General features: G+C 39.2%; 7 protein-coding genes, 6 long non-coding RNA genes and 1 other non-coding gene across 92 annotated transcripts; 9 read left to right on the top strand and 5 right to left on the bottom strand.

The window, feature by feature from the left end:
• Positions 1–23,022: 23,022 nt before the first annotated feature.
• LOC111934112 (uncharacterized) lies at positions 23,023–26,824 on the bottom strand. Its single transcript, XR_015286433.1, has 2 exons — positions 26,642–26,824; positions 23,023–25,390 (listed from the first exon to the last, which is right to left on the bottom strand). It is a non-coding gene; the product is annotated as an uncharacterized LOC111934112 (long non-coding RNA).
• Positions 26,825–62,510: 35,686 nt separating this feature from the next.
• LOC111934119 (uncharacterized) lies at positions 62,511–73,116 on the top strand. The gene is made up of 4 exons (XR_015286430.1): positions 62,511–62,594; positions 66,154–66,216; positions 68,410–68,512; positions 68,612–73,116. It is a non-coding gene; the product is annotated as an uncharacterized LOC111934119 (long non-coding RNA).
• LOC147653556 (uncharacterized) lies at positions 67,673–68,542 on the bottom strand. Its single transcript, XR_015286429.1, has 2 exons — positions 68,455–68,542; positions 67,673–68,246 (listed from the first exon to the last, which is right to left on the bottom strand). It is a non-coding gene; the product is annotated as an uncharacterized LOC147653556 (long non-coding RNA).
• A 5,820-nt stretch (positions 73,117–78,936) lies between the features above and the next one.
• On the top strand, positions 78,937–82,254 carry LOC147653555 (uncharacterized). Its single transcript, XR_015286432.1, has 2 exons — positions 78,937–79,009; positions 80,667–82,254. It is a non-coding gene; the product is annotated as an uncharacterized LOC147653555 (long non-coding RNA).
• A 3,235-nt stretch (positions 82,255–85,489) lies between these two features.
• Positions 85,490–166,312, top strand: ATF7IP (activating transcription factor 7 interacting protein). Of its 50 annotated transcripts, none has more exons than XM_086887593.1 (19): positions 85,620–85,753; positions 87,270–87,366; positions 88,880–88,919; positions 117,451–117,534; positions 119,632–119,701; positions 122,471–123,519; positions 127,781–127,864; positions 129,848–130,029; positions 131,209–131,346; positions 132,456–132,521; positions 133,048–133,121; positions 133,627–133,715; positions 135,019–135,657; positions 137,181–137,248; positions 153,999–154,077; positions 159,634–159,810; positions 161,141–161,326; positions 163,548–163,657; positions 165,052–166,312. In XM_086887593.1, the coding sequence occupies exons 4-19, from the start codon at positions 117,516–117,518 to the stop codon at positions 165,466–165,468; spliced, it is 3,447 nt and encodes a 1,148-aa protein (XP_086743719.1). In that variant the 5' UTR covers positions 85,620–85,753; positions 87,270–87,366; positions 88,880–88,919; positions 117,451–117,515; the 3' UTR covers positions 165,469–166,312. The 50 variants fall into 50 exon arrangements, with proteins under 50 accessions (XP_086743739.1, XP_086743724.1, XP_086743707.1 ...); XM_086887587.1 differs by having other exon boundaries at positions 159,631–159,810; XM_086887589.1 differs by lacking the exon at positions 85,620–85,753 and adding an exon at positions 85,931–85,993 and having other exon boundaries at positions 159,631–159,810.
• On the bottom strand, positions 158,098–213,059 carry PLBD1 (phospholipase B domain containing 1). 6 transcript variants are annotated; one of them, XR_015286427.1, is made up of 14 exons: positions 210,455–213,059; positions 204,011–204,230; positions 197,568–197,651; positions 195,541–195,679; positions 189,857–190,021; positions 188,507–188,651; positions 181,692–181,892; positions 181,442–181,582; positions 177,368–177,553; positions 175,624–175,730; positions 166,314–166,413; positions 165,975–166,056; positions 164,913–164,976; positions 161,650–163,738 (listed from the first exon to the last, which is right to left on the bottom strand). XR_015286427.1 is itself a non-coding variant. In XM_086887635.1 (11 exons), exons 1-11 carry the CDS (start codon positions 210,531–210,533, stop codon positions 173,933–173,935), a joined length of 1,635 nt encoding a protein of 544 aa, XP_086743761.1. In that variant the 5' UTR covers positions 210,534–213,059; the 3' UTR covers positions 173,852–173,932. The 6 variants fall into 6 exon arrangements, 2 of the variants coding, with proteins under 2 accessions (XP_086743761.1, XP_023785324.2); XR_015286428.1 differs by lacking the exons at positions 161,650–163,738; positions 164,913–164,976 and adding an exon at positions 158,098–158,283; XR_015286425.1 differs by having other exon boundaries at positions 161,650–164,976.
• On the bottom strand, positions 213,042–267,116 carry GUCY2C (guanylate cyclase 2C). Of its 4 annotated transcripts, XM_086887626.1 has the most exons (30): positions 266,842–267,116; positions 263,592–263,651; positions 256,844–257,000; positions 255,821–255,933; positions 254,547–254,614; positions 252,436–252,651; positions 249,940–250,061; positions 248,969–249,065; positions 246,124–246,253; positions 244,775–244,910; positions 242,974–243,059; positions 242,438–242,549; positions 239,030–239,111; positions 236,627–236,732; positions 236,038–236,100; positions 235,406–235,477; positions 234,356–234,460; positions 233,098–233,184; positions 228,930–229,062; positions 227,010–227,147; positions 222,663–222,751; positions 221,835–221,926; positions 220,143–220,301; positions 218,564–218,756; positions 218,010–218,184; positions 216,979–217,077; positions 216,111–216,205; positions 215,413–215,489; positions 213,548–213,647; positions 213,042–213,458 (listed from the first exon to the last, which is right to left on the bottom strand). In XM_086887626.1, exons 3-30 carry the CDS (start codon positions 256,941–256,943, stop codon positions 213,267–213,269), a joined length of 3,237 nt encoding a protein of 1,078 aa, XP_086743752.1. In that variant the 5' UTR covers positions 256,944–257,000; positions 263,592–263,651; positions 266,842–267,116; the 3' UTR covers positions 213,042–213,266. The 4 variants fall into 4 exon arrangements, with proteins under 4 accessions (XP_086743752.1, XP_023789890.1, XP_023789922.1 ...); XM_023934154.2 differs by lacking the exon at positions 266,842–267,116 and having other exon boundaries at positions 213,237–213,458; positions 252,436–252,613; positions 263,592–263,653; XM_023934122.2 differs by lacking the exons at positions 263,592–263,651; positions 266,842–267,116 and having other exon boundaries at positions 256,844–259,430.
• Positions 218,480–228,808, top strand: LOC111934205 (uncharacterized). The gene is made up of 3 exons (XR_015286431.1): positions 218,480–218,808; positions 226,016–226,201; positions 226,772–228,808. It is a non-coding gene; the product is annotated as an uncharacterized LOC111934205 (long non-coding RNA).
• On the top strand, positions 266,989–312,756 carry IFT56 (intraflagellar transport 56). Of its 7 annotated transcripts, none has more exons than XM_086887630.1 (19): positions 266,989–267,148; positions 267,451–267,588; positions 267,921–268,016; positions 273,936–274,050; positions 282,071–282,120; positions 283,738–283,883; positions 285,086–285,257; positions 285,657–285,731; positions 286,902–287,004; positions 290,108–290,163; positions 292,045–292,098; positions 292,525–292,588; positions 299,522–299,610; positions 303,443–303,526; positions 305,680–305,749; positions 307,462–307,568; positions 309,717–309,850; positions 311,239–311,373; positions 311,452–312,756. In XM_086887630.1, exons 1-18 carry the CDS (start codon positions 267,146–267,148, stop codon positions 311,348–311,350), a joined length of 1,668 nt encoding a protein of 555 aa, XP_086743756.1. In that variant the 5' UTR covers positions 266,989–267,145; the 3' UTR covers positions 311,351–311,373; positions 311,452–312,756. The 7 variants fall into 7 exon arrangements, with proteins under 7 accessions (XP_086743756.1, XP_086743754.1, XP_086743755.1 ...); XM_086887631.1 differs by having other exon boundaries at positions 267,140–267,182; XM_086887627.1 differs by lacking the exon at positions 266,989–267,148 and adding an exon at positions 267,320–267,360.
• A 12,717-nt stretch (positions 312,757–325,473) lies between these two features.
• UBN2 (ubinuclein 2) lies at positions 325,474–368,264 on the top strand. Of its 8 annotated transcripts, none has more exons than XM_086887568.1 (18): positions 325,474–325,665; positions 326,121–326,213; positions 330,318–330,410; positions 335,840–335,941; positions 344,665–344,802; positions 345,981–346,093; positions 347,102–347,600; positions 351,050–351,120; positions 351,807–351,936; positions 352,912–353,030; positions 353,663–353,776; positions 354,993–355,136; positions 358,409–358,459; positions 359,803–359,845; positions 360,507–362,042; positions 365,999–366,245; positions 366,988–367,077; positions 368,047–368,264. In XM_086887568.1, exons 3-18 carry the CDS (start codon positions 330,381–330,383, stop codon positions 368,094–368,096), a joined length of 3,477 nt encoding a protein of 1,158 aa, XP_086743694.1. In that variant the 5' UTR covers positions 325,474–325,665; positions 326,121–326,213; positions 330,318–330,380; the 3' UTR covers positions 368,097–368,264. The 8 variants fall into 8 exon arrangements, 7 of the variants coding, with proteins under 7 accessions (XP_086743694.1, XP_023785336.2, XP_086743691.1 ...); XR_015286424.1 differs by lacking the exon at positions 325,474–325,665 and adding an exon at positions 364,939–365,022 and having other exon boundaries at positions 325,758–326,213; positions 360,507–362,328; XM_023929568.2 differs by lacking the exon at positions 325,474–325,665 and adding an exon at positions 364,939–365,022 and having other exon boundaries at positions 325,758–326,213.
• Positions 368,265–377,701: 9,437 nt separating this feature from the next.
• On the top strand, positions 377,702–377,774 carry TRNAR-CCU (transfer RNA arginine (anticodon CCU)). The gene has a single exon. It is a non-coding gene; the product is annotated as a tRNA-Arg (tRNA).
• Positions 377,775–380,718: 2,944 nt separating this feature from the next.
• On the top strand, positions 380,719–410,431 carry LUC7L2 (LUC7 like 2, pre-mRNA splicing factor). 9 transcript variants are annotated; one of them, XM_086887554.1, is made up of 12 exons: positions 380,785–381,135; positions 389,161–389,231; positions 390,379–390,442; positions 390,912–391,006; positions 400,145–400,243; positions 401,099–401,209; positions 401,881–402,024; positions 403,076–403,252; positions 405,290–405,381; positions 406,254–406,283; positions 407,192–407,386; positions 409,393–410,431. In XM_086887554.1, exons 1-12 carry the CDS (start codon positions 381,075–381,077, stop codon positions 409,583–409,585), a joined length of 1,332 nt encoding a protein of 443 aa, XP_086743680.1. In that variant the 5' UTR covers positions 380,785–381,074; the 3' UTR covers positions 409,586–410,431. The 9 variants fall into 9 exon arrangements, with proteins under 9 accessions (XP_086743685.1, XP_086743680.1, XP_086743684.1 ...); XM_086887556.1 differs by lacking the exon at positions 380,785–381,135 and adding an exon at positions 381,289–381,547; XM_086887559.1 differs by lacking the exons at positions 389,161–389,231; positions 390,379–390,442 and adding an exon at positions 380,719–380,784 and having other exon boundaries at positions 380,927–381,135.
• Positions 382,105–387,397, top strand: LOC147653553 (uncharacterized). The gene is made up of 2 exons (XR_015286423.1): positions 382,105–384,115; positions 384,159–387,397. It is a non-coding gene; the product is annotated as an uncharacterized LOC147653553 (long non-coding RNA).
• Positions 410,432–414,482: 4,051 nt separating the features above from the next.
• LOC111931140 (cytoglobin-like) lies at positions 414,483–421,101 on the bottom strand. Its single transcript, XM_086887563.1, has 3 exons — positions 420,959–421,101; positions 418,038–418,269; positions 414,483–416,858 (listed from the first exon to the last, which is right to left on the bottom strand). The coding sequence occupies exons 1-3, from the start codon at positions 421,051–421,053 to the stop codon at positions 416,730–416,732; spliced, it is 456 nt and encodes a 151-aa protein (XP_086743689.1). The 5' UTR covers positions 421,054–421,101; the 3' UTR covers positions 414,483–416,729.
• Between the last annotated feature and the right edge of the window lie 593 nt (positions 421,102–421,694).

Genomic DNA, 421,694 nt, shown 5'->3' with positions numbered 1-421,694 from the left:
GAAAACCTTGATCTGGCTGCTCTTAGTGCTGCCAAGTACTGCCCCAAGGCCACCCATGTGATTTTCCCCTGCCCCATCATGCAGCTCCCATAGCCAGACCTTCTGCTGGCAGGTATAATGCTGTGTCCCTGCAATGGCCATTCATGAGAGACAACAGCCAGCTCCTCTCACTTAGATGAGATTGTGACATAGCAGTAGGAATCCAGAAAATTACTTTGAAATCTTCTATCTGAAGCACATATAATTTGTTGTGCATTTTTCCAGTTGGAAGTATGAACTATTTATTTGGCAAAACAATCCTTGTTTGTTTGATAGCAAAAGGGTCCATTTGCTCTGGACACATCCCTGTACCCCCACTAAATACACAGGCTCCAGCTCTGCAAGCACCCCTATAGGTGGTGTAGTCATGCACGGGCATGCCAAAAACAGCATCACTACCAGCCTGTGTGCCTGTGTGAAGTAGGACCCCACAGAGTGGTGGGACTGAGCCCAGTGACTGAGGAGGGCCCTTCAGCAATGTCCCAACCCTGCAGCAGGACCCTTAAAATCAGATCCTTCCTTTCCAGGATCACTGCTCCAACAAAGCCTGTTGATAGAGAAACATTTCAAAAAGAAGTATATTTCTTTAAGGAGCGTAAAGGTAAGAACAGAAAACACTTGTTTCATGCTTTACTGTTTAAAGAACCTCACCCTCATTTTGCTCCACGAGTCTGTGTCTGACTGGGCACTGCTAAGCAGCAAGGACAGTTCTTCCATTGTGAGAAACTGCCCTGCCTTTACTGGAGCAGGAAGCCATCCTCCTCCTCTGCCTCCTCCTCCTCCTCTGCCTCCTCCTCCTCCTCCTCCCTCGCAGCACTCTTTCCAGTCTAGATAGCATGGATAATTATATCTGTTTCTATGCTCTGCTTAACCAAAATGCTATTTCTTAAACAATTCCATAAACACAGATAAGAGCACTTTGCTTTCAATCTTGTACTTATTTTCCACCTGATAATAAGATCCATTTTCTGACCTGAGAGTGCATAAACCTTAAAAAAATACTTAATCCTGTAGTCAATGGAGAGAAAGAGGAAGGGCAAAAACATGAGTTGGGGGACCTTCATGGCTTTCTGCTCTGCAACTTGTCATAATAGGTCATAGCAGTTAGGTTACATTACAAGACAAGACCAATGAATGATATGTAGATCAGGGTAAAGCATGCAAAGATTAATATAAATTTTATGCAACAGCTTGCTTAAATAATGCTTCTAGGGAAAAATAAGTTAAGGAAACAGTGGGAGGGAGAGCACAGAATCCTCATTTTCTGTTATTCCAAGAAAATTTGAACCCGTTCTGTGGACAAAACATCTTGCTTGACCAGAATAATTTTGCTTTAAAAAGACGAATTAGTACCCTAAGTAACTTCTACCATGCCCCAGGGTGGAGTTAGGTGCGTGCTAGAATATTCCTATCTGTCTGTATCTGCACTGAACTGTTAAGCAGATGCTCACTGAGGAGAAAATAGACTGCAATAAACTGGCACTGACACAGATCTGAATCGCTGGAACTGCTATGGAGATAAAATTCATTTAAGAAATGTGGTTTCCATTTCCATTTTCCTTTAATAAAAAGCTATTGAAACATTAAAAATATCTACTATTTCAAGCAGCATACTATACACATAAGTAAGAGAAGAAACAGACTTAATTTTATTATGTAAAATGTAATACAGCCCGATACTGCACCTCATGGAAGAGCCAAATTAAAGTCCTTTTCAGAGAAAAGAACGAATCCTGTTCTCATTTATAGAGCTGACCAACAGTTAAGGTCTGGTCCATTTTCAAAGCCATAGTCAGTGTGTGAGGACACACCACAGATCCCAATAGAACTGCACAAGGGAAAGAATAGAGCATACAGTGCAACACACCCAAGTGGAGACCTCTAGCTATGCTGACAGTGGGCTGCCCTTCCTCCCTTGATCAACCTCCTCTTTGGTCTTACTCTCGGTGCTCTGTCCCAGTCACCACGCAGTGTGAGCCAATACACTCTCGTTTAGCACTACTCATCCCAGAATGGGGCAAAACCCTAAAACAGGCGACTCTTTGATCTTCCTGCAAATTTCCCCAAGTTCTGCCCAGGCCGCTTCAACAGCATGTAATGAGCTCCTATCCTGTGCAATGAGTATTCATGACAAAACCCAAAAATTACACAGATAAATCATTGTCTCCTCTCATGATACTGAGAACAGTAATTATTCTGCCAAATTAACCTGCCTCCGAATCAAGCCTTTGGTCTTGACTCTAGGAAGATTTAAGAGTATGAGTTTGAAGCACCCTTAGTACTCAGATGAGATCAGGAGTGGAAAGCTATAATGGAGAGCTTTGTGCCCCTCCCCTGCCCCTGTGTAAGCTAGGCAGACAGCTCTAGAGCTGGTGGTTGTCACACCAGCCTTCCAGAGATCTGTGAAAGCTGAACAGACACAGCACCCTAAATGCTTGTCATTATGTACCAAAAAGAAACATTGCCATGATAAGCTAATAGATGATCAGATCTTCTTTAACAATGTGACCAAAGATCAGCATGGACACGATAAATTGCTACATAATTTCAACTCTGAAGAAAAATCCTAAGAGTTTTAAATATCATTTTTACTGGCTATGACCCCACACACACACTCTACCTTGTATATTTCTCCTAGAAAACATTAGCATCACAGTGACCAAGCCCCAACTCTTCCTGGTCCCTTGTATTCACTGTCTTGCACCAGCCTGTTGTAGGAGAAACATGGTTGAAGGTGAAATATCATCCCTGTTGCTGCAGAAGGTTTCCAGGTCACTAGCAGAGGATGGCAACCCAGAATTAGCAAGAACATATAGGTTGCCAGAAAATTAGCATGAGGCTTATAGCTATACTGAGCTTTTAGTCTCTAGGAAGAAGCTAAGCAGCCATTTCATTACAGCCACACTTTGAATGCTGTTGCAGTGGCATAAGGAAAGCAAAAAATTACCAATGCTCTTTTCAATAATGCCTTGAAAAGTATTTGTGATGGAGAAGAGGAAAGTGCCACATTTAGGGGTGGTTCCTAATATGGGACCCTTTCGGCTCTCAGGGAGCAGAAAGGGCAGGCTGCTCCACAAGGAAAAGCGAGAAAAGCTGGGCACTGCAGGACCACACCATCACCAACACAGGCACAGCACCTGAGACAAGCCAGTACAGCAAGTCACCTTACAACCACAAATCAAGTCCAAGGTCAGTCGAGGAAACACAACAAGATCCATCAAAGCTGTGCTGCTCATTGCACAGCTCAGACTCAGAGCAAGGCTGAGGCTAGAGGGCATCTCCAGGCCAAGGAGCAGTGAGGGTGAATGGGTGGGGGTTCCACGTGAGGTGCTCAGGGCAATTGCAGCCCACCAGAGCAGTGGGGCTTGGCAGCAGCGTGCAATACTCATACCCCATGTCAGGGCCATGAGTCAGCTTCCATGGCTGCTGCTCCAAGTTTTTCACCTAGCAACAAGACAGACGGATGGATGGGGGGAGTGTTAGGAGAGATGTTGAAGCAAAATGAGACGAGAAAGACAGAAACCAAATTGTCAGGGAGATTAAGAGAAAGATGCGGTGCCTGAAGCTACTTGAGCTTCTAAAGGACAAAGTTCGTGGGTAGCAGAGTCCCTTCTGCACTTTCCCTTCCTGAGAAAACATGAACACCTCTCATGGGGTGAGAGACGCATCCAGCTCCCTCTTGAGCCACACTGCAAGTCTGTGGGTTCCTGTGCTTTCATCTGCATGTCAAAAGCTCTGCACCAGCTCATCTATGACCAAAGGCTTTGTCATTTGCAGTGCATGAGCTTACCCTGATTCTGCTTCTCACCAGGCAACACACAGTGCTCTGTCAAGGGGTAACCACGAGGCAGTTCTCGCCATGCCCACTGAGGAATGACAAGTGAGTGCTACCACAGCTGACTTTCAGCTGGTTGAACTGAACCCACTGGGAGGTTTGGAAGGCATGACACCAAGAGCTGCCCAGGGCATGGACCCTATCCAGCACCAGAGCCCCATACCCTCCCCCAGGACACACCATGCTGCGGTCTTTCCTGCTGGTGACAGGCTTAGGATCAGGGAGAATAGCCAGGCTGCTTCACCACCTCTTCCCAGAGAAGAGGGTGCTTTCAGAGACTTGAGGGTCAGCACTAGGGAAGGCTGTGCCTCCTCAAGCTCTAAAAAAAGGACTTTGTTCCCGCTCAGCAATTTTTTTCCCATCTGGGCTAAATCCACTCTTAGAAAGAGATAGTTCTATCTCCAGGGAAACAGGCTCTCTGTGCTCACAGGGACTCAGCCAGCTCCCCCTCTCTTTTTGCTATGGGGTCACTCAGCACCCAGGCACCCAGGCACCATGGGGCATTGAGCTCATAGGGCCACCCCAGGTCTGGAGCTCTGTGAGCACAGGATGCTCCAAGGCAACATGTGCTGGGCTCTGTGCTGGAGCCACTCAGCACCTTTGTGAGCTTGCCCAGCTCTGGAGAGCTCACACAAAAGTGATTACAGAGATTGACCGTGCTCAGAAGTCTCTCATTACTGAGAGTGACTCGTGCAGTCTGCTTTGAATCTTCTTATTTGCCCAAAATAGCTTCATGTTCTCAGCACCAGTTTTCTTTGCAAAATCATTCACTGCCCTCCTTCCTACCAAGGAGAGCCACACATGTCCTGCTCACCAAGAAGTCCTCCCTAGCTGCACTACACCATCCCAGGACCCCCCTCACAATGACCCTCCATCCTCTCCCCTTCTGGGTACTGCAAGTCCATGGGATGTTTTGGCTGGGGAGCCAAAACAGCTCAGAGGGAGTCAGGGTGACATGACAAGAGCAGAGTTCATTGCAGAGCCCCACAGGCCCCTTTTCCAGTAAGCAAACCTCCCAGTGATCACCTCCTCCCCATGCCTGCCCAATCTCTGGGCAAACAATTCATGTCATGGTGGAGGAAGGTTTCACCTAGCAGTTTTTGGCATTCCTGTCCCTAGGATCAACCCTCAAATCTGAGACCCAGCGAAATTACCCCAGCAGCTACATTTTGGGGATCTGAGAGAAATGTTCTGCACTAGCATCTGAGATAGAAAGGAAACAAGTCTACAAGGGTCTTCTCAGCTACAGTTCCCCCATCCATGCACGGACATGATACCTCTCCTATGAGTTCTGTCCCAGGTAACTCACCCTTCTCTGCTTTGGGGACAAATTTCCAAATCTATGATCTAAAATCAAATCCAAATCTGCTTCTATGCTCAGAAGCAGAGACAGCCAATGCACTCTGCATTATGTTGCAGGAGAGTTAGAAAGCCAGGTTTCCACACAGCCCTGCCATCAGATCTGCCCTGCTGGGATGCCAGTCAAAGAGGAGCACACATGGGCAGTGGACATGGGCCTTCCTACCCCCCAGACTTTGGGGCAGAGCACAGTGCAGGAGCCCAGCTCCGACACAATGCCCGCCCCAAGTTTGTTGCAGGATCTGTGCCTTATCTCGCCTCAGCATCTGAAAGCAGACTTTGGCTAAGTCCTACATGCTGCTATTTAAAGTAAGCCAATTTGTATTCATTCTGCTCGCTACATTCACCAGTTGTTCTGAATTGTGTTTGAAGCTGAAGGGAAGAGGAAATGTACAACAAGAAAAAATTATACACTGGTAAATTTTGTGCTAATCCCTTCTCCTCCCATTATCACTTCCCCTTTTTTGGGGGTTTCTTTTTGTTTTCTGTGTTTTATGTATTATTAGCTTTAGCATAATTTTGACTGAGAAAATACGTAGCTGATAGGATGGACTAATTACACTACCTAGAAGAATTAATTACACCATCTGTGACTGACAGTGGAGCCTGACTTGTTGCTTCCTGGTAGATGGAGCTACACCACCAGCTGCCCCTAATATTTCCCTGTAGAATGTAAAAGAGGAATTACTGTCGGAAGCATCGTTTAAAAGCCATTACTTCTCTTTTTTAGCAATTTAACGTCATTGGGTGACCTAGCCTGGCTGGCCGAGTCAGGGATGAGGCTCACTTGCCTTCCCTTGTGATCTTTCTACTGATATTTCAACACATATCCTGGACCTCTGTCACTAGCAATTAAGGGGCTCAGTCAATCCTAAGAGCTAAAATGGGCCAGGGCCCATTTTCAAGGCAAGTGGCACAGTGTGGTTCATGTCCCTAGAGCTACCCTCCTCTTCTACTTCTTCACATCTCCTGGAACCACCTCTCTGGAAGAAGCCATCCAGGAGCTGGAGCCAGGCTTTGTCTGCAAGTCAGAACAGCCTAAGTATGTTTTGGGGGTTGCACTAAGAGTGTGATGGTCGGGATCATCACAGGACATCCAATGCCCTGACTCTGCCCAGTGTTCTCACAGAGACTCCCGAGATCAGCATTTGCTGTTGTTCACCAACAATGGGTGGGATGGGAGGGCAGGCCATTCCCTCAGCATTCACTGTGCATGGGAAAGAAGCCACCACACCTCAGAGGGAGCAGGGACCTGGAGGCAGTGAGATTTTGTCTTCCTGGAAAGACTGCGTCTCCTATGTGTTCACCCACAGAGTCCCATCTAGCTGCTGCTGTCCTGCCATGCCCAATGGACTCTGTCTGCAGCCATGAAAGGACTGGGACAGCTTTGGTGTCTGCAGCCAGCTGAGGATCTGTCCTGGTTTATATTCTGGCTTACAGTGGGTCTGCTGAAGATTGTCATGGCTGAACGTGGGTGACAGAAGATCTGTGCAGATGCACAGCCTTGAATGTGTGTTTTCAGCTAAGGGAAAGGAGTCGTGCCCACATGGGTCAGGAAATTTTAAGTAGTCATGCTTTAAGGTAGCTGTTCCTGCCCTTTTTGCCTCCAGCTCTGCTGCAGTTCTTTTCCTCCCACTTGTCTTTTAAGCCCACTCAATTTGCACAGGGTAAGCTGCAGTTATGTTAGAGCAAACTTCTTGCTTGCATAAACACATTCCTAAGCAAAATTCAGCAAACAACTGTGCATGTACCCCCTTGCTATTGTTTGGCAGGTACACATTACATGGACAAAAAACCTCACTCTCCAGCCCTTGTTCCTTATTTTTAGCTACAGTTCTGGTTTTTCTCAGTGCTGAACAACTTAGTGCAGTGATCCTTAGCCTAAGAAACCTGAATTCTTCTCTAGATAATCAAGGAAGAGCTCAAGAGATCCACTGAGACCTTATGTTTGCCTGACTCAGTTTCTGCCCTGGGTCTTGAACAGCATCCAAATCACATACGGGTTAAGCCTCTAGGAAACACACACTAGTAGGACACAGACAGATCCTGGGGAATTCCCAGGCGCTCACAGGGGAGGTGAGCTTTATTTTGGAACTGATATTGGGAAAGGTCTGTGATGGCAACAAAGGACTGTCAGCGCACAAAGATGCTCCGGCCTTAACCTGTAGGCAGGGTGTTGAGAACAACCCACAACTCTCTAAAGGGCTTTTTAAACATCATTAAATTCCTTGGTGGGTGCTGAAATACTAAGATACTAGTCCTGCACTGTCCGGGCAAAAACTCATGTCTGGCTTGTAACAAATATTTGCACAGATGTATTTCACATGGGACAAACTTCCTGAAATCCTTCTCTTCTGAAAAGGAGAGGAACTACAAAATTTGGTGGTTTTGCTTTCTTCTTCCCCAGGTAATCCTTGTGCTCATTCCCATTGAATGAAATTCTCTACCTCCAATTTGGGAATGTTTTTCTTTGCAGTCTATGGCCACTCCCAGCTCCAAGGACATGCCACCAGTTTCTCTTGGAACGACTATTTTCTGCATCTTGCCAAGTTCTGTATATGTGGGTGAAGGGTGGAAGAACAGCAGGCTGGAGTGAGCTGGAGAGCAGAAAGGAGATGTGGAGAAAGAGGAACAATAAGCCAGAGAGGGTCTAAGGAAAGGGTGTCTATATGAAGTAAAAGGTCTGATGAAGGGGAACAGTCACTTGGGAACAACAGGAAAAATCTGGGGAAAATCTGGGGAACAACACCACCAATGCAATGAGTTAGCAAAATGAGAGAGGAAAAGAGGAGCAAATGCATGGAGAAATGACAGGGAAATGCCAGTCTGCTGTTTGCAATTCTGGAAATAGTGATGGAGTGAAGGATTTGGACCTGCTACAGGATATTCAGACACACGTTTTTCAAGAAGCTATTCCTGCATTTTCAGCTGGGAATTTCTGTGACCTTGAAATGTCAATTTATTTCTTTAAACCTTCACTTACTTACCTGTCATTTAGAGGTAGTGATAATATTTCAATCACAACACCATGGGTATGCTTAAGCAAAAACTTCAAGATCATGGGTGAAACTGCAAAGTATTGTCACACATAGTCAGATTTCACACATGTACAGACATGCTCAATATATGACCTCATATATTGATAACGACTTGCATGTAGGTTCAAATATATCACAAAGGTATGTATGCTTTATTTATTTAGGCCAAGCTGACATTTCATGGTTGCCTAGTTACCAGCGAACAATAATGAGAATCTGCTTAGAATATATTGCATAATGAAGGGAAGGGAGAGGGCAGATGGGTATCATGTCAGACACAACCACTTGTCGGGTAGGTTAGCCCCTTTGGTGGGAAACATAGAGAAAGGCAAAAGAGATCAGAGCTGAAAGGAATTCAGAGAGGGAAGCAATAAGCTGGGGCACAAGGTATGCATGGTTCTCGGAATTCCCATGGCACATCTGTGAGCATGAATCAAAGCTCAGGTCACTGGAAGCTGTGAAATGTTCATTACTTTTATGACATATTCCAGGTCTTAAGTTAAACAGACATTGGGAACATCGTAAGTGGTTAAACATCTGCCTTAACTTACACCAGGCCTCTACCTTCCTCCACACCAGTACTGGTACCATTCCTTCAAAACAAATGCCTTTGCTAAATGTAAGAAAGAATAAGGTTTTGCTGAACTAAAAAGTATCCCAAAAAGTGCATTTTTTCCTTCCAACTGCATTAATTTTCTCCAAGATTTGCCTCCAATGCAGCTTCCAACCGTTTCAAAATTTGCTTGGCCTGATTTTGTAAACTCATGGAAGAGCCTTAAGGTTCAGAAACTCATCTGACTGTTTCATTTCATGCTAATGGTAGTCTGTGTAAATTTTTTGATGGAAAAAAAGTCTTTCTCAAATTGACATCTTGTGTTGCCAGATCTCATACAAGCCCAGAAAGCTTAATGAAGGAGTTTGAATTCATCCCAGGAAACCCTGAGAGTGGTTTATGGTTCAACATTCCCTTCAGAATAGAGATTCTGGAGTTCAACCTTCCCTGAAGGCACACCTAATAGCAGACAAAGAGGTTAAGACAAAATTAAAGATTAGTGTATTTGCTACTATCTAGATATTAAAAATAAAATTGCTAAGCTCAAAGACAGAAAAACAGGCTTTTGCTATAGTTAAGCTCCCAGAAGTTCACTCTCTGCATCATCCAGCTTAAAGATGCTAGACTAAGGATTCTCAGGCAAGACCCTTGTCCTGGGTTTTTCTCAGACACATACTGGATGTGTTACTTACCTTAAATACATAGCTCCTTCATAAAGTGCCACTGAGAGTTAAGGCTTCTATCCATACTCCTCAATCTCCAAGAACTCCCTATGACTCATAACATTAATATTTAATCAAGCTATGTTAACATTTCTTCCAAATGATTATTGACTGTCCTAACTTTAGAGATGCTGTTGTTGTCCCTTGATCATATCTAGGAACAACTCCTGACAAGCTAGTTAAAAAACATCTTTGCTGGTGAAGTTAAATACCAATGTTTAACTTGGCTCCAAACAAGCCATTTTAATGTTCTTAAAGAAATATTGCTAAGACTGTCATAGCATATGTGTGGTACTGGACCCAAAGGACCACCCAGCCCAGTGCTCTGAATACAGAAAGAACCAGCAAAGTTCCTAACTTGAAAGTTAGGAAAAGACAGAGCAATATACAGTGATCCTTCTCCTACTGTATTCTCCCAGCAGCCAGGTATCTGTGGCTGAGAGTTTCCTGAGCCAAAGATCACATCTCTGTCAATGAGTTTAGTAGATCTTAATGCCCTTCTTTTTTCTTTTCTTTTTCCATAAATGTGTCAAGATGCTTTTAGAACTATTTATAATTTTGCCCTTCACACCATCCAGTGAATTCCACAATTTATGCGTGCACCAGATGAAAAAAGTGCCTCTTTTTTATTTTGACTGATAAATTTACTGGGGATTCCTACTCTTCATATTACGAGAAAACAGTAATTTCCTATTCATCTCTATGATCCTCCTTGACCCCTGTCATGCCCTCAGACATCTCTTTTTCAGGCTGAAAGTCTTAACACCCTACCAAATAAAAGGGACAGTTCAAGTCTTGCTGCCTTATGAACTGAAATACTGAAAAGCATGCAGAAGTGTAAAAAATTATATATATATATATATATATATATACATAGTCTGAAGTAGATATACATTATAAAAACATATTAATGAGATTAGTACATGCAGCCCATTGCAGGCTCTTGATGAAGGTGGGATAGAATGGCAAACAATCAACCTTGGGGAGAACAGTGCTTGGGACAAATCATGCTTGCCCACTATGGAAGGATGTTGTTACATCAGAGAAGTAAAAGAAAACATTTTTTCATCATGCAAACCAGTTTCAGCTCAGATAAACTGATCCCAAAATCAGCTGTGCTGCCACAGACATCAGATATCTGCTGTATTTCTGTATATGCTGTACCCAGCCAATTATACATGTTACACATAAGGCTGGAACCCACTCAGCAAAAGTGTCTCTGGCTGCTTAAAGTCTGACTTAAATTACAGCTCCAGAAAATTTTAGATCAAACCTAACTGAGAAAGCTTTTAAACTACCTTGAATTTTGGAGACATATTCTCCAGGTCTGGAGCTTGGTTTTTTTTCTGTACTCATATATATACCCAGGTAAGCACAAAAATTTCCCCTCTGCAGGACAAAAGTTGCTTCACCAACCAACCTTCTGGGCTATGCCATAAATCATGCTAAAAGCCAAGTGCACAACATACAGGAACTAAAGAAACTACAAAAGAAAGGCAAAGGCCCGAAAACGTCCACTGGCAAATTACAACTGAACTTTACTTCCTAGCCTGTACCCTCAAAGGCTGTGGCAACTAAAGCTTGAGAGATATTGAAGTGACCCTTGACTATTACTGTCTACCTACTTAGCAAGGCTTATTTACTTCATGTTCATCATGCAATCTGAAATCATCCAATAATAACTATTCTAAATAAGTCAACCACGTTTTCATATTTAATGTACATACTGTAGCTAAATAAAACTACTTTTGAGGGGTAAATAATTGCAGAGGAAGAGAAAAATTCAAGAGCGTAGGCTATGAAGATGCACTTTCAGCTGAAATTTTTTAACAAGCAATTAGTTGAGGCAGAAAAGCAGGAAAACTGTTCTTATATGGCTAAATCGACACTAGAGGAGGGTTTCATACTAACTGTGGTAGACAAGTAGAAGAAAGCAAAGTAGTACATGAGGGGAGGGGTTGGTAGGGGGTTATGGTCTAAAAGGTATAACAGACAAGAGCAAGGAACCTGAACCATAAAGTTGCCTCAGGCTGAGTCTAGAGACAAGTCCTTTAAATTCCTCTGTTGAACAACTTTTGCATTTGTAGTGGGAGAGTAGAACTTAAAAGTATTGCAAGGATTAATGAAGACATTTAGGAATCTAAGTACAGTACAACCAGCCTCAAAGAGTGAAATAACCCAGAAGCTGGACTCCAGAAAAGTCACTACAAGGTCTTCATATTTTTCCCTCTGGAAAAGCTGCTATGTTTGAACAATTTTTGGAGCGCTTGATTCCCAGCTCCACAGCATGTAACATTCACAGAGCCATCAGCATTCCCAAAAGCAGATGGTGACTTTGGATCACCTCTGGAGTGACTCTGGCCACTTAAAATTCAGCTCCTCCCCACAAGTGTCAGTAATTCCCTCTGCTCCACACACCTCCTGATTTGCAGAACCAGCAGTGACTTACAAACTTCTCAGCCCCACCTCTCCTGATGTTGTCCCAGCTCACAGGAGTTCCTTTCTACTTCTCCCGCTTATTCCTTGGCTTCTGCCAGGATTCCTCTTCGCTCAACGACCCCTACCACAGCCTACCACACAGGCTGCATAAATTGTAGTGAATCAAGGTTGAACAGGATGGGGTGAAACTACACAACCTCAGCAGCATTCAAGACTTCCTGATTCTTTCTTGCCTGGGGGAGAGAAGGGTTTGGAATTTCCCTTTTATCCTTTGCCACGTCTACAATTCTAAAAGCGAGAGGAGTAAAATGGAGTCAACCCATTTTACCTGAAGGTGACAAGGGAAGAGAACTGCATAAAATATCTGTTCCCTCTATTGTCTACCCACAGGAGGTCTGCTATCCTTCCTCCCAGTTTAAAAACAGTTTTCCAGGCTTTTTCAGAATCTACCAAAAAACAGTAGCCACCTTCTCAACAAAACTAGGGTCATAGTTGAGAGCTATGAACTATCCTCTGGCATATAGTGTGAGGTGATAAAGGGACCTTTTTCAACCAGACCATCCAGGTGGGCAGGCTAGGCAAGGCCAGAAGAGTGTGAAATAATGAAACAATCACCTCCTGAATCACACAGGAATTGGTGTGTTGGAGAGAAGAGGGGAGCAAACCTGGAGAAAGATGTTGCAATGGACAAAGAGGATCTGAATTTTAAAAGTAAGGGGTTTTCTGGAAGTAGAGACAATTGGTATGTACAGGTCACATATCCTTCATGTAATGACACTACAATGGGTTTGTTCCCACAGAAATAGCCCAGTCTGTATTTGGCTGGCAGTGGACGAACAGCATGAGGAAACAAAGCAGGAACTGTGTTGGTGTCTCTGCAGACAGCACTCTGTCACCAGAGACAGCTCTGGATGAGCACGTCCCTGAAAGGCTGTATCTGAGGATGCTGTCTGCCAGATGGCCCCAAAATTCTTCCCAAGGCTTTGGAGTTTGTCATGATTTCATCCTTTTTTAGGACTATGAAGCTCTGCCTCATGCAAAATGAGGCTTTGCCTGCTTTAAGCAGTGGTGAGGCAGTGTGTCCAAGAGCTCTCAGCATGGGACTCTGATGTTTCTATATGGCATTTGCAGGTACCTCTGCTCATACCAAGGGCAGCTACCATACAACTCTTCTTTCAAGTGGGGATGAAGCATGTCTCCCCAGGTAGTAAGAAATGTGCCCTGTGGAGGGGCAGGCTGGGTCGGGAGAATGGTCAGTTCAGGAAAAGACTAGGAAGCAGTGGTTTGTAAAGCCAGAGTGGTCAAGGACCATGTCTGATCTCAGGGGAGGAGGGTGTCACCAAAGCAATATGATTTGCAAGGGCACAGAAGTGATAAAAAGAAAGAAGAAAGAGAAAAGGATCAAGTGGAAATAGGAGGATGTTGAGAGGCAGAAAAAACCAGCAGATGAGATGGAAAATGCAAGCTGGATAAACACTATTCTATCCCCCCTCCTTACTCAGAAAAAGCACTTTGAAAATAAGTCACTATTATTATTATTACAAATATAAAGAAATAATCCCACTTTTGTTCTATCATCTGTCCGTTTGGTTAAGAAATGTCAGATGCTCAGGGAGGGGAGGAGGAAAGACTGACATCAGACAACATCCATTTGTAAAATTGTATCTGCCAGTTTTCCCAGCAGCTGTGATCTCCAGTTAATATCAGGAGTGAATGTGAAAGGTTAGACAGAGGGGAGCTGGGGGTAGAGGAATGATGATTTTCAGTTCTCCCCAGCAATTCCTGGCATGAAAGCCAGAACTTGATAATGAATTAACTCAGTCACTAAGTCACATAGGCCCCCTCTCTAGTAATGGACTCCAGCCTCATTAGCAAATACAATTGACAGTAAAAATAAACACACTTGCACCCTCCCCCTCGCGTGCTGCTGACACAGCCTTGATTGACGGATCTCACAAGTACATCAATGAAAGGAGAGGACAGTTGCTGTTATCAGTCAGCTTGAACACGGAATGGAGCTAATAATAATATCTTGCTTTTACACAGTTTCTTTCTGTCACGATCCAAAGCACCATAGAAAACAGAGCAGTCTAGCAAGCTCCGAATGGTTTGCAGTAAGTAATTTTGAAAAGGAACTTCTCTGTTCAGTTGCTCAAAGGAGCCATATTTTAAATTTATTAATTTTCTGCTAGCACTGACAGTGAACAATACCCAGAGTTAACAGCCTAGAAAAGAGAACAACAAAAAGCAGCCAGACTTTGTTTTGTTTGCAAAATAAACAAATCTCAAACAGCTCCTTTGGTTCTGAAGCACGACTGCACATACCTGGGCCTCATCCTAGTGATGAAGTATTCTGGCAAGCCTCAGGAAAAATTTTCAAAGATGTTACGCCTGAGTTATCTGAGAATGAAAGGGGGAGAGATGGAAGAAAGTATCTTTACAGCCTTTAAAGGAAAAATTAATCAGATTCTTTTTTGCACAACTGAAGTGCAAGTAGTTGAGACTACACTTTGGTGAGAATTGTCATTACACCAGATCATAATGAAGAAAAAAATATTCATCATTTCAGAAGTATGTCTAGGCATTAGCAATGTACACATGCAGTAACACCACAACATTATGCACAGAACATGCCTAGCAGTCTGCAACGGCAGTTGCAGTTTTATACAGAAGCAACCACTTCCCATCAAAGATAGCAAAAATTACAGCAAAGAGCCATTATGCACATACTCCACAGGCTATGTCTGAAGGCACTATTTAGAACAAGAGCCGTATGCAAGTCTCCCAGCACGCAGTGTTCAGTATGCATTATCCCACTTCATGCTATTCACTGCACAGATCCTCCTGCCTGAACTGTCAGCTGCAATCTCACCAAAAAGGGCAGAAGGGTTGAACCCATTCCCCTCATGCTTAATATCATGGAGTCTGGAGTGCAGTTTCAGTCCTTGGTGAGAAGGTTTCTGAAAAAGCCCCACATTTTCTACAGCAACAGAATTTTCTACAGAATACATTTTATTTCCTCTTAAACTGCAGGACTGCATTCTTCAGGTAATGACACTCTACTCTAAGATTGTAAAGAAACCTTAAAATACCAAACAAATCTAATCTGATGCCATGTTTCCCTCCTGAATCCACAATCAGCATGGAAGCACCCTTTTCCATTATCCTCCAGGGAGGTCTTTTTCCTGACCTAGCTCTGTGGATCTTCAGTACATGTGAGAAAGGCATAAAATCTTCCGTTTTCCTTACTGGCATCTAATGCTAATTAAAATAAAATTATTAGCTCTATTAGGTTCCCTTTAATAGAGAAAACAGATGAACAAACCAAGCGTTCCTTAGACCCAGTACAGACAGTGGCTGATGTACCAAACCCCAGGCTACCATTGCTTCTCTCATTGCTTTCCCTATCGGCTGGTTCAGCAGTGAACAGCAACCAGTACAATCTCATTTCACATTGAAAAGAGAGATGCTGTGCAAAACATTTTAATTCTGTATGTAAATACCCTTTTTCTTTTTTTAAGAATTCTACTACGAACTGTACATGCTATGAAAAGTAAGGAGTTTTCCAGCAGCACTTAGACCCAGTCACTGGGTCTTCAGTTTTGTTTCTAGCAGCTGAATGGAAAAGCCATCTCAGACCTGGTTACTCCAAATAATCCAGCCTGCCTGGTTCTTGTCCAGTCACTTCTTATCTCTTCTGCTTACCTAGCATGCTCCATCTACTGCTCTATGTTTCCCAGCAATGCTTCTATACAGCAATCTGCAAACATCAGCTTGTGAACTTGAAGGGCACCAAACTGCTCAGCTAAACTGGCAGTAATGAGTAGTATTAGGGACTGGAGGTTGCCAAAATCTCAGTCCCTTAGAGGCTGAAGGATTTTCTGCATAGATGAAGGTCTTGAGGAAACAGAGAAAAAGTGAAAGGGTTTCTTTAGGAAGGAGGAAGGACAGGAAGGAGAAATGAGCTAATCCCCACCTACAAGTTCAAACCATCAAAAACGCACCTATTATTCCTGAACACTTTGATGTAGAGATGGAAAGCCATCATTTTTTCATTCCCAGGCTAACCATGACACCATGTTTTGCACAAAAACCCATCTGTTGTTGATGCTCAGTGTGCTCGACAGTTCTCTATTCCCTTCCACCACAAGCTGTTGCTGTGGGGTTCAGTTCTTCTCCTCCCAATTCTCATTTGCTTTCTGCAGCCAACAAGCTGCAGCTCTGAATGACTCCTAAAGAGAACAGAAGACATGCAGTTTCTGATCTTGCTGATGGAAGAATTTGCTTTGCAACCTTTACCTTTTTTCTTCTAGCATACAGGAATTCCTCTGTGTACAAACACCCCTTTACTTTTGTACTCAATTGCCTCGGATTCTTGCTCCTCCTACTTCCTGTGTAGCATTCAGCATATCCTGCCTCCTGGGCCAGACCCTTCTGATAAAATCAGGTGAATAGAATAGGAGAAGTTCTATAATAGAAAATTTTGTTTGTTTTAAATCTATATTTATCATGCCAGTGTGCAACAGAGAAGATTTAATTAGCCAGTGAAGCTTGCCTTTGGTATGTTTTCATGAATACAGTATGAGTTTTGATGCATGACTTCAGGCTACTACAACAAACAAAGAAAACACACCATGAAATTAAGAAACATAATAATATACAAGAGAAGACACTTGGCTGCTGTTACACATTTCACTGAGAAATAGGCCACCACCAAACCTGGATCAAGATGCCTAAATCTGAGGATATATTTTAATTCAGATCAAATTTTTGCACTGCAGTCTCAGTTAAATGCTGGAAAGCAGTTAATTGCATGTGAGCTGCTGCACAGGACCCTGCGCAAAATTGAGGAGAGAGAAGAAAGCATGGACAACTAGATAAATGACACTGATGTGACACATTAACAAGACCCCAAGGTTGTTTTGTATTATTTTGACAGCAAGGGCTGCATAAAGACTGCTGTGCCAACCAGAACAGTGCCAGAACACAGCATGACCCTGCCCACGTTTCTGCTATGCTCCTTTTGTGGGTCTGCACAGATCTGAAGCGGACTCACCCAGCAACATAGGTGCTCACACAGCTCCTTAGAGCATAGCTAGGTCCTGCTGGTGTCAGTGATGTGGTACAGACAAGTAATAATACTAAGAGTCAGCATCAAGAGTCAAAGCTGACCTCTTCTAAGCAGCTGCAGAATGGCATCCTTGGGATATCCAGGCCACTTCTCAGTGAAGGAGATGTTCAGGTCTTCCCAGATATGCCTTTGACCCAGTTCTAACTCCATCACATATCTTGCCTGGCTGCCTGTGATGAGCTGAAGTTAAATAATACATTTGACTTTGCAGGTATATCATAAAGATTCATTATTTAACATTTACACTTCCCTGTACATACTGCTATGTGATGCCATTTATTATCTTTCAGTCCTCCATTCAAGTTCAGAGGAGAAATCAAACATAAGCCCCCTATTTCAGACTACCCAGAAGAAAACTATCCAGCCCAAATTTCTAGGAACTGCTTTCAATTTTATCTACCATGATTTTTAGATAATAGACTTTTTCTCCCAAGTTTCAGAAATGATGGTGATATGCAACCTGAAGGAGCAGCACTACGTCAGCAAGCTTTATCAGGCATGGTTCTGCTGGCAAATTCCTTACAGCTTTACTGTGCTGCAGCACCCATTAATGCATGACTGTTTTTCCCATTACCACTTCCACACAGTACAGAGTGAGAAAGAAAACAGCACCTGCCAGCAGACACCTGGGGTTTGCATCCAGGTGTGAGCAGCTGGGGCTCTTTCACATGACTCGAGTTGTGAGGAAGCAACATTCTGAGCATACGGCTGAGGAGCAGTGTGGGAAGGTCTTACCAAAACTGGCTCTGTCACTTCAGGGCTGAAAAGAAGATTTCATTCTCCAAAAGCTGCCAATCTAGTACTTTTCTGCTAGTGATAATATTTCCTAAGTTTATTTTTAAACTTAGTGAAGTATGTGCTACCTAACAATGTATGCCTCTTCAGTCTCAGGGAAAAAAAAAGAAAAAGAAAGAAAAAAAACACTGAATATCAAGCACTCCAAACCCAGAGCAGGTGTAGCCAAATTATAGCTTAATATGGTTCAGGTATTCCATTTAGAGCTTCTGATCTTTCAAGGAAATAGGTTTTCCCCACTGAGAAATGTATATGCAGTGAAATTAAAGCAACTTTAGCCCCATGTGAACCAAAAGTAGGTTGGGCATCTATTTTAAATAATCACCCAAATGTTAATTTTTCGTGATGGAAGGAAGACCAGGGAAGAAAGGAATATTCTCTTCTTCTAACCCATATGTTCACCTCGAAATTTCTGTCTTTGCTACTCAAGCCTGGGGTGTAATACAGCACATGGTTATATGCATAAAACCCAACTGCTGCTACTTGCCATCTTTAGAGATAGGGCAGGGCACAAGTGGCCTGGAGAGTCCTTTTTGAATATTTGGGGCATCAATCAAGGGCTATCTAGTATGAGAGGAAAAGAAGATGCCAGGGTGAGGAGGAAAAAACAAGTGTATGTACAAGCCTTGAAGCTCAGACCCTTCTTCCATCTGAAGTTCATCCTCCCTCTCCCCTTCCTCACTTGGGAGTCAGATCCTGAGGGAACACTGGCATCCCAAGTGGCCACATGGGCAGGGAGTGTGTCTCAGCTGGTGTGGGACTTCTACCACCCCACACTGGCCCTCCATGAACAAGAGGGAAAAATAAATCCACAGGCAAAGAAGGAAGGCAAGTGCTGCTAAGTGGCTCATTGGTTTCTATGGCAACTGGCTCCGCTCTACTCCAGCTGCTTACCCCACAGTCCCTCTGTCACCCTATTTTTAGCTGAGAAATCAAAGAAAAAGGGAAAGTGGTGGAGGTTTGGGGAGGAGAGAATTGGGAGACCTTCTTGGGTTTTGCAGAGAGAAGGTTAATACGGATGCAGCCTTGTCTTGCTTTTAATCACAAGTTAAATCCTCTGTATGGAGGCTTCCTATGGGATTCCTCAGACTTGATGCACAGTCGGATCCCACGTTTGCCACCACCATGAAGCAGCTTGCAAGAAAGGCAGCCCAGCCATCCCCTCCTAAGCATGAGATGCAGCTAGGCTGTGAATTTGACCTAGGCATTGACACCAAGAAGCACAAGAAGAATCTTTTACTAGTGAAAAAACTCCCCTCCCACAACCCAACACAATGAAGTGATGGAAGTCAGGACACCAATATTTTAATAGCCCTCTGGTCTCAAAAGTTACTTCCTTTTTTCTAAAAAAATGTTGAATCTGTCCATGCATGGTGCATCTGTTCAGCATGGTGTAAGAAAATCCTCACAATGATTGCAACATTTTTTGCCCAAATATCTCATTAAGGGAAAATTCAGAACCACATTTACCTGGGCTGTACCAAGACTAAACTTTAGTTCATGGATTTTGGTGTTGGAGAGTTTGGTTGTTGAGCTTCAATATATCTGCTGGTAAATCCGGAAGATATTGTAGCCTGCAGTTTCAGTAAGCACAGGAGTGTGCATTAACTAAAGCATGGAACCCTTGGCCTCTTCTGACTGACTACAGAATCACCAAATCACAAAAGAAGCTGACTTGGAAGGGGCCCACAAGCATCACCAAGTCAAACTCGTGGCCTGCACAGCACCATCCCCAGGAGTCACACCCTATGCCTGAGAGCATTGTCCCAAAGCTTCTTGAGCTCTGTCGGGCTGGTGCTGTGACCACTGCCCTGGGGAGCCTGTTCAGTGCCCAAACACACTCTTTGTGAAAACCCTTTTCCTGATATCCAACCTAAACCTTCCCTAACACAACCTCAGGCCATTCCCTTGGGTCCTGCTACTGGTTACTACCTGCCTTTCTGAAATGAATGTGCCTGAACACTGTGAGATACAGCTGTTTTGACAGATATTTCTAGCTTCATTCCCCTCCTTCTCCCTAGAAATTCCAGAAGTTTAACAACAAAATGTTGCAACCATCCTCCAAATAATGATGCTTAAATTCCACGATAAATGTCTATATTCACTTCTTCCATTTCAACTGCTATGACATTTGATTCTTACATCCAGGCTGTTCCTGCTAACGAGACTGTGGAAGTCTACCTTTGCACCACACGTTTTCACTTGCTGCCACAAGAGATATTGATCTGTGTATCTCTGCTCACACAGCAAGGCTTTCCATTTTGGAGCTGTGATATTGTCGTACTAAGAGGACAAGGAAAAGATCAATGATTTCTAACAATGATCACTTTTAAGAGGAAGAGCATTGGTAAAATGACTTACTAGTCCGAGTATCGCAATTGCAGTCCCTGCAATAAGTTCCATATCCTGGCAGGCATTAACTCTCTTGATAAAAGCAGCATATTGGGAGAGAATCACCCACTTTAGAAATGTTACTGACTATGACATGTGATGGTATATACTTTATATAGAGTAGGTTGCAGCCTTACAAAACTTTGTAAGAAATGCCAGAGCCCTAGAAAGGCTGGGGGCTCCACAGGAACATCCCTACAGCCCAGCTGAGAAGTAGAGCATCTGGGAGGCACCAGGGGCAACCCCACCCCACGGCATCAGGTACCTCTCTGGAGCAGCCATGGCCAGGCAGGGCAGAGCTGTGGGGAGCTGGAGAGCACCCCTACTGCAGCATCATTGCAACAGAGGCTGATGGCTCTGGGGGCCTGAGGGCCTGAGACTTGGACAGGGTGGAAGAAGCCCCAAGAAATGCTGGGCAAGGACAATCAGGGTTGTTGGTGTCCCCAGAGCCCTTGGGAAGGAGTTGTACAAGGCAGCTCAAGAAACATTTCAATTCCTGGGTATTTGGAAGCTAGCTTACTCCATAAAGCTACTGGGACTTTTTACTTCCATTTATGGCCTCCAGAACATATAGTGGCAACACACCTCATGGTTTAATCACCACTGTGTGAAGCATCCAGGTACTGCATTTGCCATTTTTTCTCTGAATGGCCCTTTGTAAGTTTCTGGAAAGACAGGAAAAGAGGGTATTCCCAACAAGACCTCTTCCAATACGTGTTACTTCAAATGTCTTGATCAAGTCCCTTCTGAATAAATTTTATTTCTTGAAACCACTACCAAGCTCATACTCCCAGGGAACCCTGTAAAACACATTATCAATATCTTCTCTGGCACGAAACAACACATTCACCCTATAACCCTCCTGTACCTCTGCACAGTCTGGGGGACTGTCAGGATGAAGACACACACAAGAAAGCAGAGAGGACTCAGGACTACAAATCCTTGTCTGACAGCCCTGGGAAATGAGAGGCCTGTGAGAACAAGACAAGGACAGAAGGAAAGGTACAGAATACTCAAAAACACAGTCAGGACTCTTCTGCCAGGACATTTGCTGAAGGCGGCCTCTGGCCAGCCCAAAAGAGATGCAGAGGAGGAGATCCTCTGCAGTGAGGGGCACTGAAGGCAGAAGCAGAGGTGACCTGAAGGAAAGCAGCAAGGAATGCTTACAAGGCCTTCAGTTCCTCCTTGGAAGACAGAGAGAGAATGCATACCAATAAGCACACATGCACTCACAGGATGGACAGCAGCCTCTGCTGGGTGGTGATGCATAACCTCACATCCTGAACAATAAATGAAAGGGTGAGTGACTGCTTTTAAAAGGGGTAGTCAAGGACAGAAGTGAAAATAATCAAATGTGCATCTGCACTTGCCTCTGCAGGTTCGGTAGAGAGGTGGAGGCTCTTTGACTGCCAGACAAGTGGCTTTACCGAGGAACTGTGTTCCATTTGCAAAATTGGAGGCTATGATCCTGACCTTCCTTGTAGAGCATTTTCATAACTACAGATGGAAATGACCAGCCCTAGGTGGTGATTCTGATCATCATTTATTCTGCTTTCTGACAAGAGGAGTGTACAAGCACTTTGAGATGAAATGTGCCTGCACATTTAATATTAATTTATGGAAAGTACTCATGTGCAGTCTTGACATTTATTTCCCACATATACTAGCAACAGGAAACTCGAGTCTTTGAATGTTTATAAGAAATGAGCACATATGCAAACAATGCTGACAAAAGATGATTTTCTTTAAAACCTGAGTATTTTCACTTTTTTTGCATTTCTCATTTGTCCTTATTCAGCACATTTTAATCTGAAAATGTTATCCTCAAAGGTCATAGGAAACTCAGATTGTCAAATAAAGCTGAGGCACTGCAAAGATGGTACTTGGGAACACATACAGACTGAAACTGATAAAGATACATGTAGAGAAATCATGCAGAGGTCTGTCCATAGTGTAAAGTCAGACAAAAATATCCTCCACTCATTAATGGGGACCTATCCACCATAAACTACAAGGCCTAAGTTTAAAAGGAAAAGCCATATTAATTATCAAACATGAACTGGTTCCATGGAACCGTCTCTCATATCTGTACTTCCAGATAGTCTGTGAGAGCAGGGTTACACAAAACCCTTCAGTCCGGCTGACACAGCCTAAAACTCATTACTGACTCCTCCACTGAACTGCCAGGACTGTCAACAGACACATACAGAGCAGCTACAAGTCTTACTTGCTCTGCAGGGCCCTTGGATAAATCCCTCCTTAGAGTGGACCTCCAGATGACTGAGCTACAAAGCTGGGGGGTTCCAGTGACTACTCCAACACCTGCTGTCTCACTAATGATCTCAAATCCCTCATCCTCACAGGGAAGCAAGATACATCAAAAATACACTCTCCTGGAGAGGGAAATAAGCTTTTTGGAGCGTCCCATCCAGCAGTTCAGGGGAGTACTAAAGGGAAGAAAGGTGAAAATCAGACAAACAGTTGTTCCATTTTCACAAGAACTCCTAAGCTATTTTGCATTAAAGAGATGCTCCTTTGTTAAGGGTAACTCCACACCTATCAGATGTCTTTTAGCAATGTCATACATGAATGTTTATCGTCTGCTGTATTAGACTTTGTCTCAGCTCAGTTTCCTTGATTTTAAGCAAGGGTGACTTGTAGGTCCCAGTCCAGGTGTTGTGCTTTATATCCTGGGCACAAAAACAGAGGAACTGAATCTTGAGGCTCTTTTTTCTCATCAGTTGTTTTAATGAAGCAGAATAATTCCATTACTATATACAGAGGGAGCAGGCAATCTATCTTGTCCTTCTGAGGTCTGTTTGCTGGTTCATAATTTGCAGCGGTGATCTTGAAAAAGCTGGCATAGTTTACAACCAGGCACTCTTCAGAAAGGAGATCTATCACTAAGAATTACTTGCTTATCAAGTCACTCTCCCCATCATCCAGTGCATAAGGCCTATAAGGTAATTTTCATTCCACCTGGTATCCTAAATCCATGTCACTCTGATATTTGCAGTAAAGAAGTTCATTTACTTTATTTGCATCTTTAAAACTCCAGCCATACCTTGGTACCCAGTGACCCTGGTTGCCTTGGCTGCAAAGAGATGGCAGGGGCATTTCAGGATCTTATGCCAGCAAAAGAAGGAGCAATAGAATGAAAAAGGGAGGAGGATGCTGTGCTACACAAGACATCCAGGAAAGATACTATGCAGGTTACTAGAAACATCCTGCAACAGAAGCAGACTTCTAGGTATTTTTTCAGACTGGCAGTGTCTGAAACATCACAGGATGATGATGTTGTGACTACTTTACTACTTCAGCATCTCTACCAGGAAACAGCTCACAAGGTGCTTATACTGAAAAGCAGCAAACAGCTGTTTAGAATTTAGAAGTTAGAATTGCACAGCAGCAATTGGCCACAGGAGAGGTCCAAACACCAAGCACAAGCATGCACTGGAAGCATTCAAAACACATGAGCAGCTGTGGCTCACCCCTTAATACAGGCTTTCAACTGGATCAGTGAAGACTCAGTTCAGAGAAGTGATGGGATAACACATCCTGACACGTTTGGCAGACACTAGACTTCTTTAAGGATATTGATGTGTCCTGATCTCTCTCCTGCCCCATGCTGCACAGGTACATCCTTTGCTCCTTATGGTCTGTGTTGATGGATCCTCAAAGATTTTTCTCTCTGGTGTACTACTTTGAGACACCTTTGTAGCAAGTTACATGGCATCATTCAACAAGAGACAAAGGTCACACATCCAGCTGTGAAGTGGGCTAGTAACATCATACTGCGTGGTTCCTAAAACTGGCTGTAATAATGGGGATAATGTAAGGGACTGACATAACAGCAATCTGACGATTTAGTGTTGCTATGCAACTTGAGTTGGGAACAGACTTTTCCAGTTGCTTCTTAGTTGTCCATTGAATGCTCAGTGACAGTGTCTGGCAACCTTCCCCACTCATCATTTTACCTAAAGCAGCAAGAATTCATGTACAGGTTTTGTGCCAAAGTGCCCTCTTCTACCCACTAGTGTAAGCAAACTGAGATGCAGACACTTAAAATGCTTTTTCTGACCTGAATGAGATTTCTGTTGTGCAACACACACACACATAAACGGCTACATACCTTCAGACACATTTATCTTTCCTCTGACTCATTGCCAATCTTCCCCTTTTCCCTCCTTTCTCACCTTAAGGTCATCATGAAGATGATCTTCTTGTCAAAGAAGAGCACCGTCTTTGGAAGCTTTTCCCCGGCCATGTCACAGCTATTATCACACCAATTCACACTGTTTTCTAACTTTGTACTGTGGTTCCTTCAGACCTTTCCATCTTTCTCCCAACTGTTTTCTCAGACTCATACAAAGTGGGAATGGATACAGTACGTGCTCCATCTTGTTTTATTCAGCTGTCCTGAAAGTGCCTTGACCTGTCTTGAAATTGTCTAGTTTTAAAACCCCCAAGCAATGATGCCGTCAGCCCTTTCATTTGGACTCTGAAACAGACTGACAAAACTCAGTGGTTAAGGAAGCTGACCTGCTTATCTCCCTGGCTGAAACCTGACTGCTCCTAGTGACACCTCTTTGTGCCACCCTCAAAAACTTGCCCTTGCATCCTGGTAAAACCTGGACATCGAGGTGATGGCTATTCTGCATTATGAGTAATTCATTTCCTTATGATCCTTTATTATCGCTTCCCAGACCTCACTCAATTTGTTGCTTTTCTTTGAATTCCTGTGCTTTCCACAATCTGTTTTGTGGTGTTGCTTGTGTGATGTTTAATAGCCGCAGCTCAGAGTTGGCTGCATTTCAGTGGTAGGAGGGGGAACACAGGGAACTGTGAACTGAAACTCCGTATAATGTTGCTAGAGATGAGAACAAGTAAGGGAGTGTTTGCTATGCACGCTATCTCCAGAAAAACATCTTTGCAAATGTGTATCTGTGCAGGCATTGTGGAGATAGGGATTACGTTATGCAGAGGGGAAGAGGAGCTGACTGACAGTAGAGATTTGCAGTCCATATTGATGTTTCACAATTGTGCATCTGTCTGCAGAACAGCCATGAAGCTCTCGAAGTCATTGCACTAAAAAAAAAACAAAATAAGGAAAGATAAATCAAAAACTTCCCTCACCCTTACACCACAGCTCAGAGGGTGGAGGAGGAGTGTGTCATAACAGCTCACACTAGCGAGAAAATTTTAATTGAAACAGTCTTCAACCAGAAAATACCATTTTGATAAAATCAACATTTTTCAGAAAATTCTAAGTACAAATGAAAAATCCCTATGTGAAAGGAGGCTGAAACAAAAATTTCAATATTGAAAAGTTTGCTTAAGGAAAAAAATGACAGGTTTTCTTTCAAATTAAAATAGTACTTTTGAAAGCAACCTTTTTTTTTTAACGTATTTTTCTGCTTGTATTGTTTTACATTCTTCTGTTAATAATGAGAGAAATTGATGTGTTCAATATCCTGCCATTATCCTAGAATCAGGCTTCCAGGATATTAAAAACAATTGGTCCCTAACTAGTACCCAGAACATTTCTATTTCAGAGTGCAAGAATTTAAATTGTTTCATTCAGCACAGACTAATAAAGCTGCTATTGCTTTTGATAGAAAACTCATTACTTAGTAGAAAAATCACTCGTTTTGAATATAAAACATCACCTGTACTAAATTATATAACAATATTTAATTATTATATTCATGGTGTGCTATGTTACTGGTAAGATTGCATAATGTGGCTTCATATGAGACTTGATTTGGTATAACCTAACTCTGCATTTCAACTGATATGTGAAACAATACCAAAACTTTACTAATTTTCAAAGTAAAATACCAGCCATTTTTCTAAAAGTATCTAATTTAAATGTTCATAATTTTTAGTTTCTAGGAATTCACTGAAAACAGTATTTTTATCACCAAAAGTAACAAGATGTCTTGAAATCATGAACTTTGACATTTCTCTCAAATGAACATTCCAAGTTTCATCTGGCTCTCACTTAACCTGTGAGTCATTCTTTGTACTAACTCTAAATCTCCCTATTTGGAATACTTTTCAGATTGGAGGCCTTGTTGAAAGCAATCATCATAAATTCAGCATGCACTTTATCGTAGCTGGTTCTACCAGCATTTGTTGCAAGATAAAGCAGCTAATCAGTACTCACTTTCATCCCAATATTAATTCTTTTTTATGCACTCACAGGGATCTCAAAATTATCCCATCAGAATATATAAATGAGGATAAAATAAATCAGGATAAATGAAATCAATCTTGCCACCCAACCACACCCAAGAACACAGAGGATTTCAAGGCTCCCACCACAGCCCTGCTCACAAGATCCTGTTGCAGGGAGGACCCGGGATGGGACTGACACTTCTGCTTCATTCCTCTGCTCACCCCATGGTGCATCAGAAGAGCTTGGACTTCCCCTTCTAGTTCGTGAAGGCAAGGAGGAAAGAAAAAGCTCTCCTTTCTGAAAGCACAAGTCCTCTTCTTCCTGCCATCAGCAGCTGCAGTGGAACTGCAGCCCAAGGCTTCCACCTAGTGTCTGCTGGCCAGCTCAGCACAACACCCCGCTGCAAGGCTGGGGCGCCAGGGCTGCCCTGGAGCCCACATCAAGAGCAAAGATTTGACTTATTTTTGAGGTGGGAATATTTTCCTTAAAATACAAAACCAAGCCTCCGCTCATTATGAACCACCCAAGCTATGACCTAGGACTAACCAGCTTCTGGTTTACATGTGGAAAATAAGATTATTTTTATTTTTTTATTTCCCCATTATACAGACAGTGCTAAAATCCAAGGCTTTAGGTGAATGCAACAGAAAGGAGGAGAAGTTTGTTGAATTAGGTTGGACTACTCTCACATACCCAAGGGTATTTTCTTAACCTTTCTCTGGTGCTGACTTGCCTTCATGGTAAGCCCACAAGAAAACTGAGTGACTTTCTAACACTTCAATTCTACAAATTAAGAGATACTTTAAAATTAAGTACAGCCTTTGGATTGGATATGTAATAGACAGGCACTTTCCTTCCACTTGTGTTTGACTCCTTTCTCCACCTTAATTTCACATCAAGGTGATGGCTATTCTGCATCATGAGTAACTCAATCCTTGTGATCCTTTTTTTTACCACTTCCTAGACAACTTTTGCAGACTTGGTGGGACTTTAATCAAAACAAAGAATGAAGGACCTTATCAACAATTGTTCCTGCCTACCCCTTTCTCCATCCTATGAAAAGACATCGTGTTTGCTGTTGGATTTTTATTTCCTTAAGGGTATCTAAAGCAGTACAATCTTGGTAGCTGTCAAAGCAGCACCCTTTGTTTGTTGTCACCCTTGTACAGTCATAAAGCAACCTGACACGAAAATGTCTTCTACCTTGTCTTGTAAGTCCAGCTTTTAAAAATCTCTAGTGCAGGTGTTTCCAAGACCTTTCACAAAAGGCAGTTCATCACTTTTAAAATGTTTCCCTTGATCTCTCTGCTTCAGCTTCCTTGGAGCAAGGTTCCTTGTGCTTTGGTTTATGGAAGCTAGAGGCTGTGTTCTCCCTCTAACACCTGCTATTAGTCATTTGGGCAAGTGGGTGTATATATGTAGATCCATACATATACCCATTCACAAGAAAACTCTTTTAAGAGGAGCTCACAACAGGGCCCCAGAGCTTTTTAGAATATGCAGTCACACTTGGAAACTGGAGTCACTGAAAGCCATAAAAACTCAGGAAGCCATGAAACATGATCCAGCTGCCTCAGCATTCCAGTATCTCTCTGCTCTCACCTACAACAGCCCATATTCCTTCAGCTTCCCAGCTGCCCACTCTTTTTATGATGTGCATGAAATTCGGGGTATGTTCTATGGGGTTCAAAGACCATTGAATCAGTCTGTGTGCAATGTAAACACGAAAAGAGAAGCCACTGGTGGAAGAAATGGTTGAAGGTGATGCACACATATTACCCCTTGGGGATGATGAAGGACTGTGCGGTACAGACACAGCATCTTGACAGCACAACACCACCAGACTCCTATGTGGGAGCTTCACCACTGTACTAGTAGGAGCTATAGGGTGAATACAGACAGTATATTTCATTGACGTCACTAGCCAGCATTACTTAGAACAGGGCTAAGCACAATTGCAAAAAGAACTGCCTCCAAGCTATTCTATTTATATTCCTACCAGAGCTACCATTGGTACAGTCATCCTGCTGCTGAAATCCTCACCCTGTCGTTACCAGTGTAGCCACAGACCAGAGGAGATCATTTTGGATCTTTTCAGAATTTGGCATGTCTTAATACCAGCAAAAGCAGCACTGGTGGGGGGTGGAGTGTGCTATTTGCACAGGACCTGCGTCAGGATTGGCATTCAGTGAATAGCAAGACATATGAAGGCATTTTATCCCAATATAGAGAATAACGCATCTTCCTCTGCGTTGCTGGTGGTAACTTTGGCAGTCCAAGGAACAATGGTAATTGCTTGTTACTGTGGAAACAAGACCTCCAGAAATAACACTAATGAGCCAGCAGGGTTGTGGGAGAAACACAAGCATACTGTCTCCTGCAAACATACATGATTTGGCTGCGCAGAGGAGATGGGGCTCTGGGGAAAGGAGCAATTTATTTGAATGCAACAGGCACCCAGCACAACCTCCGTTCATCCCCCATGCCAGTCTGAGCCTGAAAACAATTTAAGTTACTTCAAAAAAATGTTCAGATAATTTTAGAAATTGTTTGTTTTCACCTTCCTCCTTGCCTTAAATGTTGGGGAAGTTGACTGGGAGATCTTCCCTCCTTTAGAGGGAGCCATTTTTTGCAATACACCTGATAGGAAGATGTCTCCAAAAATCTCTCGGTGAAAATTTCCATACCCTATTCTGCAGAAGCAAGGGATGTCAGTAATCTGGGAGATGGGTCTATAAGCATCTGAATGGCAAGCTCCTTCTTCTAGTAACAGTCTGTTCGTGATCCACCACTCCAACCTAAGCAAGATGAAAGGAGGAGTATGTACAGCAAGAGGAAGGAAGAGGGGAAAGGTAGGAGACACCAAGAGCTTACTGCAGCCTCAGCATGCACCTTTTTCCCCTTTCGTGCTGTGTTGCTTTTGAAAAAGAGAGAAGACAGTGTAAAGGAAGGGAGATGGTGGATGGAGCTGTGAACACAGCTATTTTTTGTGCTCTATATTCTCTTGCCGTGTGAAATCCCCAAAATGATGCTTTCTACCCCCCAGTCCCTACTGGGACAGCAGTGTGGTGGGTGGTTGCATATTTATAGTTAGCTCAGCCTCATGTGCTAGATGCCAGGAAGTGGACCTAGTGCTCAAACTGCCCTGAAGGATTCTTCCTTCTGTCTGCCAGTGGCTCCAAGGCTGTTAAACTTGATCTTCCTGCTTGAAGGTGACATACTTCAGATTAGCAGGTGGTCTCAAAGGAGCAAAGATAGGCCCAGAAGCCAGAGCTAGCCTAGGCCAGTCAACACTTTCAAATACATCCTGCCTTAACATGAAGGAATGTTTTTGATTGCTCCACCCTAGCAGGGAAAGATAAGATGTAAATGTCAGTCACAGGGAGAAAAAAGGTGTGAGCATACTCAGATGACAGGGCCTGTTTTACTGGTGGCTCCTGTGTCAGGCCAGGAGCTTCCCAAAAAGCAAATAAACAGGTAGGGTCACCACTTTACTTGTTATTGCACTCCCTTGAATCTTTTTTTATTCACTGTTTATTAGGCTATACCAAGAAGCCTCAGATAAAATCAACAAACTGAATGCACAGATTAGGAACATCCCTGACACCAGCTCTTGCCACACTGAATGCCCAGACAACAAGCAAAAGGAGAAGAAGAAAGAGGGTGTTGTCTATAAACGAGGACCTAAGGCAGAAAGACATGGAATGACTCAGCCATGGTTATGTCAAGAGTTAGTGGCAGTCAGTAGTTCACTAATAACAACTTCAGTCTGCACAGCCTTTGTCCAGAGCTTTAATCATAAACTTCTCCATTTTCCTACAACCCAAAAATAGAACATGTGCAAGCAGTGTGAAGAAGTTTGACACATAAATGGGAAATAAAAAGTGTAAGTTAAATGATCAAGATGTTGACATATTGCACAGTGAAAATATTATTGCATTGACACAATACTGTAGGCAAGGGTTCTTCACAGTTTTAATAATTTTAATTTCAAAAATTGCAATTACATTTGTGTGAGGGGTTTTTGACTTTTCAGACTAAATAAACATAAAAACTAAAAAAAAAAAAATTAAGGCCTGAAGTTGCTCTGAAGTTGCTCTCAGACATGTATGTCAAACAAAACAAAATACAGCTGTGTGTATATTGAGGCCAGTAAATTAACAGTATGCTGCGCACTGCTGAACTGCTGGGGGCCCCCACTCAGGATTTCTGCTTTTCCCCAGCAACAGTGCGTGGCACTGCAGGTATTGGAGAAGAGCATGGTCCAGCAACTCCTGGAAAGCCAAACTGGTTTGGAGCTGCAACCAGAGAGCTGAATAAGGGAGAAAATTGCCCCAGACACTGCTCCTTTCAAAAAGAGAAAACAGTTTAAATCCATATAGCCTCTCTCTGATCTGGTTACCTGAGCAGTGTCAAGTGTGTAAGAACCTCACAGATGTGAAAGAGAGAAGAAATGAAACTCAGTTTGGGTAACAATTTCTGAGTTGTAGACATATATTTGCCTAGAGCATCCCACCCCTCCAAACTCAGAAGGTTACCATGGTGACAAATTTCAGCTGTAGGTAAGGAAATGTTTCTGTATGAAGCCATTTTGTAGAAATATAAAACCTAAAGATTAAGCCCCATTGCACCATTTATAATCTTTGTTGCCACATATTCACAACTAGATGAGCTTTCTTGTCTGAAGAAAAGTTAGCCAAAATGCAAATAAAGCTGCTTTGTTTTAATTCATGTGTTCTGCTAATGGAGCTCTTCTCCGTACAGTAAAATAAAGCTCTTAAATTCAGCAAAAAATGTAGGTATTCATTTGCTTCCAAATTGTGTCTAAGGGAGTTATTAATACTTTTGATTCTCAGAAGACAGATCTATTCCATTGCTTGACTGTGAATTACAAGAAAATTGCCTAAAATCATGCTTGGATCCAATTCATAGCACCTTAAGCACAGCAAGTCCCTGCTGCAGCCCGCATCACGCAAGCACAGCAGGGAGCCAAGCATGGCTCATACTGTAGATTTCCTCCCAGGAACTTAGGAGAAGGTTACAGCCCAATGATCACACGTTCATCCAGGCCTAAATCATAGATCAGCTTATGAAAGCCCTCATGGTAAACTCCCTCTCCTCCCATCCTGGGATTCATAAGTAACCGGCATGTACTAAAGTGCCATTTCCTCAATTGTCCCAGCCTGAGCAGTTCTGCTCCTACTGCTTTAACTTGTCTGAGGCTTAGCACAGACACAGGGAGTCACACAGCCTCGGACCACCATCACCTGGGAACTAGGGGCAGAGGACCAACTGCTAGAAGCTCCTGTAATATTACTGACCTTAACACTGCTAAGGCTTTGTGGCATTTAATGATGCCTTTCTCTGCAAACTCTTCCTTGCCCCTTGTGTCTGACACAGACACCAACATGCCTGGGGCTGTAAAACCATCCCTCACAGGCAGAGCACAGCTATGTGACACACTGGCTTTAGTAGGGTCAAACAAGTAGCGTCAAGACAATCGTGAAATACCCCCTGCCTTAACCAATATATCCTTTTCATGAAAATTGGAAACAAAAAATGGGCTGGAGTACTAATGAGCATGGGTCCATGACATGTCTGGCAATGCATTTCCGCCTCCTTTGTTTCCATTGCAGGAATGAAGGCTCAATCCTTCCTTCTCCCCATGAGCCCATGTAGGCATGTACTGCTTGATCATCCTATTAGCACACACAGCCCCATCACAAGCATTGCAGAGAATTGCAGGTATTCTCCTTTTGCCTCAAATCCTTTCGAAATACCTACTCTCTGAAATTTCAACATCCCGCTCTATCTAGTCTTCGAATTGCCTTTCAGTTGTCACTGAAATATATTGATTACAATTCATTTACTGTGTAAGGATTTACAGTGAACTATGCCTCAATGAATTGTGCCAGGTTAATTGTGCACTGAGCTCCAATACACAAGCAAAGTTCAGCCCTTGCCCAGCTAAGGGGAGGGCTCTCTTAGTAATTTATTATGTCCGCTAGCCATGGGAGCAGAAGAGGGAGTAATCACTAACCAGTAAAGCCAGCAGCAGCTGAGTTTTTATCACACAGTACCAAATGGGTCTTTGTGGTTTGTGATAGGGATAGGTTTTGTGATCCTTGCTGCTCACCCTTCTTCCACAGATTGTCATTGGACTGTTTGTACTGGAGAGTCCAAGAAAAGGTTGGTCTGGTCAGAGTTCAGATGGGCGAAGAACTGTGTAACCAGTCATTTCATCCACTTCAGAAGGACCAGCTATTTGAACCTGTCTATTGGTTTTGCATGACAAGGTTTTAGTAGGAGGGAGCTACAGGGTAGCTTCTGTTTGAAGTTGCCAGAAGCTCCATCTATGTCCAGCAGAGTAAATCCCTGATGGCTCTAAAAATGGGTATGCTGATCAAGGCTGGGCCAATTATGGTGGTAGAGCCTCTGTGATAACACATTTAAGAACAAAGACAAACAAAAAGTGGTTGCGCAATTTTAACTGGAATGAGAACACGTGAGAAGAATAACTGTAGACACCAAGGCCAGTGAAGGAGGGGGAGAAGTGCCCCTGGCACCCAAGCTGGGATTCCTCTGCAGGCCATGGTGAAGATGTGTGATGCAGCTGTCCCCCTGAAGCCCACGGAGATCCACAGGAATGCAGAGATCCACCTGTGGCCCGTGGAGAAGCCCTACACTAGAGCAGATGGATGAGTGAGAGGTGGCTGTGAGCCCATGGAACACTCATGGAAAGAGGGGCCCTCCTCTCTGGCTGGAGTAGCCTTTCTGTGAAGGACTGCACCACGACAGAGTGACCAACACTGCAGTGGTTTGAGGACTGTTTCTCTTGAGATGGACTCATGTTGCAGAAGTTTGCAGGAGGCTGTTGAACATTAGATGGACTCATATTGGAGAAGTTCATGGAGAATTGTCTTCCACGGGAAGGACCCCACAGTGCAGCAGGGGAAGGACTCCTCTCCCTGAGCAGCAGGAGAAGCCATGGGTGATGAACTGACCATAACCCCCATTCCCTGTCTCCTTGCACCATTTGAGTAGGAGGTAGAGTTGGGAAGGACGGAATGGTGGAGGAAAGGTGTTTTTAAGGGCTTATTTTACTTCTCACTACCCTGCTATGATTTTGCTAGTAATAAATTCACTTCATATCACTAAGTTGAGCCCATTTTTCCTGTGATGATACTTGATGAGCAATCTCTCCCAGTCTTTATCTCAAGTCATGAACTCTTTGTTACATTTTCTCTCCTCTGTCCAGCTGCAGAAGGGAGGGAGTGGCTTTCATGGGTGCCTGGCATCCGGCCATCATCAATGCAGGACAACCTGCCACTCCCTGCCACCTCAGACAGGACCAGCACCAACCAGCTATCTCACTGCCCTTACAGTCCCAAGCACCAAAATCTCTCTCCCGCAAATATCTGCCCCACCTCCAGAACTGATGAGTATTATCCTGGCCCAAGACAGAAATTCTCCATGGGAAAATCACTCGGGATAAAGAGGGACGTTCTCTTGGGAATTCATTTTTTTCTGGAGCTGGCAGTTGTCTTTTTTCCGGATGAAGTAGAAAGTCAAGGTTCTTCCTGCTAATAGTCATTAAATAACTTCTCTCTTCTTTTCCTAGTACCATTTCAGTATTTTGATCAAGTTCCAGCTTGGTTTAATTACATACTTTCTATCTGAATTCCTGCCCAAGCTTCATTTAGAGAAATTATTCATTTCCTATCTTCAACATTATTATTATTATTGTGCTTATTTGAACGATGTGCTTAGCATTTATTGTACACATCTTCAGTGCTCTGATGGGCTCATCAGAGTGGTGCCGGTAGGATGGAACAGAAGAACACTCCTCATCCGCCATCCTGAAAAATCAGCCCTCCTTCCCATCACATACAGACAATTTTGCATTGCTGCACATTGGGGAATGCTCACAGTCACATCTGAGGTATGACAAAAATATTACCATTTCTTCCTGAGAACATGCCTGAATGCTGAACAGTAACATTATTTAGAAATAAAATCCTTTTCTGACTGCAAATAACAGGTGAAAGGGAAAAATGTTCATTTCAGACTATTAATTTTTCTAGGACACACATTCCCAACAGTGAAGACAAGGAAAAGTTGGGTAGGAATGGCAAAAATTAATACCCTAGGAACATTTTTTCTCTCTCCTTGCAATGATTAAAGGTTTGAACATGTGAGTCTTCATCTCACATGACAAACTTATGCAAACCTCACGCAGCACATGGTTTTCTGTCCCACAGTAATGGATGTGAACAGAGAATTTCAGGGTTTTTGTCATGTTGAAAGCAATGTTTTTCTTGCCATGGTGATTTATTTTCTACTCAGCTGTTTTCAACAGCTTTTAGACTTTACTCCTCCATATCTCTCCTGTAGCTTCTCAACTTTTACCACACAGGGTCAGAGAAAAGCACTTTTTCCTTCTTTCCATCTCAGCCAAGGGACCTAGTTTGGGAACTCCTGGAGACTGGCAGAGAGACCAACACAAAAGCCATTTTGCTTTTGTACACAACCCCACATATGCCCAGGAACAGTTGTGATCATTCCCCATAAATGAGGTCAGGCAAGTATTAGTTAAAATTACAATGAATATAAAATGGATGATCCTTATATATCTGCATTATATACTTTTGTTGGGCAGTAATATCCCCAGGACAAGAGCAAGCCTTGCGTAAGTGTCAGAAATGGAGCAAACACCCAGTCAGCCTATCTTAATAAATCAACTGCACTCCAGCTCCTGGCATTTTTCTGCTTTCTGATGTGGATTAGGATCTGATTCCAAACACAGGGCATCAAAATCAAAGCAATAGCAGCAGTTGGACAGGGATGAGACAGCTCCATGTGGATTTAATCATGGATAGATGCAGAGTAGTGATGGAGAAGACGACATATCACTATCCAATAGACATAGCATTTCCTAATGCTGAAATAAAACCCAGAACTGTTTCAGTGGCTTAGCCTCAGTCAAGAGGGCAAACAAATTACAGTGAGAGGACACCTGATCTTCTGTTTCTCACGCACACTCCTTCCCATGCTACACATTACTGCAATCTCTCTTGAGAAAGCAGAAAGCCCCTCAGAGGCAGGATGTTTCAGTGTCTGTAATATCAAGCCACGTTACCAGCACCTTTCCAGCCTTGCTTTGGGTCAGACACATGTTTATTCTACAGAAAACTGGAAGTGATTTAAAACATTAGCATTCCTCAGATTCATGTCACCCCCAATTTCCTCACTCCTATTAGTAGGACACTCACTCCCACTGCCAGGAGGACAAAAGGTGCAAGCACTCCTCACCTACTGTTCTTCAAAGCCCATTGTCTGAGCTTAAGGCGCTGGAGATAATGATCTGACAATGTACTGTAGTATCCTTCCAACTGCACTAGCTCAGCTGGGGAGGCTAAAATCTCCACCACTGGTGGATACTGAGCAGCTGGGGATGAGAACTTCTTAAACTATCTTACCTAGACACAAAAAAGCCTGTCCATATCCTCAGACATCTTGCACACTCTCTAAACCAACTTCTACTCAATATGTAACATGTACATGTCTCACCCTGGCATTCAAATTCAGATTCCTCACGGCACACAGGCGTGAATCTACCCAGTTACACAATCCATAGTCATACTCAGCAAAACTCTTGTGGTATTTCATGAGTATTAGCAAGTATTGCCAAGGCTGTAATCAACAAACTAGATCTAACTAGAATTTGAGATTTAATACAATTTTCAATACTTGCAAGCAGGCAATGAATATTCCAACACTGCACAGCAAGTAAAAAGAATCAGAAATATATTGCTTCCGATTATTATTGGTAGTGGTTTAATCTTGTAATTTTAATGGCAATCACATTTTGGAGGGGAGGCTTGGCACACAATTCCTGTATATTTAGGCTGACAGCGTTGTTTCCAATAAGCAAACATTCTGCCATACTAAATACATACTAGTTCAGGGACCAACTTATTATAGGTATGATTATGCAATGTATTTCTGGTATCACAAGCTCATACTGGCCCATAATACACCATGTAGACACACACACCGTGATACCCTGAGGAAAGGGGTCTTTTCTTTACCGGCTTCATTTGCTACTGCAGGGCCTAGCCCAGCTCTCAGCACAGGCTGAGAACTAACGTGTCTGTAGCTTGTCCTGAACATACTTGGTATTAAAGGGTCAATCTTCCCTCAAGCCATTTGCTACGATCCCCTTCTTCTGTCTGATGCAATCTAACTTTATGCTTGAAACACAAAGCTCTTTTCTTCACAAAGCAACTTCAATTGTAGAAGTTATCTTGATGACATCCGTTATGTTTACCAAAGGTAAGAAAATTCAGCCTGGGGGCAGGCAGATAATTCAACTTGAAGACATCACCACCATAACCTCAGAAAGAGAGAAACTCCTATTTTCTGGGAATCTGAAGCTCAGCTTCTGGAGGGCTCCAAAAGTGATGGAAGAATTTATCCTAATTTCTGGGGTGAGGGCTCAGATAAAAAATCAACAAAAGCCATACCCTGAACACTGGAAAGGAAGTCACATTGTGTTCTTCAGATGGGACCAGATATGTGGAGAAAGGATGAGGCATTCCAAAAAAAAAGAAGCGTAATGAGATGTTTACAAAGTAAAAATGGGATTTGTGTGATACATGTGACCGCTAAAATGGCTGGGGAGACAGAATGCAGATGAAGGGACAAGGTTTGGTGGTCAGCAAAGGTGAGCTGGCAGATCTAGAACAAGGAAGAAAATTACAATACATGGAGCTGAAATATAGTTGCTTTTACAAAGAGAATAGCTAATGGGAAGAGGCGCTCCTACAAAGAGGTCACCATCAGTTCATACAGCTATGTTGCTAGTTGCAAACACATCATGTCCTTCCTCAGTATAAAAGCAGCTGAGAAATTGCAAGTCGATAGTGCAAGCAGGTGACAAAGGCAAAACAGGTTTGGTTGGTAAATTCTGCAGAGATACCCACAAAGATCAGCTGAGGAGATGGATGGAAGTTTCCATATGTACCATACTAAACTAAAAGAAAATAAGAGAGAGCACCTAGGACCTGCTGTTTGAAAGCAGCAACAAACAGAAAAGGAACAAAAAGCTACCAGGATTCTCTCTGGAGTTCCCTAGAAAGCTTACCGTTTTATTAAACCACAAGATTTCATGAAACCACCAAAGCCTTGACTCTACTTGCTGTATCTCACATGTACACAAACCCTTTCTTTCATCTCCTTGCTGTCTTTCAAACAAAACAGTTAAAGAAAAACTGTTTCATTTCTCAAGAACCCTCAATCAATGCCACCCTTGTCTTATTCCCAGAGCACGGTGATGCAGAAGCCACACAGCCACTGGGACCTGCTGAGTAACAGGGGCAGCAGCATAGAGCCAGGCATCTCTGTAGGATCACAGAAGGACACAGGATGCTCCTCTGCAGCAGACCTCAGGACAGTAGCATGCCTAGGGCTACAGCATATGCATTCAGAGAATCAGGGGAAACATGGAAGGGTCACTACTTCAGCCTGCACAAATGCAAATGTTAGCCATGGCCTCAGCAGTATTACCCTAACACTCAACCCAGTCTTTGAAAACTCCACCTCTTCTCCAAACGGAAGTGGCCCACTTCTCGTCTCCCCAGCAAGCTCCAGCTTCCAAAAAAGCTTTGTTTTTCAGGTGTCTTTATAAACACACACCATCCCTGGTCCACTGCTGCTTCTCCCAATCCAAAAATAATGTGTGTAGCAGCAGGATTTCATTTGGGAAGGAACAGAAAAGCAATTTCAAACCAAACGTGTCTTTAAAACACTACTCAGATCTGGCTGTCAGGCCTCTGGCAACCAGGACAGTTGTCTAGAGATTGTTATTAGGTCATAAATCCTAGCCAAGAGCACCACAACCACAAGGAGTCAAAGAAAAACACTAATAAAAAAAAATATGAGAAAATAAACCAACCCAGTTGTTTTTCCCTACCACTAAAATGCCCAAGTAGCAAAGTTACAGAATAACATTACAGTGAGATTTTCCAAGAGGCTTGATATGAAATTGTATTACAAATCCAAGTATTTCTGAACCATCAGTTCTCTTCCAGTTCAGACCAGTATTCTATAATACATAACTTCTCAGTGGTACTGCAAATCTCAGACCAGTTCTCAAAAAACTCCAAAGTGTTCTCATTAGAAACGTATCCCATTATATTGTAAAAATTAGAGGAAAAACAGAAAAGATACAAATTAAACCTTGCATTTGCTTACCACTTGTTTTGGTATTTTAAAAGGATTTAAAGAAGCAGTTGTGGAAACAGCTAGACAGGCATAATTATCTTTACCTACCAAATGCATTTTCCAAGACAGGGACTATAATCATACCAGATGTCCAGGAGGGAATATATTTAGAAACAAGTTCATTTTCATCTGGTAGCAGAGCTTGGATCTGTTGAGAAATGTTATCTTCCATTCAAATTAATATCTAACCATATAAATTTTTATGACAGATCAAAACATAACTAAGCTATTTTTTAAAACTCAGAAATAATTTCAAAAGGTTTCTACAGAATTATTATGTCTCAATAATTTCAAAATTATACTTTCAGATTTCAGTGGGTTTCATATATACATATAAAGACAACTGTCATTTTAACCTAAAATCTCAAACTTGCATATTTCAAAACACTCATAAACTGAAGAGGAAAAAAAAAAATACCAAAACTAGACTGACCTTTTTGTTAAGCTGTGGAAAAATATAAGACCACTGCAATCCACACTCTCCCACTAATTTATTCAGGTATGAAAACTGTTATCCTTCTGGACAAAGAAAGTGAAAAAAAAAAAGAAGAAAAAAGAAACAAAACCATTAAAATATCCATACAGAATTATCATTTGAAATCAACATTTTGGATGACCCACTGGAAACCAAGCTAAGACCCTATTTTAGAAAAACATCAAAGCAGCCATTGCTTAGTAAAAGAAAGTGGGGTTTCAACATGTGTGAGCTCAGAAAAAGACTTTGTAGTCTCTACTCCCAAACAACTTTCATCATGGCTTCCAGTAATAAAAGAAACCTCTTACGAGTTCAGAAAGCATAGAGTGCTACTGGATAGATCTGTTGGTCTGATTCGTCTGTCGATTTTGATTTCTCTGTTTCTCCTTGTTCGTTTTTAATTTGAATGACAGCAACTCAAAACCATCTCAAAGTTAACGGAACCCAGTCAGTGAAGTTTTTAAAAAATATAAAAGACTGAAAGCAGCCTTATTTGAGGCAAATGAAGCTATGGGCTTAAGGAGATTATTTATATAAAAATTGAGAGGTTTTAAGGGGGAAAAATATGCTAACTAGTAATTTGTTAACTGCAGGGTTCTGATGGAGGGGTCTTGGGTCTGCCTTTAAGGATCTGACCGTTTGTCCCATGAATTTTTAGGGGTGCCAATACGAAAGAAGGCCAAGAGATGGCAGCATTGGTAAAGCATCTCACGGTTCAGCCTCTCCCGGCTCGTTGCCGAACCAGACCCCTTCAATTACTTGTTTCATTCCTGCTAAAACCCCAACCTCCAAAATGTTCCGATTAAGCATTCCCTGAATTGCTGTCGATTGGCAGATCTTGTTTATGTGTGGTACAAATGTAAACTGGTAAAAAAAATAAGTATTAGAAAAGAGAGAATTACTATTCTTACCAGAACACAGGCCAGCTGCCAGTCACACTCCTGTTACATGTACAATAAAGATAGTAATTCCTCATGGTAGGCCCCCAATATTCCAGTCAAAACTCTATCAAATTGTAGACTTGCTGCAAAAGCATAAATTGAAAGGCAGTCCTTGTGAAAATAAATTTACAATGTAGATTAAGACACACAAAATGAGAACTCAATCACTGAAAATGAGAGCAGAAGGATTGCAAAGGTAATACAGAAAAATTATTCTACATAGGGTACTCCACCCTCATATGAATTTGTAAAATAACCCTGCACTTAACAAATTGCAGTGTTTGGAATTATAAATTAACTGGGAGAAAATTTTTTAAAATATCACATGCAGTTATCTCTGGCAAAGACATTGCTGGTTTCCTGCACTGTTTCTTGAAAACCTGAAATCCTAACTGCTCATAATGTGTGACTGTATTTCTTCATGTAAGACACAAACACTCTTAATAACAAAGCAGTGCTGGGTTAATTTCCAACTGCTATGACATCATTCTAATTCCAAGGCACTCCACACATTTCATAATGGTATCCTCAACACCTGAGAGTGCTTCTAGCTGTAATTATAAAGAAATATCCCAAGAATGCATACTATACAGACCTGATTTTTCCTGATCAATGGCATTAAAGCTATTTTAACACAAAAAAATGATAACCCATAACCCACACCACATTGGATTAACTGCAAAAAAGGGGCCATTGGACTCCTTCCATATTTATCTTCTCCTGGAAACACACCACAAATCTTGGAAATGGTGAAAAGACTTTTGGAGTGTCCACACTGCCAAAACACTAAAGGATGCTTTCTTTCAGAAAGACTATTTTAATTGCCTGAACTATTCTGCAGAAAAGCCAAAATGTTTGTGAACACTGGTCAAATGTTGGGGTTTTTTTAAGTGAGAACAGGTTTCTCTCCCGTTTATTTGATAAAACAGTTTGAATAACCATCAGTTGTTCTAAAACTAGTTGGATTTATTCACACAGAAAATTCACACAGAAATAAAAAACCAACAATTTTTACAAAAATATTCTCTTACACAGAAACTGGGGAGGTACATTTTACCATAATACTGGTGAAAACACAGATTTGCTCCTTCTACAACATGAAAGTACATTTTGTACACAGCATAACTGCTGAATAAAAAATAATTTTAAGAGATTATCCATTTTACATAGGTTTTTCTTTGGTTTTATAAGACTGGTGCTTCCCAAACAGAAATGAAAGAAAATTAATGTGGCACATAAAACTAAGCACTTTTTCAAAAACTTAGTAAAATACAATCTTAATTAAAAAGAAGAAAGTCTTCTCTCTATTCCTGGAAAGAGAATGATTTTATTTTATTTTTACTAAAAAAGTAAATATAATGCTCCCCAGGGCTAGTGTCCCACTGTTATTTTAATAATGCTTTAAAACAATGAGGTAATCCTATGTCAATGTCTTCACTATTTAAACATTAGAAAATGCCAGACCTTTGCTCACATGTACATGTAACGCTGTTCTTTAAAGTGACATTATTACTGCTGTTCAAACTTAAATTATTTCTTAGTTACATATTTAATAATATGCTGATTATGGTATTTCTTTTTAAAAGCCCACTACATACTAGCTACCCTGTAATTTCTTCAACTTATATGACACTTTTTCTTTCATCACTCTATTTTTTACTAAGATCATTTTTTGCTTTATAAGAAAACATTTTGCAGCTCTGCAAGGTAAGAATCTGTTTCACAGTAACTGAGATGGGTTTATGTGGTGAGATTTTTTTTCTTAGGGAAGTGTCCTTTGGTCCCACAGAAAAGCAGTTACCAATATGTTGAAAGCTAGGAGTTGAACATACCTTAAATGAATATGAAACAGTGCTAAATAGAATCTAACAGATAAATTATTCATAGAAACAATGTTACTAGAGACAGAAATTTTTAATCACTGAAATCTTTAATTCAAGAATGACTATTATTTTGAAATTTTAAGGGGAAGTTATTGAGCTTGATTTTAAATATGGAGGGCAGTTCTACAGTCCGCTGAAACGGGAGGTCAAAAATATGTTCCTTTCATATCTAACTTTAAAACGTATTATGATAAGCATAATTCTCAAGATCACATATTTTATTTTCCTAGTCATTTCACCAGCACTTAATGTGGGCAGTTGCACATCTTTCCTTTCACTGTTGTTCCACAGCTGGCTCGTAAGCAGAGAAATATGCAACACCATTAAGCAATCTTGTCCAAAAGCTTATGTCTGCCTCAGAACATCCTATTGCCTTACACAGACACAAGAAAACACACCCCAAGTTATTCAGATCTTGCATACTGTGCCTTCTTCATTTGTAATACAGGAAAAAGAAGACATTGTGAAGTTACACAGATATAGGTGGTCAAAATTCCCCGGAGCACATGGGCCTTCACCTTTTCACACAGGTGAAGAAGGTTTCAGCCTCACAAATCTCCAGCAATTATATCTGCAATTATTCAAATAAGCAGTGTTTAAACTCAAATATTTTCAAATGGGTAGAATTCATCTCAGGTGACCTGGGCCAACCGAAACTGAAAAACACACCTGTTGTGATGCTTCCAAAAATGATGATGAGGACACGGGCAACACTATGAAGTCTCAGCCATTTGTGCTATAAATAACAGCAAACTATCCCACAAGCAAATTTATTTCCTTTGACTTGTTATATTTTTTAGATATTACAGGTGCTGACCATGAGAGAATTGTTAAATAAAGCTTTTTAAAGCATAATATCATGTCCAGTAGGTTGTTATGCTACATCTTGCTGGAGTTTTTTTCCTATGCCCACCTTCCTACTGCCTCTTAGCTGTTACTGCAATCATTAGTTGTTAATGCAATCCTAGTCACGGGTCTTTCATGAAGAACTCACTACTTTTTCCATCTAAGTATTTTCACTTTCATAATGTCAGGATACAAAATTCTTGTGTCATATCATTCCCCACAAGAACAACAGTGCTGTCTTCAAAATCATAGAATATTTTCGAACTCCCATCCTTTTTATTATAGTCTTTTATTTTTTAGCTTTAGGGAAGGGAATGCACCCTCATACCAAACCTTAAATCACACACAAAAATATTTCCTTCCTACTGGCTGCTCCAGATAGAGCCATGACTGTTCTGCTGTACCAAGGATTATGAAGTTTTACATTCTATTTTTTTTTCAACTCTCACTTCTCTTTTGCATCTTTCCATCCTCCTGTTCTCTTCCACTTTCTCTTTAACTTACAGCTGAACTCAGGAGCTGTGAAGCATTCCCAGATTCCCACAGTCAAGAAGAGCTAAAAAGATGTGAGGGCAAGGAGCTATTCCAAGTATCTCACAGTAATCTCTAACCTCAGCTTTTGTTCTCGTTTTTTCCTGAAGCAGGATCACAAGAATAAAACTCATGAAGAACATAAAAGTGAATAAAAGCACTGTCATAAAGGGCAGCCTAACAAACAGCCCACCATGTGTGGGTCTCCCACTCATCTTCACAGAAGGCAGCATAAGGAGTCCCTGCACAAAGCACACTCTTCTGCTTACAGAGAAGTAGTTACCTGGCTTCAAGCAGACAAATGGTAAGAATTATTATGTGACTCATACAATATAATCACAGAGAATCACCACATAGTCACCTTCATTGATCATAAGTAACAAAGAAAATCATCCACATTTCCTGTTTTGGTAGCTGAGGTCTAACACAGGCAAGAGGAAGACCAAAACCACGTAGCAGATGATGAGTTTTTCCTGCATTGAGCAACATAAATCAGTCTGGTGGGCAAATGACTTAAAACCTTGCACACAAGAACATCAATAAAGTGCCCTTAAGGTGCTCCCTTGACTCTTAAACTGAAGATGTGAACGACTTGATGCTGCAAGCATGGGTGCAGACTCTGTTGCATGCCCTCCCACCTCTCCCTGCTCACCAAGACACGTGGAAAGAGACAGAGAGCACAGTCTGTCTTCTTGTGGTTACCAGAGCGGTAAATCAGGGGAGGGTCAATAAAACAGACAGCAGTTGAGACAGACACTCCATCATCTAACAGACAAGACTTACTGGATACACAGGATACAACCATACAAAACAAAGCATTATGGGGTTTCCATTATCCAATAATGTTATCCATTATCCATTGCTAACAAGATCTCACTAATCTTAGCTATCAGATATCCCAGAAATCTTGAGAAGCCAGAGATGGTAGAATGCAGAGATCCACACAAATGCAGCTCTTTTATATTTGGTGTTCCTGAGTACTTACTTCTTGTTATATTTTTACTTAGTTCTTTCCCCTACTTCAGCACTTGTTTTTCTTGCCTCTTTTCTAAATCCTTACAAAGATACTCTCTTCAGCTACTCCATCTCCTTCCATTCAGCTTAGAGGCTTTGAAATCACACAAGAGCAGCTTTTTGCTCTGGTTTACTTTGCTGGGCTAGTTCTGGATTGCTCAAGCCAACAGTCACACATTCCAACTACAGGCTGCACTGGCTGCATTCAGGACTGCATGTAACAATTTTCTCTCTTGATTAACCTAGTCGTAGACTTTGGGATACTGCAGTCTCCCTAGCTGTCATTCTAGAATGTCAGTCTTGTCTTTGGAACTATGTCTGAAATTAACATGAAAGAAATGTTATGGAGTGTGAAAAGTCAAAACATAGAATGTATGTGCCTGACTAATGCAAAGCCCTTAAGCTAATTGCCTGAAAGACAAGTGAAACATAAACTCTGATTTGAACAACTAAACATAAACAACTCAAGCTCACAGGAGTCTGACTGTGAATGTATGAGAACATGCAAGAAAAAAGGTTATTTCATTTTCATCAAGCTCAAGAAAAGGGAGTGATATGAAATATGTCAATTTAAGGACAGGAAAGCACAATCACTTTCCAAGATTTTATTCTGGTTTTAACAGAAAATTCCCATTTTCTCTGGATTTAGAAATTGTCCTCTTTTTCTGAAAGTCACACAATGCTGTAGGAAAGTATAGGACCAACATTACTAGTCCTATGTAAGCAGCTGTACGGGAGCATGCCAGGACACTTTCTTGTACTGCCAGCAACCAGGCAAGTGTATTCAGCTCTCAGCAAGCATCCTTTGTCAGAGATCTGCAGGCTTCATCACTTGCCAAGAGACAATTTCAAACTCGATTTTTCCAGTTCCTTACCTCCTGTTCATTCACCTTCTCATCTCTCCTGCATCTCAACTTTCATCCCATTACAACTCTCAGCTCTCCTGCAGATCATTTTGCACTACCTGATCAATATATTCTGCTTTCAAGCTTCCTGAACATAACTGAACACTTCCCCAGGAAAGCTTATCAGAAAAAAACTCAGGAAATTAGACCTCCTCTTTTTCCAATACTTACTCCTACACTTTTAATCCACATTTTTGTGACAAAGTTAGATTCATGAATGAAATTTTATGTTTCTTTCACTTTAAATATAGTCCGGAAAAAACGGACTATGTCTGCTCCTGTGTATATTGTTCAGCCAACATTTCACTGACCATCTTGAGGATTTTGAAGTATTTCAAGACATTTCAGAATGACACTAATCTAAAAAGGATGATGCAGATGATGCAGAAGGACCCCAAGACAAATTCTTGATATCCTCTAAACCTAGGTTTCCAGGAATATTATCTGACTTTCACACAGGGATTCAAACACCTGTTCTACTTCAAATCTGTGCTAATTTTTGTAATCATGACAAATTCACACATCAGTCTGAAACAAAATTTTTACATACATTTACACATGTGAATTTGGAACTTGCAGTCTTTCTGAGTACTGATTTCAAGTTATTTTTTTTTTTTTTAATATACCAGTACATTTCATTGTTTCTTACTCATTTAACTATACATCTGTTATGGGCATAATAACTAAAATTTTGGCAAGTACACAGAACCAAACTGGCAGAGGTGCACTTGGCAGGAGGAATCTCCTGCAGCTTTGTATGAGACCACCCTGACCTAAAGCTGTGGCCAACTCTCTCAGTCGCCTGCCAAAGCTTAAGGTCCTATGAATCTCTAGAATAATCCAAGGCACTTTTGAAGCCTGCAAGCATAGTCTACCTGATCTCCATTAGAACCTGCCCTGGTTCCAGCCAGGACAGGGTTATTTTTTTATAATAACCAGGAGGAGGAATGGCTAGGACACTGAGGTTATTCTATATCATCTCATGTCACTGCCAGGGGTGAGGGAAGGGACTCTGTTATGGAGAGAAGGAGTTCCTTCCAGTCAAGAACATGTGGTAGGGGTAGTCATCCAGTGTTTGGGTTTCTTTGTGAATAATTTCTTTTCTTGTATCCTTTGTCATCAGTATTGGTGCTGTTACTGTTCACTTTCTTATCTCATTGCTGTTTCCAGTAAATTGTTGTCATTTCAACCCATGATCTTTGCCTTTTGTGCCTCCAATTCTCATCTCCATTGAGCCACAGGAGGGAGGGGGTGGGGAAAAGTGAGGGAGCAAGAGAGTGGTGCATGGTTTGGAAAGTCTGGTGGGGGCACTGAATTGGGGTTTCCATTCCTAAACCACAACTAATCCTTAGAGGGTTGCCAAAAATATATATGCAACACTTGTATCAATTTATTTGTTCATCCAAACTGAAATTGTGTGGTTCTCTGGCAATTTGTCTTTTACTGAAAAGCAAGAAGTAGATGAGTGCAAAAACCAGATTAATTAATTCAACTGAAAATCAAGTTATCAATACTTCATAAAATTAGCAAATAATGACTTTTCCAATTCCAGTTGAGCTTAAACTCATTAAACACCAAAGAATAATCCCGTTCGCCTCCCCATCTGTCTCTTGACACTATTTCCTGTTGCTGCCCTTGGGCTGCCATTACTGTTTGCACTCCTCACAGTCAGGAAAACTAGGATAGTAAAAGAAAAACGAACTTTCAACTGGAGTGACACCCTCAAGCAAGACATCACATAGCCACAGGCATATGAGTGGCACATGGGAAGCGGTGGGAAGAAGTGGCAGAAGACAGCAGGAGAAGGAAAGCCAGTCTGCTCCTTTCAACAGCAGCTCGTACTTCTGCCAGATTAAAATAGCAGTGCAGTGACAAGTCTAAACCATTTTGAACAAAGGAAGGAGGCTTCTTTCAGGAACATTTCTCTCCTTTAAAATTTCCATAGTAGGATGTTTGTTTGCTAAAGGGAAAGTATTCAGTTATGACAAAGTATGGAAAAACAACACATGTTTAAAAATCCCATTGTTATGTCAGGGTAGATCTGAGTGCACCTAATGGGGTGACAATTTTGAAGAATTATCATAAAATTATCCAGGACAATTGAAAATCTATTTGACATACAGCTTTCCTAAAGGATTGTTTCTGGTTTACCAGTAAATTGTATTTTCTGAGAATATATATTCTCAACTCAGAAAAAAACATGGGCATACTCTTCATAAAAAATACAGTTGCTAAACGCTTGCTTTGCTTTTTAAACGGAAATATTGGGACAGAATTGTTCGAGTTTTTATTACATTTCTTCTTCACTCTATATTCTCTGAAGCAATTTTTCACTTATCTTTTATGTTGATTCAATTTTCCCTTTACTTCTACAGAAAAAAAATGTTTCAATTTGCTACTTTCTTATAACTCAAAAACTCTGTCATTCCTTATTGTCCTAGTTTTACTTGAGGGTGTTGGGAAGGGGGCAGAGCCTAGCACTGTGTGGGCATGGCTAGGTTGCTGTTCTGTATCCTGAAATCATGGGGGGGGGGGGGGCATGGTTTTGCCGGGAAGTGAAATATGAATGAACACTGAGTGTGCCATTTTGTTCCATTCCTTCCACAGAGAACCTGCCAGCAACCAGCACTGTGGACTGCCCCTCTCTCCATGCTGCCCGTCCCTTCCCATTTCTCAGGAGAAATGCAGCTCCAAGTGGTGAACACCATCAAGCCTAGCTGAATGCTGCTCAGAGCAGGTGAACCCACAGAGCAGTGCAGTTCAGTCTGAGCAGAGCACAATAGTTCAGGAGTGGCATGGTCCAGTAGCATGGTCCAGATCGGGGCATTTTTCCACAGTTCTCTTGAGATCAGAGGAGGAGAATTCCAGGCTGCAATAAGGGCTGCCATTTTCCCCTTTTTCTCAGGAAACCACATGGTGCTAATGACGGGTCATCCACCATCTTGTTTTTGTCTCAGGAGGCCGGGTGGAACTGAACAAAGCTGATAAGCACCTTTGTATGTGTAAATCACCCTCTCTTTTGTATACTTGTGTTAATTGTTGCTGTTACTGTTTCGTATTACCCACCCCATCTATTATCACCCCATCACTGTTTATTTTAGTAGATTGGTGTCTCAACCCAAGGGGTTGCATTTGTCCCTTTCAAACCAGGGAGGGGCAGGAAGAAGGGGAGTGGCTTATTTGAACTTTAATTCCCAACTGGTTTTAAACCACCACACTCACTTATTTTTACAGTTCTGTCCTTTACTTTCCTGAGCACATCAATACTAATTGCCAACATGAAAAACAAACATACAAAACCAACAACAAAAACAAAACCACAACAACAACAAATCATTCTTGCAGTTGTGGTCCTCCAGCTCAGGGTTCTGGTGGTCCCAGAGCCCACCTTCAGTGTAGAAGTCTGAGGCAAATAAATCACTAAACATCTTTGCCTAGTTCATGTCCCTGTTTCGGAAGTGACTGTCCTCATCAAGTAACTGGCCAATGCTATTTCTGGTGTGCCTTTTGCTACTAGTATTTTTTTAAGCCCTTTTTATTGTTCCCCACAATACTAGCCAGCTTCAACTCCAATTCAACTAACAGCACTTCTGTACTCCTCCCATGTCACCTGATCTTGCTTCTAAATGATCACACATTTCCTTTATTTGCCTTACCATCAGAAGACTATCCCTGCTCAGTAACAGGCATTGTCAGAACTAGAGCAGGAAGATTATATATTACCTGAGTACTCCTCAGACTGTTCCCAGGCTTTTCATTATATACAACAATAAATTATATATATTTTTTAATACACATTTCATTTATATGACTGATTAAAGCAAAAGGTAAATATTAGCAGTCTGTAGTGTATTATGTCAATACTAACTCTTTAAAAGCCATTAAAAAAATCAATAAACTACACCAAAACTGTCAAATTCCCTTAAACTGGCTGACTCCAGCTCTTTTCCCTGAAACCACCTCTTCAGAAATGCATTCACCTCTCAGCTCCAGTATTCTTGGCATCATTCCAGAATCCTGAGCTTGACTGAAAGTGAGCACTCCCTTTGCCTGATTTTCTCTGGCCCATTTTCAGAGATACAGTGGTATTTATGTTTTCATTCCAAAATTGCAGAGATGAATTTTTAAACAGACAAATACCTATTTTACCACTCAATACAGTGAAACAAATATGTACACATAAAATCTTCTGCTAAGACACGTACACTTTGAGTTCTTTGTGTAGTGATAATAGACAAACAAAGACTTCCCTGCCTAAAATCCCACTTAAACAAACCTGCCATTGACCAGGAGAGGGAGACAGATGAGAACAGCCAAAATCAGGAGTGCTGGTGCTGATCCTAAATGAAACATATTGCATTAGACAAATTTTTTGCAAGTCCTGTTTCAAAAATAGTTAGCAGTACAACATATTCAGTTGTAATGCAAAATGGTTTCCTGATTCCTTAAATTCCTGAATGTTTCTACTTCCTTTTATTTGTTAGTCTTATTCTTGCAGTTACAGATAAAAACTTAAACCACTTCCCTAAAATCTTTCTGAGACACTCTGACCTGTTTTTTTTAAGGAAACCAGGGAGAGAGTGCAAGGGAACAGGAAAGAGAGGCAGAGCACTGACTTTCTCTTTGTTGGAGTGGCCTTCCAGAGCCACAGCCAGGCCTGCCAACATTCAAAAATTATAAATAAGGTGTGAAAATGAGAGGATACTTTAAACTGTAAGAAAAAATGTGAAAATGCAAGTATTTTCTTTCGGCATGAGAGCTGAAGGCAATGGCACAGGTGGGGAAGGGGAAGCAGTACTTTACACAAATGTGCTAGCCCCTTCTAGAAGACAGTTGTTTACACACATCCTTCCTGTGAGATGAGAGTAAGATTTTATTTCCCTTTTTCTCTTAAATCATTTGTTTTACAGCTAGTCAAGGAACCACGTGTTTTGTAATGCAGCATTCCTCTACTCCTGGAGCAGGAAGTCCTTGAAATATGCAGCATAACTGCAAACCACCACTGTGTAATGAATTCCATTAATTCTGCTTTTTTTCAGGCTTAACTTGGTTGTGTGTGTGTGTGTTAGTATGCATGTATATGTGCAAGTTTGCACACACAAAAATTTCTTGTCAGGTCATTCTGTGAATAGTGGTGTCTCCTCCACCAGCAGGCAGTGAGAATAGTGTGTAAACAGCCTTCTGTAAAACACTGCAGCTGGTGAAGAGAATTGTCATGTTGCAGCCAGAAAACTGGAAAAGTAGAGGTCAATGTACTTGATGAATTGGGTTGTCACTCAGCAGTAGTCCTGACAAACTGGAAAAATAAATCAAAAGAAACTTCATGAAGTTCACAAAAAAAAATGCAAAGTCTTCTACCTGGTACAGTAATGCAAAAAGAACTTGAACTGGTCCTGTGAGGTGAGACCACAAACAAAGGAAGCCCTGTTTTTTTTACACACTCACCCTATGCATGATGGTCTAGGGTCTTCTAGATGAGACCTTGGCTCCTGCTGTGTCTCTGAGTGGTCAGCTGGCTGGGCCACAGGTTCCCTGTACTCTCTGTAGTGCAAACAGTTGGCACCAGTTCACAGTCTTTTGTCTGGTGCTCCAACCACTTCCTGCCACCCAGAGCTCATGCAGCAGCTGCACTGCAGCAACTACTGAATATCTTGCTCAACACTGTCCACCATGCTGCTGTGGATGGGGAGCATGGGAGCGGTTGGCTCATAGATGACAGTGAAAAATTTACTTCAAGAATCCCTGTACTCTGCAAACGTTTGTCACAACATAGCAACAAGATTTTTGCCTGGTTTTTGTGCCGTCCTTAAAAACAATACACATATATTTACATGCAGACACAGTTGTGAAAGGCCTGTGGGAGTAATCTTTACATCTAGTCCTTATACCCCTAAGGATAATAAATGTTTTACTTCCAGAGATTCAGATGCAGGTACACGTGGTTGCCTCTCCTCCTGAAGGAGGAATTGTTCACAAAGGGGTTGACAGTGAAACAAATTAACCTTGTTTGCCATGGCTTGCTGCCATAAACAGGGTTGTTTACTCATTTGCTATACCCACTTGTGTAGCAGACCTCCTCTCCAGTTGGTTGCAGGATTTTTCTCGACTCTGGTGAGCCAGCTAAACTCATGGATCTGGCAGAACATTTCCCTTGGAGGATGGAAGTAGCATCTAGAATGGCAGTGAACTAAATTGGTTTAGGAGATATCTGACAAATACCAAAGCTAGCACAGGTGAAAGTGGGGAATATCTTCGGCAACAGCAGCTGCTGGCTAGATCTATTCAACTGAAGATGAAACCAAAGCCAGGGGAGTGAGTGGCATACATATATACCTACTCCTCCCCCTCAGGTGTGTTGCTGCCTCAATGCCTTCAGAAGCATGGAGGTCTAAAAGCAAACTTTGCATTGAAACTGGCAAAAGTGCAGAAGAGCTACCTAAAACTCATGCACATTTACCACTCCAGCATGGCATACAATCATGCCTGACAATACCACTCAGCCACAGAGTTGCGCCAGCCAGTTGAGCCAGTTGCACTGCCTCCATATAGCTAAGAGACATCCCATGGCACCTCCAGGGGGAGGAGTGCTGTCTCGCTTCTGCTCCAGATGCTGCTGGAGGAACTGCAAGTCAAACCTCCACACAAGATTCTGTCCAACATGGAGTAGGCCAAATTCCTTTAACTTGTAAAAATGGGGAATGTGTTGGTGGAGGGAGAAGAAACAGTGTTTTCCGCAGTGATGACTTAACAATAGACAGGGTGTGCTTGTCTTCCTGGTATCTGCATGGACCAGAAGGGGGAACGCCCAGGTTTGTCTCCTGTACTAACGGGAGTGACTGGGGAAAATGGGCAGGCACCGGGAGGCCTTTCTTTGCCATGGTGGCAGCTGGCCATGGAAACACACTGCTTGTAAGTCAGTGATAAAAAGGAACAGAACAGCTAGGGTCCTGTGCAAAGGAAGCAAAATGTCACATCCAAGCATGGATGGGGCAAGCAGGAACGAAAGCTGCACAACTGCAGAGGAACAAGGGATGGGGAGCGCCACAAGACCACCATCTCCAAGCAGAGTCAGCTTTCGCCAAAAACAGAAAAGCTTGTTCTGCTTATTTCTTTCGTAAGTGGAAAAACCCCAGATTTTCAAAATGAAGTACTTCCCTCACTCTGAAGGAAACAGAAATGTGGTTAGGAGGCCAGGACAAAGACGACATGCATGGATTCAGGAGCAGCAGCAGCCCCACAGGCACAGAGCAGTGGCGGGAGGCCGTGCCGGGCTGTGGGGAAGCCGCAGGGGAGCACAAGTTCGCGGTGCCTCTGAAATGGAGGCCAGGGCGAGGGGGGAGAGAGAAGGAGGAGGAGGCGGGAGAAGAGAACACTGGGGAAGAGGGAAGCAGATCCGGCTTGGGCCGGTTTGAGCCGGTTTGGGCCGGTTGGAGCGCTGCAATGACACAACGGCTGGTGCGGCCGCCCCTGCAGCCGGGCGGGCGCTACTCTCCGGCACGGATCGCCAGAGCCCTCGGAGCGGGGCACCGCGCCACCGCCGGCAGCCGCGAAATGGCCCGGCCAAGGCACGCCGCAGCCGAGAGCTGGAGCCGCCTCCAGCCGGAATCCGCTCCTGGCTTCCCGCCGCGCGCCGCGGGGCCCCAGAGCGGCGGCGGGGCAAGAGGCCCCGGTGTCAGGTTTCAGGCGGAGGAGCCGGTTGTGCGGCCGGGGGAGGGGAGCGCCGGGGGAGGGGCGCCTCAGGGCCGGGCCTGCGGGGTCGCTGCCGCGGGCAGCCCTCAGGGCAGTGACCGGCCTTGGGGAGGTGCCCTTTGCCGCCGGTGCGGGCTCCAGTGCGGTCATCCCGCTCCTGCCCGGCTGGAGTCGTGGCCCGGGGTGTGCCCAGCGTGCCGCAGGGATGATAAGGCTGCGTCGGGCAGCGCTGCCGAGACTTCCTGGGGTGGGTGGGGAGCCTTTGAATCGCTGTTTAGGCATGGAGAAAGAAACCCGGGTTTTCTCGGTAACCCTTAGGCTCAGGGTTTTGGTCTGAAATGCGCATTTCCTAGGTTCCTTTTCCGCTGTGTCTGCAAATACTTAAGCACTACATTTGCTCTGCCGCGGTACCCTTCAAAGTACAAAATGGCATCTGAACTCTTGAAAGGGAAGCAACATTGCCCCCTGAAATACATGTGCTTGTTGTCATCTACTGGTTGATATAATTTCATTAATAAAGTGTCTTGTCAGTGGAGCATTGAGCCACAGACCCCTGAATTTCTTTGGGGAACGATTTCACACTTAAATACTTAAACTAGTAGAAGATCCTTTTTTATTCTTTCTCGGCCTAAGTTCGTTAATTACATTGTATTTTCTAAATCCACTTTCATTGGCGATCTACAGCATAGTAAGTTCATCAGCTTCTAAAAAATTGTACACTTTTCTCCTGTACCCGTTACTTGAGACAATTACTGGTGTTCATAGTCTTTTGGGTTTTCTGTCACTCTGTGCTGGTAGTAGCCATATTCGTGGGCCTGTGGTGTTTCAGCTTAACAGCTAACTCAAATAATTTAACTGTCATACTGAAGAGCAAAAATGTATTTTTCCCCTCTTTTTATATTAGCTCAGATCTCTCCATGTGTCTTTAATCTCTTCATGACTGTTTGATCTGCTTCTAGTTTGTCTTTCATGCCAACTTCTCCTACTGGGTTATACTGTTCTCCAGATAACTCTGACAAATGAGAGATGCAACCTATCCATCTGTCCATCATTAACAGTGGTTTTAGTAATTGTTTCCGTTGGGTTTTTTTTTCTCCTTTGGTGTGTAACTGTCAGTTTTTCATTACTAGCCGAGGTGGGAATAGTGATGCAGACAACATGCTCTTTTGCTTAGTTTTCTGACCCATTTGGAGTCTCTGTAGATCCATTTCGAGACACTATTAATAAAAATTGTGACCACACAGCAGTATTGTCGTATATCTTGTCAGAAGCGGAGCTTTTCTGATAACTCCAGTCACAGGACATAATCTAGCTCAGGCAGAATCTAAGGGTGTAGGAAGTGACAGGAGGTATATTTTGTTCTTCAGGAGTGCAGAGGAGTCAGCATATGTCAATTTTGATAAATTCAGGTTTTGTGAGTAGCTAGGGAAAAAGTCACTGGGCAAGAGGCGTTCGTGTTTCAGCTCAATGCAATTAGTGAAGAGATTTGCCAGTTGTTCACATCCTTATTTTACTCCAAGAAGATACTCAAGCAAATATAGCTTACTATATATACATATATATATGCAAATATAGCAGATACTTTTGATCCTCATGATAGAAAAATTAATGGAACAAGAGATATTCTTATTATATGTATTGGTTACTGCAGTACAGCCAGCTGTAGTGGTTTGGGTAAGTTGTACTGTACTATTCTGATACTCCATATTGCCAAAGAATGGGGATGAGTCCCCTCATGTACTGCAGAATTAAAATTATTTTTAAAACTGTGTGAGTTTATTCTCCTAGCTCTGCTTCTGCTTTGGGGTTTGGTGTTTTTTTCTGTTTTAATAATAAAATGTGTACCTGTGGCTCATCAGAGGAAGAAAGAGACTAAATCCAACATTTCTGTTCTTCAGTTTCATGGTTATTGTGTCTTGAACTATTTCTGCACTTCAGAAAGTTAGAACTGACTGTCACACCAACGCAGAACTGTAAACTCCTGTTGCAGACAGATTTTTTTTACCCATGCTGATTTGAGAAGTGGGACTCAATGAGTAAGCTGTTTTCTGTCTGTGTCTCTTTAAGTATTGGTGAATACGTGTTGCTTCAGTCAAACTTGCTGTGTTAATTTTATCATGTTTGAAGTGCATTGAATTTTTGTAAGAAAAAAAGTGTGTCTAAATTATAAAAGACCATTTTTCTCTCTTCCTTTATCCCACCGTCTCCCACAGAGTGTTTATATAGCATTGTGGTATAACCATAAGAGTGAGTGTCAAATAAGTGAGCCAAACATGAGGTAGGTTCTTTGTTATTTGCATATTTCAGATATCATGGTTAATGCATTGCATGGTGAGTTTATGTTTTAGCACTATAAAGGAACAACATTGTATCACCTATGTTACAGATCCTTTTGTAGGGTAGGCATGAAAAAAATCAAGGTGAGAATGAGTTAAGGGGAGTTGCTGAAGGCCACTGCAAGTCATGTAGTGCAGAGGACATTCGTCATCTGACAGGTAGCTTCTAGGCCCTGCTACTCTTCTCAGATTACTGAGGTTTCGATTTTTAGAAAAAATTGAATTGGCAGTCACTTTTCACCTGTCTGCAAAGATTAGAATTGAAGATTCCATAGCTCTATGCACAATTAAGAATACCACAAGTGTCTAAAGTTATATAAGATGTTCAATGAAGTATTTTGCTTTCATTGCTTTTTATCCACTGTTGCTGAGGCAACAACAAACTTTGAACATGGGTTCTGCAAGATAACTGAAAGAGAAATACAGTCTTTTTAGTATAAATTCTACATATGCAAGCATACTGTAAAGCATTGCTTAGTAAAATTGAATACTTATAACTGGAATTTGTTTATTCAGTTCTCAGTTTGCCTGATGTTTTTAATGGAGTATAAAACCATAGCTAAAAAGTACCCTTCCAGATCTTAGGGCATCTTCTTTTTTTGTCATTTCCTTGTCAAGAACAAAACGTCTTGATCAAACTTCAGTTTGTGTAATTATGTTTGGTCAGCTCAAGATTTAAGTCACTGTGGTATACAGCATGTGTCTGCAGAATTACAGAGGTACTTTGTTCTGCCCCAGACCTGGCTGAATTTTTATTATGCACACAGACCTCCTAGCGATAACCAGAAGTGGAGGGTCTGGAGCCCAAGTCTTACAAGGACCGGCTGAGGACAATGGGGATGTTCAGTCTGTAGACCAAAAGGCTCAGGAGAGACGTTTTCACTCTACAGCTACCTGAAAGGAGGCTGTAGCAAGTAGGAGGTCAGTATATTCTCCAAGTAACAAGTAGCAGGACAACACAAAATATCCTCAAGTTGCACCAGGGGAGGTTTAGACTGGATATTAGGAAAAAAAAATGTTCATTAAAAGGATTGTCAAATATTGAACAAGCTGTCCAGGGAAGCAGTGGAGTCACCATCCCTGGAGATACTGAAAGGATGTGTAGATATAGCACTTAATGGTGGACTTGGCAGTGCTGGATTAACGGTTGGAATTGAACACCTTAGAGGTCTTTTCCAATACTATTTTAACACATTTCCAGCACAGGTTACTTTTGTCTGCAAGATCTTGGCCATGTGCAATGTACAGAACTAATTAAAATTATACAACAAAAGAAACATCCACAAAAGCCTTGTGGTTTTTTAAGGAGATAGAAGTTGTGTAGGCTACCATTGTTATTCTGGGCACTGCTCATGTTTTTTAATAATTTACAACTCTGCAAAGTCTCTAGATTTGTTATTAAGTTGGGCCTTGGCTAATAGCTTTTGTTGGTTTTAATTGTAAGAAAGCCTGAATGATTCTGTTAGCTTTTGGTCAGTTTTTAACTTACTGCTAACACAAAGAAATGTGGGCTCTTTGATAATTCTTAAACAGTGTGTTGTTTTCCCTTCTCTGGGGACATATTAATCCTGGCTGGTCATTACTTATTTGACATTTTCTTTGCTTCCTCTAGCTTCTTAAGAATTCAACAATGTTTCTTTCATTTTGTTATGCATACAAAATAAATCAAATTGTTTGTTGCTGTAGCATTTAGGAAATGCTTTATACCTTGTTGAGGATTAAAATACAGAGAATAGGATATACTTCTGAGATGAGTAATTGCTTATCTGTGTTACTCTGTTTGCTTCATTTTCTATAGCAGTTTATTGATTAAAACCTGTGTTAAAACCTCACATGTAGCTTTTTGATAATAATCTAGCTTTCTTTAACAGTTAGAGTAAAAACTTCTTCATTTATTCACTTGCTTTGGGGAATTCTAATTACCTCCCACTGGAAAAGGAAGTGTTACGACCTTTGGGATAACTAGGACTAGAAGTAGTCTGGTTTCAGGGCAAGTTTACTGTTCCTCCAAAATTCTCCAAATCTTTGAGAGCAAGAGAGATTGTTCTCCACTTCGGGTTCTTGATCAGAGCACTAAGAACCATGGCAAATAATGTATTTAGAGAATTAAATTATTTTTTTTCCTGTGCTGTTAAGTCAAATGGAAAAACAACAAAAGCCAACACCAAAACAAACAAAAAATCCCCCAGATGAATTAATTTTGCTTGGAGCATTTAAAAATAAGTATTTCAGCTGGGAAGTCCAGCTGAAATTAAACCTGGAAAATTCTCAAGGCCTAATGTAGACAGCTGAAACACAAAACTACCTTTAGAAGTCCCATATATAAAAATTTGTTATGATTAAATCTATTCTGAGGCCTCATTAATGATGTATTAGGAAGTGTCTATTAATATAAAAGTAATTGCAGCTAATGAATAATGGGGACTCATGAGAAATAAATTTTAAACGTAAGGACTTAGGTTTATTTTTTTCTCCAAAGGTGCCATGCTTTAAAACTTCCATCAGTGTTTTCTGGCTTGTGGTTATTTGCAATAAATAGAGTTACTGGGAAGGCTTAGGGGATCATAAGTCTTTTAATTGTCTGACCTACAGCTGGTATTGTCTGGCAGTCTCTTTTAAGTTACCTGAGAAGGGGGGGAAACCTGATCTCTGGCACACCACCTGATTCATTCAAGTGATTCATTCATCCATCTGATGGCCACATCCAGATCTCACTACCTCTGAAAAGTTGCTTGAAGAAGGTCAGAGAATAATCAAGAACACCTCTCCCTCTGTAGATGTCTTGATTAAGAATTTACATTAGTGAGGTATTACACATTTCCCTAATTTTAAATGACAGCATGGTCATGAACATGGTGGTTTTGGTTTTTTTTAACAGTCTGAAGTGTTTTGGTTACTCAGAACTTGAACTTAAAAGAGGTAATGAGGAAGAGAAAACGCAGAACTCCTTTCATGCAAAGTGAAATACTAAATTAGAAGAGTTGAGGAGAGTAGAAGAGAAGTAATTATGGTGAAGAGAATGGGAAGAAAGAAGGCTGGAAAAACTACTCAAGGCATAGGAGGAAAAACAAAAGGATTGTACACTGAAAAAGGACAATAGGTGATGTAGGTTCTCAGAGTGCTTGTGGTTTAGGGCGTGTACTCCCCAGTTTCAGCGTCTTCACTGACTCTACAAACCAAACTGCAACTCCCTCCCCCATTTCAGAGAGGGCATGAAAGGCAAAGATAACGGGTTGAGGTAAGAGCAATTTACTGGAAACAGCAATGAGATAAAAAAAACGAACGGGAACAGGAACATCAATAATACTAAGGACAGAAGGTATAAGAAAATAAATTATTGTCCCAGAAAAAGAATGGTAGTAGACAACACTGGATGGTTCCCTCTGCCCCATTTTCAAAACCAGAAGAAAACCTTATCCCTGGAAGAGAAACCCTTTCCCCTGCCCTGGCAATGATATGAGTTGGTACAGAATAACCTCCGGGTCCTAGTTCTGCCCTCTCCAGAATACTTAAAAAATTAAACCTGATAGAGGAATAGGATAAACCAGGAGGAAGGTTAAATGAACAATAAAACAGAGAAAAAGTAGGAATTAATGAAAAGTAGATTTTCAGCTTTACTTCATTTATGAACAAATTCTTCAGAGGTCAGAATAGCTCCATAGATCTCAGTATAAGAGCTTTATCTTTTAAATGTTAAAAAGTTTTGATTGGCATAGTCTAGCTCAGAGGTCATAGCAAAACATGATGTATCTTGGTATAGCAGTGCAGACCATGGTTTATAATCATCCATGTTTACAGGTCTTTAAGCTGTGAAATAAGCAAGTAATTGTGAATCATCTAGTCTTTAGTTACTGGGCTTTGCCACAGAGCTTGGATAAGGTTAGTAATGTAATATTTGTAGAGATACCTTTTTAATTACTTTATGGACATTGGACCACAGAATTTGTCAGAGGTACAGTTTTTATGAATGCATTTTTCTGATTTCCATAGCTTACCCACGGGTAGTGGTGGTGGATGTTTTAATGAACATGCTCTGTAATACTTCTCCTGAACTGGACTAAGGAACTTGCAGCATTAATTTTTCATTATTCACTTTAATTAAGCAACAACTACTTTGTTTCAACCAAGATTAGAAAAGTTTATACTCCTTTATAGTGCCAGAGAATGGTTTCTGTCACCAGATATATACATGTGTTGGCAAATAAGACAGACAAATATCAGACCTGTATGGGAGAAATACATTTTGCCAGTGGTTTTCTAAGGAAGTGTTTCCTGTTGTTAGGTTCTTGCTGATTTTAGGCAATATCGCTGTGAACAGTTTTTCTGAAGAAGTGAATTGATCAAAGAGGGCCCTGTTTCCACTGTCATTTTTAACCTACTAGAAGTAAATCACAGTCCTCCAAGTTTAAGCAATAACTTGGGTAATTATATTAGATATTGCACCAGTTCTGGATCATACATTCCCCATACTTGTATTATGTATCCCTTGGCTAAAAGGAATATATGTACCTAGTGTCATGGATTTCACGTGCATATTTTTTAACACTGCCTCTTATCACAGCAATTTGTTTGTTTAAACAAGTTATTGTTTTGCTCTCATGGTTTGTGAATTCTTTTTCTTTAGTGCTGAGGTTACACAAACTATTCAGTTTTTGATAGCATGGAGAATAACTTTCCAAATACCAACAGAGATATATAAAAAAATGTTTCCCAGAGTGAGAGAAAAACACAGAAAATTGATGAGATACTGCAGCAGAACTTGAAATATCACTACTTTATGTCTTGCTAATGGGCGTATGTCATAGTTCCAAGTTTTTCTTTATGTAATTTGAGAAGGACACATACTTTCAAGCAAACTGTACTTCCGTGTGTAAAATGAAAAGACAAGTTCTTTGAAGTCTTACTGTGAAACGCTCAATGCAATCAGGACTATGAAACCAGGGAAAAATAGCAAAAAGTATTTATTTTCCTTTACGCTTATGTTAGAATTGCTTAAAAAAAAAAAAAAAAAGAGGGAAGGAGGGAGAATTTTACTCATTAATCATTCAGATAACTCACAAGTGAACAATAGTGCTCTAACCAAAAGCTTGTGCCTGGAATGGAAGTCCTCTCTCACACCCTTCCAGACTGACCTTCCCTCCCCCCATCTACCATAGCTCATATTTCAGAGCTGAGCTGGTTGCCAGCAGACTGTGAGCTGCCAGGAGGAGTGCGTTATTTGCTCAGAAGAAAAACAGAGGTGCAACCATTAACTGTCCCCTCCTGCCCCACTCCCCACGAGGACAAGACAGATCTCTACATAAGAGATGAACTTGTTATTCCTCATTGGTACAGCAAATCTCAATAAAAACCATTATGTGTGTCCACCTACACAAGGGTTTTATCATGATCAAGAGGCTGTGTGTCCTCCCAGAAAGATGAGTAGATCATGGCAGCTAACTTGTCCCTGTGTTCTCATGTGATCAAGTCCTAAAGCCAAATCCAGATTGTTTTTCTCACGTGATTTAGGCAATCTGTTTACATCTGGTCGGCAGAGAAGACATGAATCAATAAAAGCAAAATTTACAAAAGCACTCCAAGATTATGATGTTGTCCTTGGGCACAAGACATTTAACAGCAGGTCTTGCTTCTACTAAGAAATGTTTATTTATGTAGTTACATTTTGTACCAGCAGACACTGCAAGTGGATATGTATCAATACTTGAGGGTCTTTTGCCCCTGCTTTGAACAAAAACAAATTGGCAGCAGTGCCTCTTGCATTGTAGCTGTGTCTCTTCTTTGCAGTTTTTGCCTCATGGCTCTCTCTATTAGTCATGGAGACTGCGATGGCTGAATTTTCTTTAGCTTTGTCAGTCAAACTCTAAGAAATCAGGAAGAACAGTTCCAAATTCTGAAATTAAAAATTCAGTATTAGAAAAGTTTTATAGAAGCTAGGGATATTTTTGCTTTTCTTCTTCTACATCTTTTCTTTGGCAATGAATTAGTACTCACTGCTAATGATCAACCATAATTGAAGTATTTGTGTAAATGTGTGCACACTGTGCTTGGACTATATTTTGATTCCCAGGTAAGTTTTATATTTAATGGCAAGAGGATCTTTCCATGGAATTAGGTGTGATGAGACAAAGGAAATTACTTGGAAAAATTGCTGGACGTAGAGTGACATGATGACAATATAATAAACTCAACATTAAACATCTATAAATAGATGAACAAATTAAGCCCAGTGGCATTGGCTGTTACACAGGATTTTTTTTTTCAAATAAGCATGGAGATATGTTTTTCTCTTGAAATATTAATATTTGTCCAATAAACATTATTTATATCATGTCATCATAGTAAGTGTGGAATGAATAGAGTTTTCCCTACCAAAGCTCAGTATTTAGGGTAACACAATAAAAAAAAACAGAAGTGTCAAGGGATGACTGTATAAATGAAAAACTGTGAAATAAGCTGGGGTGTAAATCTAAGAGCACAACAGCTATTCTCAGCCCTTCTTAACTAACGTGGAGAACATTCACATTCTCTTTTTTATTGGCAATGTTATATTGGCAGGTAGACAAACTCTCACTTACAATGTTTTAACAGCAGTATGAGGTTAGGTTGAGTTGGGAGAGGCAATGAATTTAGAAGTGCAATGGCTGCTCTTCAGTAACTGTGCATGGATAGTCCTTATTTAGAACAAAAATATCTACACCAGCCCAAAGTATACTCCCCTCTGTAAAGTTACGTTTCAACTGACAATTTCTGTTGTCTGTTGCCTGGTGTAAAGTACATTTCCAGAAATGGTTTATCAGCACAGGAAAAGGGGTGGCAGGCAACTAGGGTAGGAGCAAGTAGCTGACCTTTTCATCTGTGTTAAGGTGACATCAGCCCCAAAGCCAGCCTGTAGTGTGATGGTGCAGATGGTGTTCTCCTCCTCCAGTTGACTGTTAATAGTAGTGGACCAAAGCAGTTTTAGAGAAGACACAGGTCTAATGTGCACAGGTTTCCCATTGCCTTTAACTTTTCAGCTCTTTATTGTTAGAACGAATTATTTTCCCCAGCCCATGGAGAGAGGCAATCACATGCCCAGATCGTTGAATGAGAAGACGCTTTTAACTCTTTTCTTTTTTTCTCAAGCAGGAAAGAAGATACTGTCAGTTCACAACTTCCTGGAGGTGATGGCTGCTGTGCTAGAAATGCTGACAACTACAAGAGTGTTATGTAAGAGCCAGCGAAACCTGTTACACAAGTATATCAGCTCCAAGGCGCTACCACACTCCAGAGCTGCTCTGGAGGCTTCCTGTTTTGGCACTACAGGAAGGCCAGTGTACAGTGCTGCTCGTGGCATGTCCTTCCAGAGGTGGGTGGGCGGGGTTGTAACATTTTTTTTCTGATTTCAGGCTTCAATGCCAAGGAATCTGGGGGGAGATTTCTGAGCAATAGAATTCCTCCAATTACTGCTTGTTGCTCAAGCTCCCCATCTCATACTTTAAATGAAATTATGTTACTGTTGTAACTACCAGTGAAGGAATGGGGTTGAATGCATACTGAAGCAGCCAGTTCAGCTGAATATGGACCTTGTGCTTGCAAGCTCTTGAAAGAGGCCACACCCTCATCAAACCAGTCCTGTCTAGATTCCTTCTGCTGCCCTCCCCCACAAGAGGTGACTGGCGCTGGAGCTGAACCTTTGTACACCATCTTCTCCAGCCAGGATGACTAATACTGTCTGCATGGCAGTGCCATGGAAACAGCTGTTAGGAAGTCAATAGAGTTGCTGGTGACCAGACCCATGAACAAGGATGGTGTCATGGGGAAAGAGTTTTCCAGAACCTTGAAACCTCATCTGACACAACTTCTCCCAGTGCTCACACAGAAAGACAGCCCTTCACCACGTGATCCAAAACAGTTCTTTCAAATACTGTTTTCTCAGCATCAGATCCCAACCTTCAAGGTGTTTATTCCTCCTCATACTTCTTCCTCACTAATGCAATTTATCCCTCCTCAGTGAATCAGATCAACAGTGAGGGAAGCTGTACTGTTAATTAGGTCACAGAAGAGGAGGGTGAAAAAAAAGAAAACCAGCCCAAAGTATACTCCCCTCTGTAAAGTTACGTTTCAAACTGACAATTTCTGTTGTCTGTTGCCTGGTGTAAAGTACATTTCCAGAAAGGGTTTATCAGCACAGGAAAAGGGGTGGCAGGCAACTAGGGTAGGAGCAAGTAGCTGACCTTTTCATCTGTGTTAAGGTGACATCAGCCCCAAAGCCAGCCTGTAGTGTGATGGTGCAGATGGTGTTCTCCTCCTCCAGTTGACTGTTAATAGTAGTGGAATAAGGTGCTTTTTCCAGCAGGTGTTTTTGAAAGAGAATCTGCCTTAGAACATGGACAGTGACAGTCTTTGTCTAATCTCAGAAGAGGTGAAGTGTGGGTAGGGGTATATGAACTTTTACACCACTCTACTTCTTCCTTCCTCTTGTGGTTCTTTGCAATGTCCACAAGACCCCTATTAAAGCAAAAAGAAGTTTGGTTGCTATGATTTTTCTGTAATAAGCCTTGTAGCAGGGGCTGCCAACACAAGAACTGTGTTGTAGAAGCAGTACATGAAGTAAAGGGATATGAACACTACTTCCTCAGAAAATAACTGCCAGCTCATTTTGTATAGGCTGCTGAGAACCACCAAGCAAATGAATAACTTTCAGTCACTCCTAGCCTGAGAACACCTGGAAAAACCTGGGTTACAGGTTCTGGTTTATTAATCCTTTTAGTTTAGTATTTTAACACTTGTGGCACCATCCTGTCTTCTCACAGTAACACCACAAAAAGGTCCCTTGATTGCTCCTTTTATCTCTTGCTGTTCATCTGCCATGTTCTATTTCTTTTTCTTAGCCAGCTGAGTCAAATTTAATCTCTGTGCTGTTCTTCACCTTCTTCCCTTCCTTCCCCCACATCTTAATTATCACATAAATCCCTCCAGTTTGGTTTTTTCCCTCTTCCTGTCAAAAATTACTGTAAAAAATAAACAACAAAACCAAAAATTTAATTTTTACAACATTGGGGAAAAGTAGGTAATTTTGTTTGCCAGCCCAGAGTCTCTGGAGAGAAAATCATCTTGCCTGTAAGACAGAAAAAGACTTTGACAGAAACAAAGCAGAAAGCATTAGGAAAAGTTGTTTCTAGCAAGTTGTTTCTCTGGGCATTCTACAGGAAGTTAAAAATTACTTTGGTAGAGTGGTTTAATACAGTATACTCTGTCCTACTGTAATCAGTGTTAGTTACTTCAGAGGGAGGTACAAGCGGAGGACTAACTCAGCTAACTAAACCAGAAAAAGTCTCTTTGAGAAGTGTAAAAGAGCTCCCAACAGAGCTTGTCTTCACTTGACTTTACCTTTTTGGCCATTTAACTTGAGGACCTGGTATTTGGAATGGTTAATTTGCACACTCATCACACAACCGATCCAGATTCTAAATTTTCTTCTTTAAGATAAGACTTATCTTCACTGATAAAAAGGGGTGGTGCTTGTGTGCATTCCTAAAATTTCTCCGTAGAATGCTAGAGGAGACAAACACATGGACAATGACTACTTCAGTACAGTTAGACAAGGTCAGCATTATGCTCTAATACAGTCTGATACAGTCTTTCCTCTCATCAGGCGACATGTAGTGTAACAAAAAACCACAAGGCTCTGAATTCCTAGCAAAATGGTTACTAAAATGGAAAACCCCTCTAATTTTGCCTGTAAAAAAGACAGGCTGCTATTTGCTTTTCTCCGGAATCTGTTAGTTGTTTTTTCCCTTCCTTTTCCCCCTGTATTTAAATATAATTCTTGTGTGATGACTCATGTCAGGAAACAGAGCTGCCTTGTGTCCTTGTACAAGCTCCAGAAGGCGTATGTAGGTCAACAGAGCATGTACAGAATGTCCTGCAAACTAGAATGCAATGCATTCTACATTGTGAGTGCTTAAACTTAGAATTCAAGAGAGCTACAAGTACTGGTGGAACACTATGTCCTGGAGAAAAAAATAAACAAAAGGAAAAAAAAAAAAAAAAAGAAAAAAGGAAAAAAAAAAAAAAAAAAGAAAATCCAGTAGCAAGAAATTACATCTGCTAAAAAAAATCTGGAGCCATCATTTTTGAGAAACCACTTTGTTTCAAATTACTCTTTGCTAAGTTGTATAGAGTAGAGAACATCATGAAGTAGGTAGTGTGAAAATTCACATTTAGGTAGTGTGAAAATTCTGATTAAAACTAAATAAATTATAAAATTGTATGGTGACCCAAATAGCTTTTTCCACTGTCCAGCCTTTTCCCATTGCTTCCACGACTCTGCTGTATGACAGGTAATTATCTTTGATTTATGGACAGTTACAACCTGTATGTGTTGAGAAGTTCTGTCCAAACATTAGTCACATTTTCCAACAGTATCAGCCATGATTCATGTGGAAAAGAGTGTGAAGCCTAGACATGAAGATTAAATTATAAAAAAATAAAAGTTTTATGATTTGTTTAGATCTGTAGAGCCCAAATAATATAATTTGGTTTGCCATTTCACTTCCCAACATCCACTTCATGCTACAAGTCATGCCTGGGGAACTTAAATAAACTTATGAGGACTTTGCAGAGAACTGACATCAAGCTGATGTAAAGCTGGTTAATTCTTTAAAACAGAACAGAAAAATTGACACTGATGAAACCAAATCTCAAAGTTACTTTTTCCAAGTACTACTTCTGAGTATGATTTTACTGTAGCAGTTTTTGACAATTAAATTTTCTTGTTTTTTAGATTGAGTTTCCATCAGTACAAATACTGATTAGACAAGCTGTGATTCTGACTGTGCATAAAATGGTAAGTTCACAGGTTCATAATGCTTAAATTTCCCTGCCAGTAACTTCTCTCAGCTGAACTGGGAATAAATATAAAACCAGTTAATTATGGTGATCTTATACTTTGTCCTCTCAGCTCCTTAAGATCTCCTGGGTCATTATGGAAATAATCTACCTTTTTTATTATTTATTCAGCCCTGAAGTGCCAGAAAATTTATCTGTCCTGGAACTGTGAACACTGGTTATCAAAAGTATTATCTAATCAGAGGGAAATAAGTTTTAAAACAGTCCTTAGACTGCAAGGAATCCAAATCTTATCTGCCTTTCCTGGTGCAAATAAAACTACAAAATGCTGCTGGATAAATTTAAGACCTTGAATCTTTCTGCAGTGATACAAGTTGGAAGTAAAGCTGGAAGCACAGGGAAGAGACAAAGTCTGACCTTGTTTTACTCTTTTATATGTCAACCACAGAGAGAGACTCAAAAAAAATTATGCAGGATTTTTGTTTGACATACTAGGTATATTTTACTTGCAGGAGCATTGAAAATGTGTCCTTGTAAGAAAATGCCAGTTATGAAATGCACAAAATGTCTCTGGAAAACATAAGCCATATACAAAGGTCAGGAGACCTCTTGTAAGGTGGCAGATTGTACCTCTCTCATTTGAGGGGTTAGAATTCTTTGCTTCAGACTGGAGAGAAATCACAGAGTTTGAAAAGGGTCAATTGAACTATGCAGAGGCTGAGATGAGTTCTGTTCTGCAAAAAAAGGGTTTCAGCTGGGATCCTGGGAGAAAACTATCCATCTCAGCTCTTTCAGCTTCACCCAGTTGGGCTTCTTCTTGTTGAACCGTTATGTCAAGGAGAGGCATCAGATCAATGAATTCCTTTCAGCCATGCCTTTCTTAGCAAGCCTCATCTGCTGAGAGTTGTGCTTGTACTCAGTTGGGAACAGATTTCATTGTGTCTTGGAAATGGCTTCTGTCTGGTTTTTATACTGTAAATTCTGGATTCTAGGTAATCACTTTAGCCCAGGTTTTAAAATAGATCCATATAGTTTTGCAAGAGATTTCAGCTGCTTAGTGCCATTTCTCCTATGCTGTTAGTGAACCACTGAATTTTCATTAGCAGGGTGTCTCAACCAAGGACATCTTGAAATTGTAGCATGATGTTAACTTGTTGTGCTCCAGTGCTGTGTGAACTTCAGTTTTTCAGATTTGGCATTTCCAACTGAGAACCTGAACATGCTAGGAAATTTTGTAGACTTTAGTTTTGACACTTTCTTCATCATCCTGATAGACAATCTCCATTGGTTCATCTCCTGATTGTCTTCAGTTCCTGTTAATAGTTTAGGAGCAAACAACTTTATACCTCAGCATTCAACTGTAATAACACCGATTTGTCCCCTTCAAGTTTCTGCTGACAACACAGGAAAAAAACTTGGAGGAAATAAAAGGCAGGAGGTTTGAACCCTGATGGTCAAGAACAGATGGAATTTTATTTTCTTGAAAATTTTCCATAATCAAAAGAGATTTATCATAACACCATTTCCAACAGGAAAAAAAACAACAAAAAAATACAAAAACCCAAAAAACCTCAGTAAATTCTTTAACCTGCAAATCTGCCAGACAGTATTCCCGATCCTTTTGCTTTAAGATCACAAAATAGCCTGACACATCAGGAACTGGGAGCTGAAAGAACCCTCAGGTCAAACCAGTAAGGAAACCAGGTCTGACTGTGTGAGAGTGAGGTGTGTAGGGTTTCAGGCTGCCCACTGGAGTTGCTCCCTGAAAAGGGGCCTCCATCCCATCAGTCGAAGTCTCTGGTGGTGAGTGTGACTGCCGGAGTGTTCCTGAACAGTCAGACAGGAAAGTTTCCTTAACACGAGGGCTATGAAATCTTCACAGAGGGCTGCCTTCTTCACTTGTCAGGTGATTCTGGTTCTTCTTCTGGCCATTTTGCTGAGATGCAGATATGAGCTCAGCAAATTTATTCTTCAACCTTCTCTCTTCCTTGGAGCTTTATCAGCTACTCAACAGGCGACAGCCTCTATCTATAGAGGTATGCAGATGGAAATAAAGGAAAAAAAGGAAATTTTTATTGCCCAAACACTAGCCCAAGCACCAGCAAGGATGACATTTTCTTTATCACTTTTTGATTATTTCTTTTCCCAGTTTGAAGTGCATTTGAAAGGAACATAGTGTTTTCACTTGCAGTTCATTTCTACGCACCCAGCAAGCCTATACAGAGTTGATACTCACTTGGAGAGCATCTGAGGAATCTGCAGCTGTGACTGTAATTGCACACTCAAACCTTATGGTAAATTATCAGAATTCTGCAGCATTGCTCTAAGTTGGTGAGGAATTGATGAGGCTGGCTGAGAAAAACAGGAGTTGAAACCCTTGCTTATCTTTGCAGCTGGCTTCAGCAAAGCTTAATGATTGAAGGATCCTCCACAGAAAGAACAGGGATCTGTCACAGGCATCACGATGGGGCTATATTGAAGCACAGAAAGAGAGAGAGGTGTGACCACTCTAAGGAGGTCTGTACTATTTTCTGCATAGACTCATAAACCAGTTGTAACTGCAAATACTTGTACTGCATGGTGCACTTGTGTTTAGACAGGAGGTTGACATCAGGTTAACACAATTTGAGAACAGGAGAAAACTGTACACAAGTAAATGGAGAAGTTGATCCAGGTGTGGAGGAATGCCAGATGGAAAGTAATAGGCAGCAGAACTGCTCATCTGAAACATACATGGATTCAGCATGACCCTGTTTCCTGCAGGACTCTGATGAGTACAGCACTGAAAGAGGTGAGATGACTCAGAGACAGCTTCTTGGATATATTTGTCAGTGCTACTGTGGAAAGCCAGAAGCCAGCAGAAAGGTTAGAACGGTTTCTTTGTTGGTGTTCAGATGTAACAGAGGTCATTCCTTCTCCTCTTGATATAATCTGGCAGTGGGTATAAAGCCATTTCCTGAAACTATGTGTGCCCTACTGACTCATTAGTTTTACACTGGTTTCCTTTAAAAAAAGTGAGTTCTAAGGCAAAAGATTAAACACTTCTAAGGCAATTGTAGGTTCATTTTGACTCATTGGTCTGTTTTTAAATGTCTTCCAAGCCTTTTCTTTGTTAGTCGTGTTAGTTTAAGAGGTGTACATTGATGTTAGAACCTGGGCATCATAATTATCACTGCCTTCTAGAACTAGGTTTGGGGTTTTGTTTTGGTTTTGTTTCTTTGAGTTTTTTCCAGTCATGAACATTCATAAATTTCCATGTATTTTTTTTTTTTTTCACCAGAGTCACGGTTTAACCACATTACTATTCTCATACTTAATTCAAAACACAGCACTTATTGGCTACTAAGAAGAAAATTAGTAGCTGAAAATTAACCCAGCTGAAACGAAGACACATGAAGGAAAATACCACATAATTCTAGAAAAGCTCCTCTTTGGAAGGAGATAGGCAAGTTACAGTTGTAATATGGAGCAGAAGCTGGTGATTTGCCCCCTCAAAAAATATTTCTAGAAAAAGTGTCTTGGATTCAGGTACACATATATATAGCATCACTATATTTCTAAGTTCTTGAACAGATCTTGCCTTCTATGGACTTAAACTTTTTCTTGCCAACAATATGGCAGTCTCAAAATTAAAAATATCTTGTCATCTGTTTGTTTAAGATCAAAGGCAAATATTAAATGAACTGGTAGGATACTCTAGTATTAACATGATGGTGTAGGAATGGCATTCCCCAATTTAGTGCTCCCACTTGAAACTCAAAACCACACCATGTTGGTCCACTCCCCCTTTCCTCTCTGCCTCCATGCTGCAGCGGATTGGAGAGAAGAACTGGAGGCACAAAAGGCAAAGCTCACGGGCTGAAATAAGCAAATGAACAGCAACAAAAACAATATTAATAATAAAAGCATATAAAAGAGAGAGTGCAGAGCTTGACCTGATCACACCATGCTGACCATTCATTCTACTCAGAATCAGCTTTACCTCACTGCTCCATCCATCACGCTTGCTCAACCAGCAGGAACCTGTTCTCCCCTGGAAGCAAGAGAGTTTCTTCCCCCTCCCTGCCCTCAGCAATGTCTGAGGTGGTGTGGAATAACTGCCAGGTCCTGGCCACACCACCTCCCCTTTACTGCAAAATTTAACCCTGTCCTAGTTGCAACCAGGACAGGGTGAAATTTGTCTTAGCATTCCACATTCTCTCTTCTCCGCCTCTTGATGCTGGATATTTATAAGAGAGAGCTGTTCATTTTTAAGGTTCTTATGTTGGGTTTAAAGTTAATCAGTTCCCACTTGCTAGCATGCTTATACTGGAAACTGCCAAGGAAAACCCATTTGCTTCAGTTAAAAGACTAGATTTTTTTTCTCCATGCTTTTAATTTTAAAAACTTTGATTTAAAGAGACCTTGAATTATTTTGTAAAAGGAAAAATTGCATCAATGTCCAGTACTATTCTGCTTCATACATGCATCCCTTACAGAATGAGAGTTTTCCTCCATTAGAAATTAAGTACTGTGATCATTTGTCTGTGGCAGAAATAATCTTTTACACATTTGATGTAACATTCCTCAGCTATGATGTTCATACCAACACTACATATTTAGGCATGCCATGATAAAAGAGAACCACCCATGAAATATTACCTATGTGAGAGACCCACTGAGGGTCCAATTAGGAACATACAAGTCTGTTCATGGATGAATATATATATATATAGTGACGTAATGGTCATAAAAATAGCTAAGCCTTCCTTGGTTTGGATTCTTCAAACATGCATGTTTTCATATGTATATTAATCCAAGTTTATTTCATGCAGGTAAGGTGAGCACAGTAGTACATAGGCACAGTAGTTAATTGACTGACCAGGCCTGGTAGCTTACAAAGTAAGTCTCTTCAGAAGTCACTCATGAGAGCTTTATTCTAAGTATTTAATACTACTTTGTAATACTACTGTGCAGGCATGCAGCTGTGAAAGGGATTTGAATATATAATTTTCTGCTTACAGATGCAATAATGTAATGCAGGAGAGTATGCAGTGTGCAAGGCTGCATTGGCTTTCTTGCCTCTCAGGAGAGGAAGTTAGAGGAACACGTTGTTAGAACTGAACTGTTTGGAACAATGGGATTTCACAACAGAGATGACATTGCAAAGGCATCCTGAATTGGTAAATACGTATCTTGACTTATTTAACTACACATTTCTACTTTAATTACAAAATACACAGAAGTAGAATTGCAGGGACATTGGCAAATAGTCCTTCTTACTCTTCTGCATTCTATTCTCAGCTGTAATTCAGCCTTGCTGTAGAAGAAAAATCATTTCACACCTCATCATTCAGTGACGTATCTTCCATGCAGTCATTCTCTTAGCCACTACCACTCGGTGTTTATATGAGCTAAGGGGAAGGCTAAGCATTTTCTTGTAAGGACTCTGCCAGAGTTTGGGTTTGGGAGACACAGAAATAACTTCATGGGTGCAGTGATGCACAGTACTCTTTGTTCTTAACTCTTCTGACTTCGTCTGATGGACTACTTCCCTTATGGCTCTCACTTCCTTCTCTCATCAGCATTGTACTTCCTGTCTCCAATGGTCCTTCACAACCTCTCATTCTCTTTGCTTTTCCTGCAACCAAGCCCTTCCGTTTTTGCCCTGCCATATAAAGCAGATAGATGTATACATATAAAGGCACACCCTGAAATTGAAAAACGAAGACAGAAATCATGGAACCAAAAATATCAGCTACTGTTTTCCTCTATTTTTGTCTTTTTTGTCCTTCATGTCTGTCTTACTCTTTAGATTTTAAGCATTCCTTAAGCTCCATAGTGAAAGGTAGTGCACTGTAAAACCTTAGATATTTTCAACAATTCCAACAACAGAACATTTAAGTGCAACCATTGCATAAAAGAACTTGAAAATTATTAAACTTTATGACCTCCTTCCCTCCCACACAAACACCTTTCCTGGGTTTTTTTAACTATTAAAAATAAAATATGTGGGCAGCTGAAAAATTCATGTCCATGACATCTACTAGGCAGAAAATAAATTACGGAAAATTAGCAATTTTCTTCAATTGCAGAATTATTAAATCCTACCTGTATTTTTTTCTGAAGGGTTTTACAATAAATCCAACATTTGTTTTAATACATCTTTATAAGATGCTGTAATAGGATATTTTACCCTTCAAATTTAATTTTAATTAATATAATTCTAGTATTATTTCCCTGTCTAACCTTACTGTAGATGCATGCAAGTCACATTGCATCTTGAGACAGAAATTGAGAATAAAAATATCCCTACAGTGGTCTCTGGCCACAAAACCTTTCCTTTCCAAAACATACAATGAAATTATGAGTTAATGTAAACGAGGATGACTGTTGCTTTTCACATGAATGAAAGGCAGTTACTTTAGTTATATATCCCAAAGAAATTACCTATTTATTTTGTAGCTGAACAGTAAAACCAGTTTTTAACTCTTAAAGTAGAGCAACCCAGCCTAGGATGCTCAGAAACTAGGGCATCATTGCTAATTGTCTTAGTGCACAGTATGGCAGCTTTAGTTAAAACCCCCAGTAGCTGGCTGTTTGTGGAGAGGGTCCACACAGGCTGAGGGTCAGATGAAAGAGTTAACAGAAAGACGAAGCCAGCAGGATTCTTGTGTGTCCATGGGAAGAAGAAAAAGAAGATAAAGGTAGAGGAAAACAAGGAACATCTGTGCTGAGAAAAACACCATGGAAAAATGAGATCTGTCTGTATTTTGGATTTTTGGGGATACTTTCTCAAAACAATGCTTCCATCAATGGACTTGGGGGTTATGTGGTGATGGCAAATTAAATGGGGTGCACTATAAGGCCAGAAGGGTATAAAAACACTGTGTACAGGCACAATAAAATCTTGGATGAAGTTTCTCACGGATCTGCTTTGTGTGGCGTCTGCTCCAACAGCAACAGCTGTTTTCCTCAAGCATCTCAGCTTCTGAAGTCCAGTTGCAATAAACCCTCCAGTTCAAAGAAGATCTACATTTTGTCCTGTGCAAGTTCCCTCCAACAGGAGAGGGACAAGTTACATCCCAGGCTGCAGCCAGGGAATCTGCTTTTGGGAAGAACAGCACACTGAGAGACATGTATCATGGACATGGCCTGACATTACTCCTAATGGAGTAATGGCTCTGTCCACTCCTGATTCACCACACAGCAGACAGGCATGAATGATTTGAGTGCCAGAGTGGGGGGAGGCAGCAACAGTGCACCAGCAGTGCGTGATCTGTGGGTGATGTAAAATGAGACAAGAAGATTTTGAGACAGCCTGAAGCTTCCTGAGTCAGGGATCTGTAGCCTGTTTATTCCTAAAAAGTTTAATTGTTAGTGTAAATGTCAGATAACAGTGTAAAGATCTGCAGTCCTGCTTTGTCATTACCCTGTTTATAGGTTTTGGGGTCTCACTACCCCAAAGTTTATGGCATCATTTACAAAATCAGAATTGTATATTAACAAATCAATATATCAATACACATGGTAAAGTAAAGCGTGGGGCAGAGGAAACCCTCAGCTTCATATGTAACTGTTTAGCATTGCAAATAAGCAATTGCAAATGAGGGCACATGCAATAGCTGGATAACTGAAATAAAACAGGGTGTTTTCAACAGCACAGTTGACTATAAAAGTGTTACTATTCTGTGCTTGGTATTAGACATGTTTTCAATTTAAACTCAAGCTGAGTGTAAAGGTCTCTTTACAGATGGAATTATTCTTTTCCATATATCTGATAAAGAATATCACACATTTCTTCTAAGAAGACCGTAATTTGACCAATGGATGCTGGTGATGGTGATAAAGAGGAAGACAGAAGGCAGGGCATTTTATCACATTATCTAGAAACCAGAAATAAAATTCTACATTTCAGAAATGCTATAAAATCTGTTCGTGAATCATAAAAAGAACTTGTAGTTACAGTGATTTGTACTTCTAGCAGAATTTTGATGGCTGAAGAACTTAGGGTAGTTAGTGCTTTTTTGCAGTACAGAAACTGGGGAGTGAGGGAGCACTACATCTGGGACTTCACAGGTTTGATTTTAGACTATGGCAGTGAATCTCCCTACATACTTGCTTCTAGCCTGGCTCCCCATCAGCTGGGAAAGTTGATACTAAAAGGGCTATTCTAAAATGCTAAACAGAAGTCCTGTAGAATAGGTCTAGTACCAGAAGTTCAGCTTGACGTGTAGAGATTTCAACAAACCAATTTAAAAATTTGTTACCATTGCAGAGTTTGATAGTAAGGAAAAAAACCTCAGAATTGGTTTCTCCTGTGGATGCAAAAGACACAAGTTTAATGTCTGGAGTAGAACAAAAGAATATCCAAAGTGGACGCATTCTTATATATCTTTGAGTGACAGAACGGTTTTTGTTGGAAGGGACTTTCAAAGGGCCATCTAGTTCAACCTGCTGCAATAACCAAGGACACTTTCAACTCAGTCAGGTTTCTCAGAACCCTGTCCAACCTGACCTTGAATATTTCCAAGGATGAGACACTTATCACCTCACTGGGCAGCCTATGCCACCCTCACTGTAAAATACTGATTCCTTATATCCAATGTAAATTAAGTTCCTTCAGTTTGAAACAGTTACGCCTTGTTCTATCACAACAGGTCCTGCTAAAAGTGGCCCATCTTTCCTACAGGCCCCCTTTAGGTACTGGAAAACTGCAATATGGTCTTCCTGGAGCTTTTTCATCTCCAGGATGAACATCCCCAACCCTCTCAGCCTACTTACCTATAAGTAACTATAGCAAAACTGATGTGTGACTCAACAGACAAGCAGCCACTATGCTGCAGAAATATAGTTGCTTTGCAGACTTTTAATATGATTAGCAGTTAGTAGTGTCCTGTTAGTGATTAGAGGTATGAGAAGCTTGTATAAAACTGTAATTGGGATATTCCAGTTTGGCTGGGGACACATCACATGCATGCATGCATATTTACCCTTGTATTCTATATTTTTTGTCTTAGCCACTCTATTCATTTGGCATGAGCAAGTCATGAATTTTCAGAACATCTAGAACAGAAAACCAAAAAAGTTAACTATCATTGTGCAAACATCTTGCTTTCTCCATTAGTTTCCTCTGGACCTCTCTCACTTTGTGACCTCTTTTGTTGGGATGCAAAGTCCAGATCTCAGCTAGTCTTTGTGAACACATCCTGGTTTAGGGAACTGTATTTTGCCTACCTGCATTACTATTGCTAATCATGAAAGGAAAGTACAATCCTGATGACCTGATTTTAGAGAGCAACTCCACTGCCTGGAAGTGATACTCTCCAATGGGCTGCTTCTGATCACAATCTCCACCATGAGAACCAGAATTGGGGCAGGGATGGTCCATAATGCCCTTTCACATGCCAGCAGTCTCTCAGCTTGCCCTGTCTGTGGATTGGAGCGGGGGACACAGAGCAGATTGGAAGGGCCAGCCCCAGAGGCGGCCGGAGCCAGATCCCTCAGCATCAGGCCAAGGCTGCCCAGGCACAGCCAGCACCTTCCCACAGACACTGGCTGTGCCTCTTACGCCTCAGCCGATCCTCGCTCCTGCTGCTTGCCCTGCTGGGGGCCTGGTTTAAAGGCAGGTTCCCACTCCCCACCCCCACTCCCTGCCATGTTCCCAACTCTCCAGAGGCATGCCTGAACCCCGGTTGCCAGGCAACACCAATCCTTCATGCGTTGCCAGGGAATGGGTCCTGCTGAGGCCACCATGGCCATAGGTCTCAGGGACTCCGTCCACAGGCTGGAGTCACTGAACCCAGGCCACATTCCCTGTGTTGCTCTACACAGATATGAGACCACTGGCCACTCTGTGGCTCTGAAAAACATGATGAAAACATCTTGTTCATATTTTCGTTCACTAAAAGCAGAGCCAAGGCATTCAGGTGGGCTGCACAACCCAATATCATGCACCCCACTGTGGTCACAGTTCAGCCAACAGGCAGATGTGTTACTTCTATGAATGCCATATGTTGGTGGAATTGGTTTTCTCTGAAGGTACTCAAGGGAGTTGAAGGGCGTTTGTGCACATGAGTGCACATGCCTGTGCATAGTCAGAGAGCAAATATCATGAAGGGATCATCCTGAGTGGGAAATAAATCCCTAAAAGCATTTGGTTTCCTTTTCTAGGAAAACTACTCTTACTACTTATCACTCTACCAGGGAATTAGCAAGTAAGTAGTAAGCAAAACTATGGCGCTAATCCTTGGCAAGAATCTCAACGGTAAAGGGAAACCCAAAACTCTTCTTGCAAATGGACGTCATTTTTGAGTAATTTGAGTAAACCACTTTAGAGGGAGCAAGGCCACTAAAAAAACCATGAGCCTGCAAAGAACAAGAAAATTATTCACACAAGCAAAATCTGAAACAGCACAAACCTATGACCCCTTTGCAACATGTAGGTGACTTTCCTGGATAAATAGCTTCACCTCCTTTTCAGCATAACTGTAGGGTAATTCCAGTTCTCACAGTTTTGATACAACATATAAAACAACTTTGGTTTTCTGCTGTTGCTCCAATGCTGTAGCTTACAATTGGTTTGTCAATTGGTAGCTATGTAGTTTCCCACTTTATTTTGCTGTTGGGTCACCAAAATTGTAAATGAACCTGCTTTTTTTCTCAGTTGAGAAGCCCTGAACATTTTCACATTTATGGTAGAAGTGGAAAGCTATGGACACACTGGCAAAGAGTAAGGCAAAAGAGATATCAGACCCTGGAGTTGCTGGAGCAGGTGAAACAGATAGACGTGTCTTGTCGACATATCTCAGAAGTAAATGGGCTGGATATTAGCATGAGACTAATACAAAATGCAGCAGTACACAGAAGGCTGGAGAGAAATGCACCTAAAAATCTCAGTAATCTGAAAGGAGATGAGGGTTTCATGTCTTTTGTTCAGAGTTTTGTCCCCTGACAGTGACTCATGACCAGTTTTCAATACAACCTCAAAATATATTTTTGTGGGTCAAGTTTTGGGAACAGGAATGTAAGAGTAATTATAAAGAGAAATATGTAAAGAAAGAAAATTAAATTAATTTAATTAGTAAAGCATTTTAATAGATACATTCTTTCAAAATATATCAAATATATAAGTGGTATTTCTGGCAATTATTTCTGTAGTTGTCCAGGTCTGTCGTTGATCAAACACTGTGTGGAAGGTATGTTATTTTAAGTGTTGTGATATATTTACTTCTTCGTCATCTATCACACAAAAAGTTTTATTTTGGTATCTGACAGTGTTACTGACAGTGTTACTGTCAGATACACTAAAAAGTTATGCATTCCTCTTATTTCAGGTAATTCAGCACTCGCATCATGAGGGTGGGCTGTTTAACTCAGGTTAGGGTGTCAAGTTCTAGATATCTCTGTATGTCTTCTCTTTTGTTTCTAAAGACAGACATAAATTGAGGTCACACAATGAGTGTTTATTGGTTAAAAAATGTCTGCATTTTCAATTAAATATATTTTAATTGTTTTCATTAACTAGTATTAATATAACTATATTTTATTATATTAATGCCACTATATATACTATATTCTTTTAGTACAATACAACGAAAAGTAAAATGTAATTTTCTTTCAAAATAAGTTCTAAAGAGTAGCACTGGCATCTGAAAGTTGAGTGAAAATGCAAAATAAAGAGAGAATTTGCTCAAAGATGTTGTAAGCATTTAGAACATGCTGCTGAATCACAGTATCCTAGAAGCATTAAGGTTGGAAAAGACCTGTAATATCAACTGTCAACCCAGCACCACCACCTTGTTCACCACTAAACCACTAAACGATGTCATCAACTGAATGGCAGGAGAATATCTTCCATGTATCTATGGGTTTTTTGCATGAGCTATTTCTCTTCCTCCACCTCCAACTGGGATATTTTTTTCCACAGAAAAAACTGCATTATAAATATGGCCCTCCCCTGTTGGACTGTGAACCTGATAATGAAGAAACTGAGTATGATGAGACAATATTTTGAATTTCTCTAAGTTATTCACTTCATTTTTAAACAAATGAGCTACATTTGAAAAGATTATTTTGTTAACGATTAACAGTTGTACTTGAATGATGAGCTATGTCAAGAATACATTAAAATTCCAATTTGTAAGACTATAGCAGAAAAACAGAAACAAAACAAGAACCTGTACCGGCTTGTGTTAAAAGGAACTTGCATTTCAGCATATTTATCAAAAGGTAAAGAATAAAGGGAAATATTTATTACACAATAATAATTTTGGGCTCTTCTTAGTTTGAGATGGGGGAGGCAGAAAGGTGTTTTAATTTTTGTACTGTTCATTCCCCTAATCAATTCTAATGGACAATAAATTAAAGTTTCTCAGGTCAAATTTGTTTTTCCAGTAGCAGTAACTGGTGATTTCACTGTCTATCTTGACTGTCCTAAGCTTGTCACCCTATTTTTTCTAACTGGTCCTGTTGAAGAGGGGGAGTGAGAGATCAGCTGGGTGGGGATCTGACTGTTAAACAAGGCTAAGTCACCACAGTCTCTTTTGTTGTCCAACATGTGGTTGAAGGAATATAGAGATAATGACAATAATTGGGAGAGACAGTGCACGAAACTTGAAATGGATGCTGCCAGGGAGTGGAGTAATTTGGGGGAGGTTTTTTTCGTGTTGTAAGTGAAGCTTGTGGAGAATGTGGTATAAATGTATATTTTCATAACAAAAGTAACTGTTTTATGTTTCAGGTCCATGTATCATAGGGAATGTCTCCATGAGAGGGTTCTGCTACAGTGGTAGAGGGATACAATTTTTTCTGTATGTACATGTTAGCCTCTTACCCAAATTCTAAGTAGGCTTTCTCACCAGTGCCCCTCCCCTCCCCTCCCCTCCCCTCCCCTCCCCTCCCCTCCCCTCCCCTTCCCGCACCTTCCTTTCCCGCACCTTCCCTTCCCGCACCTTCCTGCACCTTCCCACACCTTCCCGCTTTCCCAAGTACACCAACATTCTGGAGAAATCATCTAAAATTATTCTACTAAGTCATGGAAATTAAATGCATGATTAAGTAAGACAATGATAACTGCCAGTGGGCAGTGCTGACTTCTCCATTTTTTGATGACTTTAATCAGTACCAGTGAATATCATACATTTTAGTTAATTACATGCCTCAGTATTGGAAGAATGGTTGGATATTATCAAAGCTATATTTATCTAAGAAATACTCATCTTTGTTTACCACATAAAAAACCCTTCAGGAGGAAGTAATGACAAAGTACTCAGAATCTGGCCAATAAATACCAGATGACAACTTCAATTTGGAAGAGGCATTAAAGGAAGACAATGACTTCTAGCAAAATAATGGCCAACTTAATATAGACAAAATCCAAAACTTGATGGTTTTTTTTTTTAAAAAATATGATTGCTGTTTTAAGTTTGTACAAATACAATAAGGTTTAAGTTATCCTTCATTTCCACTTTAAGATGTCATTGAGAAAATTCAGCCCAAGCTGGAAATACAGAAGTAAAAAGCTGATAATTATAAGTAAATAAATCCAAACAAGCTCTTTTTTACATTTTACCCTCCATCTGTCAACCAAATTTTCATTTACGAAGTCTCCAGAAAGTCTGTACAAGGTTGATCATACTGGGATTGAAGGAAAAAAAAAAACCAACAAAAACCAAAAACACCTTTTAAAATACAACTGAGATAAGGAGGTACCCTAAGTCCCAGTTATTGTGTAATTAACACCATCTTGAAAAGTTCACTGCTGCTAAGCCCAAGTATTTTACCTTTTCAAGTTGTTACACTCTGCATCTGATTCCTCACTAGCAATTTCCTCGAGATACATACCATTTATTGAGACATACCATTTTAACTAACTAACCCATGAGTCTTCTACTTTCTAAGAAGATCTAAAGCAGGTATGACATTGAAAAAAGCCTAAAGCTAGAGCTAAAAATAAGAAAACTGAGAGAAGAATGGTTTGCCCTGAGGGTAACCAAAAGCCTTTTTACCAGTATAGAAAATTTTCTTTTAAAGAAAATATTTCCATTGCTCAACATTCAAGGTCAGTTTTTTCATTTATTTTCATTTATTTAGACTAAGTTAGGATAGACAAAAATCAGCCCACATATTTTAGATGATTTGCAGATGAGATAATCAGTTTATTTACTGAAAACATCCAATATGCATTACATTCCAAACATGTTCAGACAGATTCCTTCCAACAGGTCAAAACGTATTCCCAAGGAGGAATGATATAAAATATTCTTTACATTTCTTTACCCAATTCTTAAAATACTTACATTGGATAAAACCTAATGAGACACGTTCAAAAATTTGTGTAGTCTGAAGATAAAGCATCCTGCATCTAAAAAGTATTATGGGAGCTAAAATTAAGTACTAATTTCTCAACTTGTACTGCAATAACAATGCTACTTCACCTGACTACTTTGTATTACTTTGCATTTTTAGAGGGAGAAAGACATCTTTCAAAACAAGCTACTCCTAGAGCAATTTTCCTGAAGTAATGGAAAGAGAACTGTGTTTAAGAACTAAGTTTCAGTCAACGCACTTGATGGCAACCTGTTTATTTCATGGTCACCACATGAATACTTCTAGTGATATATCCTGTATATCAGGTACTGTTCTTACACCTAGTTTTCCCAACTGTCTCATATCAAATGAGACAACAGGAGACAAGATATTCTTTCCAAAAGTTGTTCCTGATTGGTGTACAGAATTGACTTTATTTTTAGATCCTTTTGGAAAGGATCTTAATTTAACAGATTCCAGTTGTCAATCACATCACATTTTGGTAAAATTACTTTTTCTTTCAAAGTCTGATAGACTGTTTGCTAGGTGTTAAGCATTAAAAGTGACAGGTACTTGCCTGTATCTCAGAATACTGATACTTTAGTAGAACAAATTAAACAAGCTGTAAAAACATGATTTTGTCACTAATTGGACTCTGCACTTACCACTGAACTATACAAATATTGCTGCTACAAAGTAAGATTTTCTTATTAAATCCAGAAATTAAGTAAGATATAATTTGTTCTGGTGGAGGCAGAAGGTAGCAAAGTAAGAGAGGACAACTCAATAGGAAAAACAACTGGTAGGTATTTAAACTAAGTATGTCTACTCAGCAAATAAATTAGTTAGTTACTACACCAAAGTCACGACAAAGTATGTTTGATCACAGAACAGCTGAGCAGGAGAATATTTACTTCATAATTAGTAATTTTTATTTTTTTTTTTAAACTAACCTAAAATCAGAGGGGAATAGAGAAGATTTAGAAATTTTCCCTAAAATCCTCTTATTAGCCTTAAAGATAATAGATAAATAATAACTGAGTATTTTACAGAATTTACATTACAGGAAGGTACTTAATCTACTCTGAAATGTAACCTAAGTGCAAATGCCTTACCTAGCTTGAATTCATTATAGGAAAATTTTCCCAAGTATTTTGGTTGTATTCTCCACGTTTCTGCTCTTGTTCTTACACTGCCGTCCTAACATAACTTCATAGATGTACTTAAGGTTTCTGTACTAAAAAAAAAAAAGTGCTTGTATGAAAAAGGAATTTTAAAAACCTTCTGTTTTCGTTCACCAGAAAGTTAACTGCAAGTTCCTTTATCACTGACATTTTAAGCCTTCATAGTGAAATTATTGAAGACTAAAATCACAGAAATGTTACAGTTGGAAAAGACCTCTATGATCAGCAAGTTGGACTGTTAACCTAACACTACCAAATCACAGATCAGGTTGTCAGATGAGGATTTATTTTTTTCTTAGCAGAAATATTTATGTTGTTGAAATTACTTTCTGGTGTTATGGCGCTTCTTTTGACCTGTGCAGGAATTGTTTATAATCAGGTAAGTTTTAATCATTCCATCCTATTAGGCAATTAATATGTAAGAAATATTAATCTTGTGACTTAGCAAAAAATAATTAATGTAAATCTTACTGGCTCAAAAGTGTCATCCATTTAGCAAGGTGGACTCTTCAAATACACATTTTTCAGTAATTATTTAAAAATAAAGTGTACCAATAAAATTACTTTTTCGCTCTTGCTAAATATTTATGATCTCGTTTTGATTAAAAGTCAGCAGTCGTCTTTATATAAAAAGAACATTTTCATATTCAGAACTACACATTCTGAAAGTGCACCACTTTCGTTTCTTCCTTTTAACATTCCCACTGTGACCCTGTAACGTCTCCATTAGCAATTACTAAATCATACGGGAGGAGTCAATATTTGCAAAATATTCATGGTGTTAATATCACACTTCTAACACAATCTGACATACAGAGAGAAGGAACATGTAATTGGCTTGTCATTCATAGGTTGGAAGCTGTCCCATAACATAACCTGGAAATAAGTAAATTAAATATTGTATGCAGACTTTAAGCCTTAAGCCATTGGAGAACTGCAAATCAAGAAGAAATTCTGTTGCACATGAGATACTAATTTTTAACATTATTTTTGTAAAGTGCATTGGAATATATTTTTTCTCTGTGTTTATCTTACAATGCTTGAACACATTAACAGAGTAATCAGACAGGAAACTAGATTGTTATCTGCTTTTTTGTGGCGTTAAAATTTTGTATCTAGTTAATTCAACTGCAGTGTACTGTTTGCACATTCCTTTTACAGCAAAACCCTCACATTTTGAAATAGAGACAAGTTGATGAAGTGATGAAGCTGTGTTTTTCTGAGAATTTTTTATTTTAACTTTAGCTTCTTGCAAAGATGCTGAGCAATAGAAACTGATACTATTGCTTTTTCAAATTTATGACCAGTCATAGGAAGAGCAATTGACAAAAATCTGGACTTTCACTTCCTCAAATTCCTAATCTTGTAATTCAAATCTTATTTGTTCTTCAAATTTAAGGATACAGTCCTACTATCGCTAGCAGTATCTGAAAAGCTATAGCAGGGCACTTACTTGCTGTAACAGCTACATTAATACAACTCCCCTGACTCCTCTTCATTCCGTTTCCTTGGGTCTTGTCACTGGTTGCCAGAGAGAAGAGACTGGTGCCAGCTCTCATTCTTAACTCTCTCTTTACTACATGAATTGTAGTGCACTGAACAAAACTACATTGCTTAATGGCTTCCATACTAAATTAAGTTTGTAATAACACCAGTTATTATTCAAAGAGATGATAGAGATTCAAGAGATTGACAGTCTTCTGGAAATCATCTTTTAGCCACAAAGCATTAATTCCTGATCAACTCCCAAAGGATTTATATGCAAGGATCCTGCAAAACTGCTCACCAGAAGCGAATTTACAAGTTGAACAATAGGCATGGCTAGGAACTGCCCACTTCTGGGTAATTCTGGCCTCTTCTTTCTGAAATGCCTTGTTCTCTGACTCTACACAAAAGCTCAGAAGACTCAAGTTCAAATTCAAGTAACCCTTTTTCAAGAAAAAACATTCCACTATAGCACTGGAGCTCAACAATGCTAGCTTTTAAATTTTAAGACATTACGATTACAGGTTTCTGCCACACTTCATCTTAGAAATTATCATGCCTGTAGCAAAATACAGCTGAGGAAGATACATATTCCCATTTCAGGTGTTCAAGTTGCAGGCTAGTACCCCTTCTTAAAGCCCTGTTGCAGATGTGTTTGTACAAATTCACGGGCTAATGTATACATTTCCTTGCTCCATCTTGGCTGCGCAATGGAAACATGTAGCAGAGAGATCAGCCAAAGCACTGGGAATGGTGGAACCCTAAAACATTGCCCCCCAATCTGTTGAGGAATACCTTCAGTGCAGGGAGCTCAGTGTGTAGCTGCAGTGCAGCTGCAGATTGAGCTGTGGGTGGCAGGAGCCCCAGAGCAGCAAGAGGTTGTGAACTGGTGGCAACCCTAAGCAAGAAATGGAAGCAAAGGGCTTGTGGCATTGGCCAGGTGATCGGGACACTCAGAGGACTCAGGACTGAGCCAAGGACTCAGCTGGAAGACCTCAGACTATTGTGCGCATAGACTGTGAGGTTATAAAAGCCCAGGGCTTCCTTTGTTCACGGCTCCTCCTCCAAGGCACCAATTTGAGCTCTTATTCTGTTGTTGCACTGTGATTTAATTATTTTAAGGATGCAGATGTCGGAAACTCTGCTATGGGAAAATTGGGGTCAAACCAGCAAGGAAACCTGGTCTTTCTGTATGAGTGTGCTGAGGGTAGGGAGTCAAGCGGGGCACCCATTGGTTGCTGGAGCCGCTAGTGCAAAGGGGCTTCAGTCCCAGCTTTGGTGGTGTGAGTGTGACTACCAGAGTGGTTCCTGGATAGTCGGACAGGAAGGTTTCCTTAACCAAATCACCAAGCACACTTGACGGGACTCTTAAAATGGCTGTGTCATAGATACTGTTTCACGACATGTATGTATAGAGAAACCTATTGGTCAGCCTGTCCATAAATGATGGACAGAAATTTTACTCCTATTTAGCTTACTTTTCAAGAAAATAAATCAAAATGCTGTTTTTCGCACTTTCAGTAGGAAGAACGTGACCTTTACTTGCTTTAACAAGGAGAAAATAGGATTCTCCACTACCAGGTTAGGAGGTGACTGGTACTTCTGCTAAGAAGTCTACGCGTGTCCTTCTATGTTCTCGTGGTTTATTATGTACCCAAGGACACCGCCATGGGTCTCTCTGTTAGACCTGACCTATGCCTCATGGGACAGACCAGCTGCTGGTCAGTTCTGCCTTTGGCTGTGGCACAAAGACCACCAAGTTCTAGCTCATGTCAATAGCAGGCCGTGTGTTTTTTTTCCCCCATGCCCGAGGCAGAAATGGAGGGTGGATGGGGAATGGCCACTTGTGGTTTTGACTTGAAGCTCACCCAGGATAACGCATGTGCTTCATATTCACCTACAAACAGAGCCAACAGGCACCCTTGTTTTCTTGGCACTCTTCAGCCTCAAGGTTGGTTATTAAACAACTCCAAACCTCTGGGCTTTGGTCAGGCACAGCCCTACGCTAGAAGCGGGACACGAGGTGCGATAAGAGACGAGCAGCGAGCAATGCAGGTCACTGATAACGCAGCCTGGCGGATTTCAGGCGGGCTTTCGAAGGCGTCAGAGAGGCTGCAGGGCCACGCAGTGGCGGGAAGCTGCGAGAGGGGAGGGAGGAAAGCAGGAAGGAAGGCTGGGCCGGCTGCTCCCGGCACCGCCCCTCGCTGCGCCACAGCGGCCCCTAGCGGCAGCGGCCGCAGCGCGCCCCGACGCTGCCTGCGCCTAACCTTGCACGGCTGTGTGCCAGGGGGCGGGCCCACCGCTTATTTGAATACCACGGAGGCTTATTTGCATGGCACCAAGATGGCCGGCCCTGCGATTGGCGGGTTCCGGAGCAGCTCCCCACCGCCGGCCCCTGTGCCCACGGAGAGGGCGGGGCCAATCGAGAGAGGGGAGGAGACACGGAGTTTATTTGCATAGCGGCCCGGCGCGTGCGACGCGGGGAGGCGGCGTTGGCGCCCGGAGCGGGTTCCCAGTTTGAATCCGCGGCGGCGGCCGCTGCTGGGGCGGGAGCTGCAGCGGGACGCGAGGGCGCAGGTACCGCGGCGGGCGTTCGGGGCGCGGGGAAAGGGCGGGCAGGGTACGCCAGCGGCTGTGCTCGCTGCTCCGCGCGGCGGCTGCGGCTGCGGCTGCAGCAATACTGCGCATGCGCCGGGAAGCTGCAGCGCTGTACACGCGCATGCATGGGAGCACGTGACCCGGCTCCAGTGCAGCGGCGGTGGCGCGCGTGCGCGTCCCCGTTGCTCCCGCGCGGCGGCGGTGGCGGCGCGGGCACAGGTGGGTCTGACGGGAACGCGCACCGGGCAGCACCGGGCACCCGGCTGGGCGCGACCCGCCTCGCGCAGCCCGGGCGAGGCGAGGTGATGGCGCGTGTTTGGGTGGGACAGGGGCGCGCCCGGCGCCTCGAGAGCGTTTCCTCGTTCCCTGCCGGAAATGGGGTGGCGCGGCCTGGGTGGTGCTGTGCGGCATCGGGAAGGGCCCCACCGGCACGGCGGGCGCGGGACGTCGCAGCGCATGGACTGCGAAAGCAACGAGGGGAAACTTGGTGGTGTTCTTGCGCTGGTAGGCACCAGGGCACAATTTCTTTACTTAGTATGGATATGCTTGTTCATTTGGAAACCAAACATTTCCTGTAAGGGAACAGAGAAGGCCGAGTTGTGCATACTTGTCTGATGCCACCAGTAAACAAGGTCCGGGCGGCACCTCGAGGTGTCATGGCCACCCACATCAGGCAGCATGGCAAAAGGGTGTAAGCCATGTGCTAAATTAAAGAAGGTACAATCGAACATTTTCTCTTCCTCAAACTTAAGTATTTAAAATATCGAAGCTTTTCACTCTTAAGTGCTTTATTCTTTAGTTCTGAGGCCTGGTAGAGGTTTCGCTCTGCCTTTGAGTAGTTCGTTCTTCTAGCAAGTCCATTTTTCTCTTCCAGCGTCTCAGTCGTTGGCAGATACTCAGTGGAAATGCTGATAGTAGGATATTTTGTTGCTTAACAGTAATTTTTAAATAATATTACGTAGTGTCACGTGATTGTGACCCTTACCGTAGACAGACTTACTGAAAAGATTGGATGGAAAAGTACTCGCTTAAAATAAATAGGTGAACAGCTCTGCTGTTTTAGGAAGCAGTCAATGAGCTTAAAAATGCAGGCTTCAGTCGCAGAAAAACATCACTTACGCATCTAAGCATTTACCACATTAACTAGCAGAAGTAAGAGCATGTTAATAGACCTGTATTTTTGATGCCCCAAACTATACAAGGAAATGCGGTATTATTATGAATAGGTTTATTAGAATTTAATTTTGAAAGATCAGACTATTTTATAAGCATGTTGTTTATCTCTGTTTTGGAAGTTAAAATATATGTTTGCACTTGTTACAGTTCATAATACTTACGTTAATACTTTCAAAAGCGGAAGCATGAAGAATGTGCTTAAATATCTCCTTAAATGTGGAATGAATAAGTTAAATATGAAATCTGTACACAACCATCAACTATTAATCTAAAAAATAAGTGGTTTTCTGATTAGGTGCTGGTTTTTGCACTCCTACAGAAAGGTATGAAGGAGAGTAGTGCCGCAGATATCTAGAATTCCTTGGAGGGGAAGAAACCAAGCACAAAAATCACTGCTGTTTGATACGTGATCTTGGGTAGGTAATTTCTCAGTTTCAGATCTATGAAACGGGGTTAATGATTGTTGTCAGGCCAATCACAAAATGAATTCACTAATAACTGCATGAGGATTTATGCAACTCGTGAATCATGATAACTGCACCCACTGTTTATTATTTTATATGCTCCAGAAGTGCCAACTTAAACTTCTATGTACACATTATCTAGGGAGCATTATATTAATAATTCTGGATTCTTGTTATGTTTTTAGTTTAGAGAATTTAATGCATTGCTTGAAGTAAAAGGTGTTTTTGTCAGCTGCAACCTTTCTACCAACTGTAGCAGTGCTGAGCTGATGCCTTCTCTGATAATGTGGAACAGTGTTGTATTTTCCTGTATGAAGTAATTTAGCAAGAGTACCTTGGATGTTGTGTAGACTTGAAACTAATGGCAGCAGCATTTATTTGTAAAATGATATGACAATTATTACATGCATCGATTAAAAAAGTTATTTTGATGTTTTTATTGAGAGACCTCTTATCTTCCAACCCATATGAAGTCTGTTTTCAAGAAGATGCTGATTCCAGTAGATAAGCCCGTCTTTTTTTGCCACATTTCCTGTACCTTTATAAGCTGTAGCTTGTATTATTGTGCTCATTTCATAAACTTACAAAATCAACATTAACTGTAGCACATTAATTTTTCTATAAAAGCTCCTTTAGTAATGCTTCCCATTGGGACATAAAACACATAGGCATGTGCTTTCCTACCAGCATAGGAGGTGATTTTGCCACCCAAGAAAGAGCCTGAACAACTTAAGAAAAAAAAACCTACTGATTAATAATTAAATTTTAAATACTGATTCTAAAAAATTCAGTGGAAACAGAAATGTTTTTTACATGTTCAGTGAATTCTAAAATATTGATTTATCATTAGTAACTCAGTTTTCATTTTCCTTGTCTTTACGCATGTTTCCTGTTACAAACTAGAAATATTTCCACAGTGAAAAGGAGTTGACTAAACCAAATACTGTATTTTGTTTTCAAAACAAGTAAAAAAAAATCTCATTTCTCACCACTTAGATGTTTTTAATGGTGTAGTACTTAATTAGGTTTATCTCAACTTAATTGTCAGAAACTATCCGTATGGCAAAAATGTCGTTTATCCATGGAATACAAGCAGTGAGGCCGAAAGATCCTTTAAACCAGGATGTTGTTCTTACTTAATAGTTTGCATATTAATGTGGGGTTTTTTTCCTATTTGTTCTACTCTTGGTGTTTTTTCTACATTATGAATTAGTTCCATGTTTACATTATGATTTTATTTTGGGAATTATGGCAATGACACATGCACATTGCAATTTTCATAAGGGTTAATAAATGAAGAAAATAATTTGCAAGTTAGAAAACCGTTATGGTATGTGAATATGGGGAGTTGGGGTATTTTTTTCCCTCCCTGATATATTTTTATTTAATACTGCTCTTAAGTGCAATGAAATCTAATGTTAATATTTTTGAGAAACATCTGTCATTTGTCTCTGTTTTTTTCTAGTATGTGACATTACTCTGAGAGATTGACCTATTCACACAAAGTAAGTGGGAGTTCATAAACTGGTCAACATAAATGCTACTTTCATATATACAAATATAATATACAAATGTATATTTGTAATCCTGGTGTTTCAGTTTTGCTCATTGCACTGTGTGTGCTGCATGAAAAAACTCTCCTAGTTCCACTATACTGTAAGAACCTGTTAATCAAGCAGCAGTGACTTATCCAAATACAGAATGCAGAGTAAGATAGTGGTGTTGTGTGCTGCAAGCTTTTTGGTTTTTTGTGTTTTAATGGATTTTTTTTTAGTTTTGGTTTTTGGGGTTTTTTGACAGCTCATTAAAAGCAAAAAGTTAAGTTGTTTCTAAAGTGATACCTTTCTTGTCAAGTCAGCTGTAGAATGTCTTCAAGTATGGTTTTGGTATGAATTGTGTAATACTTAATATTTGAAATCTCTTTACCTTGGCCTTGGTTTGGATACTAAAGCCAACTGGATGATGCCAAAGAAAGTAGCTAAAATATTTTTAATACTTAGTCAGGAGAATTTGGAACATAGATTGTCAACTTCTGAGTTCTGGTTATCTTATTAAGACCATAATTTGTGGATACTGTGGAAATAATTGTTGATATTGTGGAAATCTTAGTTTTTATTGGAAAAGATTTGATGTACTGTTGGTAGTGTTTTAGATGTCTTCCATTTTTTGTTCAGGTTCTTCTAATTTTTTTTCCACTCTGTATTTCTATAGTAATGGCGGTCACATTCTTCAGTTTCTATGTACAATGTTTAAGTCTCTAAAAGCATCTAACTGAAGTATAATATCAGTCTACAGATTAAACTATGAAAGTGAGTGTTGTCAGTTGTAAATATGAAGTACTGATACTAGTCATCTAAAAACTAGATCTTCAAAATGCATCAATATTTTTTTGCTGTGGTGAACAATGGAAGTGTGTCAGAAAGGGGAGTCTGCTTTGTTAGTTTTGAGGTTTGTTTTTTTTTTCTTAAATTCCATATTCTGATTTTAATTAATGTTCTAGTTCTTAGCACTGTTCTTGACTGTCTGAAGATACAGGCCAAAAAGCATTCCAAAGTTGAAAGTAGGTTTTTCAGTTAAATGTGACTTTTATGCTTTCATCTGGTGTTGTATTAGGTAGTGTATAAAAAGCCAGAATGCTTTTAGTGAAAAATAAATCATAATCACAGAATTTTTTGGGTTGGAAGGGACCTTAAAAATCATCTACTCCCAGCTGCCCTGCCATGTGCAGGGAGACCTTCCACTAGACCTGGTTGCTCAGAGACCCATCCAGCATGACCTCAAAAACTTCTATGGGTGAGGCATTCAGAATTTGATCATCTGACAGTGCAGTGCCTCACCACTCTCACAATGGAGGATATTTTCCTAATATTTAATACAAACCTACTGGTTTTCAGCTTGAATCCATTACTTTTCATTCTATAACTACGTAACCTTGTAAAAAGTTTCTTTTTAGATCTTTTGTAGATTTCTTTTAAATAAGCGCTGGAAGGTCCGCTAAGGTATCTACAGAGCTTTTTCTTTTCCAGGACAATCCCAGTTCTCTCAGCATTTTCTCTTGGGAGAGGTGCTCCATCTCTCTAATCATCTTGGTGTTGCCCACCTTCAGGCTTACTCCAACAGGTCCATGTCCTTTTTGTGCTGAAGACCCCAGAGCACTGCAGGTGGCATCTCACCAGAACAGAGCAGAAGGGCAGAATCGCTTTCCCCAGTGTGCTGGCCACACTGCTTTGAATGCAGCCCAGGGTAGAATTTGTTTTCTGAGCTGTAAGTGCACATTTCTGACTCATGTCCAGCCCCAATCCACCTGCACCCCCAAGACCTTCTCAGCAGGTCTGTTCACAATCTGTTCATCTCCCAGCCCGTATCAATCCTGGGGGTTGTGCCTACATGCAACTTCAGTGTTGCATGCAGGTAGAAGTTTCAGGCTTGCATAAAACATAAAAATATGCATGGGTAAGGTTATTAAAGTGATGTTTGCAAATTCTGCTAGGACAGATGAGTCTAACAGGTTTATTTTTCTGGTTAAGCAGAAAAATTGCAATGCAGATACAAGGCAAAAATTTCAAATTGTGCCACAGCCCTAAGAAGAATCTGGTAATTTCTAGCGCAGTAGTCCAGCTTTATGTGAATGTTCATTGCCAATTGTTCTTAGTTGTTCTTGGAAGACTTGTTGGTTTTCAGTAAATATAAACAGTAAGTATCAAAGATAATAATAGATTATTAATAATTATGAATTATTAATTAATAATTAATACCTGCAGAATTTGTGAAAACAAGCAGCTGGAGTGAGGAGAGGCTACCAGTGATGGCAGTGAGGAAGCTTTGAAATTATGTGTTGTTTGGGGGGATTTTTTTGTTGTTGTAGTCAGTCAGTACATACACAAGTGTCCAGTGTTCACTTGATTCATGTAGTAAGGCACTAGTGATAGAACCTGAGTAAAAGGTAGCAAGACAATGTTTACAAATATATAGAAAATGTTGATTCACTAGTTCCATTGTTCTCTCCTTATCTTCTTTAGTACTGCTAGTGTATCCTTTTTAAAATTCCCATTATATTTAACATAAAGTCTGCGCTCCCCTTTCCATTCCTCCCCCATCTTAGAGGGTTGTTTTTTGTTTTTTTTAAACTCTACTGTAGGTGTAGCTGACAGTATGGTACTAACTATACAGTATTAAAAAGCTGCCTGATTTTCATTTGAATGTCAGTTTTTATCACATCACCACAGAGTAATTCACAACATTGTATAAATGTATGTATGTTATATAAATACCTTTTATGTTTCTTTGGTACTTTGGGAAAAGAAAATAAACCATGCCTTTTGTTGTATTTTGAGCTGTGTTTGTTACAAATGATTAAAACTGTATATAGGAGTTGCCAGCTCTTACTTCTTTCGTGGACAAATATCAGTCATTTGAGATCTTGGGAAATTAGATGGCTGGGTACAAAGATTTTTTTTTTTTTTTAATACATTTTAAAAACATTTAGCTCAACTAATAGAGGTACTCTGTTATAAGTAACATGTATTTTTGTAATACAGGAAAAATGTTTTTCTCTTCTAGATGAAGTTTCAGAAAATGCTTTCAAGTAAACTTCCATATTCTGTCCACAGATTTTATCAATTATATGGCTGTGGATATGGGAGATAGTTGTTAAAGTATCCTGTATATCTATTCTGTCATTTTGTGCAATCTCAAGCATTATCTTTCATTTCACAGTAATGTAAAGAAATGTTATGGTAAAAAAAACCCAGACAAAACCATATCTGTCTTGTTATCCCCTCCTAAAGAAAAACCCCAGCCAAACAACCCAAAAGATGCCATGTTACTTCTCGCTTTGTGTCCAACATGTTGCAGTTTCCATAAAGTCATTTTGAAAAGATGTTGCATTCAAATCTTTTGTTTCTTTCAAAAATGTGTTTAAACTCATTAACATAAATGCTTGCTGACTTCAGTCAATGCACTGAAAATTTCCCTCACTGGTCCTACCATCAAGCACCTTGGAATTATAAAGAATCCTAAAATGTTGTGCAGATTTTTGTTTTTCTTAACCTCAGTATTGTTTCATGATTATGATTAGGAACTATTTTTTTTTTCCTTTCCCCTGGCAGTTTAGGTAGTGTTTATTTGTGAATATCTCTCCTACATGAGAGCCAAGATGTTTCTTGAAGTCTGTCTACTGACCTATGTGATAATAGGAATAAGAAAGGGTTTCAGTAGATGATGTTTTGAGACTTCAGTTGAGATATATACGAACAGTAATTTCTCCTGAATTTTGTCAGCATAAGAACTGTTTTGTCTATTTAATGTTAACTAACATATAAAACCCTATACAACAAAACACAAAAGATAGTAAAGGAAGAGGGTAAATGAGAAAAGTGGATAGAATGTGGTTTGGACACAAGGATTTGTGGATGACACTTATCTAACTGGTTTCTAGGCATCTAATTTGAGCAAAAGAAAGTATTCATGCTTTGGCTGGTTCTCTCTTGCCCTTGTTATATTTAAATGCATAAAACCTTGTCCGAAAGGGTAGAAATATCTGCTTGCTCTCAGTTCTTCAGGGAAGGAACCCTGGTATGAACTGTGGCTCTGTGTAATGATATTTAAGAGGTGTGTGTGTGAAGGTCACGTTCCTTACACAGGGCAATAATTAGAGAAACAACAGGATGCCATTCTCTTGCGTTTCTTGTTTGATGTTCATGAGAAATTGGGAAAATGGAGGCCGTGTGTTTTAATTTATTTAATTTACAGTAGTTGAACTTACTGAGATGATATTAGAGTGTTTTGGCATGTTATCAAAAGAGGGCAGGAATAAAGATTGTTTGGAATTCTCACCATAATAAGTTTAAATTCCATTCTCTAGTCTTACTAAAATGCTTTATTTTCCTGGGATTTTGACTAGAGAATCTGAATAAACGCCATGCTAAGTAGCAATGAAAAAATTGTAGTCCCATGCTAGTATAGAATTACACATTAGTGTAGGTTGACTTAAATTTCCTGGGCCAAAGCAGTTTCAGAGGAGTTATTCCACTCATAAATCTGTGTTTACTGAGATATCAGGTTTTATTTTAAAATTAGTTGAATTAATAACATTTAACACTAACAACTAGTTATCTAGTGTTTCACACACTTTACTAACACACTTGTGTGTGTTAATGGTGGTATATTGAACTGGACATTTAAGTTAATGCATGTGGTTTCTTACTATTCAGTAAGATTTTTTGCATCCATGCCTCTGCATGTTCCTGGAGGTTTCTGACAAGGCAAGACGTTCGTAGAAACATAGATTTTGTTTTCTCTGGCTCAGGGAAAATGTTCTCGGAAATTATTTTGCCAACTTGTTGTTTTGTGTGTTCAAACCTATTTAAGTCACTGTCAGCCATACGTCAAGCTCCAAGACTCTGTTACATAAAACACAGTGTTGTACAAGTGCAGCTCTTGGATTTTGGGTTAGAATGTCCCTGTGTTTTTGGTGATATCCTTGAAATTATAGGAGTTGGAAGTCAGAGTTCACCTCTTGACGTACAGATTTTGTAGATACACCAAACAAAGAATTCTATTTAAAACACTGCTACTGGGGAAATCAAAGTGACTGTGTATTTGTCATACAAATGGAATATATAAGTCTGAATTTTGAAATCTTACAAGTTACTGTAAATTCCCACAAGCTGGCGGTGTGGTATATATGGTGTTCAGAGTAAGCAACATGGGGTATATAACCAGATAACAGAAAATTCTTGTTTTGAATTGGTTGTAAACTTGATTTTTACTTTAGTAAAAGGTGTTGGTTAAGAAAAGCTTCATTGTAATGGGTAGTTTGAAATTAACTGGAATTAATTTGTTCCAATGTTCATGAGTTTGTTTTTTGAGAAATGTCTTTTGGGTATTTGAACTTCAAGTATATTTTAATTTAGTTTTCTAAATCTGTACTGTACTACCAGAGACAATCAGTGGAGCTGTTGCATAGGTGGCATGTGTCCTTTCTTGTATTGCAGGTCATGCTAATACAAGGATAAAAGGAAAAGTCAGATGGTGTATTTCACCATTTTTAAAGTTAGAAATACTGACTGTAGTGCTGATGAGTGCATCATACAACTACTGCTGTCATGATTAATCAATCCTGAAATACCAAGCTACAGCTGGCAAAAAATATGAACAGTTACATAAGTCTAGACCTTTTAATAATTGAAGCGGTTGGGAGGGCATGTTCTTCAACTTTTTAGGGGGTTGACTTATTATGTTGGGCTAATTTTGGATCACAAAGACTATTTTTCATTAGAAATATAAGTTTAATTCTACAGTAATTTTCTTTAGAAGTGCCCCATAGACTCTTGCAAGTATTTTGTTTTAAAATATACAAATTTGGATTTTGTAGAAGGAAAGTGAGGCAGATATAGAGGCGTTCCCTCCAGAACTGATCCAGTGTCACCTCTATAAGAGAGCATGATTGGTGGTAATAAACAGATAGCAGAGCAAAACCTGTATTGGATTTAGTTTTGTGTTAAACTTGTGTGTTTGGTTGACAACCCCTTTCTCTCCGCCGTAGATTCTCAAACGAGTTCTTCAGGAAATGCTCTGTTACAAGATTCCATCAAAATTCCTTAAAGGGTTCTACATACAGCTCTTCCTTGAGAAACTTAGACAACAAGCTGCATTGAAGTCATAAAGAATTAGATACTTGATTTCTGCAAGATTTAAATTCTGGAATGTTCTTGGTGGTTTTGCTAGCTTTCTTAGTAAGTGAACTTCCTTTTTTCCTCCCCAAGTAATATTTCTATTGGGCAACTAATATTACAGTGTATTTCAAAGTAGATGGAACAGTATAAAGCTATAGATTCATTTCTTAAGTGTTTTCTTTTGGCTTTTGATGGTTGTTTTTGGAAATTTTTTTAGAAGCATTGTGCCTGCCCTTGAAAAGTATTCCCTAATGTTTGTCAGTTCTGTGTGTGATCCTGCTCTGTATCCGTGACTGCTAATATGTGACATGGATTCTGAACTGCCTTGGAGTTGTGAAAGATTTGGAGTATGTGAAACAAACTCTGGATCACAGGCCCAGCAGGGCTGCCTCTTGCTGGTTTTTGGTTTATTTTGATTTTCTTTTTACCAGTGGTGTTAGGAAGCTGCAGTGCTGCAGCTGTGCGTTAACCACTTCCTGCCTGTCAAAGAAACCACTCCTTTGCTCACAAACACACACCCATCCCACTTGTGCAGTTTGGTGCAGTGTGGTAAAGAGGGAGGTGCTTTGCTGTGTAAATGTTTTACCTCCTGCTGAGCTGTCACTCACTGGCTGACTTGAGTGAGCACTGCAGCCATCTTAGTCTTATTTTCAGTACAGCTGAGACGGAGCAGTTTCAGAATGGCTAAAAAACTGCTCTTCAGTGTAGCAGTTCAGTTTGTGCAAATGAGCAGAGCTGTTATCTCTCAGCATCACATGCTCTGCTGAGAAGCAATTTAAAACCTTGTTTAGGCATAGTTAACTAATTCTAAGCAATATAAAATACGTCGAAATGCTGTTGTCTTTTTTATTTTTTGGTCAATTTTGGTGGGTTTGGAGTTTTTTTATTTATTGCTTGTGGTTTGGTTGTTGAAGCTTAGTTTTGGGGATTTTTGTTTGGGGTTTTTTTTTTTGTTCATTGGATTTTTTTGTTTTGTGCTATTTTTTTCTCTTCGCTTTCTCACTGAATTAATTCACAGACCTCTATCTTGTCTCAGTTACAGGACAGATTAGGTGGAACAGGACAGATCAAATATCATATGTGTCTTGCTAATAAGATTACTTTCTTTTGCCTTACCTTCTTAGCAGCCCAGAAGTGCTCTCATTCTGTGCTGTCCCTTTTGCAAATGCTTGCCTTACACTTTAACTGAAAATTTAAATAAACTCTTTACAAACTTCATTAAATTTTTATAACCAAGTGATTAGAGTTGATTATCATGTTTTCAATGTGTAACTTTTCTGATGGTAGGTGATTGCAATGCCTATATACGAAAAACAGTGATTATATAATATGTTAACTGTTTGCAGGTAGAACTTATTTGCTATTCAAGAATAACATTACAAATTTTATGGAATTATTACAGATTAGAAGTTTTGAGGTCTATCGTGGTTTCTTTTGTGTAACTTAATTGAAATACTGAGTTTTAAAATGCTATAGTGGTTTTACACGGTCTTGTGTATTCCGCTCTGTGGTGCTGGTTGGTGACCTAGCTGTCATCCTTAAAACACATTCAAAGGTGTACTGTTTGTGTCCAGGGAGATGAAGGTAGGAGAAAAGTAATGCTCAACTTTTTTCCACTGGGGAGTTGGACAACGGAAGAGAAGAAAGAAGGTGTTTTTCTTCATGAGTTTCTATATAATTGTCTTGTTCTGTGTCTTGAACCTAGTTCAGATCTTCATGAGTTCTTAGGTGCACATAAGTTAAACCAAGTGTAAGTAAACAGGAAGCTTCTTGAAGTTCTCCAGAAAAATATCAGGAATAGCAGATGAGCTGAGTAACTCATCAGTGTGTAGCTCATAGTATTTTCCTGACTGAAGCTGAACTTAGTGCTAGGCATGTGAAAGTCAGTCTAAATGCTGACAAGTTTGGTCCTTCCTCAGAATTTCTGCACATTAATTTGGTGCTTTCAGTATAACCTGTAACAAAGCACTTGATGGTTAAATTAGTTTTAAATATCTGTTCTACTATATTATCATACACAGTTAATGGCAACAGTGTTTATAAGACACAAAGTATTCTGTGCAGACATTGCATGTCAGATTCTCAAGAGATGTAGTTTCTCCATTTTTATTTTAGTCATCTGATAAAAAGAAATAAAGTCAGTAAAATACAGAATTTTTAAGGTGAGATGAACTGTTGACTTCAATTAACAGTAAATTTCTAAGTAATTGGTCATAGAATTTTTCTGTTTTAGGGTAAGAGATAAGAGTAATGCAAATATATGGTTAGAGGTGGTGATGAAAAGCAGGTGGTTAGTTTTATTACTTTTATTGCTAGAGGAACTTTTAGTGACCTTGATTTACAGCAGATTTTAGTTCACAGTGGCTTTTTCTGATTGGGTACGATAGTTAAGATCCTGGGAATATTTAGGTACTTTAAAATACCTGAAAATTCAAACCACAAATTCTAATTAAACACATTTATCTTGATAAAATGGGAAGTTTTGCCATACATTCGCCTTGTCTGATGAACGTAGATTAATAATGTAGTGCAACGATAATCTTTCTGGTTTTCTGCAAGATATTCTGATTTATCCTTACCTTAGTCTTATAAATGTTTATTGAGGTTTTTGTGTTTTTTAGTCAGATATTGTTCATTAGGTCCAGATATTAGTAACTTACATTGTTCACAAGAAGCAGAAACATTTTATTTTTATAAGATCACCAAACTTCTACTTTATTATCTCTGAAGGGGATGAAATTTTATGTCTAAAATACAGTTTACCATACACATCCTGTGATGGTTTGTTGGTTTTTTTGAGGTTGGGTTTTTGATTGGTTGTTGTTCTTTTAAAGAAAACAGCAGGCATATAAATATTGTCCAGTGCTATGTTTTGTTGATTTAAGATTTCTCTGTTAATCTCTGCTTTAATGGAAGCATGAAAAGTAGAGTATTTTGGACAATCCCTGTAAGGAGTGCTTTTTTGTATGTATTACATTTGAATAAAATACTGTATTTTCAGACCATGTTTTTTATTTAGTCCTTTTAGTGACTTTTTGTTGCCCATTTTTGTTTTTCTGTGAGCTGAGTAAGTTCACTCCCATTTTACAGAAAAGGTACAGAGCGATTGCCAGAGCTCAGAGAAAATCTCGTCTGTGTGTCTCCCGTTCCCTTTGGTTTTGGTTTCCTTTGCTTTTTAACGGGCCATTTTGAACACAGATCCATTTTTGGAAGTGCTATACAAAATGACTGACCCAGCAGGGAGTGTTTTGTTGTATGAACTGAATGGGTAGTGTGGTTTGGTTTGGGAGTTTTTCAGTTGGTTTTCTTTTTTCTTTCATAAAGTAGGTGTTGGAATGCTAAAAATATGGTGGGTTTTGAAACCTGTTTTGCATATGGGATATATTCCCACTTTCAGAAATCCAAGTACATTGTAATGGCTTACTGGTAGCTGAAAGCATAATCTCTTCTCTCTTCACTCCCAAGGTGCCAATAATTTGAATTGCAATAATCAAAAAGAAAATTAAAACCACCATTTTATATGCAAAGGAATAGGGTACTTGAGTCGATGCTAAAACACTCCCCTTTCCTCCATCACTTTTATTAAATACATAAATTGGATGTTCATGCTCTGAATTAGAAATAGATGCATGTAATGAAGTAATAACTTCCACTGAATTGATTGCTATACAGTTTCAATGCAAGATGCATTGCCAAACTGCAGTCAGTATTATTGTGTCTGTATGTTCCAGAAAAACTAGCATTATACTCCTGATAAGTAAACTTGAAGGATAGATTGTCAGGAGGTAAATAACTTTCTAATAGGGTAGTAGTTTCAAATTTACATGATTTTTCCAAGAGAAATACAATTTCTAAAAAAAAAAAACAGTAGTTATTCTGAAAAAGTGCATAGATTCCTTTTTTTTTTGTTATTTTGCCTTGCAAATGCTGTACTTTAGAAGAATTTTCTTGTAATGACTTTATTTTTTCATTTATGCACCAACTATTTGGATGGTACTTCATAACTAAATTGTAGTTGCTCAGAACCATTTTAACATGGCTTGATTAGTTTTTATGTTCCTCTTAAAATTCAGAATTGTCTCAATTTGCACAGCTCTGTCTTCTATTCTGGTAGAAATTTTGGGAGCAAACAATTTCAGGCAGGATTTGAAATGGACTGGAACAGACTGCTGAATGAATGCAGTACTGTTTAATGTATGGAAATCACTTTAAAACAGCTGACTTGTTTGGTTATTTAGGTGGAAATAAATGGTTACCAAGTTCTTAGAACTGTCTGGAATCTTAAATACTTAATCATGTTATGACTGTTATTAAACAGTTGAATTGGACCTTTATTTTTTAGCTGTAGGACTTAATAGGTTTCTTTTAGCCTCTGCTGTCTTTGAAGGAACTAAGAGTAAGCTGAATTTTTTACTGTCTTCCATTATCTTGATTTTCAGGTTGAAATCAGTCAGCTGTTTAGTAAACAACAGAATTCTTCATGTAAATTTATGTGAGCAAAATGTGCGAGTTTTGAAGTTGATGAGAATATTCATACTGAGGATTTTGCATTTCTAGAAGAAAGGAAGTGCAACATACTAGACTGTTGCAGCCTGGAACTTAACCCGGTTTATACAATTTCTCACCACTTTTCTACAATAGAAAAGTGGGTAGAAGTATTTTCAGTCTTCCCTCCCCCCTTTCCTGCCCTTCCTGTTCTTTTTACTGATACAGACTTCTGCTGTAAAATACCTTCAAATAAACCACAGCAGCTAAGATAATGAATTGATAGACAGTTTACTGCTTCAGAAATGTACATTATTTTCTGTGTCTTTCAGACAATAATGTGAGAAAAATTTGGGAACTACTAAAATTTTAGTTGACTCTTAAGTGAATAGCAATATGATCTGTTATGTTTTGGAGAAGAAAAGTAGGGGAGAGGGTTATTTTGGAGTTGTGTCAGAAGGCTCAGGGCCTTTCATTTTCATTTGCCCTGTGGAGGGTGTTTCTTGTTTAAGGTTTGCTGTTTTGGTTTGGGTTTTTTAGGTCAAGGTTACTAGCGACAGATTTCGTCATGGTTAGATTATGGGGGTTTTTCCCTTTTATTTTAGACAAATTTTTGACAATTAAATGCTTTAAAGTTGTCTGGATTTGGTAAATAATTTTGCGTGAGTTTTCTTCTCTACCTATTTTGAGAGAACGGAACCAGTATTTTAAGATGTCTTTGATTAGTACGTGTTGAACCCATACAGTTAATTGTTGTTATTTTGAACAGCTAGTCTTACTACTTCTGACTGCAACATTTGCTCTTTAAAGTCACTTCTTATGGGGGAGGAGAAAGTCGTTCGCATGTTGGAGGAAGAGAACTAGCTCTGAGAATAATACAATAGCTTTTAGGTGTTTCCACCGACACGGGCAAAACATGGAAAAGGCAGGCAGACATTTTGTCTTTTTCTGTAGCAGCAGTCACCGGAGAATTATGATTGAGTACATTATGGTTTGTTGTCTCAGACTCTCCTATTAAAAACATACTAAACAAACTACAAAACAAACCATGTTCCCCTCCCTCCCCCCCCTCCGCTCATGAAAAAAAAAAAAAAAAAAAAAAAAGCCCAAAATGTAACCAGAAAAAAATCCCACCCAAATCCCGTACTTCGGAGGCTGCTGAAGGGTCCCTCTACTTTATTTGGGGTCAGTTGCCAGCCCTGTACGTGGCAGGCAGAGGCTGCCGCCTCTCAGGGGTTCAGCCCTAAACAAGGCAGCCCCGCTGCCCTATGTAACCGAGTTGGTGCGTTTCTAACTCCTAAACCAATGGCTCCTCCTCTCTGTGAAAACGTTTTGTGTTTTAAACTGTGCTTTGTCATAGGCAGTGGTGTGAGAGGGAGGAAGGCGCGGGGAGGAAAACACAGCCAGGGGCTGCGGGTGGCTCTGCCGGAACATTCTGGAAGCGGGGTGGTGCTTCCCGCAGACTGCAGATGCAGAGCTCGCCCGCAGGGGCTGCCGGCAAGTTCTGGCATGGACTTCCCGTAGCGGACTGGAGCTTGGAACGTAAAATGCTCCAAGGCTTTTATTTTTGCAGTCTGTGTTTTACTGTGTCAAGAAGCATAGTGTTATTCAGGTATTAGTGCATAACGCTATAGAGCTGGGGGAGGGTAGGGACGTGGCTATATTTGGGAAATTTAAAGGGTTTTTATTTTTTTTTAAAGCAGCACTGCTGCCTTTTCTTTTTAAGCTCAGAAGCTGTTAATCCGATGATTCATTCTGCAAATGACAACAGAATCACTGAAAAATACATTCTGCGTGCACTTAGATGTCCTAGCAGACATAAGTCAGTCTGAAAGCAAGGCAAGTCAAAAGATACAGGTAACACAAAAGGGATGTTAGTGATTGTCGCTTTAATGTGACAGGCATTCTGGAAAAATAATTAGCTTTCCCTTACAAATCACTCTAGGGTTTTGTATGCAAGAAAAGGTGAGGATAAACTGTAACAACAAATGAGTAATTTGCATTGCTAAATATTTTCAGACAAAAAATATCTTTGACATTACAGATGAGCATATTGTGTTATGCTCAAATAACCTAGAACCAGCCGTACATGAGCAAATTATGCTTGCAGCAGAAAATGGGACATATAATTCAAGTGTATAGCCTTGACACTGTTGGCATTGTAAAGAAGAACAACTCAATGCCATTTCTCCTCTACCATTCTCCAGGGAACTGGAACAGGCCAGGGTGTAAAGCAGGCTCTTCTGGTGCTGAGATGCTCTGCCATGTTCAAATCAATAAGCATCCCTGTCTCCATTACTTTGCTTTTTTACTAAATGGTGCCAGGCTGCAACTATGGCTGCCTATTCCTAAACATGTAGCCAGCCAAACTTGATTTTAAGGTTTCACGAATTTGTGTTTATAGCTGTTTGCGTTGGTTCTTTCATGCCCTGAGAGTTCTTGCGAAGCAGCAGGTGAAGGGGGAAGAGTTATTGGCAAATGAGTCATCCTTTGCACACGCGCGCACACACACACGCACACTCTCTCTTAAAGCCTGGCTTCTTTTTATTTTCTCCCAAAAAAGTACAGTGACTTTCAGAATAAACGTATTTCAAATGTAATTTATTTATTTAACTGGTCTTTGACTGGAAGGAAAAAGATCAGAATTTTAAAATTAGGTATTAAAAGTCAAAAATCCAAGCTTCTGCCACTACCTGTCACTGTACCTTAGAGGTACTTGAAAAGGTAGTTCTGGTTGAGAGGTTTTCTTTTCTTCCCCCCTCCTACACTTCCATAATTAAGAAAAGTTAAATGTGAAATAGGCACAACAAATTAAATGGTCAGACATGTTACTTGTCAGTATTAGGTTAAAAGTGAATTTGTCTTACTTGGAACTAATATTTATTTCTTGTTGGAAATATGCAAAATACTGGCAATACTAGGTTAAGAATATCTGGTTGCTGAGCATAGTGCAGTTTTTCTGGTGTTATTACTTTTACTAGACGATGACTACGAACAGTGTGTATAGCATCCTACTTGAAACAGGCTGCAAGGTGAACTTTATTTTGCAGACACTATTGTCAATTTTCGTTTCTCTGACCAATGAGAGCAGCATTTGACTTTTGACACGGATCTGGATTATTAGTAAGCAAAGATCTAGAAAGGTATATTCTAGAACCCATGGGGAGGGGCAAGGCTTTGCTCAGCAATTTCCTGCTGCAATTTAGCCTTATCAGGCCCCTTTATGTAAATTTTTACTGGCGCCAGCTAGCTGTAACTGCAGTCTGGCTCTGCATCGGCAGCAGCTAACATGTGTCATGGACTTCTCCTTCACACGGGCTGCAGGAGCACTCTGGATTCTGGACAGAAAAAGCAGCAGTGATGAAAGTGAAAAGATGTACAAAGGAATCTAGGTATAACTAGATTGCTAGTAAGTGAAAATACTGAAATTTCAGCTTTCTTGGGGTTTTTTTCCAGTGTGTTGTGCTGTAATAAATCTATGCTTGTTGGTACTACTGTGTGGTATGTGGGAGGTACTTCACTGCACATAGTTGCTGCAGCACTGATAGTTGGCAGCACGGAAGGCAGTACAAAGAGTACAAGTGGAGGCAGTTGCAACAGTTTCCTTAGAGGCATGCTCAGTGAGTTGCAGGGGCACTCAGACACATTCAGTTAGTATGTGGAAATGTAGGAATTCCAGCAGTCTTTAAGGAACAGATGTAGGCTACTAGCTGAGAGGTATAACAGCATAGATGAGGCTGGCTAAATACCAGTACTCATGCTGCTATGTAAACAAAACAAGATCTTAGTATCAAGATGGCCGACCTGGAAGTCTACTTGTAGCTCATAATACTTATGCAAATGAGCTGCACATCAGTGGCTTACTCAGAGGAGGAAGCTCATTTTGCACGTGCCATCTTCTCACCAGGTAAGAGAATCAACTCATTTTCTGCATTCTTGTTCTACAGGACTTTGAAGTTAATTTTTCATTTAGGTCCCCACCTCCCCACCCAACTCCCCCCCCCCCCCCACTTTGGCACAATGCCAGGAATTAAATTAAAATTGAATGTAAGTGGCATTTTCTGGGAAACCCAAAAGTCATTTGTTCTGTTGTAATTATATTTGGCTTGCTGTTTTTAGGGGGATTGTTACCTAGAAATTACTGTAGACAGTTTACCTTAGTAAAACAAAGTAGTTAAAAAATATTCGAAATTCGAGTATGTAGTTTTTGTTGCTAATGTTACTGCTTTAGTTTGATTCAAACCTCTACTGTTTTGCTAGTGTGTTATTTTTGTTTTTATAGTGACATCAGTTGATGCACATGGAGGCTTAGCAATAGTGAGAGTGAATAGTGAGGAAAAGGTGCAGAGTTGACAAAGTTGAATCCACCAATTGTGTTTTGGCTTCATGGTGTTATGAAGGATCTTTGCTATCCTGGTCGCAGTTTGAATTTTCTTCTTGTTGAGATTACAAAGCTGTTAAAGCAATTAGACACTGAACTGTTGTCTGTGTATTTTTTAGTATATATACTTTCTTAAATGCCTATATGTGCATTTTAAAAAGCTGGTTTTGTAAGAAGGGAACTAGATCAAAATATGGTGTTTCTATGATCTCTCCCCCAAGAAGACAATAACCTTGCCTTTGAGCAGGAAATCTTAACAGAATTTAAGTACTGCTAATAGCATAGTATGCTCTATCGTGGTTATGCATGTAGTACATGAAATGGCTGCATAGGGCAGATGTGCTAGTTCTGCAGAAATATATTTGTGTTCCTATTGTACAAGTCAAAGTAGTGACAGTGTGGAAGACTGGAAAGGAGAGATGTTAGAGGAAAATTATTTGAAAGGATGGTCACTGACCTAGAGAAAAGAGATAATTGGAGATGCATGAACAAGCCAACAAAACATGGCCTCTTAAAGGCAGACATCAGCTCAAGATAGGGATGTGGAACTGGAAGTAGACAGGCCTGTTTTGGCTGAAGGAAAAATTAGATTAATTGGAGAGAATTAAACTAAAGAGGTGGAAGGACTAAGTAAGCGGATAAATTATTACAGGTTAAAATGGCAGTGGTAGATATTGAAAGTATTGGAGGCATTCTGGGAGGCCTGGGAATTAAGGCCCATAGAGTAAATATGCTAGGAAGGACAACTGTAACTGGTTGATATCATGGAGGATGGAATTTAACGGTAATAGAGAAAGGTAAATATTTGCATTCATAAGGCAGAGAAAAATGCTGCATGACTGCAATATGGGCCAAATGAATTGTAGCTTGTAGTTAGTTTATACACTTTGAAACATTCAGTAACTTTTTAGTGCTAACTTAAGATTTGATATGGGACAGAATTTTGCTTGTCCTTTACAAGTCTGCTTTATATGCATGTCCAGACTACAAAAAGTACAAAAATGGGCAATGTGTGTGAGAGAGTGCAAACACAGGTGTATGGTAGATTTCCCCAAATAAATTACATTAAAAATCACCTTTAACAACTATAAAGTTTCCTGTAAATATTAAATTCCGTTAGAACCAGTTTTGCTTTCATTGCTGTATGAAGGAAGCAGTTTAGGGCCCTTCCCTCCTTTCTGTGAAGTGTGAGTGTAAGGATGGTAGAGGAGAAATGGCATTGAGTAGGGCATGAAAAATGTATTAAACTGATTAAAATAAAATGTTCCTGAGAGGAAAACCTTGATTGGTAAAGCAAACTATAACAAATGTGAGATTTATTAAGAATTGAGAACTCTAACAGTAATGTAGGTGATATGATAACAGAATCATAGTGAAAGAAGAAAAGGTACATCACAGTAAATATTTTGGAGTTGTTTTAGATAAAAGTGAGATTATAATGTCATGTAGGTAACTCAAGTTTTTGAAGCCTTGAGGTTACAAAGAAGTTACTAAAAATTCCATGATAGGTATTTCTTAACTAAGGTTATAAAGCGGTCTTTTTATTCTGCATTCAGGAGTTTTAAAAGAATTGGCTGAGAATAGTTTTCTGAGATGTCCGTCCCAGTAACTCAGTATGAAATTGGAATTGCTGAAGACCCCGAAGACTTTTTAAAAAGGTTTGGAGAAAACCAATGGAGGATTAACAATGTGTCAGTAATTGGGAAAGAATATTGTTTCAGTTAACACAGAGGTGATTTGATTGCTGAAATAGCAATTTTTTTTCATAAAAATTTCATGAAATGGTGAAATTATAAAAAGGATATTATAATTTGCTTTAGAACAAAATTCCTTGGTGTAAATACCCAGTAGCTGTAATAAAGTTATTCATTGATAGAGTTAACTCCTTGATACTCCTTAAATAACAACTTCCCCTCCCCAAACCTCATATCAATAAAACATTAAATTGATTTTTAAAGCTTTTGAAGGGTAGAGGGTAGCAATCATGCTCCAAGTAAAGTTTATGGTTAATATTGTAAAATAGTTATTTTTTGTTAACTTGCAGAGGATGGAAAGATTGACTCTTACAGAGTCATCAGGATCATTTACTTAGTGAGACCCAAACACCATTTATTAGATTTATTAAAATAGATGTGTTACCCTTGCACACAAATGTATACATATATAGACCATCCAGCATAAAATATATTTGACAGGACACTCTGTCCTGGAAGTAAGTGGGGATCACACAGACAAAATAGATAGCTAAAGCCCAAAATAGACAGGTAATGCAGAGGGACTGAAATTCTTAAGCATACAGAGAAAGAGTAGGGAAGTCTTACTCTTTATAAAAACTCATGTTCTTGGATGGTACTAAATGCTGATGATGTGAATTATGCATCAATACAGGTTGCAGTCCTGTTGTCCATATTGTTTTTTTACCAATTTTGGTAAAATTGGTTTTTCAACCAATGTTGATAATTTCAAGAGGGGTCCTGGCAAAAAGCACAAAAATTATGACCTGGCCATATTCACCTTGGGGGTATGTAAATAAAATAAAATTTTATGGTTACAAATGCAAACCTGGGAGAGGTGGTCACGCACACAAATTCATCTGGAGAGTCTGTAGTTAGTACGAAAAATTATCAGGGAACAGTTCAGCTATGCTATGTGCCAGCACATGAACAAGGGATGTATAATGATTCTTCACTCATTCAAAGAGAAATCTAGCCTTTGATTTTTTGGAGGTGAAACTGCAGCCTCTCCTGTCCAGGAAGTAAGTAATTTGGTTTACCGTCTTACCAGGCAAGAGACAGACTGTGAACAAGTGTTCCTTTTGATGTTAAAGGTTTCTGGACAGAACCTTTCTGGACGTTGGATTATAGCAAAACTTAAATGGTCAAAATTAAAGATGCTTTCCTTTGTGGCTTTCATACATTTTATCAATGGAGGCATTTTTAAGTATAATTCCTACCGTCTGCTTCTGGCATCCAACTCTGGGTCACATTTGGGAAACTTTTAGGCAAGAAAAAAGAAGTTTCTTGTAAATGGTCGCCCTGAGCGACTGTGCAGATGCATTTTTCTCCATATGATTTTTTTTATGAAATTTGGGAAGGTAAGCAGTCTAAAATAGTTGTATAAATTCTTCATGTAATTCTGTGTGTTTCTGAAATGTTATTTCTAGACTGTTGCTTCATCAGCTGCTTTTCCCCCCTCAAAAACCAGTAAAATTAAGGATGTTTATTGTAGAACTTCGAGCCCTTCACTGAAGAATTCTTTTGCAGACCAAGTACTACCAACTCATGTATGCATTGGACAGTATCACTACAGCCTGGCCACTGTTTCTTGGGACCAGGCTCAGAAAATTTTTACGCGCTGTTCCGGCAAAGTCATTGCCAAATGATGTGTCAGTAGAGGTAAACTTGCAGCTCCTTTTTTTGGTGCTGCATAATACTGTGAATGATAGTTTGATGTTCTGTGCAGACTATCAATGCTTCATGAATTTGTAATGTTGTTTTCTTTATTTTTGAAAATTTGCATGAGCAAGGAAAACAATGACCTCATAACTGGAAGAAATGTGTTCTGCTTTTGTTCGCTTCCCTCCTTTCCACTTAGGAATGCAACACTGGCTTTGGAGGTGGCTCTAGACTTGTTTTTTTCTGGTGTCCTAAATGGATCATATATCTAGGTGCACTTTATTAGTTCACCAAGTCAGTGTGTATGATATCACTACTCAGCATGAACACAACATTGCTGGCTGACTTCTGTCCACACATCCACTGCCAGCAACCATGAAGAGTTGATGGTGATGAATAACTGCAAACTGGGGCTTACGGTAGCTTTTAAAAGAATTCATCAGGAGAAAAAATTAAAACCTGACATCCTAGATGTGAAGTTTAAAGCCAGAAAAGTCTTCCAGAATTACTTGTGCATCCTGGATAATGGCAAGCTTCATTGGGATCATTAGTAAACAGACATCAGAAATACTTTGGGAAGTGTAAGTTGATCTCCTTTGAGACCTGTAGCTTCTTAATCTAAAAGACAAAGGTCTTTATTGATTAGATGGAACATCTCTTCAGTCTTTATTTTGCTTTTTTATCCTCTAAGAAACCTAGCATGAGAACTTGCTGGCTGCTGTGGTCAAGAGAGCACTTCACATATCTTTTCCCTGCTTTCTTTTTCAAGGATCTTAGACTAAGAAACCAAGGAAACAAAGATACTTTCTTCCATCGTTATGGAAAAGAGATGCCTTCAGACAGAATTTAATTTCAGTTTCTTATGTTTAGAAGTCCATATTCCTTTGCAATATTAAGAACAAGCTGTAATTCAAAAAAATAGTTTACATTCCTTGTACTAGGATGTTGCTATGGATGTGCCTATTGACATTTGGTCATCCCACAACACAAAAAATATGTAGTATTTAGCAGCTAAAGTTATACAGCACTTGCTAACGGACTCCCTTTTATTAAGATTCATATTGCAATATGAGAAAGTCTGATAGCTGGATTGCTTTTAGATAATTGTTTTTTCACTCTAGATCTTTGAGACTTCTTTGTAAGTAATTTCTGTAATTTGAGATGGGTTATGAAGCACTTGCTTTTTTCCCTGATCATTTTAAGGTAATGATTTGAAGAACTGTTGCCTGAAGTGCATGCATTATTTCAATTACTTAGTATTTCATAAAAACATAGCTATTTACAGTTCTCATCACACAAGTCTACACCTAATTATTAGCATTTTATCCTCTCCTCTTTCTTCCTCAATCCTTACTTAATCGAAAGGGAGATCTCACAATATTTAGTAAATGTAACAGAACCCTTTTAAGATGACATTGAAGAGTATTTCTTAATGCTTAAGTACTACTTAATAAGGACAGGAGAGCATGGGGCTTTGTGTATGGCTAAATTATTTAAATGGTACTTTATTTAAGATGGTACTGCATAGATGTGGTGGTGCTTCTTATGCCAAAGTTCTGAAAAGCTTGTTGCCTCTTTTGAATATTATTACTGTATACAAAGTGCACAGAGTAGCTGTCCAGGGCATAGGATGCTGTCTTGTTACATAGGAAACCCCTCTGGATTAGATGACACTCAGTGTGGGCAGTCTCTCAATGAGCAGTAACCTCATAGCAATATTATTGACAGACATACGTTGACTCTGTAGTTTTTTGCAGTCCTTTTTGTTTTCCAGCCACTGTGAAATCTGCTGCTTGATGTTTGTGTATTGGTAGAGGTACTGAAGGTCATTTATATTGGCCCTTTTTTTGTAAAATAGAAGGAGAGCATGTATGGGCTTATGTAATTTCTTTAACTGACAGGGTTCAATCTCATGTATCAGAGTAGTATTTTATTCCACTGTAAAATAAATCTAGATAATATGCTAATTCCTCTATGGTATGATTTTTTTTTAATATTTCTGTTAGTATGAAATTCTCTACTTCCTGTCCTTGCTTAATTTAGGTGGAGAAACCAGAAATCAAAAAAAGGCAAGATGATTGCTGAATGTCTGTGGGGTTTCTGTAGCACTATGGTGACTGTTTCTTGTCACATGCAAATATTCTATTTTATCTACGCACAGATACTTAAAAAAGTATAGGGAAAAGGAAGCTTCCCCCGCCCCCTTTTCCCCTCTGAAAAATCTATTTGATTGCACTTCATTAAACAGTTGTGAAAGGAATGGAATGAGATGAAGTTATTTAAAGAGTAAGTAAGGTTCCAGTGAATATGCCAAAATGGCAGATATCAAAATTGAGATGAAATTAAGATGTTGCTTAGCAACTGTGGTAGTCTTTGGTAGCCACAGACGAATACAGTGAATGTTTACAGCAACACTGCTGCTGTAAAGTGAGTCTGTATGAAGTAGGATTGCTAAAGAAATTACTTTTCTTTGTGAAATTTTATACAGATTTATTTCTCATTTTAGTGAACCTTTAAACTGCCTTTGTCAGGGATGGGAAACGAAAACCTGGCAGTAAAACTTATTTTTCAAATTGATGTTTTTCTAGTGTTAAACAAGACTTCTTACAAAATATTTTGGTCTTTGATTTTATACTATAGTAGCAATAAACTCTGGTTTTCCTGTTCCTTAACTTGTCTTCACAATTAATGCGGGATTATACTGAATTAGTTATGCACGGGCTGCAGTTGCAGAACGGGGGAAAAAAAGTACTTCATTATATCTGAATAATATAAATTGATTTTGATACTATTCCTCGTTGCACCATATTTTGAAATCTAACTTCGTAATTGTTGTGAGCTGTTTTGAACATTCTTTTGAAGTGAAATTTTGCAGGTAGAAGATGGGTTGTGATAGCTGAAATGTATGTATGAAAACACAGTTTAAATTTCTGGGAATTTTAAGAGTGTTCATTTTATTCAAGTTTTGTTGGTGTGAGGAGTTTATGCAAAACATGTGTTGTATTGCCCTGCACTTGAAGTTTATCCTGATTTTTTCATAGCAGTTCTTAGAATTAAAAAACCCACCCAAAAAAAGCAGTATGTTTTTGACAGGCACTAAAGGCTTGGTCCATTGCTTGCTGTCCCCTAGCCTGGACTTCCAAAATAACCTTTCCCTTCTAGAATCAGATTCTTGTGCTTTGTAGTGTACCTTGCCCTACAAACAAAAACATTCATAGCAGTTTTTATTTGACATCCTGTTTGTCTATGTTGTCATTATGGATATTCATAAATAGAAATTGAAAAGTACTTTGTAGGAGCTTATCAAACTTAATACTCTTTGCAGTGTCTTTAAATATATTTCTCTATATTTTTAGCAGCAATATTTACTGAATGGTTTATATAGCCATGTCAGAAGACTAACCAGTCAAAAAAATGAATTTAAGTATGCAAAATGAACTACTAATTCTATTGGTTGACCAAAGAATGGGAACTTTCTTGCGTATCTGACCAGAGATAGCAAACAAGATTAATTTGTTTTTCTGGGAGAAAATTGCCTTATGGATAAGTTCATTTATGCTTATTTCAGCCTAATGATGTACTGTTTCCATATATTTTTTAGCTTCCATACACAAGAATTGAGTTTAAAACCCTATGCAAATAAAATTAGATCCTCAGGTTCACAACCTAATTGCCATTTTAGACTTCTTACTGTAAGCCATCTGATGATGTTTTCTTCAGCCATATGTATCTATATAAATACAAAATGCAATAAGTATATAAAATGTGTCTATTTATATAATATAGTCAAAAAGGGAGGAGTTTTTTTGTTGTGTTTTTTTTAATGATTTAGCTTATTAGTAGAAGACTGCTTATCTTGAAAGGTGCCTTCTCAACGGTGCAATTACTGCTTTCTTGCTGAAGATGTAACAGTCCTTCAGAAGACTGATGGGAGTAGTCATCTGACCACCTTTAAAAGTCCCATTTTAGAGGGGGTTTTAATATCTGACAGCTAATACTGATCTTCTGGTAATTAAATCAGTTGTACAGCTCAGTTCATAGAAAATCTTAGATTGGAGATGACCTTAAAAGATCATGTGGTCTGGTCTTTCTTGGAAAAGCGAGCCTACATGGGCATCCATTATCTGGCATCCAGTCCAACTGCATTTTGAAAACTCTTAGTGATGGAGATTTTGCCACATCCTTGGGAAGGTTGTTTCAGTGAATCATGTTATCTCTGTTAAAAAAGAAAAACAAAAAAGTATATGTCTTACATTGACACACAAGTCCTGTGTTTTCCTGATTCTTCCAACTGATTTCAGCCAAACTTTGGTATAAACCTGTTATAAAAAAGGATTTTCCCATCAACTGTGTAATTACTCTTTCAGGACATTACTCTCATCTTCCTATGTTTTTGTTTAAGTATCTTTGTTCTTCAGAGTGTGTGAGTTGACAAGAATTATTAGCATTAGGTGTAAGCACTTCAGAAATGAAAATACTGTGCTTTGTTGCTTAAGGTGCTGCTGGTATAGATCAATGCAATTGTGCCACTTAAAACTAGTATGCCATCATTTCAAAATTGATTCCTACTGGTGTTGAATTTGGAAGTGTGACAACAAGAAAGTAATGAGAAAAGAGTCTCTTATATTGTAACAATTAAATCTAGGATATTGCATTTGGTCTCCTAACAAGTCAGGTAAATGGCATTACAGTGAGATCATACATCTGCTGTCTGTGCAGCAAGTATGGTGAGTAGGTGGGTGTGTCAAAGGTTCTAGAAAGGAAGAATACAGTAAGAATTGGTACTCTTTCAGGCTACTTGTCATCATTAAAGGTCCTTTCAAGACTAGTTCTTTTTTTCTTATCATTTATTTCCATGATTAGAACTTCATAAAGAAATTGTAGGTTTGTTCACTTCCTGCGTCCTGTTCCTTGGGTAGCTTAGCAAAGAATTAAATCTGGCAATATGGTCTCTAGAGCTTGTTCTAGACATGATGAAGTTAAAGAATCATCCATGCAATAGTTGCTTACGTATTAGATTATGAAACATTTAAAGGACTATTTGGATGACACATCGGGTAATTTTTGTTACAAGTCCTTAAAAGTGTGCAATGTGACAAATCTTTGCCTAAGAGCAAATACATAAAAATAATTTTCCATCCACTGACCCAAGAGAATTTAATCTGTCATTATAGACTTTTACTAGAGCAAATCTTACTCTGGTTGTTGCATGCTTTGTAGAGTAAGAAATTGACTTGTATTAGAAAGTGATTGTTTATCATTGTAAAAACATGAACTACCTGCATTATCTAGGATCCTTAGCATATTAATACAATGTGTTACCAGTACTAAAAATGTGCCTTTTTTTTTTTCCCTTCTTCTGTATCTAGTAATGAATAGAATATTAGGTTGACATTTTCTTTTCTAGTTCCTATCATTTTGCAACATTAATTTCCTTTGGAAAACATTTAGCCTCTGATAAATGAAAAAATGTCTTATGGTAGAGACACCATTGCTAGTAAAATGCATTAGGAATAGCTAATTAATATATATGTAGTAAGCTGCCTTTCCTTAAAGAATGCTTGCGACAAACAATCCTAACACTAGGTATGGGTAATAAAGTTCGGGTAAACTCTAGCTTTCATGAGAAATTCCGTGTGTTTTGGTTTGTTTGGTGGTGGTTATGGTGGGGTTTTCCCCCTAATTTTATTTTAAAGCTTTTTTATGCATACTGTTTTGTCTCACTTCGCTTACTTCCTATTGAGATTTCTGTTCAATTTTTGTGATTCTGTTTTGTTGATTCATTCCGAAGATACTAAATGTCTTCAGTGGTCACTGTGACCAACCACCTACTTAGGCCACTTTTTTTCCTGCTCTCCTTATTTAATTTTGAGTCTTATAGAAAAGACCCTTTTTTCATTCTAGCAGGCTTATGTGTACCTATATGTATCAGAGGGCTCGTTTCAGGCTGCCAGAGAGCTAGGTTAGACAGCTGTACATGTCCTGCATGCACTGTGTGCTTCATTAATCTTAAAATGTTGGCTTTCACCTGCATTTAACCAGTTCCATGAAACAGAAACCTGGGGGCGGATGTGCTGAATAGAAAGGTGTGGAAACCTCTTCAGTTGCTTCTGCTGCAGTCAGAAGGGTTTATGCTATCAGTTCAGTACTGCTGAAAATGAAACTTATGCAAATGATTGCCATTTTGTAGGTTGAAGTTGTAAAATTATGTACATATAGATTACTGCTGGAGTTTCTATCATAGAACATGTATATACATAATATCTTTAAGTTTTTGTGCTTTACTGACCTGATTTTGAATCTAAATTTTATTCTTAAGATTCCTTCTCTACTTAGTTTCTTTTTAGTTCATCCTGCTTGCCCTTCCAAATCCCAGTGTTTAGTTTCGAGTGGAGGAATGGTACAGGTGTGTTTGCAGTGAGTTATGATTAACACGGAGTAACTCAGGAGCCAAGAACTTTGTGTAACACTCCACATCTAGTAAGGATTAGGTTGCATTTGTTGCAGGTGTTGTTGATTACCCCATTGCCATCTCACCAAGCCGACATGGGGGTATTATAGTAAGAAAGATGGTTTCTGTTCCAGCTTGCTTAGAAACGAAAGTAAGAAAGAAGATAGTGTGCAGATTATAACAGTACATGTTCTGATTTGAAAGGGGAATAACCTCAGAATTTATTTTGTCATTTAAAAAGCCCCACCGAAACCCTGAGGGAGTTAAGTGCGCCGTGCCAGCACGCAAGGTCACACTAGCATGGCTGCGCGTGCCTTGGCCCCTGGCGGTGGCCGAGCCGCGCTCCCGCCCTGCTGCGGTGCCGCTCCCAGCAGCAGCCTTGGCTATTTTTAGCCTGTTGCCAGGCAGATTTGGTTTATGCAAAGCAGCTCTGCGGCAACCAATCCCGAGCGGATATGCAAATCTCGGGCAGTCTCCGCCATCGGGTAGGGAGCCGAGGAGAGAACAAGATGGCTGCCGAGGTGCTGCCTTGGCCTGCCTCAGACGCTGAAAGAAAACTCATCCTTTCATGAGGAAAACGGGAAACAGCCTCCCTGCCCCGAACATCTCAGAGTCCCCACCAGGCTTCAGCTGGATGATTTTATGGAAGAGCTGATTTCTTCGCGCCCTGGCTACGTGCCTCTTCTATCCCATGTGCTTCGCCTGTGCGGGGGAAGGTCTGGTGCGGTCGAGGCAGCAGGTGTGCTGCCCCTGGTGAGAAACAGTGTCTTCCCGGGGAAGATAATGATAATCCTTCCAACACCCAATTTACTAACTGCTGGTTTAGTTCCATTTTGAACTTGCTTTTTTGTTACTGAGAAAACTCAAATATTTGCAAAAAAAACTCATAAAATATGCTTATATGTGGGGCAAAGACTTAGTATCATTTCAATGCAGCATCGCCTCTTTTGTTCCAAGTTTTCTTTTCACTACTTCTTCTAGCATTTGAGAAGTTACTCTTGGGACCACTGTCAGCATCAGGTAGCTCACCTCTGAATTCTGATGTCACTGAGCTGCCAGTTGGAAAGCTGAGGTTACACCTCTACAGCTAGTTGCATATGTGATACGGAAACTAGTTTAGGCAATAGACTGTTCAGGGTAAATACATTAGTTTTTTCATTACAGTAGTGTTGTTCTGCATTTTATCTAACAGAAGACAAGGGATGCAAATGTGTATATCGTAGTGATACCATGTCGAAGTTGTAGCCTGCTGAATTGTTTAAAATTATACATTTAAAATTTAAAAATAATTTCCTTATAGAAGGAAAAAATACTGTATAATGCTTAGAAAAGCTGAAGCATGATCAGAATATCTTGCCTTTTTTCTAAGATTCCTCTTTTTCCACAGTGTGTCATATTTTTTATCTGCATGTGCATGAACAATTAATTCAGGTTGTTCAGGTTTTAAGTTTATAATATCAGAAGTTGGTACGTTTTTAGCTGTAGATGTGTTTTAGCAGTTAATGGCGACATCTGTGGAATTATTAGGTTCTACTCATATTCAAGGGTAACTAAGGAAATTCAGGCTGTTTATACTATGCCAGAGATGGAACTGTAATCTAACCTTGAGACTGTGTATAATAATATTCATCAAATTTATCTTTAAATGCAGAAATTCAGCTTCACATTCAGTAAATCCTTTTTTTTAAATGACAAAAAAACTTCACCAAACAGCCTTAGTATTTTAGTTTGTGCTAAAAAAAATCTTTGTTAGAAAGCTGAATATTAAAACAGTTTAACAGCAGAAGTTTAAAACAGCAGGATTTTTTTAGTGTTTGGAGATGTCACAGCTAAATTGAAAGCTGATGTTTTGAATTGTTGATAAAAACTGAAATCTCTAACACTTGTGGGAAGTAAGAAAACACATTATCACAGCCTTGTTGCTCTGGCTGACTTCCAGTATGCAGTTTTACTAGTTTAATAATCTGAGTAGCTGTTAAAATTCAGGACACAGAAAAAGATAAAATCATCTTGAAGAATCAGCTTAAGCTCCATGTGCTAAATAGTGGGTGCTTCCAAGGGACTTGAGTTGCCTGTAAAAGTTGTCTAGGAAAGACTTTTCCATTCTTCCATGTTCCAAAGAATGCAGTTATCTAGGCATAAAGTTATGAAACATGTAAGAACATGCAAAAGAACATGTAAGAACTCTGCAAAGCCACCAGCAGATGAAATACCTTAGCCACGTAAATAGACCTGTCAGTCATTTGTGTCCCATAAGGCATTCATTTTTTCCACAAGGCATCAGAACCTCATGGGGAAAACCACCTCAAAAATTTAGTATAGGAAACAGGCTCATGAGCCAATGTCAGAGGAGGTATTATCTTCTTGAGGTAGAGAAACAAGTGCTTAACTTAGTGACACCAAAGTGAAAAGTGCATAGTTCAAGTTTATTACATGACACTACCATATATACAATAAACAAGAGCAATCTCTTTAAAACTGTACTGTTACTTTACTCTGGTTTAAGAAGGCTTTGCCATATAGGTCGGTGTCTTTCTTCGTCTTTGATATATATGTGGGCTTAAATGCTTTGCTGAATTTCAGATGGCAGTTTGCAAAGGTGGGGGAGATTGGCCTCTGCTTTCAGGGCAGAAGTCATACTGCAGTCACGAGAAAACACCAATTTTCTGTTAGAATACCAAAAAAGCAGTGTCACTTCATAACATCTGAAGAAAGGGAGGTTTTCCAGCTGCCATACTTGAACCCAGGTTGGATCTCAGCGGTTTCTCTGATTCAGCATTCAACATCGCAGGAATTCTGTGATCGCCTAAAAATGCTCCCGCGCGTTAAACACTTGCTCCTTATCGGGGCTGTGCACCCGCAGTCGTGGGTCAGCGCTGTTGTGCAACTCCAGGTCTCAGACAGAAAGCCTTCGGCTTTCTCTCGCGCCGTTTGGAAACCCCTGTTCGTTTAACGCGCGCCCCCGCGTTCGTGCCCGCGCCCGACGTTTGCCGCGTGGGGCTTGTTGCTGGGTGGAATTTAAGGCACTCCCGTCTGATTGGCTGCCGCGCGGCTGCTCCGTTCAGCCAATGGGAGGCGGCTCTGCGACTCCATCCCGCCGCGGCGCGGTTTGCGGCCGGCGGGGCCCCGCGGGCGCCCCCTGGGGAGCGCCCGGGACACTGCAGGGCTCTGCCGCAGGGGAACGTGCCTCTTGCTCCCCGCACTGCGAACCGCAGTTCGGGATGTGGCGGGGACAAATGAGCTAAAGGGGTTTTTAATTACAGTTCACCTTGTTCTGCTGTGTGTGCACTAGGTGAAATAGGGCAGGATGGTGACGTAATTTTTTTCTTAGAAAATGGTGTATTTTTCTCCTAACACAAACATATAACTTGAGCCTAACAGGGACAAAAACTCAAATCGTCTGTGGTGTGCTAGAAGAGCTGTTATTTGCACATACGATAATCATGTGATTTCTACTTTGTTTATTAAATTTAAAAACAAAGGCACAGTTATATGTGAAGCTCACTAGGCTGGTGTTGTGTATTCCATTCAGCCAGATCAGTAGACTTGTATTAGTGGTAGAAAACCAAATTATTGGTGCATTATTTAATTATGTCTTTTATAAGAATAGGTCTCAAGAAGTACTTTTTTTTTCTTCTTTGAAAATAGTTCTTAAATTTCTGACAACTTACATCAAAATTGCTGTGGAGGATTTCAACTGAGAACTGCTTTTTATGAACCACTACTTAAAAGGTAGGTTTTATTCACCACTTTCATTCCCTGGAACTCTCCATCTAGAACACAATATTCATGACTATTTGCTGCCTCACTTTCCTTGATTTGGCTATGCTACATTTTAAAAAAGGCTTGCACATTTGAGCACTGATGATCATTATCAGTGAATTTTGCTTCTTTCATATAGTTCTTGTGCTTTGGCAACTGTTTTATGGTTGTGGCACATTTGGCTAGTGCTGCATGCCCTCCAGGAGCCCTTTGCTGGTGCTGTTCTAGACCCACGATGTTTTGCAAATCCCATTCATTGCACACTATTGTTTAGATTGCAGCTTCTCCTTCCCCCCCCCTTAATTTTCTCATGACCTTCCCTTTGTCTGCTGCCTGTCACTAGGCAGAGTCAGGCAGCTCCTTGCTGATTGGCTTATCATTTTAAGCAGCTCATGGGCTGCTTACCTGAGCACGTGATCACAGGCTGATCCATACCAGCTAATAGAATTCTTTCTTGCTTTAGAGCAGTGGTCTCTTTATGGAGTAAGATAACTAAAAATGAGAACGTAAAGGAAAAACTTTTTTATTGGCTCAGAAGAGAGACACTCCCAAACTCACAGCTGTACATTTTGTGCCATTTAGCACACATTTAGTCATAAGAATTTCTGAAATTTGGAGGGAGGTGCTTAATGATGTGTTCATGTCTCACATGACTAATTATGCATGACTTCAAAGCTTAAATCGAAAAAGGAAGTTTTTGTATCAAACAAATGAGCACAATGTGTATGTTGGTCTGTCAAAATTGTTGACTTTAATAAAATCAAACCAAAAAAAATCGGTCCAAAGCTTATGTCCTTATTTACAGCATTTAACCCTTACACAGGTAGCTGTACATGCTGGAATAATTTTGTGCTGATGCATACAAAAGCTGTTCGTTGAAATAAAATGTGCTCCTCTATTGGCTTGTTGCCTGGACCATTGGTTTCCTCCTTGTGACTTTGTCACACCATGAGTAAAAAAAGAAAACACCCAAGTATCAGATAAGGGAGGTGTTTAACAAACATAGCTGCACTTCATGTTAACTGTAAAGGGAGACTATCAAAATACATTCATTTAGAATACTAGTACCTTGATTACTTTTATTTGTGCAAGACTAAATTAATGTGTCTTGTTCTGCTGCTCTCTGAAGGGGTGCACCTTGTCTCTTTGAAAGACTGGAAACCAGTATTTATCAGATGGTGGCTGACTGGCTAACACTGGTGTGACCAAGCCTATCTGGACTTGCTAACAATTGATTTGTTTCTCTTTCACAAAACTCTCACATGAGATCTGTTCTTTGCGTGCACTGTGCTCCCTTGTGGGTATGGCTGGAAATGCTCAAAGACTGGGCTGTCCTGGTACAAAATATTTCGCTGTTAAAAGATGAACCCAAAACACTGGTTCATTTCATCTATGCTTATAATTTTGTCACAGTACTTTTCATGTAATTTTTTGGGTAGTTTTAATCAAATACTCTTTGGCTACAAAATATTGTGGGATTGATTGGGAAAACATGCATGAGTTACTCCCATAACCATTTAACAATGGAATTTTGAGAAGCCTGTATTTCCTACAGGTTCTCTCCAGAATTGTGTAAGTGCTTTGTTTTTAATTAGATTTTTGGATAACATTCCAAGATAAGCGAACATAATTTTTAAATACATTACCAATTCAAGCTTGTTCATCCAATTTTATTTTTTTTAATAAAAAAGTAAGGATGCATCAGTGTAAAGGGATTCTAATGTTTGAATATTTTAAGACTGCTTTTCTTGGCAAATGTAAAAAGAAGTGTCCTTTATTTTCTTTGTATGTACTCTATTTTAAAAATATTCCTGAAAGATTGCTTGGATGACTTAAGGAAATTAGAACAGCAAATATTAATTTATTTTACATTATATGGTTATTCAAGTGATGTACTTACAAATTTGATTTTAAGACCTTTGTAAATGTTACATTGTGGTGTATTTCTGGCCATAGAAAAAGTTAGACTGCAAATTTAGTAATATATTTTGTAAAGTCTGGGTAATGCCTATAAAAGAAAACACTATAGTCTGAGAGATCAAACTATCCTATTTAATTCTGATGCAGGGGCCCTGTTCTTGTATTGTGCTACCAGAGGATTCTCACTAGTGGATCACCTATTAGGGACTTGTTCAAGGTTAGCCAAGCCTGATTTTTTTTTCCAAATTGCCTCTACAAGATAAAAATCTGTAGCAGCATGTGTTCTGGTTATAGGGGTTTATATGAATGGAACGTGAGTGAGTATGATGGTCAGTATTATATTACATGACAGTCTGGTACATGCTTTTGTAATGATGTGAAAATGTCTGTCCTTCATTCTGAGTTCTTGGGAAGATGGAAGGGATGTGCTTCCAAAAACTGCACTTACACTTCCAAAATACTAGAGATTTTTACGCTCTTCTTGTTACCCTCAGGTCTAAAATTCTTTCATTAAATGTATTCTCTTCTGAAGGAATACGAAGAAATTGTATTTAGCATGTAGACAGCTCTGGAAAGGTTTAACAGTTCACCTGGAGTTCATAAGTCATCTGACTGAAAATGGTTATGTGATGAGAACTTTTTTCCATCTCAAGTAAAGTGGTGTTTCAGATCAGTATTTCTGTAGGTGTTGTATTTTGCTCCCACTGGTGGCAATGCAGTAGTAGACAATCTAGTTCCGGAAATTTAGGTCACAATGGCAAAAAAGTTGTCATAATGGTATTATTGAGAGTCCATAAATAGACCTGATACAACTTTTTGTCAGAATTTCTTCATCTGTTCCTGAGGTGTGAATTGAAGTGTTAAGTACTATCAGTAACTCAAATCTGAAGATTCTAGATTGTTTTGTGGAAAAGAACTGAAAAAAGTGTAAGGGAAGCTCAGTGTTAAGTTAAAAGGAAATATAAAAAATTGCTTTGTTCTTGTCCCTGTTTTTGTCAGGAAAGTATAAAATAAGTCTTAAAATTGTAATGTATGGTACATCATGACTGTGGTGTTTACAGTAGAATTCATACTGTACTTCAGAATATATATACTTAGCTTACAATGTAGAATATTGTAGTTAGGGATAAATGTTAAACAATTTCCTTCACAAAAAAGTTGTTTCAAATAAACTAGGAAAGATCCAGCAGACCAAAATGATAAGAGCTAATGCATGTGACCCATAATGAGATGCTGAGGGAGCTTGATAGATTCAGTCTGCTGAAGAGAAGGCTAAAGGGCAGTCTTAGCAATGCCTAAATAAAACTTGTAGATGAGGTTTGCTACAAAATGGAGTGGAGCCAAATTGTTATTCAGAGGCTGTGGCATCTGTGTTCTGATTTTTGCAGCTTGGTTCATAGAATTGCAGAACTGTTAAATATCCTGAGTTGTAAGGGACACACAGGGATGAAGTACAACTCCTCGCCTGGCACAGAACAACCCCAAGAATCATTCCACCTGCCCGAGAGGGTTGTCCAAATGGTCTTGAACTTGTGGTTACACAAAACTGTCATTGATCTGGGCTAGTGTTGGCTGTAGTCCTGATTTCTTTTACCAAAAAACTTTAAAATTATTTATATCCCACCTGATAAGACAAAATGCAATTTATTAATGAATTTCCTAGCTCTGTAAATGAAAATTAATTGGGGGCTGACACAAATTAATCATACTAAGTATTTAAAGGGCATCCTTTGTCTAATAATTCTGCTTTGTCAGTGTTATAAACGTTTGCCTATCTGGTCCTTGTGAGGAAAATAGTCATACTGAAATACCTGCCTGATTATTTTCTCTTTTAATTACTGTTAATAGAATTTTTGCATGCTTTTCAGAAACTTAAAGCTGTATGCTTGGTAGGAGTAACTTTACGATGGTTTGTGGCTTCAGTAGACCTAAATTGGTTAGCACCAGCTGATTCAAGGTCTTAGTTGTTGAGTTATATTTAGGATATAAGAACTTCCTTGGTTGCTTTCTGCTTCTAAACTTTTTCATATATAATCCTTTAAAACAAGGCCATTAAGCAAGAGCACATGGGGGAAAAGAGGTATTTTAAAAATCCCTATGGATGTGTTTTGTTTTATGGAAACAGATTAAATCAGTTTTCGTTGTATTTCAGCAAAATAATTACAGCTTCCTAGGTAACTCTGGATTTAACCCTGTGTTTTGATTAGATAAAATAGATTTTCTAACATTTTTATTACACATTTTATAAATATTTTTATTTTTCTTAATACTTGTGTAGATGGATGGAATGAATATAACTGTTGAGGGCAAACCTACCAGTTTTCCTTGAAAGAGGAAGTTTTTCAACAAGGTGCTCCAATACCTGTAGTTTTTGTGGCCACAAATAGTCTTAGTAAAATGTTGCTGCAAACTGAATGAAAGCGGCCTAAAAATCCAAGTTCATTTAGCCATTGTATAGATATGGAGGATGAAAGTCTATTTTATTTTATGCAGAAAAAAGTATCTTAATAATGCATTGAGGAATTCTTTGTATATGATGATGTCTTAAAAGTCACTTGCTACAAAAATCTTGTCATTTACGAGAGTTATTGATTCAGTTTGAAACTTATTAAATTAAATATTTTTAGAAGGATAGAAATATTCTTGATCTCTCAGTTTACATATATTTTTACCTTTTTATGAGAAGAGAGGCTGCTGGCTCTTACCTTATTATAATACCTATTTTTAATAGAACACTGTAAGTGGTCAAAAATGCGTTGTTAGAATATTACAGCATGACCTTTGCATAAATGTGTTTGTTCAGTATACAGAACTTACTTTTTGGTAAGTCAGATAAAATTTAAGTGTTGACAGGTGTTTGTTTTTGTCAGTGACATTTCAACTGGTTTACTTTAAAACGTGATAAACATTACAGATTTTCTTAGTAGTAGTGTAATATGACAACGATAAATTTTTATCTTCACAGTTCTTTCTGAATTTTTTTAAGGGCTAAGATGGATAGCACAGAGGAACCTCAGAGAAAAGTCTTTAAAGCACGAAAAACAATGAGAGTAAGTGATCGGCAACAACTCGAAGCTGTCTATAAGGTTAAAGAGGAGCTGTTGAAGACAACTGAAGTGAAACTGTTAAATGGAAAACATGAGAATGGAGATTCTGATATAAATTCCCTTTTAAGCAATACAGACTGTACAGAAGACAAGAAAGAAATTAATGGTATGGTTGACTTGTGTGTTAACTCTGAAGAAAGAAGAGCAGCTTGTGATGAAATTAGTGAGACCAAAAGCCCTGAAAGTAGGGGAGAAAACATAGCCAATGACATAGAATCCAAACCTTTAATGCTGTCTTCAGAAAATGTTACTCCAGAGCAAGCTAAAGATACTGACATTGCAGTAAAATGTGAGGCTGAAAATGGAGTTGGTAGCAGTAAAGATAACTTCCATGAAGAAAATAATAAAAAAGATCATTTGGACCAAAGAAAGAATGATATCCCATTGGAAGGTGAAAGTAAATCAGTTGGTGATAATAGTGACTCTTCTGAAGAGAAGGGAGAAACAAATGACTTACCTGTTAATTCCAGTTCATCTGGTGAGGGAAGGAGGACTGAAGATGTAACTGTTGAAGAGACTGTTGGAGAAGCAGCCATCTCTAGCAGTATGGAAGCTGACCTGGAAAAACAAGAAGGCAGTGCAGAACTTCCAGAAACCACTGTTTTGAAAGCAATAGATGAGCCAAGTGAAAGCATCTTGGACAATACTGACTGTATGGAAACAGATGACATTATTCCAATTCTGGAAAAACTAGCCCCTGCTGAAGATGATCTGAGCTGTTTTAGTAAAAGTTCTCTGCTTCCAGGGGATGACTCAGTCCCAGATTTAGAAGAGAAAATAGACAATTGTTTGGGTTCACCATCCAAGCAGGAAAGCAATGAAAGTCTGCCAAAAGAGGCTTTCTTGGTGCTGTCTGATGAAGAGGATCCCTGTGATGAGAAGGAGGAACACGTTGAAGGGATACTACCAAACAAGTCAAGTCTTCCAGGTTAGAATTTTCTAAATTGCTAGTTTCCATTCAAGTTTGGGTTTTTTGTTCATTTCTTAGAATGACACTTATGGCAGGTTTCTAAATCAAAAAGACAGTCTTACTCATCAGTAATGTTATGTAGTCTTAATTTTCAAGGGTGGTATTTGAGGCCCAGGAAGAAAACTTAGCACTAAAAAAATACTTATCTTTGAGATTTGGATTGTTTAGGGTTTTTTTGTTTGTTTTGGATCTTGGTTTTAGAGTTTTTTGTTGTTTTCTTGTTGGTTTGCTTTTTTGGCATTTTTCTCATGCTCCATAAATTTGGGTGAGGTAGTGAGTGGAAAAAGAGAAAAAATGAGTAATTGACAGAGAGACCAGAACAAAAATATTTGGGAGAAGAGAAATGCATTCATTTACTGTTTTCATGGGGAAGAAAGGATTTCAGCTTTCTTAAACATGCAAATAAATGATAAGGAAAGCACACATGTAATCTAGGTGTGCCTCAAATTCTCTTTTAACTTTTTTTTCCCACTGAAAGACAGTATTGGAAGAGTTTAATGAAAAATGTGTGTCATGTTGTTTTCATATCATAGCTTTTATTCATTTAACTCAGTGATTTTTATCTAAGTTTTCTTTGATGACTATGGCAAGTGATGGATGCTTTTAAATGTGAAGTGTGGGATCTCCATGTAGTTAGCAGAACATTTTTCCAAGTTAAACTGAATGGATGTCCTTTGTAGTGTGCTGTTTCATACATTTTGTAAGCTTTTTTTTCTTTTTGACAGTGGACAGTCAGTGTTATACTATTTGGCTTCTGAAAATAAAACAGATTAATAATTTACAGATCAGTTGACGCTGGTCTTTTATCTATAATTGAGAAAGATGTTTCAGATTATCTTGGTTGGAATTATTTTGTTGTGTTTTTTCTTCCCCCCCCCCCCCACTTTTCCCCAACCCCTCCATTATATAGCTTTTATTAATTATGACTATATTAACCCAGTATGTGTTTAAATATGGCTGACTGGGTAGAAATTTCATAGCTTAAACAAGATTCACATTTTAGTCTATTGAAAGTTAGTAACCATAGTTTCCCGAATCTTGTTTCACTAATGATGGGACTGTGGCATTCTAAGTCTTCAGTCTCTAAAACAGCTAGAGAAACAGAGATAAGAATGTCTCTTCAGCCCTGTTTTAGACTCCTCCTTTTCTGGTATTTGCCTCTAAATTATGCTAGTTCAATAGAGATAAGGTAGGTTCCATGGTTTCTGCTAAAGATCTTATTTAGACATTAGCTGTTGTCAATGAGATTGAAAAAGTGATAGCATTATTGTGCACTTAGTCTTTCAGAAACTCCTGGAGGTGGGGGAAGCAGAGGGAGAGAAGGCTGTGTGTAGTTTTGTTAAAATTGTAGTGTTAGGAGCCCCTTTAATGAAATGAACATCACAAATAAATTGGTTACCTTTGTTTTCTCTGAAGTTTAAGGGTTCACTCATTTAAGCCATTAGGTTTACTTTTTTCCTCTTACCCAATGAGAAAACACTCTGGGGTAATAGAAGAATTTGCTATGGAGCAAAAAGATTGAAATGAATATTAAGTACTGTACTTCAGTTGGCAGAAGCTTAAAATAATATATCCAGCAATACTTTTTTCAGATTCTTAGTTTTGGTGACATGACAAATTTTTCTGACTAGTTGTTTTATTTATTGGCTAATAACAGTTTATGACTCTTACAGTTGTAACTGGCTGTAACTGAGACTATTCAGGAAGTGGAAATTGATCACTGTGATGTTCTGCCTTAACCAGGAAGGAAGATAATAGCAGAGGTTGCATAGTCAGGAAACAATTGTATGAGAAAACAGGTAGAGTTACCTTACTTATAAAGAGTAAGTTTTGGAAAGAATCTATGAAAATTAAAACTGTGGAGACCATATGGAGACAATTTCAAGATGCTATATTGGAGAAACAAGTGCAAACTGCTCAGTTAAGAAGTAAGATTTCTACAAGTCCAGATAAAAATCAGCATGGCTAAACAGCGGTGAAAGAATGGTACTAGAAGAGTTTATTCAAATGTACGGATTAATAGAATGTCTTTCCCAAGTGTAATTACCACCTATAATAGCTATCTTGTCACAGATTTTTGTAATGAAAGATCATACATCAAAAAGCCTTGGGCCTTCTTGTGTAAGCAAAAAAGCATGTGACAAGGAAGCCACAATGTGAATTCTCTTGGATATCCAAACACAAGTGATCTCTTACCAAGAACTTTAGGAAATGAAACAGTAAAATGGAAAGTCCTCATGGAGGAAATAATCAGCTGAAGAATGAAAAATAAATTCAGAGTTTCAGAGATAGCACTGTGTGACTATCTAGAATTAATAATTGGCTAAAATGAGTGGTACCAGTGAGGTGAGAGTTAGCTGATATGAGGAATTGGAGAAGAATTTTACAGTGCTGATTGACTGAGGAACAAATATGGCAGGTGAAACTCATTGTGGTCATCTATGAAGTGGTACATTTGAGTACAGAACTCATAATTTGATCAGAGAGTAGAACTGATTCATCACTCAATAAAAATATTTCCAGATTATAGTAGATACTTTTGAGGAAACATTGATAAAATGGCAGTGGAAGAAAACAAGTGAAAAATGATTCTAATACATTAAGAAACTGAGGAAAACTGTGATACACCAAGCTCATAGGAGGCTAACAAGATTGCATTCATTGCTTCTGGCTGTCTAGTGTCAGGATAATGAGATCACTGCTTAGCAGTGAAAACTAAACTGATAGCCAATAGTGAAATTTTTTTCCTACTTAACCTGAGAGTTTAGCTGGGCATCATGTTTAAACCACTTTTATTTAAATGAGCTAGATTTGTTCATGGGAATGGAAGTTAGTAAGGAAAGGACCTTCTCATGCCTGAAATTACTTGTCCTCTATATAGAACTGAGTAAAAACTTAGCTTTGAAGCTTGTAACATGCTTTAAAGACATTCTGGATATGTATATTTTTCCATGGAATATTTGTCGTTCATCTGAATATTAAAATCTTTGAGTTGTGGGAAAAGTTGTCACAAACTTAGCAATTCTCCTTTAGATTCATAGGAAAATGAGCCCTATTTTATTCATAACAATTAAATACATGAAGCTTATCTTGGAGTGTTAAAAAGCAGGTGGCATAGGCATTATGCTAAATTATTACCTTAAATCAGATTTGGATTGAAGAATTTGTATATGAATATTATTTTTTACATTGATAAGAAAAATTAAAATCTCATGATGCCAGGTTATTGGGTTTTGACTCTTTCCTTTTTCTGATTTATTAGGTAACTTGTTTTAAATCATTCAAATGTTCTTCATAATAGGAGGGAGACTTAATGTTAAAAGAGCATCATACATACCTTTGCAATCAGAACTTTCCTTAGAAAAGCTAGTAAACTGCAGTAGTAACAATATGAGTGTAGGAAAATGAAGTGGACAGATCAATATGTGCATAACAGTGATTACTTGTTCTGTTATATTCTGGATAGATTTTACTGTAGTTTTAAATCAGTAGTTATGTGTTGTATTTGGCAAGCAGAGAAGCACATAATGGAAGCTTGTTTCATACACATATGTATGAAACATATAATAAGTTCATGGAATATATAATAAAATTTTGCAGGAAGTGCTGCCATTTTTATCTTTGTGTGTTTTGTGGCTTCAGATTTTTCTCGATTTAAGCATTTCCTAAACTGTAAAATTTTAAATTACTAGTCCTAAATTGTGATACTTTGTATTAGCAAGAAACTTCAAATGTAAATTCATATTTGTTAACCTAAATCTAGGCCTTTCCTACCATTAATGTTATGGTTGAAGTTGCTGATTGTAAATAGAGACACATACTAATATTTTGTTACTGAATTTTTTATACTTTCTCCCCAAGTGGAAAAATGATCTAAAATAATTTATTGAGAACTTTATCTACATTAAAAATACATCCTTTTTTTTCAGAGGTAACTGAAACATTTTACCCTCATAATTACAGTTCAGTAATTCTGCTTTAAATGTTAAGCAAATTCAGAAGTGAGTCTTAATGTGTTGCATTATAGTTCAATTTTTGTTTTGAGGATATCTCCTTATTGTTTCATATCTGTATTCCCTTTTTGTCATACTTAATTCTCTTGCCTTCCCTCACATGTTTTCTCATAAGTTTTCTTAATTCATTAGTCAAAATAGGACTGTTACAAGACTTTAGCAGATCTGAGTAAGTGTCACGTGGATTTTTTTCCTTCTGTTTATAGAAGAGGTGGAGGGGGAGAAAAAAAAGGAGTGTGAAGATAAAGAAGAAGAGGCCCACAAAGAAGAAGATAAACAAATAGAAAAAAGTATGTAATGTTAAAACCATTGTTTCTCTGGGCTGTATGTGTTAGAAGCACAGAATCATTAGGTTTGGAAGGGACCTTTGATGTTTATCTAATCCAATGCTCCTGCTGAAAACAGATCAACTAGAAAGCAGTTTGCCCAGAACCGTGTCCTGACAGGTTTTGAGTATTTCCACAGACTAAGATTCCGCTAATTTACAGTGTTCTGATCTCAGTGTTTGACCACCCTCACAGTAAAAAAGTTTTAAGTGTATGAGTAGAAATTCTGGTATTTCAATTTACATCCATTTTTCTTGTCCTGTCACTGCTGCCCACTAAGAGTCTTGCTCTTTGCTTATTCTCCACCTGACAGGTAATTCACACACATGATAAAATCTCCCCTAATGACCTTCTCCAGTTGAACAATTCCAGTTCTTGTTGAATGCTCCTATCTCTGAAACATCTTGGTGACTTTACACTCCCCTCTCTCCAGTATGTTCACATGTTTTTTTGTATTTAGAAACCCAGGACTGGACAAAAGACTCAAGGTTCTGGCTCACATTCCCTAGTTAAGTGGGAATAAGTACCTCCCTCAACCTGCTGTCAGTACTCATTCTCAGGCAGCTGAGAATGTTGGCCTTCTTGCATGGCATGTTGCTGGCCCATGTTTAATTTAATGTATGTGGAGACCACCAGGGCCTTTTCTGAAAACGTGTTTTCCAGCCAGTGAATTCCCAGCCTGTACTAGTACATGGTTTTATTGCTACCCAAGTGTAGTACTTGGGTATCTCCTTTTTTTAAACTTCATGAGGTTCTTGTTAGCCGATTTCTCCAATTTGTCAGACTCCAAATGGCAGCATAACCACTCAGGAGTGTACAAATCACTCCTTCCAGTTTTGTATCCCCTGCAAGTTGCTGCAGATATCCTCTTACCCCATTATCTAGGTTACAAATTAAGGTGGTAGTGTTGGTACCAGTAGCATGTGCTGGTGTGCATTACTGAGCTCCAGCTGGACTATGTGCCTATAATCGTGGTTCCTGGAGCCCAACAGTTGAGCCAGTGCAATTATCTAGGACATACATAAAGAATTCGGGGTTGGTTTGGATTTCAGAAGCATTATTAAATATGCTCTCCTTTCATCCACCAAGCCAGTGGTCTCACTGTAGAAGGCTATCAGGCTGGTGCAGCCTTCCCCTTGATAAATCCATTCTATTCCCCATCACTGCCTTTTTAATAGGCTTAGAGATTATTTCTACCTAGACTTACTTGCTCCATCGTGTTGCAAAGGACTGAGGTGAGGCTAGTAATCCTGTAGTTCCCTGGGTCCTTGTTACATAATCTGAAGATTATTTAAAAGCAGATGTCCCTTCTGTCCTCAAGAACCTTCTGGACACAGTGCAAGGAGCTGGTGGAGTGAGTGGGGGCTCTTTGGTTCCTTTGTGCTTCCATCACTGTGATGAACATGACTTTTATAATCTGGTTCTGTTTTGAACCTGTTCTTTTGTTAAATTTACTTTCCTTCTTAACCAAGAAGTGAAAAAAGAGTTTGAATGGGTTTTCAGTCAGGTATTGGAGGTACAAGTTAAAACTTCATGGCAGGTAAATACAGTTAATTGCTGGCATAGTTAAACGAGATGTAGTTTTATTCAGCTGAAATTCTGAGAGGAGGATTCCGTTTCTGGGAGAAGGTTTTATTTTGCTTCTCAGAAGCCATGTTTCATTATAGGATGGTGCTGATAGGAATAGGAAGAACTGGAGGGAAGTTCTGGAGAGGGGAATGGTGGTACTAGAACCATTCTGCATTTGGGGCAGTGATTGGGTGAATCACAAAGCAGAACTCACTGACAGAGCAGTAATGTTGAGGTACCATAAGGACTCGTTTTGTACTTTGATGTCATCTAGTATGTTTTTCCAAAGGCATTCCTACTGGTTTAGAATGAGAAAGCTTAAACTGAGAACAACTTCAAAGTAATCATGGCATTGTGAAAATACCTGTTTTTTTTCAGGAATTCCTCATGAGGAGTTGTATCTAATGGTTCCAGGTGAAGCATCAAAAAGAAAGCGTTCCAAATCTGAAGACATGGACAATGTTCAGTCTAAACATCGTCGGTACATGGGAGAAGATTATGAAGCAGAACTCCAAGTAAAAATTACAGCCAGAAAGGATGTTGACCTAAAATTACAAAAGGTAGATTAGAGGTGCAGAGCAAAGAACATACACACACACCTGTCACTTGTGTTACTGTCTTTGAATTAGCAGTCCTTCCACACACGCTATGTGCCCCAAAACGCTTTCTCTTTTTTTTGTGGTTAAACACTGGACATAATTCAAGTAACAAAGGTGCTTAATTCTTAAAGTTCTACATCGCCCTCCTTTTAAGAAGAGACCAAATAGCATTTGAAAAGTATGCTGCAGGAGTTATATTTGAAATGTATAAAATATTTAAAGTCTCATGTGACTTTAGACTGAAAATGTTAGTCAAGGATGTATTTCACCACGATGAAGTTTATATGTGATGCACTTCATTGTGTGCCTAGCTTTTAAATGCAGGCAGTCTCCAAACAAGAGTGTAATCAACCTGGCATTTTGCAGATTTTTGTAGAGCTGTTAATAGCCTGATTGCACCATTGCTGTATAAAGGAACTTACGGTCTTGAAGAAAGAAAAATTGTGCCGTCCTTTTATTAGTTCGTTAGCTAGCATGTGTTGTAACTTATTTAATTTAGGATGGCAAAATTGAACCACATTAGTTTCTTATTTATTTTTGTTTCCTAAGAAAACGTATTACACTGCAGTCAGTCTAGAAGGGAGAAGAACATCAAATAATAACTTTAATCATGTAAACTTTGTGAAAACCAGTCTTTTCTTCTTATGTTATTAGCATCTCCAAGAAAGGCAACACTGCATTTTTGCTAGGGGAAAATACATGTCAGAAAAAAGTTTTTGTTGAATGTCTTAAGTTTCTGTTCATTGAATGGCAACGTCCCTCTCAAAAGTAGAAAAGTTTGGAGAAAAATTAATTTGTGTAAGCACTGCACTTCAAAAAAATACCTTCTGTTGTTAAGGGTCAACATGTTGACCCTGTTTCTATATATAGTAAGATTTTAGATCCTTATCATACTGTAAGGAAATTAATTTGTTGAATTAATGTCAAACCATTTGTATTTTCCAAAATTTTGTCAAAACTTAGCTGTGCAACAACAATATATTATTTCTGACTGTAGATTTATTTGATTGGCAGGGCACAAAAGTTGTCATTGTTCTGCTTATAGTAGAATATTTGTTAAGAGTTGAGAATATTTTTAGAGATGGTCCCCCAAATTTTGGGATTGCATTGTTGTTTTATTTCTATATAACAATTTTGCAGATTATCCAGAGACTGTTAGAAGAAAAACTTACCGCTTTACAGTGTGCGGTATTTGACAAGACTCTGGCAGACTTGAAAACCCGAATGGAGAAGGTAGAATGCAACAAGAGGCATAAAAATGTGCTTACTGAAATGCAGGTGAGTGTGTGTGCATTCAGCTCCATACTAGGTTCAAATTCAAAAATAATTTCCTCAATATTTAGTAGTACGGTTCCTACAGTTGCCAGTAGGGAAACCATTTTGATTCTGCAAGGGGAGGAGGTGGCAGGGGGAGCAGCAAATACTAACGTTCTTTTTGAGTTGTAAAACTATTTTCCTACTCAGAGGGAGGGAAGCAACCAGTTTATCATACAGAAGCACCCAAGTGGGTCTTTCATCTGGCAGACTCATTCATTAGCTGTTAGTAGACTTCTTTTCTACTCTTCTGTTCCATCTAGACATTTTTCCAAAAAATGCAAAGTATGAAAATATCTATTGTCTTTATGAAGCTGGAAATTTGCTTAAAAATTGGAACATGCAGAAAGGAGAGCACAGTACCACTGGACTTAAAACATTATCCATCATGTGTTGTTTCCCCAGAGTGTAAATAGTAGTTGTTCTAGCAAGGAAGCAAATAGCTAGTATTGAATACAGTGTGCTTTCCTGCATTTTTTTTATGGAAAATACATGCATAGTGATGACATGAAGAACAGCACAAAATGCTAAGAACTTTGAACAGACAAGACTATTAAAAGCTTCTCTCATAACAAATTTGAACAAAAAGGCCATTTTGGTTTTTGCATTTGAAGAAATACAGAGTTTGCCAGATCAGTTGCCACTATACAACTCTTTCCTATTGTCGCCGTGGACATTTTGACTTTTTAAGTGCCGAGACACTTTCAGTATACTTGTTTACTAGTATCTTTAGCCATGAACTAGTGTCAAATTAATAACATCATTTAAGGCTTTCATTTATGTAGTTCTGTGTGAACATGCAAGATGGATTCAGTTTGTGCAGTTGTGAATAAGAAGGAAAATAATTAAACTTGCCTCAAAGATACCTTGATTGTGATGCATACATTTGTCTTTCTGCTATAATACAGTTGAAAATAACAGAGTTGTAATGTATTTCAAGGAAGAATAATTTCCCTGATCTGAAAATAGCCTTTGACTTGATATCTTAGTTATATATATTTTCATTTGTAAAATTTCTTTGATGTTTCTTGGGGATTTATGGTTTTGTTTGTTTTCATCTTCTTCCTGTTCAGGCTAAAATTGCAAGATTGACAAAGCGGGTTGGAGCAGCCAAGGAGGACTTGAAGAAGAGACAGGAAGTAAGAACTAGATTCATTGGGGTCTGAGGTGTTTTTTTTTTTTTTCTGAGTTAGCCTAAACCTTGTTTGGGAAATACAGAAAATTTATATGCAGAAAGATGTGACTTGCTTATTCAATGGCATTGACAAAGCAGGTTTGTCTGGTTTGATTAAAGATGTCTTAACATCTATTACGTAATTCTGATTTTTACAGAAGCTGCTTTAGCCATTTTTAGTGGGAAAACACCTTAAACTGTACGTAACTGAATCTTAATTTACTTCAGTATGAGGAGTACAGTGTAAATAATAGAATCACTACTTTGATTCTGAGGGGAGAGAGTAGGAAGAAGAAAGAGAGGATACAGGAGAAGGGAGGCAGTGGGACCAAGGAGGAGATTTTAGGTAGCTGTAAAAATACATCAAATTCTCCTGTGATGTTGACTTCAGAAAATTAATGTCTCACACAGCAGTGGATGGATATGAAATAGAATGAAAGCATAAGTTTGCAAGCTGACTTAGTTATTTTGTTCTCTCTCATTCTGTGTAGAATGTGGCAAATGCACCTGTATCTCCAGGGAAAGCAGCCCCTGACACTGCAAACGTGAACAATGCCACATATCGGTAAGCAAAGCACATCACTGTGGGACCGTGTTAAAATTTACAGTAGGACACTTCAGATAATCTCTGTATTTCCTTTTTTTTTTTTTTTATTTAAAGTGTTCTTCGTTTTCCTTCATTGCTCTTCACTTGTAAACTTTTATTTGCTTTTACAGAATCATAAATTGATAGACTTGAACCCATTCTTGGTTAAATTTAGATATTATTTAACCTCAGTTTCAGTGCTAAAAAAATTATAGATAATAGTGGAAGTTTAATTTCAAGAACAGGAAAATTCTCATGGTGCAAGACAAGCTTGATGCAAGAACTTGAAAATTTATAAATAATTCCATACTTCATTTTATTAGGGAAATATGCAAAGTTAATTTGCCTGAGAGGCAAAAAATGGGTTTAGCAAAGAATCCCAAAGAAAAGAAGAGCTGTAAAATTAGGGATTTTTTTCACCATTGTATTGTTCATAAATACACCTTATATGGCTTACTGAGAGAAATGCCCACTCATTCCTTAGAAATGCTGGCACAGTGAGGCAAATGCTGGAGTCAAAGAGGAATGTAGGAGAGACCACACCAGCAACTTTTCAAGCTCCTGTGAATCCAGGTAAGAAACTCTATGGACTGTAAACACATTTCTTAAAAGTTTCATTGCTTTCCGTTTAAGAAGTAAGTAACTAAATAGAGAAAAACTAATTTCGCTCCTTTTTTCTGACATTAAAAAAATCATTATTTTAGTTCTCTAGCACATTCCCAGTTTATGTTTGCATAGTGTGCTTAACAGGTATGAGAAAAACATGTCTTGATCTGGCCAAGCAGAACTTGTGGCAAATTAGGTGCTTCAGGAGACTGCATGCTGGGTATGGCAGCAAAAACTGGCTGCCATGAACTGAAACATGTCTCAGACCCCTTATTTTACTTGATCATAATGGGATACTGATGATATCCTTCCCTCTACCTAATGACTATAGAAATTGAGTGGGAAACTAAACAACAGTTAAAAACCCCATTTCCTAAAGTAGTCATGATGAAAAATGGAATTTCTAGGTTAAAATTTTATAGGGAATATAGACTGAAACTCACCATTAATTTACTCATTATAGTCTCATTCTCCTTGGTTGTAAAAATAGTTTGTTTAATATTGAATGCTGAGTTGTTCCCACAGGGTTATCTTCTAGTTTGCATGTACTGGCTTTCAGTAGTGTATTTTGCTCCTGATTTTTAGAATTAATCCTGAAATTTTGTTGTATAAAAGTCAGTATCTTCTCTGACACATTAATACTTGATGTTGCTAGAACCTTCTGGATACAAGGTCCTACCTATACAAGTCAATTTAGTCATAACTGACATTGTTGTTCTTGTCCTGTGTTTTGTGAAGCACCAGTTGCTCTGCCATTTCTTTAACGGGTGTTTAAAATGCTGTATTATGTGTTTTCAGCAGTTAAATCTTGGTGACTTCTTCAAGCCTGTGTCATAATTCTTTGTATGTCTTTTTTCCTCACATTTCTTATAAACAGAAATGTAGTATTGAATGTATTTTAACTGTGCCATTGAATATCAGAATGTACAACAAAAAATAGTATTTAGAACTTTTATTGGCAAAAATAAGTAATTACATGCTACCTTTTTCATAGAATCATAGAAATGTTTGGTTGGAAGGGACATTTAAAGATCATCTAGTCCAACCCTGCCACCATGGGCCAGGACATCTTTCACAACATCAAGTTGTTCAAAGCTCTGTCCAGCCTGACGTTCAACACTTAAAATGAGAGGACGTTCACAGTCATTCTGGACAAGCAGTTCCAGTGACTCACTGCCCTCATCATGAATTGTTTCCATTTGTTGGGTTGCAGTGAAACTTCCCACTTCATTCAAGTGCTTAATTTTTTTTTATTTTTTTTTGTGTGTAGTGCCTGCTTCCAGTCTTGCTGCTTCTCCAGCAGTTGTCAGTGGACATCCTAAGCTTTCGACTCCAGTGTCCTCCACCAGCTCTTTGACAACAGCAGTGCTTCCCACAGCTAACACGGCTACAGTTGTAGGCACTAACCAAGTGCCCACTGGCAGCACTCAGTCAGTGTCTGTCTCACTGCAGTCTTTGCCCGTAATCCTGCATGTACCTGTGGCAGTGTCGTCCCAGACGCCGCTTCTGCAAAGCCACACAGGGACTTTGGTCTCTAACCAGCAGTCAGGCAACGTTGAATTTATATCTGTACAAAACTCATCTACAGTTGGTAGCCTTACCAAAACTACAGTGTCTTTGGCATCAACTAATACAACTAAACCAAATAACATCCCACATGTGCCCAGTCCTGGTATTCAAAGGAACCCTACACCCAGTGCTGGGTCAATAGGCACAACATTGGCAGTACAGGCTGTTCCTACTACTCATCCTGTTGCCCAGACCACAAGGACTTCTTTGCCCACAGTGGGTGCTCCAGGACTTTATAATGCAGCCACCAGTCGACCGCCGCTGCAGATGAAGATTCCTCTCACTGCATTTAATAGTACAGCTCCTACTGAGCCTCCCACCATTGCAGCACCCAAGATTGGTAAGTTATGCTTGAATGTTGACACTGGCAGAGGAAGATAGTGGTCAGCAGGAAACATAAAACCACACTGTGTGGAAAATTGTTTCTTGATGTGTTTCACAGAGATGGTTCTTCTAGCTGCATTTCTGTTGAAATTTTCAAGATCAAAATAATGTCTCTGCCAGATCTGTTTCAGACATTGTTGAAAATAAACTCCCCTTAAGAGGGAGTCAGCAGTGTCGCTTTGTAAGATTTGTTTTATTTGGAATTTGACTTACATAATTCCTAGTGTGAAGTCAGAATCCTATTCTATCATTAAGAACTTGGTATTTAATTTTAATAAAACCTCTCAGAATTATTTGAACTACCTTTCTAAGCACAGACATACTGAAAGGAAAGTATAATTATAACTTAATTTTCACTTAGAAGTAAACATAATGGGAGAAAAAACCCAACTGAATACAAACCTAGTTCCAAAGGAATACACTTAAAATATTTAAATATTAAAGTCTCTAAACACAATAAATGTTCAAATAACAATAATTGGATTAATTAGTTTAAAATACTTTTTCTCAGTCTTTGGTCCTGCCTTGATGGTTGTCTGCACTTCTGATTTTACATACCTTGATTTTTTGATTGTTTTTTTTTTATAAGAGATCTTCAAGATTTTAAGTGAGTTGGAGTTACAGCAAGTGCCTCATAGGCACAGTATAATGTTAGAAGGAGCTCAAGCAGAGCTTGACATCAGAACTAGTTTAATTTCATTATCCTGTATCTAGCTTATCTGTGCTAAAATATGTGCTCCATAGAGCTAGACATTTGTTTTATATTGACTCTTAGCTCTAAAGCAAATAGAAGTGATTTAAGACAACATAATAAGGTTTGTGACTGATGAGATACAGTGACAAAAGGAGGACCTATGTGTCCAAAGAATGTCTCATTTTCTGCAGTTTCCATGGACTTACTTTATACCCTAGTAGTTTTCTAACCAGAATTGAAACACCAATTTGGGCCAGCACTGTTGCTGATAAGCTCTCATTAAAATGAAGAGGAATGAGAACAGAATTTGAATTTATATATTTACATCAACATATTAAAGGAACTTCTTAAATTGCTAGTTTGATGTTTGGCTGAGCTACTAAAGGTACTCAGTCTCCCTGTCTCAGTTGTGTATTTTACAGTCTGTTTAACCATCCTTTTTTCAGTCAGGTCTCCTTTGTATGGAAATATTTAATAATTTTATTTTCAGTTGAATAGCTTATCAGTATGAATACAGAGGGAGAAGAGCTCGGAGTTATACTTTGTTCTCAGGCAAGGAAATTGCTCATAAAATGCTTTTAATATACTGTCAAACTTACAAGGAAAGGAACATACTAATCAAACTTGAATACTTCTAATTGCAAACTGAGGCTAAATGTAAAATATATCACATATTGAATGTTTAGTGTCAAACAGTTTTGAATATTGCCTTCAAATATGGCTAGTGGGTAGCAATAATTAGTACTGATTAGATATTGCAAATGAATAATTTCTTGACCCCTCAGAAAACCAGACCAGCAGGCCACCAACAGATACTTCGGCAAACAAGCGACCTGCTGAGGGAACAACACAGGTAAGCTTTTTATTATTTCTATATAAAATTCTAAAGTTACAATCCACAGGAGTTTTTCTTTACCTTTACTGACTATAATGAAACAAATTTAGTTTCTTTTGTGCAATCCTTTCTAGTTTCTCTCAGTTTATATTTTTCTTCTGATTCACTGTTGCTTGCAGCATGAGCTTCTGATAATTTTTTCAGAAGGTTTGTGATGGGATTTTGTAGGTACAAGTTGGTAAATCAGGAGCAGACTAAAAATTGTCTGCTAAAACAGACTGCCCAATCCTTTCCTTGTCTGAATGGCTTGAACTTATAGCTACAAATGTTTTATAAATTATTGCAATGTTCTCATTCCCACACTAATCCAGAAGTTAGAATTGGAATTGTAATGTTTGATTTCCATATATCATGGGAGGAAAAAAAAAAGGAAAATAAACCTTCCTCAGGAATAGCTATTTCATGGTAAAGGATAACTTGCAATACTTCTGGATTCCTTGTCTAAAATTTGTTGAACTTGCTTTGAAATTTAAAGTTTGAAATTAAGCTATTTAAAATTCTTCATAAATAATTTTCTTTCTGTCTATAGATGTTTCATAAAGTACCTCATACTTAACTACTGCTGTTAACCAGAAGTCATTTTATTAAGGGGAGTAAAATTAATTTCTTCTAGACAACATTTCCAAATTCATTAGCATCTCAAGGTACAGTTAATCTAAATTATATTTCAAAGCAAGAAGAAAATATACTGGACAATATTCTGGTTTTCATTTGCTGAAAGTAGTCTGGCAAAGGTACCCAGTATTTTAGAGTATAAACTATGCCTCACTTTATTTTTCTATTAAGACATTTCATAAAGAAAGGTTGTTTGGAACTCTATTTTTCAAAGATACCTGTGGATTATAGCTATTAAAAACCCTTGTCAGTACTTGATAGGTAGGAAATCCAGTACCATAATGGATGACAGTCGTACAGTGTTAAGGTTTAATTTTCAGTATAAAACACATTATGTCGGAAGCTAGAGCCTGAAACCTGGGAGAAAACTTGGAAAAACAGATTGTGTATGATAATGGTATTTAGCAGTGGAAGATGAGCTAGGATGAGGGAAATAAAAGACATAAGATGTTTTTGGGTTTTCAGTCTTCTGTTGTGTAGTGTATGTTCTAGGTTTGCTTTCTGTGAAATCAGTTAAAGCATGTGTAATGCCATGGTTAAAAAAGAAGGACCTGATGCATTTTAATTGGATAGTGATGTATGGAATTGACATGCCATTCATTTGAAAAATCCAGCTAATGCCACCTGCTTTTTGTTACGTAAAATCCAAAATATTATGTATTACTCCACACTCGCAGCTCTCAGATCAAAAAGTAGTTCGCTGTGTACCGTATACCTGTGGCATATTTGATGGTACAACTTTGATCAATTGTTTCGAAAAGCAGTTGAAACAGGAAGAGACCTCATCAGAAAATAAAGAAGCAGTAGAAGCAGCACAGATGAATTTTAACTTCCCTGAGGATGTCCTCTTTGGCTTGGAGGAAGAGGAAGAGGATGCTAAGAGCATCAAAAACACCCACAAGCAGACTGGCTGGGCAGCTAACCTATTAAAACAGTGGCTGGCCAAAAATGGCAAGGATCCTAGCTTTGAATTGGTCCCAGTAAGTGAACTCAATGATATCTTAAGAGAATTTTATTACACAATAAGAAATCATGATGGAAATACCTACAGTGTGGCAAGCTACAAGTCAATGCGTGCTGGCTTAAACCGGCATCTCAAAATGCCACCTTATAATCGTCAGATTTGCTTAATGAAGGACAAAGAGTTTGCCAGTGCAAACATGGTCTTTATGAGTGTGCTGAGGATGCTGCGCCTGCAGGGAAAGGATGAGACTCACCACCATCCTCCTATAGCTGCCGAGGACTTGCGTAAGATTAAGCAGTCTGGTGTGCTGGGTTTGCACAGTCCCCTGGCACTCGTCAACAAGGTGTGGTTTGATTTGCAGTTGCATTTTGCCAAGCGAGGGAGGGAAATTCTAAGAGATCTGGCTCCGGATGCATTTGTTGTTGAGAAGGACAAGAACGGGCGTCGATACGCTATGTTTAGATACCCTGGCAAAGGCAAAAACGGAGAAGATCCTCATAAAATGGGTAAAATGTATGATATGCCTGGGGACCCAAACTGTCCTGTTTTTTCCTTGGAACTTTATTTGTCCAAGTTGCCTCCAGAGCCCCCTGCCTTTTACCTGCACCCTCTAAAGCTAACATCAGAGCAAATGCAAGAACAGCCTGTCTGGTACAAAAGAGAACCAATGGGTGTGAACTACCTGGGTACCATGATGCCCAGGATCAGTGTGGCAGCCAGGCTCTCCCAGCGGTACACCAATCATTCTCTCCGAACTACCACCATCCAGCTACTCTGTGAAGCAGGACTGGGGCCTAGGGAAATAATGGCAGTGACAGGCCATCGCTCTGAGTCTGCTATTAGGCACTACTGGGGATCTGCAGAGGTTCGCTACAGGGCCTGGTCAGATATAATGGAAAATAATGCCCCCAATTATCGATATCGCAAGATCCCAAATGAAGCAATACAAGAATCAGTATCTGGTGCATCCACATCTTCTGTAAAACATATTGTTCTAGAACAAAACAAAACTTTATTCCCTACAAAATCTGTCGTGCCACCTGGCACTAACTCTGTGGCTTTAGTCCCTGAGGGACACCCAGCTCTGAATTGCAAAAGCCCGATGCTGTTGAACCACAGTTCGTCCAAGGTGTTTCTCCCCAAGAGCATGACCAGTTGGAACCTAATTGCCAGTCCCCTTCAAGGCTGTTGTAGCAAACCTGTCATTAGAAAGCATGTGATGAAACAAGAACCAATGACTTGATGCTTCTCTAATACAACTGATTCCAGACTTACTGCTAAAATGGAAATATTATCAGGTTTGGTTTTTTAACTTGGTCTACTGAGGAAATTTCTTACGGTCTAGTTCAGCAAGTGTTCACACTCAAGAAGTGAGCTATGGAGCAGAAATTTAAACAGAGCAGGGCTTGGAGTTTGTATGACTTTTTGTGGCAGCTGGGACTCTTCCAAGTGGCTGAGCAGAGCTATTTAAAAAACATTAAAGGGAGATACTGATTTCCACTTAGCTGAAGATACACTTTCTTCACTAAGAGTGTGGCTTTTATATTTTGTGAAGAGTGTTATTTATCATACCATTTTGTGCCTGCTGGCACTAATGTAGCATCTTACAAATCAAGTACTTGATTACTGGGGAGCACCAGGAAAGCAGAAGCTGAATGAAATAGACAGAGATACACCACAGATATGTACATACGCATGAAAACACCTGGAACTGCTTAACCACTGTCACCCTCTGTTTAAATTGTTATCAAACCTTCCAGAGGACTGTGCCTTTATTTTCTTTGTTTTTTAAGTCTTTTTCTAAATTGATTTTCTCTGTGAGCTGCAGATTTGCATTACAGGTCTTTCCTTTTCCTATTGAATATTTTTGGCTTAAGATTCCAGTCATTCTGTTCTCTGAGGGCATTGTTGATATGTGTGGTATTAAAATTGGGATCTGTTTGGCTGTGCATGAAATGGGGAAAACATCCTCAAAAGAGCTGAAAACAATTTCTTGCTTAGATCCCAGGTAATTAGTGCTTGTGTTGTCTCTGTGCCTAACTTATGAGAGGGTGGTTTGTTTTTTTTTTTTTTTAATTTCCTCTCACCAGCCCCCTTCATTACATGTCACATCATCTTTACACTCTAGTCTTCGTCAGTATATATAATTCCCAAGAAATGCATCTTGTTCTTCCCCACTGAACCCTGTCCAAATATTGTTTTTGGTTTTATCTTCTTCACATTAGTACTGGTCCTGTTATTATCTTTTCCATAGATTTTTACAGGTGAGAAATTGTCAGCATAGTGGATGTGAATAATTTTCACCATGGATTCTGACAAGAGATCTTCCTGTAAATAAAAATAGAAAATTTGATATAAAATCACAGATTATAGTTGGTCCACTTTGGAATAAGACTTAAGTGTAGCATTTAAAACTGTTTTCCATTATATTAACAATGAAATAGAAATTGCTTTGTCCTTTTCAAATGTGTGTACGCATATGCACTTCATATTCACAATTTATCACACCGAGGACCTCACAAGTGTTGCTGTTGCTCAACAGTGGACAAAATAGAGAAAAATCACAGCTGAAATGACAAATTGACCATGATAAACTCTTAATTGTGTGGAGAACTTCCTTGCTGGGATAGGCTTTCAAATTTTGAATGAGATTTATCACTCTGTTATAGGGTATAGTCTATACCTATAGACTATACCCTATAGTCTAGACACTGCTATAGTCTGTACAGAGGACTTGATGCCTGAATTTTGGAGTTTTTATCCTGGCTGATACTATTTACCTTTGTGGCCTTGTGTAGGTTATTCATACTTACTGCATCAATTTTCCAAAGTGTAAGACCAACACAGTGCTCCATTTTTGAATTGGTCATGATAAAGGTTAAAATGTTTCAAAAGTTCTTTAGTGATCTTAAACTCATCTATGATTGAGATAGTTGATCAGATGTAATTGTTAATATAAAAATTACTTCTGCACAGTCCTACTTCCTTAGTAGGAGCAGTTAATTCATTACATCAATGGGTAAAGGAAAGAAAGCATGAATAATTTTGACAAGCCTAAAGTAAATCAGTTAGAGATGGTAGAGAAAGTGATCCTTTCTAACGGTGAGAAGAAAAAGTGAAAAGAAACAAAGAACAAATATTTCTCAAAGTACACAAGAACTGTGCAGTAATTTATTCTAGGATATTTTAGGGTAGCATAGATTTCCTAATTTTAGGGACTCATAGAATTAATAACTCAGTAAAACTGGCAAAATTAATTTCTAAATTTAATCTAAACTTTCACCAGAATGGGTATGTATTACTGTCCCCGCCAAAAGGAATGTTCCTGTCTTTGTCTCAGGAAGTTGCTTCTTCCAGCATATTGGCATTGAATGTCTGCCCTCCAGGAACAAGAAAAGTATGTTGCCAGAAGATGATTCTGTGTTCCCCCTTGCTGCATACTGTGGTCATGCAGACCACACGTCCTGCTCTGGTTCTAAGTGTGTCTAGGTGACTTAGTGCAACAGCAAATTGCTGATGGCTTTGTTCTTTAACATTAATCTAGTTGGTGATTAAAATAGAAGAAGGGGCTCTCTTGACCAGTCTTGGCATGTCTCATTCTTTTTGATTATCATTTGGCTTCTAACTTGACTTCTGTTCTGTTGGCTTGTAATTGTGTATTTTTGGATTCTCATTTGTTAAATTCTAATTCTGTTGGCACAAACTATACAATGTCCTCTTACTGCCTTCAGTTTGAACCTGATACTTCAAAGCTACTGACTGCAGTATTACTACCTTCTGGGTATTTGTATGGGAGAATTTTTTTTTAAAAAGAAAGTATTCCTCGTTTGGGCTGGAAGTATTATTATCACAAGATCTGGGATCATTATTTACTAAGCTTTCTGGTAAATTTGAATTATTTCTAATTAGTAGAACATCTTTCTAACCTTACAGGACTGAAAAAATCTCTCCTGTTTCCCCTCCCACCTAATGTGTTAAATGAATCTTTCCTACATGTATTTTATTTCTAGAAAAACAGAAGTAAACAAAAAACTTTTTTTGCAGCTTCTGTGAAGTCAGTTTTGGCTGTGAGTACGGCGATATGGGGAGCAGAGAGTCAAGTTTCAAGTCAGTGCTGTTCATGGCAGTACAGGTTATGCTGTGTGAACATAATGAATTCTGTCAAAATGAATTGTACTCCTCAGCTGCGGTATCAGCAGAGAACCTCTAACAGCAGGATAACAGTTTTGGGGGTTTTCCCCATTATTTTTCCATTTTCACTGTTTGGTGAAACCAGCAGGTTAAGAATAGCTTGTTTGTCTAAACTTAGATTTACACTTTGGCTGCAAATTCAATGAAAAACTGCCAGTCATTTAAAATTCACTTTAAAAATCCAAATATGACAAATATGCTTTGAAAAAAATTAATCTCCTATGATTCTTGAATTTTCTAATTAAATCTTCTCCTAAAATAAGACTGTTTCATTTCAGTTGCAAAAAAATCCCTAAAAAGCAAACCCAACCAAATAAAAACCCCTCACCAGAAAACACTAAAACCAAACATATGCATGAAACCAAAAAACAACAAAATCCCAAACAAACAAAAATAAACAACCCAGCACTTAGTCTAAGTCAGTTAATACTGACTGCTATATTATTGATTAAAATCCATTTTCTTTGATGGATATGACCTGAAAACAGTGGAGAATGTCTGACTGGCTCTTATATAATGCTTTCATAAATTTAGTTTTGTATCTCATTTTCATGATTCAGCTTTGATACTAGTGTTGTGAATATAAAACTTTTTTTTCCCTGTCTTTTCCTGCTATGTTTGGAAATCTCAGCTGTTACTTTAAGGGGTGCTCTAATTACTTTGTTTTTATGAAGTTGGCATGGTATCTTAAAGTATGTTACATTTTCTTTGCTTATGTGCACCTTGTGTTACATGTACCATGTGAAGAGCTCCACTGTGCAAAGTGTCACATACCTGAAGGCATTGGAAGGATGCTTTGAAATGGAATTTGTTCTTGGGTTTGTTGTGGTTTTGCTCTAGTACCTCTAGTTAATCTTGAACTGAACAGCGTTTCAGTAGTTGCTGCTTAGGTCAGTATAGTCAAAGTTATCAGTATGCAGCTTGGACATACGATTTTGCTGTATGACTGTTTCTTCTTTTCAGCCTTTCTCTCTGCTTCTTGCTCCGAAAGGAATGGCTGCAGGGATGTGGAAGGGGACATCTTAGTAATTGTGTTAGTCTTTCATCTTTGGGATTTTTTCTTTATACACAGAAATTTAAGGGTTGTTATTCAGTCCCAGTAATTTTACCAATGGCCATTCCAGTGCCTTGGGTCCTTGAGCTGCATTTCTGAAGACATTACAAGCACTTAACTGTGTTGGAGCAAATGTTACTGTTACAGAGGCAAAGGCGCTTTTAAATATATAGCAAATCTTTAGAATGGTTTTAAAGTATTTTAGTACAAATCCCAGTTATAGATACAGGATTTATTTATGTAATATATAAATACAGCTATGGTACACTCAGAGAATCTATGATAGCAGTTTTATTACACTGTAAAATAAAGTAGCAGTGAACAAATCTTAACAGGGTTTGATGTGTTGAAAATGTCTGGCATAAGTCCATCTTCAAGAATGTTTGCATTTTATTTATTAAAACACCAGGTCAGGTGAACAGTTTTTGGGTTTTTTTCCTGTTCCCTCCTTCATGCACCTTATCCTCTTAAGGAGTAAATTTCACTTTACAGCTACTATTAGTTTATTAAATAAAAGTCCACCAGTGTTCAATCCATTTCCCATTGTTTCCAATGTCCCTTGATTTATTTGGTTGAGCTACAGTTTAAGCTTTTTTGCTGACAGTTGGAAATTCATCTGGTAAGACATTAATAAATTTATATCTCATATCTCTTTATTCTGTAATGTGTAACAAACTTTGAATGTCTCTTGGGAAATAATGTGAGCAAAGTGGATATGTCAGCTTACAGTTCATAAGTAGCTGTTAATTCTATGTTGTTGAAGCATTATTGCTGAATATGTTTCCTTGCATTTCACAGTTTTGTCATTCAAAATAAACATATATGGTTATATATGTAAAATGGGCTGCTTGACTTTTGTCTCTGACCCTGGGGTTATGTTTGGGCTGTTTAAAATGCTACTAGCTCTCATCTGTGAGGTGGAACCTTTGCCTGAGACTAATTAGAAAATTAAATTAGGAAGTTGTTAGCAGGACATCATGTAGCTGAATTGGATGGCTTTTTTAAGTAACACAGTTAAAGTGAATCCACTTTTAGAGTGATTGTCATTCCCTGTGACTGTATCTGTGTTACTTAAACTACCCCCAACTACTGAGAGCAGCTTTTAATGAGCAAATATACTTGCATATTGTAGGTTCAAATTTGTCATTTCAGGCCAAAAATTTGGGAGAGATATTAAAACAATCTCACTGATTATGCCATTGCTCCAGATATGGATAACAGCTTTTAAAAGCTGCACTAAACTAATCTGAAAAGTATTATAAATAAATTTCCTGTTCAATAAGATGGCCATCTCACGTGATTCTGTTGGGAAACTGTCAGTGAGTCTTGGGGAAATCGGGTAGATGTTTCACTTTCAAAGAGTAAGAACCAGTAAAGAGACGTGTGTGCACACGCATGTATGTTTGTGTTTATTATATATCCTTTTAACTCTCTGGTAAAGGAAAAAGAGAATCACAGCTGTAGAAAATCACTTCTAGTATTGTGTCAGGTGTTTTTTTGTAATGAGGACTAGGATTACTACCATCTAAAACCAGCTAATCTGGCAAACAGTCTCTTGTTTGTGTTCTTGTTAATAGGGGTAGCCAAGCCAATATCTGCTCTTTGCATTAAAGAAAGGAGTGGGTATATAATACTTAGGGGTTACTATTACTGATTGTTAATTTTTTCCATGCTTGCATTGTTCTTGTTCTGTAGGAAGTGTTGCACAGTACTGGGTAAGGGAATGCAGAAATCATGTGAATGCAACACATGAAGTGTCTGTTAAGTGATTTTGAGTAGTACGCAAATTTGCAACCACACACTAGCAAAACATCTATTGCAGCACTGCAATTTTGTGTAAACTTTGATCTCAGTAAACTGCTTCCTTTATTACATTATCATTTTCCTTTTTTATCTTGGTAAGAGATGGCAAATATATTTGATACCTGGTTGATTTTCATGACATCTTTGCAAGGCTGGAATAACTACTTGAATTTTGTGGGAGCTACTGCATTGGAAAAAATGGTTGAGGAGTGATAAATCTGACAATAAAACAGTCTGTGACTGAAATATGCTCAAAAATGTATAAAAAAAGTAGTTTTCACAACTTAAACTGTTAAACTGCTTAAACTGTGCTTGAAATCTGTAATTTTGTATACAGATGACTTAAAATGAAATAGTGACCTTATAATTATGCATACAAACACAGTATTGCCACCCTCTCTACACGTATCCCATTCCCAAGACATATTTTTAACATCACTCCCCATAATTTAAGATCGATTTTGCTATTATATAATGCCTTAGTGCATCATGTATTATTGTGGTGGTGTGATGCTTCATGAATTGTCTGGTTACAACCTCCAGATTTTTTTCTAGTTTGTTATAGTAGAAACTATTAATAAAATTGTCTGCACTGTGATAGTGTGCCACACATAATCTTCAGAATTTTGATCTTTACTACCCTGAAATTATTTTTTTGTTTTGCAATGTATTTTTTTTCATTGTTGCATTTTTTTTTCCCTTAATTTTTCACTTCCACATACTGAAATGTTCCTTTATGAAAAGCAGGTGGCATTACAATCAATAACCTTGTTATCTCTTTGTGATGAACTGAACTATGGCGTTATATAATACCAAAATATTTTAAATCACGTATATCATATGTGAATAGAGAAGTGCATATTCAGAACTTTCTTCAAAATACCAATTTGTAGCTTTTGGTTTTTCATTTGGTACAATACATGTTGTTGAGCTGTTCCATTTGAGCTTTAGAGGTCTCTTTCCCTGTTTTCTACAGTAGTTTGCTATTGGCATATATGTGCTATGGTGTTTTAACTTTTTCTGTGTTAAATTTCACAATTACAGTTATGGTGGGAGATAACTTATTTTCTCAATATAATGCCTACCAATATGTGCTTTGGTCTTTAAATTGTCTCCTTTCTTACTTTTGTTTTCCTTGGAATAGAAAAAAGTTGTGTGGATGGGTGTCTGTAAAAAAAGCTTTTTCTTTTCGAAATTGCAAATTATGAATCAATAGGAATCTAATTTGCAGCAGTAATTATCTGAAAAAGTTGCTGGATAATTACTAAGGCTAAGGTAATATTCTTTCTCCCACTCCAGTATATTTTACAACACTCTAAAATATTAGTCTCTGCAAGTGGAAAAACATATATAATGCTACTAGCCTGTCTCAACATCCCTACTTTTCTAGAGGCAGATGAGGAAACTGCTTCAGAAGCACTTGAACACCAGAGACAGTCTTTCATTTGGTTGTGAGGCTGATGCCCTTCTGATTCCTCTTTATTAATATACTGCTTGCTGGTATGTAGGTTAATTATTTGATATTGCAGTCAATGACATATGGGATATTAGACAGTCTTCCAACAGAAGTTTCTAATTATAAAGCATTTGCATTGGTTTTGTTGCAAATCTTAATTGTAACATCAAGTTTGGGTGACCCTGCATTTATCCATTTTTGACACGTTCCGTGATTTTTATTACCTCTAAGGACCCCTTTTCTATTATATTTTCTGTTTAAGTTTCTTTAATATCCATACGACATTGGCTTGAGAAAGTCAATATATAATTATTTATATAAATAATATATATATCTATAAATATATATTATATATATTATATAATATATTGATATAATAATATATCAATATATAAATATTTCTTTCTCAAGGAAAACTGTCTTCTTGTTGCTTTTTCCTAGCAATTATCCCCCATAAGTATATCTTACTTGTCAGTCCATCTATTTCTCGGTACTTTCTTAAAAGGTACTTAAAAGGACTTCAGTGGCTGGGATTGGAAGAAAGCAGGTATTATGTTCTTGTCTATGCATATGCAGTAGAAAATGCATGAAATTGTGAGCATAGGTAATTTTTACTGATTCTCCATAGAAAAACCTGAGTTGAAGAGCAATTACTAAAATATGAACAGAGATTTTGCGTAACTAATTAAAATAAAGTCTTGTTTTTAGTAGTTTTCATGGTCAAGAAAATCTGAAGGTGTTACTTTTAAGCAAAAGCTTTGCAGTTAGTAGAACACTTAGAAATACCAATTTCTAATGTGAAGTAGGAAAAAAAATGAAAAAAATTTGAATAGCTGCATTCATTTGACGCATACTTTTCATTGTTTTAATTTCCATATGCACTATAAAGCAGTTTTCATGTAAATGATGAAAAGGACTTGACAGGTTTCACTCAGATACTTGAAAGGGACGAGCATTTACGCTTTCAGTTTTACCCTTTCTTCTAAGGTCTTTCAGTTGCTGCTTTCACAAGTTCTGTGTTTGTCATTAAAATACTTTTCCTTCACACTTGCCAAGTTAGATGCTTGCATCTGACACACAAACAGATCCTTTCATGTTGGTAATTGCAGTAGGTGTGGACATGACTGTGCAGGCTAAAGCAGCTGGGGTAGAGGGGCTGCAAGGTTTTCTTAAAGAACACACCTTTCAAAACAGATCAAGATTGTAAATGTGAAGGGCCTTCTCAGTGGGCTGTTTCAGGAAAAATGCACAACACTGGGAATAATGAAGTAACTTTGCAGTACAATTACCCCATCCTTCCATATTTGTGGTAGTGCAGGCTCAGTTGCTCCATGACTTGTTATTTTCTTTTTCCCTACTACCTTTCTTCTTCCTCCTGCTTCCTTTTTCACCTTTATTTCTGCTCTCAGTCATACCTTGCAGCACTCTCCCCGCCCCAGTTCACCTTTTGTTTTGCCAAGTTACACGTGTTGTCTTTGGCTGGATCCACATTAGATTTTGGTATGAAATGTTCAGTTACAGGACACATTGCTTTTATGCAAAACATTTTAATTGCAATTTGAAGTGCATTTACCAGCTGAAGACTATATAAATATGTGGCCATATTAAAACTAGGAAGTCAGGAAAATAATGTCTTGTATTTTTCTTACTTTCTTCCTAAAAATTTTTTACATATGTATTTAAAACTCCAGCATTTCAGAGTGGAATTTTTTAGGTTGAATTTTTAATTCCATTTTTAATTCACTTTTCTCATTCCACTATTTCATGTTAAGATTGTTACACTGCTGACTGGCATATGAAAGGAGAAATATTTAAACTAAGGCAGCTCAGATACAGTTGTGATTAACTGGATGGTTCAGTCCATGATGTTGGACTGACAGTTCCAGGCTATACAAGCTTTGCTCACCTGCTGTGATAACACAGTACAAAATGGCAATGTAAATGACAGTATTTTGGAGGATTTCTACTTACTTGGAATTTAAAGGCACATACATTAAGATACATGAGCTGTAAAAGGCTAGAAAAGGGGATTTGGTAGTTTACATTTCTTTTAAATCTCAATGTAAACTTTTTATGCTAGATTACTAGAAATTGCCCAGATGATGTTTTAAACTATCGGTTTTAAGTGCGGCTTCTGTTTGGTCTGGAGACACATACACTGGTTCTGACAAATGATGACAGGTTGGCTTGTGGGGATGTTGATTTGGTTTGCTTTGGTTGGGTTTGCTTGGTTTTGTGTTTGTTATTTGTAACTGTGACATTTTAATATATACTGATCACTTTATTTTGTCATGGTTGTTTTGTTTCTGTTTCAGCTTATTTGTATTCTAAGGTGGGTGTATCCTTTGTTACTAAGACTTGCTAGGCAATATGTGAACTAAACTTTCAGGCATATGTTTGAGGTTCTCTTTAATGGTTTTAATTGTTTCACTAGTGTGGCTGCATTGATAGAAAGGTGTTAAAATGGCATCATCTGCTCTTCAGCAGAGATCAGCCGAAGCAGTTTCTTGTTGGCTTCCTGTGTTTGGAGATAACTAAAAAATGATAGCAGACCAGAATGCTTTGACTACACTTTTCTGCTTTACCAGTTTCTACCCAAATGCTTGCTGAAATCTAATATTAGGAGGTGAAAAACTTGTTTCAGTTTTTGACACAAATGGAAGTGTTGTTTATATGTGACTGAAAGCCCAATGCCAGGCTCCCCCGACTTCATCAGGACTGCAAGCATTCTGAAGCTGGGTTCTAATTTAGCTCAGAGCAGCACATCTGAATCTCCGTTTCTAATGTGTAACATGGCAATCTTCTCCAAAGAATCACATTTCCTCCTTTTTACAGAAGAAAAGAGCAGTTGTTTCTCTGTAGTCTTTAGAACAGAACTATGTTTGAGGAAACTGGAGTTTTCACAAGTCCTTGTACTACAAAAACTTCCCTGAGAGAATTTTGGGTAAAATAGTTATGATACTAAAAAAGGGTGGTTATATTTTCTTGTTTGGTTGGTCACAGGGTTTTCTGAAAACTCTTCATTAATTGCATTTCACAGTGATGACCTCTGGTTAAATTTGTAAGTCTTAACCATTCTGGTGGTGTTAGTACTACATAAACATATCGGATAAGGTAATAAAGTTCTTTCTCAGATCACGGACATGCTTAATTTTACCATGGGAAAGTAGTGTGGACCAGTCCTCTAACACCTGATAGCCAGTTCTTCCTGAATTTTCTTTTCATTCTCAAATTTGAGATATTTACAAGTATCTAAAAACTGTGTGTGCCAACACTACGGGATACAGACATGGATACTCCTCTTCATGAGTGTAGGTGGATGCTGCAAATAGTCAAAATCCCGACCTTTATGACAGGCATAATGAGCAGTATGTTTTGTGTGGGGATGCCCGGCCTACACCATGCTCATCTAGGTGGGAAACACAATGTTCAGCCTTTTGGTTTTTCAAGTTTCCTTAAGATTTTCCTGTACCCCTGAATTTCATTTGAGAGAAAGGCATGGTTGGTGAAATGAAGTAGGAGAATCTAGCTGGGGAGGCTGGAGATACAGGACTTCATGGTGTAGCGTGTATTGAGTACAGCATCTGCTGGGAGCAGCTGGAATGTATGTCTTGGAGCAAGGACAGGGGGTGTACCACAGAGCTCCACTTAAAGGCTGCCCTGCAGATCTGCAGCTTCTAGAGTGGGCTGCAGAAATATCCTAACTACTTCTGGATAGCTCCTGTTGAGGAGATTGCTGTCCAGGGTAATTTAGTAAAAAACCTTGAATAGTGTGTCTAGCTAAGAGAAGGTCTTTCTTCCTGAGAATTGTATGGGAAATAAACTGGCCAGGAGACAGACTCCTGTTTTATGCCTTTTTTAGGACTCAGCCTTGGGGTAGGGGCCTGAGGTGTCACTTGCACCACTGCTGCTCCCACACTGGCAGCTCCAAGGAGGAGGCACAATTCAGCTTTGAAACACACACTGCAGAGCTGGGGCTTCCATCCTCATGGGAGTAACCAGCAAGGCTGTTGTTCTGGCTGATTGTCCAAGGGGGTCAGTCCTTTCCCGTCCTCTTGAGGTCATGGTGATGCAGGAAGATGGTTTTTAAGCAGGCTTAGGTGATGCAGGAAGACGATCTTTCATCACAGCTTGCTAGAATATGTTTCTTTGTCTTTTTATTCCTTTGCTAGATCGTTATTTTGGTGTCTTGCATGCCTTAGTTTGCCTATTACTCGGGCACACAGCCCCCTGGGAAGAGCTTTGTTATACAGTAACAGGGAAGTAAGGGAAGGGGTAGAGGTATGTCTTGTAAGAACTCTTAAAACACTTCAACAACTGGTAAGTAATTAACATTACTAACAACTATCAGGGTAAACAAGGTTTACAAATGGGACAAGAACATTAACTGTACACAACTAAACACTTACAGTATTTTAACCAGGGTGGATTTATTGAGAGATTTTATTCATGACACATGTATGAGACCTTACTGGCTGAGTTAATTTAATAGTTGCCTGTTTAACTAACTCAAGATTTTGGCCTTCCAGACACATCAAAATAAAGAAATGCATGCCATGACACTTGCTGACTTGGAAATTCAAAGAACTTTCTCAATTGGCACAGTCAAGTAGGGCTTCAAAACTAGCTGTCATACAGGGTATTTTTCTAAGGGTTTTGATTTCCTTGCAGAGGAGGAATTGAAAGGAAATTACTTCAAACTAATGTATTTTTTAGTGGGAGCAAATTAATAGCTTGATATTAGGTTTTTCCTTTCTCTAGTTCCTTTTAAGTCTCCATTTTTCAATCTGCTTTCTCCTGGTGGAGAGAGCCGTGCTTCAAAAAAAATGTTGGCTGGGAAGATCATCATCCAGTTGGAATGAAATTCCTCTTGACTTTATGCTAATCAATTTATCACTGGTTATTTTAATGTGCCTTTTTCTTAAGCGGTTAAATCAGTGGTTAAATCAGCTCACCATACTAAGAAACCTGAACTTAGGAAATATTTTAAATAGCAACGACTCAACAGAAGAATTCCATGGTTGATAATTCTGAAATACATTTCTCTATGTATAGGAAAGATGAGTCCCTGTAGGGATCTCTTCTATCACCTGTGAACATAAGTAGTTAGATATTTCTTACTTAAATTTGGTATTGTATTTTCAGAATTTCATGAGTGGCAGCATCAGAACTTAAGGCAAAGAGAAATCAGGTTTTAATAATGGATAATAAAGAGAATCATCATGTCAGGCATTGCAAATCCAGTGACTGATAATTCAGACAGCTTCTGCTTGCATTTAGTAATCATACGATACCTCTTTTTGCCTCTCCTCAGAGCCTTACCTGGGTGAGAATTGCCTTTCAGACTTCCTTAAAGGCTTTGTTTTACCCAAATGAAATAGAGCAGATAATCTCAGTGCTTAGGCTTTGTACATCTGTCACCATCTGACTGCACAAAAAAATCTCTAATATTCCTATCTCTGATATTCCTGCATTCCTAATATGCCTATATACTAGGGTGTATCATGTCAACATTTGTACAGACAATGTGGGTCTGATAACTTACGGTTTTTTCCATGTTAATTGCTCAAGAGATTTTTGGTAATTACAGTGCTTTTGTAACTCTTTGTCTATCCTAAAGAAACTTGTTGACTCCAGTCAACAAGTAGATCTTTACCACTTTAGTCCAACTATAAGTGATAATCTCTTGTACAAAACAACAACAAAAAGAAGAAACCTCAACTGATTTTTGTAGCAGGTAAAAACTCATATAATCACGTGGGTTTTTTTCCTAGAAAGTATCTTTAAAACCAAAGAAATATATAAGACCTCCCCTATTTTTCTCATCATCTAAGGGAAGATGTTGATGATATCCACAGTCTGACCAGCCAAGGGACAGCAGTTGATCTAGAAGATAAATTTTGTTTGGTGGTAGTCTAGGGGTTTTTGTTAAAACATTTAACATAAAACCTGGGCAATAGCTTAAAAGATCCCTTTATGCTCTTTAAAGAGAATGTTAAAAATAGGTTTGTATGTAGAATATTAAATGCTAAAATTTGTCATAATGGATGAGAATACAATAATGGAATTACTGAATACAGCTGGAGTTTTCTAATGGCTTTTGATACGTTTTTTAAGAATACAAGTTCCAGTGTAGCTTTCCCTGTTTCTTAATGTGAAGTCAGTGTCTTTATAAGTACACAGGCAAAGCTGTCTCAAGATAAGTAATATATTGTCCTGATGACTGCTCTGTCAGAAAGTTACACCACTATATAGGAAAGGACAGATTACAGATTACAACCAGATTAAAATCTTAGGAGTCATAGCTGAACTATACTTCATAACAGCAAATTTTTATACATTTACCTGTAAAACAGCAATATCCTACTATTCATCAGGGACTTTAACTTCTTACAAAGCTGAAAATAATTTAATACTTGTTACTGCAAAGCATTTGTTTGGTTATCGCCCATTTTTCAAGTCCTGGGATATTAGTCTGAAATTACCTTCTCTTGCTCATTTCATCAGTTCTTTTCTAATAAGTATCAGTTCTGTGACCTCTCCTTCTGAATGTTCAATATGTGTCCCTTTCCTACCTGTGTTCCCTGGATCTGCTTTTGCAAAACAAAGGAGTTTTGTTTTTCAGAGCGGGAAGTTCACAGGAGGTGAAACAGGAGGTGTCATTGATCTTACACTGGATGAAGAGGATGACAGCTGTTCTCAAGGTAGGTGAAAAATACATTCTTAGCTGCAGGGATAGTTTAGCTACAAGTGTTCGTTTTATGAATGGCAGAAAGGAATAAACTTCTGTTTCTGCTTAGTGGTGTTTCAGCTAGACAGGACTCATTAAAAAAAATCTGTTAGGTGTTAGATAAAAGGAATTTTGATTACAGTCTTACAGATTTTTACCATTCCTTTAAGCATTAGTGCTAGCTGTGCTTAAATAACTCAGGCTTGGAGAGGAATTTGAGATGTTTGAGTTCTTGATGATGTTTTCGAAAGCTCTTCTAGATGTATTTATTCTTTCTGTTTACTGATTATAATTAAAGGCCATTTAAGTCTACAGTTAATATTTAGGCATTAGAGTATTACAGCTTCTAATCTTTTGTTTAACTAACACTGTGTGTGCAAGAGTTTAAAGACCGAATGCAAACTGTTGTTTGCTCAAGGACTGTATGCCAAGAGCAGAGTAAATATAGTTGTGCTCTTAAGTACTTTGGCAGTTTGGATGCACTTAATCATTTTAAAAAAAAACACATTTCTTTTTATAGAAATATTGTGTAAATGTAGGCCAGTCTAATTATAGTTAGCATTGGATTTGTGAAGAATGATAGTACTTCACAGAAGTACTCTGCTTAAGACCATGTATTGTGCTGTCATTGTCATTGGAAATAAATAATATTTCTACTATTGGAGGTAAAATTTTCATTCTGTCTGGTCTCTAAATGCATGTCCCTGTGCTACATTCTGAAGTCTAGCCACCAAGAAGTTTGATTCCTCTGGACGACCTTGATAGTTATTTCTCTAGCTTGTGCATTCAAATTCCACACAAACATTCTTAATAGCTTGGTTTGCTTTGCATTTGTATTACACAAATATAGAAAATAATTTTGGCATGTGGTAGCATTTTTTCCAGTGAGAAAGAAATAATAGAGTTAGAGAATGGTTTGAGTCAGAAAAGATCTTTAAGGTGATCTCATTCCAACCCCCCTTGCCATGGGCAGGGATACCTCCCACTAGACCATGTTGTGCAAAGCCCCATCCAGCCTGGCCTTGAACATTTCCATGTGATGTTATCACCAAAAAGGGAGTGTGTGGGGTATGCAAGTATTAGGGAAGCATGATGCAATTCAGATAGCTGACTGTCTGGTTCTCGTATCAGTAGAGGATATGTGGTGCAGATTGAATTGAGTATGAACCAACAGTGTGTTCTCACTTCAGTTTAAGTATTCCCCCAAACTGACACTGGTGAAACCATAGCTGAAATAGGGTGTCCAGTTTTGGCTCCCTCTTCTTCAAGCTCAGAAGAGTTGTGGTAGCACTGGAGAGGCCCTCACTGATGGTGAGGATGGTGAGGGCCTGGAGTGCATGACCTGTGAGAGGAGATCAACAGACCAAGGCATGTTTGGTAAAGAGCTAAGCAAGAGACAGTGTAAGAGCAGCTACTTGGAGAATAGTTTAAAAAAATGATGGAGCACAACTCTCTTCAGCAGTGCCAAATGATACATTAAGGGGCAGTCGCCATGAACTGCAAGTTCAGGAAGTTCAAGTTCAGCTTGAGGAGGAAAGAAGTCACCACAGTGGTACAGAGAGGAATGGTAGAAATTGCACTGTTGAATGTTTTTGAGATTCACTAGGGCAAAACCACAGATAATTTGAATAAGTTGTTATTGACGGTCCAGCTTCAACAAGAAATTGGACTCTACAGCCGCCAGAGGTCCTTTTCAGCCAGGATTTTGACTTGATGAGCTGAATGTCAGAATTGCTGAGGCAATCAGGTTTTTATCACTGTCATCTCTTCTGAGGGTTAGTTCTCTAAAAGATAAAAAGGTGATTGCTTGGAACTGTGCAAGTCTGTCAGGTAAGGTTATCCTCCTCAGTCCTATTTAATATTCTGTAAAAGACACCCAGCAGATAGATTAAAATGAATTTGTGGTATGTTTTAAAATAGCATGTCACAGTATTTTAATATCTTTTACATAATATTTTTCTATCTAAAAGTTTCTGAAAGTAGCATTTTCCAGAGAGCTTTTTTCTTCCTAATGCATTAAGTAGATGTTCATCTCACAATTGCCATAGAAGATCAATACCACAGTTGCACATATAACTGTAAGACTGCTTCTCTAGGTAGGAATGCTACAGAGTTAGAGCTCCATTGCAGCTGAATTCTTTTTCAGTTTCGTTGCTGGCACTTGAGCCAGTGTCTTAAAAAATTATGCAGTGGGATATTCTGAGATTCTTTCCCCTTAGTTGTTAGGTATTGGAATATTGTCCTTATGCTAAGAGGAAAGTTAGTGGAGTACTTTCATGCTGGGTTAGCTCCTGTTTGTCTCTTCACTGCAAGCCAGAAACCGATAGTCTGAAGCCAATGCAGGTTAGTTCATATTTAGAATTTGTATAGAGTCAGTGTTTTTTTTTTAATATAAGCTGTGAAAACATAAGAAAGCCTATTAAAAGCTTGAATCTCACCATGTAGTGAGAACATAGCACTAGGATTTTTAAGCAAGTTTCTCAGGAATGTGTTCTAATAACTTCAAGGTTAAACAGAGGAAGAGTACACAGCTTTTGCATGATCATAAGCAGCTATATATAGATGCTATACCTTTTGCCAAGTATTTATTTCTGCAGCACTTTGTTTACAACAAATGTGGAGCATGTTTTATTTTCTCCTAGATTTACACAACCTCAGGATAGAAAATACTTCCAGCCTTTTGCTGTTTCCTGCAGGAATACTAGCTCAATACTAATTAAAATTGAAGAGCAACATTTACATAGTGTTGTTGGGAACACTCAGTGCCTGATTATTTTCTTTACAGCATTGTCACCCACATGAAAAGTAAACCTAATTCTGTTACTTGTAAAAGGTATTTAAGCAGATCTTAATATCTACTAATATCTAATAATACCTTCTGATTTGTGCAAAAATTGTGAATGAAAAGGGTATGTAATTTTTAAGAAACCTTGTTAAGAATAATCTAGATACGTTGCTGTCTGCAAGTATCTTGCAGTACTTGCACTTTGGACCTTGCTGGCCTTTTTATAAAAGGATCATCAAATTATTTTGTATGAATATTGAAACTAGATTTAACCTAAAGTAGGTCTGTAGTCTAAGAAAAGATAGGTAAGTGTGCTCTTAAATTAAAACAGCTGTGTTCTGGTTTTTATCATTTTGTAGGAAAAATTATTAAATACATAATCAATTTTTTATTTTATTAGGTGTTTTATGTGGTTAACAAATCTATAGTTCTCTGGATAATTTTTTTCTTACTCTTGAATGTGCCTGTGGCATGCTTGCTGTTCTGTAATCCAACTATACCTGTTAGGAACTACAACACTGTTCAAAACTCCTTTGTGCTATAACTGCAGTGTTATAGACTGTTTCTGGCATGGAAATTAGTCCCTCTATTAGATCAGAAGTTTCACTTACACCTCCAGTAGTAACAATTTCCATTTTATGCTCATTTGCCTATTTTTCTGTCTCCTCTAAATCCACATTTGTTGTGAATATGATGCTGTGTTCATTTAGTTAGTATTGGAAACTGTTTCATAATGACTTTTAACCTTAGTCCTGTGCTTACTATGTACCCAGTCTTCCTTGCATTGTTTTTTGGTTTTTTTTTTACTTAAATAGCCTTTGCTGTTTGTTTCCATTTGTTTAATGAAGTCTAGTTAGTTATCAGTCATCATTTCCTGTGGGTGGTGCAATGCTGACCTAGTTTCCAGTCACTGGAATGTCAGTGGGGCTCTTCTTGATTTGTCAAGGGTAAATGAACTTGCTCTGTGTGAAATGAAAAACAAAAGCAAAACTGGAAAAGCCCTCACATTAGTTCAGACTGTCATCTTTCCTTGAACCACATTTACAGCAGTAGGGTGTAAAGGTTTTTTCTTGTTGGATTGTAAGTGCATCTTCTAAGTCATGACTAAGAATGTACACTTGTCACTGAAATTACTCAGTGGTAGTGGAGGTGTGCATCAGTCTGTAAGTATTTGAAGTAATCAGATGTATACATGTCTGTAGGAATCTCTTCAGAGTCAAGTAGTTTATTGAACACTGGGAAGTCTCATCATCGTAGACAATAAAAAAAAGCTTGAACCAATCACAAAGCATGTTAGTTGATCAAAGAGCAGGAAGGATCTCACCTTTCATTTTCAAAATGAGCAACAGTGTATTTTCATCCAGTAGCTTCAGTGAAGTAACCTGGCTGTTGAGTCTACAGAAAGACAATATGGGCTGCAATTGATACTGTGTTTTATTTCTGAGGTCTTGAATTTGGGGATATGGTCTAGGGGTGATTATGCTGGTGCTGGGTTCATGGTTGGACTAGATGATCTTGAAGATCTCTTCCAACTTTGATGATAGTGATTCTGTAATTGTGTCTCATAGAATCATACAGCAGTTTGTGAAGGGTACTGCTACTTCAAGCTATTAGCAGCCAGTGTTAAACACAGCTTAGTGAGACCATCAAAATAGTCTCAAACTGCTAAAAATCCTATCATTTTGAGCTATGCTGGCATTAACCCTATTCTTAATGCTTTGAAGTCTAGTTGATATATTTAATTGAAGATTTTAAATGTGGTCCTCACTTTAGTGTTACATATTCTCAAGAGTAAAATGAGTATTTACATATTTTCATCTTTATAGTCTAAGCTCTTTAACTAAATTAGTGGCTGATGCATGTACAGTTTTATTAGGGAAGAATCCTTCTGAGTGACTGCCCTTAAAATCTACTCTTTTATCTTGTGTTTTTTAGTTCTTCCAGGGTGTCTTCTCTGCCCATTAGTGCTTTAATGTCCTGATGAAAGCTTCTCAATTCTTCTTTATTCAACTTGTGTAAAGTCTTGATTAGATACAGACTTGTACTCTAATGAATATTTTATGTAGTCACAAATAAACTAAAGCAGGAAGAAGTATTGTTCTAGTAAACCACAGATACAGGCAATATTTGTCAGTATCACAAGTCAGTAAGTCATGTTAAGGAGGGTGTCAGTGTGATTAGACCAATTTTCTTTTTAAATTTTTCTATAAATAATAAAGCGATTTCCCCTTTGTAAGTAAATACTGTGAAAATTCAAAATAGCAGCAAGAGGACTAACTAACAGATTGAACAAAGAAAAGAGAAAAAAAAAAGATGTAAACATCAAAGGTAGACAAGGCTTATTTAGGGAACTAAATTTGAATACTGCAGTGTTTAGGCCTTTAAAGGTTTTAGGATTTTTTTTTTTTATTAATAAAAGAGACTTTGGCATAGTGTTCCATTGAATTCATGTTTCCAAATTGCTCCAAATATGCACACTTCATGATAATAGAATAAAACATTGTGGAGTGTGTTTGGGCAGAGGAGATTGTGGCGATGAAAGCAAAGAGAACTGAATGAGTTTTCCGCATATTTGTTTGCATAAGCAAAAAAGGTCAGAGAAATGTCATGCTTGGAATATCCTCACCAGTCTGTAAATGGGAGAGGGGGGAAAGGATTGTAAAACTTTGTGATGCTTGAAACTGTGATTCAGAAATTAAGATTTCTGTTTGTTATTGTCTATATATTTTGTTTATTTTAAAGCAGATGGCAAGAAGCAGAAGCAGAACCAGAGCCAGGCACCTGTGACAGGACTGAGCATACCCACCCAGCCCTTGACTCGACCCCTGCAGCCTTTGCCACCTTTGCAGCCGAGCCCTGTGCAGCAGCCAGGTGTGACAACAAGTGGCCCTTCCCAGACCACCATCCATGTATTACCCACAGGTAACTTCATTGAACATCACTTTGTGAGTGCAGTGGCTGCTTTTTTCCTTGAATTAGACTGCTGTGTGCTCTACACTGTGATAATCTTTAATAAAAAGTGAATATTCAGAATGTTTGAGTCACTTAATAATCTTCCATTCTAGTCAGTTTCCCCTGTAGCATTTTTTGTTTTAAACAGATAAAGGGGAAAGATAGTACGATTGATTTGGAAACAATTCAGGATCAGTGTAATTCCATGGAGAGGAAGAAATCCTGCTAAGGATGGTCATGGAAATTATTAAATACACTATTGTTGGTAAAAATGAAGGAGAAGAAACTGTACCTCCTTTAAGTAATGGGGGAAAAAACATCATCTGTAGTAGTAGGAGATGGTCAATGACACCTGTTTCTTCTTCCAACATGGCCCAATCTTTACTGCACACAGCTTATATTTATATGGTTATCAGAAGGCACCATGTTTAATTCCAGATGGTTAGAACTCAGTTCATTGGATGGTAATGGTGAGTGTACATGTCAGTCAAAACTTTTCTCTCTAACAATGTTTACATACTTTTTCTACTGATTCTTATGGAACAGATGCCTTGTTGTTACAGGTGCACTTGTTTTTGTCCCCAAGAATATTTTGTTATGTTAATGGACTTTTCATTTTCAAGATGTTTTTGCATGGGAACTTACCAGGTTAGCTGCTGGCTACACTTAGCCAAAGTAACAAGGCCTGAACCATGATTTTACAAGGCCTTTCTTTTGTAAGGTTTTACCTATACGTGACGAGTATCAGCATTGCTGCTAAGTCTGTTCTTGTACACTTGGCAGTTAATGCTTTTGGCAGAGGGAAGGGTTAACATTCGGGCTAACGTTGAAGTTCTAGCCCTAGGCACATACTACTCTGTAGTGTGATTGTTCTCCCTTTTCTAAAGAAATGTAGATCCTCTTTTTTATTTTCTTTTTTTGAAGTTCTTTTTCTGTATATGATTGCTGAAGATTAGTTGACATTGGAATTATCTTATGACTGCTGTGTTCTGCAGACTCTTTGGTAGATTTTATATTCTTCCACTGTCTTTACACGCAGGACCTTTGCAGGAAGTGGGGGAAATATTGTATTTATCTTTTCTGTTAGGAAGCTGTATATATATTGATCTTAATATTTCAGGTGAAAATACTGTTTAGAGTGTTTTCACTTTTCTTGCAGTACCCAAAGCAGACAGAGACGGTTTTTATTATACATGGCTCAGATGAGTCAGTTTTCCAAAGGAGATGTGTACTCTGGAATAGGCATACGGCTTTGAGTCATGGAATTGAGGTTTAGGGTGTGCTCTGTCTTTTTTTTCAGCTTCGACAACAGTGAATGTAACTCATCGGCCCGTGGCTCCAGCTGTTCCCAAGCTTCCAATCCCAAGAACCCCTGGTAATCATCAGGTGGTCTATACCACTATTCCTGCACCACCAGCTCAGAATCCTGTAAGAGGAGCTGTCATGACCAGCCCAGGGTTAAGGCCAGTCACTCCACAGACTGGAGGTAGGGGATGATTCCTTCCATGCGCTTCTTACCATGACACAGCTTGGTACGTTCTACCTGATGGATTTAGGTTTTTGATTTGGGTTTGTTGTTTGGTCTTTTTACAACACTGATCCTAGTTAGAGAGGTTAGGGGTTTTTTCCCCAACTTGAGAAAATTGAGAAAATCCTTAGGCTACTAAGAAATTCTGCTTGCAGCTATGTGAATGAGGAAAAATTGGATTTAAATCATCCCAGGCACCAGCTCTCCCAATTAAGCATCTGTGGTTGACATGCTCCATACTTTACAAGGCAGTGGAAATAATATGACAAGTGCCACTGTTCTGTGAAAGAGACCATTTTTTTTATTATGGTGGAAGTTTAAAACATACTTGCGTAGAAAATCATGTTTGATTTCCTGTCTTAAAGTTACATTTGTATCAGGCATCCTAATGCAATTCCTTAACAATCTCTGATGTCCTGTGTTCAGCAGATTTCCTTCCTTTCTCAAGGCCTGAAGAGATGAAATTTCTCACCGGATGTATCAGAAATTGATACATGCTTGAGTAAAGATGTTGGCAAGCTCCCCTTGACTTTGCAAATGCATACCTGATACCTTCTCCTTGCTGCAAATTCATTTTCTGAAATGAGCAATACATGTCAAAAATAAAGAACTAAAATGATATTTTGTTACAAAGTGGTGGATTTAAACTGTTTATTTATTTTTTTTTTATTCCCCACAAATTTTACACTATGGGTATTTTAACACCTTTATGTTTAATATAAGTTTCCTTGTTTTATGAATATGTGCCTGCTTTTGTGATACTCTGGTACTGATGCTGCTACTGATCTACATTGGCTTATATTATCATTGCAACAGCCTTTAGTGCCAGTAGCAGATGTTTCTTGAGTAAGATTGCTGCACTTTGTCTTTGAAAAATTGACTGTGAGAACTCCTCCAAAGTGTTTTGTAAATTGCAGTTTTGTACTTCTGCCTCAAGTGAGTAGTATCCCCTACCTAGAAGTGATGCTGTGTTTGTATGTTGTATCTTATTGGAGGCATTTCTGACCATTTGCAGATGGTTGTAATTTCCTGAGACAGAACTACGGTTATACTAAACCAGCTTATCTTCCCAGGTTCTCATAGAGGAAAACTAGCCAGCTCAGGTGACACTTTATCCTACAGGAGTTTGCACAGCTTCATCAGCTTCTTAGAGAGATTCTAATAAGAAAAAGATATAAAACACCTACACAGTGTTTAGCACTTTATAATTAAAGCATTACAATTTAGCACTCTTGAGCTCCCTGCCTTGGACTCACAGATTTCAGACTTCTGACACTCATCCCCTATGGATTGTAGTTTAATGAGTGTTTATAAAGAGAAGAAATTGCCATTCAATAGCTGTGGTTTCCTGATAATGTGTTGCTTGGTGAGCTTGTCTTCTGGAGTATTAGACTGCTTCAGTCTCACATGTATGGAACTAGGGCGTCATAGAGGTTGCCCCAAATCTTGCATTTCTAGACAGAAATGGAGGGACAACCTGGGCAATCCGTAACGAGCAAAAGCTTTGAGTTCACAGAACATACAAGTTCCAACAGTGAATAAATAAAGTGTTACTTAAGAGAATTAGATGTGGTATAAAATGAATGAAAACTTGATAGCTTGCAAGACTTTTGGATATTATTTACAAGGCTATAAAACTGTCCAGTTTATTCCTGCCAGGCAGGTCAGTTTGCTGTGGGAATAACTGAAATGGTTATGCCTGTGAGTAGCATCCATCATGAAGTCTGTTCTCTGAGGGAGGACAAGCTTCTTGGACAGTGACTTAGCTTTCTTTGCTTTCAGTGCCATCCACAGAACAGCCTTCTGAGTGGATAACATTTGCTGCAGGAGCATTTCTCTTTTCCTTTCTGAATCCCAAAATGATGTAATTGTTCTTCTCAGAATTAAGCTCCTTGTATCTACCACACTTCTCCTCAGCCATTTCTTTCATGCTGCAAAGTGCTAAAACAACATTCTGTCCCCTCTGCAAACACAAGCACTTGCTGTCTCTCACTTTTACAGCTTCAGGGGATGGCAGGTGATTTTGTTGTTATGCAGTGCTTCATCAGTCTGCTGGCAGCTGGAGCAGTCTGTCTGAAATTTGGCTTCAGCCAGCTCAACCAAGGAGTTGGTCTTCCAGTGTTCTGTTTGGCTGCCTGTAAGTATTGAATACTCACAGTGTTGGTTGTGCTCCTTGCAGGTGTGACCGTGCGAATGCCTCAGACAACCTACGTGGTGAACAACGGGCTGGCTCTGGGCTCTGGAGCTCCTCAGCTCACGGTGCACCATCGACCGCCTCCAACGCACACTGTGAGTGGGGCTTTCCAACCACCTGATGCTATGTACAGCCTTGTCTCTGCACTGGGACTCGCAGGCTGCTCTTAGTGTGAGCTGTGGAATAGTGAAATGCCTTGTTGACACTTCTCAGTTGATTCTCATGCATGGCACCACCCAGTCACCTACAGCAACTGCTGCCCAGAATGGTAAAAGCTGTGCAGTCTGTTAGCTCACCCTGGCCTTCTCCAAATTACCAGGAGAACATACTGAAAATTGGTGCATGAGTTGTCTGCAGGTGACTCATGGAGTCAAGGGTACAGAAGAACTGCCAGTAAAAAGTTTAGTCATGGTTTGGCTATGAATTGGATGACCAGTTTTCAGTAGAGCTGTTTGCAAGACTTATGTAGGAAAACAAGGAACAGACCAAATCTCCAAGGTTGCCAACTCCCAAACTACAGAGGTTTTTAGTCAGTGTTGAGGGTGATTACTTCTGCATCACCTAAAACCCCTTTTGGCAAGAATTTGAGAATTTTCTCTGACTCGTTTAATTTCATTTCAGATACGTTGCCTATAAACTCACTGTTGGGCAGTCACATTACTTATGGTGTCCTGAAATGGTACATATATTACCAAGAAGGTGGCTTACCATCCTTTCAGTCTAGACACCATCAACTTAATGCACTCTCCAGTGACAAGTAACGAGAATAAATGAAGGAAATACCACACAGAACACTTATGCCAAAAACTATTCCAGATTCTGACCTGAAAGATCCCAGGCTTGAAGCACTGTAACCACATCCCTACATTCATCTTAGTTATAATGAGAGACCTAGGACTGTTTTTGCAGTATAAAAAAGAAATATCACTGGAAAGACATATTTGTGCCCTCATTTCAAAATTTTCAGTAATGTGAGGCTGAGCTTTTGTGATCAATTTAAGGTGGGATCTTAAATTCTATGTGGCATCACTGCCCTTTCTTCCATTTGTGACTGAACACCTGTCTGTAGATAAGATGAGCTGCCAGCTTAATGCCCTGCCTGGGGTGTGGGTAACATGGGAACAGCAGCTCAAACGTAGATTGGCTCAAAGTCATTGTGGACCTGCTTGCTCAGTCCTGGTAAAGGGCACAGGGTTGAGTTCATCCCCTCCTGGCTGGAAGCCAGGAAGATACAGGGAAATTACTGTGGCAGTGATCATTTGTACAACTAGGGATTTATATGAGAATAACTTAAGAATTTATGGCATCCTTGGTCCCACCCCTTCTCATCATTTGCTGCTGCTGCCTTGCCTCTGCACACAGGACTGAGAGTGGTGATGGCTGGGTGATTGCAGGCTCATCTGCTTCCAGTTACCTGGGGAATGATGAATTAAAGCGTCCTTTCATTACTGTAGATTCTAAACTTTCCCTTATTGTTCTCACTGCTTAGGAGCCACCACGCCCCATACATCCCGCCCCACTTCCAGAGGCACCTCAGCCACCACGTCTGCCCCCTGAAGCTGCCAGCACTTCTCCACCTCAAAAGCCACAGCTGAAGCTGGCCCGGGTACAGAGCCAGAATGGGATTGTGCTGTCATGGAGTGTGATGGAGGTGGACCGGAGCTGTGCCACTGTGGACAGTTACCACCTGTATGCCTACCACGAGGACCCCAGTGCCACCATGCCCTCGCAGTGGAAGAAGATCGGGGAGGTGAAGGCGCTGCCGCTGCCCATGGCGTGCACTCTGACACAGTTCGTGTCCGGCAGCAAATACTACTTTGCAGTCCGGGCTAAGGATATCTATGGACGCTTTGGACCCTTCTGTGACCCCCAGTCCACAGATGTGATCTCTTCCCAGAGCAGTTAAACTAGAGCTCTTTGGACTCTTTAAACCTGTCCTGCTATCAAGAATTACCCCAATTTTGGGAGGAATTGATCCCATGCATGTAATTCACCTTTAAAACCACTCTGTGGGATTATTTTAGACAGCTGTGTGATACACTACATGCATTCAGAACCAAAAGAAAAATAAAGTCTGACCTGCAGCAAGAGAGCCTGTTTTTTCTAAGTAGTTCATGTCATTGGCCACTTGAAAATTTTTGTTTTCCTTCCATGACAGGTGTTCTACCTAGATACCTACTATCCTTTATCCAAGAGCATTCTGAATGCCTGAGATTCCGCTTCAGAGTGGAAATGAAATAGTAAATTGCAGTTTGTCTAAAGTAAAACACACATCTGTGATGTCTATTGAGACATCAGCACAAGGGCAAGAATGATCTACCTCTTGCCCCCAGCATTCTGTGAGCAGGCTGTGACATGAAGGGTGATTCAAGGTCTTTTTTTGTACTGGTACGTTGAGTGATCTGGTCTTACCTTGCAAACTGTAAGAAGCTCTCTGAGGGGAGGAGGGAAGGGAACTTGAGTCTGGCCAGGAACCCATGTAAATTTGGAGGTTCTGGAAAAAAAAATAATAAATCATCCCACAAACCTCCTACCTCTTCTAAGTAAGAATGCTCCTCTATTTTCACCGTCCTCCCCTACTCACCCTGGGAGCATTCCCTGATCAGATCTGAAACTGGATTGTGAAGACTGTATTCACACTTCTCTACTTCAAACTATTTCTCTGCCCCTCCCCTCATGCATCCATCCCTATTTTTTAGATTTATTTTGTGCCTTAAAGAATAATTTCAGAAATAAAATGTAGCCAGATACCTTGTGCTGTTCTTTTATTTGCTTGGAGTTATTTTTCCCTTTACCCTTCTAGTCTTTTATTAGTGCTTCTCATTTTCCAGGCCTGCAGTAATTACAATTTCTGTAAAGACAAGAAAGTGTAACATCTGCTGATGGTGAATTTGTTCTTATCTGCAGTATCACTCAACCCTTTCCTTACTGTAATTCTTGAGTAGTTGTTTTTGTCCTGTCCAGAATATTGAGTATACAGACATTATTTTCCTCCAGAGCTTTTTCTGGTTCTTTTGGGAAAGCTGTATGCTGCAATTCAGCCAAAGAAGAAACCCCCGTGGCACGGTGCCATGAAAGCTTCTACCTGTTTGCACTTGTTTGGATGCTCACTGAGTACAAAAGGAGGAGCTGGCCTCCCAGTGTGCTCTCTCCCCTTACTCGCCTGCCCCTGCAGAGAGCAAACCACAACCAAGGGCAATTAGAAGCCATTTTAGACACTAGCCTAAAACTTGTGAGCAACTGCAAATGTTAATAATGCTTTCATGATGCTTCTGAGCTGAGAAAAATTGGTGCATCTCCTTGGCTGTCATTGACACATTAAATTTGCTTTTTGCAGAATAAAACTGTTAACGCACCTGGACAAGAAAGTAGATGCAAGGTGTTCATTTTGGCAATTTTCAGTTGCATTCCTGCCCAGTACAACCAAACAGTGGGTTTAGAGGGGAAATATTTTTTTTTTTAATCCACTTCACCATATAGCAAAGCTGCAGAGTATAACGCACTTCCATTTCAATGCTCTCTCTCAAAACCAACACGCTGAAGTGTGAAGCAAGATTGAAATGTCAGAGAAGTTAAATCTCCAAACAAGGCAGATGAAATATGCTATGAGATTATGGGTTCTGTAGCTGTTGTTCTTTTAGAACCTTTACACTGAAAGAAATGGCAGTGTAGACCTCTGTCTGGTTTACTGTGCTACTTAATGTAGCTGGGAGTGTCACTTCTCTCAGGTGGATATTCTCTGTATGGAAACTTGCATTTAAAAGTATAGCAGTTCTGTTGATTTAGGCAAGCAAAAATTCTGGCTAAATCCAAGTATCCTTAGAGAAGGTTCATGCTGTGTATGAACAATGTGTAACCTTTCCTTTGAACTGCAGTTGTCCCTGTATTTCTGGTGCTAATTTTCAAAAATGCCTTGAACTTCTCTGTGTTTAAGTAAATGTTTTGTTTGCTTATTTCAAGGAATAATTACTTAATAATGCATTTAGTCTATTTATGGAAATAGACTAAATTTGAGGTCTTATAAAGAGCTCTGTAATAGAGATTAGAACAGTTCATTCTAGTTGATGGCTGTCAAGTCCTTGGACAATTTTTTGTTAATGTGTCTTTGAGGTGGTACCAAAGAGCCATTGGCCGTATCAGTACTATGAAGTTTCACGGTTTGAAAGTTAAAATAAACATGAGGATACAACCTAGAACTTACTTCATTTATTTAGTTGTGATTCCAGCCCAAACTATATGTGAGCTTTGTTACAGGTTGAGCTTCCATTTAGATATCCCTTGTTTTTAGGTTTGTCTCCTTTGGGATAGGCAGGGAGTGTAAGTCCTGCATTAGAGTATTTTCTTTCCTCCAGTGGAGGTATTAATATGGGATGGTCTCTCATTCCATTTGGAGGTTTTGTGGGCTGCATCATTAGAGAAAGAAGACTCGTATCATGAGCTTGCTAACAAACACGAGTAGTGTTTAATTCCTTACCTCACGGCAATTTTTCCCATGTAGTCGAGTAGCTGATGGTTTTATTATCCTTTACCTCTCAGAAATATTAAAACTATTGAGAAACCTTCTGCTAGCAACAATCAATCAGAAACAATTTGTTTCATTTACAGGCTTTATTTGAAAGTATTACCAAAATATTTGGCAACATTCAGTACAGGTGTGTTAATACTGTGATTCTAGACTGGTCTCTTCATTAATGAAAAGTGTCAATTGCTGAGGCCTTCCAATAGTCCACTTTTAAATATGCTAAAAATTTCTGTATGGCTTTCAAGTGGAAGTGTTTGGTTTGGTTTCTTCTCTGCACTTAACGCAAGTTTTTCCATCTTTCAATAGCTTGGTATAAAGTTGTTCCTGACTCATTTTGAATTCTGTGATTTTGTGTTTTGCTGCTGCCTCTAAGTACATGACATTTCAGCAGTACCACCTTGAACTGAGTTGCCTATCTTTTAGCAAACATGGCACTGATTACAGATGTGGTTTTTTCATCCTCAATTACTTTTTGGTGTGTTTTAGGTTTGGGTTGTTTTCTCTGTGTGATACAAGGGCATTGGGGATGTCCCGGTTGAGAGTAATTTGAGTTGTTAGTTCATCTACTTGGAAAGGAGCCCTGCTGTGGAGTGCTGATGGCAGAATGTTCTGCATTTCTCCTAGTTACAGCTTCACTGGCCTCTTATGTTGCAATATGGCTAAAAAACTTCATTGGATATAAAAACATAAATGCTATGAGGGGGCAGACTGCAGGTATAGCATCTGTACTGTCTCCAGTGTCGGCTTCAGAAAACACAAGGATGCAGATCTCTCAGCTTGTAATTATTTCCATGCTCTAAGCAGCTTCCCTAGGCATTGGTCTGACATTGCTCCTTGGAATTGTTTGTGCTGCCCTTGGCCACATTAGATTACTGAGCACAAGCACTGAGACAGACACCCATTCCCAAGGTTTTTAGCACAAGGCTGGAAACACCCATGGCGTTCTCTGTGTAAAATCAAGAGGTCTTGCCCTGCTTCCTTTGAAAACAAAGGCAAAAGCCCTCAGTCTTCACTGGGGCCACAACTCAGCTCAGTAATAGGACCTGAACATCATTTTGTACTGTAACAGAAACAGCCACTTCAGCCCTTCCTGGATGCTATTCATCTTAAATGTACAGTAAATAAAAAACAATATTATATGTAGGGATAAGTCACATCTGTTCCTGCTCCCAAGACAGCCATTTTCCAGGATGAGTATTGCATACACTGTACAAAAGCAAGCTGTGATTCTGCCTTCTTATACACCCTTTGAGTATTCTCCTTTTGTCAAAAATATCTATGCAGATATTTTAAATAGAAGCATGATATATTAAATATATATTTTTTTAATTTGTTGATTTGGGTAGGGGTGGGCATTGTATGAAAAGACTGTAGGGAGAAGAGATCAAATGAGACTAAGCCAGCCCTGCCATGCAAATCTATTCCCTTCCAAACGCCTTCTGAGAGGAGAAGGAAAAAATTAACAATAGCTAGGAGAAAGCAAATCAGTGATTTTTCTTTTTCATCCCTTTTAAGTTAAAAAGGCATCGTTCTCATTATTGTTATGCAGGCTGAGCATTCTTTTCTTCTCTTTTATATACATATGTCTATATATGTATGTATAGATGTGTGTGTTTGTATACACACACGCACACACATATATATTTGTACTGCTGTCTTAAATTAATTGGGTGTAGCTGTAAATAAGATAGCCGAGTAGTAGTTGTTCAGGAATTCCTGTTCAGCTTTAGTAATTTATTGGCTAACGGAAGTCAAACGTGCAAAATCCTTTGTTGGAAAACTCCAAATTTGATTTCTTGTTTTGTTTTCCACCTGGACTTGTAAATACAAAAGAAAAAATGTAGGACTGATTTAATGTCCAATTTAAACTGGGCTGTTGCCACTTTCCCTGTTTTTGTATGTACTGTAGATTAGTGTGTGTCTGTGTTAACTGTAGTGGGGTTTTGTCTGACAAGCCTGGAATTTATACTTTGAAATAAAACTACTGGGTTTTTAACATTTTGAGTCATTTGTGCTTAGTTCCTGACACCTCAGAAGGCAACTCTCTCAAAAAAGAGCCCAGAGCCCCTGCTCCTCCTCATTAGCGGTGTTACCACCTTGCTCAAGTTAGATTGAGCAGCAAGAGTTTGGCCCTTGGTCATTCGCAGGAAGTCAACTGCATGGTGCTGCCCTCACAGAACCAAAAAAACCAAAGCAAGGTTGTAACTTCTGCAAAGTTGTCTTCCATGCATTTCTGCAAAGTGTGGACAGACAGAATAAAGTGACTTGCACCCCACAGTTGCCTCAAATGAATACAGGAATGCAAATCCAGTTGTTGGTGCTGCTCTCCTTGCCCTCCAAGATGCTGGGTTTGATCTCTGAAGCAATGAACATAAACTACCAGAGTTTTTCAGAGCACCCTTCAAGCATGGGGGCCCACTCACCTGGCCAGGGAGCAGCTGCTGTGCTCAGCACAAAGTGCATCACTCAGGCATAATGAAATCATGATTAATAAAAGCGTGTTTCAGCGCAGGCATCATGAAGGACTCTGCCTCCTACCCAGCTGCTTTAAGGGCAGAAGCCAGGAACAGCAACTTGTTTTGGACCAATAAACAGCTGGACTAGAAGGCAGTCTGGGAAAATCTACCTCTTGGACCCAGCTACCAAAGTGTAGAGAACTCAAAGTCCTTAGAACATGCAGTTACTGACATGCCTACCCTGAGTTAGTGCTGAGCCTGTACTTCAAGGGCATATAATTAATTTGTGATGGTAATAATTAGTTTCCATGCACTTACTAAAATTTGCTTCAAGTCACTGACCAGAAGATGATGGACTCTTGTGAAGTGATGCCTCAGCACAATCCCACTTGAAAGTCCTGAGTTTCTCAAACTGCCTATTTAGACTAAGAGGTATATGTACAGCACATAGTGCAGAACCTATATTTTATCATCAAATACAGCTTAACTACTCTGCTCAAGCACTGCAGTAATTGCAGTTCCTGCTAAGTAAAGTAAAGTGAGAATGTGAACGTGTGAACTCACTGTTTGCTGCAGGGTAGCTCTGGCACACACTCCATAGTAGGTCTGGAAAGAAGTCCTACAGCCCCAGAGCAGAATGTACCAAGAGCAAAGTCCATTTCTGCACACCACTGCTGCTTCTACTAAGGAAACTGAAAAAACCCCAGCAGTCAGCTGAGAATCAAATGTGAGCCAGCAGCACTGTCCAAAGGACAGCAAAGGACTGCTGTTGGTTTGTCCTGAAGTACTGTGCAGCCTGGCCTAGGCAGGCTGATAAGACCTTGCCCAGGTGGCTCCTGCTACAGAGAGAGGATGCTGACAGACTGTGGCCCCTGTTAGACCTGAGGCTGTACTCTGAGGGTATGACCACTAGAACCAGGAGGGGTGAGTTTGCTACTGAATTTCAGAAAAGAGGGATGGGAAAGCATGTGAAAGCTTGCATGTGACAATTTTGACCGTCCTGCTGAGAGGAATCATTTCCTCTAGGCATTGACTGAAGAGGATTTTTTCATTATGGCAAGAGAGATTTTATCACAATCACCTCCCACTTCCATCTCCCCAACTAGTCCCTCTTTAGCCAAATCTAGAAACAAGTTGAAGAGTCAGAAGACACAGGACTTGGAAAAAAACTGGAAGCAGGGTACAAAAAAGGTGGCAACTTCTGCTACAAATCCTCCGCTTAGAGTATACCTTCCTTTTTTTTATTCCAAGTGGGGTCTGGGGAAGGAAATAAGATACTCAAAGAGACCTTTAAACTTCATGCAGTTGTCTGTCAGTTCTTTTGCACCTGCCTACAGGGCCATGCAACCCTATCAAAACCTCCCCTGGTCCCTGATGCAGCTGTGCAGGGAAGAGGAGGTGGACCCAGCTTCTGTGGTTAGGACTGGCAGATGAATCCTGGCTGGCCTGGCAATAAAGGAAGCACCAAGGACAGCACAGCAAGAGGAATGCAGCGGCCTTTAGCAGCACAACCATAGGCAAAAAAACAGTCACAGTCACATGGATTGGAGTCCTAAGAATCAGATAAATAGTAAAGTAAATACTATTTAGTGTTTATTTAGTAAGTAAATACTTACAGAAAGGGACTCAAAAATGGAGCTCTGTTTTCCCACAATTCAGGGTTGGAGTATAAAGCAGGTCATACCTTAGAGTAGGAGGCTCAAGGTGAGAGAAAGGCAGAGCTGCCATTTCCAGGCCTATTTGTCATGTCATGGACAGGTCACAGGTGCCACACAGCTCTACTCCCTCCAGGTGGAAGCATCTAGCTGTGCCCTGGGTCAAGAACACTGTTCAACTGTAGTAATCCATTGGAAATGTCCTGGTTCCTGGGACCAACTCTTAAACAGTATTTCTCCATTTGTATTTTTATATAAAACTGTGGAAAAAAACAGTAAATGTATCCTGCAATGTTGCTATGTTGTCTAGGAGTGAGAGTGAAGTTAAGCCATCCTCCAGCCCTTCTGGGCTTCCAGTTTCAAACAAGCAGCTGATTCTTGGTCCTCTGCTTGCTGGCATCTCAGATCCTTGCACTGGTCTTTGTGACCCAGCTCCATTCCTTAAGTGTCCTCCTTAATGCCTGCTGCAGCCTGTTCAGTCTGGATCAGTTCAATCCAATCTGTGGTAGTGGCTCCACCACCTTATGGAGGATGTCTCTGCACACAGCATCTCACACCTACCTCCTACCTCAGCAAACAAATTACTTCAGTCCCTTCATGGACTTTTCATCAACAGCTTTGCTGTAACTTCTGGTCTCCCTCCTCCCTTGGCAAAAATCATCCTTACTGTGACAGCCAAATACTTAGGTAGAACCTCACCCATATTGCAGTAACATGCTCCCTTCCCCATCACACAAGCTAAACTCCAGAGGCTTCATTAAAACCTCACACTGCTCATCATTCTTTACCTTCCTAAGACAGGGCAATGCTGTGCACTATTTAGCTTGGACCATTCAAAGACATGAGGAAAGAGCTGTTTATTTTGTTTTACTTAATTATACATAGAACATCTAGCACAAAACAGCCCAGTGACTCAATTCCTTGATGTAAATACAGGTAACTAAGAGTAATGTGCACAGCCCTGGCCCTCACAGCCATTTCACTGTCACATTCCCTAGTCACATCTGAGAGAGCAGGCAAAGACGGCACTGAGCAACTGCATTCCAAGGGCTCATCCATTCCAAGAGAGAGATCCCTTGTAAGAGATCCATTGCATCACATTTCTGTCCCTGCAGCCTGGGGTGGGGGCACTTCCAAAGCATCAGGCTGCTTCCCTTCACCCTCTTTTGCAGCCTGACATCACCAGATGCTTTGGCCACACAAAGCAAGTCTTGACACTGAATGCCACTGGAAGTTACATCCTGTACAGAACAGACTGATCTGACATTGAGAACACAAGCTTGATGGGAAGCAACTTGCAGCACACTACTCAGACAAAAGGCAGACATCAAGCCAACATTGAGATAAGGCTTTCATGGCCCAAAGCATGGCCAACCGTGCTTGGCCCAGCCCTCGAGACAGGTCCCATGTTGCTACTGGAAACAGATCACTCCCACTGGTGGCACTGCTCCTCACTCCTGCTCTTGGGACAGCTGTGATGATGGCTCAGATCAACAGAAAGCAGTGCCACCTGCTTCTCATCAATCCTAGTCAGAAGAAGGGCCACCCAAACAGCTCAGAAGAAAGGAACGTGCTTTGGGCTACAGTGAAGCAGCCAGTATCAATACAAAGTGCCTAGCAGGCAGGACATGGGAAGGCAGGTATAAGGCACAGGGATGTGGACATTCAGGTTGATTTATTACACAAGAATAAAATTTCCATTAAAAAAAAATCCACTTGTGGATACTGATGCTGATTTTACAGGATCGGCCTCATGGTGACAAAATCGAAGTTGTATGACTCCGGCAGGCCCTGGTGCCGCGTGCGGTTGAACCGTCTCCAGCTGAAGACGGGGAGACCGCCCTGCACTGGAGGGCCATTGATGGCAGAGGCTGTGAAAGCTGCAGCCAGGCGGAAATCCGACACCTGGAACAAAGGACAGGAACCCGGGGCAAAAGGGCAGCGTGAGGGTTGACACATCCCCATCCCAGACAGCAGGAACAGCTCCGGGAGATTTGATAATGTGAGGGAAGTGAGAAGAGGGAAACAAGCGCAGGCAGCAATTCCTCCCCTGCACAGAGGCATCTTCAGCCACACAGCAGCCAGTGCTGAAGGGCAACAGCAAACCACAAGCCCACACTTGTCCTATAGCCCTTGCACTAGCCAGGCTGAAAGAGCCAGAGCATCTGCCCTTAGGAAATCCCTCCCTGCTTTTATGGGGCTGCAGCAGGCAGATGAGGGGGTCTGCCCTAAGCTCTGCTGCATCTTGAGCACTTGGGCCATCCCCTGGGGCATGTCAGGGTAATAGGGGAATGGAGAAAGGCAGCAGAGTTAATACTGCTACCCAGGCTCTGTGCTGTTCCTTCATTTTTTCCAGAGAGGTTTCCAGCCTGCTCCATCTCCCCAAACTCAGCCACTAAATTTGTCTGTAGAGTTTATAACCAGAACAGGTTTGGCCTGTGCTCTGGGTTATTTCCTTCAATGCCCCTCTCAGGCCCCCTGTTCCATCTCCAGCTCAGTCCATTCCCCTTGCCTAACCATGCTGGCAAAGGCACTGCAGCATGCACTGACCACTCCCTTACCAGACCCCTCTACAAAGCCATTTTCTGAATTCCTCTTGTATTAGCCAGCTCTGGGACTCTCCCACTACTGTCCACTGCAACACACAGCTGGCCAGACACAGTGATGGAGATACCAAAATAGTCTCCCCAGGCCCATTCTAGCCACCAAACTCAATCCAGAAATGTAGCAGGCTGGAGCCCACAGGATAAAACACTGTACATCTTCCCAGTACACCAGGGCTGCACAGCTGCTCACTTGGGCATTGCTCTTCATGGTGAAAATACCACACCATATAACCTGCCTAAAATAAATGCTGCTTTCTCCATGACACGGGGTCTAAGGATTTTCCCACATCTCCCTAAAATGCAAAGTGATCTTCACCAAACTTTCCAGAAAGCAGTTTCGTAGAGAGATGGAGCCCCAGAGCAGGGTGGCTTACTAGAGAGCCAGGCTGTTGTAAATGTAAACCTAAAGTGAGACTGCAACCACATCCTGTGGGCTCTGGGAGGCACCCACAGAGTCCTAATGAACAGGAGGCTGAGGCTGTACAACAGTCTCCTTCCCTGAGTGAGCTGAAGATTCATTTCCTGCTGTAAGACTTTGGGGTTTAAGCCCTGAATACCACAAGCTCCCCTGGATGTAGTCGTTTCACACACCTCTCCCTGTATCCCCTGCCACTGTACCAGGACTAATGTCAGGAACAGGAAATGAGACTGCAAAGAATTCCCATCCAAGGAGGTACCCAAGCACTCAGACAGCATGAAAAGAGGGAACAGACATGCCTGGCCATGCTTGCCCTAGTGCAGGGGAAACATGCTACAGGTCTGGCAGGAGCACAAACAGGCTGCAGCAAACATTCAGCAGATGTTGAAATTGAGGTAATTTACCTTGGAGTCATAGCAGCCTGCAGGCACCGGTAAAGAAGGATTCAGGTCTTCCCGGCAGCAAATGGTATTGCAAGGATTGTGTTCAGCATAAGGATCACGCTGATAGTCTGGGGTGAAATGTGGTGGGAAGGGCAGAAGAAAAGAAAAAAACGTTAGCTCCCTCACAAAAAGCTGATGCCAAGTACTGGAGCCACTAAAAGCTGGCTAACTGCACTCTGTCACATTGCTTTTATGCTTCTCCCTCGGTACCAGCTACAGGTCAGCACTCAGGACATTAAGTAGACAAGCTCTTAATTCAAGACCATACAGCTACTTCTGCATCCCACAGGCACCACTGCCAACCTCTAACCACAAAATCTGCAATTCCATCTGATGAAATTCCACATGATGAAAGCTTGTAGAAACTTTGTTAGGAGACAAAGGGAAGTGGCAGGTTGCGGGGCAGGGGGGGGAGGTGGCGGGGAGAGAGGGAAATGCAGCAATGAGAGCCTTTGTTTTCCTGTTTTGGATAAAACTAAGTGTCAAGGAGCAAAACCTTCCAACACCCACTGCAGCAGCTGCAAGCCAGGAGGGGAAGGTGGTGAGCTCAGCGTCTACGAGCACGCTGCTACTCACAGCCCAGACAGGAACGATACCCCACCCTGGGAGAGGCATCCCAAACCTCAAGCCCAGTAATCAGCAAGCTCCCTATAATTGGGAATAAAAATATAGCATCTAAAGCTATCAGTACTTTCAGATGGGCTTAGCCAGAAGTTAATTAAGCTGGGTTTAATCCAGTTAAGGAGAACCCAGTCAGGAAAAAACAGAGCATTACCTACTGTCCTGGTTCAACCCCTGCTGGCAACTAAGTACCACACAACTGCATCCCTCCAAACCCCACTCCTTATGGGATGGGGAGAAGAATCAGAGAAAGGTAAAAAACAGGGATTGAGATAACAACAATTTCAATAACTGAATTGTTAATAATGAAAATTCAAAAGGAGAGGGAGGGCAAGAGAAATAAACCTTGAGAGAAACAAGTGATTCACAATACAATTGCTCACCACCTGCTGACCAATGCAATTCCCATGACTGAGCAGTGATCAGCCCCTGCAAGCCAATTCCCACAGTTTACACAGTAAGCATGAGGTTCAATGGTATGGATTACCCCTTTGGCCACTTCAGGTCAGCTATCCTGGCCATGCCCTTCCAGCTTCTTGTGCATCTGCTCGCTGGCAGGGCATGAGAAACTGAAAAGTTTACTTTACTTAATAACTAAAACATCAGAGTTTAAGTAATACTTAAACTATCAACATTATTCTCACACAAAATCCAAAACACAGTACTCAACCACTAAGAAAATTAACTCTATCCCACCTGAGACCATTTGCCAGAACATGGAAAAAGACCTTAAGTTTTACGCTAAACTATCTGGTCTGATCACATCTAACTGTTGCTTAGGCTTTAAGGCTTTCAAGACTGACAGGCTGTAGATGTATTAGGTGAAAGTAGTCCATGAAGTTTCTTGGAGGCAGAAGCTTTCTGGAAAAGTCAAATAACAAGCCCAAGGAGCCTTGTTCTTGACAGAGCAATTTTAGCCAAGTTTCCTACCTCCAAAATAAGCTTGTGTTACCTTTTTGTTTTCTGCATTTAAGACAATATAACTGATCTGTATGTGAAGCTGCAGCTTCCCACTATAATCCACGAAATAAAAGTAACACTGCTTATTAAGAACAGCTCCACAGCACACAAAAATGTGTCTTACTGTTGTATCTCATGATGTACTTCATGCTTTCCAAGTTGGTCACCTTGCCCTGGTCTCGACGGAAGATTTTTGCTCTTGGAGCAAGCTCATAGGAGAAATCCATGCCGTACTTGACAACATATGATGCATAGCCACTGAGATTGTAAATCTTTTCATGGAAAGGGATATTGTAGGAAGGCCAGTAACCTGACAGAGACAAATCCCAATCTGTTAATCACTTGGAAAAGCTGAATGCTCTTACTTGTATCAGAAAAGAAAATAAATCATTTTCCATGTTGCATTGCCTTAGCAGAATGTCGAGGAACAACACAGAAAACTGGTTTGAACACAACAAGGCAACAGTCACTGGCATGACCAGGGTTGACTCCCAGTGTAACGCCACTGGAGATTGTGCGTACCAAGGCAACCCGCCCCCAGACTTCCACCCTCAGGACTCATCCTGCAAAACAGCTGAGATCAGACTTGCAGGAGCCTGAACATGCAGCATGGCCACAGCCCTCTTGCAGAGGTTTCCCTGCTGAACCTCAAAGGACTGCAAGATCGTTTACCTGCACCAGGCCTTCAGTGAGAGGCCTGAAGTCACTCTGGTTTTGCCCCCTTCCCATCTCACCAAAGCAGAACACCACACCATGCTGACACACACAAACACAGAGACCACAGAGCTACTTGGGGTGAACAGGAGGCAGGCCAGCACACACACGCTTTGTACATTGGGGGTTGTACACAGTGATAAAGAAAGATGAGGGATTGCTGCACATTTGCCAGTAGCTGCCTTTGAAGGTTAAGAAGTGATTGATCAGCAGAGCAGAGCCTTGCTCTAACTTTTCCAAAAGCAATCCTGCAGTTTCATGAACTCTCAAGAGCAAAGGATGCCAGGCAGGATTCCAGAGAAATGTTTTAGGTGGGCAACATAAAACTGCCTGAAAGAAGACCACTGTGGAAAGCTCTTATAAAGAGTCAGACTTTCCAGGTAAGAATCTGAAGTAATTATTATTTATTCCAGGAAGTCCTGGAATAAATAAGGATACCTATACTTTAACATTTATTTTTTTCTATTTTTTAGGCAGCAAGTATGCAACATGAGCTAGGCCCAAGAGTTGCACACTTTCAAGTTGTCTCCAAAGTGCTAACATTCTCTGTTGTTCATTCTCAAATCACATGCATCAGGATTTGGCTTAGAGATTTACTATCTAGGCACTGGTAAATGCAGGCCTCCACATATTAGGATCAGCCCAGCACAGTGTGAGGAGTCTGGTGTAAGATGCTTAGGAAAATCAACTGGAATTCACTGGGAGCAATACCCACAGATACAAACCAAAATTCCTGAAGGATGCAGACAGCATAAGCACTGGAACACTGAGTAGAGGCCTCACCAGCTTGGGTTCTGCCTAGGATAGGGAAGACAGGAATATCCTGTCTGCTGGCATTTGCTTACATGACCTAGAGCCTACCTGAAGGAAACAGGTTGTGTACAGGCTGTGTTGCAATACAGGCGTCCTCCAGAAATGAGCAACTCACCAGTCGCTAATGATGCAGGCCGGAGGATACAGATACATCAACTTCCAAACTAGTAAGGTTTAGCTGTGATTCAAAAAGGTGCTACTGTCTCACACAAGCACAGTGTGTACAGATGAACCATTTCTCCCACCTGGAAAAACCTTTTTTTAAAATTGCTAAAACAGAGGAAGCTATTGAAGTTCTCCTCCAGCAAGAGCTCTTCTGTGTCACAGGCTCTGCAAGACTGCAAGTCCCATGCAGAGAGTGCAGCAGTCAGCCTAAGCCAGGCTTTACCCGAGGGCTGCTATAAGCCAGTGAAACCTGGCAGGGTGCACACTGACAAAAAACAAGTCAAGAAAGACTATGAGGTTGAAAGGAAGGGATGACATGAAGGCAGCAAAAAATCTCTGAATCAAAATGCTTTCCTCCTCTGCCCTTTGAGAGGAAAAGGTATCAGCAATATCGAGAGACAGAGCAATAAGAATATTGCACATATGGTGGAAGACACTCAGATTCCAGGTTTTGCTCTGATGTATTTCTTTTGATGTATTACTCATTCATCATTAAGAAACATGAACTACAGCCTACTCCTGTGACCTATTCCTTCACTTCAGACAGTGCTGCCCTCCTTCACCTCCTCTAAAGGATTTCTGGATTTTCTTTGTCAATAAACAGAAAGCACCCAGACATCTTTGCCTGGAAAAGGCAACATAAGAGATGCCTGCTTTTGAGAACTCACCTGCAATGGCCTACAAAACAAGATGACAGAAGCCACAAAAGGGGAAAAAAAAAAAATCTTTCCATTTTCAAACCTGTATAAGGAAATGCTTCATTTTTCCTCAGTACAAGGCTTACTACAGCAATACCTGCCTTTGTTCACATGAGACTTCAATTCTCATTCTCCATTGTTTCTAGGTTTATGCTTCAAAGAGATTTAAAAAGCCAGTGCTGGTGGCAAACTCACTCTGACCAAACTAGAGTGCCCAAAGTGCATTATCTTGGGACATGATACATGGCAATGTATCATGCCAGCTACATGGCAATGATGGAGTGTGCCAGGGTCAGCTATTCTACAAAGACTTTAAGCCAGCATTGCTCTTGAGAAACATAAACCTTCTTCACCTGAGCTGCTCTAAGCACCTGGGAACAGGGCAGGAGCCTTGATGGGACTTGTCTGGTGTCCTGCATGACATGGAGGAGTTCCAATCTGCTGTTTACAGCCGCTGAGGTCTCCAAAACTGCACTTTGGCAGTGCTTAGCCCATCCTGTGTGTTGAAGGCTGTCCTCCTAATGTTTAAAATCCCAGAGACTGACCACTCTGTTATCCAATATACACAAGGTACACTTAGGTATCTGGGAAAAGACATACTGTAGGTATGAATTAATGTGTAACCTCTAATACATGCTGCCACCTTTGAGAACAGAGCAGCTACAACATCTCAGAAGGAAGAAGTGGTCACTATGTGCCCAAGCCCAGGAGTTGGCCTCAGTCCTACAGAGAATGCGACACAGCTGCTCCAAAATCATTGCTGAAAAGGAACTCAGGGTACCTTCCAAGCCTGGCCTCTCTGCATAGGTACAGCACTGCCACGATGGGGTTGAAATGTTTCCAGTGCCAGAGTTAGAGGGTTTCTATCAGCTTGTCTGCACCCCACGTAGAACACAGCATTGAGAAGCCCAAGGCAAAGGAAGCCAAAAGAGACAGAGATGCATAAGAGAGAGATATGGGACTTTTCCAAATTATCAGTAAGAAATATCTTATAAAACTACACAGACAATGTGGCAAATGCCTGGAATAAGCTAGAACTTTCCAAGAAGCTAGACACGAGGAAAAATTTCAAAGAGGAGCAACCCCAGCTGCTAACATAGACAAATTTCCCATAATTTTGATGATGAGCAATTCATCAATTTATCCCCTCAGCATGTGATTAGGAGAAGGAGCACAAAGCACCAGACACACTTAAGGCTCAGGATTTTTGCTGATGATGTGTCTAGCAAACACTTGTGAATTAAACCTGACAGCAACTGTTCTGCTTCACCAAGATTTTTCTTTGTTTTCGATCAAGTTGTTGCTAGTCTTGCTAGGGAATTAAAGAACCTTTTAAATAGCAAATATTTATCAGAAAACAGAGATCCAGAAAAGTTCAGGAGATAAACTGAACATAAAACTTCTTTGGTATTCAAAATTTCATCTTCTTGCAAGGTTACTCACTCAACAATCAAATCAAGTAGCCCACAGCATCATAGTTATTTAGTACTGCTTCAAACAGATCTCACATGTTCCCTCATTGGTCTCTTCAACAGGGCAAAATAATACCAGAAAAAAGCCAAGGATGCAAGCAACCAAGGAGACAAAATCTGTTTTTCCATCCTGTGCTTCTAGGAGACACAGATGCTCACTGCATTGCTGCCACAGCATCCCAGATAAATGGATTGCAATTGACCCAGCTACAGAGGCATCCTTACTTTAAACTCAGGATTACTGTTCAACAAACCCTTCCCTGGTACAAAATACAATTCTCAGCTGGCATAAAGAGACAATTTTCCTAAGCCAGTAACTACTATAGGAGCTATTACCTTTCCGGAGAACATTTGTTTGATCAGAATACTCCACAAGAGTTGGGATCTGCTCAACAATGTACAATGCACCATCATCAAGGCTCCTCTGCAGCTTGACTTTCTTCAGGTCTAGAACCATGTACTGATTGTTGTAGGTTCCTGGGTATAAGAACAGAGTGTTACATGTCCTGCCAAGGGAAGGAAACAAGTACAAGAGGTAGAGGGAGCACATCTTTTTTTCCTAAGATGCATATGAATGTGTACTTACCAGAGTTGCACTTTGAGAAGGTCTCTGCCCAAGTTTTGCCATCATTTGCCATCATGTTGGCAATGCGGACCCTCTGCCAAGCTAACAAAGATTCAGGCACCACTTGCTTAATGAGGGTTTCATTGAAAACACTGTTGGTAGTCTGCAACATTACCAAGCCGCTGCCTAGTATGTAAAAGTCATCCAGGGAGACCAAAAAGCCTTAAACAGCAATAACAAAAAACTTGTTATCTTTGTGAACCTTTGATATAATCATAGAACAAAACAGAGACAAGTCATAAGGATACAGATGAGTCATTGCATGTGTGTATGAACTCAAACTGTACAAAGATTAAAGATGAAGTAGCAACTTCTGCAGCGGTTTTAGGCCCAGCTGTCAACACAGCTGGAAATGAGAAACTGTCACACTTTCAAGACATCTAATTCTTTGTCTAAAGCATTTGCATTGTGTTTGTGTGCCAAACCTGGAAGCTTCTCTATAAGTCAACTTAAGTCTTAGGCTAAGGATTACATACACTAAATACCTATCAAGTGCTTGTTTCTAACAAAGAAGTGAACTAAAAAAGTATAAAAATTCAACAATGAAGTCCAAAGTAAAGTAAAAACTCCACAAAAACATTTTTATCAACCAGTATCAGTTCCAGATTTTTACTCTGTAAAGACAACATAAATTAATTAAATTAATCCCCTTAATTAACTCCTACTGTAATAAATCAAACAGAAAAATCTTCCTTCTAGTTTAATTTTTTCCTAATTATTCTTAAAAGCATCTCCAAGACACAGGCATCTCTTAAATCATAAACTACATCCTGTATGTGAGGAGGAGCTCTACCTACTCTTCTTTCTGACATGTTGTCACTGTGGTTTTTTATGCCTGCCAGCTCTGCAAAGTAAATACAGTGATGGATCTGTGGGGTGGATTCCCTTCCAGGTTACATGCCAACAGAAGTGCTAGGTCCAGCTGCAAACCCTTCGCTGGGAGGTGTCATACAGAGCTGCAAAGGTCAGCTATGCCTTGGACAGCATGGGGACTACTTGTACAGCAGAAATAACTTGACTTTTAGATTACTCAGCAGATACGTGGCTGCCAGGTTGGGGAAGAAAAATTGTTAACTGAGCTCCTGATGGGGAAGTCATATAGAACCTAAACTCTTGTTAAGAAGTTTTTAATAGCGTCGGTTCTCAAGAGTACAAAATGCTAAAATGCTGTGCTACACTGTAATAGTTGAGCTCCCCTGAAATCTTCCACAGCAAGCTTCATTAACACAATCTGAAAAGGTCACCAACCTGTGACAGCAAGAAAGACAGCCTACCTCTGGCTCCTGTTCCTGGGCTTTTTAATAAAAGGCAGACTACCTTCAAGCAAAAGTAATGTTTAAGGACTTTAGTTCATCAGAATTTCTTTAAAGTAGCAAGTTTTCAAATTAGAGCAGATCCAGGAAAATGTACTACATGGCCATCTGTTGTCCAAAAAAATATCAGTATAGAATAGACTGAGCACTCTGTCAACTGGTATTTTACTTGTGGAGAGAGAGTCAATATATTATGTACATTATCAGCAGAGATTTCTCTCAAATAAATAAGGACAAGGGAAACATCCTAAACTGCCAGTCTATTTTACACAAAGACATGGGATACTCTAGCAATAATCTGCTGCATAACAAGTCAAGTGGTACTTGCCCAGAGACAATAATTGAAATAGTTAAAACAAGTGTGATGTGAATTGAGCATCATTCCTGTGGGTGACAATGCCAAGTGTCCTACTTAGAAACTACTTGGTTTGTTTTGTTCTTCAGTTTCAATCAACAGCTGAGATAAGACAGAAAAACTTGACTCAAACCAAATGCTAACACAGGAATGATGCTGAATTAACTGAAGGCTGAACTTTGTAATTCAAATAAACTGCAAAGCTCAGCTAAGCTGAAAAGAAGGGGATTTCCTTCTGGGCCTTAGTATTTACCAAGTTTTATCCTGCAATGTTTTATAACACAACATGCCCTCCATGATACACCATTACTAGCCTAATTATTCCAAGATGGCCTATACCATTTTGATATAAGGCATAGGCAACTCTGAAACAAAAGGAAGCTACAACACAAGCAACAAGTTACCCACAGTAAAGACATCCAGAAAAATAAAACCTGGGTAGGGAAGTCTAGCAAGATGTTTGATGTCCTCTTGAGCCATTCTTCTAAGTGTGTATGAGCATCTGTTGTAATTGAAGGTGTCTCACTGTATGCTTCTTCTGTGTTTTTTCTGCAAACCCACCTCCCATTTTTGTTAGGAACACTCAGTTAAAACTTTTTAATCTTTTTTTAACTCCTCCCTCTATGAACCTGACAACTCTACAGAGAAAAAAGCAAAAGTACTTCTGATTGCATTTTATGGATCTGAGCCATTTGGATTCAGTCTTCAAATTCTGCTGGAAAACGGAGGTTTCCAGAGTCTGGAGTTTCACTCACCATGACATTAATCAGCCAAGCAAAGCAAAGCACTTTTTGCAATCTGAGCCACAGTGTTCTCTAGAAAGTCAGCACATCAAAGAGCATGTGGGTGGCAGCACGTTCCTGGCTGCTGTTGTTCTGAAAGAGGTAGACTGCTGCTTTCTGAACCAGACAGCATCAGTTTTATTTGTGTTTTAAACGGTCACTGTGCTCATTCAAGTGCAGAAAGGGTCAGCTTTACAGACTGGAAGTCAAAGCTATGAGGTCTAGCCCACCTCTCAGGGATGGGAGTAGCTCCTGGCTGTGATGCCCAGTGCTCTGGTGTATAAACACACTTGTATATGGGAAAGTAAAGATATTCTCCGGATTAGCAGAGACTCAGCAGCTGCTTCTCATGTCAAGACTGAACAATCTTCAGCTGCCTTCCTTCAACTTGCACATCTCTCTTAGGCAATAAGAAATAGCACATCCCACCCTATAGCTCTGGTTTTATCTCCAAAGCTCACCAGACACTTTCCTTTGTTTCCCTACAGGTTTTAAATAGATGCTGGAGGAAACAGGGAAGCAGGAAATGGTCAGGGAATACCTCATGAGCAAGGTATTCCTGAGAACAACGGCTACCACCTTTTCCATGGTTTCTTCCTCCCAGCTCCTCCTCAAACTGTGGGGAAGGATTATGCTGCACTAACACCAGATTACATCAAAGCAAGGGATACAAACTACCTCTCTCTCCTGCCTTAGCATGTGTAGATAGATAGATAGATGAATGACATGTATAGGCATCCATCAAGACAACTTGTGCCATCTTACTCCTATATCACCACCCAGCTCAACCAAGAAAGATCCCAATAATGGATGAGAGGAGGAAAGGTTGAAGCAAAATTCTTCAACTTTTCTTCAACTGTTTTGTTTAAACTGATACAATCAAATTAACATACTTAACAAGACTGTGGCTCAGCACAGAGAAGGTAGCTCACTATCCATCCAAACCAGAGTGCTTGGTCAAAATGGCATATTGCTTTTCTTAAATGGAGTTTGGAAGAGCTCCATCCAAATGGATTATAATCCTGGAAGTTGAAACCTCCCTGCTATCCAAAGAAAACCACAGATTTTAGCAGTTAGTTTGGGTCATTTCTTTGCCTCAATGAGCAGTGTAAAGAATTGACTGGAGGTGGGGGTAAAGGGGCACAGAGGGAGGAGAGCTGTAGGTTCCCGTCTGATCCACCACTAGATATGTGGTGCAAAACATAGCACCTACCTTGTCTCTATCATCACTTTCTTACTCCCTCAAATGAGCACAGCTTCATTCAACATTTGTGAGGAACAGTAATGTTCTCTGTACAATTTCAGTTCACTCTGCTATGCAGTGATTCACCAGCCAGAGGAATTACTCATGTCCAGAGTTTGAAGAAGACAATTTGAAGCTCAAGCTTTCAGTTCAGATATTCCTCCTTTCCAAAGGTTCACAGAACTGTCTTACATGCAGCTCTGCAGACGAAGACTATGAACAGAGTTCAAGTGAGGATTAAGGTGAATTAGTGTGGAAATGAGCAGCAAGTGAAAAAATAATTCTACAAAAACAGGGATTATAGCTCCCATTAATTCCCACTTGACTATGCCTCTGCAGTACTACTGCTGCTCTGAAGGGGAGAAAGCAGCAAAGAGAAGAGATGCTGTTAACAATGGACATTTGAACTCGGTGGCAGAACAATGATAACTGCTGGGGAAGCTGGGATGGATTCTGGAATCCCTGCATGTCCTCCTACCTGCTCACTCAACATGAGCAAAGAAGTGCAAGGCTCTCCAGCTGTACCACAGTGCACACCAGAACACAAGTCATGGTTAGTCAATAGCCTCAGAACCTCTAAACTGAGTCACAGCAAATACTAATTTTTGCAATCTAGTAGCCTGTCTTCTGAAATTCAGTAAATAAAGATATCATATGGATAATTTTATTCCACAACCCCAGGAAAAATCATGGCCTTGGCACATTCCTTCTCAAAAGACAAACGACCCCTTAACATTTTTTGACACAGCAGCACAGTTTTACTTTATATTCAGTCTTACTAGATGACAACAATTTTTAAATAACTCAGTTAAGTGTCTGTGAAGGCCTGGAAGGGCACCTGTCTTCTAATGCTCTCTGTTTCCTCCAGAAGTTAATAGTTTTATGTCCATAGGATGATGTTACTATTCAGGAGAGATTACTAAATTGGCCTTTCTTATGGGTTCTTAGTGTCTATCAGGACAGAGACTAAAAGCAGGAACACTTACGCAGGGAGACATTACAACTGTCAAGCTGAACCATGGCCAGGAGCTGCAGATTCCAGAGTCAGATGCCCTGAAAATATCTCTCATCATAACATGGAGTAGAGGAATTTGGCAGTTGCCTCCTTCCTACGTGATGTCCCTGGAGCATTTCTAGGCCACTGCTTACTCATTCCATGGAAAACTGCAAGTCTGTGAACTACACCCACAGCTAATGCAATTTGCTGCAGTCAATCGGCCACGGTTGGCTAGTGCTTGTGATAGCACCCTGCAATCAGGAAGCCAGTGAGCACACTTCACATGCCACAGACTTCTCAAACTTCACTGTAGCCATGGGAACTACGCTTTGCAACAGTTCTCAGTCAGTTTCATTGGTAGAAGAACAGTTTCCCACATCACTATGTCAGAGTACACATGGCAATAGGAGGCTTTAAAATAAGCCATCTCTGCAGACCTCAACACTGTCAGGGAAGCACACTGGGATTTTGTACACCAATGAACAGACCCCAACCATTTCAGCAAAGCAGAAGCTGATCTTCCACTATCCTGCCACACACTATGCTTTATCAGTCTCAATCAAACAGAATGTTTGTATTTCCTTAAACAAAGAACCCACAAAAGGGACAACCAAAAGACAACACCACAGACACCCACTAAAAATAAAATAATCAATTCTCTGTGTAGCTGATCTTGATCCCCAGTTTTAAATCTGCAGCACAATGCAGCATACAACAGTTGCTAAACAGAGCCACATTCTTTTCAAGGGTTGTCCTAACATCAGTATTTCAGCTGAGAGATATGAGAGCCAGAATAACCTTATGAACATCCACGTGATGAATAAAGTTCAGAAAACTTTGCTTTCAACCCAATTACACAGGCTTGGCAAAATTCCTTGCAACAAATGAGTGAAATTCCTCCAAGGCAATTGCAGATAACCTAAGCTCTTGGAAGACTGTACACTAGGAGATATTCAGACTATCCCTACCCCTTCCTCAAACTAAAAATCCCAGTTGTCAGAAAAGACTGCATCCCTGAGGAAGGTCAGACCCCCACAGAGAAAGGCTTGTTTTCAATGTGAAATTAATGCAAACACTTTTCAAAACATTCTCCCAGTCACAGATTCAGGAGCCCCTGCCATGAAGGACCCTTGCCCTTACAGTAAGGCACCATAACTCAACAAAGCACATTTTTAATCATCAACCAACAAAATTTCATGAGAATGAGATAATCCGCTATGATATTTACTTAATTTAAAATGTTTTATGAAGATTCTTGACTGTTTGGGTATTTGTGAACTTGAAATTTTGCCTCTAAAAACTTCTGCAATGTGAGCTTTAAGAGTTATAGATTTGTTTTGGTTTTTCACATTCTTATTTCTTCGTGCTATTCTGTACACTTTATGTACTATGTACATACATAGTATATATTTTGCTATTCAAACATTACTTGCTGGCAATTTCTAACATTTGGCCTAAACTTCCCTAAAAAAGATTCTAAATATTTGTCTGGCTATATTACTAACACACCAAATAAGCATTAAAAAATACTCCCCTCTGCAACAACTTATAGAGAAGCTGGGAGAGGAAGATGGGGGGTGAAAGGAAAAAAAAAAAAACCCAGCAAACCAACTGAAGGCTTCTGAACCGAACATCAAAGAAGCCAATACATTTTCAAACAGTGAGTGTTTGATACTCAGTAATAATCCCATTACAGCAAGAGTCATGTCAGTGGTAAACAGAAGTGCTCAAAATGGTTGTTACCAAACACGCAAATGCTACAGGCATGGTGAGGAGTTCAGCACTTGAGATGACTGCAGACAACACAAGCAGAACTCAAAGCAGCATGTTTGTCCCAGAGGTAAAATATTTAACCAGTACTATTCAGAGCACTGAAGATGATTAATCAACAACAAAAGACAATGACAACAACATTATATTCAAGACAGAAAAGTCAAGCTGCCATTTTGTTCTCTTGATGGCTAAAAGTTTTAAGGTAGAATAAAGCCAGCGCTTGTTCCGTTACCATCCTTTTCACAGCCAGGCAGCTACGAGGTGGTCCATGCCAAATTGAGTACCTACATTGTTTCAGTTTTCTTGACTTTACCTGGGTAACTGCTGAACGAGACACGGCTGGTGCTGGTGTATGGATCAACTATATTGAAGTTCCAATGCTTATATATTCTCAGTGTGGCTGCGTAAGTAAACCAGCTGGAATGGGCAAAATATATATTCTCATATCCAGGCAGAACCTGGAAAACAGGAGCAGAAAGATTAATAACTTCAGACTTCACGATATTCTGCAAGTTTTCAAGTTTTTTGCTTGAAAAAAACTGGGAGAACTTGTTTTAGGTAGTTTGATTAATTGCACTGTTGAAGAAAAAGCAGATTATTGTGCTTTTAGGTGTGTACTAAATAAATTTCTGAAACCTCTAGAAACAATTCTTGCCCATGTGTTATTTTCAAAATAAAACACCTTGGGGTTACTTGGGATATCTGCATGGTATGATTTTTCTCCCCCTGTTTCATTTTGAATAGTTCTATTCACACATTCAGATCAGATCTTTGCAAACATATCCAACATTAATTTAAAACATGCTGTTTCTGTGAGAATTCCTCTGATCCACTTTGAAGTACAAAAGCAAATGCAAGCAAATTAATTTTGAGAAGGTAAAATTAGATAGATAGATAGATAGATAGATAGATAGATAGATAGATAGATAGATCATCTCTTCAAAATATTTCCCTGGTTCTATGATTTGTTGTTAGCGCAAAAACCTCTTGCTGCAGGCAAATGCTTCAGTTAATGTTTCTCAGTTTAAGGTGAATATTGTTTCTCTGTGATGCATTGAGCTTCTGGATGCTGATTAAATCTCCTTAATATTTTTAATTGGAAAATGTAATTGCCACCATGATGCATCAGTCACTTATTTTAAAAACGTGGGCGTTTTTTCTGTCATCACTCCTACTGGAAATCCATTCAAAGGTATCACTATTAACAGAAAACATCAGCCACTTGCACCCATTTGTTTTTAAGTCAGCACTTAAATAATAGCTTAAATAATCATTTTCCTTTATTTCCTGCCTATTTGCCCAGTGTATTTGCAGCCATTCACAATACCCCTTTTCAGACTTCACTTCTCTAGGCAAAATGAGTTATTCTCAGCAGTCTCCTCTCCCTGGTAGTTCCTCATTCCCTAGTAATTCTAGCAGCTTTTCACCATCCATCTCTGTGGTTTTGGTTTGGTTTGGCCTTTTCCTCCCACCCTTGAACACAAGCAAGAAAAACTGGACTCAAAATCCTATGTAGGCACAAATGAAAACTTAATAAATGCATCTTGATCGTTAACAGAAGTCTCCTTATGCACATGCAACATGAACAGGGAAGACTCCAGAAATGCAGACTCATGGCACTGCAAATCAACATGGTCACTGGAGATTAAGTTCTGGTGCTCACCTTTATCAGTGCAGAGCAATGTCCCATGTCCCACTGGTATCTCCCATGGCCTCCTGCATCCACATTGCATTGTCCACCCCGCGCAGAATAATCAAATAATGCAGGAATAAGGTCCAGCAGGTCTCCAACTGCATTCAGAAACTGGATATCGAAGTTGCTCAGTGGCTGAATAAAGGGGAAGACAACAAAGAACACTGAGACAGAAAAATATCAAGACAGCCTCAGTGGTTAGAATTTGTGTTTTGCTCCCAAAGGAAGCTCTTGTGTGGTCTATGAAATGCCTACTGACAAGGCCCAGATGCTCACACTCAGTATGGCACCCGGCACTGAGGAGACTTCCAGGATCTGGCCCTTGTAGTGGCATTACCAATGCTATGATTTCTGAGGCAAAAAGGAAGATGTAACTGTAACTCAAGAAACCTTAGTGTGTGTTTGCAAGCAGCATACCAATCAGTACATTGTTACAGATATACTAAGGTAAAATTTTATTTTTTTGTTTATCTAGATGTCTTTGAAGAACCTTACAGTAATGCTCTTGGGAGCTCTTGGATTTTTATAAGCACTGCAATTTAAGACATCCTCAGGTCTGAGGAGGAAGAAACAAACGAGAGAAACAATGTTAACAAAACCAATCAAACTAGCTGAAAAAGCAAAGTCATTCAAGAGGCACTCTGCTTTAGAAGTGCTTCAGAAAACTCCTTATGGTTGGAGCTAGCCAGGGTTAACAGGGTTAACTACACACAGCTGGTTGTGCAACATGCTCTTTAGAACCTCCTCTTACTTTGCCTCTTCAAAAATGAAAGCTTAATAGTGGTTTAACCTCAACCTCCAAATACCATTTTCTAAATCTTTCCTGCTCTTGCTTTCACCATGCCTCTTGTTAAGGTAAGGCTTAAGGAAAAGAAGTCAGAACACACATCACTGTAGGACTGTGAATAGTAATTTTATAATGCCGCATAATCACATAGCAAAGAAACACATTACTTACAATATAAATCACTGTTACTAAACCCATATGGCTGACCTCTCTACAAACCTCAGTAAAGGGGGACGAGGAAAAATAAAACAGTGTCAAATCTATTTGCTTTTTATTCAGAAGGCTGAATTCTTGTGTTATCCATCTGCTGCTCTGGCAGAAAGAATAACCAATAGGAAAACCAGAAATAATGTAAACTCCAGTCTATGTATCCCATGGGAAGGAATTAAGCCTTCCCACAATGCTTACACACAAAAGAAATAAGCCATTCTGGCAACTAAAACCATTAGTAGCATAAGACCCCAACAGCAGCTATAGTTTGAGGAAAAAATACAAAACAAACTTTCACGTACATTACATTGCTTTAGTTCATCATGTTTTTGCTGTAAGGATCCAAACAGGGAGCAACATCAAGACATGTCTTTGGATAGTTCAAAGCAACTCAGAGATATGAAACAGTTACAAACCAGTCACAATTTCTATTTCACTGGAATCCATATTGAGAGATTTGGCACTGTTGAAGCACCATTTTTCCCCATCCAGCTGCACTGAAAACCCACAATAAGAGAAAGCCATTTTCCAATGTCTGATTCACACAGACATCACTGTACAGTACCACCAGGAAGGGAACAAACTGGCTTGCAGGAGATTGCTCAGCCAGCCCCAAGACATTTTAATCGTACTTGGCATCCATTTGCTACCACTCCATATTCTCCTTCATAAAACCTGCTTTCACTGTAGTATCTGCAGGTAGCTACAATGATGCTGCTACAGCATCAGTCAGAATTGCCTGAGTATTTTAAAAAAGTTTCCCACTTTTCTGCTTTCTTAACGTCAGCTAAAAAACTGCATCATAACTACGTGATATAGGGTGTATTACAATTTTTGTAATCACCTTCTCTCATCTCACATTTCAGTAATGTCAGAAAAACTCGTTTCATATGTCATTTAGATCCTGAAGAAGAATGAATGAATGAAACTGACAAGCAGAGAGGTGGTAAAGCCACATCAAAAGTCCTTTTGCTAGAATGTGTGGCTCCTCCAGGGTGCTATCCTGAACAGCAAAACAAAAAAAATCAATTTGAGACTGAGTTACATTCAAGGAAGGGAGAAATAAACTTAAAAAGGGCAGCAGAAAGAAGAGAACCAGCCCTAAAGGCTTGTTTAAATGGGACATTAAAATAGGCAAGTTATAAAATAGCATTTGTTTTCCAGTAACTTCTCCAAGACTGAGCACTCTGAGTACAAAATAAGGAAGTACAAATAGAGAGTTATCCTGGAGTCATTCTAGTATTTAAAACTCTGACACCTCCTCATTCAAGAGTAATATCCCTGCATAGACAAGCCCAAGATTAATCACAGCGTTGGTAGAGCATTAGGCAGATGAAAAGGCTTTATGTCCCTTGAGTGCCCCTCCCTCAGAAATTGTCTTGACAAAAGGGTTGGGTTTGTTTACTGGATATAAAATGTTGCTAAACCAGATGCAATAATGTCACACTTCAACATAAAGATGTATTCAAATTTTGATATCACTCTTAATGATTCCTGTAAATATCAAATTCAAAATACATAGGTTTACAATGTACATTGTCTTCATGCAGGTCTTAATGGAAGCACCTACCTAAAATTGTCCTCAGGAGGACAGACTCCATGCAATAAAAACCCAAAGTTTAGAACAATACAGTACAAAGCATTTTCTTCACAAAGAATAAAAAATATATACTAGTGCTACTATCAAACCATTCAAAGCCCAAATTTTCTTTCTGCAGTAAAGCTCAGTTACTTGTGGCAGACACAATGGTTCTACAATATTCAAGTAAAGCAGGTCTGAATTTCAGGGGAGAGCACAAAAACAGAACATCTCAGAGTTACTTGTGTACACATAACCTAACTCTCACTTAAGAAGTATCTGGCTCTGGTGTCAAACTACCATGCATAGTACCAGAAAACAGAATTAAAAAATTAAAAGCAGATTAGCTATGAAACAGCTTGTTTCCATTCTCCTGAAAAGGAAATAGCCCTATATAACTCTGTTCAGTGTTATAATTCGCTTCGCCACGCTTTCCTTTGAAAACACAGTTCCCTTTTCTTCATCCCCTTTATCTCTTTTAGCCTATTCATGTCGACCAAACAACTTCTCAGTGTTCAGGACAACAACTTGAGGAGAACTATGTATGATCATTAATGGTGCAGGGAAACCAAAGAACCTTGAAACCCATCTCCTCTTCCCCTTCTCATGTCTCTGCTGTTTTGGGAGTTAAGAGGAAAAGCTTTCTAGCCTTTCTTCTACAGAATTTATTATTATTTTAAGCTTAAGACAAGGGGAACAATTGCCCTTTACATATACAGAATAATGTGTTGAATTTAGAAGTACACATAGTTTTCCCAACAGCAAGCAGAATATCAGGCAACAAATACAGATTGTCACATGTCGAGTTTTGGCTTGGTTTCTGTTGGGATTTAGGGGGTTTCTTTTGTTTTGTTTGAGTGTGGGTAAAAAAAGAAAAAGAAAAATGCAACAATCCACACAAGAGGTATTTTTAATATTTCTTATGTTCAATACCACCATGAACCACTGAACTACTAGAGATCAAAAGATAAACTTTTTCCTGATTACTATAATCCAAAGACAATAAATGCTACTAGGTGACTTTATTTGCACTTTGGCTGGCCGGTTTCTTTAATCACAAGGAATAAGGAAGATACCAGTGGTGTTTGCTCTTGTGGTTGGTTTGTGAGTTTAGCTGAGGCTATTAAGCACCAACAGTTTACAGAAGCTGAATTGATTCTCAGATAAACTGATGTGTCAAAGCTACAATACTGGCCAGAAGCTTTGCATCTGCACCTGTTTTTATTGCATATGTAAGCTTCAAGCAACAGCCTTCAAGCTGTGTTTCCTGAAGGAGATCCTAACAGCAGTAAATATGTACATACAGTGGTAGCCCAATCCCTCAAAAGTACTTGAAAAGTATCATGTTATCCAACAAAATGAACTTCCTGTACTTTTACAAAACTGCCAGGTGTCATTTTGATGCCAAGGAAAGCCAAGGACCTAGAGCAGCTGACCAAAACGTACTCAAAGGTAAGGACTGATGTTAACTTACTGGCTGTGGCAAAGACAAAATAGCAACACCATTTCAAGTAAGAAATACATACACAGTGAACATTTTTGCTTTGAATAAAAGTATACACATCTCAACATAGGTGACAATGTCCAAAGCTAAAATTGTGACTGACATGGAAAAGAATCAAAATAAATCCCACCAATGGCTCCAAGCACATTCCTGAAAAGGAAAAAAAAAAAATTTCCTGCATATAATTCAAGAATGGAGGACACAAATATTTCAGCCTGAACCACACATCTGAATTTTCACTAAATGCACCATTTTTATACAGAGATCCTGGTGAGATTTCTAAAAAGAGGGTAAAAAATATTCAAACACTTCACAGGTCAGTGCTTTTTAGTATGAAAAGCATAGTTAAATAAGCAAGCATCAAGGAACACACTTTGCAGGCAGGGCATGCTTATTACAAAGAAGTAACTCAGACACAAACCACCACTTTTCCCTTCCCCCTACATGAATCTAAAAGATTCTTCAGCAGAAAAAAAAAAATAAATCTGGTGAGCTTGAGAGGGCTCTTCAAATACAGCATTATGAAAGGATATGAATGTGTTCTTCTCCTAGAAAGTCAAGGTTTCTAGCGTTTCCCCCTACAAACTCAGGTCCCTCAGGATGGATTATTATTACAAACACTTTTTGTTTTCAGTTGAGCTGGCTCCCCATTCATTAAAGTCACAGAGTGACTTCTATGCAAGAAAGATGCACATTTTTACTAAAACGCAATTGTTTACAATTCAGGACCCCAAATTTCTCAGAATTCTTGGTATGATTAACCTAGGTAAGAAGGTCAACTACAATTACTCAAGTCCTTCGTCTCACACTGAAAATTCACTATTGTATTGTCACACTATTGGACATTAGACTTTAGGACAGCATTATAACTGCCATGTTTCTACTGGAGTTAAAGTAGTTCTGCTATTACATACAAGTTGATGATCCGGAATACAATTCCAGTTGAAATTAAAGAACAACAAATGATGAAAAAACACCCCAAAAAAACCCGACTAAACCACCATCCAATGAAACTCCAAAATCTATCCCATCTGACCTGCCACAACACAGACCACATCTTTTGTAAACATGTATCTTTGAGACTTAAAAGACAGAAAAGAAGTCATTTCACAAAGTAAAACATAGTCTAAGATAGAAAGGCTTTTAGGATTTGAAATCTAATGCTTGGAAATAAGAATGAAAGCTTTAATTCATGCTGTTGCAGGTACTCTTTATACCTAAAGGGTCATTTGCTTAATAACAATTGTAAAGTGACAGCAACAAGCACTTTAGAATTGCTGTCCTTTCAACATTCACATGGATACAAAAGCCACCCCCAACCTAATCACCATACCCAGTCCCCAGGGTTCCAAGCCCCTTGTGAAGAATCTGTGGTTACATGGCCCGAGTGCTCAGTCATTATCAACACTGAACAGCCACAGCCAAAGATTTTGCATGAATGGCATGCAGAATGAGCACCTGCCAGTAAGTATCCTACTTTTGCTTCTTATTTTTAAAAAGCAGATCCCCTTTTCCCATGTTTGTCCACTGACATCCCAACCCCAGGTACTGAAAAAGATGTGCAGTAGTCTTACTGTTTGTTTATGCAGTTTAGCCCACTCGAGGGCTCCCATGTACAGACCATCCAACTGTGCAATAATATAGCCAGCATGCCTCCAAAATGGGTCATCCTTATTATTTCTGATTTGTTGTCTTGTCCATTGATCTTGTTTCCTGCAGAGGAACAAACAGGTTGGGTTTTCTTGGGATTTTTAGAGTATACTTGATAATGCAGAAAAGGGACAAATACATTATGACCCAGATGGTCCAGTCTTAATAAAGATTTGAGGCAAATCATGCTCCGGAAATCCTGCAGATATAAACATTACATCCTCCAAGTGTAAATGTTCAGACTTAAACAAAATATCCAAATATCCTACAATCATGTGCCTCTATTAGATTTTAGTGTCAAAGAAGGAGTTAGACTCCATGTTTGTGGAGGACTTTGCAATAGCAGATCTAGTCAATAAAGGGAAACAAGCATTTGATAGGTCAGATGAACCATTCCCTTTCAAATGTCTATTTGAGAATAAAAATAGATTGATATTTGAAGAGCCTCCTTCATTCCCCCAGGTTCAAGTGCAATGAAGGCTTTCTGCTGCTGGTGCTCAAATGTTGCCTGAGAACCATGTCTGCTCCTCTGAGTAGCAGGTGGGAGACCAAACAACTGTACCCTGTGCCAGATCCAGTCAAGAGCCAAATCATCCAGGTTTCAGGCATGAAGCAACACAAGCTGAACAGACCCTGGGGCAAGGGCCACCAACACTGTAAGGATCTCTCCAAATTCTCTCTTTTTCTGTGCACAAAGAGCCACAAAAGAGCCACAGGAAATGAGGATCAGATTCTGGCCTATTCTATCCTCCAGTATCTATCCATCCAACCCTATATAAAAGTGGCAAAATAGAGAGGACAAACCTGTAAAGGAAGCAAACTCCTCCAGCAGTATATGGGTGAGAAAATCAACCAGAGTTAGCTTTCGAGAAGCAACAAGGTGCAAGAAGTATGCCCAAGGAAATAGGGATATGGTCAGAGGATTTAGGGTTAAGGACTTCCAAGACTACACAGCAACCCATACTGCAAAACTGCTATAAAGTTAAGCAGTGATGCAGGAGTTGAGGATAGAGGCAATAGAAAAGCAATACAAGACCACCTAGTATTGCCCCCCTTCATCCAACAATGCTTCTTGGGGAATACAGCTGCTGTGCTTGTCATTCTAGGATAAAACACATATACATTGATATGGTAGCTATCCCATTTTTCTCACAAGGAGGAGCACAGCAGTGCTGAAAAATGATAGCAAAGGAGCACTAGACACTGTGTTCTATTTTTTGGATAAGCTAAAACCAGTCAACCTTATATATGCACACCAATAATAGTCAGATATTCAATCCATTATGGAAAGGGCAAGACAAGGCAAAGATGGAAAAAAAATAGTCCCCAAAAGTGAGCATTTCACACAAGTATTTGTAATGGAAAAAACCACAAGTCTAAGGAGATTAAAATAATTAGTAATCACAGCTGAGTTTCCCAGTACGTGGCCTGGTTCTTCTACTTGTAGTTTCGCCACTAGTGTAGCTGCATTATTCAAGCAGAATTACTTTTGATTTTCACAGCTAAAGAGAAAAGTGAATCAGAACTTTTGTGATTGGAATGGAATTTACACTGGTGGTAGAATAAAATACTAACCTGACAGAAGAAGGAAAGGATACACATTAAAAGATTAAGGTGCCAGGAGACCACTGCTCAGCATGATATTGAAAACACCAGCTTTTCAAAGAAGGAATTTTACTAGAATGACCTTCAGAATTCATTGACATTTTCCCCACCCTTTGCCAGAAAATGGTTCTTAACATTTATTTGAAAGAATCAGAATTAGGGAAGGGTATATGCACTTCTTCACGTATATTTAGAATTTCTTTTAATAATAATGGTACTCAATCAGAGGGAAAAGGAAGTATATATTTTCCTAAGCCCATAAGGAAAAGAATAAAAAAGGTTGAAAATTCTGTCATCCTCCAACCCCAAGTCTTGACTGATTTATTTTTAGCAAATAAATACATACGCCATAAAATTCTGAACTCCACTTCGAATGGTGGGAGTCTTAATTAGTTGTGGATACATATTTGCAGCATGGTCATACATTTGCCTGAAAAAACAAGAGTAACAGGAGTTATTCCTTTGCATCTTCTGTTTATCATGAATCAACATGCCTTAACAGACAAGCAACACAGTCCACAAAGTTTCTCCTGCTCACAGAAAACACTCCAGTGCCTGACAAACAGCAAAAGTAACACAAAAGGATTGTTAAAATATGACTTAAAATAAATTGTTTTGCCAATGCCTGCTCAAACTGCTGCACAATGGAAAGAAGCAAGAATGAAATTTAAGTACTTCATAGCAAAACTGCACATTCAGGGAATATTTGTAGGCCAGAAGCATCTTGAAAGCATTAGCACATGATTTTAAGCACAACAAAAACAGTTTTCTGGAGAGCTATTCTATTTGGAAACAAAAAAACCCCCACAGAGGCAAAGGTAATATAATTTTCTGATTCAGTTCATTTCAGCATGATGTCTAGCAGGTTTTATTTGCCAGTAACCATGTTCCTTTCTGTTTAAGGTAAGTATCTCCATTTTGAAATGCATGTAAGGTGATCCTACATGTTACCATAAAAACTCTCACTCATGGCAGCCATACATAGATTCAGCTTTATGGAGACCAAAGTTCTTGTGATTTTTTTCTGTTGTTGAATTTAGTTAGCTGTTTTATCCACATTAACTATTAAAAACAAAAGTTGAAAGGGCTTTGTTGCTTGGTTGGTTGGGGCTTTTTTGTTTGTTTTCTTGAAGTGAAGTCCTACAAGATGAAATCAAGTGTCAAAAAATGCTCAGGAGCCCAGAATTAAAATCACCCTTCCATTTTAGGTGAAATGTAATTGTATAATCCAAGCCAAAATAAAACTTCAACATTTCTCTTAATGTGAGTCAAACTTAACCAACACATTTTTCAGTCACTGATTAAATTTAAAAAAAAAAAAAGAGACATCAGCAGAGAATTGTTTTGTTGAGGTCTGGAGTTGATAGAGATAGAATTACATCTGTTATCAGCACATTTATCTCCTACCAAGTGCTGAGAGAAGGAAAACAGCACTGAGAAACAGATACCAGCCTCAAGGAAAGCACATGCCAGCAGGGCAGAATTCCTGTAGTAAAACTTATGAGGGCAGCTTTCTCTGGGAGGGATGCTCTTCCCAATTTCCCTCAAGGAATAATTAAAGAATACAGACAAAGATTACAGAATGGTTTGCTGATAACTAGAGAATCATCCACTGACCTTCTCCCCTCTTTCTGTCTCTTGCCCCATTCCCAGACAACTGCATGAACATGATAGCATGATCCTGCTGCTTATCTCAGCTCTGGTACCATTCTGACAATCAAATCTAATTGTCTCACACATTCAGGCAAAAGATTAATCCTGAAAAAATGTGATTGTTTTTTATTTGTAGTTTGAATTAAGTTGTAGAAGGGAGATGCTGGGACAGGAGGGGAGCATTCAACAGCTTTGCATGATTACATTTTTCACAAAACTACAGCTACAGCAACAATTTTAGTTTTGGAGTTTCTTGACTCCCATGTAACACAAGACTACATAAAATATCATAAACTGCTTCCAGAAGATGGCAAGAAAATTGGAGAAACAGATCAATAATCTCCATCCCTGCATATTCACAGAGAATCTGGCAATTAAAAATCCCAAGTAATTTCAGGAAGGGAACTAGAGCATAACATACTCTATTCTAGAAATCAGAGCTCTTATGTCACTAAAGAGGAGCAAATAGCACAAATTGGTCCATCTGGCAGATGATCATTTAGGGATTAGACACAGATGAGGAAGATAAAATCCAGCTAGAATACTGGCCTAACGACTGCCTAAACTAGGACAAATGATCAGGCTTCCAGACTCAACCATCAGCTCTACTCTCTATTTTGCACTCAAAGGCAGATTTTACAGCAGTATCTTTAAGCTGTCATGACTGATGTAGAGACTGGGTTAGATCAGAATCATGGCTTCTTTAATGGCTTTCACTCCTATTTGCTATCAGAGGACAGACAATTCCTGGAATTGATTTTTTTTTTTTTTTTAATGACCATGTTATCAAGAATATTTCCCCCTGTTGCTCTCTTCAGCTTTTTTTGCTTTAACAAAGCTTCTATATGCATAGCTTGTGAGTTTTGTAAGGGCATTATTCTCAGAATTAAATTGGATCACTACAGTAAGGCTTTGAAACTACATCTAAGGCCAATCACAAGGCAATTGCAAATCTGGGACAAGAATTCCAAGCCTAAAACCAGAAAAGCAGAGTCCTCCTCCTTCAAATTAGCGAGGAACATGACAGGACTCAGGTCAGCTGAGGCTGTATGAGGAAAGAGTAAAATTAATGTTGCTTCAAATTTAAATACTCATCTTAGGCACCTGGCATGTACCAGTTGGAACTGGTTTAAAATAATATCACAGATTTAAATGTGTTCTGCCACTAATTCACGCCTCATTAACGCTTCTCTGTTAGAAATGGGGAAAGGAAATTCATACCTAAGAAAGCCAGAGCAAGTACCTTGGCTAGATTATACGACTGGACTTCGTAGAAAGGTGAGCAATTTGGGATAAAAACAAGTGTTTGAATCCGCAGACATTACAGACTAAGATTCTATTTATCCAGGGTCTAACTAGGCATTTTAAAAACATATGGATACTCTCATACTCTGAATCAGGTGTCAACACTAGAAAGATGAAGCATGTTTTAGAGAAGACTTACATTTCTGCCATCACTTGGCAGAATTGTCTGACTATTGCTTTTTCTACCACTGACCTCAGCAGTTAGAGCCGAGATTAACTCCTCCCCAGTAATCAAAGATAAGACAGTTGTAGCATACTTTATATTTTGATTTTTTTAAAAAATCTGGTTATTTTACAGACTGTTTAGGTTCCTATTATAGGCAAGGCATATACTTAGCTGCATCTGGAAACTTTCCTTCATGCCCTAAGAGTAATGTGAGATCTGTGCTAGTTGAGAATTCCTGAAAGTCTCCAAATTGCAGGAACTGCCAAGTTGGACCTCAGGTTCATCCAACAGCTTCTGCAGGAAGCTGTACTTCAACATGGGTTTAGGCCTCAACATTTCGTTCCTATCAATGCGTCACATCAGAGCTCTTCCTAGTAGGACTTCCAGGATTTCTGCAAAGAGCCACCCTAGGTCTGCTTCATGGAGTCTTTACCACATAAGGATGCAAGACAGCTGGAGACCTTGGAGTTGCTTGGACTACAGGTAACCACCTACTAAAAAGCTCTTCAATTACCAAGCACACCCAATGTTTCCATACTGAAAGGCTGTGCCTGAACCACCTGAGGTGCTTGTACAGGTATGCGACATATGGCTCTTCACTCCAGCAGCTACATGGCTGACAATGCAAATAAAGCCTTCCCCAAAGCTAAACACATACCTACACTCTCCCTTGTTCTTACCAAGAACTTAAAAGGGAAGCTCGAGCTGTGGGCACCAATGTGTGCAAAAGTAGAATCAGAGTGTTTAGAGACACCTTCTCTAAGTAAAGTTGTGATGGTGCTAGAGTTTCCCTAAGACAGGTTAAATGGGCCAGACAGTCTGATGGGAATAGAGCTACTGATTGAGAAAGGCTGTTTCCCAGTTTTACTTCAGAAGCCTTGTTTAACTGTCCCATAGATGGAACATCTGCCTGCATGTTAATTAGGATTCTCTAAATTTCTAGGCAAGATGAAGGAGAAATGGAGTTCTGAGTGCAATCTTAACATCTTCAGACTTAAGGAGTTCTCACTTCTGCAATTTAGGAAATTGCAAACACAGTCTATAAAAGGATTCATTTGTTGCAGTTTGCCAAATAATAAAGACCCACCAAGGTCATGCAGCTAAAACATGAAGTACTAGGTTCTCTGTTATCAAGGGTCAAGAGAGTACATTGTTATTTCATCTCTGCTCCTTACACAAAACATTTTCAAAAGGTACTCTTGGCTTTTGGAGAAGCCTTCTTTATCCAAAATAGCTTTACACAACCTGACAGAAAAAACTTGTTTGTAACACCCAGTGAGAAATACGCTTGCACTGCAGTTACAGATGGACAATGGGACCAAAAAATAGCCAAAAAAATTAAACTCAGTATGTATAATATTTGATATTCATTTTATTAACAGTAAGCATTTTCAGATTTTGCACTTGTCAGGGGATTTCTCAGTGGATTTTCTCAAAAAGTCTCCCCAGATAAGACAGCTGCTCTTGGTTATGGTTTGGCTGCTTTTCATTTTGCATCTTAACCACTCTAACATCTAGTTTCCTTTCAAACAGCTGAATTCCCCATTTAACTTAAAAGCCTGAGTCTCAAGCCGTACTTTTCCACATTAATACAAGCCCTCAGCTTCACTTCTGTTCATTACTAGTTCTGCTATATCCACTTCTTTACAAAGGACCACTCAGTGCTGGAGCTGTTAGCCCTAGAGTAACAGCAGTCAGGCTAGGAACCAACCTCAGTAAGCACATGAGCTGCACAAGGCAAAAGCCTTGCACAGAGTAACTTGGATAACTTCACTTTTCTGAATCTTCACTTAACACACATGGAAAAAAGCAAAAGGGAGGAAGCCTCCTTCCCCTAAAACTTAGCCTAGAATAAGACATCAGATAAATCCCTGCAGAGACTGTTTCACATTGAAACCACATTAAAAGGAACAGACACATACTTGAGTTTGTTTCAAACTCACAAAGACACAAATCTTCTGCGGATGCAGAAGAGGAACAGGGTGTGAGTTGTTACTACTACAGCACTACTTGCCATCTAATTGCGCTTAGCATGGACTGAGCTACCTGAAGCATGACAAAACTTAAGCTTAATCACCTATTGATTAACACACCTAAGGAAAGCCTTAGGAAAAAAAAATTTGAACAATATTCAATTTAAACAATATTCTAAATGTAATGCTAGCACTCCCCAAATTCAGGGATAGACCAAACTGACATATTTGGTCATAAACTGACCAAATAGTGCAAGGCAGTAACCGCTCACACCACATAATCCAACAACAGATCTCTCATGAACTTAATTTCCTTTCCTGTCTGGAGTACAGGTTGTGTACTATGAATTTTAGGACTCCTTCACTCTCTCAGAAGTGTTTTGTTATTGACAAATATTACTTTATTGAATTTCCTTTATACACTTCCAGAGACCTAGGTGCCTCACCAGCAAAACCTACTAATGAATCACATTATCATACGCTCAGAGAGCTATCTATAAATATTAACTGATCTTAAAATATATTACTAATTAAATTAATATAATCTGGTCCAGCAGTCCTATCTGACAAATGTTCAACACACAACCTGCCCTTGCTGGCTTGTGTGACACTGCCTATGGGTATTTACTTCAGTGCTCTGGAAGCGAAGTTGGTGAAGCCAAGAAGTCAAGCCACAGTAGCCATCACAAACTTCTCCCAGTTATGTCCCAGCATCAGAATTTTGGAATTTTTCTTTTCCTGTGACTGTGTTGATAGAGCAAAAGATGGAGTTTGTTCAACAACAAGCCACACATCATGTTCTTAGCTGGATCACCAGCTATAGAGAATCATGGAATCTCTTAGACTGGGAAAGACCCTTAAGATCATCAACCTAGCACCACCACCTGCTATCAGTGAGTATTTCATAGTGTCATTCTGTCTTCCAACTTAGCCTTTGTTCTTAGGAAAGAACAAAGTATGGTTAATTTTTTTCATTGGCTATTGTTTGGGGTTATGGATTTTTCTGTTTGTTTTATTTTAGGAAAAAAACCCTGCTCTGGATTTGTGACAAGTATAAGATGCTGTCACTTTTCATAGATGTGCACTGTGGGAAAGGCTAAGTCCCACAGGGGTTTCAGGAGAACACTAACCCTTCTAGACACACCCCAGTCTGCCTTCAGGCCTACAGTGTATATTTCATTATTTTTTTTAAGTTGGCCAACACAGCTCCTCATGCTGTGAAGTTTCAGTATCTGCTCCCTGGTAGTTTCTTGACAGTACTTGCTGCAAAACATCCTTAAGGAAGCCCTGCAGAACCTTGCTAGCAACATTTCTCCCTGCATGATCTGCTCTCAACTGCCTGATCTAACTACAGGCTGGCAAAATAACCACTTTTTGCTACTCCTTACGCACTTCCTTACACTTCTGTTATTTTGTGATTACATTACTTAACCAGTAATACAGACACAGTACCCATCTATCTCACCAAGGTGTTGGGAGATCCTGCAGAATGAGAAGGGGAAAGCACATCCTGATAATGAAGAAACTATACTTTGTACCTGCTAGTAATTAAAAGAACAGCACTCAGCTGTAAAATCTATCATTAGTTTAAATGGAAAGGAATTTAGGGCATTGAAAGCAAACAAAAAAATCTCACTAGTACAGAAATACACTGGAAGTGTCATGAACTGAGCTGCTTCCTGAGGTACTTACGGAGCTGTGAGATAGCCTTCCAAGAAGCCAGCAACATACATAATATCTTCATTGCTTAAGGTCTGAGTGCCATAGCCTGCTCTGATCTCCAGGACTCCCCAGCCTGTTGTCTGTAGACTGTTGTTGTAGAAGCCATAAGCATCTCCACTCCTATCCAGCGTATTCCTGACCTGGAGTATTTTTTCGGCTCTATTCCAGTACACAGTTGCATAGCGGAGTTCTGTGGTGAAGAAGAAAGGAGATAAGGGAAACATAAGTAGGTGTTTCCTATGCAATACTGAAATGTCAAGACAGTATTTTGGCAATTTAAAAGTTAATTTTATAGCTTTCCATAGGCTTATAGAGATCAACACTAAAGCTAATGTACTGAGAAAGGGCATGAGGACTAACTGGAGTTTTACAAAAGCTCACAGCTAAACATTCTCATGTTATTCTTCTGGAGGTTATCTACAACTTTTTTGGTGCCCAGCTCCAGCATAACAGAGCGTTGACATAAAACTCTGAAAAGTATTTCCTTACCTGGTCCAGAAGACAATCTATACAAATCTTACTGAAAGCAACTTTAGAAGACAGCATGCCTTAACTGCAAAGCATTATAAGCTTCTGTTGACTTCATTTTCCATCTAAAGATTCAAAAACTTGCAAAAGCTTTCTACACTGACCATCTGAGGAACCAGTCCCTGAGGTGACATAACAGAAGCACTAGGATTCTGTGGATCACAAGCTTAAAGACAAAGCCCAGCAGGTATGCAGTCCTTTACAAGGTACACAATGTTTGTCATCCATCTGAAATAGAACTGATCCCAAGCATGATACGAACAGGAAGGAAGGGCATTAGACTTCCCAGAGTTCCATTTGGACTGCTGCTTTGAGAAACATTCTTGATTACTTGTGTTTTAATCCTGCAAAGCTAAAGAACAAAGAGCAAAGTAAACTGCTTTCTGAAAAACCACAAATCAAACCCCCAAACAAATAACAACAAAATCAAAAAAGTCCCACACCCTACTATTATAATTGAATCCTCCCTAAATGGGCTGTGATTACATCTGCTCTCTACGCATGACTGATCAAATCACTACTACATCCCTATTAGAAGAGTTAAAAAAATCCTGTTAGAGATCCCAGAATTATTTGAAAAGTTTTAAGGGATAAATGCATAAACAGCCCTTCTGAATGGCTGCACAGCCCTCTGGCACACCAACAGTAAACTTGCTGAAGGCACACTATGCCCCATCACCAAAATCATCAAGGAGGATGCTGACCAGTACCAACCACTGGCATAGACCACTTGCTGCCAGCCTCCAGCTAGGATTTGTACCACTGTACACCAGGTCAGTCTTCATGATGTACTAGAGACACTTCTCATGGGAACAGAAGTCACTGGCACAACCAGAACTTTAGTAGTGAAAGAACTTTGCTTTTTCCACATTCTATGAAAAGAAGTTGTTACTTGTTACATGAGTCTGTTTAGAGATGAAGTAATTTCAGGACTTGGAATACAGTGTTTAAAAACACATTTTTCATCTGCCAGGTACTGAGGCTATTTAAAGGACAGACACTACAGACTTTCAAGCAGTCTTCAAACAGCTATGAGCTTAATCTTCTGTTGTCTCCCTAATTATCCTCTAGTAATAGAAGCAGTAATTTCTACTTTAGGTTAAAAGTAAACATGGGAATCACTCAGACTGAAAAATCCATAAACATAAGAGCAGGCTGATAAGGGCCATCACTGATAAAAGCCAAAGACCACCTTACAAAGCTAAAGCTTACATACCAAAAAAGTCAGGGAAAAGGAAGTTCTGTGAGGGGGTGATGCAAGGGGTCAGAGCAGAACACAACTCGCCTGTTCAGCAGTAAACACGTGGACTGATTCCAACTAAGAAGCCCATTGCAGGGCAGAGGAGAGACTACTTGCACAGTAAACAAGGATGTTCAGGAACAGATAAAAAGAGAAAGAACAAAGTAAGGCAACCCATGACCATCTTTCCATCTCTTCAGAAGGCTGTGGAGAGGTGGCTAGAATTCAAGAGGAACCAGGGAAGCTGGGTATTGCTATTAGGGCCTGCAAATGAAATAGGTATGTAAGAATACCTATTATACCTATACAGAAACTGTCTGCCTAAAGCAAAATAGCTGTTGCTTTCCTTTGGAAAAGAAAGTTGATACCAAAGCCAGACAGACCAATCTGACACAGGTACTCTTACACAGCAGGCTGGGTTTCTTTGTTTTATGCTCTGCCAGAGCATGAACATGCAGAGATATTTTCAAAAGTCAGAACAAACTTTTTAATTACCCCAAATTTGCCCTAGCCCAGCTTCCATACATGACAAATTTAATCTGAAGAAAACAGGACTCAAAGAAGATGGAAAGGAAGGGGAAACATTAAATTACAGGATAATTTGCAACAAACCTTGAGAGGCCCTTAAAGAAATAGCATCAAGGTAGCTGTTATAGTTTAACAACAACACAGAAAAACACTATTTCCCATTACTGCTTTTCCTTTTGATTGACTCATCATCTCATTTCACCTTGCAGCTGGAGTTAAAACTACAAGCTCATAAACCTGTCTACACTACAATATAATCAAAACATTTTGTACCACCTAATCTGTTACAATTTTATTCTGTGTTCATCTAAATGAGCAGGACTACCTTTGCCAAGAAAACCATCCAGAAGCATAACACAGAGTATAGATATACAAGAAGCAGATGCACATTTTCTATCAATCCTGTTTGAGTTCTGAAAAAAACCAGGAGCCTTCCTATTGAATGATACTGGCATTTTTACATTTATTATTGAAGGGTGAGGCAGGGACCCTAGCACCTCTTATCCCAGCAGTCATATTGGTCAATATAAAACAACTGCAATGTCTCCATGAACCTACAAATCATCCTTTCATCATCAAAGTTAAGACTTCCAGGTTTTCAGCCTACTAGGACTCTGATAAGTCAAAGACTGTGATCATCTCTAAACTACTCCACCACAGTGTTGCTTAGAACAGCCTCAGTAACACACCAGAGCACACACTATCTACTGCAATGAACGACTCAAAATCCCAGGGGATAGGGCATGCAGTGGGATCACCCTTCCCTTCCAGGAGCCAGGTGTTAAGCTGAAACACCGAATCTGTTCTCTGCCTTTCGGGCTCAGTACAGGTATTTCAAAAGTTATGTTAAAACTGAACACTGTCTTTTACCTGGTAGCAACAGGAGAGTAGAAATATATACGTGTGCATTAGAATATGAAACAAACAATTAAAGGAAATACCAAGATGGAGGACTGAAAGGAGATGAAACATGAGGAAAGGAGGTGCTAAAGAATACATGAGGGAATAGCAGTAATTTGCAATGAAAGAACAGAACTGACAGAAAAGATGAAAAATGTAAGAAAAGTAGCACAGAGATGGCCCAAGACAATCTAACAAGAACACTATTACTAACATTTATTAAATAAATTAGACCTACAAAAATAACATGTATATTATGTATAAATGTAAAAATAACATAATAGCTGACATGCCTTAAGAACACCAGTAAAATTTATTTGGCAGTATCCAACAGCTACTTTTCCTTATGCTTTCCCAGCTATAAGTCATTTTTAAAACATATATGTATCGAGTTAGGTTACTAGACTTTATAATTAGAGAAATGAGTAGAACTCTTCTCCTTGCAGATGAAAGAACTACAAGGTCTGGGGATGAGAAATAATAATCTTATTTTTCCATAGTCTGACAAACAAGCCAACTCACAAGCAATGGAATACCAGTTAAAGCTAAATTAACAACTGTGAGCATCTCCTACTAATACAGAAACTACTGCTTTCCTTAACTACTAATTTTACTAATTTAACTATTAATTTTTATCTGTGGTTTTCCAAATGTGAAGCTATTTTTTTGTAGAGATGTACTTCATAGATTCTGCCTATAAACTTTCCACTAAATAGGAAAGCTATCACTCTCCTGTTTCACTGAAAACTAGTTTTACATCACTTCAAAGCACAAAAAAAAAAAAATCTAGACCAAAAATGCACATTTGATTTCAGTATACCCTGCCCTACAACTAATATTCAGCAGTAAAGATTGTATTATCACAGTATAGCATTTAAGTATTTCAGGTCAACCATAATAAGGGTGTTTCTGTTCAATTTTTTAATTTGAAAGAGCTTGACCTATTTTTCCATAAAGGTTTTATAGAATCTAAGGTTTGGTGTAAGCTAAGGGCTGGAAGCGATCTTAAAAATCACCTAGTCCCAACCTCCATGCAATAGACAGGGTTACCTTTCACTAGTCCAGGTTGCTCAGGGCCCCATCCAACCTGGCCTTGAGCATTCCCAGGGATGGGACATCCACAGCTTCTCTGGGCAATCTGTGCCAGTGCCTCACCACCCTCACAGCAAAGAGTTTCTTCCTGTTTCTTATCTCAGCCTGCCCTCTCTCAGTCTAAAACCACAGCCCCTTGTCCTGTCACTACATGCCCGTATAAAAAGTCCATCTTCCTCCTTTTCATAATCCCCCTCCAGGTACAGGAAGGCTGCAGTGAGGTCTCTCCAGAGCCTTTTCTTTTCAAGGCTGAAAAACCCCAGCTCCCTCAGACTATCTTTGTCAGAGAGGTGCTCCATCCCTCTGATCATCTTTGTGGCACTCCTCTGATCCTGCCTATCCATATGTTCGTTTTTTTAGAAGCATCCTTTTAACTATTTTTAAAAGGCTGTATAACTCTAAAGAACAAAGGAGATTTCAGTATACAATTATGATTGGAATCTATTACAAAACATTAGTATTTCAGGGCTTCTTTAGAGATTAGCTTAAACCACACAAGAAATTAACACAAATCCCAGTAATTTTCAAATAAAGGAGTAAATGCTTTCTTCATCTGCCTGAATATAAGCTATTTGCATTTTCCAGTCTACTCACCTTAATTAATCCCATTTCCTCATGCATTTCAGGTCTAAGTAATTTTTCAATTTGCTTCCAACAGGCCTGTCATTCTTTGCAGCCTAATTCCCTGATTTGTGCTTACATCAGTGAAAAGCAATATTCAAATGTGACCTATCAATTAAGAGTTTCAGTCTTGTATGGTTTTCATGTTCACAAGGATACTTAGTAGTAAAGCTTACCAAATGCAGAAAATTTGCCAAAACAGCTATAGGTACCTAGTATAGGTCACCCTGAGGAAACAAAAATAACCATTCAGCAAGTAACTTCACTAATCTTAGAGCACTTCAATTTAAGTCATATTAAAGAACATTCTCTAGAAACATTTTCCAAAGTGTATGATGAATAATCTTCAAGGCATTCAAAATGCTAAACAATGAACCAATTAAAAAAAAAAAAGGAATCTAGACAATTCACAATGTTGAAAGCCATTTAGTCTATCAAATAGCCTAAAGGCATTTCTATTTTCTCTTTTTTAGTTTTCTACCAGTAATTCAATGATGATGCTAGAAATCGGCTAGAAAACTACCTCTTACCCTAAGCTTCATTTCATTTCCTCTAGATAATTCACAGCTGATCCTTCCTTCCATCCTCCTAACTGAAGTTTCTGTCAATTCAGGTAAAGTTTTAAAAACATGTCTGCTAGATGAGACAGGACTGCCCACAAAATTATATGGTCATAACATTTTGCACACACTGAAACAACTGTTATGTGAATTTCTCCTTGGTTTGTGGGACTTAATACATTAACTAGAAAATTCCTGGAAGATAAGCATCAAATCCAGCCCTTAAAACCTTCAGAATTTATTGAAAGCAGCACAAGAGCGAGATACTGTGTCCCTGCCCAAGGCAGCATGGTTGGAACAAGATGATCCTTAAGCTCCCTTCCAACTCAAGCTATTCTGGGATTCTGCATGAGTTCTGGAACACAGTCCGTGACCTATAACCACAAGGTAGCACTAAAACTCTGTTAGTCACAAGTTGCAGCATGCTGTAGGCCACAGCACCACAACGAAGTCTTCATCCCGAACGATTCCCGTGCCTGCATACGACATTGAAAACCAGGTCGGCTGGGAGCTCGAGGCAATTTCCCACCTGTTGAATCCTCACTTTGATTCCCCGCGCCCCTTCTGGGAACTGGGAGGATGTTTAGAAAGCGCCGGCACCGAACACCCACGAGGCACGGCCGCCGGGGCACGAGGTGCACCCGGAGCAGCCCCTGAGGGGGGCAGAGCCAGCCCGGCCTGCGGGGGCCCGCCGTGCGGAGCGGGGGCCCGGCGGCCTCGCACCCGCGTCCCAGGCAGCACGGGCCGGAGACGCGGCTGCCACAGGCAGCGGGAGAGCCGCGCTGCCTCCGCCGCAGCCCAGCCCGGGCCGAGCTACCCCTCCCGGCCGCCTGACAACACCGGGGCTGGGGGCACTCGCGGGGCAGCCCCGGCGCCTCCTTTCGTCCCGCTCACCACGGCGAGGGGGCTTTGGCCGGCCGCCCCCCGCGCCCCCGCTCGCCTCACCTGCGCGGCCGCCCGCCGCCGCCCACAGGAGGACGAGCGCCCAGCAGCAGCGGCACACGCCGCCACCCGCCCGGACCATGCCGCTGCTCCCCCGCGCCTCCTCCGAGCGCCGGGAGGCGGCGGGACTTTAAGAAGTTCCCTCGTTCAGGGCAGGTCTCGCCGCTGCCCCCGCCTCCTCCGGTGCCCGCCCCGGCCGCGGCGGCCCGTGCTGGAGGTGGCCCTGCCGGGGACGGTTGCTCCCCGCGCCGGCCGCCGGGATGTGCCCCGGGAGCGGCGGCATCTTTCCTGCCCCGATACCGCTTTGGAGACCCCAAGGCCTGGCTGAAGTGTGAGACTCACTCCTGGCCGAGCTCCGGCCTCGCAGGGTAGTGAAGGCGGGTCCCCAGGCAGGTGCCTGTTCTCCTCGAGGGTGATTAACCTAAAAGCGGCGAAGGTTTAGCAAGAAAGGCCTCCGAAAAGACAGAAGAGGAGTTTGGCGATGCCTTCTCAAACTACATGTTTTGCATCACAGGAAGGGCAACTTTCAGCCCTGTTGGGAACAGCAACTGTTGTGTGTGTCCCAGCAGAAGAAATGAGGGGCAGCTCTTTTCCTAGGGTTTACAGATAAGAGATAACTTTCTATGGGGTTTTCCTTTGCACTCGTGATTCAGACCATTTTGAGGCACTGTGTTTTTGTCTCACCCAGTGTTGGATTTTCTGCCTATCCAAAAAGGGCCATTATTTGGACTTCGTGTTTCAGTAATTGTTTGAGACAGTTTAAATTTGATACCCGTGCCTGTAATAACCTCATATAACAAGGTCACATGCCAGCCAGTTCAGGCCTTGGCCCCAAGCCCAGGGTAAGAGCACTGTATCTCCAGGCTGCAGGGATCCTTCCATACCTACCGCTGCTTTGTTATGGGCTACTTTTCACTTAGAGAGAAGGAAAAATCAGACATCCAAACTAGAAACCAGGATTTTTTTAGAGTACTCAAAGTTGATTTTATTGTGATGTGTAGGTAACAGATCCATGCATGGACAGAACCATGTGAAAAATAAATCTACCAGAAGATTGGTCCATCAACTCATTGCTAAGGTAACCATTTCTCTTCAAAAAACAATACAGAGTTTATTATCTGAAGAGCACTGTAAAGAGAAGGGCTGCTGAAAACTAAGCACTGTTTAAAGTAATTTTATCCATCAATGTCAGCAGGCATGTGTTCTAAAATAATTTGTATCTCAGCGGTGTCAAGGGTGGAACCCACAAAACTCTTCTTTAAAAAGGTAAGCTAGGTCACTTGCATCACTTCAGAGATCAGAGATCAGTTCTCATTGGGGTGATCATAGTGGTCGTCTTCAGGCTTGATGAGTCCAGCACTTGTCACTACATTACAACCAACTACACTTGCTGAGTGCTTCAGGTACAGCAACCAGAATAGCCCAGCAGTGCCCAGCAGTGCAGCAGTCACACCCAAGAATGCAGACTTGGAGACAAAGCTTGTTGGTTGGCACCATGAGGTAGAAAATAGCAGACTTTATATTTTTATTGTACATAAAAGCTTTTTAATACACACCAGTTTGAGCACATCAGGGTTGTTTGTTTTTTTTTATCCTCACCTAAATTAATGTTTCCATTAGGACACAGACAGAGGATGGTATGGTATTAATGCCAGTTTGAGTTTCAGATTGGTTATATTTAATGTGAAAGCTGTGGCTGTTGGGTACGTACAGCTTATTTTATACACAAAGGTGTTATTTGTCTGTATCACGTTCCTGAATGTAGGAATTTACATTTATTAGGTAAGGGTATAAGCCAAACAGAACCTCATTATTTAATTTTTCCAGTAATCTTTGCACTTCAGTGTTCTATTTACATCTACATTGTTCTTTTGATATGTGTGTGTGTGTGTTTTTACAAAGCCAGCTTCTCTTAAAAAGAAAAAACAGAAGAAATTTGATTGCTCTCTTTTAATTATTTTTATGTCATTTAGTTGAGAAAAAACACTGTTCAAAACTATAAAATAATAATTTTGCACCAATTTTATTGTTTGGATACTGACCAATATTTGACAACGGTGGAAGTACTTCTGCATTGAAAGCTAACAGTGCACAAAAGGCCCTTGCAAAAGCAGATGTTATTCACTCACTAGATGTTATTTCTTCATGTGAATGCTGATTTCCTTAAACATGTGGCCCCTGTGCTTTTGTTGCTTTTTAAAGCTGTGTATTAATATCAGTGCCATGGTGTCAGTTGAAGAACGAGTCATCTGAGTAAAACCTGCTTGACTGTAAAACTGCATCCAAAAGTTGAATTGAAAAGGTCTGAGGTTAAGAAGTCCAGATAATTTTATTTCCTTAATTTCTGTTTCACTTCTGGTTTGTGGGCAGAAGCAGAAGTGGTGAAAAGATATGAAAGTGTCTTGTTTTGCAAGAATGACAATTTCATTTTTCAGGCCCAGGAGATTCAGATAAACTTTAGAAACCATACTTCTGGAATAAGTTCCTAATGTAAATAACAGAAGTGTTGTCTCTTGAACAAAGTCAGCTTGATTAAAGAAAACATGTGAAACACAGAGGAAAACAGCAGAAGAAACAAAATAGCAATATATCCAGGTTTTACACATATATTTAATTATATTTTGAAATATATTACACCAAATCTTTCTTCAAATAAAAATACAACATCTAAAGATCATGACAAATTAAGATTTTGCTGTGAATATTTTCAGAGTGGATTATTGAACAGGCTATCACAGTTTAAAAAAAACCTAACTAAAACAAAAACCCCCACTATTTTCCAGACTCAAGTGCAAACATTTTCATTTACTTCAGATCATGCTGCATGTGTCCTAATAGAGTCATCCAACAATTTCAATGTTACAGTGAAGAGAGGTTTGATTTGCTGATAGCAGGTCAGACAGTAAAAAGGATGCTTGAAAAGATGTTTTCTTTTTCCTCTAAGTCTATAAGCCTCCAGTCTCCACATGAAGTTGTCCAGAGAGTTGCTGCAGCTTTTTGAGTCACACTAGATATCCAGTTTTAAACATATGTGGTAAAATTCTCTGTGCTGACCAGTTGCAGGTATTCCAGGGTACCTGATCGGCAGCTACCTACCCGTGAAAGCTCCTGTGCCTTGGATCCTTCATTTTCCCTTTTCTGAAGACTATTGGTTATCATCTCTGCTAAGTCATCTTGTAACCGTTGCTGATTCTCCCTAAAAATCAACAAGATAGAGAAAAAAAAAATCAGTGATTCATGTGTTTTTAGTGATCCTCAGGTCGCCAGAGATTTTTACATATTTCTAATCCCATGTTTATCTTAATGACATTCCCACACTCCTGATAAAAAATGTGGCAGGACCAAATTCTGGTTCTGAATTTGGGAAGAGAAGTCAGGATTTTCATATGAGTATTCCAGATGTATGCATCAGTATCTTTGCTCAAGAGGTCTGTAGCTATGTTATTATTGACCTTAAAAAGTCATGATAACTTGCATAAAAAGGGAGACACAAATTAGATTCAATCCTAATCAGAATAGTTTTTAGCTCTCAACACCATTACTGGTACCAGAACTTTAACTATTCAATTTCAGGTGGCCTTCAGCAATAAAGTTGCCACTGTTTCAGAAACTTCTTCAGTGTATTTGGCTTTTGCTGGAGTACCCCACACATGAAAATTTTTAAGGGGCAGTAGCATATGAGGAAGTGCAAACAAAAGCATCACTGTGAACCAACTCAAGAGGTACTTTCAATAGTACCTCTGAATTTCAGAAGATTGCTATTACAATAATTCTGGTAGTCTCAACAGAGCATATTAATTTTTAAAAAAAAGTTCTGAGTTTACAAAAGAGATGTATTATGGGGTAGTCTTGACAATATTTCCTGCTCAGCCCTACCACTTGTACTTTCCATTTAAAAAATAACAAAGCTCATGAGATTCTGTAGCAGATTACGAATTTGATTATTTCTATTTTGCAAATGCCCCAAGAAAAGCCTCATAGTCTGCTTAATCTCCTGTTTTCTCTTAGGGAATAAATGGACAGCTAATTTTATTTCTGCAAAGGACACACTGTGTAAGATTCAAAACTTACAGTAGAAGCAAGCTGTAACATTTATTTATGCGTTTCAGGACAAGGGATCCCCATGTATCTGGCAAACACCAATTTGCAATATCATTGCTTCAATTTGTAATGAAATACTGTCATTTCAAAGGAGAAGGCAACAAATTCCCACTTAGTGAAGAGTTACTACACATGTATTCAGAGCAGAAAGTGAGAAAAGAAACTTCCACATTTAGTGAGTTTGCAGGAAATAAAGAGGTACTCATATGCAAAATAGACACTAAAAAAATGCAACAAGTATCCTAGCTTCACTTTTGCATAGCTGCTCAAAAACATCAACCTCATTTTTTTTTTTACTGACAACTTCTCTAAATGTTAGAAAGTAAGCTCTTGTTTGATTTTTAAAGGCTTTATTCCTGTGCAGTACTACAGTAACTTTGTCTACCTCTTGTAGCAGAATAGTGCTTGAAATCCTGCAAGTTTCATTTCTCTTACAAATTTTTCCACAAGAGGTCACAGGCATAACATGGTATTACAGAGCTGCACAGTCAATTGTGGTTACCCTCTTCATGCAGTGTGACACACAGGTTCCACTAAACTTGTGGGAATATTAATGTTTTCCATTTTCCTGTCCATCTCTTATTCTTATCACATCAGCAAGTTGTCCTGTAAGTCTTACACCTTTTCCAAGGCAAAGAACCTGCCCAATGTTTATATAGACAACCAACCTTCAGCACACACATAGTCCCATGTAATGAATATTTATGTTTATATACACATACACTTTTTAGCCTCTAACAACTGAAGGCAAATTCGATTGTATAAAAAAATCCTGGACAAGTGCGAAAAAGGAACAATAAAGGCTAAAGCACAAAGAATGGGAATTTCTCCTCCCTTTTCACATAAAAAGACGATCTTACACAGAAGGAGGTGTTGGGAGATTGTATTTCTTGTCCTCAGTACCCGTCAACCAGTAGGTAATTTCTGTTCCTCTGCCCTAAATATATATGACAAAGAAGAGAAAGCACAGTTTTGGGATTAGAATGCGATTTTCTGTAGCTAATTTACTTAAATATTACTCTGTTGCACATTGCCATTGCCTTTGCTTATTTTCAGTAACTGATGCTGACAGCAAGGGATTACAAATTAGATGTGAGAAGAAGAATGGGGGAGATGCAGCTGTACACTCACTTCCTTGTTCCATGACCTGAAACACAAGTCGTGGGAGAGGTGAGCTGTGGTGCCTGCCATCAACTCCCAAGGACAGATAAGTATAAAAGATTGAAATAAATGGATTGGTAGATATTGGAGCATTAACAAGTTAACACTAGATTCCGCTTCCCTTTCATCAGATTACTTCACTCTACAATCTTCTGTTCCAAATGGTATGTTTCATTTATTATCCACATGTTTATGTTGCTTTAATGTACAAGTTAGGGAGCTCTTCATTGCCTTAATTGTTGTTATAGAAGTGTCTTCAATCACTAGAGACTGTGATATCATTTGATCAGTAATCCTTGTTCCCCAGCTGTTAATAAAGTTCAGGGGTACTCTCAGCTATACAATACTTTTTACTATTCCTCTTCTCTGTGTTCATGCTTGTACATGGTAAGGTTACCTTCAAGTACGTTTCTCCTCTCTCTTCATACTGGAATTGGCAGTCTGTTCTTTTCAGGATGTTAATTGTGGAACCGTTTACATGAATCCTTAATGCTAAAAAAATAAAGAGACAAGGAAAGCTCAGCCTGGAAATATTCAACATGCATTAAGTATATGTGAAAACTGGTGCTATAACAGAAGCTCCTTCAATTGTTATCATCATAAATTCTAAGAGCCGAGTTAAATGAGAAGAAATTACACTGCTGTATGAAAAATCTGACTGTACTACAGAACATATCCAAGCAGGAATAACTGGTACAACCCTTGATCTGAAATACAGGTGACAATGGTATCTGTACTAGTTAGATGTCAAAAGGAAAAAGAGTAATTGTGAGTGACCTATATAGAGAATGCTCATGTGAAGACACTGAGCAGAAGGAGGAAAAACTGGCTCTTGCCACAGTTCCCTAATGGTGAAGTTGATGACATAATTGCTTCAACTTAAAATACACAGTCAGTATATTTACTCAACAAAGCTATAATACAATTCTAGGTCAAACTAAAATCTGTGGTTCATAGAATAAAATTAAATTGCAGACATATAAGTATCATATCTTCCAAAGGAACTCAGGCAGTGAACCAGCCTACAAACTCCCTGTTACCAGCACTGAAGCATGAACAAGGAACAACTCTTCCTTGCCCAGTGAAGTGCCCACTGTCACTTTGGACAATTAAATAATTGGTAATCAGAACAAATATAGCTTCTTTATCTTCAAAACTTCTGCAAGTTGATAATAAATTGTTCTCAGCTGAAAACAAACACTTTGGTCACAAACTAACCAATAGCTTTGGTCCTGTTACACTGAGGGCTAAAATTAAATCCTTACGCAAGCCTGTGGATTCCATCCTCGAAGCTGTGTTTACTGTATCTCCAAACAAACAGTAACGAGGCATTTTTATTCCAACCACACCAGCCGCACATGGACCTAGAAATGGGATGTAAAGAGATAAAAAGGGTGAATCAAGGTACTTGATTTATTTGGCGGGTGTCACACTGTTGAAAAGCAGTGCAGTGCCTGGGGGAACTCTGCATTCCTCACCACTGACAATACTTTCTACCTCACTTCCCACAGTATCTCGTGGTCTCCCACTATAAACCAAGCCTAGCTGTTATTCTAGAATTATCCAGTAAGATCATAAAAAGGACACAGCTGCACAGTGTTAATTGTATTTATGCCAAATTTCTGTGCAGAAAAAAAGAAGTACATTTATTAACTGTCAGGTTTGGAAGCAAGAGAAAAATAGAATAAGCTTCATTATGCAAGGGTGAATACTGGTGCCTCAAGAGGTTTCCCAGTGCCTCAGTCACTGATGTGCCTCAGTTCTCTGATGTGTTCCTCCCCTGGCAGCTGGTGTTGAGGGGGGTGAGGAATTTCCCAAAGTTGTTGCACTATCTGAAGTTCCCCTTTGACAAAAATATTTTTATAGATAAATTAAAACATTAAGTCTGACACACAGACTCAACCAAAGTTGTGCCTCCAAAAGCACAAAATATAGGCTTGCATTTTTTGCCTAGATAAGCATAGCTGGCCATGACTGATTTCCACTTCAGTCAGAGAGAAATAATCTGTGAAGGCTTATTTAATACAACTGGTTTAATCACACCAGGAGCAGTGGCTGTTGCTTATCCTAGCTACTGACTTAGGCTATGAATTAATGGCTATAGACTATTTCACTACAGCAGGAGCAAAACAGCATCTTATTAACTTCTGTTACTCTTCCTCTATGAACATTTTTTTCAGCCTGATTCTTCATGACAAGGGCAATTGTGTATGGTGTATTACCAGATCTTGTATGGGTGTTAATTCTGTGCAAAACCAGGCAACACTGTCACTGTTGATCTAGCACTACTGTGTACCAGAGTGAATTCCAATGCGAATCCAAACAGGCAGCCCTGGCAGATGTCTCAGTTCAAAAGTTCCCATGAAGCTGAGGATGTCCAGAGCCATCATGGAGATGTCCACTGCGTGCCGGTTGCCATTCCTCTTTGGTAAACCACTCACCACCATGTAAGCATCACCAATGGTCTCCACCTGTGAAAATAAAATCAGAACTCACTATTTCCATACATAGAAAAGTACATCTTTAGTTAAAAGCAGAAATGTTTTATCAGATCCTCTTGTTCATGACTAAACATTTCTTCCCCTGAGAGCAGGATTGATTAATTTTAGGTAGCTGATCCCATTTGGGTGTATGAGTGTTTATACCCAACACTCCAATTAATGAATGTGTGATCACCTACTGTAGGAAATTTGGTGTAAGTAGGCATAATGAAAACATATTTAAATGAAGTAATCATGACCTGTTTTTCTCTTTTGCTTTGCTTAGAAGGCAGATTCCCAAATTCACTACATCATGCAATTTGTTTTGTATCCACTGGTTGTAAATGAGCAGAAGTACAGAGATAATCACCTTGTAAACATCATGATGGTCAAGAATGTGGTCAAAGTTCTTGTAGATATCGTTGAGCATATCTACCACCTCCATAGGGGTGCTGTATTTGCAGAGCGTGGTGAAGCCAACAATGTCACTGAAGTAGATAGTGACTTCTTCAAACAGCTCTGGCTCAACCAGGCCAGTCTCCTTCAAGGACTTTACTACTGGCCTGTGGAAACAGAGAAGGCAGGAACACAGATGACTCGTGTTTACTATTAAAGGTATTTTTTCATGCAACCCAATCACAGTATTGCTTTCTGTGTAGGAAATATTAAACAGTTTGCTGACAACTGCCATTGTAATCACATTTTAGATGCTTATAATGCCTTTCAGCCAGTGACCTCAAAGCACTTACTAATGGTAATTAATGCACTACAAACTTTCAAAATCCAAGTGTGAATAGCATAAGGAAACTGAGACACAGGCAACTGAGCTTCTTGCTTAAGGTCAGAAACAGGGATATTGAGTCAAATTTAAAACTGAAATTCTGAACTTCTTGACATGTAGACCTACATTCTACCCATACAATAAGTAAGAACAGACATATTTTCCTGTTTTCCCAACACAAAGTAATTTCATTATAATAATTATATAATTATATAATCAACTCATCCTGATTTCAGATGAGGTATCTTAGTCTGGTAATTTATGGAAGAAAAATTCAATACCATGACAGTCAATGTCTATTCAAGAGGGACCTTCTTTTTCTTGCAATCCTAAATCCAGGGAAATATCTGTTCCTAGTGGTGATATTAGAAGAGAAGAACTGAAAGAGACCCAGAAAATTATAGGTTTTGCAAAATGCTGTGTTCCATCTACAATGAAACACTAACAGAGTGGTAGGAACAACGGAATGGAAGGAGACATTAATTCCTTGTTGCACTATCTATACAGCCAGATCATCCAGATCATTCCTGATTTTCCCCAAAACTACTCTTTTTTTTTTTTTTTTTTTTTTCAAGATGAGCCAAAAATCAATAACCTGACTACTGAAATACCCTTGAAACTAGTAATGACATACCAGGATAGTTTTACTATTCTGAATGTGTGAAACACCAAAATTACTGGTATTACCAGTATTATAATGCCAATAATACTTATCCTACAGTATACTCTGAAGAATCCACCTAACCCAGTGTGACCCTGCCAACCTCAGCCCCTCTTGCATTGTTAAACCCCAGCCTGAAGTTGGACTCCAGTCCTGCTCTTCAGCTGAAGACACTCTTTCTAACCAGAAAGGAGCTGGAGCAGAGCAGTGCTCTGTGACGTGGGATCACTGTAGATTTGTGTTCCCTGGGAAGCAGTGAAAGAGAGGCTTGTGCTGGAAAGGGGAATACTGTGCATGAAGAAATGTTGAGCAAGGTCCCAGTACTATCTTGGCATGAAACTCTACTATAGGGTGGAGAGCTCAGGGATAAGTGCTGCTTCTTTCTTTCCTTGCAGGATTAGATTAGATGGGAAGAAAATAGAGCATAAACATTAATCCTATCCTCTACTCTGCAAGAATTGGGTGTATGTAAATAAAATGCCAGCAAAAATCCTCCTGGCCAGTTACCTTGGAAGTAACATGAAATTAAGCCTGTCTGCTCTGTCTCTCTCTGCTTTGTACAGCTCTGTCCTTTCCTCCACCAGGTGTTCCAGGTTCCGGGAATACAGCTGTAGACGCCGGATCAGGGTATCCATGTAGCTTTCATTGGTCTGGCCATGGAAATTACTGTAAATAACAGAATTACACGGGAGTCAAGAAGAAAGACTAATAGATGTACATTGTTGAGAGAAGCTAAAAGGAGACAAAAAAGCAGCAACAGAAAATTTCTCCAGTGTTTGACTTTCCTGTAGTTAGAATGCAAAGTGCCTCAAGTGCATCATTCTTTTGCTTGCTTGGAGGCCTCACATAGATGAATTGAAAGTCTGTAATCCACACTTGTCATTTGGAGCTGGTAATTCTTAAAGCAGATTTCATTCACCTAGCCTTGCTAATATTGTCAATTTTAGATTACCTTAGGTAACCCAGGAACATTCATTTGTAAAATGTAACTGAGAAGCTCAGATTCTGAGAGGAAGCTAAAAATAGTAGGCAGAAAATTGCACATAGATGGGGACTTCAGGCAGAAGAATAAAGAGAATTTGGGGCCATCTATTTAGAAGACCAAAGAATACAGTGGAACAATGAACAGCCCCAGGGTTAGTTTTACTCACAAAATCCTGCAGACTCAAGCCTACTAACCCCTGGAAGCAGAAGTTTGGTAACATGAGCCACTCAAACCCCTGTTTGTCTGGGCAGCCTGCACTCACCAAAGCAGTCTGAAAGTAATTGGGACCAGGCTGACTGGAAGATTAGTATTGAATCACTCTTACTTCAAACAAATTTTGTATTAGGGGTGCATCATCTTAGACCCACATGAGAAGAACATTGCATGTGACAAGAGGCAACCTCTTTGCTTTTGTAGGAAAGAGGCTTTAGGAGCTGAACCAGGAGGACTCTATATTCAGCAGCAGAAAGATTATTCAGCTGATACATTCAATTATGCACAGTACAGCCGTCCTGCCCATGCAAAGTATAAAATGGTGCTGCTGGGGTTTGTTGATGGGGAGAGCCTTAAAAACTGGGAAGCAATGTCCCAGGAGAAATGATTAGAAGCTCACGGTTTGGTCATTGGAATAATTAATTCAGAACAAATTCTGCAGGAACAACGCAGCATTGTCCACGTGAAAGGCCTGTGTAACCCCACAGGGTTTATCCAGCTATGATCCTTATTATTTTCCCACAACTTTGTACCACCAAAGCCTTGTAATTAATACTTCTTGTGAGTTACAATTCAACATTTCTTGTCAGCTTAATTTGGGACCCTCCAAACTTTCAAATCATCATTCAAACATCTGTGTGCATTCATTTACCAAAACTTAAATGACATGAGTCACTATCCAGTTCTTGACTAGAGACAGAGAGGGAATTATTTGATTGGTTTAAATCCCTAATTATCCAGCTTGCTACTTTCACAATGTACCAATTTGAGGTACAGTGATCATCTCACCCTCACTCAGCTAGTAGATTGTACACAGGTACTTAACATATGCACATGCTCACCTACTTTTCAGCCAAAGCATAAAAGAGGATCTAAGTGAAGACACTAGGGTTTCCCACCGACTGAATCATAATCACATCAATTTACACACTTAATAATATGAGCTTTCTAATAGAGGAAAAGTTTGGAGCATTTTAAAAAACAAAGCCACTGCTGCTCACCTGAATATTTTAGCCAGAGTACTTTCAATTTTCTTAAAGTCAGGTCTTTTCTCTGGATCTTCCTCCCAGCAGCTCTTCACTAGTGTATATACCTTCAAACAAAAATTTAAGGAAAAGTCTACCTGAGTAATGGATATAATCAGAGAGTAGTACTAAACAGCACTAGTTCATTAGAGAATTTCTGGTTACTCTTGACTAGCAACATATTAAATTGTGTGACTAACTGTCTGGAACCTATGGTTAGAACACTCATTGCCCGCATCTTAACTCTCTGATGACTAGTGACATGATCTTAGCTTGAACTTGCAATACACAAATGAAAGGCAAGTAAATGGATCCATTTACAGATCTGGTGGCAGACTGGTGTCAGACACAGTTACTGACATGGTGTTAGATGCTGTGATAATTATATTTCCAATATCCCATGTTTGGGAATTTTCTGAAAACTGGTGATTCAGCCAAAAAGAATGGGGCTGATTTCTAAATATGTGATTATCTACAATACAGACATTTTCACCTAAGCAAGGAGCCATAGGGGCTGTATCAGTGGAGAGAGGTATACTTGAGGTGTAATTCATCCCATCTCAAGAATATCTAAAACAGGTCAGAAGAGTAGCACCATGTAAGTGTCTGTTTCTGTCCAGTGAAATAATTTCCATGAGTTGTATTTCACAATTCTGGTAACAACTATAGAATGCAATTTATTCCCACAAATTAGGGCATTTGGAACGAAATGCATAGCTTTCACCTTCCCATGATCATAGCCTTTAGTTTGGTCAGAACTTCCACCCTTCACCCAGAAAATGGCTTCATTAATTATTAGCTTACTTCTATCTGTCTTTCTCCCACTGTATCCAAGGTCAGGTCTGGTCGGAATGGCTTTACTCCTTTGCCGCTCTCCACTCTGTAAAGTTTCTCTAGTACACAAAAAAGATCAAAGTTTTAAACAAAAAAGTGTAAGAAGGACATTTATTGTGTATAGCAGTCTATGATGTTACAAGATACTGTACAAACAGAAGCCTTGATGACGGTTCCCTCATTTTGATGTGAGTTTCAAATTTGTAGCTTTTCTAAATGTATGGCACAAGACCAAAACAGGTTGGCTTGAAGGCCCCTGAAAGGAAATTGAATGGAAATATACATGAGTATTTATTGGTCACGGTAGACATGGTTATGGCAAATAACCATATGAATTCCCAAATGAATGTTGGGCATTATTAGTGTGCCTCTCAGCATGAAGCATAATTATACTAAAAACCTATGTGAAAAGCCCATTGCAACTTGATCAAAAGTGTGGAGACATACGCCACTCATTAGAGCAGTTCAAATCATCCTGCAGATGCTTAACTTCCTTAAAACTAAGCTATTAATATAAATGGGTTAAAAGCATTGCATTTGTTAACTCATTTGTACTCCTAGTCATTAAACCCATTCTATGAAAATTAGCTGGACTCTGAACACATCAAAATCAGGCTGCATTTGCACAACTCAATTTAAGCACAGTAAGAGAGATCTAAAGCAAAAACATCTTCCTTTGTCTTTCTCCTGCAGACTTCAAGAATTCCAGGGGAAGGGGGATGTTTAAAAAAGAGAAGTAATTTTTTGCCTCTGGAGTAAAGGGAAATTGAAAGGGATATATGAATCAGAACAAATTATTTATTAATAATGTCTTATTATATTTGGGATAAAATTTTACTGAAAGAAGTGTATTATGACACAAGGAAGGTTTGTAATTGCACTGTTCTAGGGCAGCTACAGATGCCTAAACATGCCCAATGTGCATGATCACCCCAAAATGATACAGCAGCTTTCAACTTTTTGGTACAGAAATTACAGACTAGAGAAGGAGCAGGAAACTTTAGTCTCCCAAACGCTATGGAGTGGAGAAACTGCTGAGAAGTCTTCTGTGGGCTGAGAGACAGGAAAGTCTGTGTAGGGCTCAGGTATGCCGGGGGAATGTGTTGGATTTCCATGCTTGGACACACACCTGGGAGAGGAAGTAACAGCAGCTATTAGCAATACTGCAATTAGTCAGTGGCAGAAAGTAGTGAAACAAGGAGGCAGCTTGAATTGAGCGTTGGTACGTGGCACGATTTCACAGTCTTGAGCTGTGAATGAGGTGTTCCTGCAGAAGAGTGGAGTAACCAGATGGGGAACAACTTCTTGCAGAGATGTCAGTGAAGAGGACTATGACCTACTTACTTCTATGCATTAGAAATCCAGTTCTGTATACCTGTCATGGGACTTCTCTCTCATTAGCAGAAATATTGTTGTACATTAAGTTGATTGATACATATTTTCATGTTGAGAAAATTGGCTCACTGAATAACTGAAAGTAGAGTTTATTTTTTTGAAGTTGGTGGGTGGAGCTCAGGTATGGAGCTTTTTAAATAAGTCTTTTAAAGTCTGAACACAGTCCTTGCTGCTGTCATTTAAACCTGGAGAAGCAGTTTTATCAGTTGTCCTGAAATATCAATATCATGTCTTCTAATTTGCAGAGACTAACTTCTGATAGCCTAGCCATTGAAAGAGTTTCTCTTGTGACTTAAAAACCAAATTAATCTAATATGCAACAGGGACATTTCTTTATCCATTACCACTGACTCTAATTTGGTACTTTCCCCCCTCTTTTTATCTTGGATATTTGTAAATTAATGGTAACCCCAAGTTTGAGCTACTGTGTTCCTAAGTTAGATAATGCCGCAAACAAAATGCAGAAGTGTTTGAGTAAGTATGGTTCACTGTCTTGCTCATCTTGGCTAATGAATGAATCAGGCATTTAAATGAGGAGCCACTTCAGCAACATGTAATAAAACTAATTCCTTTCTGTTACATGAAATTTGATGAACTAATGAACACCTTTTACTCAACTTGCATCAACAAAAGTCAAGAATAATACCAGAAGCCATTAGACCAGCAATATGTATCTTAGACATCTAATAATGCTTTTATGGAAAAAAAGTTTTGTGGAGAAAAAAAATCTTCTCACTGGATGGAAAATGTAAAATTTCAGCAGAAGTTTACAAAGCAGATTATTTTTTTAAGTTACAGTGGACCCAGATTTACCAAACAGATTTCAAACCCAGTAAATTTATTGTTGTCTTACCTCACTTGCTAATATGTAGCCATCTCCAGCAACATCACTTAGGTGCTGTTAGGTATCTAGTTTAGGTGCTACAAATTCTTTAAATTGCATGGATTAACCTCACACTGTTTGAAAGGGACAGTCTTTCCAAAACGACAGAATACAATGTTACGATACAGGTCATAGTTAAAACAAGGAACCAGGTTCTGACTATGACAGCCAGGGTCTAACACGGAGCATTGAGGTTGCCACCACATCTCAGAAAAGCCAAGAAACACTATGTCTGAAGCTAACTTAATAACCATTAACACAATACAGAAAGACTGCAATTGCTCAACAAGCTGTTAAAAGAATGTACTTTGCTATGGATTTGCTTTACAAGTCAAAATGAGCAAGGTAGGGCATTGCACTTTCCTTTATCCATGTTGGCAATATTTGTAAAATTCTTGCATTCATAAGGATTGTGCCTGCCTTTTCCCAAGAAATAGGAATAGAAAGACTTTATTTTTTCTATCTTTTATTAAGCAGGGAATCCTGAACAGTTTGGTCTAAGGGGAACAGCCATTTCTAATCTCATTTAGATCTACATTTATATTACAGAGTTGGTGATGTCAAAAACTGTGTTTCCCCAAATACAAACACAGATTTGTGATAATGTAGGATGATGAATATGAAATTATTCTCAAATGTGACTCAGTAAAAGAGCTATTAGGCTGTCGAGCTGCTGCTCTGGATGTTTTAACAAATGTGAGGCAGATCTAAGAGAATGACTCAGAGGTAAAGGCAATGTCTAAATTTGTTGTTAGTAACTGTTGTTAGTCACTAGGAAAATCCTAAACCCACACAAGTTTCTCTGTGAGTTCTAGTACATAATAATTGGGATTGGGATTGACTGGGCTGGATAGGAGTGAACAGTGTCCCGATTTTAGCTAGGGTAGTTAATTTCTTCTCAGAAACTGTTAGCGTGTTGTGTTTTGAATTTGGAATAAGAACAGTGTTGATAACACACTGTTGTTTTGGTATTTTGCTAAGATGTGTTTATCCTAAGTCAAGGAATTTATTTTTTTTTTTTTTTTTTTTTTTTAATTTATCTCAGGTTCTCTGCCAGTGAGGGGACACACAAAAGAAACTGGGAGAGAGCATAGCCGGGACATGTGACCCAGACTGACCAAAGGGATATTCCACACCAAAGAACATCATGCCTGGCATATAAACTGGGGGAAGTTGCCTGGAATGGAGGATTATCTGTGTTCAGGAAGGGGAGTCTGGTATTGGTCAGCAGGTACTGAGCAATTTCTTTATTCATCACTTGTTTTTCCCTTTTTACTACCATTATTACTATAATTTATCATTAATATTGTATTTTACTTTATTTTCAATTGTTTAACTGTTCCTATCTCAACCTATGTTTTACTTTGATTCTCCTCATTCCACCAGGGAGAAGGATGGTAGAGAGGGGGAGTTGAGCAAGCGGCTGCATGGTGCTTAATTCCCAGCTGGGCTGAAAACCACAACAGCCACTCAAAAACAATGTCACAAAATGCACAATACGGGGTTTAATAGATGCACTACAGGAGGAGATGATTTTTCTGACAGAAGTTAAATTGCTAAAGTTAATTATAACCAGCTTGAATGAAGTCTGAATTGCCAGTTTTAAATGCCAACTGTTCTTGTGTCACACAGCTGAGTTTTTGTTGTTCTGTGTTGACAATGCTGATTTATGCTGCCCAAAATAAATGGCATATTGCTTGTTGTTTACAAGTTAAAATAGAAAAACATGTGAGGCCTTTAAATGTTACAGTAAGTCTGGACAGCATTGTATAATGTTAACTTCTGTAATGCTCTGCTCTAGGTGAGAAGGGAAGAGAAAGGGCAAGAAAACTCAATACAAATTTTATTTACAGAAGATATAGGGACACTTGCCCCACACTGAGATTCTTCAAACAGGCTCTTCATTCACCACTCAGAGAAAGGAGCATCTGTTCAATCAGTTATCAGAGACAGTGCCTTTCACAAAACATGGAGAATAGGCCAGTTACAGCTACAACCATCCCAGAAGGCTGCAATAGAGGAGAAGTCTGTGGAATTACCTCTGTAGTCCCGGCAGTGTCCAGTGTAGAACGTCTCTCTGCGTAGGATGATTTCTTGGGCAATGATGCCATAGCTGTATACATCACCCTTCTGAGATACATCAGCATGCCGCAGATGCTCAGGAGCTGTCCACAGGTCTGAAGATCCAGATGGCAATGTGGGACAATGTAAAGAGGAAAGAAGAGAAATAATTGCAAAAAGTGTGATCCTTCTCAGACCATCCACTGGCTATAATAACATTTCCTTTTACTCTTTTCATATCCAATCCAGAGCCCACTAGTATTGTATTTCCTACTTTAGCATTTTTCTTGAGAAGCTGACATCAATACAGGTTAGATAAACCTCTGATGTAGTTTTCAATTTTCTGGGATTTGCTGACCCTGCTACTTTTCACCATAGGTGCAGACTCCTAGTCATTCAGAAAAGTTATGTTCATTGGCAATGAACTTGCTTTTCTTAGCTACGTTTCACGGGCTTCTTAGAAATAGCCTATGTATCTGGATAAGATCAAGGAATGCCAGTGCTATAATAAAAAAAACCCTGAGCCATAAATTATTCAGCTAGGAGATGCAAGGAGGTTTTTATACACAGTGTTTGATGAAAAGACTGCAATATTTCCCAATGGCCTTGATATCATGAGGCTATTGAAATAATTCTCAAGTGCTTTTGAGCCTGACATAGTATTACCTGCTCATAGCTACTTGCTTTCTACAGAAATTATTAATCTGTATTTCTAGTGCAATGGGCACCATTGTACCTCAAAACCAGAATGCTGCCATGGTACAACAGCTGTGACATGCTGATGACATACCATAACAGTGACCTGAACACAGTGACCCTGAAGACAGTGTTATGATATTAGGCTGTAACATCCAGCCACAATCAATCTGTTGACCTCTTGTGAAACAGTGAGTTTTCTTCAAGGACATAGACTGAGTAGCCAGAGATTTTGAGGCTGCTTACAAGCAATAAAAAAAGATTATTACAGTGTAATAATACTATAAAATTAAATTTAAAAATTGTAGAATATTAAAATTGTAAAATGAAGAATGAATAGAACATTTATGTTCAGTGCACTTTTCTTAGGCATTTTTTATATTCTTATTGCTACTCCTTGAGTATGTTTGTGTCTGAATGTAAAAATTTTCTCCAAATCAGTTGCAACCAGTTTATTTTCAAGTCATATGCTGCAGTTACAGCACAGTGCTGTGCTTATTATACTCCAAGCTCTACTCTACAGATTCATATGACGTAGTTTCAGATGGACTGATCTTTTCACTCCAGATCAAGTAAGAAGGAAAAGTTGAGTAGAAAGGAGTGTTCTATTTTACAGAAATATTCTATGAATTTGAGGTGAATAGAAAATGTGAAGAAAAGCTATTAATATTATTCCAATCTGGTTGAGCATATATTACTAAGTTCCTAACTAAGGCATAAGAAACAGAGTTATCATCACGTATAAATACAGATTTCTTCAAGGATTATCAGAGTCATGCCTGTTAATGCTATCACAGAGCACTGTGGTAACACATGTATCTAATCAATTACAAGATTTATGGTAAATAAATTCTTCACGCAGTTTCAGTACTACTGCTGAAAAGGGCTGTTTGCATGAAGGATTTGGATACTGAAAATGTTTCTTACATCTCAATCCCAGGTGAAATCTGTTTTCTAAACTAGAAGTTGAATATTCCTCTTTCCTTCCTTCTCACGCTGCCTAATTTCTTTCACTACCTGCTAGTAATTCTTTCATTGTATTATTTAAGTTAAAACAATATAATGGTTGCTATAATATGAAGCAAAGTTGCATTGTTTTGTTCTGTATATAAAATGTAATTAGACCCTACTGGTCTATGAGGATAAGAAAATTCTACTGGGTTGGAAACCATGAAGGAGAGTCCAGTTGGGCATTTTTTTACCTTTCCTTGGAGGCAGAATTGAATTACAGCCAAAATCAGTGATCTTTACTACCATGCGATTGTCTACTACACAGTTTGTGGATTTGAGTCGACCATGGACTTCAGTTTTGCTTGAGTGCAGGTAAGACATCCCCTGTGGTTGAGAATAAAAGAGAAAGAAAGCACAACACATGTGAGACACTCAGATGTTACAGACTCTACAAGAATGCAAATATTAGCATAATATCTGTGCAACTAATTAGATGGACTTCATCTGCAATGGATATGCATAAATCACAATTCCCTTTCATATTATTATTTTACAAAGGAGACTTTCCAAGGTCATAGGAACAGTCAATATTGAGAAATTAGGAAGTGGGTCTTGCCATAGGAGGCCATCCTTCCTCTTAGTTAACAACGGTCTGACATAGCATCCTGGTTTTGTCAATATCAGAACACAAGTAATAAGGGAAATGTATTTCCTCCCATAAAAGTTTGCAATTTCACTTGCAATAAATGTTTTTTGGTAAATTTAATATAGATTTCTTGGAAAGTCACACAAAGAAGTGTTTCCAACTACACGTTTATCCAACAGACACAAGAGGTGTGAAAGGAATTGATCCTTATGTCTGTATCTTCTTTGAAGATCACTATACACCAGAGACTTTATTTGAAACACTGCAGCAGATCCTCAAACTGCAGAGGGCTCCAGAACAGTCAATGCAGAGAGTGTCAGATGATGCACTAGGGCTTAGATCAGACAGAGAATCAGACTAGACAGTCATAAAGGTCTCTGCTGACCTGACTGTTTATGGTTTTCTCTGTACAAATCAATACATACCAGCTATCCATGAGCTAAACTTGAAGCTAGCATGAGGCCTGGCCAATGCAGTTTCATCTCTATTTCCTGAGACTCAGACTCCTGACTCACAACACACACAGGCATACAGAGGTGTGCAGCTTGCTCCTTTTTACTCATTGCCTCTGAAATTATCTGATTTAGTCCAATACACTCAAATGCAGTGCAATACATGAGAAGGGGATGGCACGGAGACACAGCAGGAAAAGAACATGATTAAGTGGGTGTCAGCTGAAGAAGGGAATAGATATGCTAATTTGTACCTCTTGCTATTATTTATTCTGTTTCATCTCACTCTTCTAAACTACTTCAACTCACACCTATTTATAACCTACTGTTGGTTGTTTTCCTTCCTATAGTCCTCTTTTCTTCGTGCTCAGTATATGAAGTGCAGTCTATATCCGGTGGAAGCTAGAACATATATGTCGTATCTGTTTATCTTCTTCTCTGAATGATTTTCCACTTAGGCTCCTACATGTAAAGCTCATCCTTTTGTATAATTGGTAGACAGAATCTCATCAGGCCCATGTTGTCATGAATATACTCTATATACTCTATGCTGGGTTTTCTTTTCAAATACTGGGCTACCCATGACTGGGAATGGATCAGCAAATGCTACAAAAGATCACTGAGATATGAGCTGAGTTTGGGCAGAGCAGATGTATGTCTGAGACCCAAACAGCCTGCAAAAGATGCAATCTCTGGAGAATGTTGTTGGACTGGTTATCCTGGACTTATTTAGACCATACCAAATTTACAGAGTTCTCTGCACACTCTACCCAAGGAACACATTTCTTCATTGCTTTTTGCATGCAGCCCTGATGATTCTGTCCAGGATGTTTTGCCTGCTTTAGGCTCTATTTCCTCCAGCAGCGCCTTCTTCCAGCTCCTGCTTTCATTAGCCACAAAATATTCCCATTACTGCAGCAGAATTCCCAATTAGTATCAGCATCAATTGACAGATAAAGGTAATTTAGATTTCCTTACCTAAAGGCTTTCTTGTTAATAATTTCTGGAGGCAAAGGTCTTATAGATGTACCTGATAAAATTTTCTCTTTCCTCCCCACTATTCTGTGCACCTACCTGAAAACACAGAACCTATTAAAAACCCACAATGTGATTTTCAAAATTTATAGTGACTTTCAATACAATAGTTCCAAGTATTTGAGCATTCTTGTAACCTTTGCTCTGGAGCTCTGAAGCTTTAGTTCTGACTGACAAATCTTTTCCTGGCACAATGCAAGAATATTACAATCCCTTGCACAATATCCTGCAGCAGCCGCTTAGTTAATAAATAGTGTTGCAACGACAGTGTATGCACTAATAACTACAAGGCTTGATTACTGCAATTCTCTCTCAGCAGACCTTTCATCAGAGCTCTTTGGTCACATGGCCCATCAATCCTAGAGGCAGCTATGATAGCAAAAAGGCAAGAAAAAGCAGGGGGAGGGGAGGAAGTAGAGTAGATTTCGGGCTTCCTCTTTGGCTTTTCAATAGTTCTATTGACCTAGAGACCGCTCCAAGAATAGTCATCATTTGGCTGCTTGCACCAGGGAATACAAGTGACCCGGTCTTTGTTCAGAGGCACATGCAGCAAGCATGGTACAAGGACTGTTTGGGCCATGGTAAAAGCAGAGTGTACAAAAGTGATGGTGAGGAGAGGGAGAAGTATCTCAAAAGGAAGGCAAAGGAACTGCTGCACCAGGTCATAGGTATTTTAACAGCCTGGAGAGCTGTGTCTGGACTTGAAAAGGATAGATACTGAGATGAGAGAAACTGGAGTTGAGAGGCCATGAAATGGCTTCTTTAAAAACAGAAGTTATTCAAGTAAATGTAGATAGGGTGCTTGGAGGTTTAGAAGATAAGGTTTGGAAAAAGCAATACAAGGATTTCATGGAAATGTGTAGGTCCCAGAAGCTTCACCACAGTATCAAGTCAAGGAATAGGAGAGGCTGGCAGATCACCCAAATGACAGTAACTTTCCTGTTGTTCCTAGGTACATACAAGTTTTCATGAAGAGTTTGTGAACCATCCCTGCTAACACAACAAATAATGCTCAGGAGCCATTCCACATAACAGATGCTGTGTGCCAGTCCATACTCAGATGCCTGTCCCTTGTACCAAAGGTACAGCAAATGACTGGCTGTGAAGTCTCAGTATGAATGCAGTCATTGGTCATTTGGTCAATCCATTCAGAGGGACTGGGATTTCTTTTTCCTCATGAAAGGAGACAGTACTAATCCTTATTTTCTAAGGAAACATTTGAAGGTGAACTGCAAAGAGTTAAAAAATACCCTGGGTTTTGATATGTTTTAAGGAGGAAGGGAAACTCCTCTGCTGCTATTTAAAATGAAACTTTACCTGAAGGTTAACTAAACTCATTAGTTTAGTTATTAAGTCATTAACAAGGCCAACAAACTGTGACAATTTGGATTAAGGGGGCTTTAATAAAGCACAAGATTTTCAATATCTCTTTAGAACAGACACAGTAGAGTCATTCATTATGGAGACCAAATCCAAACTGGTGCATGTAAGGAAACAGGAGGACCATCCAACTGCAAACCAGATAGGAAGAGGAGAGCAGCTGAACACTAGCAAAAAAACAGAGGGGATTCTCTACATTATCTGTAGAGGTATAATGAATTATTACACCAATGAATTACAAAGGGTCCTTACCTACTAGCTAAACAGTTACAAGTCTCTAATGTAGAACAGAATTTCCTTTACTGTGCATATTGATTTTTCCTACCACAAGGACCTAAAAAGCAAAGATCTGTTGAAAGCTACTGAAAACCAGCCTTGGTTTCTGTACAAGATTAACTTTTTTCCTCTCAAACTGCTTGAAATGGATAGCTGTAGTGAGAAACTAGAGTTTCTCATTCTAGTGAGAAAGTCAGGAAGGTACATAAACCGTTTGTTTAGAAAAAGTTGATCCCATCTCTGGATATATATTAGAATAATTATATGATTTGAAAAAATACAGTTTTTCTCTATATGCTTTACCTGAGGCCACAAATCAGTATGTTTTGCAGAGCTTGTGACTGCACTGATCAGCAGATTGTAACCTTGTGATCTTCGAGCCACATTTCTTTAGGGTATACTTCATTTGTTTATTTATAAATAGTCCAAATCCAGTTCTGGCCCCTATCTCCTCCTTCAGTCTGAAAGCCACTGGCTTCTCCTGCCTCAGATACCTGTCCCCAAAGGAGAAAAGACTGGGAGGGCATACAGCTCTAGGAAAGAAGAAAACCTTAAGAGCTACACTCCTCAGCGAAACAGTTTTGTGTGACAGGACAGGTTGATTTACATTGTAGTCAGCAGTCCACTTACCTTGGCAATATCATACATGACTGAGATTTTAAATTCCCAGTCCATGAACGTGCCATCAGGGTAGGATATTTTATCATTTAAAACATCCTGTCAAGAGAAGAAAAGTTTTTCAGGAAAAAAAAGCAGAAGATGAGATATGGGTATACAAATTTCAACCAACAACTTTGTTCTTTATAGAGAGTACATGCACTAGACCTGAAGCTGACTCAAAAAATAGGGAATATTAAATATACATTAAGTTTACACAGAGCTAGAAAAGTAGGGACAACAGAAAAGAGGGGTTTCTGCAATTAAAAATAGGTTTTGAATTTGGTCCTCAAAACAAGTCTTTAATAACACAAAGTAGCTCATGGTTAAACAAATGGTCAACTTCTGCAAGAGGAAGGGAGAGGATTTTCCATGGTCAGTGCTCAAAGGCCATTTCCTACCAATTTACTCCTAGCTTTACAAGTTCAAAATAAACTGTTGCTTTATCTTTGCCTGACAATCATTTACAGTTTTTTCAGCCATAATGACATCCCTTGATAAAAGTAAACTTCTATGAGTATGCCAGTTTACCAGAAAACAACTTAGAGAGAGAACAATTATTTTGCTGCCTTGCTGTGAGTTTGTTCCAGAGACCACTGCTGCTGATGACAGTCTTTGTATGACCACAGAAGCAGAGACAATATATGCCCTCAGAAGAGCTGATGATTATCACTTCATGATTGGCACTGAAATAATATTGGTAGTAATAAACCGTAAGTCTTTCCATCAGTCTTTCTTTTGCCAGCATCAATTTACCATTTCTTTTTAAAAACAAAAATGAAGGGTTGTTTGCCCTTATAATGCAGAACTTGACATTTTTCTCCCTTACTAATATGGAATATATTCTTTTTTGTGTCTTGCACAATCTGTGGTACACAAGCACATCAGCAGAGACAACAAGCTACAGCTTGGAAAATGAAGAATAAGTTATATCCTATATGTTTCCAATAGGAGACACAATACAAATATTGGCTGTCACTGTGGCCTGGGCCTGTACTTTTCCTTGGCTCCACCTCACCTCACCCTCTTGCTGTTGAGAACCATCAAAGTGACAGCAGCACCTGGGGAGGGATGGAGAGAACGAAGCAAGGGAGAGGAAACTTAGAAACCTGCCACCACTTGCTCAGTCCATGGCTGCTGCATGAGGGTCAAAGACACAGGGATGGGGATTTCTTTTTTACTTTGAAATTTGATAATTTGGGGGTAGAAGGAGACCTTTAAAATTCTTTACCCGCAAAGAACCTCTTTCGCAGTATTCAATCACCCCAAAGATCATGGTGTCTATCTTCACAGTGCCATAGAACTTGGTCAGGTTGTAATAATCAATCTGTAGGAGCTAGAGCAGAGACATTTAATCTGTCTTCAAAAACAAACATTTTTAGTACAGAAACATAGGACTGTGGACACTTGTGTGACACAGCTTTTTATCTCAAGGTCTTGTAAGATGTATGAGTTTCCCTTAAACCAGAGTGTACTAAAGCACTGAGTGAAATACTTGAAGACATTTGTCATTCCAGAGCCTTCCGGATTTGGGAGATAAGAGTGGTTGCTGTTGGATACTTCAAGTTAATTCCAGAGCCCACTGTAGTATCTATTACTGCCTCTCTATCAAACTTCCCAGCTGACCAGAATAGCCATTATGAGTGACAGAATGTTGTGAATCAGTCAGTAAATGAGCTAGTAATAAAAATTTAATGATGCTGCATGATATTATGGAGTTTGTCCATTTAAATAGACAACTGTAGTTTACTTTGAGGTATTTTTAGAGTTTATTGAATTCACAATATATAGCAGTGTTGTGTAAAAGGAAAACCATTCCAAAAAAAAATGCAGTACTGCAGGCAAATTAATCTCCCATGTTGAGTCTGTATGCAGAAGTCAGCAGAGAGTAACTTATATTTAAATAGTTGCAATTGGCATTCAATAATAAGATTTAACTACAACATTCCACTACTGATGAATTAGTATGATATGAGCTAAAAGAGTGCAGTGCCTTTTAGCATCAGCTATAAAAATTGATTTAGTAAGGCCATATGACAGCACATGAATTGCTTCATTCATCCTCAGCTTGACTGGCACACAGTCCAGACTCTGAAGTGGTGATGAGATCACATAACAAAGATAAAGTTCATCAAGCAATATCCTTTGAGGAATTCATTACCTGTCCACCTCACAAACATGAACAAGCATATGGCTGTTGGAGTTGACAGTGGAAAGCAATTACTTCACTCATAGATTCCATCCCACCCTGCTGTGTCCAGTTCCTATGTGCAACAGTTACCTTGTTCAGTTCCATTTTTTGCTTCTCTGAGAAATTACCATCACTGTTTTTGAGATCCTTTAGGATCACCACCTGAAGGAAAAATAACAGTGGGGGGAAAAAAATCATAGGTTTAGTACAGCAGCAATTCACCTTTCTTTTCCAAGAAATGTCCATAGAAAGAAATACTTCAGAAGCACCTGCCTACTGCTTCACTGTTGGAGTTTCAGTTAATCAGCTAATAAGTACTGGAACTATATTTTCTTCAAAGAATTTAGCTCTATCAGTTGTGCAGATTTTAAATTAACAAGAATATACTTCAATCAGGCAGACAGCTCTACTGAATGCACAAGAATTGCCATGTAAATAGCTTGTTCTCCCTTAACCTATTCACCTCTTCAGTACCAAAATGTATCAGATTTTTGGTTCCTGTGTTTATGCTTCTGTGCTCCTGGGCTAGGAGTTCATAGAGTCTAATAATTATCTTTCTGTCAGTAAAAAAAATACAAAGCAGCTGATAGGGAACAAATTACTTACTCCTTTCATAAGAACAAACCATTCTGCAAGGTCAGGGGAGGTGGAATGACCTCCTCCCAAAAAGTGCCCTCCTAAAGGAAGGGAGGAAGGAAGCATGGACACTGCAGTCAGGTTACCTTCTTGTCATATTTGCCCTGGCGCAGTCTCTGGGTGGTGTCACGTCTCTTATCTTCATCAATCTGTGAACAAAGAAGAATAATTAACTTGCAATTATCACCTACTCCCCACTTGACAGGTCCAGAGAGATTCGTAATGTCTGTGTGTGCCACACAGAGAAGCATAACCCTTTCTCTCTAGGGAGGGTCACTACATGCCACAGAAGGTGTGGAACATCCATGCCACTCCCAGGCCCTCCACCTGCTGTTTTCATGCTCTTGGGCATTACACAGGCATAACAAAGCACTGGGAAATCATTTGTAACAGAGACTGGAAGTCAATACCCAACCCATTTAGCCATCACAAAATGAGCTTTACTGATGGGAATAGTTATATTCTATTAGGGAACAATAGATTGGGAATAATCTCTACTTCTTCAATACAGCACATATGGGTTAAAAAAAGAAAAAAAAAAAAAGAAAAAGTTAACAGATCCTAGTCCTAGCAGAACCTTAGAGTGTTGTAGTCAGAACATGTCAAAACCTCAGCATTGATTATCTTTAGGAGACAGAATCCAAGACCTAGCTTTGGGCACTGTGCTTCTCTTACCTTCAAACTAACATGACTCGTCTCACTGGTCTCCAGAGGCAAGATTTCCTCAGGTGGTATATGGGACCATTTCTTCCACCGGCGCTCATTATCTCTCCTGTACTTCCTGAAGAATAAGAGAAGTCTTTCAGAATTTCCTCCCAGTGAACCGAAACCCTCAACAGGAGATTAGGACAAGGAAGCATCTAGTGTCAGGATGACACAAGGATGGTGTGGCAGGTTGATGAGACTTGAGCACAAGCCCTGTGGCTCTCCTCCAGTTTTTCAGTTTGAGGATACTCTTTAGTTCTCCTAGCTTTGGGAAAGCCTAAGTCCTCATTCATTCTATAGCAGAACAGAACATATTTAGCAGAACAACTGCTAGGCAATTGCCAGAGTCTCAGGGGTGGTCAGAAGAATTTAAAGCATAAAGGGCCATCTGGATTTTATATAGTTTTCTCCTCCATGTTATTAAATGTACTTGGAAGAGAGGTCCCACAAACAAATGCAAGCCAATGGAAGTCCTGCCATCAACAGTGGATAGTAAGAACTGCTGTGAATACAATGCCAGGAGAGGAGGTGTTGAGTGATGAGGTGCTTTTTTGTGGGTATTCCCTTGTATTCTGCACATTTTATAAAAATGAAGAAGAGTCATTGGAAATGGGAGAAAGAAACTTCTGTCTCCCTTGCAAAACTTCAGAGCAAGCACTGTCTTAGAGAAAAGCTACAAGACAGCTAGGGCTCATCAAATTATCTCCTTACTTGTGCAAGTCCTTCCTCTACTAAAAAGCCCCACAGGACTGACTGGAGCATTTGCAGGAAAATCCTAACATACTGATGACTGCTGGCAAATGCTCCAAATGGCAGAACCCATACTGTTGACTAACAACAAAATATACCCTTGTTCATTACATTTTTAGTATATATTTGCACAAGAAAAGGAAGACCAACAATTGCAGTAAGAGCCATTTTTCTCTCTTCTAGCTTGTAAGTTGTGTCTGCGTGTCACTAGGATGCACTGTAGCTCAAACTAGTATCAGCTATATGATACGTTCAGGTGATTATAAACATATCAAACTGAATGAAAATCTACTAGGCTGACTATTTAGTTATATGTTTTTCTGGACTTGGAATTTTTACTTTGCAGTCAGAACTACACAGGTTGTGGAATACTTCAAGTGGGCTAGAGACTTAGGAGATAAAGATAATGAGGCATTTTGTTGATTTTCACAGTAATTTCTCTTCTTTGCTTGTTAGGGAACAATCTTTGGTAGCAATTATATTTGAGAAGTTTGCTATTATTTTGATACTACAAATGCAAGTTTTATTCTAAAAAGTTCTCAGAAATCTCTTCTATATTTCATGTTTGGGAATATCACAATGATATGTATACAATAATAATCCAATCATCTAAATGGAATCTTTAGGTTTTATACATCTGCAAATGGAAAAGTATAGAATCTTTTACAAGTCCATACTTTTATTTATTACTTTTTGTAGGCATTGCAAACTTTACTGTCTGTTTATATGTTAGTGCTTAGATGTGACAATGATTAGCTTCTACATGTCTTGAGTACAATTGGATGTGTAAGAGTTATGTATCTTTATCTCTGATTTTTCCCTTCTTTTAGTTGGGAAGGCAGATTGGCCTATTCAAAATGAAAGAGCCTGAATAGCATCTGTTTCTAATAAACTTTTCCTAAGATTTGATTTTCTTGCTTTTTCTTAAGTTCTCTGATACATAACGAGATGTAGACTGAAAACAGATGCACAGGTAAGATAATTTTTTTAAAGACTAAAGAAAATTCTATACTTTGGAATTGTGGTGGGATTTCTTCCATCAAAAGGAGGCATCAATGATTTCTATTTCTGCTTTTTTCATAATGATAAAGCTGGACTTAAACACTGCAATTTCAAGCTGTTAGAAAAAATTTTATGCAGGGTGTTGGACTGAGTTGAAGGAATGGATCCATGCAATGAAAACACCAAAACCTCATGGTGTTTTGACTCCTACATTGTCTCAAGAGAAATACCACCTTCTAGACTGAATTTTTATGTCAACAATACATTACAGAAATATAAGTGAATCCCAGGAAAGATGGGTAGTAAAGTGGAAAAATTCTGAAGATTGGTCTGAGACTTATATTTCTCTGTATGTAGAGAATCTCTATGTAGAATCAGAGCTTCTTAGCAGAATTTAGAACACTGAGCCTTGCTGCATCGTCTTCCTTGATTATTAACCTGTTATAACACCACCATGGATGTAAGCACTGTTTGGCATATATCAAAGAGTTCACACAAGGGCCAACTACATAGGTATGTAAGGTAAGCTAATGAATGGCTCTTCAAGGAGAGATCAAAGGCATTGTCCTAGTGGGAAAACTGTTCAAGGACAAACAAACAGAAAGCCAATGGGATTTGTACCTTAGAATCAGCAAAGAGATGATCAGAACCAGAATCACAATTCCTGTGAGTGTAAAGACAGCAATAGTCAAGACGTGTGGGCCTGCAAAAAAGAAAAAGTGAAAGATAAACAACTTCATGGAGGATACTGAAAAACAATATTGTATTTAAGAAATTACCCTCACACACACATGCAAACCACAGCAGCTGACCAAGGATACTTTTTGATCATACCCAAATTAAGAGGCTTTGGTAAAGTCCAGCACTGCCTTGGGATGACACTTGCCTATTTCAATGTGGGATGGAGCATGACCCAGAGCAGTGCAGTCTTACATCCCCACCTGAGGCATGGGCAGTCTGTAGGGATACCCAGGCAATGGTGCTACTGCATGGACTGTACTCTTCAGTAGGAAATTAATATGCTATAGAGGGAAATTAATCTGGTGGCAACATAAAGTCAGTAAAGTGTCCTTGGAAGCTGCCAGGAGCCAAGCAGTTTGAAAATCATGTTGTTCGGGCATTTGAGGACTTAGACACAAAAACCACAAAGCACACAAGAGCTTTAATCCTGAGCAGGCAGACAGGATGAACAAGGCTGGGAACTGACTAAGGTTTTAATGTTCATTGTCTTACTGTGGAAAAGCAAACTGAAGCCTCTCTTGTGTCTGTTCTTGGAACTCAGGGATACTGGGAAGGAAAGTTGGCCACCACTAACTTCCTTTGAAGAATAACAGGCCATTATCACAGAGCTTCAGCTGGTGGTCACATGTCTAGAGTGCACCTACTTTACTGAGCAAGTGTCTCAGACAAAAAAGGCAGAGGAGAATCCAGTTTTGCAGATTGCCGTGTTGATTAAGGCCAGTAAAAGAGCTGAATTATTCAGCCTTACTGAGGCAAATATTCATTTCTGTTTCTGTGACCAGAAACAGAAATGAAGGCACACAGAAAAAATGATCAAGTGTAAAAATTAGTAAATAAATAAAAATCAAATTTATACACAGTAGCTACCTTCAGAAGCAAGTAGCAATTGAGGAGGGATTTTCAACATACCAATTTTTGTGCCTGGATCTGACATAGGATTAAGTTTATCAACTCCTCTGGATTTTGGACCCAGATTTCTGCTTTGATTTTTCTTGTTCTGGGTATCACATCTCCCCACCTTCTTTCAGTATGTTCATCAGCCTAAGGGCCTCATGGTAATTTAGCATTAGTCTGATGCTCTCTGATGAAAACCACCAGTACTATCATTTTCCTCCACAAGTTAAGTCACCACTATAAAATGAGAGATAAATAACAATGGGAAAAGACATTTTGCATGAAAATTGTCTGAAACTTCAAGTTTGTGAATTGTAGCATGAAGTTTCAACAAACAGATTATAGTTTCCTAAGGAAGTGCTGTGGGACCATAATTTCCCTTTCCTGAGGTTCTGCTACCACCTCCTGGCACTTAGTCTTACAACAGGCAGAGGGAGAGTGCATTACCTATTAACTGGTCCTCTGGAACCATAAACGTTTGTTGTATTGGAGAATGATCTTATCCATGTTTAGAATGAGGGTTAAAACTTTCTGAATAAAGGGAAAATATGGATGGAGCCCCGTTTTCTTCACGGAATACTGTGAGGAAAGTAGGCAACAGAACTGGGTCAGCTGTTCTCAGTTACAGTTTAGGAAGGAGCAAGGCTCTGGTGGTCTGCACTGTTCACCTACCTGAATGAAAAGATATTCCAGATTGGAAAGTTTTGACTGGCTATTGCAAGGCACAGTGATTACTTAAACTTTGTCTTTTTTGGGGGGATATATTTATTTAGAATCACATAGAAGGAAGTTTGTTTTTTTTAAAAAAAAAAAAAAAAAAAAGTGAAAACAAAATAATCAAGTGCCTTTGGGAGGCAGTTTAGTTTAGTATGGCTTGGCCACAGTGTCAGGCTTCAGTTAAGCACTAGATGTTAAGCTACTGACATTTGTACACGCTGGCTTTCTGCAATTCTCTTTTTTACCCCCTTGTACAGCAGCTTCAAACAAGGACATACCAAAGGGAATATTTGAAAGATATTTCAGATCCACTGACAATATGGCATGTTATGGGGCCCAAGGGATGGATGAGAATGGGACTGGAGCAACATCAAGAAGACAGGAGCTAGAAAGCACAGAGCTCATGGAGCTGGTACAGGGAGATCCTGTGGCTGATGTGTGCACAGACAGCAGTCATGGTCATACCAAGAGAAACCAGAGATTTGACCAGAGATGAGAAATCAAAGCTCCACTGAAATCCCTCTACTCTTAGAGGGAGTAGAAAAATTTTCTGGAGTCTTATCAAAGCTGCTGCCTCTTCCTGGTAGCTCCCATGAGTCCCTCACAATGAACCACTACTCTCTTATGAAGGATAAGGCCTAATTTGAGAGCGTCTGATTTACTTTACTAAGGAATAAAAATGTTTAAACCCATTTTACCACCTTACTGTGAATGGACTCTTAGCTAGCAGAAGGTGTTTGTCTCTCCAGTTATGATTTGCCTACTCCCTAATGGAGGCAAGCAGTACAGTAAATTAATGGGAAGCCTTTAGCAGAGATTTTTAACAGCAAAATCACTGGATTTTCACTGATGAAATTACTCAGGTGAACACTAACCCACTGTGCACTAATCCTTGTGATTACTGCCACTGCAATAATTTTTATTCTGCATATCATACCAGGAAGCATATGCCCTTCCATTGCCAATTACCATGTGGCAGCAGTCTTAAAGGGGGAAACAATCTCAGGCTGATCAGACTGACAAGGCTGTACTCTCCTATGCTGAAAAACAAGGGACTTCATCCATTCTATCTAGGAATCACAAAAAACTCAAAAGGTAGTAATTTCTGAGATTTTAGATTTAAAGTTTGGGTGTAAACAGAGCCATAACCTAGTTTCTCATGGTCTTTCTTCAGAGTCAGCTCTTCTCAGAGCCCCCTGAATCTGCACAGTGCTGTGTCCTCTCCCCAGCTCCCTGCAACAAGGATAAAGGGACAAGCAGATACATGCTTCATGCTCCATCAGATGCTCCATCAGATAACAGAAATGCAGAGTCAGATAACTCATCATAACCTTAATTCTGCTGCCTTTCCCAAACAGTCTTCCAAGCAGTTTACATCACTACCACCTTATAGTGAAGATTATTTGTTTGGGGGTGACTTTCTGTGAAATACCCCATGGTATTTCCCATAATCACTGGTACAGGATCGAGTTTTCAAGGGACTTGGTATCAGCACCTAAACAGAAATAAAGTTCTTGAACTGGACTGGAGGCAGAGAACATGGGGGGATGAGGCAGGAGAAAGAAAGATGCTGTTCTGCACCCAGCTGAAAGCATGCTGGATCATACAGCAGGTAGATCTCAGGACTATGTGACTTGTCTTCAAAGAGGTAGGTGGTAGGTTGAATGGGTGTCTCACCAGTGCCTGGAGTATCACTGGGCAGCCTGTGGTTCTTCCAGATAAAATCAGGACTGTTAGTCGCCTCGTATGTCTCATTGCTTTGAGTGTTGAAATACAGAAGAGGTTTGAACTACAGTATGGAAGAGGGAAGAAATGCAGTCAGCAACTGTGTTCTCCCTCTTTTGTCCCTTGCTTCAGATTACCCTCAATAAATGTATTGCCCAAACTCAAATTAACTTTCCTGCTACAGTGGTGCATTTCTCAGTGTAGCCATATGTTTGGCTTCCATATTCTTTCTCATTCCTCCCCTCTCTCTGAAAATTTACCAATCCCACAAAATACCAGCTGCACTTCACTTAGTGAAATCACCAGATTACATCAATCCTGTCAGCCTCCAGCACACCTCACATGACCCCCTTCTGTCATGCACAGCATGCCCTGGCACTCCACCACTCCTGCTGTAATTATTTTCATCATTCTTATGCAATAGTACAAGGCATTTTGTTTTTCCTTTCATATATAGAGTCAAACAGTTGCACCCTGGACATACATACATAATTTGCAGTCTGTGACGTGTACAGCACGGTCAGATTGGTATCAATGTCTCCAAATTCATCTAGAGTCACAGGACCCATTACACCTGCAGACACATGGAATTAGTCATTTTCAGAAACACAAATAAGGGGCAGGAAGGATGGGATAAATAAAAGGATTTCTTATAAATAAAGGATACTTAGGATACTTTTCTTCTTCACGTATGTGCTAGATACATATCAGCTCAGTGTGGTGCTACTTCTCTTTTAATATCACACTGCACTTTCTTTACAAAATGCAATAAAATGTGTTGAACTGACAGCATCGAAGAGGAAAGTCTCCCTCTAGCTACAGGAAATATATATTGTCAGATTTCTTCAGCATAACCAAGAATGTCAGTCACCTCCCTTGAAGAGACCATTTTGGAAGTGAGAAGCAAAATAGTCTGTTTCCACCTGCAGTTTGAATCTATCAGCAATAAAGAAAATACAAGGATATTTCCATTCCCTTTACTCTTTTGAAAGCTCTAATAATAATGTTTTAACTATGTTCTTTTTGCCTTTAGCCTCCTCTCACTGTATGTCAGCAAATGGGCACAATGAGAAACTGCCTGTGTAGCACATTGCAATGATTTTCCCAAATCCCTCAGCACAGCTTGATTTTGCTCCCATGAAGTCAGTTGCCTCAACATGAGCACAAGCTTAGCCAATATCCACCACTCCTGAAAATCTCACCTTCATTTTTCCCTTTTTGTTAGAGGACAAATTTTCGATCAGCTTCAGATTGTCCTTTTGCTGCTGTTGATGATGAATTGTTTTACTTCTCCTAAGTTCATCAGTATTATTTTAGTTCAGCAATTACCTTCTCCCTTTTCACCTCAAAAACTGATGCTAACTTTTTCATGGTCCACCTTCTTAATATCAAAATAATTATTGTATGAAATCCCTACTGTACCAGACTCCATCACAAGAAAAAATGAAGGTGATTCAACACCTATCACTTTTAGGATTTTTTTTTTTTTTTTAACTAAACCTATAAATTATAGCAGGCATTACAGTGCTGTATTTTGGATGAATAAAAATGTTTGTGAAACTTAACTTTCAAACTTAAAATGAAGAGATGAGTTTACTGATATTCAGAAAGGTTTGCTGTCTCCAGGAGAAGTTAGTTAATTCTATTTTTCTAGGTATTGGATACCACAGCTGAAGCAAAAATAAGCCTGCAACCTTTCTTATCTTAGGAAAATCTAGGAAACTTCTACACACGCATTTTCTGAACATAGGTGGAACATATACACAAAACTCTCAGTCATCATTTTTGTACAGATCTTTGATGTGAAGCAACAACTGGGATTGTACTGCCAGAGAGATAATGTTTTCACTTCTTCATGTTAGTTTTGCCTCTGTCTTCTCCTAATGATTGAATTCTGTGACTTTAAGCCCATGGCCTACAAAACAAAAGCTCACCATTTCTAGACAACCCATGAGAGGAACAAGTTGAGTAAGAAGAGCCAACCCACTGTCGACTGGCCTACACTCACACTGCAGGTACCCAGGACTACACAGTTTTGTAAACTGGAAAAGGTTAAAACTACTCCATTAAAGCTCTTCCAGGTCACTTCAGAGTCATTCTGAACATCAAATACTGAAGATAACATCCTTCTAAAAATTATATAAAAAGAAAAAAGTCTGAGAATAAAATTCACTGAAAGGCTTGGACTTGTTTAGTGTAGAACTGACTTACCCTAAGAGTGCTTAAAATCAAATTTCTTTCCCCTCATCAATTTAGTGAACCCTGCACAGGACAGTACTTTTTTTTTACCTTCAAAAGTGGTATTTCGGAATTCAGTGATTAAACTGAAAGGTGACACTGGGCTCTGGGAGACAACAAATTTCTTGAGACCATGTCCAAACAGCAACACTGCATTAAAATAGCCAGCAAGAAAGTCATCTTCCATCTAGAACAAAAGAAAATAAAAAATGGCTGTTTGAGAGTTCATGTTTCTGCCATAGAGCTATAATAACTTTGATTGGCTTAATTTGGCAGCAACTCCAGCATGGAAGATCAGAATCTGCTGAACAGGGAGTGAGTAGATGGCCAATGCCACGTGAGTGTTCTCATTTTGAAAAAGAGAGGTAAACAAAATATATTTTTGATGTATGAAAACAGAAAGGTGCTGAAAATTTAAGAGGCCAATGTAAAGGTCTGGCATGCCAATCCTGGTGCAAAGGATTCAATAAATCCTACACTGTAGGTTCTTGGCAGTTCTGTTTTGCTCAGTGTGTCCCAAAGACCCCAGCTTTGGATTGGAGTTTCTGTGCAGGTAATTCAGTGTGGTGCCAGCAAGTTTGGGCTTCCCAGAGGCCAAAGCTCAGGGGCAAGGAGCTGTGCCAGAATTTCCAGCAGCCTGCCAAAGAACTGGCACTCAAAAAGCATTAAGCCCAGGCTAGGGGATCTAGAAGCCCCGTAAATACAGCCAGAAGCTTCAAGCTGCCTGCTGGGGAGCTGAAGCTCAAAACCACAAATCCTGGAAGGAACTCTACATGAAGGACCTGGTTCCTGGGCAGACAGCAGGTGTATCAATTTCACTAAACAAATACTACATTTTCATAGGTTCTCCTTTTCTGGAAATTAAAAGAAATACTTATTTCCTATGGAAAAAAATGGTTCTTGTTTTTGAAGCTTATCTGGAAAGCCACTTGAAAGAAATTACAATGGTTCTCATCTCTTAGACATATCTGCACAGAAAAGTTAGTCAATAATTATTAGTTCTGAACTTTCCATGCTCACATCTCAATTACATGTATAGATCTTCCTTGAGTGATGCCTTGCAGCTTCATATAAGATTTTCTGTCATTCAGATGTGGAGTGAAAAAATCATGTGCCTACAAGTCTCCCCCATATCCTGTGAATACGACATGTGCAGAACAAATTAAAAGTTTGAGTTGAACTTCACAAAGCAGGAATATGACAGCTTGCAGATTTGCCTTATGATACTGTATTTTGGCATCATTACATCAGGGCAAAATGCCATCCTGCAATAATATAAGGAAATATCAGCTTAGAAGCATGACAGGAGATGATTACAGTTGCATTTTTAGTTTTCATTTCTTCATACATGAACGGGAATGAACTGAATCCAATAATCAGATAAAAAATAGCACTCTTACCAGGCTGTTGTCCTCCATCTCTATGTAGTCTCTAATTACAGTATTGTAGCTGTAATTAGTTGGTGGCAGAGTCAGGACAAGTACGTGGTGCATGTAATCAGCTGAGATGTTCTTCTTGAAGTACGTGTTACTGCAAAGCAAAGCACAAGTATCCCATGAACACTGAACAACAGGGTCAATGGTATCCACGACAGAATTCTCAACAGTACTCTTATTTAAGAGGTTAAAACAGTAGTTCTAAAAATAAAATTTCATCATGCACACAATTCTTTATGTCATTCATTCCCTGATGCCAGCTTTTGTACCTAAATATATTAAAAGATAATATCAAGGAGACCTGCCAATCTGACAATCAAAGGTTGTTGTGAACTACTGTTATTATTGTAACTGTTTGCTTTCTGTCCTGTTTATTGCCTCTTTTTTTTTTTCAAGCAGAGTTTATATTTATTAAAACTCAGCTTCTCCTTGGAATTCACTATACAGCAATCATAGTTTCATCATGTTACAGTGCCTGTTTCTGAGCTCTTCTGCACTCTTTTTGCTTGTTCCTTTAATTTTCATATTTCCTGCTTGAATTGAGCACAGCAGGAGTTGCACTAAAAGCATTTAACAGGAGGGAATAAAACAATCACAGAGGTGTGGAGAGCAGATTATTGATTCATTTGTTTAATTCAGTGAGATAGGAAAATCAGAGGAAACCGTGTTAACTTGAAAACTCTGCTAAAACAAGCAGAAGATGTTGTAGTTTTCAGGTATCTTTAGTTTCATCACCCTGACAGGCCATCTGGAAGTGCTTTGCAGACTGGCCACCACCAGATTCACATGTTAAAGAAGAATTTAGTAATAGATATTAGTGTCAACTGGAAGCATCTGTCATTGCTATGGCTAGACTAATAGAAAGAAAATAATTGTATGAGCCTTCTCTCATTATTCATGGTTAAGTTCAGTATTCATGGTTGTCAGTCAGTACTGACTGTACAGTACAGTCAATACTGTATTAAGACTTTTTGGAGACTATCAGCTCCACTCCATCACCATCTGATTGGATTCTGACACCAGAGCCCTGTCCCTGCCTTTTCCTGAATCTTCTGACTTTTACAATGCACTTTTCACCCTAAAGAATTTCAAGATGTTTTTCATCCAGGCTTGAACTGAACTAGCCAATTGAAAAGGAAACCTCATTAAACTCCACCAGACTGGATAATCCTCCAGCATCCCACCTCTCTTTAGGGAGGCTTAAAGACTGTGTTTGTGTCCTGCTCATCAGACAGCTCAGAGCTGACGAAAATTCAAATCTATCACTTTTTCAGAGGCACTTCACTCCTGGAGAAGCACGGGACTTTGCCTACTCTCCCTCTTACAGCTTGAGTTTTCATCTAATAAATTTGTCTGTATTTTGGTTTTTTTCAAGAAGAATAATGTGATTTGAGATACATAGCAAAACAAAGGTCTGTAGAAAGTTTAAGAAGGGAAGCATATAAAGCAGCTGAGGCAGCTGGCTATATCAGAAGAATGCATATCACAGCAAAAAATCTCCTAATCATCCTCACCTATTGTAATGCAACAATCATACCTACAACACCAATGTTAAAACACTCACATACACAGTTCCCATTGTGCATTTGCAAAGAATCAGGAGTTGAGGCCAGTTGCCTCAGGAAAAGCAAATGGGGATTCCTAGTGCCTGGATAAAATTGTGGAATGCTGAAAGCTCTTAGAAGCACTTCTGAAAAAATAGATATGGTGAATCTGAAAGCATACAGAATAGAGAAGATCCTGTTAAAACCTGAACAGGATCCAGTTTGGAACCAAAGGTTAAATCTCTGAAGTCATTAACCCACAGTTTCCCAGAACTGACCTGTTATGGTCAGCTTTAGACACAAGAGCTGGGAAGCCCCACTAGCCCTAGAAGTTCATAGAATCTTTTTGCTACACCAACAGTGGAGTAACATCAAGATATGGGCACACACATTTGCCCTGTAATCATCCATCCATCCATCCATCCATCCATCCATCCATCCATCCATCCATCCATCCATCCCACCAGCACTGTGACAGGCAATAACTTTCTACCAGACTGTGACTTGCTATGGCAACTGGGGCTATACCCAAAAAACACCTGGTTTAGGTATCTACACTTAGCTGTACAGATGTAATCTTTGCTGTGTCACTTAGGTTTAGAGACAGACATCAGCTCTCAGTCCTTGTATACAGCCAAGGCTTTTGAGGAAACCATAAGTAAGGCAAATTTATGTCAGACATCTTCAAGTTTTGTAATTAGCAATATTAAGAAGAAATTAAATGATAGAAAGCTTAGGTTGTATACTAAGAAATTTCTCTGAGAATTTATGTTTCTGTGGTATAAAGATGTTGAAGAGGTGATTATAAAGTGCAAGAGTTATAAACTGGGAGAACAGTTGTATCACATAAATAATTTAAAAACTGGATAAATGGAGTCTATAAAACTATACTTTAAGTCCTATTTACATAATTGTTTGGTTGGGTGGAGTGTATGAAAAATGTACCATATCTCAAATGAACCATATCTCATGACTATTCTGACTTTGGACTCTGTGCTTCTTTCATGGTTTCCTGCATCAAGGAGCTCACAGGACAACATTAAACCTACTTGCTCTGTCAGTGCCTTAGAAAAATATTATATGAACCAAAAGGGATTTTGTAGAGGACGTGCCATGAATTAAACCCTATGCATGTTGAATAAATGGCAAGACATGAGGACAGATGGCAATATCAAACATTTTGTGAAAGAACGTTTCTTCAACAAAACAGTTCCACTCAGACTATTTCCATTATCTGTTTCTATCCATCAAAGGTGATACTTTACTTGAAGAGATCTATCAGGATGATAACGATGTCATTATCCACCTTCTCCATCCCTAGGTCTGTTCTGACATCCTCTGGAGAGCCACACATGATGATCACTACAGAATGGGAAAAAATACATACAGATTGGTGAGATTTACAGACAAGAAGAGGATGTTTGGCTGCTCACCCATGTTTGAGTAGCAAGCAGTAGAGCAGCTCTGGGCTAAGGCACATTATCTGTGCTGTACTGGGGCCCAGGCACAGAGCTCCAGCCTCTCTGCAGTAAAACTAGGATATCCGAGGGGAAGTGGTAAAAGGCGCTTCAACACCTGCACCATCTTCTGTCTGATTGCACCACAGCACTACCATTATCATACTCAAATAAACATTATGAGTTGTGGTGCCATAACATCAACTCAATATGAACATTTCTAGGTTAAATTGCCTTCAAATAATGGTTTCATTAGCTTGCTTACTCTCACACTTACTTGGCCTGCTGATGCCAGGTGCTTAGTCTTAGGAGCACCTGGTATGAGGTATTTATTCATTCATTTTTCTAGTTTAGATGAATCATTTCCAGAAGTGCCCCTTTATGGCAAAATGAGGTCCATAAATATACCAGGGCTGCAAACACATGAATGATAGAGAGCTTGCAATATCTATATTCTTGTAGTATTTAAAGCCCTTCTTAGAGAAACTGTGATCCCTGGATTTCTGAATATCACAAGAAAGAGCTTGTGCCTAGATGGGAAAATTTACTCCAAAAGCTTTCTGGAACCAGGATATTCCCCCATATTTTATGAGGATGAAGAGAGGAATCTAGGAACTTTGTGTCATTTCATCTTTACATCCATGTAAAATGGTATATCTTTGTTTTCACTTTCCATTTCTGGTGAAAGGCTTTCCCTATAACCTAATTAAGGGGTGGGTTTGACTTCCTTGGAAAAGCAACTCACTTGCAGGGCCAGTGCAGCCTCAACCCCTCCTTACCATTGCTTTTCCGGTTTGGACTTTGCACAGTTTTTCTAAGCAGTTCCGGAGTTCTTAAAATGTCCTTGAACTTGAGTTTTTCAGAGAACTCTGTGATTCCAGCATCTAGCGCATTCATGTACCTGGCATACAGGAACAAAAATATTGTCAGGAAATTGCTAACTCTTCACATTTTCCTAAATCAACCATAGTGCAAGATAGGCTGTTCAGAGTACACAAGAGTGTTTATAAGCTGGTATGAAACCTCTTCTGCAGCAATAAAAGTGAAAGAATCAATACATGGCATGAAAGGTGCAGAAATGCTTGGAAAGTCAACCAGAGGTATTTGAGCATGGTTGTACAAAGGACGGATTTGGAAAATGCAATGATGTAATAAGAGATTAACAATTAAAAAAAAATAATCAAGGATATGAGGAAATTGCAGGAAGTGAGACTAACAGGGAGGCAGAGCCATTAAGCTCTGCTATTTAAGACATCAGCAGTAAAGTAAGAAGGCGCATGTGAAGGTTCAAAGAACTAAACAGGAACTACAGAAAGAACTGAGATAAAAACTACACATGTACCCTGAGTGTGAGAGAAGTAAAGAAAGAAAAGAAGCAACAAAAAATGCATACAGAATCAGTTAAAGCTTGAAGGGAAAAATGAGCTCAGCAAATAAATCGTGCAAGTAAAATTTGCTAAAAGATTGAGGAAAAACAGTGAGCTCCTTCTTCTACTCTTGCTTCAATATGTAATTTCTGAGAAGAGATATTCTATCTGAAATAAAGTTAATGCAGAGGAATAACCAAAAGAGCTCTCTTTGTTTTCAAACTACATAATCTACCAGCACTGAGATCTCAGTCCTATGAGCTACTAAATACCTTTTGCTTCCTTATTTCTTTTTTTTTTCCTTTAGGAACAGAATTATTAACCATTTATTTACAGAAACATATGCATAGTTGAAACATAACCTGATTTTGCTATCACTGTGGGCATCCACTTATTTTTATATATATGGGAAAAACAATTAGCTCATGAAGTAATACTTGTGAGAAAATCAATCTTTTAAAATAACACTTCAAAAACCTTCACACTGACAGTTTCTATTAAGACAGGATGAGATGCATTGTTACAATTAAATTAGGATAAAAAGTGGGCAGAGATACAAAATTCATTTTTTTGTTGTTAATTCAACAATAAAGGGGCTTGAATAATTCTGAAGTCATAAAGAAGGTCCTGGTCAGAGGCATTAAAAAAAGTAAAATAAGAAACACTTGAAAAGTTCAGAAATAATTTTCATGCAATTATTTCACTGAAAGGTATGAAACCTGAAGAATTAAAGGGATTTAGCTAAAAAGTGTGTAGTGAATTAGCAATTTCAGCTGCAAACATGGAGATGTAGAGATTGTAGTAAGAGATGAGTGAAGTACACTGATATTTTGAAACATCAAAGAGAGGTAATCATAGCAATTACATCATGTGATCAAGTTACTATCTATACTAAGAAAGAAAGAAGAAAAAATATAAGTCCATAAATACCTACAAAAGAATTAAATGGAGACCAGGTTTTAGGTTTCTCAATTCTCTCAATTCAGGAAAAAAAAACTATTAACCTTTTCATTCTGTATCCAAAATAAATATATATAAATAAATATATGCTTCTATCAATCTGAAGCAAACACAGTACATTTTGCTTAGAATTCTGCAAGTCCCTCAGGTTATGAATTAGAAATATATATAGTAGTTATATAGTTGTTACCTTTCAGCTACATTTATTAAATTAGTAAGAGAAATGAGATTTTTTTTTTTAATTAATCAGCTTTCTATATCCCAAAATGGGAAAAAAAATCAAAGGAGCATAGAAACACTCACATGAGCTGAAAGTTAAATAAGACTTAATAACAGAAAAGTTATTATGAATACTGGTATATTAAAGAGTCTATTGTCTAAAAGCAGCCAAGACAAGTAGAAAACCCAGCATTTCTGAGAATCAAGCACAGCCTGATGTTTCAGGTCACAAAATGAATCCTATCTCCTTTGCTCCAAACTGGTGAGAGTATAGCTTAAACTCTGCAATCACTGGGGTAAATTTGTTTGAAGAAAGATACAGTTTGAATTTTGGAAATAGTGCCTACAAATTGAAGCCATTAATGTAGAAAAGCACTTTAAGAGCTTAGTAAGATCCCTAACCTAAAAAGGCACCTATGGAAGAACTTATATATTAATATGAAGTTTTATTAAGGAGGCTGTAAACAAGTATTTTCATCACAAACAACATGTGGGCTATGTTGTCCAAAGGAAAAGCAAAGGCTTGCAAATATTTAAAATAGACTGAGAGAAACATTCAAGTAAGTGCTACAGCTAAAAACTACAATTCATCTTTTCTTTCTCTCATTTCTTGGTAGCAGTAAGACACCTCCCAAAGTGTAGGACTGAAATAACATTTTGCAGAAACCATGTCTGAGGGTGGAGAGAGCATATATCAACAGCTGGGTCAGAGGTGGATCCAGATCTTACCAGAGGCATGGCTCTGAGGTATCAATTCTCTTGTAAATGTAGACAGATTCCCAGGTCGTGGTTTTGAATGGCAGACCAGAATGTCTCCAAAAATAATAGAAGAATTGGTTCAGTTTCCTGGCTGGGGTCAGAAGGCGCGTTAGGTTTACTTTGTAGTCACAGGACAGTCCAAAGCTCCCTACAGAGATCAGAGGCAGGCTCAGTATTGTTTCAAGTCTGAAGGAAGAGATAAGAGGACAAGTCTGAACAGATTGCTGTTGCACCAAGGCAGCTACCTAATTTCCATCCTCACCTCCCTCGTTTCTTGTGCCCTGAGTTAGTTTAACACAATTTGAACCTGAACCAGAAGGCTCCTCAAGAACACAAGGAGATTTCAAGTCTGTATTGGTACCGAAAAGGCCTGTGGAACTGCTCTAGACAACTTCTCGCACTGTCTCCAGTTACCCCTGACCTTTTGGGTACCACACACCATTTCAGCCCCAAGGGTTGTGGCTGAAAAACGTCCAAAGACTCACGACAGGCTCCCTGCCTGCCATTACCATGGGATGGATTTATTCTCCTATTGGGACAGTGCTGCAGGGTGACAGCTTTTTGCCATGAAAAAAGCTTCACTCCTACAATTCAAAGGAAAAATCTTCATTTCACAAAGGTGTATTTTAGGAGCTGTACAACAGCAGCAGTCAGGGAGAAAAAAATTAAGGCAACCCTCTGCCGACAAGGAATTTGTAAAACAAAGATCATTTTAAACACAGGGACAGTAAGCTTCTAAGGACAAAAATATATTCCTTGATGCTGCAATGTTATCTGACTAAATGCAAAATATTTTTGTTCTTGTTTGATGCTTTTTTATAACAGGGAATTTTGCCTGCAAAAACCATGGCCATAAGAGTTGTTGGCATTATTGTCACAAAATTTTATTTTCCGGGTAAAGTCCACTTACCCAGTTACAGGGTTTTTACTTATTGCAACAGAAACAGACATAGATGATGTAATAAATGACAGGGAGAGTATTTCACTAATTAAACAGGTTTGTTTGGGGTTTTTTTCTGACAGACTTAGCATAGAAGATAATAGATTATTTCAGTTAAAAGGGACCTACAAAAATCATACAGTCTAGACTACTTCAGGACTGACCAAAAGCTAAAGCATGTTATTCATAGAAACACAGACTGGTTTGGGTTGGAAGAGTCCTTAAAGATCATTAGTTCCAAACCCCCTGCCATGGACAGGGACACCTTCCACTAGACCCCTTACTAACTGCATTGTCCAAATGCCTCTTCAACATGAACAAGCTTAAGGTACGATTAATCCCTCTAGGTAGCCTGCTCCAGTGTTTGGCCATGCTCTCATTAAAAGCATGCTTCCTAATGTCCAACATATATAGACAGCTTTGAATCATTCCCACTTGTCCTGTTGCTGAATCCCAGGAAGAAAATATCAGCACCTCCCTCTACATTTGCCCTTCTCAGGAAGCTGTAGAAAGCAACAAGTTTTCCCTTCAGCCTCCTTTTCTCCAAATAAGACAAACCAATGCCCTCAGCTCCTTACAGGACTTCCCACTCACTCCTTCCAGCTCTTTCACCAGTTTTGTAAGCATTCTAGGACCTTCACATCTTTCTGAAACTGTGGGGCTCAGAACTACACACAGTGCTCAAGGTGAGGCCACAACACCACTGAGTACAGCTGGATAATCACCTTTCCTGATAGCTGGTGATGCTGTTATGATGCACCCCAGGGAAGGGTTTGCCCTCTGTGCTGCCTGGGCACACTCCTGACTCGTGTCAAGACTGCTGCCAACCAGCACCCCCAGATCCCTTTCTGCAGGGCTGCTCTCCAGCTACTCCTCAATCAATCATTCAACTTACTGTCAGGAATTAGAAGTTTCCCTATCAAAACTGGGATTGTATCCATGGGCTTTGGAAGGTGATTTTCTTCCACCTACCAAACAGAGTGGCTATGCATAAAAGTCCTACTGCCTTGACTGTAGACCTCGGGGTATCTGATGTACTCTAAACACTAATGTGTCTGCAGGTTTGTTGTTCACAAAACAACTTCATTCAGCAGTTGACATCATTAACACCACAATACAAGGGGGAAGAATTGGTACTTACGAGACCATTTGGTAGGTGGCATAAGTGCAAGCGGGTCCTATGACAGCACAGCCAAGTGTGCCAGAATCCTGCAAGGGATCAAAAAGGGTCATTTGGGATAAAGCAGAAGACCGGCAGAGAGAGGTGGATGGGAGAATGAAGAAAATTGTATCATATGGGGAGTCACAGAATTTACTTAGCAAAAGCAAGAGAAGAGTAGGAAAGGAGCTACAGAAACTTTAAAAGAGCAAACATAAAGGGGAGGAGGAAAAAATCACAGAAAGCCAAAAAAAAAGATAAATTATGACATTTGTTAAGACACAGACAGCAAGTAAGGATTAAAATACTGTTATAGTTGCACATTTGAAGTTACACACCCCAGAAGAGTTTGCATTTGCAGAAGACAGGGTGGTTGGTATTACAAGGTCCTGTGTATCAGAAAAGTTATTAGTTAAGTGCATATGAAACTAGTATTTTTAAAAATCCTTCCATGACTATCAAATGAGGCCTGACCTGTATCTTTGTGTGTCATGAGGGATAATTTCTTCGCAAAGACTAGAGCATGGTCATAGATCAGTAGAATTGAAAATTCTCATTGGATTGACCAAGTTTAACTCAGAGATGTGAAAATCTTCAGAAGCATGGCTTCTTGTAATGCACAGATTTTAACTGAAGCTTTTCCTCATATTAAAGTACTCATTTAGTTTCTCTCACATGACTTCGGTGATTTCTAGTGAGAAGCAAGAATTTCATCTTTGCCCTTTGGGCATAGTTCCATAAGCATTTCATTTGTAACAGTGCCAGCCTAATGATTTCTCTGCCCACATGTCCCCATCCTCACCACAGCTCTCTCTTCTGTGTATTGTGTAAACTGATGGTGAACCAGATCAGGATCTGATCCAGTTGGAAATGGATCTTTTTGCTCTACTTGGGCTGTTTTGAGTATTTGAGTTGTTGGTTTGGTTTTTTTAGTTAATTGCTATTTGGGGTTTTTTTAATGGATTGTTTCGGCTCTCTGACCACACGAAGAGTTGTGCAGATATAAAAAGGAGGACAACTTCTTAAGCATAGGAAAAGGAGCCAGAAGCTGAAGGCAGTCTTTGGGAAGCGTTCATAGAATCTTTCTCCAGTATTTGCCTACTTCTTTTCACAAAACATACAGGAACATCTTCTCTTTGAAAACTTCACTTCCCTGTCAAATTTCTTTGAAACAGAATAGCAGGATTAAAGGTTAACAAGGAAAGACAGAGACACACATGCACACCCAGGCAGAAGGAAAGAAGTCTGCTACTCACATAAATGGTTTTGATGAGCTCCACACCTTCACAGGTGCTAGTACGGCAGCCTTGTGAGACATAGAGTGATGAATTAAAGGGGTGGAAGGTGGCATCCACTGTAACATTTTCTCCTGTAACACAAATGTAAAAACAAACAGCATCATGAATTGCAGGTAACTACTAATATACTATTATCCCTCTCCTTCTGACACAGGTCTGAGCAGTCTTACTCTGTGAGGTCTCCCTGCTTCCACAAAGTCTACCTACAACCTAACCCCCACGACCATGGATGTGATTGTGAAGCCCACTCCAATGTGGACTGCTGACTTCTGTTGAGTGCTAGTGCTTCCAGTAAAAAGTACATCTAGTGTTGGCCATGACTAGATAAATTTTTTAAGGCTCTGTAAGAAGAAACTGAGAGACCACTTTCCAATAAAATTGGACAAAACCCTTAAACTAGAGGGCAGATAGGGAATAGATAATATTTATTTAATTATTTCCTTGGAATCTCTTTTCCCCATGATATTATAGAGTGACAATAGATGGATGATGTTGAAAGAAGAGGTAAGATATCAAAATAAATAAAAGCAATGTGATTCAAAATGAAGGAAAATATGGGCTGCAGATTCTTTAGTCATGACGTGATCAACAGATAGGGTCAAGAGGAAAATTATTTTCAGAAAGTAGAGGCTAAACCAGTCAGGAGAGAAAGCAAGGGCAACCCAGTTACTGCACTAGATGGATCACTGGTCCTGTCTGATCTAGTTCAGTAACTTCCATGTTACCAAACCCAGCTGAACATGCAGAGATGCATGCAGGTAGAGTCTGCTCAAACACCATGAAAACATATATAGTTATGCCTACTTCTATTTATACAAAGAGGTAACTATTTCCAAAAGATCTACTTCTTTCCAGAAGATGGGCAAGAAAGGAGCCTGTCTGAGAAACACCTTGCTAAAGGTCAGGTAAGTATAAAACTGTGACACAAAGTGTGACAAGAAATCACATGAAGAGAGGGGTAACCAACACCCATTGGCTTACCTGTCATCTGGAATTCCTTTCGTACCCTTTCCAAGGCTTGCTTCACAGCTGACTTCAAACTATTAGTACTTGATGGGAAATCCGAGTAGTTCATGAGCATCACATTGATCGCATAACTGTTGTTGCTACACCGATTTGAACCCACTTGCTTCAGCAGCTGCAGTGAGGAAAACAAAGGCCAAATGGCCAGCACCAATACCAGTTGCTTCATCATTGCTCAGTTCAGACCCACTGTGTGTGCTCTCCCATTTCTTTTGTCTTCTAACTCTCTTTCTTTCAGATACTCTACATTGATTTTGTTCCTGGATAGAAAGATTTCCACTCTGTAGATTCAAAAACAGGCTGTGCAATCCTTCTCTTCCTGCACTTCCCTATCCCCTTCCCTGCCTTCCTTCACCTCTGCCCGTGCCTCCAGTGTACTAGGTGGCACTTCAAGGTGAAAAACTAGCAGCAGCAAAACTCAGGAAAAGAGAGGCTAAAGGTTGCTGAGAATGTTTGCTCATGGAAAGGTTGAGGCTATAAACCAAAACATTACCAGAAACCTTGCCTGATAAGTGCACTAACTCTTGATCACAGGCATAAGCCGAGAGGAGAAAGGGGAGGAGACATATGAACCATAAATACAACTCTTCAAAATGGAAATAAAATATAAGGTCTGTTAAAGCCTAGAGGAAAACAGATGGTTACTTCCTTCATGTTTGCATTGCCCTACATCTCTTGATTACACTGCCACACCATCTCTGCTGACTGAGCTCATAAATTGAGGGTGTATTTTTTTCAGTGATAAGTTACCAGTTTCATTCCTTTAGCTTATAACAGCGAAGTACCTTTTGTGCTGACAAAAATGTCCCACTTAGAGTGCTTCACACCAAAGCCTTTCTTTCCTCTTACAGACCCAGTAAAAGGCTTGTCCACTCATTCTCGCCCAGCAGTGTGCACCAAAGCACCCTAGGTCTGCCCCAGACACATCTGCTCACGTCTGCTCCCAGCCAGCACAGCTCCCATCACCCATTCCCACCTCCTCAAATAGGGGCCCTAGATAATCAAATTTTATGTGATGAAACTCTTGCATCAGGTAAGGATTAGCAGAGCTGAAGGTCTCTCAGACCTGCAGGACCAAAGCTAAATTTTAAATGGCATCACTAAAAGTACCCCACAAAACATCAACAAACAACAAACAAACAAACAAAAAACACCCCACAAGCCACAAGCCCTGTGGAAAACTCTAGGCACTCTGGGCACAAAGAAAACAAATTTAAATTATGTATAGAGTGTGCTTTTGCTGAATATGGGGTGTTTATGCATACATACAACAGCTTCTGTTTTTCTACTGAAACCTACACTGTCAGAGGCTGTCAGATAATAAATAAAAGTTCACTTTTATTACCTTCCTGAAATAATTTTAAGACAAATAATGAAAATAATCAGAAACTATGTAAGTTACAGGGCTTGTAGTATAAAACAAGACTACAATTTCACGGCTTCTTTCAAAGCCTACATATAGAAGGTATGGAATACACCTCAGATATATTTGCACAGACCTTTTTATATAATTCTATTTTAATAATTAATTACTATTGCTTGAATCTTTCTAATACCCAGAGAAGAGCATGACCCAGCATTTAAAAGTAGCCCATAAACATCTCTGCATATTTAATCTAGCATTTGTAATTAATAATACAAATTAGCAGTCTGTCATGTAAACATGTGGACTATGGTTGGCTAGAGCCACAGATTGAGAATGGAACACAGCTTTTCATGTGGAGATCATCTGCTCATCATTGGCTCATTTTATAGGTATTTCCAATGTCCTTGAAACTTATCCCATATAAGTCAATAAGAGATTTATCATTAACTTCAGCAGAGCAGGATTTGCATTTTTATATTCTTCTTAGCCTATCTGGGAGAAAGAGTCAGTATGGATAATGCAACTAGAACTGAGTATTTTACACAGCTGATCACACAGGCAGTATGTAATGACACTGAGGTCTCCCTGGCTTTGTATCTATCAATGTATTCATTTGGTTTTCTTAGCAGCTTAAAACTGTCCTTTAAAAACAAAAAGTAAAATCAACGATAGCCTTATCACAGAATTTCTTTTTACTCTCTCCCTAGTCCTACCCCATCACAATGCCACAGCCCCAGCCAGAATATGATGTAAATTAATTGCTGACTTCTCAATTTTTTAGTTGCCTGGTGTGTGTGTGTAGTCTCTCAATGAATTCCCATGATAGAAGAATCTGGTGATGTGGAGCAGCAGGGAGTGTGGCAGGAGGCAGCAGCTAGGATGAAACAAGCTATCCATGACACCTGCCAAACACCACACTTTCCCTTGTACCTTGGGGCCTTCAACATCAAACAGTTTCCTGGCAGACTGATCAGTAACATCTGGCATAAGAGAGAGAAAGAAAAGCTGTGTCATTGCACTGTAAATATGACAGTTACTGATTCTATAGATGTTCATGAGGGTGGAGTGAAGAAAAAGTAAATAAATGAGTCAGATGTATTTGATAGGCTTGCCACAAGCAAAAGCAAAAGCTTCTTTAAGTTTGTCCTTGTTGCTGCCTCTGCTTAAGGCATTGTTAGCCCTGAGGAATAGAAGAGATGACACACAAATCCCAATCCATTCATAGTGTTCTGGCTGCAGAACACAGCTAAGCCACTAAAAATGTCCAGTCTAGCACTTTACAAAATCCAAGGGGTTAACAGTAATACAAACCAGACAGCAAGATTAGTCTGTGAAGGATCGAGTTCAAAAACTCAGAAGTCAGATTATGTGTTGGAGGGAAAAAGAAAGCTTTTTGACTCCTGTAGGTGACTGCAGCTTTAACTAGAAATACTGGTTTACAACAGAACTGGTAATGGAAGCATCCTGAAGGCAAATGCAAATAACCCTGCCTTCTACTGAAAGAGTGTCTCTCATGAGTGGAGAAACAGAGTAAGAAATTCAAACACAAGCAATATCCTGCCTAAGGTAGCCTCTCTTGACAACTCACAAAACATCTTTAAAGCACATCTTCTAGAACTATTTATTCCCTCCTAAAAGTGCTGAGATTTAAACAATGTCTAAGGAATAAGGTGCTAAAAAATGGCATCTGACATCCCCAGTGCATTCTTTTAAGCTGTAGATTCTAGGTATCAGCTACTGCTATAATCTTGGCAGAAAGGTAAAAAAGATCTCAGCATTACATACCTGCACTACGTGCAAGGGTCTATCCAAGAAGTCAGTTCTTAGGTGAACATCAGCTTGAGACCCACATTTTTGTAATCTGAGTAAGATTAACAGCTCATGGAGATTATTCAGCAGCACAGGGATGATTCAGATTCTGACAGACAGGCCCTGTATTTATTTGTCTGAAGAAAAAATTCAGTTTCTCACCACCACCATTACCTGCCCATATATTGCATAACCACAAAACACCATAATAGCTCTCTGTAGGTATTCTTATATTCAGTGTTAGATTAGAAATACCATCTCAAATTAATTCACCAGAGAACTGTATCACTGGTTTTAGTGGAAAGTGACATTTAGTGCCTGGTTCTTCAGCACTTTAAAGCACTGTATTTGTTCTGCCCTAGGATTTACTGGATAATAAACAACAAGATACTATAGTGTGTATTTGCAACTGATAATCAGCACTGACTTCCTGATTTAAAACTACTCTGAGAAGTTATCTCAGTTTTCTGGAAAACTCAAGGACAGCCAGAGAAAAAGAAAAGAAAAAAAATTCCAAAAACTTGTTCCTCTCTCAGCCTATGAAAGGTTATGGTCTATAGAACATTTTCCACTCATTTTTTTAACGCTGCATGTGACAGGGTTTTCCTCATTTCAGTGGCTTCTCTTTTGTTGTGCAGAGTCTGAAAGTCCTGAAAATGTGAATGATAGGCTAGCCTGGGCACCACAGAGTCCCTTTGCCTATCAGCTCATAATGTATTGCAACTGATTGATGCACTATCTCCAATATCTTTACCACGTTACATTTTAGGATCTTATTACTGGCATGCAGCCTAATTTATTTTTTCCTTAGTTACCAAACATTATTTCTATTTGACCACTCATAGAGAGAATATAGAGAGAATATGTGGAATGAAAATTGCAGTCTCAGAAGAGCCAAAGAATTAGGTGAAGGTATCAAGTGCCGGTAGTCAGTCAAACTGCTACTTGTGGTAGTTGGCAACAATAGTCTTAATAAGCCTGAAAATAACACAAACATATTGTCAGCTTGTTTTCAATTTCTTTGATACCAAAGACAACCAAGGTAGCATTTTTCAAGCCACTGGTTTGTAAAAAAACATGCATTGTGATACAATCATCTTGTTTTGCAGAATAACATATTTTGACAGTGTCCTTTAAAATGTAATTTTTCCCTGAATATTTGGTACGATTATTTCTCGGTGTCATTTAATTACAATTGTTGCAATCAGCTTACGTTTTTCACAGTTGTACATTACTTTTTTTATTTTCTCCAGGGCCAGGAACTTTGACAGTACACAAGAATATGAAGTTCCATTAAAATAAAAGAGATGCTGCAAGTCTCCAGTATTGCAGAACTGATAAATGTGAAAAAGGGAGAGACAAAAAAATCTGAAAAGATTATAATAAAAATAAAAATAAAAATAAATACATTTATGTTCTTAATTCTCACTAATTCTGAAAAAATTTTCCTTGATTTCAGTGGCCTGAAATCTATCATCTCCGTGTTTTTGCATAAGCAAGGCTCTTAACATTGCTTCCATAAAATACAGAATTTTTAATAATAAATATGCATGAGACATTATATGTTGTATAGTTGATCATATTTAGCCAACAGGATAAGTGCTGAAAAACATCCATGTTGTTTTCAAGTTCTACCCACTATTACTAAGTCTGCTTCCAAATTATATTGGTTGTCTGGGGCTTAAACAGCTTTTACCATGTCTTTAAAAAGATGTCAAAAGTTAGATTGAAGAAAAATAAACCAGAAATGCTTCAGTTTCCCTTTTCTCAATTTTGTTAGAGGTTGGAATCACAAATGCGGTTACAGACAGAATAGAAAAAAATACAGCAATGTAATAACTGTGTTTATTTAACGTCAGTAACTTATTAGTTTCAACTGAAGAGTAGAAAAATATCTTCTTTAACTTTCAATATTAGAGAGGAGAACAGGAAAATGAAATAATGTTTTCCCATCTTTTAAATTATTTTTACAACACTTCTACTCTCTAGACTTAGAAGGCAGTAATGTCAATAATTATAAATTTAGCTGTATACATATACAGCAGCTGTATACATAGACCTAGTATACATGTACAGCATGTGTACTAGATGTATAGCAGCTGCATAGCAGCTATATTGACTTGTCAGAAGTGATCTTTTTTCCTTTCTCACTTACTACAAAAGAACATAAAGAAAGATTTTGAAAACACTATTCTTTGGAAGTAGAAACTGATAAAGCCTGCAAACCAACATAAAAACATGTGGGTCATGTGATGCATGATCCTGATAGTACAGCGTGATAATACAGCCATTCCCATGGGTTACTGAGAGTTCAGATTGCTGCCATAATTTAGTTGCTGGCACAGATTAGAATGAAATTACTCTGCAAAGCACTGACTGTTCTCATCAGAAGTTACCAACCTAGTAAGAGGAGCACTACAGACAAGGACAAGAAAAGTGGAATTGCATCACATTACCGACAGCTTGGGTGGTGGCCCCATCTTCCTACTGATCTATTATGTTTCCACATACCAGAAGACAAAGCTAAATATGTGATGTGTCATAAACATCTAGCTCAATTAAGAGTCTTCTTCCTGTTAACCCTTTCCCAACACATACACATTTTGATGTGAATATTATTTATCCACCTAACTTGTATACTACAAAAATAAATAGTAGGAAGTCTTTCCTCTTAACTACTCTTTTCTTTCTCTAAAGGACTTTGTTTCCAGAGTGACAGAATACATTTACCTTTTCAGTAGTTTGCCTCTGTTACATGCTCAGCAGGATATACCTCTGACAAGAGACAATGTAAGCTATCCTTAATGGGCAAACACCTGTTCTGTTTATCTTTACAAAGGTAAAATGGCTGGAGTGTGTAATAATTTATGTCTTGGACAAATACTTCAGTTTCCTTAAACTCTTTCTATTAAACATTACACATGTTTATACTATATGCTGGGACGGAGTTAGGAGATTTTCTAGCTAGTGCATACTTGATCCTGTAAATCCAGGTGGCAGTGGAACACTCTGCAACTATATCAGCACACGTCCTGAACCAGTACAACTGCTTTCTTTGGGACATAGCACCTGCAGTGATGTGGCTTTCTGGCTTGGATAAGTTTGTACAGACGCAGCTAACCATACATTGCATTTTCATGCAATGTTCTGACACTGACTCATAATGGACCAGTGAGTGGATTGTCTTCCTTCAGTTCTACATACATAAACTTCTAAAAACTTACCTAAATGTAATGCTAAGGTTGAATACAAGGACAGCTTTTTTTCTTAACTTGACTGAATCTTGATGACAGGTGCATACTGGAAATATCAGAAAAGTTCTGAAGGTGCATTTCCCATAGACCCATAAAAATCACAGACATAAACATGAGTGAAAACTAAAGTTTTCCCCTCCCAAATAAAGATAAAAATCATCAATTTTCGTGTCACCATTTGGAGGTCTTTAACTGACATGGCTGTTGTTTGCCTTCCTGAGCTGGGTAATAGAGACTGAACAAAAGCATTAAAGGTGCACATGATCCATCAACTTACGTGTTTCAGCTTCTCTCATCATGGGTGGTCTATCCAGGGTAGATTAAGACTCAGAAGTTGCTGACACCATAAAAAAAAGAAGCAAGTATTGTTCAAGTTCCTTGCTTTTAAAGGGATCATTTTCCATTTTCTCATCTCAAAGGATTGCCTTTGTAGCTGTAGCAGGGGAGCATTTCATTGCTCTCACTTCTGTGTACCATTTATCTTGAGATGTCAGATGTTGTCAGGTGCATTTTCAAAGGTACAAGACGCAGAACATGGTGAAGCATCATTACTGAAAGAACATGATCTTACCAAGATATTGTGGAAATTGGAGCACATGATTGTTGCTGATGCAAAGGTCATGTCCTAACCTCTTGCTTTAGTTTATATGATGATGAGTTTTTTTCCACTTTTTGCTTTTGCTTTCTCTCCTTTTTTTTTTTTTTTTTTATTTTCTTCCCCTCCTTCCTCTCCTTTTCTTAGACCTCACTTTCCAGTCTCTGATTTTTTATTTAAACATTCATTGCACCCTCTGATAATTATCTCGTTGTTTAGTCATGGGTGCATGATTTCCATTTTGCTGCCATTAGTGTAAGTAAATTCCCGTTCTCCCAGCAATTATGTGTGGAAATAACCATGAGCATTAATCATTTTTCAGCTCACAGACTAAGGATAATGGCACTGGCTAATAGAATAATGAAGGTAAGAACTGCAGCAGTTGTCCAGTATTATTCTAGAGTAGACAAACTTCTTGACTTGCCTTTAATTTATGAATTGTCATCTTATTGTTTCTTATGAGGAAAAACTATAACATCTCCACCTATTATGTATTGCATCTTAGTAAAAATTTCTACACCAGACATGCTAAAAATATTTTGGTCAGTTTGATGCTGCTGTTACTTTTTATCACAGTTGACACTGTCCTTGTGCCACAGCACAGCCCACTGGCACTGTGCATCTGTTAGCTCTTGTGCATTCCCTAGCTTTGGATCCACCACATACAAATTTAGGAGCCAGTAGGAAATGAAAGAAACCAGTGGAGCATCCGAGAGCTTTCTTTCATTTGCATCAGTATTTTAGCTGTGTTTATACTGATCCTTACAACAACAGGATCCATGAAAGAATCTCTGCAAAAAACCCAGAAGAAACCAATGTAGTAAAATTAAATTTTCAGTTACTTTTTCTTTAAAAAAATAAAAGAATTTTGCCTAATTGTGCTATCTGCTTGACCACATGAAATCAAATCCCTGAAACAGCAAATACTTTCAGAATTATTTATGTAAATTAATTTTCTCCTGACAGAAATAATACCTTACATCATAGAGAAGAGCTATAAAAGCAGACTAAATCACTGGCAAACATTCTTTATCACTTTGACTAAGTAATTAAAAATTAATTTCTTGCAGAGAAATCCTCTGTGGGAGAGTGCATTATCTGCCTTCCCTCTTTGTGGCCTGTGGTATGAAAGCGCATTCATCAACAAGAGACACTATCATGGTGCTGCTGTGCTCCAATGGCCCCTGGCTGCAGAGCAATATCTCAGGGTTGCAAGCTGGGTGTATCATTCCTAGGTCAAGCCATCTTGAAGTGATTGGGACACAGTGAATATCGAAACCATACTCTGAAGAAGCAGCACACAGCTCTTCACTGCTAGTCTATATTACAGATAATTGGAATATGACAGAATATATTTATTCATACAAAAAAAACCCTGAAAAACACACACCAAAAAAAAAAAATAAACCTGGATTTTTTTTCCTGATAAAGTGGAAAAATAAATTTCTTCTCAAGGAAGGCAAAAAGGCAGAAATACATATACTTCATTCTTCCTGTCCAGGATATGTGTTTTTTAGTTAGTTGAGTTGCCAGCAGTAGTGTAGTTTTATTTCTCTGCACTGACATTTCTAATCATAGAAGGCTGGGAAAAATCTCTATGATCATTGAGTCCAGCCATCAACCTAACTCTGCAAGTCCTCAGTCCCCCATGTCCCTAAGTGCCACATCTACATGTCTTTGGAACACTCCAGGGATAGTGATTCCACCACTTCCCTGGGGAACCTGTTCCAATTCTTGACCACCCTTTCAGTGAAGAATTTTTCCTTAATGCCCCATCTAAACCTCCAACCATGTAACTTGAAGCTGTTTCCACTTGTCATTTGGGAGGAGGCCAACCCTCACCTTGCTAAAGCTGCCTTTCAGGCAACTGTAGAAAGCAGTAGGATCTCACCTAAGCCTCCTTTTTTCCAGGCTACACACCACCAGCTCCTTCAGCCACTCATTATTATGTTGCAAAATGTGGAATATGTAAAGATTTCCTTAAGAAAGTATGTTCTTTGATGTTAGATCTTCGTATACTTTCAAGATTAATCCAAAAGAGATTTAATCTGTGAAACAGAGAGCAGCTAACAAGCAAACTCTAAGTGATGTCCAGGTGTTAGACAAATTAGTTGTTGTTAGAACTGCTTTGCAAAAGTTTAGAGCTTGACATGTTTCAAGATCTCAGACCTAAAGGGAGGTTAACAAAGCTTGGGAATAAGGATGTATCACTGATAGTGGACACAAGGAATGTAGAATTTACAGGCCACAAGGACATTCGGCAGAACCCCCAAGATAAGGAGGAAACTAATGAAAACAGCTCAGCAATTGTGCTGAATCAGGTCCAGTTGGGTAAAAGGTAACTGGCAGGGGGTAAACTGTGACCACTGACTCGCGGCCATGGACCCAGAAGAGAAAGACTGAGTACGTGAGCTAATCAGCATGAAAAGTGAGATAATCATTAATCAACAGAAGATAGAATACTGATTATTAAGGGAACTATGTAACTTGTAGACAATAGACCTTAATGCCTTTGTTTGCTAAAATGTATAAACAATGAAAAGTTTTGGTAGTTGTCATGCTGGCTTTGTGGAATTGCCAAACAGCGTCCCTTCCCGTGCAGAACTGTAAACACATCAAAGACCTTGACTGTGTGTGGTTTGGCCTCTTGAACACCGGGTGAAAAAAAAAACAACCTTTTTGGGACAATTAGACTTGTGCTCCAGACCCCTCAGCAGCTCTGCTGCCCTTCTTTGGACAAGCTTCTGCCCCTCAATGTCGCTCCTGCCGTGAGGGGCTCAAAAGTGGACACACAGTTCAAGATGTGGCCTCACTAGTGCACAAGGGCTGGCCACATTTTATCTGGCAGACACCAGATACCATTGGCCTTCTTGGCCACCTGGACACACACTGTTTCATGTTAAACGGCTGTCAACCCCAGATCCTTTTCCACCTGGCCGCTGTCCAGCCACTCCGTCCCAAATCCGTGATGCTGTTACAACCCAACGGCGGGCCCGGATGCTCAGGCCAAGGCCCGAAGGCGAGGAGAGGAAGCGCCACGGGGTTTGTGGGAGGAACCAGCGCGGTTCTGACCGAGGGGCCCGCAGCGGAGATCGCCGTCCGCCGCAGGGGAGGCGGAACCCTGGGGACGGCCCCGGTCGTCAGCCGGCGCCCTTTCGCCGCGGCCTTCCGCCGTCCCGCCGTTACCTCGGCAACAGCGCCGCCGGCGAAGCGCGCAGCCCGGGCCCGGCCGCAGGATGGTGAGGGGCAGGGGCGGTGTGGGGTCGCAGGATGGTGAGGGGCGGCGGGGCGGTGTGGGGTCGCAGGATGGTGAGGGGCAGGGGCGGTGTGGGATCGCAGGATGGTGAGGGGCGGCGGGGCGGTGTGGGGTCGCAGGATGGTGAGGGGCGGCGGGGCGGTGTGGGGTCGCAGGATGGTGAGGGGCGGCGGGGCGGTGTGGGGTCGCAGGATGGTGAGGGGCGGCGGGGCAGGGGACGCGACGGGGGAGGCACCGCCAAGGGAGGGCCCGCTCTGACCCAGCTCCTCTTTGCTCTCTGCCCAGATGCTCTCGCGGGCCAAGCCGGCCGTGGGGGGTACCCCGCCTCCGGGAGACAGGCGGAGGAAGAAAGGGAAGGAGGTGCCACAGTTGGAAGAACTCTTGGCCCAGAGAGACTTCACCGGCGCGATCGCCTTGCTGGAGGTGACGAGCTCCCCTTGGGAGAGTGGTATCCCAGCATCCCTGTGCCCTCAGGGCAGCGGGGCAAGAGCATCCCTTCCCCTGCCTTGTGACCCTCTCGCTCTCCTGGGGCCCTGCAGCAGCATCTATTGCTTCCCGCTTCACAGAGCTGGGTTTGGCCTGTGAGGGCTGCCTGCTGCTGCCCTCCGAAGTGTGAAAGTAGCTCCATCCCAGTAGCATCCATAGCTGTCAAACCATCCGCGGTATATGATAGCCTAGTATTGCTTTGGTTATCAGTGGGGTTTTAGAAACTGTGGCAGCTGACTAAATTCTTACATTCTTTATTCTCTACAAAGTTTAAACAGCACGTGGGTGAGGAGGAGGAGGAGGATGGCAACCTTTGGGTCGGATACTGTGCATTTCATTTGGGTGACTACAAGAGAGCTCTAGAGGTAAGGTGGGGAAATCCTGCTTCCCAAGGTTGGAAATTGGGATGTCGTGGTAAAGCAATGACAACAGGAGGAAGATGGTCTATAATAGGGGTCAGCCCTGCTAGCCAGTTAAGGTACAAATGTACAGTAATAAGGCAGATATTGTGGAAAGCAGTTTGGATTGGGAAAAAAAAAGGTATTTTGCCTATGAATATGGAACTTTTTTATTGTTAGGTACTTGCTTACTTGATACTAGGCTCAGTAGCTTAATTTGTTCTGTTAGTGTCAGTTCATGTCCTAAATCCATCATTCCCTTTTTTCATCTAGATTTCCACTGTTTCATTTTTCAGATTTAATAATGTTTCTGTCTTCATTTTGTAGCTTATCTGTGATAGGTATGAAAAAATTCTTTCGTTAAGGGTTGATGCCCATGACCGTTTCATGTCCTTTATGGCTTTTCTTTGCATTTTTATTGTATTAGGTAATTCAATTACATGAAGCAGTCTTTTTTTCTAAAAGCATTAAGTCACTAAAATATATGTTAATTGTTCAAATATGAACATTTTAATGTTTGTCTCTTAGAGTTCTGTTGTGTCTCTTCACTGTGAAGTGTAACTGAAGTATAGCAGGTTTTGCAGTCTTTGGACTTGCTTTCCCCAGAATTAATATTAAAAACAGATGTTAAAGTATTAACAAAAGATAATAAAAAGAAAATAAATAGATTATAGAACAGTGATGATATTTTCTCTCTTACAGAAATGCTCACATGCACAAGATGCACGCATGAGATGGAAATTGTAAAGCTTTTAAGAAAGGCACAAGGCACTGTGCCCTTTAAAAATTGAGGAGGAAAACATCTGTTGGAGATATTAGAAATGCTCAGTGAATCAAATTGACAGTATGCACAGTATAGAATATAGACTAGCAGTACAGGACATCATGGTAAATTAATATTCATGTTTAGACTTGTGGAATTTAAATATTATGAATACAACAATGAGTCACTGTAGTTAATTTACATCTAGGCATTAGATGTTAGTAGGGAGTGAAAGTTTAAAAAGAAGAAAAGTGTTCATATACAAATGAAAAATAACTTGAAACTTCTTTGAAATAAATTCTGATTTTTTTAAATACCCAGTAGATGCTTTTATAGCCAGAGTAGATTTTACATGTTTCCTTCAACGAAAAGTCAACTGCTTTTTTTAAATGTTCCTAATTAGTTTTTGCATGTGGTGTTTGATTCACCACTAGGTGATGCTCTTGACTCAGGCTTTTTAAAACTGCAACATAGTCATCTTTTTCCCGTTTTTCTGCCCAAGAAGGGACAATAAAATATTTGTATGAGTGATTTGTAGTTTGTTTGTATATGTTTTGAGTGAGAGACCATAGGGCTTGTCTTTCCAGATTTAATACTGATTTTTCTCACAGAGGTAAGTCCTGATAGTTTTATCCTTTTGTGGTGATGTGGGAAATGAGCCTATGCATCTCAGCCTAGTTTCTTTGGGGACAGAACACTCTAGTTTTAATTTCTAAGGCTGTAGGTCTCATTGCACCATGGAGACTGAACTGCCTTTCAGTTACCAACTTCCATTTTGAAATGTAAAATGCTGTTATCTCATCTGCTATGTTACAGAGGTGTTGTTACTGTATTCTCAAGGACAAATTCCTTGATAATCTGTACCCTTGAGATTTTAGAGCACTCTTTGGGGAGTGCCAAAACACTGTAAATAAAATACTATAGGTCAAAGATTCTACAGAATTCTCCGGAGACATTGCACACAACCTAAATTATTTACATTCCTGTGTGTTCCTGCAAGTGACAACGCATAATCTGTGTCACTATATTCATAGTTCATGGTTTATATTCCATGTACCTGATGAGAATCTTCAGAAATCACACTGTTCAATGCTGTTATTAATGATGATACTTTCACAGTGAGCCAAGCGTGTTGGTTGCATAGCAAATTTTGGAGAAGCTTGGGAATTGTGGTGAGGTGGCCGTTATGCACAATGGGGAGAAATGGGGAAGAAGTGAGAAACACACAGATGTCCAGCTCCAGAAATATCTCCAGACAGCAAAATCTCTGTCACATTCATGTGAGAGAATTCACATTTTCTTATCACAGGTACCCCAACAACAGTTAGGTATCCTCTAGGTAGTGCATTAACCTCAGCCTCACTAGGGTCACAGTTTCCCTTAACAGCAGATGCCTTTCTCAAAGGTTATGCCACTGACACTGGTCTGGTGGGGTCATCCCTACTGCTGTACCCCAGTTTACAAATGGTATTGCAATGGGATTGACTCTTCATAGTGCAGTTCTTTCTTGGAGACTGACTAGCTACCTTCATGGACAAACTTATTTTTACTGGGTAGCTTATGTCTCCCTGGCATCATATGGCAAGCAGGGCTTCCCTAGAATATGGTGACATCTAATTAGTTTCCTGGAATCTCCCACATCTAGTATCCATAATGGGGAAAAACCCATCTGTCTTTCTGCAGCAGCTGCCATTTGTTCATAGCTCTAATCTTAAATCTTCTGAAAAATTTGTCAGTGTCACCAAAGAACTAGAAATTAGGCCAATTATTCTGTTTCTGAGCTGCCTGGTCTTACAAATTGAAGCAGCTGTGGCCTTAAGAAAGTGAGGGTTTATTATTATTATTTTATGTATCTATATATCTATATGTATCTATATGTGTAGATAGATAGATAGATAGATAGATAGATAGATAGATATGTATATACAAAAGTATATTTTTAAAAATTTATGAGACAATTGGCACGGGCAGATGTACTTCTTGGTTGGATTCAAGAACAGGTTTCACACTTGCAGCCTGTACTCTCTCCCTCTGGGCACACAGGATGCTGGCATGGTGCAGCTGCTGGACATGGTAATGCCATTTTGGTCCATCAGTTGCACGCACAAGAGCAAAGAATGATCCCTGGGCCAGAGCCTTCAGTGCGTTGTTTCTGTCAAAATCCTAAACCTACATACAGCCAGTGACAGTATCTCCAATCTGCCACCTCTCTCCTGGCAGAGAAGTTGGAGCCATTCCACCACTTCACTGAACAGGACCTCCTGCCAGCTTGGCTCAGAGTAATTTTAGTCAAATAGTAAATCATGGAAAGAGCAGAGCTGTACTAGGTAATTGTTCATCCATGAGCAGTATCTGGTCGTGCTTGAGCAGTTCTGTGGGAAGTGTGAGAATACAGGTACACTCCAGTTCCCGACAGCTGAAGATAGAAAGTCAAATGTGGATTTTTTAGTTCTGGGAGTTCTCTAGGTGTCTCTATCATGACTGTAGCCAGGTTACAATAAATATCTCATTTGAGCATCTGTGGAGCAGCCATTATATGTCGGCTTGTTTATTGGCTCATGTATTCATGGGCTTGGGGAATCCAGACAAGTAATAAGGGCATTGAGCTGGCCCTCCACATTGTCAGTATGTGTCCATAGTTGTAGGCAATCAACCTGGCAGCCTGCTTTTGAGGAAAACTGCTTGTGTCTAGTGATAGAGGCATGAGGAAGAGGAGAGTAAAATAACAAGGAGTTGTTGATGGAGCTGGATGGCAGAAGTATGCCACAGGTTGACTCTTAGGCCAGGTTTGAGAGTATTTAGGTGGTTTTTGTGTTTGTTGGTTTATTTGGAAAGGAGGGGGGAAAGTTCTTGTGAAGTAGTCATTGAGAGACTGATGTTGAATGGCTTTCAGTGAGGAAGAGTGCAATAGCACATAGTCCAGGTACATGGCTCGGAACTATAGGATAAGGAGCACTAATAGTCCTAATTTTTATTTACTGTTTCCATAGATTCACATTGGTACAGCTAGAACATCCTATATATTGCTTGCTTTGAATGGACAAGCCAGAACATGACTTGTGTTTATGCACTTTGTCTTTTCTAATTATGCTGCCTGAAGTCAAAAGAGACCTTTGGGTGCATTTAATCTGAATGAATTTTGAAAGATTCCAGATGGTCCCAATAAACAGCAGTGGCGTATCTCTCAGAGCTCCATGACAGGCCTACATCAAGATTAAGCTGGCCTCAGTAGGAAAGGTTGGCTCCTAAGTAAATGTTTTCTTTTAAAAAATTATTATTGTTATTATTAATATTATCATTATTATTAATATAAATAACAATGGTAATAATTATAATAATAATAATGTAATATTTATTTATTGAAAATGTTGTTGGACAGCTAGTCCCTGAAATACAAGCAAGACTGAGCTGGCTTTTAAGGGTGCTCCTTACCAGTGTCTTCTCTATTTGAGAGTGCAGTTTACTTTTATTTGGCAACAAAAAAATAATTCATTATGCTTGCAAACTCTAACCTTATTGTTGCCAGGATGTTTGTGATCTTGGGATTTGCTGCTCTTTGGGCATGGCTTATTTTATCTTGTGCTGTAAATATATATCTGTCCTTTTCCCCAGAGGTAAGAAGTCTCCCACCCACAGAGTCTCAATCTGCTAAACTTTCCCTGTGTAGAGGGGACTTCCAGTTCACATGTTTGGAGAACAAGTACAGAGTCAGTAAGGGGCTGTTTTGCTGGGAGGGATGAGCGGCTTGCAGTGATCTGGAGTACATGGATGACATTCCTTCAGCAGGTCTTGTGAGAACCTTATGTGACCCTGCCTGCTTTGCGTTATACTGCCTGTCTCCATGGCTGGATGAAGAGCAGGAGCACAAGCAGCAGGCACTTCCATTGAGAATTCCAAGGATAGTCCTTCCTTGAAATTCATCAGAGCTGTTACATAGGGAAAAAATGGCATTTGGAGATCTCCATGTCTCTGCTTTTAGTACCTGTTGTTGCTCTGACAAAAGATGCTTATCCTTAGGAATATAATTGTTAAGTGGCTGCAAAGTTTTTTTGTTTAAAAGAAGCAGATTGAAAGATTGATCTGTTAAGTTTTTGCTGTTTTCACAAATAATACAAAATGAAGCAGTTTGTGTGGCAGAGTTAAAAGATATGTAATGAATGTGGATGTATAAAAAATATCAGAATATATTATTTAGTGCCTTTATATAGCTGTTCGCTGTAGATCTTAAAATGGGGAATGGTAAAGTTAGGAACAGATTAATATTTACTGCAAATTATTAATCTTCATCTATAAGAAAGTCTTGAATATGCCAAATACCAATTTATAGGCTTGCATTTTAATGCAGTGGTCTCCAATTAATTTTGCTTTTTGTACCCCTATTAGTAAAAAATTTTTGAGTACACACCCCCAATGTATATACACATATCTATACATTTATAAATTATATACATGTTCCACTCTACTAATACGCAATTATAAAAAATACACAAAAATAGGAACTAAAAAAAGGATGTGATAAAATTAAACACTATTTTAAAATACTTATTTTAGTTATTAGTAGTACAAAAAAAATTTTCTTCCTGCACTTGGTTATTATCTTGCATAACCTCAGACTTAACACACACTTTCACAGGTTTAATATACACTAAGACACCATCTACACATTTACAAAAACACATTTAACAGTAAGTGCTCGCAAGGAGATATCCCTGGTGCTTATGGCTGCCAGGCTTTGACTGGAGGAGAACTTAGGGAAGCAACAGAAGCTGGTTATATTGATGCCTTTGTAACTTACATATATTGGGGCTTATATATGTAAATAATATTTTTATAATAATATATTTACAATACAAATGTGTTTTATATCTCTAACTTCAATGTTGACAGAAATTGCACTTATATGTGATGATTTATGGCACTGCTTGTCTCTGTGATCTGTTATATTGCTGTAAACAAAAAAGTAGGGACATAGCTTAAAACATAATAGTTTTGTTGTAAAGACTGCATGGTTTGTTCCCAGTAATTTAATGATACATTTTAAAATTGTGGAAGAAGGAATGATATTTAATACAAGAATGTGTTATTACACACTTTTTAAACATCAACCCTCTGTTCTGTTACAGGAATATGAGGCTTTAACCAAGCAACCAACTTGTAATCCAGATGTTTGGGTGAACCTTGCTTGTACATACTTCCTTCTGGGGATGTACACACAAGCAGAGCAAGCAGCTTTGAAAGGTGAGATGTATGCTTCTGTTGGAAAAGACTGCTTATTAATTTGAACACTTAAAGTAATTTCCAGACAAAGTATGCAGTAAAGGATTTTGAGCAAAGTTTTTTGGGTTTGGTATTTTGTTTGGGGGCTAGTTAATTTTAACTTTCATTTAACAGGAGAATTATGATGCAGTTTCCTTCCTAAAAAAATATCTTGGGCATATGGAGCAGCTGGAACTAAAAGAAGCATCTGGAAAATTAATTTATCTTACCAGTTTTAAATATAAAACCCAGCATATGCCAACCAGCAACAAAAGGTTACATTTCTTTTGACTGATTCTGTGTCCCTCAGCCAGCACAGATGAAGCAGATTAAGCCAGTGAAATTATAAAAAAATAAGCATCTGAGAGAATTCAGCATTCTCCCTGATAAAGACAAGAGCTCTGTTTACGGAGTTTGAGTGACTTAGTAGGTGGTCTCGTTGCCTGGTAAGTCACATGTTAGGTATCTGATTCTTCAAGGCATGGAGCTCAATAGTCACATTATTACAGTTCTACTTTAATCTGAACATGCATGGGATCATTTAAAGAGAAGGAACGGAAATTAGATTCCAGGGAAATTTTTACTGCCTAAAAATGTTTCTGTAGTTTAATTTTGTTGTCCATCACTTTTTATGTATCTTAGTTATTTATATTGTTTTCTATAACCATAGTATCTCAGTGCTTTTTAAGTAGAATTAATAGTAGTGATATCTCACTCAACTTATGACTCTTGCCTTCTTAGGGGAAAACTCTTGCTGAAGGATTGTTTTCTCCTTTCTTTCATTCGTCTTCTTGTCTTGGGCTGAAAATAGGGTAGGAAGAAAATATTCAAGTACTTTCTTCTGCTGCAAAGGAGAGCCTTTCAAAAGGACAGCTTTGTAGCATTTTTTAAAAATAATTAGGTTCCCATATCCCTTTAAAATCCTTGTAAAGATCATGCTGCGCTTGAATCCCACAACTGGAAATGTTTTTTTATTTTCAGTTGTAAAAAATCTCATGCAAAGCTTTGTGATTTGTATTGCTCAAGAGGTGTGTAAATTTCTAATATTTACAAATAATTTAATCTTTAATGTACCAAAAATTTGAGCTTTGGAGATTGCAACCTAGGACTTGAAGTGAATCTAAAAATAAATGGGCAATAGAGCTTTGAGGTGTCACTGTGACCTATAGCATGGAGGAAGCAAGCAGCTGCATCCTGTACGAGTTGGAGCCATTGTCACCAGCTTCACATCTTGTGAGTTACAGTAATCCATTCTAGAGATGACATATACACAGCTGGGCATGCACATTTATTAACTGTGAGCTGGAGGTGTGGGAAGGTTAATGTTTGTCATGCCCCTTCAGATTAATTAATAGTATGGTGAGTGGCAGAGTAAGGGGCACAGTTAGTGGTACTTGGGTGCTGGAGGCAAGAGTAGGAATATTAAGAAAGCAAGGGTGGGAGGCAGTGTAGCTAAAGGAAAATAAGAAAATAACTGAGTGGTCACATTAGTTCAGTTCTTCATTTCATGTAATTCTTTAAGATGGACAGCATGCCAGGTTTATAATGAAGTGCTCAACCTTTCTTGTGTGTACTGTAATCCTTGATTTCTGGCTACTTAACCTTGGTGAGGAAGCAGTCTCAGCTGAGGATTTTTAGCACTTGTCCTTTCTCCACTGAAAGCTTCCAAGTGTGGTATATCCCCCTTTCAGTCATTCTTAAATTGAGTTTAAACCTTTTTATTTTTCTTAAGTCAGATGCTCTTTTAGTTTTTTTTATCAATTTAGGATTGCATCAGTGGTGGCTGCTTGCCATGTATTGTTGACAGCTGAGACCATATAATCTTGTGCTCTCTTCCATGGTTTTGCAAAGATCTTGAAGGAGCAAAATACTTCCTTTGAACAGGTAAAGTCTCTAGAAGAGCACCATTTATCCAAAACTGCCTTGAATACCACTGAAAAAATGATAGGTAGTGTTAATATTGGACTGCTTACTATTGCTATTTTGGGATTATTTTGCCTGAATTCTTGTATAGTACATGCTGTTTATTGCTGCATTATGCTAAATCTCTGCAGGTAGCATACTGCTAAAACAAATGAAGGACAACTAATTTAGTTTTAGCTATAGTTCTAAATTTCTACAGTGACAGAATCTCTATGTGAAAGGGAACATCAATATCAGCTAGCTTTCAGGAATAGGTTTTCCACACGAACATGTAAGTATCTTGAAATCAAATCAAGTTATTTCTTGACATATACTGTTGCTGTTGCTTAAGGAAATTATTGTTAACCATCATTCCATTAATGAGGAAAAATTTGCAGGATACTTAAAATTTAGGAAACCATCACTAAAAACCATGAGGTGATTAATGGATTCATATATAGTCCACAATCTCTTGTGGGGCAAGAGATTATTTTATAATAAAGAGGTATACAAAATATATCTATTTCTTATATCTATATAAGATATAAAAGAGATTTATTTCTCTGCTCTAGTGACACCCTACATGAAGGGCTACATCCAGCTCTGGAGTCCCCAGCATATTAAGGACATGGACCTGTTGGAGCCAGTCCAGAGAGGCCATCAAAATGATGAGAGGGGTGGAATACCTTTCCTACAAGGAAAGGCAAAGAGAATTAGATTTTTCAGCTTGGAGAACAGAAGGCTTCAGGGAGACCTCACTGAGGCCTTCCAGTACCTAGATAAGGTTTACAGGAGAGCTTAACAGGAATCATTAACGCAGGCATGTAGTGATAGTACAAGGACGAATGGCTTTTAACTGAAAGAGAGTAGGTTTAGATTAGATACAAGGAAGAAATACTTTACTGTGAGGGTGGTGAGGGGTTGCCTAGAGAAGTTCCATCTCTGGCAGTGTTCAAAGTCAGGCTGAATAGGGCCTTGAGCAACCTGGTCTAGTGGAAAGTGTTCATGACTACAGCAGGGAGGTTGGAATTAAATATCTTTAAGGTCCTTTCCAGTCTAAGCCATTCTGTGATTTTATGATTCTCTCAGGAAAGAATGAGTCTGAATATCAAAAGTCATATAAAAAAGAATTACTGCAAATATAACCTAAGAAGTAGAGCAAAAAAGCAATAAAGAAAAATCCCTCCTTGAAGGTTTTTCATTACAATTGTATTTTACCTCCTCTAGGCTTTCTTCCAAATTCCTTTCAGGTATTTCTGGCTTCTCCTTTTCCCCTGTTGTCCGCTCACATTGCAGTTACTAATGTTCCTAATTCTGAGGTGAAGGTAGAGTTACTTCCAAGTCAGCTACTGTTGTTTTGTAGTCATCACATAGTGAAGCTGCCAAGTGATGCTTTGCTGGCTCCTTTTGTATCTGTGTTCTCATACATTGGCTGAAAATATGTTTCCTGTGCTGTGGGTAGCCAATCTTTTCTTGAGAGAATGAGCCTTAAACTATTGATCTTGATTTAGTATACAATAATAACAACAAATTATTATTTTTTTTCATTATAAAAACTAAAACGCTTATGTTGCATTCACAGTTCCTGTGCCTTGCAAAGGCCAAAGAACAGAAACTCAGTCTGGCACATTTGGACTGTGATCCTGGCAACTGATCCGAGTGTTTAGAAGCCTGCATAGTGGTCTCAGAAGCTGTTGGCTTGCATTAAGAAAGAAACTAAGAACTAAAGCATAAGAACTAAAATTGTTCTTTTAAACCACAAAATGTGCACATAAGTGGGGCTGCAGTTAAGTCTGTTATGAAAAACCGTCTTTTCAGGATAAATGGAATCTTACAATTAAATTTAAGATTCATGCACAAACAGGGTTGTATTGCTGAACCATTCATTAAAGTTGGGGTCTTTTTTAATTCCTTCCAATTTTTGATGGGAAGAGCTTTCTGATTACTTTGCTTTTTCATATCTCTGCATGTGTCAGACCTGAATGTGCTTCAACTGAACAGAGAACTCATTTTACAAACTATATAAAAAGGAGCAATACTGTACAAAAGCAGAACAGAGATGGGTTAGTAAGAACAATGACATTTTCCAAACCAGTTTCCAAACCACCGTTATTTGTGAAATAATATTTTTCAGGTGTGAAATAGTTATCACCAATTAAAATGTTCAGATACAAGCAGGCACAGAACAGTTACTGGGTTTTCCTTTTCTTAGGGTTGCATGTTCACCTACATGATTTTATCTGCCTTGTTGCTTGTGCTCTGTTTCTTGAGAACAGTAGTTATTTTTGGTGCATTTTAGCTGAGGTTTCAAACCAGCTGTTTCATATATGAAACTCTCCACAAGTGAAAATATCACGTTTAAACTCTAAAAGCTACTAGCCGTATTTTCTTGTTTTGTTTTTTTAAGTATAGTGGAAGCTACAGCCCAGGAGTAATTAATTTGATGATCTTTAATTTACTGTACTTTAATTTCAGTATGACTGAAATTAAATGTGTGCGAGTTGCAAGTAACTGAACATAACTGAATTGTCATTTAAGTTTTGTGGGAATGGGAAAATTTCAGTGAATATCCACTGTAAATTTCATTCAAGAAAATTGTACAGTTGAGCTGTCAAGTGTGTGTAAGTGTAAACCTCACTACTGGACCATGGGGTTTTTTTGAACATTTTTCCCATTCTCTTTCATTTTCCCTTCCACCAGTGAAACTTTGGTTTTGAGTTACAGAGGGCTTCATTCACCTACTATGTTCAGATGAGCAGAGTGTTGTTTCTCAGGGACAAGGAGAAAAATGTTTCCTCTGGTCATATTTTCTGCTGTCATGATAGAGCCTTCTAAGCCCTGCTCCATTCTTACCAGCTCCTGCTACGTGTGTTTAACATGTGTTCTATGCCTGTTGATGGATGAAGGGCTGCTATAGGATATGTAGTATGTGCTAGATGAGATTTGTTAATGCTGGATGCACTAACAAATAAGTGCCTTGCGCTCTCTTGAGAGAGCACAAATGCCAGATTGCCCATGTCTGTATTTCATCATCCTTTTAGTGCCTGAGACAGCCATATAGAACCCACCAAGAGTCTGAGCTGCCATTTCTAGTGAGTTTGATGTTTTGTTTTATAATTAGTGAAGACATTTTCTTCATTCTTACTGTAGTTGCTTACTGTATTTTAAGAAATACTTCAGTAGGTGCCTGTCAGTGTCAGTACATAAAAATATGCAGAACACTTTTAAGATCTATGACAGCTATGATGCTAGTGCCTGGGAAAAGAGCACTGATCATGATAAAATTTCTGGCAAAGGAGTATCAGTGCATTTCCTAGGTAGAAAGAGATATATCCTGATCAACTACTTCAGTGCTTGAGTACAAGGCTCGTACTAGACCTGGAGCAGGCTCCAGTTTGTTGCCATACAGCATTGTAATCATGCACATTATGATCCCAAGATTGCTTAGTACTGATTTTAACAAAAAAAATAAATAAATTGTAGTCATTGTTTTGAAAAAGTAGAACAGGAAAAGAAGATTGTGCTTCCTTATAGCATTAATAGATCAGTGACAATGAAATTCAGTAGCAGCAGAGAGTAATAAAAGAGCAAACTAATGTCCCTTAAATGTCCCTTAAAAATCATTATCTCTGATGAGACAGTTGTATCACTTCCTGCTCCAGTGACTGACAACATCTTTATCCAATATTCATGATCCCATTTTTTCTGAAAACTAATCTGACCTTGTTCATATGTTTTCTTGTCTTCCTCAAAGAATGCATTTGGCACCAAGAGAAAATAAGCTGCTGATGTTGAATGTTTCCATATTTCTGCCTACTGTAGTGACAGGGCTTTATTTGTGTGGGGTTACAAGCAACTTACTTTGAAGAATATCAGATAGCTAGTACTATGTTATATCTTATGAAGCAGGACACTTTTCCACCATCCATATATTCATGCACGGCATCAAAACTCAGATTTCATATTTCACTTGTTTTTAGGTGTTAAATAATGTGGGCTAACACTCCAGCTTTTACCAAGAAGTAAATAATAATTTTGATCTCAGATCAGATGCCAGATTTGCAAGGGCAGCCTGCACTCACTGGTTGACCAATGAAACAAAAATTCCTTGGATTAGATTCTTGACAAGTATTGCTTGCAAGTCACAATTTTCATAGTGAAATTAATGCTAAAACAAACTCAAAAGGGGAAAAAAAAAAAGGAAAGCCTACTCAAAAAAGGAACATTGGTGTCTTTACCCATAGTACTGTGATTATACAATATGTTATTTTCAGTAGAAATCCCACAATCTGTCTTGCTTGTATTTTTGGAGTCTTTGATGACCAAATGTTTTGAATTGTGAAGGATGGTTGTGGTTGAAGTTTCTTACAGAAGTGTATGTAGGGTCCATGTGCAACTCTTCTAAACTTTGATATTAAAACCTATCAATTACTGCTGGGGAACATGTAGAGCATGCATTTAAATTAAGGTACTCTCTAAGTCAGTGGATGAAATATCCATACTATTGTGTCAGTTATACTACTACAGCTGCCTATGCAATATTTATTGTAGTTATTCTATTTATTATCAGAAAAACTTTCTGTTCTTTAATAAATTGCCTAATTTCCGCATGTATCCTAGACTGAAGACCATTTAGCTTCTTAACAACTTGATGCTCTTTTAGAAGTACCTTACAAGATGCTGCGGTCTTGTGAGAGTGCTTTCATACCACCTTTGTATTTTGGACTTCTGTTCTAGTATTTCTTTAAATATACAGTTCACTGTCCTCATTTTTCTAGGAACATGGTTAAATAACACAGCTTGCTAAAGACCAAAGTGAAGAAATGGTTGCTGTACTTATTAGAAGTAGGTGGCCAGCCTTGTGCTGCCAATCTGATTAGAATGACGCCTGGGTTTTGGCACTGTTACTTTGTGTTACAAAGTTTACTTACTATGTGGAGAAAGAGTAAGAAACCTGGAAATCTCTCCCTAAATTGCTTTAAAAAAAAAAAAATTCCATCTTCAGGGGGTGGTGGGGAAGAGGGAATGGTGGTTTGAGCCCTCTTATGGTTTAAGATGTCAGAAGAATTACAGCCTTGTGTTACAGGCTATTGCTGTGCTAACTCTGCACTTTTGTGGCCTTATAAACACAGTAAGTAATTCTGCTTTTTGTAAAGATTCCATGTACACCCCTTCTGTGGAACATGCTTTGCCAGCTGGTTGGTCTGAGCAAGAATGAGAGTGCTCATTAGGCTAGGAAAAGTACAGGAAACAAGGGAAGGCTTTTTGGAAGATTGCTTGCAAAAGAAATGAATAGCTCTGTTCGACAAGGACGTTTGCCGCTCTCAGTGAAGCAAAAGGCTCTAGTGACTTAAAACACTGCAGTTTACAATTTGTGTCATATGGAGTGAATTCAATGAAATTCCTATTCCTGCAAGAGCAAAAAAATTCATTAATTTTGCTGGCTCTAGTAAAAAGATATCCCCCTTAAATCTCTTGCCGTATCTTAGTTTGAATCTTATCTGCTCTGGCCATAGAATTCTTTTGTGTGCCTTTCATTCCTAAGGACAGAAGGAATATTAGAAGTATAATGTAATGTGCATGCCTAACAAAATGGTAGCAGCACTCAGTTTTTCAATACACTAGAAGTTGCTGAGATTCCTGGAATTATAAATCAAAACTTCTTTCAAATGTGACACATCACAGAAGGATCCTTGAGTTTATCTACTGCTGCTTTTTGTTTTAAAACAAAAAATGTGTCACAAAAAAATCCTCAGAAAATTATCAAGAAATCACTGCAGGAAAATGATAATGCAATTTATAGAAGTTTTAAGGCTCATGGAAGGTAGAGGCCAAAGAAAAATTATTTTCAACATGGATTTAAAAAGAAATAGTCAGGGAATGAGGATAAGAATGAGGAAGACCTCCAAACCACTCTCAAATTGGTAGAACCTCCCCCAGCTCATGACCTGCAAAGGGCTCTCAGTGAAGAACTGTACTTGGGCTAGTTAATGAAAGAATAGGGATGCATTCATGTCTATTGAGAAAAAAAAGTTAAAAATATAAAGACATAGCCTGTGAGTAGTTCATTATATTAATACTTACTGAATTTCCCTTTCAGCACCTAAGAGTGGTCTCCAGAACCGTTTACTCTTTCACCTGGCACATAAGGTAGGATGTCTTTTTCTTCACTCCTGCTTTGTTTGTTTTCTTTTCAGTTTGGTAATGTGTAATTTATGCTGGCAGCCTGGCAGAATAATTAAAATGCCTGTGGTGGCAGAAGAACAAACATTTTTCATAACCACCCTACTGTATCAAAATGTGGAGGAGAAAGCAAGTATGAAAACATGATCTCAGAATAGATGTTCTCAACATGTTTCTAAGGAAAGTATTACCAATACACTTCACATAAGTCATACAATAGGAATGTAATGGTATTTTTAATGATGAAGAGCATGAAACCTTAATGGCCTCAGAAATGTAGAAGCCACTATTTTACTTTTTTTTCCTAAATGTACCAAGTTTTACTAACTTGCACGTCTCTTATATGTAGCAATTTTACCAAAATGGTTTATATGCTATTACTGATCCTCTTAAGTAGTTCAGCATCCAGGAAATCATACTGTTAATAGCATGAAATTTAATTTAATTTCAACAACAATTAAGTGCTTATTTCACTTACCACACATAGCTATCTTCCCTTAAATTAGGCTTTGTACCATCCTGTACAGAATACTTGAGAAGTATTCTGCTACTAAAAGCATTGCCTTAAAAGGAAGTATAAATCCTGAATGTTAGCTTTGATGTCAGATTCTCTTTATTTAAATATGTTAGTCTTAAGAGAGAAATCTTAAAGCATTTTTGCAGTGGCATTGCCACTTACAGATATCTGTGATGAGCTAGGAATTATGCAACTTCTCTTTATCTAGTTAGTCACTGGAAATACAGGGTTTTAGCAAAATGATGAAGCCCATTGCCTTTAGTTCTGTTAAGCAGCCTTTTAACATCATGATTGGTTCAAAGAAGGAGAAGGATTTGAAGAAAACTAGCAGTTAGGTGGTAAAACAAATATATAATACTAGAATTTGTGTCTAAGAGAAATTTATTATTACTGTTGAATCAGCAAAATCAGCAAAAGGAAGTCATGGAATAAGTGATTTGAACAGACTGATTAGGTAAATAGCCTCAACTTCACTGTTGTAATACAAATATAGTGAGTATGTTTAACTCTTCCTTGTTTTTAGGAAACAAAACAAAACTTTGTGTGTGTTTTGTGTGCTATGCAGCAATGCTTTTAAAAATGAGTCCAATGGAAATTGGAGGCTGGTGAAAGTGAACTTGGTTAGTGCTGTAAAGGAGACATGTAAAAATTAGGACTTCTGTGTTTGCAAATCTTGTGTTTTTCTGCTATTCATGAGACATTAGATTTGGATCTACAAACAGCAAAATTTTTGCTGGCTTAAATAATAGCAGTGAAATTTTGTGTTGTGAAATTCTGTTTGTGAAATAATTAATTCAGCTCTTTCCCTCTTATCCATCAAAGCACATGACATGCAATTATATCTAGATCACACCTTAAAGGAAAATATGTGCTTAGTTTTAGCCTAACATTTATTCAGTTTGAACTCATCTGCCTCTTTAATGTTTGTATTTCTCCACTGGTCAAATTAGCTTTAAAGTAACAGTGGTTTTCCAGATATTTAATGCTGTTTACCAGCAAGGACAAAACTAACCTGGTTAATTAAAAAGCTTTTCTTGTTGAACTCCTCTTTGTCCCACTCTTTGTAGTTCAGTGATGAAAAGAAACTGATGAGCTCTCACCAAAACCTACAAGATGTTACAGAAGATCAGCTTAGCCTGGCATCTATCCACTACATGCGGTCCCATTACCAAGAAGCTATTGATATCTACAAGCGCATTCTGCTGGATAATCGGTGTGCATCTCTGAACCCTATTGGAGCAACAATGTTATTGGTGGTGTTTAAATTCCAAATAGTTACTTGGTTTCTGAAAGCAGGCATTTTCCACAACTACTATGTCCCTTTGCTGTCCCAGAATGTGCATCAGTTGCAGGTCCTCAATTTTGTTCATTCAAAGCATTATTAAAACCCCCACGTCTAAAAATAAGTCTGCTCTCTTTTTCTTTCTGTGAATTGTTGGTTAATTTGTTCTGATATCTTTTTTATTTTGTTACTTATTTCTTCTGAAATAATATATAGTATGTACTGTTTTGTCCTTTATTTTTTCCCTTCTGAGGGCCAGTCTTGTAACTTTGCTTGAATTATTTACTTTTCCTTCACTTCTTAGCCTTTCTAAGAAGGTTTCAGTTCTTGAGTTTTATGTAGAGTTCCTTTCCTTTTCAGTTTATCCTCTATGGCACTTGTTGATGGGGTTTTCTGTCATGTTCTGCAAATTTTTAGTTCAGAATTTAACAATCAACAAATTGAATTCTTAAGTGGCTGGAAGTATTTTTAATAAAATAGAAACTACCATCCCAGAATACTGCTGTCTTTTGGCACTATCTCCTCTTGAATGTTTCAGACAAATCCATCATAATGCATATATCATGTAATGCTTGGGAAAGAGATTTTATCTTCCAAGTCCTGCAGAAACAATCACTCAAAGTATGAGTGACCTTCATAACAATTATCCTTTTACTTACAGTTTTCACAAATGCTTGTCTTTTCTCTGTCTAGTTCCTCAGGCTTGACTGCTTGTAATGACAAGGATTTTTTGAAATAAGTGTACTCAGTACAAACTTTTATGTGCATATTAAATGTCTTTGAGCATACTGCTTAGAAAATCATGTTCTGCCAGGAAAATTACAGTGCTCATGTTCTGCATGTTTCCTTGGTGTGAAGTTGCCACTATTTCCCAGATTTGCAAACCAAAAGTTTTGTTGGTAATTCTTAAAAGCTGCAGTAGCTACTGTGGAAAAAAATACTGTGCATCTATACTAGCTGACCAACTAGAGAAGCCCTAAGCATTTCTCAGAAACCCCAGTTTTGATGTGTTTGTAAAATACATATAAATGTGAGAGCTTTCTTTTTATATATAAAATTTTAATATGCTGTAGTGGGAAATGTTAAACTATCTGGTAGGATTTAAGGGTTCACTTTAATCCTCTTTCCTACAGGGAATACCTGGCTCTGAATGTATATGTGGCCCTGTGCTATTACAAACTGGATTACTATGATGTGTCACAGGAAGTGCTAGCTGTTTATCTTCAGCAAGTTCCTGACAGCACCATTGCTCTTAACCTTAAGGCTTGTAACCATTTCCGACTTTACAATGGAAAGGCTGCAGAGGTATCTATTGGACAGTCCTTCAATTCACCTTTATTTTAGTTTAAGATTCCATACATGTTTATTTTCCTTTGTCTTAATCAGTAATGTTGATAATGGTCTTTACCTTGTCACTGTGTCCTTTTAGGAATGTCACCTATTTCTGTTTCCCTGGTATTAACCAATCTCTCCACATATGTGCAAAGTGTTCTTACTATCTTCCCAGTATCCTTTTGATCTTGTGTTTATATGTATTACCCAGTTGCTAAAATAATTAGATAGAAGTGGAAAGGCAAAATCTTCTAGTCATCCAACACCAATGGAGATGTCTTACTGTCAGCTTTGAAGCTCATTTGAAGCTCCACTTAGGCTTCTGTTCTTTTATGGTTTTATGTTAAAATTTTGGAATGTATGTAATTCCAGGCAGAGCTCAAGAACTTGACAGATAGTGCCTCATCATCTTTTGAGTTTGGCAAGGAGCTCATTAAGCACAATCTGGTAAGTAATTTCTGGGACTTAATATGAACTCCACTCTCTTGTAGAGCTTTTCATGATGATTCATAAAATGGAGTATTTTGAAAAATTGCAGACTTAATTGAGTCTCTGCTGCCATATAAGTCCTGTTCCAGGAATCCTACCAGTATAATGAATGTGCCATCAAGTGTATTTACTTTTTTCCTGGAATTTTTCCCTGACATTTTGAGACTGTGTCAAGAAAACAATAATACTGATGCTTTTAGTTATGAAGGCATATTAAAATAATGTGTGTTGTGTAAGTGTCCCTTTGCAAGATACTTTGTGGAGCCCACTCAATAAAGACACTGTAGAAACAAGTCATGATGACCCTGAATTCTATTTAGTACCAGAACAATTTGACTGGAATAAAGATAGCTCATGAAAATGGCTTTCATCTGAAAAGTACTAAGGAAGGAGTTCTAGGAAAAAAGATGGTTTCGTGTTCTGCAGTAAAAGAGTCACTAAGAGTAACTGATGGTTAATTTTCTCTTCAGTGGTATTATTTGGCTGAACAACTGGTAACAGTAGATTGCTCATGTTTAATGAGGGGCAGTTACTTGCTTTGTCATTTTTCAAGGCAGTCATCACAAACTAACACTTCTTTCCCCAAGAGTTAAAACTGATTTCAAATTGGATTTTTGTAAATTAGCATTATTTATTTTGTATGTTGGTATTTCTGCCAGTGCTTTATTGAATAAGGACATTAGATCTTCTTGGAGGAATTGTCATGTGAAACTGGAGTATAATTGCCTGCTCCTGATCATTTTAGGATCCTGTGTCATTCTAAATGAATGTTGAGTTGTTAGCCTAATTTTTTTCATATAAAAACATCATAAGCAGTATCTAGTTTTCCCTTCACTCAGACTTTGTTATTCTTTTAAATCTTTGCTATATAATATATCACTCTTTTGAGATGCTAAAAGCTGAAATAAGTTAATGTTTATGTATGGATTAAATACTTATATTCTTCAGAGTAACAAGTGTCACGCTGTATAATTCTGTAGCTATATTAAAGCAGGAATTAAGCTAATGCCAGAGCCACTGACCTTTTCCTACTGTTTATGTAGGAATTTAAGGATTAATTTCCTTGAATTAACTTATCATAGAAAAGATTCTGATACATGATTATCAATATGCTACTTTTCTCTGCAGGTGGTTTTCCGAGGAGGAGAAGGGGCTTTGCAAGTCCTACCTCCTCTGGTTGACGTTATTCCTGAGGCAAGACTGAATCTTGTGATTTACCATCTCCAGCAAGGTAAATACACCTTCCTCTGGCTCTTTCATAGCTTCAGGGATGAAATTAATTCATCTTATCTCAACTTATTCAATGCTTTTTTTCCTTTGCAGTAAAATGTAATTTATTTCACTTTCTGTTCCTCTGTAAAATAGTGAAGTATGAAAAAAAGTTTCAATGGCTTGCAGAGAAGGGCTTTAATACTGTGCACTCAAAAAAAGCCTACTTCAGCAAAGTATAGGAGGTTCTTGGGTTGCAGGAGATGGCTTTGAGGATGGTAGTGTTTATTTGTTTCTAGTGAGGGGACCTCTCCTCTGCCTGAATGTGTGAGAATGGTAGGCGTATGTCCTGTAAAGGCAAGGACAACCATTTCTGTAAATGCAGCACAAACAAAATATGAACCAAAGTGACTGTGAACAAGATATTTCATGAAAATCTACTTTACAATTCCTCAAGAATGCAGATAGGTAGCCAGAATCAGTTGGTAAGGATTTTCTACTTGTATCTCTCCTGTGTTTGCCAGCTTCTTTGAACTGTATCTGAGTTTTTCAGAGCTATTCCTATTCTCACATCGTGTTCTTTTATTCAACAGTGGGTTGATTGGCTGTGTGATTCAAGGCATGTCCAATTAGATCAGTTTGCTTAAAGCCATGTCCAGACAAGCATCCAGTCAGAACTTCCTCTGTTCTATTTGAGTCCACTGCCTTTCTCTCACTCCGTGGAACCTGTTTCCATATACTCTGTACCCTCCTATCAGTTAATTGTAGACAGTGATAAGATCTCCCCTGACATCCTTTCTCTGGAAGCTAAGCAAACTCAGTTCTCTCCGTTTCTGCTCAGCCATCTTCCTGCCTTGGGAGCCCTCAGTTGAGCTCACTCCAGTGTTTATGGTAGGATTCCAAATCTGAACACAGTATTCATGTGCAACCTCACAACTGCCAAATAAAGAATCCCTTCCCTTACCACAATGGCTCCATTTATGCTAATATTATCCAGTTGGCCTCCTTTGCTGCAAGGCTGCACTGTCTGCCAGATTGCCTTTTAGCCAGTCATCTCCCCACCTGACTTGCTCGGGCATGTTTCAAACCAAGCAAGACGCAAGACTTGCATTTTGCCTCCACTGAACTTCATCAGATTTCTTTTAGCCCATTTTTTCAGCCTATTGAGCTGCTTCTCAATATCTGGGAGCTTTCTTTACAATCTTTTATCATTTGCAGACTTGGTCAGAGTACTCTATGCTACCATCTGGATCATTAATAAAAACAAGTTATTCTACAGTTTTAGTCCCTGGGGCATTCGATTAGTAATGAGCCACCTGTTGGATTTTGTATGACTGATCACTGTCCTTTGGTAGTGTAATTCAGCCAGTTTTCCATGCCCTTATAGTTTTACTTATCTAGTCCTATCTTTCAAGTTTGTATGAGAGACCATGTCAAAGGCATTGCTAAAGTCAGGGTGTACAGCATCAACCATTATCCCCTTATTCACACAACCAATCATACCTTGAATTAATGAGTACATTTTGGCATTGGTAAATCCATGTCTGCTGTCTCCAGCCACCTTTCTTCTGTCCAGTATTATTTTGCCAGTGTCACTATAGGCAATATTGGTACCACTACCAATTATCTTGCACAATAATATTGTTGATAATAACATACATTTCAAATTAAGTTCTACTTACATGGAAACAAAGTGCATCCCATGCATCAGTTAAAAATCAGTCTTGTTTACTCATATGCTGTTAACCTTGCAGTAATTTTCATTAGTTGGGTTCTGCTCTTCACTGTGATAGACAAATGACTTACATACTGACAAAGAAGGTCCGGGAGAATTCAGACTTAAACCTCTTTTCTGGTTTGGCTTAGTTTCCATTTTTAAGTCTCACTAGGGTAGCAGCATTGGCTAGGAAAGTGAAAAATTCTTACTTCTTATGACTACAGCTGACGCTTCAAAACTTAAAAGGTCTCTGATAAACGTTGGCTTGTGATAATATATCCTCTGAACTGGAATGACTGAAGCACAAACATGGACTCCCTTGTTTCAACTCTTCAGGGCAGTGATTTCTAACAGGGTTTGAGGTCAGTTGGTATTCTGCTGAAATCTGCTCCCATGAGATTTGCTTCTGTTGGAGCCTCAAGAGAATAGTTCTGTGTTGATGGTCTACACTCTGTTGATAAAAATAAGGGTTACTGTCATTTTTTTTTTTTTTTGGTGGTGGTGGTGGTGGTGGTGGTGGTCTGAGCTAGCCAAAAATAGCAGAAAGAAAAGAAGAAGAAAAAAGAAAAACAAAAGTAATGACTTTTAGCTAGTACATTGTGCTGTCTTACTATGCGACTTTTCTAGGGAACAGTAAGAAAGCAGAGGTGATGGGTGGGAGTCTGACAGCTCCAGTGTATATTGCCTTAAGTGTCTACATGGATTGTATGTTCTAGTGAAAAAAAAATTTGTTTGATAAAGCTTATTTGTGTGGGCAATTAGTATAATCTGTACTAACAAAATTTTGCCAGTAACAGAGGATGTTCACTACGTTGGTTTACAAAGCCAACCATAGTGCCAACATCTTTTTTAATTTAGGTAAAGTTTAGGATCTATTCAGTTTATATAATTATTGTGCGGAAAGTAAGTTGTTTATAGATTTCAAACGCCACATTTAAACTTCCATACTAGCAGTGCTTTTTCCTTGTTAATTAGGGTCTGCTGGGCAGATGCTGAAATATTGCTAAGGAAAAGATGAAGTTTCCCTACAGCATTATGTTACCCTATTCTCTTTGAGGGCTAAATAAATATGAGAAAACAAAATACATGAAGATGATGGATTTAATATTTTGACCTTGTGCTGCTAAGAAGGCAGCCACTGGATTATGAACAAAGGGGCCAAACAATCTCTGCTAGGAAAACTGTAGTAAATTAAGAAGCTATTACTCACTCTGAGTTTGTTATTTGAGTTTTAGAAAACTATCACCATTATACAGAAATTCACTGTGATTTATAGCTATCTTTCTCCTCCTGTCTAAATGGCTTATTTCTTAGTCTATGACTATTGGGGAATATTGTATAGGATGAGTGACTTGTTCTAATACAGCGTACTATGGATTGTCATGCATTCTGATGTCTGGCATTTCAGATGATGTGCAGGAGGCTTATAACCTGATTAAGGACCTGGAACCTACAGCTCCACAGGTAATTGGAAAATGGTGACATGGTGCATAAAGACAGAGGTTACAAACTGGTAGGAAACCTGCCACATACAAAACTGGTATCCTGAAGACAGCTTGCCCCATTCCCACTCTTAAAACTCATGTATTTTCATCCCTTCTCCAACAATTAATTTAATGTGCGTGCATAAAGTATGGCATATGGGCATACATGAATACGTAAGCTATTTATTACTGTACCACCTGGGTTCAGCAAAGAGTACAGCTCTGTTGTGTGCAGCCTTGCTTTTGGGAAATGGACCATTACTGTATAGGTAAAAGCCCCCTTACAGTTATAGCTGGTTGTCTGCCTCATGGTGACTTCCTAGCTCAGATGCTCATATAGTTTGTCCTGAAGCCATTTCAATTAAAATGAGCTAAATTAAACAGTTTTAATAAATAGTATTTTCTAATCCCATCACACTTTGGCTGCCATGAGTGAAAACTGCTGTGTCCCTTGGCTGCTACTGTAATTTTCTTCTGTGGCAGTTCCAGCATCTTTAGTCTCTGATTTATTCCTCTTTGCTGTTTATTTTCCAAAGGTCACATAGTTGGGCATAAAAGAGACCTTTCATGAGTCTCTGTAAGATGGAGAGAGGGAGGGAGGGAGGGAGGGAGGGAGGGAGGGAGGGAGGGAGGGAGGGAGGGAGGGAGGGAGGGAGGGAGGGAGGGAGGGAGGGAGGGAGGGAGGGAGGGAGGGAGGGAGGGAGGGAGGGAGGGAGGGAGGGAAAAGGAAAACCTCAAAAACACAGATCCGGTGATTCTGTGCTGAGGAGTGAGGAGTGTCTTCTGATGTTGCTTTACACTTCTTGCATTTTTCAGTATAGCAAAACTTAACTTGAAAAGTTTTCTGCAGCTATTGGTCCTTTTGTGGTCTTTGTTGTCTCAGTATACTTGGCTAATAATTCTTGATCACATTTTGGAATTAGAATCTTTGTGCTTTCTTTTTTTCCATTTCTGACTCCCACTTGTAAGGAACTCCCTGCTAGGACTTGCAAAACTACTTCTAAAACCTTCTTAAGTATTTCTCAAATTTCTTCTTTGTCTCAATGCCTGTAGGATAATAATTAGGCGTCTGTAACACAGTTTATGTGCTGAAACGATTACTTACTATCCTGGCTAGTGCTCTCAGATTCCTTCTGTACATTCTGTTGTTGGTCTCTTGAAAGATGTCTCTTCTTCTGTGTTTTCCTCTGTGACAGAGCTGTCCTGGTTTATCAGGAGTACCTACTAAAATAGATTTATAGATATAACTCTTAATTATAAGATTTGTGTAGGACAAAAGAGTCTGTTACATGCTAAGAAAAATTTGTTCAGAGAAGAATTAAACTGTAGTTTCTCATACTAGAGATTACAGGCTACTCAACTTCTGTTCCTAATTTCACTAGAGTAACATGGCCACAGAGCACAGACCTCTTGACATATTTGTCCTGATGAGAAACACTATGAATTTTGCAGCAGCAATGTCAGTGGTTATGGTTAACCAATGTGCGTATTTGAAAGGGGATCTGTGCTTTAATATAACAATAGTGCACTTCTTGGTGATATGATGTGGAAGAGGGCATGAAAGTATGTTACCATATTCCTCTTGGTGCATTGTCTTTGACCATAAAACTTAGCAGAAAACACTATACCCCTCTGCATCTAACATATTTCGTAGAAGTGACTACCTAGCAAGTAAAATGTATTTTGGGGGAATAAATTAATACTGCATTTAAGCACCACACAGTAACCAGCTACCTACTAAAGTCAGTTGTGATAGAGTTGAATTAATAAAGAAAATAATGTACACATAGGCTTTTATGTGTCTTCTGAAATCTTCACCATGTCTTCTCTGATCCCTTTTAACTTTTTTTCTTTTTTCCAGGAGTACATCCTCAAAGGGGTGGTAAATGCAGCACTTGGACAAGAAATGGGCTCGGTGAGTAATGCCCGTGAGGTTCTCCGGCTTCTCCAACAATACAATGTGAGCAGATCTGTAGAAACTGGAATGGAGTGAAAGAGGCAGTCATTTTTTATTTAGATTGCAGGATTTCTGGGTCTCTTAACCTCCTTCTGTGCAATAATCATTCCAGAATGAGTGAAATGCAAATTTCTGTTGGTGGTCTTGTTGTAAATCAAGATGAATTTGATTTCTCTATCCTGCTTCCAAAATCTCCATTTGCTTTGTACAGTGTTCTTCTTTATCTAGGCACATAGAGTGGCACATTTACCTTTTCTGTTTTTGCTTCAGCTCTCGTTTATCTGTTAGTTCCTCCCCAGGTGTTCCTCAGAGCATTATTTTCACTGTGTATTGTAGCATCACCCCTGTAACTCATCTTGGATTTATTTTTTATTCATCTTCCAGAGAGATCATCTGAAAATTGCTCAACAGTTTTTCCAGTTGGTGGGGGAATCAGCCAGTGAATGTGGTATGTTTGAAATGTTCTTTTTCCATTAAGTAAGCCATCTTAAAATATCCAAGTGTATACCATCGTATCTGTGTCTAACTGCTGACTGTTAGCAAAAATATTGCTAGGCATTTTGTTTCTATAGGATGAATTTCAGAAAGTCTAAATTGTAGTCTAAAGCAAATTTTCAAGTTTAAATTAGAAGTCTCAATACTAAATCTTACTATATGATTTCATCTGGAAAAGAGGTTGTACTACCTCTTTTGTGCAGTCTTCATGAAAGATGCTGTGGCAGCTTGCCTTTGCTTAATAATCCCCATTAGAGAAACAGAAGACAACAGCCTAATTAATTGTGAAGTGAGTGGCTGAAACCTCACAGGCAGAGATACACAAGTACAAATCTAGGACCACTAATCAAAGCCTGTCGAGTACATGGAGTCCTAGCATGGAGCATGCCCTGAAACTGAGGACTTTGGCTACAGGGAGAAATGGAAGCTCTGGGACTAATTTCTTGCTTGACTAAGAGAGGAAAAAAAAGGCATTACAACCCACCCACCACCTTGCCCCAAAATCAGTATATTTTCAATATTTAGTTTTACCTACTCAATAATAGACCAAACCAAGTTCTTCTCTTCTCTTTGCCAAAGCAAAAAATCCCAAATAAAAAAGTCAGTAGTTGTAACATGGGAATTCAAATTAAATGGGGCTTGCCAGTTTCCTTTGTAGGCATTGTCACTTAGTATTGTTTCTTTATGGGGGATAGCTTGTGCGTGTTTATGGGCAGACAGCTCATGGTCTTCAGACACAGAATGCTATCTCCTGTGTCCATGGTGACTAAAGAGAAGGAGCTCCAGAGACAGAGTGGTATCACTCATGAAATTTTCAGAAATACAGTTGAGCCATTCTATTCTGTTCCCTTTGCAGCCCTGATACTATTGGTACTATCAGAGAATTTGGAAGGATGGAAGTGGTTCCATAGATGAGATTTCCCTAACTCATTGCTTTCACATTGAAGCAATCCCTTTAGAATTGGGATCCCAGAAAACAGGAAGAAAGAATAGGAACTACAGCACTGGAGAACTCAGTTAGTGGGAACGTCTTAATGCCTATAGCAGTCATGCAGATGTGACAAGTGACCAGGGCACACATGGATAAAAATAATACAGAGATAGTCAGGGAAAATATATTCAGGGATAAGATTTCTTGTGAAGATATAGCCCAAAATTAAAATTGTTAGGAAGCAAAACTTACTGTGAAATATTTTTAAACTCATATGCAAAATAAAGATACATAGCCTGAGACTTCAACCTTTCAATGGCTGGGGCAGGGGGAATGGCAACAGAAATGTAATACAATTAGGAAAGTGGATTACCTGAGAAAAATGAGCCTATGGGAAGAATTGGTTCCAATCAGAGGTAAAAGGAAACATCAGTACTGCAAGCGTCTTACCCTTTGGTATTTCCATGTAAGAACTGCTTTGTCATCTTCTTCAAAGTTTGTGGGAGGAAAGTGCCATAGAGGAGAGCACGCAGTTCAGGGTAATTCCTTTAAAGGTAAAATAGTGTGAGGGGTTTTGTTTAACCTCACATGAAGAACAGATGGAGGTCAACATACTGTAGATAGGAAATAGAAGAGGCAAACAGTTATATTTAGGTAGGATATAACAAAAAAAACAAACAAATGAAGCCCAAGTATGTGTTTTATACAAATATTAGATGTTTTTTTTAAATGTTGGATGAAGTGGAATGCCTGATTTTGGAAGAGAAGCTAAAAACGATAATTTTTTTATGTGATAGGAGGAAGGTAACATGTAGGATATTGTTTCTATTTAATGTACAATAGGGATTGTACATTAAATAAACATAGATTGTATGTAAGTAAAGGTACATAAATATAGATAAATAGATGATGCCAGTGGAAAAATGGTTCTAAATATTTTGAAAACCCTCAAAATAAATATATTTTCTTTATCAATTAGTAAAATTATATTGGTTTCAATTATATGTTTAGATAGGCAACTCATCCTATTGAAGCCAAATTATTCACCAGCCAGCCTAGATAGGAACTGTGAGTGGCATATTAAACAGGTTACAGATTTTATATAGAAAGATAGATAATAGTTGGAGACTTCTGTCCTGCCCATATTGACCTAATAAATGCAATTACATGGCATAATATACAGCATGAACTTTCTGTTTCTATCTTTCTTAGAGAAAACACAAGTGAACAGGTAACTCTGGACCAATATTGATTTGAATAGCACCTGAGTTAAAATTTTATTATGAAATTACAATTCTATTACAGTCATCTGAGCATAATCAAATTCAAAATCCGCATGTTAGCAAATACCTCAAAAAATGTCCACAGTACTAATCCTAAGAAGAGAAGCTACATAATAACCTTTCTAATTTCTAGGAGAAAATTTCTAGGAGAAATATTTCTAGGAGAAATAGCAGTGAAAAGGATAAAATGCACCTGATTTGAACACTTGAAAGAACCTTTTGTTTCTCTAAAGAAAGGGATTGTATTCATAATTAATGAGCTATAGGAGACAAATAATGACATGACTAGGTTTGCCAATGGCACAAAATTACCCATAGTAGTACAAATAAAAGCTTCCATAATGATGAAAGATGTGAAAGACTATATAAGACTGGGTAATAATATGTAAATTAAATTTAGCAAAATTATTGGAAAAGTTGAAGAGGATCTTAAGAATTGATGAGGAAAGAGAAAAAAATAATTACTGTGTCATTGTATACAGATGTGATTCTTTTCCTGGAATACTGTATAGAGTTCTGGTTCTTACATTTCTTTAAAAAAATGGTATATCAAGAAAGGATACAATAAATACAGCAAGGATCATCAAAGAAAGGGGATAGATTCTTGAAGTAGGAGAAAAGGAGAGATTAAATAAAGCAGAATACATGGGTTGAAAAATGATGACTGAGTTTGATGATGTCCATCATAAACGACAAGAAAAGGAGGAATAGAAAAGGATTATTTACTGTACAATACAAAAATCAAAGAGCATTGACAAATTATCACTCATGACAATTAAACAGCATTAATTACTTTTTTACATAACACAACTTATTTGATAGGAAAACTTGTGAGAACCAGAATGTATAAAAAATGTTGCAGATTAAATGTCCATTGGCTGTTTAACCCAAAATTTTCAGCAGTGATTAAGAAGTCCTTAGTGCACATAGTTGAGAGCTGGGATAAACTTCAGCAGAAGTGCCATTGCGTACAACAGTATGTATTATATGTGAAATCAGAATATTTTCTTTCTATAGCTGTATATTCTTACCCAGCAAACTCTGAACTAGACAAACATTGGATTCAATATAATAGTTTTTATGTTCTTAGGTAACCTAGCATATTAGCCACTCTGTTGATTACTTGTGGTTGTTTGTTTTCCTGTATTTGGAATGGAGAGCAGAGTTCTTGCTGTTTGTATACTTGGGCTTTTCCTAAGTAGCTGGCTATGCTGTTCAAGCGTGTACGTCATGCTTCAGCACTTCCCATCCAACTAGTCCTTCCAAGGATCTTCAAGGTCTTTATCAAGTTGCTTAGATGCTTTGCAGATTTATAATACAGGAATAAGTTGTTGTTTGTCAGAGTGAGGAAATATTTTGCTGTGTCTTTGCTTGCAGCTGGGCCTGTGTCACAGTTTTGCTTGGAACAGAGTTAAATTTCTTCTTAGAGAATGGTACAGTGATGCATTTTGAATGTAGTATAAGAATAATGTTGATAACACAGTGATGTTTTAGTTGTTGCAAAGTCAAGGACTTTACAGTTTCCCATGCTCTGCCAGTGAGGAGCTGCACAAGAAGCTGGGAGGGAGCATGGCCAGGACAGCTGATCTGAATGAGCTGAAGGGTAATTTCATGCCATGGAACACCATGCCCAGTACATGAACTGGAGGGAGTTGGCTGGGAGGGACTTACTGTGGTTTGGGTGGGGGGGGGCTGGGCATGGATCAGCTAGTAAGCAATTGTATCATTTGATCATTTGTTTCTCCTGAGTTTTATTCCTCTCTCTCTTTCTCCCCTTTTCACTACTATTATCACTATTATTATTACTAATAATATTTTATTTCAATTATCAAACCATTCTTATCTCAGCCCACAAGTTTTAATTATTTTTTTTTTAGTGGGGAGGAGGGTAGAGTAAACAAGCAGCTGAGAGGTACTTAGTTGCCAGCTGGGGTTAAACTGCAAAAATGAACAAGGCTTCTTCTTTCAGTGTGGGTTATCAAAAAATAATGGGTTAGAATGAAGATGTGGAATATCTTTTCTGACTTGCTTTTGTTAACTGTAGAAATCCTATTGACTGCATTAAGAAGAGCAGCAACAGGAGTTTAGGAAGAACACAGTGTTATTTATTTGTAAAGTCATTTGTAGTCATCAATTAAGCCCTTTAGTTTTTTTAATTAGATCTCTACCTTGGAGGTTCAAGGAACATGGAGTAAATGTGCGAGTTAATGTGCAAGTCATTTCCATTAAATGTACACATTTTATTTCATGTTGGATGTTGTGCACTTTAACAGGGGACAGACAAAACAAAAACTAAAAAACATCCAAGAAGCACGTAGAGTGTAGGAGTCAACATTCATGCTCTAGAAGCAATAAATAACACCTGAAGAGCAGCTTGGAGTTTTTTTAAGCTTGATAAAAATTCTTAATCCTAATGACATGAAATGGAACAGACATTACAAAGGAGGATATAGGTAGATTTTTATAGTTAGCTCTCATTCTCTTCTCCTGGGGTCTCAGCTGGGTGGGAAATTAGACAGATTTCTTTTAAGGAGAAAATGGAGCACGAGGAACATCAGTGAAAACAAATCAACATTCGAATTAAATGCAGGGTTTCTGGTGCTTAGCGTAAGTCTTACAAACTACCCAAAACCACTGCAAGCAAAATGAAAAAGAACACCCCATTTGTTTTCAGTGGTCCTCTTTTAGGATCAACTCAGGCATATTTGATGTTGGGTGAGAGGAATTAAACATTTCTGAACTTCATGCAGTCTTTGAGGTTCTCTTAGGTCAACGTAAGTAGTTTTTTCAAATGACAAATTTTTCCACTTTCTGCATAAGCCACATGGAGTGCAATAGAAAGTTCTAGGTTTTCTGTCACTAGGTAGTATTCATTGCTGAGTTGTATGAGATACACAGATGTTTCACTTGTTTGGTTTTTTTAAAGGAACCTTTCAGTAAAATATATGGGGGATGGTGTGCTGGGATAATAAAACTTTCTGCCAAAATTTGGACAACTAACATTTAGAAACACTCCAATAATTTATGGGAATATTGTGTTTCTAGTATTTTGTTACTGTGATTCATTTTTTACTAAAAATGCATCCTCAGTTTCAAGTCGTCTTTGCATGTTTTGCATTTTTTAAATTTTGTTGAAAATAAATTGTGATTTTATGAACTTCAGAAATCAAATTTCAGAGGAAAGGGGCATTTTTGAGTTATCTGTAGTCTCATTAATCAGTGTTTTTTGGCTCTTTTTTATAAAACTCTCTATTATTGTCCAATAAAGGCATATATTTGTCATGAAAACTATGCCTGCATGTAAAAAAGGATAGATAAATATACAGACCAGTTTCTGCTTCCAAGTGAAGACTTCATGAAAACCAAATAATCTTCTGAAGCTGAAGAACTGAATGGTGTGGTTCAGACATAGATAAGGATTGATTGTCTCTGTATGGAAATGACAGGACATCCAAGATCAGTATCTCCTAGTGCTAAAAGATAAGAAATAAGAGTATTTTGCTTTCCTTTGAAACGTATTTTGACATCTTACATAGTGCTTTCCAAGAATAATTACTACCTACCATATTTAAAGGAGAATATACAATTTTCCAGTTGAACGCTCAATTTTGTGTGGTCAAAATATTGGTCTTTTATTACATGAAATTTCTCAATACAGAAAAGGTATTTTAATTTTTTGGTGTGGATGGATTGATGGTAACCAATAGCTAGGAGCAGATTACCTCAGGGATATTGGTAGCCTTCGGATCTTATCTTGTTACCTTTCCAAACTGCACAGAGCACCATCCTCTCTTATGATCACTTAATGTAGCGGGATAGTAGTGGTTTGGTATCACTTCCATTTAGGCCTTCTCAGCTGCTACCTCAGTTCATCCATGTCTGCCAGCTGGCTCTAAAAATTACTCCTAGTAAGCTTACTTCAGAATCTTTAAAAAAGCTTTGAGATAGTTTTCAGTAACACAGCTTGCAATGTCAGAGTAGGTGACAGCATCATATAGTTGTACAAAGTTTATGATGACATGTATAGCAGCAAAGTTTAGTGACACTCATTTGAACTGATATGTCTAAGTTATTTATGGCTTCACCTCTTGTGAGCAATGTGGTAATTCCAAATGCATGGACATTAATTTCCATACTTTCTGATATCACTGAGTGTTTTACCTCTTCCTGTATTAATTATTTTGTATAACAATATTTTCAGTATATCAAGTTTACTCTCTTACTCAAACTAAAATTAAAATATGTAGAGTTGCTTTGTCCAGGATAATCAGGATAAAAGGATAATTTTGAAGAAAGAAGGCTAATGCTGTAAGAATAGCAAACTCAGGCTTTGTATAAAGTGTCATTTCCTAAGAGTAAGAATAATTCATGGTAAAATTATCCTATGAAAATTGTGTCACGGAAAAGACTTTTTAGGTAAAATTGTTATGTGTCTCTGTAGAGTTTGCTGTTGAACAAAGTCTTGCAAAAGTTACTGGATGCTGTAGAGAGAACTGACAAGATTAACTAATTTTTTTTTCCTAACCTCTAGTATGGTCCTTTGCCTGAAAAGGCAAGCTACACTATTTTTAGAAACTAGCTGCTTTCATAGGTGCCAGTAGTCTTGGCAGTGATTTCCATAATCATGTGTTTTTAAATTCTACAAATCTTGCATTTCTCTTTTGAATTTTAGATACCATTCCAGGGAGACAGTGCATGTCCTCCTGCTTCTTTCTTCTTAGACAATTTCCTAATGTCCTAATTTACCTCAACTCAATCAAGGTTAGTATTATTATTTAGTATTGATAGTTCTGTAATGTGTGGAATCACTACTTTTAGACTGTACTATGTGAGACACAATGGAAACATAAAAAGATACAAAAACAAAGCAGTAAAAATAAAATACAGGAGTGATAGTGGAACCTAAGTGGTCAGTACAGTAAATGGATTAAAATGTAAAGAAGCAATTTAGAAAGTAGTACCATGCAGCATGGTGGGCATGATGGACTCATCACACTTTTAATATAACCATTATCAGTCTTTCTGGTGGCATCACAGAAGATAAGAAACATAATTAAAGGAAGCAAATTTTTTAAAAAGTGTATATTTATGGGGTGGGCAGCATGGAGGAAAAAAACCCAAATGTTTTCTTAAGACTTATCAAGTGAGTGATGGAGATTATTGTCACTGGTTAATAATGGTAATAAGTGGTTAATGAGGACAACATTTTAGTAAACAAGAGTGTGTAAGGAAGATAGGACATGAAGGACTCTAAAAGGAATAACATTTACATTTTACAGAGAAAACAGTCACTGAAGGACTAAAATAGGGCAGAATTACCAAAGCAGTAAATTAGGAATGTTATTTTTGCAGAAGTTATCTGAGTATCCTGCAGACAATGTTTCATTTTTCAAAATAAGAGAATCTTGAAGTCAACATCATGCAGCATTATCAGATCAGTGGATAGAATGGGTATAACTTATAGATACACAGTTAAAGGCAGACGTGAGGAAAGAGGGAGTCTGGAGTGTGATTATGGATTAAATTACTGCAGTCTTGTTTCACTGGTTTGAAAGTAGAGTTGAAATAACTCTGCTTGGTAGGAAGAGGAATGAGAATCTTAAATTATTAAAAGAATTGGGAGATACACAAGATGAGTATAACTACAGTGTTATAAGGAGTATGAGATCTGAAGAAAAACCTGTGGTTGTAATGGTGCCCAAAAGTAGCTGCTGAGTGAAAAATGGTGAAGGTGTAATGTTTTAAAACTTTGGAAGGAGACCTTTGAAGAAACCCCAGTGGCTTTAGACACTGGAATGGCTCCAGTGTAGTGGAATGAAGAGATACACCACCACCACTCCAAACTGGAGTATGTGTGTAATTGAAGAAAGGGGAATTAACAGTAAGAATTGCTTTGCCTTACTTGAGCCGTCTAAAAGTTGGATTTCTAGTTAGAACTGGTCATCTGGTCTCATTTTTTGCCAATGGGTATAGATGGTAATTTCCAGAGAATTCATTCTGTATATTTCTTACATTTATAGTGCAATTAAATACTCCACAGATACGCTTAGCTCTTTCCATTTCTTTGAAAAGGTTCTTAAACCACTAGGTCTAACCCAAAAAGGTCAAAGTTAAATGTCATTACAAACCACCTCCAAGGTACATGGGACAAAAATTTACTGCCTACTACAACTTTTATTGCTTGTTCCTTTTGAAGTAATTGATCATTCTCATAATTTTTCAGCTGAGACTATCCATGCTCAGATTTACTTAAGTCATTTCCCTTCACTGTAGGTCACAGGGATGCAAAAATTATTCTTTCTGTACCATGTTACAGGCAAGATGTACATGGATTTACCTTTGGTTTTTGATTCACAGGAATAAACTTCCGTAGAATCTCTGCAGCTCTTAAAATGGGGCTGCCCTCTATGAAGATTGTTTGCTTGGTATTCTCTCGGGAAGCACCACTTTCATCCATGATCAATTAAAACTGCTTTAGGCATAAGAAAGTCTCAGAGGACACTTTACTATAAATGTATTGCCAGCTGCCCCGAGGGTGACATTATAACACTGTCAGGGATTAACTGAGTAAAAAACAACCTGATTCAGGCTCCACTGAGTTGTGGCCACAATGGGAATTCTTCATTTTTAAGCTGGATATCTGAGCATCTCATTGAAATGGACATCACACAGAGGACGGTTGGTTTTATGAAAACATTGAAGACCTCTAAAAATACCACAAGAGAGTAAACATCCAGTACATATAATGTCATTTAAAAAAGAAAAAGAAAGAAAGAAACTAGCTGCTGTGAAGAGCTGTTGTGAATGTGTTCTTTCATCAGCAGCACTCGTTCATTTCTCCTGGTTTTGGTTTTGAAGTAGGTCTGATCTCTAACACTTATATGACCAGGACAGGATGGCACATTTTTTGAGTTTGGTTGTTGACCAACCTCAAAATGGACTTTCTTCTCCATTTTAATTAAAAGATACAATGGGGTCTGCTTGAACAAAAGAAAGCATTCACGCAGTAAAACTAGCATCTGGCTCACCAACTTTGCTTAACCTGGGACTTGTGCTGATTCACATGAAACTACTATTGAGAAAGAATGCAGTAAAGTATCCTAATCCCTATATGGTGAAACCCATTAGTTCAGTGTAAGGGCACTGAAATGTTTTCACAAACTGAGCTTAAGGTTCAGCCCAATTGGTTCATCCTCATGCTGTCACACAGCTTTCTGTATTTGCTGGCTTGTGCATGCTACCATAGACTGGGTGAAACCTGGACATTTGGCAAATAGTGGCCATCCTTCACCTTTCCTTTCAAGGCACTAGTTTGATGTATGCAGCTGGACTAAATCAGTACCATTTGTAGGCTGCCTATGACAGTGAGAGGAAGAGGTTCTTCAGTGTCCCTACATCATGAAAGAAGATAATACTGAGAAAAGGATTTGTGCCTTGCTTCGTTTAGCTTTTTACCTCCTCCTCACTCTAAAGAGGGAAAAAAACCAAAAGTTTGATCTTCCTACACAAGTTCTGTTTCCTCTATAAATGTTGTATAAGGAAAAACATTTCTTCTTCCCTACACCTTGCTGTTATGCACACAGGGAGGCTTTCTTGCAGTAACTATATTGGATAAACCATCTATTTTCTATTGCTGTCTCCTAAGCACTGCTGCTGCTGGGCAGGGATCCTCAATCACATTCATGCCTCCATCTGGTATTGCTGCCAGCTCTACTGGTCCAGCAGTGTAGAACAGTGCTGAATGTAGAGCACAGCTGACTTTTGGTCATTTGAGTTATACTTCAGTCTGACTGGATCAGGTCAACCCCATATATAAGCCTAACCTGTACCTTGAGTTACATTTCCTTCTCTGACGCATGTAGCTTTTCAGTAAAGATAAAGCTAGTTCAGTCTGATGCGTCCTAAACCAGATGTGTCATATCTAGGGTTATGGGAGAGAAAAACTCAGTGTTGCACTTCAACTAGAGAGGGCACTTGTAGGCAAGGCTTGCTTAAAGAAGTCCTATTACCTGGTGTGCTGCCTGATATAGCCCAGTACTGTGGCTCCACCTCCATCATGAGATCCATTTTGTCAAATTAGCATCCATCACATAACCAGATGCACAGGATCTCTTAACAAACCTTGACAAGTCTTGGAAAAACAAACTGTTCATTGCCTTTAAGATGCCTTTAAGACTCAAGGAAGTCAACTGCCTATTTACCCACCCTAGTAGTGAAATATGCTTGGGAAGTGAAAGAGACCATGGCAGCACAACATGTCTTCACATGCTCCAAGTGAAAATTATAACCACAAAAGCTGCCACTGCAATTTTGAGCTTGGAACATTTTCCAGATCTCTCAGAGTTAATACTGTGGAATGTTTCAGCAGTGTTTGTAGTCACAAATGTAGGATGGAAAAGCTAGTCCATAATTTTTCTGCCCACTGTTTATAAATACCGTATGTTCCTAATGTGGGATTTTCTTTTTCCTTCCCATTGTCTTCTTTATATGGTCTGTCTCAGATTGGGGTGAGGGGGATGTATTTTTAATGTTGTTTTATCATGGGAGGAGGTTTTTCTGTTGTATTTATTTGGGGTTTGTCAATATTTTTCAGAGTTACTTCTACAATAATGATACTTTTAACTTCAACTATGCCCAAGCCAAAGCTGCAATGGGAAATTTTAGTGAAGCTGAAGAGGTATGTATTTATTTTCTTAGAAAAATAGCAATGGAAACATTTTCCCCATATTTTCCCCTCTTTCCTTCCTTTTCTTCAGCCAGATCTTTGTGTTGGTTGAAAATAAGCACCTTCTGTGGAACATCTTCTTCCCCTTCTTAGGGGAACTGAAACTCTCAGTGAGAGCTATTCAGAAAAGATTATCTTGCTAATCTTGTAATGTGAGGTATACAGAGAGTCATGCTGCTTGTGGTGCATCACAAGAGTGCTTGCAGCTACCTCTAATTGATCAAAGAATGGCCTCTTAATCAGATTTTCCACGCTTTGTCTGGGATCCCAGGCACTCTTTTTGTTCAGACTGAGTAGGGCATGCTAAGTTTAAGACACTGAATAGTTAAGAGCTTCTAGGTGTCCCTAGAAATTTGTGTTTTTTAAAAAAAAATCATCCTCTGGGATATGTGGGAGGAAAAGAGGAAGTGCTCACTATCTTATTCAGCAGCATTCAGATGCAGCTGGAAGAGATTAACTTCTACACCCAGTACTTTTTTATGTCTGTGTGCAGCAGAAACTTAATTACAACTGAAATATGCAAAAGCAAATAGCTATTATGAAGGTGGAAGCAACATTTGCCACAAGACCAGAAAAGAAGACAAGCCACAAAAAAAATCCCACACCACATAGTCTAAAGTGAATCATATAGGTTTAGTTGGTTTGGGGTTTATGTTTTGTTTTGTTTTTCTAACTTTTTAACTATCCAGGTTTGTCAATAACAGAGCCCCCCTGGCTTTGCAACTTGTCTATCCCCTCAATCCCTACTCTCCCATCCAGCACCCTCACCCCTTAATTTCTGTGACCCAAAATTGCATCTCTCCTTAAGAAAAATATACAAAACTGCAAGGAAAATGGATATATATTTCAATTCAAGAAGCTTTCAATTAGCCTCATGAAAATCTTTCAAAACTATGCTAGCAGGCTATCTTGATTTCTGAAACTCCATAAAAATGCTAATGCTGTAAGTTTTAGCAGCAACTAGGCAACAAAGAAGCACAAAGTTCTAAACTCCTATTGATCTACATTTTTCCTCTTACATTTTTTAGAAGCAGTTCTATAGAAACTTATGTTGTATAGGTGATACATTTAAATACCAGAATTATATTATTACATTGATTCATCTGGCCTCATGTCTGATCTTGGGTCGTGATAACAGTTCCACATAAAGATCAGCCTTCCCCAGTGTCTCATAAACACATAAAACATCTACATATAGCACTTACTAAGTTATTTAAAAGCATACGTCCCTGGACATAAAATAAAACATATGATAAAGTGCTACTTATAGTGATAATGCTGCTTTCTTTTTATTTCTTCCCTATTACTACTCCTCCCCCACTAAATTAGGGAATCAGCAATATTTAAGCAATACAAATGTCAGTAATTTGTGTAAGTCACTGTTCCAGTACATACATCTATTCCTATAAAGGTATTGATTTTTGCAAGTAGCATCCAGTTTAGTTACAAATATACTTGAGAGAGGTATAAATAGCTTTTTTTTTTTTTTTTTTTGGAACAAATCCAAGTTATACATTTTAAAATGTATAACTTCCCCCATACATCCCTTTTTATGTAGACTGTAACAAACCTGTATTTGAAAAGTAAGGTCCAAAAGATGAATGCTTTGCCTGAGAACCTTACTGAAACTGAAATGGTTAGAAATGGCTTATTGCAGACCTGGAATGATCTCTGACATGTATGGAAGGAAAGTCTCATCTATATATGAAACTTCGAGTATTTCAAGAAGATGCTAATATAATTTCTTGCATTGCTTTCTAAATAAACACATTCCAAATAGCTTTTCCCACAGACCCAGTGTTCCTTTGTGCTGTTTGTGTTGCATGGCCGCCCACTGGCGCTTGTTCAGGGCAGGCCGCACCCTCTGCACAGCTTGGTGTTCTGAAGCTGCACAAGTCCCTTGTCAAACAGGGCACTGTGTGAATCCTCCACCTACTCCACACAGAGGGATGCCCCCTACACTGCAATTGCATACCCAAACCCTTCTCACGAGCAGTTCTTTGTGTGACTTAAACCTTATCTGTGTGTTGAAATGAGGAAGGTTTGCCTTCTGTTTGTTTAAAAGTACATGAGTGTATAATCTTCTATTTTCCTTCTTCCTGCAGGTGTTCCTTTTGATCCAGAGTGAGAAGATAAAAAGTGATTTTGTTTACCTTAGCTGGCTGGCTCGTTGCTGTGAGTCACTTTACTCTCAACATTGCAGAATACAGATCCTCCTCTATTGCGTCAGTCTTGGCAATCCACTTTCCTAATTGAATTTAATGTTGTAGGTGGATTCAGGACTATGAAAGTGAAAAGCTGATTGCACTAGTTATAGTGTGGGTGGTTATTGCACCTTTCATACATCTGGCTTTTATAAGCAATTACTGCTTCAGTGCAATGCTGTTACAGTACTGTCAGTGCAGCTTCGTCCTGACCAGTGACCCTTTTTCTTCTCAATTGTCTACTCAATTGCTTGAGTGAAGACTTTCTGTCTTAAAAGACTGAGATATAGCTCTAGAATGTTCAGAGTAAAACACAAAATAGAAGCATTCATACTGGGTCAGGCTCAAGGGTCTGTCTGCCTTCAAGGTTAGCCAATGTCAGATGTCTAGGGAAGAAAGGAATCAGGCAAGCATACATGGTATTTTTCTTCCTACCATGTTACTCTACATGTTGTCCAAACTCCTGTGGCTGAGGGATATCCTTTATAATCTCCAGCATGTGTTTTTCTTCCAAAAACTCTTAGAAGTGTTCTTTACTTGAATTTCTTTGAATCCAGGAAACTTTTGCTGTGTTTAATATTCTATAGCAAACCTTATTTACTTTTTCTGAACCAGTTTTTAAAACATTGCAGGGTACACCCCAGTACAGAGACAGCTGCAGTGCCACATACAAAATAGTCTAGAAGTGGGCTTTTCTAAGGACTCGAGTCTGAGACTCCCTAGGCTAATTCATTTTTCTTACAGTGCCTCAATACAAAAATGTTTTCTTATCAAACCATTTTCAGCAGTTATACCTGGAATGTAAATATGTATGCTTTGGGTTGTTATGCTATACTGCAGATGTAGTAAACATCTCCTAACATGATCTTTCCAGACAGGCAGATCACACATAGGGATGCCTATCTATGATTCTGTTTTAGGATATGCCAGTTTATTTCCTTTTTAATTGAGCTGCAGTTCCTCATTGTATTTGAGTGTTTTATATGTGAATGCTTTATTTGAATTTTTTATGGGAATAATGAATATAGTTATCTTTTTGTGTCAAATATGTAAATAACTAACCAATCACTTTACAATACATTAATGTCAGAGTACAATTACAGATTGAGTAGTAAGCAATTCAGTGCTGAAATATTTCCAAGGGGCAAAAAGTACCAGGGAATGCAAGACAGAATGTAATTTTTTGTTTAGTGTTATAGTACTATTTATACCAAATTCTTCTTGAATAGAAGGTCAACAAACATTGAATTAGCACAGAACTTCATTGCTCTAGATAGATCGGTGTTGGAAATTGAGAACTGGCTATTTACCACTGTATATGGTATCTGAAGCTGATGAGAGATTTGATGTCTTGCTGCCTCCTAAGTGAGAAGAGTCTATAAATTCTGTGATTTTTTTTGTGATTGTTACATGTTTATTGTTGATTACTACCCATTCGACCTGCAATATAATTATAGACACAGTGGATACAGATATAACAAGCTAAACAGTCCTTCTTTTGAAAAAGCACAAGAGTGATCCTTATGTGAATAGCCAGGTACTCTCAGAGCCACTAGGAAGGCTTGAAAAAGAAAGGAAAACTTGCATTAAACAAAGAAACACAGAAATATCCATTCCACCTGCCACTGAATATTGTGCGTAGCATATTCTTTTCACAATTCCAGCTTTTTCTTGTTATTGCAGATATTATGAATAAGAAGCCACAGCTGGCCTGGAAGCTCTATCTGAAGATGGAAACCTCAGGGGACTCCTTTAACCTGTTGCAGCTTATTGCAAATGATTGTTACAAAGTGAGTTTTCTCTTTAGAGCTGGGTGTATGACATGCTAATTCAGTGACTGTACTAAAAGACATTTTTAGATACTTTTTATCATTGTCATCACTAGTGAACTTTCTTCTGTAATGGCAGGATGTCTAACAATGTGAATGAGTTGGCAAGGATTAGTCAGTATTTTAACCTACAGGCAGTCTTGATGGAGAACCCATGGATTAAATTGTTGGTAAATTACTGCATGCTTGAGCTATCAATGATGATAACAGTTGCTTCTCCTACTAGGGATTCATTATGGGTAGAAATGACAAAAAACTTTAAGGAAAAAATCTAGCATAGATTCAGCAAGATGCCTCATGCTGCCTCTTTTTTTTTTTTGTGGGTGGGACAGTATTGTGTTTTCCTTAAAGCTTGTAATGAGAGAGACTCCTTGTGATCTCAAAAGCAATATTCTAAAACTGAGAAAATTATCTCTTGTACATCTTTCAAGTACTCATTTACCATCTCACCCTAAAAGTCTAGTGGCTATGCCTCTGGTGTTTCCTGTAGATGCAATTTGTGAAAGCAGGTTGATAATCAGACCTCATGTAAAATCTCTCTCTAGATCATTTAAAGTCTCACTTAAATCTGTTGATTGCTTTGTCTGAATTCTTTTCAAAATCTTCTTGTCCTGAAGAGGAGAAGTAGCTCCACATTTTGTATTTATCTTGAGCTCTTAAAAGCTGCATTTATAGAACTAATTTTTTCAGCCTAGTTATATGTCTACGTATGGCCATAAATGACTGCTCCAAAATTGTTACTTAAGTATTATAATTCGTCTTTCTACACTAGCAGCCATTGTACCTCTTGAACTAAATGGCAAGGTCCATGTTGTTTGATTTTATGTGGCACTTTTCAGTTGTTTCTGAAACTTCACATTATATTGGAGGTCCGCAGACAGAGAGATGTAACTTAAGAAGGCAGTTGCATTAGGCTTTGCTCAACAGAAAACAGAATGAGCATGGATGGAACAAGGTCAACAGTGTTCTGAGTGCTGGTGCAGCTGGATTACTCATTGCTGTGCTGATAGAAATTGTTCAGTGAGGAAGTTGGCATGCAGGATTTCATGCTAATTTCTCAATGCTTCTTATGCAATAGCCCGTCTTGTCCATATGAAGAACAGCAAATGACTTGGGGTGAAGCATTTCCTAGATTTATGTCAGATAAAAGGAGAACATTAAATCTGTATCTGCTTAATAGAACTAGATCAGATACTAATTTGGATAGATCAGTATTCTAATTTTTCTTTTTAGCTGACACATCTGATAGTGTTCATACTCACTATCTTTATTCCCATACATTTAAGTGTTTGCCAGTCACCAGTGTTTAAAATCAACATTTTTTTGAAGAGAATTATTACTCATCCTGTAATACCAGTGTTTCTCTGACTAAGGTTTCCAAATGTAGCTCCCACAGCCTGCACTTTTTTCTCTGCAGCCTTCCAGCTACCAAAGGATGGGGGGCTGTGTTCAGTCTACCTTCTGTGATCTGTCATGGGAAGATGCTAGTCACAAACAACAAACAACATCACCCTTCAGGCTTGCCCAAGTGGAGAACACTCACACAGCCCACACAAGATACGCTATGCTGACTTCAAAAGACACAGTTAATCTGGTCACTCCTTTTGCATTGACTGTTGCCAAGCAACTTGCTCCTGGTTCCCAGTTACAAGTAGAGAACCTAAGGGAGAAAAGATAGGGTACACACTGTATTTTCCTATGCTAAGAAAAATTTTGGATTATAGGGTCACTGAATTTTCTTTTGTAATTGTATCAGCAAAGAAAAAAGTTTAAGGTAAACCCAGGAGATAATATGTGGCCATGTCTACATGAGGAAATGTGATTTCATTTTCAAATGTCTAGATTAGTTGGAGGTTGATATTCTGTCAAGGGTTTTGGTATAGTTGGTACGACAATAGATAAGGGCACCTCAAAAAAAGATGTTATAATACCACCTGTTTCCCATTTTCCTAACTGCAATGTCCCTGTTCTGTGTCACTTGCGGCCTGCAGAAAAACAGGAAAATGCATGTTGCTTCTACAACTTACTGCTCATTTCAGAAAACTGAGCTCAGTGTTCTCAATCCCCTTCTGAAAGGTGGTCAGGAATAATGTTTCACTTTCTGTGCAGATGCGTCAATTTTACTATTCAGCCAAAGCCTTTGATGTTCTGGAGAGACTGGACAATAATCCTGAGTACTGGGAAGGCAAGAGAGGTGCTTGTGTGGGTGTATTTCAGATGATCATAGCTGGCCGAGAAGCAAAGTGAGTATTCTGTGTTGTAGCTGAATTAATTTTGCTTTTTTCTTGTTTTCAGCTAGCTGTACGCCAGAATCATAATCTCAGCTTTAGAACTACATATCATCTTCCAATCTTTATTGACCTTTCAGAGTAGAGACACTCTGTCCAGAGGCTCCATATGCAGTCTTCAACTTGAAGTGTCTCCTGCACACCAACAGTTATAGAATATATGGTAGAGAATAATTTATGAGCAATTGCTGTGGACTATAAAATACCAGAATACTGTCATCATCATCACAAGGAAAAGCTAGGTTATAAGTGTAGTAGTATGTTCATGAACTGGGGGAGAACAGCATAATTTCATGTTGATGGTGTAAGAATGGAAAACTATCACATGACATTTTAAGAACTAAGGAAACATTTACTCAACATTGTCGGAAGGACATGATTTCTCTAAACAAAGAGTAGATGAGACTGTGTTTTCATTAAAATTTGCCTTCTGAAGGTACATTGACCATGTCACATAAATATACTTATTGATGAAAGCTTAAAGGAAGTCATCTGTGTTACTGACGATTTCAGTTTTGTCCCATTTCACTGGATGGGGGAATGAGAGAGAGTACTGAAACTGTATTTAAGAGCTGCTCCCTTGAGAATATTCTGCTGTGATGCCAGATGGCCACTGTCCTCTGGCCAAAGTTGCTGTGTCCTACATGACTGGTAGGTGTGTATCTTGGCTTCTACACCTTCCTTCTTTTCACTTTTCTGCTGGAATAATCTCATTAACTACTGTACCTTTCAAGTGTCCTTTTCATCTTCCAATCACTGCAGCAGATGCGGTGAAATACACAAAGCTTGGCTGTTTCTCAAAATATGCACTTAAGTTCCTACTTTAAACCAACTGGCAAACTGCAACAGGATTTATATAGGTTTAATAATAATAGGTTTATTCTATTAGGAATGTTGATTTCCATGTTATTTGTGTTTGTATGTATTGTGTTATGTGTGAAGTGCTTTGGCAAAGTAAAGCTTGATGTTGCCATACTGAAGAGTAGCAAATAACACTAAAGATTTTTTTTTTCAAACTTCGGTTTGTTATGGGGGACAATTTCACAAGAGTGAGGGTATGTATACAAATACACACATATGCACACACTAAATTAATTACATTTTGGTGATTTTTTTTTCTTTAACTTATAATTTCTTTACAATTGTATACAAGACTTTTCCATTGGTTGCTTTTTTTGTCTATGGGATCACATCTAGAGGGCATTTTAACCTATTCCAGCAGTGCAGATGAATGGACCTCTCACCTCAGAGGACCCATGTTTTGTGAAATAGTTTGATGTAAGCAGTTTGTTGTATCAGCTGGGTCTAACCCTCACTTAAATCTTTGCTTTTCACCTTTGCAGAGAAACTCTGCGGGAAGTACTGCACCTTCTGAAGAGCACTGGTAATTCTCAAGTGGAATACATTGTTCGCATCATGAAAAAGTGGGCCAAGGAGAACAGAGTCCCTGTTTGAGTCAGTGTCACAAAATGAACTAGGTCAGTTGCTACTGTATGTCTGGCTGCAAGACAAGGGTCTTGTTCTCCTGTGCATTCTGGGCATCTCCTTCCTTGCAGGACTTTAGGCATTCAAGCAGGTTGACATAGCTGAGGAGGAGTGTCCTGCAGTGAGATTCAAAACATACAGTATGTTGGTTTTTTGGGGTTTTGTTTTTTTTTTTTTCTTTTAATTAAAACTTTATTGGTACTTTTTCTGTTGCACCACTCCATTCTTTGAAAAAAGTTTCATTTTTTTCAATAGTAGTTTCAACTGTCCACAAATCAAAATGCACCTCAAATGTTCCCCTAATTCCTCCACAAGAGTTACTGAACTGCATGGTGGGGTTTTTTTTCCCAGCAAGCCTTCTGGCCTCTGGAAAAGAATAATTTGTTACATGATTCAGACAAACCTTCAGCAAGTGATGGAATGTAGCAAATGGAGATCGTGACAGTGATACCACTAGGCATTACTAGGGTATTGGATAATACAAAAGGCTTAACATAGAATCATATAATCATAAAATGGCTTGGATTGGAAGGGACATTAAAAATCATCTAGTTCTAACCTGCCATGGGCAGGTACAGCTTTCACTCAGAGCTGTTCAGGTGCCTCAGAGCTTTATCCAACCTGGCTTTAAATAGTTCAAGGGATGGGCCATCCACAACCGCTCTGGATAGCTTGTTCCAGTGCCTCACCACCCTCATAGTAAAGAATTTCTTCTAAGCTAATATCTAAGCTAAATGTAATCTCAGTTTGAAACCATTTGCCCTTGTCCTGTCACTACATGCCCTTGTGAAAAGTCTCTCTTCTTTAGGACTTTTATAGATTACCTGTCTGGGGTAAAATACAAACCATATTCTGAGGAGTATAATTTTCTGGATTAATTTCAATTACCAATACCCTAATTTGGAGGTTTTTTCTCTGTAAGGATCTCTTACCTTTTTCAGAGCATGGAGACTTATTTGACTGTTCAATCTCACTTTAAAATTTAACACTCAAAACATTTATTCATGTTAATATAGTTCACATGAGAACTTTAGTGATCTGATAGATAAAAAGATCTTCTGATTTCTTTTCTTCAGCATTTACCACCATCATGAGCAATATATTCATTATACTTCTGGATTTATTATAGTCTCCTGTTTTTTTAAGGAGAACAGTTCAGGGAATACATAATTCTGAGAGAAGGCAACAGTTGTAACATAAAAATGTGTTATACATTTGGTAGTAAAAAAATTTGTATATTATTTGTAAAAGGAAGCTTTACATTTTATAAATTTGTGAAATACTTAAGAAGTATTTTTTTTATCTTTTGAGGGGGATTCAGAATACCATATTCTCTACTGTCTGTGCATTGATTAAAGCTCTTATTTGAATCTACAGTTGAATGTCTGATTGGTCTGTGTTGCTTCATACTGCAGAAGTTGAGATAGTATTTTCATTTTGCTATGGAAGAGGGCAGGTTTGTGGCTGGTTGTTAAGTGCATGTTCATCAGTCAGTTAAAGGCAAGCCAATGGCCTTGGTCCTGATCTTATGGTAGTTTGCTGAAACTAAGGCAACTGTGTGTATGTGGAACATTCACACCCTTCTGCTATATCATGTGTCTGGTTTTACTGCTTTAAGCAAAAAATGTGGGTATTATTGTTCAGGTGTTTAGAAGTACATTGATAGTTGTGGTTACTTGCACTTAAATCTAGAAACTGATCCATCACACTAGCAACAATAAGCCTTTCAGCAGGGGCAGTGTTACACTCATTCAAAAGAGGTGTGAAAGAAGCAGTATTTTCACTGAAAGCAGTTACAAAACACTTCACTCGTGAACAGCATTTTTCATTTCCATCTCAGTTTAATTAAATTGGAAACAGATTGGGAATACAATTATGAATCTTGGTACAAAGCTTCAAAAAATCATGTTGGTCGCTTTGTAGCAGATGTTAAATGCATCTAATTACTGCCTTTATTGAAGCTTAACCTGCAGGAGAGCTGAAGAGCATCCAAATCCATTACAAACCATTTTACATGTTGGTTGAACCTTCTGAAGTAAGTGTGATGACTTTGCAGCATAAGGGCTTGGGGAATTTTAAATTCTCTCGTCTGTAATCAGGGAAGAAGTTTTTTTTTAAAACCTCACCTTTATTTACTGTAGCCATAATGTCATATTTGATATGCTAAATAACATGGGGTTTAGCACAGTGCATTTTATTGAGTGGTAATAAAGCTTTTATCATTTAAGATATAACAAGGGGACTGCAGGGCTTTGCCTTCAGCAGTGATGAAATAAGGTATTTTACATAATGTCTTAGGGTCTTGGTAATAGAAGAGATATGTAGGTATTATTAAAATGCAGAACAAGAAAAGTACTGAAATACTGATGTTTATTTTACCTTAGAAATACATCCAGAATGTGTGTTCCATTGTTTAATCTGAGATCATATTCAAAGAACAGAGATGAGAAGTTGCCTTAGCTGATACAGAAATGAAAGGTAGTAAAGAATAGATAAAATTTTATCCCTGTCCATTTCTATATTTCCCTAAACTGTGGAAATGTAAGGAGTCAAGGTACTCTAAATAGGATGGCTGGGGATGAAGGTAGATGTGGAGGAAAAGAAGAAAAGTGACCTATTGAGCAAGTAGGCAGTGAAGAATACATGTGCAGAGTCAGGGAAATGGATACATTTATTGGGTCAGGACGAAGCAAATTGAAACAGTGGCATTTCAGATAATGCAATGAAAGGAAGACTAAGGCAGAAAGAAATTGCTGCATCATTATAATTTCAATGAAGAATATGGAAATTAGAGTTATTTCTTATATTCTGAGTAAGCATCTGATTCTGGAAAAATTAACTACAGAGAATGCACAGAAGGTACTGTGCTAGCAATCACAGCATTAATAGTGAGTAGTAGAGAAAGCCAAACCCCAAATAGTAACTGCTTTTAGTTGGGTGCTGGCCCATTCCTGATGGATAAGAAAGTCAACCTTGAATTAAACTTGTTAATACCTGAACAGCAGTTATAACAGTAACATCTAAGAGAATTAAACTGGAGGCAGCAAGTTCAGTGTGAAAGAAAAGTCATGTCACATTATAGCTCTGGACTGTAAGCAGGCATTTAGGTTTATGTGGTTCCCTTGGCTCGAAGCTGGCTCATTGATCTTCATTTCATGTCTGAGCGTGAATGAGGAACTTGGCTATTAGGTACTCAGACACAAAGTAAACAATCACCTAAATGGCTGTTGCTGCCTGTAGCTTCACTATATGGGAGCTGTACATACATTGAAGAAAACATCTAGATTTTGCCCACTGGTTTACTCTTTAACCATTTTTTCTCTGTATTATCTCCAGAAGTAACTTCCACTCCACTACATTTGAAGTTTCATTTCCAAATTTCCCTCTTCCCTTTCAATCTATTTCACGGTCATTGAATAAGTAGACAATTGCATGAAAGTTTTACCAGCAACCTCAAAATCAAGCCATTAATCAACAGCTAGATAAGCTGGCCTGACTCTACATAGTGCAAGATGGTAGATTTCAGCAGTGTTGAATCCAGTAACTAACTCGACTAACCATAAAACACTTCCCAGAAAAACTTAGAGTGTTGATTTGAAGATGGATAATGAAAAATCCATAGTTTTATTTTTAAATTTATTCAAATAGTTAAATCATATTTGCTTTTTTAGAAACTGTACCTTAATTCTAAATTTAACTTGTTTAGCCTTGTTTTCTAATATTCAGTTCTTCCAATGTTCATCATTGCTGTTTGTTATTAAATCTTGGTTTGCTTTTTGCAAAAAAATTGGTTTGCTATTAAATTCTTTGGTTTGGTTTTTTGATGGTTTTCTTTGGAGGTTTTTTTTCATCTTTAGGTATACTTAAAGTGCAGCAAGTAAATTCTTGTTTGTATGAAAGACAGCTTCCCTTGTAAAGGTGTTTTGCAGGCTGGAACACTGGCAGTTGGTTTGTCAATAGATTTTTTTTTTTTAAAACATGGCTGTTTAGCACTGGGCATAATTTATCTCTGTATGTAGCATTGGAATATGCTTCTCCATAGTGCTGCTTTCTCCTGCATGGGTACTCAAAGACTGATTCACCCTTTTTGCTATATTATCACGGGGGAACCTTGCATTAAACTGGTTCTTGGCTGGGACATGATATCTAGGATTTTTCCAGAACTGGCATTTTCCAGAATACAGTCTATACTTTGGAAGAGACAGACTACCTTTTGTTCTACAAAAACACAATTTGTTCAAATTGGCTCAATTTTCCAGCTTGTGCAGACCACTCTGCATGACTACTTATCCCAAATAATTACTGGTTTGTTTCTCTGTAGCTATTTATTAGCACAGTTTTACAGCTATATCTGGGTCATCAAGAGGTATGTTGGATCCTCCATTCTTCCAGGATCCCCAAGACTTCATTCATTCAATTCATTATTGATGACTGATGGCTGCTTTTCATAATTTGCCAGCCTCAACTTATTTAACATGTACCTTACACATATGTTACTATGCTATTCTTTAAAATTAGGTATATGACATCAGAAATGTATGCATTGCACTTGTAGGAACAGCAGTATTGTTATATTCAGCTAAACTTGTAAAAGATCCATGTCATAGGATATACTTCCCATTCATTCTTTATTAGATGAGCCTTTCAGCATCCCAGAGAGTCTCACAGAGTGCAGTTGCTCAAGTCCTTTTGCATAATTTGAAACAACTCTTTTTTTGGCCCTGCAATCACATTTAGCCACACACTAAAAGGTTACCTTTGACTTTGTAGAGTTTAAGCTTTCATTTGGAACAAATAAAGCAGGCATTTCACATCTCTGGACAAGGGACAGCTCCTAAATTCCTTATAGGTCTTGCTTAATTGACAAATTACACTAGAATCTAGTAATAGATTTAAAAATAAAAGTAATGTCTGTGTTTAGTAAGAGCTGTGACTTTTGAATAGACACAGTGTATTCTTCAAATAAAAAGAGAACTTCTGTTTCAGCTCATACTTACATGCTTGAATTGTGCTTAGTTGCTCTACATTGTATTATTCTCGGTAATTCTTTAGAAGAATTTAAAATATTGCAGTAAAATAAATAATGGTCTTTAATATGTTTTTACAATAGATCCTCAAGACTGTGGGTCTCCAGTTATTTGAAAAGGAAATATGCTGTCTCACAGTTTGTAGTGATTATCAAATACAGCTCAATCAAACTAAAAAGTGGGATACTATGTATGCTGTTCCATGAACCTAGGAACTGTACTGAGTATTTTGCAGCCTTAAACCACATTTTAAGCTGGTCCTTAACTGGAGATGAGTGGTGAGCCTTAGACTTTACCTTGATCACTGTAAGCAACTTCCATGTGGTCAGTTCTGTGAGAACACACATGCAACAGTGCAGAATTATAAAAGGTAACATTTTAAGAACACATGTAATAATGTGAATATTGTTTACATCATGTAGAAAAGAACCATGCTCCGATTCCAATGAGCTGCATTGCTCATTGTAACAGCTACAATTTTCTTGGATGATTTTGTCTTTCTTAGGGAAAGCATGATGGGATCATAATGCATGTCTACTCTAATGCTACTTGTAGTCTTTTCTTGCTTTACATTAGTGGATGAGGCCATTATATGGCGACCCATTATGTGACAGAACTCAGTTTCTTATTTTGCAGAGCTGGTGAATTAACTCATATCACATGATATAATTGTGTCTCATGAATCCATGTGTGGAAGCAAAGAAAATGTTACAAAAATTAAATTACAAAACCTGATAAACCAAGTCATAAACTGTCTGGTATATTTCCATACTGATAATTATCCTAATGTTTTCCTTCTACTAGCTCAGTCTTACTTTTGTTTGACTTATTCATGATGCCACATGTGCTGAACTTAGCCATTACTGAACAAACTGAGAAGCTCTCTATATAAAATTGTGATGGTTTTCCCCACCATTTAAAGGCAGAAGAGCTATTTTCCAGTCACAACAAAGTAATTTCTGAGGCAAGCTTTACAAGACTCCCAACTCAGTTTAGCCACTTATTCTCAAGCAGGTTTTATCACTGTGTCCACTTTTCATTCTGCACATTCTTGTTCCCTGCTGAGTGTTTTCCCTTCCCATCTCCCCATTGATGTGATGGGCCTTACAGAACTACCAGACTACTGCTAAGGTACTGCTGTTTTCCACTTCTCCCTTCCTCCCCTTGCACCACCTCTCAGCATGACTTGCCTCACTCCCACTTCACAGGCATTCAAGGCAAGATATTTTCAGATTTGTAAAATGCTAAGTCCTGTGGAAGACTAGAAATCATCATGACACTAAGAATAACTCAGTCTCTTTAATCAGTGAGGAAGTGTTCAGGTAAGAGTAGACTGTACTGTTACTTACCAATGTCAGGGGTAATTCTATTAAGGTCAGAAAAATGGCATTTGAAGTAAAACTGTTACACAGAAAATATAGGTTGTTTTCACAAGCATTTTGGATAGGTAGTGTTCACTCTCGTCTTAAAATTGTCACTTCTATTGGTGCTATTTTACACTTATTTTAATATGCTAAAAAATCTCCACATTTCAAATCTTTTGAGGTGGAAAGAAAATAGTTTTAAGGAATTTCACTTGTCTATTTAAATTATTCATGTATGAAAAATCGTTTTTCATATGTAATTTTTTAGTTGCTATTTTTAATGCTGTGGCAAATCAAAAGCTTTATGTTGAATCTGCAAGTTCAGTATGTAGTTAATTCTTGGTGATAAATATGTGCTTTGCTTTTTTGAAGGCAATTTGGCTTGGAAATAAAATCATAGAAGTATGAAAATGCTGAACTGCACATGCAAAGTATGCTTCTGACTATTCTGATCATAAGCTTGTATGAATGTTAAAAATGTGGTAATTTGTTTATGCAAAGACTCTCAGCTGTCTGTGATAATGTGCACTTGCCTAGGTGTGGAAGTTACATCAGTAAAAGCAGTTTCCAAAGTGGTGAGAGGCATTAAAAAACTTGGTTAGGAAATTGGAGTTTTGGTAAAATCAGTCTGAAAGTGAAAGGAAGAACAAAAAAGAAAAACATTTCTTCAAGGTCACAGCAAATATTATGTTGTACGTCTTTACAACTTTTAGAAAGTTGCTTTGCCATCTACATATATATATTACATTAAATTCTCCTTTTTGTGAGGATGAACATTGCTTGGCAAGTGTTGCCTGAACAGTAACAGTAACTATATTACTAAATTATAATATTTTAAAATACATTACAGGATTTAATAAAAATAAGTTTCCTATAATTATCACAATATTTATATTTCACTAAAAACTAGAAAATCTCACCATGGCAAGTGACCAAGGCTTCTCTAGCTAGCAGTCTGCGTGAGTCTGCTCTCAAGGACACCAAGAGTGTTTGTCTCATCCTGGGTCAGCACCCACAAGAGAAACCCTGAGCAAGGGCAAATCTGTGGCACATTACCTTTTGTACTTCTGAGAATTACTTCCAGACCCTTTTGCCTCATTAAATAGCATTACTACTGCTTTTAGTGTAGAAATTGCAATTCAGACTGAGAACTCCCCACCTGGCTAGTCCTCCTTGCTCGTGTTACAGGTGGGTGGCAGAGCTACAGGAAATCATGACTCCTATTCTTGTGTGGCTTTCATTACTATTGGGAGAATAAAACTGGCAGACAACAATACTGAGATAAGACAATAACCTGACTCCGAAGTTTCAGAAAGCCTGGTAATCTTCGGCTGCCTCCAGGGGTGCTGGCCTGATGGAACAGGCTTTTCATCGGAGATAAGCATCCCATGCCACAAGTATCTTTAAAGAAATTGTGCAAATGAGGAAAAAAGTGAGAGACAACTCCCCAGAGCACATAATCCCTAAGTCTCTGTAAACATCTAGGTGTTTTACATTTTCAAATGAGCAGGTGTGAATCATAAAAGAAATAAGGAAGTCTATTATTTTCAAAGACTGCTCCTCTTCAGTTTTAAACTGCTTAGGTATGGTTTAAGTGACAGTCACAATCAACAGGCAGATGCTCCTCAGTTTAAGTTTCTTTGCCAATTCACTGAAGTCTGCTCCCTTTCTATATACTCGTATTTTTAGGGAAAAAAGTGTGTGTGTGTGTGTGTGTGTGCGCGCGCACGCACGCGTGCGCGTGCGCCCACGCATATTATTGGGTACTCCTCTACAAAATCCCTTCTTTGTTTTTTTCTGATGTAATTTTATTGCTATTCTTTCTACCTACACAAAAAAAAATAATTTAAAAGTCCAGGATTTCAACTAAAAGGTTATTTTAAAGAACCATTGAATCGTTCAGGTTATAAAAGACTAAAAAACGTTCATTGAATCCAACCATTTACTCAGCAATACCCTAGCCACCATTAAGCTATGTCCCTAAATGCCACATCTACACATCTCTTAAATACCCTCAGGGAGTGTGAGTCAACCACTTTCCTGAGTGGCCTGTTCCATTGCTTGACAACCCTTTTGATGAAGAAATATTTCTTAATATCCAATTGAAACCCTCTTTGGTGCAATTTAAAGGCAACTTTATCTTGTCCAATTCCTTGCTATTTTGATAATTCAGTGACTTTAATTTTCTTGTGATCACTTAGAAGGTAACTAATTTTTTTCCCCTCTGTTTTTTCTTTCTTCTAAGTAAAGAGTAAACCTGCAAAGAGGAATTTCCTAGGGATTCACTGCTTGGCAGAGAAAACATCTCAGGGGCTGACATCCCCAAATTAACATAATTTAAGACAGAGTCCACACACCACCTGGAATCACTACTACTGTAAAAGTTTACAGCTTATTTGTCAGACTCAGTACTGAGTTCGCCCTTAACACTAGGAAAGCTTAAAGAGAAAAGTTGCATGCATGCTTCAGCAAGAAATCTTGACACCAGAAGCAGAAACAATTAAGTAAAAAATAAGATGTAAGTAGAAAAGCGTTCTTAACTTGTTAGCTACAATTGATTTTCCTACTGTTATCCAAATAAACAAATTATCTGTGTTCTGCTTCGTAAATGCACCTACTTAAGAGCTGATGTTTAATGTCTTAATGTTTCATCTTCTCTCCAGGCTCAAAAGATGTTCCCACAGCAGCTTCTCCAAGCAGCTTGCTCTTCCTTGGCAAGGATGCAAGTCTTCTTTCCTTTTTCTCTCTCTGCTTTTTCTTCCTAACTTGCAACTCCATCTAAACAGAACTCTTGAGGCTTTGAATTTTCTCTGAGGTTTGTCTAAGACAACAGTCTTATCCTATGTATTAGTCTAAAGAATGTTACAGTGTTCTATAGGGCATAGAAATCATCAGTCATTCAGAACTTGTGTCGGCTTTAAATTTCTCATTGAGAAAATTCTTCTGAACAGCACAGATGATAGATACCCTAACACCCCCACCTTTGGTTGAGGAACTCACACTACCATGACACATCCTTTCCTGTAAATCCCTTTACTTCTTTCACATGAAGACTTGCCCTGATTTCTAGCTTATGTAAGATAAAAGCCAACATTTTGTTTTTATCAGCTACCTCCGAGATACACAGTCATGCCATTTATGTTGTTCTAACACAAAACATGGCGTTGGAAGACCACTCCTCATCTCAGCAAGTGAGCAAAAGATGCACCTAAATCCACTTCTAGGGGTAAAAAGTGCTTCCAATTACAGGAGCGGTAACTACTTTTTGCATAAAAATTGTTGCCATTTAAAAAACCTCTTATTGCCATTGAAACCTTGCACTTTTGGTCAGATTTGTTCAAAGCATTTCTTAAAGCTTTAGAGAGGAGTTCAGTGTCTCTTGGGCTCAAATTATCCAGAAAGTGAGGCTTGAGCAATTCAGAGGGAACAAATACAAACGTATGGGATAAATTTCATTATCACAGTTTCCCTGCCTTGAAATTGTTACAAATGAGTATTACTGCCTTGTCAAAGGAGATCCTAATTACCTGAAGCTAATGCACACAGCCTTCCTAGAGTAAATCTGGCGTTTCTCTACCTGCCTACAGTCCTTCCAAACTTCATACTTCTTAAGGCTGTGGCAGAGCTGCTGATAAAAGCTCTTAAATACATGTGCCTGAGGAAAGAAAGCTAGAGGTATATTCTTCAGGAAACAGTATTTTTACTTAAAAGAACAACAATAGGAAAAATATGAGGGGGGAGGATACTGCAGATGAATCAGTTTTCTAAATGATATGAAAGGCATTGGTGTTTCATTTTGGAAAAAAAGCAGGTGGTTTATTTCTTGATTCTGGATCTGTCAGGGTGCAACTTAGTAAAGCTGTAAGAGGAAAGAGAAGTTAAAAAAAAAAAAAAAAGCACACTTGAATTCAGAAATCCGTAAACAGAAAAATTCAAAAATTAAAAAAATTCAGAAATTCCATTAAACAGAAAACCAGCAATGCTAACCATGTTGTTGGTGCAGTGGATTCTTGTGATGCAGCAGCAGTTCTAGGAAAAGCTACAAAAACACCAACCTACCTGCAGCAGTATCATCTCCTGACACAGAAATGGAAGCTGCAGCTGCTGTGGCAGCAGTTCCAGTGAAAGGACCACAAGATGCATGGCTGAACCATAAGAAACCAAGGATATAGTGGGGAAGCAGCTGATGGTAAATGAGGATATTCTTACAAAAAAAAAAAAAAAAACAAACCAAAACACACACACACAAAACCCACAAAAAAACAAAACGCAACCAAGACTAAACCTGATAGAAGCATCTTGGAGACTTTTGAGCAGCGGAGATGTGACTGCCACTGGTATGAGCTGGCTGCCACTTTAACTGCTACCTCTAATGTAGATCCCAGTGCTCACTTTAAGGAGAGAACAAACTGCCATTCCATGCCACCTAAGCTTATTATGTAATATTATTATACAAGCAGATGTTTTCTCCTGCATTCCCATCCAAGGACAAGAGGCTCATAGCTCATGGAAGTAAAGTAATAGCCTTTGAAGCTGAAAACAAGCTCCCTGGAGACAGATATAACTGATGGGGACAGCTCTGCTTTCTGGTGGGACCCTGGGCCTGCTGCTGTGGGGTGTCCAGCCCAGAAGAAGCCACACAGTGGCTTCCATGAAGTCCAGGAGAGCAGTGACCACTGGTCTCTAATGAAACAGGGACAGCTGTGACTCTACCCCAGCCAACACGAACAGCCCAAAAGCATGAGAGTGCTACAGACAGAGAAGCCAGTCCAAGGCAAAGCAGGAGGATCCCACCTGCACCAAAGCAGGAGGATCCCACCTGCACCAAAGTAGAGGCCTCTGTGGTTTGCTGGTCTGTCTCTGTTGTTTTCTGTGTTTGAAACTAAGTCAGGTGAACAAACTGCCACTCACTGATGTGGCTGTAGCATCTGTAGTTGCAAGCTTCCACTTGGATCTACTCATACTGGCTTTCACCAGTGAAATAAAAAGCAGTTTCAGTATCACCTCAAAATTAGTCTCTTTGTGCAGTTGTTAAATTTTTTAAACTCTTAATGTGCCTCTCTGTGTCCTTTAGATAACGTACAAAGGGAAGGAATCTATATTTGATATTGGACTTTTTTAGCATGGCCATGTCCTGAGAGAAAGCAAAGTAACTGGCAGAGCATCTCTAATTACTATTTCAAAATTATACTTTTTAAATTTTGTGTTGCACTGACAAGGGCAGCACATTATACTATGTACAGACAATACCTGAGATGGAGCTTAATGACAAAGAACAAAACAGGTAGCAAAACAGAATAAAAAGTATGGATAAATTACAAATCTAACTCTTACTGAAGTGTTTGAAATGGCACAAGCCTGGAACTCTTCTGGTGTATTTAAAACCAAATTCCTTGAGAGCTTACAATCAAGTGAATTTGGTTGTTTTCTTTTCCAAATGGTTCTCGTATCTTAGAACAGTAACATATTCCAGTAACTATGATGCTTGGGTCTGCTGCCAAGTTTTTTTCTGAATTAGTTCAGATCCAGAGCAAACTATCTTTGGTGACTTCACTTTAAATGCAAAGATCCAAAACTACTGTTTGTCTAGTTGCATAAACAAGCACTAAGCCTTATAAAAACATGATGTGCATGCCAAGATGCTTAGAGGTTAGATAATATAGAAGTGTGAGGGTTTATTTGTCTAATTAAACTCCTTGGAGAAAGGAAGAGGGGGCATATGAATTACTATTTCATAGTAACCTTAGATGTGAAAGGCTGCTTCTAATATAAAGGTCTGGAATCTCAGAACAAATGGCCACCTGAAATTATTTCCAAGAACTACTTCTGGTTTTCTCTGTAACCCTGCCATGGGTTAGATGATGACTGCTCCTTTTCCAGCTTGTGTTTTCTCCTACTTAAAAAGCATGCTAAAAATCTGACCAAGATGAGATTCCAGGTGTATGTACACTGCAAGACAATATGAAGTACTGGACTGAGATACTCATAAAACTAATTTTCTTGTGGAGTACGTACCCTACACTAATTACTTCTGAATAGAGTCCCCTATATCTTAGGTAAGAGACTGAAAGACAGAATGGAGTTTTACATAAGATACTTAAAATACACAATTTATCTTCATCACTTTCCATGGATGTATCCAGGTATTATGTGTGAAAAAACTACCTGTTGCATTCTTCTTTTATTTAATTCAAGGTCTAGTCTCCCATCTGGTACTTGAAAACAAGGTTCAGCAAAGCTGCAGAAGAGCCTGTGACTTCCACATAAGATTTCTGTTTGATGTGCAATAAACTGCTCTTTTTCTGAGGAAAGGCCCTTTTCTACCATCACGGGATTTAATGGCATAGATGACACAGAAACTTTGATGAGAATCACAGTCTTCCTGGCAGGATCCACAGGTCTGGAGCTTAGGGATGCTCACTCAGTTTGAATCCAGAAATACATTTCCTATTTTGTGCATCAGCTGAAAGCTGTATGAAATTCTCAAGAGAGAACAAGTGCAATTACCAAATTATTTGATTATGATGCTGAAAGTCAAAATGTATTTGAGGAATACATCCACCTCTACTAAGCTTGCTAGCCTCACCACAACATGCAAGGCTTTAAGATAAAACAAGTCCCTTAGACTATAAAGCTCAACAAAGTGTCAAGCTTCAAAAGAAAAGATTACATTTCTCAGACCGGGTCAGTCATTCCAGTGACTTGCGGCAGCAAGCAGTATTCTGGAATGCCCTCCATTCCCTGTTAGTGATGTTACAACTTTCAATAACATTGTTCTGGTGTCATGGATCTTCTCTGGAGTCTAGATGAAATTTAGAAAGTCAAAAGACTTCCTATGCAATGACAGGAAAACATCAAGCACAGTGATGTAGTTTCAAAAATGGAGTAATGTCATGCACAGAACAGTCTGTTTGCATTGTGCAAAATAACAGACATATGTAAATAGCTTGCTTTGCATGAGCACATTTTTTAAAAAGAGAATAGACCCACTCCTACCTAGTATTTCAGGGACTAAAAAAATGTCCCAAAAATGGTAGTGTCTTTTTCTCTGCTCCAATGAAGCTAGAGGATATAATGCTCATGATGTTCATAAGCTTCCTGAAACTTCACATTGCCTTGGTGGCATACCTCCATCTGGAAATACCAGCCATCAGTCTGTCAAAGTAGGTGGTGACAGACTGAAACACTTGCAGTATTTGCAGGCAGCTCCTGCTCAAGAGGGAAGTCTCGCTGCTGCTCAAACCCTGCCTTCCTTGCGTTGTCCCCTCTCTCTCTCGAACAGCTCTTTCCCAACAAGCCACAACTGCTCCCCACAGCCAGAGCTGCTGCCCTACAGACCAGGCATGGCCGCTGAACAAGCTCCCTGCCGCCGAGGGCAGGCCGGCACCCCGGGCAGCGGCTGCTCTTTTGTAACAACAAGCTGCGATCAACCCCGCCATTCGGCACGATTTTGTCAAACCCCGACGTCCTCTGCTGTTCCCGAGACACGGTGCGTCCGCGCCGTTGACGCTGGGAACGGCCTCTCTCCCCTCACGCGTGGCTTTTCTCTGATGACTGACCCGCAGCCGCCGACTTCTAGAGACCTCAGCGGACCTTCCCCTCGCAGGCTCGCGGCCCCTGCAGCCTCCCCGCGCTGCCCCGGGAGGACGAGCACTGCGCAGCCCCCGCGGCTGCAGGCGGCGGTGGGCCCGGCGTGCGCATCGCCCCGGCAACCGGGGGCGGGCCCGGCGGCCGCGGCGTGTGGGCGGCGGCGGCCGCGCTGACGTCCGGGGGAAGCTGAGCAATAACAGCAGCGACGCGGGCCCAGCTGCGCCTGCGCGGGCTGCTCTATTTATGTGGGGGGGCGCCAAGATGGCGGGGGCGGCGAGGAGAACGTAGGGGTAGCTCCGACCGGGCGGCGGAGCGGGGAGGCGGGAGAGGGAGGAGCCGGGGCCGGTGGGAGGGAGCGCGGAGAGCGGTGTCACCGAACGTGTGAGGCGGGGGCCGGCGGACGGCGGGCGCGGGGGGGGGGGACGGCGGAGGATGGCGGAGCCGCGCCGGGTGCCGTTCATTAGCCTGTCACCCGTGCGGCGCCGCGAGGGCGAGAGCCCGGCGTTGGAGCGAGAGCCGGCGGGCCGCGACCCGGAGCCACCTCCGGCGGGCCGTGAGGCGCCACCGCAGGAGCCGCCGCCGCACGAGCCGCCCAGCGACAGCGCTGCCCGCCCGGAGCCGCTCCGAGACCCCGGCCGGCCCGAGCAGCCGCCGCAGCGGGAGCCCCCCCGGCCCGAGCCGCCGCCGCTGCCGCCACCACCGCGCCAGAGCGGGCGGCAGGAGCCGCCGCCGCCGCGGGAGGCGCTCCCGCTCCGCCAGACGGTCCGCCTGGAGGTGGTGCTGAAGGACCCCACCGAGGAGGGCTGCGTGGAGTTCAGCTACCCGGAGCTGCTGCTGTGCGGGGACTCGCGGGTACGGGACCTCCCTTTCCCCTTTTTCCCTCCCCTCCCGCCGGCACGGCCCCCCCGGCGCTTCCTCCTCCACCTCTCGGCTGCCTTTGGCCCCGGCCTTGCCGATAGTGTTATCGGTTACCCCTTGCTGCTCGGGGGTGGTCCCGGTACGGCGGGAGGGGCGGTGTCCTGGAGGGAAGTCCGGCAGCCTCGCCGTCGCTGCGGCCTCCTCCTGGTGCTGAGGCTGCGCCTGTGCCCGTGGGGGGAAGGGGAGCTTCCCACTTGGCCCTGAGCTGGCCAAGGGCTCCTGGCCTTTGCTGCCGGCTGAGGCGGATGATCGCCACTGTCTCGTGTCCCGCTTACCCCGGCTCACCTCCCTGCCGCTCCCCTTCACTGCCGGGAGAGGTGTTGCATCCTTCCTTCTTGGGAGCTCTTTACCGGCAGCTGGACGAAATTCTGACCACGCCGGTCTGTATTCCGGGTTGTCCCTAGGCTGTGTGCAGATAAATACAGAAGACCCGGCTCTGCTGTAAGTCTCGAGAAGCAGAGAAGTGATCAGTAGCAGACTTGGAGAGGAGTTGTAGTCTTGGAGGGGACAGGGATAAATGAGAGTTAATGTTGGACCGGTAACCACACCTGTAAGTGTTGAGAACTTGATTCAAGGAAAAACGACCAAAGTGTTCTTCCCTTGCTTGTTCCTCCCAAACAAAAAGTACTACTTTGAACTACTTTGTTTTTTAAGCACAAAGCTCCTGCAGACAACTTTAGGAAATGAACAGTATTAGCCAATCAACAGTGCCCACTGTTCCAAGTAGGAAGGAGAGACACATGTCCTTAAGCTGGTTATACTTGAACTGCTCATTCTTAGTTGAGGATACCAAGTTGTACTTGATTTAAATAGTGTTTGCTTCTCTTTAATCCAGTACACAGTTTCAGAGAAACCTTGTTTCTTACTGGAAAAGGCAGAGGGCAAGTAAGTAACTACTACAAAGAAGATTCTGGTTGATCTGGTGATAAAAACAAGTATTAAATACCAGTACTGAGACTGCCATAGGATTTTTACATCCAGCACAGTCTTGAATATGGTTGAAACTTTTCTTATGAACCGAAGTGTTTCTAGGCAATGGCAGTGCTGTAACTATACTTAGCGGGCTGCTCACTTTTTCTGCTGTAGGAGGGATGTACACACTGGATTGTGTTCAAATGTGTAAGACAGAAAAATCAGTGACTGATTTTAATCCCTCAGATCTTGTCATGCAAGTTAAAAGGTGCCTTCTGTTCATCCTGTCCTACAGCTGTTGTGGGCAAACAGTGCCAGTTATGACTCCTCAGAATTAGTGTAGCATAATCATGCTGCTCTCTGAAGTGCAATCTTTCTGAGCAGTTCTGTGAAGGTGAAAATTGTGTTAGGGTTTAGAAGTGGTTCAGTACTTGAAGGCTGACTTTTCCCTTTGGCAGTTCCCAGTTCCATAACTGCCTTTTATTCTGAAGGTTGCCAATATCTTAATCACATATTCAGGGTAAAAGGGCTCTTCCTGATGTAGTTCTGAAGCAAATACCATGTCTTCTGGAGGTGGGAGAGCATTGATTTAGGGTATTTTGGTACAACTGGGGTCAGAAGCTGCTTTTGAGGTAGAGACAGTGATAGTAATGCTTTGTAAGAAACTGTATATTTTTCAGCTCCAAAGAGTCCAAATTAAAATGAATGGATCATAATGGCCCTTCTGTTACTGGGTTGTGGAACAATCAGCTGATTTACTATGTAAAACAGTGTCATAAATTAGGATCTTTTAGAAGTGATTCTGGACTTTTACTCATGTTTCAAACTGGATGTATACTTGGATTGTCAGTTTAATTTCTTGTTATGTGGTAGAACCTGGGAAAGCTACTAGGGAAGCTAGCTATTAGGGAAGATTTAAAATCTTGGGATTTGCTTTTTCAAAGTAGGTAGTAACTAACTGGCAGTTAATGTTGTGGTTTTAAGTGGAGTTTTAGTTTTCAAAATTTGTTTTTGTAATGTTTCAACTTAAATTTAACAGTACAGAGCCTTTATTTTTACTATGCAAGTTTTTTGGATGGTGAAGGTTGATTTGGTTTTCTAGAAGCTATTATTGACTCCTCCCTTACAAGAAGTTGCTCAACTTTTTTATAACACTTGCCATTAAAATTTAACATTACAAAGTCAGGAGTTTGTTTTTTTGTCTTGTAGTATTCTTGGAACTGTAGCAACCAAGAAAAGCTCTCCAAAGGAAGGCAAAGACTGGTGCACAGGCACATCTTTAAATATGGCTTTAACAGGCCACGATAATAATAGGTGTATTATACTGAAATGATAAAGAATCCCAAAACTGATATGGCAGTGCAACTTCTTTTTTTTTAATTCCAAATTTATGTTCCTATGCTGAATTAGAAGCTAGTGGAAATGTATATTTTAAAAACTTGTGCTTGCCCTTTTTTGCCTTCATAAAGAGAACATCCTTTGATGGGGTTGTTTGTAGAGTTCATCTTTCGGCAGGAATTATGTCAAGTTTTGAATGTGAGTAATAACTTCGTGTGGTTGAAGAGCTTATTTGCCTCTTAAATGCTGGCGGAAGTGAAAGTGTGCTCCCATTTCTTTTGGGGTAAGTGAGGCTTGGTGCATCAAACCCAAATTGAAGTGGATGAGCCAGAAGCTCAAGTTGTCTTCTGTCAAACAGGCTCTAAAGGTGCTGAAGTAGTAACATCTTAGTTCGGGAGCCATCCATCCCTTAGAAACAGTCAAAACTAAAATTTGCTTGAATTTGAGTTTTCAGTAGTGCTTAACTAATCAAATTGATAGTCAGCTGCAGCTTTGGGTGTTTGGTGGAAAGAAGCAAGTTAACACTTAAGTACTAAGTTTTACTTGATCTTTAGGCTCAACCTTGTCTCCTTTCAGAGTTAGATAAAAGCCACATATGCCTAGCAGAAGATGAGGAATACCTTTTCCCAGTTAAAACTAGAGAAAATGGTGTTTCATGGATTGAGCAGTTATTTTATATTTAATTATGCCTGCAGGAAATAAGTAAGTGGCTTTAATTTATGTTTTAGGAATAACTATAGCCCCTATTAACTTTTTCTCTACTTAGTCTGGAAAATGTATTATAATTATGTGGTGTTTGCAGTTTTGCTTACTTTACCTTGCTCATTACATTGGTCTTGATGCTAATGAGCTGGTTTGGTCACCATTTGGTCAATATACTGGCTTTTCATACTATGGAGGAAGGATCTTGCTTTTCTGAATTTAGTTTTTTTGTTCTTCATAAATCTTCATTTATTCACTGGTGAGTAGTCCATGTGCAGTAAAATTAGCTGCCATCCATAAAGTTCTGCAAAGTGGAATTCCACTGTATTTTAGCATCCTAGTACCTTCCCCCACCTGGCAATACCTGTATTTATGTGAGCTCTGGTTTGGAGGAGGGCAGCCCTGTTTTCCTGCCATCGCTTATTAAAAAAAAAACCAAAAACACTACGTAAATCCTGTTCATTGACTTTGTCTCAGTGAAAACATATTTTCTAAAAAACACCAAAAAAGTAAGGGACTACTCACTCCTTGTATGCATAGCTGGAATATTAAATCTCTTTTGTAGCTAACATAGTTATTATTACTGAAATTAACTCTTGCACTATAATTTTTTTTCTTTAGATAAAAGACGTACATTAATTATGGTTATAATTTACTGAGATTTTTAGTCTTCTGGCTGCTTGCCTCCTGGTTAGCATACCACATACATCCTGTCTGTTCTATCTAGAAGGATCATAACACCTATTAGAGGAACCAGTGGAAACAGAGGTGAAAAGGAGTTGTGGTTAGAGAGTTTTTTCTAACCTCAAATGGTCATAATTCTCTCTTATGCTTATGCTTTTAGTTGATGTTGTAGTGGAATGCTTGGGAAAATACAAATCTGAGTATTTATCTTAATTCTTCTGGGTTTCTTATCATCAGAAGAAAAGTAGGTGGATGATAATTCAATGATCAAAGTAATTTTTAGAGATTAAGTATAAATTCTAACTACTTAGTCATCAGAGTATTGTTTTTTGACATTTAATAGTTTTTGAGATGCACTTTCTGTTTCTTATGGAATGAATGTGTAACTTTTGCATTTTTCAGAAGAAATCAGTTCATTTAGAGGATCCATTTAATGATGAACAACGTGAGCGACATGAAGTAGAAATGCTTGCCAAGAAGTTTGAGGCAAAATACGTGAGTTACTGCACTTTGTTAAAAAATACAAATATTTAATAGTGATAAGATACTGTTGGTTTTTTTTGTCTGAAAAAGGTTGCTAATGTAGTGTCAAATGACTTCTGTACATTTCAGTGATGACTGTCTCACTGTATTTCATTTAAGTACCTTGAAGCTGCCACAAGCTTATCAGACAAGTCTGCTAAATAGATTTGTCTGTAGATGTTATAGCTTGTGAAGCTATTCTTGGAAAAGCTTCCTATATAAATACAACTTGGTAATAGATGCAGGTCAATATTCACTGATGAATCTTGATGAATTCCTGACTAGTTTGAAATGTTTCCATAGGAAGTTACTTATTAAGTAGTAAATCATTACTCGATGAATGTCTTGTAGCTGCCAGCTGCCTGACCATACTCTGCTGGCTCCTTAAAGTGTAGTGTGAGTGACTTGAACAGCACTAGCTAGGAACATAAAGAGCCTTTCACTAGTAAATGAAGGTAGAAATCAGAAAATGTTGACGAAAACCACACCCAAACAGGTCTTTAAGAATTCATATGGGTAGGGTTGGGTGATTAAGTCTGAGCTGGCAATCAGAGCTCATCATCATGCTGAGGCATGTTGATATTCTGGATTACTAATAGAACACCTCAATAATAAAGAAGGGAAACAAGAGCAGTCATTTGTATCTTTTGCTATTAATATACATATTGAAGTCTTTTTTGTATGACTTATTTGTTTGTTTTTTTTCTGGCAAAGACAGATTTTTCTAAGTGCCCAGTCTATAAATTCTGTAGAAGTAATTACTGTTTCAAGGCATGTTAGCTGTGATACATAACAAAATCAACTCTTAAACTGAAAAGAATCATTCTCATTTTTTGGAGAGATTGAGAGAATCCAAGATGAATTGAGAAGGCTGTTCCAAAATGCTATTTGCTTTTAACTTGAATGATAAATAATTTTTGAATGTGAGAGAAAAATGTTTCAGTCATACTTTCCTAAAAAACTCATTTCCACTATTAAGGATTTTCTAATGTCTGAAAAAAGTTGCTTAACTACAGTAGATGAAAATCAATGTAAGTATGTAAAGCAATATATGTAGGACGGAGTGGTAGTGGAAGCAGTCTAATTTTACATGTATGTTTATGCATCCATCAAAGCTGAACATGTACATTTATGGACAAAACATCTTACTAGACTTAAGAAAACCAGAATTCAGTGTTCAGTAGTCACAGAAAGGGGCAAATAGATGCTTTTAACTATTAGAAAAGAGTAGGTAATAAAAATTTGTGGTGCACTTGCATCTTCATTACTACTTGCACTTCTAATTCCTCCCCTTTCATTCTCTGACTCGCCTTTTGTCCCTTCCAGCCTCATGAAAGGGAGTATCTTCTATCTGAAGAACTACTTACTAGATTAGAGCCACTAAGCATTAAGGGTGGTGAGGGACTAAGATTCCTTGTGTTAGAAACTCCCTGTCCTTCCTCTTCCTGTATGAGAACCATCAGTCTCTACTTGCCATCCATGCTCAGAGGAATCGCATCTCTGAACGCTGACCTGGTACAGTTGCTCATGTTCTGGCAGCATCCAGCCATCTTCTGCCTCTTGTGGCGAGATATTCACTGCCTAGCTTCCATTGGAGCAGGGATCCATGTAGCAGATAGCCATTCTCATCAAGTGAGTGACCAGGATACTGCAGGATACTCTTCTTAGCTGGAGTTACATTGTAACACTCCTTAGCAGTGCTTTGCTGTGAATGTGATCAATGGTTGTATGAGAAAATAAAGGGTTTTTTTTTTCAGGTTTGCAGGAAGTTCTATATCCTTTAATTAGGTATTATTTATCTAAGATACCTGTTCAAAGTGGATTCAAACATTGTTTTTAATCATAACGTGTGGCAGTACTTCTGTAAAATTTGATGCATGAAGAACAAACTGTCTTGAAGACTTTTTACTTCTTTTCAGACAAGTTCCTGTACTCATAACCAAATCAGTACACCCTTTGATATATTTTGCAGATACTAAGAGCCTGTGAAGAAGTGCATTTTTGTAAAACAAAATGCATAACGTACCATTTGTTTACTTGATTATTCAGAACTCTCCTGTATTTGCTGCACATACTAAACATCAGCATAAAAAAATCTGATCTGAAGGATTCCAATTGTCATTTTGATTGCTATTATTCTCTAGATAAAATCAAACACTGTTGTGAACACGATACCGAACCTCACTGTTGTGAACACGATACTGAATAGTGTACATATGTAAGAATTTTTCTTACATAAGAAATGAAGGTCCATCTAATGGATGGTACCATAGTCTCTGACACTAGTGGAATCTCATACTTGAAAGTATAAATAGGCCAAGTGTTCATTGATATTACTTCACTGTGCCTGTCTGGCAGTCTGTGTTGTCTTAATTTCTCTCAGACCCAAAGGTTACATGCTTAATCTTTTTATAGCTTTCTGCCAGAAATCTACCAGGTCATTACTAGATTTCTGTGTTCTACAGCACTGGAGTATTGTGATGATTGTCATATAAAAACACGCTGTGTTTAAGCCTGATGAATTCATGTAGTGCTCCATAGTTTCTGTGCTGTAAGAAATAGAGAAATACACTTCCAGTTCTGCACATTGCATGTGATTTTGATGTTATCATCTAAATCCAGCCCTTGTGTTCCCCAGCTGTAGTGTCTTTAACATTGTTATTACATGTAAGTGCTGTTCTTTACCTTTAAACATCCTTGTTGGCTTACTGTTCTCTTTTTTGTTTTAATTTCTTATTTTAAATGTAAGTATATTAATGGTATGATGCCCTGATTTGTCAGTGTTATAACAACTTCTGGTTTTGTTCTCTGTTTCTTGGGGGTTTTTTAATAAGTCTCAACTCACATTTTTTTTGACCATTCTTGATTAAGCAAATGTCTGAGCTGTGTGTAACAACTCTGATGGTTCCTGAACAGCATATAAATTTGTAGCATGGTGTATGTTTTTTTGCTTAGGTTGTACTTTGTGTGGATTACCTTGCTTTATTGATGCTCTATTCAACTGCCTATTTATCATACTAAATTCAGAGCAACTGTAAGGTCTTTCAGTTACTCTTCAGTTGTTTTTTCTTTCAACTTGCCTCAGTAGATTGTCATCTTAGACCTCTGTCCTTCTCCAACTCTTGACCTGCTCTGTTGCTTCCAAAGGTGAATGAATGCATATTCCATAATAATTTTTCTGATCAGTCTTTGCTAAAATGAGATACCTGTTCTTACCTTTTCTTTCCTAGCTGTAGATCAGACATCATTTTAAGCAGACCTTCCTTATCTCATGACATTTTCTTGCCTTTAAAGATGTTTGGACCATTTTTAAAGCATTTGAAATATTTTATTCTACCAACATTTCTTCCTGCTCTGTATATTCTTGTGCCTGCTGGTTCTTTTGTTTATAGCTTTTATTAACTTATCCACCATAAAGACAATGTTTACTGGTTTATAGATTCTGCTCTTCAAGCTTCTTCAGGTATTGGCATTGTATTTGCCACTGACCTTCTATTCCTGTTGGGCAAAGGTTGCTTAAATGTAAGATTACATGACAGTTAATATATTAAAGTCATCTTTGGCTTTTTTGAATACTTGCATGAGTGGTATTTTCAGCTTCAGGAACTAGACACCTTAATTTGCTGTAGTATTTTGACTAGTGTTATGGGACAAAAACGTTGGAGGAAAGCTGCAGTGGTAAAACTTCCCTGAAATGCTGCATGGTGGACAGTGACACAGATAATCCCTTCATTCTTCTGCTGCAGTCTTGTATCCTTAACATCTTGATCACGTGAAATCTCAACACAGTTCCTTAAACATAAATGGCTAGAGCCAGGCCTGAACATGAAGGAAAATCTCTTAATTATACATGGAGTGGTTCATATCTTTTTGTATGTCTGAATACAGGTACTATTTTAAGACTGATGTTCATTCAGCTATTATAAGACTATTTTTTTCTTAACTACCTTTGTTACATATCTGGTTTTCTGACTGTCAGGCAGTCAGAATGTATTGAAAATTTTATTTTTTTTTTATTGCCCTTGTATTATACTGAAATAATAAAATCATAGGATAATCACTGCTGCAAAAATATTTTGGACTCGAAAACAAGGATGTTGATGGTTACTTGCAAGATATATGTAGTACAGAGATGGATTGCATTACACTTTAGTAAGATCAGTACAGGTGAAGTATGGTTTATGAAGCATTCCTAGCCTGCTGGCACCTAAGTCAGAAGCATGAATTATATAAGCTTTTTCACGAGTTTCATCAGAATTCTTAAGTGCTGCCTTTTTCTAAATTACTTTTTCTTCTCTCACCCATCTCATGCAAACTTTTTTTTTTTAAAGAAAGTACTGCATGTTTTGGAAATGTGCAGTCATTCAGATGTTTTTCCAGATGAGTGATTGGTGGAGATGATTGGACCAATAGGGGTACTTAGCTTGGGATGTAGCTTGGATATGTGAATTAAAAGCAGAACGGACTTTTGAAGTTTTTCTCCTGGCACTATTGTATTTGTTAATTTAAGTGTATGTGAGAGATTCCTGTTTGCTTGCAAGAGCACATGCTTTACTTGGTTATAAATTTGCATTTTCTCAAAATATTGTTAAAATGGAGGTGTTGAGATGCTTACATCTCACATAGAAGAGCAAGGGTGAAACCACCTTTGAACAGTGTCTGCGTTCTCATAGTAACAAGTGGACCCTGATATTTGGATGTCACAGGTAGAAGGACTGACTTGCTCTAGGAATGCTCACAGCTGTAGGGTACAGGCAGAGAAGTTTCAGGAGCAAGTCTTGAATTCATGGAAGTTACCATTTTAATGAGGGCAGTGCTTTTTTTGAGAATTTTATCTTTTAAGACTTATTGATAATTTTGATAATATATATGAGCTAGAAAACTAGGCTTTCTGGCTTTAATACTCAAGTATCATTTTATGTTTTAAAACTCAACTTTTTTTGTGCTATATAGAATTAATCCATTTTGTGTAGGGAAACACTTTAGGAAAAAAGTGTTTGTGTAGGGAAAACTAGGCTATCGTTATTTTCACTTGTAATGATTCTGTAGAATACTGAAAAAAGTGACTGTTTCTAAATTATTCCAGCCCTTCCAGCACTGGCAGTCCAGTCACTATACGTTAAAACCGTAGGACAGGGAAGAATCTCTAAATAGAGATGAAGGAAGCTCTTGGTCTTGCAGACAAAGGTAGCTAGTAACTGCTTTTCAGGGATGATTCTGGTGAGGCACATTAGCCAGAATGCATCCGTGTGTGGAAGTTCTTATTAGTTGTATAGACCATCTTCAAGGACGCAAAACTGCTAATTCCTTGAACGACTATTCCTCCAATGCCTTATGCTTTGTAGGCTTTAGTAGGTTGCTTCCATGTTTCCTAAGTGATGTAACACTTGCTTTGTCTTCAGGGTGGAAAGCCCCACAAACATCGGAAAGATCGCCTGCAGGATCTAATTGATATAGGTTATGGCTACGACGAGACGGACCCTTTCATTGATAATTCTGAAGCGGTAAGTAAGCCTCAGCACAGCAGCAAGAAATCATGCGACAGTGCTTTATCTTTTCAACACAGAAGAAAGGTAAGGGAAAATACTTTGTACTTGTCTGTAACTGATGTGAATGCAAAGGGCGTACTACTTTGGGAGACCAATGAATTATTGTATTTGTAGTCTTATTCAAGATGTAATGTACCAAAGAATTAAGAAAGCCATTCCTAAATCAAGTCATTTCCAGCTTCTGAAATTAAAATATTTTTATTTGTGCACTTCATTTACTGTTGACTGAAAGGACACTGTCTCAGTCTAGTTTCTTGTACTAGCTTTCTGGATTATTAATGGGTTATTGGCATTATATTTCCTTAATTAGATCAGGAAGCTATTCTTCTCTTAAAAAACAGTAAAAATAGGATGGTTATTCTAAACATGGAATATGTCTGAAAAATTTGAGACAAGACAGGTTAAACAGCATGATATTACTGCTTACTTTGAATATTTTTCAGAAGTGAAAACACATCTTAAGGTAAAAGAAAAGGATTTTAGTTTGGTGCAGGCAGTATCAAGGATATCAGAAAGTTTATAAGAGGGCATTTGAAGATATCTTAGAGGTGATACATGAAATCATGAAAATGAGAAGAAAGCTTGGAAAAAAGAGTGGATGATTTAAAAGTTCAGAAACTTTCTATAGTTTTTCCTTATTAAATGTCAGAAAGAAGTATGTGTACAGTTTAGTCAAGTTAAAAAAAACCCCAAAAATAAGAGCTGTCTCTTGCCTTCAGTTTCCTACAGTGCTGAATGACACTGGATAAAGCAGCAGTGATCTGCTATGAGAAGGGAGGGGCTAAAATTATGAGTGGGAGAGGAAATACTATGAAAAGAAGTTGAGAGAAAAGAGTAAGAAAAGCACATAAGTGCTTAGCATACATTATGTGAAGTTTTCATTTAAACTCTAAAATTTGAGAGTAAAGAGAGTAAACAGAGCTATGAAGTTTCTAGCATGTAGATGTTCCAGTGAGTGATCCTATGGCTTGTGTGAGGTGCACAGAAAGTGTCTGCAGAGCTGATAACTTTTTTCTGCAGAAGAAGTTGAGCAGTTAACCACAGTGCATAGCAGGCTGACTTTCTCTGTGTGCGTCAGTATTTTTTGAAGTAGGTCTGAAGTGGTGTGAAGAGAGAGTTTGTTGTAAGTTGTTTATTGTAGTTTATATTAGTTTGTCATTTTTCTTTGTCTAGAAACTTGAACCTGCCAATATTAAACTGTCCATTATCCCACAATTTCTGGTTGTGCTGCTGGAACAGTATTGGGTTCTAAGCCTTCGCATGTCTTTTCCAAAGGTCAGATTCTGGTCTCCAGCTTGGTAGGAATGGACATGCTTCATTTCTGCTGAGAAACCACTTGAGCCTATCGGTTTATCCTATTTCTTACTGTTGCTTAAGTTCATCATCTTTGCTTTTAAAATGCTATGATACCCAACCCAAGTTCCAGCTAGGTTTTCCTGGATTTACTGTGACCCATCACAGATCTGATAGGAGATTGGGACACTGGCAATACTCATAGCATAGGTCTCTGTCAAAGCATGAGTCTGGTGTACTACTACATAGCATACTGTGCCTCCTGCCACCACTGGTGGTGCTACCAGCAGCAGATCCAGTAGATTTGAAGGAGCATTTACTTCTGTCTCTTGACATAGTCCTTGCAAAATGTACAAAAGGCAGTTGTTGGAGGACCAACTTGTTGCATCATGTGCTGTGGAAGCTGTTGGGGAGAAATGGTGTAGTCTCTAGAGGTTGTTCTCCTCAACAAATTATTATGACTTGTCTTCAGTACAAATACAGACTAGCAAGAGGCCATCTTTGTTTTGCTTTTATCCCCATTTTTATATAGAAAAGAAGAAAAAATATAGTGTGCCAGCTGCAGTCCATGTTGCTGTTGCAGAGCTTAAGGGTTCTATAATGTAGGAGTTGAAGTTCAACAAAACCTCTAATTCCATCATTCTGTCTTGAATACAAGAGAAGTGTTCAGAAGGAAAATCTACATGTCTGGCTTGTTCATCTTCTGTGTGGCCAGCTATGAAATTGCTGTGTACCCTGAGATGTGTCAGAGCCATGCCCTGGACTTCTTAGAAGACACACTGTCTTACACCGAAAAAACTGTAATATCCTGAACACAAATACTTGAAAAGTGAATATGAGTGCCTCTTTAATTGCTCCAGGATTAGCTTGTCTCTATCCCAGAAGAAAAAAATAGAAATTGAAAGCTTCCTCAGAATTTTAGTCCTTTTTCTTGTCACAGTTGTGGAAGAAATACTGAGCTCTCTGGCACTGAAACAGATTTATTCCATAGCTTTTAAAAACAGTTTGAGGTAAATGCATTTGCAGGCAAGCAGGAAATCTATGTGAGCAGCTATTCTTGGGTTGAGCATTTTGACTGCAGTCAGTGGATTTGTGATAATTCCAGTAAAAAAAGTAAAGCAAAACCAGTTTAGTATTGTTTCTAATTGCTCTATAGGGGTTAGCCTGATGGCAAGTCCTTATCTTTGCTTATCTTAATGGACTTATACAAAATGTCCATAACCTGCAAAGAAAGCCGCTCCTCCTCAGTGTTTCCACTGCTTTGATGTTGAAAATAGGTTTTGCTGTAGTGTAAGCTGCCCAGAACTACATTCTTTGTGGAGTGGAATTCCTGTAGAATTTTTCGCCCACTCTGTTTTTCCTGCACGCAGATGCATGTCCAGCCAGATCAGGCTGATTACTTGATCTTGTGATGACCTCTGATTATTTGGTTGGTTGAATACCTTCCTGGCAATGTAACCTTTATATAGGTAAAGACTGCAAGGGAACCAGTGCTCTCTGAGCTTTCTGCTATGCAATACAGAAGAGGGAATTTAAAATAATACATGGTGTTAATGAAAATATATGCCATTTTCTCTTACTTAAAGGTAACAAGGCTTGGATATCCAAACCAAAGACTTCCCCCATTCCAAGTCAATGAATGTAGAAAAAGAACTGTTGGCCTGTAAGTCTGTAAGCAGTGTCTTCTGAAGCAGTGATACCAGGTAGCCATACTGGCAGGAATTGAAGCTAGATGTGAATGCCAAGAGTAGGGGGAAGCAGGCAGTTCAGTTTTTCAGACACCTAGGCCCCTGTGTAAATGTTTGACCTAGTCTGTTATATTCATTGTTCCAAGGTAGCCTTCTAAACACTGATGTAAAAAGTCCTGTGCTGTTCACTAGAGAAAACCAACGTTATCAATGGTTTCTCATAGGTGGAAAGTTTCTCTGAAACGCATACTTCAGCTAAAAGGAAGAACTTACTTTTCTTTAGCTATGTGTTGCCTCAAAAGAGCTCAGATCATCTTTACAGCAAACCTTTCAAAGGTTGGTTTTAGTAATTCTAGACATATTATTAAGAGTGTTACTCTTTTTCTATCTGGGTTCCCTAGAATACTTTTCATAATTTAAGGGCTTGGTTTCTGCAGAAATTCTGTGTCATGATACATGGTTTTCACATGTTTCGAGAATAAATTTGTTTTCATCTTGTAATCTCCAGACATCAAAAGGTATGATAGATGTAATATCCTCTTCTTTCCTACACTGGCTTGCCCCTAAAACCTGAAGCTGATGGGTTGTCAGTAAGGTTATTTTGGACAAGACTCTTGAGTATCTGAGAAACTTTTTCCCAGCAAGAATAGTATCTCTTCAGGGAGTGGCAGCTCAGTGTATCGATGGAAATTCTTGCCATTTTTGTGAGGGTCTAGGCCAGATGTAGTTTCAGACCAACTTGATACTGTTCTCTCATTCGTCCTACTCCAAGGAGTTTGTTTTATGCTATGGAAAAGAGTAGTGTTGTTTTAGAAAGATCACTGTCTCTTAAAAAAACCTAACAGAACAACCAGGCTATCAACCTGCAAAGGTTAGACACATTCACAGAAAAAGACTCCACAGGATCCATTATTAAACATACTTCCATGGTATATTGAGAGAAATTGAACACTGGCATTTTTCATCTGGAAAAGGCTGCTTTTGTAGACCTCAGTAGCAAACTTCATCCACACTGAATACATGAGGGTGCATTAAAGTTTCTATTTTTAAGAGGTTCACTTGCCAACTGTTTCATTGGCTCTGGATTGTTGTGTTTATATTAGTGCTGTCTTCCTTGTTCATTTTCACTTTGCCCAGGCTTGGAAGTTGCGTGTTTGGGGAATAGTGCTCATTTAGCTGAGTGCACTGTGCCACCTTTAATAACGCGTTGTGTTTGCTTCCTGCATGTCTTCAGGGGATGCCTGCTGGCTGGCCCCTGACATGTCCTATGCATTTTGAGTGAGTACAAGGCCGAGTTGCAATTCAGAGATTCTTTGCTTTTTGTCCTCCTCTACTCCAAAATATATCAAACTATAAAGTGGGGTATCAAACAAGTAGATACAGATGCAAGAACTAAGCAAATGCAAGAACCAAAATGGCTAGAGGAATAAAGGTAGTTAAATTTGTAGAACACATCTGATGTTTGTTAAATCAGTAGTAATGTTTTTGAGCTCCTTCTGTGAAAAAGCATACCCTTCTTTAGGAAAGAATAAGAATAAACTGAATAAACTGAAAATTCAGCACCTGCATAGGTTCTTGAAAACACCTGAGACTTGTATCTGGCCTGTGTAGTACCACTCTTTAAATTTGCAGGAGAAGGAAATAATGGTTGCAGCAACATCCTGTGTTTTGCTAGATTTAATTTTTTGATGAGCACAAAATTACTTTTCAAAGTAATCTGAGCTACTAGAGGGGTAGATCATTGTCTAGGATTAGCGGTTCTTTGAGTAGCTGAATTTGTTTAAGCAGTACAGTGAACTTAAGTGTTTCCCAAAAAATACACAAACAATATAATTACTAATGTAATACAAAGGGAGGTTTATAACATGCCAAAATATCACATCTTTGATAAGAGCATTTGTTTTAAGTGTCATATAAGGAAAGTCTGCTCTTCATGTTAAATGAGGGGAAAAGGAAAGTGTAACTTTTTTTCTGCAGAATCTTCTAGTAGTTCTGTAACATTAAACCTGGAGAGATTAAGTAACACATTACATAATTATTTAATACTGAACTAGATTTCCATTGTGGGTCAGGTCAGAGCTCAAGCTCTAAAAGAATTGAGTTGTTCAATTACCACAGGTAAAAGTGGTCACATGACTGGTCATACATTTTATAACTTCAGCTGAAATGTTTTCAAGGTGATAAGAATGTAATCTGTTTGCTGTGAGTGTCACTTAAGCTAGTAACCTAACTCTGGTGGCTGGTAGAAAGGTGCAAAAGGTGTAGGTTGAGATGGGAACAAAACAGGAGAATAGATGTCTACTAGTACTTCTCTCAAGGTGCTCTGGTAGTCTGACAGATTATGATACCCTGGCTACTAAACTAGGATTCTCCTATGAGACTACCCTGGGCCAAGTATTATATATTTTATAATCTCTTATGCTTTTTTCTGTTGAGCTATTCCGGCTGTCCTTTTCCCTAGGGTTAAAAGAAAAACAAACAAACCCACCAATTTCCCTGCACATTTTGGAAGAGAAGCCTTTGTTTCACAGGAAAGCTCTTTGTGCTTGCTTTTTGATGTCTCCTTGGGTTAGTGAAGCAATGCATTGTTTCCCCTAAACCTTGTTCAAGATTTCCTTGTAGGTTCTGTTATACTGTACTTTTGGAAAGGTGGTAGTTACATGTTTTTGTTTGGAAACTGAGCCTTAAAGGATGACAAAGCCAAAGAGTGCATTTCAGTTCTTTGCATCTTGAAGAAGCATAGAGATCAGTCAATTCTATATGTTTGAAGAATCCTGAACTGTGTAGGGAACTGTGTGGATATTTTGTCTGTTTCACTGAAGGAACTGTATTTGACATAATTTCAGTAGCTCAGCCTTTATTCAGTGGGCTACTGATGATCAAAACTTACGTTCCCTCCACCCCAAGCTGGTTAGAGCTACCTCAAAAATAAACTAAACAAGGCATAAAAATTATCCCTGCTTGTCTTTTAGCTAAGTATTAGTTGTTTCACAACAAATAATCTACATTTTTTAAAACATTTGGACATGTTTGCGTCAAATCTCATTTCCAAGACTTAATGACTTAAACTACAGAAATGTTTAAAAACTTTTTCACATATGTACTTTTGTAGGTTGTTGTATGAAAGGGAGGTTAATGAGGAAAAGGATCACAGTAAAATGTCTGAGGAATGTAGTCAAAATACCTGGACACAAGAGTAGACAATATTAATATAAGATACTGTTATGGATCTGGATTTCAGAACTAAATTGGTATAACCCATAAAAATTCATTGTTCTTGGTATGGTGATGAAGTTGAGACCAGTTAACTTATTTAAAAAAAAAACAACAAACTGAATTACCTTTCATACCAAAACATTTAATTAGATTTACGGCACTAAAAGCCAAGTAATGTAATGTAGCTCAAGGACAATAGTTTAAAATAACTTTCATATGAACCTGCTTTTAGATGGTCAGACAGTCTTTTGTTATCTGCAGAATGATTCCATAATCAGTTGTAGTACAAACCTGTGTTCACAGGAGTCAGTAAAGTCCTGTCTCTTTGTAGGTCAGATTTTTTGATTCTTGTCCTTGAAATGTGTAAGGAAGAGCAGAACATTGTAAAGGGCTTTAAACTTATTTTTGTTCATAAGATAAATTGTGTGATTTCATGCACAAAAAAAAGCTAGTTTAAAGCAAAGCTCTTGATAACAATTCATAAGAAGATTTAGAATTTGCCAGAGCCATGTTCCCTTTAACTGAGAGTTCTGGAAGCACTTCAAAATGAAGCTTAATATCTGTTGCTAATACCCTATACAAACATACTCATTTTCTGTTCTGGGACTAGAAAATAGTGAGCTTAGCTCAAAGGGGGTTGTACTAGCTACACTGTGGTCTGCAGGGCCCTATGTCTAAAATACAACATTGAGTTTAAAAGCTACACCTTGTTCAGTAGGCTCAGTGTAGAACCAGATTTTGCTAAAGTAGTCTTATTCAAGGGTTCAGAGGAACTGAATGTCAGAAAAGTCTTTGAAAGTCTGACTAAGTTCATAGTCCTCAACAGAAACTGTTGAAACCTCAACTGCTTAGTTACACATCCACATCTTGCTGATCTTACTTGCCTGTTGACTATTATGGAATACAGTCACTCCGTATGTTGAATTAATTCTGCCTTTCTTGTTGTCTTGTTCCAGTGTATCTGTGCCACACAACACGATAATTTGCTGTGATTCATGGGATTCATGATTCCTCATTTGTAGACTGCCTTTAATCCTCACTTGTGTGTTACCTAGGCCTTCCTGTACTGCTCCACATCTCTTTACTCTCTTGGCTTTTGCTTTTTATGCTAATGATCTCAGCTTTGACTGTGTGCTTTTTCCTTCTGACTTGGCAACTACTCTGTATTCTCCAGTTTTGATCCTTTACTGCCCCAGCCTCGCTAATTCAGTTAACACCCTGTCAGCTCAAATGGGAAATGTCTGCTCTGTCATTAAGCACCATGGATAATTTCTTTTCTCTACTTTCATTTTCCTTGCACCTAATGAAGCTGGTTCTGAGAGCTGTGGAAAAAAGCATAAGTTTTCTCTGAAATTCTTATACAACCTCCACTCTCAAGTTTACTTTGCATGGTCCCCCTGGTCTTTTAAGATGAATGACAAGTCCACTATTAAGTCATTTCACTTTAATTTTGTTCAATTAATAGATTCTCGCACTTTCTTGTGCTAGCTTTTCATATCATCTTAGGACACTTTATAAATGCTGTCACCACTTTTCCTTTCCTATTTTGTCTTTCTGTAATGCATGTTAAGCATTCTGTTCCGAAAGATAAAAGGTGATGAGTCAGGGAAGTTTCTAACTACTTATTCAGATTAAATCCCTCAGTAGGCTTCCAGTTCAGGCTCTTTTTCCAGCTTCCTTGTTGAAGTACATATTTACTGGTTTACTTTTCTGGATAACTCTTCCTCCTGCTTAAAAGTGTTTGTTAGCCTAGACTTTCCAGTTGTTAAACAATTTTATCTTCAGTATATTTTACATGGCATGGAGGTTGTTATTTGCATGTTATAATAGAATTAATATTGTCATCCACTCTACTGATTATTGACCGTCTTTTCTATATGTCTTTGGATTTCAATACTTTTGAGATTCAACTTTATAATTATAAACTTGGAAATTTCTTCATAAATACTAAGTACTTTTCAAAATAAATTGAGAGAGCTTGAAACATTTTGTGATTTTAAAATTGTTTGAACAGAGGGAGAATGTTAGCCTTCAAATGAAAAAAGTCCTGGCATTGTAATATTTAACATGCAATGTTGTATTAAGCACCTAAAATTGGAAGTCAGGTAACATACTGTGGTTAAGTTTGTCATGTCTGAGATAGCGTTTTTAACAGAAGAAAATTTCAGAGGACTTTTAAAAAGTAAGATTTTGAGCAGGGCACTGTGGTGAGTTACCTTCAGAAAGTAGTACTTTTTATTGCTGTAATCATGCCTTTTTGTACAGAAAAGTCATTGTTTTGGGAGTTGAAAGGATACTCTGTAATATTAACATTCTCTGCTTCAGCCAGTAGATTTTCTATAGCATTGCTATCCTGTTTCTATTATAGCAAGCTGTGCTGTGAATTGGAATATATATTTTTATGTATAAGGGCTGGTAAATGAACTACATGTTTAGTTTATTAAGAAATACTGATAAGTTCATCTTCCTTTTCCTGCCCAGTATGATGAATTGGTTCCTGCATCCCTGACAACCAAATATGGAGGGTTTTATATCAACACTGGTACACTGCAGTTTCGCCAGGCATCTGAATCAGAAGACGAAGATTTTGCAGAAGACAAAAAACATAGGCCGCCTAAAGTGAGTGATTATACAGAAGTAGAAGCTAGGTGGACATTGGAAATATTGGATATGCTTAGAATGGCTCAAATTAAGAGTACAAAAGCAGAATGATGCATGGTACTGTTTTACTGCATTTTATGTTTTGTGGCTCATGTACTAGCATTCAGTAACTAACTCAGGATGTCCACAGGCTGTCGGGTCTTGTAAGACTAAGCATGTCTTTTGACAGCTTAACAAGTTGTGTTCACCCATCTTGAACTGACAGATTATTCTGTAATTTTGTAAGAATTTTATTATAGATGAGAACTTAAATTCATCAACACTGCTCTTAATGATTTTGCACGAAGTTTGCATGATTTGAAATTGTTCCTAATATTGAGAATAGTACTTAAACCAAAACACCTGACAAAGTTAACTCAGTTGATAAGAATAGCTATATTAAAATTATATATAGAATCTTTCCAAACAGCATGATATTCTATAAACTTTGACAAGTTAGTCAATGCAAACATAATTGCAATATGACATTTACAAGTTGTATGCTGGTTCTGAGAACTTAGTGCTTCCTGGTGTCCTTTCCTGCTCTATAACTCTTAAATTTTAAGGTTCTTGTATTGGTTCTGACTGGGATACAGTTAACTTATTCTAGCAGCTTGTATGATGCTGTGCTTTTAATTTGTGACTAAAGTGGGGTTGATAACTGCACCAGAATTTTGCCTGTTGCTGGCTAATGCTTTCACAGTCTGAAGGCTTTCTTTTTCCCTGCCCTGCACCCTCAGGTAATCTAAGGATTGACAAGGGAGGGGGAGGCATGTGGTCTGTATTGACCAGCAAAGATGATCCATACTGTGCAGCTTCATAGTCAGCAATGAAACTGTGGTAGCTGAGGAAGGTGGGGAAATGGCATTTTCCAAGGTAGCAGTTGGCCATACTGGCTGGGCAGCAGTCTGCATGTACCTTAGAGTACTTATCTTACTAAAAACTCTAAATTTCATAACTGTTTAAAAATGATTAATGATTAACACTTGTCAGTAACTGCAATTGCTACCAGGAATCCATCCTACCATTTGTCTTGACACACATGGAAGTGTTTTTCCTGGCTCTGAATTGGAAAGGTAAAGAAAATTGAATGCTTCTTTCTGTAGAAGTCCTTTAGGGTGGAAGAATCATTGTCCTTTATTTGGTCTCTTTTCTAGATAGCAAAGTTAAAAGAAAGTGAAGATCGTGGAATGAAGAAACGCAAGCGAAAAGATGAAGGGACAGAAAAGGAGAAGAAGCCTCGGAAAATGAAAGTTCCTAAGCAGTTGGGGTAGGTTTCTTTTTCTTTATTGGAACCCTTGAATTATATTTGAGGTTTGGCTTCACGATCTTGTGCAAGATTACAGCACTTTTGAATATTGTACTTTTAAACTGTAATTAATAGCTTACAGATTTTGTTTCAGAATTTTGGGGTTTTTGTATGACTCAGTCCTGTGGGCTAATTTTTTTTGGCCCCTGAAATTTTGACCAAGGAATAATAAGGAAAGAAATCATAGAAGTAAATTTTTGAGTCTTATGAATTGCATAAAGCGTCATTGTCCTGCCCGAACATCTAAGCTAGCTCTAGGAATTACATCTTCTAATGAAAAATAATTTTTCTCTTGTCTCTGTTCCTCCTCTGTAAAGCTGCAAATACAGTTTAATTAGTCTTCTATGTACTTCTTACTGACTTTGTGCTTTCCTGAATTCTGACGCTAGCATAGAAGTATTAAGGTGGTGGGTTTTTTTAATTGGCTTCTAGAAAACTTCTGTTGAGTAGATGGAAGCTGTCTTACTGTAAATATTCACACTGAATATTGAAAATTTATTGACCTCATTTTTCATCATGGTGAAAAATTGGAAAATTCTCAGTTTAAGTAGAATAGATTTTGAACCTCCATTTAAAAATTCTTAGCAATGAAAAGAATTTTTTTAACGTATATGCTGTACAGTCAACCTGCCACCATTCAGCAGTCTTGAGAGGCAAGGTTTTTAGTATTATAAATCTGCCCTGAGTTTTAACACTTCTGCCAACTAGTCCATTATTAAATCGAGAAGTCAAAATACAATAATGTTTGCCTTAATGTGTATAAAATGTAACAAATCAGTGGGAGAACCTGTCATTGTGTGAGTACCTAAGGTTTATAGTAACTGGTAAAATGGTCTGAAGATGGAAGCAGGGAGTACTTGCTTCTTCCCCCTGATAATTTTTTAATTGTACTAAACTTTCAGTTTTGTTGTTAAAGGTTACTGAGGCCTCAAAAGTCACATGCTATTTAAAGATTTCTTTCCTCTACAGAGTAATGGCCTTAAATTCACACAAGTCTGAGAAGAAGAAAAAGAAACTGTATAAAGACTCGCTCTCTCTGGCTGCCATGATCCGTAAATTTCAAAAGGAGAAGGAAGCCATGAGGAAGAAGGAACCTAGTCCAAAACCTCCAGTGACTGTTGCAACCTCTACCCCTAGTAAAATTCCTTCCTCCTCTCTCAGTGCAGGAAATGATATCTCTGACTTGAATCTTAGGATCAATGATCCTGTCCTCTCCATTTTTGGTAGCACAAATGAACCTGAGCTCCTGCAAGAAACTGAAAGTGCCCTGGAGATGCTGGGAGACATTGACTTTGATAAGTTGCTTGATGGCACTTCTGATGGCAGCCCGGTCTCTGAGCTGTCAGGAGAAAATGGAAATGTCACTCAGGCAACCTACACCTCTCAGGTCATGACACCCAAGCAGGTGCCTGCCCTCCCAGAAGGTCTGCCTATGCTACTTGAAAAGCGCATTGGAGACCTTCGAACAGTAAGTATGAATTCACTGGTAGGGGATTACATTCAAGAATCTGAGAGAACAAGGAAGAACAATTAGGACCTTGAGTGTCATCCTTGGATTCCTGACTGAAACTTTAGAAATGAAGAATTGATGCTTACACATGTTAAACATATGGCCATGTTCATAATCAGATGAAAACAGGCAGAGATGATGCAGGTCGATTATTCAAGCAGTGTTTGTTGCACAGTGGAAACAGGGTTTTCTAAATCTTCTGTGTACAATAACTTGTAATGTTCATTTATTTATGGGTTTTTCTCCATAATGGAAATACTGGTGTTCCTTTAACGTGATTATTTGATAAAATGGAATGAGTGTTTTCTTACTTCGGAGGAGATAACCTGAAATATGACTGCAGCTTACAAATTCATGTATTGGTTTTTTGGCTTTAACTTGCCAGTGGTGGAGGGAAAAAAAACCCACAACCAAAAAGCCACCAAAACCAGAAACCACCGCCCAACTACAAAAAACAAACCAGCCAACCACAAAACTGAACTTTTTCATCTGTAAGGTTAGAATGGAATCTGAACTTTGCAAAAATGGATGAAAGATGTTAAATGAACAAGTTATGAGTATTCCAGTAAGTTACTGAAAGGGATCAAAGCTATTAAGGTATTACATACTCCTTGTTTCAGTTGTGGATGTTGTCCTAAGTTGAGAATAAATTTGTTGCTTGTTCAGATTATGATATTAAAGCTTTTCCTTATTTAGAATAAAGTGCAGCTTTTCTTTACTCATAGTAAGTTTTGAAAAAACAGTTCAAGTTACTGTCTTTTTTGGACAAAGAGAAAATAATTTAAACAATTGCAGGGCTTGCTTTGCTCTTACCTGCATAGAAATGCCTTCTAGTTTTCTTATTTAGTTTTAAGCATACCAAGCTAAATATAGTCAAGGAATTAGTATTTACTAAAGTGAAGGAGCTTCTCTGTCTACCTCTCACTATGCAGGTTATTTTTGCTATGAATCCATAAGAAGCTTCTAACAAAAGTGTAGAATTTAATTAGGCCAGAAGTCAGGAAGTTTTAGTAACTTACCCCAAGTTAAATCATGTTGCTTCTCTATATAACAATCTCAAACAAGTTGGGAGGCATCATTGATTGAGTGGCTCTTGGAAAACTTAACTCCTTACAGAATCATAAAATGGTTTGGGTTGGAAGGGCCTTTTAAGATCATCCACTCCAATACCCCTGCTCTGGGCAGGGGTACCTTCCACTAGACCAGCTAGGAGCAATTCCGTCTTCCATTTTTGACAGCATCTTCTGAAAGATTCCTGACTGAGCAGAACAAGTTTAAGTTTATACTTGGGGAGCAACTAGTCTGTATGTTTACTTAAAGGTTGCAACTTGCACACCTCCTGAAAATTATAATCAGACATCTTCTAAAAAGCACTAAAAATAAATGAGTCTTGTCAAATATTTACCAGACTCTCACAGCTTTAGAGCTCTTTAGCACAAAGCAAAGTTTATAAAGCTGTAAGAAGAAGTCTATGCTCTATGGCTGGAGTATAATATATCAAGATTAAAAAAATAATAAGACTAGAAAGCCACTGACTAAAGGCACTAAAAGCTTCCTGGCTTCCTTTGGTAGATTAATGTGTTCTAGTTCCCCGAGTGGGTTATTCTGAACTACCATGACAGAAGGCAATATTATAACAAGCAGGAAAGTAAATAAAAGGATTTTTTTCTATTTTGGAGGTCACTGTCAAGATAATCACTCTGGAAATAAAACCCAACCATAGTAATAGCGATGAAGTTTTTGAATGTGCCAGTGTTGCTCTCTTTAAAGGCCAGCAATGCTGTCCAGCATAATAGTATAATGCTGGAATTGCCTTTCAAGGTTTACCTGGGACCAAAATGTCAAAGCTTTTTCCTTCTGTTTTCTGTGAACCAGATGATGATTCTAATCCCTGTGTTAATTAGGCATAAAGGTATTGGATTTAAGACTCTGACTTGTCTTTTTGGTACTCTATCACTTGCAAGCATCTATAACCTTTCTAATTTTTTTAGCAGGGCAAATGCTTCAGTGTTCTTAAACAGATAGTACCATCCCCTCAGGAGCTGAATTTATGGTAGAAAACAATGAGTGGAATGCACTCCTTGCAGGAACTTAAACTCCAGTATCAGTGTTCATGACTGAAGTCATAAAGCATTCAGACAATGGGCTACCTTACAGCTTTGACAGAGTGTCACACTGTTTTCCTGTGCAGTGTAGAGTTCACAAGTTTTAGAAAATATTTTTCTTTCAAATTTAAGTGGGTCAGTTACAAAAAGCAAGAACAGTAAGTATTTAATAATAATAAATTCATTTATTCATGTTAACACTTGCACTTACTTGTAGTTTTTAGCTATGTTGTTGCAAGTCACCATTCTGTGGTTCTATAGACATAATTAATGCTTCTTAATTATTTGAATATTCAGCCTCATAGCGTGTTGGCTATGAGGCTCTAACATTTGTCAGTCACTATAATGATACCACACACCTACTTTTCTGCATGCATAGAATTTTCTAGCTCCTCTAGATATCTGGTTCCATGCCAATATGTAAGGTGACAGTAGGCCTCTCGAAGTGGGGCTCTTTTTTCTCAATTTCTAAAATTCTGCAGGGTAGATGTACACTCGAGAAAGATTCTTACTGATTTTTGTAGAATGACATAGGGAATTGGCTTTGTCTTATAAGCTGTCATTCCTTGTGAAAAAAAGAAGAGGATCTAGGTGATAAGAACAAAGAGAAAGGGATTCTGCATGGGAATTCCTTTGAGATCAGTAAAAACATCTCTTAAAAGGAAATATGTATATAAATAAGGCTATCTTCCCTTCCCCCACAACCAGACTCAGGAAGAGATCAAATAAAAATACTAGAGATACATTCTAAAGATGGCAAGAATTCTGGACAGCAGCAGGAAAGGGGGATGAGGTATTCCTCTAGCATACATAACCCCTTGTAGAAATTGCAGTGAAGGTTTGAGAGAGCTCTGAGAAAGCTGGGAAGATGTAACTGGATGAGGCACATAACAGGCAGAAAAAGATGGAACAGAAATGTGTTAGTTAATGCTCTTACCTTCTTGACCTGTCAAACAACGCTTCTCTTTTTAAAACAGTCATAGTAGGATGTTAGTGGTGGTGAGGTGATAAAGCATCTACCATTTTCTTAATGGTAATTCAAAAGATGTTAACATCAGTGATCCAGGCAGATCCTAAACAGAATGATTGTCTGCCCTAGTGTATATATTTGAGTATAACAATAACAGTCCTCAGTTTTTTCTAAACAGCTGAGAATAGCTCGATTTTCTTTATTCTTTTCCAATTAATGTTATCTGGGAAAGAAGAATATGATAGGGCTGTAAAAGTGAAGATACAAAAATTGTTGGTTCAAAATACTCTATGAACTTGGATGCTTTTTTTTTTATTTTATTGTATTTCCAGGCTGCCAAGATGTTTGATGAAGAAGGCAGGAAGAAGTTTTTCACACAAGACATGAATAATATTCTTCTGGAGTAAGTGCTTATCTGTAGAACCTTCCCTTTTTGGAAAGGGGGTGAAAGGAAAAGTACAGAAGAGGAAGTATTATTGAGGTTGTTCCAACAAAGCCCTTAAAAGTCAATGAAGGTAGATCAGTCTAAGCTAGTTATTAGCTAAAGAGATTTATTTATGCATACAATTCCTGTCATTCCTGTCTGTCTTAATCCAGTGTAAAATGTTTTGTAGTGCCCTGGTCCTTGACTTTATGTGTAAAATTCAACAAAATTGCTGTTATTTGCTCCTGTCTCCCACTTTTGTAACTCAAAACACCTTCAGTTTTCATGAGGGCAAATGGCAGACTATTTTCTCTGTAATCTTCAATTAAGGGTTTAATATGTGTTCATATGCTAAGAAACAAACTTAATCTCTAGAAGACTATAAAAGTAAAATCATATCACTTTTGATTCGCAGTGATATGTGTAAACTAAATTTGAATGAGTGTTCGACATTGCTGGACAAGTGCATACATTAATGGTTTCTTGCCATTGATTAGGACTTCTTCCTTTTATAAAAAAGCTTATCTGAAAAAGTCCCAAGCAACTGTTTCTAGTATGCCTAGCTAGAATGTGCTATGCTTCCAAAGTTTCCTTAGGTTTTTGTTCATATGTCATCTTTACCTTGGAGTGTGTCTCTGACTGAGCATCTCCTGTTTGTTTGTCAGCATTGAGCTACAGTTACAGGAGGTGAATCCTGCCATCCGCAATGGAGTGTACTCACACCTGGAGGCTTTCGTGCCGTGCAATAAGGACACGCTGATAAAACGCCTGAAGAAGTTACACCTCAATGTCCAGGTAATCAATGATGGGGGAGAGGAGCTCCAGCAAGAGTCAATTATGTGACAGCAAGGAGGACTGAATGCAGCAGAGCAGTAGCCATACAGCCTCAAATCAAGCAAAATATTTTGTGTCAGTTGCTAGATAAGTTTAAAAGGTTCTTTGCATGTGCCTGATATTGTAACTGCGTTAGGAACAAATACTTTAAGTATTTCAGAGTCTTTATTCAAGAATAAAGTGCATTCATCTTGAAAGCTGGATACAGGCTATGAAGGAGTGTTTCTGCTGAATACTGAGTATTACTAATTATATTTCTAAGCAGATAAACATAAAATATGCTAGTTCTTTTCAATAAGCAATTAAAACTAATAATGTAAAGTCAGAAGATGTAGAAAGTGAATTTAAAACATGTAGTGAAGTGTATGGTATATTACCTTAATGTTTGAAGTTCTTAATATTTGGAGACAATTCTAAATACATAGTCCTTACCCTTCAGGTACATAAACTGCATTTAATAACAATTTATTATTTGGATAATATAATACATATTCATACTTTGTTCATTACCTGGGATGTTTTTATACCACAGTTTTTGGAGATCTGATTAATAGGATACTTATTTGCAAATGTTGAGATGTCGGTTGGTCAATTTATCTCACTTTTTCTCCCTTAAGTTTTTTCCCCTTCCCTATTTTAGTTGAAAAACATTATTTAAAGAGATCATGCTGTAATGTTCTGGGATATTCATGACACATTTATTTGTGACTATCTTTTGTTGTTTCTAGTCTCAAGACTTAGGTGAGACATATGTGCATTTATATAATGGTGTTGCACCTAACAGGATTCAAGTACCATGTGGAATATATCTGTTGCAGTCCATAAATAGTATTGGGAATGTTACCTTGGGAGTGATACAGAAATTTTCATGAAACTATCTGAAATGATCTTTATTTTATCTCTAATAGGCTTATTTTGGTGCTCCTCTTTTCACAGGACGACCGCTTGAGAGAACCATTGCAGAAGCTGAAACTGGCTGTCAGTAACGTCATGCCTGAACAGTTATGCAAGTATCAAGAGGACTGTCAGGCCCGCAATCAAGCCAAGAATGCCAAGTAGGTTATTCTGGAGACTGTGCATGCCTATTTAGAACCCAGCTGGAAGTTTGTATCCATGTTGTTTACTTCCTTAGCTCAGAAAATTGCTCTGCTCCAGTTTAAGGGTGTCTTTTTTGAATTGTACAAAATACTTTGTGTGTTATTGTCTGACACCAGAGAGAAATCATTATCTGAGATAGGTTTTGACAGAAAAAAAACCATCTGAAGGATTATTGGTTGATTCCTAAAATGAGGAATTAATGGAGGAAGATGGTATGTTGAGGTTATTTATATATTTTGTCCTTGTTCATTGTAATCGTTTCAATCATATCTAACTAATTTTAGACTTCTAAGGGTATTAATAGCTTATTAAGTATCCTGCCACTTCCCATTAGAGGCACTGCTTGAAGTTCATAGGGGCATCAGTGAAAGCATCTGTACAGTGTGTCATTTTCATTTGGCTGAGAACCACATAGTAGTGGGGAGAGGGAGATTGAACTGCTTATCCTGTAAGGAAGTATAGCAAAAATCTGAAAACAGGTCTTCAGTGGTTTATTTTTCCCCCTAACACCTAGAATGACACTCCTTTTTCAATGAAATATTTTGTCTGTGTAGTATAGCTCTAAAGAAAATAATTGTTCCAAATGTAGGTTGCAAGCGGAAGATGAACGAGAGAAAAATGGATCAGAGGAAGATGATGATGAGAAACCAGGAAAGAGGGTTGTTGGACCCAGAAAGAAGTTTCACTGGGATGACACAGTGAGGTAAGACAAAGCTACCTTTTCCATGAAGAATTTTGACTGAAGTTATAAAGGGATCTCCAAGAGAATGTTATTACATGATACTATTGAATAAATAATTTTGCTCAGAATTACACCTTGGAGAAGTTTTGAAGAGTGTTGGTGTTAAATAGGCAAACTGGAATTCTGTAATGGTGAAACACCTTACTTGACTTGAAAGGAAAATCCTGTGTCCAATCCTTTCAAGTTTCACTGCTTGTTTTTCTGATTTATCCAAATACACAAGTATTTTCTGACTCCGGGACTTTGAGCTTCTTTAGGCAAAGAACAGGTGTGTAAGCAGTGTTAAAACTGCTTCCCACCTTTCTAGGAATATGTTACAAAAACCAATGGGCACTAGAGATTTCTGCCACAGGAGGACAGGCCATCAGGATTGGTGGTATTGATTTGGCAAGCCTCCCAGTCCAGGAGCTAGAAAAATGCATTCATTTTAACGCCTTCTCTTCCCTCTGAACACAAATTCTTTGATGTCTCTCAAGAGCAGCACAGATTCTTACCTGAAACTAGAGTTTGGTTTCCTAGAACAGATTTTTCTGAAAACTGAGATGACTAATATTTTTATCTATCTAATCTATATCTTTTAAAGGGGCTGGTGGACTTCTCTCAGTGAGCCTTTTTAGTATGTGAAGACAACAGGGAAGAAAGCTTCATGAAATATGTACAAGCAATATAGCTTGGACTGACCTGGAGGGGAGAGATATTTAAATCTGTTGCTTTTTTCATTGAAGAGGCTCTGGAAGGCTGATGATACTTAACTGTGTGCACTTTTATATTTTTAAGAACAAAAGACAAAATCCCTGTAAGAAAGAACCCTCTGTTGAAGTACTCAGTGAAGAATGGATTTCACTTCCTTTCAGACAAATGAGAGGTCACTGTGAGCAGTGAGAGGAAATGTTCCAACTATGAGAAAAACACAAAGAAAATGTAAAAAAATGGCAAAATGATGGTAGGATGAAAACAAGAGCAATAGAGTCTTTTGGAAATGGAGAAGTGACAATGGTAGACCATACCAGTTTGTAGTAGCAATACTTTGAGCAGTACAAACTTCCAAAAAACACAGTTGGAACCGAGAACAACTTCCAGCTATCAGTAGACAGCACCTTCAATTTCTTATCTTTTTTATATTGAGCTTTTGAAAGGATTGTGTCTTTCAGTATATTTATTTTGTTTCTTTTTGCAGGTCTCTGTTATGTAATCTTGTTAAGATCAAGCTGGGATGTTACGAGCTAGAGCCAAATCGAAGTCAGTCTGCTGAAGATTACCTCAAAACCTTCATGGAAACAGAAGTGAAACCACTTTGGCCTAAAGGCTGGATGCAGGCAAGGTAAGATACCTGCTTATTCACTGTATTATTCACTTTGGTGTTATTTGGTTCATATTTGTCTTACATTTGACTCAACCATGTACTGTTGATATTGGTTGGAACTTAAGAGTATGTTTGTGAAGCTGGAATATTTTGGAAGAACAAATGTTTCTCTAAAATTAATTTTCTGTCTTTTGTTTGTAAGCCTGAGTGTGTGAAACCCTACTGTTTTCCTTGGAGAGTTGCTTGCTTTTATCATCTCCTAGAGACTGAATGCTTCATTTGAGAAGTATGAGGTGGGAGGGTAACAGCTTGGAAAGTTCTGTATGGAAGAGTTCCTTTTATAGGAAGTGATACTGATCTAGAAATCAGTTTTGCCTGTATGTTGGAACATTGCTTTATCAGACTGCTCACACAGAATTTTGATAGTGGTGTTGACAACAGACTTAAGGATTCTGCTCTCTATTTCTTGTTTGCAGTTGGGATCCTCTGTTTTACAGCATTTTAAAATGTACCAGTTTCTATACTTGCTTCTTATGGACACAGGAAGAAACAACCAGATAAAAAAAGAGGGAGAAATAAAATGGGAGGAGCAGTAGTAAACCATTGTGAAATACAGGTTTGGCAGAGATTTCTAAGGGTTTGGTGTGAAAGAGAACCAAGTATGGTTTGGACTGAGTTCTTTCTTTCTGTAGTACTCACTGCAAAAGATAATTTAATCAAACCTCAACCTGATTGTAAAAGCTAAATGATACAACTAATCAACTTGTTCAAGAATACCTTGAGTTTAGTTTTGTCAAATCTGTATCAAACTGTAAAAATAACTTTACTGAGGTATTTCTTAGAACAGTCAGTGTAGAAATAGCTGGTTAAATAGTAACAGAAGGAACGAATGAAGTTTGACACTTCCTGGCATACAGCTGACTTATTTTTGTTCAGTGATGTAGTTTTTTGTGGAAGTATGCTAATGAGTGAGATTAATGACTGAATTGTCTGTTATGAAGATTTTATTGAATTAGATGAGACAGTTTCCCAGTTTGGTTTAGGAATGGAAGATAGGAAGATCACTGATGATAGTGGAAAAACAGTCAAGAGATAGTGTTAGGGGATTCAAGATTACATAGAAGTGAAGCATATTAAAACTTGGTATTGAGAAGCCATTAAACATATGGTTCTCTCCTTTCCATTTAAGTCTGCTGGAAATTTCTATGAGCTTTTAAACTATCCATACAATTGGCTTCAACAACAAAAGATGAAAACTAAACAATAAACCAAAATGCCTCTCAAAGCAAATGAAAACGACCAACAGACCAAACAAACCTGAACAGGTAACAGATAATAGCTTCCTGTTGACCAGCAAGACTTCATTTACTAACTGGGTGGTTTTAGTACCATGATAATTTACAAATTGTCCTGTATCTACTGGTTGGCACTTTCCTGCTTTCTGTTAAGGAAGTGATGTATTGTAATTTGTAGGCAAACAGTTATGCATGGAAAGGTAAAAAGAAAGTATTTCTTGGAGTCTGGCAGTGGTAATTCCTAATACAGCACATAATTCTTATTCTGAATGCTCATCTTGTTGGATGCTGGCTTAGGGATTATGCTGAAGGCTTATAATTTTTCATTTTTTATATGTGGCCTCAAGTGAAAAGGAGCTATATGAGCTTGAAAAAAAAATAGGTATTTAATGCTAAAACTGATCTACTGACCATGTTTTTTTTTAAGGAATTCTTACTAATCAGAATTGGTATACGGTACCAGAACTTTGTGTGTTCATTTTAGAAGGAAAATATCTTGCACTTCCAAAGTTAACTGTATTTAATGTTTCTCATAGCTCCATAAGGAAGCAAGAGGTGTAAGGTATTGATCATAACTGGAAATTACAGAATCAGATGATTGTTAAGGTTGGAAGTGACCTCATATACTGCTCTGTCCTTTCTTTGTACCATGTCTATGATTTCTGTCCTTTGATAGCCTTAAAATTTTGTCTTCAACCTTGAAGGATGAGCCTACAAATTACTTGGGCCTGTGATTAATTTTGAATTTTCATTTCCAAATTGAAATGATTAAGGAGTGGATAAAGCACCAAGAAGGAGCTGGAGAGGGAAATATTCTGGAGAAGCTGAATAGGTTGGGTGGTGGCCCATTAAACATGTAATGAGGAATGGTTTTGCTCCATGACATTTCCTCATAGGCTTTCAGTAGTCTCTGACAGAGCAATGCAATACAGATTTGGAGGTTAGTATGGTGAAGAAAATGTGAAAATGTAGCTGGAAATAGGACCTGAGAAGTAAGGCCCTGAACTGTAATGAGAGGATGTCAGTGTTTTCTTACCAGATGACATGAAATTCTTGGATACTCAGATTTTTTGTAATTATTGTAGCTCTGTAGGTTGTATTATGAGTGGTGAAAAGCTCTTGTTTAGACAGCTGTTCATGATGCAGTCAGTGTCAATGTGATGGCAGTGCTGTAAGAAAATTGTCTCTCCTAGTTTGCCTATCTGGAAACAAGGAAGGGGACCAAGTGTCCATTGTCTATTTGTAGCTGCATTTGAATAGTAAGCTGTAGGATAGATACAGGTCAGCAATCATTTTCACTTTCCTCTTGGCAACTCAGGAGCTAAGACATTGAATAAAAGCATGTGAAGTGTTGAGATTTGTCATACTGGCTCTTGCCATTCCTTGGCTCTGTAGTAATATGTATAAGTCCAGTGTAAAGGAAGTCAAAGAAATTATACACAAGAGCCTAAAGTTTTTCTTTTCCTAAACTTTGAAACTTTTACTTAAGTTTTTTCAATACTAAAATTACTGAAGAAAACTAGAAACAAGCTTGGCTACTGTGTTCTGACTTCTATCTTCTGTGCTTTAAAAAACCCCACAAGAGATTAATAACCACAAACCCAAGCCTATGATCAGTGTGTTGGACATGTATACATGTATACACAATAATCTTTTCTTTTATATTTGAAATATTTCATTAGTCTTTGAGGAGAGAGCATTCAAAGTGTATTTCTTCTATCCAATTGAAGAAAGTAATATTTTATGTTGATTTTTGCTTGGCTGTTTACTGAGGTATTTTGAGCATAAATGCAGATTATTACATTTTTTTAGATTCTTCTGTTTATGGATGTCAAGACCTATAACATGACAGCAATACAAAGTAATCATTAGCTCCCTTGGGGACAGATAATCAAAGGCTGTACTAAAAACCAAAGGATATTTGGGTATTTGGTGGTCACGTGCTGTTTATCACTGTAGAATCACTTAATGTTTCATTTCTCACCACTCTTTTAGGATGCTTTTTAAAGAAAGCCGAAGTGTTCACAATCACCTCACTTCTGCTCCGTGAGTATAATGGTGACAACTTGCTAAGATCTTTAGGTTGTGCATAGTATCTTTTCTCATCTTCCTGCTACCTGTTTTAGACAGAGGGAAGGAAAGGGAGGTACTTTGGAATTTGTTTGAAGATACTTACAGTGATGCTTATAATCTTTTTTAATGCTTTAGTTTAGGCATATAACTGTAATGTTCTTGTGGCATTATATTTTGTGAAGTGGCTAGATAACTCCAGGGGTTATTAATTCTTGAATTAATACCTTTTACTCAAAGCATTACGCACTGCCTAAAGTTTGACATATTAAACTGAACTCAGACTGCAGTACTTCCTGGTTTTCTTTTCCTCAAAAATGTCTCTAATCCCAGAAGGCTGTGTATCTTAGTGGGATTTTATCTTCTTCGTTTTCAGACAACACTGTGTGCCTCTCAGGAGCTGTCCACATTGTCAGAATTCAAATTGTTATGACTTTAAGTAACATAAATTCCAACTTTTGTGATAAATATGATTAACATAGGATATTTTTCTGCATCACATCAAAACTGAGTCATGGTCCACCTACAGTAAAGTCTTTTTTTAACCAGGTGCATTTCTAGTTGCTTAGGAAAGGATCAAAAATTGCCTATACAATGTAAATCTATTGATTGCTCTTGAATAAATAAACTGTGAAATGCTGAACCTCTTAAGTTGAAGCCGATAACTAAGAATCCTTAATGCTGTCCTTACTTGCATAACTGCAGTTTGTGTACATTGCAGAAGAAAATCTGTCAGTTTCCTAAATTACTTCTTGCAGCAAACAAATTAGAACAAACTGTTCTAACAGTTGATGAGCAACAAACCACTTTTGTGGGGGGAACAAACAACTGTTTTTATCTGGCTTGAAATAAATGAGAATAGGAAGCATCCTCCTCAGGGACAAAAATACCTATGTAAAAAGTGAAATTATATTACTATTCTAGAAGACTTCAATGTAGACAAAGCTTTGCTAAGTAGACAAACTCATAATATTAAGAGGTTGAAATTAATTGATATTTTGAATTTCCTCTAAATCAGAAAAATAAAACCAGATCTCTAGATATATCCTGATCTATGTGTCAGGTTATATCATAAATTCAGTTGATTTTGAAATTAATTTGCATAGAGACAGATGGCCAGAAAATTAATTGATAGTGTGCTATTTTTCTTTCCCTCTATATTTCAAACAACTTTTCATTTCAAGGATGTTTTATTATTAAAGCTGGACCCCTGTAGTCATCATTCTAATTTATTGGAATATAATTAGGGTAACACTTAAAATGAAAATTCCTTGTGGTTTTTTTGGTCTTCTGATTCACATTTATCCCGTCTGTTTTAGGGCAAAGAAGAAGGTGATTCTGGCCCCTAAACCCAAAGTGAAGGTAAAAGCCTATTAAGATATCTGAATACACACTTAATGGTCCAGTGTGACCATTTGGTACAACCTGGTTCTGCCTCTGATCCTGAAAAATTCTTGCAGAAGGATTCTGTCCGGCAATGCTTATTGACTTGGTGGTGCATTATTTCAAAGAATGTAGTACAAAATACTGCTGTATTAGTCTATTGAAAATTGACTATGAAGAGGTACTAGTTCCAGTCATGTTTCACATTTTTAAATGTGTGCTTTTTGTGTTTCCAGTTTGTGTTAAATTTGGCAACACCAGAAAACAGTGTGGTTGGAAGGACACCATAGTATAGAGGTCCTCATTTGATGTGATCAGGTGTTGTCTTAATTCAGTGGCAGTTTTACTAAGTGATCAGATTAGCTACCCTATTCTGCACATTATTGATTGTTCTTCACCATATGGTTAAGTTAACCACTTCTGCTTAAGTGGAGCAACAGTGCTAGATTTTTAAATCCAAATACTGAATTAGCACATAGGGCTCCAGCACCTAGATATCACAAGTATCTTAATATGAGAATTTCAACAGTAGATCTTTGGTTTGTCTGAATTTACTGAATAAAAGTATTACACTAACATGACCTTAAATCAATTTCAGAAAGACTGCTAAACCTGATGTTTCCTATCCCTTCATTTTCAGGACTCCAGTCCAAAAAAAGAACAGAAAGCTTGTATATCTTCAGTCAATTCAAGTTGTGCTACTGTACTGAGTTCCAGTGCAGCTGTGTGCACCCCAGCCAGCTCTAGTTGCACAGCAGCTCCAGAGACGATCTGCTTGGATGACTCACTGGATGAGGACCTCTCTTTCCACCCACCCTCACTGGATTCTGTTTCTGATGCTCTGGCAGTTATCAATAATGGTGCCAAGGGATCACCTCTTGGGTCCACCATAGACACACCAACATCCAGACCTCGCCCTGGGCTGAGGGAAGAGAAACTAGCAAGCATTATGAGTAAGTTGCCTCTGGCGACTTCAAAGAAAGTAGAGCCCACTCAAACATCCCATTCATCAAGTCTCATTGCTGGTCACACAGGGCCAGTACCAAAGAAACCCCAGGACTTAGTTCACACTGGTATCTCTTCAGGCCTTATTGCTGGATCTTCAATTCAAAATCCCAAGGTTTCCTTAGAGCCTTTGCCAGCCAAACTACTTCAACAAGGACTACAGAGGTCAAGTCAGATCCAAGCTGCTTCCTCTTCTCAGACTCATGTTTCTTCCTCTAAGACTCAAGCAGCTATTTCCACCTCCTCTCAAAGAACCAAGGATACTAATATCTTGGTATCGTCTGCTGAGGCTCAAGGTGGTAATTCCTCAACATCACAAGTGACAAAGGTGCACCAGCATTCAGCTGTACAACAGAAATATGTATCTCCCTTACAAGCAACTATTAGTAAATCACAGACCAATCCTGTGGTGAAATTGAGTAGTAATCCTAAACTCTCTTGCTCATCACCAGTCATCAAGGCTCAAGATAAGTCTGTAGTGTATCGCCTGCCTTTGTCTAATCCCTCATCCGGAAGTGGCTCTCAAGTGTCTCACCCACTGGTTTCTCGGACAACATCCAGCACCTCTACCTCTAGTAACTATTTAGCCAAGGCTATGGTGTCACAAGTTTCTTCCCAGGGTTTCAAGCCTCCCTTCTCCATGGCTGCCTCTCCCAAACCTGCTGCCTCTCCCAAGCCCACTTCATCTAAGCCCTCTGTGACACCCAAGCCAAATGCATCACCTAAATTTTCATCTAAGTCCACCTCATCCCCCAGGCCTGCAACAACACCCAGTTCTTCCAGTTCAAGTGCACTAGTTTCCCAGAGTAGTCACTCCAGCAACAACCCCCTTCATAAACAGACCAGTGGTGTAAATATCAGCAGGCAGTCTCCCACAGTGAATTTGCTGTCTTCTAATCGCACCTCAGGCCTTCAGCCTGCAAAAAACCCTCAGGCTTCTTCAAAATTGCCCAACTCTTCTCCTTCTGGAACTGTTGGTAAAAATAATCTGGGTGGAGTTGGAATGAATGTACCTGCCAGCAGAGGCAGTAACCTTAACTCAAGTGGAGCTAGTAGGACTAGTCTGTCTGGGGGAGCAGGAAGTGGAACACAGGGTGCTACTAAACAGTTGTCAACTCCACACAGACCATCTTCTGCCTCAGGGTCTCCAGTTGTAGCAGCCAGTGTGCAGGTACGCATCTAACAAGTTTACATTTGAGCCTTACATAAATGTTTATCGCACTTATTTTGTAAACATTCTTACTGTATTTCTTGATTTGTAAATGTCATAAATTTAATTTTTTACCATTTTGAGCATAATGCTGATACTGATGAAACTATTTCACACTAAAGAATGTGTATTTCCAGCTGATGTGGAATGCCAGGATCAGTGTGGAACAAATCCTCACTGTAAACTGTTTGTTGGTCTATACTGTGGAAAAGAATTCACTTTTTTTCTTTCAACAGCACTAGAAAAGGTAAGCTTTGTGTGACCATATTCTCAGTGGATGTAGTATTTTTTACTTGCATTATTTGATTTGTGAATTCTCTCATATTGACATATTTGTAATGATGGTGGTCATGTAAAAGGTGTCTTCGTATGTTTGTTGTCAGGCTTCATGATTAACTGCAAAAGTAGAGTTCAGTTGCATGTGGTTGACTGTAATTCAAGACTTGTAATTGTAATTAACACTTGCAAGGGCTTTGCTTTTGTATTTGTGACTGTGTATTTTGTTCTGTAGGATCTAGTTGAACTGAATGAGACACCCCATTAATATATAAATACCCTAGAAAATAAAAGCTTATACTAACACTAGAGATAAGACAAATCAAACAAGACAAATATTTTGAAAATACTGTTGTTCTAAAACATATAAACGTATTATTTACCCAGAAGACAACTTGCTTTCCCAGCTTGTGTTCTTCTTACTGGGAATGCTTAATTACTGGGATGATTTGATGCTTTCCTATCGTTCTCTATGCTGAAGTCATCAATACTTAAGAAAAGCAGTATTGCTGTAAATTACATTTGGTGTACAGCAAATGAACAACTTTGTATTATTCTGAACAGCATACATTGCTGTTCCATGGGAGTGATGTATACTCAAATTCTGGCAATATTTTATAATCTTTTAGTTTGCCATCAAATTCTTCCTAATGCAGCTGAATAACAGGAGGAAGATGATTTTTACGAAGCACTTCTATGGTCTTTCATCCTACTGTACTAAAACAGTCAGTAATAAAAGTCTGGCAGGCTCTGACACAGCTTTCACTTATTCTGGGTTCTTTGAATGGAGAAAAAATCCACAACCTGTATGCTGTGTACAGGCCACTGAGGTACCACATTATAGCCATGCCACATAACATCTGGAGAAGAACTGAACCAAGTACAGTGCAGTTTGAGTACTCTAGGAGGTGCCTGGAGGAGACAAAAGGGGCTACAATGAATGGACTGGGACGAGAGTTGTTTCTTCCTGGTGCAGTCAGCAGAATCCAGTGGATGCAATGGCTATGATGTAGAACAAAATGTGAAATGGGTGTAGTAGTGCTTAAAGATGATGGAGAAGGGAAATAAGCAGTGTTGTGTTGGGCGATGAGATGAATTCTGTACCTGTAGTTGAAGGCATGTAATTTTTTTGTTAGAAACACTGATCACCTGAGTAATGAAATACATTTTGGCCACAGTTCTACTGAAGAGCACTCAAGTGTGAGGTGTGTGGTGAATAATCAAGCAACATGAGTCCATACTATAATACAGCAAAATAAGGTGTGTTGATATTATAGAAAGGGGTAAATCAGCTAGAAGTACTGAGTGGCATATGATATCACTAAAATAATTATTGAGACCTTTCATAAGGGCTTTTTTGACACTTCATAAATTACTTTGATAACCTAAAAACAGTTCAGAAGAACACTATGAAAGAAATCAAAGAAGATAAACCAAGGAATAAGGCTGTTGCTGCTGTGCACTGTGAAGCTTAGTCAGTGGAGTACATTCAGAGAAAGATTAGAATTTAATTACCTCCCAGTTCAAGTACACTAAAGGGGAAGAGATTTGTGATCACAGAGGTTTTTATTTAGCTATAAAGGTCTAAAGGCTGCTGAACCAACATCAGTTCCAGATCAGTTGTTAGGTACAATGTACTAAGAACTTAGTTATTCCTCTTAAAACTTCACATAATACTGAATCTCCTTTCCTTTAAAGCCTTAGGGATTTAATTCCTATTTGAGAGGTTATTAGAAGATGAGAATGGTACCTGCATCGCCCATTTTAATATTCCGGTCTACTTACATTAAAGATGAAACAAGATGATTTAATGTGATAATAAAGGTGTTCTTAACTAGGAAGCTTCCAAGAATTGTTTCCCTCCTTTCCACTTCTGATTGACACAATTATTTACCAGAATACAAGTTTATACCTGCTGAAGCCTCACAGAAAGTTACATCTTGAGGACACAAAGCCAAAGAGTACATGTGTAATTCCCTTAAAAAGATCTACCTACCTTTAGTACTCAAGCAGAATCTGGCTGAGACTTCTAAGGATCTGAATGACTCAGATCTACATGAGCAGTTCTTTTAAGAACTCATGTACAAGAGTGAAATAGAAACATCTGAACTGCAGTTCCTTTAGGGCATGCTCTGTAGCTCTTTTCTTCACTGTACTCTCTCCTCCTTTTTGAGTAAGCAAGCAAGATCTTGGCAGAGCACTTTACAAAGTTTCTGTTTTCAGGCATTTTACAAATTCACAGTTGAAAAACATTACTGTATGGCTTTTATTTTTTTGCCCTTTACTACATTACATAAGCAATGAACAGTTGTCATTTTTTTGTACATAAGCTTATTATGAAATTAGTACTTTTAAAGTCAAAAGAGAATAATAGTACGTTGATACTTTTCATTATTTTTTTTTTCTTTGTGGGGTAGAGTATGTTGTAGAAGTTGGTACCTTTAAGATGACATTAAGATAATGTTTATATTAAGTGTTAATATAAACACTTACTAGGAACATCATGTGTAGGTAAATACCCTTTACAGGGCCACTGTTTTAAAATACTATGTTTTCTCATAAGCAACTGTCCTTTCTTTAGCTGCTTTCATCGGAACATCTTAAGACCAAAACTGGTAATAAAAACTTTATCCATGCTAGGAGATTTCATCACTTTGCTTTTCCTGTAAGTTGTTACTACAGAATTCAGTGAAATGTCGTTTTCATTTTAAGCTCATGTATTTATTAAAATAACGAAGTTTTGGGTTTAGTTGAGGCTTGTAAAAATGCACAGATCTGAAATCCTATTCTGTCTGAGTCTTTTTAATTCAAATAACTGCAATATCTGAGTTGAGTCTGGTTCAAAGTGCTTTCTATACTAACTGTTTTGTAGTAGATAATTAGAGAACTTAACATTAGCATATGAAATTACTGTATATGTAGTGAAAGTGTTAATAATGAGCTCATATAATGTTAGAGGAGTTAATGCGATTTAGGAGCTGTTGTAGCTAAAATGTTCTGACTAATCTTGCATTTTAATTTTAAAACTGCAGTGAATTTAACTTCATTTTGACATTTAGAGTGAAGAGATTATTTTCCTTTGCTTTTTTCCTTTTCCTCTGACATTAACAAGCACACCTCTACATATGTATGTATGTGTGTATGCATGCATTTTGCTAACCTGACTTCTTAAGTTTGGGGATCCTTACATATGAATGTTAATTTTCAGAATTCATTGTTTCTCTGCAACCTCTTTAGAAATAATGGGGGGAGGTGTAATACTCTACTAAAGAACTTCAGCTCTACATTGGATAATTTCATATTATTAATCTAATAGAGGATATTGCATTACATTGTGACTGTAGGCCAGTGCATAATTAGAAAGGAGATCAAGGAAATTACCTGTAAGGCTAATGAGAAAAACATGATAGATGAAGCATACCCTTATGTCTGAATCTGCAGTATAACTGTGCTTGCTTAGTAAATGAACACTGGGAAGGCTTCCTAGGTGGATAAGTGGATATTCATTAATAGTTTAATATACTTCTCAACAGAGCAACACTTAACAGGGAATAGTTGATTTTTATACCCTTGAAGAATGCAATTAAAATATTTAAAAATCTTGAAGTACTGCTGTTCTTTTTCTTTTTTTTATTGCATAGTCAACAGCAGGAGCATCGTTACTGGCTAACGCCTCACCTCTGACTCTCATGGCATCACCCCTGTCTGTAACCAGTCAGAACGTGACGTCTACACCATTAACTCCTTTTGGGATGCTGGGTGGCCTTGTTCCTGTGACTGTGCCCTTCCAGTTTCCCTTGGAGCTGCTTGGCTTTGGGACGGACACAGCTGGAGCGACAACCACCTCGGGATCTACCTCAGCGGCTTTCCACCACAACCTAACTCAGAGTGAGTGGAATTATGACACTGTGCTATAAGGAAAGATGCATCCTTAAAATGGAAATTGAGTAGGGAAGCAATAAAGTCTTGAGACACTCAGATTTGGTTCATGAAAATCCCTACAGGACTGTAAATGGCATTCCTTCACGGATAAAAACTTTCTTTACATAATTACCTAATAATTATACCTAATAAAGGTGATATAAATCACCTTTGATAAGCTTAACTTCATTGTTATAGTCACAGTATATGTTTAGTTTTGAATGTACTTTTTTTGGGTTAACTTCTAATACCTTAGTTTTAGAAAAAAGTCTTCAAATGTCATTGTTGACATAAGAGACTTAATATGGTGATTCCTAAAAGTAGCTGTAACTCAATAATCTCAGATATCAAACAGCTCTCTTATGAAGAATTATCAACCAAGATGGCATTTACTTTTTATGATTGCTTATAAAGAAGGTATTTATGTTCTTAAGCCATGTAAAATATTGGTTTTTCTTCCAAACAAAATTATATGAAGAGTTGCATCCCAGTAGTAAGGCATGTTCCTTGCTCTGACTTTTGACTAACTATATTTGAATAGGTTTGTCTCTGTTGACTTATTCCAGCCATCAGAGTGCTATTAGGTATCTATTCTTTATTTTGGAGATAAGCCTGCTACTACAGCTACACTACAAAAACCCATTTCACGGAAACTGCCTTTCTCCTTAAGATTTATTTTTTATCTTTGTTCTCCTTATTTCCCCCCCAGACTTACTGAAGGGTTTACAGCCAGGTGCTCAGCATGCAGCAACGCTGTCTCACTCACCTCTGCCTGCTCACTTGCAGCAAGCTTACACAGGTAAAGATATGATATATTTCTTATTACTTATTTTTAACTTATTTTAACTTAAAAGTCAGATTTCTGCCTTAGACTGAAATATAATGTATAAAACCAGTGCTTAGTTTAGAGAAGACATAACATAGAGACAAACTTTGGGAGCAGCTGGCAGAACTTACACTATTGTAGCAGTATTTTTGGAACCTGAATGATTTTTTTTTCCCCTATTTCTCTTCAAGGTCAGGAACAAAAAAATTTCAAAAATTCCAATACTTACCTGCAGCAATTCTAGAAACTGAAGTGTACAAATTCAACTGGTGGGGAAAAAAGGGATAGTACTTGCTGGACACTAACACAATTGTTTACAGGCATATAAAGTTTATCCACTAAAAATTTTCATTTCCCCTCTGAAGGAAGAACTGACCTTCAAGATAAAAGCTTTTTTCATGTTTCTTAAAAGAGTATATTCACATGTGAATGGTGGGATGGTTTCTTAATGGAATATCTGCTTTCCTTGGGAATTTTATGCTTGATAGGGGTTGCATATTTTGATTGAGAAGGGAAACTTGAAGCAGTAGATTTTATTTTTCTGTTTGTAAGGCTTAGAGCAGGAAAATTTTCAGAAAGCTTTAGAATACACAGTCTGGAGTATACACCTTTGTCACTCATAGTGTGCTTTCTGCAGGCCAGGAGAAGGAATGGGAAAGATGGCAGTGGCTTGGAGGGCGTTCTTCATTTGAGAGTTCTCAGTACCAAAAAAATTGGGCAGTGTTTTGGTATGAAGCTTGATACATCAGATTTCAACAACGCTATTTCTAATAAATGAACTACAGAGAAGATGCAAAGTCTTCCACTCAGTAAAAACAATATACTTTTTGGTGATGCTAAAGCTGAACCTGCCAAATTCCCATCTCTCCTACTGTAAGTTACAAAAACAAAAGTTCGCTCATGCTTTTATTCTTCCCTTTTGTTTCTGTGTCTCAACTACAGATGGAGGCCAAAGTAAAGGGGACACTAAGTTACAGCGGAAAAACCAGTGACTTCTGGACGAGCAAGGGAGCTGAAGCAGTTCTGGTTGGCTGACAGAATCTGCCCAGTTGGGAAAGTGCTTATTGTCACAGGGCTGCTGTTTCTGTCAATGTTTACATATTCTGATCCTAAGCACTGTGGTGAGAGGAAGAAGAAAAATAAAAAAATACTTGATCAAAGAGAGAAGGAAAAGGAGGACTGGTCCTCCTGGTCATGCAGACTGGTCACAGTTTGATATTGCCTAAAGAAACAACCTTTTTTATCTGCTCTGATTGGCTCTTAAAAGAAATTGATCGTCAAACCCACAGCAGCACCAACGTTTTGTTTCTGGGTGAAGTCCAATGAAAAGTGGAAATGGTGAAAGGAGCTAGAATAGGTTTCTCCGTTCATTGCGTAAGGTGGATTCATCCTTAGTGCCCAAAGTGCCCAGTGTAAGATTATGTGTAGGTCCTGAGTGTACTATACGGTTGTGGACCAAAGGTTATGTAGAATAGAGATGGTGCTGGGATACTTTGCATTATAATTAAAACTTTAGACAAAAGCAGTTTCTGATAATGGGCATTTATCCAGCTTTAGAAGGCTGTTTGGCTTTAGGGAGCCTACAGATGTATGCAGTCTCAATAGAGAATTGTCTTCAAAAACAGATCTCCTGGTACATCAATATGTGAGACACAGACTATTTGTTTTGATTAATTTTCAGGGTTTTTTTAAGTACAAAAGTTCTTATTTAAGGGAGGAAGGGGATGAAAATTCATTCACATGAAAAGAAACCCACATTTTATTGGTCAGACTAGCATTTCTTTCCCATATTTTTAAATCACACTAATGTTTCAGTATTTCCTTTTGTTAAACTTTTTATCTTGTGCTTATTTGCTGCTGAAAAGATACTCTATTCATGTCTTTCATAAACCACAACCAGTTCTTTTCTCATTCTCAGGCTTCATCTTTTATCTTACTCCTCCCAGAAGCCATCCATTATATTGATTTGCTAGTTAAAGAAAGCTGATTGTGACCTATTCCAGAGTCAAATTAATACTGCTTCAGGCATTAGCCAAAGAAGAGTCGTTCAAAAGCGACCAGAGGTGCCTTCTCTTCTGGGGGCTGAATGGGTTGTCTCCAGCATTTCCAGCCCCTGCTGGCCTGGGGAGTTTGACCTGAACTCTTTTTTACATGGTAGCGCAAGACTGCAGAGCTGGCTTTGTTGTTTTGGTTTTTTTTCCTTTGATAGCAATACATCAACCAGTTCACATGTAAGATTAGGAAGCATCCGGCACATGTTGCACTTTTGACACTAGGACAGAACTTTGGTGTTGAGTCCCTTGTGCTGTTGGATAAAAAGTGAGAATGGCAGAAACATAAAATTATTTATGACTAAGTAAGTCATAAAGAAAAGGAGCAAATAAACCAGTATCATGCCCTTCTCCTTCAACCCTGAAACATTCCTTTGACGAGAGATGCTGAAATTCTTAGTAGATAGTTTTTCTGGTAGTTTGACTTGAGATTGAACCAGACACTACTGGTTATATCACACCTTTTAGAGAGACTTTGACCCCTGAATAATGAATCTTCAATGTTTTTTGCTAGATAACTTAGAGCTTGCAGGTTTCTTTTACATGTGATTTATTTTTCTTAGATCAGGCAACAATTTCTTTTCTATTTAGAGCTCATTTTAATTTTATATAAATATATATACATAAATTTAAAATAATATATATTGTGTATTTAGTATAAAAATGTTGGGTTGAGCTCAGCAATAAATGTTTTTGCACAACACTTCTGTGAAAGACAGATTGGTTTAAGATCCATTAGTTCATAAGTTTCACTCCACAGTATCTGCCAATTAAATGCTTTTTAGCTGGCGCTAATGTTTTGTATATGGTGTGTTGATCAGATAAGCTTGCATCTCCATCCTGGTTTAGAGTTGAAACACATACAGCTATGGAGAACCTGGCATTAATACTGCACAAATTCTGTCAAAATACCATAAACTATTTAGAGTGCAAGCTTCATCTGATATTTTTTTCTTTTTTTCAGGAAGGGTTGAAGGAAGCCAACTTCTGTTTTTTGAGGTCTAACAGTTCTGGCAGAATGTTAATTCTCTGAACTGTGTCAAACCTGAGAACTTTTAATGATGCAAGTAGCTAAGGGAGTTGCAGCAGTGAGCCATTGGGCAGCAATATATTTAAAGGACCCTGTCCTAAGAGAGTTCTACCTCTTCTGTGTTTTCCTCATCAAGGCATCCCATTCAAATTGTCATCTTTTTGTCTTCATACTTACTGAAATTTTAGACTGGGAGACTTGGAGTCCTTTATAACTACAGCACAAAATCCCTTTCAATATTCCTTTCTTCCTGGAAGTATGCTTCATCTTCAGTTGAAGAGTATTCTCTCTAAATCTTGAGGGTAGGAATAGTCCTGCCTCTGTGTCCTATTGAGCTTCTCAGTCTTGGGAAACAAGTAAACTAATACTTATTGTGGAAATAGATACTAGGATGATGAAAATAAAGACCATCCATTGTTTGTGAATCAGTTCAAACAACCCACCCCCCCAAGCAGGTAACTGGTTTCAGTCATCACACTCCTGTTAGTTATTACTCTCCTGAGTGAATCTGAATGAACCACATTGGGGGTGGGGGATCCTTTACTTGCTGTTTTCTATTCTCCCTGATTAAGCCTAGCAAGGCCAAATCAAAGGAAATAAAAAGGTGGTTCCTAGAGACCTTTGCAGGTAGCATAGACAGGATGGGGAAGATAACTGCAACGTTCAAATGCAAAATTAGGTTAATGTTTTACTACTTTCTGCACAGCAGCTCTTCTGAAGACATTCCCTCTCCACCTCACCCCTTGCCCAGGTTTTTACTACTTTTTAAGGGCCTTTGTTAATAAATAAACTGTAGTTGTACATACTAAATAAACCCTCAGTATTCACAAGCAATAAGAAAGCCAAGCAGAGCTGTCTTTTCCAGGCAGCAGGGCTGGAACTTGGTTTGGGGACTGTATATGAGCTAACATGTCAAGCTCTCTGAAAGCCCCAAACAAATGCAAGCAATAACTTCAAACATAGGTTTTAGATGTTGAAACTGTCTGGGTAGTATTCCCTGCTACATGATCCAAAGTCCCAAAAACCATGGTAGCTATTTTAAATCATTAGAGATTCTTGCAAAGAAGGCAGGCTAGATGAAAAGCAGGCTGCAGAGTTTCCTGATACCTTGGACTATAACTGCAGTGTTCTCCCATTCCAAGACACAACTGGCCTAAGTCACTTTGTCCAGCCTTCTCTGTTGATTTGAGAAACACGTCTAAATGCTGATCAACTGAGTCACAAGTGCGGATGCTGTGGGTTTCACATCTGTTTTCTGCTAATCAGAAGTAACTTTTAATTACTTGGGTTCTGCTTTGTGTTTCAATAAGATCAAAGTTGTCTGATGCACGGATTTAGGGGTGGAGCAGGTGCTAAAAGCCTGTTCCCTCCTGCAGTCCCATCACCTGACCCTTCCTCCACACTCCTTCTCCACTTGGTGCAAGACACTTGAGGACATGAAAACAAAGAACTCTGCAACTCTCCCAAGCTGCCATCAGTTGTGCGAACCAGTAACCCTCTGGGAGTCACGCTGGACTCCAACTAACTTTATCACATTTGCTGCTACATTCGTAAAATGAACTTTTGGCTGTATTTATTAGAAGATTTTTAATCTAGTTTACAATATTTTTTTTTGTTGTTTTCTTTTGATTAGTTTTTGCCCACAGTTGGATTAGAATCATTCGGGTGTTTGGGTTGATGGGTTTTTTGTTTTAATTTTTTTATTTGTTTGTTTTTGAGTGAATTGGTGAAAGCACAGTGGTCCCTCTTCTGCTTTTGTTCTGGATTTTTTTGAAGATGGCATTGCAGGAAAAACCTACAGCCAAGCCAAACTGTGGAAGGCTTCCTCCCACACCTAACTTTCATCTTTTGCTGAACTGGGGGGAAAAATCATTAAAGGGACACTTGGTTTTTTTGTTTGGGCTTGTTACTTGTTTTGTTTTTGTTTGTTTTTTTCATAAAATGAACCAGACGGTTAAAGCATTAGGTAAGCAACTGATTAATTAACACTTTATGCAATTTTAATTTTATAGAAATTTTAAAAAAGGTTGGTAGACTTTGATTGGTCCAAGCTCTGGTGAAATGGCTGTTACCTTTCATGACTTACTTGATTCAGGCCTTTGTCCTTTTTTTAAGTGCCTTTTTTTTTTTTAATTTTGTTTCCTTACCCTCTTTAAACTTTCCTCAGAGATCCTGAAGTGCTGGAAAGCATTTTGGTGGAAAATCTTAAGCTTGCCAAGATGGCTTTATGCTGTTACACTATTTTTTTCCCTTTTGTAAAGAAAAAAACAAAACCAAGTGTGTAATGTGTGTAACTTCATAGCTGCTGTACTGTGGCATTGGTTCTGTGTGCTTGTGCATTCTCTCTGACACGCACACACGTGCACACACACACAAGCAATATTCCTGAAACCTGTTCATCCTTCTCCATTCTCCTGGCTCTGTTAAATGCTACTTCAAGGTTGAACGTTTGTGCAAAGATGGCAGTACAATAAAAGAGTGTGTGCATGAGTGTGCATAAAGGTGCATGAGAGAAAGGAAGTGGCTAATGGGAATGAAACTTCTTGCCTTTTTCTCTGAAGGTTTTGAATTTGTTTCTTAATTAGGTCATGAGTAAAACATTATGGGCCCTGCTTGGCAACCTTATCAATTACTGGACTGCTTCACACAATCACCGAGTCTGAGGCAGAGATGTGTGGCTGACAGCCCAAGGAGCTGGGGCTTAAATAAAGTTAAAATAGCAGCTTGCAACATATTTAAATTGAGATTGACTGCAAGAATCTTGTGTGCAGCTGGTCACATCTGCTTGATACCAGTTACTGCAAGGATTCTCATACTTACCAAAGTTGACACTTTCCACCATACATCCTCTGTAAGAAGGAATTTAGTAAAACCTGCCAAGAGTGCAGCTGCTAATTGAGTTTCAAGCTAGCTATGCTTCACATGCTGCCTAAGTCACTCACCATGACATACTTTTCTAGTTGTACTTCTCAATTTGAGATTTCATTAGTGGTTTCTTCTCTTACTATAGTGAACAGTAAGTTCATGTGTTCTTAGCTGCAGATAAACCCTCATAATAGTATCTGTGCTTGTTTCCTTGTTCTCAGACAGAATTAGATATCTGCAATAGATGATCTAGTGATTTTAACAGCTTTGTGCCAGGACCTATCTAACTTATGATTATTATAAACATGAATAGCTGAAATTAGCAATTCACCTGTGCACCAAATGCTAAACCTAAGGTAACATGCATATGCATCACCAGACTGTTCTAGTTCTGTGATCTGCTTCCCCAAGGGAAGATCTAATTTTGAGTTGCAATACGAAAAGGAAGCATTTATTTTACGGAGTTGGAATGGAACGAGGAGTGTTTCATGGGTGGAGAACCAGTGTGGAAAACAGAAAATACGGTACCAAATATGTTCCTGTGGCAGAGAATAACCTAACTCAGTTCTTGGCTTGTCATTGCATGTTTGGGTTCATCTGTTAGGTGAATTAGGCCATAATAGGATTTCTCCTACCAATCTTATGGTGCCAGTCAAAGACAGGACTAGTGCTGGTAGCTCAGCCAGTTGGAGTGGTAGTTGAGGGGGCTTCTTAATCTGTCTTATGTGCATCAGTGAAGTTACTTCAGTGAAGTTTACCACATTCACCAATTACATTGTTTAATTCCTTTTGAACATACATGCTTTTCATCCTAGGCTGATCTGTGGGATGAGGAATCTACAGCTGGTGATGATGGCTGACTGTTGCAGTCTTTAACAAATGCAACTGTTGTAAACTCTGTCTACTGTTTAAGAAATCACTGCCAAAATAAGCAGCCAGAAGTATGCTTACCAGGCCACTGTAAAGATAACTGTTGTGTAGGGGAATGCTTTGTTTATAGAAACTTCTGGTGAGGCTTCATCATCCTTCTTCTATGATGCAGTGATCCCTTGCTGCTTTAATAGCCTTTTGGGGCTCTAGAAAGCCCTGGTGCTGCTGTGAGTTATGCTGAGAGATCAACCTGGCCTGGAACTGGCCCAAAACTGGGGAAGTACAAAGATTCCCTGCAACTGTACTTGCACACTGTTAAATAAAACTGTGCTAATCTTGTCAGTAGTCAAGGATATAGGCCTGTATTTTATAGCCATTTTTGACAGCTGTAGTTCTACCCCAACCACACCATCATGTTTTGTATCTAGAAGTGTATTTTGGTCTCTTCCATTGTTGTCCTCTCCTGCTTAAACAACAACCATTAGCTGCTAAGGTTTTCATTATGGTGAACTAATCCCAGCCAAGCAGTGTACATTACGTTTGGCTCCTGTCATGCACAATGCTAAAAGGATTTTTTTTTGTTACTTCCTAGCAATGTGTGCAGATGCATTTTATCAGTAGTCGTATTTGCTACTGTCTATTACCAAGAGAAAAAGAGTGGGAGAGAATCCACCAAAACCAGTCAGGAGATGCCACTGTCATAGGCCAAACTGAGCAGTTGCTGAGGCAGACAGAGCTTCAATGAGACCTAGCAGATTTCACCAGAGTGAGGGAAGAAACTTTTTTGTGTTCTCAGCTTTTTCCAGATAAGGCCTTAGTTTGATTAATAGTCACTAATATCAACTATGCAGATAAGTATTTATGTGTTTCAGTGTTACATGCATTCCTTTCCCCAGCTACCCCTAACACATTGAAATTTTACCCAAAGAAAATGGAGTATTTTTGAATGTCTGTAGTGCAGAACTTTTTGCTAAGATGAAAAAAAAATTGTATTTTAAAAAAGAAACCCTTTCACTGGTGCAACATGTAGTGTCAAGTGTCATGAAGTTGCTTGAGAGGGAAGTTAAAATCACTTCTTGTGACAGGTTTTAGTCTGAGAGTTTTTTAGAATATTCAGCTCTCACAATTGGATTAAGAAGCTGCAGAAATATTTTTTAATGTACAGATTGGATTTGGGAAGGAACTCATGAGACATCCCAGGTTTCTTTCCAGCATCAGAAGTGAATTAAGTTAATTTCTTACTGAAATGAAGTTGCTTCTAAGCAAGGGGAGTTACCAGCTAAATAAAAACTAAATCACAGTCCCCAGGTATTTCTCACTGGTCTTTTAGTCTTGTTGTATGTAACTACAAATAACAATTTAGCTCAGAGATGAGAACTGTAGTGTGTGTTTTATTGCCGGTGATTCCATCATGTAGCAATTAGTACCATGTTCTTGCATAGTTATCAAGATCTGTACTGGAAGTAGATGGAGAAATTTTATTTTTGGACTACTGTTAAAAAAAAAAGCAACAAAATTAACTACTGCTTTTTACCCCCCAAAAGTCTACTGAGGAGTGCTATATTTTAGCAGTTAAACTAGTATCCTTGTTAATGTGGTTTGTCTCTTGTAGTCTTTTACTGAGAGTTAGAAGCATTTAATGAGTAATCCTTAAAAAGTTTCCATGCTCTAGTTTGAGGTCAGGTGTTTTTAATAAAAGGGCATCTGTGATGATAACTTCTGATGATATAAAATCTCTATATTCAGCATACTTCATTGGGGAAAAAAAAAACAAGTGTGGGTACAAGTCCCTTTAGGTCAGCCTGATAAAAGAGGGTCAGTGAAGAAGAGTGCCCTGCACAGCTAATGGCAGTGGGGATCATCCCCTCAACAGCACTTTGGCCTCCATGTCCTTTGTTTGGTGTCACTTTTAATATATATATTTTAGCAAGTTTGGATATAGCCAGTTTAATTCTACCTAACTCGCTGTGATTCCCCAGACGAAGGGCTGAGAAACTGCTTTGCTGCCTTTCAGTGGGGAGCTCAGAACAAAAAAGTTGGAGGAGGTTTTTTTGTTTCTAATTCGTAACTAATTTGTGTTAAATCACAGCTAGAATTCTTTGCATTCCTTGGCTTCAAACAGAGGAGAGCACAGTTACTATGAGATGGCTAACCTGTTCAAGTTGGTGATTCCTGTGATGCTTTACTCAGCCCACCATGAATTTGTACAAGGTCACCTTCCTCCTTTTAACACTCGCACGTTCCGGATCATAGGGGCTTAGCGATGGAGAGAGGATCCCAACAGTCTTGTGCTTACCTGATGAGCTCTCCAGGGAAACTGCCCCGTGAAATGCTCCCTTCTTGTGACTACAAGCCTGAACAACCAAATGCAGCTACATTTGGGTGGCAAGCACCACTTTCATTTGGATTTTTTAGGGAGGTGTGTTCCGGTAACTTCAAGGGATACTGTGTTTTAAATGTGTGGTTTCTTTCCTCTCTCCTTTTAAAACTGGACCTGAACACAAGTTTTGAGTTGTTGGGGTATGTTTTTGTTTTGTTTTGGGGTTTGTTTTTTTGTTTGTTTGTTTGTTGGTTTCTTTTTTTGTAATAATCTCAGGACCTGAAAGATTGTAGCATTTAGTGTGTCTTAAAAATGATGTACTGTACCAGCCATGGATTTTGTAAATACACCTGTCTCCCTTTTTTGTATTTTAATTTTTTAAAAGTGTGTAAGGCTCTTTGCCAGAGGAACTGGTGCCTGCTTTATCTCCATCCTGAACTGAAGCAGGAAAAGGAAGAAGCTGCTGCCTCAAAAGCCTGCGTCAGTTCCAAATGCGTATATTGTCCTGGTCAGTTTAATGGCTGTTAGTCTTTTGTTAGGTGGGAAGCCGGTTAGTTCCCTCCCTGCACATTCCCAGTTGTGGCTAGCAGAACCCTGTCAGGGAGGCTAATTTTAATTCTCTTCTGGGTGACTACATTTTCACTCCTTCCAGGTACTCAGGTTTCCTATCCCTGAGCAATCCAATGCTTTCAGAGGTCAGGACTATTGGCCCTCTGTGACAATAACTGGAGAGCATTTCATTCTATCAGTGCTCTGATCCACACACAGTTATGGGGTTCGTATCCTGTGAACCTTGCAGGTAACGCTGCCTTCACCTGTTCCGGAAGGGACTTGCCCTTTTCTGCTTTCCTGAAAGGAGCGCAAGCTTTTTTTGGCAGCAGACTTTGCTCTGGGACCCACCCTTGCCAGCAGACCCCTGTTCTGCAGTAGGAGCCTTACTCAATTTGGCGTAGCTGTTCCCTGTCCCTGACTGCGACAGGCTTTTTCATGAGTGTACTTTTCTGTTTTTTTATGTGTCACGTGTCTGTGCTGTATTAAATAAAGAGGAATGTACATATTAGCCCTGTGTCTGTGATTTCTCACAAAAATAAAAATGAGAAAATGTTTCGCTTGAAGGGTTGGCCCTCTTGGGGTATTTTGTCGGATTTTTCTGCTTTGAGGGTGGGGACCTCCAACCACCCGGGCAAGGGTAACACTGTGTGCAAGGACCAGCGTTTCGAAACCGCCGAAGGGTCGGTATAGAAGGGACCGATTCCCTGTGGGCAGACCGGGCTGTGCGAAGGCGCAGTCCCGCAACCCCATGGAGGGACCGCACCCCCGCCCGGCCCCGGCTCCCAGGGGGCCCCGCGGCAGCCGCGCCGGGCGGCGCTGCCCAATCACCGGCCTCCGACACACGCCATAAAAGGAAAGGGGGCGGGGACAGGGGATAAGTAAGCAGGGAGACACTCTCTTCTCGCGGCAGCCCCAGTGGCCTAATGGATAAGGCATTGGCCTCCTAAGCCAGGGATTGTGGGTTCGAGTCCCATCTGGGGTGGGCGCCTTTTTTTGCACTCGAGCCGCACCGCGTCTTCGGGTGCCTGTCAGCCGCCAGCTGCTTCGGGTCTGCGGCTTCTGAGCTGCTTCTGGGGCGTCCCCTTCTGGCTCCCCCGGGACCCGAAACCCGTTTTATACAAAGAGACCCCAGAAACTCGCGGGCACGCGCCCGCGGCCCAGCTCGGTTTCCCGCCGTATGATGCGCCTCTCGGAGGGTTCCCGGTGCTCCGGCTCCGTTACCACAGGCCGGCGACAAAGCACAGAGCCCAGCGCGAGGCGCAGGGCGGGCCCGGCGCCGATGGCAATGGCGGGGGAAGGCGGCAGAGAGTAGGAGGAGGCGATCGTTCGCTCGGCGCTCGACTGTCCGCACTGCCGGGGCGCGAGGGCGAGGCCCGGCGGCGGAGCTCGATTGGCCGGCGGGCCCGCGCGCGGGTGGGAAGATGGCGGCGCTGGGAGCCCCGCTGCGCACCCTGCGCGCGCTCCTGCGCGAGCTGCGCCACGCCGCCGGCCGCTCCTATCGCGACAGTCCCGCCTATCGCCACGTGCTCGCGGCCTTCCGCGCGCACCGGGTACGCGCGGGATTCCCCTACCCACCCCTGACCGGGCAGCCGCCGGGGCTTGGCGAGGCCTCGGGGCCGCCCTGACCGCCGCTCCCCGCAGGTGACCAGCGAGAAGCTGTGCCGGGCCCAGCAGGAGCTGCACTTCCAGGCCGCCACCTACCTGTGCCTGCTCCGCAGCGTCCGGGAGCACGAGGCCCTGCACCGCGAGTACCACGGCAGGGGCGAGCGCTCGCCCCAGGAGGTCGCCGGACTGGTGGGCTTCAGACTGCCTCAGCAGCCGGGAGGGAAAGGCTGAGACGGGACTGCCGTGTTCAGTGTTTATTCCTCAATAAATAAATATTCTAGAGCTACTGGAATTGGCTGGGCTCTCTAGCAGGTGCCGTTTGTCAGTTTTAGGTTATGGTGTGAAAGGCATAACTGGAAACAACCAACCCCCTCTCCCTTTATCAGGCCTCCCAGACGCCCGTCTCGTCCTTGTGAATGTGTGTGACGGCGGGCACCCTTCCGCGGGTTGACGGAGAGATTGCTTGTGGTGGAAAAACATGTCAGCCTTCACTGCTGAGCTGCCTGTCTAAGTGGTTGCAGGGGTTCGTGGTTCCCCAAGATATTTTTGGTTTTTTCCCTTGGCGGTGAGTGAGCAGTAACGATTGAGAGAGATGAATTCTTAATGAGTTACATATTTCTAAGTGTCCCTGAGAAGGCGACTGTGCGACTGCCGGCTTCCTGTGCTGCCCTCACTCGCTGAATCTCAGAAAAGCTGAGGGGAACTGACTGTAGCCAGTCACACGAGGCACACAAACAGGACTGCGTTTCCTCGCTCTTCTCACGAATCTGGAATGGCAAGTTTCTTTTTATAAAATAAGGTCTTGAGTTGTTGCTGTTCACAGAAGAGTGTTGAATTGTATGCAAGACACATATAAGAAATCTATAACAAGAATGACTTTCAATGGCTAAAAATGTGAGGTTTCCCTGGGGAGAAACTTGAAGCAACTCTAAGAGTGTGTTTGTTGGGGTTTTTTTTACTGCTGGGGGAAAAAAGTGTTCTGTCAGAAAAGTGTTGCAAATAGAATTAGTTCGTCTACTTCTTCCTTCCCCTGTATTTAAAACTTGGGGATGGTTTAATCCCCTGCTTAGGTAAGGGAAGATGTGAACTACAAGTTTTAGGGTTCTGTTGACCAAAATTCCAATTTGCAAGTCTTACAGTGTCTCACTAATTAAACAGTGATTTATGTTTTTAAAAAAAAACCTGTTGATATAGCAGGTGGGAAAGTATCAACCTATTTTCAGCTCAGTAGATCAGAGTTGTGGGATGTCACCACACACTGGAAAATGGCTGTGACACACTGATTGTTCTGGGTTATTTAATGAAAAATGCTGCATTCTAAAGTATATTGCTTGGGAAGGGAAAAAAAATAAGAGAAGAAAAAAAGAAAAATATGATAATTTGGCCAGACAGATGCTCTTTAAAGAGTAGAAGGAACTAAAGTGTGTACAGTGTTGATGTAAATGGTCACTAGAATTCTTCAATTTCCCCTAAGCATACCAAGGTACTGAACAGACAGTTCTAATAAATATAATATTGGTGTCTCTTCCATTTACTTCCCCTGCATTCCAAAGTGATGGCTAACAAAAGTAAATTTAAAGAAGAAGCAAAGCCAGGACATAACTCTGATTAGCTGAAGGTCACTGGGTAGAGAATCTTTTTCTGAGTGTGTTACAGAAGAATATCTTCTCTGGAAGTCTATCTTAAATACAGATAATTGGGGTGAAGGGGTTATTGTTAGGGGAGGTTGTGTGTTGCCTTTTTTCACTCGTATGGAGCTAACCTTGAACACGACAACGCTTGTGGACAATTAGAGCTGATCTTTGTGTGGGTTTTGGGCACTAGATGGCAACACAACGGTTGACAAAGAGAGAGTCAGAAAATGCAGACATCAGAATGGGTAAAATTCGTGACCTTTTTTTTTTTTTTTTTTCTTTAATGGACCTGGGTGCCCTGTAAGTTGAATTATCAGCCATACACGGCGGTAGCCTCAGTTTTAAGGGAGGTTCTCCAATAAGCGGTGTATTACAGTAACTTGTCTCACCACGGCTGCAGCGGGCCCTTGGAGAAGCAGGGCTGCTGCAGCGGTGCGGCACGTCACTCGCAGAGGAACTGTCCCCAGACGGGCGCCGTGCTCCCGCTCTGCTCCCGGGGCCTGCTCGGCACTCCGGCCCCGCCCGCCGCCGCCGCCGGCCCGGAGACCGTGACGTCACGGCAGCCACGCGGGCCTTCCTGGCCAATCAGCGGGCTCCAAGGGACCAGCCCGGCGGCCCAATCGGGAGCCTCGCGGCGCGGTGCGTCACTGGCCGAGCGGCGCAGGCCGTGGCCAATGGGCGAGCGCCGAGGCCCGTCCGCGCTGACGTCGCGGAGCGGACGGAGAAGTGCAGGGCGCGTGCGCGCAGGTTTCCGTTCCCGCCGGCGCGCGCGCGTGGCGGGCGAGGGAGGGAGCGGGAGTAAGGGAGTGTGTGGGGGCGCGAGGCGGCGGCACCGGGTCCGGCGCGAGGCGAGTTTCTCGCTCTGCTTCCCACCGGGAAAGCCAGGCGGGGGCAGCGCCCGCTCCCTCCCTCCCCCCGCGGCGGCGGGGGAGCGGCCCCGCCCGTGACGCGAGGGGCAGGGCCGAGCGCCCGCCGCGCCTCGGGCCTTGTAGGCCGCTGTCTGCGTGACTCGGCCGGGCCGCGCCGGCCCTCACGCGCTCAAGATGTCGGCGCAGGCCCAGATGCGCGCCATGCTGGACCAGCTCATGGGCACGTCCCGGGACGGTAAGTGCCCCCCGGCCGTGGCGGGGCGGGAAGGAGGGGGCGGAGCCGCCGGAACCCCGGAGGTCACGGCGGTACCGGGCGGGCCGGGCGGTGTTCGCCGTGATTGGCAGGCCCGAGGCCCGTTTCCCGAACCCCCCGCGGGGCGGGGCTGCCGGGGCCGTCAGCGGCGGGGTGGAGGGAGCCGGGCACCTCCTCCCCCCGCGGAGCTGCCGACGCCGGCTACTGTCCGGGCGGCCGCGCTGGCCGCCCTGCGGCTATTGGAGATCCGCCCCTGGCGGTGTCCGCGGCGCGCAGCCTGCCCGCGCGGTCACCGTAGAGGGGCTCACAAGATTGTGAGATTCTCATCATCGAGGGGAGGACACAGCGAATCGAAAAATCTCCCCCAGCCAGCAGCCCCTTACAATAGAGCAGGGTGGGGTTTTGTGTCTTTATAGATTTGTCTAAATTCTGGCCCCGACCATCGTGTCAGTCAGCACGCGGGCATGGCTGTTGTTTTCTAAAAGGCAATGTGGTATTAACCCAAAAGCCCTAAACAGCCAAGTGAATGCTTAACATCTGGAGGCGATCGTACCCAGAAGGAGATACGAGGTGTACGGTCAGGTTTCAGATCGCTCTGCGATCACACAGTGAAGAATATTGCTGCGTAAAGCTTCCCAGTTTTTGTCGGGGTGCATGGCTCCTCATCTTGGAAGATCAGCTTGAAAGTCTGAATTGACATTCGCCCATAAATCCAGATAGTTGGGGATGCTGCTAGAAAAGAGTAGTTCCAGTTATGTTGTGCAGTTCTTAACTTACAAACAGGAGAATACTGCACCCGAGGGTAGGCAGCAATTAGAGATAATTTAGATGCTCTGCATATGGTACTCAGGTTTGGTCTGTACTCACTCTTGCTGATGTGTTACGTTTGTTGAAGCTTCATGTTGAATTAACGGTTACCTGTGTTCCTATGCACCGAGTAGGATGTGGGAAGTGGGACGTACCTTGTAGGTCCTGATCATCTCTTGGTACTGGGCTAATGTGATCTGACAGCTTTTTTAGTATAATCTAGAATTTCGAATAGATGTAACTGTTTTATGCATATTCATTGTGTCGTGAATGCTTTCTGCTGAGTTTTAAATTACTGTTCTGCAAAGATTGTCTTCCAGAGTAAGGCTGTTTAGTGAGTTGTCATCATGCAGGATCTAATTAAGGGTGGGTTTGTCTTGCTCCAGAAGATTTTCCAATACTTCCTGTTGTGGCTGCATATGTCTAAGTGCTTGGCAAAGTAACATTCTGCTTATGAAACTCAAGTCTTCCCAGTGTTGGCACCTAGATCACTGTCTCAGTGCTACCCTAAGACTACACAGAAGGTTTAAGGGGGGTGGAGGAGCTGTTTCAGTTTCTGAAGGTATTTTCTGTTGGATGGTGAGAGAAGAATGTGATTTGCTTGAGATAGCTGCCCAGAAATGTTAAGTGGCTAAAATCTAAACCAGGAAAAGCCATTTCAAGCTATATTTTCACAGGCTTTGTAAGAAGACAGTTACTGTATTGATAATTGTATTCCCCCCTCCCACTCACCCTGTAATTCCTAAACCACATGTGCTGAAATGTTCAGAAACTAACTGACTAGAAAGGAAGCATTTAAACAAAATGGGCAGGATGGGGAAGGATAAGGAGAAAAGACCATTTGTAAAACTGGCTTCTATGACTGGATTGAGGATCTCTGGGTAACACCATTCTAGATTAAAGAAAAAAAAAAAAAAAAAAGGCTGCTGAAGCATTATTTAAATTGAATTGTACACAGAGATTGAAAATGAACCTTTTTTTTGCAAAGCTGGTACTTAATAAATCCAAGGCCAGGCTCAAGGTCATTAAAATATTGCTAGCCTTGAGAACAGTGGGCTTTGGGGTCATTAGGTTTTTTATATTCCTATTACCTGTGACAAATCGTCTATTTCTGTTAACATGCAAATTGCAGCTTTTCATTAGAGTGTGCCAATTTTTTAATTTCTTGGTAGATCAGAACTTTAATTTCACCACTTGTCCCCGTTGCCTTTGATTGTGCTCTTCCCGGCAACACAGTAGAGTTTAAAATGCAATAGCGTTTTTGAAAAAGTAATCTTTCTTGGGCAATATTTTTGGTTTATATTTTTCAATATTACCAGAGTGCTTTTTAATTTTAATACTTTACAAAGGCTGGCAGTCTTTTTTGTCTTATTCGGGGTTTTTTTTTTTCTTTTGAGAAGCCTAGAATATGAAGGCTTAAAAAGCTTACCTATTTTAGAAAAAGTAGATCAAACATTTGATCTATTCAGTGGGAATAGAAAAACACAGAGGTAAATTTAAAACCAGTGGCCATGCCTGAATACATGCAGGGGTTTTTTATCCTTTTAGGTTATAGTATCGTTTGTAGAAAATGTGAGCATGCTCTGAAAATGGTTTTGAAAATTCCACAGTGAGATGCTGAAACAGTTTTAGGAGGTGTGAGCTGTAGGCTGTAATTTGTGGGGCATTGTGCACTCTCATTATAACTCGTGTCCCTAGGGCCAGAATGGAAAAGCCTGGAAGGTGTAGTGATTAAGTGGTTTTATGGGTTTGCTGTTAAGCTCCGAGAACACCTAGAAAGCACAGTTCTGTATTGGTCACAGTGATGAATACCCACTAAGCTTTAAGAATATTAATGAAAAATAATCTGTGTTAGAGAGGAGTCTTCTCATGTCAAACAGGGCTGCCCAGCATGCAGCCGTCCAGAAGCGCGTGTGCTGCTCCAGGCCTGCCCCGGGCTGTACCCTTTCCCAGAGGGCCCTGTGCTTGCGGGCAGGGACAGCTGAGAGCTTCCTGACTTCTTTGGCAGCTTCCTTCCTCCCTTGGCTGAGTTTGGGCAGCAGGACAGATGCACTTGCAGTCACACGGCATCGCTGGCTGGCTGGTAGCTGCCGGGATGTGGGGCTCGGCAGCCTCTTGGCAACTCCCGTGCCCCCTGCCCCGTGCCCCCTGCCCCGTGCCCCCTGCCCCGTGCCCCCTGCCCCGTGCCCCCTGCCCAGTGCCCCCTGCCCAGTGCCTGCCTTTGCTCATGTGACAGACACCTGACAGAGAGTGGAACTGAGGGCACTTGGCAGCTGCTTCTCAGGACTTGTCAGTGAGTTGCAGTTCTTAGAATATATCTGGGTTACCTGAAAAGCATTTGTGTTGGTGATGTCAAAATAAATAAATGTCTCAATGGCAGGAGTAGTTCTTCTACATATCTGGGAAAAAACGTTTCTTAATTATTATTTAAAAGCTAGTAGGTTTTTTAAAATATATTGCATATTACCTAGGTTAACCTTCTCTTGCACACTTCTCTGACAAGTGGAAAGCTGAATTGGATGTGAACTGTGCCAAAATAAAAAAAAAATAAAATTAAAAGTGCCTTCGATGCTAGTAAAAAGCTGGTTGTTTTTAATATAGTCATGACTGCAGGCTGAAAAAAAAATATCTCAGAAATGGCATTTCAAGTACTGATAACCTGCCATACCTAGAGAGTCTTTAAATATAAATTACTGAATATATAATATGGGTTTTCCAAATACTGAGAAATAAGTAGTGCTGAAAAACCAGGTGCTAATCTTACGTACTTATATATGAATGTTTTTATTTTGGTTTTTTGGTTTGTTTTTTTTTTTTACTGTTAACACTTAAACTAAAGGAGTTTTTATTCCATATATCAATAGTTAAAAGGTTAGTTCAAGTTTAGTTTTTTGTTGTTGACCAGAGCTGCGTTCGTAGCACATAGAAAAGTATGTCTTTTGTATTTTAAAATACTGGTTTTCAGCTGTAAAATTGAGTGAACTTTTTTAATAGTATGCTTGGGTAAACCCTGTTTTTGCCATCCCTGTTCTCCAGAAAACAGGAGTGAACCATACAGATAGGATCATAACTGTAAATTGAGTAATTTACAAATTGAGTGAAATGTTAACAATTGATACTAGTATCCCCAGGATTGTTTTGTTTTTTTCCCAGGATATAGTTTAAATGGGAAAAGATTGACAAGTTTTCTGTAAAAGGCCTGATGGGAAAGATCTCATTTTATCTTGAATCAGCTTATCTTGCCCATCTGTTTCATTTTCTGCCAGGTCAGTTAAATGCTCTGCCTTGCTGCAGGAGTGAGTGCTGGAGTCAGCCTAGGAGTTGGTTGGAAGTAGAGGGTGAAGCAGCGTCGTTATTTGTGACAGTAGTGTAGACACAACAGAGCCCAGTGGCCCTGGTGCCACACAACATCTTGAAATGGCTGAGACTTGACTGTTGCAGAGAAATGTGGTGATTCGTGTTTTTAAAATAGTTGCCACCACTTCAAAATTAGACTACAGTCTAGAAATAAGAAAATCTAGCAGAGTTAATTAGATTCTCTTAAGAGACAGGTGAATTTGTACATGCTTCTGAGGCTTATATGTGGTCATAAAAAGTTCTCCCAAGCATCCAAACAAATACTGTGCTATGTGACTAGCAGAAAAATCTCTGGAACCTTTAGACAGAAGCCATATTTATGAAGTGCCAGTCAGCACCTCCTTTTGTTTCACCTGCTAGCTTTTTGAGCTGAGCTGCTGTGTTTCAAGTCTTTAACTGAGTTCTTCTGCTGCTACTAGCAAACACTTTTCTTGTTGTAGATCGTCTTCTTCTGCCTTGGAAGCTTATAATACCCTTTTTGCACTTGTTTACATTGTAACTGGTTTTCTGGCTTATGCTTAAGTTATCCTTAGTAGTGGTTAGTAATGTGTGTTTTCTGTTCTCATTGTTTGGAAGGAATTGAAGTGACACTCCTGTTCTTATTTTAATCATCCTTTGTTTGGTGGCACACTTCATATGGTAACAGAGGTGTAATCTAGAACTTGTAACCCATTTTTTAAGTTTCTTTGTTTTAGTATGGGATTATTGAAAAATTTCTGTGTACTTATAAGTGGGTGGAGGGTTGATGTTGGTATTTGCAGGGTTAGGTAGATTTTGGTCTAGGTGGTATGTGTGTTTAAACTTTGATAGATTGTTGTTGAGGATTTTGTAGCCATTTGGTTACCTCCAGCCTGAGAGCCAGGCCAGGAAGCCAAGAGCCTCTTCCCAGACCTCTGCTTTCAAATACAGAGCAGCAGTAAAAGCAGAGAAAAATAAGTCATATACAGGAATTTCTGCAAAACCTCTCTAAAATGTTGAACTGAAATCAGCTCAGAAATCTGAAAATAGTCACAACACACAGACTTCATTAAAAGGCACTTTATTTGTCAGTCAGGAGTGATCAGGTTTTAAGAGCAATGTATTTAATGAATTGTCTATATTTTCTGGCTTAAAAATGATGGGAACAGTGAAGGACTTGAGGAATGATTCTCTACTTGGGCTGCTGTCTAAAATGGCGTTTATGAAGAAGTAAATGGGCATACCTCAAGAAAAAACATTCCTATATTTGTTCCACTTGTAATGCATTAGCTAAAGGATTGTTTCATTGTATTCTGTGTTCATAAGTGTTGCTTCAGTCATGGTGTAAAACAGAAGCAGTCCTGGTTAGAAATATGTGTTATTCTAAAAGTGATAGCATCAGGACATGTTCAGTGTTGGTGACAAGAGTATCAGAATTAGCTGCCCATTCACTGTGCAGCAGGAACAGGATCTGTGCCTGCATAAGCCTCAGTTAAATAATGGTGGTTGATACTGATTAGACAGGGCTTGCTTTGCGGGTGGAATTTGATACACAGTTTTTAAACACCTACTCAACCCAGTTAGTAGCTCTTTTTGAATAAAAGCTTTCAGAGTTCCTTGCCAACATGTTGGGACTCATACTTCAAAAATTTGAGCAGAAAGTTAATCATGTTTTGTTGGTGTATCTTAATTCATGAAGTCAAGAGCATGAAAATGAAAATTCACTTTGTTTCCTTTGCATGGTTTACAATTAGAGGTTATAGTTGGATTATAAAGGGTAAATTCTCATCAGTGCTTTGGAATTGTTGATAGTAGAGTATTAGGGTACATCAGAATAGTAAGAGATGCTGGATCAAAGAAGTCATTGTTATAAGCATGTTACTATGCTAAGCACTGTTGATGCGTAAGTGTTCGTTCTGCTGGTTTGTGATTAAAATATACTGAACAGGAATGACATTGTGGTGGCTTGTTAATAGTTTAGACTTGGGAGTTCAAAGTGAATTGTGTAGTACAAGTGCACATTGCAAGCTTAACCTCTGGATGTTCCTTAAGCAGCAGTATGCACTGGTCTTGAATATCAATGATAATTTTGTAGTCAGTATGTTTTATACAAAAGAGAAAATTTAGTTTAAAAAGTTTTCATTACGTTTTCATTACTGCCATAATCTCTTGAATATTTTTGTATCTTGTGCACAGTTTCCTTATGCCTGTAAAGGATATGAAATGTGCAAGTATAGAAGTTTCTTTGGTGTTTTGCGCTTTTTTTATTTCCAGTTCTGTTTCAAAGTTCTCCATTTACTTGGAAAGTAATCACTTGGAGAAATGTGGTTTGGGATGGGTACTTAAAGTAAAATTAAAGCTGATGCTTCTTGAAGAAAATTGAATTTATCTTTTCTCCATATAAATTTTTTCAACCATTTGATTCTTCTGTTAGTGGAAAAAATCTAATTGGAAACACAGGGATGGCTTACAGTAATAGATGTTGGCTCCTGAAATGCCCTGGTAAATTACTTTAATTTCTTTAATGAGCATGAGTCTTAAAGATCAAGTAGTTGAATATTCTGCTATTCTTCAGAGACAGGGTTAAATAAACTGCTATTCTGAGCTAATTCAATTATTTACCTATTAAAATAGAATTTGTAGCAAGGTCTGAGATATCAGTGGTCCTCTTCATAAATGTTCACAAATACATCTAAAACTTAGATGGCTGCAGTTACTTGTTGCCTGTATGTATTGCTTTCTTATTACAGAATATATAAAGCTTTTTTTTGACACTCATTATTTAGATTTAGCATTCACTTGTTTGTTTGACCTTATGAAGACAGTTTGACAAGCAGGAGTAGCATCTTGGTTACCTGCTGTACTACAGAAGTCCTGGGCTTAAGAACACATCTGTTTGTGTTGTTTTAGTTCTTAGAAGGCATCTGCATAAATCTCATTTACTGTAGGCGGAATGTCAGGTGCATAGAGGATCCACAGATTTTATTCTTCCCTCACCTCTGGCAACCCACCTAGATCCCAGGCCATCACCCACTCAGGATGATTCATCTGTAGGTCAGCAGCACTATAAATCTCTCTTTGCCAAGAAGTATGCACTGTTTAGGAATATTGGAGCTCACAAAATCAATGAAAAAATAAAAAAAAAGCATTTTCTTCTGAGGCTGTCAGACTTGCAAATGAGCTGCCAGAGAGACCAAAAAGTCAATCACTGTTAGAATGTGGTATATGACACCTTTTCTTTTTGATGAACTTTTCCTTCTGAAACAGCATACATTTTTTTTTAAAAAATGCAAGTGTATAAAATTGCTTTTTGTAGAAAAGAAAATGTAAATACCCCAATCGTATTTGTAAGGGAGACTTTCCAAAAGTTTTTAAAATGCTTGAATAAAGGCACAGTGCAGAAAGAATAGAGGTTTAAAATACAAATACAAATGTGTAAAGTATTCTTGGGGCTGTTGTTGATCGGTTTCTGCCACTTATTTTTGTTTTTCCTGTGCTGTCTTCCCCGGGTAATTGGGATTCTCATGCTACCCACTTGGATGAAAAAAGACTGTATTTCAGCTGTAGTATCAGTACCTAGTTGTGGTAGGGGTGTGAAAAAAGTTATTTGGAGATAATGTCTGTGAAAATAATATTTGCCAGTTTTACCTAAGGAAACTGAGTCAGCAATTTTCTGGTCTTGGTAACTCCTTGACTCCTGATAGTGCTATTTGGCCATCAGCTGTGGGGTTTTTTTAAAATACTTTTCTTTATTTTGTTGATGTGTTTTTATGTAGAAGAATCTTTACAGTCAACATGTATTTCTAGATGCTGTGTTAAAATTGCTGGCAGAGTCTATTATTCTATACAAACTGAACAATCTGGCCCCTTGTTTTATTTATAAAGGTTCAATGTATCTTTGCCTGCCTACATCAATCTGCAAGGGAGTGTCAGAAAGGCCCCGCATTCGCCGAGCCGTGAGTTATCAATAACTTTTCAGATGTGTTAATGAATGTGGAACAAACGCAGTTATGTGTTTAAAAAAATAAAAGATCCACCTCCTAAAAAGGAAAAAAAAAACCAAAAAACAACAACAAAAAGAAGAGCAAAACTCTTTACTGCAGTAGCAGGCATGATTATACAGGAATTACTCTAAATTTTTAGTAGTGTAAGTATAACCAAGCAGTAAGGTTGCCCTCTAGAAAACCTATTGTTGAACTGCTTTGAAGCTCTTTGGTGTGTGGGCTACAGGTTTTACCTGTTGTATCCCGCAGGCAAATTAAGCACGTGTTGTTTATGAAAGCTTTTGCTTACTTAATAATCTGAAACATGGCCCATCTGAAAATGTTATATATTAGCATCCTGTACATAGAACAGATATTTAAAAATCTGATTACATAATAGTAAGAAAGGTTTGAATAAAAAGATACGGGGTTTTTATTCATTTCTGTTGTAGTTAACCTCATTAATGAATATGGCTTCTTGAAGTTTTGAGTTTCAAATCATGAAGCCATAAACAAACCTTTAATAATTGCAAAATGTATCTATACTCTTTTAAAATATTTGATGAAATGGAAGAGGCTGCTATCTGAGCTCACAGTATGTCACTTTTTCTCCCAGCAGCCCTTCTTGCTTCAGTAATTCACCAGTAGGTTTTCAAAGATAAGAGATCATATCAAATTATGTTTAAAAAAAAAAGGCTGCATCCTTAGAGAGATTAAGGTGTTTTATCATGCCTGTGTCTTAACAAGAAGAGACCCATTGCAGTGATCTCTCTTCTGAATTTCAAATGGTGGCAGTTATGTTATGACTCAAAGGAAAACATGTTCTGCCCTCATCCCCAGAATACCAGCTGGTTACCTTGTTCTGAAGACTTCAGGTCTTGCTCCGAGAAGGGGTTATTTAACCTTGCAATTGGACCTCAGTGTCTGGCCAGGTTGATGCTTCTGTTGATGCAGGAGCTGCAACCTGCCACAATGAAGATATAATTAAGATGATCCAGCCCAACAAACAGCATGTAGAAGGAAAAAAGAAAAAAGGTTTATCATATGGAGATATGCAAACACCTCTAAAATATTTTGCATATAGGCTATGCCCGTATGTTTGACTGATCTTTTTTTTCAGGTTTGTAAGCATTTAAATCATTCTTCTGCCAACTCTTTATGCTACTCCCATCAGATGTTAAAGGGTGCGTTGCATCCAAGAGCAAAATCATAAAATGAGTATCAGGTGGGATTTGGTGAAGACTCAATGTGTATCATTTTGTGTTTATGAGGCTGCTTTGATATGCTAATTCTTGCATAGAAATACGTCACTATTTCATGCAAAGTCTGAACAGAGCATTATATAGCTCATTTAACAAATGCTATTTTATCAAAGTGTTTTTAAGCTAATACTGTGTTTGTGGTTTCAAGCACTTTTCCTGCTGCATTTTTGACGGGGAAATGTGAGAGGATTTTTAAATAGCATTATAGAGCATTAAAACACACATTTGTGGTTCTGGTGTTATTTGACAAAAAAGCATAGTGTTTTGAGTTCTAGTTTCCATAGACCTTCAGTATGTGACAGGGCACTGTTAACGCTTTGCATGTAACCTGCAGAACATGTCTGACTACCGCGGATTTCTGACCTGGAATGTGCTGGTTTCTATATTGCAGGTGACACGACCCGTCAGCGAATCAAATTCAGTGATGACCGAGTGTGCAAGAGCCACCTTCTCAACTGCTGCCCTCATGATGTGCTCTCTGGAACTGTACGTAGCTAAATCTTGTGTTTTATTTAGATAAGTGGAGAAATTGAATTATATTTGTTTCTTGTGGTATTCCTTGAATTTCATGGTTTTCAGCGACTATCTAGCACTCTCTGGTAGTTCAGAGGAACTTTCATAAACAGCTAATTTATGGGTTCTGAAGTTAGTTTTTACAATTCTTCTGTTCTATATGCTAATGAGTAGCTAGATTTCATTGTTTACTATAACATGAAAAGCCGCAAAACATTACATACCTGAATTGCGCTATAGCAAAGTGGCCTTATAGTGGTAGAGTTGCAAGTAGTAGAAAGAAATAAAATACATTGTATGCATAAGTGACAAAGTTACTTTCTTTAAAAAGTGTGTTGTAGTGAGGAAGTATTCCACAGATGTATTTGTATGGAGAAGTACAGAGATTTTTCTTTTTCTCTCTTCCAGAAGCATTTTAATGAAAATAATTGAAAGTTCAAATAATTAAATTTCTGTAAGTTGAGATACCTTTAATATGATATTGACACTTACTATACAGTATCCAGTTACTGTGTCATTGTCATAAATTCTAAAGCAATTTTAGAATTGCAATTAAAATCTCCATTTATGGCATATTAGTTACTTGTTTGACTTGGACTTTTGAGCACTCTGTAGTAGAAGTTCCACTACCTGAGCATAGGAAACAAGGGGCTTTGACACATGCCAGTAGCTTGGTCAGTGTGCTTGTGCTTTACCTAGTGATCCATGTTTAAGGTATCTTATTTTTTGTGAAAGGCAGGTGAGTAATGTTTCATTGATTATTTAATCTAATTTTTGATGATAATAATACAGAGATACAGTATGATGATACACAGAGTCCCACATGCCTACTATTCTTGATGTTACTAGGGTAGCTTTTTTCACTGATGTAAAACATCAGTGAAATAACATAACATGTGATAACGTTTTGTTACCCTTTGGCACTGGGGAAAATAAATACTGCAAAATCTGTCTGAAGGATTATTTGAGGTAGTATTGTGTATCAATGTATATATAGTTTTATTTTGAACTGTTTTGTGCATTGCTGTCCAAACAAAATGGGGGAAAAGGGAGAAAAATGTGTTTCTTTTCACCCATCTGTTATGTTGGATAGTGCTTTGATTGTGTGGTGAGCAAAAGAACTCCTCCTTGGGGGAGATTTGGGACATACTTTGTATGCTGGGACATACAAAGGCATTGGTCATAATCTACAAGAAGAAACTTGTCAAAGATTCGTTTGACAGCTTTTCATTGTGATCCAGTTTCTGTAAACAAAGATTTCTATAACAGCTGTAAGTAAAGAAATGTTTATCTTCAGAGCTATAAAAATCCTAGGTCTTGTGCAGTAGTGCCTCTTACACTGCAGGTCAGCCATGAAGGCTGGGGCAGCTGGCACAGTTTAAGTCCTCACTGGAAGTTTCCTTCAGCCTCATACCAGATTCTGCTGTGGCTCTTGGAATACAAAATCAGACTGCTTCTTTAGAGAACATAAGTATTTTCATTCCTTATGCAATTAGTCACTATGCCAGAAAATGTATTCCATGGTGTAAGTCTAGGAGCATAAAAGCAGTGACTAGTTTAATCCTTTTAGTGGGATTAGTAGAAAGGGGACTCAAAAGAGACAGGCTTTACCTGGGCTGTGTGATGTTCTGTGCTGTTTACCTGGTCACTGATCTGCAGGAATGGACCTTCTCTCTTAACAGCAGTTTTTGAAAGGGCAGGAGGCGTGGAGTCTAACTGAACAGTTTGTCACTGATTTAGAAAATTACTCTGAAGTTTTCTCTGTAGTTTTGATAGGAAGATCTTGATGCATCTTTGCATTCAAGACCTATAGTAACAAAAGTTGAGTGACTTTTTTTTTTTTTTTTTTTAAATTCAAATCCCTGGATGTTCCTGCAAGAGTAAGTTCTCTGGGGACATTTTATGAGGTTAAGTTTCTAAAGTGACTAGATTATCAGTAAAATTCCGTGTATGAATTGTCTTTTTTTGTGTCACAAGATGATCTACAGTTCCTAGGCACTGTTTATTACTGTTCCTGTCTGCAAAATGCAGACTTCTATACATCTCTAGTCCACCCACTCTTTCAAAAGCACTCATGGAGGACATTCACAGATAACACAAGACAAAATGACTCATATGAGTAGGCCCTCTTATTTTAGTGTGTTCTTTCCCTTAATGACCAAATTCCCAAAACTGCAAAGGCTCTGATTTCCCTCAGCAATAAAAAACCATGTTACTCAGGTTGCAGTATGTATAGGCAAAGGTAGTGTGTGCATACTTTTTGTTTAGGGATTTTATTTATGGATATGTTTTTGTGCTACTAAGTTTCTGGATTTGTGCAGCTGGAAATTTCAAGTCAAGCAGCCTGAAGTGTCTGTCTAGTGGAGGTGATTTTGTGTTAATGATTGCTTGGACGCCAGTTCACATACGTCAGTATGTGAACCAGTCAGTGGTTTAAGAGTTTGCTCATTCATTTTGAGCTGAAAATTTTACAATGAGAAATTAGTAAGACTTTGTAAACCCTGGCAGATGAGACACTGAATAATTTTCTTATAGCTAGTGATTTTTGCTTTACAGGGTTGACACTGTTACTTTGACCTCTAATGATTGCCTATGATAAGGCTTGTGGAGTTTTTGGTTGTTTTGGTTTGGGGTGGGTTTTTGGTTGTGGGTGTTTGGATTTTTTTCTTTACAAAAATGCTTGTTTATCCATATTATGAGACTGGGGACTAAAGCTGCCTATGTAGGAGTCAGATCAGGAGTCCCCCATAATGGTACAAACCTGTTTAAGCACTGTTCTCTGGATGTAAGTACCGTCTGCAGGTTTTATAAGATGTGTGTGTTTCCTCTATCGTTGTATGTTTCTGAATGAATAGCCAAGTACAAATGAAAATGACAAGGTGGGAAGATCTAAAACTAATACCTTTAATAAGGCTATTATTAAGTAGCAATGCTCTGAATAGTTGTAACCCAATAGCTGTCTTGGAAAATCCCAGCACTTCTGCATTAATGTGGCTTTCTTACCAACCTGATGGTGCTTCCCTGATGAAAAGTTTCTCAAATACTGTACTTGGTTTGCAATGGTTCAGAAACTCCTATCTGCTCAGTGAATTAACTTTGTAGTCATGTGTATTTGTTGGGAAAAATTACTTCTTGCATTTTATTTGTTACAGATCTGAAGATAGGCTCTATTGGCTCCCCCTGCAGTTAAGCATATCTTTAGATGCTCCTAAATTTATTGCATGCAGCTCTTCGGGACTCTTACTGACTAAAAACACATATTAATCAAGACCTCAGTTTAGCAATATACTTGAATACATTATTTATTTTAATCTTATGAGGAGTGGAATTCAGCTCCAGATTAAGAAATCTAAATTTAGATTTCAGCTGAGGAGCTGGGTGTTGAAGCTTACACTGAAGTCAGAAGGTATCTAAGCAGTGAAGCCTAGAAAAATATGGAGTTCACGTGCTCATGGGTATCTCTCTCAGAGTGGGCCGAATCCATTTAGGCTCACTGAATATACAATCTGCATTTAAGATTGTATGTAAAAGAAGTTTAGATAGTTCACACACATGCAGATAGGTGTTAGTAAGGAGTTTTAATCTGTAGTTGGTTTATTTGTCAGTAGTCCCACTGGCTCTGGAGCTATTTATATGCTTAAAGCTTGTGGTTTGGGGTGTGACTGTGATTTTATGTTGTACTGCTAGAAAAAGCATTAGCAGCTGTTAAAAGGCATTGTGTCTGAGGGTATTAGCTTTTCAGTTCAGGACTGATTTAATCATGTGAACTGCTTCAGCTTAGGAAATCAAATTAAATTAGGCTTGCATAAGCTACCTCAGTTTGAAGCCTTCAACCCAGTGGTGATGAACAGTGCACTGTTGTCCTCAAGTGATCATGTCAGTCTCCTGAAATGTATTCTTAATTTCTTCGGCCAGCACCAGGAAGGTGAACTGGTTGTACCACATTCCATTTTAATGGATTTAATTTGGGACAGAGGGGGGTTTGTTAGTTTCTGCATGGTTATTACCCTCAGTTTTAATATATTTTATAGTCAGGCTATAACAACTACTATGTAAACACTGAAATGTCTCATTTAATAATAAGAAAGACTGCTGCTAGTTTTCCTAGTGAAGATTTATTCTAAGAAGTTGAAGTCTTTAGAAGTGAGAGTGTGGTTACATGGAGAAAATACTTTTAAAAAGTATTATACTTCAGAAGATACCTAGAATTCAGTGGTTACTAAAGACTCAGCTTTAATTTCTGCATCTTTTTTGCTCAGCATTTCTTTCCTACTAGTGAAGTCCTACAAAAGTTAACTGTTAGTGGAGTCAGAGAACTTAAATCCCCTTCTAAATATGTGTTCCTTACAAGAAGGGATGGGCTTTATCACAAGCCTAGAAATCTGTTCAAAATATAATTGGTAGTGCAGATGAAGAATGAGTTCCGTAAGGAAGATTTCAGCAAAGAGTCTGTCTCCATCTTCTTTTTATCAGTAGGAGGTGTTCTCATACAGACCCTAGTAGTGCCTTGACAGTTTGGTAAAGGAAGAGGTCTGATTCCTCCAATATCAATTCTTCAGCGATGTCAGATCTTTCTGAGCAAACAAACAAAAAAATTTCTTCTCTTGCTGGATGTGAACTGCTTTGTTATCTTTATTTTTGAAAAGAAATATCTACATAAGCACTGCCCAGAGTATCTTCTTTCAAAAACATGTCAAAGATACCCACTGTTTTTGGAAGTATTTAATTTGTGCTACTGTGTCACACTTGGCTCAATGGCAGCCCTTTGTGTTTTAAGGCCCTTTAGCTTTTCTGTATTCTTTCTGTAGTCTGTATAGAGTATATTCAGTAATCAAATTTCTGATGTCAAAGGAACTTGTAGCAGTTGTAAAAGTGCCAAAATGAGAATTTTGTAGGTAGGTAGCTGAAGAACTAAAAAAAATGGGGGGATAAACCCCACCTTAATTTCATATTCCAGAAAGAACATTACATCGGAGTTTAGTTTCCTGTTCAATTATTTGACGGCTATTCAGATTGCACATTTATTTTGCATATAAACTCTACAGATTCTCTGTTCCCAGATCCTCAGTTACCTCTTCGTTGTCGACTCATACTTAATTCATGTGATTTTTATTTTTTTTTAACCTGGTTTGATTGAAGCATCACTATGCAAACAAAATGCATGTAATCCATATTTCTTCATTATACCAAAGGCATTCTATCTATTTTTTGGATGGGATGACAAAAATTGTTACCAAATCATTTCAATACAAAGTTTTTTGGGATGAAAGACCAATTTTCTAAACCTCAGCTCTGAGAAATCAAGTAGCTTTAATTGCTTATCTAACACTGAGAAATGAAAAAGTATTGCAGAAAATGGTCAGCAAATACTAGAAGGCACTAGTTTCTTAAGCTGAACTCAGCAATAACAAAAGGACTCCTGATACCCTGCTTTGTGGTTACCTAGACTAATCTTCACCAAAAACTTTCATTTGCAATAAAGAGTCTCCAAGGTTTCAATCTCAGTAAAAGTACAAAAAGTAAAAGTGCAAAAAGACCCAAAGCATGGCTTAGCTTACTCAATAAACTTTAGTTCTGTTCAGCTTGGGAACTTGGATATTTTCACCTTTCTTTATTTATGTTGTTAATCTGCACTGTAAATCACTTTTAAGTAGTGTGAGTCTGTCTGATTGTCATTGTATTGACAGTAAAAAACAGCGTAAGTTTGTTCCTTTTCAGCCTTCCATTAACTTGGTGTCTGAGCAGGAGTCTCTCTCTTAGCCATCTTCTGTTTCACATGGGATGGATCTTTAAATGGCAGACTACCAATACTTGTTCTTTGCGTTTGAGGGGAGGGCATGTCTTGGCACCAAATTGCAAGGTGGACTTGTGGAAAAGGAAAATAATGTGTCTTCATGTATCTTGTCTGCTTTCATCTGCTGTCCATCTACTTTGCAGCTACCCATACAAGCCAAATTATACTACAAGCTGCTCTGTGCACGTTTAGGTTCTTGGCCATCAAGATCCAGCACAGACTTTTGACAGAAATGAATCATGCCCAAGATGACTTGTCTTTGCCTGATGTTGCATAACTTACACCAGCAGAAGTGCTTTTTAGCCTGTTTTTGCGTTTAATATGCAAACTTATTTAAGAATTTTAAATGTGGTGGGTTTTTTATATCTCTCTACATTAGGGTTTGCTAATGGAACTTTTATCAAAGACATTTCATGGTAATATTTCTGTGAAGGCTTTCAAAGGATTACCCAGGACTAGTGTAGGCTGTGTTAAGGAGTGGTTCCAGCAATGGAATTAATGGAATTAACTTCTTCAACAGTCAAAACTAATGATAAAGAATCCTTTTCTTTTGTACCTGCTTGTTCTTGCTCCTGTTATGCCATGTGAGTATTTATCGGGCTGCCTTCTTAGGTCAAAGGGGGAAATGGGAGGCAAAATTCCTTCTGTTGTGATTGAGCATCTAGCAGAAAAGAATCCTCTACAACATACTCCTTGTCCCCCAAAATTTCCACTGACATTACTGAAGGTTTTCAACAGCTTTTGAATTTGCCATCTTGATACTGGAAGAGACCACAGCTTCTTAAGTCCACTATTCTGTTGTCCCCTATTTTATATTGTCAGCACATTGTTTGTATGGCTGCCCATCAAATTGAACAAAAGTACACTGCTGGAAAATTTGCCTCTGTGTGTGGTTTCCTAAGATACTTTTTAGCCAGTCACTACCCAGACTTTGTTCAACACCACAGGCAGATGTGCCAGCATGGAGTGGCACAGCACAGGGATAAGGGAAGGACAGAATGTTTCTCAGTAGTAATGCTGGCTCAGACTAATTACCATCCTTTTGGGCTTTGGATTTACAATTCCCAGTAAGAGGCAAAGAAATTAGAAAATGTACTGTTTTCTGGAGGTTAAATCCAACCCAAATAGAGAGGAAAAACATAAAACCCATATAAAGTGAATAGCATGTCATGGTAGCGTTACATGAATTCTGGGAGTTTTTAGTGTGTGATGGAATTTCATTTCATGCATTTATTCGAACTGTATGCAGATTGCATCTTAAAATAGTGGGGGGTCTTGTGCTGTGGTGGATGTGTTCAGGATTTTTGTCACTCTATTCAGACCTATTGAAGTGTGTCACTGTCCTTATCTATGCATTTATAATGTAAGTGCCTCACTTGAAACAGAATTGGCCTTGAGTTCTACAGTTTTAGCCTTAAAGACCTTATTCAGTACAAGAGCTGAATCAGCATAAAGTCAGTCTTTTCACAGCTTTAGGATAATTTTCAAGTGTCTAAATTTCAGATAATTTTTAAAAGTTCTTTCACACTGCACTCCCTGTATTGAAGTACTTTCCTGAAAAAATGCTTCAGTTTAACTAATGTCAGCATGGCCTGGAAAGAGACATCTATAAAACATTGCTCAGTTTCAAGGTCCTTGTGGATTTACAAGAGTTAACAAAATTGCTGAGGTCCTGTATAGTCGCAAAAGGAAAAGCTAATCTTTTCCTTTATCATTGCAGTCACATGTTCCCTTTTGCAATCAAATGTTTTCCGGAAAACAGATTTATGGTGGCTGAAGGGTCTTTAAAGAATTGCAGTTTATATAAGACCTTTTTGAGTTCAGAATCCTTTATTTTACTCTTATGGTCTTTTTTCTTTATCTGCAACTTTTGTATAAAATAAACCAAAAGCTTCCATAAAAATTACTTTAATGGTTTCACTGGGAGTCTAAGTAAAAATTTGAAAATACTAAAATAATTGGGGTTTGTTTATTTTACAATACTTATGAGGCTTGGATTGTTTACTTAAATCCAAGTATTTTATTTGTTAAAAACAAGCAAACAAAAACCCATCAAAACCCTCACTCATTTAGCTTGCAGCACATTTTGAGTTGACATTCACCTTCTATTTACAAAACTCACAGTACAAGTTATTAAGTATTTTAGGTTTAGGTTTAAAATTGTTATTTAACTACAACAGTAACAACTTTTTCCATCAGAGTTCAATTTTCATCATGTGCTTTCAATGTTAAGAAAGGATTAATTCTCCTTAATATTAAGTGAGCAGTGCCAAGAGCAGACTTAACTGAAACTGTGCTGGTTTTAGGTGCTGTAAATAACAATCATTTCCAATGATTGTACATCAGCCTGTGCTTTTGCAGAGAGGCTGCTTTGGGTTTATTCAGTTTTGTTTCCATGAAAGATTGGTTGGGGGGCGTGGTTTAGGTTTTTTGTTTGGGGGTTTTTGGTGGGATTTATGGGAGGAGTTTTTTAATATGTTTTTTGTCAAGTGCATGTTGCTCTTGGTCACCAGGCTTAACATGAACAAAGTGAATTAGAATTTCTTATGCTGTCTCCTATGCAAAATTCAAAAATTTAAAAAAGGTAATTGTTACCCAAAAAGATTCTGGGCAGTTTCCTCAGTGGCATTGTATGCAAGATAAGTGATGCAGCCTACTTACATTTTATGTTCATTTTTCCTTCCTGCCAGTTCTAGGATGGTTTTAGATTACAAGTGAAATATCTGTACTTTTTATTCCCTGATTCTTGAACATAGTCTAACATTCAGCTCATCTTCCCTCATTTACAAATGTTTCGCAGGGATTTGGTTTTTGGTTATCTTACTTGAAATGCTTCAAGAATGTGTTTTAAGCAGCACTTACTTACAATGGTGCTGTGGTTGTAGCTCTTTCAGGTGATGAATATAACAGAAACACTTTATCATGGAGTGTGCAGACAGGTTCAGGTCAAGAATGTGACCATTTAATTGCTGGTTATTTTCATGGAACTTGGCTCTACTAAACCGTTTAAGTTCAATGCACGATGTTCCACTTCAGTCACATTTCTGAACTCCTAGTAAAACAGCATTTTTGCAGGGCATTAGTGATACTTTGTTACACAAACTATCATGATATGATAAGCTGTTCATTCTCTCTGCTGTTAGTATGTCTTGATTCATGCATGTCTGTCCTGGTATCATCCTACAACTTCATTGAACTCTAATTATCACAGAGGAGATGACTTGCTTCAGAATATTTAACTGTTAAAGAAAATCATGCTAACCTTATTCCTTGTAACCCTTCTGAAAATTTAAACCACATTGCTTTTGTCTTTTCAGAGAATGGACCTTGGAGAATGCCTGAAAGTGCATGACCTGGCATTAAGGGCAGACTATGAAATAGCATCCAAAGATCAAGATTTCTTCTTTGAGCTTGATGTATGTATTTTGTCTTAATGGTGGAAAGAAAGCATTAGTTTGTGTACTTAGGTGAAGAAACTGAGCAACAGATGTTAAGTTTTGGTACAGACTAAAAGGAAGACTTTTGAAAAGCAATTTTATGAAGAGGCAGAGAAACTCTTGGCACAATTACATGAAAGATTACTTGCCTCTTCATGATTATATGCTAATTTGGGTTGGTAGTCCTCTCTTGGGTAGAACTGTTGATAGCCTCTCAGAGTATGATAAAACCTGAGTGCTGTCTTAGTGTTGTCAAATAGCAAGCTAATGTTAAAGCTTTGTGTGCTTTCAAGAAAGTTTTAAATTCTACACTTAACAAAGGAAGTAATTTGGTATTGGAGAATTGGTAACAAATCATATACTGTATCTCCATACACTGTAGTTTGTTTTGAACTCCCAGTTAGGAGGTTAGTCTTTGCTAGGACAAAAGGGTTTGGGTTTTTTAATTGTTACTTGGAGGGATGGTTCATATAACTACTTAAACCCTGGTGAAAAAAGTTTCACTATTGCATGGACTGGCTGGATGAAGTGATCCTGAATAGCTTTCCAAGAATTTTAATGCTGCTAGACTCTGCTACTTCTTCTTCATGACTTAAGACAGAACTTCACCTCCAAATTTCTGCAAATACTTGAAGCTAGGACAACGTGTAGACTATAATTCTTTAAATGGTTTGAATGTGTGTGATTAGTCAGCATAAACCAGTAGATTATTGTTTCACTAATCACTAATAAAAACTTGTGAAAGTGAAGCCTTAATAAACTGAGGAAGCCTTACAGCTGATGAAATATTTATGTTCTTGACAGCATTCATCCTTGTTCTTACTGTTGTTTTAGGCAATGGACCACCTGCAGTCGTTTATTGCAGACTGCGACCGGCGAACGGAAGTGGCTAAGAAAAGACTAGCAGAAACCCAAGAGGAGATCAGTGCTGAAGTTGCAGCTAAAGTAAGCATGTCAGACGAGTTACTGCTGTCTTTTTGGAGGCCAGTTTTTCCAAGGAACCAGTTTCAAGTTTTGAAAATATATAAAATCTGAGAAGTCATATTGAAGATGGGGGGAAAAGTAATACATGTTCTCTGTCCTTCCTGAAAACCTTTAGGGCATAGAAGAGAACAGAGGGAAGAGACCTCCCTGGTATTTTTTACCTCAGGAAATTTGACTCTGAATCTGTGCTATAGAAATGTTAGTAGTTCTTACACTTTTTGATCCAAACTTCACCTATAAAGCAAACAAAATAAATGTCCTTTTCTCTGTATCTTTTTTGAATAAAAAAGAAACAAACCTATAATTTTTCTGCCCATATATGCAAATTCTAGGAGGAATGGCTGTACAAATAATTATTTTTCAAGACTGGTGTAGATAACAGTGTGAATTACTTGAAGTTTTCTGAAAAAAATCCTTTTCTGGAATTCTACATTGACTTGGTAATTCAGCCTTTTTCTGTGATTTTTGCAGAGGCATTTTCTGTTTCACTTCTAACAGGAGAAGTTCTTGCTGTGTGTTTCTTTTAATTCTGTCCTTCCAATTTTGCATGTCGTAACTCACTCAGTAGTACTTCAGATGATCCTCCATAATTAAAAGTATTTCCTGTGTTAAGCCTTTCCTTGTCTTTCAAGGCTGAAAGAGTTCACGAATTGAATGAAGAAATTGGGAAACTGTTGGCCAAAGTAGAACAGCTCGGAGCTGATGGGAATGTGGAAGAATCTCAAAAAGTAATGGATGAAGTGGAGAAGGCTCGGGTAAAGAAGAGAGAAGCAGAAGTAAGTTGAGATTGTGTACGGAGGTGGGCATGGAGAGGTCAGGGTCAAATACTAAATTGTTTGGCCTGTAAGGGAAGACATCTTACCTCTGTCAATTCCTTAGCTAACTGCTACGTATAAAATGGAAAAAATTGCTTTGTGGCATCCTGTACAGGTTAAAGTTCCTACCCTAAATACACTCCTATACCATTAAAATCATACTTCCTTCCACAGATGATGCATTTATCTTAGTTGGCTGTATTAGCCAGCTGTATCTGTGGACACTACCTTTGTGGCTGTGATGGTTGCACTGACTTACCTGGTTTGGTCTCACAGCTCTTGCTGTGGCAGCTCTGTTATAACCTCATGCTGTAAAGCTTTGCCATGTTGGATCCATTGTCTTCACTAAAAGAGACTTCATGTCTTGTGTATCAGGAGAGTCAAAATGATCCTTGTAATGTTCAGGTGACAGAACTCACCAAGAACTTTTCCATATGGGATTACACAAAGATACTGAAATTTCTAGAAATCAGTATCTGCAGTTCTTTCAATAGTACCAGAAGGATTGCTGGCAGTCTTGCTGGTCTGTTATCTGAATGTCTTTAGGTAAATTTTGCTCAGATAATGTGTTTAATTAGTATCTAAAATACAGATAGATTTCTCAGGAAACTAACACTGTTTTAAATGGGGTTCAGAATTAAAACTGGTGTCATATTTTCGTAATACATCAACACAGTAATCATAGTGTTAATGTGGATTCATTGTCATACATGAAAAAATTGATCATCCTTCTATGTAATATGATTTTAAGGTAGTAATTACCCAAATTATTTTTTTTTTCCTAATTTGTAAAACCAGTTGTTGAGTTCTTGCTTTTTAAATATGTCCAGTTTTCAAAATAAGGAAACATGCCTTGTATCTTAGTGAGACAGTTGATGTATGAAGAAGGTGAATTAACAAAAGGGTGTTCTGGTGTACATGGCATTTAGTTATTTGTAGTGTATCTTCGGTAAAGTGTCATCTTTGTGCTTATGTGCACTTTGAAATAACAGCAAATGTTTTTCTTTTCTAGGAAGTATACAGGAATTCTATGCCTGCATCTAGCTTTCAGCAGCAGAAGCTAAGGGTTTGTGAAGTGTGCTCGGCTTATCTTGGTCTTCACGACAATGACCGACGACTTGCTGATCACTTTGGAGGAAAACTACATTTGGGATTTATTGAAATAAGAGAGAAACTTGAGGAACTCAGGGTAAATCATTCTTACATTTTTTGTGTGTGCTGCTACTTAATTATTTGCCAGGCAGCCTTAATGGAATAATTCTTTCTCTGTGTGTAAATTTTTTTCATATCACTTTAAACTTTTGGATTTAATTAGCCTAAAAACTCTACAAACATTCTAATTTAGCATCAATTACCTCAACAGATTTGTAAGATGACCTCTTTTGCACTGAGGTAGATTAAAACATGCATTCAAAGTAATGCATCTTGGGAACAAAGAACTTGAATTTCCTTGTAAAATGGAGACCTGTATTTTGAATGAACAGCAGCAATATTGAAACACGCTTAGCAGTCATAGGAGATAGCCAAATGAACTTTGCTTTTAGCCACATGATTGACTAAAAGTAATAAAGAGACCCTTGAAAATACAAGAGCAATACTGTATATATGTAGTAAGGAGGATGATAACACTTGGAAAAGTTTCCCAAAAAATGTAAAGAAATGCTTGGAACTCAAAACAACCTGCTGTGTGGTGAATGACTAAAATTCAATTTGTTTATTTTACCTGAGCAAAGATTAGGAAATTACTTTGAATAGAATCCAACAACTCAAGGCTCTAGTTATCCAAAGTGGGAATACCAAATTATGTATATCTTGAAGTCAGAAATAATGGTTATGGGGAGGTTGCATGTTCTCTATAGCTTGAACATTTGAATACAGTTGGAATATTATAACCTATCTTGACCAGAAAATCATATGCTGGAAGAAAGATTTACTGGAATTATATTCTGGGCTTCTAGTTTTCAAGAGGATGGATTTTGAACAGTGATACCATTTATGACATTAATTTACAAATTAGGGAGTTCACAGCTCAATTAAGCATTTTAACTGTAGAAATCACTAAAGGTAGTAAGTAAATTGGTTGAAGTCCTAAGAGCAGAAATTGCTGCTGCTGGATTTGAATAAATGGACTTGGTTCTTTAATATTCCAGCTGTCTTGCATGCATACTGTGACTTACCCTTTGGAGAGCCCAGCTCTTCCTGTTGATGATGTTGGCAATTTAGGCTCCTAACTATAACTGGTGTAACTTAAATCTTAGATGCCTAGAACAGATCATGTGTGCTTCCTCTCATCCCTCCATGAAATTATGCAAAGAGTCACATGAACAAGAAACCTTGCTTGTAGTTAGATTGCTGATGTTGTACAAGGAAATACAGATATAATTTGATGTAAAGGGTTGAAATAACTAATTATTTACACCATTTGGAACAAAATATGCATGGATGACTATTTCACATTCCCAAAGCATCTATAAATTAATCTTTCAAAGTGCTTTGCTAATAAAGAAAGAAAACAATAACTATCCCCTCCTTCCTCAGAGCTCTCCTCAGAGATCTAATCAAGATGCTGCTGGGGCAATTCCACCTCTCAGAAGAAGGTCTTTACAAAGAGTTGAATTTCTTGCATCATGTCCAGAAGGTGGCAAGACTTGGGTTTGGCCAGATCTCCAGTTGTGAGTTCCACATCTGAGGGCCCTCTACTGAGCGTGCCTTGTCCCCAGTAGTAGTGAGTTCACCCTGGGGGCTATCAGCTGAAGAATCTGCTCTAACTTTGTCCCACAGTCATAATACAGAAACAAGTAGCCTCAAAACTTACATGTTGGCCCAACCAAGTCCTCTAAGAAACAATTAACTCTCCCAATTCTGATTCCTTTCTGTCTTTTCCCAGGCCAAAATATGATAGGATTGGCATGGAAACTCTCATATTAAAGGCATGACTTACTGTTCTGAAGTCCCCTTTATTAAAAACTTAAATATTTAATTCTGCATATTTCAGGTCTTCGTGTAACACCCACGTGCAGCTCTTCTGCAATAACTTCTTTTTCTTCAAGAAAAAAAAAAATAAACTATATGTACATATACTGAGGAAGAGAGCGGGAATAATATACACAAGGGAAAGGGGATATGCCTGAGGGGAAGAACTGAATGTTAACTATCTAGATTATTTTTATAGCACCTTCATGTGAGATATTTTTTAATACAACAAAATATATGCTTTTGCTTTCAGAGGATTGTGGCTGATAAACAGGAGAAACGAAATCAGGAACGCCTGAAACGTAGAGAGGAGAGGGAAAGAGAAGAAAGGGAGAAACTAAGGAGGTAGGGATCTGTTTGAATTGCATGTACATTATGACCTATTTATGTTGAATAAGAAAACTCTGATATAGTTCATACACGTTTCTAAATTTGCAGAATTACAGTAGTTTGCATTCCTTGGGAATCTAGAATGATTGGGATGGAATTTCATTCTAAATCTTAGAACATGGAATTGGTCTCATAGAAAGCCTTTTTAAAAACTACTAATAGTATTGTCTCTACATATTTGAACAAAGGGCCTTTAAGTGACATAATTTTCAGGTGTGTACCTTGTTTGGAGACCTGACAGATGTGAGCTTAGACATGTGAGCTCCGTACATCTCTTAGCAATTTTCTTCAGAGATGTTAGAAATTTTCTTTATTTGAAGTAGTTGAGTGTATGATTAAGGAAAGCAGTTCCCTGTTCTTCTGTGAAATAGTAGCTTCCTGGCCTGGTGGGGCTGGAGTGGAATGGAACCTGAGCTGCAGTTCTCTCAATACATTAAGTTTCTGAGGTTAACAGTGTGAATTTCTGAAATCTGTTGCAGTTTGGTTCTATTTGCCTATTGGGAAATAAGGCGATACTGACTTTTCAACTGTAAGCTTTTTTTGTGGGAGGGATGTGAGTTAAAAAGGTGGTTAGATAATCTTCTGGGCTTCTAGTGGATTAGCCTCAAGAACAAATTTTAAAAAATGCAACCAACACGAAACAGTGATGTATTTCCTGATAAATCTGTTACAAAGATGTTGACATCAAATAAAAGGCCTTTAAGTACTTGCTACTAAAACAAGAAATGCAAGAACAGGTCAACTAGTCTGGTTTATTATTACTAAATTGCACTTTATTTGATAGTGAGGTTCTCTTAAGAAAAATTACTATTTTCCATTTATTTCAGGTCCAGATCCCACAGCAAGCATGCCAAAAGGTATATAAATCTGCAGACAAGGAATACCAGCGGTGAAGTTAGCCTTTCACGAGCTGGAACTTTTTAAGTCTGTGTAGTGCTGTTAGTTTAAGATGTCCATCTTTACAAACAAAGCTTTCTGTTACATAGTCATCTCTCTGTGTGTTTGTACACTATTTATCACCATCCTGCTGAGTTTATACATCTGCATCTATTTTGTGTGGCTGTTACAATGCAGCTTCGTGTCCCAAGTAGCACTTAAAACACAGAGAATTGCTTCTTCTTTACAAAAGCTTCTGGCTAATACCTTTTGGTGATAGCCCATGTGTTTTAAATCCCTAAGCACCAGATAGCTCATCAGATCACCCATTAATACAATGAGTGTCCTTTCAAATCTGCACAGTTGAAGGTCACCACTGAGGTATGATTGCAAAATGATTTGGGGGGAAAAAAAAAAAAAAAATAATCAGAAAATACCAAATTTGTGTAGTGTTTAGAACCTTCCAGATAAGTTTTGTTGTAGCTATGGGGAACAATATAGTCCAGTTTTTAAAGAACATCATAACACATAGATTCTGGTGGATGATCCCTGTCACTGCATCATTAAGTTCTTCTTTGCCTGATAAAGACACTAGTTTAAAATATAAAGAAGTAGATTTTTTTCATATTTTTATTTGCTTTCAGGAGCTTCAATTGGCTGTGCTGTAACCATACAGTCATGAATAACCTCTAAAATTGTCTGCATTAGTCAAAAAGGAATTTGTAGCCTTTCTAATGTTGCTTTCCCCTGTTGGCCTGTGAATCAGACACTGCAACGACTTGGAACACTGCAGGCCATTCTCTATACAGATCTGCTTACACATAGCGTGCATCATGCTCACAGTGTACTGGTGAGAGCAGTGTGTGCTGTAAGCCCTCTCTGTTCCTAGATCTAGGTCCCGAGATCGCCGCAGACACCGCTCTCGCTCAGCCTCGCGGGAACGGAAGAGAAGGACTCGCTCCAAATCCCGTGAGAAACGTCACCGCCACAGGTCCCGTTCCACCAGCCGCAGCCGGAGCCGCAGCCATCATAGAAGCAGGCACAGCTCCAGGGAGAGGAGCCGAGAACGCAGCTCCAAAAAGAGGTGAACCTTGCCCTAGAAATAAATTACTTTTCCTAACACACAGTGAGAATTTTCACACTAAATTAAGTTTATGCTTACTTATTAATTTCTTGCTTTGTAATTACTTTGTAATGTCAACACATTTTGAGCCTGTCTCAGAGTTCAGTTACAACTTCAGCATATTTATGATTTGACAGACCAGAGTGACTTATTCTCTATTTTTTTTATTTAACAGTAACAGGGTTATATATGATTTCTGTTTTGGATGAGTGCTACATAGCATTGTTGTCAAGTTCGTAATACCAGTTTCGTGCAGCATAGAAAGTGAAACAGCTGATTTTCATTTGAACACAGTCATCCTACTGTCAATACATTCAGGTTTTGCTTTGGGCTCTTGTTCACAACACCAGAGCCCATCTGTTGAGAACTGCACCAGATAAATGTAAGTTTAGGTATGCCTGAAAGTAAACTTTTTGCACTGCATCTGAAGATTGTGCTTTGCAAGGACCTCTCATGGAATGATTACTGCAGGGGGCAGGCTGGGACTGTTGCTTTTGAATGATTAAGTTGCTGTCTGCTCCTGAGGACTGGCTGGCTTGTTTTACATGAATGAGGTGAGCATAATGTAAAAGAGTTGGGATTGCACAACAAGGTATTTGGTAGGGAGGTGTGCTGTTTCTTGTATAGGTTACTTACTGTGGCATACTTCAAGAGCAGTACAGTGAAAGAGTGCCCACTCTTAAAACCTTGAGACTGTTGACCTGCAAGAAGATAAAATGTTTTGAAGTGGCCACACATGCAGGGCTTATAGTTCAAACTATTTCAGGACATAAATCACTGTTACTTCTGCAGGGGACTTGGGCACAAGATACTTGATAAACAGTTGTACTAGCTCCAGGATGAAGCCCTTATTTGGCATGTAGCTTCTCTTCTTCTGGGACGTGTAGTTTGTGGAATAGGGTAATGCCTGTGGATCGCTGTTTTTGCAAGTACTAAGTCTTGCAAAACACTACATTTTAGGGAAAGTAATCTTTTCACATGAGCAACTAATGTGAAAGGTCACATCTTTGTGAGCTTACAAAAGGAAATTAGTAGAGGAGCATTTTGAAGACCATAGTTTAGAAGCATGGAGGTGAAGTGGCAGTAACTTTCTGTAAGTAGAGGGAGTACAGTCTCACTGTGCAGAGTACCAAATTTTTCAACTAGGAAATAATTGGCTAGCTGTTAAGATTTTTCTGTAAAAGTCTGTATTAGAACATTTTGTGACTGCAGTACATGGTAAAATACAGATGGAATGTTTTTCAAAAACAGACCTAAGTGCATCTGGAAGAGAATATAGAGGAGGATGTCTAATCCATTCTTCTCCCATATGGGTAGCTAATTTAGTTTAAAACTACATAGTTTGTTTAGCAAAACAGGTCTTTTCTGTCTCCATCGTAAAGGTTTTGAAAATGCCTGTTTATCAGAGTAAAATATCTAAAAAGAACATTACCCCAACCTTTCCAAGTCACACAAGGGTTAATTCTTACAACAAAATATGGTTGTAGAACAGATTGCGGTTTTGGTTTGTATCTGTCATACAGAGCCTCCCTTCACGAATTACTCAAGTTAATTTCCCCCTACTTTGAAGCAAACTCATGTTTTAAATGTGTTTTTTAAGTTTGTAATTTATAGTTGGAGAAAGGCTACACTGTTCTTAAACTAGAGACTACGGATGAGAAACTTTTGCTCAACTCCAATTACTCCAGACTTGGAGGTGGAGGCTGAAAGAGATGTAGTAAAGCACATTGTGCTTAATCTGGGCTCTGTAGTAAATGTAGATTAAATCCTACCTCAACGTACTTGTCTTTTGAAGTGGCAAGTAGGAAAGGGAGAAGAGTAGAATGATTTGATGTCTTCTCATATGCTTCTGTTCATGTAAATCTAAAACTGGGTTGGAAAAGGAAGAAAACTATAAAATCTAAGTGCTGTTTGATAGCTATCAATTCATGTCTAACTTGAATTCTCAAATACACTGCACTTTTCAGATCCTCTAAAGAAAGATCTTCCAGAGACAAAGAGCGTTCAAGGGATCGCGATAGAACATCCCGTGATAAAGACAGAAGCTCGAGGGAGAGGTCGCCGCGGGATTTCAAAGACAAGAAACGTTCGTACGAAAGCGCTAACGGCCGATCGGAAGAGCCGAGGAGCTCAGAGGAGCGTGAAGCAGGGGAGATATAACTGGCTGTATATTGACCTGATCTCTAGCTTCCTATGGAGTTGCATACTTTGGTTTAGTTTACAGTTGTTCAAAGGGACACCAGTGAGCAGTTCCAACACTGATCCTACTAGGGTAGATGTACAGTATATAAAAGTGGTTATGACAAAGTCAGAATTAAATCCCATGAAGTAATGATGCCTAAAGCTGGGTCCTGGACTTCCATCAAGTTGTAAAACTTTTCTGAAAAATTTCTCTTTATTCAGGACAACAGTTTTATGTACCAAGATGCAGATCTCAATGTTTTTAATCTCCTTTCCAATACAAGTTAGTGAACAAATTATATTGTACTACTTGCCTTGGGTGCTTTTGAACCTTTATAAATTCTCCAATTCTGCTCCAGTCAAAACAGCAGCATTGAAAGGTTGTATTTGGGGGGATTTTTTTTTTTTTTGTTTGCTTTTTTGTAAGAGGGTGGGTGGATGGATATTACCTTTTACTCTGTTCTCAGTGTTGGGTTTTATTTTTGTTTGGGATCCTAGGAGTTGATTACAGTGGGAGCATTTAGACAGGAACGTGTGCTGGAGAAAGCGGAAATGTCTTTTTACAGTGCCTATTTAGACTTGGAAATTGAACAGCTGTTGCATTACATCTTTTTTATTTCTACTTAAATTTTGAAATCAAAGCCAGTCCCATATCTGTACCATTTGATTGGTATGTGTTCAATATATTTGTTTTTTTCCATAAGGACTCTTTCTGCTTTTTCTTGTGGAGTACATCTTCAATTGTATTAAAACAAACAAACAAAAAAAACCAGCAACAACAAACAAAAATTAAGAACAAAAGAAATAAAAAAAATTAAAATGAAACCATATTGTCCAATAACTTAACAAGGATATACTGGTCTCTTAAGGTGGTTAACTAGCAGTTCAGTCTTTTAAAAAATATCTGATTATTAGCGTTTTAAACATACAAATATGTGTTAGGATAAGCAGTCATTCCGCTTACAATCCTGATTATTCTAAAATCTTCAAAAGCAGAAACATGTAGAGTCAATCATAGAACAGTTTGGGTTGGAAGGGACATTAAAGACCATCCAGTTTCAACTCCCTTACTGCAGTCAAGGACCCCTTTCTCTGGACCAGGTTGCTCACAGCCCCATCCAGCCTGGCTTTGTACACTTCCAAGGATAGGGCATCCACAACTTCTGTGGACAACCCTCAGCACCCTCACTGCAAAGAATTGATTCCTAATATCCAGTCTTAATCTACCCTCTTTCACTTTAAAGCCATTCCCCCTTGTCCTGTCACTACATATACCCTTGTAAAAAGTTCCTCTCCAGTTGTAGGCTCCCTTTAGGTACTACAATATGCTATTAATATAAGGTCTCGCCAGAGCCTTTTCTTCAGGCTGAACAATCTGAACTCTGGCAGCTTTTCCTTATAGGAGAGGTGCTCAGTCCCTCTGGTCATCTTTGTAGCCTCCTGTAGGCCCACTCCAATAGGTCCATGTCCTTCCTCTGCTGAGGATCCCAGAGCTGGAAGCAGGTGGGGTCAGTGGGGTCCCACCAGAGCAAAGGAGAGGGGCAGAATCCCTTCTCTCACCCTGCTGCTCACACTACTTTGGGTGCAGGTTTGGCTGTGAGTGCACATTGATGGGTCATGTGCAGCCCCTCATTCATCCCAAGTCCTTCTTACCAGGGCTGCTCTCCATCTGTTTGTCCTTCAGCCTGGGTTTGTGCTTGGGATTGCCCTCACCAGGTGCAGCACCTTGCACTTGGCCTTGTTGAACTTCTTGAGCTTAGCACAGACTCATCCCTCAAGCCTGTTGAGATCCCTGTGGATGGTATCCCTTTCCTCCAGTGTGTTGACTGCACCAGCTCGCTGAGGGTGCCCTTGATCCAAGTCCATGTTGCTGACAAAACACAAAGGGGTTGCTGTCCAGTCTGTTGGATTGAACATTCTTTGGGATATTTAAACTACTCTGATATGCCCTACTCCCACATAGAATTTAGATACTGGTACATTTTCCTCCTTGTGATCACATCACCGAGTTAGCTAATAATGATGCTTAAGAGCAGCGTTTGTAATGATTCATTGGCGTTTCCAGCAGGACCTTTACACTTCTGCAAGGACTTGGATCCAGCATTGCACATTCCACTTTGAATTCATATCATTTTAAGCTCCCAAAGTGATGATGACTAACTACTTAACCCTTTCATTTATTCATTTATTCATTTGTCCATTTGAATTCTGAGTATGAGTTTCCTTCCTGGGGTTGTTTCTTGAGTTTGTGGATGGCTCAGGTGCTTGATGAATGGAAGTTAGGAGTGTTTTGTCCATCTGGTACAGCAGAGTGTAAGTGCTTGGTAACATTGATTGTCACGTAGTTGTTAATGGGATTCTAGTGGTGTGACAAAAGGTGAGCAGTCAGTTCTAGATATATCTTACATAGCACCAGTGCCAGTGATTCCTTTGGAATTCTTTTCTGGAATAATGATATTCCAGAAATAATGAGGACCTGTCTCCCCCTGCAGCCAGCAGTGGGAAATTTTGTATTGTAAAAAGGGGGAGGAAGGGAGGGTGGATGACATTTGCATACTGTGACTAAAAAGTGCCTAGACTCCACACTAGCAAATTCTCAACAATATGCCATTCATTTTACAAATGGCTTTTAAATTTAATTACAAAAGGGTGATTGGGTTTGGGCCTTCCCTTACATAGAGGAAGTACCAGACTAAATGTTAAGCAAGAAGGTAAGGCTTATCTCTGATTCCCTCATAAAATAATCTGAATTACTTGTGGAAATTCAGGACTGAAGTGCAGTTGGGAAGAAAAGATGACTGATGAAACACATTTAGGATGCAAAAGATTTGGAGCATCGATATCGGAAGAGAAGAATTGTACCTAAATATGGATCTTCCACACATCAGAACCCAATGACCTTCATTTCCAGGAGTGTAAAATTGAGGTATTCATCACATGTAAATTTCCTGCTGCACAGCTGAAGAGTGTTATGGACTGACCTTAGTCTTCATGGTTAAACAGATAATGAAATGGAGCCCTTGAGGGAACCTAGTGATGCTGTAGCTCAGGATCAGCTTTTGAGATCTTGGAAATTTTGCTGATGCAGTTGTAGCTCCATAGCAATTCTATCAAACTGAAGATGTACAATATGAGCAGAAAAAGTAAATTACTTAACTGATGTAAAGTGTTTGAACTGCAGTGAACCTACAAGCATCATTCCCATATCTCATAATCAGTCCAGATTACTCAGGGGAGTGCAAAGCAGAAAGGTTAAGATGAGAAGGACTTGGAGGGTGGCACATTAGCAGAAAAGAGATCCTCTCCTGAACATGGAATCATCAAATTGGTTACCTTGAAAAAGCCCCTCAAGATCATCAGATCCATTCATTAACCCAGCACTGCCCAGGCCACCACAAAACCACGTCCCTAAGTGCACATCTTCATACCTTCTAAATACCCCCAAGGATGGCAACTTGGCCACTTCCCTGGGCAGTCTGGCCTAGTGACGCACAGCCTGTGTTGCTTTTCCCACTGCAGCAGGAGGAACCACACAGTAAAATGGTAACATTTCCAAGCAGAGGTGCTTGGCCTCGTGTCACTGTATCCCATCACACAAGGTAAGACTTGGCAGTGGAGCTGGCACAGGAGGCTGTTCCTCTGTCCCCTTGCCTTCCACCTGCTGTTGAATCTGGGAGTTACCATCCTGTTGCTACAATGGATAGCCCTGCCCTGGAGCCCTTCTTTCAGTGCATGACCTATCCCCAGGAGCAATGGGAGAAAAGAGATAAACCAGCTCTCTAAACCAGTGCAAAGGGATGACTGAGCAAGTGTTAAATATTGGAGCAGAGATTATCTATGTAGCTGAAGAGAGAATGGTAGCAAGACTTCAGACCCCTGGGGCCAGTGCAAGGCAGCCAAAGGCATGGGTGGGTGTCGAGTTTTGCGTGGGTCTTAGGTCTTCAAAGAGACAAGAGCAGTTGTTGGTTGTTGTGAAGTTGTTTATTGCGTGAATACATCAGTCTCAAAGGCAAAGGGTTCAGAGTATTAAAGTCCATGCTAAAAGCTTTCTGGCATAGAGTCCCGATGTTCTGAGCAGAAGCAGCAGCTTCTCCCCCACCTTTTTTCTTTTTTTTTTTTTTTCACCCCAATACAGGGGGATTTTATTCATAAATCACCCAGTCAGCTAAAAACACGATTCTAAAACATTCTTCTTACACCAAACTGAACTTAATTCCAATGTGCAAAAGTAGCGTCAGTTCTTGCCCAAAATCTACGTATATAGTTCTCTGTTCTATCTAGAAATGCAAGCTATGTTCTGCTATGTGTTTGTTATGTCTGGAACTAAGTTAATTTTGTAAAAGGGAGCACTACTGAGCTTTAAACTAGGCTTTAGAGCTTTTTGCTAGCTAACACACTCTTAAGGCACTTAAGATACATTTCTACTTACTTAAAACTGAAACTTACACTCCTGCTTCACTTCTGTGCAGCTTAATATATTTCAGTTTCTCTAAAGGCTCCAATTTAATCCCTGCATTCCTTTCTTTCTCTGAGGGACGCTGAGAAGCTTCTGTTTCATGCATTTCAACAGGTGGGTACATCCAAGCAGATGGGTTTAGCGGTGGGGACACAGCAGATGGGGGTGGCAGTCAGCATTAAGCTCAGTATAAATGCAGACTGAGCCACACTTCAGAGGTTATGGCAGTGTGCAGTGTTGTGTAGGGGCCTGCAGCACCTGATAACCACTCCAGTTTACTGTTCTCTGTCCCATATTTCACTGCCACCTTCCTCAACATCATTGTCGTTTATTCCACAGACAGTAGAGAGTAGTTTCTTCTGATGCAGAGGCTTATAAAAAATGTTAATGCACTCTTTGTCCAGTCTTGCACGATGGTTCTTTTGTTCTTTGGGTTTTCTGTTTTGATCACTTTTTTCAGCTTGCTTAATAAATTCTTGCACTGCTGTTCCTTATGTAATGATTTATTCTTTTCAGTAAGACCTGAAATCTCTCTTTCCCTGCAGTTTGCAAAACTGAGAAGCAGCAGACTGCTGGGCAGGAGTTGTATCAGCAGCTGGAAATAGAAGGAAAGAGGAAAAAATGTTTCCTTCTAGCCCTGGCTCTCACTTTATCTTTGCTTCCCCCTCTGTGAGCATAGAATGGAGTCAGCAGGCGATCAGAAAGTTTTCTCATGACTTACCTCTCTTGGCTCTGGCTTGTCCCAGATCCCTTCCTCTAGGCTCAAGATGCTGCCAGAGCACCGCAGGCAAGCAGAGTTCTAGGAGATGCACCATCAGAAAGGCAGCATTAACTAGCAACAAAGCAGGGTTGGACACCAGCAAGGTCACAAAGGGCCTGAGAGCAGCAGGAGCTACCGTGGCTGTACAGCCCTTTCTTAGGCTGAAATGATCTGACAAATGCTGTCTGTGGTAAAGCACTGATGGTGATGCTCAGTTAAGTGCACAAGGGTTAGGAATCGTTCCAGGTGCTGGCTCAGAGGCTGCAAAGAAGGCATTTTTACACCCCTCAGGCACCTTCAGCCAGCTGGAGCCTGTCTCCATCTCTAGAAGGTGGTACGTGTGTGGGGACTTTTCTTTGGAACCACTGTAACTTTTTAACTACTGCCTTCAAATATTCCTAAACTCAGCCTGGTTTGCAGCAGAGCAATGGGAGTAAAGAACTGCCAGCACCTCTTTTCAGAGCTTTAACTACTTGTACTCCCTCGGAGGGATTTGAGACTATAAACATTTTTTTACACATCTTGTTCTTTTTTTACAGTCCTTGCCAGTGCTGTGCAATACACTCCCCTTTCTCCCCGAGCTGAATAGAACACTGAAGCAAATCAAGCAGCCTGCCCCATCTTCCTCTCTGGCTACAGTTCCTCTTCTGGACTTTGGGATTTAGCATCCTTTGCCAAATGCAGTGGGTGAGGAAAACTACATGTTTAATGAAGGAAAATTGCATTTTTACTTGTTTAGAAAACTGTTGCTTCATGGTTAAGTGAAAACCATGAGAAGCCTGACTGCCACAAGTGTGATGGGTGCCTGGGTGGGAGCTTGAGCTGGTTTTGGAAACCCACCCAGAACCACCAATAAAAGTGCACTGTAACCAGCTGTCACTGCTGCACATCACCTTTTCTCTGAAGCAAATGAGAGGGTACATCTGCTTTTTCTGTGTTTATTGCATTACACTGAAGCAAACCAGCATGTGGTTATTTGCAGTTATTAGCTGATTATTTCACCAAGTCTAAGGAATACAAAGAAAAATAATTAAATATTTCAGGACCCAGTTAGCTCTGAAGGGAGGCTCAGGCTGTTTGACTGGACAGGATGAGTTCCATGTCAGGTTGAGCCCCGCCACCCGTGCTGCCCATGCAGCGAGACAGCAGTCTCCATCAGCTGGGTGCATTTTGAGTGCACAAGAGCCAGTGAACTCGACTCTTGCTTCATGTGGGAATGCAACCCAAGTAGTTTCCTGGGAGTAACACAGTGAAATCTACAGCCTGAAGATGTTCATCCCTGCCCAGAGGTGTCCAGTGGTGACCACACTCAATGTCATCATCCCTTGTGCTGGAAGCTGCTCTGAGAAACCAAGGTTGGGTGACTCTCCTGGTTCATGCAAGATGGGACTTTGCTCATGTCTCTCAGATGGTCATTCCCATACACCACTTCCCACTTGTTCAAACACAAAACAATACTCTTGCCTTTTAAATAATGACCAAGATTCTGGAGATGCTTCAAAATGGTCTCCTTCAGGTCATCCATGAGCATGGAGAGGTGGTAGGTAAGCCAAAGAGCTGCTGGTGCTGCTAGAAGGAGCAAGTCTTTCTTTTAGGAATAAAAATCTTAAAGTCACCATCTTAAAATGTAATCTTCAAAGATGGTGGCCAGAGGAACCCACCTGAAATGCTGAAACTGCGAAGCATATTGGGATTTGTTGGTTGACTTTGATGTATCTGTGGGTTTTGTTTAGCTGTAGAAACTCAGTTTGCTAAGAAAATTATTGACATTGATATCTATATTGTGTAAGCCTTTTTTCTTGCCTGTTTTTATTTTTAAATTTTAATTTTTCCAGCTGTGGCTGGGGGCCCAAAAGCAGCAAATCAGTACTGACAAGTTGTTTAAAGAGCCTGGAAGGTGCACATCCTCACCAACCCTCCTCTTTGTAGATATTGTTCAGGTGGGTGCAGATTTCATTGGTCACCTTCTCAAATGAAGCTTTGCTGTCTCCGCCAAATTTCTCCTCCATCAATTGTAAAATAATGTCACAGATAATCTAAACAAGGAGAAGAGAAGAAACAACCAGTGTGAACTTTTCTCCACATTAGAGGCATAAGAAATTACGTATCTTTAGTTGGGATTCTTGGAGGGCAAAAAGGGGTATGAGAACAATTCACAGCGCATGACCTGCAGAGCTTGTAACAGGGCATGGAAAATGAGATGCATTATAGAATTCACAAAAAACTGCTGTTGGTGTTTTTAACTACCTAGTTGTATCTAGTTAATGTTGACTGCACCTGTCACTTAATGTTGGCTGTATAGGACTGATGTGCTTTGTACATCCACTGCAATCCTCCAGGCAGGAGACTGTCCCAAATATTTAGAGGCCATGATCAGCCCCTTGTTGGACACCGATGGAATATATGGCTTGGGGGGTAAGTTTTTCCCTCATCTTTCCTGCTCATTAGCTATCCAGAGTTCTTGCAGTCATTAGGTAGGTGAATAGGCCAACTCCTTTCCTGTGCAGCATTTATTGTTCTGTGTGCATCTTTACTCTGAAAAAGTATTTTCAGCCAGAAATCATCACTTATTTTTCCACTCATTGAAAATAGAGCCCAAATTTAAAAACTGCTTTTGAAATCACCTTCATTTGGAAATAATCTTTGCCAGAAAGTGCCTCTTTTTTGCTATGGAAGGCAGACAAAATGCAGTCTGCTAGTGACCTTAGGTGGATCTGGACAAGTAATTTGATCCTGTTTTTATTATTTCTTTCATGATGACAATGCTTGTTTGTTTAATGATGACACTGTTGCTCAATAACAGCTGGTTTAGTTGTTATAGAAAAGCTCAGCTCCTGTTACAAGATAAAAATACATCAGGGACTGAAGTCCAGGGTTGAAATGCTTTTCTGTATCTTGCTATTAAATGGCAGGTGTGGGGATCATACTGCACTGAGAAAACCCTCTACAGCTCATGGGCATCTGTGCAGCTCCCACCTGAGCACCACATCACCTGCCTGCACCACATCTGCTGCACAGCTGTTTTCCCCACCAGTGCCAGATGTCTCCTGCCATCTTCCACCATCAACCATCTCACCTTCTACCACCTCCATTCTCTGAGGCATATATATATGTATTCCTACATACAAAGCCTATGTTCCTCAGTTCTACCTGTCAAAAGGGAAACCATGTCCTCCTCACAATTACACTCTTTGGGAATAGGGCTGCTCACTCACCCTAAAGTTTTTGGGGTCAATCTTCAGCTGGGTGGCATGTTTCTTGCCGAGTGGGGTCACTATCCCAAGAAAAGCCTCGGAGTTGCCCAGGTGTTGCACCATGTCGTTGATGGCACTGAAAACCTTCTTGCCATGGCCCCTGACTTGATCTGACTGTTTCATCTCTTCAGCAGAGTCCATGCCTTTGAAATGTGTGAAGTAGGACTTGGTGTCTGGGTGCTCAGTAAACATCCTGTTGAGGAATGAGAGACATTCTGACTTGTGGACCAAGCTATCAATGAGACATGGCCACACATTCCAGCCTTGCCTTATGCATTTATGTCCCTTTTCCCCATCTCTTTATTAGAACAGACACTTCTGCATTCCTTGTTTCTCTGTTGCCTTTTGCACCTGTGCCTAACCGCCATGCACGTAGCAGCCAATCCTCTCTCCCTTGCCTCTCCCCAGGGTATTTCCTTTGCTCATTTGATGTTAAAACCTATAATGAACTTATGCCACTGCTTCTAAAGTTAATATTTTCTCAGTGTTAACGCTGTGTTACTTTCACAAAGAAGTGGGAGCAGGTTCACATGGGGTGACTGTGACTGTTCAATATTCCCAAATATTGGAGTGAAGAAACGCTCACTCGCGATGAGAGACTTCTCCAGAGTCAAGCTGTTCAAGTATAAGCAATTTATTATAAGGGTAAAAGGAGTGGAGACCCGTGTCCGCCACCAGCCTCAGCGTCCACGTGCTCCGGGGGAGGGGAGAGAGAGCAGGTAGAGCAGGGGAGGTGAGGTTGGAAGGGGGAGGGAGGGAGTAAGAGCAACAGAGGGAAAGAGGGAAAAACCAGAGGGAGGGAGCAGGGAAGACGAGAGGGGTAGGAGCAGGGAGAGGGGGCTGAGAGTTAAGAGTGGGGGAGAGGGGTAAAGGGGTCAGAGGTAAGGGAGAGGATTTCAGAGGTAAGAGCGGGGGAGAGGGGGTAAGAGAGAAGAGGGAAGAGCTAAGAGTTAAGAGAGCGAAGTTCTTGTTACAATCCAATATATCTTTTTCTATAGTGAACAGTCTAATTCTTAGTAACCAATCACCATGAGACACACCCACTAAAGAATTTACATACAACCTATGAGCTTCCCTATATTAACATACAGTGTTGCATTTTATACTCTACACAGCTTTACAAGTTCTTTCCTTGCTTCTTTACCTTTGGACTCTTCTTATCAGCAGAAGGACATTGTTTTATCAACAGGGATTCTCCTCTAGCTGGCTAGGCTATTGTTCTTTGGTTAACCAGTACTCAGTATCCTAGGACTGAAAGCAGGCTTTCATTTCTACTTTGATTCTAGCCTTCATATTTTCAGAATCTAGTGCCAAACAATCACATTCATAAGGTTTCCCTGTTTCACCCTCCCCAACACCAAAGATGCTCTGGACAGCAGATATGACCACTGTGATACCGGTGGATGTCTTCATAGAGAAACCCTACTATTGGTTTTGTTAATTAACCCCTTCCTATAGTCCACTGCAAAGCTTTCTTCCTGACTATGATGGATTGTTGCTTGAGCATAGGGTACTGCTCATGTAATTTATTCACAAGTAACACAATTCAGTGTGTTTGAAATTATCTTTGATCAATTACAGTCATCTTGGTCAAACTCTTAGAAAAAAGCAGTTTACTCTATTGGGTAAACTGCTTATCCGTCTGAAATATCCAAATTCTACATTGCATTTCACAGAGTCACAAAATGGTTGGGTTTGAAGGAACCTCTGGAGGTCACCTGGGTCAATACCACTGGTCAAGCCAGTTGCCCAGGACCATGGCCAGATGGCTTTTGAGTATCTCCATGTGTGAAGACTCAACAACTTCTTTGGGTAACTTGTGCCAGTGCTCAGTTGCATTCAGAAGTAAAAGAAGTTTTTCCTGATGTTCAAGGGAACCTTGTTCTGTGTTTCAATTTGAAACACATTGACTCTGGTCCTATCTTGTGGCACCACTGAGACGAGCATGGCTCTGCCTTCTTTGCACTCTCCCTTCAAGTTTTTAATGTACACATTGCTAAGATTCCTCTGAGCTTTCTCTTCTCCAGGCTGAACAGTCATAGCTTTCTCTGCCTTTATTGGAGAGATGCTGCAGTCCCCTCATCATCTTCCTGGTCCTTTGTTGGACTCTTTCCAGTATGGCCATGTCTCTCCTGTCCTGGGAAACCCTGAACTTCTCTACAGGCAGGTCTGGGGCTGTAGGACACCAAAGCAAAACCTTCTAGGGTAAATTACCCCAGGGAGACAAGCTACTGGATGCTACCAACATTTTATGGCTGCACTTTGGACCCTAACTGTGCTCAGGTTGTGTAGCCTGTAGAAGGAAAGAGCAGCATGTAAGGTGAGGGGCTCATGAGGGTAATCCAGGCACAAGGTGTGATATACAAAAAAGCTGGAGAGAGGGCTAAAGGTCTGATAACCAGAAATAGTATTTGAACTGATCCATGCTTATGGAGTGATGGAAGTCCCAGATGAGAGTGGAATATGTGAAAAGTGAACAGAAGATAGAGAAAGAGGATGAAAGCTAAGAGAGGAAAGGATATAATACAGTGAAACAGATGGACTGAGGCTGAAGAAGAATCAGAAGTGAAACACTGAATTTAAAAAGAGCATTAAAAGAGTTTCGAGGTAGAGGTAGATGGAAATAAGGCCCATATTTTGTTCCTGTTCTCTTTCATACCACACTTTCTTTCCTTTACCTTATGGGTGAAGATACTGTTCTTGTCTCTTCTTCTTTTCCCATCCCCTTACCCCTTTCTTTTCATTTTTCCTTGTGTGGATTGCTCCTCTTCCTAGCAAGAGCTGCATGAAAAACATCAAGACATGCTCCTAAGCAGTAACGCCATCCTTGCTGTTCCTCCTTCACCCCTGTGGGGCAGCAGCTGGATGGGCTCTTTCCTTACCTGACCAGCACAGCTGTCCCATTGTCCTCAGCATCCACATATATCTTCTCCCAGGCACCACGGGCACTTTGCACCTCTGCTTCAGAGAGCGACATGGTGGAGGAGATGTTGGCAATGGAGGCTGCAGCAGGAAGGAGAAGGACAGGGAGGTCCTGGCAGTGTCTTTCTGCTCCAGTTCTCCTCAGGGCTCTCTAAATACTGCCCTGGGGATTTAAGAGATCTTGAAGGGTCTCTTTGTCTCTGTTCCCCTCTGTCACATTTCTGCAGGTTTTAGAGCTACCTAATCACTTTTAATCAGGAAAGAAATTAACCACATGAGAAGGAGGACTAGCCCTGTAGTCGTAGGTCAGGTGCCAAAGCAAAGGTCTCACCGTCTGAGGAGAGAAGGGAAAAAAGGCTGTTTTCAGTGGGGAAAAAAAAAGATCAATTCTCTTCCCCTCTCACCTCTGCCAAAGCCAGTGCTTGGCTTCCCTTTCCTGAAGGTGATCCTTGCCCAAACACTAATTTTCCTGGTTTTCTCCCAAGAGTGCTGCTGTGCTGAGGGCACTGTGGTGCCTTGCCATCCCCTCTCCCTGGCATTCTTTGGTCCTTCAATCAAAGATCCTGTTTCTAGCTCCAGCAACTCTGTCCAGTCCTGCCTTCACACCACGGTCACTGCTTTCCCCGCAGCCCTGTGGTTTAACAGGGGCTCACCCCACAGCTGCTCCCAGCTTTGGTCCCATGAGGGTGGGAGGCT

Source organism: Cyanistes caeruleus, chromosome 4, assembly GCF_971803275.1.
Source record: "Cyanistes caeruleus chromosome 4, bCyaCae1.hap1.1, whole genome shotgun sequence".
NCBI classification, from domain to species: Eukaryota; Metazoa; Chordata; class Aves; order Passeriformes; family Paridae; genus Cyanistes; species Cyanistes caeruleus.
This window is presented reverse-complemented; position numbering and strand designations above follow the sequence as displayed.

What these genes read in the sequence shown, in the direction of transcription:
- GUCY2C (XM_023934122.2), bottom strand. Translation starts at nt 257,057, where the DNA reads ATGATGAAGCAACTGGTATTGGTGCTGGCCATTTGGCCTTTGTTTTCC. An exon ending in AAAGGAATTCCAGATGACAG is followed by an intron (nt 255,934 to 256,843) that starts GTAAGCCAATGG and finishes TTTGTGTTACAG; the next exon opens with GAGAAAATGTTACAGTGGAT. An exon ending in AGGCACAGGAGCTTTCACGG is followed by an intron (nt 213,459 to 213,547) that starts GTAGGTAGCTGC and finishes CTGGATATCTAG; the next exon opens with TGTGACTCAAAAAGCTGCAG.
- LUC7L2 (XM_086887554.1), top strand. Translation starts at nt 381,075, where the DNA reads ATGTCGGCGCAGGCCCAGATGCGCGCCATGCTGGACCAGCTCATGGGC. An exon ending in CACAGCAAGCATGCCAAAAG is followed by an intron (nt 406,284 to 407,191) that starts GTATATAAATCT and finishes CTCTGTTCCTAG; the next exon opens with ATCTAGGTCCCGAGATCGCC. An exon ending in GAACGCAGCTCCAAAAAGAG is followed by an intron (nt 407,387 to 409,392) that starts GTGAACCTTGCC and finishes TGCACTTTTCAG; the next exon opens with ATCCTCTAAAGAAAGATCTT.
- LOC111931140 (XM_086887563.1), bottom strand. Translation starts at nt 421,053, where the DNA reads ATGTCGCTCTCTGAAGCAGAGGTGCAAAGTGCCCGTGGTGCCTGGGAG. An exon ending in GGGACAGCTGTGCTGGTCAG is followed by an intron (nt 418,270 to 420,958) that starts GTAAGGAAAGAG and finishes ATTCCTCAACAG; the next exon opens with GATGTTTACTGAGCACCCAG. An exon ending in TTGACCCCAAAAACTTTAGG is followed by an intron (nt 416,859 to 418,037) that starts GTGAGTGAGCAG and finishes CTCCTTGTTTAG; the next exon opens with ATTATCTGTGACATTATTTT.
- IFT56 (XM_086887633.1), top strand. Translation starts at nt 267,322, where the DNA reads ATGGTGAGGGGCGGCGGGGCGGTGTGGGGTCGCAGGATG. An exon ending in TTGGACAAGAAATGGGCTCG is followed by an intron (nt 292,099 to 292,524) that starts GTGAGTAATGCC and finishes TTCATCTTCCAG; the next exon opens with AGAGATCATCTGAAAATTGC. An exon ending in TTTACCTCAACTCAATCAAG is followed by an intron (nt 299,611 to 303,442) that starts GTTAGTATTATT and finishes AATATTTTTCAG; the next exon opens with AGTTACTTCTACAATAATGA.
- PLBD1 (XM_086887635.1), bottom strand. Translation starts at nt 210,533, where the DNA reads ATGGTCCGGGCGGGTGGCGGCGTGTGCCGCTGCTGCTGGGCGCTCGTC. An exon ending in ATTGCTCTGCACTGATAAAG is followed by an intron (nt 188,652 to 189,856) that starts GTGAGCACCAGA and finishes CCTGTTTTCCAG; the next exon opens with GTTCTGCCTGGATATGAGAA. An exon ending in CTCGTTCAGCAGTTACCCAG is followed by an intron (nt 181,893 to 188,506) that starts GTAAAGTCAAGA and finishes TTGCTGTTTAAG; the next exon opens with GCTTTTTGGTCTCCCTGGAT.
- UBN2 (XM_023929568.2), top strand. Translation starts at nt 325,794, where the DNA reads ATGGCGGAGCCGCGCCGGGTGCCGTTCATTAGCCTGTCACCCGTGCGG. An exon ending in AGTTACACCTCAATGTCCAG is followed by an intron (nt 351,937 to 352,911) that starts GTAATCAATGAT and finishes CTCTTTTCACAG; the next exon opens with GACGACCGCTTGAGAGAACC. An exon ending in AATCACCTCACTTCTGCTCC is followed by an intron (nt 358,460 to 359,802) that starts GTGAGTATAATG and finishes CGTCTGTTTTAG; the next exon opens with GGCAAAGAAGAAGGTGATTC.
- ATF7IP (XM_086887572.1), top strand. An exon ending in CTATTAGGGACTTGTTCAAG is followed by an intron (nt 119,702 to 122,470) that starts GTTAGCCAAGCC and finishes AATTTTTTTAAG; the next exon opens with GGCTAAGATGGATAGCACAG. An exon ending in AGATAAACAAATAGAAAAAA is followed by an intron (nt 127,865 to 129,847) that starts GTATGTAATGTT and finishes GTTTTTTTTCAG; the next exon opens with GAATTCCTCATGAGGAGTTG.